Source organism: Muscardinus avellanarius (genome assembly GCF_963383645.1).
Source record: "Muscardinus avellanarius genome assembly, chromosome: 11".
Lineage (NCBI taxonomy): Eukaryota > Metazoa > Chordata > Mammalia > Rodentia > Gliridae > Muscardinus > Muscardinus avellanarius.
This window is the reverse complement of record NC_137797.1, coordinates 14,574,186-15,150,901: the sequence shown is the minus strand read 5'-3', so window position 1 is coordinate 15,150,901 and position 576,716 is coordinate 14,574,186. Positions and strand designations below refer to the sequence as shown.

Here is a 576,716-nt window from a genome sequence, read left to right as displayed (position 1 = left end):
TAAGAAAAAGTGAAAGTAGCTGGAACACTATCAACCATAACGGAAACCTTTACTTAACATCTAAGTTAAATTTTTCTTGGACAGATGTGGAATTTGAGATCTCTATGTCACAGGTTCTATATTTTAGGCTAGAAATTGACAACATATTAGTAAGTCTACAAGCATTTTGAAATAACATGTACCCTAAATATTAAATTGAATAATGCATCTGTTATTTATCCACCCATCTAAAGTTGAAATAAAGTGCCTTCAATTTTTCAGATTTAAGTTAATTGATCTTTGTTACTGTTAACTCTCATATTCATTTCTTAATTGAAGAACCTCCAGTTTTTATAAATACCAGTTTTAGTCTTTTTCTTGTAATTTTCTAACAAAATTTCCCATACTAGAAATAATTAGTTTTACTATCTCTCTATCAAAAGTTATTCTGTATGTATGTATAAGAATACAAGTTGGTTAGTAGCTGGTCAAAAAATTACAAGCTCAGATTCTGTGGAAAATCAATCAATTTTTTGATTAATGTTTAATTCTGATGTTAAGTGACTAACCTAGTCAATTATCTTTTGACTGTCAAGAAGGAACTTATCAAATTCACTAAGCATTTGCTGTAAATACCTCTTAATGGTATCTGTTATGTTTTTACAAAACAAAGCTTCTTTGTTTTCTTTTACTGAAGAAAACTCCAATCCTTATTCATTGTGAAATTTATAATACACTTCTGTTATTTTTTATTGTGATCACAGTATTAGTTTCTGCATCTCCAATCCATTCTGTGTCAATAGTCTGCCTTCATTTTAAATGAAAAATTTGTCCATAATTATTTCACACTAAAATAACTTAATTATCTTATAATCAAAACAATATCAAGCACTTCAATTTAATTATCAATTAAAATTTACATAGGTATCTCAGTAACTGGTGTTGTCAACACAAAATACAAAAGATACAAATTACAGTGTGGTATTGCTGTGCAGAAAAAACTTATTAAAACTGTTGACACCAACTAGATCGGTGATGTGGTGGGATCTAATAGTGAAAACAAAATGTGAACTTGGCAACTATATTTACTGTACATTTGAATCATCTTATGCTATGCAAAGACCAAAGTAGAACAGCATTCCACTATGAGAGAGTGGTGTCTAAGAGAAACATCTCATGTTCTTTTCCTTTATTTTATTTTATTTATTTATTTTTGCGGGTCTGGGAATGGAACCCAGGGGCATTCTACCTCCAAGCTACACCCCCAGCCCTATTTTTTATTCTTTATTTTGAAACAGGGTCTCACGGAGTTGCAGAGGGCCTCACTAAGTAGCTGAGGCTGTCCGTGAACTGCGATCCTCTGGTCTCAGCCTCCCAAATGCTGGGATTACAAGTGTGTGCCACCATGCCCAGCTTCTTTTCCTTTTTAAATTAATAAGTAAATAAAATGAAGGCTTAATTTTCTCAGTGACACTACTCACATACAAACTACTCAATAGCCACACGTGGGCAGTGGCTACTGGACTGGACAGCACAGGCCTATCATGCCATAGAGTCAACAAATACCCTCTGGACAAATACACCTAGGTGTATATTTTCCCCCCAACTTTGCACTTGAAACCTGGAATCAAGACCTAAATATAGCTCTATGACACTCACTGCCTCTCTAATATACGATCAATGACAGAGAGATGATAATCTGGTTTTTGGTAGGTAGAGGGATACTAGATATTGGAGTGGCATAGACCATCTTCTGTAGCTGAAGCCGCACTGGGTCATGGACAAGAAGAGCCTTGAACACTGGACCAATTGGCTGGGGTTGGAGTCTCTGCCAGAGCTCCTTCACTGTGTGTGCCAGGTCTCCCTTCTTGAAAAGAAACTGCTTATGATGCTTATGCTTCACATATTTGCTATGGGGATCAAATAAAAATGTTTCTATTTGTAAGTTTTAAAACACAGTCCAAATGCTAGTGTTTTTAATCTTGTCTGTGCCAGTAGGAAAGCTGTCTCGGGCTGAATGCCACACCGTTCAGAAAATGTCCTTGTTGTAGAAAGCAGGATGTGTTTGCTATTTAGTTAGGGACACTCATCTCACTGCGGAGCGGGTGTGGGCTCAGTCAATACCAGAAAGATGTCTGACCATGGGTTTATCACAGTTACACACACAAGTCACAGTCTAGCACTTAGCACTTTCTAGCACCAGAACTTAATAGATAAGACTGTGGGCTTGAAGTCTACACTACCTGGCTTTGCATCCCTAACTAAGACGTAGGATTTAGCAGTCACACCACTTTGGACACATTATTAAACTTCCCACACCTCATTTTTCTCATCCTTAAGGTGGGGATCATAAAGAGACCTATTTTATAGGGTTGATTAAAGAGTGAGATTGTTTTCATCTGGGCTGAGTCCTCCCCGGATGAGCTTCTGAAACTTCCTTCTATTTCTGTTTCTACTTCCTCACGAATCCCTCTGTCCTCCTCACTGTCCCAGTTCTCATCTGGGAAACCACAGCAACTTCAAATCCAGCTCATCCTGAGAGGAGAAAAGATATCTTCCATTTCCTTCAGAATGGGCTGTCTGTTAAAAGAGCTCTTGCTGATGCTGTCCATCACATTGATCTCACAGTTGAATTTATTTATTTATTTATTCATTCATTCATTGCTGGCACTGGGGATTGAATCCAGGGAGATTTTTCCTCAGAGATATGCCTCTAGCTATTTTTATTTTTTTCTGTTTTGAAATTTAGTCCTGCTAAGTTGCTAAGGTTGGCCTCAAACCTGCGATTCCCCTGTCTCAGCCTCCCAAATACTGGGATTACAGGTGTGTGGCACCATGCCAAGCTTCACGGGTGAATTTAGATGTGTTATCATGTTAGGTCATTCCTGCCTTTGAATTTAGGCTTACCCAGGAGCCTCCTCCCAACAAGGGGAGTAGGACTAAAAGGAACTTTCATTCATTTCTGTGCAAATATTTATTAAATGCTTATTTGGCATCAGATGCACGGGCTTGGGAGATTTATATGCTTGGGAGTCAACTGTGAGCAAAATGGTAAAAATATCCCCACCTTCTTGGAGCTTGAATTCTCAGTGAAGGAGCATGAACAATAGATGATAACATAACAGGCACAAGTTTCAACTGTGTTAGAAAATTATAAACCTTGTGAAAAATATTGAGCAGACTGAGGGTGATCGGAGGTATGAGATATAAGGACGGTAACAACTATACCAGGATCCTTGGGGAAGGCCTCACTGAGAATAGGGTAGCGGGGCCAATTGAAGGAGGTCAGGGAGATAGCCACATGTTCATCTGAGTGAAGACGGTGACTGGCAGAGGGAGAGCCACCGGGGAAGTCCCAAGGTGGGACATGTTCGTCCTATTCAAGGCACTGCCAGGAGACCCATGTGCCGGGAGTGACAGAAACGGGCCACAGCGTGTATGGCTTCCTAGGTCATCAAAAAGACTCTGGCTTTTACTTCTAGGGAAATTATTTGCAGACAACTGAGAAGCTGTTGTTACTAATTGCACAGTTATTTCATGTCATATTGGGCTTTGAGAGTATAAATAAACCACCAGATAGACTCTCTGAGCTATGGGAGGGATTAAGGGAACTGAGGTCTCATACCCTTCAATCCTTGACTTCCATCCATGGTCTTGGTACCATGCAGTCACCTTGCTTGTTCTTGGTAACCTTGGTGACAGGGAACTTTCTTCCTCCCAAGGAAGCCCATCTTTCTGACTCTGCCTGGTAGACTAGGCTCCCTCTGTGCATCTGACATCTGCCTGTCATTGCCATCCCCCACCTTTGTTTCTACCCTGGGAGGCCTTGCAGATGAAGCCTAATCTCTCTTGTTCCTGACAAGCCTTCAAATATTTGAAGACAGCCGACATATCCCCGGAGCTTTTTCTCCCCCAAGCTGATGGACTCCAGATCCTGTTATCATTTCTCATATGACAACTAGACTCAGCATCTGATCTCTCTCCTCTAACTCTGCTCCAGATCTGTTTATCTGACCACCAAAAAAGAGCCCAGATGAGCAGAGCTTGGAAAGACCAGGACAGGGTCATCCCAGCCCTGCTCCAGGGAGTCAGATGAATGTGGTCTCAAACCCCAGCTCTGTCCCATTAGTGTTCTGCGAGGGATGGTTTAGTCTTTCTGTACCTTTGTTTCTTTGTCTGTGAAGTGGTTGGATTTGTTTACATGGAAGGAAATAATTGGAATAACGTTCTGTCTATGTATAATGGCATCACTACCACTCTCACTAAGATGTATGAGGAAGGAGGAGGGAAGAGTGGGGAAGGATACATCTTGTTAAAGTTCAACATTAATCTCTTTATTTCCCCGTGACGTGCCTGAGCTTTCCATTGTGCATCCTCTGCAGTCCTCAGCTCACCCTGAGTCCTTCGGCTTTAAATAGAAATTCCAGCATGTCTGATAGCAGAATGCTCATGACTAATTCAGGACCTTCCTGGCCGAGAGTTTAGGAGTGTGGGAGTCCAGCTGGGACCCCCATTGCTCCAGGATCACCGCAGTCTGTTCCAACTCTACATTGAGGGGGAGTTATTCTTGTTATATAGATACAGAGTAAACCTATAGGTTATTTATTGTTTGAAACATGGGTTTGAGTTGACCCTCACATTGGCCCTGTGAGTCAATACAGAGATTCTGCCCTCTTGTTTATAAAGATATGAGGCCTAAAGAGAGAACAGAACTTGCTTAATGTCACACAACTGATGCAGCAGCAGCCCCAACACTAAGGTAACCAACATGCATTAGCTCCTAGTTGCCTGGGCTGGCCATTTGACACGAGCCCCTCGGGTGCTCCTTCTGCAGGTTGCCTGTGGCTAATTCATGCAGCTGCAGTCGCTGATGGGTCAGCAGAAGGCTGGTTATTTGGGGAGTGTCTCCCTCACTATCCAATGGTTCTGGCTGTTAGCTAGGGGAATGGAGATACTTGTGTCATTTGTCTCCAGGAAACCAAACTGGGCAGGTGTCACCGAGTTTCTTGAAGCCACTAGAGCAAGTATTGATGTCCAAGTGTTATTCAGCCAGTACTCACATTGTATCTACTATTTTATCACTGGGCAGCACAATGCATATGATGAAAGCTGATAGTCAAAGGGCAAAGATATCACCTCCATCTCTTGATAGGAGAGGCTAAAGGGCAAAGACCCAGGTATAGTAAGATTTGTGTCTATTTTTTGCAATCTAGTCCCGATATTAAGTGGTAAGTATGGAATAGGAGCTAGAGATTTTTCAGGCTTCTCTTGCTTTGACAGGGACCTTAGAATGAACTAAAATAACTCTCAGCTGCTCATGTCCTTTTTCTATTACACGATGTATTTTAATTATGATTCTGCATTACGTATGTGTCACAGAACAAGTTTACAAACAAGTTGACGTCCTAATCCATTGACGGGCATATAAGTGAAGGCTGGGTGTGAATAGGGAAGAGGAGTGGTTTAGATGGCTCCTCTATCTCAATCTGAGTTCTTAATATTTTATTGAGCATCTTCTTCATGCTAAGTTTTATGTGTTCACAAAGTAAATGAACATAAAAGTGAATGAGTCCAAGTCTATTTGCTCTAGGGAGCATCAGGTGTCTAGCGAAAGAGATAAACATAGAACAAACCACAATTAAAATGTTTGGGAAGGTTGTATGAAAGATGTTTCATATGAAGTGTTTGGGGAGGCACACAAAGAATAATTGACCTTGTCTCACAAGATACAGTCAGAAGCAGCTACAGACATGGTGACAGGGGCGATTTTACCTGTGCAAAGACACAGAGGTGGAAACCTGCACAGTATATTCTGGATACAGCAAGATCACAGGAGCATAAAGGGTGGGGAGGGAAACAGTGTCTAAAGTTGGAGTCTGGAGAGGCTATAAGTGACTATAAATATGTGCTAAAGAATTTAAAATTCATCCTGACATTTATGAGGTGACTTGGGAGACTTTTGAAATGGTAGGGAGAAGGACAACATAATTTTGGGTCTGTAGAATAGAATGATTGCAGACTATACTTAGGAAGGGAAAGCCAGAGGCAGGGGTGGGGGGGGACAATTATATGGGTATTCCCAAGTAAGAAGAGATAATAAATGGAATCAAGGAACTGCAAACAGGATTGGAAAGGAGGTAAATTCCAAAACTATTTTGGAGGAGGATTTAAGGAATGATTGGGCATGAGGGGTAACAAGGGAGTGGAGCCTCCAGGTTTCCTAGTTTGGCAATTAGTTCAGCAGGAACTGAGCCAATGAAGGCTGACAAAGAAGCAGGCCACAGGAAGTGGTGGGCATAAAGGGGGAAGGAAAGCAGGGGGTGAGGGGAGGATGGAGGGCCAATGGATTTGGTTTGTGCCATGTTGCATTGAGAGACATCTGAGGATCTCCAGAGGAGAATTGGATCAGTAGGTCGCTGGTCATTCAGATCAGTAGATCGGAAGGTGGGGGAGAGAGATGTAGGACAAGAGAAACTGGAGCTCATTCATATACAGATGGAGAATTTGTAAGCATTTGAGGGTAATTGATAGAAAGTCCAACTCGAGGTAGCTCAAAACTAAAGCAAAATGTAGGGGTTTTGAATTCCTTTAACAAAGTCACCAAGATCATCTAACAGCACCTATTTCAAGCCCTGTGGATTCAGAGGTCCCAAATTGTCATCGAGGGTTTGTCTGGCTAGGCTTTTTTTTTTTTTTTTTCTCTTTTTCCTCTGTATATTGGTTTTAGTCCATGGTTTTATTTTTTTCAAATTGCCCTTACCCAATCGCTCATCCGTGATATTTTGTCAGTCCTTCCAAATGCAGAGACTGTAGTTTCATGACTCTAGCTTAGCAAGACCAGGGCCATCCCCATGGACTCTCATGGACTCTCAGTTGTCTTGGAGCCTTCTGGAAGATCTAAAAAGGCTTAAAAGTATCTGGGTCCAGCCTGGAGATGGCAGCCACATTCCACTTAGAATTCTTCATCTGTGGCATATTGGCTCTTGCTCTAGGCCAGGCTGTGGCAATCTACATAACTTTTCTAGCCAGGTGTGGTAACCCATACCGGGAATTCCTGTACTTGGGAGGATGAGACAGGAGGTTCCCATTTCACAGCCAGCCTCAGCTACTTAGTGAGGCCTGCAGCCACTTAGTGAGAACTTGTTTTAAAATAAAGAATAAAAAAATCAGGCTGGAGGTATAGCTTGGAAGTAGAATGCCCCTGGCTTCAATCTCCAGCACCACACACACACACACACACACACACACACACACACACACACAGAGAGAGAGAGAGAGAGAGAGAGAGAGAGAGAGAGAGAAAGAAAACTTTTCTGGGGTTTCTGATGCTGGAATTCCAAGACTTTGTAAAAAGAACAAAAGAAACAGAAAGACAAGGAGAGAAAATTAAAAGATAGGAAGGAGAGAGAAAAGGGAAGAAGAAAAGAAAGGAAAGGAAGAAAAGGAGAGAAGAGAAAGGGAAAAAAGGAAAGGAGTGTGCACTTAAATACCACCTACAGTACCTTCTGTTTTTTATATTCCTCACCTGGGCCCTCTTACTTTCCCTCCCAAGACACCAGCTGGGTGAAGGAGCCCACTGAGGGAACAGAAAGGGTTGGATGGCCAAGAATAAGCCTTGGGAACATTCGTATGCAAGGGATTAACACAGAAAGCAACCACAACAAAAGGAAATGAAAGAGGCCAGCAAGTTAGGAGGAAACCCAAGAGAAAACAACTTCATTTATCCACCAGAATTATCTGATATACTGTCTTTATCTTACTCTTCTGTCCTCTGGAGTCCCCTTCTGCAGACAGTTAATTTCTTTAGAAAGTTAAGCACTTCAGCAATTGCTGTAAACAGTCCCAAGGTACACATCCAACACCTAGCACGCAGAGTCAGCCATTAATATGGAGGAAGAAGAAAACAGCAGAAAAGACAGCCAAGTTTAATTCGATGTTTTTTCTCCCCCAAAATGCAAAAGTCAGAACAAAGTGATAGATCTTAGTCTCTGATAACTCTTCTTTCTAAGAGAATTAACTCCCTTTCTTTGCATCTTCACATTAGCAACTCCTTTGTTATCCCAATTCTTTTAATATGTCTGTAGCTAATTTAAGAATTGAGAATTTAGACCAAGTAAGAGGACCTTAAAAGCTTATATAGTTGGCTCTTGATATATCTCGGTTCCACATCTGCAGATTCAACCATCTGTGGACTGAAAATATTTGGAAAAAAAAACCTGTATCATATACCAACTTTTTTCCTTGCACACATATGTGTGAGTGTGCACATGCATTACTAGGGATTGAACTCAGAAACATTTTACCTCTGAGCTACATGCCCAGCTCTTCTTATTTTACATTCAACACAGGGTCTTGCTAGGTTGTGAAAGTCTCCCTGTGTTGCTGAGGCTGTTTTCAAACCTGCATCCTCCTGTCTCAGCCTCCCGAACCCTTGTTGATGCTGAAGGGCAGCTATATTTTTTGGTTGTCAGTTTCTTTATCTAAAATAATGGGTATAATATCATGGCTTTCTCAGGGTTGTTGAGAAAATCAAATGGCATGATGTTTGTCTGGTTGTTTAAATGGCCTTGATATCTATAAAGAATTAAATTATATGGTAGCCATTACTATGAAACCTTTAGATGTATTTTCCACTTTTCTATCTCTGTCCCTTGGCATTTGCCTTCCTGGAGCTTTTGTTGAAGCTACACCTTACACAAATAAGCAAGCAAAATATGTAACATATGGAGGAGGTCAAAATATACCACCCCCAAATGTACTACTTGGACACAAGGACTGTTTTGAACTAAAGGAATTTAGAAGTTCAAGAGCTGCAGAAAGAAACCTTTGAGGGTTTCCTGTCTCTGGGATCTATAAACAGACTTCTGGGAAATGATAAATTCCCTCCTTGTACAAGTTCTGTGGCCATGAAGAAGACAAGAAGCCAGCACTGAGGTACATTTGCACAAATAGGCCTTACCCCATCTATTCCCCTGATATATTTACCTTCTTTTCGATGTTATACTTAAGAGCCTAAGACCTTTTTCTTTGCCTTATAACTTCTCTGAAAATTAGCTATCTTTTGTTAAGATGCTATCTAAGCCCAAATCCTAACCCATTCCTTTGAGTTACTCATCTCCAGGTTTCCCCCACATGTGAATACACTCTCTCTTTTTAGTTATTCTGACTTTTGTTGGTTTAATTTGCAGGATACGAATCATGAAACATAAGAGGGTAGAGGTAAAAATTTATTTTTATTCCTTGAATGTGTCAACTGGTATGGAGCAAAATGAGACATGAGAGATGGGGAAGGAGAATGGAGGAGGAGATGCTGACGTAGGAAGGTAGGAAGGGAAGACACCTTCCTAGTGAATGTTCTTTCCCATTACTCAAGGGCTGAGGGCATCCTGAGGGTTTTGCTGAGTTTCCTGGTAAGGCTGGGCTGTGGGCTTGGAGAGCCTGCAGTTGGCACTGAATTTGATTGAGTAATCAGAAGGTGATACTACAGATGGAAACGTGGGAAAATGCACAGATGAGGAAGAACCACATGGGTGTGCCAGGCAGGCGACGGGATTGGCCAGAGCAGAGATGCCTTCCCTGCTGAGATCCCTTGTCCCCTCTAATCTCTGGTCCATGCCAGGAGGAGACACTAAATCCTCCACTGTATTCCTATAACACCACTGTCTCAAGACCGAATTCTTAATAAGACTTGACAAAGGGTTATTGATTCTTAGGGAAATAAACACAGGGGAACAGAGAAGCTGGAGTCTGGGCTGTACAAGATGCTAGCTGCTAGCCACGTGAGGCTATTTAAATCTAAGTTATCAATTGAATGTCCTCGTTCATACTAGCTGCGTGTGCTTAATGGCCACAGATGACTCAAAGCTTAGCAGCCACATGTGGCCAGTGGTTGCTGTGTTGGACAGTGCAGATGTGAAGATTCCATCAGTGCAGAAAGTCCTATTGGACTGCACTGGCCTCAGTGCTGTGCTCATCGTGGTACTACTCAAACTTTAAGTGCATATGAGTTACCTGGTGATCCTATCAGAAAGCATATTTCCATTCATTAGATTGGGGGTGGTACCTAAGACTCTAGTGTGTGTGTGTGTGTGTGTGTGTGTGTGTGTGTGTGTGTGTGTTATTAGGGATGGAACCCAATGGCATTATACCTCTGAGATAAACCCCAGCCCTATTTTAATTTTTTTAAATTTTGAAATAGGGTCTCACTAAGTTGCTGAAGGTCTAGCTCAGTTTCTGAGGCTGGCCATAAAATTATGATCCTTTTGTCAGCCTCCCAAGTACTGAGATTACAGATATGTACCACCAGGCCTGGCCTTTTTCTTTCTTTCTTTCTCTTTCTCTTTCTTTCCTTCTTCCTTTCTCCTTTCTCTTTCTTTCTTTCTTTCTTTCTTTCTTTCTCTCTCTCCCTCTCCCTCTCCTTCCCTCTCTTTCTCTTGCTCTCTCTTTGGTACTGGAGATTAAACATTCTACCACCAAGTTACTCCTCCAGCCCTTTTCATTGATTTTCTTTTTTTGATTTTTGTTTTGAAACAAGTTCTCACTAGGTTGCTGAGAGTCTTCCTAAGTTGTCAAGGCTGGCCTCAAACCAGCGATCCTCCTTGTCTTCCTGTCTCAGACTACCAAGTACTAGGGTTACATCAAGATTCTACATTTTTTATGCTACTGGGAATGAAACTCAGAGGCGTTCTACCTCTGGGCTACACTCCCAGACCTATTTTATATTTTATTTGGAAACAGGGTCTCACTAAGTTGCTGAGGCTGGCTTCGAACCTGTGCAGTCCTCCTGTCTCGCCTCCTAAGTGCTCATGCCTGGCAAGATTCTGCATTTCTAATGAGCTTCTGGTGATCTGCTTCTGAGAGCAAGCACATCAGCCACTCTTTAGAAGCCAGGGTTGAGAGGTTACAGCATACTCCTTGGTGCTTGTAGGAAAAGATGGTGATCAGGGAGACTCCATGTGAATTCCTCCCACATCCTTCCAGGGTCCTGTTTCTCCATTCAAGGTAGAAGGTCTATGGTATATTAACCCCAAGGTCCCTTACTAGACCTTGTACAAGTGCAGGTACATGGACCGAAGGCCCAGAATGCTTATAATAAATATCTGGCTTTAGAATTTATAGCCTGTGGGAAACCAAGCAATCATATACCCTCTTTGGGCCTCAGGTTCCATAATCAAAATAAAGAAAGTAATATATAAGAATTTCTTCTAAAATTCCATGAAGGCCCTATAAATGTTAGCTCTTGTATTTACTAACCAATTGACCTGGCTATAAGACTCATTTTCTCATGTATCTGCTCTGTAAGAGGAACTAGGGAATACAGTAGTGATGAAAACAAAGTCCTTGGCGCTGAAGGGCACCAGGGCAGAATCCTCAGTTTCTGGCATTGGCATAGTCTTTGGGAGTGAGATGTGTGTATTTTGTTTAATAACAAAGATGGATATCTCAGTGTTAGATGGCACGTTCCTATGAAAATATGGGTTCTTCTCTTTTAACCTGCTGTTCAGTGTTTCTGTTGATGTTACAGGGCAATCCTGCGTGTAGCATATCTATTTAGATAAGGGATCAACATATGTGCTCAGAAGATACGAGCCCGGGCCCCATCTTTGCAGTGTCACATTCAAGGAGAGAGAGTGCAGAAACGGACGTTATTCAAAGCAAGTCAAGGGCTTTACTGACTTCTCTCAAAAGGTCTTCCAAGGGATGGAATTTATAACTTAAATCAATGTTTTCTAACCTCTCCCCTACTTCTCTCTATTCTCTTTCTCATTCTTTTATTTTTCTCTACCAAATCTTTACCTGAGTAAAGCCTGAGAGTTTTTCCTGCTTCTTTCTTCCGTCATCTATTCCTAAAGTATCCCTAAAGCTTACCTCTCTCATCTAACCCCCATCACTGTTCCCTGTTTCTTCCTTTTCCTCTGGTTCCCATGTCCCCAAAAGCCAATGCTCTGGGCTATTCTACCACTTGCAGCCTCCTGGGAAAGGTGTGGCTCCAGCTCCCATAGCTGCTGGGTGGAAATCTGCTCATTTCTCAGCTAACAAAGAAGATTCAGAACCCGAAGCAAAACTCCATCCTACGTGGAATGGAAACTGGAGGATGTGGTTGGCGAAATCTAGAAAGTTCCCCAGCTTCCCTGCATCACAATGCACAAGCCTCACCTAGTCCCTAGGACTGGGGACATGGTGGGCATGATTCCTGTGATTAAGATGTGTTAAAGTCACTTCAGGAAAGAGCAGATCATCCAAGATGCTCTTGACATAATCAGAAATGTTTTTTAAAAGTAGATTTTCTCTGGTGGCTCATACAGAGGAAGATGTCAGGAGAGCATGTACTTGCTGGCCTGGAGGAAAGAGTAAGGCAAGGGGATGGATGTCCTCTAGCAGGTAAAAGAAGCCCGTGATAAAGAAATGGTGACCTCAGTCCTATGCTTAAAGGAACTGATTCTGGCCAACAACTTTAATGCATAATAAGTGGATTCTTTCTTCAAGCATCCAAAAAGGAACACAGCCTGGCTGATGCTTTGGTTACCATCATGTCAAACCTGAGAAGAGAAATTAGCCCTGCCATGGCTGGACATCTTATCTACAGAGCTATGAGCTAATACATGGGGATTGTTTTTCATAAAATGTTTTTCTAGCAAAATAAAAAGAATATAAAGAGAAGGTGAGGGCAGATGGGCTATGAAAACTCATACATGATCGATTTCTGTTATAGATAAAAAATATTTCTGGTCATACAGAGCAAAGACCAAGGGGTAAAAAGGAGGCACTGATGGTAAGGCTAGTAGGGGACAGTGGAGATGACCCTGTGCTCTGGGGCAGTAAAAGGTGCTCATAAGACAGATGGGCACGTGTCAAGGATGGATGGTGGATTTGGTGGCCAGAGAGTACAGGGAAAATCTTCAGGTAAGGGGGGTGATTTAAGCATAAGTGTGTGACCAGAAGTATGCAATGTGTGTAATAAGAAGAGTGAGGAGGGGGATATGGACCCCACCCATCTTCCTCCTCTTACTTTTCTACAGCTATTCCAGACAATTCCCTGAAAACATCCCATGCTTTCACACCCCCAAGAGTTCACAGTCTTTCTACCTATAAGTCCTTTTCTTCCTTCCTCGTTTCCACTGCAAGACCCAGCCGAAAGCTCAACCTCTAGATATCCCCCACTTTCCAAACTCAGGATGGTAAATCCCCAAACCAAAGTTTCACAGCTCATAAATAGAAACGGGGACTCCAATAGACTCTTCCACATTCAGTAAAGAGAGGAAAGAAATTCTTTAGATAAATAGCCAACCTTCAATATGGCCTTTTTCTCTAATTTCCACATGGTGGGTTTTCTAAACACAGGGCATCTCCACAACCTGGCCAGCTGGCACCCCCGATTCTGTAGGAGCCCCTTGGCTGTAGATTTCTAAAGCAGAGTGGGCGGCGAGGTGCTTCCTGTGGCCCCCAGGAGAACTCAGGGGGACTCAGGCTCTGCCCACAGGAATCTTGATCATGTTCTCATTTCCTCCTTCAGAAATGTGGGCTAAAATAAGCCCAGAAGCTGAGGAAGGGGTGAGTCAGAGCCCTCAGGGTGGAACAATTGCAGCATGGCTGTTCCTTGTAAGAAACATCCCCAGTGAGCTCGAGTTATTTATGCCAAGGGCTGAGAGTGCAAAATGAGCTCTCCTGAGACCAGCTGGGGCAGGATCGCCTTCCTGGATCTGGCACAAAAGGACTGACAGGCATCCCTCTGAGTGGGGGAGGCCTGTGATGGAGGAGGAGGAGCCTGGACTGCAAGTGAGGCAGGCAACACACAGTTTATTCTCAGCTTCACCGCTTACCAGATATCTCAAATGAGGCACCACCCTTAACCCCACTGCGTCTCCCTTTCCCCAGTTGCACAATGAAAATGTAAGTCCGGATGACTTTCTGGTTTCTCTGCAGCCCTGGCATTGCTTTGCTGGATGGGAGCAGCTCCCTACATGCCAGGTCTCCAAGCCCACTCTCAGGCTCTGGACAAGGTGGGATGTTAGGGTGGGGAAAGAATTCCAATGTGCTCAGCTGAGTCAGGTTCAGTCAGCACTCAGAGATTGGGTATCTCCTCTGTGCCAGGCTCCTGGGATATGGATAAGGATGCAAAAATAGAAAAGAGGGTCCCTTTAAGACTCACCATCTATTTATTTATTGTGGTACTAGGGAATGAATCCAGGGGCATTCTACCTCTGAGCTACTCTCCAAGCCCTTTTGTTTTATTTTTTGAAACAGAGTTTGACTACATTGCTAAGGGTCTTGCTAAGCTGCTGAGGCTAGTCTCAAACCTGAGATCCTCCTGTTTCAGCCTTCCAAGTACTGGGATGACAGGCACACACCACTACTCCTGGCCAAGATTCACTATCTAGTGGGCAAGGCTATAGACGGAGGGTGTAGATAGCAACAAGGTGACTAATAACACAACTCTTCTGATAAGCCTCAATGAATGCTTTGGGCAAGTAGCTTAGAAGAGAACAGTCCACAGAAGTCTGCATGGAAGTGGGCCTCGCCTGGGTATTCTCTTCTGTTAGACTTTGCCCACCTTGGACAAAGTTTTATTAAGAAGAGGTCAGTACACAGTGATAGGAAAAGCAAAAATTCATGTTCTTCAGATGATCTTAACATGTTACTATCGATGTTTTTTTCACCAGACCACAAGAGCAACTCAGGGTTGGCTAGCGTCCCAGAGTCTCCCATGCTTGAGAGAAGGATCACTCACACACAGTGATGGGCCGACGGATTAAAGAAGCACCAAGAGTAATAGACTGAATGATTCCTCGAGAGTCCAGGGTGGATTCTACTTACACTCCTCATCTCTAGATTTGCCCCAGTCAGCCCTTCCCAAACGCCTTCCAAATACTAAAATTTATTAATTTATGACATTTGCATTGTGACAACTAGAACACATTTTAAGAATTAATTACATACTTTAATCGTTTCAAATATCATTTGAAAGGTTTCATTTAAGTCTAGGATTTTCTTGAGATTTTTTTCTGCTTTTAATCTTTTTGATTTAAGCTTTAAAAATAAAATCATGTAATCCAAGCATTTGTGAGGGTTATACAGGAGGATTGTGGTTCGTGTACATTCCCAGCTACTTAGTGAGGCCCTTTTCAACTCAGTGAGACCCTGTTTCAAAATAAAGAATAAAGAATAGGGGTAGGGGTGCAGCTTGGAGGTAGAATGCCCCTGGGTTCTATCCCCAGGACCACAAAAATATAAATAAAATCATATATGCAAATTTCTGATATATATATTACAGAATATGAATAAAACATATTTACATACATATGTGTAAAGCAAATACTATGTAATCACCAACTGAGGTATATGATCCTATAGATTCTCTTCATTTTTTTATCTAAATCATCAATTTTTTTTTTTTTTTTGGTGGTACTGGGATTCCTGGAAACCCTTCTACCTCTGGGTTACACTCCCAGACACCTATTTTTTATATTTTTATTTGGAAACAGGGTCTCTTAAGCCAGCAGGGCTGGCTTCAAACCTGCGCCATCCTCCTGTCTCTGCCTCCCAAGTGCGGGGATTACGAGCGTGCGCCACCACGCCTGGCTAAATCATCTAGTTACAAATAACATTTGTCATTTGTAACTCCTACTATAACATGGCCCATTAAGCAGCTATGGTGGTGCCTGTATACAGTTGGTGCTCAATAAGTATACATTGTACTTTTGATTCTATACTTCATTCAACAAACATGGACTGAGTTCCTATCACATGCCAGCTCTATATTAAGCACTGGAACAAAAAAAAAGATGGATGGGATATGGTGTCATACCAGAGCCACAAGAGAGACAGATATATAAGCACATGTGCCTAAAATGGATGCCACTGGTGTTAACGGAGAGCTCTGTTCAGTGACTCTGGGGCATAGAGGAGGGAGGGAGGGACAGAGGGCTGGTGGTCCCAGTAGAGGAAATGACAGGAGAGAGACAGGAGGCCTTAGGAAGCAGGTTTGTTGGCAGGGAAAGTGAGGGGGTCAGGATGGTGGGGCCACAGGGAGGGAGTTGGACTTTGTATATGGAAGCAGAACCTTCAGAGCAATATAAATGCATCAACTCTAGGGGGCAGATTCTTCTCCCCATGGGGTGGAAGTTTGGCTTATATAGAAATATTTTTCATTGAATGTGATTGAATGTGACTACTATTACTACTACTACTACTACTACTACTACTACTACTACTACTACTACTACTACCAGCTGTTATTTATAAAGCCTGTTGATCATAGTCTATGCATTATATCATTTAGCCATGAAGAAACCCCATTATGTATCTACTGCTATTACTGGGAAGCAATGGAGTTAATTTATTATGAATATCTGCTCTGAAGCTAGACTACTGTGTTGAAATCCTGGCTCCACATTTAATCAATGTGTACTTTGAGGAAATAAAGTGTCAGAATGATGGGGTTGTGGAAAGGATTAAATGAGATTTTTGCCTCAGTGGTTTTTAAAATAACCTTTGTCAAAAACACTGTGTTTAATGAGCATTGCCCCTCATTGACCCATTTCACAGAGTTGAAGTAGAGGCTCGGCCAAAGGAGGTTGTATTTCAAAAATCACAGAGCTAATAAGCAGAAAATTCAGGATTTAAACCAAGGAAACCTAGCCACAGAGCCTCACCTCTTTGCCATCAACTAAAGTGGGTTTGGTTACTCAAGTGCAGCATTTTTTCTGAAAATTTTTAACCTGCTTAACCCTATCTCAAGATGTGTGTGTGTGTGTGTGTGTGTGTGTGTGTGTGTGTGTGTGTGTGTTATTGGGGATGGAACCCAGGGGCATTCTACCTCTGAGCTACACCCTCAGCCCTATTTTATTTTTATTGGTGCATTGTAATCGTATATCACATTGGAATACAAGACTTGAGAGGATATACAAGCACACATCATCCAATTAGCCTTCATCCAGCCCCCATCCCATTCCCTCCCCCTCCCTCGATCCCATGCTTGTTTGGTGATTAACTTTGATACATTTGTTTATGCACCTCCTGCATTTTAAAGAGGCTCCATCCTCCCCTATTCCATACCCTCTGATTGGTCACATTAGTTGCTTCACTATAGGGCCCTTTCTATAGCTCGACCTCTTCCTGTTGCCCCTTTCCTCCTAGTTTTTGCTGATTAGGGGAAGCATCTGATTTTTATTTTCTGCGATATTTCTCTGTGCATGCCGCGTTGCAAGTGCCGATCCCACTCTCGACGGCCCCAGTAGTGGCCTGGCTACCCGGTGGACTGTTCCAGACCTCGCTGGCTCAAGCAGCGGCCTTGCCTCATGGGAGGCCCCAATTCTGCTCTCACTGGCCCCAACACCAGCCTAACCCCTCAGCTGGCTCTGATCCTGGCCTTGGAGGCCCCAGTAGCGGCCTTGCCTCACGGCAGGTTCTGATGCCGGCCATTGGTCCCGGCACCTGCCTAACCCCTCAGCAGGCTCCAATCCTGGCCTTGGAGGCCCCAGCACCAGCCTTGCCTCACGGCAGGCTCCGATGATGGCCTCGCTGGCCCCAGCACCGGTCTAACCCCTTGGCATCAGCCTAACCCCTTGGCAGGCTCCGATCCCAGACTCGGAGGCCCCAGTAGCGGCCTTGCCTCATTGCAGGCTTCGATGCTGGCCATTGGCCCTGGCACTGGCCTAACCCCTTGGCAGGCTCTTATCCCGGCCTTGGAGGCCGCAGCACCGGCCTTGCCTCATGGCAGGCTCCAATGCCAGCCTCGCTGGCCCTGGCACCGACCTAACCCCTTGGCAGGCTCCAATCCCGGCTCCAAGCACTGGCCTTGCTTCACGGCAGACTCCAATGCCGGCCATTGGCCCCGGCACCGGCCTAACCCCTCGGCAGGCTCTTATCCTGGCTTCGGAGGCCCCAGCACCGGTCTTGCCTCACGGCAGGCTCTGATGCTGTCCGCTGGCCCCGGCATCGGCCTAACCCCTTGGCAGGCTCCGATCCTGAGGCTGGGATCAGCCCTATTTTTTAGTCTTTTTATTTTTTGAAAGAGGGTCTCACTGAGTTGCAAAGGGTCTTGCTAAGTAGCTGAGGCTATCTGTGTACTGCGATCCTCCAGCCTCAGCCTCCCAAATGCTGGATTACAAGCATGTGCCACCACACCTGGTCTTGTCTCAAGCTTTTTAAACAATAGCCTTCTCTCCAAAATTGAGCCCAAAATTGAGCCCAAATAAAATGCTAATCTATTTGATTATTGTCACCTTTAGGGTTCTACTTAATTAATGGGTTCATCAAACATTGATTCACTTTCTGATCCCCCACTAAGTGTCAAGCATAACATTTTACCATTTTGTATAAATTATCTGAGTGACGCTCCACTACTAAATGGGTAGGACTATTCCCATTTTGTCAGCAGGATCAATGGTGCCCAGAGTGGTTGAGTCCAAGACAACACAATTGCTGTGGACTTCCCAGTGTCTACTACATATGATCTTTAAAGACAGGGCCTGATTAGTTTGAGCTAATCACAGAGATGATGCCTCAGTTTCCCGTGGGAGGACCCAAGCATGTTAGCTTTTCATCACTGTGACCCAAATCCTTGCCAAGAACAACACAGAGGGTGAAAAGTTCATTTTAGCTTATGGTTTCAGAGGTCTCAGACCATGGTTTGCTAAATATATTGCACTGGGCCTGAGGATGAGGTAGAATATCATGGCAAAAGAGTATGGTGAGGAGAGTGCTCAGCTCATGCCATTTAGAAAGGAGAGAGGGGTAAAGGGGAGAGAAGATGAGGAAGGGAAAGAGTGGGGGGGTAGGAGGGGGAGACAGGGAGAGAGAGAGGAGAGGGAGACAGAGAGGAAGAAAGAACAAGGGGAAGATAAACCCTTCCAGGCCATGCACCCAGTGACCTACCTCCTCCAGCCATAGCCTCCTGCCCACAGTTACCACCCAGTAAATACATTTAAGTTATAAATCCTTCAAGTGGATTAAGCCACTGATGAAGTTCAAGTCCTCACCACCCAATCATTGCTTAATGTTGAAGCTGGCTCCACTGAGAGGGTTATTCAAGACCTGAACCATAACACCAGGCCTAAGCAAATTAAAGTTGAGCATTGATTCATCCCAGCTGGCCACTAGGATTCATTCAGAAGAATGCATAGATTTCAATCAAAAAGGCATGAGTAAAAATTTTCTGGGACCTCTGCAAATACTGTCCTTACTATTTAGAGAAAGCATCAGCAGGAGGCATCTCATCCTCTGACATTGTCGTGTGTGGATTTGAGGTCTGGGAACACTGCAGCCACTGGCCTGAGGATATCACTAGTGCAGAAGAAGACATGGCCAGGAAACCACAGGGACCACCGGAAGCTTCTAGCTATGGGAGTCAACAGATGTCCATAGTCCATACTGCTCCAGCCCGTCTGAGTAAGAATTTCCATACAGCTGACAGGTAAGGAACTCAGCTCCAAGTCCAAACTGGGGCTGGCCTGCCCCATGACCATGTCCAGCTGCAGATGTGATGCATCTACTCAAGTTATTTACCGTCTACCAGGGGGATTTTGGCATTCAGCTGTGGTGGCAGATTTGGGCTTCAGTCATATTGCTGAGCTGCCGGTGGCTTGAGTCATTGTTTTTCTGTTGGTCTACTTCTTTCATAATAAATATGTATTACTGAGATAATAAAAGCAACAAAGGGAAAATTCCATGTGAGGCGGTGGTAAACAAAAGAGCCCTGCTAAAAAAGACAGCTTATATAAAGATCAAGGTGAATGGTGTGTGCTTAACATGCTTTAAAGAATGCTAAGCTGGGTCGAGCCCAAGACAGCGAGGCACAGGCTTTTATCACACCACTGGGAACCAGTGACTTTTGAGACCCCACAATTAATTAGGAGGGGCTTGCTGTAGTTGTTACCAAACCTCTGTGATTTCCGCAAGTGAGTGGGTGAGGGTTGGGCTCAGGAAGGATGGGGGAAGAGAGGAGACTCTTTTGGACCTATTTCTGGAACCTTAGTCTCTCAGGATCTCTGCCTCCTTGATGGGTTTCCTTTCTGCTCTCTGGAAGGCATCCCTAGAGCTGATCCCAGTGACCCCTCTGTTGCCAAGGCTGTATCATCTTGCTGGGCTTTGCCAAGGGCATTAATAAAACAGCTCCCCTGATCACAGCCACACAAAAGGAGGCAAAGAGAAGATGTGATTCCGAAAGCAGAAACCCCCTCTCCAGCTGGTGCCCAATTCCTGACCCTCCCACTCCCAAAGGCATACTCAGAGTCCTCCCTTCCTGGGCTGGTTGGATGAATTTCAGCTGCATAGACAATCCCTCCCTCGGGCCGCCTTTACCTGCTGTTGTTTTTAACCTCGAAAAATGTCATGGTAACAGAATGCAGAGGAAGATCAGTGTCTGGGGCCAGAAGTGCGTCTGCATTTTCCAACTCTGCCCTGCTCTCAGACTGATTTCCAGCCAGTCGCTGGAGGTCAGCTTCTCATCTGCAGGGTGTTGGATGCTTTAAATGAAGCAATCAAGACATTACAAATATACAAAATTACCTGGGAACTCATGTGCTTTTTGAATAAGTAGGAGGTTCAGAAGCAAGAGAGAGAGAGAGAGAGAGAGAGAGAGAGAGAGAGAGAGAGAGAGAGAGGGCGCTTTATTTCCTCCCCAGAGATAAGGATGCACGGTAGAGTGATCTAGCTGAAGGAACAGCTACTTCAAGGCTTAGAGACAAATGATGTCCAAAGTCCCAGAGCATGGGATGTGGGGAGGGGATTAGTAAAAAGAAAATCAAGACTGGAGAGTTCAGAATAATCCAGTTAGTTCAAAGCCGCAGAAGGATTTAGCACATTATCTGAAAGGAGGAGTCAAAAAGAGTTTTAATGAAACAAGTGGATGACCTGACTTATTTATGTTTTTCAAGCTCCACTTTTTTTGTGTAGGGAACAGATGGCGGGGAGTCAAGGCTGCATGCCAGCCGCCCAGGTGGGAGGCTAGAGAACTGGCCCAGCTGAGGCTGTGGCAGCCTGGATTAGCATGATCGGGAGGAAGGGGGGTTGGTAAAGAAGAACATGAACCACGACATCACTTGCCAGTTCTTTGGTTTCAGAGAAATTACTTAACCTCAGTGAAGCCAACTCAACTTAACTAAGCTGAGTCTTTTTCCATTGTATATGGAAGGGCAATAATAGTGTCTATATCCTGGAGTTTACTAGGGGATTAAATGAGATGATATCTAGGGAGTCCATAGCATGGGCCTCATGCCAAGTACTTGCCAGATGGAAGCCATTATTATCATTAGTAGTGGAAGCTGGAGTCTTGGACACATCACAGGGTTTGGTGCTCGAGTGAATGATGTAAGCAAATGGATGGTGAGCTTGAGAAAAGGTTTCTGAGCCAGGCGTGGTGGCACCTGCCTATAATCCCGGTACTTGAGAGGCTGAGGATCACGGGTTTGAGGACAGCCTCAGCAAGACTCAGCAAACTAGCGAGACACTGTTTCAAAAAAGTAAAAAGAGTTCCAGGTATAGCTTGGAGATAGAATTCCCCTGGTTTCAATTCCCAGTACCCAAAAAAAAAAAAAAGGCCTCTAGTTTAAAAGTGCAAACAATCCAGGTGATGAAGATAATAGGTGGAAGAGGGTTGTCTCAACTGACCCCTGTATCCAGTTGCTGAGCTCTTCAGAGGGTGAAGACCCAGAGACGCGTCTGAAAGGTGGCCAGGTGCGGCAGGTGATGGGAGCCCTTTTGAAAAAAGCCAGGACACAAAAGCCTCGCAGGCCGCCCAGGTTTGTGAAAGGCTATTTTTAGTTTGGTAGCACATCCCCTCACCCCTGTTCTTGTTGCTTCTGCCTTCCCTGCCAGGAAAATTAATCATCGTGTCAGGAGGGCGGATGTTAAAATTGGTCAGAGGAAATAGAAATCCCAGAGAGAAGAAGATGCGGTGAGAAGGTCTTGCTCTGCTAAATAAATTCCAGTCTCGTTACTCAGACAGGTGGCACGTGAGGATTCATCTCAAAACAGGAATGTTTTTATTGTTTTGCAGCTGTAAAAGGAATGTATTCTCGTTGTAAAGCTCTCAAGCTATCAATAGCAACTATTTGGTCATTGGTGTGTGTCATCCTGCCCGGCTATTTTGAGCACTCTATGGCAGGAACTTGGCATCATATTTATGTATTCATATGTATTTGTATCATTTAATTGTCACCCAAACTTATGGGGTGAATATATTTATTTTTCTGTACTGGAGATTGAAGTCAGAGATGTGCCCCTGAGCTCCATCCTCAAGGCCTTTTTTTTGTTTGTTTGTTTTTTGAGGCAGGTTCTGGCTAAGTTGCTGAGTCTGACTTCAAACTTGCAAATCTCCTGCTTTGGCTTCATGAGTTGCTGGGATAACAGGTGTGCCCCACCACACCTGTACTGTGTATGTAATATTATCTGCCCATTTTACAGCTGGTTAAATTGAATCCTAGAGAAAATAATTGCCTTTCTCATAGTCGTATAGCTAGCTCTATGACTTGCTAGTTTGGGCAAGTTACTTAACTTCCCTAAACCTCAGTGTTTTTTTCAGTTGTTTCTGGGGCCTAATAACCAGTGGTCTTGCTGACCATCTACATATACTGAGGTGTGCCCATATACCAAGTTACACTCTGTTCCAAAACCTGGTTCTTTACCAAGTCACGTAGCTGTATGCCTCAGTTCTCTTCCTGCACATTCCAGTAGAAACAGGTGTGTCCCCAGCAGTACCTACAATTGTGAAAATTAAATTAGCTAACATAGGTTCAGAGTTTATAGCAAAACCAGCTATGTAGAGATTGTTAACTGGTGTTAATATTATTGGCAGTAGCAATATTTCTATCCTGTTTTGCTAGGGCAACACAACTTATCTTGGCAAAGTTCATTAGAGGGAAAAAATGAGCTTGCCAGGGCAGACGGTTCTACTCTGAGGATGAAAGGAGCCTGTGAGAACATGCAGAATTGTTGCTGAAAAATAGTTATTACTTATATTGATGGTTAGCTATTGTCATCTATAAATTCCAGAACACAAGGTCTTTATGCAGTTTGCTCTCTCACACTAAATTATCATGCTCAAAAAATATCATCCAGAGTAGAGTGTGTAGCTCCATAATTCTACAAGAACTACACAAACTGGTTCCTGTGCAGTATTCTACTTTAACCCTGGATTAGGCCTGCAGCTGTGAATTCTGTCTCTGTGGCCTTAGGAAGGTTCTTTCTCTAAATCTCAGGTTCCTCATCTGCACATAGGGCTAATCTCCATCTTGTAGCTGGTGCTGAGGATTTTAAGGCATTCCTCAGAGAACCTTGTCACACAGGTTTAAGAAAGACTCGGTGGTTTCAAATAGCATTCCAAACAGTAGCCAGTGTGATCCTCATAGACGAGACACGCTGTTCTCCTGTTTTAACTCTTGGAGATGTTCCCATTGCTTCTAGAATTAAATTTCTCAATGTGATGTTATTAAAGACAAATCTGGGAAAGAAGTAATTAAGGTTCGGTGAGGTTGTAAGGGTGGGGCCCGAATCCAATACGACTGGAGTCCTTAGAAAAGGTGAGATGCCTGGTTACTCACTTGTGGGGAGGCTCAGCAGAAAGATGGCCATCTATAGGGAATGGAGAGAGACTGCAAGAGAAACCAAGCCCACTGACCTCCTGATCTTGGGCTGGGAGCCTCTAAAACTGTAACAAAGTAAGTTCTGCTTTGTAAGCCACCCAGTCTGAGGTGTACTTTGCTATGGCAGCCCTAGGTTCCTAATGCAGTAAGCATGCCAAGACAGCACCCAAGGGACGGCCTTATTTTTCAGATGCACTGACAGCAGTAGACGGCTTCAGGCTTTCTCTTTAAGGGCTTGCTCATGTGGAGTCTGTGGTACAGAGCCACACAAAAGATCTGTGCTCTGTAAGAACTGTTGATGCTAAACAGAGAGGAAAGGCTGGCACTCAGTTGGTTTTTTGAAAGTCACCTGTTAGGTAAATCCTTTTTCCTTCTTAGGGAAAGTGGAAAGGGGACTGAGAGCCCAGGATATGTCTGCTAGATGAGTCCCTTCCTACCAAGACACCATGAGTGGGAGATACCAGTTTCCCTGCTAAGAAGCTTCAGAGCCTGGCACGTTCTGCCTCTTGAGTCTCCCGTTTCATCTCACCCACCTCTTCTTTGTTCACTCCCCAGACACACAGCTCTCCTTCCTGTTCCAGGTTCTCTCACGCCCTTCACCCACTTCCCTGCCTCTCTGCCTGAAATGTCTGCTTCATGCTCATCCTTCAGGTCTCAGCTTATGTGTCACCCGCCTCAATGATTTTTCTCTTTAATCACTTTGAAGTGGCCACCTAAAGTTACTGTCTAATTGAAAAAGTCATGCTACTGAACACCTTAACTGCATTGCAATGATCTTTTACATTTTTTTTTTTTTACTGTATTTGGCCTCTCTCAGAGAATGCAAATCTCTTGAAAGTACCTGACATAGAGCAGGTGCTTAGTAACCATTGGTGGCATGTATGTTGAGAAAGAGAAAATCAGTCCCTGACATCTGGAGCCGTCCTGGTGCTGCCTGGTGGGTCTGGCATTGCTGTGAGCCTGCCAGTGGTCACAGGGAGACATGCTGAACACAAGTCATTTCAGAGATTGTCAATAGCAGGCAAGAAAACTCTGGAACTCTGACGGAGTATGATGGAAAAAAAAAACACACACACACAGAAAGAGCCAAATGTCAACCAGGTACGGTGGCGCCTGCCTGTCATCCCAGTACTCGAAAGGCTGCAACAGGAAGATTGCAGGTTCGAGGTCAGCCTACAATAACTTAATAAAACTCGATTTCAAAATAATATTAAAAAGGGCAAGGGTGTAACTCAAATATAGAAAAACTCCTTTGGTTCTCCAAACTTGGGTAAATTCCTCACCTTAGAAGATTTTTGCTGTCAAACATCCTGGAATATTTACTTGGTTCCCATGTATAGATTTCTGAGCTCATGATACAGGGGAGAGAATAGGAGGGGGCCTGACATTGAGTTGTCAACAAATAATCTGTGCAAATCCATTGATGATGATGGGAGATCAATACACACACTGCCTTTGGTCATAGATATTGTCAACTTTTTTCAGATTATTCATATTTTAACATGTAAAGGATAGAAGGGAAATAAAAAAATTTTGAAACAGCTTTGGGGGTCTTGAAAAAATGAGGGGATGGGAGTGGTCAGGCTACCTATAAAGCGCAGGAAGTTAAAGTAAGAATTAACAAGTGGGATGGCATCAAACTAAGTTTTTTCTCATCAAAGGTAACCACCAAAAACCTAAAGAGGAAGCCTACAGAATGTTAGAAGATCTTTACCAGCCACCACTCTTATAGGGGGCTAATATCCAGAATATACAAAGAGCTCGATAGACTCTACACTAGCAAAACAAACCACCCAATCAAGAAATGGGCAACTTTACTGAATAGACACTTCACACAAAAAAATACAAATGATCAATAGATACATGAAAAGATGTGCTACATCATTAGCCATCAGGGAGATGCAAGTCAAAACTACACTGTTAGTCTATCTAACCCTAATCAGAGAGACAAGCATAAAGAAATCAAATAACAACAAATGTTGGTGAGGATGTGGGGAAAGAGGAACTCTTTTACACTGTTGGTGGGAGTGAAAATTAGTTCAGCCACTATGGAGATAGATGTGGAGATTCCTTAGAAAACTGGGAATAGATGCACCATATGATACAGCTCTAACACTCCTGGGTATTTTTCCAAAGTGGTTGAAATCAGAGAACTACAGTAAGATATGCATACGTATGTTCATAGCAGCACAATTTGTAGTAGCCAAAATATGGGACCAACCTAGGTCTCCATCAACAGATGAATGGATCGCAAAATGATGGGGAATACACACAATGGAATTCTATTCAGCTATAAAAAAGAACAAAATCGTGTCATTCGCAAGAAGATGGAAAGACCTGGAAAACACTATGTTAAATGAGATCAGCCAAGCACAGAAAGAGAAGGGACTTATGTTTTCTCTAATATGCCCAAACTAGGGAGCATTGGGGATACCAGAGGGACTCCAGATAATGGAGGGAAAATCTCAGCAGAGCTAGAATGGTAGGATAGGACAAGAAGAAGGCTGAGGTTGATTAATGGAGGAGCTATATCCAAATATGTGTAAAAGTATGAATATAGCATGTTTAACCTGGATGCTTATTGTTGGGATGGGGGAACTGGAATGGGGGTGGGGGAAAGGGCACCAAGCAAAGTCTAAATGTATACCATTTTCATATATTCCACTTGTAAATAAAAAATGAAAATGAAAATATTCATTTTCAAATAGAGGAGTAATGAGTCAGAGTTTGCTGAGCTTGGTGACCTTGATGGCTATTTTCAGAGAGTTTCAATATGAGAGTCAAGAAGATACGACATAAAGGGCTTGAAATAAAATCCATTCTCAAAAAAAAGGATCAGACATGTACTGAGAGCAAATCATACCACACCACCTTGTTTGTTTACACATGGGTGAGGGAGGGGACTGCTGAAGACCTGAGGCATGTGGATTTTAATGGGCCATTTACAAAAATCTGTTTACATCTTGGTGAACAAATAGCAGTATATGGATGGCATTGTTGTTAAGGCAATCCCCCTTAGAATGCCTAGAGATGGACCTGCATCCATCTGGAAAGATGGGCTCTGTTAAGGAATTCTGGCTTTGCTCTTGTATTCCTCAACATTTTTATCAATGTTTCACAAGAGAGCATTGATGGCTCTCTAATCAAATCTGAGGACGTGCCAAGGCTGAGAGGGAGAGCAAATGGATTGCATAATAGAATCAGGATTCACCAAACCATCAATAGCCCAGCATGAAGGGCAGAAGAATCAAACAGAATCGCACTAGAAACAAAGCTAGAACCTTGTCTCTAGTCCTCTAAACAGTAAAGAGAGGGGACATAAGGGGGATGGCCAAGACTCTGATAAAAGATTGGGGTCTTATGTTTATTGCAAACCACCTTATACTTTTGGATCATACTGAATGTTGAAAGAATTAAATGACACCGTGGGTTGCATTTAAAAAATGTTTTGAATAGAGTAGTGTCTGGCAAATAGTGTATGTTCAGCAGATACTACTTAAAATTGTACATGAATTCATATTTTTCCTGGAACTCTCTGTTGACTTACTTATGTTTTCATTCAACATTTTTTTTTCTTTAAGAACAGGAGTCAGGCTCTGGCGAGTTCCTGGGTATAGTTAACTGAACAAAGTAGACAAAATCTTTGCCATGGGGAAACTGAAATATCAACAGAGCATTCAATATGTATCAGATACTATACTGAGTGCCTGCCTTCAAATTCTTATTAAAGAAACAGATATAAACAGATAACCATCATGCAGAGATGTTAGAAGCAAGACAGGATGTGCATGAAAAATCATCATCTTGAACAGAGTAACACACAAAGCATATGTGTTTAAGGTAATTTTACTTGTTCCACTCTTCTATGATACAACCCTTTGGCACCTGACACTGTGGAATGTGCAGATCAGTTCTTTCTCCAAAGATACTTGTTGGGTTAAGATCAAATGCACACTGCCCCCCACCATGTCAGAGAACCCATGGCTGCTGGTTCCTTCCTTCTCTAGATCTTTATTATTCTTCACTGTAGGCCCTGATGCTATTTATTGAGGCTCCAGGAAAGGAGGACTCCAAGCGGGGTATAAGTAACTCTTTATACAGAATGGGGTTCTAAATCACCTTATTTGTTTATCAATGTCACAAAGGTAGGTTGGTGTGTGTGTGTGTGTGTGTGTGTGTGTGTGTGCGCGCACGCATATGGACAGATATTTGCTCTTAATTGGTATCTATCTCTGAGCTGTCCAGAGTTAGACAACTAGACTTATGTGGAAACCTGACACATGTCTCATATAAGGTAATAATGGAGAATTTGGGATTTTTTTCTTAAATTTGGAGATGAGAAATCCTAAGTTTGGGGCCTGCACTTGGCATGCAATAGGCAAAAGTTGTTATGTAGAGTGAAGAAGTTGTTACGTAGAATGAAGAGTGATCACTTACTGTGACTTTAGGATCCACCTGAAAGTTTCAGGGAAGCAGATATGAGATTATACAAGAAAAATCTTTCCAGCAGTCCAAGCACTATAATCAGTGGCAGGCTACATTTGTGAAGCACAAGATTCCCCGTCACTGAAAACATTCATGCTTCCTTTCAACCTGGGAGGAAAAGCCACTCATTGATTTGTGCTTTGAACCAAATGGTCAAAAAATACAATCTTTAACCCCACATATCTTCAATTGCATTTTCAAAGGTTGTATTTTAAGATTGTCATCATGCATTGCTATTTTGCTCTATGTGTGTAAATCAATACTTCCACAATTCAGTTATGGACTTGCTGAGACCCTGAGAAAATAGTTAGGTGGTGTACTGAAGAAAACATGAGTTTAAAACTTATGTCAATACTAAGTGCTGTGTTCCTTTTGGGATGACTATTTTCCCTTCTTGGCAACTGAACTTGTACATCTACAAAAATGCAACTTGTCCTATTGCATTGCTGTAGGGACAAGACATGATGTGCGTGATAAATCATCATCTTGAACAGAGTAACACACAAAGCAGATGTGCTTAAGGTAATTTTACTTGTTCCACTCTTTCATTCTATAACTTTTTGGCACCTGGCACTGTGGAATGTGCAGATCAGTTATTTCTCCAAAGATACTTGTTGGGTTAAAATCAAATGCTCACTCAATATTGTGCCCCCTGCCAGGTCAGAGAACCCATAGCTGCTGGTTCTTTCCTTCCTTGGTTCTTTATTATTCTTTTTTTTTTTTGAAAATGAAATGAAGGGTATTTTTTTTGAAGTTTCTAGAATTATTATTCTTCACTGTAGGTCCTGATATTGCTTATGTTTGGATCCATGGATTCTGAGCACCCTCTAGAGACAAGAGAGGGATGTGTCTCACTGGAGAGAAGATGAATAGATTGTTTATATCATGCAGTTGCTAGCCCAAGTGAAATGTCCCAGAAGCAAGTGGGACATAGAGAACAGGAAAAGGGAGGTGGCAGGAACTGCTTCTCTTCACCAGTGCCTCCCTGTCACTGTCCTTGGCTGCCTTCTCTTATCCAAACTTCAAAATGGCCCTGAAGGTGATGAGAAATCCAGGATTTAGAAAAAGGATTATCTTCAATTCCTAAACACAGGTGGTTGGTTGAGAGTGTGTTCCAATGAGATCATAACTGAGACTAGTGAATCTGGAACAGGTCAATGACTCAGGTCCAGGGATAAATTCAGTCCTCTGACCATCCAGGCAATGTGGTCTGTCCATTGTCAGAGAAGGGAAGAGAACATACCCAAGCATGATGAGTCTCAGAAAACAACTTTATGATTTTACCTCTAGTTCTTTCTCATACCCAGATATTAAAGTTCTTCATCCCTTTTGTCTCTAAACAAGCTTAAAGAACAATATTTTCTGTTATAAATATAGAGAAGACAGTGAGGGATAAGAAAAAAGTGAGGGGAATGGATAATAGTGAGCAGGGCATGATGAAACCCACTTTAGGATTTCTATGCCATGATAATTAGCTGAAGCTATGAATCAACTCTCTGAAAATTAGAATAGTTGTCCTTTTCTGAAAGAAAGAAATTAAAAATATATATATATATAAAATTTTTATTTTATTTTATTTTATTTTATTTTATTTTACTGGAGGTTGACCGCAGGGGCATTCTACCTCTGAGCTACACCTCCTTCCTCACCCTATTTTATTTTGAAACAGCATTGCTGAGGACCTTGCTAGGTTGTTGAGGCTAGTCTTGAATTTATGATCCTTCTGTCTTACTCAGTCTTTAAATCAGAGGTATATTAGAAACAGTTTGTGTATTTGACACTCAGGATCATTAGCCTGAATTTAGACATGCCTGTGGTTTACACTGAATTATCAAGCAACTAAAATTTTCTGGGGTCTTTGAGAGTTGCAAAATAATTTTGAAATGTCTATTTTATTATCTTCACCTTACAGAAGGTAAAAGAGACCCAAGGCTCACTATTGGTAAGGAGATATATCTATATCTAGGATTTGGGTGCTTTCTAATCCATGTCATTTCAGTTTAATCACATTAATTGCATTGAACATCTACTGTATTAGCCAGGTCAAATGGTTAAAAGTGGATAACTCAATCTATGCTCTCAGAGAACATAAAATTCACATAAAGAAACTCATTATCTCAAGGAAGGAAGATTTTTGAACAATCTGAGAAGGTGGCTTCTGTAGATGAAGAACTAATGCACATGACAAGAAATTATGGTAATAAAAACATAATGTGAGCACGGGAGGTAGACTTAATTGTCCAAACTGATCCTTCTGTTGATTAAATTAGAAAACCTGGGGATGTGTGTGGTACTGGGGATGGAACTCGGGGGCATTCTACCTTCGAGCTACACTGCCAGCCCTATTTTATATTCTTTATTTTTGAAACAGGATCTAACTGAATTGCAAAGAGTCTCATTAGTAGCTGAGGCTGGCTGCAAACCATGATCATCCTGTCTCAGCCTCTCAAATGCTGGGATTATAAGCATGAGCCACCATGCCAGGCTTATATATGTTTTTATATGCATGCAATTTCATACACATAATTTGCTTCAACAAATTGGAGAAACATCAAGGTAGTAAGACTTTAAGGATTCAATATCATAGCCCGTTTAATTTTTTTATTTCAAAACAGAGTCTTTTAAAAAATTTTTTATTGGTGCACTATAGTCATACCTCTAAATGGAGTATAAGATGGTGGAGGCATACATGCAAATATTATCCAATTAGCTCTTACCCAATTCCGGCCCCATTCCCTCCCCCTCCCTCCTTCTCATGTTTGGCTTCATGATTGACTTTGATATGTTTGTTAATGTAAATCATGAACATTAGAGAATTTCCCTCTTCCCCCCTCCCATCCCTTCAGTTAGGTTGCCTTAATTGCTCATCTCTAGTATCTCCTTCTTTATCTAGAGTTCTTCCTATGACCCATTGTCTCCCTAGCTTATGCATATTAAGGAGAGCACCTGATTTTTTATTTTTTGTGACTGACGAATCTCACTTAGTATGGTGTTCTCCAGTTCCATCGATTTCCCTGTAAGGCTAGCACAACATACAAAAATCAATCCATGTAATTCATCATATAAACAGAACCAAAGGCAAAAATCACATGATCATTTCAATAGACACTAAAAAGCATTTGACAAAATCTAGCATCCATTTATGCTAAAAGCACTGCAGAAAATCAGAATAGAAGGAACCTACCTCAACATCATAAAGGCAATCTACAATAGGCCTATAGCCATCATCATATTAAATGGGGAAAATCTAAGTATTCCCCCTAGAAACAGGAACAAGACAAGGATGTCCATTATCACCACTGCTTTTAAATATAGTACTTGAGACTCTAGCCAGAGCAATAAAGAAAGAAAAGGAAATCAAAGGAGTACACATAGGAAAAGAAGAACTCAAACGGTTACTATTTGCAGATGATATGATACTATACTTAGAAGACCTAACAAACTCAACCAAAAGGCTTATAGAACTGATCAACAAATTCAGCATAATGTCTGGATAGAAAATCAATCTTAAAAAATCCGAAGCATTTCTGTATATTAACCATAAATCCACTGAAAAAGGAATCCAGAAAACACTTCCACTTGGGATATCCCCCCCTAAAAAAAAATACTTAGACATAAATTAAAACAAGGAGGTAAAAGACCTTTACAGAAAATTATAAAACATTGAAAAAAGAAATCAAAGAAGACCTTAGAAGATGGAAATATCTTCCATGTTAATGGATAGGCAGAATAAATATCATCAAAATGGCCATTCTTCCAAAACTGATCTATCTACAGATTCTACTGGATGGCCTATGTATTTTAATTGGATTCAAGCAAACACAAAGTTGGAGTTCCCCTAGTAAAAAAAAAAAAGTAAGAAAAGGGGGCTAGAAACAGTAGTGCTTATCTGGCAGGCATGAGGTCTACAGTCAATGCTCCAGCACAAATAAAAGGAAAAAAAAAGAAATGAAAAAGGAGGAGGAGGAGGAGGAGGAGGAGGAGGAGGAGGAAGAAGAGAAAATAATGGAAATCACTGAGGTAGTAATCAGGTTTTTAAGTATCTACTTAGCCATGGCTGATATAACAAAATATCACAGATTGGGTGGTTTAAACAACAGTCACTTTCTAGAGGCTGAGAAGCCCAGGATCAGGGTGCCAATCTATTTGATTCTTGGTGAGGACTCTCTTTCTGTCCCCACATATCTTCTTTTTATAAGGCCACTATGTAGTTAGATTATGGCCCCAACCTCATGACCTCATTTAACTTTAATTTCTTCCTGAGCCCCTCACTCCAGATACAATTATAGTAGGGAACCTGGCTTTTGTGTAGGAATTTAGAGAGGTACACAGTTCAGTCCTTAATGTAGACCAACGGGACATACCCTACTGTAGCCATACTTCTAGTTCTCTTACCTTCTATACCTCTAAAAGTATCTTCCTAAGAAAGGAACTGATATATAGTATTAATACTTCATGCAGTTTAAGTGACTTTACTACCTCTCCCAGTGCAATTCTTTTCACTGGACATATCTTTAGTTAATCTGGCTGGGTCTAGGATGGAGCAAAGGTATTGCTTCCTGTAGAAGAAATTTCAGGGATGATATCAAGATTTCAATGGAAACTTACCTGATGCTTCCAGGATCCAGTTCATTGGGGTCATACATGTTTTTCTCTGACTTCATAAAGCACTTCCATCCCATTACAGTTAGATACAGAAATGCCATCAATTCCTTTGCAAATTGACTTTATTGTTTTTATGTTTCCTGGATCGCTGTTAAACTTACTTTACCTCAATTGATGGCTCTTAATTTTATGGACTTTCCCTCATTCCCATGAGGACATGGGAAATTTTTCTCATTAATTCAGACTTACACAAGGAATGGAAGGGTGCTATCAATCTCAAGCCATCTCAATTTCCATAGAGCAAATATTTCAAGAACACAATTTTAGTGCTGCCTTTTTCTGAATCTGCTTCCTTCAACTGGGATTCTAGCTAGACATTGTCCCCTTTCTTCAGGGATATAATGACAGTTCTTTTTTTTATATTCATAAAAGAATTTATATTACATAATGCCAGTATTGGGTAAAACATGATGAAACATAATATAAAAATTTTGAAGGACTTTAGAATCAAGAACATCATATAGACATAACATTATATGTATATAACTTCAATAGTGCTAATAATAACAATTATTTTTTTGAGGTTATATCTTTTTTTAAATTTTTTTTATTAGTGCATTATATTCATACAACTTATTGGGGTAAAAAAAACTTGTAGACAGTTCTTGAAGCATGAGTGTAGCTGTCTTTGGCTTAGGCTCAAATCTTCCTGATCTGGATACCATTCATCATGAGTCTTATCCTCACGGAACTCTGATGCAGTCCAATATCAAAGCCAAAATTGTGCCCCCCAGGGTTGATGCAGCTGAACTCTCCCATGTTCAGATTGAAGAGGTCCTGCTCATTGTACAGTGGTTTCTTAAAAGACAATGGGCTGGAAGGGCTTTGGGACCCACTCATCTTCACAATAGAAGAAGACTTGGGTGGAGATCGGCACTTTTCGACAATTCCAGGATTACCTACTAGTCCTGCTCTTCTGGAGAACGTGGATATCCTATACCCCAAGAAATACAGACAGCAAAATACAGACAGCAATTTCAAGCTCATCCACTTTTTTAATCAGATATTTCTCTGCCTCACATCCACCCCTTTTACTTACATTCTACTTACCCTTAAAGGTTCCCATTAAACCCTTTCCAGAAAGCTTTCTTGCCAATCATAGATTTGGGAAAGTTCTCTCCTTTATGTTATAAAAATTGTGGTTTCCTGTGCTTACCTTTATCATAGCACTTATCTCATTGAATTGTAATTCCTCCTCTGTACTTGCTCTTTGACTATATTTTCCCTTATTAAAGTATCTAGCTTGTAGGGAACTCTCAGAGTATATTTTCTGAGTCAACAAGTGCATAAATTATTTAATCTAATAATCTCACATGCTTTACTAAAAACTACTTTCTTATTTTATACTTTAAATTTTATTTATTTATTTATTTATTTTATTGGTGCACTGTATTCATACATCATAGTGGGATACAAACTTTTGTAGACATACATGCACACATCGCCCAGTCAGCCCCCACCTGATCCCCACCCCATTCCCTCCCCATCCCTCCTTCCCATGCTTGGCTTAGTGGTTGACATCTAGTATTATAGCAATTTATCCAAAATTAAGAATGATAATCTCACATAACAGTTTCATTTGTCTGATACCAAGCTTTTGATGACTTAAAGATAACATTTCAATATTTCTTTTTACTTTCTTTCTTACCAGAGAATATTTTTTTCTATTTTTAGGTGAAACTATCATATATTTATATATTTATTTTTCAAAAAAAATCTATCCTAATATGGAATATGGATTCTAGATACCCAAAATGATCTTGAAAAAGAACAAAGCTAGAAGATATATATTTTCTGATTTCAAACCATATAAAGCTACAATAATTGAAACAGTATAGTACTGTTCTAAAGGCAGATATATAAACCATTGGAGTTAAATACAAGCCTAGAGCTAAATTCTTCCCTATATTATCAAGTTATTTTTGACAAGGTTTCCACGAACATTTGGTGGAGGAAATAATAATCTTTTAACTAAATATTGTTGAAACATAATAATTACATGGAAAAGAATAAAATTGGACCCTTACCTAATCCCATATACAAGTATTAACTCAAAATAGATAAAAGACCTAAATATAAATCTTAAGACTATAAACTTTTAGAAGAAAATCTGGGTCATAAAACCTCAAAACATTGAAATTGGCAGTGATTTCTTGGATATGATTTCAATGGCACAGGCAACAGAAGAGTATACAAACTCCCTAAAAAAAATATTGTATATCCAAAGACAATGTAAACAGAGTTAACAGTTACTAATAGAATGGGATAAAATATTTCCAAATGCTATATCTGAAGGTATATTAATATTCCAACTAGAAATCCTAAAAATTAACAACAGTAAAGGCAAACAATACAATTTAGAGATAGGTAAAAGACTAACATAAATAATGAATCTCCACAGATAACCAATCTTAGTTGTTTGTTGGATGGAAAATCTTGTTTCTCTGGTTCGGGTGTGTGTTACCCATTTCTTCTTTGTAGTTAATCTCTTTGAGTATTTTCTCTAGCGCTGGTTTTGAAGACATAAATTCCTTCAGTTTCTGTTTGTCATGGAAGCTTCTTATTTTTCCATCTAATTTGATAGAAAGTTTTTCTGGGTAGAAAATTTTTGGCTGGAAGTTGTTTTCCTTCAGAGTTTGGAATATGTTACTCCAAGCCCTTCTGGCTCTCATGACTTGGTTTGGGAAGTCTGGAGTGATTCTAATTGGTTTGCCTCTGAATGTCACTTGGCCCTTTGTTTTTGTTGCCTTTAAGATTCTCTGCTTGGCTTCCACATTGGTCATTTTGACAATTATGTGGCGTGGGGATCCTCTTCTCCGATCCTATCTAAAGGGAGTTCTATAAGTTTCCTGGATCTGTGTATCAACCTCTTGCTCTATGTTTGGAAAATTTTCTGCTATTACTTCCTTGAAGAGATTGTTGATCCCTTTGGTATCACTTTCTTTTCCCTCCTCTATTCCAATTATTCTTAGGTTAGCTCTCTTAAAATGGGCCCATATTTCTTCAATGTCAGATTCCTGCTGTTGGATATTTTTTTCTAGATTAGAAACTATGCATTCATTTTTGGAATGATCATCTTCTAAGAGCGAGATTCTGTTCTCCATGTGTTCTAATCGGTTGTTTGTGCTTTGAATTGAGGCCTTTACTTCATTAATTGCATCCCTTATCTCTTTTTGGCTCTCTCTGAGTTCTTTTCGAAGCACCTCTATTATTTCTACAGTTATTTTCCTGATTTGATCTTCTAGAAATCTCTGATTTTCAGTTTTATTGGGTTCTGATGTTGTGGGTTGTGGGCATTCATTGCTCCAGTGTTATTCCTCCTTCCCATGATTTCGGAAGTTTGTGCCTTCTCTGGGTTCTTCCCTTGGGTCACTATGACTTCATTTAAGGTGCTCTGGATCTCGAGTCTGTAGTATCTCAGACCCCACTACTCCTTTACTGGGTTGTATCACAGAGTCTCCGACCCAGGGAGTCGATAGAGGCTGCTTTAAACTATGGGGGGTGCCAGGTTGCACGTTCTCCTATGGTGTGATATCTCTGCCACCGCCACTCCCCCACTGGGTCAAGTCCCAGGGAGTACAGTACTGGGATTTCTCCTCTGTGGCCTGCAATTTGACTCACTGTTCTTGAGTTCGCAGATGTAGCTGTATTGGACTCGTTGAATTCGCTGCTGCTGCCGCCGGTGGCAATATGGCACCGCTGCCACGCCCTCGGCCATGAGGCTGGCTTATTTCTTCTTGGTTTTGAATTCCACTCTGAGTTCTTGCAGCGTGTGCTGAGCTCAGCCACTGGGAGCTTTAGATGTTCCTTGCGCTGAAAAATCCCACCTGGCTGTTCCGCAGCGGCTCACCTTGGCTTGTTGTAGCCGTCCATTGAACTCGCTGCTGCCGCCGGCAGTATGGCGCTGCTGCCGCGTCCTCGGGCATGAAGCCGGTGTATCTCCTCTGTGGCTCTGAGCTCTGTTCTCAGACTTCTTTCTCTCTGGAGCCTGGTGATTTTTTTGTTTCTCTGGTGATGGTGTTTTCTGGCTATGAAAAGCGCTGATTTTGTGGTAATGGAGATTGGTTGTTAGCGGAGCTCTTAAGCCCCGCTTTTCTCGGTCGCCATCTTCCCGGAAGTCTATACTTTAAATTTTTTTATTGGTGTATTATAGTCATACACTTGATGGAGTCCAAGATGGTAGAGGTATATATGCACACATCACTCATTTAGCCCTTCCTCAATTCCCACCTCATTTCTTCCTCCCTCCCCCTTTTCATGTTTGGCTTAGTGAATGACTTTGATATGTTTGTGAATGTATATCATGTACATTAGGGAATTTCCCTCTCCCTCCTCCCATTCCCTTCAGTTAGGTTGCTTTGTTTGCTCATCTATGCTTTCTCCTTCTTCGTCTAGAGTTCCTTCTATAGCCTGTTTTTTTCTCCTATTTTCTGCATATTAGGGAGAACATCTGATTTTTTTTTTACTTTTTATGATTAAATTAATGTAATAAATTTTAAAAATCATATTGTGCCTAGCTTTACAAAGCACAGATCAATGGTCCTGAAACTGTGCCATGCATTACAGTCATGGGGATCTCAAAGTCCTGTTGATGCTCTGGATACTTTCCATTTCCTCCACAGCTGAATCTTTGGATGATGCGTGCAACAACCCTCATGCTTAGTAATGTGCACAGGCTAATTGGATGGCAATCATTGCCCGAGAATTAAACATATTCTTCAAGTTGTCGAGGTACCAGAGGAGGAGTGTGGAGTCAAATGGAATTCTTCTGATTTCCAGCCTGTTGGTATCTTTCCATGGGATCAACCTGTCTCTGACTTTTCAGGAATATAAATGCTTCAATATAAATGCTTCAATATAAAATATGTGCTGCAACAGTGAACATTAAAATAACAGTAATACTTGCAAAAGTTTGTCAACTGAAGTGCTATTTAAGGTATTTTTAGCTAATTCTTAGTTAATTATTCTAGCTTATAAACTTAGCTATGTGAATACCATCAATAGTTTTTTAAATATCATAGAGTTATCTTATTTACCCATATACATATGCATGTTTTGCATGATAAACTTTGTAAATGTACTGGATCCAGCCATTCCTTGTAATTTAGCAATGTAGATTTTTTTGCTTTAGCCATTTACAAGTCATTTCATGTTTTCATATCAGTGTCTGTAAGGGTCTCTGTGTGTTCACATGCACATACATGTAATTGTGTGTGTTGTTTCATCTCATGTGAATCAAGTTGATCTCATTTTGGAACTTTATTTTGCTGACTCTAGTTTAGGAGTTAGTTAGTAAAAAAAAAAAAAATACCAGTTCTTTAGCTGAGAGCTGCAGCTTTGGTGTTTGAATCCTCACTAGCTGTAGCTTAAAATTCCAGTTGTCCAGTCAGGAAGCACTTCTTGTTACACAGTTGAGTATGTGTCAGATTGAAATATTTGCAATGTCTATACTTGTCTGATTTTGTTTCTATAAGAAAGACATTCCAAGTAGCTTTACCTACTATGAAAAGCAGTATGCAAATGGAATCCCTACCTTGAACAATTTTTCAAAGCCCAAAAAATGACGTCCAACCTGGTTTGCTTCTCTGCACAATGGTGAGGGGATAAGGATGAGTGTTTGTTCCTGATATGCCCACAAAATCCTAAATATCTACTGAATGAACCTAATGTATGTTTTTTGTTCATGTTTCTTCAATGCTGAACTTGGAATTGCTAATCTAGTGGTACATCAGAGATCCTGGGAGAAATGTCTTGAACATTTAGACTACTTCTATCTATCCCTCAGTTTCTAATTTGGTAACTCTAAGTTGGGGTCATGATATTCTGATGTATAATCAGAGCTAAGGAACAGCCCATAGTCACTGAAAAGAAATGTATGTGCAAGCAATCTGGAATATTAGATCACTTGGGGATTTAATGGAACCTACAACCAAAGAGAGAACAGGAAAACCAGTAAAAGCAGAAGAAAACATCTCACCTGGTGGACTTGGAGGTCCTTTAGGGCCTGGAAATCCCATAGGGTCTGGGGGCCCATAGGAGCCTTGGGGACCATGAGATTCACAGAGATCAGAACTTTCTATATTCTTGAAGTCATTCAAGTTTGATGTGATGGATATGACCAAAATTCAGGAGCCTATAGCAGATAATTAACAGAAAAGTTCATATTAATTGGAGGAAGGTACTATTGCTCTTGAGAGATTCTGTTCCTGACACTGTCAAAGGGCACAACCTCTCACAATCCCAAATCTGCATTCCTATTGAACTCACATCAGTGCTATGTCTGGGCCAGAGAAGGCTAGGAAGGTTCAAGAGCATTACTGCAAGATATCAAGCCCTTTCCAGACGGCTCCCAGAGAAGAAAAAGGGGACTTATTATTCTTTCCTATCGGAAACCAGAGTTGCCTCTTCTGATTTATGCTTCTGTGCATCTGAAATCATTTTTGGAAGCCACATGTTCATATTTGATCTTGGTTATGATGATTAGTCTTCCAAGATCCACTTTCTTAAGCACTGAGATTGCTAAAAACCCTACACCTTGATCTTATACCTCCTTGAAAAGTTTTCATATGTCAGAAGTCTCTCATTCTAAGTAAACATCCATGAATATGTATATATAATATATATAATTAATTATACACATATTATTATACATATATATATATTTTTGTTGTTGTTGTTGTTGTTGTACTGGAGATTGAACCCAGAGACATTCTGCCTCTGAGATATACCCCCAGACCTTTTTATTTATTTATTTTGCTTTGAAATGGGTCTTGCTAGGTTGCTGAGAGACTCATTATGTTGCTGAGGCTCTCTTTGAACCTGTGATCCTCCAGTCTCATTCTCCCAAGTACTGAGATTACAAGCTTGTGCCACCACACCCAGGTCTTTTATTTATTTATTTATTTATTTATTTATTTATTTATTTATTGTAGTACTGGGAACTGAACAACCCAGAGGCATTCTATCTTTGAGCTACACCCCATCCCTTTTTTTTATTTTGTTTTGCTTTGAAGTAGGATATCACTAGATTCCTAAGTCTTGCTAAGTTGACCAATCTTTAAAAGAATATGTACACACCACTTATGAATTACATCTGTATTGCTTCTACTGATAAATTAAGCCAATGGAGGGCATATTCATTTGCATGTATGCTTTGTTTGGGGCATGCTAATTTCTGTGATACATTGAATTATCGATTGCAATTCTCCATCCTTCCTTGCATTCATGCCCATTCCATGGCCTCCTTGGGCCAGATACTTCTTAGTCTCTCATCCTTGGGATTGGTCATGTGACATGCTCTGGTCAAAATCATGAAGTGTCAGTAATTGTGTTGGTGAGTGTCAGGCACTTTCCTGTGGACACCTGCTACTTCTTCAGCCTGGACCTCATAATGTTTAATCTTGAGCACAGCTTCTTCAATTGACCAAAGACTTATAGTGTGAGGTAGGGTGCCCCAGCCTACCTTCAAATTTGTGAACATCTGTTTTTATTGTTTTATGACACAAAGATTTTGTTATGTAGAGATGAGTGACTGCTATAGGCTTCCTGAGGGCCAGAAGGATGTTCAATACAAGAAGCACTTTCTGAGCTACTACTAAGTCCATGAATTTGCCTCTATTATGTCCTAGCACAGTAGCTCTAAGTATTTGAAAGACAGGGTATAATTTTACTATAGTGAATGAACGAGAAGACTAAGATAGAACTCAGCCATTTTAATTCTCTTCAAAGTTATTTTTATTTTAATCCAATGGCTTTCATTTTCTTCTCTAGTTTTGACTAAGATAGTCATTGGCAATGAACTTTTTCTATTATTGGAAAACCCTGCCTCCCTTCAACACTTTTCCTCACATGTTAGAGTCTATTTCCAAATGTCAAAGTCTTTATTCAATCATTTGCTAAGTGGGGAACAAGTTCTGCTGAAAACCCTCATATAACAGTGAGTAGTGACAGTATGTCCATAGGGAAATTTCCTAGTTTCTTTCCTTTCAGTTTTTCCATCTACAAAGTAGGAGATAATTACACCCATATAAGAAAATAACATAGTGTTTTCTAAAACCAAACACCCAGCATAGTGAAGACAAAAGGCTGATTCCCAAAATAAAGTTGATTTTGACATTTGCTTTTCTTATGCCTGCATGCAGGTTATAGAAATTTTCATTGATTAGCATCACTTTATTTCCATACATAAAGCAATGTAATCAAAACCTGTGTATGGCCTTAAGTTGGACAAAATAGGCCACAATAAATACAAATTCTAGAATAAATTGCTCCCAAATACTGCTCATAGTGGACTGGTCCTAAACGTTGGCTTAAAAGGTTAATTTGTGATGACTCAGCTGTAGCACAGTGGTCTGAAATGTTAGCTTGAAAGTTTTAATTTCTGAATCATCTCAACACTTGCCCTACATGATAATTAAGCCACTAATCATATTTTTAGCAACAGAATTAGCCCTAATTTCAGATAGACCTTACAGAGTGATCAGTAAATGAAAGTAAGTAAAAAAAAAAAGTAATGTAAGAATAATCTGAAAATTTATTTCTCACAGTCAAATAGACTTGGTTTTACACATCTTGGTTCTGACGCATCCATCTGCAATCTGGAGAAATTACCCAAACTCTCTGCCTCAACTACACAGTGGTACTGTGAATTCCAATTTATACTACAGAAGTGGTTACAAGCTTCAGTATGATGCCGTGGTAGTTATGCCTGCCACAGTGTGTGGTGCATCCGTCTCTGTACATTTTCTCTTTGCAGTTTGAACACAGGGATATCTTTACAACAAAACGTCATTGATGGTTTCTGACATGGAAGCCTTAGGTGTTCTCAAAATGATTTTAAGATGTTATGAAAAAATATCAAATGTCCAGGCATTTATTTTATACTTGGACTTTTCTAGACCTCTCTATGAAGTTTGGAGTTTTTTTGTTTTGTTTTGTTTTTTTGGTGGTACTGGGGTTCCTGAAAACCCTTCTACCTCCAGGCTACACTCCCAAGCATGGGGATTACAAGTGTGCGCCACCATGCCTGGCCTGGAGGGTTTTAATATTATATTCCTCATTGGCAAGAAGGGAAAAAAATTGAGGTCCACCAAGGACAAGTAGTTGAACTTCTTTAAGACTGTTTTAGAAGATGGGGTGTGTCATGGAACACTCTCCTCTTGACTCTGAGGAGATATATTTGTTTCATTTAATTCTGGGACTGTATTAGTCAGCATTCTCACCACTGTGACTCAGAAACCTGACCTGCAAAACTTAGAGGAAGGGAGATGTATTTGCTCATGTTACTAGAAATGTCAGTCCATATTGTACTAGCTTCCAAGCGGGAGCTAGGGCTGTAGGTCCTCAGGGCATGATGGCTGGGAGCAGAGAGGCTGAGAGCTTGTGTCAGCTCATGGTAGTAATGGGGAGACAAACAGGATGCTAAGGTCCAGAAAAACACTGTCCCTGGCCATACCCACATGGACCCTTCCCCAGCAACCAAGTCCCACCTCCAACATGGCTGCCTTATCTATCACATGAGGTCAGGGTGATATTTTAGATCCAAACTCTAACAGGGTCTGACTAGAAGTTATTATGCTTAGTCTAAAATATAATCCACATTTTCTGCCTTAGACACACACACACATACACACACATACATATACACACATGCACACACACATACACACACACTCAAACATATTTAAAATACTGACAAACAAAAATATTCAACATAGGTTGTCTAGTAACAACAAGGAACAAATTTAATTGTTTCTTCTTATAGCATGCTGCTTAGCATATTTTATAATGCTACTACAGCTAATTGGAAAATAAAGATGTGACCACCATTGGATTTACTGTTGGATGTTACTGAAGAACTTTTCAGCTTTTCTTACTCAATGTTCTTACAGGAAATCCTTGGAAATTACTTCTTTCAGCCTATTTTGAAAATCCCTAAAGAAAATTCAGGTTTACCATTTGAACAACATGACTCATATAAAGGGCCATGCTTTCTGTTTTATCTCCCCCACTCTAATACTTGGATTCCAATTTCCAACTAAAACTTAAAAACTGAGTAGTTTCATTCACTGTCATGGTCAGTTGAACACTGACTATGGTTTCTGCCTTTATTTATCTTTTGCCTCCTCCTAATGTTTTACCTGATTATATTTTTCTACTTCATTTTACTAACTCATGCAAAATACTGTAGTCTTTGCTTTAATGTAGGAGGGGGAAAGACAGGAGGAGATAGAGAATAGTAGAGAAATGAAAAATCTGCAGTAGCATTGGTTCTTAAATTGGATACAATAAATGTAATGAATAATAAGCTTTACTTTCTTTTATAATCATAAAAATAGCCAAAGTGGTACAGAAGGGAACGAGGTAGAAGTGATAAAATGTATGTGGGGAAGGAAAACAGAAAAATGAATTCATGGAGAAATAAATGAACAAACCACCCAACCCAGGATGAGATGAAACATCAGTGGAGAAACTGGGGGTGGAGGAGAGAAAGCAAAGCAGACAGCAGGTCCTCATGGGCATTATATTGCTGATTTTGAGTACAATGTGTTAAGGTTGAATATATATTCCAAAACCATAGGTGTTGGATGTTTTGTCATTGGCCTTCCTGCCATAATTCTTCTATAGCAATTTGTAGTAATTGAGAGTTAAATACCAACTTTACCAACTTCCATTCCTATCCCAATTCACCAGTGGTCAGGCAGAAATAAAAATCTCTGCCTCTAACAAAATTAGGGGGATATAATCTCTCATATTTGGTACAGTGATAATATTTTGCATGAAAAGCAATATAAAAGGTAGTGGAAAGTAGCACAGAATGTTTAATTCATTCTTATAATTAAGAAGAGTACACTTAGCAAAAATCCCCATGGAGCAAGCTCTTCTTGGCCCACGCTTTCTGATACTATGGGGAAAGAATTATGGACAACTCACTTCTTGGCTATCATATTTTTGGTCTCACTTGTTTTGGTTTTAAACTTGAAGTGGATGATTGCTGAATTGATTTTTCTAAATGCTTGGTCTTCTGGTCTTTCCTGAGGCTGGTGATCTGGTTGGATTTTAACCAGAGAAAAAACTGGAGCAGCCATCATTTAAAGTGAGGCATGTATGTCTACAAAAGTATTTTCTTTATACCACTATAATGTATGAATACATTGCACCAATAAAAAATAAATTAATAAAAAATAAATAAATAAAGTTTAGGGCAAGGGTGCTAGACATTTAAACAATAAAAAAAAACAAATTAACAACAAAAAAAAATAAAAAAAATAAAGTGAGGCAATAGCACCCACATGTCTCTGGCCCACTTGATTTGGACAGGTCAAGGCTCAGCCTATCAACATGTGGACTTTGCCTCTTCTAAGGTCCATTTCCCAACTCATCCAGAGTACCTCATTCCCAACCTTCCAACGTCAAAAACAAAACAAAACATCAAAGAAACTGACTCAACTTGACAAAAATAATACAGGTAAAACCTATGGCTAAAATTATGCTTTCGGGTTAAAAAAAAAATGGGTACTTTTCTTCTTAAGGTCAGTAACCACGTGAGAATGTCCCTTTTCACCATTCCTGTCTGGCACTGTACTGGACATTCTACCTAGTTCAATAAGACAAGAAAAGGAAATAAAGGGAACACAGAAGCCAGGAGTGGTGGTGCATACCCGTAGTACTTAGGAGGCTGAGATAGGAAAATTACAGGTTCGAGGTCAGCCTCAGCAACTTAGTGAGACTCTCTGCAATGTAGTGAGACCCTGTCTGAAAGCAGAAAAAAAAAAGGACTGAGAGTGTAGGGCAGAGGTAGAATGCCTGTAGTTTCAATCCCTAGACCACTCAGCAATAAAGAAGAACAAAATCATGTCATTCGCAAGAGGATGGAAAGACCTGGAGAACATTATGTTAAGTGAGATTAGCCAAGCACAGAAAGAGAAGGGACATACGTTTTCTCTAATATGCTCAAGCAAGGGAATATTAGGAATACCAGAGGGAATCTAGATAATAGAGAGGAAACCTCAGCAAATCCAGAAAGGAGGGGGTAGGAGAGGAAGAAGGTTAAGGTTAACTAATGGAGAAGCTACATTTGAATATGTGTGTACATGTGAATATAACATAACTAACCTGGACACTCAGTATTGGGAGGGAGGTAAAAGGGGAAATGGGGGGGACCAAGTACTTTGTGAATTTATGCCAATGTCAACATGATCCACATTATGATGTGAGACTATAGTGCACCAATAAAATAAAAAAAACAATCACTAGTACTACACACACACACACACACACACACACAGCAATACAGAGATTGAGAAGTAAAAAAAAAACAAAATTACCTTTTTAAATAGATAACATACTAGTCAAGGTGTAAACTCCTCCCCCAAAATAAATAAAAATGACCCTACACAATTTTTGGAATAAGTAAATATAAGAACATTGTATGACACAAGTTTAACATGCAGTCAGTTGGTATTCTTTGTGCCAGCAATGAACAATTGTAATGTGAATTTTTAAAATGACATTCACAATAACACTAAAAATGAGACATGTAGGTATAAATCTAATAACATTTATATAGAATGTATACAAGAAAAACTATACAAAAAAATCCCAGTGGAAAAAATCAGAGGTTATATTCCATGTTTATGTTAGTAGACTCAATGTTGATAATTCTTTTCAATTTGATATATAAATTTGATACATTTTAGCCCAAATCCCAACTATTTTGTGGATATCAACACAGATATATGTGTTTATATGAGAAGGTGAAAGATCTAGGATGGTCAATTCTAAATTAAAGAAGAATAAAGTTGTAGGACACAATTTTAAGACTCACTAGAGAGCGACAGTAGATAACATGGTATAATATTGACAGAATAGAGAAAAACATTAATGAAATGGCTGAAAATAGACCTACACAAGCTCAGGCAACTTATCTTTGACCAAGGAGCTATGTCAATTCCACAAGTTAGAACAGGGAAATTAGATGTTATAAAAATATAACATTATAAAAATATAACATACAATATAACATCTAATATAATACAATATAACATGTAGAAAATAAACCTAGTTTACCCAGATCTTATGCTCTTCATAAAATTTGCCTCAAAATAGATTACAAAAAATGCAAATTTAGAAAATTTTAGATGAAAACACAGGAGCTTATCTAAGTGACTTTGGTTTGGTGGTAAGTTTTAAAATATGCCAACATCATAACCATGAAAGCAAAAAATTAGTAGATGTCATTATAAAAGACAGACACGGGCCGGGTGTGGTGGCGCATGCTTGTAATACCCGCGCTTGGGAGGCTGAGACAGGAGGGTCGCACAGGTTCGAAGCCAGCCTCAGCTACTTAGTGAGGCTCTCAGCAACTTAGTGAGACCCTGTTTCCAAATAAAATATAAAAAAGGTCTGGGAGTATAGTCCGGAGTTAGAAAGCCTCTGGGTTCCACCCCCAGTACCACCCAAAAAAAAAAAAAAGACAGACATGGTTAGAAGATTCAAAATTCCAGCCACAAGTAAAGAGAAAATATTTGCAAAGGCATATGTCTGACAAAACATACAAGGAAATAAAAACTCAACAATAAAGAAATAAACCACCCACTCAAAATGTGGGCAAACTATCTGAGCAGAAATCTCACCAAGGAAGTTGTATAGATGGCAGACAATCATATATAAAGATGTTCAGTATTATTTCTCAGAAGAAGCTGAGAATTAAAACACTAGTGGGCACATACCTATTGGAATGGCCGAAATCCAAGGAATTGACAGTCTAATTCTGCCTAGGAGGAAGAGAAACAATTCTCACTAATTGTTGGTGGGAATGCAAAATGGGACACCTACTTTGAAAGGCAGTTTGGCACATTCTGACAAAGCTAAACAAAGTTTCATTATGCAATCCAAGAGTTGTGCTCTCAGGTATTTATTGAACTAATTTGATCTTTGAAGGATGAAAAGGGGATGGATGAAACTGGTAAATTTAAAAAGCATGTATTCTGCCTTTATAGTGTGAATTTTTATCACTAGGTGATAAAACAGCAGGTGAGTTGTAGAGTCTTTTTAACAAGCTATTCCAACCAATTAGTGGAAAATAACTTATAGAATGAGAATGCCATTATTTTTAAACTGTAGTAAGCTAATGCATGTAGGCATCCAGCAGTAGTGCTTGCTAATGTCACACAAATAAGGATGTAATGCCACTTACAGTGTTGTCAAAAGCGTTGAAGCTGGGTCTGATTGAGCCTCTGGATTCATCTGATAATGAGCAGGTAGTGCATAGAGAACAGGGGACTACTTTTTCCTACACAGCAGCGGTACCGTCAGTAACAACTAGGTAATAGTTTAAGTAACAACAGTCATAGTAGGATTTTCCTCATAGTACTGCAATGGGGATTTTCTAAATTGATGAAAAACAAGGTTTGATGAAGAGAACAGTTCTAATCAGGTTATGTCCCTTCATAAAGGTATCACTACCAACTTACTAACATGTATACGTAGGGATGAAGGGGACCTGGGGGCAGGGAGGGGAACAAAGGGGAGAATACACGAACGATGGGCACAGGTGTGTTTGAACCCCTTTGAACCTCACTGTGATGCTCTGATGTATAATGCGCCAAAAAGTATAAAAAGTAAATTGATGATGTACATGAGTAATAATAGTTTCTACGTGATGTTCATGTATTAATAACACTAATTTACATAATGGTGGCAGTCATTTTTTCAGTGACAAGGCCACAAAGCACCCAGGCAAAATTTCAATGATCTACTAAAATTTCTTGTCCAGAGGGTTGATTTACAGCCCTTGATCTGAGATCAGATACAGCAAATAAGTGCTTGGAAAGGAGTAGGGGAGCAAGGTAGGAAAGGTACTTTTTAAAGATTTTTGTTTTAATTTTAAAAGTAATTTTTACATAGCACATTGTATGTATTTATCATGTATGACATGTTCTGAAGTACATACATGTTGTCTAATAGTTAAATCTAATTATTTAACAAACGCATTGGGACTGGGAATGTAGCTCAGTGATAGAATGCTTGTATAGCAGATGTGAGGCCCTGGGTTCCATCTCAAGTGCTGCAAAATCAAACCAAACAAAACACAAATGCGTTACCTCACATGGTTATTTGTTATTTTCATGGTGACACACATCTGCTCTCTGCAGTTTTCAACAATATAATATATTGTCATTAGCCACGCTGCACAACAGGGCTCTTGAACCAATTCCTCCTCCCTAACTACAAATACCTGTCATTCGAGATTTGGATTTACCTCTAACAAGCAGCTATTATCATTACAGGCATCAAGATGAGAAGTCTGGAGTTGACCAAGATATTACAATGTCCCAAATCCAAAGTCTGGAACTAGTCTCACTAGATGACCTCAAACCTTGCTTGTGGTTGAACATTAACTTTGCTTTGGACCCAGTTAGACAGCATGACATTTTAAAATATTGAAGGCACGGTTGCAGACCATTTAAGAAGTTCTTGCTGCCGTGAGGCAGAGATAGAGACCCAAGCCTCAGGTTCACAAGCCAAGCAACAGAGCTAAATTGGGAAAAGATATTCCAGGAAAATTCCAGGCTTTCTGTCTGAGAATGACAGGTAGGGACCTGATGGCAACAGTGGGAGGGTGTGGCCCAGTTGTGCCATCCCTGAAGGACAGTGGTGGGAGATAACCAGCCTTAATAGGGTCCAGAAAACCCCAATCTCGATAATGTTGATAGCCCCAATGTTTTCTGCACCTTATTACTTTGGCTGGGTTGGGAGTCGGGTATTTCTGCTCTGAAGATAGAAAAAATTAAATGAATGGCAATCCAGGCTTTTGCTTTCTGTTTAAATATAAAGCTTGTTGGAAAAAGGGCAAAAAGAAAACAAAAACAACCCCATTTTTAAAGAAAAGGCAAGGCTGAGCACATAGAGATGTGGAAGAGGGGAACCATGTATACACATTCTTTCTTTTTTAAAAAATTGAAGTAATAGTCTGGATTTATGCTAGGATTTAAAACCTACCTCTTTCTAGTTCTCTGGTTTGTGGTTGCTTGTCATGACATTTTGGATGTCAACTTCTTTATCTGTAATTGCAGATTAAAAGCCAATCTTTTTAGAACTTCAATAAAATTTTGTTGAAATAATGCTTCTAGCATCGTGCCCTATGTGTAATAGGTACTGACTAGTAGCTTATACAAATGATAACTCACTTAATAGTTCAATATGATTTGTTAAATTCATTATGTAGGGTTGATACAGAAATGGATAAGAATGGAGATTAAGAATGTTTTGTTTTGTTTTGTTTTGGAACAGGGTCTCACTAGATTTCTTAGAGTCTCACTAAATTGATGAGGCTGGTCTTGAGCCTGCAATCCTCCAGAATTAGCCTCCCAATTACTGAGATACGGATGTGAACCACATTCCTGCCTGAGATTAAGAATCAGGTGCATAGTCATATCTGTACTTGAATAATGATTCTAGTTTGGTGGTTCACACTAGAGGAGTTTACAAAAAAGAGCCAGCTAAAATGTAGAGTTTAACATAGGTGTAATCTGATAAATGGCACAGCTGTCATTTGAACCCAGGTGTCTCTGGAGTCCAGAAACAATGCAGTTTTGGTAGACTGAGCTTGAATTCTACTCACATGATTATATAAACAAAATAACTCCTCTTTGCTTCTTCTAGATGTGTGGAGACTGGCAATTTCTATTCTCCTGGCAAATGTTTTCAATGATCAAGTCGGAGGCAATGGACCTTCAGGACCTCCAGGAATTCTAGAATCTCGAGGGTTTCCTGGACCTTCAGGGAATACTGGACACCAGGATTCTCCAGGTGAGAAAATCTTTTCTTCTGGCTCTCAGTTTCCCTCCTTCCCTCTGTCTTTGGGTGGGATATCATAATATTCATGGGATTCATAGAAAGTAAAAGCAGAAAGAATCTGGGAGATAAATCTAGGCCCAGCATGAACCCTACATAGAGTACTTACTAGCCCAAACCATAGATCCAACAAGGATGATGCAATCTGGCCTCGTTCCAGACCCAGATAGGTGGTGATAAAAGGCGACACCACTCCAGAAGGGTAAGTCAAGGTAGGAGAGATGATAAGAAGACTCATAGTTGCAGAGGTGGGCTCATGGATCAGGATGGTCTATCTAGGTAAGAGGAGAGAAGGGCTAATAAAAGGTGAGTAACTGGGTCATAGGATGGTTTCATTTCTCGTCATCTGACACACCCCCAGACTGATCACCATAGTAGTTTTACTCAACTTTAATCCCATCAAGAGTGTATAAGAATTCCGATTTCCCCACATCTTTTCCATTATTTATCCTTGTTTGATTTCTTAATGAGTGCCATTCTAACTGCAGTTAGATGGAATCTTAGTGTGGTGTTGATTTGCCTTTCTCTGGTTGCTAATGATGTTGAACTGTTTTCTCATAGATTTGTTAGTCATTTGTATTTCTTCTTTTGAGAAGTGTCTATTAAGTTCACTTGCCCATCTTTAATAGGGGTTAGGTTTTTTTTGAGTTATTCATATATTCTAACATGTGGAAGTTGGAGAGAAAATAGAAAACAAAAGGGATTTTAGATTATAGGGAGAGAGACCAGTAGAATAGTGGAGGGGTGTTAGTGATGGAGAAAGAGAGGAAATTGAGTCTTGAGGAGAAAAGTTCAAATAACGCTATTTTCATGTATGAAGGTACCACTATCAACCTTACTTATATGTTTGAAGATGGAGGAAGGGGGCTGGGGATGTATACCAAGGAAATATGTATACACATGGAAATATGTATACACATGTATACACATGGAAATATACGAAGTGAAGTGTGCATGTATGAATGTATCATGTGCACCTCACGATGATGTATGGTACAGTAAACCAATAAAAGTGTATTTATTTATTTATTTATTTAGTTAGTTAGTTAGTTAGTTATTGGTGGTACTGGGGTTCCTGGAAGCCCTTCTACCTCCGGGCTATTTTATATTTTTGAAACAGGGTCTCTTACGCCAGCACGGCTGGCTTCGAACCTGCGCGATCCTCCTGTTTCCCTCTCCCAAGCTTGGGGATTACAACGTATGCCACCACGCCTGGCAAAAGTGTTTTGTGTTTTTTTTTAAAGAAAAAAAGCTGAGTAGCATATCATGTTTGTGAGAAATGTACATTTGATCATACAGACTGAGCCAAGTTTTGTTTGGCTGGATTTTGTTGGTTTTGGGGGGGGGTTTGTTTGTTTGTTTTGTTTTTTTGGTGGTACTGGGGTTCCTGGAAGCCCTTCTACCTCCAGGCTACACTCCCAGACCTATTTTTATAATTTTATTTGGAAACAGGGTCTCTTAAGCCAGCGTGGCTGGCTTCAAACCAGCGCGATCCTCCTGTCTCCGCCTCCCAAGCGTGGGGATTACATGCGTGCGCCACCACGCCCGGCTTTTGGCTGGATTTAAAAAATATATATTTTAGGAGTGCATAACTGAAATGCATTCCTAAAATAATTTTAAAAAACAAAAAGTAAAATTCCAGCTATTGTAGGAGAATTGCAGTAAGCCCTGTGTATGCTGGTGTTCTATAGTATCCTAGATCTTTCTCACTGGCTTACAGGGTTCCTAATGTGCGGCATGACTTTGCCAGGCAGGCTTTTGACCTAAGAGTCAGGACCGAGGTTCTCTGAGGGTTGTCTCCAGACAAGCAGCAGCACCTGAGATATTCTTTTTTTTCTTTCTTTCTTTTTTGGTGGTACTAGGGTTCCAGGAAACCCTTCTACCTCTGGGTTACACTCCCAGACCTATTTTCAGGTATTTTATTTGGAAACAGGGTCTCCTACGCCAGCACGGCTGGCTTTAAACTTGTGCAATCCTCCTGTCTCCACCTCCTAAGTGGGGGGATTACAAGCATGCGCCATCACGCCGGGCCTAGGATATTCTTTTAAAATCACGTTGCAGTCTCTCTACCCCATGTCTACTCTGAGAAAATTTACGGATGAGCAGTCTGCATTTGTACAAGAGCCCCCAAGTGATTCTGAGGCAGGGGGAAGCTAGAGAACTCTGCAGAGTGTGGATGCATCCTGCATTGCTATTTAAACCAAAATGAGATTGTCAAAAGCATTCCTTCAGATAGTCTCCTCGTCTCCTGCTTTATTTGTGTGTGTGTGTGTGTGTGTGTGTGTGTGTGTATGTGTGTGTGTGTGTGTGAGAGAGAGAGAGAGAGAGAGAGAGAGAGAGAGAGAGAGAGAGAGCGAGCGGGGGGCATTCTACCTAGAGTTACACTTCCAGCCCTATTTTATCTTTTATTTGGAAAAAGGGTCTCACTAAGCTGCTGAGGGCCTCACTAAGTTGCTGAGGTTGACCTTGAACCTGTGATTCTTCTGTCTTAGCCTCCCAAATACTGGGATTTATAGGTGTGTGTCATCCTGTCTGGCTCAGGCATTTTTACATTTCTTACAGGGCTGTTATCATTGAATAACCATGGGTCTCTATCCTAGGATCAGAGAAATCTATGTTTCGGTATATAGTGGTTTACTAGTCCTCAAAAAGAGGCCTAGGCCCTTGAATTCAAGGCTGGTATCATTAAGTAAGTGGCAGACCCTCATAAATATGGGGAGAAAGAGAGCTCCATAAAGTAATGGAACACAGATTTGTTGCTATCTTTATCATTACACTTTTGAGGGGCAAACTTTATAATCCCAAACTGGGAGACCAGTAGTAATCATCAGGACAGTTAACATAAGACTGAATACTATTTCAAGAAAAGAGCATTGAAAGAGTACTGTTATGGGTAGTTAGGAAAACAGATCCTTATAAATGCTAAAGAACTTGACTAGGGAAACACTACTATTAAGTGATAAAATATCACCTGTATTTTCTTTATAAGCCCAAAGCTCACTCTTAGCCCTTTTAATTTTTTTAAACTTACCAAATTGACTAGGCTCACCTTGAACCTGTGATTCTCCTATCTCAGCCTCCCAAGTAATGGGATTGCAGGCATATGCCACCACGCTCAGCTCAGGGCAGTATCTTAATCCCTACAAGAGGCTAGGATAAATGAGTATAATCATTCTGAGCGATGTATAGCTTAAGATAAAAGTAAAAAAAAAATTTTCATGGAAAGAGATGAGGGCAGCTAGTAGATAATATGCCAGAGCTTCTCAGCTCTGTGCTGGGGTCTCATTATACAAAGCTGGAACAGCCATGGGGGCTCAGTGCTAGCCCAAGCAGAACATAGTAGTCTGAAAATTCTGCTCCAGGACATGGTACACATGTAGAATCAGGAATGTGAGGTGGAAATGAAACAAGTATTGCCTTCTATGGGATGCTGCATTGAGTCTCTGGTAGCATACTTGGAAACTAGAACCAGGTATGGAGCTCTGAGAAATTGGGGTATAGACAAGACCCAGAGAGCAGTGTCTTGCACACTCAGAGTGTGGGCTCATGACACCATGAATACATCCTAGGCGGATACAAGCTCCCACTCAATCAGCCACTCATTGATGGTTCTGTGTCCTCTCTAGGAAGTACAGGTTTGCCAGGATTCCTAGGGCAAGATGGTCCCAACATAAAATGCCCCAGCAGAGCAAGGTCAGCCTTCACTGCAAAGTTCAGTGGGAGGCTTCCTCCACCTTCCAAGCCTGTCGTCTTCACGAATGTCCTGCACAATGAGCAGAGGGACCTGGAGGAGGCCACGGGAGTGTTTATCTGCAGGAAGCCTGGGAATTACCACTTCAGCTTTGATGTGAAGCTTCATCACTGCAAGGTGAGCGTTCAGCTGATGAGGAACCACACCCAAGTCTTGGAAAAGCACCAGCTGTCCAGTAAAGAGAATGAAAACATTTCCAGTGCTATAGTCATGCCACTGAAAGAGGGGGACAAGGTGTGGCTAGAAACAGAAGTTGAAACCGAGCAACCAGAGCAAGCAGAAGTCATCATGTGCTTCTCAGGTTTTCTGGTTTAATTCTGAAGCTTAGAGCCTTGTGATTTTTCAGTCTGAAAAAGATTGAAATTTTGGATTTATTTCTTTTTGAAATTTTGGATTTATTTCTTTCGCCACCTGAGAAAAAATAATTGTATAAAAATAAGGCATCTTTACTGTTGTTAAACCTGGCTCTAAAAGACAGTGTCAAAATCTGGATATCTTTCTAAATAGACTGAAATCAGAATATTATATAGATATCTATGCACATGTATGTTGATAGCAGCACAATTCACAACAGCTAAACTATGGAATCAACCTGGTTGTCCATCAACAAATGAATGGATTACAAAACTATGGGATATACACACAATGGAATTCTACTCAGCAGTAAAGAAGAACAAAATAATGTCACTTGCAGAAAAAAAAGGACGGACCTGGAGAACATTATGTTAAGTGCGAGTAGACAGAAAAAAAATGAAAAGTCTTATGTTTTTTCTCATATGAAGAAACTAGGGAGTAATCGGATAATGGAGGAAAAACTCCAATTGAGCCAGAGAGGTGGTCTAGGGGGAGAGGGAGGAGAGGGAGGATCAATGAAGGAATCACTTCCATTGACGTTATATACATTTGTGAGAATATCAATGTCAATCTGAATACTCTGTATGGGGAAAAGTGAGGGAAAGGATAGGGGCCTAGAAGAAAGCCCAAGTGCTGTGTTCATGTATGGTGCTAGCAATATGAGCCGCATTTTGATGTGAGACTATAATACACCAATAAAAGTATTTTTAAAAATCAGAATTTTTAAAAAATTTTTATTGGTGCATTATATTCATACATCATAATGGGGTAAAAAACTTGTGTGGACATACATGTACACATCACCCATTTAGCCCCTACCTAATTCCCACCCCACTCCCTCCCCATCCCTTCTTCCCATGCTTGGCTTAGTGGTTGACTTCGATATGTTTAAGTACATTGTGTGCTTTAGAGAATTTCCTTCTTCCCTCCTCCCATCCCCTCATTTAGGTTGTCTTGTTTGCTCCTCTATAGGATTTCCTTTTTCATCTAGAGTTCCTCCTATGACCCATTTCTCCTTAGCTTTCACATATTAGGGAAAGCACCCAGTTTCTTATTTTTTGTGACTGACTAATCTCACTTAGCATAATGTCCTCCAGTTCCATCCATTTCCCTGAAAATGATGTAATTGAGTTTTTTTTAATGGCTGAGTAAAATTCCATTGTGTACATATCCCACAGTTTTGTAATTCATTCATCTGTTGATGGACATCTTGGCTGGTTCAGTAGTTTGGCTACGGTGAATTGTGCAGCTATGAACATAGATACACATGCATTAGTTTGGTAGTTTGGTTTCCTTTCTTTGGGGTAGATACCCAGAAGTGATATTGCTGGATCAAATGGTAGATTTGTTCCCATTTTTCTGAGGATTCTCCATACTGTTTTCCAAAGTGGTTGTACTAATCTGCATTCCCACCAACAATGTTTTAGAGGTCCCACTTCTCCACATCCTCACCAGCATTTCTTGCTGCTTGTGTTTTGAATGATTGCCATTCTAGTTAGATTTAGGTGAAATCTCAGGGTAGTTTTGATTTGCATCTCTCTGATTGCCAGCGATGTGGAGCATTTCTTCATGCATTTATTGGCCATTTGAATTTCTTCTTTTGTGAAATGTCTATTTAGCTCACTTGCCCATTTTTTATTGAATTTTTTGGTTTTTTAGTGTTGAAAAATCAGAAAATTAACTCACTCAAGCAACACTGTCCTTACAAGCAAGCCATTCTTAATTACACTACCCAAACTAAAGCCCATGGACCCCAATCCATACATCTTAAAACCTATATTCAATGCACTTTCTCCACCTAATCTCTTTGCATCTCATTCTTTTTAAGAGATTAATGTGCCAGGAGACTTTAGTCCTTTACATGTTCTTCCTTTAAATTATTTTCTGGTATTTACATGTAGGCTCTGTCAAGCCTGTTTGCACTGCTGTAACTTTATCTTTCCAATTAGAGAGGGCTAATTTTGGCCATTCCTTTTCTAGAAACATGAGAATTATCTCACAATATTGTATCAGAAGAGGTAACAAGAACGGCCAAAACATCTACACCCATAGATCTCAGTGGCTTACCAGAGTGACATGAAGTCCAGGGTATTTCTGAGCAAAGGTTGAATCTCTTTCCAGGGGTAGGAGAGCCAAGACTCTTATTTCTTATAAATGGGAGTCATCTTCAGTATGGGCCTTGACGGTCTCCAAGTGCATGGTAACAAAAGAGAAAAGGGCATACATAGTGATACATGGGAGAAATCTCTGAGCAAGTGTCGATAGCGAGAGGCTTATGAACATTATATGACCTGCCCAGGCCAAATGAGTTACCCGTCTGTGGCATGGTCCCCACTAACTCCATGGCAAATAATTTACATATGAAATAAAAAAGGGGGGAAAAGTGTTAGAGAAGAGCTACCAGCCTCAGAGATAGAAACAGAGATGTCGATAGAAACTGAAATAGAAATAGAGACAAGACATGGAGGTAGAGACAGAAAGAGTTATACTCACTCATGTATGTATATTTTAAGAAGTATCCTCAGGGGGAAAAGGCAGGTTCTGTGGCTTAACGTCCTTTTTTACTTTTCTGGAATCAGGTTTCCCTCTAAATTTGCCTGGTGTTTTTGCTGTTATTTTGTTCTGTCTCTCTTTTTACTATAGTGTTTGTTTTGTATTGCTATTAAGGTAGAGATAAAGACATATTTTTATCTATATCTTTATTAATGTGGAGGTATATGCATATATTATATCTATATATCTACCTATAGCTATAATATCTATGTTAAGAATTTATATCTATTATATCAAATATAGATAAGCATTTAAAATTATATATAGATAATCTCTGCCTCAATAGCAACTAAAAGATATCCACTGCAGTAACAAATAAATGCTGGATTTTAAAAAATTTATTTTCTATATTTAATATTGAATTTTATTTGCACTCTTTACAAACATTCCACTTATTTGTTGTGGTGGGCCGTGTATGGTTCATAGACTATACCCAACTGATATTGGCAGCATATCCAAATATAAAACAAAATGCTTGTGTTTTCCTTTTCTACTTTTCAGTTACCAGGGAAATGCATTACTGATTTTAAATATTTTTAACATGTGTAGTACTGAAGTCATTTGGTTTCCTGACATAGTGTCTTTGTGTTAGGTTCAAGAAGCTTTTATAGCCGGGCATGGTGGCGTACGCTTGTAATCCCCGCACTTGAGAGGCGGAGACAGGAGGATCGCGCAGGTTCAAAGCCAGTCATGCTGGCTTAAGAGACCCTGTTTCCAAATAAAAATATTTAAAAAAATAGGTGTCTGGGAGTGTAGCCCAAGGGTAGAAGGGTTTCCAGGAACCCCAGTACCACCAAAAAAAGAAGCTTTTTAATTTTTTAAATGGTATATATAGATAGGGTAAAATTTGATTTTAAATACATTTATACATTGTGAAGCCATTAAATCAGGTTAATTAACATATCCATCATCTCACCTACTTTTTTTAGTAAGAAAATTTAAACACTGACCTTTAATAATTTTGAAATACGTATTATTATTAACTGCAGTAATCATGCTATGTACTTGTTATGATTTGGATTAAAATGTGCTGGACATGCTCATGTGTTGAGCCCTGGGTCCCCAGCTGGTGGTGCTATTGAGTGGGGACAAAGGGTGGAGCCTGGTTAAAGGGGTAGGTCACTGGGCAGGGCAGTGCCTTTGAAGGCCGTGTTTTGTTGCTGGAGCCTTCCTCCCCTGTGTTCCCTCTGCTTCCCAGCTGCCACGAGGTGAGCAACTTTCCTCCACCACATCCTCTCCCTGTGATGTCTTGTCTCTACTCAGGCTCAGAGAGTGGAGCCAGCTGACCATGGGCTGAGATCTCTAAAAGACTATGAGCCAGAATAAATCTTTCCTCCTCTGAGTTGATTTTCTCAGGATTTTTATCACAGTAAAAGAAAGCTAACACAACACCAGGCAGGTGTGGTGGCGCATGCTTGCAATCCCCACGCTTGGGAGGTGGAGACAGGAGGATTGCGCAGGTTTGAAGCCAGCTGTGTTGGCTTAAGAAACCCTGTTTAAAAAAAAAAAAAAAAAAAAAAGGACTTCCGGGAAGATGGCGACCGAGAAAAGCGGGGCTTAAGAGCCCCGCTAACAACAAATCTCCATTACCACAAAATCAGCGCCTTTCATAGCCAGAAAACACCATCACCAGTGAAACAAAAAATCACCAGGCTCCAGAGAGAAAGCGGACTGAGAACAGAGCCACAGAGGAGATCCACCGGCCTCGCGCCCGAGGACGTGGCAGACGCGGCAGCAGCGCCATACTGCCGGAGGCACCGGCGAATTCACGGGACGGCTACAGCAAGCCGAGGTGAGCCACTGCGGAACAGCCAGGCGGGATTTCTCCGCGCAGAGAGCATCTAAAGCTCCCAGTGGCCGAGCTCAGCACACGCTGCAGGGATTCAGAGTAGAAATCAAAATCAAGAAGAAAAACGCCAGCCCCATAGCCGAGGGCGTAGCAGCGGCGCCATATTGCCACCGGCGGCAGCAGCAGCGAATTCAGCGAGGCCAGTACAGCTACATCTGCGTACTCAAGAACAGTGAGTTAAATTGCGGGCCACAGAGGAGAAATCCCAGTACTGTACTCCCTGGAACTTGACCCAGTGGGGGAGGGGCGGTGGCAGAGATATCATACCATAGGAGAACGTGCAACCTGGCACCCCCCACAGTCTAAAGCAGCCTCTATCGACTCTCTGGGTCGGAGACTCTGTGATAAAACCCAGTAAAGGAGTAGTGGGGTCCGAGATACTACTGACTCGAGATCCAGAACACCTTAAGGGAAGTCATAGTGACCCAAGGGAAGAACCCAGAGAAGGCACAAACATCGGAAATCATGGGAAAGAGGACTAATACTGGAGCAATTAATGCCCACAACCCCACAACATCAGAACCCGATAAAACAGAAAATCAGAGATTTCTAGAAGATCAAATCAGGAAAATAACTGTAGAAATAATAGAGGTGCTTCGAAAAGAACTCAGAGAGAGCCAAAAAGAGATAAAGGATGCAATTAATGAAGTAAAGGCCTCAATTCAAAGCACAAACAACCGATTAGAACACATGGAGAACAGAATCTCGCTCTTAGAAGATGAGCAATCCAAAAATGAACTCATAGTTTCTAATCTAGAAAAAAATATCCGACAGCAGGAATCTGATATTGAAAAAATATGGGCCCATTTTAAGAGAGCTAACCTAAGAATAATTGGAATAGAGGAGGGAAAAGAAAGTGAAACCAAAGGGATCAACAATCTCTTCAAAGAAGTAATAGCAGAAAATTTTCCAAACATAGAGCAAGAGGTTGATACAAAGGTCCAGGAAACTTATAGAACTCCCTTTAGACAGGATCGGAGAAGAGGATCCCCACGCCACATAATTGTCAAAATGACCAATGTGGAAGCCAAGCAGAGAATCTTAAAGGCAACAAAAACAAAGGGCCAAGTGACATTCAGAGGCAAACCAATTAGAATCACTCCAGACTTCCCAAACCAAGTTATGAGAGCCAGAAGGGCTTGGAGTAACATATTCCAAACTCTGAAAGAAAACAACTTCCAGCCAAAAATATCCTACCCAGCAAAACTTTCTATCAAATTAGATGGAAAAATAAGAAGCTTCCATGACAAACAGCAACTGAAGGAATTTATGTCTTCAAAACCAGCACTAGAGAAAATACTCAAAGAGATTAACTACAAAGAAGAAATAGGTAACACACACCAGAACCAGAGAAACAAGAGTTTCCATCCAACAGACAATTAAGATGGGTTATCTGTGGAGATTCATTATTTATGTTAGTCTTTTACCTATCTCTAAATGGTATTGTTTGCCTTTATTGTTGTTAAATTTTAGGATTTCTAGTTGGAATATTAATATACCTTCAGATATAGCAATTGGAAATATTTTATCCCATTCTATTAGTAACTGTTAACTCTGTTTACATTGTCTTTGGATATACAATTTTTTTTTTTTCGGGAGTCTGTATACTCCTCTGTTGCCTGTGCCATTGAAATCATAACCAAGAAATCACTGCCAATTTCAATGTTGTGAGGTTTTATGACCCAGATTTTCTCCTAAAAGTTTATAGTCTTAAGATTTATATTTAGGTCTATTATCTATTTTGAGTTAATATTTGTATATGGGATTAGGTAAGGGTCCAATTTTATTCTTTTCCATGTAATTATTATTTTTTAACAATATTTAGTTAAAAGATTATCATTTCCACCACCAAATGTTCGTGGAAACCTTGTCAAAAATAACTTGACAATATAGGGAAGTATTTAGCTCTAGGCTTTTATTTAACTCCAATGTTTTATATATCTGCCTTTAGAATAGTACTACACTGTTTCAATTATTGTAGCTTTATATGGTTTGAAATCAGAAAATATATATCTTCTAGCTTTGTTCTTTTTCAAGATCGTTTTGGGTACCAAGACTCCATATTCCATATTAGGATAGATTTTTTTCTGAAAAATAAATACATAAATATATGATAGTTTCACCTAAAAAATAGAAAAAAAATATTCTCTGGTAAGAAAGAAAGTAAAAAGAAATATTGAAATGTTATTTTTAAGTCATCAAAAGCTTGGTATCAGACAAATGAAACTGTTATGTGAGATTATCATTTTTAATTTTAGATAAATTGCCATAATACTAGATGTCAACTACTAAGCCAAGCATGGGAGGGAGGGATAGGGAGAGAATGGGGTGGGGATTGGGTGGGGGCTGACTGGGAAAAGTGTGCATGTATGTCTACAAAAGTATGTATCCTACTATGATGTATGAATACAGTGCACCAATAAAAAAAAGAAAAAAATAATAAAAATAAAAAAATAAAAGTGCAAGTGACTAATAGAGGGAGCCAGAAGGAGAAAACCTGCCGAGTGTGCATCTGATCTGCTGTGTATTGGCTGAGGGAAGTGGCTCGTTCCTCTGAGCAGGAAATCGCTCAGCTGTCAGATTTTGGAGGGTGAGCCAATTGTGGAGGACTGGATGGGGAGAAAGAAATTGCTGCACACACCTAACTTTTTTTCTCTTTCTGAAAGGGATCTGCCAACTGTGTATGGAAATGAAAGGAATAAAAGGCATAGACTTGAAAAAAAAAAAAAGTATAAAATAGGTCTGGGAGTGTAGCCCGGAGGAAGAAAGGCTTCCAGGAACCCCAGTACCACCAAATAAAAAAAGAAGAAAAGAAAGAAAGAAAGAAAGAAAGAAAGAAAGAAAGAAAGAAAGAAAGAAAGCAAGCTAACACAGCATGCGATCACCAACACTTACTCTCTCTGCCTAGCAGAAACTTTTATCCTTTGACCAACATCTTTTTCCACACCCAATCTCCTATAACCACCATTTGACATTTTTAGATACCATATATAAGTGAGATTATGCTATGTTTCTCTCTGTGCCTGGTTTATTTTACTTAGCATAATATACTCCAAGCTCATTAACATTGTCCCAAATAACAGACTATTCTTTACTAAGGCTGAGTCATATTCAGTTGAGTATATATTCCATGTTTTCTTTATCCATTCATCCACTGATAGACATGGGTTGATTCCATGTCTTGGCTATTGTAAATAACGCTGCAGTGAACACACCAGAGTGTGGTATCTCTTCAAAATATGTATTTTGATGCCTTTGGATACATCCAGAAGGGCCATTGCTAGTTGTCACATCCACAGCCCAGTGGTGCTAGGGCGATGGGATAGGTTGCAGAAAGGCCAAAGAAAGTGCTCAGACAGCTTTGAGACAGGTGATTTATTAGGGAAATCTTACAGGAGACCATTGATGGTTCCGAGAAGAGTTCAATGGCCACAGGCTGACAGCACCTTGTCCCTCCTGGTGCTGTTCTGAGCAGCACCTTCTCTCTCATGGGGTGTTTTATTCACCGGCAGCCTGCTGGATGGATGACAGTGTCCTTTCCACAGTGCCCTCAGTTCTGAACCTGTCTTCACTCAGAGAGGGGGTTTACACGTCAGGCTGCAGACGCAGTGACATCATCAGCATCAGCTTGCTTAGTTTGCTTGTATGACCAAGGAGCAATTGTCCTAACATGCATGCAAGAAAGTAGTTTTTACAGATAATACTTGCTCACCTAGTTCCCAGTGCATACAAGCGAGAGCTGGTGTCCTTCCTGGTAATATGTATCTGGACTTTTGGCTCCAGGTTTTCTCTATTTGTTTCTTTAAACTGGCTAGGGTTGGGGGAAGAGAAAGGAAACTTTCAGGGACATGGTGTTTGACTGCCCCCCTTTTTCTCTTTAAGGATAATAAACTAGATCATATGGTAGTCTTGTTTCTAGTTTTTTGGGGAACCCTTATACTGTCTTCCACAATGGCTGTACTTGTTTGCATTTACCTGGCTTCCGTTTCCTACATACCTTTCCCCATTCTTATCTCTCATCATTGACAATATCCTTTCTAATAGGTGTGAGGAGATATGTCACCGTGAATTTCTTTTTTTTTAATTAATTTATTTTTTAAATTGGTGCATTGTAGTCATATATCAATCACATTGGAGTACAAGACTTGAGAGGATATACAAGCACACATCATCCAATTAGCCCTCCTCCAGCCCCCATCCCATTCCCTCCCCCTCCCTCCATCCCACACTTCTTTGGTGATTTACTTTGATACATTTGTTTATGTACCTCCTGCGTTTTAAAGAGGCTCCGTCCTCCAGTATTACATACCCTCTGATTGGTCACATTAGTTGCTTCACTATAGGGCCCTTTCTATAGCTCAACCTCTTCCTGTTGCCCTTTTCCTCCTAGTTATTGCTGATTAAGAGAAGCGTCTGATTTATATTTTCTGCGATATTTCTCTGTGCATGCTGTCTTGCAAGTACCAATCCCACTCTTGATGGTCCCAGTAGTGGCCTGGCTACTCAGTGGACTGATCCAGACCTCGCTGGCTCAAGCAGCGGCCTTGCCTCATGGGAGGCCCCAGTTCTGGTCTTGCTGGCCCCTGAACCGGTCTAACCCCTAAGCTGGCTTTGGTCCCGACCTTGGAGGCTGCAGGAGTGAACTTGCCTCACGCCAGGCTCCGATGCTGGCCATTGGCCCCTGCACCGGTCTAACCCCTTGGAAGGATTCCAATCACGGCCTCGGAGGCCCCAGTACCGGCCTTGCCTCACGGCAGGCTCCGCTGCCAGCCTCGTTGGCCCCAGCACCGGCCTAACCCCTTGGCAGGCTCCGATCCCGACCTCAGAGGCCCCAGCACTGGTCATGCCTCACGGCAGGCTCTGCTGCCGGCCTCGTTGGCCCCAGCACCGGCCTAACCCCTTGGCAGGCTCTTATCCTGGCCTCGAGGCCCCAGTACTGGCCTTGCCTCACAGCAGGCTCCGATGACAGCCTCATTGGCCCCAGCAGCGGCCTAACCCCTCGGCAGGCTCCGATCCCGGCCTCGGAGGCCCCAGCACTGGTCATGCCTCAAGGCAGGCTCCGATGCCGGCCTCGCTGGCCCCAGCACCGGCCTAACCCCTCGGCAGGCTCTTATCCTGGCCTCAGAGGCCCCAGTACCGGCCTTGCCTCAAGGCAGGCTCCGATGCCGGCCTCGCTGGCCCCAGCACCGGCCTAACCCCTCGGCAGGCTCTGATCTCGAATTTGGAGGCCCCAGCACTGGTCATGCATCAAGGCAGGCTCCGATGCCGGCCTCACTGGCCCCAGCACCGGCCTAACCCCTCAGCAGGCTCTTATCCTGGCCTCGGAGGCCCCAGTACCGGCCTTGCCTCACGGCAGGCTCCGATGCCAGCCTCGCTGGCCCCAGCACCGGCCTAACCCCTCGGCAGGCTCTTGTCCTGGCCTCGGAGGCCCCAGTACCGGCCTTGCCTCACGGCAGGCTCCGATGTCGGCCTCGCTGGCCCCAGCACCGGCCTAACCCCTCGGCAGGCTCTTATCCTGGCCTCGAGGCCCCAGTACCGGCCTTGCCTCAAGGCAGGCTCCGATGCCGGCCTCACTGGCCCCAGCAGCGGCCTAACCTCTCGGCAGGCTCCGATCCTGGCCTCGGAGGCCCCAGCACTGGTCATGCCTCACGGCAGGCTCCGATGCCGGCCTCGCTGGCCCCAGCACCGGCCTAACCCCTCGGCAGGCTCTTATCCTGGCCTCAGAGGCCCCAGTACCGGCCTTGCCTCAAGGCAGGCTCCGATGCCGGCCTCGCTGGCCCCAGCACCGGCCTAACCCCTCAGCAGGCTCTTATCCTGGCCTCGAGGCCCCAGTACTGGCCTTGCCTCAAGGCAGGCTCCGATGCCGGCCTCACTGGCCCCAGCACCGGCCTAACCCCTCGGCAGGCTCTTATCCTGGCCTCGGAGGCCCCAGTACCGGCCTTGCCTCAAGGCAGGCTCCGATGCCAGCCTCGCTGGCCCCAGCACCGGCCTAACCCCTCGGCAGGCCCCGATCCCGGCCTCGGAGGCCCCAGCACTGGTCATGCCTCACGGCAGGCTCCGATGCCGGCCTCGCTGGCCCCAGCACCGGCCTAACCCCTCGGCAGGCTCTTATCCTGGCCTCGGAGGCCCCAGTACCGGCCTTGCCTCACGGCAGGTTCCGATGCTGGCCTTGCTGGCCCCAGCACAGGCCTAACCCCTCGGCAGGCTCTTATCCTGGCCTTGAGGCCCCAGTACCGGCCTTGCCTCAAGGCAGGCTCCGATGCCGGCCTCACTGGCCCCAGCACCAGCCTAACCCCTCAGCAGGCTCCGATCCCGGCCTCGGAGGCCCCAGCACTGGTCATGCCTCACGGCAGGCTCCGATGCTGGCCTCGCTGGCCCCAGCACCGGCCTAACCTCTCGACAGGCTCTTATCCTGGCCTCGGAGGCCCCAGTACCGGCCTTGCCTCAAGGCAGGCTCCGATGCCGGCCTCACTGGCCCCAGCACCGGCCTAAGCCCTCGGCAGGCTCCGATCCCGGCCTCGGAGGCCCCAGCACTGGTCATGCCTCAAGGCAGGCTCCGATGCCGGCCTCACCGGCCCCAGCACCGGCCTAACCCCTCGGCAGGCTCTTATCCTGGCCTCAGAGGCCCAAGTACCGGCCTTGCCTCATGGCAGGCTCTGATGCCAGCCTCGCTGGCCCCAGCACCGGCCTAACCCCTCAGCAGGCTCCGGTCCCGTCCTCGGGGGCCCCAACACTGGCCTTGCCTCACGGCAGGCTCCGATGCCGGCCTCGCTGACCCCAGCACCGGCCTAACCCCTCAGCAAGTTCCAGACCTGACCTTGGAGGCCCTAGCACAAGCCTTGCCTCATGGCAGGCTCCAATGCCGGCCTCGCTGGCCCCAGCATCGGTCTAACCCCTCTGCAGGTTCCAATCCCGGCCACGGAGGCCTCAGTAGTGGCCTTGCCTCACAGCAAGCTCCGATGTCGGCCACTGGCCCCAGCGCCCGCCTAACCCCTCAGCAGGTTCCGATCACTGTCTCTGTGGTTATTATTTCAAAGGTTCCAGTTGTAATGTATCAGATCTCTGCCTCCCCCGAATATTGGCCACTGGCATTGCCACTGCCTCCACCGTTTCAAATCCTTCCCAGGCTCTTTTTCCACTCTGAATGTTGTCCAGTGTTCCTAAGCATGCGTGATGGTAGCATTTGACATTTGGTGTAATTTCTCCAAAAAAATAAAGTTGGTAAGATCCGGTTTCTGCTTCTCCTGAATACAAGTCTCCACCACCATCGCGGAGAACTCTTTCAACACCGCATTTCTCCTTGGTCTCCACTAAACTCTCTCCTTATATGTGATGTCTGAGATTCTTAACAATATAGAGAAATAGCAGTCCTCTTTCACGGCGAATTTTTCCATAAGTTCCAGTGCATTTAGATAAGTTTTGTCTGCATCTCCAGTGTCCTGGCATCCATAATGGCTTTCTTACCTCCTCTCCGATATTTTTCTTTATCTTTTTCTGTTCTGGGCCCGGTTTCTCCAGGGGTCTGGCGTGCTACTCGCAGTTCGGCCCGGGGCCCAGAGTCCCGCGACCCGGGCCCCAGCTGGCATGCCCCGCGCGCGACCCCTGCCCAGAACCCAGCATCTTACTGGGCCTGGTTTCTCCAGGGGTCTGGCGTGCTACTTGGATTTCGGCCTGGGGCCCAGAGTCCCGCGACCCGGGCCCCATCTGGCGTGCCCAGCCCGCGACCCCCGCCCAGAACCCAGCGTCTTACTGGGTCCGGTTTCTCCAGGGGTCTGGCGTGCTACGCGCAGTTCTGTCACCATGATTTTCATTTGAATTTCTCTGATGATGCTTAGTGATGCTGTGCATTTTTTCACATGTCTGTTGGCCATTTGTATGTCTTCTTTGGAGAAATGTCTATTTGAGTTCATTTTTAAAATTGGTTATTTTTTCTTACTATTCAGTTCTTTGTGGTCCTTATATATTTTGGATGTTGAATTCTTACCAGATTCATGTTTTATAAATGTTTTCTTCCAGTCTGTGAAGCTTTTAATGTTACTGATTTCTTTGCTCTGCAAAAGCTTCTTGGTTTGATCTCACCCATTTGCCTACTTTTGCTTTTGTTGTTCATTTTTTTTTGGGGGGGGGGTTATAGCCAAGAAATGATTGCTCAGGACAATGTATTTGTGCTTTGTGTGTGTGTGTGTGTGTTTGTGTGTTTGCATGTGTGCACACATGTGCATTTCCCCTAGGAGATTTATACTTTCAGCACTTATTTTTAAGTTTTTAATCCCTTTATATAGATATTTTATATGGTATAAGGAAAAATGATTCCAGAGAATTAAAAAAAAAAAACAGAACACAGAAACTGCTCCCCCCAAGAGGCCATGTTTTCAATATATTTTTATATGAGCAACCATTGACTGTTTTATGGGGCAATGACCAAAGTCAAGACCTAGAAACTCCCCAAAATACCAAGGAAAGTGTGAGCAAGCCCTCCAATGCTGGACAGGACACGAAAGAAACAGAAGGAAATTTTGTCTGACTCCTTTGAACCTCAGAAGAGTACAAAGAGAACCTCACCTTGGTTTCAAGTGAAGCAAATGCAAAAAAGAAAAAGGAATTTGACTGAAAGAGCCCTGAGCAGGAGCAGCCACAGACTGGCCTGACGTAAGTTCACTCCATAGGCATCCGGTTGCAAAATGTACTCCTATTTGGAAGGCGTCACCTTCTTCCTCAGCCCCAATGAATTTGGACATGTAGTTTGTCAGTAGACCCAAAAGTTGATGGGCATGAAGAGAAAAGATAACACGGCACTAATAAAAGTTAAAAAATAAAAATTAAAAAATGACTATATAATGAATTGGGGTTAACTGAAGAAAAGATATGATTAGAATAGATCTGTTTATACTTAGATAGATGTTGACATTTTCAGATAAAAACTTTACATGATCAAAAGCATCACAGTATCTCATAATAATGTACACATATTATCTGTCAAGCAAATGGTAATTAAATAAAATAAATACAAAAATAAAAATTAAAAAGTACCTCTACAAGGACATTATTACATAAGTATCAAGAATATGCCATAGAGCTTTTGTATTAAAGTTGAACACTAAAACTTTAAGTTAAATTTTATTTAAAAGATAATGGTTATGATAGTTAAAGACAAGTCAGTCCGTTGGAAAATATGCATGAGAATAGGAAATTATAAAAGTAAAAGTAAAAAATTTGCTAAACTATCCAAACAGAACTTGCAGAAATTAAAAATAACTTATATTTAAAAGTCAGAGAAATGGTTTTATATAGAAAAATGGCTAGAAAAAAGAGTTAGTAAATTGGATATTATATCAAAATTGAAATAAAAAAAATGTCTTTCAAATAATGGAGTAAATACATTCTTAGCCAAGCCGATATACAATTGAAGCAGTGTGCCAGCTGGGGAGCTATACCAAAAGCTTTTCTTCAAGCAGAAGAGAAGTCATCCAAGTTGAAAGATCTAAGTATTGAGAGGCAATGAAGAGAAAGAAGTGAATGGGTGAAAAACTAGACAAGAAGCTGTTGTTTAAATTATAAATAAGGGTTAAGCCGGGCGTGGTGGTGCACGCTTGTAATCCCCGCGCTTGGGAGGCGGAGACAGGAGGATCGCGCAGGTTCGAAGCCAGCCGCGCTGGCATAAGAGACCCTGTTTCAAAAATATAAAATAGGTCTGGGAGTGTAGCCCAGAGGAAGAAGGGCTTCCAGGAACCCCAATACCACCAAAAAAACAAAAACAAATAAATTATAAACAAGGGTTAGTCGTTAAAAATCAAACAAAAGAGACTTTGAATAACTGAAAAACACTAGAATAGTGGAAGAGATTGTCGAAGGAAGGTGGGAAGGGGAAAAGGACTTGAGGAAGAAAAAAGTTCAAATAACGCCATGTCCATATGAAGGTATCATTACCACTCTCCCTAACATGTACAGGCAGGGAGACAAGGGGAGGGGGAAGGCAAAAGAAATACACTAAGAATACACTCTGAACATGTGAGGTATAATTATAATTCACCAATAAAAGTTTTAAAATAAATTTAAAAATAAAAATATGATGAGGAGCTTATTGGGTGATCAAGATGGATGCTCCCTTTCTCTCCATAAATGCCAATATGGTGTCCTATGGTACCGTGTCCTACAGTGTCATACAGAACAGAGCATTTTGTAATCATGATGTGAGTGATGCATTGCCATTCTTTTGATGCCAATCATTTCAAGTTGAAAGAATAAGAAATTTAATATCTTGAGTATAGATATGATGAGGTCATTAAAAACCAAACAAAATACAAGATTTTTTCTTATTCCACATGAAAAACACATTGAAGCATCTTACAAATTTTAATTTCTAAACAAGTAAACATTAGCCTCCATAACCCATTGAAGCAAAAGATTCTAGAGTTCCTCTTGGTTTTCTTATTAAAATGGAAAAGGTTTTAGAGGCCCAAAAGTGAGACAGCCACAGGGGACCACACCCAGCCGTGACTGGGCTATTTCCTGCTATGTCCTCACAAAGAGTCATTGATGGAGTCTCCAGCACCAGCTATATCAGGCCCTGGCTGTGGCCGGGTTTCTGTTCAGGGAGCTCTTGGTGCTGACCTGGCTGACTCCAGGAGAGCTCATTGGCCATTTGGTGGCTTTGGGTCTGATTTGTTGGTTTGGGCTTTTGGTTTTGTTGTTTTGCATTTATGTTTGTTTGTTTGGGTTTGTTCTCTGTACTTTAGTCCATTGTGTTGTGTTGTTTTGTTTTGTTTTACCTAGGATCATTATTTGCTATTGCAGTTTTCTATGGACAGTGCAATGAAGGAGAGTAGAGAGACCAGGCTTTGCAGCCAGCTCTCCCTGTGAGGATAACCTCATGGACAATTATATGGTCCTGAGGGACATTGACAAGGGTAGTTTTGCCTGGGTCAAAATGGCCTGTCATATCTTCATTGGGACCATGTGCCAGTGAAGGTCAATCCTACATTTAGTGACAACCCCTTTATTGGATCCAAAATGGACATCGTGAGGACAGTGGAACACCCAAATATGGTCCAGTTGTTTAAGATCATAGACATAGCTGAATAGGTCTACCTGGTGATGGAGCATGTGAGTTAGGGGCTGCTGCTGTACCACATCTGGAATACAGCTAGCTTGGAGGAGGAGGAGGCCCAGAGGGTGTTCAGGCAGGTTGTGAGTGCAGTGCACTGCTGCCACAAGAAGGGCATTATGCACTGGGACCTAAAGCTGAAGAATATCCTCCTGGACATGAAAGGGAACAGCAAGGTCATTGACTTGGTATTGAGCTGCTGCCTCACCATGGAGGAGAAACTAAACTCATTCTGCAGAACTCCCCAGTACTATACCCCAGAGATCTACCAGGGCCAAGAATATGGCCTCGAGGTGACAGCTGGAACCTGGGTATGGTAGGCTGCCTCTCATTCAATGCAACCAACTTGGAGCAGCTGAAGGAGTAAGTGCTACAGAGAAGGTACTCAGTGCCCCTTCGTATTTCTGGTCAGGCACAAAGGCTCATTCATTGCTTATTGACCACTGACCAGACCCTGAGGCCCACAGCCACTGAAATCCTGGGGCAGCCGTGGGTTAGACAGGGTGAGGAGCACTTGCCTACTCCTAGGGAACTGCTGCCCTGCACCCACAATCCTGAGAGTTTTGCATTACCTGTGTCAATGACCTACACTAGACCTGGCTGTCGGTGTTGAATAGGATGTTTAGCAATGCTCTGACCACATACCTGTTGATCCAATGCCAGGTAAGCAGAGGGGCAGGGAGCACATTTGCTAAGGTAAGTATGAACAGTATCTAGAAGGATCTGGGAAGTAGAACCTTCCCTCTTTAGCAATGGTGGCAGCCTTTGGCAGCTTGGGCAGTTGTGAGGTCAGCAGCCACAATACTTCCTGGCTTTCTAGACCACAGCTATAGTCATAAACCTGGGTGGCAGCGGCCCCTGCTCTGCTCTGTGCAGCTCCAACCCTGAGTAATGTCAGCACCCAGACCCTCACTCTAAAATACTAGAGTGGTCTCTGTGTCCCTGACCAATTATTACCCCCATTGTGCAGAATGGGGATCAGAAACTAAGCAGTGAATCAGAGGAAAGAAAAGGCCATGGTGTTGGGGGATCCTAGATTTACAGGATGGTTAAAACTAGTGCATGTTTTCAGGTGCTGGGGGCAAATGAGGGTGCAGAAGGGATTGCGGGTGAAGCACGGGAACCAGCTGGTTATAGAATGTACTGGAAACCAACTGCAGACTTCTACCTTCCAGGAAAAAAATAGGTTTGTTTTTTTTTCTTATTATAAAAACAATACATGCACATTATGGGAGAAAGAAGAAGAGTTCCTTTTGCTTGGTTTGGCTTGATTTTAAGCAGAAAAAATTAATAAACTATCCCACTTAAAGCATTTGCTGGTAGGTGCATTGGCTCATACCTGTAATCCCAGTGACAGAAGGATGGCAGGTTTAAGGGCATCCTCAGAAGCTTTGTAGGACCCTGTTTTAAAATAAAAGAGGCTGGGGGGGGTGTGGCTCAGAGGTAAAATGTTCATGGTTTTAATATCCAGTGTCTCTCTCTCACACACACAAACAACTAAAGGTCTAGACTTTGGACACTGGCTGCCTTGGTTCAAATACTCAATTCAGTGATCCAATGTTTACCAGTTTTGTGTTCTTAGGTTTCTATGTTTTATCCCATATGTGGAAGCCAGAGAGAAAATAGGACACAAAAGAGATTTTGGATAAATAAGGAGAGAGACCAGTAGAACAGTGAAAGGGGATTGAGGGAGGGAGGTGGGGAGTAGAGAAAAGGTAAACTGAGTAAGAGTTCAAATGCTATGCCCACATATGAAAGTATCCCTACCAATCTTACTAATACCTATGGGGAGGAGAACACAGCAGGGTGGAATCAACACACCAGGGCTGTGTGCATGGATGTTTGTATCATTTTGAACCTCACTATGATGTATAATTGTAATGTACCTATAAAAGTATAAAAGATGAGCAAATCTGACATAGAAAATGTTTATGTTTGGAAATTAAAATAAGTATGACTTAGGAGTCAGCAAAGATGTCATGAAGAAAAACAAACTGACGACAATAAAAATAACATACTTGACCTTATGTTCTGCAAAAATAGCACTGTTTAGATGGATAATTGTAGTCTGTAATATACCTACTGTAAAGTAAGAAAGACTGGGTATTAGTTTCATTTTACCATCTTTTGTCTCTGTGAATCTGTGTGTTTTTTTTTTTTTTTGAGGCACATATTAGTACTAAATGTTAACTCTCAGCAATGTAATAAAAGAATGAAGATATTTTGGGGTTATCTATTGTAGAGTTTTCTGAGACTAGATGACCAACTCATCGCCTAGAAGGTCAGCTGCTATGGCAATTGCTTGGGAAAAAGGTAACTCACTCGTTTTAAAAGCTTACAGGAAAGGGAGCCAGAATTCACAGGACAGTCTTGGAGAGGAAAGAACAGCAGCGAGCGATCCCAGGTCACTTGCAGGGTAAGCCTCAAACACGTAGCATCTGAAAAAACTACCCCAAATCAGAAAAAGATCTACCCAAAAGGATTCATTAGATCAGTACCTGGCACTCATGCAAGACTGGAGTGGTGCCTATTTAGGCAGACTGAAAAATCTCCCACTTCATGAAGAATAAAACACAGAAGGGTCTTGCCTTAGTAATGAGGAATAGTTAGCTTTAGACCGAGCAGAGCTCTAGTCTTGCTAACAAAACATAAAAGTAGTACTGAGAAAATCAAACTGCTTCCAAGTAAACTACATCTTAGAAGAATTTTTGCCTCTGTGTGTGTGTGATACTGGGGATTGAATCTAGGAGCAGTCTAGCTCTGAGCTACACTCCAGCCCTTTATGTTTTATAATTTTTTTTTATTTTTTGAAACAAGGTCTTGCTAGGTTGCTGAGAGTTTTGCTAAATTGCTGAGGCTGGTCTAGAACCTATGGTGGTCCTGTTTCAATCTCCCACATACTGGGATTATAGGCATGTGCCATCACCTCTGGCTTTAGAACAAATTTTAAGAGTATAAGAATACAAAAATGATTAGACATTTAATGATATCAATGACATAACATCTAGCACTCAATAACAATTACTAGGCATGTGCTAATTACAGAAAATTACCTATAATGAGGATAAAAAAAATCAAGCAATCTGACTCACAACACACATCGATATTAGAATTAGCAGACAATGACGGTAAGATAGATGTTTAGCACTAAATTCTCTATGTCCGTAAGATTAGGGAAAGAGAAAGAACCAAAAAGATCGAAATTCCACTTCTGGAGATGAAATCAAAATGGTAAGAGATTAATAGTAAATTTTGCAGAAGAAAAGAGTGCTGGACCTGAAGCAAAAAATAAGAATGAAAACTATAAATAGAGCATCAGTAAACTGTAGGATTGCAAATGGCCTAAGTTATGTGTGTGATTGGAGCATCTGGCATAGGAAATGTCCTTCTTTATCAGGTTAATACCTCTATTGTCACTATAGCCATGCCAGTGTTTTTAAGCTTACCTTTATAGTGTATAAATATTTTTATTCTTAAATAGTAATGAATCTCTTTCTATATAGACTGTAAGCCTTTGATTTTGTTATTTTCATTTTCACAGTCTGTTATGGATTTATGTTAGAGGAAGTGATGTATGTTCCCTCTCTCTGTTTCTGTTGCTCTGGAGTAATCAAATGTGGCTTCACCTGGGGATGCCGATGAGAGGATCAGGAGAGGGAGTAATCAGAGTTCATCAGCTATGGCGCCCACACTTGGCCAGGATAGGCAAAGGTGGCTGTGAGGAAGTGTGACTGTTAGCATATCAATTTTCTTTAATATGTTCCAATGTTTAACTGCTCTGGTTAAAAAAAAATTAACCTTGATTTCAGTAGCCAGGAGATCAGAAAATCTAACACTGAGAGAATTCATTTGTTAAACCATGTCCACAATGACAGGCCAGGAGGTGGTTATGGAAGGAGCCTCAACACCTAGGGTAAGAGGGCATGCTAGCAAACTTTCTTATTACCATCTCTCATGATAAAGTCAATCCACTGTATTAATATAGAATACTTTCTAAAGCATTTTCTTCTCCCTGAAGCTGATTTTTATTTTTTGCTCATTTTATTCTGTCATGATCTTATTTTAATTTCAACATTTTAAAATTAGTGTTCAGATGTGAACTATTAAACCTATGCTCTTATCATTGTAGATATTATTTAATTTATAAATTCGTTAGTGCTTAGTTTAGTTTATTCATTGTTTTAAGTATTTGGAATATGGAAACATAAAAGGTTAATAATTACATAGTATTATAATTATTCCTAAATGAATTTTGCCCAATAGAAAACCATATTAAATACAGGTGAAACAAATTTTTATCAGTTTCAGTATCAAGAGATTAATGTTTTTAAAGGGTTGGCAAATAATCTTTCCTTCGTAGTTCACATATATTCAAATATATGTGATATATGTATATATACTTACATGTACATAATATAATCTTTGAGTCATTTATATACTCAAGTTTTTACTATTATACTTTCTATTATCATGGATATTTTAAAACAATCCTTTGTATGTCTTTTTCATACTTTTATTGGTGCATTGTAATTGTATATCAGAGTGCAATTGAAAGTGATATAAACACACCATCACTTGGTGTATTTCCCCCTGCATTTCTTTTTCCCTCCCATACATTTAGTGAGATTGGTAACAATAGTTTCCTATATGAACATAATATTATTTAAACTTTTTCCTTCCTCTATACTTCTTTTCTCCCCTCTGTACCTCCCAAGGTGACTTCTATTTTTAGTTGAAACAGTCTTGGAAAACAATTACCCATCCCACAAGGCTGAACAGAAAAGAGAGATATCCATTCAAACTTTCCAGGTGGGTTCTGCCAATAGAAAAGAAGAATTATTTGCCAGTAGAGGAAAAGAAGACAAACTTTTGGGATATAGAATTAATGCCAAGTCATTTTCCTTAAGCCATCATCAATATGACATAAACAGGTGAATAATGAACTCCATGACATCTTATTTTCAAATAAATATTAATATTTAAAATTATGATACTTGCCGGGCGTGGTGGCGCACGCTTGTAATCCCCGCGCTTGGGAGGCGGAGACAGGAGGATCGCGCTGGTTCGGAGCCAGACTCGCTGGCTTAAGAGACCCTGTTTCCAAATAAAAAATATAAAATAGGTCTGGGAGTGTAGCCCGTTGGAGTGTATCCCGGAGGTAGAAGGGCTTCCAGGAACCCCAGTACCACCAAAAATAAAATAAAATAAAATAAAATAAAATAAAATAAAATAAAATAAAATAAAATAAAATTATGATACTCATAACTGAAGTGAACCAGTGACACCAAGCATTTCTTCATGTTAAATTTTTCTTAGCATCTCAATCCCTTTTGATATCTGTCTCTGCTTCTGCTTCTTGGTCTTGATTTTATCTTGATGTCTTTATTATTCTCTTTGAGTCTGTTTCCTGTCTCCTTTGTGTTTGTTTTTGCTAGCGCGCTCCCTCTTCTCTCTCCCTCTCTCTCTCTCTCTCTCTCTCTCTCTCTCTCTCTCTCTCTATCTCTCTATCTCTATCTCTATCTCTATCTCTATCTCTATCTCTCTTCATTCTTTCTCTCTCTCTCCTCTCTCTCCTTTCCAATCCTAGTACTTTTGAGGCTGAGACAGAAGGATTGCCCAGATTTGAAGCCAGCCTCAGTTACTTAGTGAGGTTTTCAGCAACTTGGTGAGACCACGTTCAATTAAAAAAAATATAAAATAAATCTGGAAGTGTAGCCTAGGGGTCAAAAGCCCTTGGGTTCCATTCCCAGTACCACAAAAAATTAAATAAGTACCCCAAATTAAATGTTTAAAATAAAAAGATTTTAATGTAATAATTTTAAATTGATGCAAAATAAGCCCAGAATAAAAAGTAATACGGTATTACTTTTTTTTTTTTTTTTGGTGGTACTGGGGATAGAACCCAGGGGCTTTCTACCTCCAGGATACACTCCCAGACCTAGTTTATATTTTTATTTGGAAACAGGGTCTCACTAAGTTGCCAAGAGCCTCACTAAGTAGCTGAGGCTGGCTTCAAACTTGTGCAATCCTCCTATCTCAGCCTCCCAAACGCGGGGATTACAAGCGTGCGCTACCACACCCAGCTATGATATTACTTTTTGAAGGAGCTTACATATAAAAACAATGTATATGAAGGTCTACATGTTTTCTTTCGCTCACTGGTATGGTTAAGCATGGCTCTGCAAATGACCTGAAACTTGGGGCTGATTGTGAAACTGACCCCCTCATGAATTCTAAAAACACAAAGATGCTGAGCACTCATGCCTGGACCACACCCTTCAGCGTGATGACAGGCCCCTGTGGTTAGGTGAGAGTTCATGGCCAGAAACGGGTGGAAAAAAAAGAGTCCCAGGTAGAATATCATTTGTGCCTGCTTCCTTTCTTGTTAAAATTTAGCCAAACTATTGGCATTAGGAGAGCTAGTAAATCAAACACTTACAAAAATCAATTTGGTCTAAAACTTTTGACAGTGAAACTGGGAATACAAAAAAAATACATATCCTAAGTTCAGTAGCCTGCACAATTTTCCTTTTGAACGTTGCAATGCCCAAAGAAGTAAACAGAGCTTTCTCCATGGGAGTAACAGGTAAGGCACAGGCACATAATTTTTTAAAAAGCCAAATAGCTCTTCCATTAGTATGTGGTGTTAGCTTTTCTAAGGAGTTTCCGTGTTTGTACCATATTTGTTCTCAGAGCTTGTGCAATGTGTTTTGCAACCCTAGAGAAAAGGATAGATATCCTTTTAGTGTTCATTATTTCAGAAAGGGGGGGGGTAGTAAAATATGAACTAAACAGAAACAAACAATATATGTGGGAGAATGGATAGATAACATACATATATAGATAGAATCAGCTGTTGAGTAAGCTGTATTCATTGAAGTAGTAAAATTAAATAGCTATACTGATAACAAAATCTTACTGAGCAATTTTCCCATGCTGGTCACTGATCTAAGAGTTTACCAGATGTTTTCCACTTAGTCCTCATGAAAGTCTTGTGAAGTAGGTTCCTCTTTTTGTTTTCCCTTTTTAAGTCTCAAATAGAGGCCAACTTAGCCCTGAAGTCTGAAAGTGGGGCTTGAAGTTTAGGGTTTGCGATGGTCTAGTTCTCTCCATCCGTTTCCAGCCACCGACCATGTTCTGTGGTGCTCTTGCTGCTACGCGTGGGTGACTGTCAGTGGCACCTGGCTATCATTTTCTCATCACTTGGTCTCATATTCAAAATGCCAATCTCGTGTAATTCAAAGCTCATCCCCTTCCACATAACAGGCTAATCTATGGCTCCGGTGTCTTACTGTGCAGTGGTAAATTCTCTGCTTTCACCTCATATCTTCTTGGCCTGGATCTGCTCCACTGATGTACATGTGTGGTCAGGAAGCAGGAGGAAGCCCGGCTTCCTTTGCCTGTTGCTCAGGCTCAGGCGGCTGTCCTCCGTCATGGTCTGCAGTGCCTGTGCTGTGCCTGTGTACTTTACCTTCATTAGACTTGGCATGAGTGGGGAGAGCACCTGATACAAAGAGATGACCAGGCAGGGGCTTATGCTCTTCTAGGAGATTTGACCTCAAGTTTTGATTGAGTCTAATGCTCCTGTCACCCTCCACTTCTTGGATGAATACCCAGGTCTGCTCAGTGCTAGGCTGGCCTCAGCAATTCTGAAGCGCTGCCTACTTATTCTCCTACAGGCTTGCAGCTACGTGTCAGATTCACTTGACAGGATTTTGCAAAATGCTGGGGAAATCACAAATGCGTCTCTTCCCTGTCCGCCTGGTCCACTGTCATCATACCTAACACTTCCCATTCTCTATTCCACCCTTCAACTGGAAACAAAGGCACACCTTCCCAGAAGAGGCCAAGTTTCAGAAGCCATTTCTCTCCCACCACCACCCTCCATCAGTGACGTGAAACCTCCAATATCTGTTGCCATCTCAGACACGTTCTCTTTATCCCTTTGGAAGAATATACTGTCTGGTGGTACATTTTGGCAGTAGTTGGTTCTAAGAGGCAATTCTGGTAAGTATGAAAAACCCACTTAAAAGTTTAATTGCCAAACTCTTTAAAGATGCACTGTTTAATAGAGTGCTTATTGTATGTATGAGAATGTTTCTAACTCTTTATGCCACAGCTCGGGCTACAGATTTTTGTAAGCTTATCCTGGGAGCAACTTCCCATCACCTTTTCTTTCCTTTTTGAGATAAATTTATAAATGTCACTGAGGAATCCAGTGAGGCAGGTGGGGGGTGGGAGTATAAAGGAGAAGAAATCTGTCATAAGTTGATATTTTCTCAACATGGGTGAGACATGTGGTTTTCACTATAACAATTTTCTTGAATAAATATGACTTTTTTTCAATTGAAACATGAGGCCTCAAAAATAAAAGTCTTACCTCTTTTGCTGCTAGGGTCACAAAAACACTATATGATTGCTGTTATCCAGGCAATTCATAAATTGTAAACTCTATTAATGAGGCACCCTCTCCCACTTGCAACCATGCGGCTCCAATTGTGTCTTCATCACCAACAAATGGGGTATTTTATTTGCTCATCTATGGTTTTTCCTTCTTCATCTAGAGTTTCTTCTATGATCCATTTTCTCCCTAGCTTCTGCATATTAGGGAGAGCTTCCAATTATTTTTTGTGTGACTAATCTCCCACTAAGCATAATGTTCTTCAGTTCCATCCACTCCCCTGTGAATGACATAATTTTGTTCTTCTTTATGGCTGAGTAAAATTCCATTGAGTACATATCCCATAGTTTTGCAATCCATTCATCTGTTGATGGACATCTTGGCTGGTTCCATAGTTTGGCAATGGTGAACTGTGTGGCTATGAACATAGATGTGCATGTATTAGTTTGGTAATTTGGTTTCTCTTCTTTTGGGTAGATACTCAGAAGTGGTATTGCTGGATGGGAGGGTGAAGAAGGAAATGTCCTAATGTACATGATGTACTTTTGCAAACATATCAAAGTCAATTACTAAGCCAGATGTGAGAAGAAGGTAGGGGGGGGGGGATTGGGGTAGGAATTAGGGAAGGGCTAGGTGAGTGATGTATGCCTTTACCATCTTGTACCCCATTAATATGTATGACTACAATGAACCAATTAAAAAATTAAAAAGAAATAGGATATTCTATTTAAATAGATATAAGGCACTGTTTAAGAACTCCTAGATTAGAAAAATTGCTTTGGCAATTATTGGGCAGTCTATATTTTGGCCAACTTGCTACAACTTTCTGTGTCCCAGTTTTCTGATCAGTAAAATCTCATCTGATTGATGGCCCTGGTCTTTGCAGGTTATGACTTATCAGGAACTAGTCTCATTTTGGGGTATCCTATACCAAATCTCACTAGTTGCTTGGCCTCTCTGGGTGGCCCTGCCTCCACGCAGAGGAGATCCAGGCCATTGGTGAGGATGACAGCTGGCCAAGCGTCCCTGTCTCTTGCTTTTCTGACGCAGGTGCCTGGTTGCTGGACCTGTCTGTGCTCATGGCTGTGGTGTGTTCTGGAGATCGAAAACTTCCTGGAGCTTATAAAGTTCAAGGAACTCCAGGACTTCTAGGACCTAGAGGACCTATGGATCCCCAAGGGCCTCCTGGGTCTGTTATAAAACATGAGAAACATCTTTATTTTGCCTTTTTATCATTTGACAGAAATGACTCTAGGTCTTTAAAGGACCAAGGTGGCCAAGATAGACCCAGATCATCACAACAAACCTCTGGGCTGAAAGGACCTGGGACTGGGAATACCCATCTTCTTTCTCATCATCTTTCAGCCATGGATACACATGAAACACTTACAAGCACACTTAAAAACATTTCTGAACTGTGCTGAATAGCTACTGTCATGTGAGTGCTTCCCCTCAAACCAACCCAAACCAAGTGGCCTAAAGAAAACCCTGTACAGTGTCCACCCAAGTGTGCAGGTCGTGTGAAGTTGCTCAGCCTCAGGATTCAGACCTGCTGAGTCTGGCCCTGCAGTTTAAGTGGAGAGTGGGCAGGGGTCCTCTATGTGTTTCTTCCCAGGATCCAGCAGTGGTGACTGGAAGCACATGTTTTTTTTTAACAATCCTATGGCTTAAGAGGAGGCACACACGAGGCTCCTTAAGCCAAGGTTGAGAATTTGCACACCATTGCTTCTTTCTGTTCCTCAATGGCCAAAACAGTCACAGGAACAAATCTGTCTCAGTGGTCTTGAGGTATACGACACACACTCCAGCATACACCAACATCACACAGCAAGAGATAAGCAGCGTGAGACTTGAGACAGGATCTATTCTGAAGATCTAATAAATCACAAATCTCAAGCCGGGTATGGTGGCGCACACTTGTAATCCCAGCATAAAGAATAAAAAATTGGGCAGGGGTTGTAGCTCGGAGGACAAATGCCTCTGGGTCCCATCCCCAGACCCGCAAAATAAATAAATAAATAAATAAATAAATAAATAAATAAATAAATAAATAACAAATCTCTGAAAGTGCCTGAGGTATTTGCATTTCTAGAGGACCCTAGATCATTCTATCATGCCTCACAAAGGGTCATTAGTACGTGTGACTCTTGTGGCTGAGAGAGTTTAGGTAAAGAGATTATGATGGTAGACACAGTTAGAGATATATCAATGTGTTCTGAATTCAGTATCCAGAATTTCTTAAAAATTAAGAGAATAAAAAATATTAAGTACTCCCTCTGTTCAAGGAACTGTGCCAGGCTATTTATACAGATAATTTCTTTGAATATTGTACATTATAATTTTATAGAGGAAAAAATACACAGCCTTTACTTGCACGTCTTACAGGCATGTCAGAGAAATGACAGCTATTCTTCCCAGAAGTGGCTAGATAAATTTTCTTAGATTGCTATGGCTACATGAATTTGTAGAATACATCAAAAAAGTATACTTTTATCAAATGGAATATTCTATGGAATGAGACATTGAGGAGGAGAGGCCAATATATGATGTTAGCTAAAAACCCTAAATCATCCTGGAGTTCAGTCTTATTTCCTAGAAGAAAGAACATACTTACTAATATATGTCAGGGTTCAACCTATAGAGTTTGCATGACCTCATGGTATTTTATATCAATCATGCTTTGAATAGACGATGAGGACCCTATCTTACATTCACATAATTAGTAGGTAGCAAATCCAAGTTAGATACCAAGTTTTCAACCCTCCAGTCTGATATTAGCTAATAAGAAAGAATAAAATTTGGAATCCATGTGACTGTTTTATTCTATCAGACACCATATTCTTTGTACATATTCTTACACTAGAATATATGAGCAACATCTGAATATTTATAATTGCTCTCAGTAAAAGTCTGAGTCATGTTGTGGAAAGTAAATTAAGCCAAGAATGATGGAATGACAAATTAATCTATAAACTAGCCATGTGCTCTTGTAAAAATCATTTCACCAGATTATAACTTATTCTCACATTTAAAAAGCAAAAAGGGAGCCAGGCGTGGTGGCGCACGCTTGTAATCCCCGTGCTTGGGAGACAGAGACAGGAGGATCGTGCAGGTTCAAAGCCAGCCTTGGTGGCTTAAGAGACCCTGTTTCCAAATAAAAAAATTATATAAAAATAGGTCTGGGAGTGTAGCCTGGAGGGAAAAGGGTTTCCAGGAACCCCAGTACTACCAAAAAAAAAAAAAAAAAGCAAAAAGGTGGGCTCTCCCTGAAGAAATCAACTGTCACAAAAAGTGCACTTTTTTTTTTTTTTGGTGGTAATGGGGTTCCTGGAAACTCTTCTCCCTCCAGAATACACTCCCAGACCTATTTTATATATTTTTATTTCAAAACAGGATCTCTTAAGCCAGAGAGGCTGGCTTCAAACCTGCACAATCCTCCTGTCTCTGCTTCCCAAGCATGGGGATTACAAGCTTGAGGATTGTGCGCCATCACGCCCGGCCACAAAATGGGCACTTTTATTTTTAAATCCAGAAATGATAACTTTATAAAATTGTAGACAAAGTTTTGTTTGTAGATTAAATTGTCTGAAATACTATACTTCGCTCCTGTAATTTACATTTATTCTATGAAACATGTTTGTGCTTGTTTAGCAGTGAATATAAGCAGCTGTGGAGGTGCATATTCAACTAATAATGTTAAGTTTATCAATAACATTTGATCATGGCTAATATTTCAAGGTTTTTCCTTTCTTTCTTTTTTAAATTAAAAAATATTTTTTTGTTGGTATTGAGGATTGAAATGCCAGAGGCATTCTACTCCCAGGTGCGTGCTCGCTCTCCTCTCCTCTCCTCTCCTCTCCTCTCCTCTCCTCTCCTCTCCTCTCCTCTCCTCCTCTCCCCTTCTCTTCCCTCCCCTCCCCTCCCCTCTCCTCCTCTCTCTCTCTCTCCCTCCCCCTCCCTCTCTCTCTCTCTCTCTCTCTCTCTCTCTCTCTCTCTCTCTCTCTCTCTCTCTCTCTCTCTTTTGTGGATGGTACTGGGAATGGAACCCAGGGGCCTTCTACCTCTAGGCTACACCCCAAACCTACTTTACTTTTTATTTGGAAACAGAGTATCACTAAGTTGTTGAGAGTCTCACTAAATTGTTGAGGCTAGCTTTGACCTTCCTGACTCAGCCTACCAAGCACTAGGATTACAGGAATGCACCACCATGCCTGGCTTTTCTTTTTTCTTCTTGTTCAGTCACATGTACTCATTATTTAGGATTTACACTATCTATTTTCAGACCTATGGGTCAAAATAATAATCGTTTTATTTGTAATTCCACAGTTCTAATTCCAATATTAAACTTACTATTAGCAAATGAGCTGTCATGACCTAGGTCAGCCTTTTTTCTTAACTTTTTTTTTTTTTGGTACTGGGGATGTAACCCCGGGACATTCTATCTCTGCGCTACACCCCTAACCCTATTTTTTATTAGTCAGTCACAAAAATTATTTTAGTTTTTGAAACAGGGTCTCACTAGGTTGCGAAGGGCCTCACTAAGTAGCTGAGACTGTCTGTGAATCATGATCCTCCAAAATTCTGGGTTTACAAGCATGTGCCACCATGCCCAGCTTTTTAAATTTTTTTTATTGGTGCATTGTAGTCATACATCTTAGTGGAGTACAAGATGGTAGAGGCATACATGCATGTACCACCCAATTAGCCCTTATCCAATTCCTGCCCATTTTCCTCCCCCTCCCTCCTTCTCATGTTTGGCTTTTATATGTTTGTTAATGTATACCATGTATATTATAAAATTTCCCTCTTCTCCCTCCAATCTTCCTCAGTTAGGTCCCCTTATCTGCTCATCTATAGTATCTTCTTTGCATAGTTTCTCCTATGACCCATTTTCTCCCTAGCTTCCCCATATTAGGGTGAACATCTGATTTCTTATTTTTGTGACTGACTAATCTCACTTAGAATAATCTCAAGTTCCATCCATTTCCCTATAAAATAATAAAACTGTGTTTCTCTTAATGACTGAGTAAAATTCCATTGTGTACACATCCCATAGTTTGTAATCAATTCATGTTGATGGACATCTTGGATGGTTCCATAGTTTGGCAATTGTGAATTGTGCAGGTATGAGCAAAGATACACGTGCATTAGTTTGATAGTTTAGTTTTCATTCTTTTGGGTAGATACACAGAAGTGACATTGCTGGATTATATGGTAAATTGGTTCACAGTCTTCTGAGGATCCTCCATACTGTTTTTGAAAGTGGTTGCACTAATTTGCAATCCCATCAAAGTGTATTAGAGTTTCCACTGGTCCACATCCTTGCCAGCATTTGTTGTTGGTGGTTGTGTTTTGAATGAGTGCTATTCTAGTTGAAATTAGGTGAAATCTTAGGATAGTTTCAATTTGCATCTCTGATTGCTAATGATGTTGAGCACTTTTCATGCATTTATTGACCATTTGAATTTCTTCTTTTGTGAAGTGTCTATTTAGTTCACTTACCCATTTTTATTGGGTTATTTGTTTTCTTAGGGCAGAGTTTCTTGAGTTTTCTGTATATTCTAGATATTAGTCCTCTATCGAAGGAGTAGGTGGCAAAAATCTCCCATTCTGTTGGCTCTCAGTTGAGGTTCTTGATAGTTTCCTTTGCTTTACAAAAGCTCCTCAGTTTAAGTCAATCCCATGTATTCATCCATCTTTTCTTTTGTGCCTTTGGGGGTCTTGTTGAGAGTTTTTACCTGTGCCTCTGTGTTGCAGTGTTGGACCTATGCCCTCTTCAAGGAGCCTCAAGGTTTCTGGTCTAATTTCCATGTCTTTGATTCATCTTGAACTGACTCTTGTACAGGGTAAGAAAGTGGGGTTTATTTCTATTTTTCTGCATATGATTAACCAGTTTGCCAAAACCATTTGTTGAACAGGCTATCATTTTTTCCAGTGTATACTTTTTGCCCCTTTGTAAAAAATTAATTGGCTAAAAGTGTATGGATTTGTTTTTGAGTCTTCTATTTTGCTTCATTGGCCTATGGACCTGTTTTTGTGCCGGTACCATGCTGTTTTTATTACTATGACTTTGTAGTATAGTTTAAGGCCAGGTATTTTGAGTTCTCCTGCATTATTTTTGTTGCTGAGAACTACTTTGGCTATTCTGGACTTTTTGTTGTTCCAAATGAATTTTCTATGTCTATAAGGAATGACCTTGGTAATGTTGAGCACTTTTTCATGCATTTATTGACCATTTGAATTTCTTCTTTTGTGAAGTGTGTATTTAGTTCATTTGCCCATTTTTATTGGGTTATTTGTTTTCTTAGGGCAGAGTTTCTTGAGTTTTCTGTATATTGTAGATATTAGTCCTCTATCGAAGGAGTAGGTGGCAAAAATCTCCCATTCTGTTGGCTCTCAGTTGAGGTTCTTGATAGTTTCCTTTGCTTTACAAAGCTCCTCAGTTTAAGTCAATCCCATGTATTCATCCATCTTTTCTTTTGTGCCTTTGGGGATCTTATTGAGAGTTTTTACCTGTGATTTAATGATTTCCATTAAATTTACCTTGGTAATTTAATGAGTATTGCCTTAAATCTTTAGATCACTTTTGGAGGTATGGCCATATTTATGATATTTATTCTGCTTATCCATGAACATGGAAGATCTTTTCATCTTCTAAGGTTTTCTCTGATTTATTTTTTTCAATATTTTATAATTTTCTTTATAGAAGTCTTTTACCTCCTTGGCTAAGTTTATTCTTAAGTATTTTGTTTTTTGTGAGATATTCTGAGTAGAAGTGTTTTCTGGATTTCTTTCTCAGTGCATTTATGGTTGGTTTACAGAAAAGTTTCTGATTTTTTAAGATCGATTTTGTATCCAGACACTTTGCTGAATTTGTTGATCTATTCTATAAGCCTTTTGGGTAAGTTTGTTGGATTTTCTAAATATAGTATCATGTCATTTGCATATAGTGAAAGTTTTAGTTCTTTTCCTATTTGTACTCCTTTGATTTCCTTTTCTTGCCTTATTCCTCAGCTAGAGTCTCAAGTACTATATTGAAAAGAAGTGGTGATAATGGACATCCTTGTCTTGTTCCTGTTTTTAGGGGGAATTCTTCCAGATTTTCCCAATTTAATATGATGCTTGGTGTGGGCCTACTGTAGATTGTCTTTATGATGTTGAGGTATGTTCTATTCCTGTTGTCTGCAGTGCTTTTAGCATAAATGGATGTTGGATTTTTTCAAATCCTTTTTTAGCATCTATTGAAATGTTCATATGAAATGATCATATGATTTTGGTCTTTGGCTCTGTTTATGCGATGAATTACATGGATTGATTTTCATTTGTTGAACTAGCCTTGCCTTTCTAGGATGAACCCTTCTTGGTTATGGTGTATAATTTTCTTGATATTGTTTTAAATGTATGTTGTTAGTATATTGTTTAAGTTTTGGATACAAGTTCATCAATGATATAGGTTTGTAGTTTTTCTTCCTTAAGTTCTCCTTATTTGGTTTTGGTCCTAATGTAATATTGGCTTCATAGAATATATTTGAGAGAGTCCCATTTCTTCTGTTTCACAAAATACATTGAGGTGTATCAGGATTAGCTCTTCTATAAAGGTTTTATAAAATTCACTTGGGAAACCATCTGTTACTGGGCTTTTCTTTGATGGTAGGCTCTTTATTGCTGCTTCAATCTCTTTGATTGCTATTGGTTGATTTAAATTTTCTATATCTCCTTGACTCAGTTTAGGAAGGTTGTATTTATTTATTTATTATTAGAAAGTTGTCAATTTCTTTCAGATTTTCCATTTTGTTGACTATAGTTTTTCAAATAGTTTCTGATAATCCTCTATGTTTCTACACTGTAGGTGGTATTATCTTCTTTTTCTCTCTTTTCTTCATAATTTGGATAAATTCTCTCTTTTTTTGGTTAAGTTGGCTAGTGGTTTATCTATCTTATTAATTTTTTTTGAGAAACCTGCTTTTGGTTTTGTTTATTTTCTGTATTTTTTATTCTTTACTTAATTGATTTCTGCTCTGATTTTTAATAATTTCCTGCCTTCTACTGGCTTTGGGGTGAGACTGTTTTTGTTTTTAAAGGGCTGTTAGGTTATTTATTTAGTGATTTTCTTTTCTTATGTGGGAACTCAGTGCTATGAATTTTCCTTTTAGTACTGCCTTCAAAGTGTCCCAGAGGTTTTGATATGTTATATCTCTATTTTTGTTTGTTCCTAGAAATTTCTTGATTTTACTCCTGTTTTCTTCTATGACTATTCTTCATTCAGCAGTTTGTGGTGTTCACTCTCCACATGTTTATGTGGTTTCTCTGGGTCTTCTTATAGTTGATTTCTAGTTTCATTCCATTATGGTCTAAAAGAACACAGGGAAGCATGTCACATTTTTTTTAATTTGCTGTGGCCCAAGATGTGCTCTATTTTGGAGAAGGTTCCATGAGCAGCTGAGAAAAATGTGAACTCTGCTGTAGTTGGGTAGAATATTCTATATGTGTCTAATAGGTTCATTTGTTTGATGGTCTTCTTTAGGTCTGAGGCATCTTTACTGACCTTTTGTCTAGATTATTGGTGAAAGGGGTGTTGAAGTCTCCCAGTATCATTGTATTAGGACTTATGTCTGACTTAATGTCACAAAGAGTTTGTTTTATGAAAGTATCTACATCTATGTTTGGGGCATAAATGTTGACTATTGTTATTTCCTCCTGCTGGATTTTTCCTTTTACCAGTAAAAAAAGACCTTCTTTGTTGCTTCTAATAAGTTTGAGCTTGAAGTCTAATTTGTCTGATATCATAGTTGCTGCTCCTGCTGGTCTTTGAGTTCCACTGGCATGGATTACCTTGCTCCAGCCCTTTACCTTTAGTTTGTTACTATCTTTACTTCTAATGTGTGTTTCTTGCAGGCAGTAGATAAAGTCTGGTTTTTAATCCATTTTTCTACCTTATGTCTTTTTATTGGTTTAGAAGACATAAATTTATTTAGCTGCTCTTTGTCATGAAAGATTTTTATTTCCTTGTCTAATTTGAGAGATAGTTTTGCTGGGTAGAAAATCTGGGGCTGCAAGTTGTTTTTGTTCAGAGTTTGGAATATTTTACTTCAGGCCCTTCTGTCTTTCATGACTTGATTTGGGAAGTCTGGAGTAATTCTAATTGGTTTGCCTCTAAATGTCACTTGGTCCTTTGTTTTTGTTGCCTTTAAGATTCTCTTCTTGTCTTCTATGTTTGTCAGTTTGACTATTATGTGATGTGGTAAACCTTTTCTCTGATCTTATGTAAAGGAGGTTCTATAAGTTTCCTGTACTGGTGTATCAATCTCTTGTTCTATGTTTGGAAAATTTTCTGATATTACTTCTTTGAAAAGATTATTTATCCCTTTGGTTTTACCTTCTATTCCCTCTTCTATGCTTATTATTCTTATGTTAGCTCTTTCAAAATGGGCCCATATTTCCTCAATGTCCAATTCATGCTGTCAAATTGTTTTTTCTAAATTATATACTATATGTTCATTTTTGGAGTGATCATCTTCTAAGAGCAAGATTCTATTCTCCATGTGGTCTAATCAATTGTTTATAGTTTGAATTGGTGCCTTCACTTCAATGATTGCATTCCTTATTTCCTTCAGATTGTCTCAAAATTCCTTTTGGAAGTTCTGTATAATTTCTACCATTACAGTCCTGATTCATCCTTCTGGCAATCTCTGCAATTCTTTGTTGTCAGATTCTGTTATTGCAGGGGAGTGGTGAGTTGGCCTGGGCCACCCTCCCCCCTCATGCCATTTTGGCATGGGGCTGTAACTATTTTCTGTATTTCTATCTTTTTAATAAACTTTTTAAAATCTTCAATAAAAAAGATTTTGTTATTGTGGGCTGTGGGAACTCATTGCTTCCTTGTTATTCGCCTCATGATTTCAGAAGTTTGTGTCTGTTGCTTTTGATAGATTTCTCTCAGTCTCTAGGTATCACCTGGTATATCCAAGAGCAAGTTGTGTTGTATTCAATAGTGAATGTTGAGTGAAGAGGGAAGTTAAATCATAAATGCAAGAATAGAATAAAGCCACAGATAAGATTGAATATAATGAGATTATGAGTTTGTTAAGGTAGTATATAGTAGAGATTAGAGATAGTTAATACATAGTAGTATTCTAGTAATAAATCTAGAGCATTTAGTTTAGTGATATAAAGTGGATTTAATACAAAACAAAGAAGGGAAGAGAAAATAAAGGAATACAAGGAAAGAATCTTGGGAGAGGGGTTGGGAAGAGAGCAAACAAACAAGTGTGTACACTCATACACACAAACAAGAAACAACAAAACAAAAGCAACAAAATAATGCAACCCTACAAATATATAAATATTCAGCAGACTGGACTGATGGAGGACATGGAAGAAGCCTGAGGAACGAAAGGTTCCAAAAGAGTTAAGGCAGTTTGGCGAAAGGTCAAGCTTTCCGAGACTCTAGGTGATTTCTGGTCTTTCCGGAATTTCTTATCCCCAACGCACCGGTGAGAGCGGGAACTGGCTGTAATCATGCTCTTAATAATCTTTAACCAGGCCTCTTTGTTTCTTCTTGTTTTTTAATTTTCCCTCCATGATTGTATTCTGCAAGCATATGATGTATGTTCTATATTAATCATTCTGCATTGTGTTTGAGATTGTACTTTGATGTTTTTCTTTCTTTTGAAATTGTAGTTTGGGTGCAGGGGAAGATAGGTATAAAAACTTAGTTCTAGAGAATAAAGTTGTCAGTTGTTCAAGAGACAATTGTCTGTGTCTTCATTTCAGGTCTCTCCCTCCCAAGTCCTGGGGAAGAATCCCCATAAGTGGTGCCTGAACAGGGACTTGAAGGAGCCCCATAGAGAAGAGGGAGGAGGCCGTTGCAGAAAGAGGTAAGCAGCTATGGGAAATCAAGTAAGTAAGAATCCTTTTACAAAATTAGTACATTATCTTTTAAAGCAATATAAGATAAAGGTATCACAAGAAGAGTTGCAAAATTGTTATGATCTAGCCACAGAATATAATCCTTGGCTTCCTGATGAAGGAACTTTAGATGAAGAAATATGGGACAGAGTTCGAAAAAATATTATGAAAGCATATCGGCAAAGGGAGAATATTCCCCCACAATGGTGGGTCACTTGGTCTTTAATTAAAATGATTATTCAACAAATTGACGACAAGGCTTTAGACATAGAGAGTGAAACTGAAAAATCACTTCAAGTATATGAATTGTCGAAGGAAGATTTAGGTTGAGCCAAAAAAATAAAAGGACATAATGTTTGCCTCCGAAAGCCCAGGGAAAGAAGTCAGAGCGAGCGTCTTGGTGCCCACGCCCACTCCCCCTTCGGCCCCTGTAGCAGAAAGCATAAATCTTCTAGAGCACAGAACGAATCCAGTCTCACCTAAATCTATGTCTCTCAAACCTCGGGACTGTCCTGCTCATTTAGCTTTCACCTTCCCTGTTACTTTTAACCCCAGTCCGCCGCAGCAAATTGAATGGAGAGGGCTTAAATTTGATACTATTTCTTCTTTCAAAAAGGCATGCATGCTTTATGGGCCTGTTTCCAATTACTGCGTTGAATTCTTGCACTCTTGGGCAGAGAACTGGATCCCTTATGATTTCTATACAGTAGCAAAGATGGTCCTTACAGGACAGCAATATTTACAATGGCAAATGTGGCTCAGTGAGGAGGCAAAACAAATTATACGTGATCAGTTGGCTCGGGGAAATCAGGCTCAGTTGTCTTATGAGTTACTCACTGGAACTGGGGCTTGGTCAGACCAAGCAACTCAAATCCAAAATGTACAACTGCAGTATATATATGGGATTCGAGAAGCTGCTATTTTGGCTTGGAAAAAAATTGATACAGGAACAGGAGAGCCATTTACAAAAATTTTACAAGGATCCACTAAAGAGTGTAGTTCCTTCATTGGGAGACTGCAGGATTCTATTCAGAAAACCATAAATAACGTGGAATTGTCAGAAATATTAACCAAGCAACTAGCTTTTGATAATGCTAATGAAGACTGTCAGGCCGCTATCCAGCCCATTAGAGAGGCCGGGAATGTTTTCGAGTATATGAAGGCATGTCAAAATATAGGAACAGTGAAACATAAGGCACAAATAGCAGCAATCAAAACCAAGAGAATACAGGATATAGATAAGCGAAAGTGTTTTAACTGTGGAAGACCTGGACATATAAAGAAAGAATGTAGAATCCCCTTACAAACAAATAACAATAGACAAAGGGGGGAAAAATCAACACTTCCCGGGATATGTCCTAGATGCAAGAAGGGGAGACATTGGAAAAGTGAATGTAAATCTAAATTTGATAAGGATGGAAATGAGTTACAGAAGAATCAGGGAAACTAATAAGGGGGTGTTCCCTCAGCCCCAAACAAAATGAGGGACAATTTTATGAACAGGAACTCAAAAAATTAGAAGGATTTTTAGAAAATATGACAATTAAGGACAAGACCGTTCCTATAACTTTACAAAATGTAATGACTCTTGCTACAGTCACTCAAGGAAGTGCTGCTATGTATTTACCAGCCCCTCATTCTCAACAATTGTTGGTTGTTAATAATCCTCATAAAATAGATTTTGAATATGTGGGCCCTATTCCAAAAAATACTGTGGGGTTAATTCTTGGTCTCAGTGATAATATTTTGAAGGGCCTTCTGGTACATACTGGTGTAATTAATGAGGATTATATGGGGATAATTTCCATCTTGATCCATGTCTCTGATAATGTGGAGATAAGGAAAGGAGAATATCTTGCTCAATTGTTAATACTTCCCTATTTTAAGTGTAATACTGAGAATAAAGGACAGGTGGAAGAGTCAAGAAATATTGATATCATAGGGTTAACTGCTTTTTTACAAAAGAATAATAAACCTATTCTTACTATTACTATTAAGGGGTGGCCTTTCACAGGCATGCTAGATACTGGAGCAAACATATCTATTATAAGAACAGTTGAATGGCCAAAAGGATGGCATAAACAAAAATCCCCATACTGGACCTCTGCAGTTTCTCTCTGTACAGACACCAAGTGCCATTGCACCTTTCCTGCTGCAAGTCTGATTCTCTGAGTCTTTCTCAGTCTATGCAGAAGGCTGGCATAAATGGGGCTGTATCTAGTGTTAATCCCAGGTCACTCTGCATGTTTTCCATGGATGTGGAGCCTGAGTCTGTATAGGTGGCAGATGCTTCTGGGACCAAACTCAGTATGTCTCTGTTCTCCACAGCTATGGCTTGGCTGGTCTGACTTCCATTCATCATGATTAGGTGGTCTGTGGTGATCCCAGAGATCCTACTAGTTGGAACTAGTGTTAAGCATAGGTATCCCTCCATGCTTTCCACTGATGCAGAGTCTGAGTCTGAAACTCTGCTGTGTCCAATGGCAGAATCCACCCTCACCTTCACTGGGTTGAACTACAAAGTCTCAGAACCAGGGAGTTTATCTTGGCTGTGCGAGTTCCCATGGTGCTGTGCTGGGTGTTCTCTTGCTGGGGATGGAGGGTTCACTTATGGTGTTGTTGAACACCTCTCTGGATCTCTGTTGGGCATGGTGAGCTCAGCCACCACTGCTGCAAGTTGTACCTGGTATTTGAGCATGAGGAACTGATAGCTTACAATTCTTATAATCTACAGCTGCTTCCTTTTTACAAGTCCTTGGTTGTTTTCCTGTGAGTCTGGAGTTGGGTGCAGTGAGGCAAGATGGCACTGCTGTGGTAGCCATGGCTACAAGGCAGGCAGGTTTCTTTTCTGCTCTCTGATCATTCTTCTAGCTTTTTTTCCTGCCACCTTTTACTTACCATGTTCCTTTAAAGTTATGATGTTTTCTTGCTTCTGTAAGGACGCTGTTTTTAAGGCAATGGAGATCGGGTGTCAGCAGGACTGATATGTGCTGCTTTCCTCAGTTGGTATCTTCTCATAAGTCCCAGAGTATTACTTCTTCAGTACTTACAAATCCTCCTAGATTTGAGCGGAGAGAACATAGATCCTATGAGTGTTCATAGAAAATATTATTTGCTACAAGTCCTGCTTCTGACCACACAATTCACCTCTCCACACACAAAAATATTCTCCTCCCTTTTTATAGACATTCAAGTTTCATTTTAACATTACATTCAATATCAGTGTTTCTGGGGGTTCCATGGGTGGTGGCCTTTTTATACCCCGAACCTCCACACACTAGGATTGAACCTCTTTTCTCAGGTACTGGAGCCATCTTGGTCCTATTTAAAAGGCCCCATTATAGGGAAGGAATTTGAAGCTATTCCTTCCATGAGTTTCATTCCAGGAAAGATATTAAGCTGTGTTTTACCCCAGGCCATAGAGTAGGACAAATCAACCCCTTAGACTTTAACAATCCCTGCTTTTGGAAACCTCTCTGAGAACAAATGACCTGAGGCAGGTTAATAGAGTAGAGATTTATAGTTGTTGCTCTATGTACAGCAGTGCTACCCTCTGCATCTCTTTCCCACCCACCTCACTGTCCTTTAAACCTTCACTTTCAGAGGATGTGAGTGACAACTAGAAGCCCAAGAATTTCCTTAAGTCTTCACTTGTTCCTTAAACCAAGGCCAGTGACTGGTGCCTTCTCTGGAAATGACGGTATTAAGGAAAGCCAAAGGGCATTGTGGGAAAGAAAGATGGCAGGTAGGAGGGAAGCATGGGTAGGAGGGAAAAGGTCCCAGAAAGCAATGCCTTAGCAGGAATTGGCCACCTTCTTGTCATCCCTCTGTTGGCAATGGTACAATTGTTTTCCTGATAGAAATATAATATAGCTTCAAAAAATAAATAATTTAGAGTTTTGAAAGGATCTTTGAAGTCAGGTATGGTGGTACTTGGGAGGCTGAGACATGAGCAGCACAGGTTCAAGGCCAGCCTCAGCAACTGAGTGATGCCCTCTGCAATTTAGTAAGACCCTGTTTCAAATTTGAAAATAAAATAGGACTGGGCTCAACTTCAAAGGTAGAATGTCTCTGGGTTCAAAGCCCAGTATTAGAAGCCAGGCATGGTGGTGCACGCTTGTAATCCCTGCGCTTGGGAGGCAGAGACAGGAGGATCGTGCAGGTTCAAAGCAAGCCACACGCACTGGCTTAGGAGACCCTGTTTCCATATAAAAAAATGTAAAAATAGGTCTGGGAGTGTAGCCAGTGCTACCAGGAACCCCAGTACCACCAAAAAAAGCCCAGTATTATAAAATGAATAAGTAAATAAATAATCCCTGAAGAGCTTGGCAGAATAGAACCTAGAAAAATAGACACTAAAAACTCATTCTCTCCTCCTCCTCCTCCTCCTCCTCCTCCTCCTCCTCCTCCTCTTCTTCTTCTTCTTCTTCTTCTTCTTCTTCTTCTTCTTCTTCCTCCTCCTCCTCCTCTTCTTGCTCTTCCTCCTCACTTTTCTTCTCTCTCTCTCTCTCTCATGTTGAGACAGAGAGAGAGAGAGAGAGAGAGAGAGAGAGGGAGAGAGAGAGAGAGAGAGAGAGAGAGAGAGAGAGAGAGAGAAATTGGAGTTCTGATGACTCAAGGGCTCAATTCAGAAAAACAGATTCCCTTTGTCTCTCCAAAAGAGGCTAATTTTTTTTAATTGTCTTACTGTAAGATCATTTCCTCATTTAAAATTCTCTGAGAACTTCACAACAGTCCTGTTTGTTCCTCCAGTGGGTAATTACAGCCTAATCTCTCAGAAAAATAATTGTTGGGAATTTACCTTCAAACTCATCTAGTGGACAGACAGTGCCACTTACTGTTCAGATAAGGAAACCATTAAGCAAGGATCTTAGGCTTTGGCTTAATGGAGTCCCAGGTGTTTCCTTAATATTCACAATGACTGACTGTGGTTGTAAAGATTTCTGCAGCTGTCAGTGTTTTCAATGGAAAGAGGGAAAGACTGATTATAATAAAGGGAAAGTCGTATGATACAAGCTGGAAAGGCAGGCAGAGGTGATGGACAGCATGCCCAGGAACCTACCAGAAACTGCTCATTTCATTGTTAACATGATTGTTTCCTATGTATGTTATAGGTCCTAAAATGTGACCAAGTTTGTCTTCTTATTCTGTATGTCCTCAAAGTTTATAGGGCGATCTTGTGATTACTGTTGTTAGGAGAATGAATGAATGAATAAATGAAACCTAATTAATGCAAAAACATGCACAAAACATATGGAAGAATAAGATTAAACTTTAGAACAGAAGAAGCAATGTCACTAAGAGAAATGAATGAAATACCAGAGCTGAGGCGTTGGAGAGCACTGGACACTAATTGCAAATGACACAGTGGGAAAGGGATTCCTTCCATTGCTTGAGATAGAGCTATTTTTGTGACACTAAAATTAATAGAATAAGGATCATCCTCCACATTGCTTCAGAAGCACAAGAAAGTTCTAAGACAGTTTATGCTAATATTAAAGGGTTTCAATACAGATCACTGAACCCGTTAGGATTCCAACTACAAATTTTTCTAAAATGTAAGATTTTTGGTGGGCAGGGGTTTGGAAACTTCTCATTTTATGAACTCATCAGCTTCCCAAGCTAGAAATATTAAAGAGTTTTAATCATCCCTTCTCCCCAATTCCAACATCCAATTACTCATCAAGATCAAGCACTATTATCCAATAAATGTCTCTTAAATTGGCGACTCCAGCCCATGCACCCAGTCCCTCATCATTTCTCAATAAGATTATCTTGAAGCCCCCTACCCAACTTGACCTCTTTCTAAAAGACTTATCATCCCTTTTCTTAAAATATTGCTTTATATATTTAGTATTTACTCTGATATATATTTACTTATTTATTATGTCTCCATACACTAAAATATAGAGCATAGAGACCGCTTTCATTTTGCTCAGCTCTGCCAAGTATCTAAAACAGTGCCTGGCCCAAAGCAGTTCTTTCTGCATAAATCTTACTGCATGACTTCCCAGGTGAATATTCTCAGTTGTGTACAAATAAAGCCTGGATTCCTTGGTGTGGCGCAAAGGCCTCCTTCCATCGCCCCTCTGTCCGCATTATATGCTCATCACCAAACACTCTGTCATGCTGGACACCAACCTCATTTCAATGCGCCCAGAAAAAATCATGCTCTTTGCAACCTTCAACACTCACATCTTCTAATCTTTGTGCATGCCACCTCCTCTGAGAGGGCAAGCCTTGTATTCCTTTCTAAAAAAGACAACGAGAGGTCTTCTTTGGAGACCTAGCTTTGGAAATAGACGTCCTCATCTCTGCAAAGTGTGTCCTCAGTTGTGTCCCTGCACATTGTTACCAGGGTCTTTTCAAGCTGGTTACACAAGTTGGTATAAAAGGTTTTGTTGAAAGTATCTCAGTCTGTTTCCTACTGGGAGGAATCAACTTGAGAGAGGAACACAGCTCTGATATCTTTGTAGTCTTCACTTGTAGCACAGGAGTGGAACATGACAAATGCTCTGAACATATTGATGAAATGAATGAATAAATTATTTTAAAATTAATAAATAGACACAAATGAAGAAAAGAAGCTTTATGAAGCTACATAGCTCTTGGCATAGCAGTCTCCACTGGCCACGCCACCAGTGTGGCTCTCCACCTTTTACCACCACATCAGTCCTCATTCTTTATGATCTAGCTCATGTGTTAGTCCCTCCAAGCTTTGCTCATGATTAATTTGCCTGCCGTGGTTATTTTGTTTGGTTGGTTTGTTGGTTTTTTGCAGCTTGACAGTGTTTATGTGGCATTCATTGCTCACTGTCTTTCATCAGAAGTCATTCACTTAAAAAATAATAAGGATTCCTTTACCCCAATATGATGTATGAACATAATGCACCAATAAAAAGATTTAAAAAAATAATAGGAACTGGTTAGGCCAGGCACAGGTCTTGGCACTGAGCACAGAGTTGAACAAAATAGAAGAAGTCTCTGTTGCAATGGACATAAAAAGAGAGTTTCAGAGCTTTAAGGAGAATAAAACTGGGTGATGTGTTAGCATATCTTTCAGCATTTTCATCTGCAGTCAGCAGGAATCAGTTCCACAAAAGCAGGATTTATTGTAAGCAATAGTAATTATTAAAAAAAAAGAACTACCAAGCTGGGTATGGTGGCCCACACTTATAATTCCAGCATTAGGGAAGCTAAGACAGTAGGATTGCAGTTTTGCAGCCAACCTCAGCTACTTAGTGAGGCACTTTGAAACTTAGTGAGACCCTGTATCAAAATAAAGAATAAAAAACAGGGCTGGGGGTGTTGCTCAGAGGTAGAATGCCCCTGGGTTCAATTCCCAGTACTGAAAATAAAAATCTATCAGAAGGACTAAGGAAGCAGTCCACAGTATAAGTACAGGGTAACTCACAAAGCTGAAATGTTGGAATTCATGGTAGTCACTGAATTCCAGGCTTTCCCAGTGTAACAGACCTTGGAAGTCAATGAGCATCCCTCTAGAAAAATAATAGCAAGAGAATCTATGGCCAAAAGGACCACTACACACCCAATACCTTTTTCTTTATAGACTGCATCAGATATTTACATCCTCAGATTTCTGCTGACTTTATTTTGTTTTTCTCATAAAAGCACACTTCCAGAGTATGTTTCAACTATGCTCCAGTTGATAAATGTGTGTTCTTTGTACAATAGTCATATCTACAATCATAGCCTACAGCAACAATTCTCTCTCTTAACTCTTTTATTAAAACTCTTACTTCTAAAGCTGAGTGTGGTGGTGCACACTTGTAATCTCAGCATTTGGGAGGCTGAGACTGGAGGATCGCAGTTCACAGACAGCCTCAGCTACTTAGTGAGGCCCTCCGTAACTTAGCAAGACCCTGTTTCCAAATAAAGAATAAAAGTAGGGCAGGGGGTGTGGCTCGGAGGTCAGATGCCCCTGGGTCCCATCCGCAGACCCCCCCACACACACACACAAAAAAAAAAACCCTCTTAATTCTATTATTAAATCTTCTGGGGAGTTTTTCCAATTCCCAATGTCCATACAATACACACAATCAATTAACGCAGAAATTCTCAGTTGGAACCCAGGTATCAGTTCTATAAAGCTTTCCAGAAACTTCTGGTAGTCAACTGAAGCTGGAAAATGCTGTTGTAATCCAGATCTGTGTGCCCCAGATCTGAGAACCAGTCTCTTTCCTTTCAACGTCTTCTTCATTTTGGTCCATGATACAAGAATCCCTGACAGTACTCTCTCTTAACATGCACCAGCCTTTGGACGGTAGACAGCACCCCATCCTTATCCCTGTGCAATGGTAGAGATGGGAGCCAGGATGGCACAAGGGTGACACCTAGTGATACAAACATGGAGCTGCTTTTCAACCATCCTATTTCCTAAAATACTGCAAAAGGAAATCACCTGGGGAACCTGGGATTTGAAAGTCCTAGGATCGTCCACCATCTCTGATGATGCTCCAGGAAGATTGTGGAGCTGAGCTGCACTCCCAGAGGCCTCACTGGTCTAAGTCTTGGCCTTCATGCTGTTTTGCCTGCCCTGCCTACTGGGGCAGCTGTACCCAGTTCTTCCATCACTGACGGACATGGCCTGATGACACCTGACATCAAGCCTGGCATTACTCCACGATGTTTCACCTTCTGCTGCCACTGAGAAGCATGAGGTGCTCACACACAGGCCAGCTCACTTTGCCCCACTTCTGGGATGCAAGCAGGTGGCCTCACCTACTCAGGAGCTCACCTTGTGCTCTGTCGGATACCTCTGCTGCTCCTCCATAGGAGGTGGGAAAGTTGATGCCCAAGAGAATTGTGTTTGTTTTCTTTGGCTGCATAACAAAGTATCACAAACTGGGAGCTTCAACAACAGAAATTTCTTCAAATGGTTCTCAAAGGTGGAGGCACAAAAGCAAGGTACAGCAGGGTTGGCTTCTTCTGAGCCCTTTCTCCCTGACTTTAGGTGGCATCTCCTCCCGGCCACATGGTCTTCCTCTGTGTGTGTCTGTATTATAATATCTCATTATAAGGAGTAGTCATACGGGGTTAGAGCCACTCTGAAAACCTCATTTTATTAGAGTCCGAGAATCACCTCCCTTACCCAAATAACGAAGAACACACCAAGGATATAACACACAGGCAGGGTTTATTGTGCTGCAGCTCTTTACTGGCTAGCCAGTGGTCAAAATTCCTCCACTAGCTTGACTGTCAGTCGAGGAATTGCCCAGCAGCTACCAGAGTGAGCCTCTGGCTGAGCTAGCGTTAGCCTCAGTAGACAGCAAGGGAAGCGGGTTGGAATTCAACCAAGAGCTCACTTTGGGATCTGGATTTATAGCCCCAGGAGGGAGTGGATACACACGTCAGAGCCCGCCAACCTTAGAATACACCCAATCAGATACAAGGACAAACAAGTACAACCAATAATGTTGAGCCCACCAGAAATCAGAGCCCGCCCAAAGCCCGAGCCGGCCAAAGACTGCTTATCTCCCTTATGGTATGTGCTCCTTGCTAGGGCTGCCTCTGGCCAATTTTGTGGAATGCAGATGTTTCCAGGTAGATACAGGCTTGGAATGTAGATGTTTCCAGGTAGATATAGGCTTGTAACTCAGGAAGAACTACTTTTACATTCTAAAGCACTTAAAAGCAATTCCTAAAAAGCAATTTCTAATATTCTTTAAACATCAAGCAAGTCTAAAATGAGAAAGACTATTACCAAACAGATGTTGAACCTATACATAAGCAGTTGTACAGAAGCCAGAACTTGAGCAGGCAGTTATTAAAGAAAGACCGGGACTTACAAGTTAACTAGATTCTGAATCCTAAATCCCAATGTCTTAATTCTCTGAAGTCATTCTTAACAGGACCAGGGACGCCTGGCCAGAGGTCAGACCCGAGGCTGTAGCCCATGGTGAACCGCAGAGGTCCCTGTCTTGTGCTGTCAGAGGAGTAGTGGAAGGGCGAGGCCAGGCAGTCCTGACCGGCAGCCTGCTCCGCTCCATGGTCTCCTGCAGGCCCGCTGTCCTAGAACCGCCTGGCCCTTCCCTTCTGCCCTTCTCTCTCTGACCCCTCAGACTTGCCCTGCAGCCAGGGTCTGGACTCCGTTCCTGTGAGCCAATGCCGCTGCCCACACAGGCCTCGGCATCCAGATCCCTCCAGAGGGTCCGCTCGGGCCCTGGCACTGGCCCTGGCACCGCAGGGTTGGGGGGATGGAGGAGGACCTCTCCAAACATTGCCCTGCGGCCACTCCGGGCCCGGCCGGGAGCCGCTTTGTCCCCACACAGGGCCGTGCATGGTGGTGTGACTGTCCGAAGCCCCTGGCCTTCCCGCGGGGACCTACGGAGGACCTGCAGAACATTACAAGGATGAGAGCGGGCGAGGAAGGCACACATGTGGCCTCCAGTGCTCAGTCTGAATTCCCCGCATAAACCAGACCCGGCCTGAGTGGAAGTGCTTATAAAATGTTCTTTGGACTGGAAAATCCCCGTTCGAGGAGGGGCTGCCTTTCCCATTTACCTTGGCTGGGCCAGGCTTATCTCTGCGCTGAGGAACCTGTCTGGGGAGCAAATTAGAATGGCCTTGTTCTGGAGGCCTGAGGGAGAGGGTTGATCTAGCTCAGATATATGGGGCTCATGTTACTCGCAGCTGTGGGTGGGGGAGCAGCATGGGAAGGACAGAGACCTTGTCCAACAAGCTGGAGGGGGCCTTCTGGGAATCTGGGCTCACAGATCTTCATTCTGTTTCCAATCTTACCTTACTTCTATATCTTAATTCTATATTCTAATCTCTTACTTCTACAAGGGTCCTACCTTAATTCTAATATCCTACTTTCTTATTCCTAATAGGTTCCACACACTAATATTATCAATATCTTATTTCACACCTCATTCTCATTAGGAGAGAAAGTCTTCCCAACTAAACTCTCATGCTGGGGAAGACTCCTCTTCCTGCATCCCTTCAATTTAACTTAATCACGTTATCAAATATAACTGTCTCTACACAGTCACATTTGGAGGTACTAGAGTTAGAACTTCAACATACAAGTTTTGGGGTTGAAGCCTATAACAGGCATGTTTGACCAATGTGAGTGATGGATCCGGTGGAAAATTTCCTCTCCCTTGCAGCTTCTGTTGATGATTTGCAGACAGCCCTTTTAAGCAGCCCCTCTAGGGCTAACCTTTGACACCAAGTAAACTCTTGGCCCCTTATATGCTGTGGCCAGCTCAGTAACACATCTGTTCTATTTGCTCACTCCCCCATCCTTGTCATCTCCACCCTGACCTCACTCCTACTTTTGTAAGATAGTCCACCCTCATGAACGGTTTGCATGCAAGATCTTTCTTCTGGGTCTATTGTCCAGCTAACCTAGTCTTTCAAGTTGTCCTGGGAAAACATGATAATTTCATGAAAAATCCTGAGAAGTCCCCTAGTTAGGAAATGGGAACTCACCTCAGGACCTCAGGGTCTTTGGCTTCTGGGGTAAAGAGAGAATCTCAGCACATGCCAGTCAGAGACAAAGTTAGAGGTTTTATTTAGGAAAAGTGAGAATACATGTTCAAAGAAGAACGCAGGCCACCTTGAGAGCATGAGAGGCCCTCGGGATCTTTGCAATACTTTTCTTATAGGGGACCTAGAGAGGGGGTGGCTAGGGACACATGGCAGGAATGGGGTAATATGGGATGGTTCATTTGCTGGTCTCCTTTCTTTGGATTTTCAAGTTCTCACCATTTCATTAGTGGGTGCTGACCTTGACAAAAGGTGAGAATTCCTTGGGTTTTTCCTCCCAGTAAGTTGAGGTGTGGATCCAGGATGCAGAGACTTGACAAACACGAGACTTTCTCAGAAATTTCAGGTGTGAATCTAGGCCATTATGATTTAAAAGTGTAGGCCAGTGAGAACTAAGGTGGCGACTTAGAGTGAGACAGCAGAATTCACATGTGCTGGGATTTGTAACTCAACTACCCAGAAGACTGCTTCTCAACAAGGGAAGAAAAGGAGTGAAAAACTCAACAACAACAACAACAACAACAACAACAACTCTCAAAAGTTGAAAAACAGCAGAACCAGGACTAGAAGAAAAAGCAGAGACCTGCAAAGCACCCCATGTATCCCACCTGGGGAATGGAGACTGGAGAACAGTAGCAGTCTTATTTGGGTCAAGCTGCACCTGAGAAGCTGGTGGCTGCCAGCACTGTTGTTTCCAGAAACCTCCAGGAAGAAATTGGATTGTTGTGAGGCTGATAACTACAGATCATCAGTGAAAGTGGTTGGCATTTGCCCCATGCTTGAGAGGAACCCAGCAGAACAGATGATCTGGCTGGATACCACAGTAGCAGCTTAACCCATCTCTTCCAGCAGCGATCCGGAGTGGCACCCCTCAACAACATAAGTTAACAAACCATTCCAGTGGAAAAAGCTGACTATACTCAGCCACAGGGACTTATGTGTCAAGGAAATAGACTCCTGGAGACATGAGAACTTAGAAAGCACTCCTGCCAAGGCAGAGGAGATCACTACTGTCAGACATAGAAGAAGAGTAAATTAGTAGATAGACCCTAGAGAATGGGAAGAAATTGCAATCTGCAGTTCACAGAGCTCTTGTAGGGTCTTTAGTGATCAGCATAGGACACTGACTCATGGTGCTAGGGAGAAATAGTTCAGCCTACCAAGTTTTAAACTCTGAAAGGAGTGAACTTGAACATGGCCATGTTTAGGTGCCACAAAGGACGAGCATTGGAGGCCAGAAAAGGCCCCTGGGAGTGCTGCCACCCATGATGGGGTGCTGTCCCTGAGGCTAAGGAACTGAGTGACCCAAGCCCCTAGCAGTGGCGCCATATCAGCCAGAGGCCAAGGGCCCAGCAAGATATCACTTTATCATAGCCAAAAGCTAGGTATTTAATACTCTCTCCAAGAAAAGAGTTCATACCTGGCATGCATGTAACCTGGTGACTGAAAATACCTCATGTGACTATAACTAGCAGATCTAGAGTAATGTCTTAACAACCTGGACAATAATTTCAGAAGATAGCAATTGCAGGTTTTGCTGAGCCCACTGGTCACAGAAGCCAGAGGTCAGCACTCTGCAGTATCATGGGCTCACAATCATCAGAGCAGCTGTGGTCTCTGGGGTGCATTAAGTTCCAACCATCAGGCTGCAGGCCCTGAATAGAGAGCATCATAGTCTCTGGCCCTGAAGAGTTTGGGCCAAGACAGCTCAGTAACTTGCAGTCAAACAAAGATTCCTACTTACATGCACTAAGAACTATATCCAATTAACAAGGATCTGAGGTACAACTTAAAAGTTTGAGTCAGATTGATGGGGTGAATATATACCCCCAGCATATACCTTATTATAAAAGAATAACAATAAACACAAGACTCACACACAAAGAGGAAGAATATGCCAAGACAACAGAAACACAAACCCAAGAACTCTGAAAATATGAGAACAAAGAACAGTGAGTAAACAATAAACTCCCAGAATTCAACAAGGGAGCTCACCAATACTGATCTACAAGAAATGCAAGAAAGATTCCAAATTTTGATCTTCAGTATGATGAAAGGCCCAAAGAAAGTATACAGCAAATGAAAAAGAAAATTGAGATACTTTTGTTTTTTGTTTTGTTTTGTTTGGTGGTACTGGTGTTCCTGGAAGCCCTTCTACCTCCGGGCTACACTCCCAGACCTATTTTAAATTTTTTTATTTGGAAAGAGTCTCTTAAGCCAGCACAGCTGGCTTCGAACCTGTGCAATTCTCCTGTCTCTGCTTCCCAAACCCGGGGATTACAAGCATGCGCCACCACGCCCGGCAGAAAATTGAGATTTTAAGAAAGAACCAGAAAGAGGCTTCGAATAAAATGAAGAATCAATAAATGGCTTGAAGACAGAATTAGAAAATAAGTCTTGCAGGCTAGATCACATGGAAAAAAGGACATCACTCTTAAAAGACAGTTCATTCAAAACTGAAAGCACAGTCAACGGTATACAGAAGACATTACAACAACACAACAATTATAAGACATCCAACAATTATAAGACAATACAAAACATTCTAATTTATAGATAAAAGTAATTTAAGAAGGGATAGAAGCACAAACCAAGGATATCATAAATCTCTTCAGATAATTGATTTTAGAGAATTTTCCAAACATAGAAAAAGACTTGTATATCCACATGCAGAAGACATACAGAACACCTTTAAGACAAGATCAAAGAAGGAAATCTCCACACCACATATAATCAGGTTATGGAACTTTTTTTATTGCAAATTAGGATATGGGACTGCTTTGTTATTGCAAATAACAAATAAGAATAACAATAAGAATATTGTTGAGTTTTAGGAGTTCTTTATATATTTTTAATATTAACCTTTTTTCAGATATATAATTTGAACATATTCTTTCCCATTCTGTAGGTTGCGTTTTACTTTGTTTATTCCTGGAATGCAAGGAGTAAATCCCACTTGGTCATGGAATATAATCCATTAATGTGCTGCTGAATCCAGTTGACAATATTTTGATGAGGATTTTTGCATTAATATTCTTCAGAAATATTAGTCTATAGTTTTCTTTTAGAGCTTTTGTCTCATTTTTATATCAGAATAATGCCAATCTCCTCAAATGATTTTTGGGTGCACACCCTCCTCTTATTTTTTATAAGAATTTGAAGAGTATTGGTGTTAGTTTTTCTTTAACTATTTGAGAAAATTCTTCAATAAAATATTCTAGTCCTGAACTTTTTTTGGCTAGGAAAGTTTTTTAAATTATCATTTATTTATTCTTTCATTCTCCTTACTAGTTATTAACATGAACATATTTTTGTTTCTTCATGATTCCATTGTTGATTTTGTTAATCTTTTTAAAAGATTGACTCTGCCGGGCCTGGTGGCACACGCTTGTAATCCCCACACTTGGGAGGCAGAGACAGGAGGATCGCGCAGGTTTGAAGCCAGGCGCACTGGCTTAAGAGTCCCTGTTTCCAAAAATAAAAAAGTATAAAATAAGTCTGGGAGTGTAGCCCAGAGGTAGAAGGGCTTCCAGGAACCCCAGTACCACACACACACACACAAAAAAAAAGATTGACACTTAGTTTTATTTTATTACTTTTCTATTTTCTGTTTTACTTATCTCTGCACTGATCTTTATTATCTATATGTTCTAAAGTAGATATATTTATATAAAAAGTTAAAAACTGATGTGTTATGATTAACTTTTTTTGGTACTGGGGATTGAATCCAGGGGTATTCTACCTCTGAGCTCTATACCCAGCCCTGTTTTTTTATCATTTATTTTGAAACAGGGTCTCTCTAAGCTGTGGAGGGCCTCACTAAGTAGCTGAGGCTGGCCGTGACCCTGCCATTCTCCTGTCTCAACTTCCCTAGTACTGGGATTACAAGCGTATGCCACCACACCCAGCTCTTGTTATTCTTTAACTAACTTTTTTCCTTAAATGTTTTGAATATAATTAATTTAAAGGGAAGCTTTATGTTTTAAATAAGAATCAGCCTCTTCCTACTAAGGAACACGTTCAGCTCACATACCACTAAAAACCATGCCATGGGTTACTCGTCATGCACATCCTATGCTTCAGCCTTAGCTCCTGGGTCTGCCCTGCCCTGAACTGCAAGGTCCAACAAGATCTCGAGTGCAAATGAATAATGCATCCATGCAAACCTGCAGGCTTTATCAGAGGTATTAGAGAATGCAGCACTTGCTAGCAACTGGCCGAGGAGAGCTAGTGCCTGGAAGAACCAAGGCATACAGGCCACAGGCTCCTAAAAGCCTGCTTAAAGAAGACAGAGCTTGGCCAGCTAGCCAGAGGCACAGAACCAGAACAGTGTGGAAGAAATTTTTCTTCTTCTATTTATTTGTTTTAATCAACACATAACATCACATATGTTTATGGGGTAATATATGATGCTTCCATACACGGAAGCATTGTATAATGTTCAAATCAGGGCAAACATATCTATCTTATCACATATTTATCATTTCTTTGTGATGACTCTAGATAACAACAATGTATTATATATTTCCAAAAAGCTAGAAGAAAATATTACTTTGTAGGAAATGCCTAGGTGTGCACAGACCCTGCTGGTCTGCCTAGCCCCTGTCAGGTGACTGGCTGGAGACCCTGGAAGCCCATTCTTCACATTCTCTGATGAGATTCCCTCTGGTCTGGGCTACAGAGATGTCCAAAGGCTCATTGAGATAGCCTCTGTTCAGTATCCTAACAGAAGATACTGAGCTACTTTCCCACTTAATTTCCCTGCTTAATTGTCAGGGAATGGATGCCCCAGGGTGGTGCAGCCCTGGGCATGACAGAGATTAGCCAGGAGAGGAACTGAGGATAGCCTCTAGCAAAGCCATCAAAGTCGCTCTGAGCCTGGGAGCAGTGTTGGAGAAATGCATCTCAGTCCTTTTTCTGAGATGCTTTAGATAGAAGTATATGCGTTCACAAAGGATGAAAGTGCAAGGAAGGAAATGATCAATGACTGAGCATCTGCACTGAACTCGCTGCTTCATTAATAGCTGCTGCCTGCCAATCTTTTGCAAAATTTCAGAGTATTTTAATATAAATAGCATAAACATCCCAGTGCTTGCTAAAATCCAGGCCACTTTCCAGGCATTTCTGAATCCCTAGAGACAGCTGGATGTTCCCCAAACTCACTGGCTGCCTGACAGCTCTGGGCTGCTTCTCTGAGCTTAAATCCATTCCCAGTGATTGGTGCAAAACCACGTTTTTACACTGCTGCCTGTCCCTTGAGGCCACTTTGAACATCGCCGCATCCAGCTCTCTACCAGAGTGAACACGCATCATCCTTGAAGTCCCAACACCTCGCGAGGTGCTTGTGTCGAACAAGCTTGACCAAAGTGTGGGCATAAAGTCAGAATGTGCGCTGCAGCTGGATGTCAGGTTCCACTGCTCCTAATACACATCAGCCCTGCCCCTTCCCCGGAGCCTCCCCCTATGACCCCAAGCTGCTAGCCCCAGGCTGTGATTGGAAGCTCGTTCATTTTCCCAGAGGAGAACAGAGTCCTTTTTACAAAGTCCTATCATTGTGATTCCAGCCCCTTCTCATTCTCTGGGCCTCACAGAGGAAGCAAAAAAAATGTTTTTTTAACTTATAAAAGCATCTCAGTAGAGGTGTACCTACATGTAGTGATGCTACCCTCTTAATAAATAGAAGGTGGGAACATGTGGTCTTACTGCAAATGCACTTGAAACCTGACATTATCTTTACTTCTGAGTGACTACATTATTTAACAAGTCCTGACATAGCACCTATCAAGTGCCAGTGACCATCCAAATATTAGCTTATTCAATCCTTATAACCTTGTGAGATAGCGTCTACTTTTATTCCCACTGGAAAAATGAGACTCCTGAGGCACAGAGAGCCTGCACACAGTGGGCAAGCAGCAGAGTTATAACTCCAGTTATTTGGCTATGTAGCCAGTGCTAGTTTATTTATTTTTTTTTAAGAGTACTGGGAGCCGGGCGTGGTGGCGCACGCTTGTAATCCCCGCGCTTGGGAGGCTGAGACAGGAGGATCGCGCTGGTTCGGAGCCAGCCTCGCTGGCTTAAGAGACCCTGTTTCCACATAAAGTTAAAAAAATAGGTCTGGGAGTGTAGCCCATGGGAGTGTAGCCCGGAGGTAGAAGGGCTTCCAGGAACCCCAGTACCACCAAAAAAAAAAAAAAAAAGAGTACTGGGGATTGAATTTAGAGGCATTCTACATCTCATGCCCTTTTTATATTTTTGCTGTTGTTGTTGATTTTGTTTGCTTTGCTTTGTAACAGCATCTTGCTACGTTTCTGAGAAACTCTCTGCATTACTGAGGCTGTCCTTGAACCTGTGACCCTCCTGTCTCAGCCTCCCAAATACTGGGATTAGAGGTGTGTGCCAGTACACTAGGCCATGACGCCTTGCTATGATTCCCTTCTGAGCAGAGAGAGAATCAATTTCAAGGCCTTAGAGAAGGGATGTTAGCAGATGTGAAATGTCCCCTCTTCCGCCATTAAGAACTCAGAAATATTGTGGTGCAGTCATGGACCGCTTCCCCAGTTAACATTATCTAAACAAGTCATCAAAACAACCTTGCTGGTTACTGCTGTCATGCTGGCCCAGGCAGAAGACAAGGTCTTGAAATGCTATTTGTGGATTAAAATGATCCCCCAGGAATGTCATGCCTTTAAAAGCCTTGGAATACTTAGAACTTTCTTGAGGCTGGCCTGGAGTAGGGAAAGACCTGTAGTGCAGAGAACTGGACTTGAAGTCAGGAGACTTTGGGTTGTGGGGAAACTGAGGCACAGCAAGCAGACTTAAATTTGACCACAAATCTGTATGACTTTTAAAAATACACTTTTCCAGTATAGAAGCACTGTAAATGCGGAGTGTTATCAAAGAAAATTTTTAAATTTTCTTTAAGTGTCTTATCTGCAGTTCTAAGAATGGGCAATTTTAGGACTAAAGCTAGATTTAAAAGGAAAACTTGAGCCTGGCGCGGTGGTGCACGCCTGTAATCCCAGTCCTTTGGAAGCTGACAAGGGGATCATAAGCTCCAAGCCAGCCTCAGCAACTTAGCAAGTCTCTCAGCAATTCAGCAAGACCCCATTTCAAAATATAGGGATGGAGTGTAACTCAAAGGTAGAGCACCCTTGGCTTTAACATTCAGTACCAAGAAAAAAAAAGAAAAAGGAAAACTTACTATTAATAATCAACTGACTAATTAGTGTTCTTAGGCCGTGTCAATCAATTTACAACAGTTACAAGTAAAAAATGCAAACCTCTGCGCTGATGCCTTTCTATGTGATGTCCCTAATGTGAGTCTCTTGACCATGCACCATCTATTTGCTGAGTCAGCAAAGATTTCCTTCAAATGCATTCTTCAATTCAGAAAATGCTTATTTAAGTCTTCACCTAAGTAAGCACCGGCCTTAAAATCAGGATGCCTAGATTTGAATTCTGGCTCTACCACTGAGTGACCACTAGCAGGTTATGTAACCTCTCTGTGCCTCATTCTTTGTTATAAAGATAAGATGGAATTATATATGAGAAATGTTTAAGAGTCATGCCTGACAAATACGTAAGAGCTCAGTAAGTGTTCATTACTATGACTAATAATATGATTTGTCAATCATAACAATAGGTACCAGTGACAGAGCTGTAACTGTAACTGGGTGAAGTAAGTTCTGACAATATCACAGGCTGAGTTCAGGTGGCAGGGCTTTCTTAGTGCCATAAATACTGACTAAATTCAGGAAAAAAAAAAAAAAAAGAAGCACATAGCCTCTTAAATATACACTTTCCCTGCAGTACCAGCTTAGTCCCAGGAGGTCTTTACGTTGAGCTCAAAAGGAATAAAAATAAATACCTAAGTGCTAGAGACAAAATGGAGAATTAAGGCAAGAGCATTTAGAGATGATACTGCACTGGTCCACAGGTCTTAGAGGTAAGTCTTAGATATAGGTCTTATGAGTCATTGACTGGGATTTTCCCAACCACACAATGGAATGAGACTTGGTCTCAGGGTGGGGCAGGTGAGGGAGGGGAGTCAAAGGGAGAGAGAGAGGAAAGAGTTTGGCGGTGGGGGGGGGGGCGAGAGGATGAATTTAACAAAATCCCTTGCTTAAGGGTGGAAGCCATCTGTAAAAAAAAAAAAAATTAAAAATTTAAAAAAGGAGATAAAACAGATAAAAATTCATCCTGCAGCTGAGGGAAGTTTGTATCTAATTGTGGGTGAAAAAAATGAAGTTAGATCCAGAGCCAGATTTCCTGAGTTCTAATTCTGATTCTACAATTAAGAGAGTTTACAGGGGAACTGTAAGAATTTAATGAAGCAAAAATGTAAAACTGAAATGTATTTGATACTCAGAACATGTTCACGATAAGCTAACATGGATGGCTGCTATTTTTTATTAGCACTTAAATCACACAGGATAGAGAAGAAACGTCTGCAATTCAAGTTACGTGCAACTGGAGGATAAAGAAAAGGATCTAAATGAAGATTTGGAAAGACCATAAAAATCTCTCTGTCTATAATTCTGTGCCGATTTACACAATGTCAAGGAACTATGGAGACTGGACTCGGGGTGTCTTGACCCTCGATCTCACCACTCGTCCCTTGAAGCCAATCGCTTTCACAGTTCAAGTCTCCAGACTCCCATCCATCACATTTGTAATTTTATTTTATTTATTCTTTTTGCTATTGCAACAACTACTACCATTAATACTTAAACTATTGATGTTTCCACAGTCATCACAACCAACACCAACACTAGGGCTATACTATCTTGACTCCTAAAAACAATGTGATGATGCACTGACCCTGTGCCAAACACTTAAGAACTGTCATCTCTAATTACAGCAACCCTGAAGGAGTTGTTTTTATGGTCCTATTTTACAGATGGGGAAAGTGTTAACTAACTCACTCACCCCCACCCCCACCCCCCAGCCAGTGAGTAGGAGAAGCAGGATTCTAACCCAGATGCCTCCGGTTCCCAAGACCATGCCCTCTCCACTTCACCAGTCTGCCTCCACCTAAACCGCATTTGTGTACAATAGAACAGATTTTTTACCAGCGCTTTACAGCTGTTTGTCTCAGCCTGAAAAACAGATTGCTCCCAATTGCTGAGCCTGGAGGTCGGTGCCAGTTTGTCAAAATGCCAGTGGTGTTTTAATGATTTAGAAAAAGCACAGGCCGGTCGCTTTTTCTACACCCAGTAGACGCCTCTGTTCCAAGAACCTTACAGCATCAAAGTAGAGGGCGCTCACTGACTTGCAACGTTTTTCGCAAATGACAGGCCCGCGGATATCATCTGGGGGCTGAGGGGAAGGACAAGCTCTGTCACGCTTATGTGCCAGGAGAGAGGGAAGAGCACAAAGCAAAAACGACCAGGATAAAATCACCCCAGGGCAGGGAGTCTGGCAGAGGATAAGTTGAAGGGAAGTCAACACGCGCCAGTTCTTCTCTCTGCTCTTGCGAAGCGGGACCCTTCAGCTGTCTGGCTGTGGCCCCTCTGCCCCAGCCCTCCGCCTGATTCATGAAGCACATACCTCAGAGGTGGCTGCAACTCTTTCCTTGACAGAATGTGGAGCCGGAACGTATGGTGTGGAAGCGCAGATGAATGGGACCTATTGTCCAGGCAGTAAGACAGGACACGATGGCCGCCGTCTTGCATGGTGCTTGACTTATGCACTCATATGTCTTTTAGAACTTGGCAGTCCTGCCTTGAAATGATGGAGGAAAACAGGAAGGCGAGTGCACTCCAGGTATAAGCCTCCTTTCTGGGGCCAGGGAGCAGGAGCCCGTGCTCAGGCCTCACAGGTCACCTCTCTATACAATTCTTCAGCTTGGCCCATGGGCCTTGGAGACCTCGGCAGAGCTTTGGAGGTAGAATGTGCTTTGAATCCTGAGGGGTTTCTGTTCTTTTCTTATCTTTCTTTTTTTTTCTTTTTTTTCTTTTTGCGGTACTGGGGATGGAACCTAGGGGCATTCTACCTTTGAGCTATACCCTCAACCCTATTTTTTATTCTTCATTTTGAAACAGGGTCTCACTGAGTTGCAAATAAGTAGCTGAGGCTGTCCTTGAACCGTGACCCTCCTGTTTCAGCCTCCTAAAATCCTGAGTTATTACAGCCCATTCGAATCCTCATTTTTCTAAGGGCCGCTAGACCTTACCAGGAGCTTGTTCTCTATGGCAGGTCCAGACATCTGAGCATGCAGGAAAATAAGGAGAAGTTTTCAGGAAGTTCTAGGAAGAGAGAGAGACAACAGAATGGGATTAATGGCAGCTGTAACTTCCAGGTATAAAAAGCTGTTTAATCAGGTTGTCAGTAGCCCAGGTGGTGCTAGTGATGGTGATGAAGATAAAATATTATCAGCTACCACTTGTGGGACATTTACTCTATGGCAAGTCTGCAGTGATGTTTCCTCTTGCCTCTCTCTGGGCTCTAGCCCATTCCTTTTTGGTTCTAGAAGTTGAACCCATGGTGCTGTGCTGCTGAGCCACATCCCAGCCCTCCAGCCCTTTGTGTGTATGTGTTTGTGTGTATGGGGGGGTACTGGGTATTGAACCTCCAAGCTACACCCACAGCACTATTTTCTTTAGTTATTCTTTTGAAACAGGGCTCACTAAGTTATTGAGGCTCTTGCTAAGATGCTGAGGCTGGCCTCAGACATGCAATCCTCCTATCTTAGACTACCAAGTACTGGGATTACAGGTCTGTACCACCATGCCTGGCAATCCCATTTATTTTTACTTTGTCTCCCTTCTTCTTTGTGTTTGGTCTCAGTATTAAAAGGTGTAGGCCATAGGGACCCTCAGACTAGGAAGAATGCATGGTCAATTTTCTTGAGATAGGAGTTGATTGGAAAGATGAGGAGAAAGCACCCAGATAGGGTGAGAGGAGAGAGGACGCTATACTTGGGTGTTAGTGAGGGTCCCTAAGGGCCTCACAGCTGGATGCTGAGAGATGATGTACTAGTTTGTTATGGCTTCCAGAACAAAGCACTACACACGGGATACCTTAAATAGCAGAAATTTATGTATATTCTCATGATTCTGGAGGTTAAACATCCAAGCTGAAGGCATCAGCAAGACTGGCTTCCCCAAGATGTCTCTTCTTGACTTTTCTTCTCCCTCTGTCTTCACAGTCTTTCTTCTGTGTGGGTCTGGGTCCTAAATATTTATTCTTATAAGAAATATTGGATTAGGGTCCATGCTAATGATCTTGCTATGACTTTATTCTCTCTCTAATGACCCTGTCTCCAAATACATTTTGAGATACCAGGGATTAGGATTTTTGTCCTAGGAACAATGAGGGCACAAAACTTAGCTCCAAACAATGGCCTAAGGGACAATAAAAATCACAAAAAGACTGAGGAGCAGAAAAAAAACCTTTTTTCTCAGATTCTTTTTCCCCAGATAATATAGCAAAGGTGGAAGATTCCAGAGTAGACATGGCTGTGTATTGTAACCATGCCGGTAAGGGTGTGGATACCTCTGAAGCTCAAACAAGAAAGGCCGAGCCCTTTGTACCCAAGAGCAGGTCACACATAACACGGAGAGACTGGCTGGGTATCTAAAAGAGTGTCACTAGGAACAAGGGAAGATGAAAGAGTGACACTTCACCTAAAACCAGACATGAACAAGGACGCTGGGGACATTAGCACTCACAGATGTTGGCAATCAATATCATCAAACATTTATGGAATACTTACTGCATACCAGGTATAGTTATAAATGCCTCTCTGGGCCGCATGGCCCCGACCCGGGGAGGGTGGATGGGTGCGGGCGCGGGCGCAGACAGGAACCCTTAGGTGAACCCCCCCACCTGAAAGGCCCCGGAGGTCTGGGCCACATGGCCCTGACCCCAGGATGGTGGGCGGGCATGAGCAGGGCTCCCTTAGGCGACCCCCCCAATCCAGAAGGCCCAGGAGGTCCAGGCTGCATGGCCCTGACCCCGGGATGGTGGGCGGGCACAAGTAGGGCACCCTTAGGCGACCCCCCCACCCTGAAGGCCCCAGAGATCCGGGCTGCATGGCCCCGACCCAGGCGGGTGGGGCACCCTTAGGCGACCCCCCTCCCACCCGGAGGGGCCCGGAGGTCCAGGGCCACAAGGCCCGGACCGGGGCGGGTAGGTGGGCGCGGGTGGGGCACCCTTAGGTGACTCCCCCACCACCTGGAAGCATCTGGATGTCTGGGCCACAAGGCCCCGACTCTGGGCAGGTATGCGCAGGGCCCCCTTAGGAGACCCCCCTCTCACCTAGAAAGAAAAAATATTTTCATCGCTACCAAGTGCCTGATCCCACATCCTCCCCAAACCACACATACTCTCTTCTCTTATTTAAAAAAAAAAAAAAGGGAAACAAAAATGAAAAATATTCGACAGGGGTTAAGATGGCCATGGCGGCAGCTAGAATATTGGAGATGCAGACAAAACATATCCATCTGAACTGGAACTTTTGGAAAAATTCCCAGCGAAGGAGGACTGCTGCTTCATGACATCGTTAAGAATCCGGGACATCACATGTAAGGAGTGAGTCTAGCGGAGACCTAGGAGGAAGGCAGTGGTGGCAGCAGTGGCTGAGATGGCGGTGGAGACTTGGATTTGGGAGAGGTAGACATCTGATCCAACCCACCCTGTTCCTCCGAAGAAATTACCCCAAAGGTCGAATGCTACTGTTGCGCATGCTTAGGAACACTGGACATTATGAGGTATGAAAAAAGAGCTTGGGAAAGATTTGTGTTATGGATTGGGAGAATATGGTTTGGGGAAACTGTTCTCCGGGGACCCCTGTGAGGGTCCCGGACACACTTTCCCCCAACCCATAACAAAATCCAAAACAACCCCAAACAGAAGAAAGAACTGTGGATTCTTGTCCTAAGCTAAGAATAAATATGCATAGCTTGGACCATTGCTGAAGATTTAAAAAAGTTTATTAGAAAGATAGAAATACAGAAAATAGAAATATAGCCCCATGCCAAAATGGCATAAGGGGGTGACTCAAAATGAATACACCAAAGGGCTTACACGTGGACCAGACTTTTTATACCCATGACCTCCATCTTGTTTGTGTGACTCTGACGTAGTGAACGTCCCTGTAAGGTACCTCCCCTAGCAAGATGTGGTGAGGTGTCTCTCCTTTCATGAAGGGCAAGGTCAAACCCTGCCCCATCCTCCCTAGATCATCATGCAGATCTGTCTTTAGAAAGAGGAAGCCCTAGCTCTCCTCTATTTACTTGTTAATTGCTTTGAGCTAGGTTGATTTACACTGGAATAGCTGCCTGTTTTAGGCAGAAACCAAGTCCTTTCTTTACCTATGTCTGCCGCCATTTTGACACAACTATTTTGAAATATACCAAGTATTTTCTTTTGAAATATATTAATAATCAGAGCTTTCCCAAATCTTCCTAGGCCATTCCAATTCTGGTACAATTTGAAATGGTGGAGGCAGTCACAATGGCAGCAGCAAGTACTCAGGGGAGGCAGAGATCTGACATAATACACCTGGAACTTTTGAAGAAATTACCTCAGAGGCAGAATACTACCACCATGCACCCTTGGGAATGTGGGACAACCTGCTGGGTGAAGAGGGTGCTCTGATTGGAGCCTGATGAGGGGTGAGGCTGGTGCCGGGGCCAGCGAAGCCGGGATTGGAGCCTGCTGTGAGGCAAGGCAGGTGATAGGGCCTCTGAGGCCAGGATCGGAGCCTGCCAAGGGGTTAGGTCGGTGCCAGGGCCAGTGAGGCTGGGATTGGAGCCTGCTGTGAGGCAAGGCCACTACTGAGACCTCCGAGGCCGGGATCGGAGCCTGCCAAGGGATTAGGCCGGCCCTGAGGCAAGCGAGGCCGGGATTGGAGCCTGTTGTGAGATAAAGCCGGTGATGGAGCCTCTGAGGCTGGGATTGGAGCCTGCTGAGGGGTTAGGCCAGGGCTGGGGCCAGCGAGGCCAGGATCAGAGCCTGCTTTGAGGTATGGCCAGTGCTGGGGCCTCCGAGGTTGGAATTGGAGCCAGCTGATTTGTTAGGCCAGTTCCAGAGCCAGCGAGGCCGGGATTGGAGTCTGCTGTGAGGTAAGGCCTGTGTTGAGGCCTCCGAGGCTGTGATTGGAGTCTGTCAAGGGGTTAGGCCAGTGCTAGGGCCAGCGAGGCCTGGATCAGAGCCTGCTGTGAGGCAAGGCCAGTGCTGAGGCCTCCGAGGCCTGGATAGGAGCCTGACTAGGGGTTAGTCCGGTGCTGGGGCCAGCGATGCCGGGATCGGAGCCTGCTGTGAGGCAAGGCTGGTGCTGGGGCCTCCGAGGCCTGGATAGGAGCCTGCCGAGGGGTTAGGCCAGTGCCGGGGCCAGCGAGGCCAGGATCGGAGCCTGCCTTGAGGTATGGCCAGTGCTGGGGCCACCGAGGCCAGAATTGGAGCCTGCCAAGGGGTGAGGTCAGTGCTGGAGCCAATGAGGCTGGGACCGGAGGCTACCATGAGGCAAAGCCACTACTGAGGCCTCCGAGGCAGTGATCGGCGCCATCCGAGGGGTTAGGCCGGTGCCAGGGCCAGCAAGGTCGGGATCGGAGCCTGCCGTGAGGCGAGACCGGTGCTGGGACCTACGAGGCTGGGATCGGACTCTGCCAAGGGGTAAGGCCAGTGCCAGGGCCAGCGAGGCCAGGATCAGAAACAGCTGTGAGGCAAGGATGGAGCTGGGACTTGCGAGACTAAGATAGAAGCCTACCGAGGGGTTAGGCCAGTGCCAGGGTCAGAGAGGCTTGGATTGGAGACTGTCGTGAGGCTAGGCCAGTGCTGGGGCCTCTGAGGCCGGGAGAGGAGCCAGCTGAGGGGTTAGTTTGGTGTGGGGGCCAGCGAGGCCAGGATCGGGGCTTCTCATGAGGCAAGGCCGGTGCTGGAGCCAGCGAGGTCGGGATCAGAGTCCTCCAGGTGGCCAGGCCACTACTGGAGCCATCAAGAGTAGGATCAGAACTTGCAATGCGGCATGCACAGAGAAATAGCACAGAAAATAAAATCCAGATTCTTCCCCTAATTAGCAAGAACTAGGAGGAAAGGGGTAACAGGAGGAGGTTGAGTAGTAGAAAGGGCCCTATTGAAAAGCAATTAAGGTGACCAATCAGAGGGGAGAGGATGGGGGAGGATGGAATATCTTTAAAACTCATGAGGTGTGTAAACAATTATATCAAAGATAATCACCAATTAAGCATGGGATTGAGGGAAGGGGAGGGAATGGGATGGGGATTGGATGAGGGCTTATTGGATGATATGTGCTTGTATATCCTCTCAAGTCTTGTATTCCAAAGTGATGTATCATTAAAAAATAATAATAAAACATATAAAAATAAAAAAGTTAAATGGGAAAAAATAAAAAAAAATAAATGCCTCTCTTTGAATTAAATAATTTAATTATGCTCTCAATGATACATAGGAGCTAACATTATTATCCACTGCTATAGTTTGGCTCTTCTGTGTCCCCCTAGAGTTCTATATGGTAGAGACCTGGTCCCCAGAGTGGCACTTTTGAAGGGTGTTGAAACCTTTAAGAGGTGGAGCCTAGTGTGAAGAATTTAGATCATCGGGGCGTGCCTTTGTAGGGAATCGTGAGACTCTGGTCTCTTATGCTCTTGCTCCCTATCTAGAAGATGAGTGATTCTGCATCATCACGCATTTCCATGGTGATGTGCTGACAAAACTGGGCTCACAGAACTTAAATAGCTTGTAGGAGGATCCTAATAAATAGCATAGCCCAGATTCTAATAGTTGCCTGATCCCCTTCTAACTCTGAAGCCCATGCTATTACTCAGTCATTTAATATATCTTCAGAGTCAACTGTGTGCCAGGCATTCTGAGGAAGACAATAATAGAGCACTGAGCCACACAGATGAGGTCTCTCCTGCAAAAAAGCTTGAACTTTAGGGGGAAGGTAAAGAGATTGAAAATAAAAACCAAGTGAGAAAATATGTAAGCAAGGGTTTCTCTCCCATTCTGTAGGATATCTCTTCAGACTCTTGATGGTTTCTTTTATTTCCTGAGCTTTGGGAGTCTTACTGAGGAATTCTCTGCCAGTGCCTGTGTGTTAGAGAATTGGTTCTATGTTCTCTTCTAGTGATTTCATAATTTCTGATCTAATTTCTAGGTCTTTGATCCGTCTGAGTTGGCCCTTGTGCTGTATCTTTTTATCTCTTTGAACCTCATGATGATGTCTAATTACAATGCACCAATAAAACTGAGCTCACAGAACTTATAAAATGTACAGGCAAGAAATATCAGGTAACTCTAAATATTATGAAGAAAAGAAAATGAGAAAATGAGGATAGAGTGACCAGAGTGGCTATTTTAAGTTGACATTTGTATTCTGCTCTGTACAAGAAGGAGCCACCCACATAAATATATGAGGGAAAATTCATTTGGATAAAGGAAAAAATTAGTTCCAAGGTCTCAAGTTTGGAACAAACTGTGCACTTTAGAAATAAAAGAGTTTCTCCTGAAGGTGCATTTAGATGCTGTCTGAGGATGCAGTTATTTGAAGGCTTCACCAGTATGACTGGCCAAGATGGTTCACTCAAATGGCTGGCTATTGATGCTTGTCGTTAGCTAGAAACTTCACTAAGATTCCACCTGAGCCCCTGCATCCTACATGTGGCCTCTTTTGGTGGCACAGACTTTTCATAGAATGACAGCTGAGTTTTAAGAAGAGATGCCCAAGACGAAATATTCTAAGAAGCAGAAAACAGAAACTAGCTTGAAGTTAGTACAAACCATATCTAGGATATTCTACCAGTTGAAACAATAACAAGGACCTGTCCAGATTCCAAGGGGTTGTACTGAGTTGAATAGTGTCCTCCAAATTCCACCCAGAATTTCAGGATCTGACCTTATTTTATAGGTCTTTGTAGGAGTAACCAGCTAAGATAAAGTTATACTGGATTAAGGTGAGCCTTGACTCCAATGGTTGATGTTCTTATAAAAGAAAATGCATAGACACGGAGAGATATGGGGGAAAGTCGCATGGTGATGGAGGCAGAAGTCAGCGATACAGTTGTCGGTCAAAGAACACCAGTGACCTCCAGCAGCCACCAGGAGCTGAGAGGGCAGCATGTAGCAGCCCTCAGAAGGAACAAACCCTGAGGATATCAGATTTGGACTTCCAGCCACTAAAAAGGCAGAGAGTAAATTACTTTAAGGTTCACCATTTATGGCAGACCTAGAGAACAAGTACATGGGCAAAGAAATAAGCCATATCTCTTGCAGAGTGTGTTAAGGTCACATTTTAAAAGATCAGAATAGCAATGGGGAATATTATTTGGGCCATCTTTAGAAAAGATAATCTGCTCCAAGTGTTTGTTTCCAAAAGCTAAAACAGCTCAGTAGCTGGCAGCTCAGGTTTTCTCTTTCTTTAGTAATTCATATGTTCTGTATCTATTTCTGACCCATAGCATGTGTGTGTGTGTGTGTGTGTGTGTGTGTGTGTGTGTGTGTGTGTTGCTGTAAGTCTCTCAATCTCTTCTTTGGAAAGTGCTGGAGTGTGAACAAAGCAACATTTCTCCCTGGCTTAGTACTACAGCTTGCACCTTGACCTGTAAGTTTGACTGTTCTTTCTGCCAGACTAGATTTCAAATTTTTCCTCAGCAAGATGTAAACACTGAGCTCAAGCTTTGACAATGTCTGAGCTCCCGCTGTGGCTAAGATCAAGGAACCATAATTAATCACCATCATGTTGGTGGCCATTGCAGCTGCTCATCTCACAAGGTACCAGGTCCAATCCAAAGCAAAGATAAAAGAAATCACAGAAACTTAAGCAGATGTGACAGCTACTCAAGGATCTGCAAAAATGAAATCTATTCCAAGCCTGGGAGAGAGGGGCTTAGACAAGCCTCCTGTGCCTTTTGAGCATCCTCAAGAAGTTGTTTTCCATCTGTTTACCAGGAGCCTGTGATTCAAAACTGGTAGCTTTAAGACCCTTAAATCCCTAGCATCTCATTGACGAGTGAGAGAATGGATGTGGACAAGCTTTGAAAAATGGAACAAGTATAAGAAAAGAGATTACTGTGGCAGATTGGAGTTGAACCACAATAGTTGTCTGGTCCAATGTTCAGCAAATCTTTCTACCACATTCCTATGTAGATTATGCAGCATGGGCTGACTCTCTCCACACACAGGTCCTCACTAATATAAACCTGTTCAGGATCTAGCCAACTGTGGTGAAGAAGTTGGCTGTCTAACCAAATACTTTTGTGAAAAAAAGAGGAGGTTGGGATAATGCTATCCATAAAACATTAAAATCCCATATCTTTGTCAGGCATAAATATAATAATTAAAAATAATACCTGCATGGTGAGAAGCCCAAGTTGAGAATGCAAAATTAAAATGACACAATTTTTGTGGTTAAATTTCTTTTTAAAAAAGTATTCTAAGATGATTTGAACCCCAGGATTGAAGAAATAAAATGCAAAACCACCTTGAGAAAATGTTTTACAATATAGAGGTCATAGTTCTATCCACTCAGTCCAAGATAAATATATATGTGGATAAATTCTGCTAAAGTTGAATCTACTAGGAAAAAATTGCAAAATACTCAAAGAAATGTACTATTATGATGACCTGTGATATTAGGAGGATAACTCCTCCCCTAAAACTAGGACTGATAAAATAAATCTAAAAGAATTATTAGTACATTTAAAATTTAAAAAGTAATAGGCCAGGCGTGGTGGCGCACGCTTGTAATCCCCGCGCTTGGGAGGCAGAGACAGGAGGATCGCGCAGGTTCGAAGCCAGCTGCGCGCGCTGGCTTATGAGACCCTGTTTCCAAATAAAAAAGTATAAAAAATAGGTCTGGGAGTGTAGCCCAGAGATAGAAGCGCTTCCAGGAACCCCAGTACCACCAAAAAAAAATTTTTTTAAAGTAATAATAAATAAAATAATAATAAATGAGGAACAAAAAAGTTGCTTAGAGGTTTAAAAATAGTGACAAATAGAAGTTCAAGAAAAACAAAAAACAGACATTAAAATAAAATCTCAGTGGCTAGGTTAAACTCAAATTAGATGCATCTAAAGAAAGAATGAGTAAACTGGGAGAATTACACAGAACACACAAACAGCAAAAAATTTGAAATAGAAATTAGATATTAAGGGTAGAATGAGATGGTCCAAAATATATCTTGAACTCATAAGAAGCGAGTTAAATAAGCCTCAAATTATGTAAAGCAAAAATTGACATGATTGCAATGAAAAGTTACAAACCCATAATAATGGCAAATAATTTGAAGATATTGCTATTAGAAATTAATAGATTGAACAGAAAAAAATATAAGTAGAATCTGGAATATTTCAACAATCCGAAGATCAAACCTGAGACAAGGCACAGAGAAATTCACCACCAGACAGAATGTACTTGGTTTCTAGTTCAGATGAAACCATTGAAATAATTGATCACATATTAGCCCTTAAATAAAAGCTTAGTGAATGCCAAAGAATGAATACTTTTGTAGTGACATGAAGTTGGAAATCAGTGACAAAAATGCAATCTATTACAACCATACTCACTTGGCAATGGAATATACATTTTCTACAATTCATGGTTTGAAGAAGAAATTACAATGAAAACCAGAAAAACATTCTATGACTCTTTATATAACAATGAAGCTAGTACATACAATAGTCTTGAGGACAAGTACTGCTTTATGGGAAATTTGTACCCTTAAATTCACAAATTGCGGAGTAAGAAAACTAAAGGTAATTTGGAAAGCACACCCAAGAAGATAAAAGGGGAGCAAGAATAAACCCAAAAGCGACTGGATGAAAAATAAGGGTAAAAGTCAAAAGTAATGAAAAGTTTAAAAGGAAACAATAAAGCCAGGCGTGGTGGCGCACCCTTGTAATCCCAGCATTCAGGAGTCAGAGACCGGAGGATTGTGGTTCGCGGACAGCCTCAGCTACTTAGTAGGGCCTTCCCCAACTCAGTGAGACCCTGTTTCAAAATAAAGAATAAAAAATTGAGCAGGGGATGTAGCTTGGAGATCAAATGCCTCTGGGTTCCATCCCCAAACCTGCAAAATAAATAAATAAATAAAAGGAAATATTAAATGAATCAAATTGTTATCTTGATAAGACTAATAAATGATACAAATTCTGGGAAGATCAATCATACACAAAAAAGAGAGAATGCAAAATTTAATCATACAGGAATGTAAGAGAAAAAATGGTGGGCAGACCTGCATACTTTTTAAACCATAAGCAAACATTTTGCTATACTGAGCATTCTTACTCTATTCATCTGGAATTTGGAGGGAGGAGTATTTAATCAGGAAAGCTGTTTGGCTCAAAGAGAATTTACCTTCTTCTTACATTTGTTAATGAAGGAGAATATTTATACATACCCCCAGCCACTTACAAACAGGCTTGCCAGCATTTATTGTTATAATAAGATAGTTATTTGAAACCAAATGAATGTGGTTTTAATGTTCACTTTCTTTGTTATTAATAAGTTGAAAATATTTCTATATATTCTCTTCTGTGAATTGTCGTATATTTTTTGCATCTTTTACTATTGTTTGAATTTTTCTTTTAGATTTGTAGAAGTTCACTATAAACTCTAGGCACGAATCTTTATTTATTTATTTATTTATTTTGTGGTACTGGGGTTCCTGGAAGCCTTTCTACCTCCAGGCTATACTCCCAGAGCCATTTTTTATATTTTTATTCGGAAACGGGGTCTCTTAAGCCAGCACGGCTGGCTTCGAACCTGTGCGATCCTCCTGTCTCTGCCTCCCAAGTGCGGGGATTACAAGCGTGCCCCCACGCCTGGCATAGGCACTAATCTTACATCAGTTAGATACATAGCAATTTTTTTCAGCATGGATGAATATATATTTGCAAGTTTTGTTGGGAACTGGTATTTTCAATTCTAGGAAGTAGATAGCCTGGGTTGTAGTATAGAAACACACTGAGCTTTATAACACATCACCCAACCATTCTTTATAATAGTTATATCGTTTTATACTTCCACCAGAAATACACAAGCTTTCCAGGTACTCCAAACCCTCACCAGCATTTGATTTTATCTGTTCGTTTTATTGTAGTTATTTTAGTAGATATAAAATAGTATATCTTGTGGTTTTAGCTTAAATTCTCCCGAAGACCAATAACAGTTACCTTCACAAATCTTCTTTCACTGTCTTTTCAAAGTCTTGCCTATTTTCATTGAATATTTGCCTTTTTATTATTGATTTGAAGGAATTGTTTATATTCTCATATGCTAAGTATATATGAACACTTTATCATTTTTCTCCAAAATAATATTTAGTTGTAGCCAGATGCAGTGGTGCCTGCCTATAATTCTAGTATTTGGGAGGCTGAGACAGGAGGGCTGGTGGGATTGAGACCAGCCTCAGCAACTTAGCAAGACCTTCAGCAACTTAGTGAGACCTTGTTTCAAAATAAAAAAAAAATAGGGCTATGGATGTAACTCAGAGGCAGAATACTTCTGGGTTCAATTATAGTAACACACAATAGTAATAATAACAAGAATCAGTTGTTCCTGAGCCTCTTTTTTTGGTGGTACTGGGGTTCCTGGAAGCCCTTCTACCTCTGGGCTACATTCCCAGACCTATTTTATGGTTTTTTTTTTATTTTTGGAAACAGGGTCTCTTAAGCCAGCGTGGCTGACTTCAAACCTGCGGGATCCGCCTCCCAAGCTCAGGGATTACACGCTTGCACCACCATGCCCGGCATTCCTGAGCCATTTTTTTAAAGATTTTTCGGGATTGGTCCCAAATCCTTGGCTTAAAATCAGTTGACAGGATGTGTGAGGAGAGATGTCTAGGATACTATATTTCATTGATCTCTAATTTTCCCCTCGTGCCCATAATGCTCTCTCTTGAAAATGTTAAATCTTAAAAATCCCATTAAGACCTCCCACTTTTTCTTTGGTTCTTTCAGCCCTTCAGCATCCTTTATATTTCCATATAAATTTTAGCATGAGCTTGTTGGTGAGGTTTTGATTGGTATTGCATTGAACTTACAGATCTACTTGAGGAGACTAGAAATTCATACTTTGCTAACTTGCTCTAAGTCCAAGCACTGCTTGTTTCCCACTCAGTCCATGTCTGAGGCTCCCACGTTCTTCATTGTGCCATCCAGTTAACCTCAAGTTTGCCCCAAGACTACCTCTATCTTTGTTGCCTCTTACTTCTCCTCTAATCTCTAATGTGCAGCTTATCTCCAAGTTCACGGCCTGTGTCCTTCTTCCTCGGTGAGTACTGTCCAGATTGTCTATTCAATATTATGACCTTTCTGGCTCGCCATCAAGGCGCTCTCATTTCCAGTGTCCAGAGCAGGCCTCAGAGGCCTGATCTTCAACTCCCAGCAATAGCTCGCATGGTCAAGCTCCCCAACAGCCCTCCAGACTCATCAACTAAGCTTGGATCTTATACTCCAGCTTCCTATTCCACAACCATGAGCCACTGTTAGCTCCTTGAACACACACACTCATATCTGAACCTTTGCACACCCTATATTGCTACTTGAAACAACACGTTCTCCCAGGCACACCTACTGTCCATCGCATTAGCTCACAAACCTCCTCTGATTCTGCAAGGCTGCCTGAGGTGTCCCTTCTCTGTGTGCTGCTGACAAGTAAAGGCTATTCTGCAGCTCACTGTGCCCCTTGAAGGCAGGGGCTGGTCTTCCTCACTGCTGAGGCTGTAGCACTTAGTCCAGGCCTCACACAGGCAATGCTCTCCATCAATATTTTCTAAGTGAATGGATAAATGAAAGAAAAAGTGTTGTGTGTGTGGTGTGTGTGTGTGTGTGTGTGTGTGTGTGTACTAGGATGCTATTGTCTTAAAAGGGGGAAAATCCTGTCATTTGTGGTACCATGGATGAACCTGAAAGACAATTTACTAAGTGAATTAAGCCAGGCACAGAGAGACAAATACTTAATGACCTCACTTGTAGGCAGAAGCTTAAAAAATCTGAGCTCATAAAAGTAGAGAATAAAATAATGGTTTCCAGAGGCTATGGGGGGGGGGGCTGATTAAAAAGGATAAAATGTTTTATTTGGAATTGTGACTATAATAAAAAGGCATTGCCTATTACCAAATTGCAATGTCACAAAAATATTTTTGTTACAAAAATAAGTATGTGAGGTGATAGAATTGTTAATTCGCCTGACTTAATAATTCTACATTGTACACATGTGTCAAAATATCACATTGAAACCCATAAACATATACAGCTATTTCTTGCCAATAAAAAAGAAAATGAATAGTAAGTAGACTCTGCCAGCCTGTCCATGGTCTACTGCTAGGAGTTGGGAGCTTTGACTCACTGGACACCTGGAGGTGTAATGTATCTGTGGCGCAGTCATGACAGGTGACTCATTCCTGCTCCCAGAACTTCTTAAAAATATCCCTTATCCAAATTCAATTTGTATGTACCTATCAATCTTCTACTCTTAATGCATTTCTCCAAGTATATTTCTTAAACTGAAACAGAAAGGTGTTGGCTGGCCAATACATTCTTAGTTTACTGGTAGATTGGTTGCATACTGTGAATGCATATTTTGACTCTCAGAGCTATCTTATGTAGTATTAGTGGCATGAATACAATCTTTGAACTCCTGCTGAGAATAAAAGAACTAAGGTTTTCTTTCATTTTTTCCCCATACATATATTCCCCAAATAAGGTAATTCTTATTGCTCATGTTTTTCTTTCCCATGGGACATTAATGGTCCTCAATAATCCTAAATTGAATTTAACACTTACTGAGGATGAAACTTAAGCTCCAGGTACATGTATTAGTTTGCTAGGGATGCTGTAACAAAATATCACATGCTGGTTTGTACAATGGACCTGCATCATCTCACAGTTCTAGAAGCTGGAAGCCTGAGAGCTCAGCAGAGCTGGTTCCTTCTGAGGACCGTGAGAAAGACCGTTCTGCGCCTCTCTGTGGGCTGGTGCTTTGCTGGTACTCTTTGGCATTTTGGGTTAGTACAAATATCACCTTTCCCCGCTTTCATTGCTCTCCCTGGTGCATGCTTCTGTGTACAAATTCCCCCTTTCCATTAGGACACCAGTCACTTTAGATGAGGTGCTCACCCTTCTCTGGTATGACCTCATCTGTGCTCACCTAATGACATCTGCAATGACCTTGTGTTATGGGTTGGCTATAGACTGCTCCCTGGGTTAAAACTCATGTAGGACAATGCAAAAGTGTTCAGAGGTGAAATCACTGAAAGATGAGGATTCTAATCTCTTGCTCTTGCTCTCTTTCTTTCCAGCATCCTACCTTGAGCTCTGCAGATGTGACCCGACCTAACATGGACTGAAACCTCCAGAAGTGTGAGTAAATAACTCCTCCTTCCTCTAAGTTTTGCTCATCAGATATTTTGGGTCATAGCAGTGAGAATTTGACTGAAACACCTTGGTTCCAAATAGTCACATTCTAAGATACCAGGGGTTAGGAATCCAATATAGAAGTTTTGGGAGAAGAACAATTCAACTTTTAACAAGGTAGAAATAAATGCTAAGCATGAAAAATGTCAGAAAAGGCTTTATACAAAAATGCTCCTTTTACATAAACTATATTTAGGCATGATTTATACACAATTTAAGTATACAGTTCATTTAATTTTGGTGTATGTATATATTTATTTAACTTCCACTGCTATAGTGATATACAACATTTTAATCGCCCCAGAAAATTCTCATCTTCCTCTTTTTAATCAATATCTCCTTCCCCAACCAAAGCTCTGGAAACCACTTATTTGATTTCAATCTCCAGTGATTCGTTTTGTCTATTTTGAACTTTGTATATTCACTGGGGGTCCTAGTATGCAGCCTCTGGTGCCAGGGTGCTTTTCTGAAATATAAGGTTTCTGTGAAGAGTCATCCAGGTTGTATCTTTCACTTCTTCATTCCTTTTAATGTCATATAATATTTCATTTTAAGAATATGCCAAATTTCTTTATATACTCATTTAGGAGTAGACAGGTTGCTTTTAGTTTTAAGTTTTCCTGAATAAACCTTTTATCACCTTTCACATGCTGATATATTTTGCAGACATGTATTCTCATTTTTTGGTAAATATGTAGGAATCAAAGTGTTGGGTCATCCAAAACCAGTTTTGAGGTCATATTTCTTGATTCACTAAGTAGTAAGATTATCCAAGAATTTTCCAGAAGTTAGCAAATCTCCATGGAACCCTTCATTTGCCAGTTTTCTAGATAAAGAGTTCTTTTTTATTTATTTATTTTTTATGTGGATCTTATTGGAATTGACATAATAGCTAAAGAGTTCTAAACTCACTCCAGGAAAAACTGCAGGCATGTCTTTCCACTAGAAAATAATTATAGTTGGTTGAGTTTACATGGTGGTTTATAGTTTTCAAAGTTCTTTAATCCTTGTTATTTAATCCAACTCTTGTCACAGATTCTAAAAAGCTAAGAGAAAAAGAAGCATCCTCATTGTACAGACGAGGAATTGAGACTCAAAGACACTCAGCGTGTGTCTTGAAGAGAGCTGGGCATGAACAAAAGTATTCAAGTTCATAGTAGCCTGTGTCCTGAACTCTTTCTCTCTTAGTTCCATTTTATTCCAAGTTCAGCTTATTTGTATCAAACTGGCTTCTTGCCTCTTATCTGGTGCCTTAAGACAACCTCATGAAGACAGCTCTTCAAGTGCCATTATGTTTTAAAAAGTGACAAACACTATCTTATTTGGAAATAATATAGAGTATATTGAAAAAATAAAAAAAGAATGGAACTCTTTTGCTATTACTAAATTGTGAAATGATGCATTCCTAGTCCTACCATGACTTTACCATACAGCTATATCTGGACATGATTATTAATGTAGCCTACATTTTCATTAATACAGAATTGATGCCATTGGATTTCTGGTACTACAAACATACTCTCTCATTTTTATAAGACTTCTTTTATTTGGGTCTCCATGAAATTTGCAATTATGCACTTGATTTTTAGGAGAAAAATACACATGCTTTTATTTTAATTTATTCAGATGGTTTGGACACATCATCCTAGTCCATCAGGGTCATCTTGGGTCTTGATTGTGTAGTTCAACATTAGCTCTTTCCTGGTAGATGTGCTGTGCTTCCCTTCATGAGTACATCTGAGACTCTGATCATGGATTAATGGTCCTACTTTAGTTCCTTTGCTTCTGTTGACTTTGGGTTCAGAAATCGAGCCATGGCCCTCAAGTTTCTTGCAAGATCTAGGTTGGTTCAATGACCTTCTCCCACCCTTATCATTGCTGAGACCTGTGATTATATCTTGCTTCCAGACTCTGAAATTTGATGACCCAAACATGATCTTAAAGTCTTTTCTTCTGTTCCTGAGTACAAATCTCACTGAGAAGCCTTGCTGACTTACTTCTGCTCCATGTCCCAGCCTCCCTAATCCCCTCTGCCTTCATCCCTACCTGTGTGCCAAGATGACACTTCCTATCCATACTAACCAATGCCTTATCGGTAGTTTGAAAGTGTCAGAAAAAAAGCAAAGAAAAAATTTTGTTCACATACTTGAAATTAATTAGAATTATTTGTCTTTTTTTGTAGAAATCTTTATTCTTGCCGGGCCTGGTGGCACATGCTTGTAATCCCCATGCTTAGTAGGTGGACAAAGGAGGATCCGCAGGTTCGAAGCCAGCCTTGCTGGCTTAAGAGACCTTGTTTCCAAATAAAAATTTTAAATAGTTCTAGGAATGTAGCCCAGAGGTAGAAGGGTTTCCAGGAACCCCAGTACCAAAAGACAAACAAACAACAACAACAAAAATTACATTCTTAAAAGCTTCATGGATAACACAAATTTATCATATAATATTTTTCATTTTTTACATAACTGGTGTGATATTTTCAGTTATTAAAATTTTATTTTTAGCCAGGCGTGGTGGTACACGCTTGTAATCCCAGCACTTGGGAGGCTGAGACAGGAGGATCGCGCAGGTTCGAAGCCAGCCTCAGCTACTCAGTGAGGTTCTCAGTAACTTGGTGAGATCCTGTTTCCAAATAAAATATAAAATGGGTCTGGGAGTATAGCCCGGAGGTAGAAAGCCCCTGGGTTCCATCCCCAATACCACAAAAAATATTAATTTTAATTCTACTATGTTGTGTTACATTATGATCCACAATGTTCTTTAAAAATATACTGTTAGCTCAAAGTAGTTTCTTTGAGACATTAAAGCAATGAAAATAGTAATGATAATATAAATATAAATCATGGAGAGGTCACCATAGGAAAAGAATGAAAAGTAAATTTTCAGCCAAAAATGGAAAACTATAAAGAAGATAATGACAGGTATCTGAAAATGTATTTTTATTAAACTCGCAGCGTGTTTGCTTCAGCTGCCCAATAAACACTCAATCTTGAAACTTTGGCAATCTCAGCAGAGATGTACCATTTAAAAAAAATAGCAACCTTTGAAAATCCAGGCAAGTTTTCTCCCCTCGCCCTCAGACCATATAATGCTTTCTAGTATAATATGTGGATTGGATATGCAAACTGAGAGAAGAGTCCAGAACTGCATTATTCAAAACTTGTATAAATCACATTATTGCTGAAAAAGGCTATCAAACTAGTCAAAAAGCCGATATAAATTTTGCAAAATTCCTTAATCAAGTAACACTTTGGGATACTATATACGACCAATGATAAAAAAAAAATGTAAAGAGGAAATACTGCGTGAATTTCTAGCATGTATTTTGCTTTACATTTGGATCAAAACGTGGATATGTAGACTATGATTCATAGTCTACATACAGTGTATACATAGTCTCCTACATACATAGTCTACATAGTCTCCTTACATACATGCAGTGCATATATCACAGAAAAATATTCATTGTCTTTTTATCATTGAAAAATATCTGCACCATAATAAAAGTTTATTTTTGTGTGTGGTACCGGGAATTGAACCCAGGGGCATTCTACCTCCGAGCTACATCCCTAACCTTATATTTTATTCTTTATTTTGAAACAGGGTCTCACTAAGTTGCAGAAGGCTCCACTAAGTAGCTGAGCTGTCCTCAAAACTCAATCCTCCTGTCTCAGCCTCCCAAGCACTGGGATTACAAGAATGTGCCACCATGCCTGGCCTAAAAGCTTTTCTTTAATTTAAATTTCAATGATTTTTTTTTTGAGCCATGAGAAGGATAGTTCAAGATGTACTGGAACCCATACTAATAGTGCACACAGATTTGTTTTCAATGTTGTAATCACAGAGAATAATCAGTAGCCAACAGCATACCTCACAATCTTGGTCCAACTTTAGGAGAAAAAAAAAAAGAAAATTTTATTCATTAAATTACAGCCAGTGCATATCTTCTCAGAGTGCCACATTTAAAAAAATGGCTATGAAATACAAAATCCTACTTATTTCATGCTAGCACAATGATTCATAAAAAAACCCTTTTTGAAGTTAGATAAAAATTCTTTGTGACTTGATTACTTCAATTACTTTGGATTGATATATTTCAAAATTGTAGTCAGTATCTTGGAGAAGCCAAATATATCATTTCAGCACAAAAAGATTATAATTTATAATGTGCAGGACAAACCACTTAAGTTTATTAAAAAAACAAACTGTGGAGAAATCTTTCAATTATCATGGTGGATCATTTTCTTCCATTGTCAGAGAAAGAAACTGATGATGTATTATTGATGAAGTTTGAAAAATCACATTCAAATTCTGCCACAAATACAACATATCCAACCAAAGAATGAGCTAACATCCATTTTTCAAGTTGAAAGATTAGTTGAAAGTTAAAACTGTGCTTAGGATGTGTTTATATCTAATGAAACATGAAAGGTAATCTTCAGAAATACAGCTATTCTTTCTGAACCAATGTAGTATTTAACTATGCAGAACTATCTAAATATTCTCATAATTATGAGCTGGAACTTTCTAATTTAAAAGGAATAAAGGATAAGAAAATATACTGTATTGGGAACCTGATGATAATAACATAACTGATGCTTTGCATGCAATAGTGCTCCTGCAGGGAGTCTGCAAATGCTGAAAAACAGTGTTGGAAATTCCGATTACATTTTTCTGTCTTGAGACAGCCTCATCCCTGAGCCAGGGAATTACCTTGTATCACAGACTTTTGGCTAAGTTATTGACAATGATCATCATTGTCATCCCTTTTTTCAAAAAATAAAATTTGAGAATTGCTTTTTTAACCCTTGACTCAGTCTGATTTAAGATTTTAATTTTTAGAATAGTTTTAAGTTCACAAAGAAAATGAGAGTACAGAGATTTCTCGTATACCTCCTCCTAATTGAACATATGCGTAGGCTCCCATATGACCATCCCCTATCAAGGGAATACATTGTCACAGCTGATGAATCTATACTGACATATCACAATCCCCAACGTCCATAGATTATGCTGAGATTCACTCTTGGTGTTGCACATTCTATAGGTTTGAACAAATAGATGACTATATTTGTCATTATGGTATGATACAGAGCATTTTCACTGCCCTAAAACATTCTGTGTTCTACCTATTTAGCCCTTCCTGCCCTCCACTGCAACCCCTAGCAACAACCAATCGTTTTTACTGTCTGTAGGCACCAGAATGTTTGTATAGTTGGAATCATACAGTAGCCTTTTCCAATTGGTTTTTATTCAACCTCGTAATTTATATTTAAGTCATTTGCAGAAAAATGAATGGCACTGGAGAATATTATGCTAAGTGAGGTTAGCCAGTCTCAGAAAGTGAGCAGTTGGATGTTTTTATGTGGAAACTAGAGAGAAATGAGTAACAAAAGAAACTTGAAATAAAAAAAAAATAGTAGAGATTCCAGGTGAAGAGTGGAGGGGGTTTAGGAGAGAGATGGGGGTGGTCTAGGAATGGGGAGGAAATGTGTTGAAGGCAACAGTTCAAATAATGCTATGTACATATTCTTGCGTTCTCTGGATAGTCTAGATAGTAGTCCTCTATCAGAGGAATACTTGGCAAAATTTTTCTCCAATTCTGTTGGCTCTGTGGTAAGGTTCTTGATTGTTCCTTTGCTTTGCAGAAGCTCTAAGTTAATGCAATCTTATGTATTGATTTGCCTTTTTGCTTCTCATGCCTTTGGGGTCTTGGTGAGAAAGTGTTTACCTGTGCTTATATGTTAAAGTGTTGGAACTATACCCTCTTCAAAGAGCTTCAAGGTCTCTGGTCTGATTTCCAAGTCTTTGTTTATTCTTGAATTGACTCTTGTGCAAAGTGAGAAAGTAGAATTTATTTCCATTTTTCTGCATATGATTAACCAGTTTTGCCAACTCCATTTGTTGAAGAGGCCATCTTTTTTTCCCCAGTGCATATTTTTGTCCCCTTTGTAGAAAATCAATTGGCTGCAACTGTGTGGATTTCTTTCTGAGCCTTCTATTCTGCTCCATTGGTCTATGTATCTGTTTTTGTGCCAGTACAATGCTATTTTTATGACTATAGCTTTGTAGTATAGTTTAAAGTTAGATATTGTGATTCCTCCTGCATGTTTTTTGTCGCTGATAACTACTTTTGCTATTCTGGTTTTTTGTTGTCCCAAATGAATTTAAAGATTGATTTTTCTGTCTGTGAGGAATAACCTTTGTAATTTAATGGATATTGCATTGAATCTGTAGATCACATTTGAAAGTGTAGGCATTTTGATGATATTTATTCTTCCTCTTCAAGAACATGGAAGATCTCCCTATTTTCTAAGGTCTTCTTTGATTTATTTTTTCAATCTTTTATAATTTTCTTTGTAGAGGTCTTTTACTTCCTTGATTAAGTTTATTCCCAAGTATTTTATTTCTTGAGGGATATTCTGATGTGTTTTCTGGATTTTTTTTCAGTGATTTTATGGTTGGCATACAGAAAATCTGATTTTTAAAGATTAATTTTGTATAAAACCTTTATAGAAGAGCTAATCCCATTACTCCTCAATCTATCTTATGAACTAGAAATAAACAGGACTCTCCCAAATACATTCTATGAAGCCAACATCACATTAATACCAAAACCAAATAAAGAGACCTCAAGGAAAGAAAACTACAGGCCTATATCATTGATGAACTTTGACGTAAAACTGCTAAACAAAATACTAGCAACATGCATTCAAAAACACATCAAGAAGACCATACACTATGACCAAGTAGGGTTCATCCCAGGAATGCAAGGCTGGTTCAAAACACAAAAATCAATCTATGAAATTCATCACATAAACAAAACCAAAGACAAAATTCACATGATCATTTCAATAGATGCTGAAAAGCATTTGACAAAATATGACATCCATTTATGCTAAAAGCACTACAGAGAATCGGAATAGAAGGAACATACCTCAAAATAAAGGCAATCTACAATAGGCCCACAACCATCATCATATTAAATGGGGGAAAACTTCTAGAATTCCCCCTAAAAACAGAAGTGAGACAAAGATGTTCATTATCACCACTTCTTTATAATATAGTACTTGAGACTCTAGCTAGAGCAATAAGGCAAGAAAAGGAAATCAAAGGAGTACAAATAGGAAAAGAAGAACTAAAACTTTTGCTATTTGCAGATAACATGATACTGTACTTAGAAGACCCAACAAACTCAACTAAAAGGCTTATAGAACTGATCAACAAATTCAGCAAAGTGTCTAGATACAAAATCAATATTTATGTTAAATTAATAAGTTAAATAGTGTCAGCATTCATTCAGACTTTATTCTTATATTTTAATTTTGTTTGGGCTATTTTGAGTCTATAAGGGCCTTTACACATGTGCTGTAGAATAATTTTTGTTGGAATCCCTAAAATTACTTTATGATATTTTGATTTAGATTGCATTGAATCCATAGATTAATTTCAGAACTAACATCTTGACAATATCAAGTCTTCCTATTCATATATATGAACTATTTCTTCATTTATTTGATTATTTTTTATTTTGTTCATCAGGGTTTTAGAATTTTCTTCATATATGCCTTGCATATATTTTGCTAGATTTTTTTTTTGTGTGTGTGGTATTGGGGTTCCTGGAAACCCTTCTACCTCCGGGCTACACTCCCAGACATATTTTATATTTTTTATTTGGAAACAGGGTCTTTTAAACCAGCGTGGCTGGCTTCGAACCTGCATGATCCTCCTGTTTCCGCCTCCCAAGTGTGGGGACTACAAGCGTGCACCACCATGCCTGGGTATCTTGCTAGATTTATACACATGTTTTATTTCTTTTTGGTGGTAATATAAATGGTATTATGTTATTAATTTCAATTCTACTTGATTATTTTGTTATGTGTAAAAGTAATTAATTATTTTATATTAACCTTATATCCTAAAACATTGCTATGATCACTTATCAATTCCAGGATTTCTTTTTATGTTGACCCATTCAGATTTTCAACATAAACAATTATGCAACCTACAAAGACAGTTTTATTTCTCTCTTTTTAACCTGTATGGATTTTTTCTTATCTTATTTCATTAGCTAGTATTTACAATATACTTTCAAAGAGGAGAGGTGGAGGGAACACCTTTGCTTGTTTCTGACTTTGGAGGTAAACTTTGAGTTCCTTACCCTTAAGTATGATTTTAGCTGTAGTGTTTCTTGTAGATATTCTTGATAAAGTTAATAAAATCATTTCAGTTCTGCATTTACTGGAAGTGTTTTTGAATTATGAATGTATTTTGGATTTATCAAATATTTTTTCTTTAACTATTAATATAATCATATTATTTTTTCTACTTTAGCCTATTGATGTGATGGATTACATAAATTGATTTTTTGAAAAATAAACCAGCTTTTCATACCTGGCACAAATTCTACTTGATCATAATGCGTGGTTCTTTTTATACCTTGTTGGATTCAATTTGGCAATGTTTTGTTGAGGATTTTTACACCTATGCTCATGAGCGATATTGGTCTATAGTTTTCTTCTGCTCATCATGTCTTTATCTGGTTTTCGTATTAAGATAATTCTGGCTTTCCAGAATAACTTAGGAAATATTCTATCTGCTTCTATCCTCTATAAACAAAATGGGAGAGAGAGTTGGTATAATTTCTTTCTTAAGTATTTGGCAGTTTGCCTGCTTTCTTATTGTTGCTTACTACCTGGACCCTTGATGCCTTCCTTAAACTATCTTATTGGATATTAAAGGTATCTGCTTCCAGCTTTGGTGGTAAGCTAGATCACTGTGTTACTTTCAATGTGGACCACCCATTTCATCCTTCTGAAGCTCGATATTAAGAAATAAATGCTTCTTTCTTACTTCTGAAGGCTCGTTCCCTGTATTTCAATTTACAAAACATGTCTGGCTTTGCTTCTTCTCCTTTATCTAATCTCTAATATTTGAATAAGAAACTAGGCATGTGTAACCCAGTGCCTGCTTCCTCTTGGGATTAATGCCAAACTTGGGGCTGTTCTCACATGGATAGTCTGTCCATACTCTGATTACTCCCCATAGCCAGGTGGATAAATATTCTAATTCTAGATATTCACTCAGATGCAGATGCATCAACATCAACTCCTCTCAGTAATGAACCTGGCATTTTCATTTTTCCTTCGCCAATTATCTTCATACTTGCCACCTTTTATAAGCCAAGTGGGTGAAGGGGTTGCTACTTCATCACAATCCTCCATTACCAGAGCAGGCTTCTTCACCACTGTCCCATTGCAGTGATTGAAATTTCCATAATATTTCAGTGTACCTGAACCCCAAAGCAGCTCAAACTACAATAAGACTGACAATAAGTCAACAGCCTCTGTCTGTGACAATTTCACCAATTATGAAAACATTTAATATCCACCAGCCGGATCATATATCTCCATCTGCCCCTTATCTTTTATCCATCTAACAAAAATATCAGAAAATAAAATGAGACTAAGTTTGTTCCAACATTTTGTCAATAAATGCTACTAGGTTGATGATAAAGCTAAATCTTATGTCTTTTTATAACCCTCAGTGTCTGGCATGTATTGCATAGCCAATAAGTATTTTGACAAATGAATAAATTAATCAAATAAAATTTTGCTAACCCCTAACAATTATCTGTTTAAGACAAATATTTACAAACCACCTTTTAAGGTTAATTTCTTCAGTTTTTTCTTGCTTTAATTTCCAACTCATTAGTATACATTTCTTGAATCTCTTCTTTTTATTGTATTGGTAAAAAAGATCATCATTTATCTTCTCCCAGGATTCCAGCCTAACTCTCCCCCAGCATTCCTTATGAGAACTGTTGTTGATTCCATCAGTATTTTATTAATACATTATGTATCCTGAGATATAATTTTTTCTGAATCAAGTCATTTGTTTTTTCTTCCATGTGTCAATATATGAATATCTTCCACAAGAAACCTACTTTTCTTTGCTTCCTTTGTAGTTTTACTTACCACTGTGTCAGCTTCTTTCTCTTCTTGCTGATATTCTTTGAGACTCAAATAAATTTTTGTTTTGTTTTGTTTTGTTTTGTTTGGGCTGTGATTCCCACCTGTATTTTGTACCTGTGCACAGGTAATGAACAGAGCTTATGGAGGTCATTTTCTTTCTTTGAGATTCTGTCACCAAGTCAGGGTTCTGCTACATTGCTGTGCTCTTTGACCACATTGGACATGGAGAATCAAACCCTCTCCCCTAACAGTGTGGACCTGAGACTGGGTTGGCATTTGATTCTGAGCTAGTCATTTGAACAGAGAGATCAAGAGTTCCAAACTTGTAATGTGGGATATAAATGAACTATACATAATACTTGGTGAGAGGAGAATGGACAGGTGTGTGTGTGTGTGTGTGTGTGTGTGTGTGTGTGTGTGTGTGTGTCTAGTGTCTAGTGAAAACAATTAACCAAAGAGATGAGCCTCTGGTGGCTTCCTGGGTCCTAGCAAGCCAGGCATGAAAACCCTTGAACATTGTGTCTACTCCTGCTTCCATTATAGATGGGGGTGAAATCTTTGGTATTCCCTTAAACCTTGATATTAAGAGTAGAAAACAAAAACTACTTGAAGAAAGTGCAGAGAAGCAGTTAGCACACAGTACAGGGCTGTGGCTAAGAGCAAATACTCTTGAGCTGGGTCATCTGTTTAGAAGAATCCTTAGTGCCCCCTTGTAGGTGCCCCCTCTAGGTGTCCTAGAGAGTGGGACAAGAGGGAGGAGCATGTCTGAGGATAGGGAGTGCATCGAGAGGAGGCTGACCCAGCAGAGAGCAGAGATCAGAACGGCCTGGAAGAGCAGCAACTCGGGTGCCTCTATGTAGCCATAGCTGAAATTGTGGTTGAGCCTTGGAGTAGAAGCTTCCCCATGAGCCCACAGATTTCCCCAGCAGTCCCATGCCCAGGGGGTGGCAGGTATCCTCCCTTAGATGATGTAGGTGAGGATGTTCCTCCAACTAGACAAAATGGAAGAAACAAAACCAGATAGATGTACATTGATTTAAAGAAAACAAAGACATGAAATATTTCCTACACCATTGTCTATTATTTGAGATTTGCAACTGTTCTAGAGGGTTAGCTTCCTTGGGTTTTCTGATTTACCCTAGAATTATTTTGCTACATTCTTCTTTATTTGATTCAATTAAGTCCATTCAAAATGAATTTGTTATTTGCACCCAAATGGACCTGATTTAATTCCCAGACACTCCCTGTGCAGGCACATTAGCTCCTTAAGGTATATCTTTCTTTGATCTCTGGCTAGAAATGGTTTGAATTATGTTGTCAGGTTTCAATTTTAGGACCCTGGTATCTTACTTGAAGTGTTTTGCTGTTTTGAAGAATCCATTCCTGGTATCAACTCCATTTTTCGCTTTACATTTGGCATCTGCATTATCAAAGCATAGAGCCGGGGGCTTCCTCTCTTTGCCCCCTGCCAACTCCTTGCTGCCCTGTTTCTTTCATTTCCTTGTCATTTCCAGACAAGCAGCCAGTTGTGCTTTATTGATCCAAATCCAGTCCAGAATGGCAGTTCTCACTGCCTTCTCTACCAGCTGAACAGGGAACCTGTCAGGAGGCCAGCCAAGAATTATCAGCTGTGATTCTTACTAGAGATGTGCAGCTCCTTGAATCTTTCAAATGTGGTTTTTACACATCTGAAGGACCATAGAAGAGATTCTTAGGCATAGAGTGAGTAACACCTATGGGGAATCCTTTGTTATTTAAACCATCCACAGTGCCAACTCTTTTAAGTTGATTGACTGTTAAAAACTGAAGCCAAATGCTGGAGAGAATTACCTGGAAAGGACACAGAGAGAAAGGGGCACCAGGGGGAGCTCCAGTTGCACAATCAGGTGGCCTGTGGCACTTAAAGAAAGGGGTGCAGGGAACCTGGAACTCAAGATCCCTCTTGCCAGAGATTTAGTCGGTTTTTCTCATCGCTGTGGCCAAAATACTTAACAAGCACAGCTTATAGGAGAAAAGGTTTACTTGGCTCACAGTTTTAGAGGTGCAGTCTAGAGTTGGCCAGCTCCATGGCAGAACACAGAGATGAGGCACGGTGGAGGGGAGCAGAGGAAGCTAGAAGGGTGGACTAGGGACATAGATTGCCTCCAAGACCAGGTCCCCAGAAACCCACATCCTCCACCTATATCTCCTCTGAGCCTTCCTGCCTTGGGTACATGCTTTCAGTACTTGAGCGTTTGTGGAGACATTTCAAGCCCAAACTATAACAGCCACTAATTCACTCTGTGAACCGGAGCTAGGTGCTCTAACTTACTTCACTGTCACCTTCGACAAAGATGGGAATAATTCTCTCTCTTTTGAATAGCTTCCCAAGATATCTCGCAAAAGATTTGGAAACACAATTAGGTTTTGTTCAACTGTAGTTTTGTCAAAATCTTAATAGGCCCCAAATCCCTGTCTCCTCCCTCCCTGTTCCATTCCCACATTAGTGATTCTCCCAGCCTTATACAAGGAAGAAGAGAGGAAGCCAGCATCTATTCCACAGGAAGCATATGCCCAGCACTATGCTAAGGATATTGTACCTACATTTCCACCCAGTCTTCACATCAGCCCCATATGGTATTTATTAATTTGTGTATTTCTAAGTTCCTTTTGCAGATGGGGCTTAGGGAGGTTAAGTGACTACTTGCCCAAGCTTTTCCAGTCAGTCAACCTCAGACACAAAATTCAAAGTCTGAGTTTATTCCAGAACTGCTGTACATATGGCGACTCCACACAGAGGCCACTGGCAAGGGAGGTGGGTGGCTAGATTCCAAGTCAGTCATAAAAGATGCCCTTTTCTCCTTGCCATGAGGTTGAAACAGGAGATAGGTGGATGGAGATAAGGTCATAGAAAAACCTTTAAAGAGCCTTTAACCACACAGAAGCAGAAAAGGCCTTAAAGACCATCTCAACCAACTCTCCCACACTTGAGAGTCTCAGAGAGAGATGGAGGAAGAGCAGATGTTTGGGTAGGTCTAGAAAGGTTACCTATCCAGTGAACAAGGAGGACTCCCCACACATTGGGATTGGGGACTACCTGGTAAGACAAAACAAACAGCAGCTTAAGTTCTCACCCGGCTCTAGGGCTTTCAGTGTTGTTAGAGGTCATCAGCAGACAAATCTTTATGGAGCAAATGTGAAGGTCACCAGTGACAGATATGCAGGAGACAGACTTGGTGCTGTGAGAGCCTAGGGGAGCTTTGGCCTTCTTGGAAGATTACCTAGTGCAACCTTGAGTTAGGAGAGATGCAGGAGTTGAGGGCTGAGGTGTGACCTGAAGGAAGCTGGGTGAAGGAATGAAGGGTATTTTAGGTGGTATTGAGGAGGTAGAAAGGAAATAGGCAGATAAGGAAAAGGCCTGGTAGAAAAACGTTAATTTCCTGAGTTTCCTGAGTTTCCTGAGGGGCAACAAATGCCTGAAACTCCAAAGGCTCAGAGATAAGAAGGCCAGAGCTTCACAAAGCCATCTGTTTACTAATCAACAAACCCAGGAGCCAGCACAGAGCAAGTTGGACACTTCTACTGAATGAAAGGAGATGAGACCCTTCAAAGGACTTGCAAATACCCTATGCAAATTCTCCTTGGAATCCCAAAAGTCACCCTAACCAAAAGCGGACTTGCAAGCGGTCAGGCCTTTGCCTTACTCGATGGCAAAAGGGGGACTTTCCCGCTCGGGACCCCCTCCCCTTTTGGGGAGCTGTTCTCTCTCTCGCAGGTCGTGTTGGCCCTGAGAGAAGGCAGAGTGCATCTGAGGGCACGTGGCTCGGGCGACTCTCGAGTAGTGACCTGAAGACCTCTGCTGGACATCAAGGCTGGCCAGGCCCCTAGGGGTGACCTGTGCCTCTTTTCTGGCAGATCGCGTGGACTCTGGGAGAAAGTAGTTTGCAACTGATGGGCACTTGGCTCGGGCGACACTCGGGTAGTGACCCTCAAGGCAGCTACTGGACCCTGGAGTTCCGACCACCCCTTTGGGGTGTTCAGCCACTTTTCTCTATTCCCTTCTGGCAGATCGCGTGGACTCTGGAAGAAAGCAGCCTGCACCTGAAGGCAATTCGGCTTGGGCTACTCTCAAGTATTGTCCTGAAGGCAGCTGCTGGACCCAGAGTTCCAGCCCCTTTGGGGTGTTCGGCCATTCAGCCACCCTTCCCCCATTCCCTGCTGCTTCCAATAAACCTTTTACTCCCATTCCTGAGGTCTGCGGGTGCCATTCTTCACTCATCGTAGACAATAACTCGCCGGATTTCCTCTCAAAAAACCCCTGTTTCAGTATGAGAGGTTAGAATGGAGAGGCCAGAGCTGCAGCACACATAAATATTTTATTTCATATTTTATTTTATTTTATATTTTGTGGTACTGGGGATCGAACCCAGGAGTATTCTACCTCTAAGCTGTACCCCAATCCTTTAATTTTTTCTTTTGAAAAGATCTTGCTAGGTTGCTGAGAGTCTTGCTACATTGCTGAGGCTGTCCTCAGGCCTGTGATTCTCCTGTCTCAGCCTCCCAGGCACTAGGATTGCAGTCATGTGCCTCGATGCCAGGCTAAGAAATTTTATGTTTATCCCCCAAAATGCTGAGTTTATCCGATTCCAATTCCCATCCCTTGCCTTTAACTGCACTGACAAATAACGTTAAAGACAAGTGACAGAAAGGTAGATTCAATTTCTGTGTATATTTATGAGACACACACATCTGGAGGACCATAGAAGAGATTCTTAGGTATACAGTGAGTAATACTTATTGGAAATCCTAAAGACACACACACACACACACACACACACACCTTGGAAAAAAATCTTTCCATTTCTTGCCACACCACACTTAGTTTTCTAACAACCCAGGAAAGTTAAATGCTGATTTGTGCATGGTGATTTGTGATGGGTGTTCATTGTGCACACATTCACATACTTTACACGCACGTCTTCATCTTAGCAAACAATGTTTTGACACTCCTGATTCAGGAATAACAGAGCTTACTCTGATTAATCTCATTTAATTCCAATTAGTTATCCACTTGGGTCATTTGATCTGCAATTACTTGCTGTCAGTATGCTAAAAATAATGGCCACCCCGACTCCTCCAAATGATGGTGATTTAATTGAGAGGTCTCCCTTGGTGTCAGGAGGCCCTACTCTTTGAAGAAGATCCAGGAGCATCATTGTTAGCCACTTTGGAAGGTCTGCAATGCAGCTCATTTGCCTCATTGAAAGTTTCTGTACTGACCATGTGTTTCTGAAGTCTAAAATCTGGGCCTTGCTGACCCTGGAGAGACTTGGATCCTCCCAAGCTTAGAGGGTTGCTTTTCATATGCAAATCAAGCACTCTGAAGCCTGCCACCTCCTATAGCCAGCTCTCCTACACCTGGGGCCACCATTCCCCCAGTAAACATCCTGGGGCCAGTTACCAGACAACTAGAGATTGCCCTTAAACCCAAGAGCTCATTGAAATTACCCAAACTCGCCAGTCCTAAAGTTGCTTACCCTACCTTACCTGCTCCTTCCTCTAGAAACCACAAGAGGCCTTCTGCCTACACTTTTCTCCTGCTCCATCTGCCCCTTGCTCAACTCCCAGGAGGCCCTGGAGGGTGTACTTGTCTCCTCCTCTTCAGAGTTGTGAGTGACAAATTCTTTCCTCACTGTAGCCATCTCCCGATCTGCTGAATTCTCCATATCCAAAGAATAAAACTTACATTTTAAAACTTTTTTCTCAGGTAGAGCATGGTGGTGCATGCCTGTAATCCCAGTTTTCTGGATGCCGAGACAGGAGGATGACAGGGTTAAGGCCAGCCTCAGTAACTTATTAAGACCCTATTTCAAAATAAAAAGGGCTGCAGGTATAGCTCAGAGGTAGAATGCCCCTGAGTTCAAGCACCAGTACACAAGTAGTAAATAAATAAATATATAGCAAATCTTGGTCAGATTCTATTCTTTTCTGAGAAATCCCACTTGAATCCTTGCCCTCTACCTCCCCCATGCTAGTGGGGAGATGGGGACTTTAGAGGCTGGCTGATCTGAACTGTGCCCCTCAGCAGCTGAGGGGTGCCCCTGAGTCCCTTCCTGCCTCTTCCTCCTCTTCTTACCCATCTGTAGTACTGAGGATCCCAGCACCAACCTCAGAGCATGGGTTGAGCATTCAATAACATAATGCAGGTCACGTACCTCCTGCAGAACCTGCCTAACACCCTCTAGTTCCCTCCTCCCTCCCGAAAGCCAAGAGCCCCTTTGCTGTCTGCTTCTGCTGCCAGTTTTACTGTTCAGTCATCCAAGAATCTCAGAGAAAATCTGCGGATGATTTACTGAAAGCTTCTCAACCTTTGCTTCCCATATCTGTTAACCTCCAGCAACCACAGCCTTTTATTTTCCCCTCCATAACCCTCTGGTTGACTCTAGTGGGCTCTGAGTATGCTTCTGAGGAATGCTTGGACCCAACACTCACACAGGCTGCACTCTCCCATCAGGGTGCTCCCAAGAGCACAGCACCAAAGCCAAGCGTGATGGGGCACGTTGGTGAGCCACACAAGGATCTGGAGTCCCTTGCGATATCGGCTTACATGTGCACAAAGCTTATTTACCAGCTCTGTTTGGTGAAGCAGATAGGACCAAGTATATGAGAAGTATACTCCACAGAAGACTGGAGCCCCAGGAAGTATCACCAGGCACTGATCTATCCTAGAAATAAATAGTGCAGGGTAATACCTCAGTCTTTACTTTGAGAGAGAATGGTTTCAAAAAGAAAGCACAAATAGGAGAATATAAGAGGCTTACGTGTGTGTGTGTGTGTGTGTGTGTGTGTGTATGGGACTGGGGATGGAAACCAGGGGCATTCTACCTCTGAGCTACATCCCCAGCCTGATTTTATTTATTTATCTTTTACTTTGAAACAGGGTCTCACTAAGTTGCTGAAGGCCTTGCTGCATTGCTGAGGCTGACCATGAACCTGTGATTCTCCTGGCTCAGCCTCCCAAATACTGAATTACATGTGTGAGCCACCAGGCCCAACATAAGAGGCGTATTTAAGGGAGTTGGGGCACTGGACTAGAGAAGGCCTTGATGAAGGGGCTACACTCCAGAGAAAGGGTTGGGTCGGGTCGCAGGAATGAGTTGTGTTCTGTAGGGGAAGAGTCTCCAGGGTGAGAGATGGCATGGGAAAAAGAAGTCATACTCCAGGAAAAGGGTCTGAGTAGGTCTATTTTCAGGAGTGAGCAATAGCTTGGCGTCTATCACATGGTTAGTTGTATTCAGCCTAGGAACTGTTCCGTTTCCCACTAAAGCGCATGCATTTGGTGAGGTCACTGCCTCTTTTCTCCCACAGTTTAGCGCACGTGTGCTGTCTTGGCCCTGTAGGAGACTTTCCAAGGGGCAGGGGTCTAAGAGGAAGCCTGGGGGTAGAGGTGGTCTCTAACACAGCCACTGCAGCTCCTCATTTCCTCTCATGAGCTCTAGCTAGTCCCTCTTTCCCTGCCTTGCTCTTCTCTAATCTAACTACTAACCAAAGGAGCCCCTCATCTTCTGGCTGCTGTATTTGTGCTTCTCTCCCCATTTCCTGACTTTTCTACATTCTGCCTGCTACTGTCCCAGACCTCTCAGTGCCCTGTCTTTCCTTTCTCCAAGGGGCATCCTGTCCTCAGAGCCCCAATTAAACAATCTTCCTTTCTCTCTTCTCTCAAGCCATAAAAGAGACATCTTTGAAAGGAGTAAATAAAAATGTGGGGTAGCCCAGCATGGTGGTGCACGCTTGTTATGTCAGTACGGGGGAGGCTGAGACAGGGAGGTTGTAGGTTCCTGGCCAGCCCCCACAACTTGGGAAGCCCTCTGCAACTTAATGATGAAAGGTAGATTGGGGTGTCCCCCAGTCGCATAGAGACACGCGGAGATCCATAGTAGATATTATGGATGCCTTTATTCATGGGAAAGTGGCCGCCAGCCCCCGTGTGGCCGCGGGGCTGGTGGGGAAGAGCCCGTCTCTGTCTGTCTCTCAGGGCCCCTCTCCGAACTCTGAACTCTCTTCTTCCTGACCGGGAGGCGTGGTCCCCTCCCCGGAATCACCGGGCTCCACCTCCTAGCTTCCTGCCCTGCCCCTTTTTTGGGGGCTGGGGCAACTCTAACCTTTCAAATGAGACCTTATTTGAAAATAAAGAAGACAAAATCAGGCTGCAGATAGAACTCAGAGGTAGAATGCCCCTGGGTTCAATCCCCAGTACCCTACACACACATACACAAAATGAAGATAAAAAGGGAAGAATCAACTTTGTGTGCATGTCCACACGTACTATGCCACAGGAACTATGTCATGTAAGCCCCAAGCCCTGCAAGGTAAGGACTCTTAGTATTGTCACTTCACCCATGAAGGTCAGAAGGGCAATAGTTAGCTTGAAAGGAGCTCATCTAGATTTGAATCAAGACTTTTGTGACACTATGAATTTTTTAATCAAGACTTTTAACTATTATGATATCTTCCTCCCTAGGCAATAATCATTTACTGATTTTTGCTACTGAAATGTTCATTTACTACTATGAACTTTACAAATGCTAGGTGCTGGGAATACAGTTTCCTTTTGAGGAAAAATGGCTTCCAGAGGATCACCCTCAGATTGCATCTTAAAACCGAGTCCATTCACTCAAGCAGAAGATGGCGGATGCCTCCCCGCGAGCCAGTGCTGTTCCTGGTGTTCACTTCCCTTCTACCTGACTGTCATGGTTTCCCTGTTTTCAACTTCTGCACAGAACTTGGAGTTTCTCCTCTAAGTCCTCTTTCCATGCCTGTGGGACAAAAGCCAGGGCACTCAAAGGTTCTCAGGGAATGTTTGTTACATTTCATTAAGAAGAAAAGAATATCCCCATCCCAGGAAAGAATGGACATGAGGAAATAAGAAAAAAAGGACAAAAAAATAAAAGGATGGTGGAAAAATAGTTGTAAAATGGCTGGGGTAGAATGGAGAGATTTCACTATTGGAAATGCTGGTGTTTTCAAAACGAGATGCTGATATTCATTGTGTCTTACTACCACCCCTGCTGTTTCCCAGGAGAGAAACAAATCCTGGTATCACTCAAGAGAAGAGCCAACCAGTGTATAGGTCATCTTGAACTGTCAGTCAGTGCTCACTGGGTATGTTTATATACTGAGCATCCTATTGCACTAGATGCAATAGGATACAGAGGTGGACCAGGCATGGCCCTGCCTCTCAGGGATGCCTGGTCCAGCCTGGAGAGAGGAGGGGGATGGAGGCTGCTCGACTATGGCAGCTAAAGGTTTCTCCACGTGATGTTGTCATTGATACGCTCACTGTTTTTTGTTGCTTTGATATTATATCTTGATGAGAAATTTACTATGGTTTATCTTCCAGAAAACAATGAGGGTTGGCACCTTTAGAAGTGATCTGGGGCTTTGTCTCGAATTTTCTCTCTTCTCTACACTTTTTGCCTGTGAAAGAAACGTTCTAAGTTGCCGAAATTGAAATGGAGTCACTTGGGGTCAACAATTGCAACCACAACAAAGGATCTGGAGGTTATAGAGGAAGGTTTCTCACGCATGACAGCCTGATAGCAACTCTCACAAAAGGCAGAGCCAGAATCACAACCTCGTTCAGAGGCCACCTCAACCTTACATAGGAACTCCTTCTGCATGGACATCTGCCCAGCAGCTGTCAACTTCAGTCTGGCACCACTCCTAATCCTTGTGGCCAAGGATTACTGTTTCAAAGAATTTGATGTAATGCTCCTCACTTTTGTCTTTAGAAACTTTTCTTCATCTCAACATTTTTAATACATCCATGGTTTATTGTGGCTTGGGTATTTTTATCCCTGTGCTCTGGTAGTCTCAGATAAATATAATTACTCTTCAGATACTCTCTTATGGATGTTGTTGTTATATTGGCATGCCTCTGACCAAATGCATTTGGGCCATTTTTCTGTGTCCAAAATCTTAATCCAAATTGACTCTCAGAAGGAGGGTGTGTGAAGATCTTGTTTCTTTTATAAAAAGTATGAACAAGGCCAGGTGTGGTGGCAAAGCTTGTAATCCCAGTACTTGGGAAGCTGAGACAGGAGGATTGCATGTTCGAGGTCAGCCTCAGCTACTTAGTGAGGCCCTTTGTAACTTAGTGAGACCTTATTTTATTTTATTTTATTTTATTTTTGTGGTACTGGGGGTGGAACCCAGAGGCTTTCTACCTCCGGGCTATACTCCCAGACCTATTTTATATTTTATTTGGAAACAGGGTCTCACTAAGTTGCTGAGAGCCTCACTAAGTAGCTGAGGCTGGCTTTGAACCTGTGCAATCCTCCTGTCTCAGCCTCCCAAGCGCAGGGATTACTAGCATGCACCACCACGGCCGGCTGTGAGACCCTGTTTTAAAATAAAGAATAAAAAAATAGGGAGTGTAGCTTGGAGGTAGAATGCCCCTGGGTTCCATTCCTAGTACTGCAAAAAAGAAAAGTGTAAACAGCAACAACAACAACAAAAGAATGAAAACCAAGATATAAAAAGACCCAAACTATCACTAACCATTGCAGTTGACTCTAGCAGTTCTGTGGGGAGAATTATCTGACTTTTGGTCCGGGGTTGAATGTAAAGGAAATGAGTGTAGGAATCAGAAAACAGTGACTACTCCACTTATAAACTGGGGCTCACCCTCTTTGTAGCCTCAGTTTCACATCTGTGAAATGATTTAGTTCCTCACGATGGTAGGGCATGAAGTTGTGCAGGGACCAGTGGCAGAGTTGGCTGTATTGTCCCCTGAGTCTTAGGCAAATATCCCCCAGGAACCTCTGTTTCAGGAATGTTCATTGTAACTAAACCCTCAGCTCTTTCCCACCAGAGGAGCTCTACGGCTGAACAGGAGGGGAGAAAAATAGATAAAGAAAGAGGGCTCTATCAAACAGGGTCCTGAATTGATGGAGTGCTTTAGGTATACAAAGCACAGTAAACACTCATGATAACTCCTTTAATCTTCACAAAACCTCTGAGAGACAGGATTTATTCCTTCTTTACAGTTGAGAAATCCCAGAACAAGAGACACTACCAGTTTCACCATCCCTGGGCTTCTAAGTGGTTCATGGAGACAGGCATATCTGTACATCTAATTTCAGTACTGAGCTTGGTTGCCCCAGCCTAGGACTGCCAAAACAAACTTCTGAGCTGCTTCTACAAGAATCTCCCCCTTTAATCTCCATCAAACCTATGTCCTGGGGGACAGGAAGCAGCCAGGAGAGTCACATTCTTTTCTGCTAAAGACCTTAAAGTCAGTGGCTGCCCAGATAGGAGATGTGGGTTGGAGGAGACTCTGGAGGGCCAGACCAATGCTTTTTCCCAGTGCATTTAACCTCCTGCCACCTGCCTCCCCATAGACCACACCCTCCGCTGGATGAACAGCCAGCCAGGAAGCAAGGTTCTCAGTCCTGCGCACACAGGGGCCTGAACTCCTCCAGCAGCCAGTAAGCTTAGAAGAGAAGTCAAAACTCAGCCACAGGGACCACTTCAGAGCTTTTGACCTTGGCAGAGAACAAATGGCTGGTTCTAAAGCTGACATTTCCCCTCCTTCCTTCTTTTCATCCTCCTTCTTTCTTTCTCTCCCCTGGTAATAAGTTACATACTTTTATCTATTTACCAACTGGCAATGAAGGACTGATGCTCACGGGTTTAGAAAAAACTGAGCTCAGAAGCCATGAATTGTGTCTCTCTGATAAGCTCACCTGCATGGCCCTGAAGAGTTTGCTCTTAAAAGTGATATTGTTTTCCTCTGTTTGGGGAGAATCCGTTTTGTGGTTATTCTGTTGTTATTGCTGGTCCTGAACACAAGTAAGCTCACTGATTTCTCTGACTTGCTACCACATCCATAAAATCGTTCTTTTCCTTTCTCCCATAGGCTTGTCTCAAATATTTGATTTGGAAAACTGGGATAAGTACTGGACTTTGTTGTACTGAGCATGGCTGATACCTTGACCACAGTCTCCTCGAATCCTGGGCTGAGGCCCCAGAACTTGTACCTCTACTTCTGATCCACAGACACTATAGGTAGTAAATGTGTTGCTTTAAGCCACCTAGTTTGTGGCAATTTGTTATACAGCAATGGGAAACTAATACACCCCCCACAAAGAGATCGGACACACCAAGCAGAATTTGGCGTCCCAGAGCCAAGGGTGCTCCTGGCTGCCGCACTCCTCTGCACAGCACTGGGGCTGGGTGTGCTCGGAGCAGCAGAACCCACTCTCTGTGGTGAAGCTGTGGGCCTCCACTCTTGGAGGCGAGATAAAACACATTGCTACTAAGTACTTGGGCTCCCGACTCCTGCAAAAGACACATACTGTTTTATTTTATTGAAAAATATTGAGGGAGGGGCCAAGATGGCAGCAGTGACAGTTGCCACGCAGCAATGATAGTTGGTGTTATGGTTTGGGGGAGAATATGGTTGTGGGGAAACTGTTCCTGAGGACCCCTGTTAGGGTCCCGGACGCACTTTCCCTCAAACCACAATCAAACCCAAAATGACCAATCACAGAAATAAAACCGCGGGTTCTTGTCCTAAACTAAGAATAAATATGCATAGCTCGGACAGTTGCTGAAGATTTAAAGAAGTTTATTAGAAAGATAGAAATACAGAGGATAGGTACAACTCTATACCAGACTGGCATGGAGGGGTGACTCGAATTAATATACCAAAGGGATCACACGTGGACTGGACTTTTTATACCCATGACCTCCATCTTGTTTACGTAATTCTGATGTAGTGAACGTCTCTGTAAGGTACCTCCCCTTAACCCTGTAAGGTACCTCCCCCAGCAAGGTGTGGGGAGGTGTCTTTCATAAAGGAAGAAGGTCAAACCCTGCTCCATCCTCCCTAGATTATCATGTAGATCTTTCTTTAGATAGAGAAAGACCTAGTTCTCCTCTCCTATTGACTTGTTAACTACTTTTAGCTATGTTAATTTACATTGGAATAGTTGCCTGCTTTTAGGCAGAAACCAAGTCCTTGCACAGATTTGCCCCTCACACAATTTTTTAAATATATTAACAATCATAGCTTTCTCAAATCTTCCTAGGCCATTCCCAATACTGGCACATTAAACTGTTACAGTTTTGGGGAGAGTATGGTGGTGGGGAGACTATTCCCAGGGACCCCTGTTAGGGTCCCGAATGCACTTTCCCTCAAACCACAGCAAAACCCCAAAGGACCAAAACCAGAAAATTACCACGGGTTCTTGTCCTAAGCTAAGAATAAATATGCATAGCTTGGACAGTTGCTGAAGATGTAAAGAAGTTTGTTAAAAAGATAAAAATACAGAAAATAGAAATACAGAAAATAGTTACAGCCCCATGCCAAAATGGCATGAGGGGGGAGGGTGGCCCGGGCCAACTCACCACTCCCAAGATACAGCACATGGACCGGACTTTTTATACCCATGACCCCCATCTTGTTTACGTAATTCTGACGTAGTCCCTGTAAGGTACCTCCCCCAACAAAGTGTGGCAAGGTGTCTCCTTTCATGAAGGTTGACCCCTCCTACCATCTTAGCTAGCTTAATCATGTAGATTTTTCTTTAGATAGAGAAAAGCCTAGTTCTCCTCTCCTATTGACTTGTTAACTACTTTTAGCTATGTTAATTTACATTGGAATAGTTGCCTGCTTTTAGGCAGAAACCAAGTCCTTGCACAGATTTGCCCCTCACCCAATTTTTGAAATATATTAATAATCATAGCTTTCTCAAATCTTCCTAGGCCATTCCCAATACTGGCACAGATGGCAGTGGCCAAATAGGATATTTATTCCTCTGAGAAACCCCAGACATCAGATTTTGGTTTAATATATAATTGCGACAACATATACATTTATAACCATGACTTCCCTAGAGAGAAGAGAGGAACCAAGGTGGCAGAGATGGCTGCGGCGGTGGCCAGTATTCAGGAGAGCTAGATAAATCCAATCCAACCTGCCTTGAACTGTTGGAGAAATCTCCCCAAAAATGACTGCTCCTGCCTCACATGCTCAGGAACTCTGGACAATATACTATGTAAGAAAAATGCCTGGGAGGAGGCCCAAGATAGCAGCAGTGACAATGGCCAGTACAGGGAAGAGGCAGGTAGATTCATTCTAATCTACCCTTAACTTTTGAGAAAATCTCCCCGAAAGTAGACTGTACCTGCCCCACATGCTCAGGAACTCTGGACAACATACTATGCAAGAAAAATATTCGGGGCACGTCAGATGGAGTCCTGCATAGTCAGGTCGGCTGGTGCTACGTATCCTGGGAACCAAGGGTGCTACTGCTGCCACCACGCTCCTCTGTGCAGCTCAGGGGCTGGGTGAACTCAGAGCAGAAGAACCTGTTCTCCGTAGTAAAGTTGTGGGGCTCCGCTCTTGGTGGGGAGATAAAACACATTGCTGATAAGTAAAATAAAAAATTAATGCGAGTAAAATAAAAATAATGTGAGTACGGTGGAGTGTGAAAAACATGAGAGAGGTCCGGTACACATGGCATGTAAAGTTTTAATGGCACGGCTCTCCCGGGGATCAGGGCGAGGCATCGTGGGGCCCGCGCGCCTGTCCGAAGCTTGAGGACGCGGGCTATCCTTTTCAAGGTATGCATCTCGCGAGATGAGGGTTTACTCGCGGGAATGCCCAATTCTCGCGGGGGTTTCAGCCCCTCCCTTGCCCTGCAGAGGTCATGTGACACAAAGTCACATGAGTGCAGGACCCAACTTATCATCCCGGCCTTTTGATGGTAGGGATAAAGGATGATGATTGGACCCTCTAGCTTCTTCCTGCTGTCAAGGGGCGTTGTCAGGGGCCCCAGGCCAGGAGGAGTCAGGAGTCCAGTCCCCCAGAAGGGGGTGCAGGTGGGTGCATAGCTGCAGTGCGAATTGGAGGTAACCCTGAACAGCTTAGTGATGTGCGCTTGAGGAGGCTTGAACAGGCAAGGGCTATTAAAGAAAAAAACAAATCATGAGATTGAGCAGGCGACCAAAAAGGAGACTGGCTTACTAAGTACCTGGAGAGCTACCCTGAGCTGGCAAAGAGGATGGAGGTTGAGGGATCCAGGAGCCGTCAGTCTTCAGCCAGGCTGAGTAGGGCCAGAGGCAGGGCCGGGTTTGGAAAGGTGCTCCCCCTGTGTTGAGGCACCTGGGGCTCACCCTTTTCCAAGGGCACTGTTCCAGTGGCCCTCCTGGCCGCACGCCGGGCACAGTCTGATTGGTGGGCGTGGCTTCGCCCCACTTCAGGCAGGCTCCTAGAGGTAGTCATCGTTGCAGTCCTCCACATCTAGGTGGCACTCCAGAGGGCTGAGCCGCCACCACCAGCCGAAGGGCAGCTACCAGGGATCTGCTTTTTGGCAAAGTCGGAGTGTACGCTCCATTTCCGCCTGTTTCTCTCTGGAATTAAAACTTAGATGCCATGTTAAGGTTCTGTCAGCTGCGACGGACCTATACTCACAAAGAGCGTGTCCCGGGGCTGGTGTCCGGCAAGAATGGCAACACAGACTCCCCATGGGCAGAGGGTGTCGCCCCAGCCCCGGCCCAGCGTTTCCCACAGCACCTAGGGCGCGCCCACGCAGGCCGCCCAGCAAAATTGCAGTCTGGCGCAGGCCAAGATGGCAACTGTGATATCACCAGGCAGCGACTATGCGCCATCACAAAATGGCAGCTGGCAGGAAAATAAATGGCAGCTGATAGGGGAGAGCATTTGGAGGGATACCAGACTGCTTATAAAAGTTCCTAACTATTCCTGGGCCACCACAACCCATTTCCCAACTTGTATCAAGGCAGACAGGCTCTCAGGACATCTGCTAGTATAAAGGTTCAACTTCCCATAATTGGTTCACGGGCGGAAACGAAGAACAGGAAATGGGCGTCACCGATTTCCCTGCTCAATCGTTCGGAAACGGAGGTTAAGAGATAGGGAAGAATGTCTTCATTCCTTCTCAAAACCGGAGGATGACCTGGTCATCCGCAGGGTGGTCCCAGTGGACCAGGGGACAATGGGTCACCAAGTGCTTGGATTTTGGGGTCCCAGTGGACCGGAAGACCCAAGTCCGGAACCCGCTAACCAAGGGAAGGAGGCAGTTTACCGGAGTGAAGTGTTGCCAGCCAGTGCTGGCTGCAACAGAAGCACTGAGAAGCTGCTGGGGGCGCGGTGGAGCTGGGGCACGCAGATGCTGGTGGCTGGTGTGGATGGCACTGACGGCTGGCGCAGGTGGGATCAAACGGTGGCACGTAGGCGGCATGGCTTGCCCAGTTTGCGGCGTGGAGACAAAATGGCTTCCAGGCATGCGGCAGTCACTGAGGCTGGGCCCCGAGGAGCACCGCCAGTGAGCCTGGCTTGGGCGGGCGAAACGGAGCAGCAGCAGCGAGTAGAGCTATGCCTGGCGCGGGTGACTGTGGCGGACACCGAAGCTGGCTATGCGCCGCCCAATGAGGCTGGCTCGGGGCAGGCGGGGCAAATCGGCCAGAGGTCCCGGTGGTGACTGGAGCGCCGAGCTGGAACAGCGGTTTTAGGAGGTCCAAGCAGCAGGCAGAGGTCCTGGCCCGTGCAGGAGGTCGGCAAGCAGAGCAGGTGCCAGCATCACCCAAGGAGCCTGGCTCCGGGCGGGTGGAACTGGCAGCCTGGCAGCCGGCGGAGCCTGCATGCCCCGGCAGTGGTGGCTGCGGCCGCGGTGGCAGTGGAAGATGGCTGTCGGCGCTCCAGAAGAGAGCACGTGGGCAGGAAAAGATGGCCACTGGCTCTCAGCAGAGAGCGGGGCCAGAAAGATGGCCACCGGCTCTCAGCAGAGCGCAGGGCCGGAATGATGGCCGCAGACTCTCAGCAGAGTGCGGGATCAGAAAGATAGCCACCGGCTCTCAGCAGATCGCGGGGCCGGAAAGATGGCCGCGAGCTCTCAGCAGAGCTCAGAGCTGGAAAGATGGCCACCGGCTCTCAGCAGAGCATGGGGCCGAAAAGATGGCCGCGAGCTCTCAGCAGAGCTCGGAGCTGGAAAGATGGCCACCGGCTCTCAGCAGAGCGCGGGGCCGGAAAGATGGCCGCAAGCTCTCAGCAGAGCTCGGGGCTGGAAAGATGGCCGCGGACTCTCAGCAAAGCCCGGGGCGGGAAGAAGGCCGCCGGCTCTCCTGGAGAGCGCGGGGCTGGGGAAGAAGGCTTACGGTCCAGGCAGGCACGGGGCGGCAGCGGCGGCAGTGGTGGGAGCAACGCCTGCAAGCGGAGCGCTGGTGTGGGACCTCACAGTCGAGCTGCTGGCGGGTCGGAGAGTCCGGGGCTCAAAAAGAGAGTAAAAATAAAAAGAGAAAACAGAAAAAAAAAGGAAAAGAATGGGGAGGAACCCAAGAGTTCTCCCGGTTCGGCACCAAATGATAAGTAAAATAAAAAATTAATGCAAGTAAAATAAAAATAATGTGAGTACGGTGGAGTGTGAAAAACACGAGAGAGGTCCGGTACACATGGCATGTAAAGTTTTAATGGCACGGCTCTCCCAGGGATCAGGGCGAGGCACCGTGGGGCCCGCGCGCCTGTCCGAAGCTTGAGGACGCGGGCTATCCTTTTCAAGGTATGCATCTCGCGAGATGAGGGTTTACTTGCGGGAACGCCCAATTCTCACATGGGTTTCAGCCCCTCCCTTGCCCTGCAGAGGTCATGTGACACAAAGTCACATGAGTGCAGGACCCAACTTATCAATTGCTACTAAGTACTTGGGCCCCCAACTCCTGCAAAATACATGTACTGTTTTCTTTTATTAAAAAATATAGAAGAGGGAGGAAGATGGTGGCAGCTACAGTCACAGCTGTAGCGGCAACCACGGCCACAGTAGTGATGGTTAGTAGCGGTTGAATAGGATATGAATCCCCTTGAGAACTACTGGACAACAGATTTTGATTTAATAGCTTATTGGGACAACACAAAGAAACATTTCTGTACCAGTACTGGGAATGGCCTAGAAGATTTTGTACCAGTTTTGGGAATGGCCTAGGAAGATTTGAGAAAGCTATGATTATTAATATATTCCAAAAATTGGGTGAAGGGCAAATCTGTGAAAGGACTTGGTTTCTGCCTAAAAGCAGGCAACTATTCCAGTGTAAATTAACATAGCTAAAGGTAATTAGCAAGTCAATAGGTGAGGGGAACTAGGCCTTTCTCTATCTAAAGACAGATTTACATGATTAGATAAGCTAGCTAAGATGGTAGGAGGGGTCGACCTTCATGAAAGGAGATGCCTTGCCACACCTTGCTGGGGGAGGCAACTTACAGGGTAAGGGGAGGTACCTTACAGGGATGTTTCCTACTTCAGAATTACATAAACAAGAGGGGGGTCATGGGCATAAAAACTCCAGTCCATGTGCTTTATCTTTGGGTGGTGAATTGGCTCAGACAACCCCCCTCATGCCATTCTGGCATGGTACTGTAACTATCTTCTGTATTTCTATCTTTTTAATAAACTTCTTTAAATCTTCAGCAAGTGTCCAAGTTATGTATACTTATCCTTAGCTCAGGACAAGAATCCATAGTTTTCCCATTTTTCTGTTTTTTTGGTTTTGTTGTGGTTTGAGGGAAATTGTGTCCAGGACCCTAACAGGGGTCCCCGGGGATAGTTTCCCCAAAACCATATTCTCCCAATCTGTAAAATATTTCACTGTAACAATTTCCAGTCATGACTTCCTATCTGAAATATAGGAGAGTGAGTGAAAAATGGTGGAATTAGAGGCAAGACAGCAGTGTGACGCCCACCACTGCAAGAAAAGTGATTTTGGGAGGGATATCCCAGAAGAGATCAGAAAACAGACTGCTCCTGCCACACATGCACAGGAATGCTTAGCAACAACGTACTCTAGGAGAGACCAAGAAAGCAGCGGCGGTGGCCAGTATTCAGGAGAGGCAGACGAATCCAACCAAATCCACCTTGAATTTTTTTTTTTTTTTTTTTTTGGTGGTACTGGGGTTCCTGGAAACCCTTCTATTTCCGGGCTACACTCCCAGACCTACTTTTTATATTTTTATTTGGAAACAGGATCTCCTAAGCCAGCACGGCTGGCTTCGAACTTGCGTGATCCTCCTGTCTCCGCCTCCCAAGCATGGGGATTACAAGCGTGTGCCACCATGCCTGGCCTACCTTGAATTTTTGAAGAAATCTCTCCAAAAGTAGACTGTTCCTGACCCATATGCTCAGGAACTCTGAAAAGCATACTATGTATGAAAAAGATTTGCGGAGACAGACCAAGATGGCGGTAGTGGCGGCAGCCAGTATTCTCGAGAGGCAGACAGATCCAATCCAATCCACCTTGAATTTTTTTTTTTTTTTTTTTTTTTTGGTGGTACTGTGGTTCCTGGAAACCCTTCTACCTCTGGGCTACACTCCCAGACCTATTTTTATACGTTTTTATTTGGAAACAGAGTCTCTTAAACCAGCGCAGCTGGTTTCAAACCTGTGTGATCCTCCTATCTCCACCTCCCAAGTGCGGGGATTACAAGCATGTGCCACCATGCCTGGCACCACCTTGAATTTTTGAAAATTTCTCCTCAAAAGTAAACTGCTCTTGCCACAATGTGCAGGAATTCTGGACAACATAATATGTAAGAAAAAGTTCTGGGGCAAGTTGGAGGGAGCCCTGCCCATATTGCTGGGCTGATTCGCTGTACCAGGTATCCCAGGAGACCTCAGCTCATGGCCGCTGAGCTCCTCTGTGCTGCGTGAAGGGTTAGGATGTGCTTGGAGCAGCATATCTCACTCTCCATGGTGAGGCTGTGAGCCTCCATTTTCAGTGGGGAGATAAAATCCATTGCTGCTAGGGAATTGGGCTCTCAGCTTCTGCAAATGACACATGCTGCTTTCTTCTACTAATATATATATATATATATATATATATATATATATATATATATATATATATATATAAAATGGGAAACTCTGTAAATAAATGTCATGCCCACAGGGACAGGAACCAGGGCCTTCTGCAGGATGAGACCAGGTCTGGAGACAGTAGACCGGGCCCGGAGCCTGCCTCAGGGTGAGGCCGCATCTGGAGCCAGCGAGGCCAGTCCTGGAGCCTGCCATGGGGCGAGGCTGGGTCTGGAGCCAGCAACACCGGGCTTGGAGCCTGTTGCATGGCAGGCCTAGAACTGGAGCCTCCTTCAAAGCAAAGGGCCAGCGGGTTTCTTCAACTGTGTGGCCAGGAAGCAATAAAAACTGAAGGAATTTATGTCTTCAAAACCAGCGCTAGAGAAAATACTCAAAGAGATTAACTACAAAGAAGAAATGGGTAACACACACCAGAACCAGAGAAACAAGATTTTCCATCCAACAGACAACTAAGATTGGTTATCTGTGGAGATTCATTATTTATGTTAGTCTTTTACCTATCTCTAAATTGTATTGTTTGCCTTTATTGTTGTTAATTTTTAGGATTTCTAGTTGGAATATTAATATACCTTCAGATATAGCATTTGGAAATATTTTATCCCATTCTATTAGTAACTTTTAACTCTGTTTACATTGTCTTTGGATATACAATATTTTTTTATTTTTTAGGGAGTTTGTATACTCTTCTGTTGCCTGTGCCATTGAAATCATATCCAAGAAATCACTGCCAATTTCAGTGTTGTGAGGTTTTATGACCCAGATTTTCTTCTAAAAGTTTATAGTCTTAAGATTGATATTTAGGTCTTTTATCTATTTTGAGTTAATACTTGTATATGGGATTAGGTAAGGGTCCAATTTTATTCTTTTCCATGTAATTATTATTTTTCAACAATATTTAGTTAAAAGATTATTATTTCCACCACCAAATGTTCGTGGAAACCTTGTCAAAAATAACTTGACAATATAGGGAAGAATTTAGCTCTAGGCTTGTATTTAACTCCAATGGTTTATATATCTGCCTTTAGAACAGTACTATACTGTTTCAATTATTGTAGCTTTATATGGTTTGAAATCAGAAAATATATATCTTCTAGCTTTGTTCTTTTTCAAGATCATTTTGGGTATCTAGAATCCATATTCCATATTAGGATAGATTTTTTTCTGAAAAATAAATATATAAATATATGATAGTTTCACCTAAAAAATAGAAAAAAAATATTCTCTGGTAAGAAAGAAAGCAAAAAGAAATATTGAAATGTTATCTTTAAGTCATCAAAAGCTTGGTATTAGACAAATGAAACTGTTATGTGAGATTATCATTTTTAATTTTAGATAAATTGCTATAATACTAGATGTCAACCACTAAGCCAAGCATGGGAAGGAGGGATGGGGAGGGAATGGGGTGGGGATCGGGTGGGGGCTGACTGGGTGATGTGTGCATGTATGTCTACAAAAGTTTGTATCCCACTATGATGTATGAATACAGTGCACCAATAAAAAAAATAAAAAATACAAAAAAAAAAATGCCGCTTCCTCACTGAATCTCTCAGCAGATTTCTAGACCCAAGTGACCTCTATTAAAAAAAAAAAATTGGAGCTGGGCGTGGTGGCACACGATTGTAATCCCCGCGCTTGGAAGGCAGAGACAGGAGGATCGCGCAGGTTCGAAGCCAGCCATGCGTGCTGGCTTAGGAGACCCTGTTTCCAAATAAAAATGTAAAAAATAGGTCTGGGAGTATAGCCTGGAGGTAGAAGGGCTTCCAGGAACCCCAGTACCACAAAAAAAAAATTGGTTGTGAGTGGATCATCCTCTCAAAGTTACTCACCTTCTGGCTTTCAGATTTTCAGTAAGTGGAAATAAGTGTGGAGAAATAGAAGCTCTAATACATTGTTGGTGGGATTGCAAGTTGGTGCAACCACTTTGGAGAACAGTATATAAGATGCTCAGAAGAAGTAAAATGAACTTACCATATGATCCAGCAATACCACCTCTGGGTATCTACCAAAAAGAATGAAAACCAAAATACCAAACTAATGCATGAACAACCATGTTCATAGCTGCACAGTTCACCATTGCCAAACTGTGGAGCCAGCCAAGATGTCCTTCAATGGATGAGTGGATTTCAAAACTATAGGATATGTACACAATGGAATTTAGCCCAGCCATAAGGGAAAACAAAATTATGGCATTCACAGTGAAATGTCACAAAAAATAAGAAATCAGATGCTTTTCTTAATGTGCAAAATATTAGGGAGAAATGGGTGACAGGAGGAACTCTAGCTGAAGAAGAGACCCTATAGAGGAGCAATGAAGGTGACATATCTGAAGGGATAAGAGGGAGGATGAGGGAAACTCTTTAAAGCACAAGATGTACTTAAAACATATTAAAGTCAATCAGGAAGCCAAGCATGGGTAGGAGGGAAAGGGTTAGAGATTGGTTAGGGGCTGATTGGGCGATGTGTGCCTGCATATCTCCACAAGTTTTTTTTATCCCATTGAGATGTATGACTACAATACACCAATGAAAATGTATTTAAAAAAAAGAAAAAGAAAGAACTAAGAAAGAAAAGAGGAAAAAGAAAAAGCTAAGTAGTTTTTTTTTTTTTTTTTTTTTTGCTGGTACTGGGGTTCCTGGAAGCCCTTCTACCTCCGGGCTACACTCCCAGACCTATTTTATGCTTTTTTTCATTTTTGGAAACAGGGTCTCCTAAGCCAGCGAGGCTGGCTTCGAACCTGCGCGATCCTCCTGTCTCTGCCTCCTAAGCGCGGGGATTACAAGCGTGCACCACCACACCCGGCTAATTTGTTTTCTTAACTATGAGCAAAATAAATGTGATTTGACTCAGGAGGATAACATGAATTTTAATAAACAAGTTTTGATATCTGAAAAAAAAAATAAAAACAGGGTCTCACTGAGTTGCAGAGAGCCTAAGTAGCTGAGGCTATCTGCAAACCACGATTGTGGTCCTCCTGTTTCAGCATGCGCCACCATGCCCAGCTGCATACTGTACTCCGGGAAAATGCCAAGGGAGTGGCTATAAAGTACTCTCACCACAAAAACAATGGCTTCCTGAGGTCATGCCGGTGGTAATTACCTAGATTTAACTCTTCCACATAGGCCTCAAATACACTATGTCACACATAGAGCATACACACATCAGAACATTATGTTAAACACGATGAATAAATACACCTTTATCTATTGATTAAAAATAAATACACAAGTGACTTTGGACAAAAAGAATTCTGTTAAGTCAGTGTGGGATAGAAATTTGGAGATATAGAAAAACAGAGCTATCCAGTCTCAAAAAAAAAAAAAAAAAAAAAAAGCCTGTAAACCCCTGGGATGCAGAATAAGCAGCTTGTGAGAAGCTCAGCCCACACCCTGGACCATGTCCTTGCTTGAAAGGAGTGGCTTAAGAGCTGGGGCAGTGGCACACACCCTCAATACCAGTACTTGGGAGAATGAGACAAGAGGCTGGCCTCAACAACTTAGTGAGACCCTGTTTTAAATTTAAAAAATAAAATAAAATAGGCGTAGGGGTGTAGCTTGAAGGTAGAATGAATCTGGGTTCAATCCCCAGTAAAACGTGTGTGTGCGCACACACGCGCGCACGCACACACGCGCACACGCACGCAGACACACGTGCACGTGCACACACACGCACACACACATACACAATTCTTCCTCGATTGTGTATTACTTGCTTCCCTAATAAATTTCTGTGCCGCTAACTCGCATACCTTAAATTCATTTCTGTGATATTATTCATCAGGACCCCCTCTTGTCCTGAGTTGAGGTCATCCTTCTCTGGGGACTTCTTGGACTTTTTCTAGTGACACAAGTTTAGCAAAAATTGCCTTACTCCGGAAGTCTCCTCTTAAAGATTTTCCATCTGTGGGCCTGCTCACTGTGTTCATTGGCTATAAATCTCCCCCGTCTGCTACATCTCAAGTTTTAAGTTGAGCCCCACCGCTCTCCTCTAGTGCTATGGGTTTTGTTTTGTCTTGTTTTTGGTACTGGAGATTAAACTCAGGGCCATTCTACCTCCCAGCTATACCCACACCCCTTTTTATTATTTTGAAATAGGATCTCACTAGGTTGCTGAGGGCCTTGCTAAGTTGCCGAGGCTGGCCTCATGTTGGGAGCCTTGTCAGTCTTCTGCTTTGAGGTCACCTTGGTCCGGCTTGGGAGAGGCACAAACTTCCTACCCAAGTGGGAATTGTTTGCTTGCAGACAAGTTTCCAAGGACCCAATGGGACTGATAACCAGGGACCCTGACCGATAAGCCCCTGACCGTTTTCTTGTTTACCCTTTCTTTGCCTGGTTCATCTGTGACTACCTTGGTGTTAGTTCCTGACTCACCCCATGGTGTCTTTGTTATTCCTATGATTGATAATATCTTATAATGTTTTGGTTATAACCCTCAATAAAAGCAAGATGCTAGTGGAAGGATAGTAGGAGTAGAGATCTCTCTGTCCTCCCCAGCCTCCCCAGCTGCCACGTCGACTCTGTTGTCATTCATGTGAAAGACTACTTCTCACCAATATATCAACATCAACACCATCCGCTACAGCCTCAAGCCTGGTATCCTCTTGTCTCAACCTCCCAAGGACTGGGATTACAGGTGTGAGCCACCATGCCCTGCTAGTCTTGATATCTATTGCAATCATCTTGCATAGAGTTTTCCTTGCTGTTGTATCTTGTCATAATAATGTATTCTTCAGTAGGTGCCATGTGTCTCAGAAGCCTTCTGTAAAGCCTCCACCTGGAGTGGCCACTCTTTTTCAAGCTTTCCTCAAAGTTCCCCTCTCCCTTTCTCACCTGTGGTCACTATTCATATACCTGCCTGTCTTCTCCACAGCACTGTATCTTATTCATTTTGGAAATATTATCAGCTGGCACAGTTTTTGACCCCAGTAACTATCTTGAAAAATGAACCAGTCACTTTTGAAAGTGGGAACATTTTGGAGTATCCAGTGATGAATGCTAGCCATGCTGTTAGAGACACACAAGTGTTTGGAAAAGGGCTGATAAAAGTACACAGGGACCATTTTATGTATGGTCCATGGATCTGCTGCCCCCGTATGACATGGAGGGTGTGTTGGGAAGGCAGAATCTCGGGCTGCACCAATGGGATCAGATTTGGATGAGCCTGGAATCACAAAGGCTTCATATGTATACAAATGAAAGTTTGAGAATCATGCGTGTTAGTTAGAGAAAAGATAAATTCCTCCCATGACTAGGCTAATTCTCATTATTAAGATCTTTTTAAAAACAAAGATTCTATAATTTTGTGCTTCTCTAAGTCCCTGGGAAACAGAGACCAGTGAAACCTATGGGCCCAAGTTCAATTTTCAGGCTTTTACTTTCAGGCACTGAGCTTCTGTGTCTTTATCTTTAAAGTGGAGATAGTATCCACCTCGTACTTTCTATTGCAGGTTAGATATGAACATATCTGTTTTTCTCCTTTCCTCCTGGTTCTGGACCCATCCTCGCCTGTGTTATCTAGCACTTTATGTATTCTCCTGGAGCAGCCTGAAAGGGCTTAGATTCTAGGGAGGGCCCAGGTGGTCTGGCTTAGTCTCTGGTGTACGGGGCAACTCCACATGAGACCATCATACAGATGCCTGATTTGTCCATGCCCATTGTCCCCATTCTCTACACTCATCACACTCCCACCCACCAAAGCTGTAGAGAACAGTCTTAGATTCAGAAAACAGTCTTATTTATGGCTCCACCAATTACTTGGTCTCACTGAGCCTCTGTTTTCATGTCTATTAAAATAATAATCTCTCCACTCCTGGGATTCCTGTAAGCAATAGAAGCAACAAATTTAGCATGCCAGCACATAATAAATTCGTTGTAAATGGTTGCTGTGATTGGTTTCAGGCAGCTCTGAACAGTATTAGAATGTTCAAAGCTGATCTGTAGTCAGAGGACAGGATTAAAGAGGCACCTTTTATCAATATTTTTTTCCTGCTGGATTAGACATGGATTATGTTCAAAGAACTTAGAGCTGTTGATATTCCCAGGCTCAGAATTGCCTTTTGTTTACTATCAGATGTATGAGACAGGAGGACATATCACTCATGTAGGTATTCCTGGGATTTTGGAATCCATGTGCGACTGGTCTCTCTAGTGTTATAGCTCCCAGGGACTGCCAAGAAAACAGGGGTTTCTGAAAGATGTATGAGTGGAGCTTTTCATTTTGAGACCAGATTGCCAAGCCCATGACCATAGAGGAGCCTCTTTGCTCTTCCATTGTAGGGTTGTTGGTAGGGGGTGTTAATTGTTCACACCCGGCTAAAGAATTGACCAGGCTAAAGGACATTTCTGATCTTTTAAAGGTCTGAATACTAAATCTTGATCTTAATAGTCATGAGGAAAGAAACCAAGTCATTCTTTCCTAATTATTCAGTAATCTCTGGGAAGGGTGGAGATTCAAAGCAGAAATATTAATGAACTAGATGATGTGGGCTCATGGGTAGTGCAGTTGGGGCATCAAGAATTCTTAGGAGGCTGGTTTATCTTTTTCTTTGTAGGCCTGGGAAACTGTCATAACTACAAAGGTCCACGTGTCTGTCTACACATAATACACATCCATCCTAACACAGAAAGCATTTCAATTCATAAATGTATCTTGAGAGTTGTTATACAATGTTTAAATGGGTATAAAATGATTGTTTTCCTTGTCTGTTGATAAGGCAGTTAAGGAGGTGACGTGTCCTGTGAATGTTAGTGTTGCCTATTTATGAGACCCTCACAGCAGTGCACAAAGGTGGTTCACAGGTACACCGTCTGGATCTGGCTCAATGCCATCTGCCACAAAAATATGTAAATATGCTATATCATATGAATAAATTGAAGACATTACATATGCAAAAATGCCTACTTTATGCATTGCTCTGTATTTGTAAGCCCATTTTTCATTCAAAACACTAGGCAAAAGAATCAATTGGGCTGTACCCTTCAAGAATATCATCATGAAACACAAGACGAGCAAAGTTATTGTTTCTGATTAGAGATGAGATTGGTTTTGGATTGGATTGGTATTGAGATGAGCTGGGCTGGGGTGGAGGTTACTGTCATATAGACACTATTAGGGCAACTGTCAAAAATTGAATATAAACTGCGTATTGGATGACAGTATTGTGTCAACGTGAAAGTCTCTGTTTTGTCTCTGTGTTTCAGTTATGTAAGAGAATGTCAGGGTCTGAAGACATACCTGCTAGATATTTTGATTTAATGAGTATCTACAATCTACTAGTACATGCTTCAGAATGAGATATTTTATAGACAAAGTCCTAGGATCTATGTGTGGCAAAATCTAAGTGGAAGATATACAAATGTTGTTTGAATTATTTCTGTAATTCTTGTATAAGTTTGAGGGTATACAGAAGAGTCACAGTAGATAAATGTAAATTAAACCAACAGCAACTAAGAGGGACATGGCCCAGAGCTTAGCTCTATTTGAGACTTGCCAATCACTTCATGACAGTGCCTTGGCCCCATTGATGAGATGGCAACATCTTGGGAAACACCTTCCCACTAGTGACTGGCATTCTTCCATGGCAGAAACCATTGTCTCTCAAGACTATTCAAATGTGCTAGAACAGACCAATGACTGGATTCAGCATATACATAATCAGAAACTCCATATTTTTTGTGATGCTTCTGTTATCTTTCAGACATCATCAGTCATTCCAGGAAATGAAAGGCCATTTACTAAGAATATATTTTTTGTTGTTAAATGAATAAAAACAAAGGCCATGGTACCCTCAATATCAGATTCTAGGAGTCATAAGCTTCTGAAAAGCTTTCAGGTGATTGAAGATAACTGAAAATTCTTAAGTTTCAATGGCATTCAGCTGAAAACAAAACTAGAAAAATTAGCTAAAAATTTTTTAAAAATGAGGAATAAGTATACTACCCGAAGATGTGAGTGGATAAGCCCTGTTGCCGAGCTGATTTTGGTATCATATGGGAAGGCAGGAGCATATATTAATGGAAAGAGATGTGCTTGGAAGCCAGTCAGAGTTTGGTTCTACTCCTGACACTGCCATTAATAATCTGTGTGATCTTGGGCAAGTCAGATGATTTCTCTGAGAGCTAGTTCTATTAGGTAAATAATAATGCCTTTCTTATGACATGGCAGTGAGGATCCATCAGTGCCAACTACCCTAGAAGTCCTAGCTAGATAAATGGTAGCTCTTATTATCTTCACCAAGTGTGTGCAGAGGCTGCATCTGAGACGGGATCTTCATCACGTGCCTTCGACTAACACAGAGCCCCCTAAGGGCCGGGTGACCACAAATGAAGCCTTAACTCAAAGACAGTAGAGTCTTTGAGAAAATCAGTATTAAAGTAGGGTCTGTCCTTTCATGATGGAGCACAAAGACGCTATTAGTGAACTCAGCCAATATGCGCTCTGTGAACCCGTGCAACACATTTGGAGAGATCCCTTCGAAGCAGCATGCTGAAGCAGGGCTCCAGGGGGAGCTTAAAACCTGGCCACTCTACCTGTGCCAGGTAATCTAGGAAAGGACCCAGGAGAAGCATTCGGGGAGCAGGTGTCTATCCCTAGGGTTGAACCCAGCTGTCTGAATGTGATTATAGACTGCCTGGCTGGATTTCATATTGATTTCCAGGAAGGTTATAAGCATAGCAAGATTTGGAGTATGTAGGAGAGAGACTGCTCTCTGGACTGAGTGTGCTACTGGATGGATGTTGGTGGAGGAATGCTAGAAACTCCATTATCTTCCTCTACAGGTTCAAATCCTCTTGTCTGCCTGTGTTTCCTATCTGCTTCCTCCTTACTGGGGAAGGGAGAGGAATTGCAGGCTTTGGCTTCAAGCAAGCAGGATAGGGTTTAAATTTTGGTTCTGTACCTGTTGGCTATGTGAATTTGGGGAAGTTAATTTCACAAGAGAGTGCACTCAGTTTTCTCATAGATAAACTGTAATACTCACACTGCAGGTTTGCTCCAAGGGGTCCATGAACTTATGACTGGAAACGCCACATGATGCTTACTTAAGAACTGTAGGTTCTGCTGGACACTGAAGGTTATGGGCGATAATGAGAGGACCCTGTTCTTGCTCTCAGCCAAAAGCCAAGGTGGTATTAGTGTATTTAAGCATAAAGACATCAGAGTGACCCATCTAAAAGCTTGATGTACCCCAGGGAACTTATACAAAGGAAGCAGTAGCCTTTGCAGCTCTCTCTGCCCCAAGGGGGTGGGCACAAGAGCTACAGTTGGTGACGGATGAGCATCTGCTCCCAAAGTAAGATCTGGGAACTCAGGTTTTTGGCTCTGTAGACCTTAGGCTCCACGGGGCTGGCAGCCTCTGCATTGAAATGTTGGAGCTCCAGCCTTAGGTAGGATCAGCTTGGAGTGTCAGGCACCTACCTTTGGGGGGAATAGGATTTTCTCCTGTGTCTGTGAAGTGTCATGTTTTTGCCTTATTATATTTCATGTACATGAAAACTACACTATCTTCTGGTTCATACCTATTGTCTCAGTGTAATTAGCACCTTCTTTCATTTTCAAAAGCGACCTAGTTTGGATGATAAATTATATGGTCACTTGCTCTGTCCATAAACATGCAAATGAAGGCAAGGTTGCTGGGCATGATAGCAGTGCCAGGACAAAGTAAAAAAAAAAAAGCTTTAGGGAATTAAAAATTGACTTTGAAAACACTGAGGAACCAGTACTACCAGCTGATTTTCAAGTTGGCTCAGGTAGCTGGTAATAATTAATTCAAAATACATCTGGTAACACTGGCCCCACTCAGGAAGGAGAAGTGAGAAGTGTGTGAATGTGTGAGTGTGTGTGTGTGTGTGTGTGTGTGTGTGTGTGTGCATATGTACATAGGGAAGGAAAAGGCAGTGGTATGCTGCTGATAAATTTTAAACAACCAGCTCTTGGTGAGAAGGGAGGTCACAGGACATGGAATTGGAAAGAGGTACATACAGTAAGTTCTTATGGGCCTGCAGAAGTTGGCTCTAGCATACCGGTGAAGAAATTGGTAGGGGTTAAATTAGTGATGTGTACATGTATGTACATACAAGTTTTTTACCCCAATATGATGTATGAATATAATGCACCGATAAAAAAAATTTAAAAATATTAAAAGAATAAAAAAAAGAAATTGAAATTTAACATGTACTTTGAACACTTTCTGGTCATGTTTTACTTTTTATGGTGTTCATGGACTACTTTTGTAATAATAAACGCTGTAGATGCTCACGTTCTTTCTTGCTCTCTGTATCTACGGGTATGAATTAGTCTGAATGTGTGAGAGTCAGTCCTCATTGCAATTCCCCTACTTTGGAAAGTCTCAGTGAAACTCCACTCACGCATAGACAGCATGCGCCTGGTCTCACTGACTGGATCGTGGTGGGGTACTGTGTGAACAGCTGGGACAAGGGACCGGGTGTCCACTTTACAATGGAAGCCCATGGTTTACTAATGTGGTATAATACAGCTTCTGGCTTTGGTTGGGTTGAGACAGAAGCTAAGTGGGAAATTTGAAAAAGGTTGGAGTTAGAGGATAAAGTGAGGTCTAACCTCAGGCATGGAGAAAGAAAAAGGTTAAAGTTCTAAAGATGAGAAACATCAAATGGGATGAAGGAAAGTGTGACACGGTGGTTTACAGAGGCCAACTTTGCCCCCTGCACTGAAGGACACCACAGTAGCTTCTCACAAGAGAGGGAGCGGAATGGGGCAGAAACAGTCCGTACTCTCGTTTATTGAATTCAGCTTTCGCTGGTCACATGGCAACTCCATACAAACAGCCCAGCAGAGGGTGGGGCAGTAACTCTTGTTCTCATCAGTGTAAACACAACATTAATATTGAAGAGTAAAGAAAACAAGTAAGAAGTCCAGTGTCTCCTCAATCTGTGAAATGGCGAAAGTGCTTGCCCACCCTTGGATGGGTCCCAAGGGAGACTGAGGCTGTCACCTCTTCCCATCCACAGTGCAGCAGGTGTGAATGCAGAGGAGCCCGGTGGGGTCTTCCATGGGCCTCCTCTGTTCATGTGAGTCTTCAGAATGAGCCCCTGGGAGCTGGTCAAGTTCTTCTAAAGGCCTGAGAGAGTGGCACCTTTTGTGTGCACCGAATGGTTCTTTCAAAGCCCTTTCCTCTTCAGTCAGTCATGGCCTATAGCAAAGGTGACTGGTGTGCCACAGTTGCTTCTGTATTCCGAGTTCCCAGGAATTCAGATTCCTGCTGGTCCCGGTGCATGCTAATCCTGAAGGAAGCTGCCCATGTCTGAATGTGTACTGAAGGCTCTTATCTTCCTTGCTGGGCCACTGCTGATGGGATGGAGAGGGGCATTGGTTGATGTCAGTGACTTTCCTTTAGAGCCTCAAAGGATCAGATTTTCCATTTTGGATTCCCAGACCAAAAATAAACAAAATCCCCCAAATTAAAATAAACTGAAACAAAACAAGATTGACTTTGGGGATAAAGAACCAATCGACCCCACGTCCATGACTTCCAGATACAATGTCCCTGTTGGGTTTCCCCAGCTTTTTGATTCAGATCCTAGGCTCGCCATCCGCTTGGGTGCTGATGCATTGCAGGACAAAGAAGAAAGGTTCCTCGGAATGAAGACATAACTCTGTCATTTCCTGGGATGGCTCACCCACTGCACTCTGACTTCCCTTTCTCCCCAGCTACAATGGGACTCCTAATTATTAAAAGGCAGTGGGGACATCAGAAGCCCTGTCTTGGTTTGTGGCTCTGCGGTAAGATGATCACCCTTTCCCCCTTCACTGTCCCCTCTTGAAGAGACAGGTGTTGACTGTCTCTTTCCTATATTCTGGATCCCTATCCGAGATCTCTGCCATGAAAGCAGCTTTGTTGGGGCCAAAGAGACAAAAGAAAAACAAACCAAAAAGCATTGCTTAATTTTAACTTTGGAGGCTGGGCCCCGAGCGGCCAGTGGCTCTTCCCCTGTGCCATGTCCTTCCCGCGCAGTGGCTTCTCAGTGCTAGCTGTTGTTCTCGGCCGTGAGATATTTCAGGGCAGCAAAACCATAGCGGCGCGACATGTCCTGCTGAAACTCTTCTTTCAGAGTTTTGAGACAGATGCGGTATTGCTTGTTGGAACGGAACTTAGTGATGTCAAAGCTGGGGGCGTGAGGCATGTGGATCATGTAGGCGTTGGGCAGCACAGTGAATTCATACTCCTGGAAGAAGGAAGACAAGAGCAGAGTGAGCGCTTGTGGGGACCCGAGGCAGGGCAAGTGGAAGGCTCCATGTGATACCTGCAGGAATGAACAACAGAACGACACCAAGAAGCAGGGTGGCCCATGACATACCTGGCACACATGGAGAAAGGTTATTAGGTGGAGGGACGGAAGGTGACATTTCCAAACTCTGCTGATCTGTTGACACAGTCCGTGTGCTGGTGGGACTGTGTCACAGTATCCCTGCAAAAACTATGGACCCAGTGTACTGTGTTCCAGCAAAAAAAGTCCTGGCCTTGGGCTAGTCCAGGCCTATTTTTATGACCTTGCACAAAATAGTTGACTAATCTGAACCTTATTTTTCTCATCTATAAAGTGAAATTTATGCCTTAAAAGGTGAACCATGAGGGTGGAACTCACATTATGTAAACACTGTTGAACAAAGCACACAACCCTAAAGTCTCTAGATACAAGTGAGCTCACCCCGATGTGGTTACTCTAGGGTGCTGCAGCTGTGGTGGTATCGAATGTCCCTCAGAAAATCTCATGTGCTTAAAGTACACAAATGTGAAATAACTGAATGAGGCTCTAACCTCATCCATGAATAAATCCACTGGCAAATTCATAACTTGAATGGACTTAATGGGTGGTAACTGTAGGCAGGTAGGATGTGGCTAGAGGAGGTAGCCTGTCTCTCTCCCTCTGTGCTTTCTGGCTGCCATGAGCTGAGCAACTTTCCTCCACTAGACCCTGTCACCATCAAATTTCTGACTTGGAGCTCACCAACCATCAGCTGAACCTCTAAAGCTATGAGCCCAAATAAACCTTTCTATCTCTAAATTGTTTTTGTAAGGTATTGTGGCCACAGCAAAAAAAGATGACTAGTATACCTGGGGTGGTTTCTCACCCAAATAATTGACATATCTCTATATGATTCCTTACAGGACAGGATGAGTTCTGACAGCCACCACCAATCAGTGTCAAAAAGGGGGCAACGAATGAAAAAAGAAATTAAAAACAAATGTTCCAGTGGGCTGAAGCTTATCAAGAATAAAACTCTTTCGGACTCTTTCCTCTTATAAGTCATACCATTATAGAGTATTCTCAACCTGGCAGAATCCAGTAAAAAACTCGATCCAAAAATAAAAGGTCCCTGAATAGCCAAAATAGATGACAAAAATTTAGGACACGTAACTCTGGGAGAACCCAGCACTTTCACTCCATCTCTTTTGGACTTAATGTCTGTTGAGTTTTCTTCACCCAGTTTCCAATCCCAGAGCAGATGAGAATAAACTCAGAAAGGCCAACTCAGGACAGCAGAAGGCACCTGATACAACCAGAAAACTGACAACAGCAAGAAGTGGCGACTGATGGCGAGGACTGAGTGAGAAAAATCATACAGCTCAGCTGTCTGGGACATTTCACACAGGAATAAAGTACCCTACCAAATCCCACTAGCCCCTACAGGCATGGCACTGTTAACTGTCAGGTGTGCCCTCATGACTTAAGTCACTGCAAAGGGTAAAGTTACGTTTTATATGTTACCAATAAAGGAAAGAAAATTCACAAGAGTTTTTTTTTTTTTTAAAGTTCTGTAAGATGTCTAACAATTCACAGTAGACAAATTATGGAACCAACCTTGGTGTCCATCAACTGATGAACGGGTAACAAAAGCGTGGTATATGTAAACAATGACATTTTGCTCAGCCATAAAGAACTACAAAATTGTGTCATTTATTAAGAAGGGGGATAGAGCTGGGTGTGGTGGCGCACGCTTGTAATCCCCGCGCTTGGGAGGCAGAGACAGGAGGATCACGCAGGTTCGAAGCCAGCCGCACGTGCTGGCTTAGGAGACCCTGTTTCCAAAATAAAAATGTAAAAATAGGTCTGGGAGTGTAGCCCGGAGGTAGAAGGGCTTCCAGGAACCCCAGTACCACCAAAAAGGGGGGGGGTAGAATTATGGAATATTGTGCTAAATAAAATTTGCCAGTCTCAGAAAGTCAAGAGAAAGAGGTTTTCTTTCTCATATGTGGACACTAGAAAGAAAACAGGCAATAAAAGGGACTTTGAATAGTTGGAGGGGGAGGGGGGGAGGGAGAGGGAGAGAGAGATGAAAAAAAGAAGAGCTGATGAAAGACACAATTCAAAGTAGACTATGCACATGTCTGAAGGCTTCACTACCAACCTATTAGGTATGGGGAGGGGTGGGGCCTGAAGGGAAAATCACCAAGACCTGTGTGCATATGTGTTTGCATGACTTTGAACCTCACATGGACAAGTACAATGCACCAATAAAAGTGCATATTAAAAAAACTGCCTAAAACAAAAAAAGCCCAGGTCTTAGTTCTGGGCAATATAACTTATTTTGAACCAGTTCACCTCTCAGCACTGCTGAACACTTGGAAGATTCCAAACAGAGGCTGAGGCTGACCAAACACCGTTCTGACACCTTCTACCAACATCCCTGGTTCTCAGTCCCAGTGGTGTTTGGTTGCTTGGAACTGCTCTCAAACACAGATAAACTGTTAGAGGGTTCTGGAATGCTCATGGATAGCCAACACTGAGCGGACAATCTTGACTTTTCCTTAATTTGGAGTGCTCTTGCTGAGATATATTTACGTTGCCAGTCCAGGAGAAGGTGTCCTGGGAGCAGTGTACAAAGAGAATGTGGGGCTGGGGGCATCCACACCACCTTCTTTTCCCTTAACCAGAGCTGCTATGCTTTGGTTTGCTTAACACAGAGGTTGACAAACGCTGTTCAGCCAGCTGCATGTTGGTGTAAACAAGGTTGTACTGGAACACAGCCATGCCCATTTGTTTAGAGATCATCTACGACTGAGCTGCAATAGCAGAGTTGAGCATTGCAAAGGACACTCATGGGCTCCAGGAAGCTTTAGAATATCTATGCCCTGGTCCTTCACAGAAATGTTTGTAGGACCCTTTTTCCCCTATTTCTTCTTTTGAAGTAGGTACTCAATACATACTAATGGAATGTATGGAGGATTTCAAAACTAAGTATAGCCCAAACATTAACTTTTTCGATAATGAATGGAATTATTAGCATGTCTTAATGGCATGCTTTGTGCTATTTACAGAGGACCCTTAGAATGCTTTATGTCCAGTATGCAATTCAAAGGCCAAGTAATGGACAGCCATAATTTGCTGGACTACATCAGCAGGTTGGATCAAGACCAGAGGGCAAGATGATTTGCCTGGTCCAAGCCCGGAATCTGACTCACAAAAGGGCAGAAGATCAATGGCTTGAGATCAGTAGCCCTGAGAATTGGTACTGCCACGTTCTCAGGCTAGGTCCCCGCTTCTTTGTCTTCAAGGTCCCCTTCCAGCTCTGAGATCTGAGCCTCTCCCTCAGGCCCTGCACACACAGCACCAGGTGAATGCCCCATTCTTCTCACCTGTGCATCCAGTTCCATGATATGAGCCACCTTGTTCCAGCCGAAGCCCACAAACCTGCGGTCATACTCAGGGCAGTCCTGTCTCACGACCACATACGGTTCGAAGTCAGCCTCCCACTCCACCCTGTAAGGCGTGGTTGCGGTTCGCCACTTGGCGAAGTTTGTGGGTGCATGGCCTTTCGTCCAGACGTGGTACCTGGGATACACAGAAACAAGCTATTGGGTGGAGGGAAGGAAGCTGACCTTTCCAAATCCTGTTGATTTGGAGGAAGAAGATATTACATGCTGATGTAGTCCTTGTGGCAGTTTGTACTGTGTCCCTGTGAAAACCAGATTAAAGTCTTAGCCCCGTGCTTATACAGGTGATCTACTTAGAAAAAGGGTGGGTCCTAACCCAATGGCTGATGTCTTTATAAAAAAGGGAAAGTTTGGACAAAAGTGCATAGAAAAATTACCATATAAAGATGTAGGCAGAGATTAGAATGACAGACCCATCTGTAAACCCAGGAATGCCACAGATTGTTGGCAAACACCAGAAAGAAGGCAGGGAGAAGCAAGATAGGATCCTTTCCTAGAGCTTCCAGGAAAAAATACAGAGTTGATGACACCTTGACTTTGGACTTCTGGCCTCTTAAAATTCTGGGAGAAGAAATTTCTATTGCACTAAGCCATCTAGTTTTTGTATTTTGTTACAGCAGCCCCAGGCTATTAGTCTATTAGACTATTAGTCTATTAGTCTAATAGTCTATTAGACTATTAATATAGTCTATTAGTCTCCATCCTTCTATCATGAGGTGTTCCTATGAAAAGGTAACTGAGCTCTTGGGTGTCCGTGTCGTTTTCATGGAACCAACTGCATGTTGACTTGCAGTACAATTATTCCTACCAGAGACCACTGGTGACCCTCCATGACCTTCAACTGTGAGGCAGAACCTATGGGCAGGATACCAGTCCTGTGATTATGTTACATTATATGTAAAAAGAGATTTGTGTAGGTGTCGTTAAGGCTACTAATCAGGTGGTCTTGGATTAATTAAAATGGAGATTACAGAGGTGGGTATGACTTGATCATATGAACCTTCAGGTCAGGACTTGGAAGGAAGCAAAGAACCATGTCCAAGCTGCCTCTGGGGGTCACGGAGCAAAGGACTAGACTCTAGGTGCCAAGAGGGTGGTTGGCCAAACACCAGCCAAACAGGGATCTCAGCCTGACACTGCAAGGAAAGGAATTATTTCAACAGTCAGGGAGCTGGAAAGAGGAGCATGTATATTATTGGAGGAAATCTGTAGCACTGCCAACCCGTCGATTTCAGCCCAGTAAGACCCTGAGCAGAGAACCCAGCCATTCTGTGCCTGGACCACAGACTCCCAGAAACAGTGAGATCACAAATCTATATTGTTTTAAGCTGTATTGTTTGTGGTAATTTGTTATAGAGCAAAGAAAATGAGTACAACAGGAACTAGTATATGCACTGCAATGATTTTGAATACTGGATGGACATGTGTATTGTTTTTCATTCTTATAATGGATCCAATGTTAGGTTATAAATCCTAAGTGGTGGGGCTGGGACCCAAGCCCAGGGTCGGCACTCAGACCCACCTGCTGGGTTCCCTCCCTGTATGCCGCTGTCCCTCCACACTCTCTGGCTTATGGAACAAGTGCTCATTAATTTACTCCAACTGAGTGGATACGTGCATGAACAAATAACCTAAAGGTCTTAAGACCGAAGCCAGCAAGTGAGGCAGGGACATACTTCTGGAAGTTACAGGGAAGCTAGATGCTGGAAGTGTAAACTGCTGCAGCCCAAGAGAAGGGGCTTAGGAAGACGGTACTCAGAGCTACAGAGCAAATCTCATGAAATGAAGGCAAGACAGGCAGGCAGGAACCCAGCAGCTCAGTCGCAGGAGGAAGAGTTGGAAGTCCTGGGTGTCATCTCCTCCTTGGGGAAGGATGAGGACAGCAAGCAAGAGTGTGCGCTCCCGGTGGCTAGTAGCCCTCCAGCTGGAGGACTGTGGCACCTTCCTTAATGTGCTCTCCCACCACGGAGCCTAGACTTCCACCAGACTCAGGGAACCACCCAGTGACCGGACACTGGCCAAAGGGGGGACTTTTGTTAAGTTGTGCTGCTAGGTAAGACGGGCGGGCAGGGAAAGCAGGGGCTCGAATCTCGGCTCCATCACCACAGCAGCGTCCACCAAAACCAGTAACTTAGAAAAAAAAAAAAAAGGAGAAAATGCGAAAAGCTGAGTAATACCACTTTAATGGAGTGTGAAAAAGATATTGCAAGAGGTGTCAATCATAGCTCTAATCCAAACATTGGGCCAGGAAGCAGTTGATTTTCTATTTGTGACTTTGCTGAGCAGGCGCTGTTGACAGCTGATGCCTTTGACAGGACCTCAGCGGCACTTGTGACAGCCAGGGACCTGCAGTAGGTTTCAAGTGCAGCACATTGGAGCCTACAGGCCAGGGTTCGAATCCCACCACTGCCACTTAAAAGCCGAGGACCTTGCACAATGAAGTGCGAGAGATCTTAGTTTCCTCTTGTGTCGACGGGGGTAAACAGTATCTAACTTGTTGAATTGCTGAGAAGAGATCAGGGGCAGAGCTTGGCAGAGAGCTGGTATGCAGAAGGCACTCAATAAATGCTAGCTCTCTAATAAGTGATTTAATAAAAGGTTAAAGGCAATGGTTCTGGAGGCGGTTTGCTTGAGTTTGAATTCTGCCGCTGGGCAAGTAAGTGTATCTAATTATCTTGTACCATTGTTTACTGCTCTTGGTAAAATGGGAAATAGTTGTAATACTTATTTCATGAATTGAGGATGACTACGTGAATTATTTCATATCAAGTACAAAGAGCAGTGTCTGAGACATAGCAGTTACTTGAAAAATGAAAACATTCTCATTATTTCTCCTTGTTTGCCTCCTAGCTAGGATGCTAATTCACAGTGGCCTCACTCTCTGTTTTATCAATTTATTGATGGACATTTTATTTGTTCTCCATCTTTAGAACTGAAGTTTTAGACTTGTTAGAGTGTGAAGAAGAGGAAACAATGAGAGGCGCAGGGCAGGGACACCTGGGTCAGTTCTGTTCATCTGGCGGAGGGGCCAGCTTGCTTCTATGTTCTTGGGCTGGAACGCTGACAGTGGGCTGAATGGCTGGGCAGCACTGGATCCGGTGACATTATGATTAACCCACCATTAAAGCAAGTCGTAGCTGGAACACTGTTCGAGGGAGCTGCTGTCAGTCCCGCAGACACTGGGCTTCAGGGGCTGCTCTCAGAGTCCAGTGGTAGCAGGTAGCCTCCAAAACAGTGCTCAGATGGTGAGAGAGGTTCCCCGAGTCCACTTCATAGCAGGCTTTGGAGAAGGGATTTGGGGCAATTCGAGGCAGGGTTACCAAGTTCAGGTTCACGACAGAGTTCTGTGGAAGTTTGGTCGGGCTCCAGGGTTTCTGATTCAGGAAGTCAGGGTGGAGCTTGAGATGCTGCATTTGTAACCTGGCCCCAGGCCATGTGATGGTACTGGTCTATCCTGTAGCATCCCAGGGACCATCCCTAGAGGACCTGGAGGGGCACAGATGCTTTCTCCTTCCAGGTGTGTGGGGAGTAATTCTCAGCTGCTCAGAGGCTTAAGTGTCCATTACTCAGAGAGCAGGTGGCAAAAGCAATTTGTCAGAGGGAAGGTGTGTAATTTAGCACTTGGCGTGGTGGCTTGCAAGCTGTTGGCCCTCTAGAGCAGCAATCATGGACACAGCAGGCCGGACCCTGGCTCCCGCGCCCACAGACACAGCCTTGAAATGAGTTCTCAGATCACCTGGGGTTGGAGATGGGAGGAAGAGTATCTTGGAAATGGTCCAGGTGTTCAGCCATCAGGCTCTGGCAGCTGCCGGAGACCCAGACCAAGGCTTGGTCTCAAATTTCCAGGAGCATGTTTTGATTCTGAATCTTCAAACATGGATGGCTGTGGACATTCAGAACTTGTCTGCATCACAATGCTGTTTGGCTAAGAAGAGCGGTTCGGTGGCTCCTCAGACCTGGGCTGAATCCTGGCCCTGCCATTCACCAGCTGTTGTCCTTGGGCAGGCTGCTTGATCTGTTTGCCTTGATGTCTTGATCTGTTTTTTTAGTGTCTGACTCATTTTTTTTGGGGGGGGGGTGAGAATTTAATATGCTGATCATACATGCTAAGCACTCAGTAACTGGTAGCTGGGATTATTTCTTTCTGGAAACCAGGAAGGCATGGCTCAGGGAGTGGGAGGGCATTAACTCTTTCAGGTGGGTTTCCAGAACTCAGCATGAGGACAAGACCGGAGTGGGGTCCTGGCTCCATCAGCACCTCTCCACTCGCCATAAAATGTGAAAACTTATAACCTCTGGCCTGCTGGACAGATATCTGTGATATCAATTCTGATATCCCAGAATTGTTTTCACAAAATAGTGGGCGGAAACCTTTTAGAAATGGCTAGAAACTTGATAGAGCATGAAAACCCAAGTTTCTATAAGCTGTGTGCTTTTTAACTCAAAGGACGTGTTGGCCATTATTATATTATTCAAAATGGAGGCTTTGCTCAGACAGATGCAAGCAGAGCATAGCAAAGCTCTCTGCAGACTGCTCAATCCAGAGACCCAGCGGGACGCCTTCTCCCTCACCCCCCACTGCTACACTTAATGCTGCAGCCTGTCCCCAGGAGCTGGAGCCCATTTGCACCTGTGCAGTCTCCTGGGGTTCTATGGAGGCGTGAGATAGCCCTGTAATGTTGCTGCAGTGCTGAGGGGCTGGGGAATGAAGAAAGCTGAGTTTTGTTCATAGTTGCCACTTGGGAAGCAGGAAAGGTGAGTTCCCACACCAGCTGGGGGCCACTCTGAAGCCACCTGGAGGACTTTAAGTTGAAGCAACTGCTGCCCATAGGGCTTACAGAATAGACCACTCACACCAAAGCCAAAAAGGGAAGCTATCCCCAAGGTGATCAGAGAAAGAACCCTACTTACAAAGCGAAAGTACAGACAAGCACCCCAAAGACAGAATTCAAGTCAGGAGCTGGAGATGGAAACTAAGCTGAGTTTAGAAAAAAGTAGGAAAAGAAGTAAGCTTGGCTTTCATGCCCAAACATGTCTACCCCTCCATCTTGTTCATAACAGCCATCATGCCTGCATCAAACAGAGCAGTATATGGCACAAGGGGGGCCCAGAAAGGACATGGTGTGGGGCGAGAGCTGTTTTCCCTTACCTTACAATGGACTGATGTGAACCGCTGACTTCTGGGCCAATGGTTTTGACATGGGAGTCTCCCAGGAGAGAAGTCCTTTGAGCACCCCAGGGGTTGGTAGTAAGGGCCACTCACCTGAATGTGAAGAGGGTCCCCATGTCCAGCATTGACAGCAGCTCCGCTTTCGACTTGGGGAAAGACAGCCGGTACCGCAGTGTCTCAAACGCGGGGACGATCATCGCTTTCTTGGTGTTAGCGAGGTCAAGTTGGAGGGCAGACTTCCTGGAAAGAGGGGTGGACAGAGAGAAAGGGTCCCTGTGACACCAGGCCCAGGTTCTTCCCTCATGAGGGTGGGCAGTGGCTTGCTCAGAGAGGTGTGGGAGAGCTAGATCAAGTCCACCTTGTAGTTTCAGATGGGGAAACAAAAGCCCTGGGTGGGGGGCTGACCAGCTTGCCAAATACAGCACTGGGAGCCAGAGAGGGTTTGACAACTGCTGTGGCTGGCCCAGAGCTGAGCATCCTGGAGTCTTCACAGAGGGCAGGCCAGACTGGAGGGCTGGGGCTACGTGTCAGGGCTAAATGCAGAGGAGGGTCAAAAGATTGCTAACCTCTCCTTGCCTGCTGGCCACGTGAGTGCAGGTGGCCATCAAGTTGCTAAGACCTTCACCAATCTGCGAGCCCCACCCCCTCCAGCCTCTGAATGGTCTAGACCCTGGGCCTCGTTCCTATGCACCTAGCACTCAGCTGGAGCAGCAGTCGGAGCTCTGATCTGCCACATGTCAGAGGAGAGTTCTCCAACTTCTCATTGATCCCTGCCATGCACCTGGCCTGCTCTGCCCCTCAGAGACCCAGCTCCTGCCCTCCTGGATTTGTCTGCTGTTCCCCAGCTCCATGGCCACTACTTGGAAAGGAAGAAAGGCTCAGGGAGGGCCACATAGCATGATGCCTTTTTCTGGGATTCTACCCCCAGAGGTAGTCTACCTCTCAGCTACACCTCTGGCTCTTCTTGTATTTTAGTTTGAAACAGGGTCTGCTAAGTTGCTGAGGCTAGCCTTGGATCTGGGATTCTCCTGTCTTAGCCTTCCAAGTGCTGGGATTACAGGTGTGCCCAGCTAGCATGATGCTTCTAACAAACATCATGGATGTTGAATCCTGGCAATGTCACTTTATGAGTCTTGTCATCCTGGCCAAGTAATTTAGATTCTCATTACCTCATGTTCCTCCTCCCCAGAATGGTGGCAATAGTATCTGCCTCCTGGAGTTGCTGTGAGCAAGGTAATATAATACTGCTTGGCACACCTGGCACGATGCAGGCATGCAGCGACAAATGGGAACAAATATACTGCAAGGCTATCATTACTCCCTGGCTTGATCTTCTATGATCTCTGTTGGCTGTGAACTTGGTAGTTCATTCTGGCTTCCTGCTCAGTCTGCTGACCTCTGGGTCTCAACACCATCATGGGCTGTCTGCTTTTATCGCTGAAATAGAGAAAGCATCCTCCCTTGGGGAAAATGATAGGCATTGGAAGGCATTTTGAAAAACAGTGGAAGAAGCAATCCCCCACAGCCATACGACAACTTACTGCTATCTGATTAAAGTCACTTTTATCAACAAAACTTTGAATCCTTGAGAGGCTGAGACAGAGGATCAAAGGTTGGAGACTAGCATGGTAACCTAGGGAGACCCTGTTTCAAAATAAATAAAATAGGACTGGGGGTATAGCTCAGTAGTAGAATGCCCCTGGGTTAAATCTCCAGTATCATAAAACAAACAAACAGGTAAAAACAAAGCAAATATTTTGAGCTTATACATAAGCAGGGATCAGGGACAGTCTGTAAAGGGTTGCCATTCTGTAATAACTACTAGCCTAGGCCAGTGTGGGACAGAACAGAGTGGTAGGCCAGTAAGAAGGTCATCAGCAGGGCTTGATGTCCGTGAGCAATGGGACCACATCAGAGTAAGGATCCTTCTTCTGAAGCCACCCTTGGTTGAAGGTCTTACCAGCTTCCATGGGAGATGAGCAGGTTGAAGATGGAGGACATTTTGGAACCTCTCTGAATATCATTTGTAGTTCACTCTTTGTTACTATGCTCAAGTTAACCATATACCAAAGGATATATGCCCTCCTGCTATACACTACTTCAGAGTACGTTCATAAAGGATGACAACCAGAGATAATGGAATGGATGCGAATATTCAGCCACTCGGGTGCAGAGGTATGAGCTAGGCTGTCCTGGCCTGCATTCTTCTCCCCTTCATCTGCCTGAACAATGAGATGTGAGTTTTTAAATGCCTGTGCTTCCCTCTTCGATGGCAGGGCATCTAGTACCAGCCAGCATTCTCTTAGACATCAACCCCACATTAGATATAGGCAGACCTGGAGCTCTTAACCTTTTACCCTAGAAAGGTGTATGTCTTACCTATTGATTATTGGGGATAGAACATAAAGAGCTAAAGAATATCACTGCACCAAGATAGCAGAACCCCTGGAACTCTGGGGGAAAGTGTTTTCCTGATATATGAGAGGTGGTTGCTACTCATTTGACAATCCCTGAGCACCTACTGTGTGCCAAGTACTTATAGATACAGGGTAGCAGAGAAGCAGTCTCTGACATTTTGCTGTAAATGTCTCAATATGCTAAAAGACGAAAGACAATATCTCTAAATGGGGGCCCAAGATTGCATCTGTGGTTGGTTATTTTAAGATATGGATGCTATAGAAATGGAGTGGGAGGCTTAGAGGAATGATTTAGGAAGCAATGGGGAAAAAATGCAAACACACATACACGTATGTACACAATAGATATAGAGATCCATAAACATGGAGTTCCCTTTCTAAGCCTCAAATTACTATTACGATCACAGTTATTCTAGTGGCCACTTCATGGAGAACTCTGTTCACAAACAATTCCCCCGTCTATGGCTTCTATATAAACAGCAGCTCCCAGAGTTCTGTCTGCTCTTCCTGAACCCCTGGCCAGGGCAGATTGCTTGGGGTAGACACTTGACCCAAGCTGAGCAAATCTGTTTTCCTCCTTAAAAATCTGAACGGAAATAGAAACTGGAAAACCACACAGCTGACTTGCACTAATGTCAGAGTGCTCACAGAGTAGATACCCACAGCTGCCCTGGGTAATTTTGGTCCTATGCATTGGGTTTCCAAATCTTACTTTGCTTCCATAAGATATATCACCCACATGTATGCTTGTTTGTTTTCTTCTGGTTTCTTCTTATTTTAATTAAGCTATTTCGCATTGGTTTCTGTTGCTTGCAACCAAACAGCCCTGATCAATAACATCGTTAAGGTCCACAGTAAATTGACCCAGTGAGCAGTGTGCCTTACAAATGGAGCCCTAGTCAGCCTTATTTCCCTCTGCATGGACAGCAGCATATTCTAGAGTGCTTTCTGCAAGTTCCCTTTATTCTCCCTGAAGCACAAACTGCCACCAAGATGGAGATGTCACTAGATAGGTCCATTTCAAAGAGGTTTCTATATTGATGTCCTGAAAGGGCCTCACTACAAAGTTGTCTCAGCAACAAAATGGCTGCAGGATGCAGACTCTGAGCACATCTGTTTATCCAGATGGGAACAGCAGCCCAGGCCCTTCTGCAGTGCATGCTGCTGGCTAAGGGGTGAACAACTTGCTGCCACCATGACTTTGGAAGTTGAATCCTGCAAGGACTGCAGAATTTTCTGGGAGCGGATGGGCAGTATGGTGAGAAAGCTGGGCTGGGATCCAAGAAACCTGCCTTCTGGGTCCAGCCTGACAAGCTGAGTGACTTTGGGTCACATATCCCTTATACTACTGAATCCAGACTCCACTGGAGCCATTCTGAGTCCCAGAGTTCATGCAATTGTATGACATGCTAGTGGGGAAAGCAGGAGTCCATGTGGAGGTGCATGGTGCACTGGCCGGCAGGTGCTGAGCTCTGAGATCTTGAGGGTAGCTGCTTGTGATGGTTCGACTCACAAGTGGGCTAGGCTATGGTACCCCACTGTTTGGTCAAATATTAGCCTACATGTTGCAGGGAAGATATTTTTGTAGATGTCGTGAGCATCTGCAGTCAGCTCACTACAAGGAAAGGAGATCACCCTTGATATGGTGGGTGATCAGTGAGTTGAAGGCCTTAGAACAAATACTGATCTCCCCTGGAAAAGAAAGGAATTCTGCCTCCTCAGGACTGTAACATAGAAATCCTACTTGCATTTCCAGCCTGCTGGCCTATACTATGGAATCCAGACTTGCCAACCTCACAGCTGTGTAAGTTCTTTAAAATCTGTCTCCTCCTGTTTGTCCGTTCATCCATCTGTCCGCCCATCCATCCATCCATCCATCCATCCATCCATTTCTCTCTATATTTTACCCTCTCTTATTGATTCTGTTTGGAGACCCTGGGCTGGAGTATTGCCCTTGTTTCTTGTAATAGACTTCTGAAAAATCACTCACAAATGTACTAAAATATTTTAGGCTGAGGAATTCAAAGGTATCTATCCAAATATGAGGACCTGGCCAATACAATGGAGAACACTGCGAAGGTACTTGAAGCCAGACAGCCCCTGCTTCAACATCTGCTGCCCTTCTCTCTTCTCACCTTGGGTAGGTTGCAAAAACCTCTCCTGATGACAAGCTCCTTGTCCACAACTAGAGATAGTGATGCCAGTTCTTGTCTCTCAGGGTTCTAGAGCCCAATGTCCTGCATGACTTAGAATAAATGATGAGCAATGGCCCTCTTCGCCTTTTGTATCAGTAAGCACTGAGCTTACTGATGAGTTCACGGCAAGAGAATGAAGGCAGAGGAGTATTCAGGAAAGGTAAACATACTGCTTACAATTAGGAGAGATTTGGGGCTTGTCATCCTGCCCATCAATGGAAACACAGAGTATCAATCTTGGTCTCCAGCCAGCCCTTTGTATCTTACATGTCAAAAACAGTTCAGGTATTCTTGACAGATTGCATGCACTTCATCCAGTGTAGTAGAGCTGACCAGCGAGGAAGTCATGAGCCAGAAGAGTTCATCTTCCAAGTCCCCCAGTCTGCTCTTCTCATCTCATTTTTCCCTGACTCCTCCTTTCAACTTGCTCAAGGATGCTAATTGTTCATATCCCTTTCACCCTTGCCTGTTAGAACCGGTGAGCAGGGGAGAGAACATGTGAGTGCACTGAGGCTTTCTATGCCCACTGAGAGGGTGGCAGTGGATAGAGATTCTGGGATCTCTGTGGGGCTCAGCAGAAGCCAAAGAAAAAGCAGGAGAGTGTAGCCTGTTACCTAGATGGAACTTTCCAGAGCCTAGAATTACCAGATCCTGAGACCAATCTTGGCAGTTGATCACACATGTGTACACACACACACACACGCACACACATGGACTCACACACACACACACACACACACACACACACACACGCGCGCGCGCACGCGCGCACTCACACATGCATATCCTCCCTCCATCTGCCTTTAGAAAACTGTCCTTTTAGCCTCTGAGGCAGGTGTCTGTAACCAGGGAAACATCCTGGCATTAAAATTGATGGCATTAACAATGACAGAGGGTGAAAGGTCATGTTTTCCTTAGTATGGGTAGGATGGGGGAGTAATTTAGATACAAGAGAGACTCCAGATGATGAGAAGAAACCTCAGCAGAGCCAGGGAGGAGAGATAAGGGAGGGGTGGAGGAAGACTTAGGTTCACTAATAGAAACACTACCATCGGCTATGTATATGCATGTGGTGAATATATATCCATGTCAATCTGGGTACTCTGTACTGGGAGTGAGGGAAATGGGGGGGCACCAAGAACATGTGCATGTACGTCATTGTCAACATGATTTCCAATATGATGTGAGACTATAACGCCTGAATAAAAAGACAAAAATAAAGTTGCTGGCTGGCATTAAGAGATCATGGGAAAGCATCTCTGCTGGGTGCTGTGTTGTTCCTTTGACGTTGCCATCTCAGGTTACAGTGGGGGAGCTGAGGCTGTGGACCCTGTGTGTGTGTGGCTGGCATCCTGGGTAACAACTGCCAGCTGTGTTGTGGAGTTTCCATGTCTATGAGATGGGGATGGAGATGACAATGTTAATCTCTGAGGGTGCTTGTGGGGCTGAGTTGAGTTCCTACAGTGAAAGGTGCTCAGATAGTGCCCGACAGATGTCAAGCGCTCGTACATACTGGCTACGGTCCCAGTGGCTTCCCTTCTTCTCAGGCCGGCTTGTCTGGGGTCATGATGGCAGACACCAGTCCTGGCCCTGCCTGTTGCTCGAGAGGCCCAGCAAAGCGCCGACTCCACCACTCTCTTCTTGTGCTCATTTGCTCACCTGCTCAGTCCACCGCATGCTAGGGGCTGTGTGCACAGGTTCCTGCCCTCATGGAGCCAACATCTTAGACAGAAGGCCAATAAAATGGGTGACTCATACAGTGTGCTATAGGATGGGAATTGCTATAAGAGAGAATAGGGCTGTGTAAGGGATGTAGGAATCCCAGAGGCAGGGACTAGATTATGATTAAATAGGGTGGCCAGGCAGGCCTCTTGAAGAAGGGATATTTGCTCACACACTTGGAGTAGCTGAGGGAGCAGGTCCTGTGGTTAACTGAGGTCAGAGTCTTCCAGGTTAAGCAAGCACCCCTTACAGCTGGGGTATACTTGATGAACAGCACAGGGGCTAGTGTGACATGCACAAAATAAAAGACAGAGAGGAGACCTAGGAATGGGGGTAAAGAGGCAAGGGGGTTGCAGTAGATCTTAAAGGGCCTTGTGGATCACGGAAGGCCATGGTGGCAGAATACTAACTACTCCCTCCAAAGCTGTACATGCTCTGACCCCAGACACCTGTGAATATATCATCATATGTGGCAACGGGGACTCAGGAGATGTAATTACAGTCTGGATGATGTGATGGAAAGATGATCTATTCTAGATTATACAGGCAGGTCTAATGTGGTCACAAGGGTCCATGCATGTGGGAGGAGGAAGGTCAGAGTCAGAGAAGAAAATGGGAAAAGGAAACAGAACTTGGAGTCATGCAGCTGTGAGCCAAGAAGTGTGAGTTGCCTGTGGGTGGCCTCTAGAGGGTGGAGCAACAGATCCTCCCCTCTAACCTCTGGAAAGAATTTAGCTCTACCTTCTTTGACATCTTGACTTCAGCTCTGTAAGATTCATTTGGGAGTCCTAACCTCCCATTGTAAGATAGGACACTTGTGTTGTTTGAAGCCACCATGCCTGTGGTAATTTGTTATAGCAGAATTAGAACTGATATAAGAGCCAGGCGTGGTGGTGGACACTTGTAATCCGAGTGCTTGGAAGGCTGAGACAGGAGGATGGCACAGGTTCGAAGCCAGCCTCAGCTACTTAGTGAGGCTCTTAACAACTTAGAGAGACTCCTTTTCCTAAATAAAGTACAAAATAGGTCTGGGAGTATAGCCCAGAGGTAGAAAAGCCCCTGGGTTCCACCCCCAGTACAACCACACACACAAAAAAAGAACTGATACTAAGGTGTTGGTATTTTACCCTCAATGAGATGGGAACACTGGTGATCTCTATGCTAAAAAGCAGGCTGATCTGCTTTTTGTGGTAAAAGGATTGCCCTGGTTGCTGAGAAAAGTCTGTGTTGTTGCATGGGTGGAAACAAAGATCAGTAGGAAGCCCCTGGGGTAATCCATGGAAAAACATACTGGGCCAGGACGGTAACAGTGCAGGTGGTAAGAGCTGGCCCAGGTCTAGAGCTGCCAGGATCTCCTCATCCCTGGATGCAGGGTGGGAAAGAGATGGGTCGAGGATGACCCACGGCTTTTCATTCCAGTAGTGGGAAGGATGGAATTGCTGAGAACTGAGAAGACGAAGCAGGTTATTTGGGGCACATCAGGACTTTGTTTTGAGCAGTTCATCTGCGCTGTCTACTTGAGAACTAAGAGGAAGCACTGAGGCGGCCACTGGCATGAGTTCTGAGGTCAAGAGAGAGGGCAAGACATGTTGCGGATCAATGGTAGGTGATATTTAAAGTCATGAGGCTGAAAGCCATCCCAAGTGAGAGAGTAGAACGAGAAGGTGGTGTGAGAAAGGGGCTACCTGGAGGGACCTGTGAGGCTGAAGAACAGCCAGGAGACTGTATCAGCAGGATGTGAATTCTGAGTCAATCAATCACTGATCAAAGGCATTTGGGGAAAAAAAGCTGTGCCTGTAGTAACCACGGATAGATATTTTTTTTGTCATTATTTCCTAACCAATACATTAAAATAACTATTATGTGGCACTTACATTGTACTAGGTATTACAGGTCATCTAGAGGTGGTTTAGAGTATAGGGGAGATGTGCAGAGGCTCAATGTAGATACTATGCCATTTTATACAAAGAACTTGAACAGGTGTAGATTTTTTTTTAATGGTTCTGAGGATTTAACCCAGAGGAGAGGCATTTTCCCCCAAAACTATACCCCTAGCCCTGTTTTATTTTTATTTTTATTTTTTACTTTGAAACAGGGTCTCACTAAGTTGCAGAGGGCCTCACTAAATTGCTGAGGCTGTCCTCAAACCTGTGATCTTCCTGTCTCAGCCTCCCAAGTACTGACATTACAGGCATGCCTCATTCTACCCGACTGAATCTGCAGATTTTGACCCAAAGGCCATTCAGAGTGGCACCCCCCTAGTTCTGTGGAGACAAACCAAATCAACTCTGCCATCCAACTCTGCCCAAACAAGGGCAGAGTTGGATGGCTAGTTAGGCGCATAACCATGTCACCATGCTGTCCCCTCTTTTCCCATTCTGAATGCACAGTGGTAGTTAGACATGGGGCTGGCTACAGTGGTACAAGCAGGAGCCTTGGGTTGGGTTAGGATGACAAGACAAGTAAGTAGGGACCTCACCTATGGCAAGAACACAACTTCTTCTACCATGCATCTTTTTGGTAAAACAAAAACCAAATAAAAAATTTCAACTGAAGTGACTGCAGGTTGAGGACAATTAGCTTATGTGGTGCCTAAGGGAGTAAATAAATAAAACCCCACTACCAATCCCTAGCCCTTTTGTAGAAGCTTGGAGAAAAGACTTCTGTTTTCCAATTAGACTCCACTAGGAGTTTCACAAATGATCACAACTTGCCTGAAAATGAGATTCGAGTTACTGCCAACTTCCACCAAAGGATTAATAGCCCAATTCCCACCTTTCCTCTTAAGCATTCTACTCTACTCAGCTCCCCCTGCAGAATCTCCCTCTCTTAGCAGTATGGACTTAGGTATCACAAACCCAACTGGATGCCATCTTCAGGAGAGCAAAATCAGAAAAAATCATCGACCTCCAAAGTGGAGAATAAGTGAGAAAGCACAGGTTCCTGTTTAAATGTTCAGATCTGCCTGTACCAGGAGCCACTGTAGGCAGCAGTGTGGCCAGGCCAGCACTTGTAAGCAGGAAGGCTGGTGGGCAGGGTAAGGGCAGGATGGCCAAGGCAGATGGTGTCAGGACAGGCAGAGGGGAGACTGACTGCCCCACGCAAAGTGGGCAGCTGCCCTCCCATTCTGGCTACCACTTGTGAGTGTCTTCATATATTCTGATGTTTCCAGAGGAGCCAACTAACATGATTTTCAGCAAGTTGAGGACTGGATGTCCCTGTAGAATGCTGGTGTGAAAGGAAGCTGAATAGTGGGACAGGGAGCCTGATCTTTTAAATCAGATGATGCAGATTCTATCTTGAGGCCGCCACTTCGGTAACTGTGTAATCGGGAGCAATTTCAACTCCCTGGGCTTTTGTTTTCTTATCTTGATCATAATACTTGATGGACTTGGTTATTAAGAGAATGAAGTCAGATAATGTATTCTTTAACTAATGAATATTAATGAAGCCAGGCACATAGACATTAGGTATAGAGCTGAACAAACAGTTATCACCTCTGTCCCTACAGAGTAGGGAGGGTGGGAGACAGAGCGTAGGGCTCTCTGGATGCACTCCATGGTGGGTGTCCAGAGCTGCCTTCTCTTTCAAAAGCAGCAGTTAGCCAGCCAGGAGAGGGTGCTCTAGGTTTTTGCAAAACTCTGGCAATAAGAGAGCATACTACATCTGGGAGACTGAATCTCTAAGAGCAGGCCTGGTGGGAGAGCAGTAAGTGGCAATCTGTGCTTACCTGTATTACGTATCGAGGGCTGCGCTGTGTATTTTATATGCATTTCATCACTGCAACCTATGGCACTGATGCTAGGATTCTCAGTTTGCTGATGAAGATGTCAAAGCTCTGAGAGGTTGGGTACATCAGCAACTGCTGGCAGCTACTAGGTAGTACCCCCATCAGATGATAACGATAGTCGTATCAATAGAGCTTGCAACAGCTTAGAATGAAGTGAGAAAGATTAATAATCAGGGGACCTGTTAAGGCCAAGGCTGCTGATGTGGTAACTTGTGTCTATCTTTCCAACCTTGGAAATGGAGCAATGAACAGTTTGAAATTTGAGGGTCAGGGCAGCTAGCGGGCACAGCAGCAATGAGACACAGAGAGAAGGCAGGACGCCAGGCCTGGCGTGCTTAAGCTCCTTAAGTGATAACCTCCTCCACACAGCCGATCCTACCTCAGAAGAGCTATCTGGGGCTGAGGTCACAGAACAAATTTTAAGGTGAGAGGAGGGATAGGGCATGGACCCTTGGCTCACCAAGCCTCCTGCACTGGCCATTTCCTTTCTTCACTGCCCATGAGCTTCTCAAACTATTATAACCTGCCTTTGATTCCATGGATCTGACCAACATCAGCCATGTCCCTTCACTGTCATATATAAACAGACTTTTCCCTTCTTACTTTGATTCTGCATCTGACTCTAAGGACGCCCTGGGCTTGTGCACACACTCCTGGAGTTCTGTTGCTCATCCCGCCAACCCTCTCTTGCCAAGGTGACTGCTTCAAGCATCAACCATGTTGATGCTAGTTAGCACTCGGGGATCTCTTGTAGCCCCTACTCCTGAGGCAGTGCTGGGAGATGCACCATCTCTTCCCACACAAGTATCTGCTCCCATAACAGAAGAAGTTGAGCTGGCATCTCTGCATCATTGCTGTGAATGGCAGGGGCTGACATCCTGTTGGGAACCCCGGGGCTGGAGGCATGGGGCTGCTGTCAGAACACCAGGAAAGAGCCCGACTTACAAGCTCTCATTCCATAGCCGAACTCCACGGCATTAAATGTCAGAGAGGCTGCTGTTTAATCAAACCTGAGTTGTATGGAATCCAAGTGGTTCTTGTATGAGTTCCCAGGACTCCTATGAAAGTGATATTAAAAGCGGAGGGGAGGAGGGAAAGGCCCATGCTGCAGTGCGCATCCCTTTCAGAAAGCCCGCGGCAGCATCGCTCTGTCTCTCAAGCTTTGCGCAGCCTCAGCCCATGAGAGGTTCTGGCCCCTCCCCTCCCTCCTCACCTCTCCCGGCCTCAGAGAGGTGCATGTCCCCCTTCATGACAGGTCAGCATCTTCGGGGACTGGTTTATCTGGGACCGCTCAGCTTACTGGTGGTGATGCCTGTTTCTGTGCCTATCAGCCTTGCTGGGCTTGTACCCACAACAAGCCTAGCTCATGTCCTAGTTCCAGCACAGTGTCAGGCACACGAGAGGCACTCAGTAAATGTACAGGAAATAGGGGCCGTGATCCGCAATTGTCTCGTGTGGAAGAGAGGATGGTACTGGGATGAAGGCTCTTAGGAAATGACCAAAACCTGGGCTAAGAGTATGTTCTGCCACTTAAATGCCACTGGCCTCTGGCACACTTGTCTTCTGTGTTCTAATCTACTCATTTGTGTAATGGGCTTAAAAGCATATGCCTTTGACTAGGTGACATGATTGTCATAAAACCAGTAACACTTGTCTGAAGCCTAGCTCAGAGCCTGTGGCATGTGGGCCTGGTAAACATCTGTTTCTTCCTGCCTGCTTGGGTCTTTTCTGGATGGCTGTGTCCTCATATCCTCCCAGGATGCTCACAAGAAGTAGATGGCACAGTTGGCTAATCCTTGTGTGAAGAGCAAGCCGAGGCGTGGGGCTGAGATTCATCTATAATATTCTGAGCTCAGCTCATTCGTGGAGCTACACATAGGCATGGTGCAGACTGAACTGGTGAGCTCTGTGTGTGTGTTTGTGTGTGTGTGTGTGTGTGTGTGTGTGTGTGTGTGTGTGTGTGTGATTGAGGGGGGAGGAAGGGAAGAAGGCTACGAGAAGCTCCTTTGTCTCCAGCTGTCCCTCACACTGTGGTACTGTGCCTAACTTCAACAGCATTAGACATACACCTGGTTTTCAACTAGCACAACACGAAATTGTCTGCACAGCCGCTCTGAGGACCCATCAGCCCACCTTGGGGTGAGAATGCTTGGACACAGAGCGGGGGGGGGGGGGGGGGCAGAGCTGAGACACACTTAGTATCTGTGCAGAAGGCAGACCCCGACGCAGCCCGGTCCTTCACATCCCTAAGCAGGGAGGCCAGGTAATAGGTTTGCTCGGAAGCTATGAGAGTTGCCTAGGAAATGAGTTCCTGGCAGCCAGGCTTCCAGGAGGTGTATGAGGACAATGGCCAGGACTTGCAAATGAGGAAGATAAGGCTGCCCACAGAGAGAGCCACAGTGGATGAGGTAAGACTTGAGCACGTTATCAGGGAGCAGGAGGGGCTCCCAAGCCCCAGCAAGATCAGGAGGCTCCTTAACTGATGCAATTAACATACCTAGAGGGAGGACCTGTCAATCAGAGAGGGGGAGGTGAGAACAAGAAAACTTAAAATGTTTTTAAACAATGATAATACTCTCTATCATCTAAGGTAATTCTCAGCATCGCCCCATATTTACATTAGTAGTACATGGTGGCACACGCTTGTAATCTCAGCATTTGGGAGGCTGAGACAGGAGGATCACGGACAGCCTCAGCTACTTAGTGAGGCCCTTTGCAACTCAGTGAGACCCTGTTTCAAAATAAAGAATAAAATATAGGGCTGGGGTGTCATACGGAGGTAGAATGCCCCTGAGAACTGCAAAAAATTAATAATAATAATAAATAGTACTCCATCCCCAGTACTGCAAAAAAAAAAAAAAAAAAAAGTGATGGTTAGTAGGAATCCTAGAAAGCTTGCCCAATTAAATGTTGGGGGAGGGTTACTGGAGAGGGAGTGAGGGCAGACTCCTTCCGGGGCACAGTTCCCTCCTCTGTGACTGGGGGATAGTATGAGTGCTTGTGTTTGCTGGGTTTTGTGGCAAGATTACATGGATTCTCTCCTGCAATGGTTAAGGTAGTTCCTAGACTCACCGTGTGGCCTGTGGGAGCCATGTGAATGATTATAACCATCGGAGTAAAGCTGGACACGGGCCCATAAGGCCATGAAATCAATGAAGAGGCCAAGAACAGACCACTGGACATGCCAGGACTAGCCAAGTGCCCACTTCCTAATGCGGCACCTTTGGGCACGGGACTTAGCCAAACATCCCCGTGTGTAGAATGCACTGTGATATAGGATAAAATACACGCAAAAGTGCGCATAACCGTAATTGGCACACAGTAAGTGCTCCATAAACGTTAAACGCTACAGATATAGCAGGATTAAAATGATGAATAGACCCAAGGAGATGCCACCTGGCGGCGCCTCTTGGCAGGCAGCCAGTCGGCTCACCTGGTGCCACCTCTACCTGAACTCATTCACATCTCTACTCACTCAAGAATGAAAAAGGAAAGGCAGCCATTATGTGCTAGGGAAAACGCCAGTTGGAGGTGGTTAGGCATCCTCAGAAGAAAACTGAGTTGCCATTCTTATTTCCTGTACAGGTCCCTCCTGCCTAATGTGGCTTTTTTTTTTTTTTTTTTTTTTCTCCTTAGAAAACAAAGTCAGAGAGGAGAGCAGAGATACTCTAAGATTTGGCAGATCAACTCTTTTTTTTTTTTTGGTACTGAAGATTGACTATACGAGTAATCTACCTCCAAGCTACACCCCTTATCCCCTTTCATTTGAAAACACGGTCTTGCTAAGTTGCTGAGAGTCTTGCTAAATTTCTGAGACTAACCTGCTATAATTTCAGATGACAGGGATGTCCTGGGATTGCAGGCATGTGCTATCGTGCCCACCTGGCACTGATCTGAGACAAGAATTCCTCAGGTGAGAGGCCAGAACCCACCCTGGCCTTATAGACATGGATAGCCTAGGCTGGGATTTTCTGTCCCTCACACCTTTGTCATTCTGGAACTTCTGCCACACCAGCTACTTCCAAGTCCCTTGAACATGCCACAGTGTTGGGTACTGTTTGACCTGCGGATCTTCAAGCCTAATCTCAACTAGTAGCTCATCTATTTTTCAGGGGGTGGTTTACTGGGAGTTAAATGTAGGAGAATTCTACCTCTGACCTATGCCTGCCCTTTTTATTTTTATTTTGAAACAAGTTCTCATTAGCTTGCTAAGAGTCTTGCTAAAGTTGTAGAGGCTGTCCTCGAACCTGCAAAAAACTCCCATCTCAGAATCCTAAATACAGAGATTACAATTGTGTGCCACCATGTCTGGCTAATTTTGAGCTCTTTTCTACTGACCCACATTGGGCTACCTGTTGGTAGTCTGGGCTCCACTATCTTTTTTCTCCACACCCACAGTGATAACAATTGTAATAATCGCAGAGGTAGCACAAATGGGGAGGGTAAATCTCCAGAGGGCAAGAGCCCTCCTGGTTTGCCCACAGTTACAGCCCTAGTGTCTGGGACAGTGCCTCTCAAGGCAGACACACACTGTATTCTCAAGTAGGGAAGAATGTTTTGCAAACTGTGAGGCTCTTTCCAAATACTTGGAAGCTTCCCAGGAGCTTATGAAGGAGGAAATACAAAGATCCCCCTTTCACAGATAAGGGAAATGAGGGAGGGTAAGATCCATTCCCGAGGCCAAGTAAATACTGCTGAGTATGGCATATAACTGCTCCTGGGGTTGTGATGGGGTTACTTCCTGACACCACGGCTGACAATATGGCGAGTGGAAAATGCATTTAATTCATTATGTCCAGGTATCCCATATGTAGGACACCTATAAAAACGGAAATAAACAACAAATATACCATGTATGGTCACTCTGTTGCCCAGTTTAGGTTTTTATAGGTGCCTGACATATGGGACACGGGTACGTAATTTTTGTTTTTATTGGTGCAGTGTAGTCATACATCTTAATGGGGACATGATGGGTTTTGATACACTTCCTCTACTTGACATCTTAGCTTAGCTACAGTGCACTGTGGAGAATGGATGGTTTCCTCTGCAATTGTGCTTGCCGCCCCACACCCCCCAGCAGCAGGAGACAGTGCAGACCTCAAAGCCCAAGCCCGAGTAAAGATTAAAATCTAAAATGTGAAGAATGGTTTCTACTGAATGCTTATCATTTCACATCATTATGAGGTTGGAAATGTATCAACGAAACCATGGTAGCTCAGGGACAATGTGCTATGTACTTCTCACATCAGTGAGAGAAAATGAGAGATGGTCACATGCAATTGCCCGGGCTGTACTGAAGGCAGTGGGGAGCAGCCATGAGACAGAAAGTTAACTCCAGCTGCGCACCTACCCCTGCAAGAGGCTTTTATTAGCTCCTTTATTAACTAGGGGAAAGAAAGGTGGGAAAGAAAGATCAAGCTGCCCTGAGTCATGGGCTTTGCAAATGGGTTGGACGCTGAGTTCAAAAGTGGGTCAGTGTGACTTCCTCTCTGCCTCGCTGAACTTCTGAACATTTCCAAAAACAAGAGCGTAAGCCACACATCTACAAGCTCATCCTTCAGAAGGCACAGGAGAAGGGGTGGGAGAAAGATTTTAGTGAAACTCTCTCTGCAGCTATGTCCATGAATAGAGTTGATTTCATTATTTTTCCAATTGCACTGTTTGTTTTTGCTGTAATATTAGCTGGTTGCTAAGCAACTGCTCAGAGAGCTACAATGCTGAACTGTTTTTGGAAACCAAGGAGGACCTCAAGAAGGGTGAGATGAGTAGGTGTTTGGGGGTGCAACCAGAGGGCTGCCAGTCAGCCTGCTCTGTTATCTTGGGGTACAAGATGGATCTGACTCCTTCTGTGGTGTGAGTAGGCTGTAGAGATGGGAGGCTGCCTTTTCCTTGGTCAGAACTGCTTAACCTGTCTGGGGCCTTGGTTTGGTCACTGGTGGAAATACTCATGCCACAGAGAAGTGGGAGGGCTACAGGTGAAGGGTACAAGGCAGTCAGCAGAATTTCTGGGCACATGGTAAAAGTTCAGTACATGTAACGGTCATTGTATCTACTATTAGTATTTTAATAGAGCTTGGGGTGTATATTTTGTCAGGTATCAGTACTTAAGAAGCCATCCTTTGGATGGTCTACTGGCTTTGTGAGGTTAAACAGCATTCTTAACCTCATCCTAAACCAGTGATATAACACTGGTCACAAGGTATCTTCACTGATAACATAGAAATCAGAAATAAATCCCTCCCACTCAATTGAAAAACATCTCTCTAAGCCAATGGCAAGTCGATATAATTATCTTCATATGAAAAAGACAGTACATGCTTTCTTAAGACTTTGGATAGAATCATATTCCTTACTGGTTTTCAAATCCTGGTGCCTAGAAATTATCTAGGTTGATGGTTACAAAGTGGAAGTCTGGAGGGGTGGGGTGCAGGGTTCAATGCAACTCGGAGATATGTTTGGTTTGGCTCAGCACCATTAAAAACTTATTTTTAATTAGTTTTTAATATTTTTTTAAAAAACAGCTTATATGAAAATCCAGATTCCCAGCTCCTTTGCAAAAATATGAAGACCTAGTAACTTTAGTCCTGTCCCTGCCCCCCAGGCAATAATTCCACCATCTAGTGGAGAGATGTGGGCTCCCTAAGATGAGGATATGGTCTCTCTAACCAGTTGCACTCAGCATTCCTGGGCAAGGTCTATGAAGACAGTAATAGAGTACTGGGAGTAATTTGCAATATCTCAGAGCCCCTGAGGGGAACCGCATGCACCTGTGTTAAGGTGGCTGAACTAAAACCTCCAGTGACTCTGCATTAAGCAAAGTGCTAATTAATGGGCAACACCAGTTACCTTGCATTCAGCAAGGACTTAATTAGCTGCTAGCGATGTCTCTGATCAGCAAAACACAAGGAGACAACATAAAAAAAAGTCTGCTCCAGTACACTGTCCTTTAAAACATGATGCTTATGAGGTAAAGTCATAAAATAGCCCTTGGAGAAAGAAGAGACCACAGCATCTCTCGATGGCGCCAGAACCCTTTCAACCCTCACAATGAAGGCCCCTGGATGCTTCTGAGGAAGAGCCCAGAAGGTATAGGATGCACAGGATCCAGTCCTGAGGCCCCTCTTTGGAGGATGAGGTGAGATGCATTGCCACAACCCATCTTGTTACTTTGGGAACCTGTTATCAGCTGCTGAAGTTTCCAAAGCTACAGGAATCAAAGCTGGGAGTCACACTGGCCACATGGGGGCACCCTTGCCTCACACACTGGGATTCTGAGAGGCCCCAGTTGGAGCTGGATGGGGGTGGGGAGTGGGGGCTCCATTTCCTCGCTGGGTGAGGGCAGAGAGGTCTTGGTTCAGAGTTTACCATGCTCTGCACCCACACCTTCCAGCTTCCATGGCAGTGGTCAGTGCTAATCAGGGGTGACTTACCCTGCTGATCCTGCTGACAATACTATGAAACCCCAACAGGCCCGTGGGAAGGAACCAGTTCTAGGATAAGGATGAACACAGGCAGCTCCGAAGAGAGCAGGGCAGGGCTGGGGCTTATGTGAAAGTTGTGGGTATTTTTTTTTTTTTTTTTTTTTTTGCTGTACTGGTGATGGAACCCAGAGGCATTCTACCTTTAAGCTGCAACCCCCAGTCCTATTTTTTTTTTTTTTTTTATTCTTTATTTTGAAATAGGATCTCACTAAGTTGCGGAGTAGCTGAGGCTGGCCATGAACCTGCGATCCTCCTGTCTCAGCCTCCCAAGTACTAGGAATTCAAGTGTGCTCCACCATGCCCAGCTTACATGAAAGTTTAAAGCATATTGGAGCTCTTTTAAGAGAGGGGGACACACACACACAGACAAGAAGGAACTGAAAAAGAGACAAAGACTCTGTAAGTCAGAAAAATCCCAAGAGGCAGAGAGACAGAGACCAATGAAAGGAGGCTGGGTGAGGGAACCAGAGAGAAAGAAATCAGGCTATGACTGTGGGATAGCCAGAAAACCCAGAGTAGCCAGGCAAGTATGAAGCAGCGTGTCCACCAAACCTGGACTATTACAGATATTGGTCCAAGTCCTGAAGCAAGCTCTCTGGATTCAGGCAAGAGATTTTTGCTTTTCTGAGCCCCACTGCTCTCCACTGAAAAATGGGGTAGCTATGTATGATTTTGGGACTTGATGTGTGGATCCAGTGGGGTAAGATAGGCAAACCACCTCTCATGGAACCTGGATCCAGGCCAGCACTCGCTTGGTATTAGAGATAACTCATGTTGACAAATGGCAGTAGATAGAAGAGGATCTGTTAAAAATATTGTTGGACCATTATACCTTCCGGCTTTAGTTTCCTCTTGTATAATGCGGCGCCTCTGGGCTATATGAATTCTGTAGTCCCTTTCAATTTATATTGTTTATTATTCTATAATACATAAATGCCACCTCCTTACACAGCCATCTAGGTTTCTATCAGTGGACTGTTTTCTCCAGCCGCTGGACTCTTGCTCCTTGAGTGGGACAGTTGGTCACTAAAATCCATGTAGACAGTTTCCGGGTGATTAAGCACCTGGCTCTGGAGTCAGCTGGGCTATGTTCAGACCCCAGCAACCCCTTAATCAGCTGCGGGACCTTGTGCTGGCAGCTTATGGTCTTGTTCCTGCAGTTTCTACTGTTAATGAAGAAGATAGTACACCTGTGGTGAGGACTGCGTGGGGAGGGGCCGAGACCCTGCTTGTCAAGCACTCAGAGAACAGCTCTGGCACCCAGCAAGGACTTCAATACGTGTTAGGCATCATTATCACTTAGGTTTGTTTTAAAGACTAGGCAGTGATCTTTTTAAAATGGTTTTGTGAAGGCTGTCTGATCCAAAATTAGAAGAGGGAAGGTATGTTTTTAAAGATGTTACAGAAAGAGCATTAGACTGGAAGACAGAAAGGATGCTTCCTAGACAAAACTAACATTTCATTCTGCAAACTTGGGCTCCAGTCTGTTCCTTAGTCCACTTCATACATCTCCCACAGGAGTTCTACCACTGGGTAGACTTGGGCATGTCTCCTCTCCTTTCTTGGTCTCATCTATGAAGGAAAGTGCTGGGCTAGGCGATGATCCCAAGGGGTTTCTGGTCCAGCACTGGCTGACCACATCTGCCTCCCAGCTCAAAGCGGGGGTGCTTACCTGAGGTACTCATAGAGCCCGTACATGGGCAGGAAGTCGATGTCAGACAGGAACATGTAGGGGGTGCTGATGTGCTTCATGGCCACGTTGCGCAAGAGGTTCACGGGGTAGAACTGGCCCTCCTTGTACACGATGTGATAGCCCACGTTGTGGCGGCTCATGAGCACCTCGGAGCCCTGGGCGTAGCGTAGGAACTGCTGGGCTTCAGCATCTGACAGGTAGAGGGCCAGGCTGATGGGGCCCTCCCAGTGCTTGCAGATAGCCTCCAGCATCTGGAGCCTGGAAGAAAAGAAAAGTGGAGGGTGGGACCTGGGCCGGGCCCTGAAGGCACTGAACTGGGTGCCAGGCCTCCTGGGGGACTCCGTCTTGGACTGCCTTTGGTCTGCCAGTTGCAAATCCGAATCACTCGGCAAATATTACATAGTTGTCTCCTTTCCCCATAAAATCGGTATAAATATACTCATCTTGCTGGTTCTAATCTTTCTCTGCTTACAATGAGACATGTAGCATCAAAAGTCACATCGCACTTCCAGTTTCCAATGGTGCCATAGACTGGATGTGGTAGGTTCCCCAAATGTTCATGTACTATAAGCCTGATTCCCCTTGTGGCAATATTGAAGTGGTGGAGCCTTTAAGAGGTGGGGCCTACTGGAAGTCCTTAGGTCACTGGGCGTGCTGCCCTTGAGAGGTACTGATGTAGTTGCTGAGCTTGGTTAGCTCCCAAGAGAGTGGGTTGTTATAAAAAAAAAAAGTGCAAGACTGAGCACTGAATCCTCTGACTTCTGATCTCGCCATGGGCCTCTTTCTCTTCTGCTGCAATGAATTCCCTTCTTGCTTCTCTGCCATATTGTGCTGCAGCCAAGGGTTGACCAGAGACTAACCAGATGGGGCTGCTCAATCTTGGACTTGGCTTATAGCTCCTAAAATTGTGAGCTAAATAAACTTCTTTTCTTTATAAGTACCCACCTTCAGGCATTTTGTTATAGCAACTAAAAAGAGACTATTAGAAATGTGGGGTGTGTGTGTGTGTGTGTGTGTGTGTGTGTGTGTGTGTGTAACTAGAGTAGATGATCCACAGTAAATCTTCTTTTAGCCCTAACTCCTACACTTCTCTCTCAGCAAAGATATAAAATGGCTCTGTTGACCTTCTAAAACACTGACAGAAAACATATAGAAACTGTAAGTACTGACTTATAAGGAGCATCAAAACAAACCATAAAAACATGAAAACTAACAACTCCTACTATGCATGCATTCTTGTGTGCCAGGCACCTTCCGGCAACCTTGAGCACCATCCTTCTCTGCAGATTCCTGTTGAAGGAATTGAGACTCCATCTAAGATACAGACATGGGTAGACAGCAACCTTGAGAGAGGCTTGAAGTCAGTGAGGAAAAAAAATACTAGTAGGTGTTTGGCAAAAAGAACAGGAAAACATGTGACCAAGGAGGGAGGTGTTCGTGGGGTAACTCTGTCTTCTTTTCTCAGAGTACGTCCTATCCCGAGGCCCCAGCCAACTCCACAAGGCTACTTAGAAGCACTGAGTCAAGGAAAGTGGGAAGAACTGGAGCCAGACGCAAAAACAAAATGTGCTTCCAACAGCGAGGGTTCTACAAAAAGGTTTGAAGAGAAATCTATAAAGACATATTTTTTTCAAAGGTGTCAGAAGTGCCTAGTCCATACAATCTCTGGTCAAGAAACAGCAAAAGCCTATTTCAATTTTTCCCCATCCCAGCAAGAGGTCCATAATCAGTAGTCTCCTGGCCAGAATGCCCACTTTATTCAGGCAATTACTAGGAAATAGATTCCACATATTTCCATGCTCCTAAACAATAGAAAATGGGCACACCTATTTCGTTGTGGTGGTTTTCTTCGTGGATTTCCAAGAGTTTTGTCTCAGTAATTTTTTTAAATCAGTATCCGCCCAGATTTGCCTCCTCTTTCAATATGGAAGATTGAGATATTCACAGAGTAAAATGCCCTCCATTTTGTCTCCTTTCTAATGCCTGCTGACCAAATTGACCAGAGTCACTTTTTAAAATGCACCACATTCTGCAGGCCGTTTCACCTCCCCAAACTTGGAGCTGAGTCTGCTGTAGAGCCCTGCTCTCTCCCAGGCTCTGAAGATCTGGAGTTTTTTTTAAATTTATTTTTTATTTTTAAATTTTTTTTTAATTTTTTTATTGGTGCACTGTATTCATACATCATAATGGTATAAAAAAAAAACTTTTGTAGACATATATGCACACATCGCCCAGTTAGCCCCTACCCGACCCCCACCCCGTTCCCTCCCCATCCTTGGCTTAATGTTTGACATCTAGTATTATAGCAATTTATCTAAAATTAACAATGATAATCTCACATAACAGTTGCCCTCTGCACCTTAGTTTCATCTTCCGTAAAGTGTGTGTGTGTGGGGGGGGGGGTTGCTGGATTTGCAGGGAGAGCCATTTGTGCAAATCTTTTGCAAGTTGAAGAGCAAAAGGCAAGAATAATTTCTCCTATGCAGACACGGGAGCTGTAGAAACGAGGGGGGACAGGAGGCACTTCTGAATGGTGTGGAGACAGGACAGCTTTGCTCTGGATTCTACCACTGATTCCAGTTCCAAGCAAGCAGCAAGCCCCTACCTCACAAAGCCCTTCTTCCAAGCTCTGACAAGTGCTTAGAACAAGAATGGAAACAAAATACTTAAGGTTCTTGGTACTGTTGATGTAAAGAATTAGTTGAGCTTTGCAGGAATGGTGCCAGATGTTGTGCCGTGGTGCCTCTGCATGCACTCGTGAGCGAACAGGAACACAACCCACTGGTTTGATACCACAGCCCTATCCTCTCCAATCTCTCCTTCCTCTTTCTGCTAAGAGCCAAACTACAAGGGCAAACAGGTTTCTCATAAGGATGATAATATATAAAATGTGATAAACATGGAGTCAATCTCTACCCTTTATCTCCTGCTTGCAAAGTGTGTGATCACAGTTCAGCTTCACAGAAACTACAAAATTGAGATGCTCCTCACTCTTTTTCAGGTGAACAAGCTCATGGAGGTGGAGGGACTTCTTTCAAGTTACACAGCTGTAAAGTAGAGGACACAGGTTCCCACCCAAGTCTGTCTGACCCAGGACCCACATCACTCATTGTTCAGTATGGGTTGGTGTTAGGTGAGGACAACATTCCAGAAGCTCTTCTCCCTGTTGCCTGTTTTCCTAAATAAGACTGTGCTCTTCCCTTGATGTCAGCTTCTCTATTTCTTCCCCCTCCTCAGCCCCTGTCAGAGCTGTCTCTCTCCACACCTGTTCCCGAAGGGGTGTCCCTGCAGCTCTTGTGGATGCAAAGTTTTGTGCGCATCTTTCTTTGGTCTCCCAGACAGAAAGATAAAGTACCTAGCACAGCAAGGACTAAGCCGGTGCAGAATATTTTAGGAGACACAGATCAATTCTAAAATCACATAGCTGTCAGTTTGGGAAGAATCTTTGAGATTTTTTTTTTTTTTTTAATCTGACTGTACCATTTTATGATGAAAGAGCTAAGTTTCAGAGCGAGGGTGTAGCTTGCTCAAGAGCACAGAGGAGTTGATGGGCTGCTAGTGTAATGTTTGCTAAAATCCATGGACTAAAGGAAGTCCAGTGGCCAGAAAGAGTCACACAGCTAGAACCCAGAAGGTCCCTGCCCCAAGTCTGCTTCTACTTCCCCATAGAGCCAGCCCACCATTGCTTCCAGCTAGGAAGGGGAGGTCAAGGTTTGGAGATGTGTGACCCGTCTAGAGTCGGCAGGGGCTATTTTGGGGAATTCCAGGAAGCCTCATGTAGTCAGTCTCTGATTTATAATGAAGCAGATCAAGATGGTCAAGTCAGAAACATCAAAGGCCAGAACTGGATAGAATTCTAGAGCCTCTGTGGGCGTGGGCATCCTGGGCAGGTGACTTCCCAGCTTCTTCTGGGATGGGGAGCTCACACCCTGGGTGCCAGCCATTTATCTCTGGGCAGACTGCAGCAAGACAGCTGCCTGGTGTGTGACCAGAGCTTGCAACTGTGGGCTTGGGCATCACCCAGTCCTAGGTTTGACCTCTGAGCTGTGTCAGTATGCCGGGGCAAGAGGCGACTGGGTTTTGTGCCTTTTCCACATAGGTACATTGGGGACAGTACTTTTGGAAGATTAAAAATTAAAAATACGACCCATCTTTCCTCTCTCTCTGCACAACCCTTGGTAATTCTCTCCCACGCTGACTCTAGCTGTGTGGCTCTTTCTGGCCACCAGACTTGCTTTGGTCCATGGAGTATTAGCAAACATTACACTAGCAGATGCATTAAAAGATGCTTGTGCAGCAGGGTGAGCTCCTTGCCAGTTTGGGAGCCTTGTGACTACCACCATGTGAACAAGCTCATGTCAGCTCAGTGACAAGCTACATGGCCCAGGTATCTCCACTGACATAGTTCATGACCTGACAACCCTCCCCAAAGAACTGCCCAGCCGACACCTGAATGAGCCCAGCTGAACCCAGTCTAAGCTGCCAATCCATCGAAACATAAACTCATTATGGTAGCTGTCCTAAGCTATTAGGATTCACGATAGTTTGTTAAGCAACTGGACTCCAGTCCTAAATGAGATGCTTGTATAAAGTGTTGGGCACAAAGCTAGGTATGGAACAGGTATTCAGTGTGTGACAGCTTCAATTTCCTCTCTGGGTTCTATTTCTGCCTTTCAAACATGCATTCATCCCACAAGTATTTATTATCTCTGATGTGTCAGGGATGCTACAGAGACATGCTATACAGACAAGGCTCCTGCATTTCTGAGATAAATTCCAATAGTACTATAGGTAGAGAGGAAAGAGAACAGGGAAATAGAGAGTGACTGTGAGGGCTGCCCAGGGGCCCCTCTGAAGTGAAATTTGAGACCTGGAGCCAAGATAGGACAGTTGGTGTCCCTTCCCCCCAAATTTATATTTAAAATCCTAAATTCCAAGGAAATGGTATTAAGATGGGAAGGGAAGTTGGGAAGTGATTGGGAGCCTTTGGGATTGATGCCCCAGAGAGCTTTCTCATGTCTTATGCCATCTGAGGACAGATGGAGAAGTCAGCCATCTCTGTACCAGGACATGGCCCTCACCAGACCCTCAATCTGTAGCACTTTGTCCTTGGAATTCTCAGTTGCCACAACTGTGAGAAATGCGTTTCTGGTGTTTAGAAGCCATCAAGCTATGGTGTGTGTGTGTGTGTGTGTGTGTGTGTGTGTGTGTGTGTGTGTGTGTGTGTTAAATAGCAGCCTGGGTGGTGTAAGACACCTAGATGAAGAGCAGGATCCTTTTTTTGTGAAAGTGTATTAGTGAGTTCTTCAGAGAAGAATGGCCATGGGGTGAAACCAGCTTAGTTTGGTCAAGCAAGAAGCAGGACCAGTGGTGTGGACAAGAGTGTGTGTGAGTGAGGGGCAGAGGAGAGAAGATGTCCTGGGGGTGGGCAGGGGCCCAGAAGGCCAGGATGGGCAGTTGGCATGCTATTTTAGACGCAGTGGGAAATCGTCCAAAGACGCTAATGATGAGACCTGACTTACGTGTTTCACAGATCACTCTATCACAGAGAGAAAGAATGATTTTCCACGCCCTAGAACAGAGGCGGTGCCTCAGTTCTGGATGAGCCTGAGGAAGGTAACCTGGGGGTTATATTAAAATCAGATTTCCAGGCCCACCTCTGGAGATTCTGTTTCAAGAGTGGGGCCCAAACAACTGGATGTCCATTCTCTCCTCTGTGCTTTCAGAAAGCACAGAGGAGAGCCAGCAGCCACATGATGCCCTGCAACCGTGGTTAGTTCTTTAACATCTGTGTCAAAGGGACACTGGAGAACAAGTTTCCCTGGCCCCACGTCAGAGGACGGGGTGCCCTCCCCCTCCTGAGTGTCTGAAAGAGACGCAGACTCACCGGTTCGACGGCTGCGACTGGTGACATTCATTTGTTCTGAATGGATTCTGGAGGGAGATGGCGCAGGAGGCCGCTGGTCGGCTCCCCTAATTCATTGTGGCATTCCCGTAGGCCTCCTCTGACTCGAAGGTTTACAAACACACCCGAAGTGTTTCTTAAATTAAAAATCAATCCAACAGGCACCAGTCGGCATGCTGCATCAGAATTGGATGGGCAGGGTAGAGTGGAAGAGGCTAGAGGAAATTCTGCCATGTGCCTCTGCCGTGGTACCATATAATAATTTCCAAGTGTGTCCTGAACTATGTCTCTCCTGGGGGGCTTACCAATCCTTGCTTGGGCTCTCTGAGGTATTGTCTGGATGGCAATACTTGCCACCATGCATTAAGGGATATTATGTGTCTGTCACGCTTGGGATGTGCGGGCCTTGGAAGGAAGGCATCTGTGGCCAGTGTTTGCTGCTAATGGAAGTAGCTTCTGTGAAGTGGCTATGAGGGAAGGTCCTGCTAGGATCCCTGGTGACCCAGCCAGGTGATGCTTCCTGCTGGGACTGGAAGGAGAGGCTTGGTTTTGCTGGTATTCTTCTGTTGGTAACAAGTGTATATGAAAGGATGGGTCTGGGTTGTTAACTAAACACATTTTCTTGCTATTGTTTTGTGAAATACAGATAGCAAATTTGATAACATAGAGGTAAAGAGACATGAATGGATGGGAAACTAAGAATTGTTTGTATTTACTATTTACTGGGCATTTTAATCCTCTTATGGGGCCCAAACAACAATCTGGGGATTTGACCAAATCATTGCCACTCATCAATAAAATGAAGCTCAAAAGGCCAAGTGCCTGGCCCGAACTCACATAGGCAGGAGGGGTACAACTGGATTGGGAGTCCAGGTCTTTGTTTCCTTCCTCTTGCCCTCTGCTTACCTCTCCTCCATGCCTACCATGCACAGATGCCTTTGTAAGAGTCTTCACATCTAGCTAAGATTTACTGGTTGTCAAATATGTGCCAAGGATTTTCACATTTAAGCCTAGGCAGGGTCTTACGAGGTGAGTATTTTAAGGCTATCTGATAGAAAAACAGAAACCAACATGATCAGCCGAGGACAAAAAAAGTGGATGGAGCTTGAAGCAGAGCTCCTTGTCCTTGGGCACAGGGCCTTTTTACCCAGCATCACATGTGTAATGATCAGAGCCACTAGTGCTGATATCATTTGGGAGTCTTGGAGTGCACTTCAGAGCTATGTGCTGGGCCTACCTTCTGCCATTTGATATTTACAGCAACTCTAGGGATAATCAAAATTCTGATGCCATTATCACTCCCAGAGTAAAGATGAGAAAACTGAGGCTTAGAGTGCTGAAGTGATGTCCAGAAGTCAAATAGAGCCACAAAGAACCACACAGTGTTGGACTCCAGAGATCAGGTCTCATGCAGGGCAGTACCACTTTCTACTCTGATTAGAAAGTATGTGCAATTTCTTTGATGGTCATTTGTCACTAATTTTGATTCAGAGTGTTCTATTATTCATCAAAATTCATTATTAGGAGGTGTAGATGCAACCGAGGAGAATCAGTGATGCTCTGAGAGGTGGGAACCTAGGTTTATGCAGAACTCATGCCCATGTGCAGGTTACAACATCTGAACCTCAGGTACTTGTGTGAGGGGCCTGGGGCCAGAAGGCCATCGAGACCATCATTCGGCATCCACATAGAGGGCGAGATCTTAAGTGCATTGTGAGTGATGCGGAGGAGGAGCAGGAGGAACACATGTGAAGAGAGGGCTTGTTACAGTTTGGATTTAAAATGTCACCCAAGCCGGCCGTGGTGGTGCTCACTTGTAATACCCGTGCTTGGGAGGCAGAGACAGGAGGATCATGCAGGTTTAAAGCTAGCCGCGTGTGCTGGCTTAGGAGACCCTGTTTCCAAATGAAAATATAAAATAGGTCTGGGAGTATAGCTCGGAGGTTGAAGGGCTTCCAGAAACCCCAGTACCACCAAAACAAAACAAAACAAAACAATGTTGCCCATAAACCTCATGTGTTGTCAATGCAGTCAGGCTTGGAGGTATGATATGGCCGGAGCATGTGGGTCATTGGGGACCTGGCTGTGGGGACTGTATCTGTCCCTGGCTTCTTCTCTCTCCTTCTTGGCTGCCATGAGGTGAGAGCAGCTTTTCCTCAACCATGCCCTATCACCGAGCTATTTCTGCCTTAGAGCTAGCCAATTATGGATGGACCTCTGAAACTGTGAGCCCCAAATAAACCTTTCCTTCTCTAAGTTGTATTTGTCAGATATTTTGGCCACAGTGTTAGAAAAACTGACTAAACTGGGGCTAGTATGGCTGGTGACTTACTGATGGGCTGTATAGTTGGGGGAGCTTGGGCAGCCATACTGGAAGGTGGGTGTGAGGTCAAAGGACTCAGGTGTTTAGGGGTGACTCTGTGTCAAGTCAGGTTCCTGTGGGGCATTTTGGAGTATCTAATAGATTTGATCCAGAAGAGCTGGCTGCCTTCTCTGGGTTCCCCAAAGGTCTTTGTGCTCCAGCCTCTGCCTGCCTGGCCAAATTCCTTGGCTTATCTCTTCTTCAGTCCTTTACCTTCTGCTCTAATCACACAAAAATTTCTGTCCCCTCTAATCTGGGGACATGTTGTGTTCTCTAACTTGGGTAATCTGTCTTCTCTTCTTTATTTCTTCTACTCTCAGTCAACCCATCCTCACTCAGACAGGTGACACTTTCCCTTGGAAACATCTTCTGTCTCATAGCACCCACTGGTGCATGTCCTGTATGGCACTCAAAACTCCTCCTGCTGGCTGGGCGTGGTGCACACTTGTAATCCCCGCGCTTAGGAGGTGGAGACAGGAGGATCACACAGGTTCGAAGCCAGCAGTGCTGGCTTAAGAGACCCTGTTTCCAAATAAAATATAAAAATAGGTCTGGGAGTGTAACCCGGAGGTAGAAGGGTTTCCAGGAATCCCAGTACCACACACACAAAAAAACTCTCCTGCTGAGGTATATATTTACTTTTCTGTTGTTGGCAGAACTGAAGAGCAACTGCAAAATTATTCAGAGGTTGCCCTGGTGTGCACACCATGTATAATCACCCTCCTCTGGTGTGGGCAGGACCCAGGAATATGATGGGATAGCACATCTGTGATCATATTATGTTTTATAAGAATGTCATCACAGATCAGAGAGAGATTCTCCAGCTGTCTTTGAAGAAGAGGCCATGCTGCAAGAGAGCCTTGTGACTAGAACATGAAGGTGGCTTCTCAGAGATAAGAGCCCAGTCAAGAGCCAGCAGGGAGGCAGGGACCTCAGTCCTAGAACTGGACTCTGCTCAAAATTCAATGAGCTTAGAGGTAGACGTGTATTCCGGATGATGCTGTAGCCCCAAGATGTTAGGACATCTTGATTTCAGTCCTAAGACACTGAGCCAAGGACCCTGATAACATGCACACTGAAAGCTTAAAATAAAAAAAATACCAAAGGCTATACCTTAAAATAAACTGTTCTGCCATGAAGCCTGAACATGAATTTGCTAAAAAACTCCCTAGATGGTTCTATTTGTCCACTGCCCGGATGGAAAATCCACCCATCATATACTAACCAAGGGTGGGCTCATGTCACTCCTGCTGGGAATTACGCCATGAATGTTGGTTGCATCAAGACATACATAAGGAAAAGAAATGATGATTTCTTTCCTGGGGGCAACTGTGGCTCCAGTCCATACATTCCCCCTTTTCCTTAAGCCAATGTGAATGGAGTTCTGCCTCTAAAGAATCAGCCCTCCTTCTATGCTCAAACAACAGCAGCTAAAGCAACAACAATAAAAAGAAAAGAGACCCTGATCTGTAGGGCTGGGGAGGGATGAGACAGAAGCCCAACCATGTCATACTTCAATGTTTTGTGTTCACAAGGCCATCCCTCCCTTCTCCACTTGACCCCAGGGCTAAGACCAGTAGTGAGGGGACTGGGTGGTGGGTGGAATATTGGCCTTACCTGTCCATGGAGAGCTGAGCGACTAGGGTGACGTCCGTGTTGTCTGCAGCAGGCTCATACTCATAGTGCAGGAAGTAGAGGTGGGTGCGGTGCACGGTGAAGCGTTCCCGGCGGAACTCATAGCACAGGTCATCCTCGTCCAGCTCCGACAGCTGCTTCTGGAGCTGCAAGGCAGAAGGGGGCTGTGGGACTGGAAGAAAAGCTTGTAGGGACCCAGGCGCCCGCCCCTGTGCTCCGCCTGCCTAAGTTTACTAACAGTGAGGCAGCTGTTGATGGCTCAGCATAGGCAGGAAGGATTCCCATTTGTATTTCCCCAGCAATCCAATCAACTTTCATAAAGGTGGTCAGAAAGGACAGATGCCTCATCAGTTGAGGGATGAGCCCTCATAGTGATGGTCCTGCTCACCAACAAGTGCAGAACCCAACTGTAACTCTTTATAAACACATAGGAAGGATTTTACTAGACCATTCAGCAAGACAATCTCAAATAGTATGGGAAAAATGTTCATGGAGGTGAAGAACCCAAACAGAAAGGATCTCTGTGTGACCTGATGCTGTCTTCTTCCTAGGGACACAGATTTCAGCTTGTGTGTCAGATATTGGAAAAGAAAACCAAACAACTGGACTGGCAAAACAAAACTCAATTCCTTCCTTCTTTTTTGGTGGATACTAGGGATCGAACCCAGGATTTCTACCTCTGAGCTACATCACTAGCCTTTTGCCCTTTTTTATTTTTATTTTTTCTCTTTAAAATAGGGTCTAGATAGGTTACTGGGAGTCTTGCTACATTTCTGAAGCTGTCCTCCAACCTGTGATCCTATCTGAGCCTCTCAAGTACTGGGACTACAAGTGTGTACCACCACATCTAATACTCTTTTCCTTTAAGTTTACTCAAGATTAGCCAGAGTCAAGACAACCACCCTTCTTCTCTTCTTCCTAACTCTCTGAAATTCTCACTTCATTCATCGACTTGTGGAACTTTTTCCTTCGACTTCTCTTCTCTACCTCAACTGGCTAGCTGGATAACAAAGAACTAGGGCTGTGTGTGAGGTACGCAAATGCTAGTGAACAGATCTGCTGCCACCCAACCTCTCACATACGCTCCCCAGTAACTCCTAACCCTATATTTACACAGCAACAATGCAGGATGATGGTGCCGCCTGCTTCAAAGATGAATGGTTGAAATTCAGGCACGAAGCCAACCTCAGCAACTTAGGGCAGCTCTCAGTAACTTAGCAGGACTAAAATAAAATAGGGCTGTGGGTGGATGTAGCTCCTAGGTAGAATGCCTCTGGGTTGAATCCCCAGCAGCAACACACACACACACACACACACACACACACACACACACACACACACAGTAAAACAACTTTGCAGAAAGCTAATCTAAGCCTGGCATGATGGTGCACGTAATCCCAGCACTTGGGAGGCTGAGAGAGCAGGATCACAGTTTCTCAGCCAGCCTCAGCTACTTAAGTGAGGTCCTCCACAATTTGGTGAGACCCTGTTTTAAAAAAATAAAAAATAGGGCTGAGGGGTATAGCTCAGAGGTAGAATAACCCTGGGTTCAATTCCCAGTAACACACACACACACACACACACACACACACACACGCACACATACACATACACACAGACATGCTAATCTACAATGATAGAAATTTTATCTGTAGCTGGGCATGGTGGCACACACCTATAATCCTAGTACTTGGAAGCTTAAGACAGGAGGATCACAGGTTTGAGAACAGTCTCAACATTGTAGTAAGACTCCAAGGAACACAGCAAGACCCTGTCCAAAATAAAAATTTTAAAAGGGCCATGAAAAATAAAAAGAACTGGGAAATATTATGTTAAGTGAGATTAGTTAGTCATAAAAAGTAAACACTTGGATGTTCTTCCTAATATGCAGAAGCTAGGGAGAAGAGTCAGGAGAAACTCTAGACAAAGAAGGAGAAACCATAGATGAGCAAATAAGGCAACCTAACTGAGGGGGATGGGAGGGAGGGAGAGGGAAATTCTCTAATGTACATGATGTATACTCACAAACTATCAAAGTCAATCACTAAGACAAACGTGAGGAGGAGGGAGGGGGAGGGAATGGGGTAGGAATCGGGGAAGAGCTAAATGAGTGATGTGTGCATGTATGCCTCTACCATCTTGTACCCCATTAAAATGTATGACTACAGCACACCAATAAAATAAATAAATAAATTAGTTAATTAAGAAAAAGAAAGAAAAGAAATCTGTAGATGTGGGATGGGGATGTGATGGGCCTGGGGAAGGGCAAGGGTGAATTTGGATTGAAGAAATGCCCTACTTTATGCATGGCATGAGGGTTACCTAAGTGTACATATTCATGAACACTCCACAAGCAGTAGACTCAGAATGGAAAGAGCTATTATATACAATTTACATTTCAATATAATTGACTTGAAAAATAACAATTTGCCAAAGGTCACACAGCTGGTTCCAGTATTTCTCCTATTCCATCAGGCCTGTCTATCACATGATACCGTAAAGTTGAACAGAGATTAGAGTTTGTGTGGCCAGAGGTGCTGACTTGGCTGAAAGGAACAGAATGGTTTTTTTTCCAAGAAGACATATGTTTTTCAAAATCTCAAAACCAACAGCACACTGATCAATAAGAGGACATATTATCTATAGCCTTTTATCAGTCAAGACCAGTGCCCTGATAGATGAAGCTTCAGTACCATTTTTTCCCCTTTTTTTATTTTTGGCACTAGGAGTGAACCCAGTGATGCTCTACTACTGAACTACACCCAGCCTGTTTTATTTTTCATTTCTGAAAACAGGGTCTCACTAAGTTGTGAAGGGCCTCATTTTGTGATCCTCCTATCTTGATGTCCCAAGGAGTGCCACCATGCCCAGTTCAGCACCACTGTGGCAATTCACCATGTTAGGACATATGGTTGCATTGATCACTCTGAATCTCTTCCTTCCCCCAAATATCCTCACCCTCTGTGGTGGTGCTCACTAATAAGGCTGAGCCTATTTCCCTGTCCCTTGAATCTGGGCTAGACTTGTGACATTCTTTTGGTAACATAATTCAGGGGAAGCAATGCCGTCCCCATTCTGAGGCTAGAATTCAGGAGAAAAATGTGTGCTTCTTGCATGTCTACCATGGACAAGACAAAGTACCTGGGCTAGCCTGTCCATGATGATAAGACAGCTGGGGCAGGGCAGACTGTCCTCAGCTGCTCAGATCTTAGTAGGAAGCCCAGGCAAGATCAGCGGTGCTGCTTCAAAAATATTTCCTAAAGGCGATGGAGGTTTCAAGGGGTTTTGAGAAATAGATAACCAAGTTGTCAGTGTTTTGGGGGGGGGGCACTTTTTTTTTTTATGAAGGCCTATCCCACATACCTAAGGTAAGTCAGCCTCCTAAGCTGCTGCCCATTAATGCTCAGAGCATTCTCCAGATAGCCTCATGCAGCCCTAACTACAGGCACACACTTAAAATGCTCCTTGGAAAATGGGCTGAGATCCAGTAATATCCCAGACTATCTTTAAAAAATGATAACTATTAAAAGGCTACAATCAGGGATATTCTTCAGCTTTTCAAGTTAATTTGATGTCCTGACCCACTTGAAGAGTCCTACTATGTCAATGATTTGACTAATAAAAGACCAGGAGGCTAGAAGTCTCATTCCATCTGAGATACTATGAGCCAGCTGTCCCCTTTGATGTGCAGGATGATAGCCCGACTTCCACAGTGGCCCTCACAGACCGCTGTCTCTCTGACCCATCACCCAACACACTTGATACTGTCACCCATGATCTCCGCTGTGCTCTACACACCTGAGTTTTCCTCTGCATCTCTGTGACTTTCTTTCATGTCACGTTCTCCCTCTCTGCAATGCTCTCCCTCACCTCACCCCATCTTTCTCCATCTGGGGACCTACTATTTGCCTTTTTAGATGTAACCTAGATACGCCTTCTCCGTGAGACTTTGTTGGCCCTGCCAGGTTCAGTTGGTCCAGTTCTCCTCTGTGCCCCATGAACCTCTGCTCCGTAACTCCATGAAAGCAGTTGTCAACTTGAACTGCAATTATTTAAGGGCAACAACCCCAGTGAGACTATGGCACTGCTGTGTCCAGCTCTGTTCCTAGTACGTGACCAGTGTTCTGTATTCATATGCATGCCACATGCATGAAAAGTATTTGCTATATACTGCAATCAGGATGTGAGAACCCATCCTTCCAATTGTGCTTTTGTGTCCTTTAATTATACGTACAAAAGGTGATCCGTAAGTCCATCCTTAAACCCATTATTTAACTAAATATTTGTAGTTCAAGCATCTGTGGTGGCTGAAAAGTTTTTGAAGAGCAGACACACACCAGGCTTTGCATGAGGAGCTGGAAATGTGGCTTTGCCTCCTTCCTGGGAAGGCACTTGTAGCCTCATATGACAGCTGAGAAGAAAGCTTCAGATTCCTGAATGTCACCCAGGGAGGTCAAAGCTGGGTCTGTGCCACCCTTCCTCTGCCCTCCTCACCAGGAAAGATGCTTGTCTGATCTCGGGTGAAGATGCAGATGCAGCATGGTGGCTAAGGTTACTGGCTCTGTCCCTCCCTCTCCTGCCTGGAAGGCATGGGTAAGTGGGTAGGTTATTAACCTTTCTGAGCTTGACTTTCCTCAACTGTAGAAGGGGTCTGGCAATCATAACCACTAGCGGATGGTAGGCCAAGTGGGTGACAGGTCCCCACTGCTGCCTATGAATAGTACAGTGTTTGGAGTGAAGTGATGTCTCCTTAAATATCACCTGTTATCACAACTGTTAGGATACAATTAGGAAAGGCATCACTGGGCTCCTGAGGACACCTGTATGACAAGATCCTAGAAGCGAAGCAAGGACAGGCACTGGATGCGCTGTGCTGTCCTTCTGATTCATGAATGGCAGAGTTATCAAGCCTATCTCCTAGAGGAACTCAGATATGCTTGGAAACCTTTGTGTAGCCTTCTAGGAGGAAACTTAACCACCTGATGCCTCCTTCCTTCCCACATTGGCACTGCAAAGGGGCAAAGGCCACAATTTCTATTAAAAATAAAACATTTGCAAAATGCTTTGCAAGAGCAGTGCTATTTTTCCCTTCCCTTGGTTTTGGTTTGTGTTTTACTGTGTTGACAGGGTACATGGCATCTAGTTCCATGAAGAGAGAAGATTGGGAATTGTTTGCATATGAGCGTGGGAGGCATATGCTTGTGGAGAAATAATTGCTTCTTTGATCTACTTCAACCTGGTTTATCCTCACTGTGTGAGAAAGAACATTAATGACCATAGGATGAGATATGCCCATTTTCTAAAGAGCACCCATACAGAGAGTTCCAAAAAAGCAGGGCTGTACTCCATTCATCTCTGAATCTCCTGACCCCTAGAACACCTCTAGCCTTGTAGGTCACCAAGCCTTTGCTGGAAGTACCCCACCACTACAGAGTAAGAAAGAGAATAATGACCAAGTAAAGGGCTTCCAGAACTACCAAAGTACAGATTGCCAAGCAGGACAGGTTGACCAGCAGTACGAGGTGAGAAGTGGCCTTTAACTGTGAACTTTGTATTGACAATGATGTGATTCAGTGGCATCCACATCTCAACCACCTGTGTCCACCACAGTGCTTAAAGGGTAGTGTTATGGTTTGGATATAGAAGATCTTCAGGAAAAGCTCATCACTGGCAATTCAAAATGTTCAGAGGTCATATAATTAAGTCATGGTGGGGTAAGCTCATCCATGGATTAATCCATTGATGAACTAATGCATTTATTGGGTGGTAAAATAAGCAGGTAAGATGTGGCTAGAGAATGTAGGTCACTGAGGTGTGGCCATGGTGTGTGTGTGTGTGTGTCCCTGGACTCCGGCCTAAGGGACTTCTGTTCATAGCTAGGCAAAGCTACAGAATGACATTAATGGGATAATTGTTTTCTATCACTCTGATTCCTGCCACCACACCCTGGGCTCTGCACACATGGGTCCTACCTAACATGGGTTGAAACCTCTGAAATCTCCAAGACTGTGAGCAAGTAAATCTTCCTTCCTCTAGGTTGTGGTCATCAGGTATTTAGGGTCACAGCAATGAGAATGCTGACTGACACAGGTAGGGTCTAGGGGAACACTGCTGTCTGCCAACTACACTAGTCACTGTGGAAAACACATCAGGTATTATCAGACAAACCTGTCTGCCAAACTACAGACCAAGCAGATGTCATCCCTGGGCTTTAGTATTATATTTATTATCACTGGTGCTGTGGTTTGCACCTTTACTCAGCTGAGAAGGACAGAGCACCTACTATGTGCTAGGCATAGTGCTGATGTTTTCGGGTGCATTGCTTCATTAATTTAATCCCACAGTACATGCTTTTTACACAAAGGAGGACACTGAAACTTAAGTCTTTGGACTTCCATTCATCAACATTTTACAATTAGGTTACTTCTTCCCCAGGAAAGACAGGAGGATCAAATGAGATGGCAGAAGAAACAATGTTCTGTGAACAAAGCAGGTCATAAAAATGGACATGCAGTATGGCCCCAATATAGCAGAAAGACAAACAAAAACACTAGAAAACAGATCGAAGGGAATGTTACAAGGTTAACAAAGATTTTTTTCTCTGAGTGATAGATTTGGAGACAAATTATATTGCTTCTTTATGCTTTACTGTAGTTGACTGATTCCCTGCAATTTTCTCAAATGAGCTAATGCATGTTGAAGTGCTTTGTAAACTGTAAAGTGCTACACAGACCTAAGCAATGTGATTACGACGGCATTATGCACCTTTTTTCGGATTTTAATGTGGGCTTGCTTATTGCTGATTGTGTGCCTGGTGGTATCTTAAAAAGAAGGCTCTAGCAGCTTAGAATTGGCCTCTGTTTCACCCAGGGCCTGGGCAGGGTCTCTGTAAAGGGACCGAGGCGGAGGGAGCGCTTTCATTAACAGGTTCTGAATGCTACTGCACTCTGCTCTCCAGCCACAGGGGACACGGGGCTCCTGACAAGCGAGTCACAGAAACAAAAGACAGATTTCTCCTGAGATGAAATGCATTTGCTAAATTGCTTCTTTGGGCAGCCAGCTGAAGCACAGAGAGATTTAGACTCGAGGGAAAATGGTCCTTTAAGCACTTTGCATTTATTTCTTCCCATCCCTAAGGACAATGGCCTAGACTGACCTCTCAGCCTCTGGAAATGATGGTGAGATAGGTCTAAGGGTTTGAAGGAGGTGGAAGTGTATCCCTGGGCTCTGGCCTAAGGGACACCTTTTCACAGCCAGGTAAAGCTACGGAGTGAAATTATGGGAATAATTGGAGACTGAGAACTAATCTGACTTCATTTTCTATATGACCTTGAACAAGTCCTGTCTCAACAATAAGACAAAGAATCTGCGCTTCATAGAATAATTCTCAGAGATCACTAGGTAACATGCACAATTTAGGCCCCCATCTCAGTCCTGTCTTTAAAAAGAACACATTTGTTACCTGAAAGGTTTAGCCACTTGTTCCAGGTTCCATGATGAGTGAACAGAACAGCTGAGATGCAAACTTGGGTGTATATTTTCCTGATTTCTCACAGTAACCAAATAGCTACCATGCCTAGTGAAGTAATCTCTGCTCCAGTTCTAAAGATAGATGATTCTGTGGCTATATAGGACTCAGTGCCTATATTCCTTGAGATAGCAGAGACATCTCTCATGCACCAATACCCACTTTCTGTCTCTTAGGGCACCCAGCGAGGCTGCCTGTCTAATCTCCTAAAGACAAGGGTATCACTGTGGCTGAGGCTCATTGGCAGGCTTTGGCTAGTATGGGCAACACTTCTGAGCTTCACTGGGGCACAATTCTCACTTTCTTTTTTGGTTGACAGCCAGGCCAAACAAATCCAGCAGAGGAGTCCAAGGCTTTATGATGGCAGAGCCACAAGGATGGAAGGAGTCTGGGTCCCTGAGCTGGAGAAGAGCCACCTGTCAATCAAGAGCACCCATCTGGATTTTATGTGAACAATTGACTTCTAGCATACTAAGTGATGTTACAGTTGCTTAAGGGACACACCTGAACTCTTCTAAACCACGAAGCAATTGTCACATAGTATGAAAAACTAAATGAGGTCTCAGAGCCACCTGTTAGTTTCTCTTCTTCTTGAAACTTCTGTCCTTCTGAAGGACAACAGATAGATATATTGGTGAGTAAATTAACACTCAATGATGTTGCTTATATTTCCAACTTCCTGTCACTTTTTAGTGGCTTTCATAAACCAGTATTTCATCTGTTTCTTCGAACACCCATATGAGTTAGGTATAGTCTCACGGCCTTAATCTGAAAAATGAGGAAATGGGACCTCAGGAATCTTCTTGGAGTATTTGGGCCCTATCAGCTCTGCTCTTCCCTGTGGCTTCCACAAAGCTGTTAAAGTTTTATTAACCACTTAGGCAGGTGGGGGGAAATATCACTAGCTCACTGGTTGACTGCTTTGTGTATTAATCAACAAATTTCAGGAACCTAGAGGATGTTTTTCAAAGGAAACCAAATGATGAACCACTTTTATTTTTCATGAAAGAGAGGGGGCTGCAGTTAGGGTTATTCAGTGAAGGTTCACAGAGGGTCTTCTCAGCTCTCACTAGAAGTGGAGGAGACAGAGAAGAAAAAAGCATGTTGTCCTCTTTCCTCCTTATCAGTATTAATTCATACATCACACACTTTAATGGTGGCGTGTGTATGTGGTTCTGGGGGTGAACTCAGGGTATTCGACCTCTGAGCCATATTCCCCTCTCTTAATTTTTGTTTTGAATAAAGACCTTGCTAGGTTTCTGGAAGTCTTTTTAAGTTGCTGAGGCTGGTCTTGAACCAGTCTCAGCCTCCCAAGTACTGGGATTACAGGCGTGTGCCACCATGCTCTGCAACTGGCTCTTATTTTTTGCCAAGCCTGTTCTGAGAACAGGAAACAAGCCCAGATCCTGCACTTCTACTGATTCTAAAGTTTTGAAGGAGAGGCACAGGAACAAGTCAGTAATTATAATAGCATAATCAAAACACACATACTTTATTTGGGCGGCGTGTGGCAGGTGCATGCTGTTCTAAGCTCTTTACCTGCCTGACCTTATTTAGTGCTCTTAAGTTTATCAGATAGGAATAGCCATCATGCCCATTTTATTGATGAGGCATAGGGGGGTTAGATCCATGGCTGATACTTCTAAGACTTTACACCAGGATACTCCTAAGATTTTACACCTCTTATGCCAAAGATGTCTTTTTTTCCTATAGCACGAATATGACAGGGGCCACTCATGGGAGAAAGATTCAGCCACAAGAACAGGAGAGAGAGCTACTACAAAGAGGACCCAACAAGAGTAGGTAGATTTCCACAGCAGTGGAGGGGGACAAGAAGGCTCCGTGCTTGGATCTGTGGCCCAGACTACTACCCACAGGGTGTCCTGACCCTGTGCTTCCTGGACCACACAGGATCCTTAAGGCTCTGGAGCGTAACATGCTCTCAGGGGTCACTGACCAGCAGCCTTGGGCAGCCTGTAGCAGGGCTCCAGGCGCTGTCCGGCCCAGGTTCTGCTGCCCACAGAGCGATGACATGTGGAGCGCACGTAAGAGCAGTTGTACTTTTTGGTTTGTCTCCGGGGTTTCTCTAGGATACAGCTGTTTCCACACAGCCATCTGTTCCTTGGCGGTGCCGTGTGGAATGACACCATAAAGTGTTTATGGAATCAGTTTATATGTGCCTTATTTTTAACTTCTAATTGAGCCTCGGTGTGCCGTCATCTTTTCCTCTTCATGGGCTCAGTGTCAGGGGACCTGGTCCCATGGGCTGCAGGACCTTCATCTTCAGGCAGGACCTGAGCTTGGGAGCAGGGGTCTCAATGCAGCTGAAAGGGAAGGCAGCCCAGGCAAGCTTTCCCTTCATACACATAACAATAGCTACCTGCAGCTGTTAGCATATTGGCCACCTTAAGCCTTTCAGCTCTTAAAAGAGTCTGGGTGGGCTTATTTACTAACCATATTATAGGCAAGAAAACTGATGTTCGAGGAAGGCTAGAATTATGCTTACAGTCACAAATCTAGTGGAGATTTCCCGATTCCAAATACAGGGATTTTTTTTTTTTTTTCTGGCACACCAGGAATGCTTCAAGAAAATTCCTGTTTTAGTTTATTTGTTTAACAAAACTTATTAAGTGTGGACTAGGTACCAGGCAGTCTTCTATAGACATAAAGATATACTGATGAATAATCAAAAAAGTTAATAAGTCATTAATATATTGATTGGTGATAAGTGCTAGGAAAAAATAAGTGAAGGAGGGAGCCCTAGGAATAAGTCTTGCTGAGCTTGGGCCGTCATGTGATTTCTGATTGAGGAATATTGTAAATAGTTGTAGAGAGACCACTCAATGAAGAATCAGGGTTCGGTACCAGTTCAGCACTACCATCCACTTATTCTGTAATTTCAACTCTCTCTCTGTTTCTTTTCCATAAAATAGACATAATAATTGCCTTACAGGATTAATCAAAGAGTAAGAAAAATTATTAAGTAAAACCACTAGCAGAATCAACAAATAACTTGTAGTTATCATCATGCTTCTTCCAAATATGTAGCTCCATTCACTCAGGAAGCACAGCCTCAGTCTTGCAGCTTTAGAGTTAGGAAGACCTCTTTTCAAGTACTGTCCCATCACTCATAAGTCATGTGACATTAAGCAGGTAATTCATCTCTTCAGAGCTTTGGTTTCTATGAAGTGTGTGACTCATAAAGCTTCCTCTCAGGGTGTGAAGATTACAGCTGTATTTCCCTTTACTTTCTTCCCTGCAGGAACTGTCCAAGTCCCAAAGACTAGAAAAAAAGCACAAAAGGGTCTTGGAACAGCACAGTACTGTCCTAATGTTGGAAGGACTCTTGTGCATAATGCCCAGCACGGGGCTGTCCCACAGGCTTTTGTGCTGCTGACATTGCTAGGAGATTGGTTCTGATAACCTGGGGTGCTGTTTTGGGGATGATACAGGCCTGGCCCAGGTGGGTAGAACGCAGCCATCGATTAGCGATGTCTGCCGTGGCCACGGAACAAGACACCTCTTATCTGCAGACGCTGATTGATGTCTACAGTTTCATACAAATTTCAGATTCCACTGATTTCCTGCTTTCTTTGTCTTCTGCGCTTTTTTGGATGTCTGATATGTTTGATAATTTTTTAAGCCAGTAATATAATCCTTTTACCATTGGTCTTTGTTATTTAAGTGTCTTTGTGTATTTGAACTCAGAAGAAAGGATTGTTCCTGGAGCTGATAAACAGAAAGTGACAGCTATCAGAAAGTAATCAGAAGAATAAACAGCAAGTGGTCTCTGGCCATTTCCTGCTAGGACAAGCGGTGTCCCTCCTCTGGCCAGCCCCTACCCTCTCCCACACCCTACTGAGGTGCAACCTCAGTCATCAAGAGTGATAAACTGAGGTTAGTGCACTTTAGTTACTAAAGAGAGAGCCCTTACTTTGGCAAGGTACTGACCCCATTGGTTAATTCTATCTGCTTGAAAGGGGTTTCACTTAAAAAGGTAGGAGTCTCTTACCTGGGTACTCCCTCGGCAAGTGCGTGGCTTTTTTAATGATAAAGTAGAACTTTGTAAACAGAGGCTGAGGGATAGCTGCATGCTTCAGAATAACAAACTCGATGGGAACCTTCTAGAAGCAGTGCCAGGATGGGCCCTCAGGGACAAGGATGGAGTGGTCTTATTTTTTACTGTTCCAGAGGACAGGACTCAGATTAATAGGTCCCTTACAGAGGAGAAGATTTCAAGTCAACATGAGGTGAAAAAGTTTAGCATCTGGGGCTCACCAACGGCAAAGGGTGGCTGCCTGAGGAGGTGGTGAGCTCTCTGTCCTCAGAAAGATTCCAAAGAAGCAATATGCAAGCCCATTAGAGATGCTATAGAAATTTTGAGTGGGTAAATGGGAGTATCCATGGTAATTCAACAGTGTTCCATGGAGTCTCAGGGTTTCCCAGATACATATTTGAGGGATGAATTGTAAAGAAAACAGAGCCACGTATGGTGGTGCATGCTTGTGATCCCAGTACTCAGGAGGCTGAGATAGAAGGATTCTAGGATTCTAGGTTCATGGCCAACCTGGGGGTGTAGCTCAGAGGTAGAATACCCCTAGATTTAATCTCCAGTACTGCAAAAAAAAAAAAAAAAAAAAAAAAAAAAAAAAAAAAGGAGAGGGGAAGCGACATGACAACATTTTCATTTCTTATTTCTCAATTCCAGCCCTATTTCAATTAACTTCCAATAATCGATGCGTACTGGATGTTTATTACATTACACAAATGCAATAAACTGGTTTCAGGGAGAGATGCCCCAAATATGGGACAGGAGTGGTCTCCCGCTTACCGTGCCCCTCCTCCAAGTCCCATCATTCCTATTTATTTGTCTTTCAAATTTTACCTGTTCCAGGAAGTCCTTCCTGATGTACCTCTCTCCCCTATCCTGTGCCTTTCTCTTGCCCTCTCAGAGGACTGCCACCATGCTGGCCCTCAACACATTATAGGACATCCCCTGCCTCTCTGCATCCCCCAGGATGTGAGCTAAGCTTGAAAGCCTCCTGCCCTGTGGTGGGTGACTGATTGAGAGCCTGAATGGAGACTTTGATGCCCTGCCATTGGAACCAGCTCCCATTTGGAACCTGAAGTCCAGGGTCAAGTTCTTGGACTTTCTTTCTGTCAGATACACCACCATCTATGCACGTATGTCAGCTCTAATGACCTCTTCTTCCAGAGTTGGGAGCACCTACTTTGGTCCAGATCCAACTCTCACCCCTTCCTCCTGGCTGTGTTTGCAGATAGCACTTGACCTGATGCTGCGAAGGATCAGGCTCTGGGAGCTTTCTACAGAGCTGGGGTTCCAGGAGCACAGTGTCTACAGACCCTCTCTTGCCTCGTCCCCTGCCACCGCTGGCCAGATTAGCTAGTGAGGGTACCTCCCATTTTGATGGAAAACCACTAGTTGCACCTGCTCCCATCCTTAGAACCCATAAAACAGTCCTTTGGCTCTCCCATCCCAATGCTCTGCCTTCCCCATCCTCTTCTTCCCCACTAATCCCTGGACACACTAGCTATAACCTGGCCTGCCTCAGGCCCTTTGCAGCAGCTCCTTTCTATACCTGGAAGGTGCTTCCTTTTCTCAACTACAGCTGGGTATTTCTTGATTTCAGGTTTCAGATTAAACATCACTTCCTCAGAGAAACCTCCCTGACCCCCAACTGACAGTGCTGCCTGGCTTCCCCTCAGCCCATCACTGTGCAGCGTCTGCCACCAGCTGGCAACTTTTCCTGCTAGCTTAGGTATCAGTCGCATCTCTTCCTCCAGGATACAGGAGAGCCAGGCCCAGTGTCCCATCTCACTTATGAATACTCAATGCTCAGAATCCACAGAAGACCCTCCAGAAATGTCTGTGGACTATGTGAACGAAGCAGTTACTTCCATGCCTGGCGCTAAGAGCCAAGGAAAGAGCAGGGGGCAAGTACTTTTCGAATATCTAACCCCGGGCAGATGCTGGGCTTGCTGGGCTACATGCCACTTCTTGGCTCTTCCTAAAACACTCCTATTAAAGTTTTGAATCCCCATTTGACAGTTGGGGAAACTGAGGCACGGAGAGGCAGAGCAACTGGTTTTAGCTCACATAGGTAGTAACTGGAAGGGATTGAAGCCAAACCCTAGTCAGCCCAATCTCACATGCCCTCCTGTCTGCTACAGTGCTGCGACCCCACATCCTTGGGGGCTGGCCTCAGTCTTCACTTTGTTCCTTGATCGCTGTGTGACCGCGGGGAGCCAGCTTAGCCTTACTGTGCCTCGACTATTTCAACCATAAAAGAAGGTTTCTGTGAGGATCAAGTGTGACCTGTATATGACAAAATTATAAACTGCCAAGAAACAAGAAAATAGATGTTAGTTTGGCCCAGGGCTCTTTCCTCTCTCCAGTTACTATGGCAAGCTGTGCAGCAAGCACTTCCCCGGGCTCAACCCCGGGTCTCTTGTGTACTTGGGGTGTCTGCAGACTTGCGAATCTTCTGGGCAAGAAAGAGACTTCATCTGACCGTTCACAGGTGGCCCTGCTGGTCCTGCTTCCTCTTGGAAGCTCACCCCGACTCTCCCAGTCTGTGCCTAAGGACGCCTGTGTCCCCGTGGTACCCTGCACAGATGGGACCAGCAAACAGGCCCCTGAGCCTTGCAGAGGGGACTCCCAGGCAAGTGAGGCATCCGGTTCATTGGATCCTGCAGAATCACGCAGGGTCCTCTACAGCCAGCTGCGGGGCGCCCTCCCATCGTGCCCCGTGGGCGGGCCCACTCACGTTTTTGCTGTTGACATCCGCTTCGCTGGGGCAGCCGAACAGCTCCCGCCTCAGGAGGTTGCCGTCATACTCCAGGAAGGTCAGGTAGAGGTTGCGGAAAAACTCCACGTGCTTGTTCTTCACCCGCAGCTTCTTGGGGGAGTTCCAGTGAATGACCTGGGGGCGACCAGGGGAGTCAGGTGGGCGGGGCCTTGCATGCCCAACAGGCCCCTTAGGGCAGGCCTGAAACTGGGTGGGACTTGTAAGTCTGGACATCCATCCATCCATCCATCCATCCATCCATCCATCCATCCATCCATCCATCCATTTTTTCATTCATTCAACATGCTGGAAGAATGGTTAAGAGCAATAGTTTTGGCTGGGCGTGGTGGCACACACCTATAATCTAAGTACTTGGGAGGCTGAGACAAGAGGATTATAGGTTTTAGATTAGCCTCAGAAACTCAACAAGGCTCTCAGTAACCTAGCAAGACCCTGTTTTAAGAAAAATTAGAGGTAGCTGGGCGTGGTGGCGCACGCTTGTAATCCCCATGCTTGGGAGGCAGAGGCAGGAGGATCACGTTGGTTTGGAGTCAGCCTTGCTGGCTTAGGAGACCCTGTTTCCAAAAAAAAAAAAAAAAATTATAAAATAGGTCTGGGACTGTAGCCCGGAGGTAGAAAGGCTTCCAGGAACCCCAGTAACACCAAAAAAAAAAAAAAAAAATAGAGGTAGAAAGCCCCTAAGCCCAGTACCACCGAGAGAGAGAGAGAGAGGAGAGAGGAGAGAGAGAGAGAGAGAGAGAGAGAGAGAGAGAGAGAGAGATATTAAGCAAGCAAAGGCAGAGTGCCTACTTTAAACTTGGACTCTGTGCCAGGTGTCAATTAATCCTGGGGCAGGTTACTTTATCACTCTTTGTCAGCTTTCTCCCCTGTACAATGGGGGAGGGGGCTCACGGCTCCTGCCTGTGCATAATTAAGTGACCATCTAGGCTGCACACCTGCTCTGTGATGCAGAGGTCCAGATCCTTAAGGACCTGAATCTGCGTGGCGCTGCCAACAGGGGCCATGAGGGGGAGATGAGGGGCTGCAGGAGGGGAGGCGAGGCTCCTGTCCTGTGAGCATCACACTGCTGTCCTGTCCTGTCTGCTTCGCAGCAGTGACACTTCCTTCCTTTAGCAACAGCTGAATCTGCGCTGTCACTTTTGCATCACTCAGAACAGCCCTCACAGTCCCTCCTGCCTGGACCTGCTGCCTCTGACACTGGCTGGTGGCCCCACCCCTAGAGGTGCAGATTTTAATCATTCCCACTTTTTCCCTCTGGCCCTCTGGCTCTAAGAGTGGTAAATGTTTCCTGCAATTTTCTATTTTTGTTTTATTTAGGTGCCAAGTGAGCACTTGATGCCTAGATCCTATTTTTAAAGATTAAATTGTCTGTTCAAATAATTGGTATGGTCGCTGCCTCCGGCCCGGGCTCTGAGTGAGACAGTCCCAGAGGTGCTATGAAAAACAAACGACTGAGTGTGTATGTAGCCAGGCAGAAGGGAAAGTGCTCTGCGTGTGCTGGCTGTCACTATTAGGCACCTACAGTGTGCCAACTGGGAGATGTACAGAGGCACTTGATCCTGGGGTTTGCCCATGATGTGCTCGTGGTCTTCTTGTAGGGAGAAGTGTCCACAAACAGGTCGTTAGAAGGAGTGATGGGTAGAAAAGCAGGGACGAAGGACAGCTCTGGAAGACACAGAGAAGGATTGCAGATGATGTCCATGCTAGGGCTCAAAGGATGGGCACAAGGTTTCAGGGGAGACAGGGCAGGAGGAAGGCAAATAAGGGGGTCCTGTGTTAAAGCTAGGATACAGGGGATGAAGGGGTGTGTGAGAGATGGCTCGACACTGAGACAGGCTGACATCCTGGACCCAGGAGGCAAGTTCAGAACTCAGCATGTAGCCATTGGAAGCATTAAAGGAGAGGGAACTTTGACCTTTCGGTTTTTGGAAGTTCAATGATACTAAGGGAGGAGAAGACCATGGCAGGGTGGGAGGGGCAAAACCAGAATCCAGGAAGCACTGTTGGATCAGTCTGACTAACACAGTCTCTAAGCTGGCCAGTGGTCAAGCCTAGCACAGATTCAGGTGTGTCTTGTTCTACAATTATTTTCTTTCTACTATACCATTCGTTCATTCAATAAATATCAAAATGAGCACCGATTATGTGCCAGGCACTGCCCTAGGGACTATAAATGCAGAGATGAACACAAGATTTTATGACTCTCTTCCTGGAACTTACAACTTAGAGGAAGAGGCAGGCATCCAATAACCATCCATTTTAAATCACAAGCAACGGTACATGCTTTTAAAGAGAGTTGTTAGTGATTTTTTTTTTTTTTCCTGGGCAGGTCACTTTAAGTGCAATGAAAGCAAGGTCCTAAGTGGAGTACTGACATATTCAGAGTCCCAGGGGGCAGGTGGAGGTAGAGGCCCGCTTCTGTTTCCTGGGTTCCTGCTCCTTCCACTCAACCACATTCCTGACTTTGAAAAGCTGACTCAGGATTCACTCTGTTGATGTGTCAAATCACTGCTGTCTAACTAGTGAGAAATGTCATTCCCTTATTCCTGGAGGGCCACCGTCTCCCATCACCATGAGCTCAGAGGCAGCAAGCTGGTGGGGTGGCAGCCATTCGCTGACAAGCACTCACACCTGAAACTGACACTGGAGCATACACCCGAAATAGACTTTTGTGCATAGCTGGGGAATGCCTACGGATCTGCCAGGTCTGATTTCTTCCACCTTTTGAGGCACATTAATGCCACGATACTAACAGTTACTATTAGCAGCTCACATATATTAGGTGATTGCTGTGTGCTAAACACTGCTCCAAACCCGTCACATGTTACAGCCCATTTTTTCTTTATGCACCTCTAAGAGGTAAGTGGTATTCTCATTTAATTACCGTGGATCAGGGTGAAGGAAATGGAACAAACTGCTCCAAGCCAGAGAGCCAGAAATCAGGAGACGCAAGATTTGAACTCAAGCACAGAGAAGTTAGGAATCTCTGTCCCTTATTTTTCCTGTAGCTGTCATCCATTCTTTATGAAATAACTCTGCTTATAGAAATGAATATAAGATTTACAGAAGATGGCAGGATCAGAAACGAAGTCTCCTTTCCCCATCCCTGGGACACTAAGGCTGCAGGGCGATTTTGGATTTCCCAGATGCCTGGGCTGAGCCAACGGGAAACAGAGTGGTGGGAGGAAAGTTGCCAGGTGGGCTGCAGAAGCTGCCAAGCATCTGGGGCCCTATGGGTGTGATCTGGTTGGATCTGAAATGTCTATAAAGGCTGAGTACAGGAGCAATCTTGGAGTCAGCCAGTTGTGAGCTGGAGACAACTGACATAAATTGATTATGGTCCAGGACATTTGAGCATCAACTGAGAAGACAGCAAAAACCTATGTAATTAAGGGGAGCTAAGAAACTACCATCTATCAGGGGCATGGAAGAAAGCGGTTAAAAGGTAGACACAAGACCTCAACACAAGGATAAGACTATGCAAAGAGTTCAACCCAAACTCTGGCTTCTGGAAGACTCATAAAAGCAATTTATGGTGCAAAAGAACTGAGAGATCAGGGCTTATATACAAATACCAGGTGAATAAAACTTGGATCACATCTCTTCTAAATTGTTACAGGGACAAGAGGCACTGGACAGTGGGTATCTGTGTCAAGACCCTCAGAGTCTCTACAGTCCACTGAATTAACATGTACAGTTCTAACGCTGGCAATTCATCAGGTTGCAAACTGGCTCCCACTTCTAATTCTAGCTTGGTCTCCAGGGTAAAAGACATTCCTGGTGTTTCTTGACCTCGTCTTCATAACTATGCTTTTGAAAATGCCTATCCCTCCCTGGGCAATCCTTCCTTCTCTATGGTATGAGCATCCACTGGTGTTTCATTTTGAGTTTCACTATATCTCTTCTGCAAAGCTCTCCCTGAACGTTCCCAGCAGAAGGATGCCTCGTTGCCTTTCTCTGTATTCCACTGTGCATTCTTAACAGGACACCAATTCTCTTTGTAGATGCAACATTCCCAGGCACTACAACTGGACCATGACCTATTTAAGAACTAAGTTGATCAGGATGATACCAATCTTTCATTTCCTGGACTCCCTTGCAGCTAGGAGTGGCCATTTGACCCAAGGCTGCCCAAAAAGTTACATGGGGGAAACATTTGATCCCCTAATTAAAAAGGTCATAACTTTTTTCCACCCCACCCACCATTCTGTCATGATCAGAGATATAAAAACTGGAGTCATAGCCGGGCGTGGTGGCGCATGCTTGTAATCCCCACACTTGGGAGGAAGGGACAGGAGGATCATGCAGTTTTGATGCCAGCCGCACTGGCTTACGAGACCCTGTTTTCAAATAAAAAAGTAAAAAAAAAAAGGTCTGTGAGTGTAGCCTGGAGGTAGAAGGGTTTCCAGGAACCCCAGTATCACCAAAAACAAAAAACAAACAAACAAAAGACCCCAAACTGGAGCCATGATAGTCATCTGTGTGATCACAAGGGAGAAGTCAAAACATTGTTGACTTAGCAACCAGTAGCTATAGCTGCTGACTCTAGAATTTTTAGGTGAGAAACTTAAACACTTTATTTTATTTTAGGACTCTGAAAATTGGGTTTTCTGATTCTCATTGTAAGAATTCCCAATATAGCATCTGAGCAGATGCTGGACCATTCCTCAGTGTTTCATAGACTCTTGCAGTTATCTCTATTAGAGAAACCATCTCATGCTCTTGTAATTATTTATTTACACGGCTGCACCTGGCAGCCTTGGAAAGTGAATTTCTAGGCTGGCATAGAGCATGACTTATTATTCTTCCTGAATGCCACAGTGCCTGGCAGATAGTTAGTATTCAATAGCTGCCCTTTGGCTCAACAATGGAAATCATGATGATGACAGTCTCAATAATCCTCACATTCTGTCTGTCTCCAGTACATCAGTTGTAACAGCCCTATTAGAGTGGGCTTTAGAATAGAGAAACAGAGTTGCCCCTTCTTTGTCTAAGGGCCAAATAGCTTGTCATTTTTTCTTGAAGGAGTTTAAGCTCCCTCCGTTATCCACTTGTTGGGTATTTGAAAGAGAAGGAAAATCTTTTCACAAGTCCGTATTCCTTGTCTTCTTAAGGATAATGATTCCTGATAGAAAATACCGAGCCAGCAGACTTCTGGGCCAGACCCTCTCCAAATCAGCAATGTGCCCTGCACAAGGTTGCCAGGTAGGATGGAAACAGCCCTCACCTGTAGAAGGGACAGAACAGCAACCACCTTGCATAGTGTGGCCAAGAGTGGGATTGATCAATGCAGGATGGCTTAGAGGACTGGCAAAGGTGTGTCAGGGTGTGTTTGAGAGGGTGTCCCCAGAGAAGACTGGCATGTGAGTCCATGGACAAAGTGCTTGCAGTGTGAGCGGGCACCTATCAATCATCTGGGGCCTGGATAGAATGAGAAGGCCACTTCTTCACTCCTGGAGCTGGGATACCCTATTTTTCTCCTACCCTTGAACACTGGAACTGCAGACCCTCTGACCTTGGAACTCCAGGAACACATCATGCCTGCCCTCACCACCCAACCCGTGTTCTTAGACCTTTGGCCTGGGACTGAGAGTTATATCACTGGCTCCCCTGGTTCTGAAGTCCTGCATTTGTACTGAGCTACAGTACTGGCACCCCTGGGCTACAGGTGCAGACAGCCTGTTGTCACAGGGCTTCTCAGCCATGACTATTTGAGCCAATCCCTCTAATAAGTCCCTTCTCATCTACCTACATAGATCTGATTTGTTTTGTGTCTCTCCAGAGGAAACTGATAAATAGAGACATGAAGATATATCACATATGTTCAGTTCCAAAAGAAATCTAGTTTAGACTTCATGAAACAGTCTCCTTACAAACTAGGAAAGCTGAAAATTCTAGGGGGAGAATGAGGAACAGGAATCGAGATTTTAAGTTAAGGGACTGGAGATAGCACAGAGCCCAAGTGATAAGGTAGGGAGGGTACAGACACCATAGCCTAGGGAAGCCTGTCTGGCAGGGCTCCTTCTGAGACCTGCAGGGACACACACAGTTCAACATGGGTCTACCACACTGGGCAGAGTTCAGAGAATGATAATGTGCGGGGTAGCAAAGCTTTAATCAGGGAAGCTCTAGGTTCAGATTTTGCCCCTGCCTCTTGCCAGCTCAGTCACCTAAACAAATAAATATATTTAAACCTCTATATCTCAATCTGTAAAAAGGACACAATACTTGCTGCAGACAGAGGATAAATAAGACAAAAGAGGTCATGGTGTTGTGATAGGTCATTTTACACATCAACTTTAGAAGATCACCAGTTTCCCAGGTATTTGGCTACACATTATTTTTGTGTGTGTCTATGAAGGGGTTTCCAGATGGGACTAATGCCTGAATCTGTGGACTCCATAAAGCAGATGGCCTTCACCAAAATGATGCTCAATGTATATCAACGCTAATATTTACGATCCATTGTGATGTCCTCCTTGAGGAAGGCTCTGTACTAGTTAAAGGGATACTGTCTGATAGCCTGAACTGTTGGACTTTTGAATGTAAGAACTATATTTTGTTCAATGTTCTATGCAAAGTGAGGGCTGGCCAAGGTTTGTTGACTGCCAACAAATCTACTCCAACTTTTTTATTCTTTCCGTCGACTATGGGGGCACTTCCGTCCCATCCCTCTTCTTTGTCTCTTCTCAACCCTGACAGTCACCGGGTGATGTCCTTGACACAGAATTTTCTGGTAGCATGAACACTGTGCCCTGGCACTCATGGTTCTTTGCCTCTTGTCCCACGGGTTTCTGTTGCCTCTTGATTTTTGTAAGTCCCAGTTAAACAGAAAAGAAAAAAAAGAATCTCCTCACAAAGAATGCATTACTATCCAAGAAAGGAGAAGATGTAGACCAAACTCACTGACTAGGTAGTCCCCTGATATGGAAAATGAAGCTGGTGTATAAGTCTAAGTCCCTGTCCTATTAACTTACTTGTTCTGTTCTCTGTGACATTCATTTTGCCCTGCCTGAGGAGGTCGATGTTGAGGAGAAGGGGGAAAAATGACAAATAGGAAAATGGGTACCTTTTACAAGACTCAGGGTGGGGAAGACTGGGAATCCTAGGCAGATCCAACTGTAAATTCTCATCATATTCAATGTTAATCATATTCAACATTTTGGGTTTTGTTTTCATTTTGCTTTCTTCCACTTTTGTTTTTGCTACAAAATGGGGGTAAAAATCAATTTGAAGTGGATTCTGTTATGTGTGAAGAATTCCTGATGGAGAGCTGATCCCAGAGAAGGGAGAAGGGACACACACTCTGTAAGCGAACTCAATGGCTGGGGCCTTTATGAGGCTTCTCTGCAGACACTGCATCACTGCATATAAGATCCATGAATGTATCCAGCCCACATGCCAACTTTCTTCTCTGTGGAATTAATTAGGAGGACTACAATCACATTTACAGAACCCCCACAGTGTTCTCCTGGAGGGCATGTGGTGATTTGGGACCCAGAGGGAGGAGGGAAGCAGATTCTACCTCTGGAGGCAGGTGTGGAATCTCTAGCTGAGGGATTTCACTAAGGTTGCTGGAGAAGCAGCTGGGCTTGGAGTCCAGGGGGAAGCTGTCAGTGTGGCTGTGTGTCAGTGGTGCCCCAGGGGTGATACCATGTGCTGCTTGGAAACGGGGAGAGGCAGCTGCTCCCAGCAGGCACCTTCTGCAGCGGCCACCTGTTGGGACTTTGCTGGCCCTGCATGTCTCTGCTGTAGAACTGTACCCTGCCCTCTTCCTGTGATTTAATGGCCACAGCCAACCTGCCAGAGCACAGGGCTGTGGCTCAGGCTGATGAAGGAGACAATTTGGGCCATTCTGAAAAACAGAGACAGGCTCCAGCCTGGGTGTGTGTTCTAGGAAGACTCGATGGAGTTCTTCTGTGGCAACACCAAGAGCAAGAGGACTTCTGTCCCTCATCTGGGATCGTCTGTGCTGGCCATTCTCACCTCATTCTGCTTTGCTTTTTTTCCTAGCTCATTCTACTTCTTGAAATGCCAATTTGATCTTTTTTCTTTTTCTCATGCAGTCTCTGTATTCTGCACTAGAATAGAAATTCATGGAGAGGAAAGTTCTGCTTTGTTCGCCACTGAATGACCAATGACTGGCTCATAGTAAGTGCCCAATAAATATTTGTTGAATGGGTGAGCTCTGAATACTGGCTGGGGCCTTCCAGGAGCCAATATTCCATAACAGAAAAAGGCAAAGGCAAGGAGAGAGAGAGAGAGAGAGAGAGAGAGAGAGAGAGAGAGAGAGAGAGAGAGAGAGAGAGAGGAGAGAGGAGAGAGGAGAGAGGAGAAGGAGGAGAAGGAGGAGAAGGAGGAGAAGGAGGAGAAGGAGGAGAAGGAGGAGAAGGAGGAGAAGGAGGAGAAGGAGGAGAAGGAGGAGAAGGAGGAGAAGGAGGAGAAGGAGGAGAAGGAGGAGAAGGAGGAGAAGGAGGAGAAGGAGGAGAAGGAGGAGAAGGAGGAGAAGGAGGAGAAGGAGGAGAAGGAGGAGAAGGAGGAGAAGGAGGAGAAGGAGGAGAAGGAGGAGAAGAAGAAGAAGAAGAAGAAGAAGAAGAAGAAGAAGAAGAAGAAGAAGGAGGAGGAGGAGGAGGAGGAGGAGGAGGAGGAGGAGGAGGAGGAGGGAGGGGAGGAGAGGGGGGAGGGAGGGACGGAAGGGAGGGGAGGGGAGGAGAGGGGAGGGAAGAGGAGAGGAGAGGAGAGGAGAGGAAAGAGGAGAGAGACAGAAAGAAAAATAGACTGACTGACTGGCTGTGCCATCTGGGCACCCATATCTAACTGTGTGAAAACACAGGGCATGATATGGAACCCTTACATACTGAGGGCCACTTGGGGTTAAATGTGCCTGGATAAGTACTCTACTATTATTGTTTTTTTTCAGTATGTTTAATGATATTTCATAATAATAATAATAATAATGATAAAATATAGAATACTCCCCAAGAAAATGAGGAGTCTTACATTTTAACCCAAAATATAAAAGACATTATGAGACCAGATGAATATAAATAAATGACTAAAGGTAAATATAAATGAAAGAAAATAGACAAATCTTCTTACAGTGAATACTAATAATATACATAGATACCATCCCTTCCTATCCCCCAAGGAGGAAGTAGGTCTTCATTTCCCCAATTCCAATATAGTTGTGGATTTAAGGACTTACCTCCAAAAAATAAAAATAAGGTGTGAAAGAAAAATGAAGTGATTTCTGGTGAAAATATCTGGCATGCACTGCCTGTATGTATGTGAAGAACCATCCACAAGAGGACGGTTCACATCCTCACTGATGTCTCCTGTGACCATCAGGGCCTCATGACAGGATGGGGCCAGGAGGGTGCTTTACCTGGGTGCCAGCCTTTCCAAAATTCTGCAACCTCAGTCCTCTCATGAGAAATGAGAAAAACCAAGCTTAAGGGAGATTTTATAAACTAGGTAACCAGCACACACACAACCATCAAAGTCAGTGATGAAAAACCAGGAAAGACTGAGACACTGTCACAGACCAGAGGAGACTAGGGCACAAGGCATTAATGGAGAAATGGGTGTTGTGTGAGGGAGGGAGTCCTGTGGGTTAGTTAATGGTGACAGACCGATAGCAGTTTGCTGGTTTTGATAAATGCACCACTGCACGCTCAGACATTAATGTTAGGGGAAACTGAAAGGGGAGGAGGGATATCTTTTTTTGTGTGTGTGTGGTACTGGGGAATTGAACCCAGGAGTATTTTACCTCTGAGCAACACCTCCAGCTTTATTTTATTTTTATTTTTGAAACAGGTCTTGATAGTCTGATGAGCGTCTCACTACTTGCCGAGGCTGTCTTTGAACCTACGCTCCTCCTGTCTCAACCTCCCAGGTACTAGAATTACAGGCATGCCCCACCACGCCTGGCAATAAGGGATGTCTCTATACTATGCCTGCATCTTTTTTGTAAGTCTAAAGTTCTTAAATATGTATATGTATATATTCATATATTTGAGTTCTACAAAGGAATGACAGCTTGAGAATACCAATAAGACAAGCTCATGGAACAGCAAATCAGCTGAGCTGACACTTTTGTTTCCAACATAAACTCATCTTTTGTTCCATTATGACGTACAGAAATGAGCATCTAATTAGATTGGACAAGAAATTGGCATAAATGTTCAATTCTCAAGAATATTTGAAATATAAATTTACAACCATTGTGTATGGGAAGAACTTTTCACACTGAGTGTCTTATGCTTTGAGATATTACTTAATGGGAGTACAAAGATGCATGATTAGCAAGAAGTTTCAAACCAAAGCCTCTGGAATACGAAGACAAGCTGCTATAATTTTTTGTTTGTATGGTACTGGGGATTCATTCCAGGGGCATTCTACCTCTAAGCTACACCTCCGGCCCTATCTTATTCATTTATTTTTTGATCTCACTAATTTGTGGAGGGCCTTCATAAGTTGCTGAGCACGGATGTGAACCTCTAGTCCTCCTGTCTTAGCCTCCCAAGTACTGGGATTACAAGCATGTGCCACCAGGCCAGGCTTCCATAATTTTTGGATGTTTAAAGTTTTGTGATAGTCACTCTAGAACTTTATAATGTTTCACTAAAAGCAATGGAAAGAGTTTAGAAATCTCCTTAGAGATTTCTTTCATAAAAATAAAAGATAATAAAGTCCAGTAAGGGAAACAGTTGCTTTTCCTGCCTTGGCAAAAGGGCTAAAAATATGCAAATAATATAGTGATGAAATGAAGTAAATTCCTTTTTTAGCAAATATTGTAAGAAGAGTCATAGTAAACAATACAGAAGTTCTGAAGAAACTCAGATCAAATATAGGAAATTTCATGTAGAGTTACACTAAAGTACAGAGGATTCTGAAGAATTTGCTAGATTTTATTTATATAATGAAATTTATGGAAAACTGCTTTCTTTTGAACACTAAAGGCAAGATGTCTTGGGGAAGTTCTATTCAGAACAGTAAATCCCTCCTTTAATGAGGACAATGTTTTATAAAAAGAGCCTTTATCTAATCATATATCTAAGGTACATTTGCTTCAATTAGAACAACAAAAGAATTCGAGGGTACAGGTAGAGCTTGAGCACCTCACTTGGAATTCCATTCCTCCATCACTGACCTGCAAGTTTGCAAACCAGTGCCTGAGGCGAGGGTACAGAAGTGCTACTTGAAGCCATTGATTTGGCTAACTTTATAAGAGCAAGAAATCCTGTAGAAATTTTATAATACTCTCTAACGACTTGGGCAGTGAGAATGAAAATCTTTTGTACAACAAAGAGCTTTGCTGGCTAACTCCAGCAAAGGACTTACAAGGATAGTATACATAAAAGTGATTCATGCAGGTGTTTTTATGAAAAGAGGCGTGCCTATGAAAAGAGGGTTGTTGTGATGGATGTTGTTCCATCTCGCACTTTGAAAATATAATACATATGTTTAGTTAGACCTTTTAAGGTATAGGGGATAAAAGAGAAATTAAGCATTTTTAGAAAAAGATTATATATATATATAATATATAGATAATATATAGATTTTATATATATACACACACATACATATACACGTCAGAGAAATACATATGTACAATATTTAAAAATATTTTCATTGTTAAAGAATTATAAAGCAAGAAGTGATGTTACCTGTTAAGCCCTTCATCTTTAAACAATTAGAAAACTTCGAAACAAATATATTAGCCTTCAAAGTTAATTTATAAGAGCCGGGTGTGGTGGCGCACACTTGTAATCCCTGTGCTTGGGAGGCAGAGACAGGAGGATCATTCAGGTTCTAAGCCAGCCGCACAGGCTTAAGAGACCCTGTTTCCAAATAAAAATAATATAAAATAGGTCTGGGAGTGTAGCCCAAAGGTAGAAGGGCTTCCAGGAACCCGAGTACCACCAAAAAAAAAAAAAAAGTTAATTTACAAGTAAAGAATTACAATGGGTTTTGTACAGGTTTGTTAAAAAAAGGTTAAAAAATTACCACAAACAAATGATTGTCATCAAGAAAGATTTAAATTTAATAGCTGGCCAGGTGTGGTGGTGCACTCTTGTAATCCCAGTACTTGGGAGGCTGAGACAAGAGGATCACACAGGTTTGAAGCCAGCCTCTGCTACTTAGTGAGACCCTGTTTCAAAATAAAACATAAAATAGGCTGGGGGCATAGCCTGGAGGTAGAGGCCCCTGGGTTCTATCCTCAGGACCATAAATAAATAAATAAATAAATAAATAAATAAATAACTTTAATAGCTGAATGCTACCAAAATATTGATATGGTTCTCAGACTGAATAAAAATGATGAATATAAATTTTATTTAGCAGAGTCAATGAGGACTTTTTTTCCCCATTTATACCTGTGTATTTTTGGGTAGGATCCCTTTGACAATGCTAATCATTAAAACCAAGTACTTTTATATAATGTGCCCTTAAAACTAAAATAAACTGCTGTGTTACAAAGTACTAAACCAACATTTCAAAAATAATAAAGCATATTCAATAATGTTGGTGACAGTATAAAATATTAATGTTTTTCCTAAGAGTAAAAAGTCTTATTACTTCTGAATTAAATTAAAATTGCTCAAACATATAATAAAATAGAACTTCTGCCTTCTATTTTCTATAATGTAGTCATGTACCACAATAAAAACATGTGTATTTAAATAGGTATGCTCAGAAATCCATATGTGAAAGTCCAAGCTCTTGGCAGTAGCACAAAAGGCTCCACACAGCCAGAGACGTTGCCTGTCTATGTTAACTATCTTTCATATCATTTCTAGGGGCATGGTGACTTTTAGCCCTCTATGCTCATTCATGCCACCCCTGTTTCCAGAGCCCCCATTTATTACCTGAATACTACACACTGCTTCTATTGTACATAGAAATTCTCTGCTGAAACTTCTGCTCCCTTGGTTTGGGTGTGAGCATCTCTGAGGGCAGACATTATGAGGAATTTGTTTCTCTACTCATCTTGAGTTTGTATCTTCAAACATTTGCATATGACACATAGGCACTCGCTCTGGGTAGCTCACTAGACTGAAATTTCCTTTATAGCCCTTTCCTCCAGAGCAGTTAGGATCTTTGGGTAGTCACCCCGGCATGCCCCTGCCTGGCCCCTGCACAGTACTTGGACAACGAGAGCATTAATTCCTGTTTGCCTTCTGCCACTCTGATCACTGCCTACCCAGAAACACACCAACCACTGGACTTAACATCTTTTCAAGAATTTAGAAAAGAGACCTTCTAATTCTTCCTAGACCACCCTTTGCCCAGCTCACTGTGCTTCGGAGGCCCAGTGCTGATGCCATGGACCCGACTCTTGAAGCCACAGGAGGCTCTGGGTCAGTGGCTCAATGTCCACAGTCACCAAGTGCTGTGCTTCCCCTCCCAATTCCTGTTCTTCAGAGAGCCTGGATGTATGCAAGAGAGTGTTTCTTACAGCGGGCTTCTAAGGAACCCATCCCACAACATATTCTATAATTGAAAAGGTCTGTTCTCTGTGTTTACAAAGAATATCTGTGGGATATGCTGAGGAAACAATAAAATCAATTGTATTTCCTACTGCAAGTCTTCAGAATATTATATTTCTATACACACACACACACACACACACACACACACACACACACAGCCTGGCCTAGGGTAGGTGCTCTACAGTCCTATAAGCAATTATACCTAGAATCTCCTCTCCCTCCTCAGGCCTCACCTATTTTCCTCACTTTAAAGAAATCCCACTACCAGCTCTTAGAACTGTTTGGCTATACACTTTGGAAAATGCCGTAGTAGGGTAAGTTTTCCAGATGCAATGTTTCTAGAAATAATTGCAACTGAGGCCCTTTAGATAAGCATAACAAAGCCAACCACAGATAATTTATATCACAACACCCAAAGGAGCTAAGTTTTAAAACTGCCTGAAGAGCGAAGAGTGAACAAGTATTGGGGAAAGGCAAAAGGTGCAATCTTAAAGTCCTGCCTGCTTCCGGGTCATTTTCCTGCATGATACTAGGGACCTGGCACAAAGTTGAGGCAGTGACTCCAGCTGTGTCACCACCAATGCCTATCTTTGTGCAAGCCACGTCCCCTCCTTTGGTCCCTAGCTCCCCATCTGAAATGATGTGGGTACAGGTAAGAAGGAAGAACTCTCCTTGACATACATGTTCCTACTCACCAGCCAACTGAAAACTATTTCAAGAGAACGCAGGAGCAATGATAATTAAAAAAAAAAATACTAACAGGCTCACTGCAGCTCCCACAGGCTTTGCGTGTCATCCGTTTGAATCTTCATACCCCCTCTGTAAAGCCACAATTGCCTTTCCACGGTTTCAGAGGCAGGGATGTAGTTAGGATAGACTGAGGAACTCTCTCTTTCTCTCTCTCTCTCTCTCTCTCTCTCTCTCTCTCTCTCTCTCTCACACACACACACACACACACACACACACACACACACACAGGCACACACACACAGCCTGGCCTAGGGTAGGTGCTCTACAGTCCTACAAGCAATTCTAAAGCAGCAAAGATCATGGTGCATCTATGCCCAAAGCAGGCTACCAGTGGAGGGTCCAGCTGCCTCATATATAAACAGGACTCCTTGAGTGTACTAGAAGCAGCAGTGAACACAAAGATCACAGAACACCAGGCCATGCAACCGAAAGATCTAGCCGGCAGTGGTAGTTCTAGATATTCGATCGTTTCCCCCAAACCAACTGTTTTTCTTCCTCAATCCATCCACATCCTCCCGAATCAACCTTACCATTCATCATCCTCATTACCCTCTCCCTGCTTTCTCCCGCCTTATTTTTCACTGCGGGCTGCTTGGCTGTGGCAATCCAATATGCTAATGCACAGTGGTGCTTCAGCTTCCTCGAAAGACACGGAGAATGATACGTCTCTAAGGATTATAAAATGTTCTGAAACTTGAGTTATGGGCTACCCTTTTTTGCAAACGCTACAAATTCCCTCTAGGAAAACAAAGTGTTTCCCCATGCAGACAGCATGATTCCCCCCCCCCTTTTTTTTTCTTTTTCTTTTCTCTCTTCTAGTTTCATTCAGGTATACTCAAGCCTCACTTTGTGAATGGGCTGGGGTCTGAAATTTTAAGTCTGTTTGTTAAAATGTAAATGTTCTTTCAAGAAGACAATGCTGTATTAAGGATCTCCATTCTGGAGTTAGTCCTTGAAAATGCATTTAATCTGAGAAGGGATTAAATGAACAAAGAACAATCCTATAGAATCACTGAAAACAGGTTCGGTAGAAACTCAGCCATGCGCCAGAGCAAAGTGCACTGGACCTGGAGTCAGACAGAGGTGAGCAGGATTTGCAGCTCTGCCACATTAAGCTGCATGATTCTGGGCAAACAGTGACTTCATATGTAGGATCCTCACTTTTCTGATTTATACAACAGACTGAGATTCACCTGGTTTTGACCTTTGTAACAGTCAGGTGAGACCATGCCTGGAGTGCAATTCCCACCCAGTCTACATGGAAAATTCCTTTTCATCTTTTGAGGTCCAGGATGACTTCCTCCGAAATGCATGTCTTGCCCATCCCAGATCTAGGTCCCTGCATTCTGCAGATGTTTTTGGAGCAAAGGCAGGGAGGGGCCCTGTGGCTTGCCCACCCAGCACTCCTTTCACTATTCCTAACTTGCCCTTGGGTTTCCATTCTTATGCAGCCCTTGAACTCACCTGCAGTCCCCAGGGCACAGAGAGCAGAGGAACAGTGGTTTGGACAGGGCTGGGGAAAAGGGGAGCAGGAGTGGTTTGGCTGAGGAGGGGAGAGGAGGCAGAAGACAAGGTAGGACTTGAGTTCAGGGATCTGCAGTCCTGGATATGAAGATCCAGCTCAGGTTTCCCCAGAAATCCCTCAAGATACACAGCCCATATTGCACCCGAAAGGGACCAGCCCCTCTTCCTGGTCTCTTGGCTGCTTCAGTTCCTCAAAGCACACACTCAGCAGGCTGTACTGGAGTCTTATTCACTGGCTAGTTCTCACAAGACTGTGACTTTCCTGAGGGCAAGAACATGGACTTACTTCACTCTGGGGCTCCAGGAATATTGCAGGTCCAGGAGGGACCTTCTGCTGGCTGTTTTCTGGCCATGACCTATGGTTTTTGGCTGCAGTTTCTTTCTCTAGTGGTCTATGGAAGTCTCAAGGACAAGACTAAAGTCTTGCAGACCCTCTCTTGGGGTCTCTTTAAAGCAGCATATGGCCCCTTTGCTGGTCTCCTATGAGTTTGTGTTCCTGGGAAAGGGACAGGCATGAAGATGCTTCTTGCCCCCCTCACCCCTTTTCTTATGACTCAGCCAGGGAAGGCTGAGCCATCAGCTTTCAAAGTGCTGAGATAAAAATGAAGGTCTAGACTTCCGGAAAGATGGTGACTGAGAAAAGTGGGGCTTAAGAGCCCCGATAACAACCCATCTCTATTACCACAAAATCAGTACCTTTCATAGCCAGAAAACACCATCACCAGAGAAACAAAAAAAGTAACTACAAGGGACAGAGAAAAAGAGGGCTGGAAAAACGGGACACCAGAAAGAAACCAGACTGCAGTGCTGCGGCCGGAGCTGCGGCGCGGAGCTGCGGGCGGCATCTTTTTTGCAGCACCAGGCCCCAGAGAGGAGGGGGACTCAGAATGGAGCTCAGAGCCACAGAGGAGATACGCCCGCCTCATGCCCGAGGACGTGGCAGCAGCGCCTTACTGCTGGCGGCAGCGGCGATTTCACCAGACGGCTACGGCTACAGACCAACACACTCAACAGCCCACCAAGCTCCAGAGAGGAGCGACGGACAGTGAGCCGAGGTGAGCCGCTGTGGAACAGCCGGGCAGGATTCGGCAGATTTTTCAGCTCAGGAAGCGTCTAAAGCTCCCAGTGGCTGGGCTCAGCACACGCTGTAGGGACTCAGAGTGGAGCTCAAAACCAGAAAGAAATACGCGAGCCTCATGGCTAAGGGCGTGGCAGCAGCGCCATATTGCCACCGGCAGCAGCAGCAGCGAATTCACCAAGTCCACTACAGCTCCATCTGCGTACTCAAAAACAGTGAGTCTAATTGAGGGCCCCTAGAGGAGAAATCCCAGTACTGTACTCCCAGGGACTTGACCCAGTGGGGGAGTGGTGGTGGCAGAGATATCACACCATAGGAGAACGCCCAACCTGGCAACCCCCATAGTCTAAAGCAGCCTCTATTGACTCCCTGGGTCTGAGACTCTGTGATACAACCCAGTAAAGGAGTAGTGGGGTCTGAGATACCACAGACTCGAGATCCAGAGCACCTTAAGTGAAGTCGTAGTGACCCAAGGGAAGAACCCAGAAAAGGCATAAACTTCCTAAATCATGGGAAAGAGGAATAACAATGGAGCAATGAATGCCCACAACCCCACAACATCAGAACCCAATAAAACAGAAAATCAGAGATTTCTAGAAGATTAAATCAGGAAAATAACTGTAGAAATAATAGAGGTGTTTCAAAAAAATTCAGAGAGAGCCAAAAAGAGATAAAGGATGCAATTAATGAAGTAAAGGCCTCAATTCAAAGTACAAACAACCGATTAGACCACATGGAGAATAGAATCTCGCTCCTAGAAGATGATCACTCCAAAAATGAACGCATAGTTTCTAATTTAGAAAAAAATATCAGACAGCAGGAATCTGACATTGAAGAAATATGGGCCCATTTTAAGAGAGCTAACCTAAGAATAATTGGAATAGAGGAGGGAAAAGAAGGTGAAACCAAAGGGATCAACAATCTCTTCAAGGAAGAGCAGAAAATTTTCCAAACATAGAGCAAGAGGTTGATACACAGGTTCAGGAAACTTATAGAACTCCTGTTAGACAGGATCAGAGAAGAGGATCCCCACGCCACATAATTGTCAAAATGACAACTGTGGAAGCCAAGCAGAGAATCTTAAAGGCAACAAAAACAAAGGGCCAAGTGACATTCAGAGGCAAGCCAAATAGAATCACTCCAGACTTCCCAAACCAAGTCATGAGAGCCAGAAGGGCTTGGAGTAACATATTCCAAACTCTGAATGAAAACAACTTCCAGCCAAAAATTTCCTACCCAGCAAAACTTTCTATCAAATTAGATGGAGAAATAAGAAGCTTCCATGACAAACAGAAACTGAAGGAATTTATGTCTTCAAAACCAGCGCTAGAGAAAATGCTCAAAGAGATTAATTACAAAGAAGAAATAGGTAACACACACCAGAACCAGAGAAACAAGATTTTCCATCCAACAGACAACTAAGATTGGTTATCTGTGGAGATTCATTATTTATGTTAGGCTTTTGCCTATCTCTAAATTGTATTGTTTGCTTTTATTGTTGTTAATTTATAGGGTTTCTAGTTGGAATATTAATATACCTTCAGATATAGCATTTGAAAATATTTTATCCCATTCTATCAGTAACTTTTAACTCTGTTTACATTGTCTTTCGATATACAATTTTTTTTTTATTTTTTAGGGAGTTTGTATACCATTTTGTTGCCTGTGCCATTGAAATCATATCCAAGAAATCACTGTCAATTTCAATGTTGTGAGGTTTTATGACCCAGATTTTCTTCTAAAAGTTTATAGTATTAAGATTTATATTTAGGTCTTTTATCTATTTTGAGTTAATATTTGTATATGGGATTAGGTAAGGGTCCAATTTTATTTTTTTCATGTAATTATTATTTTTCAACAATATTTAGTTAAAAGATTATTATTTCCTCCACCAAATGTTCGTGGAAACCTTGTCAAAAATAACTTGACAATATATGGAAGAATGTATCTCTAGGCTTTTATTTAACTCCAATGGTTTATATATCTGCCTTTAGAACAGTACGACACTGTTTCAATTACTGTAGCTTTATATGGTTTGAAATCAGAAAATATATATCTTCTAGCTTTGTTCTTTTTCGAGATTGTTTTGGGTATCTAGAATCCATATTCCATATTAGGATAGATTTTTTCTGAAAAATAAATATATAAATATATGATAGTTTCACCTAAAAAAAAAAAAAAGAAAAAAATATTCTCTGGTAAGAAAGAAAGCAAAAAGAAATATTGAAATGTTATCTTTAAGTTATAAAAAGCTTGGTATCAGACAAATGAAACTGTTATGTGAGATTATCATTTTTAATTTTGGATAAATTGCTATAATACTAGATGTCAACCATTAAGCCAAGCATGGGAAGGAGGGATAGGGAGGGAATTGGGTGGGGGTCGGGTGGGGGCTGACTGGGCAATTTGTGCATGTATGTCTACAAAAGTTTGTATCCCACTATGATGTATGAATACAGTGCACCAATAAAAAAAATAAAATAAAAATGAAGGTCTATGAAAAATACAATAGATCGAGGTAAGTCATTTGGGTTTCTACAAGCCCTCAAGGGGCCTGGCTGAGAATCAGGCCAAGAATAATGGCCTCTGTTTTATGGAGAATGTAACTGAGCCTGGGAGACCTTAAGTGATTTCTTGAAGTCCCTCAGCTGGTAAGATGTAGAACTGTCATTAGAATTTACAGAATTGCTTGGCTCCAAATCCTGTGCACTTCTTCCGCCTCTGCCATGGAAACACTTTTTTCCCCCTTAAAGTTCTCTTACCAACTTCAGCACTGAGTTCTCTGCTGACACCCAAGGCAGGTGAGATGCCAAGGCTTGGAAGCTTGTTCCTAATAGGACCTGGGAGGATGTTCGCTCCAACACACTGGGCTCTGGGCTTCCAGGAGTGAGCTGTGTTGGCTACCAAAGGTATTCTTAGGTCTTGTGTTTCTAATGCAATTGAAAATCTAATTAAACATTGTTTGAATTAATGATGTATAAGTGCAAAAAAGAGAGTTGGGAGCCCCATGAAAGGCAAGCTAAGTGCTTTGTAACAGGTAAATAAAAATAAGCCCCTGGAAAAAATTTGCCTTCTATTTTGTGTGAGTGAGGCAAGAAGAATAAAAGTGGAAGAAAATTAAAATAAACCAGAAGTGTCCTCCTATGGCTTTGCAAGAGTTCTTAAGTTCCTGCTTCGCTTTAAAGAAAAGAACTCTGGGAGTCCCAGAAGATACACAACTAGGATGGCTTATGCAAGATAACACAGCACTCCATCAGCAGACCAAAAAATCTGGCTTACCAGTAAAAAAAGAAAAAAAGAAAAAAAGAAAAGTGAATTAAGGTTAATTTGTTATGATTCTTGCTTTAACTGACAATCAGCTGACCCAGCACAGTCCTTGAGTCCTGTTGAACAAATTCTTCCCTATTCTCAGGTCTTGGGACTAGCATTTCCTCTCTTAAAAATAAAAGTTTAATTTGGCCTTTTGCTGTTAAATCTCTAATCCATCTGCATTTTGTGCATGGTGTGAGACAGGGATCCATGTTAATTTTTTCTTCCATATGGAGAATCTGGTGTCTCAGTACCATTTCTGGAAAATTCAGTCCTTTTCCCAATGATCAGCAATGCCACCTCTTCGCATATCAAATTTCCATACGTGCGTGGGTGTCCTGGATCCTTGTTCTGTTAATCAACTGTCACAGCCCTTCCCAAATGCTCAGCAAAAGTTTGCTGCAGATTTTTTAGTAGTTATAATTTATGAGAGTTTTAAACATGGATGAGTGTTTAATTTCATACAATAACTATCCTATCCTTATATCTCTTTGACGATTATATGGTATTTCTCTTTAAATCTCTTGACACACTCAATGACACTTGTGGATTTTTCAGTGTTATATCCCCTTGTCTTTCTTGAAATAAAGTCAACTTGGCTATGAAGTATTATCTCTCTTCTTCATGGCTGGATTTGGTTTGCTAATATTTTGCTTAAGATTTTTTTGGTACATCCATATGCATGAGTGAAAGTGGCCTGTAATTTTCCTCCCTTGTAACGCTCAGCCTAATTTTGGTATCAAGGATACCCTGGCCTCATTGAAGGGGCTACAAAGTGTTTATCTTTCTATGTTCTCTGCAAGAGTTTATTTAAGATTGGAAATATCCTTTGATTAAAAGAAAAATAGTTGGACTTATCTCTTTTTACCATCTAGGAATGCTGTGTTCCTTGTAAGTAGGTATACTGGCTAATAATATTATATATTTTTTCTTAAATCAGTTTTGGTAAATTATATATTTCTGAGAATTTGTCCATTTCATGTAGGTTTTCAAACCTGTTGAGATGATGTTCACAGTATTTTATAATATTCTACAATTCTGCTTCATCTCTTGGGTTGTAGGTAAGCTCCATGAACTGAGCGAAGGCATGATTTAATCTTTGCTGTATACCTGGAACTCAGAAAAATCACTGGCTAGCCAGGCATGGCGGTGCACACCTGTGATCCCAGTACTTGGAGGCTGAAAGAGGAGGATCATGGGTTTAAGAGTTCAGTTCCAATACCACACACACAAAAGACTCACTGGAGCAAACCCATGATAGGAAGAATCACTGGACATGAATTATGCCACCCTCTTGCTTTCTTGGTGAGTTCTCTCTTCTTCTTGACAAGTCTTGCCATAGCTCTTTGGATTTTACTGGTTCCTTTCAAAGAACCAACTTTCTGCCTCACTGAATCATTGTTAACCAGTTTTTGCTCTTATCTGTTTTTACATCCTGCCTTATATCTCCTTTTCATTTACTCTCATGGTCTTTATGTATCATTCTAAGTTGTGAATCTGGCACATTAATTTTCAGCCTTTCTTCTTTTTAATACAAGCATTTAATGTTACATATTCCCTACATGTTTATTCATTCCATTAATTTTGACCTGTATTGCTTTTATCTTCATTTACTCTCTAAATAGTTTTCAGTTTCAATTATGATCTCTCTTTAGAACCATGAGGAATTTAGAAGTCGGTTTGTAATTATAATCAAATAGATGCTTTTTATCTCATTGTGATAACTTTCTAATTTAATTATATTTTGTTCAGAGAACTATGGTATAATGTTATTCTTTAAAATGTGCCAATACTTTTCTTTACGGCCTGGCTCTGGTATTTGGTTACGTTTTTAATAGTCGGGCGTGGGGGTGCACGCTTGTAATCCCAGCATTTGGGAGGCTGAGACAGGAGGATCACGGTTTGTGGACAGCCTCAGCTACTTAGTGAGGCACTTTGCAGCTCAGTGAGACCCTGTTTCAAAATAAAGAATAAAAACAATAGGACTGGGTGTGTCTCTCAGATGTAGAAGGCCCCTAGGTTTCATTACCAGTATTGCCAAAAAAAAAAAAAAGTGCTATGAAAACCTGAGAAGGATGTATATTCTCCAGTGGTTAAGTACAAGGTTCGTTACTTGCCCAATCCATCAAGTGTAGCAATGTCATTTAAATATTCTATATTTTATCAATTTTTTTGGCTGATGTTTCAGTATTTGACAGGATGTGTTAAAATAGTCCACCGTGATTGTATACTTGTCTATTTATTTCTCTGAAGTTTTGGCATGCTATGTGTATGTGGGTATAAATATATATTTAAAATATATACACTACATATACTATATATGTATATTCCTCCACACTCATATATTTAAAGATGTGCTACACCATGAGATGCATACAAGATGAGCCTTCTTGCGTCTTCTCAGTAAACCTTGCATTTGTAAGTTGTGACCATCTCTAGCCCTACTCATACTTTGCCTAATATCAATACTGTTACCGTAGCTTTCTTTCTGATGTGTCTCTTATTATTTCTTTTTCCAAAATTTTATTATCAACCTCTTCAGCTTGTTATGAGTTAGGTGTGTTTCTTGTAAATATCATTTTCTCTTCAATCTGGAAATCTACCTTTTCATTACTAGAGTTAGTTTACATTTATTGATTTTTGATAATTTGGATTTATAGCTAACATTTTGATATCTCACTTTTTATTTCCCTCATTTCTTTCTATGCTTTTATCTTCTTTTTTCTTGCTTTTTAAAAAAATGATTGTGCAAAGGGACACAATGAATTAGGGACAAAGATTGTTTTAAATGACACTCCTGGCCACTAGGGGTCAGTAGATACCCCAAGGGCAAATGCCTTATTCAATTCTTTGCTTATTTACCAGTTGTTTGCTTAACCCTTTTGGATTCACAGTCTTCCATTGTTTCTGGCCTCTGCTTTATTTTTTTATTTTTTATACACAAGTCAATTATGCTCTCAAAACACTGTGTTGAAAAGAAGTTTTATCCAGCATTTTCAGGTGTTATTTAAAGGGCTGGTTTTATGTTCTTCTTCTCCAGTCTATTTCATCTACTTTCCTTATTTCTAGCAGGAACATGGTACCATATAAATATTTGAGAGCTTACATGATGTGGCTATTTCTACTTTAAATATTTTTTAATATTTTGCAATAAATCTCAAATATGGTTAAAAAGAATTCTTTTCTTTTTGATTCCGTGATCTTCATCCTGAAATTACAAAATCTTTCGCACAAATATTTCGAAAGAAGGAAAGAGCTTTAGGGGCAAAGCCATTCATTACAACATAATTTGTGAGTACTGGAGAACAGCTCAGGTTAAGGGGATAATGACTAAGTAATAGGTTATTACATAACTAACATGTGATGTTTATTAATATAGTGTGGCTGACCCAGAAAGTGCCTATAATATAAAGCAAATGAAAATCAGAGAGCAAAAATCAATGTGTATTATGACTACAAATAAGACATAATATGCACCAGTGAACATAGACCAGAAAGACAAATAGATATGCCTGACTTTTGGAAAAGCAAGGCTTAAGATCATTTTACTTTTTAAAAAATTACAACTACTGTTACTGTAGTGTAAATGGGCAATGAATGTAAAATTTAAAGGAAATCCATCTCTAGGAATGCTTGTATTTATCTACTCCTTTGCTATCTTCAGAAGGGCAGATGCTCTTGATGTTAGGAAGGACTACATTCAATTTCTGGTTCTGTAACTTTATAGTTGTGTCCAATTCTTAACCCCTACCCCTGTAGCTAGGGAATTAGCACACGTACCTTAACTCTGAGACCAGCCACATGATTACTTTGCCCAATGAGATGTTAGCAGTGATGACACAAAGCTTTCTGCTATAAACTAGTACTTCTTGTTATGAGAACAGATCAGACTGGCCTGTTATGACACTGGGGGAACACCAGAGAACAGCTGAGTTGCTCTAGTGATATTGTTTGGATTTAAAATGTCCCACAAAACTCATGTGTTAGACAAAGTAGGCATGTTGAAGGAAGGACATTACTGCCAGGGAAAGGCCCCTGGGGATGTGACCAGGGACAGTGTTTTGTTTTTGGGGGCCTGGCCCAAGCAGTTTCTCTCCTTTTTCTCTTCCCAATCACCATGAGCTGACCCAAACTCTTACTCTCTCTCTGTTCCCCACCATGATCTCCTGAGGACCGATAGCTCAGGCTCCTGCTTAGAAGATAGTCAAATATGGACTGAAATCTCTAGAACTGTGAGCAAATAAAATTCTTCCTCTTAAGTTTTATATGTTAGCTGTTTGGGTCACAGTGGTAAGGGTGCTGACTGAAACACCCAGCCAATCAGTCGTCTAAATGGAAGCTGATCATGGATGCGTGGTTCAGCCAGGGAAAATCTGAGCCATCCAGCCAACAGGTAGACTTGTCAACTAAGTCAATGGTTGTCAGTGTGAGCCACAATCCAAATGGTTTGTTATGCAGCATTATCGCTAGCAGTCAATAAGTGATACACCCTGACTTCTTCATCCTTCTGAAGTCTGGTTCTAACACAGTGTTTGGTACCTGGAGAGCCATAAAAAAAAAGACTCTTCTATCAGTAGCCCTGTCTGGGAGGGAGAATGAGACAGTTATGCCTGCGTTCCTCACCCTCCCTCTCCAACACCTGTCAATTTTTTTTTACACCTGTTTCCTTAGAAGTCTCTCCATTACTCTAAAGCCATAAGTGATCTAGAAGCAGGAAGTATTAACATTCACCTCTCTGGCACCTGGAACAAAGTAGTTCATCAATAAATGTTCCCGCTCAAATTAAATGAGTAGATTTGGGGAGCTGATGTGAACCCAAATAGCTGGCAGCAGACAGTAAGAAGAATAGCCACACAGCTGGTTCTCACTCCAGGGGGCTTTTGTGCTTTCCAGAAAACCCAAACAAGGCCATGTACAAAAATACTCAATAAAGAAGAAAAGTGTGTTCTTTTCCTTTTTTGTGCTCTTATCTCTTTCACCACACTGTACACACAGCTCATAGCCATCCACGCTCCTGCAAGACTCCCAACCCAGCTTCCCTCTGCCCTCTGTGGCTTCTCGCCCTGCCTTCAGAGATGTGGTCCCCATCTTTTGTAGCCTGTCTGGACCCTACCTTAAGATCAGACACATCTCTGTAGCACTGCTCGGAGCGGGTGTGGTCCGACAGCTGCACGTTCCAGAAGCAGGGCAGCTGATACACGAGGAAGGGGTTTTGTTTGATGACAGCGTTGAAAATATCCTGGGGGATAAAAGCCAAAGTACGGTCAAGGCAGTCAGCAGGTACGGCTTATGGGTTTGGCTCTCAAGGCTTGGCATCCCGTGGGAGGGTGCCTCTCAAGCATCCTGCCTGCGCATAGGATTGCTCACATTGTGGGCATTTCTCTTGCCTGTTATCTCCAGAAACCAAGTGATAATGTTTGGGTAGAGATAGGGAGATGCCCGAGGCAGACTGGATGTTCGCAGGTCCTGCTGGTCTCTTCAAACATCATCCACCAGCTCACTCAGGGGCAGATAGGGAGCATCTTTCCTTGGCTTGCTGGCATAAAATAAATGAAGTCCCTTTTCCTCTCCTCAGTCCACCCTATCCAGGAGCCCTCTGTCATCCATTCTGAGCCTCCTGGGGAGAAAACGGTGATGACAAGTGGCTCTACTCACCCCAGGGGCTGAGACAAATTACAGATCCTTCCTCTAGTAGCTCTTTCCTGGGGCTTTCGGTGGTCTTGTGATGGATACTCCTTAGATTCCTGCAGGTCACAGTGCCTAGAGTATTCATGCCCTATCTCAAAATCCTACTCTGAATTGTTGAGGGAAGTTTTCCCTCTTCTGGGCTCCTCTCCAAGATCTCACACGGGCCACCCTCATTAACTGGCTGCAGACAGGTGGTGCTGGGAGGTGAATTATAGGCCTTCACAGCCAGATGTGGCTGAACAAACTATCCTCATTGGACATGGCCATACAATTGCTAGCTTTTGGGGGATGTGCATAAGTCATTGTGACCAGACTTAAAATATGAGGATGGTAGACAATTTTTGCCTTAGGTTTAAGATAGCCCCTGAGAATATTTCTTTTTGTTTAAGCCATTGGTTAGACTATATATGCCATTGTTTAGAAAAGGGAAGCAGTTTCTGGCTGCTTGGGAAACTTAGAAAAAATGTTTTAAAAAAGAGTAATCATGTGGAGTTTGTTTCCTCTGTATTAAAATTTTTTTAGGAATTTGACAAACTAGGCAATTGAATACTGAACAAAAATGTGGAGACAAAGCTCTTGTTTTGGACAAAAAGGAAAAGATGAGTACCAAAAATCATCCTATGTCTCAAGATGGCCACCAACTCTCCAGCAAGACCAAAATCTAGAATAACTGGTAGATCCATGGTCAAAGACTGGAGTGAAGGCCCCTGTCTTTCCAAGTCAAAATGAAAATGGGGTTTTCTATGAAAACTCAGTACTTTGGTGGAGTTCAAGGACTTTCTCGGATTGCTTGGATGAAAGGATAGTTTCTAGAGCCTTGAGATTTGTCCTTCCTACTTAAATGCTATCCCCTCGAGTTCAGGATCACCAAAGCAAGGTCTCAGTGACAGGCTGAGCTTTACATGTTAGACATTATTTGCCAGAAAGGCAAATGAAGTCTTGTCTGGAGAATACATTGCTGTGTGTGGGCTGCAGGGAGCAGGTGCATTCCACACAGCTGTCGAAGATCACGACCTCTCTTTGTATGAGGATGGCCATCAACTTATGATTCTGTTTAAAAAACCTCTAAGCTCTCTGAAGCCAAGGACTGTGCCCTCATCTATCTCTGCCATCCTTCTTCTGAGTGTGGGTATACTTGGTGTTTAGTGAAAGTCTGCTAAATATAGAAGTACATGAACCACAGGGATGAACTAGTGAGTGGAACTATTATTTTTGCCTAGCAAGTATAAGACAGCTCTCTCCAACCATATGAAGCCACATCACAAACACAAAAAGAATTCAGGAGCCAGGCGTGGTGGTCCATGCTTGTAATCCCAGTACTTGGGAGGCTGAGGTAGGAGGATCGCAAGTTTGCAGATAACCTTAGCTACTTAGTGAGACCTTCCGCAACTTAGTGAGACCCTGTTTCAAAATAAAGAATAAAAAATGGGGCTGGAGATGTAGCTCAGAGGTAGAATGTCTTAGGTTTCAATCCTCAGTACCGCAAAATACATAAATAAATAAATAAATAAATAAATAAATCAAGCGCATCTACTTTTAGGTTTGAGAAGTAGCATCAGAGCTGCTATAATTTGGACCTTAAATGTTCTCCAAAGGGTCCATGTTTTAAAGGCTTAGTTGGTCCCCAGGTCTCCCCCTTGTCTCTACTGGGGGTGGTGGAACCTTTGGGATGTAGGGTCCAACTTGAAGATTCTTAGGTCACTGGGAATGGGCACTTGGAAGGGGACTGTGGGACTTCGGTCTCTTCTTCTCTTTGTATTCTGGCCAAGAGGTGAGCAGTTCTGTCCCTCTTGTGTCCCCACCATAATGTGCTGCCTCGCCATGGGCCCAAAGCTACAGGGTCAACAGACCATCGACTGAAGCCTCCAAAACTATCAGCCCAAATACACCTTTTCTCCTTATAAGTTGATTATCTCAGGTATTTGTTATAGTGACAACACAAGGGCCCTGGCCACTCACCTGGTCAGCCAAGGATGTGGAAAGCATTCCCATGAGCTCCCTCTCTGCTGTCAGCCTCCACATCTGCTCCCATTTCATCTTTCTCAGCTTGTCCAGCAGCAGTAGAATCACCCCTGGGCAACAAGAGCATAGGAGAGAGGAGAACACAACATGAGAGAGCCAGCCATGCCTCCACAGCACAGTACAGCCACAGCGAAAATTTGCAACAGAGAGAAGAGGCCTTGTCACCACTACAGATAAGTTTTCCCTCCAGAGAGGCTTCACTATGAGGAGTTCACATCTGGTAGATGAACACCGGTATGCTCAACCCTGGGCTATGTCAGGTACTTGGTATGAGGCTAAAGGATCTCTTTGAAATATGCTTATCGCATGGGAAAGTAACACAGACCTCCAAGAGCTGTTGCAGATATGGTGAGATGGGTAAATGGGCTCAGCCTCCTTGTACAGACAGTTGCTGATGGCTGCACCTTATGCCTCCCAACTACACACACAGATGTGGTTAAAATAATAAAGTTATCACAATAGTAACAGTGATAATAATAAGACAGAGCCTAGCTCATTTCTTACAAGCATTAGATTCTCCCCTTGTTTTTCCCTGGAGATATGACACCCTTACTTAATATAGCTGACACATGGTATTTGTACAATACATACCACCTATCTTACAGACAAAAAGCAGCTCCCCCATGGTTTTATTCTGACTACATCTTTGCTAATTTGCTTAACAATTACCAACAAGCCATGTAGGCCTGGCTCAGTGTGCCAGATGTCAAGAGGGTCTATGGCTTATCCACAACCAGCACCTGTCTTAACTTTCAGAAAGGGGGTAAGGTAGGGCTGACTCTCAGTGTTTAATATAAGCTCCAGAAGCCTTTGAGTTCATATGAAACCAACAATATCGCTTGGGTCTTTCTTCTTGCCACCTTTATATGGCTAATTTTTATAAAAGGAAGCCTGGGCAAATTGGAGATGGTGTCGGGAGGAAAATTTATATTATATGCTCTTTTGTACTTTTAAAGATGTTAAGACAACTTAATATATTGTCCAGGCCAAAAATAATTAAAATCTAAAATGGACTGTATGTTGTGGCTTAACCGAGTGGTTAGAAGCAGCTGTCTGCCACCAAGTCAATCCGAATGTCCAGAGAAAGCTCAGAGCTACGAAGAGCTCTGTAGGTTACCACAGTCAACATGGTAGATGGACTCATTAAGCCCCCAAGATCCCATATCAGCCCTCCACAGGATGCTCAGCTTGCAAAATGGCCACTACAGGAAACTGCCGGAGGTTGGAAATGAGCTTAGTTGATATCAGCACACCCGTTTCTAAGATTGTAAGAGCAAATCTGTTTCCCCAAATCAGACACAAATGTTGACTCTAAAACCTTTGATTTAATCCAGTGGAACGTATTTGAAGAATAAAGAATATGCACCATTGAGTAAAGGGTGTTTTGCAGACAGAGTTGTAATAAAATGTATTTTATGTATAGGAAGAATAGGATTAAACACAGAAACCTGAATTTGTAAGTAAGAGGGAAGACTATATTTCATATTTCTTTGAGTGTTTTGCACAAACTATTTCCATTAATACTTCCAGGATCTACATGAGATATATTTTATTATTCTTATTTAATTGGTGGGAAATAGTGGTTAACTCAGATGCTTCTCTGGTTCACAGTTCAGCAGTAGCTAGATCAGATTCAAACTCAGATCTGCCTAACTCCAAAGCAGTGCCTCTTGTATTTCTCCATACAACCCTGGAGCCCACAATGTCCCTCTTAAAGCCCAGGGTCTTTGAAAGGACTTCTTTTTTTTTTTTTTTTTTTTTTTTTTTTTGGTGGTACTGGGAATGGAACCCAGGGGCCCTCTACCTCTGGGCTACACTCTCAGACCTAGTTTATATTTTATTTGGAGACAGGGTCTCTTAAGCCAGCGGAGGCTGGCTTCGAACCTGCACGATCCTCCTGTCTCAGCCTCCCAAGCGCGGGGATTACAAGCTTGCGCCACCACACCCGGCTGGGACTTCTTTTTTTAACTCTCAATTTCTACATGTGTAAAATGAGAATTCTACTTGCCACCGCGGCTCGGAGACCTGGCACCGCCTCTTGTAGTAGACTCCTATGTTTAACCATGAGAGTTTCGGAGGGAAAGCAGGATTACTTGATAGACAGCATGTACCAATTTCTGTGGTGTAAATACTTCCTCAGTTTGGGTCACTTCAAGTTAGCAATGTGATGTCACAGAACAGAGTTGGGAAGAAATGCAGACAACTGGCCCTCTTGTAGCTTGCAAGCCAGCTCCAGCATATTACTGAACGGTTTCAGAAACAATATGGAGACACTTTCAGAAACAATAAAGTTCACCACTAGTCTGTTATTTGATTGCTTCTTTTGCTGAAAAAGGAAAGAAACATTTGCAAGTGAAAATGAGATAATATGGTGAAATTAAGTCAGTGGAGGTTGATTAAAAATACACTTTAGATCAGCAAAATACTGTTTAAAAAAGAGGGACGGGGGCTGGGTTGTAGTAGAGAGGTAGGAATGCCCCTATGTTCAGTCCGCAGTGCAAAAAAAAAAAAAAAAGACAAAAATAAAAACTTGTATTCAAATGTGTGAAAGATAATTGCACTTAATTTTATTGCAAAGACAAATTCTAATTAGGTTGCATTGATGCTCTAATACACAGAAAAAATGGGGAAGGGGTTTGAGAGCTAAAAATAGTAGTGAAAGGTCTTAATGCATGTTTTGAAGCCTGTACTGAAGCCCATGGTACATCCATCGGTCTCTGGAGACCAAGCTGAGGATTGGGGCTTTGAAGTAGAGCTGAACCTTGGGAGTCTAAGTGACTGCTGTAATTCAGCACTATTTACCAGGCTACTTGGGAAGGAGGCAGGGTCAAGGACTGAGGACTCCAGGCAGAAATATAAGACCATCCTCCCAGGTGCCCAACCTTTAATTTCCTGTGATTTTTGACTTCATTTTTAAAAATTATACATTACTTCAAACCAAGAAAAAAAATACAGAAACTAATTAAAAAAATACCCACACCCCAGTATAATCACATTTGCTGTTAAAAAAAAATTGGACAGATTAATCAAAAGCTCTTCTTCCATCTCATTCTAGAAACTTTCAGCCCCAGGGGTAACCAGTGTCCTGCAGTGGTCATGTTTCATGTCTGTGCCTGGTTTTATATTTTTATTTTATATTTTATATTTTTATTCTCTATTCATTTGATAACTATTTTGTGGTGCTCTTCGGGTGTTCCATTTTGCAAATTTCCTATTCTGATTTACTTTTCCTCCCACTGTTATGTCTTCAAGATTTAACCGTGTTAGTATTTCAATATCTAGTTCATTCACTACAATTACTTCATTTTATAAATATACCGCAACTTATATTTATGTATTCCCCTACTGAAGGCTATTTTGGTTGCATCCTATGTTTCTGCTATTTATAAATAGTGTTGCAATAAACATCCAAATCCCAAATCATATCTCACTGGGCGCAGCCATGAGCCCTTAGCCAGGAAACCCCTTCCCAAGCCGAACAAGGACTGTATCTGCTGATGGAACATGTCTCGAAACATCTTCAACTTCTCCATCTCCCTTCTTCTTTACAGTCAGGACACTGCTGAGACTCATAGATTCTACACTTCAGATGGCTCTGACTTTTCTTACCCATTCATTCAAAAGTTATTTATTGAACATCTACTCCATGATAACTGATGGAAATAGAACTAACAACTCCACTAAATGAAAACAGGCTTCCTAATCTCACGGTACTTATGATGAAACAACTTAGTTCAGCATGTGTTTGCTGGAGAGGTAGCATTCGCTCTTTGCCAGGAATACAAAGCTGAGGGAGTCCATGACTCTGACAGCATCACGATCCCATGTGATAACTGCATACACTGAGGATGCCCCCAGCTTATGAATGACCTCAGAGGTGGAGGCCTAGTTCTGAGCGCAGATCTGGTCAGGCAGGCAAGGGCAGGCTAAAGGGAGTGTATGAGAAAACAACAGGGACAAAGGACAGAGGTAGTGCAGCTGGACTGTGTTGTACAGGATTTAGAGAGTGTGCTGGCAAGGTGGTTTCAATAAAATGTTACGGGGCAACTGCCAGAATACAAGTCCATACAGGAGGCAGGGGGTGATCAGAGACAGTCCTGAGTTGATGTAAAACAGCAATTTCCAACCATCTTCACATTATTTCCTATATGTAAGACAATGTTTTTATGACCACTGGATGGTTAGGACAGATCCAGGGGTCCCAGCTCTTCCCTCCAGGCACCCAAGTGCACCGAGTGCTTTGGTACACATCACCTATGGGTGGCACACTAGTTGGAAAATCCTGCTGAAGACACCTGAGAGTTAGTGAAGAATTTCGAGGGAGGGCATAACAGTGGCTAAATCTGTTTCAGTAATATCATAATATGTCTCCAGCAGCTCAGGCTGGTCTAAGGAACTAGAGCCCCCTGGTTACAAGCAGGCCCATCGGAGTCTTGCAACAAGCTAGCGTTCTTCCATGCAGTAGTTTGCTCCTTCCAGAAGAACTGGCATCATGACACACAGGAATTGAGGGTTGCAGGCCCCACACGCAGGCTGCCTTCGACCTGACAAGCTGACCACCAGGGATCTTGCCTGGACTTTACTCACAGGCCCTGCCTTTAGAAGGTATTTCTTCTGTAATTCATTTAAGGGACTTTAATTTTTTTTCTGAGTGATTCCTATGGTTGTATTCATTAACTAGGGAAAGGACACGTAGTGAAACAGAGTCCTTGTCCTTAAGGACCAAAGCCAACCAGGGTAACTAAGAAAATGCAAAGCCCTGTGACCCATGGGAGGTGGTAGAAGAGACAAGGAAACATAGAAGCAGAGACAATGGCCCTGTATATGTATGTGCATGGATGGCGGTGGTAGGGTAAGAATTATGGAAAAGCTTCCTGGAATTAATGATGGATAAACACAAACCTAAGGATGAAGAAGATTATCTAGTTGGGAGACAGGAGTCAATGTCAATGCAGCCCGATACCTGCTCCCCACAGGGCAGTGGTTTCCCTAGAATGGGCTGTCTGCAGGCTATGAGGTAGCAAATACTTCCCACCACACTGGAACAGCAGACCTTAAAAGGTAATGATCTATTTCTACCTCTTCTCCCAAAAAAAGAACATTAAAAAGAGGCTGCGTAAAGTCGTCTAGCCAAAACATTGGCCTTTGCTCATAAGCCTACAATTAGCCACATGTTATCCATGTAAGAAATATCCTTACAGCTTTGCACTGATGCCACAGAATGAGTCTTGGGGACACAGGTGATGCTGGAGCGGCCCCAGAAGGAGAGGCTGAACGAAAAGCCATCCCTGCAGTGACTTGGAAAGCAGAGTTCTGCTGTGATCACTCCCTGACAAAGGGACAACTGAAAAAGCCCCTGGGATTCTGAGCCTCAGTCCCTTATCTGTGACATAGGGACGATTGTACATGAACTCCAAGATGATTCAGAGGACTGAAACAATTATCTACCAAAGTAACGGTTACAGTAGGAACAGGACCCTTTAATGCTTAAGTGAAAAATCTGAATTGGTAATTAATGTCCATACCTAGTAATTCCCAAGCGACTTAATTCACAGATCATTTTAAGAAACTTCAGAATCCCCTGTGCACGTGCGATGCACTGGAGATGTGACGCATCTGTCATATTTTGACATATTTCCAGGCCCTTGTCCCTCTGGGGCTTCTGACAATAGTCAGCTCATGGTGTCACAAGCTGAATGAGCAGGTCCCCTGGGGTTATTCCAAGTGGAAGCTAGGAGGGACAACTATAGAAAGACAAAGAGTAACAATAAGGAAAAGAAAGTCCACTGACGGAAAAATTAGGTACTCGAATTATGTTCTTAAGCAGCTAAGGAGTCTGCTTAGGGTGAGAAATAAAATCACATGGATGGAAGCTTATAAGAAAATCTGTCTGTTTCTTCAAAGGTTAGAAGCTTGTGCCCAGGTAGTAAAAGATCTGAAAAAAGAGCTTTTTCTGGGAGAACTAAGCCCCTTAAAAGAGCCGTACAGCAATGTTTTCAAAGGAAACACAACTCCAACTATTTATTGACCTCTCTCTATGGTGCTGGGGAGATATCCTAACTAACGATTGTGAATGTCTTTCGAAATACAAAGTGGTAGCTGGGTACGATGGTGCATACTTTTAATGTTAGTTCTTAGGAAGCTGAAACAGGAAGATCATAGGTTTAAGGACAGTCTCAGCCAAGTAGTGAGACTCTCAGCAACCTAGCAAGACTGTGTCAAAACAAACAAACCATCAAACAAAAGAACTGGGGGTATAGGTTGAAGGTAAAATGTTATTGAGTTCATTCCCCAGTACTACACACACACACACACACACACACACACACACACACACACAATATGAAGTGGTACATAAAAGCTTTAAGTTACAGAAACTAAACTTTTTCATTAACGTGACCAAATATCACTCACCAAACTTGTATAATTCCCACTAGAATTAATACAGATGACATGCATGTGTGCCAAGGGGCACCCAAGCTTTTTAATAAAAATGCTCCCACTGAAAACTGAACCATTTCAAGCTGAAACAACACTGACTCAGCTTGGAACTGCATGCCCCAAGTCAGATGTTGACATCACTTTTCTGCAGCCAGGAGGAAGGTAATGCCAAAAAGTTGGACTTTGGCCTTTGTTTGGCATTTGCTGCTGCTGATCTGCCTGTGTCCATATTTATCACCAGGGTCTGGGAGAGCAGAGCCAGCCCTTTGCCCCAGAGTGCAGAGCGCCTGGAACTGACAGGGCCTCTTGGTGGAGCTGGCTGGGATGCAAGGGGCCAGCGGGCCGTTACCTACAGCTGTTGTGCTGGGAGCACAGAGACCAACATCAAATAAATGAAAAAATGAACACATTAAAAATCAAAGGCTTCTCTTGTGAACATCTGGTCCAGTGGTAGACTGCTTCATCTGTGCACTGGAGGGCAATCGCCCCCCCCCCATATTGATACGTAGCAATAGCTTGGCAGCTGAGATGGCAGAGAAAGGGAGGTTGTGTCTGTGCAGGGAGGAGAGAGAAAAATGCTTTCGAGAATTTTTTTTTTGTACAAACCAGTACTAATTTGTGCCAGTGCAAGTGGGAGAAGACAGGCTCAAAGTGGTGACAGTGATGATAATAACTGCCACCCACCGTGCCACTACTGTCCACTTGAGACCACTAGTGTGTTCATGTGACCTCCCGTGCTTGTGACAAACCTTCAAGGGAGATGGAATTACTCCCATTTTACTGAGGAAGAAACTAAAGCTCGCACATCCTTAAGTGGCAAAATTGATCTCACTTTGCGACTTGTGGTTTTTCGACAATGCTGCTTCTTGTGTGCTTGTATGTGCACTCGTGTGTAAACGTGCTCATAACTAGGTATGAGGAGGCCCAGTTGAATCCGTGGACCAAAGCCAAAATATGGGAGTAGCTCTTGGAGGAAAACAGAGTAAAGTTTGGGAAGACTTGTGAAGACCACAGGTCATTCAAAAGTGCCCCTGTAGATGCCTGGAAGGAGGGGAGGCATCCACAAGCCAGGAAAGAGAGGACTTCCCTGGGGACAGTCTCACGTGAAGAGCAAGTCCTGCTGACCACAGGGCCACACCTTCTATGAGTGACTGTGGGTAACTGTCTGGAGCTGAGATTTAAACCAGCATACTCAGAATTCACACGTGCCAACTCCCCCCACCCCCAGCATGTTGGGGAGTCTCTTCTTTCTGCATCTGAGCTCACTCAGGGACTTTTTGGTATTTGTAGGATTATCTCTTGCAGACAAGCAGAGGCTTTAAGACTTCCTTAGCAAAGGGAAGACCTTAAGCTCATATTAGAAAAGACTGGTTAAGAGGCAATCTGCCTGCTTTTATGCTTGAGTCAAGAAGGTTTAGTTGGCCGGGTGTGGTGGCACATAATTGTAAACCCAGCATTTGGGAGGCTGTGACAGGAGGATCGTGGTTCACGGACAGTCTTAGCTGCTACTTATTGAGGCCCTTTGCAAGTGCATTAGACCCTGTTTCAAAATAAAGAATAAAATATAGGGCTGAGAGTGTAGCTCAGAACTAGAATGCCTGGGCTCCATCTCCAGTACCATAAAATAAAAGAAGGTTTAGTTGATTCAGATCACGTGCTTCCTTGATTCAAGGGGAGAAACTGAGGTCCAAAGTGGCCACGTGAATCCTACAGCACAGGTTCAGAGTAGGGTTCTGATTAAACCTTTTATTCCTAAACTCAGATTTGGCATTCTGTAAGATGCTGGTAGATGTTTGTGGGAAACATGGTTAAATAAGTGAGAGAGAAAAAAAAAAGAGATTGGGAGGGTAAATAAGACTAAGGGGTATTTGACATAACTATGTGCACAGCAAATCTCAAAAGTGGTTATTCACTATCTGCCTGCCACCCCGCAGGGGAAGCTGGCAGGATGTTGGGTCTCCCTTCACTGTGAGAACCCACTGGCTTCTCCTTGCATCTCCTCAGCTCCATCTCTACTGCAGTGGCCACCACCTGAGGATGAGGGTTTGTCCCTAGTCCTCTACGGTTCTTGTGAGCCAGAGCGACCGTAGGTGGGCCCTGGGGTGGACCGTGTGGGAAGCTCTGAGGGCAGGCAGCTCTTGCCCTGCAGATGTTTATGAAAGTGACTCTCACAGTCTCCTCTTTCTTCCCTTCTGCTCTGCAGCATGGAGTGCCCTTTTCATGCACGACCCAATACGAGGGCAAGTTTATTAAAAACCATTTCATTTAAAATCCCCAGCTGCTTTTACCTGGGACTCACTTTTGGTCATATAAACTAAAAGGTTCTCGAGTCTGCATTTGCTGTTTTAATCTTTCCTTCCTGAAAGCTCTTTTATCAGTATGAGAGAAAAAGAGGGAGAAAATGGGACTCCTTCCACCTGAAACCCGGTCCTGACTTTTCAGGGCATTTTGATAGCGTGGATAAGAAGTGAAAGGTCTGCATGAACCTTGTGAGAGGCGGTCATGCCTTTACTCATTTGCTCACTCAATAAAGATTTACTGAGTGGTTTCTCCAAGTCGGACACCAGGGATAGAGAAGACCCAATGGCTCCTGCCCTTGAGGGGTGGAAGGTGCTGTGGATGCTCAAGTAGAGAGGTGTTCCCCAGGCAGACAAAGTGGTTTCATGGAAGGTGGTGTGGGTGGAACTCATGTCATGGGAGGGGTCCTTTAAGAGAATATCCCTACACACCTTATCTTGTTAGGCAGGACATTTTTGGCCAAGACTATGACAGATGGGGCTAGGGACATAAAGAGCTTGGTGGCTAACACCTTTCAATCAGATTTGCAGAGTACGTTTATTTATTTATTTATTTATTTATTTATTCATTTATTTATTTATTTATTATCAGCAAATATTTTGCCAGAGGAGACAATACGTTCTGAAAAGAGCAGAGGTCATGGTGAATTTTTACAAAGTGAACTGAAGATTGTAATGAGAAATCCAGACTCAAACCAAAAGATTGTTAACAGACCAGAAGTCCCTCTTGTTTCCTATTTTCTCTCTGGCTTCCACATAGGAGAGAAAACACACAACCCTTGACTTTCTGAAACTGGCTGATCTCATTTAGAATAATATCCTCGACTTCCATCCATTTTCCTGCAAATGACATAATTTTGTTCTTTATGGCTGAGTAAAACTCAATGGTGTGTGTATATAGGAAATTTTCTTAAGCCATTCATCTGTTGATAGACACCTAGGTTGGTTCCATAATTTGGTTATGTGAATTGTGCTGCAATAAATGTGTGTATGCATGTGACATTATAGTATTCTAACTTTAATTCTTTGGAAAAGATATAGAGGAGTATAGCTGGGTCATACGGTAGTTCCAACTTTAGTCTGTGTGTGTGTGTGTGTGTGTGTGTGTGTGTGTGTGTGCATGTGTGGTATTGGGGATTGAACCCAGGATATTCTACTTTTGAGCCACATCCCCAGCCCTATTTTATGTATTTATGTTTTTTAAAATTTGACAGAGGGTCTCATTAAGTTGCGGAAGGCCTCACTAAGTTGCTAAGGTTGACCATGAACCTGCAATCTTCTTTTCTTAGCCTCCCAGATATTGAGATTACAGCCATGAACCACACTCTTGGATCCATTTCTAGAATACTGGCTGTACTAATTTACCAACCCATTGACAATATATGAAAATATATTGTCATATATATAATATATGGAAAATTTTTATTTTCCCATATCCTTGCCAGCATTTATTATTGTATATACTCTTGAAGATTGCCATTTTTGTGTGTATGTGTATTATGTACACATAGATACATATATGTATACATACATAAATACACACACACACACACACACACACACACACACACACACATACACACACACACACATTCATACTGGAGGTTGAGCCCAGAGATATTCTATCTTCAGGCTACATGCAACCAAGCCTATTTATTTATTTATTTATTTATTTATTTATTTATTTTAAGCAGAGTCTCACTAAATTACTGAGGGTGTCACTAGGTTGACGAGGGTCTTCCTAAATTGCTGAAGTTCTCCAATCTGTGATCCTCCTGTCTCAGCCTCCCAAGTTTTGGTATTACAGACTATGCCACTGCACCTGGCTCAATTGCATTTTTTTAAGAATGACTAAATCTTAGTGTCTTTTCACACATGAGTTGTGGATAGGACTCATTTGAGTATCTTCTTTAGGAAAGTGTCTGTTCAAGATTTTTGCTTCTTTTTTCTTTTGGGCTATCTGTCATTTTCTTACAGGTTTGTAGGAGTTCTTCAACCATTTCTCTGCCCACTTTTAAAACAAGGTGGGTCTCAGAGCTGACTGGAGACAAGTGACTCTGACTCTCTGGGTACAATGATGCTCCAACCAACAGTGACCCATTTCCCAAAGCTGGCTGGGCTTTCCTGGGTAGGAGGTGTTGTCACCTACTCTGCTAGCCTTTTATATTTTGGAATCACTGAGTATTAAGATAGAATAAACTTCAAGGAAAGTGGTTAAACTCATGCCCCCATCCCATTCCCATTTCCCCGAAGGAAACCGTGGCTTAGTGGCTGGTTCCAAGATAAACAACTAGCATCAAATAAACAAGGTTGAAGACTTAGCTCCCTTTAATGCAGCTCCCTTCCTCTGGGCTCTTTTAGCCTCCATATCCTCCCTCTCTCAATCTGTTCAAACTCATCTCAGTTTTCCCGAGTCTATGTAGTCTCACTTGGCAAACAAAAGGGACCATATCTGGTCAACCTTAGACTCGAGGAGATTCTACCAATAGTTGTCTTAACCAGAAGAAACTATTGAAAATGAAAAGAGTTGAGAAAAAGTGCTTTGAAGGGTTGAACTGTGTCCTTTTCAAAGACATGTGTGTTCAAGTGCTAACCACAGCATCTACACATGTAACCTTAGGTTGGAAATAGGGTCTTTGCAGACATAATCAAGTTAAAATGAGGCCTTACTGAAGATGGACCTCGACCCAATGGCTGATGTCCTTTGAAGATGAGAAGAGACAGAGACAGGGGTGAAGGGTAGACAGCCAGGAGGAGCCAGAGCATACACTGAAGTGACGTGACTAAGTTGTGTTATGCCTGGACCTACCAGAGATGCAAGAATAAGTCACGGAGACTGGCCTGGAAGGTTCAGAGAAAGTGTGGCCAGGCTAACACCCTAACTTGGTGTTTTCAGCCTCAGAACCAGGAAGAATATATTTCCACTCCCCTTTCTGAGCACCACTTTTTGGAAAAGCTACCTAGTTTGTGGTACAGTTTGAGTATCCCTTTCGAAATGCATGTGACCATAAGTGTTTTAGATTTAGGACGTTTTGGATATGGAAAATGTACACATACATAATGAACTCTCTCAGGGATGGGACCTTAAGTCTAAACACAGCTTTCCTTTGTGTTTTATAGATGCCTGATACAGATAGCCAAAAGGTAATATCATCCAATGTTTTGGCACCTGTGTTTTGATTGCATCCTGTCACCTGATGTCAGGTGTAAAATTTTCCACTTGTGATAACATGTTGCTGCTCAAAAAGCCTCACATTTGGAAGCATTTCACAGTTCAGATTTTGGATGAGTGATGCCCAACCTGTACTTTGTTTATGGTGGTCCCCAGAAGGTAACATAAGGGCCAAGACCCCAAAACCATCTTTCTTGTTCCAGAGAAATATCCAAGAGTAAGTTCATTCTTGAAAACTCCTAGATTGCCATCTCAGTCTAGACTTATCTTTCAGATTTGGACAGATTTTCAGTAATCATTAAATCTTAGAAGGTGAATAATTTTGCCTATGGTAAATGATGGCAAAAACCCAAGGCAGAAGTCAAGCTCATTGCTCTGACAGTCTTGCTCTGCTTCACACACAAAAATCCACTGGGAGATTGAGTTTCTTACAGGGCCCAATCAGAGATAAGATAGCTTCTCACAGCTGGTCTGTCAGAAAGTAGGAGACAGGAGACATTGAAGAAAGGTTTCATGGATATGCTCAGGTCACTCTAAGTACGGTGGTTGTTAAAGATGCGCCAGCATGTCTGTTTTATGAAGTTTTTGTTTGTCTGTCTGTCGTTTTCTGGATCTATAGGAGACCATATATAGAGGACCAAGATATTGGTCTATAATCACCACTGAACATAATGAAGCATAGTACGGTGCTAACAAAAGCCGGGGGGAGATTTAAAGCATAGGGTGGCACTACAGAGCCAGGAGGTGTGCCTGGTACATGTCTGAAGCCCTCTAGCCTTTATACCAGTGACTGAAAAATAACTGCAGCTCTCTAAAGAGAAGCAGATCTGTCAACCTGTTTGTTGGCATGGAAATTTAATTTTTTTTTTTTTTTACAAATAATGAAGCTGCCTCTCTCTACCCATCTGCTAGATGCTTCGCTGCACAAGATAATTCTCATTTGCCTACCAAGAGGGGCGAGGTGGCTTGGGTGGCTGAGCGATTCTGTCCATTTAGATGTGTGCTGATGCCTGGCAGGGTCATGGATGGATGGGCTGCTGAAAGGGTATCGAGCTCTCTGCAACTTGAAGCTTAAGCGAAGTGAACCCATGTGCAAGGGCGACGTCATGCACCTTTTATATTGTGCATGTTGCCCCATGTTCAAAGAAAACCAGACAGTGGAGGAATAGAAAGTAGAGTATCCACACTCCCTGCTTCCTCCTTTACTTACCCCCTGCTTATTTTGTATTTCAAAATAAAAAATAAAGCCAGGCGTGTGTGTGTGTGTGTGTGTGTGTGTGTGTGTGTGTGTAATTTATATATAATTTGCAGTACTGGGGATTGAACCCAGAGGCATTCTACCTCTGAGCTACACCCCCAGCCCTATTTTTTATTTTGTATTATTATTATTTTTTTTGGTGGGACTGGGGTTCCTGGAAGCCCTTCTACCTCCGGGCTACACTCCCAGACATATTTTTTATATTTTTATTTGGAAACAGGGTCTCTTAAGCCAGCATGGCTGGCTTTGAACCTGCGCGATCCTCCTGTCTCCACCTCCCAAGTGCGGGGATTACAAGCGTGCGCCACCACACCCGGCTTTATTTTGTATTTTGATACAGGGTCTCACAAAGTTGTGGAGAGCCTCACTAAGTAGCTGAGGCTGACTGCAAACCGTGATCCTCCTGTCGCAGCCTTCCAAGTACTGGGATCACAAGCATGCACCACCATGCCTGGCTCATCCTGTTTATGGGATGGAAAGAATGAATGTTTCCTGCACACTTTTATGTGCTGGGAGCTCCTGAGCATTATGCTGTAGATTCTCCATTATGCATTGGTAGGCCCATGCTCTGCATCTCCATGTGACTGGAGACTCACCCCTATATAATGGCCACCTGCAATCCTGGATCCCTGGTGGCTAAGCCCTAAAGTTGTAGCCACAACATAAAGGGTGGGGAAACGTGCGTTTTTCCAGGGGTGGATATTTCAAGCAAGCTGTGGCCTCTTCCACTCCAGCCTCTGCTGGGTGCCTTTTTTTCTGTGACACATGCTCTCATCAGGCTCTGGCAACACCATCTCTTCCCTCTGCTTCTTGTTATAGGCTGAATTGTGGCCTCTCAAGTTCTTAGGGGCCTCAGAGGTGTAGCTCAGAGGTAGAATGGAATCCTAACCAGCCAAACCTCAGAACAGGACTATTTGAAGATAGATATGATTAAGTTAAAACTAGGTTCTTAGCACAGACCCTAATCCAATCGGTCTGGTAAGAAGAGATTAGGATGCAGACGGGCACAGAGGAAGAGCTCCGAGGTCCCGGGGAGCAGTTGGTCATCTCAGGCCGAGGAGAGGGGCCTCAATGGTAAACCAGTCCTGCTGCATCTTGATCTTGGACTTCCAGCTTCCAGAACTAGGAGAATATATATTTCTATCATTTAAGTTACTGAGTCTGTGGTACTCTGTTCTACAATCCCTTAGCAAAGAATAATATTTCTTGGCCCAGGTCTGGTTATAGTTTTTGACTTCTGCTAGTTTCCAAGCGCCTCAGCATCTCCGTTGACACCTTTAATCCTGCCTGTCCACCCCAACAAACAGTCCCTTCATGAAACATGTTGAGCCATCTGCTTAGATCTATTTCCTGAAGGGATCCTGTTCCTTGTGTGTTATTTCAGTGAGTCCTCTGAAACTTTGTAATCGAGAAATTGGGCTGATAAAGTTCACTTTGCTCATAAGGAAACTGAGGCTCAGCCAGGTCACCCAGCTGCTGAGCGGCAGAGCTGGGATTTTAACCGCGGTCTCCCTGACTCCAGCCACACCGCATGCTGATTCTGGCAGGGCTGCAGTGGGCCGATCAAAGTGGTACATCACTGGCGAAGAGGCCCACGGGGTGGGGAGGCGCCCTGGGGCTTCACCTGGGCAACCTCAGAATCTTCTAGACTGGGCGATGGGAGGTCAACACCTGAGAGTTCAGGAAGCTGATGCGGCAGCAGAATCAGGACTTGAACACAGTGTTCTTGGAGCTGCACTGGCCACTTCTTGTTGATCCCTGATTGGTTTGAGAACACAGTCGCCCCCAAGCTCTTCACATGTATTACTCGGGGCAGCTGAGCATAAAGATTAAAAGTAAAGGTCGCTGTGTCCATCCAACGTGTCAGCTCCAGGCTGAGCAGTGGGGTGACCTTGGCCAAGTTACTTGGTAAATGTTCTGTGCTGTAGTTTTCTGTCAAATGGATTTTAATAATAACTTATAGGACTATTGAGAGGCTTAAATAACATAAAATATGGAGCGCAGCGATAACACGTAGGTTAGTCTTAATTAAATAAGGAGCGATGGTTATTACCAGGATAGGTTTTTAATAGAAAACTAGGCTCTTCCTTTTAACCTGGGGGCATGAAGTTCACTGCTTGCTCAGAGGCTGAATGCTAATCACAGAGGATGATACTGCTGACCGACATTGAGGCAGTAGCCTAGTACACGCGGGCTCTGTGCCACGCTCCCCCGTTAACTCTATTCCTTTCCCACAACCTCTAGGAAGATTGAATAATTAATGCATAAGCTAAGAGGTGAGAACCCAGATTCAAACTCAGTTTCATCTACTCCAAGGCTCATGCATTTCCCAAAGCTGGTGTCTACCAGAGGAAGCCGATCGTGACTAGGACAGGGATGAGGCTGCAATAAACCTCTACATAACGCATTCTGCCATTTTCAGAGTTACAGCTACCGTGGAGGTCTCGTGTCATCCTGGAGGCCAGCAGTATGTCTCACTGACTACCCACAGCTTCTGACATGGGGTGGGGGCACACAGTAGGTCTGCCTAACAGAAGCATGATGGCTGCATTGGTGCTGAACTGGAGTGAACTTCCAGAAAGTTGAGACCTACCAGGTGTTATTTTTTCTCCATCTCAACTAGTTCCTAGTAGAGGGGAGGCTACGAATTAATGGGAACCCCTGTTTTTCAGAGAATTGATAAGCCAGGGAAGAGTTTAACAGAAGCAGCAGACAGTGGTGTCTAGCGTTTCCTAGTGGAGCCACAGGTCCACCTCAGGCTTTGCACTTGGTAAGGTGCTGGTGCTGCTGTGTTATGAAGATCAGAGGCCTGAGCCTCAGATCAACTCGCTATCCACTACTTGTTTTCCATGTGACTTGAGATGGGTTAGCTAATTTCGGCCAAGTTTCTTTTCCACATTTGTAGAATAGTTATGATGATAATGTGTTTGCTTTTTCATTCAAACCATTATCATTCCAGAGTCTCCTAAGTGCCGGATTCTACCATAAAAAACAGAAATCCTTATCCTTGTGGAGCCTATAGGCTGAGAGAGTAAAGATAACAGACAAAGCAAAGTAGGTTAAATATACAGAATGCTGTGTGATGATAAAAATCAAGTAAGGAAGAGATGAGGGAACAGGCAGTGGTGGGGTGTGTTTAATGCGTGTTTAGCAAAAGCTTCTCTAAGGTGTTAATATTTAAGCCAGTGTCTATGGGAGAAAGTGCAGCTTACCACACCGATACTCAGGCACAATTGGCCACAAGTACAAAGGTCCTGAGGCAGCTGTGAGGTTTAAAGAAGAGGGTGATCCATGTGAAACACCATATTCCTAACAAGTGCTCAGCAAATGTTAGCTGGGACTGTTAAGAGTCCTGTGGGTATATTCAGGTCTCTATCTACTGGGAAGGAACCGCAGTGGTTGTAGGAGTGGAGGGACCCTTTGGGGTCTGATCGTGTGCTAATGACTGAGCCTATCTGTGCTCTACCAGCCGGACTTTGGCAAACCTACAGGCTGCCCCACTCATGGCAGGTGATTTCCTAGAAACCGGATTAGCCAGCAAGCATTTAGTACTGGGGGAAAGCGAAGGGAGCACTAGAGCCAGCTTTGTTGTGGAGCCAATCCTTTAAAACGAATATGCAAAATCACCCTGGTTCTAGCTTCTAGGCAAGAGTGGTCTGTGTCCTTCCTTCGATAATTTTTCCAGGATTTAATAAGGCCAAAGTCAGGGAAGCGGTGGAGCCAAACTGCTTTGTCCTTTTAAGGAGCTTTATCCAGGGCGAACTTGCTCCATAGAAAGGGATTTCCACTACTCTCAGGTGGGGGGAATAGAAATGTAGCGAAGGCTGTTCCCAAGCACCTGCCCAGGTGGTGCTCGGTCTCTCTGACCACCTGAGAGGTCTCCAAGTGGGTGGATGGAGAAAATAAAGTTCTCTGTCCTCGTGTGTGGAATTTACAGGGTGTGTGGTCATCCTGAGCTATGTTTCCTTTACTATTTTCCTTCAAAACCAATTAAAATCACTTTAAAATCAGAATTCTGAGCTTGAATTCAGCTCAGTACGCTTGTATACTTTTCTAGCACTGGCCTTGTTCTTTCTTCCCCATCCTGTATGGAGCCTCCACTGCCTGCACTCCTCAATCTTCCGGCCTTGTACCCTGAAGACTTCCCGGATGCTTCCGGCACAGCCTCCCACGCACCCTCCTTCCCTCTACCCAGATGTGGTTCAGTTGCAATATTCCTTTCACTGCCTGATGGTCATTCATTCCGTGTGTCCCCTGTGAGATGCCCGGTTCCCTTGAGATGAACGGGTGGTGTCATCTCTCCACAGTAGTGTCTATCACAGGCACAACAGATGAATTCAGAGAACGTGTACCAATGAATTGAGAAACAGAGGAATGAGTTCCAAACTGAGACATCAGCCCTGCCCCGTGGTAATGAACAGAGGCTCAATGCACTGTGGAATGGCTCATTGTAAAAAGTACTGCCACACACAGATAAGCTGGCTAAGCTCTAAGATCCTCAGGACTCCAGAGACAGGAGGCAGTTTTCTCTGGAATGGGGGTGGGGCGGGGCTTTCTCACCTTCCTGCCTTCAACCAGGACTATTGACGCCCTGCAGTCAACATTTGACCTCCTGTTAAACGTCTGCCCTTCTCCCACTTAGGGGAAAAGACGTCATGAACTTGACTGGAAGGAAGTTCTTTTTGGCTCAACTCCTCAGCCCATTTTTGGCCTCTGGGTGGAGGGTGCTAGGAAAAGCCCAGGATGGAGTCACAGAGCAAAAGAAGACATACAGATGGCCAATAAATAGATGAAAAAGTGTTCAACATCATTAACAAACAGAGAAATGCAAATCAAAACCAAGATTTCATCTAACTATAGTTAGCATGACAACACCAAGAGTAAAACAATAATAAATATGGGTGAGGCTGTGGGGGAAATCAAAACCTGGAGATGCCCAAAAACTGTGAGAAAAAAAAAAATCTACCTTCCTTTAAGTTGTGTAGTCTTTGTTCTGGAGTCACGGCCACGAGGATGCTAACCTAAGCAACCGGTTTCCTTCCTCATCCCCTCCCCCATGCCCTCCTACCTGTCTCCTGGTCTCTTTCCTCTTTTATCTGAATTTCTTTCTTGGACTCCATTTGCTCTCCAGCTTCCACGATGAGGGAGAACATACAACCCTTGACTCTCTGAGACCGGCTGATCTCACTTAGCATTATTTTCTCTACTTCCATCCATTTCTCTACAAATGACATCACTGTGTTCTCCTCCGCTGTGCACCGGCCCAGCCACAGCCACGTCCAGGGCTGCCTGGACCCCTCCACCTGTGGCCTCCCTCCCTCCTTCTTTCCAACGGTCCCTTCCCAAAGACGCATCCCACGAAGCCGCTGCTTAATAGGTGACTCCTACCACGAGGCCAGATTTTGCCTCTTAGGATTTTCTTCTATTCCCTCCACCTCCAGACCATGCCAGGATGTCCGGCTTACTATCAGACCCACGAGACAGGTTTCACAGAAGGCGGCATTTCGAGAGACCCATGTTTTGACCTGACTGCTTGCACTCTCGGTCATTTTGGGGTGCCTTTCCCTCCTTTGGGTTACAGTGGCCTCTGGCATGCCTTAAATCTTTTCTTAGTAACCTGCATTTTCAGGTGATGGGTGCAGAAGCTGGTGTACTCCAGGCGCTGTGAAGATGCATGGAGGAACAGAATGTGGGCCCTTGTTCTGACTGATCCCACAGCCAGGTGTCTGACAATTCTGCCAATTACTAGGGGAATTGAATGCGAAAGTGCATTCTTTCATCCAACGATATTGATGAAGCCCCCTACCTCATGTTAGGGCCGACTCTAAGGACCAGAGAATGCAGGGCTAAATGAGAGTGAGCGGGCTCTGATCTTGTGGACACAAGAGACGTTGGGGACCACGTCTCCTTTCCCTGTCCCTTTATTTTTTTGTATACATCTCTCCCGTTGAGAGTATAATTAGGCCTCTTGCAATTTTTCCTGTTTTCAGTGCCCAGAGAGAAGATTGTGTTTGTATATAATTAAAACGGGTGAAGGTAACCAGTATTTATTGAGCATCAATACCTGTTCTGGATCATTGGGTTTTATGTTATGTTTACAATAGTTTATTCAGTCCTTATAACAGCCTACTAACACCGTGTTATTACTCCTATTTATCAGCTGTGGAAAGGTCTGTGGCACAGACAAGATCCTAGGCCATGTATTCCAGCCTCTCCTGACCTCTCTGTTAACTGTGCTGTGCAAACTTTTTCTTAAAAGGCCAGGAACTATATATTTCTGACTTTGGAACCCAAAATGTCTCTGTCCCATCTTTTGTCATTGTAGCCTGCAAGCAGCCATAGATAAGTAAAAAAATTGAATGGCAGGACAGTGAGCCCATAGGGCTTTATTAATGGACACTAAAATTTGAATTTCATATAACTTTCATGGGCCACAAACAGATTTTTTTTACTTGTAATTTTTTTTCTCAGCTATCTAAAAATGTAAAAACCTTTCTTAGCTTCAGGATATACAAACAGGCAGCAGCCAGAGTTGGCATGTGTCAACCCCTCCTGTAAACAGTTAAATATTCATTAGGAAGATACTAAATAGACTTGAAAATGATTACGAAAATAAAATAGATGCTTCCCCTGTCTATCTGCACAGCCCCTCCACCTTGATCCTGGGCTTGTGAAAGTCAAGGGCCAGGCTTTCTATTTCTTTTGAGGTTTTCTGGGCATAGCTAAGGGTGGACCCATTTATACCGGGCTGGCCATGCAGTGGCCATGCGGTCTGTGCTTAATAAATGTGTGCTTAGTAAGCAAAGTCCACTGTGGTAGGAAAGCAACTAAGAGATGGATAATTGCCAGAGCTAAAATTTCCCTCTGCAGAAGTGGTCCCAGGGTCCTGTTAACCAGTTCAGGACCCTCCCCACCATTCTGATTCAAATACATCTGACCTACTGTGCTGAAATGTCAACTACACTCTAAAAGTAGGTGCAGCAACCACGGGTTGAGGGGGACGAGGAGGGTGGTTTAAGCATAATGGTGGATGACAGAGAACAGCTCACAATGAGCCCAAAGAAGTCAGTCCAGTCTCCCTTGCCCTGTGCTGTCACTGGCATTTTAATCTAGGTTCTATCAGCCACAAGAGAAAGCACAAAATCCAGGCAACTGAGATGGAGAGAGACCTCTAGGGCTGCATCCTGCTGGTCCTCAGTTCCCTGAGCTCTGGGAGCTTTCTTTGGTGGGGTGCATATGCATTATAATTGTTTGTAATCGTCTGTAGGTATTCCTTGAGTGAGAGGTCTGTCCAGGCTTCCGTTTGTCACTCAAGCATCCCCAGGGCCTGGTGTGGGGTGTGATATGGGATACAGCTAATACTCTGCATTTTTGCTGAGTGAATTCACCTCAATTCAAGCAGTGAGGGAGCCCAAGAGGTCCATGAGGGCTAGAACAGGGTGCAGGCAATAAAGAAGAAGCAAAGAAGGTAAAGAGGGGTGCAGGTACCAGTGGTGATGTCTGTTTAGTGGTCAAGAATCACTGGGTTGGTATTAAGACTGCTGAGGCAAGCGTCTCACTCTGCATGCTAGGAGCTTTTAACTCTCCCCACATGATGACTCCAGGATTGTCAAATTCTGTTCCAAATTCATTGGATGGCACATTATTAAGATAATCCACAGCCACAACTTGTATCCTGAGGAAGAGACTGGAAAAAATCCCCAAATCTAAGTACTTGCACTTCCAACCACACCCAAGCACTGATGGTCCAGGAGGAGACTGGAAGGTGGGTCTGAGCACTGAGTTCTGTCATTTCCTGGTTCTGCTAACTTGTAAAATCAATTAACCTCACTGAGCCTCTATCAGCGCCTCTGTAAAATGGGGATTAAGTGAGTGAATGCACACCGAAGCACAAGCCAGATCTAAGAGATTAGTACCATGAACTTAAGAGGCTTCCCAGAATCAGATGCCTCTCACCATCATAAATATGTATCCAAGGGAACCGGGCACTGATGAGTGACAGATTATTTTCTCTATGGCAGAAAGATTTAGGAGCACATCCTTCCTTCTTACCTTCTACTGCAAACTGAAACACACAGGCGCCTGGGTCATGACTCCTGTTAGTTCTCAGGATGCTAAGCACCTGAACGAATGGCAGAGAAACCTCTGTCCTTGCCTGGGCTGGTAGAGTGAGGCGGAGATATCTGCAGGAATGGCCACCTTTTGTGTTAGTGCTAGGCTAGGTGAACTTGGCCCAGGGCTTAATGCCACAAGGAGAGTTATCCAGGGCAAAGAAATGACTGCTTTGCTTGGCCACTGTTTCATGATGCATGGCTTCAGATGCCTGAGCCTTTTTGTCAGAGACCATCTGCCTCAACTGAACAGTCCAGAGCTGGCTTCCTATTAAGTAGCTGCTCTGCAAAAATATCAATTGTTCTGCAATAGACTACACACCCAGTACAAAATATACATGGGCAGCACACATACACACCCTGTGGTTTGAACATGGTTTACTTAAAAATATGTCCTTTAAATGAAAATGTGGCATGCACATACAATGACTCAGCCATAAAGGAGAACAAAACTATGCCATTTGCAGAAAAATGGATGAAACCTGAGAATATTATACTGTGGGATCAGTCAGTAGACTAGCTGAAGGGGATTAGGGAAGGGACATAGAGAGAGGAGAAGGAAGGATTGAAGAAGGAAACAATACAGATAATATTGTGTCCGCATATGAAGGCAACACCACCAATCTCACTGATGTACATGAGGAGGCAGACGTGGGGAGCAGGGTGGGATGGAGAGAGAAGCACAATGCTGTGTGCATGGGTATCTGTATCACTTTGAACCTCACTATGATGTACAATGACAACTCACCAAAAACATTACAGAAAGAAAAAAGAAAATATTATCGCTACCGTTGACTTTTACACATTTGGCATCTTTGATATGTCAAAACTTAAAATTCCCATAACATTTGCTCTAGCAGAACCACTTATAAGAATGCACTGTATATCAACACTTGCACAAGCAAACATACTTGACCAATAAGGAGGTTTATATATGGTATTATTTATAGTTGGGGGAAAATTAAAGAACAACTAAAATACCAAGAATAAATTACAGCCTGCCCATCATGTGGAGAAAGTCTGCAGTTCTGAAAGAAAGAGAAAATATACCTACGTAATACAGAAAGGTAGGCGATATTTTATTTTTGAATAAATAGGGCATATTACAACTCATAAGATGCTGATATAGAAAGAACTAGATAACTACATATTCAGAAAGAAAAAAGTCATAAAGAAACCATAAACTCTTGAAAGCACTTACTTCCAGGATATGAGGAGGAAAAGGAATTTCGGAGATTACTATAGTTTAGTAATGTGCTGGCCAGTGTTCAGCAACTGGCTCTCCAGAAGGAAGCAGTGATTGGTTTTAGTGTTTGCATATTTCCACGGTGTAAATACCCCAACCACTGAGGGATTTCTAGCTACCAGTGCAACATGGCTGAGCAGAGATGGGAAGAGGTGTACTGGACCACATCACTGCACAGTATCTCCACCACACAGAAGACGGCCATTGCCATAAGGGCACAAACACCTAAGTGGTTAGAAAGTAATGCATTTGGAGAATTGTAAAATATAAATTTTAAGTGACTTATCTAATTCTAAGTTTACCACTAAATTTCTATACTGTATGTCTTTTACAATGTGAATATGATTACTGGTAAAATTGTTTTCTTAAAGTTTTTTAAAGATGCTCTTTTGTGTCGGTATTCTAGAATCAAATCTAGAAGCTCTACTAACATCTGGCAGTCTACAATGGCAGCTTAAAGCATTTAAATCATGTATTCTGAATGGCCTACTGTGTGCTATTTTCTGAAAAAACAACACAGTTTAAGTGCCTGATATGAGCCAGAATAGGGACTTTTTAACACATATACTTTACCTATAATAATCCATGTATGACCATACTACAATTTCTTTATCCACTCCTCTGTCAATGGCCGTTTAGGTTACGTTTTCATCTTGGCTATTGTGAATGATGCTGCGATGAACATGTGGGTGCAGATCTCTCTGTGAGAGCCTGATTCTCATTTGTGTGTGTGCGTGTGTGTGTGTGTGTGTGTGTGTGTGTGTGTGTGTGTGTATTCCTGGATCACATGTAATATGAGTTGAATATAGACTGTCCTCCCCTGGACAATGTGTTGGCAATGCAAGAATGTTCAGAGGTGAAATAATTGAATCATGAGGGCTCTGATCTCATCAGGGGATAAACCCACTGATGGAGCCATAACTGGAATGGGTTTGTTGGGTGGCAAGGTAGGCAGGTGGGGCAAGATGGGAGGAGGTGGGTCACCGGGGGCATGGTCCTGGAGGGGTCTCTCTATTCCTTGCTCTCTCTCTGTTCCCAGACTCCATGATAAGAACTTCATAGTTCTGCGTCCTGCCGCTGCTGTCACCGTGGATGCTTCGAGTTAGCGCTATGGACTGAAACCTTTGAAACCACAGGCCTCAATAAATATTTCCTCCTCTATGTTGTGCTGTCAGCTCTTTAGGTATCAGCGCTGAGAACACTGACTGAAACACCATGGTAGTTCTAGTTTTAATTATTTTGAAGAGGGAGGGTTGCTGGGGATCAAACCCATGGCCTTGTGCATGCTAGGCAAGCACTCTGCCCTGAGCTATATCTTCAGCACAATTGTAATTTTAATTTTTTTGAGGAACATCCCTACTGTTCTCTATAGTGGTTACCCCATTAAACCATTATTCTCCATTCTCATTCTGCTAAGTGAAAAAAACTTCGCACAGAAGGACAAACACCGCATGATTCCACTTATATGAATTATCTAAGAAAATCAAACTCATCAAAGCAGAACAGGATGGTGATCTCCAGGAATTGGAAAGAGGGGGGAGTGGGGAATTATTTCTCAATGGGTAGGAAGTTTCTGTAATGGGTAGGAAGTTTCTGTAAGGCAACCTGAGTTATTTCTAGAACCCGGCTTTTACAAGGTAGTACCTATAGCTCACCACCACCACCAAATGCCTGGATGAGAAAGGCCGAGGGCTGTGGCGCGCTGAGGAAAGGCTGGAGACAAATTGGGCGCAGGTGGGTACCAAGCCACTAACCAAGAGAGGCTGGTGCCTGATGTCCAGATGCCAAGCAAGTGCAGCTGCTTATGTGTCACGAAGCTCTGTGGTGCCTGTGTCCTTCATCTTCTCATCACAATTATGAGGGACATGGCTTCTATCTCAGAAAAGGCACTTCCTATGGGTAAATACATATGTACCCCCAAATTCACATGCTGAAGTCCTAACCCCCAATGAATGGGATTAGTGCTCTTATATAAGGTCCTAGGGAGCCAGCTCCTCTCTTCCAGCATGGGAGGACACAGGCAGAAGGCACTACCCATGAAACAGAAACCAGACACTAAATCCACCTGGATTCTAAACTTTCTAACCTCCCAAGTTCTGAGAAATAAATTGTTTTCTATATAAGCTCTCTAGTTTGCAGCACTGTTTGACTCAGGCTTGGAGAGGCAGCTTGATGAGACCAGGGGAGCAGCCAGCAGGCACCCTGCGCTCCAGGACCATGGACAGAGCCGCTCCAGTTCATTTGGAATGCCTGCAGGTGAGGCCCAGCTAAGGTGGGGGAATTTCGGTTTTGTCTTGGGTTTTTTTGCTTTGCTTTCCTTCTTCCTATTCAACCTGCAGCAGCCTTGTGGTTTTCCTAGCCAGAAGAGTGGAAGACCATGAGGCCATAGCTACCCAGGACATAGGATGATTTATATGAAAGCTTGAGAGAAAAGTTCTCTTTGACAGGAGCTGGGGAGCACATTTCTTATGATCACACTCTGGTAGCCTTAAATTAAACATACATTCTCTGAGGCCAGCATCCCTGCAAGGAGGGAGCACCAAAGAGCAACTCTTCTGGAACAGTGGCTTTTGCTCAGTGGGGAGGGCGGCAGGACCTCAAGCCATCTTTGCAGGATGCAGCTGGGAAAACTCTGTAGTGCTCAGTTTAATTAGAGGCTCCCATCAGGTCTGATGAGAGGGGGCTCTCGCTTGGCTGCCTTGTTGGGGTGCTTCAGAAAACCCAGAGAGGCTGAAGGGAATGGGGGTGGGGTGAATGGCTCCGGTCTCAGCTGATGGGTACTTCTGCAGAGCATTTGCAGAGGCTATAGCCACAGCCTGGAAAGACGAAAACTTGGCTCGAGGACAAGACATAAATAGAGACAATCTAAAAGGAAGAGGATGTTGAGTGCAGGTGGCTTCTCCCTGGGGCCAGGAGGAAAACTACTGTTTCAAATCTCCAGCCTTCTGGAGAAGACCCAACTGCCCCCTTAGCTGTCAGAACTGAGACCTGCTCAGCCACCCACCTGGGCTCACGGCTTCCCTGGAAAGCACCTCCAATGGCCAATGGCACATGAGCCTCCCCTCCTGCACTCTGTACAGCTCTACCTGGACTCTAAGCTGCCATTTATCGAGTGCTTACTCTTTACCAGATATTATAGTTTGGATCTGGTATATCCCCCAAAGGTTCAAGTGTTGAAGGCTTGGTCCCCAGCTCATGCTGCTATTAGGAGGTCGTGGAAACTTTAGGGGGTGGGGCCTCCTTGGAGGCAGTTGGTCCTTTGGGGATGCCTTCACCTTGGAAAGGTTTATTTTTTCCAGGTCCCTAGCTATTTTTTACTCTCTGCTTCTGGCCCCCACGAGGTGAGCGTTCCTTTGCCATGATGTTCTGTGTCTGTGTCACCACAGACCCAGAATCAATGGAACCAATCAAGCATGGGCTGAGATCTCTGAAACCATGAGCCCAAACAAATCTTTCCTCATTAAGTTGATTTTCTCAGGTAATTTGTCACAGTGGCAAAGAGCTGACTAATACACTAGGCACTTTCCATTCATGCAGTCCTTCTAGAAGCCCTACGAGTGAGGCTGTACTAATATTCCCATCTTAACAGTGAAGCAAGTCAGCCCCCTCCAAAAAAAAAAAAAAAGTTCAAGGGATTTGTCCAAAGCAATTAGCTGTGAATGGATGGGACCAGTGCATGCACTCCTGGATACTGCCCAGGAACTGGGCATAGACAAGAGGCTGCACCTCCAATTAAATTCAAATGTCAAACTGTTGGCTGTTCCCTGGCCAACCCCAGTCTTTACATGGCTTCCAGACTCGCCTGGGGCTTGCTGATCTGTTGGCCTGGAAAGTTCTCCTCATCTTCTATCAGCAGTCCTTCTTACTCTGAAGCATTTTCAACCTAACATGTAGTTGTCCACTGAGATCCTGGAACTGTGTATATGTCATGGTGGACCACCTGGGTTTTTAAGGGCGGCAGTGATGGCGAGGCAAATAGAGACTACCTCATTGCTTTGTTTTGGGTTTATTTTCTGTTGATGGAGATTGAACCTGGGGGCTTTCTATCTCGAAGCTAAAAACCCAGCCCTTTTTATTTGTTCATTTTTATCTTGAAACAGGATCTTGATAAGCTGCTGAGGGTCGCGCTAGGTTGCTGAAGCTGGCCTCAAAGCTGTGGCCCTCTGTCTCAACCTTCCAAGTACTGGAGTCATAGGCATGCACCACAGCACCTAGCTCTTTCTTACCCTTTAAATTCCTGCAACTTCCCCCTGTACTGAATTTCTCCTGCATCCAGATGGAGGAAGCCCTCCACTTTAAGGGCTTGGGTGATTAGACTGGGCCCACTGGATCATCCAGGATAAGCTCTCTATTTTAAGGTCTGTAATTGCAGCTGCAAAGCCTCTTTTGGCACATAATATAACATCTTCACAGGTCCTGGGGCTTAGGGCTGGAGCATCTTGGGGGTGGAGTGGGATAGCTTTTGTCTACCTCAATGTACAGCAGCCAAATCATCAAAAGCATGCACTTTATGACACCAATGCAAAGTGCAAAGAAGAAAACTGAATGGTAGTGCAGTGCCGGAGAGCACTGCTTTGTAAACCACCATCCAGGGCACCCACATCACATAGATGAGAGCTAAGTAGAGACTAACAGAGTCGTGGGATGAGCCAGAGAACAGTCCAGGCACAGCGCACAAGCATGGGAATGGGTCCAAGCAGCAGAATAGGAGAGTGAGCAGGGAAGAAGGGGCCGTCATGGCTCTGGAGTCACCCAGGGCAGCCCAGGCGGACTTTTTCCCTCCGAGGCTGTGTTTGACCGCTATTTGCTTGGGGCTGGTGCTGGTCTGCAGGAACCATGGGGCAAAGACAGGACAACGGGACCACATGAATGTTCCTAGGGTGTGTTAGTATGGAAAACCTGAAGGGCATGAAGGGAAGAAAAGGAGGCATTCTGATTCTAAACCCTTGGAGACTGACCCAAGCATCAGTAGACACAGGTTCAGGGGCAAGGTCTGCAGGTCCAGGTTGGTCCACAGAGGTAATGGCTGCCTCATGTGGGGAAGGCTTGTTTGATACCTGACTCAGGTCCTGTGCACCTGCCATTTCTGCCTGGAACGCTCTTATTCCAGCTCTCAGCCTGGCTGCCACCTTCCCTTTCTTCAGGTCTTCAGCTTCAATGTCATCTTCTCAGAGACCCGTCTCTGAAAAGGCCCTTTCTAGAAGAATCCAGTTCCCTAAGTGCATCACTTCATGTCAAAGTCTCCTGACATGTTAGGCAGGAATAATCTTTTCTGTGGAGGACTATCTTGTTTACAGTAGGGCATTTAGAAGTCTCTCCCCTCTCAGTGCCAAGAGGATGTGCCTAGTTGTGGTAAGCACAAATGTCCTCAGAGATCACCAATCTTCTTTGGGTAGCCAAATATCTCACCCACTCCCACGGGAAATGCTGTATCACCGTCCTCAAATAAATCTACCTCCCAAATTATTTATATCACTCAATAACAAATGCTTACTGCCTAATATATGCTGGACATGACTCTAGGCAGAGAAGATGAGGTGGAAAAATTAGTAGAAAAAAATACTACCTCTGAGGAGTTTATATTTGAATGGAAAGATGCAGAAAGAAAAGAGAAAAATCAGCAAAATCATGGTAGGATTGTGGGTTACTGAGGGTCTCAGTAAGTTGCAGAGGTTGGCTTCAAGCCTACAATCCTCTGTCTCAGCCTCCCAAGTACTGGGATTACACATGTGTGCCACCTGCCTGGCTGACAGGCTTTTTTTTGTTTTCCTCCTGGTCACCATGGCATCCCTGGGAGCCCTGCACATTGCACTCACTAGATGCATGATGAGAATCTGTCTGGCAAAACAATGATCATGTGGCTGGTCAGCCTTGGGAGAGCAGGCACAGCCCTAAGTATCTCAAATGCAGAGAAGATGGAGTCATTATCAAGAGATGTCAAGGAGCCAGGCTGCCTTGCCCACTTGTGAGCCTCAAGAATAAAGGGCTAGGGGAAGTAGCAATAATGAACCAACACTGAGCAATACTATCTAACAGTACTGAGCACTGTCCCATGCATTTGAAAAGCACTGCCTCATTTTATCCAGAAAGCATCCCTGTGAGGGGGGAGCTCTCATTGTCCCGGAAGGACAAGGCTAAAAAAGGTTGCTCACTGCCCAGAAAGGAGGAGCTACAAACAGGTGGAGCGTGGACTTGGGTTAACTCTGGAACATAAGCAACACTGTCTTTTAATAGGATGGAGAAATATCAGCTACAGAGGCACTGGGTGACTGGTGTGGAAAGAGGCCAGACATCCCACAGCACCTCAGTCCACCTCAACAAAAACAACAAGCAATTACTCCACTTACTCATATCAAATATAAGCATTTTAGCTCATGTGCATTACACAGCAATCCTCAGTAAGGCGGGTCCTACAACTAGCTTCATCTCATCTAAGAATGAACTGGGGCCCAGAGGCTAAATGAGGAGTGGGGGTCACTGTAGACAAGAAGTTGTAAGAGTACGGAAGAGAAGGCTCGGATGTATCCTTTGCTTTCTTTCAGTTAGATATCTAAGGGCAAGTGGTAGAAGGAGTGGATTTATTCCATGCAAACCCCCAAGGCAGAACAATCCTGAGGCCAGAGAAGGTTCTGGTTCAAGACATGAAGTAGACAGGCTTTAAAGGTATGGCACAGAATTAGATAAAGGTTAATTGGAGAGAGGTAGCCAGATGGCTGCACTGCTAGGCAGACTTCCAGCTGGCTGCACATCCCTGTGAGCAGGGAGTATTTCCTCATTCACTGACACCACCCTCAAGAAAGGCCCTGGGCGAATCCTGGCTTGGCATCAAAGTCAACCTGTTCAATGCTGGTGATACCATGAACTCATGACTTCCTTTCTTTTCTTTTTTCGCAGCACTGAGAATCAAACATCCCCAGCTCTTTGCATTTTTGTTATTTTGAGACAGGTCTAAGTTGCCCAAGCTGGCTGTAAACCTGTGATGCTCAGGCCTCAGCCTTCAGAATGGCTGCATTTCTGCCATCCCTGGTGCACCACGATGACTGGCTTGTTCCAAACACAGGGTTCAGCAGATGCAAAAGCCCTGAAGTGGGAATCATTCTGGCATGTTTGAAAAACAGCCATTTATTTCCAAAGACATGGCTCCCGACTGAGGTGGGCAAGATCACGGGGTCCTTTTTCCTGGACAAATCACGTCATCAGCAGTCTCAGGATTGGCCCTCAGTTTCTTCATCTGACAACAGGCAGCCTGGAACAAGACTGGAGTGTGCCACCTTGCCTCGTGGACTCAGAACAGTGACACAGTGGAGAAGGGACTCGCCTCCCTTGCAGGCCCCACTGGACTGGCATATTGATAACTACATTGTTCCAATGATCTGAGCCTGAGATTCCTATGACATGGGAAATTTTGTCAAGGGAAGATGGGTGCTACTCCCTGTTATCTGATATTTTACCAAGAGTCCTTTGCTATCTTGGAAAGACTGCTCGCAGATGGCAAAGCCCACTCATGACATCTGGATGGACGGTTCCACATCAGCACCGTTCCACATGGGGACCCACATACGGGAGATGGCTCTACCCTGAATACAGGCATAGAAACATCTCACAACTTCACGATATCTATCCCCTGCTAGAGCACAGCCTGAGGAATTACAGGCTGAAGTAAACGTTGCCTTGTAATAAATTGATTTCCCTTTATTTCTCCATTGCATTATAGCCAGGAGACCAGCGTGATAGTGATTTTTTAAAAATACATATTTGTCAGTAGAATGGTGTATTTGAATTTTATTTCAGGATTGTTTAAGAGACATTAAAAAAAATGTTACGAAACTGGGGCAAGGCTACTGGCTGAATGAGCATAAGGCATGTTCACAATTTTTGTGGATGACCTTACGCTGAGAACTAAAATCAGGTCTAATAAAATGATGTGAAGATTGGTCCAAATCAGATAAAACTCTCCAGAGATAAATATGAAATATGTACTGTAGGCTCAATAAATCTACACCAGAAGTACAGGATGGGGAGCATTTGGCTGACCAGTCATTCATGGAGATTTCTTTAGTGGAACTCAAGTTCAATTTAAGCTTGAAGTGCTATGAGGCAATAAAAGTATGCGATGGGAGGCTGGGCACTGGTTCTTAAGCCAGGGAGCATTAGAATCACACAGGAGCATGCTTAAAATAAGTCACTCAGCCTCAGCTCTAACTCTCCCTGGGTTAGGGGCTGGAAGTTGGTATGTCAGCAAGCACTCTAAGTGACTGAGGATACAGGGGTGAATTGCCCAGGTGGAGTCGTGAACCTCCGATAGTAAGATAATGGCCAGTATATGTAATTCAGGCCAAGTTGTCACTTTCAAAAAGAGAAACTGGAGCTTTCTATGAATCAAGCAATCAGGGCAGTGGAAGGTCTAGAAGTTGTCTCTGTCTCACAAACCATTCCTACATAGAGAAAGCAGGTTCTGGAAGGGTGCTGGTCATAGGCAATTGGCTTCATATACAATGACTTGTATGATGATTAAGAAGTTGCAATGATAATGGTGTCTGAGAAAGAGAGAAAAGTTGTGTTTCTACACAATTCATACACTGAAATCTGAACCCCAAATGGGGTAGTATTAGGAGTGAGGCTTTTGAGAAGTAATTAGGTCATGAAGTAGAAGCCCTCATGAATCAGATTAGTCCCCTTGTAAGAAGAGACCTGAGCGCTTCCTTCCTTCCTCTGCTCTCTGCCATGAGGACACAGAGGACACCATCTGAAATAAGGAGTCAGGCCCTCACTAGACCATGGGACAGCTGGGCACCTTGACTCTGAACTCCCTGCCTCCAGTACTGTGAGAAATAAAGGTTTTCATCCACTCTATGGTAAAACTGTTGCAGCATCTTGCACTGAGTAAGCGTGTCCACGTCCATACCACAGAAAGATTAAGGAGGGCCGCCAGTACAAGACAGAGTAGATGCTTCTAACTGACCGAGCATATTGTCAAATAAATTCTTCCTGGAATGACAAACATCTTCCAATGGGATTACTCCATACATTCCCTTTAAACATTTCTGTGCAAACTTCTTGGAATATAGAACTCAAAAACAAAATCCTGCCCCAGAGTTAGTCTAGAGGCAGGTTTTTTTTTTTTTTCCTTCCTTCCTTCCTTCCTTCCTTCCTTCCTTCCTTCCTTTCTCTCATGTGCTTTGCAAATTTATTTTCATGGCTCTAGAATCAAGCAAAAGTGAAAAAATCTTCTGCATTTAACAGTTTCTTTTACTTATAGATGTCATAAGATCTTTAATATGCCAACATGAATTTGAATACTGAAGACAGGGATAGTGGGAGTAGATTTCTTAACCTTATCTGTTAACCATTTCTAAACACACATCGATATGTCTGGCAGTATCTTCTGGAATTCGCTTAGAAAACGCTGGTTATTACTGCAGGAATGGTGTTCAACTCCGAATCTCAATCATAGCAGAGGGGCACGAAATACTACATTTATCTGTACATATGCAAACTCTTCTCTACTAAGCTTTCCTCATTTTGAAGGCAAGTTCTTGGTATTGCTCATAAAAAAAAATCTCTTTCTACCCTTATCTTGCCAGAATAATAGCCATTGAGTGGCGAGTACTAAATGAATGCATGACCACATTTAAGACTAGCTTCTCTGAGCGCAGTTATTATAGACAGAAACTACCCAATTGCAATATTCTTTCCAAGCCCAAGGAGATCTTGGTTCTTCAGCGAGGAGGCAGTTAAGGCCCAAAGACAAAAGGAGACTTGCCTGGGGACTCAGAGGCAGGTGTCAGGCTAAACCGCACTTTGCTTATCCCCCTAAAATGTTTCACAGCTCCTTGGCACTTGGTCAACTATTTCCTCCCGTTGAATTCCTGCCACGGAATTCACACAGTGTCTGCCTTTATCATTCATCTCTTTCCACTTCTTCACTGCCCTGAGAGTTTGCTTCAGCCTCAGAGGTGACTCAGTCCTTGAATGTCCCCATTTCTGTTGTTCTGCAGATAAGGGTTCCTAGAGAAATTCTTTCTCCCTCCCTAGAGAGCCGGGTCTCCATCTGCCTGTTTCTGGCCTAATTTGGGGACTGAAAGGAACACGATATATTTTATTCTTAAATTATTTTTAAAAGCGCACCCTCTGGGTAGCATGAAGCCCTTCATCTTGGGAGGATGCGTTTTCTCGTGGAGTCACCTTGGGAATCTTGTGCATGCCGGCTGGGCTGTGAACAGGCCGCCGTCTCCGCTGACCCACCTTCTCTCACCTCACCCTCATCCCCTGCTCCTTCCAGTCCTCCTTCAAGCTCTTTTCTCTTCTGCTAGTGTTTGTTTTCAAAGATATTCACCCATCAGCTTAGAAAATGAAGTGACCTGAATCTTAATAAGCCCAGCAAAAATCCTGTTGTTGTTGTTGTTTTTTAATCCTGCTGATAGTTGGGTGAATGATAGCATCTTGTAACTAGCAGATGACACCTGGACAGAGTGGCAGAGTGGGGATGGACTGTCTCTGTGCAATGATGTGGGAGGCACCCCTCAGGCCACCTGAACAGTTATGGGCACGAGCTTTGTGCTGGGCTTTCTTGGCTCATCTACAGCTTCTGTGGTCCAGCAGCTTTCTTCAGTAAGTTGTAAACAGCTCCAATAAGATGGCGGCGGGGGTGGGAGGGGGTGAAGGGTGGATTCCCCTAGTGTTTTTGGACCTACTAGACTTTGTGACAAGCAGACTGGGAGAGACAAACAAAAATGAAGAAGTGGGAACCTAGCTGGATCTTTGAGGGAGAATGTCTACTTTACGAAACAGCTCTTGGAATCAACAAAGCTGCTGCACAAAAAGGGCAAGTGGAGCTACCTAGTGTGGACAGGTGCACTGGGTGAGGGCAGCGGAATCTGGATCGCTTGTGTTTCCTTGGGCTATGGTCAAGAAGAGAAAAACAACTACAACAAGTTCTGAAAATGCTCTGCTTGACAAAGCCCTTGTAGCTACACCACAGATCTACACAGCAGGTTCAGAGACAGGATTAGCACACTCTGTTTACAGATGAGGGGCCCAGGCTCGCTGAGCTTGGGTGAGCTTTCTAAATTGCTGAGGGAATAAAGGCAACAAAGTCAGGTCTTGAAGGCAGATCATCTGACTCAAAGATCCCATGCTTTTTCTGGGGACTGTTCAAAGTAAAACATAGTTAGGAAGTTGATATAAGAACTAAAATAGGCATTTTCTTCCTAAAATAATATGAAAAGCTAAACTTGTCCAGAGATTGAAGAGAGAGAGAGATGAGAAAATCATCTAGGTGGCTGCATTGGGGGGGGGGGGACCACCTCACTGTTTTTCTGACCTGAGGGCTTGTCTGACCTGAGAAAACCATGTTCAACCACACCACGGTTTCATCATTTTTAAAGAGGGTGGGTCCCATTCCTGATTGAATAAGAGGTAGAAAATGCAACAGGATGAAGACTAAGATGTATTACTCTACTTATTTTGTGTCAGATGCTAGACTTGGCATGTGAATCAGGTTACCTGGTTAATTGTTAATCCTCACCCTCAGGTGGTTATCATCCTGTCTTAAACGGTAAAGAGCTAAGGTTTAAAGAGGTAGAGCACTTGACCACACTCGTGCAGAGACCCCCTGACTGAGCTGGGGAGCTGGGGTGCACGGGAGTTCCCCTGCATCAGGCTTAGGGCTCCACAAGGGCTTTGTGGGAGAGACCCTTTTTGGATGGCTGAGGCTTAGGCTGGGATTGAGGGTGGCAGGCTCCCTCCAGGGAGTCCTCAATTTCCATGAGAATTTAAATGTCTGGGTGACTCATCTGCTGATGTGTGACACAATCCTGGGACTTAAAATAACAAATCCCCATGGTGAGAGCCAATGCACTTCCATGTGGCATAAATCCTTTTAGAATCAACACTTGGGTGTCACTGGCTTATTCAAATGGACACATCACTTCTAACTGGGCTTTTCCCATCTGCTCTGCCCTTTTAGCACCAGCAAGAAAGAAAGTAACTCACTCTCTCTGCATGTTAAGTAAGAGGGCTGGAGGTGGTTTAAATATTGTCTCCACGTTCTGTAGCAAACAGTGGACACACCATTTTTGTCCTAATAAATCCTCCAGGGTATGACATTCTTCATCTCCCTGCAAATCTGGATTGATGACTGGTGGTTTTTGTTTTATGCAGATAACTGGGATCCTCTTACTGCTTTCCCTAGGCACTGTAGTGTATCTCCACGGGACACTTCCTATTATTATATGTCTCAAGAGACAGAAGCTAAATGTATACACCAGGGTTTATCCGAGACTACCCTGAGACTCTGTGAAAGCTTGGAGATCCAGGACAAATGGGGCAATAATTCTCCCCAAAGGATAGCACAGGTCCAGCCTCAAGTGCACTAGAAAACATCTCTTGGGCCACCTTGCTGGGAGGAGAGACTGTGCCGTGTGTCATAGGAGCAGGCCCTTGGATGTTCTCCTAGAGACTTTCTAGGTGGCAGAATTCCAGGCTCCTCCACAGACCCCACCAGACACTTCAAGGGCAGAGTCTGGGATTCTCTACTTCAAAAAAAAAAGTGTCTAATACTGAAGTGATTCAAGTTCAAGCTAGGAAGGTCAGTGGTTAACACAGCAGGCTCCTTTGCTCATTAGGGTTGCAGCCTTAAACTCTCTAAGCTGCATTTTCCTCTCATATAAAAGAGAGATAAGCATAGCACCTGCCTCATGGGTTAGCCGGGGATCAAGTGAGATTAACACCCACACAGCAGCACCTGGCACCAAGCCTGGTTAACACTCAGCTGGTATGTAGAGGCACTACCTCCCCCAGTACTGTGAGCTGTTGAAATGTGGAAACACCTCCCTATCTGCTAATCAACAGCTGCTGCCCTATCCTCTTCAGTCTCTTTTTCCCCATCTGGCCCCTCTCAGGGCCTCTTCAGAATTCTCCACTATCCAGTAGCTAAAGGGTTAATGCCCAGTACAACTGGGGAGCCTCCAGGCTGTGCTCTGGGCTGTGAAGGGCTGGTTTATAGTTCTTCAATTTTAACCTCCTTGTGCCTGGTCAGTTTATAGGAACAGCAAAGTATGCCTGATGCTCTGACCACAGCCTGCAGGAACACCGCCCATCTCCAGGAATGGCCTTCAACATGGCTCCCTGGTCACCATATCTGACTACCCAGGACATCAACACTGGCCTTTCTTTCCTTGTCCTCCTGCAGCTTTGACCTCCATCTCTGACCTCATCTCTGACCTCTGACTCTGGAAGCTTGGCTTACAACCTTCTTCCTTTGGTCTCTGGGATCCCGTGTTTGCATGGGACCTCTCTGGAGTTCTGCCATCAGCTTTCAGAGTTGACTTCTGGCTCTTGTGACTGCAGACTGGCCTTAGCCTCCAGGATAGGTTTTATGCAGCCTCTGCAGGTAGTGCCGTCTCTAGACACCTGCCCCAACCCAGCACACATGATGGCCTCAGAGGCCAAGTCTCATCCCATGTTGCCTGACTGACCTATTGCTCCCTGAGATCCAAGTTCTAATCCTGATAGTATGCCACGTTTAAGGATGGGGTACCACAGGAGGAGAAATGCATAGAAGGGAGAAGCAGAAGGATCCAGAGGCCTTCTGGAGCTAGACGTTGACTGGACCTTGGTGGGGGAGGTGCATGGACTGTTTGGCTAGGCCATGAGGTCAAGGACTGGATCCAGCACACCTAGCATGGGGCCTAATAGCCAGGAAGCACTTGATGGTTGCTGAGTAGTCGAATAAATGGATAGATGAGACCAATCGCAAAAAAGAGAAACAAAAGAGAAGTTGGGAGTTAAGTAATAAGGCAGAATAAAGGTTCTGATTTTAGACACGTGATATTTGAGGGCTGCGATAATTCAGAAGTGCTGATTTCTGACTATGTTGGGCTTTTCTCCTGCCAGGTTTGTGTTTGCCCACACACACGTTTAGGGGGAAGAATGGCCACAGGATGGGCTTCGGCCAGTGAAATCTGGCAGAAATTTTAAGAAATAATATGATTTCTGCCTCTTTCCTACCCCAAATGTGGAATAAGAGAGAGAGAGAGAGATGAATCCTGAAGACCTACAGTGGGCACAGATCCCTATAGACCTAAAATGCACATGTCAAGTGATGGAGAAAAATAAATTGGCCGTGTTAAGAAACTGAAACATTGGGGCTGTTCGTTAATGCAGAATGATCTCTTAGTCTCTGTTGATAGCCAAGGAACCTATGCATCAAAGTGATAAAGAATCTAGTAGGATCAAGGCCCGAGGGTCAGCAGAGGGGCTTTGGGCAAGGCTGGCACTCTGCCATGGTCCAGAAGCCATGTCGCCTGTAGTTTTGGCGCTAAGGAAGAGCCAGAAGGTCACCTGCCCAGGCACTGCCACTACGGAGCTCAAACACCAGCTGGCCTCTGCTGAGGTACAGCCCATCTCCTCTCCCTGAGGAGGGAGTGTTGTACTCTTGCATCACCCTGCACAACCCTGCCCGCCCCACCCGTGACTTACCTGTGTTGTAGCCCCTCCCAAGGGCTGGCCAGGGACGGTGGTTTTTCCACAAGTTTCCAAGGTACCAGTCACTCTGGTTCTCTACCAAGCCCAGGACTTGCTGACCTGCAAAGCACAGATTTAAAAGTGACTTAAGGGGAGACTCAGGGCTTGCCACCACTGAGTACTGACCACAGGAAACAACCACCATACAATGTCGTAACAAAAGCTTATGTTTACTGGGAGTCTGCGTTAAGTGCCAAGTCCAAACCTAAGTGCTTGACTTGTTTTGCCACATTTGATTCTCAGATGCTTGTATTATTTCCATTTCATAGAGAAGAGTTGGAGGTCCAGAAGAACCATGATTTTTACCATAGTATCAGTATCTGGTTTATCTGTGAGAAAGGCAGAGTCCCAAACTGTTCGTTCATCATTAATCCATTAATTCCCTAGCATATGGAAACCATTTTTATGGATGGACATACCCTTCTTCAGGTTTTCCAATTCTAGTTTTTCCACCGTGGGTTAATTTATTATCTTTCTGAGCATGGACTGAGGATGTCTTTTTGTATTATAGTGGAAGGAATTATTCTTGGTTGAGAAGATGAGAAACCAAAGAGAAGAGCCACCCCATGACCAACTGTTTATGGTGTTTTTGTTCTCAAGTTCACTGCTTCTTCTAAAACATATTTATCATGTGTCAACAAACATCACATCATCATGACATCATGGGAGTATGGTCTGCTGGGATCAGTGCTCCTCTGTCCCCAGAGCTGGAGTGTGATGCTGGTCTGGTCCCTGATGCACCTTGGCATCTCAGGTAAGCCAGGCTTGCAGCCCATCTCTTAGGCTGTTGATGTCTCTGGGATGAGAGGAGAATTGCGTCTCTGGGACCTGTGGGTAGAGCATCAGATCCACCTGGCCTTCTTTAGACAAATCTGGCATGCCACTTGTAAAAGATAATCTCTTATGATTATCAGCATCATTTTACCAACTGGGAAATAAGGTTCACATAGGACCAGTGACTTGCACAATTACCGATGGAGCTGAGATATGACTCTGCACTTGTCTGATAGCCAGATTCTTTGTAGCATCTAAATGTATTGTTATTTACCCTTACAATTCAAATTTGAGATAGGCATCATAATTTAGGTTTTTATGAAAGGGAAACTGAGGGTTAGATAGTTCAAATAACTTGCTAAAGGTCACATATCTACTTATTACCAGCTTCCACTGCTAACCAATGCATTATCAAGTGAAACTCCTTATCCTGTTGTCCAATCTGAGAAATAAAGAGCTCTCTGACCAAATGAAAGCCCAAGAGTGCGTTAAGAAAACACAACGGTTCTCTTGGAATACCATGCTGGGTGATATAGGACCTCTTTGGCATGATGACAGCTCCCTGAAACAATGGTGTGTGGGTTTGGTGTAATTTATTTGATCAATTTATCGAGCTCCTATCTAAATCATCACCCCAGCACAAATACATAAATTAGAGGCCAGGGAAAAACACTACCGCCCACTTTGTCATTGTACATGACCACATCCCAAACTTGTAGAATCCCTCAGAAAAAAACGTGTCACCAATTCAGGGAGTGCAAGAGCCAGTCAATCCTGCAACTAGCTTACAATGTTTGTGCAAAACAATCACACCTGAAAGACACTGTGCCCTTCACTGAGAAGCTGTGTGCTGCGTCCCAACGCCATGTCCAGGATGGAGGCCTCATGCATTGATTCACACCTAGGGTACAATACAAAGGGGAAGTGTGGTCCTTGAGGAGATAACTCATTGTTACTAGGATACCCAGGATGATATCGGAAGGTTATTTTTGGCATGATAAAGGGTGTTATATATTCAGCACTCAGAAAAGGGGAATGAGCTTTCATTGAATTAAGGGTGGTCATATGAATCTCAGCTAAGACTGTCTTCAGATGTCTGAAAATCCAAATTCCATATTGAGGCATCCCACATACTTTATTTGGCTGCTTCTTTAGAAAAATCCTCTGCTGACCACACTTCATTGATGACAAACAGAATGTATGTTTTCTTGCTTCTGTTCTCTCTTCTCTCTTGCACAGTTAGCAATCCCTGGGCAGGAACTATCCTTGGCTGCCATATGTATTCCTTTTATGGCCTGTTCCTTGTACCAAGACCTCATGAATCCCCAAGTCCGAACTGTGACTTCTTCACTTCTGCATTAGATGGCAGGCATCTCTATTCAGTGTTTCCTGCTAACTTTTTTTTTGTTGTTGTTGTTGCATTTAGCTGACTTATATGCTTTAAAGGACCAAGTGGGTAACATTTAGGCATAATGGCACCTCATTGGTCCACAGACAGGGACTGTGTTGTACCCAATACACAGTAGGTGCTGTGCAATATCTGATGCATAAATGAGTCTGGTGGGTAAATCTCTCTTGGTGGAGCAGCCCATTAATATTAGCTTGTGCTCTTCTCCCCTAAGGCTGCACATCATTTCACCAATATCATTGCATCTTCCACTCAGCTCTGTAAACTCAAGCATCTGTCTCCTCTGTGTGGAAAATGCCAAAGATGGGCCATCAGTATCTAAGAACATCAGAGGGTCCACTTCAGGCTTAAACTCAAGGGTCTCAATCTCCAGAAAATGAAGAGTATGCAGGGATAACCTGAAGTCACAGCACCCGCAAGAATGAGAGACAAATTCCTCTTCTTTTAATTTGCACCTGGGTTGCACTTTTTCATGGTAGCACATAACCCTTTCATGTACACTGATCTTCTGAAATAAACATTCTTAATTGGTAACATGATAGTTGTAATTTTAATATCCACTGGTTGAGAAAAACCCAAACAAAACAATCAACAGCTACTAAGACTTCATTTTGCTTTTTAAAGTGGATTCATTAGCTGCTGCATGAATTATTAAAACTGTACTAAGGCTAGGCAATTTTCCTTCATCTTTCAAGAGTGCTGGGTTCTCTGTGTAGGCTTGTAGATCCTGGACTGTCCACTCAGTGTGTCCCTCTGAAAGAGGTCTGTGTCCATGGACAGGGAGCCATGAACAGCAAAATGGCTGAGGCTGGAGCCACATTCTCTGGTGCCCAATCCTGTTCTGCTGCCTTCTTGCTTTGCAGCCTTGAGGAAATGCCTGAACCTCTCTCTGCCTTGGTTTCTAACTTGTATGGCTGCTGTGACTTCCCACAGTTAAATGACTTCAATCAATACCCCCATCAATTTGTGCTGAGTGCTTAGAACAATGGCCGGAACATAGTAGGCACATTATAAGTAAGAGACATTTTTAACTATCATTGCCCAGACTGACCTACCAGATTCTGAAAGAAAGCTAGCCCACCATTCCAGGCAGTTTTCTTTGGAGGTCACCCATCACAATCAGACCATTCTAGGACTTTCCCCAGCTGTAGTCTGGAGACATCTATTTCAGAAACACCTGGGGTTCTTCCTAGAACAGGCCTAGAACACACATCCTAGAGGCGAGTGTTTAGTGGTAGGTGCCTACTTCTCCAGTGTCCAGAGGAGGCATTTCCTCAGCCTCATATTGATGCTCTCTCTCTAATGCACATTATCTCACTGGTAAGTTTGAAGAACCAAGATAACACTGCTGCACTGCCTCTTCCTTCCAACATTTTCTGGGAGCTGGGGGCTGGGGAGCCTGCAACAGTGTGTGATCTCCTTCATGCTGCTCCTTTGCGCTGCCAGTTTATAGGGCTGGCCCCCTCTTTTTTTGTGGTACTGGGGATAGAACCCAGGGGCATCCTACCTCCAAGCTACATACCCAGCCCTATTTTTCAGTCTTTTTTATTATTGAAATAGGGTCTCACTGAGTTGCGAAGGGCCTCACCAAGTAGCTGAGGTGTCTGAGAACTGTGATCCTCCTGTCTCTGCTTCCCAAATGCTGGGATTACAAGCGTGAGCCACCACGCCCAGCTGCTGGCCCCCTCTTGATGAGGAAGTAGTTGCCCTTGTGTCCCATGACAGGGTGGGCAGCTGTCACTCTAGACTCCGGTTGTAGGCTGATCCATTGGAGATGCACATCTGAGTCCTCCAATTTCATCCCCATCAATTAAATAGTACCTTATCTCTGAATTGGTTCAGTGTCTGTGTCTGTGTGTCAGGGTTAATAACATATATTAATTCTCTTGAAAGCTGAAATGTCTGAATATGAATTCTGGCCCTGGGGTTTAGTAATTTACATGGAAAAAACCCAACTCTCTAGGTAATTTGGATGCATATTAACGTGTGTGTGTGTGTGTAGTACTAGAGACTGAACCTGGGGCATTTTGCCTGTTTTATTTTTTATTTTGAAACATAGTCTTGCTAGGTTACACAGGGCCTTGCTAAATTTCAGAGACTGGCTGGGAACCAGCCAAGTACTAGGATTATAGGCATGAAACACCATGACTGTAACCACCATGAATCCCTGGTTGGACTCTGAAAGCGATGTCTCTGCCTTCCTCAAGGGTAAGGTTCACCTGTGGGATATTGGCACATGATAAACTCACATGGTATCAGAATCCAGGAGGATCCAGTGGAGGACTCAAGTGCTCTTGAACACAACACAGGGGTGAAGAAAATGAATGCTAGAACCAAGCGGCCCAGGTTTTAATCCTGTCTCTCCCATTTACTTGCTGTGTGACTGTTATGGTTTAAATTCAGGAATGTTCCCTTCTTCCCCCCCAAAAGAAAGCTCACGTGTTGGAAACATGGTTCCCATTACAGAAAGGTTCAGAGGTGGGTATGGCTGAGGGGGTGGGCCACTGGTGGTATGGCCTTAGAGACTAGGTACTTCCATAAACCCACTCCTCTTGTGCTCTCCGCTAAGCTAAGAGTGGCTTAGTCTGCAGAAGTATGGGCAGTAGACCCCTGTGTCCGCTGCTTCTGCCTTGGAGCCAGCCATCCATGGACTGAACCTCTGAACCATGAACTCCAATAAAGTTTTCCTTCTCTAAGTTGTGCTTGTCGGGTATTTTGGTCACAGTGAGGAATAAGTGTTTTCAAACAGTGACTCTGGGTGAGTCGTTTAATTCTTCTGTCCGTTTTTTCATTTGTAAAATGGACTTAATAAAATGGCACATGTATTATAATTATGTTTTTTCTACATACAAATTAACTGTGAAAAAAATGAAACTTTAACAGTGCCTAGAAAACAGTAAAGTGTGTGGTAGGTTTTTGTTTTTATCATTACACCCAGAGCTCCCTGGCCCTCTATCCCCCCTCTGCTTCCGGATCCCCAGCCTCTGCCATCTGTCCTCACCCATCTCTAGCTGGCATGGCCCTTGTTTGCCAAGGGTTTCATTCAGCCTAATATCGACTGAGGGTATGCTTTGTGTCAGATACCACACAAAATACTAAGAATCAAAGACAAAGCTCTTGCCCAAGAGGCAGTTAGAAGAGAAGAAAGATAAATAATTAGGAAGCAGCATGATACCTGCAATGACAGAAACACTGATAAGTCTGAGGAGTGGAAAGCAGCGAGTGACCGATTCTGTGGGGAGCGTGGCGATGCCTGCCTGCTCTGGACGTCTCCGCTGATGTCATCCAGCATGTCCCCTCCTGCATTACGTAGGGGTCCCCTCCCCTTACATGCAGCTCCCTCAAACTCCCAACCTCCTCCAAAGCTTTGCTCGTAAGGGTGCTGTCCAGTAGCACTCATGGAGGAGCCAGGCCCACTGCCCCCTGACAGTGGGCATGAGACAGACGTCGGAGCTCACCAGCTAGGTGGCATCCAAATCCTGTTCTCCGGAGGTCCAAGCCCAAGGTCTTGATTATTCAAACATGTCCTCAGCCTGCCATCCCATTAGGAAGTAAACCTCAGGGAATTCCTCAGGGGAAAATGACAGGGGTGCCCCAGTGTGCCAACCCACTCAGCATTCTGCACAGCTGGCCTCATCTTCTTAGGAGTTATTATAATAAAACACTGTGACTAACAGAAAAGGCTTTGTCATTGTTTCCCGTGCTGGCCCTGTGGTTATGATTAAGTGTGCTGTTCTCCATCTTCCTTACTCTAGGCACAAGTTAACTTATGAAAATGAAGCTGTCTTCTTTGCTTATTCATACATCACCACTAACAGCCAGACAAGAGTGAACAAGCTTGCTATTCTGCTGGGGCCCTGGCGTCGGTGTCACCAGCCAGCAGACGGATGGCTCCAGGCTGAGAACTCCCCTCGCTCCCTCCTTCTGCAGCTTCTGGCTCAAGGCAGGGCCCCTGCTGTTCAGGAGGTGAGGAAGGTGCTGTGTCTGCATGGTGCCACTGGTGTGGCGGGTCAGGCTGACCGCTGGCCCACTGGGTGGGAGAGAGGCAGTGCCATGCATTAGAAAGGCAAAACAGGGCTCTAGCCGCAGAGATGTGTGATTTGACCAAGGAATCATAAAAGGCTAAGAAGAAACTCTACCTCTTACTTCTAACAATAAATATGCAGATATAAAAAGATAATATATGCAAAGTATCCAGCCCATCTTAGATGTTCCACTAAAGGCCTTTCTCTTCCTCCCTTTCTATGGTCATTGTCCATGACTGTGTTTCCCTATCCAAGTGCTAATGTTAGTTACATAGGTTGGGCTCTGCAAAATAGGGCCTCACTGGCCCCATCCCTGTTGTGCCGTCCCTTGCCCAACCCCACTCTACCTTTCTGAAGCCTTTGGTTTCTGTGTCTCTAATCTACGCCCAGACATTCTTTCCCTGCTTCCTTCATGGGGCTCTCTTCTTTGACTCTCCTTGCACATAGAAGCACCTGATCTCATTCTTGGTTCTCTGTTCTAAATTTTATCTATGGATGACATTTTATCTATGGATCATCACTTGGATTGATTGATTGATCACCAATCCCCGTCTCTAGCACAGACTTCTTTCTACATTCTCTTATTCTTAAATCCATTTAATAGCCCATCATCTTCATTTAGCTGTTCCACAATGACCCTCAACTCAAGTTGACAAAGTTCAGATCCATAATCCTCTCCTCTTAAGTACAGTATGCCCCCCCCCTGCCTATCTTGCTGGGTGGGAGCACCAAGATCAAAAGTGTCAACGAAGGGAGGAGCCTTTGAGTCCATCTGCCACCTCCCTCTCCTCATCCCTCACGTCTGTGCTAGAACTAAACCCACATAATTTACTTGTATTTCTCAAATTCATCACTTCCCTTGGGTCTACCGTGTCCTTACCATTTCTCTGAGTCACCTTAGCAAATATGCACCCAATCATCATCCCTTCAGGGTACCCCTTTACCTTTACATTCTGCTGATCTAGCCATAGAACTATACTGGAAGTACACATTCAGTGATTTTTGCTTCCTTGATTCAAATTTTTAAATGCCCCTGAAGTCTAGTATACTGTGGATAAATGAATGAATGAAAATGGGTCTTTTGCATAATCCACCACTGCAGCCCATCTGTAACTGGTGAACTCTGTCTTAATGGAGGGGAAGGGGATGTGTACTTTCTAACCTCTCCAGTAAACACCAGGCCCAGGCTGCTCCCGTCTTGATCTGTAGGATGCATTTGGCTCTGTCTCCTTTATCTACCCTTAGTAAAGCTCAGGCAAAGTCTGCCAATCACTGCTGTATATCAAGCAGCTGTGCTCCTACCACTAGGTGAATATTAAAATGCTAAAACCAGAGGCTGTCCTGAATATCACAGAGAACCCAACAATGCCCTCTCAACCTCATATTTATTCTAATGAGCCATTTTCAAATAGAAAAGCCTTTAATAGCACCATTCAATACATGTCTGAGTGCAGGATGTCTACAATAAGAAAAACATATAGTATCATGTTACCATTTACTAAACATCCTGAAAGAACTGCTGCATAGCCCCAGGTGCCGCTGGCTAGTCAGTGTAGAATAATAAAGCATCTCCCTAGAAGATGCACACAAAGGCACATTTAAGCAACCTGAATAGGTTGCAAAGGTCTGCTCTGAACTTGCATCGTTCACAGATCCTGCCTTGGCAGTTCAGCTCTAGCTCCAAGCACTCTGGGATGAGCCACAGAGGTCTTGGTAATGACCACAACCTTCTAGTTTCACAGACACAGCCGATGAGGAGCAAGGTGCTTAGAGACGTCTGCTCAATGCAAGAACCAGGACTTCAACTCTGATTTTAAGTTCAAGCTTCCTCTTCCTCCAGGCCTCTCAGACTTGACTGCAGCTGCTGCTTTCTTTGAACTTTAATGCAATTAACACCTGGTCCAAATTGATAGGCCATCTTTATATTTTATTTTTTTTAATTTAATTTTTTGTGGTGCTGGGGTTTGAACCCAGAGGCATTCTAAATGCAAACTATACTCCCAGGCCCTGGTTTATACTGCAGGTCCTCTCTGATTTCACTTAGAGAAATATGCCCCATCCCTGCCGACCTCCAAACGAGGGCTAATCCCTCTAAGAGGAATCAGAATCTGAGTCAATCTGAAAGTATGAATGAGTGGAGATGAAAGGAAGGTTCGATTGTGTTCACTACAAGCAAGACCAGAGGGGGCTCGGAGTGCTCACCCAAACAGTCAGGAGCTGCTGGAAGGTTCTAGAAGGGGCTGCAGGCTTCTGCCCTCATCTGCCAGGGGGTGACTGAGTCCTTCCTCTGCACTAGGATCTTTGCCATCACCAGGGACACAGCAGTGAAGAAAACAGACCGGGCCTCTGTCCTCCTGGACGGATCCCTGGAGAGAGCTTCTCACAGGGTCTGGCTACCATTTGCAGGCCCTGTCTCAAGTGTCAAGGAAACAGATTCTCTCTGAGCGAGGCCAGGCAATGTCATTCAAACAGCGGCCCCATGGACTCTGATGCATGGCAGGCCTGGGTACCTGAGGGCCGAGCATCACCTACCTGTCAGGTGCTGTCAGAAGGGGCCCTTTCCCTTGGAGCTGAAGATTTGATTTGAAGATCTCAAGGCCCCTGTCATTCTGATTGTGAGCTTTCTCTATTCTTTGTAAACAGTAAGTTTCTCAACCTCCTGTTCATACTGGACAATCCCCACCTAAGTCTTTCTCGTGGGTGTAGATGGGAGCCGGTCCTTCCAGGGAGCTGGCCCTCTGTGAGCACCTGGCTCTGGCCTTGGGATCCGTGCCGTCCATATACCATCTCAGAGACAATGACCCCAGGGGGAGGGCACTGTGCTGAGTTCTAACCTCCAGAATGATGCCAGAAGTTCAGAGGTAGAGCTCCTGTCCAGGTTACATGGCTCGGAACCCCAGGAAGGGGTCTTGCATTCCTGTCTCTCTGCTGTAGGTGTTTTTACATCTACATGTAGGACTAGAAACAATCTGAGATCAAAGTGCTTCTCTCCCCAGGACAAAGGCTATGGCTTTCCCAGGGTGAAAGACTCCAAAGAAGAGATAGGATGGAGAGAAAAGCCTGCTTGGCCAGCCCACCTGTTTCTGCCTGTGCTACCACCTGGGGCTGTGGGCAGGGCTCCAGGGCCCTCTACGGAGTTCTCTGTTCCCATGGGGTACTCAGAGCTTAACTCCCTGTGGCAATAACCCCAGGGCACTGAGATGAGAGGACATCCTACCCAGGAGCACCTCAGGAGAACAGAAGAGGAAGAAAGAAACAGAAGAGCCTCAGAAAGAAATCTGAAGTCCAATAAAGTTCCAGATAATGGTTCCAGCCACCACGATTCAAGAATAAGGCTCCCCACCCCCACCCAAGGCACCCCCTGGCTGAGCTCACATTAACTTAATTTACGACTTAAAAACTTCTGTTCAATCTCAAATAATGATTTTTCTCTTCTTTTCTCCATGATCTTTGGTCTTTGGAAATGGGAAAAAAAAACTAAAAAAAGGAACGTGGAGCTGCCGGGCTGTCTTCCAAGGCCGCTTTTATCACACAGAGAGGAGTCCCAGGACACATGGCTGCCACTGCTTCACAGACACAGCCCCCGTCGGGGGAGTGCAGCTGGCCTGCGTCCAGCCACCACTTCCCTCTGTGGACTTTCTGGATCTGTCTCTTTTTATAAGCACAGTCTGTTGGCATCTCTCAGATCCTTCCCTCCAGACCCTCCTCTGACCCACCAGCACTGGTGCGGGTGAGCAGACGTCTCACATTTTCTACCAGGGTTGCAGAACAAGTCCTTGTTTGCAGGACTCTAAGGTTCAGCATTTCAGTTCTGACTTTTCCAGTGATTAACTGCAACCACATTCCAACTCCCGGTCTTTGAGGTTCGTTTTTCTTTCTTTATAGCAGATAATATAAAATTCACACTAATTCTATCATACATTGCTTTTTGAGAACAAAGCCAAATGCAAATTGTCAAATAATATTTAATACTGATGAAGTATTATCACTATTGCCAGGAATGTCTGTTTTTTTTAAGTTTGTTTTTACTGTAAACATTAATCCAACCAACAGGTAGGCGAGTGCACAGAAGACACCAGGGTCCCATTGTTCCTGGAAAGCTCAAATACTGGGTCTCATGCCAGATGCTGGGGGACAAACCCATCGATAAGATGTGTTTCCTCTCTCTGCAGGAATGGTGGAGGTTTATAAGTACCACAGTGCATACCACTGAACAGAACAGGTGGATTGAATTGTGTGTTATAAAAGAAGTATGGTCACCAACAGCAAGCTTGCAGAAGACATCAAAACATCATATAAATATAAGGAATTTAGCTGGGCATGGTGGTACACGCTTGTAATCTCAGCGTTCGGGAGGCTGAGACCTGAGGATTGCGGTTCGCGGACAGCCTCAGCTACTTAGTGAGGCCCTCCGCAACTTAGTGAGACCCTGTTTCAAGATAAAGAATAAAAAAATAGGGCAGGGGGTGTAGCTCAGAGGTAAAATGCCTCTGGGTTCCATTCCTAGACCCGCAGAAAAAAAAAAAGAAGGAATTTATGTGGTTAATAATAATAGGTGCTGGTGAGGATGTGGGGAAATAGGAACTCTTCTGCGCTGTTGGTGGGATTGCGAATGAGTGTGGTCATTATGGGGGTCAGTGTGGAGGGTCCTCACAAGACTGGGAATGGAACTCTCATATGATCCAGCTATTCCACTCCTGGAAAGGAATCAAAACCAGAATATTACAGTGATGGATGCATATTCATATTTATATCAGCACAATTAACCATAGCCAATTATGGAACTACCTAAGTGTCTATCAACAGACGAATGGATCACAAAACTCTGGTATATACACACAATGAAATTCAACTTAGTCACGAAGAAAGACAGAACTATACCATTTGTTTAAAAAAGTGGATGAAACTAGAGAATACTATACTAAGTAAGAGTAGTCAATCGCAAAAAATGAAAGGTCATATGCTTCCTCTCTTATGTGAAACCTGGGGATAAACTGAGATACAAGGTCTCTAGATAAAAGAGCAGAAACCTCGGTGGAGGTCAGGCATGGTGGGGCATGCTTGTAATCCCAGTATTTGGGAGGCCGAGACAGGAGGACCACTGGTTCACAGCCAGCCTCAGCAACTTAGTGAAGTCCTCTGTAACTTAGTGAGACCCTGTTTCAAAATACGTAATTTAAAAATAGGACTGGCTGTGTAGCTCGAAGGTAGAATGCCCCCAGGTTCAATCTCTAGTACTGCAAAATAAATAAATATATAAATAAATAACTAGGAAACCTCAGGGAGCACTGGAGAGGATCTAGAAGAAGAGTTGGAGGAGATGTGATAAAGGAAACACTTCCATTGATGTTGTGTACAAAATTATCAATGCTAGTCTCAACAGCTTGGGTGGGTAAGGAGAGGGATGAGGGTGGGATCTGGGGAGAAGCTCACCAAGTGCTGTGTGCATGTATGTCTCTATGGCTCTGAACTTTATTATGATATATGATTATAATGTATCAATAAAAGTATATTAAAATATTATACCTGAAAAACTGTCAGTAATCCCTAAAAACTAGTAGCTAGAATGGGTATATGTCTGAACTCTGGCTTCCTTCAGGTCCTGGCATAAGAGTTAGAGTTTTCTTACCCCAAACATACACATGCCAAACAGCAAACACTGCAATACACCATCACTGGGGTAACGCAGACAGGGCCTCTGTTAGCAAGGCTGGTCCACAGATTCCAGTCTCTCTACACCTGCTGAATGCTGTCCTCCTCGGAGAGGATTCTCCCTTAGCATGCCAAGGACAACACACCTATAACAATCAGGCGTGGTATAAACTCAACAATAATAATAATGCATGAGACTTTGCCTTTTAATAATTCTGGTTTCCTTTCTGATGGAGACTAAGAAGCATTCAGCTTCAGGGTTGAAAACAATTCTCTCTGGCAAAGTTGCAGAAGGGATGGGAGTGGGCAGCAGTGGAGAAAACAGAAGAGGGACCGCATCTGGCCACATGCATGTCGGAGACCACTAAGCAAAGAGCACTCAGCTGGCAAAGTTCTTAACAAGGAGCAGAGATGGTGTTCCAGCTAAATGTGCTCCTTCCTTTTTCCAGCTGGTTGTTTATTCATGCACTCATTCATTTATTGCGTGTGGATCCTATTCCAAGCACTGTTCTGGTCTCCAAGATATTAAAAACAAAGGGAACAAAACCAAACCCCTCAAAGCAGCAGCAGCAGCAGCAGCAACAACAACAAAGTTCCTGTCTCACGGGCACCTTCATTCTCCTGGGACAGCGAGACACAAATAGATACGAGAGAGAAAATACTGAGTAGTGACAGGAGAAACCACAGTAAACAAAGCTGATGAAGGGATAGAGGGCCAGGGTGCAGGGCCAGGTGTCCACAACAGAAGTAGGGTTTGAGCTGGCCATGGTGCTGCACACCTGTAATCCTAGTACTGGGGAGGCTGAGGCAAGAGGAACACAGGTTTAAGCAACTTGTGGAGGCTGGCAGTAACTGTTTCAAAATAAAATAGGGACAGAGCTTAGAGGCAGAGTACCTCTGAGTACACACACACACACACACACACACACACACACACACACACGCGCACACGCACACGCATACACACACACACTACAAACAAACAAACAAAGAAGTGGCTGGAAGATGTAGCACTGAGAAGACGTTTAAGAAGAAATAGCATCCTCCTTCACTCAGAGGAGTGCCAGCCAGGAGACAATGTCAGGTGAGATGGAGCGGCGGTGGTGCTGAGCCTCCGGGGGAAGGACTGGCTGCTGCCCTGTGGCACCTGTCCCAGGTGAGGGACTGCATAAAAACACTGCTGTCACCAGGTGAATCTGGAAAAGATCACCAGTTTAGTAGCCAGTGGCGGGCACGTCTGCCTGGGATGACATATGTTCCTTATTTAGGGCTCAAAGCCCTAAAGAGATCAGGAAGGTGTCTGGCCACACCTAGCTGTATGTCATAACAGGATTACAGAGCCGGCGGAGGAGGGAGGAAAGGGCGCCCCCGTTGGGTACTGAAAGAGGGAACCAGATGTTTAAGTGGGAGCGCCTTGAAGGGGGTTGCAGCTTTCTCATACCTTTTTGTTTCTTAGTCAAAATTACTATTTAAATTAATGTATGTCCTAGCTCGCAAAACAGTCATTTCTTTTGCTTGGAGAAATCTGCCTTGAGCCAGGTGGAACCAATAGTTTAAGCCACATAAAGATGGATTGTGTTCCGGAGGCCCAGCAGAGGGGAGTCACAGCAAGAAAGTGGTTAGGAGCCGGGCGTGGTGGCGCACGCTAGGCTTGTAATCCCAGCATTCGGGAGGCTGAGAAGGGAGGATGGTGGTTCACAGACAGCCTCAGCTATTTAGTGAGGCCCTTTGCAACTCAGTGAGACCCTGCTTCGAAACAAAAAATAAAAATCAGGGCTTGGGGTGTAGCTTGAAGGTAGAATGCCCCTGGGTCTGTACATTAACTGAGCTACAGCCCAGCCCAGGTGGTCCATCCTCATTCTCTCTGTGTATCTTTCTCAACTCCTTGGTTCCAGGATTTTCACTTGGCCCTGGCTCAGTTCACCTAGAGTGACCTTGTTTTGATCTGCAGTTCCCTTTACCATGTTGTCTCCGTTAGCTTTTACCACAGGGATGGGCTGTCTCTATGTTTCCTCAGACACCTGAGCCATCAAGAATCTCTTCTGAGAAACAGGAAAAATGATCACAACATCCTCTTCCCAGTTCATCTGAAACATGCATCAGAAGCTGCTTCAACTATGCTTTATGGAGTCGATGTCCTGCCTTAGGCGACAGAGATATAGCAAAGGGCCAGACTTATCATGAACGGAGCTCACGTGTGGAATCGAGCCACTTCGCAGTCTGAGAGGTGTTCTGGCCCCAGTTTAGTATATGGGCCTCTGAGCTGTGTCTGGGGTCATCACTTGCACAAAAGAGAGCCAGGTCAGCCACAAAACATCCCGATTTTTATACACCAACAATTATACAGTTTACCTTCTATTTTCCAGGGAGCTATGTCCTATAAACCCATTAGTCACAGATTTGTTTAGCACAGAAATCCTCGACAGACCAGGTGCATATTGCTAAAGGCAAACCACAGGCAAGAACAGTCTCCTTTTAAGTATTAGTTGTGCTTTTGACAAAAGGTCCATCCATCCATATGTTCATAGCACTTGACCAGGTAGCAGACCTGTGAAGGGCGTGAGGGAAGGGAGGCTAGAGAGGATGATGGACAGGTACGTGGGTGCAGTTGGATAGGAGAAATAACTTCCAATGTTGAATAGCACAAAAAGATAACTATGGATGACAAAAATTGAGAATTTTAACATAGCTAGCAGAGAGGACTTTGGATGTTTCTAACACAAAGCATAAGTATCTCAGGTGATGGATATACCAATTATCCTGATTTGATTATTATACATTGTATACTTGTATAAAATGTCTCACCACCCCCATAAGCTCATAAAATTATGTTAATTAAAAATAACATTTTCAAGAAAAAACCCACTCCTAAGTCCCTTGTCTTTGCCACCTGGGTCTATAAAAGGGGTCATGGACTGCAGTAGATTGAGGGATTCCCTTTCTTTACAGGGATATTTTATATGAACCTACACACAGGGCATACAGAAGGCTCACGAGGAGCAGTGACTCAGCATGTCTGCCCATGCTTGATTCATCCAGCCACCCTACCCACTGGCCAGTGTGAGCTCTGGTTGTTCCCAAGCCTGTATATGCCTTTGCTGCCTTCTTCTTTTTCTTCTCCTCCTCCTCTTCCTTCCCCCTCCCCTCCTTCCCTCCCTCCCTCTCCTCCTCCTCCTCCTCTTCTTCTCTTTCCTTCATCTTCTTGTTGCAATTCAGTACTCTAAGTAGATATTATGTCTTTAAATACTTTATATGAGCCTGGTATGGTGGCACACGCTTGTAATCCTAGCATTCGAGAGGATAAGACCAGAGGATCACGGTTCACGGACAGCCTCAGCTACTTAGTTAGGCCCTCTGCAACTTAGTGAGACCCTGTTTCAAAACTGAAAAAGAAAAAATAGGGCAGGAGTGTAGCTCGGAGGTCGAATGCCCCTGGGTTCCATTCCCAGACCCCCAATAAATAAATAAATAAATGAATAAATAAATAAATAAATACTACACACACACACACACACACACACACACACACACACACACATCTATATATAGTTGCTGTTTGTTTTTGTGGTACTGGGGATGGAACCCAGGGGCATCCTACATCTCAACTACACTCCAGTCCTTTCTATTTTTATTGTTTATTTGTTAACAGTATCTCATTGCGTTGATGAGGGCCTTGCAAAGTTGCCGAGGATGGCTTTGAACCTACAATTCTCCTGTCTCAGGCTCCATAATCCCATACTGGAATTATGGCACCACCATGCCTGACTTTAATTTTTCTCTAAGTACCTGGAATTGGATATTACAGTCGGGGTGCAGGTTACACAGAAAGCATGATGTATGCCTAATCATGGGCCCTGAAGCTGGGGCTCTGCAGCCTCTCCTCTTATGTCATTCTTCCCATACAGTGGTGTTGTGCCGAAACATTTTCTCTCTATCCTATGGTCTCAGCAATCACTACAGACAACATTAAAAACAAGCAACAGGAAGCCTGCATTCCAGGCCAATATCAATGGTTTTGAGACCTGGACCTGTCCTTTTGGCCAAAAAGATATTTCTATACAATGACCTCAAAGGCCCCTTTTGAGTTCTGACATTCTAGGATTCGATAGCTGCCAATCACTTCATAGCTGCTTACATCCTGAACACAATCACCAACCTCAAGTGTATTCTCCATCCCTTCACAGATATAAGGACTCTATCCAAACTTATTGGCTGAATCACTACTCCCTATTTGGGGTACAATAAATTTCACAGTCAGATTTTGGACATACCTTTGTCTAAATCATTTTAAAACAAAGTTTTTGGTGTGCCTGCGGCTTCTGAATCTATGTCTCATCAAAGTGTGGAATAATCCTAAACATCTTAGAAAGCCCCTTTTGCCTCTTTGCTTGATCTTTTCCATTTCAATTAACTCTCCATTGAAGTGTCACTGGATGAAAGACATCATAGAAACAGCAGAACCTGTTATAAATGCAACCTTTTAGCTCCCGAGAGAGTCTAATTCCTTCCACTTATGCAAGTTCTGACTGATGGTGACCCAGTAACTTAGGTGTAAGGCTCCTTGTGATGAATCGTTTTAAAGAACTTGTTCAGGGAGGCAACTGCAGCTCAGAGCTAATAGAACTCAACATGACATCCAGTCACCTTCTGCGGCTTTGGAACAACGTGCCAGGTGTGAATGAAGACGCCGAAGGGAGCCACAAAGACCTGGACTGGGAACGGGATTGCTGCTCAAGGCCCATAAACTTCCGCAACTCATAAAACTTGGATGGACAGTCGCTCCTTGTCTTGCACACTTGCGATTTGTGAACTTCAACAGTTACCACCAAAGCTAGGCATTCGGGCAAACGTGTCAACGTTTCCCTCCACTCATGGATCAGTGTCACTTTTACAGCGAGCATTACTAAAGATTTAAGGACAAACATACTTAAAAATGTACCTAACAACAACATTTGTAAATGCAAATTGTGTGTGTGTGTGTGTGTGTGTGTGTGTGTATGTGTATGTGTGTTACTGAAGATTTAACCCGGGGGTATTCTATCACTGAGCTATACCCCCAGCACTTTTTATCTTTATTTTTGAGACAGGGTCTTGCTAAATTATCATGCACTGGCCTCAAACCTGTGATCCTCCCGACTTGGCATCTCAAGTACTAGGATTACAGTTGTGCACCACGGTGCCTGGCTCTCAATGCGATTTTTACTCTTTAGGTCAATAAAACATTTAACCAGTGTCTATGAATTATGTTGGATGGTTCTTGTTAAATAAGAAACAAATGTGGTATAACTGACGACTTCAATACTTTACAAGGAGAGGAGATGCTGATACAGATGCAAAACAGATATAGGACAATGACACATGTGGCAAAAGTGGGAGCTAAGTAAAAGCCAATGAGGCTGCTGCAAAAGAAGAATTCTTTGCAACTGAGGGGGCCAGAAGAAGGCCTCAGGAGGGAGGTGGAGGTGTCCTAGGTCTTAAAGGAGAAGAAAGAGCTCAGCAGGCAGAGGAGGCGGTGGCAGGCCATTTCAGGCTGAGGAAAGGCCAGACCAGCCTGAGCAGCCATCACGGCAGAGAGCTGCGTGGTAGGAGGGAGGCTGCAGGGATACAGAAAGTAGCACAACCTGGTTCCAAGTCCCAGCTCCGCCACTGGCCACCTGTGTCATCCTTCAGGGTTCTTGCCCCTCTGAGTTTTTGGTTTGCTCTTTGTCAAGCGGGCCTGAGAAAGATATCTGCAGTTGGTTATAAGGAGTGCAAATGATTAAATTTTGTAGCATGGTGCCTGGTACTTTAAAATTGTCCAACAAGTATGCTGTGAATTTGTAGCATTATTATTAGGATACATTGAGAAAGGAAGACTGGGCTCAACCTATGGATAGAGAAGCCTGCTCTCTCTTGACTTATATGTGGAGGTGAGGGCACATCAAATTTACTAAGTAAGAGAAGACCATGAAAATAGCCCTCGCCCCACTTATTCCTTAGGGCTTTTAAGAACTATGTGGGGACTGTAAAGATAATAAATAGAAATGTCCACCTGGTACTGGGTTCTGGAAAGGGCATATAAAACACATTGTTTCAGCTATGTCCTCCAAAAACTTTAGGAGATAGGAATTATTACTTTCCATTTAGTGTGTGTGTATGTGTTACTGAAGATTTAACCTGGGGGTATTCTATCACTGAGCTATACCCCCAGCCCTTTTTATCTTTATTTTTGAGATAGGGTCTTGCTAAATGAGGTACAGAGAAACAGAAGTCCCTTGTCTCTGGTCATGCAGCTAATAAGCTCTAGTGCTGGGATTCAAACTAGGTCCATAGACACAGGGCTCATTTCCTTTTCTCGTGGACCTAGGGATGTGGTCTACATTATAAGCCAGTGAAGAATGAAGTCAGGTAAAGCTTCTTTTACATCACAAGGTTAGGACAGCTCAGGGGACTGCGAGAATGGGATCTGACCTTTTAGAGTTGTGTCCTGCACAGGACCTTCCTCGCTAAGTTCCCCTGATTTCTATGCTGCACTTGCCAGCCCCAACGGCCCGCTTGATACCCTACATAGCACCAGAGAATAAAGAAGATAGGATCTCCCTCTATAAGCTGGTCCATGGCAGGTCTGAGCCCCTGTAATGGGCAGATGTGTGGACAGGCACCAGCAGGTGCTGGAGCATAGCACAAAGACAAAGCTCAACCCTGTGATGCTGACGTCCCAGGGCCTTGGGTCACCTGATGCCCTGCTGATGTGGAGGGGCTTACATGCCATAAAGGTAACTATAATAGTCAGAGGATGAGAGAGAATGCTAAAAACCAGGAACATGCAATTTTCTCTGTCAAGCCTTCTCCAACCTCATGGGCTGGATTTAGCTCTCCTGCTGAGTTCCCACTGCTTCTGGACCATGTCTTCATTACAATAATTAGCTCTTAGCAGTGGCAGGCATTGGGATCCTCTGGGGATGTTCAGAAAAAATACCTGTGCCTGGTCCCCATTTCAAGAAATTCTAATTTGCTAATTTCCTAACTCTAGGTTGGACCAGAGAATTTGGTTGTTTTTGTTGTCATTGTTTCATATTGGGGATTAAGCCCAGGGGCATTTTATCTCTAGGTCACATCCCAGGCCTTTAATATTTTTTTATTAATTTCTTTTTTTTTTAAATAGGATCTCCTAAATTGCTGAGGCTGGCCTCAAATGGTTCATTCTTCTGTCTCAGCCTCCCAGGTACTTGGGTTACAGGTGTGTGCCATCATGCCAAGCTGAGAATTTATAATTTTAAAGACTTCCTTTGATACCTCACATTCTGGAGTTATAGAGGATAATAAATCCTAAAAAATAAAACTCTTGCCCCCCCCCAAAAGAAACCTGCAAATGCTGTAACAAGAAAACCATGTAGATGTGTTCGCATGTGTGCATGCATGTGTGGGCGTGCAGTCCTGTGTGTGTGTGTGTGTGTGTGTGTGTGTGTGTGTGTGGAAGGAACAGGTGAGTGAGCACGAACATAAAATAAATCCTCAGAATCAATAAATAACACTGAAAAGGCAGCACCAATCCGAGAGGTGAGCAGGTGGAAGGCAGTGCCTGGCTGGAAGGCTGCTTCTCTTCAGTAGCATGGACCTTGGGTTTTCATGGGGAAATACAGCAAAAGAAGCCAAGACCAGGACTGTGGGAGAACATCAGGGGGAACAAAGATAAAGACAGAATTCCCAAAAAGTCACACCACTGGTGGGAAAGAGCCGGTGCCAAAAAAGTCAGAGCTGTGTTGGCCTTGACCTCGCATCTCTGTAGAAGACAGTGGCAGCGACGGAGACTTCTTGGCTCTAAGCCCTCCCTTATGCCGTCTGGGGGCCAGAATTCTTAGCCACATGGTCACTTAGAAAACTGCCCTGAACCCTGTCACTTGGCAGAAGCAAATGCAAGTTCTATCGGAAGAACTGTCATTTAAAACCTGACCTCAAAGAATTCCTACAAAGACACTTCCAGGGAACACGAGTTCCTTACAATGACATCATCAGCAAACCTGCCAGGAAATAAAACTGAAGAAGAAATGGTGAATTAGACCCTCAAAGACTATTAATTAAAACTGTCATATAAGTAGAATGTAAGGAAGACTTATTCAGTATACTTAAAGAAGTAACATCAAGTAGGAGGTGGTTCTAAAATGTGTCTCCAGCCAGGTATGAGTGTACATGCCCAGAATCCCAGTACTTGGGAGGCTGAGACAAGAGGGCCACTTAGTAAGACTCCACGTCTCCAAATTATTCTTTTACCACTTCTCTTAACATGGTAGCATTTCCTTTCAACTGAATGTCTTGTTTTATTGACTTATTACTAATGAATAGCATGGGGCAGAAATGATGCTGTGAATTTTGTTGATACAGCCTCTACCTGGCTCAGATTGCCTGTCTGTCTGTCTCCCTTTCCCTGTTTGCACACAATGGGAGAAGCCAGTCTCCATGCTGTAAGGACACCCCGAGATGCACTTTGGAGAGCCCCACAGAGGGGCAACTTGAAATGCCTAGCCCACAGCAACCACCACCTTGCCAGCCATAGCCACGAGTCACCATCTGAAAAGCCAGGCATCCAGCCCAAGCTGACAGATGACAGCAGCTGAAGGAGCCACCCGATTGGGAACTGCCTGGCTATGCCCCTTCTGAATCTCCATCTAACAGAAAGCATGAGACATAATAAACGACTTTTTAGGTCGCAAAGTTTTATTGTCATTTATTATGCACGCATAGATAACTATACAAAATACCAAAAGTAGAACAAAAGAAAAAAAAAACTCCATAAGAAATGACCAGGTATAGTTGAAAAAAGAATCAAGTAGAAAGTTCAGAAATGAAAAATGACTGTCAGCTGACTTATCAGCAAAAACAAAGTCAGCCTTAACAGAGTGGAATAATATCCAGGCAGTGAAAGCAGCTGTCAGCCTCGAGTTGTAGAGACAATGAAAAGCCTGCTTCAGGATGGCAAAACAAGGACATCCTTTCAGTGAATCAAAACCAGGTTTTATTAGTAGCAGACACTTATAAAGGGAAATGTGAAAAAGATATACTTTGGGAAGAAGGAAAATGATCCCAGAAGGAAAATCTGAAATGTGTGAAGGAAGAATGAGAAGAGAAAGGAGCGAATACACAGATGCAAATTTGAAAACAGACCAACTGGATGTCAACAACGCTGTCTAATTAATGAAATTAGAAAAAATAGAACTGGAGTACTTAGGTAATGAGCACACGGCTTGGCAGAGGTGACTGCAGTCAAGGCATTCCAGAACTGTTTAAGGCAGTGAAGACACTCATTTCAGACTTAGTTAAATACGTAGGAGAAGAGTCCCGGTATGTTACTTTCAATCTCATAGAAGATAAGATTGGAATAAGCAATGGAAATTGAGCTCAGTGTGGTGGTGTAGGCCTGTAATCCCAGTTCTCGGGAGGCCGAGACAGAAGGATCGCAGGTCTGAGGGTAGCCTCAGCAACTTAGGGAGACTCGACGAGAGATGTATCGTTTTATCACTCTGTAACCCAATGTGATGTAAAATTACAATGCACCCAATAAAAAGCAAAATAAAAATAAAGAGGTATACCTCAGAGTTAGCAAGGGTATAGATGGGAGCCTCTGGATTCAATTCCTGCTACCAAAAGGAAATCTATAATCAATCCCAAGATGGTCAGAAAGAAGAAAAGAAGAAACTCCAAAAGCAAGACAAATAGAAAACACAGTAGTAGCAATGGTAGAAATAACACCAACCACATTGGTAACAGCCACCTAGTAAGTAGATGCTACTTTCTGAGCGAGAGACAGATTTTCCTAAGGGAAAAAAAAATTCTAAAATTCAGCCATATGTCACTTAAAAAAAAACAACTTTGAAAATAAAAAGATGGAAAGGATTCATCTTGAGTTGAGTCTTGTGCAGGGTATAATTGCAATGTGCCTACCAATAAAAGTATATTTAAAAAGATGGAAAAGACACAGAAGGTAAATATAAGTCCAAAGAAGATAGCTGGTGTGTTTGGATTAAAAACAAAGACACTTCAAAAAGATGGACATTATTACTCACTCTAGTAATTGTCTAATGGACTTTGCATGGCAAAAATGGAAGCCTACTCATAATTGGAATTAATATGTGTTTAGTAGATTTATGGATATAAACTCAATTGACAAAAGTGAATCCTGTTTTCATAGATTATCAATAGGTAAAGACCACACTAAAATACCACGTTTTCAATGTCAGCAAAAGATACCAGCTATCCAAGAATACATCTAACAGAAGATGCACAGTACTTTTATGGAGAATATTGTAAATGTCATTGAAAGATCTTAAAGAGGAGCATATTGAAACAATAACAAATCCTGTTTCTATATAGGAAGATTCATTATTGTAAGTGAATCCTAAAAGAAATTCCCATCAAATTCATTTAGAGATAGTCCTTAAAAATCTCAAGTTCACAATGTGTGGGTATGAGTACAGCTATACATGGGACTTCACAAATTTATTCCAAAATGCATATAGTGAAAATTGTGATAATAAATTAAAATGGTACTAATTTTTCTATGGTTCTTTTCTTTTTGTGGTGCTGGGGAATTGAACTGGCCATTGAACTCCAAGCTATACTCCCTGCCTGATTTATTATTCTTTATTTTGAAACAGGATCTCACTAAGTTATGGAGGGCTTCACTAAGTAGCTGAGTCTGGCCCCAAACCGGGGTCCACCTGTCTCAGTCTCTGAGTACTGAGATTACAAGTGTGCAGCACCATGCCTGGCTATAGTTCATTTTTAATTAATAAAAAAGAGGAGAATAGTGAAAGGAATACACTATCACCTATCAAGACTTATAAAGGAACAATAATCTAAAGACAATGTGGTATGGATACAGTGAAACAGACTGGTGGAATTCATTCAGGTATATAAGGTATATATAGGAAATGGATCGTGACACATAGGTTAGGAAAAGGTAATTTGAATCTTAGGACAAATAGACAAAACCAATACATGCAACTCCTACTTCACACAGGAATCAATTCCATATGAATAAAGTTGTTCAGTATGAAAAGGGAACGTTTTCAAAAATTTAGAAAAAATATGGAGAGTATTTTCACAACCCCGAGTTGTATGTTATTTTCCTAAACCAAATACAAATTTATGTAAACTAAATTAAATTACACTGCAGCTGATAACTTCAGTCAATTGGAAAGAACTGCAATAAAATGAGAGATAATATCTGCAGTATACAAAATTATCAAAGGATTAGTGTCCAGGACATAAAAAGGATGGCTAAAAATCAATAAAAAAGGTGAGAAACTTAATAGAAAAATGAGAAAAAGTTAAAGACAAATATGTCTTAGAACAAAAATTCATCCAGCCAATGAGTGTGCAACCTCATTCGTAACAGAAAAATGCAAATTATAATTCCAGTTAGGTATCACTCTTCACCCAAAAGATCGGCAATGGTTTTAGAAAAAAAAAATGACTAAGTATTGGTCAAAATGAATAGCAATGAGAACTTCTCATCATGAAGAGAGGGGTGTGAATTAGAACCATTTTGAAAAACCACTGAGAATCACTTATAAGTGTGTGTGTGTGTGTGTGTGTGTGTGTGTGTGTGTGTTTAAAATAGTATATATTTTTAATTGGTGCATTGAATTCATACATCTTAATGGGATAAAAAACTTGTGTAGAGATACATGCACACATCACCCCATTAATACCTACCTCTTCCCCATTCCATTCCCTGCCTCCCATGCTTGGCTTAGTGGTTGACATCAATATGTTTTTTTTATGTACATAAGTGTTTTAGAGAGTTTCCTTCTTCCTCCTCCCATCCCCTCAGTTAGGTTGCCTTGTTTGCTCCAAAACTAAGGTGAAATGGGTCATAAAAAAAAGAAGAGGACCTCCAGGTGAAAAGTATATATTCTTAATAATACATCTACATTTTTTTTTTCTTGTTCTCTTGCTCCCTCCACACTTGAAGACAAGCTCTTAAGGGAAGCCTATAACTTTCTGATTATTCTATTTCTAAGGCCCAACAGATATCTGTATATAGTAGCTGCTCAGTATATAGGTACTGAAGGAACACACACACAGAAAGGAAGGCTACTCAGTGGATGAACTGTGAACCTCACCCATGATCTCAGCTCTTTTTCCTTTTTCTGATCTTCTTACATAAGCCAAGCATCTGTTTTTACAAGGAAAGGATACTTCCTTGCAGGAGAGGCAGCAGAAGAGCCAGCCCTGGCTCATCCCCCTGCAGGTTTCTCTTTTCTAATTCTGCATTCCTATGCCTTATGAGTTCGTTCTTTCATGTTAATCCTATTTCCATTATTTATTAAAAAGGGGGGGGCATTGTTGTTTGAGCTATTCCTGACAGTGTCCAAAGGATAAAGCTCCGGACTGCCCTCTTCTCTTGGCCACCCTTCTTTGCTCACATACACCATGGCTGGCTCAAAATCTCTGCAGGCTGTGACCCTCAGCTCAGTGTGCTTGGTGTTGAGATATGCCTCAAATGCAAAGAGTAATTCAAAGAAAGAAAAATCATAGGAAATGATGTTGATTGGGAGCCCAGGGGTTATTAGCAAAAATCCTCCAGTCTCCTGTTTCTGATGAGTCCCTTTCTCTTAGTCCTCCTCTTCTCTTCTTTTCTTCATCCTTGTCTTCATCTTCATCTTCTTCTGTACTAGGAATTGAAATCTTGAGCATTCTACCCTTACCCCCATTTATTTTGGTAGTACTGGGGATGCAATCCAGGGGCATTCTACCTCTGAACCCTATTTTTTATTCTTTAATTTGAAACAGGGTCTCACTGTTGCAAAGGGACTCCCTAAGTAGCTGAAGCTGTCTGAGAACCATGATTCTCTCATCTCAGCCTCCTAAATGCTGGGATTACAAGCATGCAGCACCACGCCCAGGTCCCAGCCCCTTTTTAAAATTTGAAACAGTCTCATTAGGTTGCTAAAAGTCTCACTAAATTGCCTAGGCTGGTGTTGAATGTGCTATCCTCCTGTCTCCTAAGTACCGGAGCACTGGAATTACAGGCATGCACCAGCATGCCAGCCTAATTTTTATCATGACAGCTCATTCGTAAAGAGGCAGCATCCAAAGAGAATGTCTCCCAAGTTTTGTTCAAAAGATTTAACTTTAAAAGCAAATAGGAGAAGAATTAACAGAAGGTTCAAGATTCATTAAGTAGATGTGTTGGTGTTTCGGGAAGTAGAGAGGGACGAGCCTTTCCGTCCTTGGGAGAACAGCATTGCCCATAACGAATTCCAAACAGCATCGCTCCCAACCCTGTGATATTTCATTCATTGATTTTATTGTCAAACAAAAAGGCGCTGGTTCCAAGTGGCATTTAGTGAGACAGATGGGGAGTGACCCAGACTTCATTACTCGGCATTTGCTTTCTGGATAATTTTAATGCTATGTGGGTGGGAAGTGACAAGAGGTACAGGATGCTCTGGTCCCAATGTCTGGAATTGCTTCCATTAAGATCCAAGGTACTGGGCTGGGCATAAGGGCCATGTCTGTAAACCCAGGACTTGGGAGGCTGAGATAGGAGGATAGCAGGTCAAAGCTAGCAACTTAGTGAGGCCCTCAGCAACTTAACAAGATCTTGTTTCCAAATAAAAAATAAAAAGAACTGGGGAATGTAGATTAGAGGTAGAAGGCCCTGGGTTCAAGTCCCAGTAACTAATACACACACACACACACACACACACACACACACACACACACACACACACCACGATCCAAAGATTCAACATACCAGTCTTACTTTCTGATTCCTATAGCTCATCATAGTCCGGATACCAATTAAAGTGTCTGATCCCAGCTTCTCTCCTGTCACCATGAGGCACTGAAAGCTGGCAAGCTGGCAACCTGGATAGATATCGCCAGAGATAAAGAATCTGAAGGAAGCCCAGATCCTGAGGTTAAAAACTGCAAGTGTCTCACCAAATTGAATGAAACAGATCATTGTCTAAAATGTGGCAACACTCATTAGTACACGGAACACAGAGAACCCAGCCTGTTTTTATCTCATTCCTCATTCAGCAAAATGTTCATTTCTGCATTGAGGACTCTCCAAATCCATGCCTCTAGCACTACTCCCTCCTACTGAACCTCATCTGAGTTTTGTTCCTATATCAAAAACTCTCTACCAAACAGTTCAGCCAGAGTGTCACTTAACATCAGCATCTCAAAAACCCAAAGACCTCACTTTCTCATAACAGTCACCATTCTTAGGTAGCACCTCCCACCGCCTCGAATCCTGTTAATTTCAAATCCTGATCAATAATACTTTGGAAAGGAGGAGGAGGAGGAGGAGGAGGAGGAGGAGGAGGAGGAGGAGGAGGAGGAGGATGAAAGCCATAACATCTACTGAATGTTTCCTGGGAACAGATACTCTGCATATTTTATCTAATTTAATTTTCCCAGGAGTTCTCTGAGGTTTCTACCTTTGTCCCAAATTGTCCGAGGAATCTATCTTCCAAGGGACCACAGTGAGAAAGCAGCAGCTGGGGGCTCACACTCAGGCTGGTCTGACCTCAAGGCCTGGCTCTTTCCAGACTCAACACTGCTCCTGATAACTCTTCTGGGAGCCTCAGCTGTTCCCTTCTCTGGCTGATCTGGTTCCAGGCATCCCTCAGTCCCTGTCTCTGACTTATACCTTTTCTCCATCTCCACTGGTTAGTTCACTCTTCTTTCAATACCATGCCCAGGAGCTGCAAGCTTCATGAATTAGAAATCCCAGTCTTATTAATGGACTTAAAAAAAAAAAAAGAAGTAGAAGGTGAAGCGATTCCCCATCCAGGTGGGCCCAATCCAAGCCTGAGCTCCTTGGCATAGCTTCAACCTACCCATATAACTTTACAGTGGATATTTATATGTGAACTCTGTTCAGGCCTATGTTCCATCCAGGTGCTGGATAAAGCAGGAACAATCTTTGCCCTCAAAGATCTTAGAATCTTTTCTTCTTGCTCCAAGTTCCCCTCTCTGTCAGTCTGTACGACTGACAGGTGCCTATGTGGCCAACAGGCTGGTGTTGTGAAGCTTCCCAGTCCCCCCGTGGGTGTGTGCGCTGGCGCAGTTCCCAGGCCGGGCCCCACACCCCTCTCCTCTGCAAATCTTTCATGCCTTCCCTTCCCTAGGTGGGGTTCTACTTCTTCCATCAGGACTTTGAGCACTCCTTGCTGTGAGAGCAGTCCCCATTCTCATCCATCCAGCACAATCCAAGGTTTCATTTAGATTCAATTCCCCAAAGTCCTTCTGCGTGAAAGACAGCATCCTGTCACAGAAGTGCCATCAATAAATCTGCCTCAGTCATTTTTAGCTGTTGGACTGTGGTCAAATGACCTCAGGTTATACTGACCCTCAGGTTATACTTCCATAAGACAGGGGTATAAAGCAGGATCTGGGAGGGTTATATGCTTGTAGAAGTGACTTATTCATGTGGTGGGACAAGATGACATTGAAAAGTCCATCTTCCAAAAATAAGATAATGATCCTGAAGAGTTCCAATACAGCCCATAAGGAGATATAAGCATTATTATGGCTATTATTTTCATGTATAAGGCATTGTGCTTTTTTTCTTAATAATTTCTCACTGGTCTTTCTCTTTCTCTGAGCACTAATTTCTTCTATTTTATTCATCTCTTGTTTCCTACCACCATGCCTCACCCAAAATAATACTCACATGTGCCATGTTGTCAAACTGGTTGGACCAAATCCCAGACTTCCCAGAAAATTCTCTCAGGCATAGATATGTAGGTATTAGCTCCTCCCCTCTACTCTACTGCCAGAGCATATCACAAGGAGGTTAAAGCACTGGGCTGATCTTAGGATCAAAAAAAGATGAGAAGTAGAGCCTCAGTCCAGAGCCAGGGGAAGGAGCCACAGATGGAGTTGGGCAGATCATTCTAACTTCATGCCATGGATCATTTGAGTAGTCATCCTTTGGTGATCTCTATATTTCCAAGTACCCTTTAAGCTCTTTGCAGGCAAAGATGGTGGTTAACTGAAGACTTTTCCAGGCACTTTGCAGGAGGATATGGACAGAGAAAATTTCAACAGGGGAACAGGCGATGAAAACGAAGAAGAAAAAAATAAAGATCCAGGATGATAGAGGGAGGATGCAGCAGTGCCTCATCTCTTCTTAAATATCTGCTTCTCGGATATTTAGTGCAGGGGTTTCCAATGAGGACAGAGATGACTCATAGAGGTTGTTCTGGAAGTCTTTAGAGATGATTTTTGTCATGACCAGAACTGGAGAATACCATTGGCTACATTTAGAAGGTAGGGTCAAGGGATGGTCAGTATTTTGTAGTGTACAGGGAAATTCCACAGCACAAAGAATTATTCATTGCCTCTCACTGGCCTCAAATGTCTCAACAGATACTCATTTAAGTGAAAAAGATGTTAATAAGCATCTGTGTCTAAAATCTAAATCATGTTTTACATTTAAACTCCAAGTGTTTCTGCACATCTTAATAGATGCTAAATTTTCTAGCAAAGCAACTACTGGATAAATTGAGGGAAGATTGTACTGTTTTCTTTGGAATTTTACCAAGAGTTGTTCATCATTTTGTAAAATAATGATAGCAGTGCTTCTGGGAGAATCTGAGTCACCAATACAGCATGCCTGTCTCTCTGCACTAGTGGCTGTCACATGCACAGGATTCTGTCTGTTGATGTGAGGACAAGATTTCATCATGGCTTCTAGAGCAGTCATTTCTGGGCCATTGGGTGAGTGACCATCTTGGTGTGTCTGGGAATGAGAAGATTTCCTGGACACAGGACTTTTAATGTAAAAACTGGGAAAGTTCTAGGCAAACTGGAATGAGTTCGCGACCCTACAAAATGTAAGAATATTGAAATACATTGTACTAATGCCATCATGCCATCTTTTAATGTAATCTTCATATAAAAATGTTGTCAGGTACATGGAAATTGTTTAAACACAACACAACACACACACAAACACACAATGGAGGAGGGTATTGGGGATTGAATGCAGGGGCATTATCCTTCTGAGCCACACCCCCCAGTTCTTTTTATTTCTTATTTTATCACATGGTTTTGCTCAGTTGCTGATGATCTCACTAAGTTGTTAAGGTTGTCATCGAACCTGCACTCCTCCTGTCTCAGCCTTCCAAGTACTGAGATTATACGCATGCACCACTGTGCCCAGCTTAGAGTTACAAATATAAATTCCTCCTATACTCATGTTCCCTTCTAGAGATGCATGGCTAATATCCTATCACACCATGATGTGAAAATATTTCATATTTGTATAGTTTATTGCAAAGCGATTTTTCAACACAACTTTGGAGGGGGAGTAGGTTTCCCCGGCTTCTGAAAAGGCATCATGACATCCCATATCACAGATGCAAAGCAACTCAAGGAGATTGAGTCTGAATATTACATCCAAAGTGTCTCCGGCACTATTGGTGGCTGCTGTGCTTAATCTGTCTTTCCAAAGACAACACAACTAGACAGGTGTCATGTTTAGTTACAATGCAACAGACTCAGCACCTACCACCATACACCTGGGAAGCTTTGTGCGTTGACATTACCTGCCTTCCACCTGCATGCATACAGAGTTTGAGATCTTGCTCTGTCAGGACACAAGTCCCCTCTTTGTTTTGGAGAAGGGATTCTGAACATCACCTTGCACATCTGCTTTGAGGTAATGAAGAGTAACTGCAAAACAGCTCTTTGTGACTCGTTTAATGGCCACAATGGGGAACAAAGCAAAGCTTACAGGAAAATCAGGATTGTAGAAAACAGCAGGGTGCTGTGGGTTTGCTGATGTCCCTAGAGAAAACTCAGCTGTCAGCAAGATGGGAAAGCTCCTGCATCCAAAACACAGCTGCTCATCTGCAATCTTGGAGCAATTTTGTTCATGGGAAAACTGGTTGAAAAAGCTGAGTGGTGTGGACGTGAGGAGCCAGGTGTGTTTGTGAAAGTGACATTGGAATGTCACTAATAGCTTCTTTATCAAAAGGCGCCTCTCTTTGCCCCCACCCATCTCTGGGAGATAGAAAGGGGGTTCCAGGTAGAAGCAAAGGGGCTGAATTTGGGAATTGGGAATGATGTCCTCTACTTACTGGAACAGCTTTGGGGTAAGTGAGTTCAGAAGCTTTTCAGGAATCTTGCCAAATGCAACACTGGAGGGGGGTTGGGGTCGACTAAGAGGGCACGAGGCCAAAATGCCCATTTTTGATTCTGGTAACTCATTGGCTAGGTAAGGATGGGAAAACAGAATTTGCATGTTAGAAACTGTCATGAAGACAAATGGTGGGAGATTAACCCACAGAAAACGTTAGTTCACATTTTTGTACTCAGCATCCGTCATCTTTTATTTTTTTCTGTAGCATTTACTGAGATATAATTAGCACACGATACAGTTGACCATTCTTTTAAACCATATTTCTGATACCCATATATTATCCAGAGCCCATAGTTTAGAAAGTAACTAGTATGCTGTGATTTTAATAAATTTACAAAAATCTCTTTTCTTTTTCCCCTTTCCTTCTCTCCCTCCTTTCCTTCCTCCTCTTTTTGTGTACTGGGGATTGAATCCAAAGGTATTCTACCTCTGAGCTATACCTTCAGGCTCTTTTCTTATTTGAAACAGGATCTTGCTAAGTTACTTTGCACTGGCCTCAAAGCTGTGATCCTCCTGTTTCAGCCTCCCAAGTACTGGGGTTACAGGTGGACAACATAGTGCCTGGCTGGATGATTTCATTTCTATTCTGTTCTGTATCCCCCAGGAGCCAGGGAATAATTAGGTATCAATTATGCAGGCCCCCTAAAAGGTCGTACGGGTGGTGAGCATATGATGGTGTCTGCGCGGATCACTGACACAGGAGGTGGGCAGGGTTTTCTTCATCAGTGTGGACATCGAGCTGTAGTGACATGCCTTAGACCTCAGACATGTGATGACCTTCTATGCTGCTTCTCCCTGGAACTGCAGGGCAAGGAGGGGGTCAGGGTTGCTCAGCACACAGGTAAGTGATTTCATGTGGGGGCTGCCTTAGGAGTTTGTCTCTTGCAAATTATTTTTCTCTGGTCATGTCAAGATGAGTTTCTTGGAAAAAAGTTTCCAGAGACACAAAAAAAGAAGCCCTAGGAGCCGCCCTACGGCTTACAGTTTTCAAAGTGCCACTGGTGACAAGCAGATTCTGTAAAGGATATTGTCAGTAAAGCCCCTCCTGGAGCTTGAGGCACCCGACATGCACGTGAACAGGTGAAGCAGGAGGGCTTGGCTGGGAGCAGTGATGATCTAAGTACCTCGCTGAAGGCCGGGGAAGCCAATGGGTCTCTCCAACAAAGGCTCTGATTGGCGGTCATGAGGACCGGGTAATTTGCAGCCTCTAAATGGCTCTTGGTTGAAAGTTTCTATTTGATAACTAGACTGGCTCAAGATTCTTTCTCAAAAGTCCTTTGTTTAGAAACCACACTTGCTTGTTCTTTTAGGTTCACTAAAAGATGGCTAGAAGAAAATTTATCTACCAGTGTCCCCACTAAGATAAACAAAAGATGAGTGTTCTTTCAGGATCTTAAGTTCATGTCCAAGAAAAAGACCTGCAGAAACTTGTACACAGACTGCCTCACAAATTTCAGTAAGCTCCTCCAGAATGATTCCAACTTCATCTATTGGGCTAGAAACAGTGTGGCTATGACTTCAGAAGCTTTGCAACTAATTAGTAATAAATGGGGAATCAAGGCCTTTGACCACCATTGGTCTTTTGATGTTCTGCAAAGTCCATTTCATTGCAGTAAAAATAGTATACATGCTTAAAGGATCTCAGTATTACCTCCTTTCAATTACTGTAATGACACACCTGAAGGCTGGGAGACTTCAAACAGAAAACAGGTGCATTGCTGGACGTGGTGGCACATGCTTGTAATCCCCATGCTTGGGAGATGGAGACAGGAGGATTGTACAGGTTTGAAGCCAGCCTTGCTGGCTTAAGAGACACTGTTTCCAAATAAAAATATAAAAAATAGGTGTCTGAGAGTGTAGCCCAGAGGTAGAAGGGTTTCCAGGAATCCCAGTACCACAAAAAAGAGAAAAAGAAAAAGAAAACAGGTGCATTTAGCTAACAGTTCTGGAGGTTCAAGGGGCTGACAGTCCTGAGTCAGCATAGGATATCATGGGTGAGGGACAGAAAACATATATTTCTCTTTGATCTGTCTCTTATAAAGCCACCAGAATTCAATTGTGGGGGCTCCACCCTGATGTCCTTATCTCATCCATCCTCATCACCTCTCAAAGGTCCCAGCTCTAAACAACACAGTGAGGTTTGTATCTTCTTAATACCTCATGGCGATGATTACATTTCAACACCCAAATCCTCTGGGGACACACTTGAGCCAAATTCAAACCAGAGCAATCCCCAACTGTCACAGGTCTGAAATATTCTCCCGCTGCCCAACAAAACTTCTGTTTTCATTTCCTCAACATGTAGCATTTCCATCCATGCCTCTGAGTCAGGTCCGACTCCTTGTTCCTGGAAGCTCTCCTCTAAATCCATGGCTCTGACCTCCTTCAGGGTCACGGCCGAGTACAGAGGGCACTAAGGGAAGGGGGGAGGACAAAGCATCACCTTTGCTTGTGGTCTAGAAGGAGCACAGAAGTGGACTAGAGGAGCTGCTCCTCAAGCATCTGCTGAATGAGTCAAACTTTCCCCATTGGCTTTTACTAGACACTGGTGCCAGGAGCCACTGGGTGTTTGTACCTGCAACAGTTTCCTCCTGGACTTCTTCCACTTGAACCCAGCGTCTCCACATGTACTTAGCCACGGAGGCTCCTTTGGCCAGAACATTTACTAACACCTCTTGTTCTGCAGAGTATTCTGGGAATCAACGCTGCCATACAAAGCAAGAGGTGATGATTCCCAAGGGAGAACTTCAAATGAAGCGCCCGGGGGTGGACCACGCTGCTTTCCTAATTGCAGAAGGATGGAGAGAGCAAAGTGCGCTGTTTGGGAATTTGGTTTTGTAGTTGGCTACTTGTGACCTTCGCCAAGTCAATTAACCTCTCTGAACCACATTTCTTCATCTGCAAAAACATAATGCATAGTCATAGGCTTCCTGGGAAAATTAAACGGGATAGCAAGCAGAAGTCTCCAGTAAGATACTGGAGTAATCTAATAGGTGCTCACTAAGAGGTTATTTCTGTCCTCTCTTGCTTCACTGTGCCTCGGCAGCAGGGACAGTCCACACTACCAACTGGCATGTGAAGATGTCCAAGAGCTTTGCTATTTATCTTCTCCAGGGAAGGGACTTTTCTTTAGAACACCAATGTTGGGTTTTGTGGAAAGTCATACCTACCACTTAACCTCAGAATGCAGCACATGGCTCTGCATGTGAGCACATCGAGGTTTTTATACACAGCAGCTATTAGACCAGTATGCTCCTGGTAGCTCTTTTGAATTCTTTATTCCTGAATGTGGAGGGCCACTCTCTTCCCAGGAAGCAAGTGATCTGGGAAGAGAACATGATGACAGTTCCCCTGTGGTCAAGAAAGGGATGATCATCAACTGGGGCGCCATCATGGGGTGACCCTGCGATTATGCCGGACATCACATTTAACAAACAGGCAATCTCCACTGGACCCCATGCTCTTTCAGAATAAGAACAGGGTCTTGTTTATTATGGATTATGGGATAATCCATGCCTAGCTCAGAGGTTGGCACCTGGTGAACCCTCAATACATGATGGGTAGATGGATGGATGGGTGGATGAATGGATGACTGGATAGATGGGTTAACAGAAGAAGGGAAGAGAAGGAAGGAAGGAGCTGAGCCCAATTCCAGCAGCATACCAACACCTTGATCCTTTGATGGTCATTTTTATAATCAACAGAACTAGAACAGTGCACACTGTAACAAAAACTAAATCACTACTTGTCTAATGAAGAGATAAAAATTGAATAAACGAAGCCAAGCTACTATTTGGAAAGTTGACTGTAGATGATTATCACTCACAGACAAGTCAAATTTCTTTGAGATGACTTCCTGATATGTTTGTTCCCGAAAATTATTAAGATGTTGAAAGATCCATGCAAATTAAACTGAATGGTGAAAGATGCTAACACAAATAGATGTCTCCTGCTGATCAGGCAATGTGCAAAGTTCAACACTAGGAAGAAGACACAAGACACTGTCCCTGCCCTCCTGGGGCTACAAAAACCTAGAAAGGCACCCACAGAAGAGTAAAGACAACCTGGGGAGAAGAAGCAGGGGTCCTCAAGGGTTTTACCCAGCCCAGAGCAGGTAGTGCCACACTAGCTAAGAGCTCAAGTCGGTGGAAAAGCAGAATGATGGTATCAATTAATCCCTTTCTGATCCTAATGTCAGAAATGTAAGCTTTTTATGATGCAGTAAAACAATCTTTATGGGTTTTCCCATCCGTCTCATGTCTTAATATATTTTTTAATCAAAAAGGATAAGAACAAGAAGTCAAGCGGGTATAAATCTCCTGCTCCTTTCTCTGGTTCTCTGCCCAGAGAGGAACGGCAAGCCCCAGGAGTATTCTACAGCTGATTACAGTAGCACCTGTCTTTCCAAGGAGTATTTTCCTAAAAGCAGCCTTCTTCCAGGTGTGAGGAGCCACGCCTGCTTAAGCAACAGACATACTCTCTGAAGGCTTCACGTCCATGGAATCTCAGTACGTCAGATCTCCTGCTTCCAATAACCTTGGATGCATTCTATTTTTTATTTCTGATGAAAAAACAAAAAAAGCATTCCTTCCATAAAATGTGAGAACCAAGAAAAAGAACAAAAGAGAAGGAGATGATTTTAGAATGTAATCTTTGACTTTTATCCTATGTTTAAGATATGCAGATATATATTTTGACAGTAATAGTAGAAGTATCATGTCGCTATTTACTTACTTTTAAGGCTGATCTATAAATATGCCACCAATATTTTCTCATGTCAATATTCCACATTTTATGTATGCATTCAATGTTGTTGTATTGTATAGACATAAAAAATTAAAAGTCTCTGTTTTTGAAAGTTAGGCATGGTTTCAAAATTTTCCCATTATAAATAATGGTAAATCGTAAATTCTCTTTGCTTTCATCCCTTATAATTTCCTAGAAATGAAATTTCTATGTCAAACATATACATATTTTTTAAGACTACATGCATTTTTCCAATTGCTGTGTAAATATGCTTGTGGGATTTACACTATCTTTAGCAAGGAGAAGTGTTGGCACTTTTTCTGATATTTACTATCATTGCCAGTGTTTAAGTCCTGCTACAACTTTCATGCTTTTGTTTTTTTTTAAACTTGCAAACTAAAATATTTTCCATGTGTTAAGTGACTTATTTGTATTTTGGTCTTCAGGGAAGAACATCTGAGTGCTCTGTCCACTTTTTATTTTTTTATTGATTAGTGGGAACATTTTATATATTGACACACTGATCCATAACTTTCCACCAGTGATGGATAGTATTCCTAAAGTAGCTTATTGCAAAAATAAATTAATGGAGTTTCCTTTCTTCTCTTCGTCCACCCTCCCATTTTTTTTTATTGGTGCACTGTATTCATACATCATAGTGGGATACAAACTTTTGTAGACATACATGCACACATCGCCCAGTCAACCCCCACCCGATCCCCACCCCATTCTCTCCCCATCCCTCCCTCCCATGCTTGGCTTAGTGGCTGACATCTAGTATTATAGCAATTTATCCAAAATTAAAAATTATAATCTCACATAACAGTTTCATTTGTCTGATACCAAGCTTTTGATGACTTAAAGATAACATTTCAATATTTCTTTTTACTTTCTTTCTTACCAGAGAATATTTTTTTCTATTTTTTTAGGTGAAACTATCATATATTTATATATTTATTTTTCAGAAAAAACTCTATCCTAATATGGAATATGGACTCTAGATACCCAAAATGATCTTGAAAAAGAATAAAGCTAGAAGATATATATTTTTTGATTTCAAACCATATAAAGCTACAATAATTGAAACAGTATAGTACTGTTCTAAAGGCAGATATATAAACCATTGGAGTTAAATAATAGCCTAGAGCTAAATTCTTCCCTATATTGTCAAGTTATTTTTGACAAGGTTTCCACGAACATTTGGTGGTAGAAATAATATTTTAACTAAATATTGTTGAAACATAATAATTACATGGAAAAGAATAAAATTGGACCCTTACCTAATCCCATATACAAATATTAACTCAAAATAGATAATAGACCTAAATATAAATCTTAAGACTATAAACTTTTAGGAGAAAATCTGGGTCATAAAACCTCACAACACTGAAATTGGCAGTGATTTCTTGGATATGATTTCAATGGCACAGGCAACAGAAGAGTATACAAACTCCCTAAAAAAATAAAAAAAAATATTGTGTATCCAAAGACAATGTAAACAGAGTTAAGAGTTACTAATAGAATGGGATAAAATATTTCCAAATGCTATATCTGAAGGTATATTAATATTCCAACTAGAAATCCTAAAAATTAACAACAATAAAGGCAAACAATACCATTTAGAGATAGGTAAAAGACTAACATAAGTAATGAATCTCCACAGATAACCAATCTTAGTTGACTGTTGGATGGAAACTCTTGTTTCTCTGGTTCTTGTGTGTGTTACCTATTTCTTCTTTGTAGTTAATCTCTTTGAGTATTTTCTCTAGTGCTGGTTTTGAAGACAAAAATTCCTTCAGTTTCTGTTTGTCATGGAAGCTTCTTATTTCTCTGTCTAATTTGATAGAAAGTTTTGCTGGGTAGGAAATTTTTGGCTGGAAGTTGTTTTCTTTCAGAGTTTGGAATATGTTACTCCAAGCCCTTCTGGCTCTCATGACTTGGTTTGGGAAGTCTGGAGTGATTTTAATTGGTTTGCCTCTGAATGTCACTTGGCCCTTTGTTTTTGTTGCCTTTAAGATTCTCTGCTTGGCTTCCACATTGGTCTTTTTTTTTTTTTTTTTTTGTGTGTGTGTGTGTGTGTGGTACTGGGGGTGGAACCCAGAGGCTTTCTACCTCCTGGCTATACTCCCAGACCTTTTTTTTTTTTAAATTTGGAAACAGGGTCTCACTAAGTTGCTGAGAGCCTCACTAAGTAGCTGAGGCTGGCTTTGAACCCATGTGGTCCTCCTGTCTCAGCCTCCCAAGCGCGGGGATTACAAGTGTGCGCCACCACACCCGGCCACATTGGTCATTTTGACAATTATGTGGCGTGGGGATCCTCTTCTCCGATCCTGTCTAAAGGGAGTTTTATAAGTTTCCTGGACCTGTGTATCAACCTCTTGCTCTATGTTTGGAAAATTTTCTGCTATTACTTCCTTGAAGAGATTGTTGATCCCTTTGGTTTCACTTTCTTTTCCCTCCTCTATTCCAATTATTCTTAGGTTAGCTCTCTTAAAATGGGCCCATATTTCTTCAATATCAGATTCCTGCCTTCGGATATTTTTTCCTAGATTAGAAACTATGCGTTCATTTTTGGAATGATCATCTTCTAAGAGCGAGATTCTGTTCTCCATGTGGTCTAATCGGTTGTTTGTGCTTTGAATTGAGGCCTTTACTTCATTAATTGCATCCTTTATCTCTTTTTGGCTCTTTCTGAGTTCTTTTCGAAGCACCTCTATTATTTCTACAGTTATTTTCCTGATTTGATCTTCTAGAAATCTCTGATTTTCTGTTTTTATCGGGTTCTGATGTTGTGGGGTTGTGGGCATTTATTGCTCCAGTATTATTCCTCTTTCCCATGATTTCGGATGTTTGTGCCTTCTCTGGGTTCTTCCCTTGGGTCACTATGACTTCACTTAAGGTGTTCTGGATCTCGAGTCAGTAGTATCTCAGACCCCACTACTCCTTTGCTGGGTTGTATCACAGAGTCTCTGACCCAGAGAGTCGATAGAGGCTGCTTTAGACTGTGGGGGGTGCCAGGTTGCACGTTCTCCTATGGTGTGATATCTCTGCCACCTTCCCTCCCCCACGGGTCAAGTCCCAGTGAGTACAGTACTGGGATTTCTCCTCTGTGGCCCGCAATTTGACTCACTGTTCTTGAGTACGCAGATGTAGCTATACTGGATTCGGTGAATTCTCTGCTGCTGCCGCCGGTGGCAATATGGCACCGCTGCCCTGCCCTCGGCCGTGAGGCTGGCGTATTTCTTCTTGGTTTTGATTTTCACTCTGAATCCCTGCGGCGTGTGCTGAGCTCATCCACTGGGAGCTTTAGATTTTACCTGCGCCGAGAAATCCCGCCTGGCTGTTCCGCAGCTGCTCACCTCGGCTTGCTGTAGCCGTCAGGTGAAGTCGCCGCTGCCGCCGGCAGTATGGCACTGCTGCCGTGTCCTCGGGCGTGAGGCGGGTGTATCTCCTCTGTGGCTCTGAGCTCTGTTCTCAGTCCGCTTTCTCTCTGGAGCCTGGTGATTTTTTTGTTTCTCTGGTGATGGTGTTTTCTGGCTATGAAAGGCGCTGATTTTGTGGTAATGGAGATTGGTTGTTATTGGGGCTCTTAAGCCCCGCTTTTCTCGGTCGCCATCTTCCCGGAAGTCCTCAATCCATTACTCCCAGTTTTTTATTTGAAGTTTGTCTTATTATGTGTCACACAGTGACGATCACAGCAACTCTTAGGCAGGAGGAACACCTCTGCTGTTGCAGGGACGCCACTGATACGTACATTGGGTGAGTTAAGGGATTTTCTTCAAGGCAGCTGTTCCCTGGGCAAACTTGCACCTCAAAGCAACTGTCAGCCAGGCAGCTGCTGGCAGTTAGTTGAGTAACTGGTTCTCTATTTATTATTTTAGCCCAAGGCAGGCAGCAGCCACCCCATTAAGGACACCAAACTCTTCAGTGACATGGTAGCCAGCCACAGACAGGGTTGAGAATTTAGAGTTAGGAAACTTGCATTAGGCTTTACCTCCCAGTTAGCCACATCACCTCTTACACTCAGCTTTCCATCTCTGTAAACTAGCAATTAAATGCAACCAGAACCATGCCCTGAACTGTTATATGTTATCACAATGACAGTTACCTTTTACTACTAGTTTGAGTTAGGAATGAGGTGGGATTCCTAACACCCAAAGCAGCAGTGTTGGAAGCTGATACACAGGAAGGGTTGTAGCTTAGAGACACCTCAGAGACTCCTCGCCTCTTGGGAAAGGGTCGGGATTACTACAGTGTTGGACCAATACATGGTGCTGTCACTCTTGCTTTTCTCCTCATCCTTCCTTTTTTCCCACTTTCCCTCTTGTTTTTCTGACATATCTGTTGAAGCATCATTTTATGGTGCTTTAGTCTGAGCCCCATGCCACTCCCAGATGTTCAGGATTGAGCAAAATTCAAGATGATCTGCAAGTGACTCATAGTTCTAGCTCTATACGAGCACTTCCTATATGCAAAGGAGGGTCTCACTGGCAAGCGTATGTCAATCAACTAGCCACTTTCCCTAAAGGAAATATCCTCTATTAGAAGACAGGTAAGAGGCCTGGTGGTGCACGCCTGTGATCCCAGTACTTGGAAGGCTGAGACAGGAGGATGGCGGGTTTAAAGTCAACCTCAGCAACTAAGCAAAACTCAGCAGCCTACTGAGACCCTGTTTCAAAGAAAAAAAAGGGCTGGGGGTGTATCCTGGAGTTAAAATACTCCTGGGTTCAATCCCCAGTACTGCAAAAATATATAAAAAGAGGACGGATAAAAGATGAAAAGAAGGGTGGAGCACAGCAAAATGGAACATTTGCTCCTGGCCATGACTCTACAGGGGTCTGGGCCCCAGGACAGCTCCAGGGGCAGGGGGAGGTATGGTGCTTCTCCACGTGGTGCAGGGAAATTAGGAAGGCCCATACTGTATGGGAAGCAGGAACTCACCAAGCCTTTGAGCAAACCAAGCACTATAGCACCATAAACTCCCTCCATTTAACCTCTAGGGGGCAGTGTTCTGCCTCCTGTGATTTATTTATTGTATAGCTTTCTCCCTTCTCCTTTCTCCTGGTCAACTTTCAATCTTTGTGGAAGCCTTGGCTGCTTTAATTTTGGGTCAAGCTTGAGCCAGTGCATTAAGTGTTAAATGGCACCAGGCAAAGGTTCATCCATAGGGTGCAGAAGGATGGAGAGCCAGAGGTCTGGGACTTCAAGTAGTGCTTTCTCTTCTTAGAGAGAAGGCATTGTTTACTCTGAGAGCCACTCTGGAGATCTAAGGTTTCCTTACAGTAGTAGAAATGATTCCCTCATGACCAACAGTCCAGCCAAGCTCGGCGTGTATTGATATTGGGGTGTGGGGAGGGCCAGGCAAAGCTGGCCACTGAGTTCCCAAGTCCAGAGTGGGTGACCAAGAGGGCTGTGGGGCCTGGAAGGTCAGGAGGTAAAGGAGTGAGGGTGTGGGGAGGCAGGCCAGGAACTGAGTACTTAAAGAACAATGGGGCCAGTAAGAGTGGCCAGGAAGTAGCCAGGAGAACTAAAGAGGAGGGGCTGGGCAGGGATAATGGATGCTGATAATGATGGTTGACTCAGAATTATAACCAGGAGGCCCTGAAGATACTGCCTCCTTAAAGGACGATTAAATTACCTCCACTCTGTTAAACTGATGGAGCCAGGATGGTGGGTCACTGGCTCTTAGTCTTCTTCGGAAAGAGGGAGGACACAACTCACGGCAGGGCTGGCTGCAGATCTGGTAGGGTACCCTGCTAGGGGAGAGACTCTTGTCATTCTCTGTTCCTGCTGTCCATGTAGTTCACTCTGCCGCTCAGCACAGCCTGGGTATGGGCGTCATACCTATGGTCTCAAAGGTGAGACCTACAGCCAGTGGGGCTTGGCGCTGGACTTCCTGGTAGTTTTTGTGTAACTAGGGTGCACACCATAGAGAGCTGTACTGTGGGGCCAGGACCACTGGCTCATTCCTGCAAATGCATTCATCTCCCCTTTCAAAGGCACTCCTCCCCAGATATACAAAGAAATGACGGAAACCTTGGGGTAGGCTTCTGACTTCTCTGTTTGAAAAAAAAATTAGTTAGTTATAGTTCTGATGTTCCTCTCACTTTGCCACACAATCTTTCCTAATAAAATGGTAAATATTTATGGAGCCAGGTGCCGGGGTGATACGAAGAAAAATGAGCCACAGTCCCTCACCTTGAGGAGTTTCGACCTAATGATTATATAAGAATCTTTCTTTTTCTAAAGCCAATGTCATCATGATTTAAATGCAGGCCTGGAACTTACTCAATAAATCTTACTGCATATCATACTTGAGAAGGGATAATGTTTCTAGAAAACAAATGTTACAGGATGATAAATGTCCTCTTTGCCAATCTTCTCAGTTTTTGAATCTCAAAAAAGAGAGGCAAGGTTAAAGGGCCTCAGGACCCTGGCATCTTAAGGAAGGAGGGGAAGAACTCCCAGGCAGGACCCCTGCTGGGGACCCGAGCTTCCAGCTGGAGGGAGCAAGTGATGTCCCTCCTCTAGGACCACAGAGCCCCATGGACAGGGGCGTGGGTACCCTGCTCTCCTCTCCTTTTAAATTAAGAGTTAATTAACTGTTGCTTGTACTTTCTTTCCTCCAAATTTTTTTAGTTCCATCTGTCAATAGATGCAGTGTCAGGACCACAGCGCTTGCCATCTGGTTATTCTTGTTCGGTCTCTCTTCTCCCCGACGCCCCTTCTCCCCTCTCACGCACCCGCTTCTTGTCACTTCACAACTGCAATCCCCTCACCCACAGTGACGGAGGTAGCCCTGGTTTTTATATTTGTTTTGTTTTGATAGAAAAAAATTCATATTCCTAGTAGGAAATTCAGGAACTGAAAATATATAAATTAGAAGTGTTATCCCATTAAATACAAATGGGCACTGTTTACATCTCAGTGGATATTTGATGGCTTTCTGTTGATTAAATTGTTCAGTTGTTTGTCGTTAAGATCATGTTCTAGCCGGGCATGGCGGAATACATCTGCGATCTTAGTATATGGGAGGCTGAGACAGAAGGATCCCAGGTTTGAGAGCAGCCCTAAAAACTTAGCAAGACTCTCAGCAACCTAGTGATACCCCTTTTCAAATAATAATAATAATAATAATAATAATAATAATAATAATAAGTAAAAAAGGCTGGGTGTATATCTTGGAGATAGATTGCCCCTGAGTTCAATCCCCAGTTTCACAAAAAGAAAAATCAGTGTCCTGATTTCTACCCAAGGGTAGAAATCTGAATTTAGGTTTTAAAGTTGAGACCACCGTCGACATCTGACCATCAAGTCAACTGTCACATTATGAAGTGAGGCCTCTCTGACTCATCCTCACATTTAACAAATCAACTCTTCTCTCCTACCCGGTACCTGGCACCTCTCAACCTTCCTTCTTCTGTTGCAGCCCCACCAAGGTCTGAATCATGTATACTTGTGCATGTGCGTGCGCGCGCGCGCGCACACACACACACACACACACACACACACACACACAACTTTTCCTGGGGAAAATGAAGACTCCATAAAGACAGGAGTTTTTGTTAGTGTGTGCTACCATGTCTTTAGTGTCTAAGGATGACAGACTTCTGGAGAAGTAAGTCTTAGTTCTTCCAAGAAAAGCAAATACTTCTCTTTCACAATAGTAAAAAGCACTATAGGTTGAGTATCTCAATCCAAAAATCTGAGATAAAAAAACTCCCCAAATGCCGGGCGTGGCGGCGCACGCTTGTAATCTCCACGCTTGGGAGGCAGAGACAGGAGGATCGCGCAGGTTTGAAGCCAGCCGCGCGCGCTGGCTTAGGAGACCCTGTTTCCAAATAAAAATGTAAAAATAGGTCTGGGAGCGTAGCCCGGAGGTAGAAGGGCTTCCAGGAACCCCAGTACCACCAAAAAAAAAAAAACCTCCCCAAATCTGAAACACTTCTGTCCCCAAGTATTTTGGATAAGGGATGGCTAACTGTATTAGATATAGGACCATCCGTGGGGACAAAGGTTTTGAGACGTGGCACTGCACACTTCTCCAGCAGATGGGGCTGGGGGACAGGAATGAGGTTGGGAGTGGGTGCAGCCAGCTTGGGCTGTGCTATGAACTGCTGTTGATCTTGGGCACATGGCCCATCCACACAGGCCCTCTGTTTCTTTCTTTATGGAAATGGCAGGTCTGGATGCAGGGATGCCCAAAGGCTCTTCCAGTTCTTTATTCCATGATGTGATACAGATGATGTAGTCAACAGCATGGTCTTCTTGGTATTCTACAAAGCCAAATAAACCCCCACCCCTTCCAGGAGCACAGTGCTTGACAGTTGACAAAGATTCCCCTGGATTATGTCATCGATTTTATCTATTGTCTAATCAGCCCAAGGATCTCAAACAGAGCTTCGGAATCAAGCCTGGAGTGCACCTAAATTTTGGGACAGGGCTGGAAGAGCTACGGAGAGGAGGCAGCCGAAGGAAGGCAGGGAATCCATCAGTGAGATTGAACACAACTTCAGAGAGAGGGAGAAAAAGAGCACCAGAAGGCAGGAGTTAATTTCCACATAATTTATCCAAATTTCATTTAAACACTCCTTCGGCAACTGTCACACTCCACCAATCTGTGAGGATCGCCACACCGGGGCCTGTCTGGCCATCCTTATTTTCCTCTGGTGTTTCCTGCCCTCCACTCTGATGGAAACAGAGCCAAACTGAGACGGGTTTCTCTGTCTCTCTCTCTCTCCCCAAACTCGGCTGGAGGGGATGCAGAATCCTCTGGAAACGGATGCTGAAACTTCTTCAAGGTGGTTAAGAAACTCTATCAAGGCTCTGGTGAGTTACATAACTGTGTTCCTATTGTAATTCTGTGACTTTTATCAAAAGGCTAGATCTGAATTGCAGATGCAAATATTCACATTCTTCCTGGATGAGTGACCACAGCCAGAACATTTCTCCGGCACTTCTAGACAGCTGCAAGCCTACAGGAGAAGCATTTTTTTGTTTCTTTTTTAAGAAGAAGAAAGCTTCAGGGTAACAGTCAACTTCTGCTCAGCACATTATTCATTCACTCACCTGTTAATCCATCTGAGGGATGATTGCCGAGCGTGTACTATCAACAAGACACTGATGAAGGCAATGGGAGTAGAGAATCGCATTCAAGCCCGAGAGAAAGATGCAATTCATGAGCACCAGGAATGAGGACGCTGCCTCCCGCCCTCATTACGGGTCGGCCCAGTTCCCTAGTCCCCACTGCACATTGGTGATGCAGATTACAACTCCTCAGGCTCAGATTTCTGTCCCTCTGTGAGTTTCCACACTGCAGCCAGGAGTCCTCCCTGTCCACCAGCCCTGTAGCTGCTTTTCTGGCTCGAGTGACTCAGGTCAGGGCCTTGGATGTGCTTCTGTTTTAAAGGACTTTCCCTCTGGCTGCCAGGCAGGGTAATCAGGAAAGTGCCTATCCATCTCACAGGGTCAGCTGCTCATGGAGCAGGGAGGCTGGGAGAGAGCGCTGCGCAGGATACAGGGTTGGTGCTGCTATATTAAGACATGATTTCATTCCAGGGGACAAAACTCGCTGAAATTTGGAAATTAAGTTTTGCTTCTTGGCCTGGTGTTGTGCAAAACACAGACACATGGGTAAGGGATCTCGGTCTTGCTAGTCACTGGCTACAGGGCCATCTTCAATACTTGATTTAAAACTAGAAATTTCAGATTCCCTATGTGTAAAGTGGACCTAACAATATCTCCCCCTGGGCTTGCCATTACCATGAAACAAATGCTAACCATTTATTGAACATTCACAATAGACCAGGCAGGGTGTGAAGCACTTTAATTTGACCCAGGTATGCCACTCTGATTAGACTCGGAGTAAAGGTGCGGGTGGCAGATTCTGCATTTCTGTCTCCTAGGAAGAGGGATTTTCTCAGTGACTCCATATTTCTGGGTTCAAACGCTTTCTCGGTGCACGAAGAACCTGGTGAGATTTCAGATAGTGTCATGTCTGAGGTCATGTTGTCTATTATGGTAGTCACTAGCGACAAGTAGTGAATTTAGATGTATGTTAATCAAAATTAGAGCAAATTAAAATTTCATTTCCTTACATCAGCCACGTCTCAAGTGCTCAATGAGCAAATGATAAAGACGGAAAATGTTTACTTCAGCATCTGGCTGGACCCAGCTTGGGCATGGAAACAAGATACAGGAGAAGAAATGAGAGAAGAGTCAACAGAAGAGCATGTGGGATTATTCCATGAAGGTCCATAAAATTTTGGCACAGTTTCAATAAGGTCTCAGGGCTGATGCAGTGAGCCTTTTCTGTGGGGCCGTTCTAATAAATTTACTCTCTGGGGGTCTATGGATGGTTTGTAGGACAACTTTAGTAGTTATGATTACTAGCAGGTCAGTGCCATACAAGGTTTTAAATTTTTATGTCTTTTACTAATTGGCCAAGATAAAGACATTTTTTTACAAAAGTCATGTAGAATCCACTTCATGAAGCCAGATGGTCCCCCTACCATTTGCTCTGACAATGTTAATTTTGATAACCCAGCACTTAAGAAAAACTCTACTCAAAGTAAATTGTCTGCCTACCTATAAAGATCACGAACCTACTCAGGCAGTGACTTCATACGCATATATCATTGTTGGCTACAACCCCTCATCCATACCTTGTATGCCTGGTCACCTCCTCCTGCTCTCCATTCTCCATCTCCTATGAACCCTAACTATAACAGTATCTCTTTTCTGGAACTCTGGCTGAACTTCTCAGGCAAATTTCTTCCTCCACTGAGCCCTCCCCATGCACTGTAAATACTTGGCTAATCCGGCATCATGCAACTTGCATTGTGTTTACTAACCTGGGTCCACGTTATTTCCACTAGTTCCACATCTTAAAATGGATAACATTATGTCTTATCCATCTTTACTCATTCCAGCAGCTTCATGGACTACCACCCACAAACCTTGCCTGACTTCCCTACCTACAAAATGAAAGGAGAGCCCCTGTCATTTCATTCTTATTTCAAAAAGACCTGCCTTTTTTTTTTTCTACTCCACTTTTTATTCCCCTCTCAGTCTTCTTCCACAAGGACTGACTTGACACTTAGCGTTTATTTACTTACGTACGTATGTATGTATTCATTTATTCAATTTTGTGGTATGGGGGATTGAACCCAAGTGTATTCTGCCTCTGAGATGCACCCCCAATCCTACTTTATTTTTAATTCAGAAACAAGGTCTCACTAAGTTTCTGAGAGTCTTGCTAAGTTGCCGAGGCTAGCCTCAAACCTGCAGTCCTCCAGCTCAGCCTCCCAAGTACAGGGATTACAGGTGCATGCCACCATGCCCAGCCCTGATATGCCATTGAAATAAAATACTACATGGCAACCGTTTAGAATAGCATCAAGAACATGAAGCCTGCTTGGCCAGTAGGCACTGTTGCTATAACTATGACTAATCTAGTCATCTTACATCTATTTTCTAACACTATCCCATCACTTATTATCCAGAGAATTCTTGAAGTTCTGATTGTAGCCTGTGCAGAGGGGGATGGCTTCTGGTCCAGCTGCTGGTGGCTCTGTGGCCCCGGGAGGGCTGGCATTCAAAGGCATTATGTGGAGTTGGAGGTGGTTACTGGTGCTTTGCATTATCTCTAACACTATCAAAACTCAAATATGGTAGAGATGCTCTTGGCTTCCAGAGCCCATGGGACTGGCATTTTTGTGGGTCTCTGCTCCCAAGATGAGCTCTTGGCCCCAAGAAGGCCTCACTGAGCTGTGGGGCTGCTCCACTTCATGGGTCTTCTCACTATTCGTTTACCTCTCTGTACCCTCGGGGACAACTCCCTGGGCACACCTTCCTCTTATCCTCCGGGTTTCTCTTGCACTCTTTTATGTCATCTGTGTTTTCTCTGAATGGGAAAGCTCTGCAGCTCAGGTAGACATTGTGAGCCTAACACCCAAGGGTCCCACTGGAGTGGCTGTGAGGCCTTTGAGTCCTTGTGCAGAACATCCTTGAGCCTCAGAATCTTCTTTATAAAACAAGGATAACAGGGACTACTTGCAAAGCAATGGACATAATAAACACCTCTTTTTTTGTTTGTTTGTTTGTTTGTTTGTTGGTAATGGGAACTGAATCCAGGGCATTCTACCTCTGATCTACACTCGCAGTCCTTTTTATTTTTTGTTTTTATTTTGTAATAGGATCTCACTAAGTTGCTAAGAGTTTCACTAAGTTGCTAGGGCTGTCCCCCAACCTGTGATCCTCCTGTCTCAGCCTCTTAAATACTGGAATTACAGGCATACATCATCACACCTGGTCAAATATGCACCTCTTAATATATGATGGAGTTGTTATATGTGAGTCTTATTAGTGCTGGTATTCTATGCCTACTTCCAAGGCTAACTGCAATTTGGAAGGCTAAGGGGACCTATTGCATGTGATTACATAGAATACAGCTCAAGAATAAACAAGAAGCTCTGCTTTTTATATACAGCTGCTTGTGGATAGGAAAGAGTTGGGTCATTATATCCACATCCGTGAAGGGCCAGACAGAGCCTCTGATAAAGGCAGTTTAAAAGACGAATGCATATTCTCAACTGAGCTATCCCAGCCAGCCAGGACTCAATAATTTAAAAGACAATGCTGGATGCTCATTTCAAGGTGAGAGAATGTTCTGAAGATGAAAGAATCTTCTGGAAATTTTCTTTTAATTAAAGTGCTGGCTGACTGCATTTCTCCTGAGCTTTAGCGCTTCGCCTGAGATGGGGGAAATCACAAGGGGCTTTGCCTATACAATAAGCCACTTAATTTGAAATTGGAACTCAATCATAAAGTTTATAGCCTCACTTTAGTGCCCAGCACTGGGTAGATGTTAAAAGCTTGTGAGTAGTATGAATCCATCAGTCTCATTGGCCGGTGCTGCAGATGCTGAAATGAAACTGAATTGTCAAACTTCAACAGAAAAGAAGAGGAATTCAAGCTATGGCTCCATCACTCTGAAAGGCAGATGCAGTCAGGAGCTAAAGAAAACCATCCCAGAGCCTGCTGTAATGCGAAATCTCTGCAGAGATGGAGGAGGTCAACTTGTGAAGCGCTTCACAAAATACTTCAAAACCAGAAAGACACAAAAGCTTCACTGGCAGTGTGCTGCAAAGAGGGGGTGTCTGAGAAGTGCCGAGCTGCTAACTGAGTGATGACAGCAGAGAGAAGAAGCAGGCGGACACACACGCCATAGCAAGACTGATGAAGCCTGGTCAGCCAGTGGCAGGTGACGGATGAGCCCATGCATCACCAAGGGAGATGCCAGGGAGCGGTGTCCAAAAACTCTCATCTCTGAGATGCCGCTCTGGGAGCGGGGCTGGGAGCAGGGCTGCAGGGCCACAGACTCGGAGGCAGCATAGGTTCACCTCGATTCCCTAATCAAGTGATATCAAGGGAGGGTGGGAGATTATGTAGGGTGCAAACACCTGCTGGACACTGTCCTCTCTCCTTACATATATCATCTCCTTTGATTGTCCCCTAAACCCTAGTACAAAGTGATTATTTACTTACTTATTGTACTAGGGATTGAACCAAGGGACAGTCTACCTCTGAGCTACACCTCCAGCCCATTTTATATTTTATTTTGAAATAGGGTCTTGCTAAGTTACTACACACTGGCCTTGAACCTGCCATCCTTCTGTCCCAGCCTTCCAAGTACTGAAATTCCAGGCATTCTCTTTCCCCCAGCACCTGCCTGAAAGCGATGCCTTGATTTCCAGTGGAGAAAACTGAGCCCCTAATAACACACTGTAGTTACACAGCAAATAGGAAGCAGCACAGGGATTCAATGTGGTCTTTCAAAAGGCCAGGGTTGTACACACAGAGAGCTCTGCAACTTCGTTCACTAGCACAAGGCCAAAGAGCCCCCGGGAATCAATCTACAGCCAAATTAGTCTGTCCGTAAGGGAGTGATTTCTTTGAAGTCTCAATTTTCATTTTAATCACTTGCGTCCATTTTAAATGACATTTATTGTTTGAGTTTTGACTGAAAAAAAAAACACGTTTTACATTACTTACTATATAGAAGGACATACTGCGTCCTGGGGTCTTTGAATAGTACCTGAGATGAGGAGTGGGCTTGGGTAGAGAGGAGGGCAGTAGGGAGGGGACATGCACCCCTGCAAAAGGCCATAGATTCTACCCGGCAGCCAGCTCACTAACAAGCCATTTTCAGGGCAAGACGAAAATTATCAAAGCATCCCATTAAAGTCCAAATTGTATTTAATGGCTGGGTAAGCGAGGAGAGGATTAGCATTCTGGTACACCACGTGGGTGTACTCTCTCAAATTGCACAAGAACCTATCCATGCTACTTTCCTGCTAAAAACCATCTCTGTCCAAATGGACATCCCTTTGAACAGGGTGTTTTTTTTTTTTTTTTTTTTAAATATGTTCGTGTCTGTCATTCGTGGCGGTGGGGAGCTTGCTGAGCACAGTGGTGATGATAGCTGAGTGCTGGGCCCAGGACTGGCCGGTGTACTTCATCTACCTGGATGGCCCCCGTTAGGCCCTCTTGACAAGCACAAGATGTGGGCAGAGCTATCAAACCCACTTTGCAGATGGGGAAATTGAAGGGAGAGAGGGTTAAGTCACTCGCCCAAGGTGACGGCAGTTGGGACTTCTTGGGGTCAGGATTCCTATGCATGAAATTGGACTCGAGTGCCTTTTTTATTTTTATGTTTTTCTTCTTGAGTACTGAGGATGGAACCCAAGGGTATTCTATCTTTGGGCTATATTCCCAGTTCTATTTTATTTATTTTATTTTGAAATAGGGTCTCACTAAGTTCCTGAGGGCCTTGCTAAGTTACTGAGGCTGGTCTCAAACCTACAATCCTTCTGTCTCAGTCTTCCAAGTACTGGGATTATAGGTGTGCGCCTCCATGTGTGGCTAAGAGCTTGTATTTTAAACTATGAAGCTGGGTGGCCTGGATTCTTAGCCCACATTCACATAGTATAAAGCTGATCTCAGGGTGTCTATTCCCCTGAAATAAGCAAAAACTCTCCCTACTCACTTGTCTCGGGCCCTATGTCTTCTAAGCAGGGGGTGGCTGTAAGACATCTTCAAAGTACAGAGAAATTACTCAGTCCTTGCTTAAGGATGTCCTCTAAAAGATGCCACCCAAGCATGGCAACGCTCCTCTTCAGCTGATACAGGTTCAAGGATAAATGTCTAAGTGGAATTTGCTTTCTAAGCTCTTTGGCCCAGAAGCCATGTTGAAGCATTGGTTTATAGACAGTGGTGATGCTTAACAGCTTTATAAAGTTTTGCTAAGATAAGGTAGCACTGCACATGGTCACATGAGGACCTCCAAAGCCAAAGAGCCCTGGGTGTGGATCTGGAATTCTTCCACTTACAGGTTGTTGGGTCTTGAACACTGATTCTTAACTGCTATGCTTTAGTTCCCCACCTAAAAAATCAAGGTAGCCAGGCATGGCGGCGCACGCTTGTAATCCTCACGCTTGGGAGGCTGAGACAGGAGGATCACACAGGTTCAAAGCCAGCCTCAGCTACTTAGTGAGGCTTTCAGCAACTTAGCGAGACCCTGTTTCCAAATAAAATATAAAAAAGGCTTGGGAGTATAGCCCGGAGGTAAAAAGCCTCTGGGTTCCACCCCTAGTACCACCAATAAATAAATAAATAAACAAATAAATAAATAAATAATAAAAAATAAATAAAAATTAAAAAAATTAAGGTAGTGATGTCTCCCTGTTGGAGCTAGTTGGGAAGAGAAACTGAGACAAGTCTTCCCAAAATTAATTAATCAATTAGTTAATTATTGTTGTACCGGGGATTGAACCCTAGGGTATTTCCTCCAACCTACACCCCCAGCCCGATTTTATATTTATATATATCTTTTAATTTTGAAATAGGGTGTCACTAAATTGATGAGTATCTCAGGACTTGCTGAGGCTGTCCTCAAGCCTGCAATCTTTCTGTCTCAGCCTCCCAAGTACTGGGATTACAGGTGTGTGCCACCACACCTGGCTTCTCCCCAAAATTTAATACGACTCGATGGATTGGGTAAATGAGTAAAGTGGCTGAGCTGCCTCGAAGAGCTAATGTAGCCCAGTGTATGGGAAAGTGCCTAACAAATAGCTGTATCTCATAAATGGAAGATGATAGTGATGATAATTGCATTAAAATGTTAGACATCGTGTGGCCATCGTTTATATTAATTGGCTAAATCACTAACATCCAGACCTTACAAATTTGTATCTTTTAAACAGATTCAAACTGCTTTCCCACCAATTTTTCAGTGACTTCTCATGTCCCCTGGCAGGTAGGCAGCTGAGCTTTTATTTTTCATTTGAGTAATATTCTCATTCAGCAGACGAGAAATGTGGGGTTCAGGGACAGGAAAGGAACTTCCATGAAGCCACCACGTCTGTGATAGGTACCTCTGCTCTATCTCTCACTAGAAATTGGCTGCTCCTGTTTCCCTCTGCCAGGACTGCTTCCAAAACACCTGTACGTTCTGCACAATCACAGGGAAGAGAGAGAATCAGCTTCTCTGGGATCACACTGCAGGTCCCTGAGAGGGCAGCTGGCTGTCCTCTGGTCTGTGCCTTCTCACCAGGCTGCCTTTGTGCCCATAGCTGCAGCCCAGGGCTCAGGAGGAGCCTTTGCGCTCAGTCCTGCTGCCTGAGCCCCAAGTCCAGAACTGCTGCCGCTGTCTTCCTTTCTGTATTCTCTCTCTGCACTGTTCGCAAGGCCTACGGGAACTAGCCCTGACGCCACTTCCCAATATGCTCATACACTTGCAGCCCTTCAGAGGCCCCGGCTTCCAGTCTTTCTAGTATCACAAACCCTCATGCTTTTGCATTTGCAGTTCTTACACTTCACCGCATCTTCTCTGGGCTGGACTTTCTCATCCTACCTGATTTTCTATGGCTGCTGCCCATCCCGGGCCACTGGTCTCCATTGGGCTCTCTCTTTGCATCCTGCACGGTACTGACCATGGTTGCAATCATTTTGCTTACTTACAGTCTATCACGCCCCTTCGCTGCCTTGGCCACCATGTGTAGTACCTGGGAAAGGCTGAGCTGAGTCTCCATCATCTAAAAACCTGAAACACTCAAAAACCATAAAGCGTTTTGACTGCTAACACCACGAGTGAAAAATTCCACATCTGACCTCAGATAAGAGATGGCAGCCAAATCACAGGTGCACTAAACATGACTTAAATGAGCTCCAAGCTGTGTGTGTGAGCTGTAGGTGAAACATAAATGCACTCTATGTTTGAACTTGGGTCCCATCCACAAGACATCTCATTGTGTAGATGTGACTATCCCAACACCCGAAAAGAATCCAGAGTCCAAAATACTCTATTCCCAAGCGTTTTGGATAAGGCGCATTCTAATTGTATAGAATGTAAAAACAAAGTTTCCCATTTCTCAGTAGCCCTTAGGTTGGTGAGGGCAAGACTGAGGTATGTATTTTCAAATGGCCAGTTTTAAGCAGAAAAGCCATTGAGGGGTCTGCAATGGTCTGGATGTGTCCACAAATGTTTCCAGTGTGACAGTAGGAGGTGGCGTGCTGGTAAGGTGACTGAGTCAAGAAGGTGGGATTGATGGGTGTCCTTATAAGAGAGACCTAAACATGAGCTACACAGCCCTTTCTATGGGCTACGTAGGATGAGAGGATGCAGCAGGAAGGTACCCTCGAGCCAGCATCTGGGCCCTCACCGGGTCTTGGATCTGCCAGTGGCTTGATCTGGCACTTTCTGGTCTCTAGACCTGTGAAAAATAATTGCCTGTTGTTTATATGCCATATAATTGTCTGCCTGCCTACCTGCCTTCCTCCATTCCTCCCTCCCTGCCTCCTTCATTCCCTCTCTCCCTTCTTTCCTGCCTTCCTTCATTTCTTAATATTTAACCCAGGGCTGTTTTATCTGAGCCATACTCCCTATTCCTATTTTATATTATTTTTAAAATTTTGAAACAGGGCCTCACTAAGTTGCTGTGGGCCTCACCAAATTGTTAAGGATGGCCTCAAACTTGATATCTTCCTATCTCAGCCTCCCAAGTTCCGGGATCAAAGGCATGTGCCATCATGCCCAGCATAAGCCACCATCTCATGATAATTTGCTGGCAGCCCAAATAGACCAGGACAGGTCTTCTTATTTTTTCTTTTTTCCTCTTGCCAATGAACTATTTGTTTCCAAAAACTCTGTACAAACCTCTGAACTCACTCTGTCCTTACAGATTTTAAAACCTGGTCTCCCATTCCACCTCATCATTATTCATTTAAAAACTTCCCAAGTTCCCTCTCTGTGGTGTATTCAGTAAATTCCTACATTGGCATGTATCCTCTTTTCTGGAAAGGGAAAAAAATTCAATTTTGTTTTCTCTCTCTCTCTCTCTCTCTCTCTCTCTCTCTCTCTCTCTCTCATGTCTGTTTATTTTTGTTTTTGCTCTTGTCAATGAAAACAAGCTCTTTCTGAATATTCTGCTATACCTGAAGAGACTGTGTATGTGAGGCTCCAAATTCCAAAGAGCTGGACTCACAAGTTCAGAAGTGAGTCCCACTATTTTCTTAGGCCAATGAAGTAACCTCTCTGTGCCCAGTTTGCTCACTATAGACTCAAGACAAAGGAACAGTGCCTGCACCCTCAAGGTCGCTGGTCCAGCCTGAGGGCCATGCAAGAGCTAGTGCTCACAATCAACCTGCATCATAACATCTAGAAGATCCCTCTGCTTCAGTAGAGACTTTTCATGTGAGATCAGAGCCAGCGCTCAGGGCTGAATTTTTGCTAATTTTTCAATGTGACTACACATGCCAAGTGCCCGTGACATGTTCAAGAAATGGCAGCAACTATTCTAAAGCAAGGACTGCATATCAATGGGGCATAATAATTAGTGCAACCTTTCACAAATGCTTTGCTAAATAACTGAAGTTAATGTAGGTGATCATCATCTACTACCCCCAACTTGGTGTTTTAGCAAAGCTTTATAAACTTAATTTCAGCTTATTTATGTTGTGCAAAGTAAGGTTTACAGTGTACACATTTCGCAGATTGAGAGGCTGAGGGCTAGAGAGAAAGAGAATTGTGGCTTATTACTGGCCCCAAATAGAGAAGTCAAATTTTTTTTGGTGTGAATTATATTTCCTTAAATCTTCAATAAAATTCTTCTATGCAGGACTGTTTTCTTAAAATGATCTCTAGAATTCCTTAGGATGACGTGGTATACTGCAGATTAGTAGAGCCAGTGTGGAGGTTTCGCAAAAGGCTGGAAAAGGAACCACCACATGACCAGCTATACCACTCCTGGGCATTTTTCCAAAGGAATTAAAGTCAGAATATTATAGTGATACATGTACACCCATGTTTATAGCGGCACAATTCACAATAGCGCAATTATGGAAGCAGCCTAGGTGTCCAGCAACAGATGGATGGCTTAGAAAACTGCGGCATGTACACACAATGAAATTTTACTCAGCCATAAAGAACAAAATTATGTCATTTGCAAAAAAATGGACAGAACTTGAGAATATAATGCTAAGTGGGATTAGCCAGTCTCAGAAAGTGAATAGTTCTATGTTTTCTCTCACATGTGGAAGCCAGAGAGAAATCTGGTAACAAAAGAGACCTTAGATCACAAGCAGAGACTCAGTGGAGCACTGAAAGGGTTTTTAAGGGAAGAAGTTGGGAGGAGGACATATAATGAAGGTAATAGTTTAAGTAATACTGTTGATGTAAATAAAATTATCAATGCCAATCTCAATGACTTACACAGGAAAGGAGAGGGAGAGGGGTGGGGTCTGGAGAGAAACACATCAATTTCTGTGCACGCGCACGTTCCCATCACCCTATAACTCACAGTATGATGGATGATGACAATGTGCCAGTAAAAATATATTTTTTAAAAAAGAATGGTATGGCAAGGAAAAGCAAGCTGCGATTAGAATATCTTGTTGAGGACAGTCGCAGGGAGGCTGTGTTTATATGTATTAATAATGGTGCTCAAACTACTGTAGCGGCCATCCAGTGTCTTAGAACTGTTCTCAGACCCTAAACCTCAAGGCTGGCATATGGTTCCCTTTGAGAAATAATTTTGTTTTTGGGGAAAAAAACACCAAGAATCCAATGCATCCCCAAATCTTGTAAATAAGATAACTAGTAAATGGAGGTAATCAGGGTTTGTTCTTTTGAAAAGAAAATAAAACTGACTATAATACAGAGACTTGTATGGTTTAAAAGCAGTGTTGTATTTCATTCTGTGGAGTATAGGCATTAGAGCAGGGACTCAGATACTGTATTGTGCCTACTGTCTTCTGCAGGATGAAGCCAGCGCTTTGTAGCAGGTGGATTCCTAGGCCAGAGTGGACCCAGAGTCCAGGGCTTTCTGTCCTGAATGTGGTTAGGGTATGCCCAGGGCAGGGGCCTACAGCAGGGTAGCACTTGACGTTTCCTCCTGTCTATGCATCTTTTTTTTTATGGCTTAGGTGGGATAGATCTCACCCAGGATCAAAGTGGGGGCTCTATCTGATGAAGGCAATTGGCAGAGTCTACTCCTGAGCTGTAACAATTGGCTGAGTGGCAAGGAGGTGTCCTGGGATGCACATTAGAACTGTGTTTGGGGCTCTTCTTCCCCGAGAGAACAAAGATAAGGGAACCTTGGGGAACCACGGAACCTGACCTACCTCTGCTTCCTCGGTTACAAGAAGCAATCTATTCCTTTAATATTTAAGTCAAATGGGCGATATGTACATGTATGTCCACACAAGCTTTTTTTTTTTACCCCGTTATGATGTATGAATACAATGCACCAATAAAAAATTAAAAATATTTAAGTCAGATTAGCAAGAATTTACTTAGAAATGTGAAGAGTCCTAAACCCCTGCCTGTTCCCACAGCACCCATGTTGTCATGTGTTACAACAGACATTGGCTATGTGAGAATACAACGCATAAGTTTACATAATGAATATACAACACGTAGACTAAAATACACAAATGGCATGTATGTGATGCCATGCGTAAGTGTGCTTCTGCATTTATCTCCCCTGCACAGAAGTTTCCTGAAATAGAAATGGGGTCCAATTCACCTTTGACTCTCGGGCGTGTGGCACGCGGCTTTGCCACTAGTAAGGTGCCGCGTGGGCGATGCTTCCTTCCAAAGACCATCAGATTTCAGCTTCGGCATCTTTAAGGCAGCAAAGGAATGAGCGAAGTGCTTACATTGTCTCAATCTTCCCAACCCTGTAATCTCACCTGTGCAATTATAGGTACGAACACCCTTTGAGGACGAGGATGTTGACAATTTAGGCAAGGGGGGGCATCATTACAGCACAGAGTCTCCCACGGGAGACCGTCTGGGCAGAACAACTCCGCTGTGCTGGTGAAAGAAAAGCGGTCTGACAGCTTCCTGGTTTCCCAGGTGGGCACATGAGCATGTTTTGCGGCTGTCTGCCTGACTCTGACCGCATTCTCTCCTTGCTGACTATGTGACTTCAGGCAAGCCACTTAATCGAAGCCTTTGTGCCCTCATCCATACAAGTGGGGATGATAAAAGCACCTTTGCTTACATGACTGTGAGGATATTAAGGAAAGCAATCCACATGAATCTATTACTCTAATGAGTGACACTGTCAATAAATGGAATGTATCATCATCATCATTATTATTATTTTAGCATTGGTTAACAGAGGAGCCCATCCAAGGGAGTGGCTTAATGGACACTCCTGGCTGAGCTAGAGAATAAGTTGCCACCCCCAGGAGAAATGGGAGAGGACTGTCTACTCCTGGCACAGGTGAGATTTCCAGAAAAAAAGACGTATTGTCATTATTGCTGGATCAGGGAAAACTTCTGGAAGCTTTTGGGGAGACCCTGGAAGGCTTCCTGGCCTAGTCCAGGATCCTCCATGAATCAGGGGGTAGGTGGGGACAGGCTGCCACACATCAAAGCAGTTCAGGGCTGTATTTGAGAGACACCGGATTGAAAATACATTAAAGAGCAGGATTCAGAGGCAAGTGGATTAGAGCCACTCTCCGAGGCAGGGACCAGCTAATGAGGATTTTCTTGTCACAATCTGTAAAAGTTTATTACTTATATTTCAAAGGCGGTGAGCTGGGGAGAGGTACTGCTCCTCCCAAGAGCAGGGGCAGGAAACAGAGGACTCTGACAGGGGAGGGGTGGGAGGTCACCTCTGTCTGCTGCAAACAGAGCCCCATCTCAGGGGACACTGATCCTGAGGCCTGCGCCTGCACCTCCGCCTGTGACAATCAGTAGCTACTGGTGGTCACGGGGTAGGAGGGCAAGGAACGTGAGGAAGGATTAATTAACTAAATGCGGAGGAAGAGATGGGGTTTCGTTCTGGGAACTGGTGGGAGGTGACCCAAGTCTTTCTTAACCTTCACCTGCTTGACACTTGGCCGTCCATCAGCATACATTCAAATTGATTACAGGCCCAGTAGCCCAAGAAGGGGTTGTAGGCAGTTTGTGCTATGACTCTCCACCCACCCAGGCACAATGTGGCTGGTGCGCAGCCCCAGGTGGGGGATGTGGGCATTATTTATGGAATTATGCAAATTGCAATTCAATACCAAATAAAATAATAGCTGTGGTAAGTGCTATAGGGGGAAATCACTGGAGCTTGTGAAGCTGGTGAAACAGAAGGAGTCTACCTGGACAGGTAACTTTCCTAAGACATCGCTGACAGAGGTGAGTTTGGGGGAACACGTAGGGATCAATCAACCAGGGAAAAAGTGGAGTGTTAGGATTATGGGATGAGGAGAAGGAGTTTCAGTTTGAAGGAAGCACAGGTATAAGGGTCGCGGATAGAGGGAGAATGACTCATTCCAGAAGCTCAGGACATCAGCATCTCTAGGCAGAGCCAGTCAGGGAGGGGCAGTGTGAAGGTGTGATGATCTCACTAGGCCTGCAGGCATGGGGAGCTGCCTTTCTCTCTTCTCTGATGAAAACTCTGTGCTCCCTGCCTACCTATCCTGCTCCTACAATGTGCTTTGACAGTAGGAATTCAAATGTAGACATGGAGTAAATGCAAGAGAATCGACTGGGCTTTGTGCTGGGCTTCTAGACACAGTGCCTCACTAAATGTTACTTATATCAATTCATTTCACTGATAAAGAAGAGTCCACACACCCCAAGGTCACAGAGGTGCAAATCCCTGAGCTGAGGGTATAGTCAGGTAAGCTTCAGAAACAGTATAACCTGGCTACCTGCGCGACAGGGTCAGACTAGACTAGCTGGGGAAAGAGGGTTTACCGAGAACACCCGAGACAGGGTTTCTTTACTCAAAAAGGCAATGAATAACGATGACCAGGAAATGATGCAGCAGTTTAGGAAAATAACGTGGCAGTTCTTCAAAATGCTAAGCAGGGAGTTATCAAATGACCCAGCTGTTCCTATCCTAGGTATTACCAAGAGAAGTGAAAACATAGATCTGGGCGAAGACTTGCACATGAATGTTCATGGGAAGTGTTCACAACAGCCAAAAAAAGTGGGAACTTAAGTGCCCACCAAGGGGTGCATGGATAAGCAAAAATGATACAGCTACACAGCAGGATGTTACTCAGCTGTTTACATAAAGTGTTTAGAATAGGCAATCTCACAGAAACAGAGAGTAGATTAAAAGTGTGGAGGAATGAAAAATGACTTGTTGATTGGTTCAAGGTTTCTTTGGGAAAGGTACTGAAAGGTTCTGGTTTTTGTTTTGTTTTGTTTTTGTACTAGGGATTGAGCCCAGGGGCACTCTACTTCCAAGCCATATCCCAGCCCTATTTTATTTTTTATTTTGAAACAGGGTCTCACTAAGTCCTGAGGCTCGCCTTGAGCCTACAATTCTCCTGTGTCAGCCTCCCAGTTACTGGGAGTTTAGGTGTGTGTCATCAGGTCTGACTACTATGCAATATTTCATGTGAAGTGTTCATATCACATTTGCCATGAGATATACAAAAAAATGGGGCAGTCAACACAATGTAATCCCTTAAGCAGCCACAGTGATTTCTGAAGGGACTGATGGTATTCAAAAGCACAATGAGTCACCTTTGTGGACCAGTGCTATATTCCGCAAGGTTTTATGGTCTGTCCCAGTTCCAATGTGGACACAGAGTAAAGCTGGCAAACCCATGGGAGAAGAAGCCTGCAGCCAACAGTGTCAGGCAGGAGGAGGCAACTCCATTTTTAATGTCTCCACAGTGAAAGTAGAAAAGGCTTACTATGCCAGGATCTGCTAAAAAGCCTGTCTTCACCAGGACTGAGCAGGCATGTGGCTTCCAGAGCCTGCCCTCGTCCTCCTCTCTCCACCTCTGTGCACAGAGGAGCCCTGGCTCAGGCCAGCACTGTGACGAGTGGAATAAACTGGCCTGCTAGTGGGTACGGCACTCCCTCCATCCTCCCCGTGGCCCCAGAGCCAAGGCTGGCTGCGTGGTTTTTAGAAGTGAACAGGCATCTCTCTGGAGCAACTGCTTATACCATCAAAAGAGAGAGACGAGAGGACCCAAAAGGGCTCTACTAATCCGCGCGTAGCTCACGTGTCATCCCCCCTCCTCCGAGGCTGCAGAGATTAGAGACGGTCTCTCAGGAAGAAGAAAAGCCTCACCCGGCCCATTAGGGACGCCTCAGACATCTGAAGGGTAATGCCTGGGAGAGGGATTTATTCTGCATAGTGAGGTGAGGGATATAAATAGGGGCAAAGGCAGCAGCGACAGGAGGAGATTTGGGGTTGAATGTGAAGAACGTTCAAAGGCCAGAGCACCCTGGGGGCCTGGTGGGCTGTCAGGAGAGGTGGTGAGTTCCCTGTCATGGGGGCATCTGTCCACAGGCTGCATGAGGACTCGGGAAAGGCGATCAGCCATCCTAGGCTTTCAGGATTCCTTGTCATGCTGCCATTGGGTCCTTTTGGGAATTAATTCTTGTTCTCGTCACTTAGAATCAATTTCCTTTCTTTTCCCTCACTTACTGCCGCTTAGTAAATGGTGGGTCTGACAACAACCTGGTGCACAGAGTGGCCAGCATGCTGTTTGATAGAGCACTGGATGGTCTACACTGCATGCAAGTACAGATCGAGCATCCCTGACCTGAAAATCCAAACTCCAAATCTTTTGGAGTGCCACAGGACACGACACCATTACATGGGTGAGTTAACTCCCATGAAATTCGTTTCATGCCCAAAATTATTTAAAAAAAGCATTATGTAAAATTACCTTCGGGCTGTGTGAATGAGGTATTTATAAAACACATGTTAAGACTTCGGTTCCATCCTCAAGGTATTCCTCACTATGTCTATGCAAATTTTCCAAAATGTGAGTGAACAAAAAAAAAAAAAAAAAAAAAAGGAAAAAGAAAGAAGAAATGTGAAGCACTTCTGGCCCCAGCATTTAAATAAGGTAAGGGGTCCCCAGCCTGTATCACACAGTCTTCCTTAGCGAGGACGTGTTCAGCCATCCTGATCCCCCAGGGCCCTGAAGCACATGAGGTGTGAAATGTACACCTCACAGTGTGCCCTGCTCTCCAGTTACCCCCCGAGCATAGGACTCAGCCACACAGTCTCCATGGGACTACCTGGCTCCCCTTTGAGATAAGATTTTTTTTCTGAAGGGAGGGGATGGGGTCTCATTTTAACCTCTCCCTCTAAGGGCACTTTCTCAACATAATCATGCTGACTTTTTGTTTGTTTGTTGACTCAAAGAAAGATATGTTCTTACTCAGGGGTGAGGAGATCACTACTGCTTCTGGAATAATTTTTCAATTAAGCCCAGAAATATAGGGCGACTCTGGACAAGGCAGAGAAAGAAGATCAGGCTGCTCAGAGCAAAGCTCAGACATCAGGTGCCTACAGCTACTTGTGCCCCAAAGGGGACCCTTCCCGTCCACCTAGGCTGAACCTATGGGGCAACATTCCCTTACGGAGCAGTTGAGAAAGTGTCAGAGAGTGAACACATCTCCTGATTTTCTTAGCATTTGAGTAGAATTCTGGTTTGTCTGGCCTGTTTAGCAAGCTACTCACCTTCTCTTAAACCCTATAAGAATTGTTTGGGCAAAGCTGGATCCTTAGGGCAGATAGTCAGGAATCTCAGGAGCTAGGCAGGGTCTTGCTCAGGGTCCTCACAGGCTGAATGGGGTGGGGATGGGTAGTCATGAACAGATAAGGGAACCAAAGGTCTCTGACCCCAAATACCTGGCACACAAAATTTAGAGAAAGACTTATTTGCTTATGAGCCTGGCGACTCCAGTCCATGAGTACGTAGTTCATTTATGACTACAGCCAAGCAGGTGCCAGGGCTACAGGTCCTCAGGCCATGATGGCAGGGGACAGAGAAAACAAGGGGCAATGGACTTGTAGAGATACCAAAGCCCAGACCCAAGGACTCACCTCACCTCAGAGCATTGCTGTAGCCAGAACATGAGATCTGGGGGAACGCTAGCTCAAACCATAAGGGCTATCTTAGAGTTGCATGCCCTGATCCAAGCACACATGTCCCCCTAGCCATGCTGACAGTCACATAAGCATTAAGTATGAGCTGGAATTTAGCAGGCTGATAAGATGGCTCCCCATGAAAAGGATCCACTGTTGCAAAGGCAGAGAGACTGTGGTCTCTTTGACAGGAGAGCTGTTTGGAAGCGAAACAAAGTGGCCTATACCATCATCTGGTGTAGGAAGTGGATCCTAGGGGGAAGGCTTTGAGTGCATCACTAAGGATGCTGACAGCCCTCCAGGACATGCCAGGGGAATGAAATTCTGATACATGAACCACAAGAACCAAATGAGACTTTGGCTAAGTGAGATAAGCCAGACACCAAAGGACTGATACCCTATGATTCCATTTGCATGCGGTGTCTAGAATAGTCCAGTGTACCGTCAGGAGGGTACTATGTTGGTTGCCAGGGGTGGGAGGATGGGAGATTACTATTTAATAGATACAGAGCTCCAATTTGAAAAGATGAAAACATTCGGGAGCTGCAAGATGGCGAGGGCCTCATAAGAGACTGAATGGACTTCAGGTCACTGAATTTGAACATAAAAATGGTAAAAATGTGTACGTTATCCCTTTGGTATCCCTAATACTCCCTAGCTTGAGCATATTAGAGAAAACATATGTCCCTTCTCTTTCTGTGCTTGGCTGATCTCACTTAACATAATGTTTTCCAGGTCTTTCCATCTTCTTGCGAATGACATGATTTTGTTCTTCTTTATAGCTGAGTAGAATTCCATTGTGTGTATTTCCCATAACTTTGCAATCCATTCATCTGCTGATGGAGGGCTAGGCTACTACAAATTGTGCTGCTATGAACATGGGTACGCATATGTTACTGTCGTTCTCTGATTTCAACCCCTTAGGACCAAAAAGGAGGGGCAGGTGAGGAAGAAGGCTGAGTTTAATCAATGAGAAAGCTACATTCGAATATGTGTATACATATAAATATAACACTGTTAACCTGGACACTCAGTATTGGGAAAGAGGGGGAAAAGTACTGTGTGAATATATGCCACTGTCAACATGATCCACATTATGGTGTGAGGCTGTAGTGCACCAATAAAGTAAAATTAAAAATGAAAATGTATATTTTATCACCATATTTTTCATATCTTTAATTAATTAATAAATTTATTAATGGTTGCTGAAGATTGAACCCAGGGGCATTCTACCTCTGAGCTACACCTGCCCAGACCTGTTTTATTTTACTTTATAATTTTGGAGCAGGCTATCACTAAATTGCTGAAGCTGGCTTCAAACCTGTGACTCTCCTCTCATACTCTCCCAAGTATGGGAATTATAGGCAGTCAATCTTGTGCCCCCACACCTGGAAAAAATAATTTTTTTAAAAAAAGGAAAAAGGAAACTTCCCAAGCAGCCAGGTGTTCTGGAAGAACCGTGCTCAGGAGCACCCTCCTCTGTGGGAGCAGAGGAATCATGGCCTGTTCTGTACTATGTGGGCCAGAATCTCATCCCGACATGGACGGCTGCAGACTCATTCTTTACAAATAATCTAGCAGTTTTCAATAGCTGTCACCTCCTGAAAGAAATGAGCCTTTCAATCACAGGCTTTCTACCTCTCCTTCCCGAGTTTCTGACACATGTCCCTAGTTTCTTGCCTCTGGGTTGAGGGAAAAAAGAAGATGGAACTCACACAGCCACACTTCCCTTTGATAACGTGCTCCCTCTCCTAATTAACAAGACCCCACACAACTAAACATCTGCCAGCTTCAAAAACTTCCACAGAGATGAGCTTTCATCACAATGGAACACACAACGTCTAGACTGAACGCAGCCAAAATCAGACAGCTGCACTCAACATCCGACTATACTCAGCTCAGTCCTCCGACGGCCAGAAGACTGGTGGTGAGTGTCACCCTGGGCAGGGCACTGGCCACCTCGGGGAAGGGGAACCAGGCAGATGTCATCCCTGTCCATCTGCAGGAGGACGGGGGTCCCACAGCAGCCTTTTCTCTTCTGCCCACACTGGGCAACCAGGTAGGAGACGGAAATACCAGGGGGATTCATAGGTGACCGGGGGGAGCATCGGGGACTCCATCCTTAGCAATTCCTTGGAAGAGTTTTCTATTCAGTAACTCAACACTCAAATTTATGCGTTCTGATATGCTCTCTGAAGAGTTTCTTTCTTTGGCATCTCTTTCTCTGGTTCCCTTCTCAGGAAACGCAGAGCGAACTGTCATTCGGTGATCTCATCCAACAATTTCTGTCATGCCTATAAATCACTTTGTACTTCCCAGCGAAAGTTACAACATACATCCTGACATCCCTATAGGAATGATGGGGTGCGTCCAAAGGTCGATCCACAACTTTCGCACACACCCCAACTGAACCATCACATCCCGGCGAGCATTAAAATACGCCATCGCACATGATTACTTCCTGTGCTTTTTGTCTCAGGAGAAGCATCCATTCAACTGTGATGGCGTTTGCATGTAAAAGAAAAATATGGCAGAAAAAATGTTGAAGAACCCAGAGTGAATTCAAATGGTGGGGATGTCTTTGAACCACAACTGTTTTCCTCTCTAGAGTCATTAGTGCTAATTACTAACAACTACCCTGGTGACAAGTGCTGGCAGTTACTTAGCTGCTAATTGGCTTCAATTTACCGCTCTGATTGTGTGGTCACAGGTATGTATTTGCTTGGGGAGCGAGGAAAAGAGACAGGTAGAGCAGGGCTTAGCCTGTCCTTATAAAAGACATGCCCTGTCCAAAATGCCCAGCCTGGGCCAGGGGTCTCAATCTTTCCCCTGCATCATAATGACCTGGAAAGCTTGTCAAAGTGCAGGTTGCAGTAGACCTCCCAGGCCGGTTATTGATTTAGTAGGTCCTGGTGGGGCCCAAGACTTAGAATGTCTAACATGTTCCCAAGTGATGTTCACGCAGCTAGCCCTGGGGCCACATGCTGAAAACCACGGTTTTCATTAACACTGTCCCCATCAACTCCCCTCCCCGGCAGGATGCCTCTCCCTGCCTCAGCTGTGCAACAGAAGCACAGCATAGGTCCCAAGCTGGCACAGAGTCAGGGCAAGCGAGGAAGCTGCAACATTGGACAGAGGGGCAGCTAGAGAAAGGAGGGTTTCAGAAATGAGTGATTTGTTACTGTTTTCCCCCAACCTAACTAGTACTCTACAACCATTTGATTTTCCACTTCATTTTGGACAGAAATAAACTGTAGAAAGATGAAAGGAATCGCCCATGATGCATACTTACCTGGGCTTCACCTAGCTATTGCAACTGGCAGTTAGGACAAAGTCCTTTGTGCCACTCTGGGGCCTTCCCTCTGACCTTGTATTTCATCTATAATTAAGACCTAAAGCCAGGGTGGTGGAACGCGCTTGTAACTCCGGTGTTTGGAAAGCTGAGACAGGAGGGTTCTAGGTTTGAGGCCAGGCTCAGCTACTGAATATACTAAGATTCTGTTGGAAAAAAAAATAATAATAGGGCGGGGGAGTATTGCTTGGAGGTAGAATGCTCCTTGGTTCAACCCCTAGTCCCGCACAAAGGAATAAAATAATAAATAAATAAATAAAATTTAAAAATAAAACAAAATAAAATGAAAGGCCTAAAGAAACAGAATGTAAACTCAGCAATAAATAAGCAGTCCAGCTCCTATCTAACAGACTAGAGAATAAAACTGAAGAAAAAGCTCATTATTCCCTTCAACAAACTACCATCGTCGGGCAGTATGCAGTAGTCAAAGGAATCTAAATAATCATAATAGTAACTACCATCTGTCAAGCAACAACCATGTACTAGGTAGCGTGGAGATGGTAGCCCTGTAGGCACACTGTAAGGGATGCTGGTGGGGGCAGCCAATGGGGATACTGAACTTATTATGTCAAAGGTCTCCTCCAGGCATTTTAGACATAGTGCCTTATTTAGGCCAATAAGGACACTGAGCCAGAGAGAGGCTAAATAATGTGGCCAGCATCATTCTGACAATTTTAGGAGGTGACAAAGTCAGCACCCAGGTGGCCTGATGGTGGGAGAGGGTTTCCCAGGTAAGACAGCCGAAGCCCTCAGTGGTAAGGAGCCAATGCTGCCTCTGATGCTCAAGTCCATTCCACATGCCCTAGGCACTTGATGATCGGCTCATGGTCCTTGGCCACAGAAAGAGGAAGACAGGAGCGGGGAGCAGAATTCCAGGTGGAGAGCCAGGTGCTCTGACCTGTCAGTCAATCCATCATATACTGTGGCTTTCTTTCTGTTCTCCTGATGGATGATTAAACCACTAAGGAGACCGGTCTGGGGCAGCCAGATTTTGCTCCCATTTGTACAGATGTCTCCACATGTGGCAGCTGTATGCAGGCACCTTCACGCACAGCTTTTATTGCTGCGATTTCTTTAAGTTGCCGAGCCCACCAGTTGTAACCTGTGTATGTGCTGCCTTATGCCTTGTTGCGGGATAATCTGGAAGCTTGACGGCCGATGGGCTAATATTTCTTGAATACCCTTTAAACTGTTAAGCAGACTAGGAGCCTCTGGTTTTCTACGTGTTATCCCTGCTGCTACTGCAGAGAACGAGGCCGGATTCGACTCTGCATCATAAACCCGAGCAGCCCCAGCTCTGTTATCATCGTTCCCAAATGTTATAAGGATTTAGGTGACCTAAGCAGCTCCACTGCTGGGACTAATCCCATAAAGACAGGATGAATTCCGCCTAGAGAACGGGAACCCCCAAGAGCTGTGACATCTGCAAGCCCTGATGGCCGGGAGGGAAGTAAAGTATTTAGGAAGAGGAGCACATCCCGGCCGTGGAAAGACCCCAGCCTCTCTTCCTCTCCCAGCCTCAACTGCTTTCTGCATCCTGGGAAGGCAGATCTGAGCCATGCCAAGCTTGCCTGGTTCTCATCATTTCAGGCAGGTGAATGGAACCGGTATATGATCCCATCTGATCTCTTTATTTTATGGATAGGAAAAGCAAGGCTGGCAGAAGGGAAGAGTTTACATGTTGCTTGGCCATAGAGTCAATATAGCAAAAGGCACTTTTAAAATAAATGCATACTCTAAAATAAAAATAATGGGTTGAACTTCATTATGAGCTAAAACATTACATTTACCTCTGTCATAACTCTTTCATTCATTTTCACTCTCTCTCTCTCTCTCTCTCTCTCTCTCTCTCTCTTTCATCCTTGATTGCAATAAAAAGTGGCACATCCCTCGTAGAATGAAAACTGACAGGGTAGATTAAGAACCTTAAGAAAATTCAAATCCTTTGACCCAGAAATCACACTATGCTAATTTACACCAAAAAATAAATCTGAAATAGGGAGGAGTGTGTGCCAAAGAAATGTAACAAGCTCTTAATTAAATCTTCAGAAAAATCAGAAACAGCCTCACTGGCCCCCAAAAGGAGAATGTCTTCAAAAGACTACTTCTCATGAGATGGAAATTTACCCAGTTAGTAAAACTGATAGTTATAAATATCGATGATGTTTTATTTTTGTTTTTGTGATGCTGGGATCTAACTCAGGTCATTGTATATCTAGGCAAGTGCTCTACTACTGAGCTATACTCCCCAACCCAAAGATCGATAATGTTAAGTCAAACTAGAAAACCAGGAATCAGAACAGAATATGAAAGGAATATAAATTTCTTTAAAAAATGTACAGAAAAGTAGATTGGAAGTAACTAATCAAATAGAGGTGATCTCTTGGTAGCAGTAAATGCATAATTTATATCTTTTCTTTCCTAATTTTCTCTACTCCTTAACATATCCTGTGATTACTCTACAGACAGGAGAATACATTCAGCCTTATTTTTATGTTATTTTTAAATGCCTGAGTCAGATGTCTATGTCGCTCTGACCAAGGCCTTTGCAAAAAGGGGTGCCTAATGCCCGAGAATCACGGAAGATACAAACCTTGCATCCATATGGCTTTGCTAGTGAGACTCAGATAGGAACACGGCTTCAGGATGTGCTCTGCTGTGACCATTAATCAAAGTCTCAAATAAAAGTGAGGAATGTAAAAAAAGGCACCGTAGGAGAGGCCTGCTTGCAGAAAAGAAATCGTGTGCAGGCATGGAAAAAAGATTTGTAACAAATGTAGCCCGTTAGTAAGATTAATGAAAGGAGAAACCACTTTACATACTGGTCAATCTTCAATAATTTAAGGGTAATCGAGACTAATTTCAAGGTAATAAGAAAAGCTAGCCATGTCTAAATTTTGGCTGCGATTCCTCTGTGTGCTAAATGGGCTGAACCTTGTGAAATTGGTGCCTTACCCAGCACACAGCAACTCACTCTTGTTCTCTGGCCAGGGTTCTGAATCTTACAGAGGGCATCCCGAATGATAGAGACTAGCAGCAGGAAAATTCTTCCTGAGAAAATCAGTGATAAACAAGTGGATAAATGGTCCAGGAGGGAGAGAGATGCTATTCTCTTGAAAAAAAAGAGGAATTTCAACTACACATGCAAAAGAGGAGATTGAGTAAGATCTCCTTGGATTGCAACAGGACTGACAGAACTCTTGAGTTGGAAGGAACATGAATTCATTTTCTGAGCCTAGAACACTCCCACATATGTGAAATAGCAGCATGTCTCAGGGGTGGGGATGCTGGCTGAGAGAGTGCAATGACAGATGCGGAAAGTTCTAGAGATTAAAAAGTGGTAGATGTTCCTATTTCAAAGTGTGTGTGTGTGTGCATGATGATGCATATTTATATAGATGAATGCACACGTGTCTATGGCTACATGCATGTATCACACACACATGCATTTAAATAGGCGTGGCCTTATTTCACTCAGCCAGTCTATATATGGGGGAGATAATCAGATGCACTCCGACACTATTTAAGTTGAATTAGAAACAAAGATGTATATGGAGCTGAGAGAAGCACTTCATTTAATAGGAGGACTGTCAAAGCCCAACACATCAATAACACAGAGAGCTGTACCATGGCTGTCTGTGAGCAGCCTGAACTGGGACCCATGCTAAGCCCTTTATGTGTGGTACAACTCAGGGCCAGGTGGCACCCCACTGCTATTCTGCGGATGAAAACAAAACCAACTGATATGGACAAGATATTTGCTTACGCTCTCAGCAAACAGTAGAACTAAGGTAGGACCCTGGGTGCTGTGACTTCAGACTACCAGCTCTCACCCCCAAAGCCTCCTTTGTTGGCACATCCAGGCCTGAGGATCTGGATGTCCCTTCTTTGGGGCCATTACCAGCACTTTCTCCATTGCTAACGGATGGAGACCTAGACCAATGGCAAATCCATCCACACCAGGTGGTTCATCTCACACATCTCTGTAAAGGTGCACTCTGGGAGGGAGGCAGAGGACTGGCTGGTTGATATTTGTTGCCTTTGTCTCCCAAGGGCTAGAAAAGTACTAAGTATATGATCTGTATTTGCTGAATGAATTATTCTGATGGAAATCAGATAAGAGAAAGCCAGGGCTTCCTTTCCCAGAATGTTGGAAAAGATCCAAGCCACATTAATAGAAAATTATACAAAACATTACTCAGGTGAGAAGCACCCTCACTCTGTGGACCCTAGAAGCCAGGAAGGGAGTGATGCTCCTCCTCATGATTTGCCAGAATATGGTGCTGAGGTTGGCATAGGACCTGGCGTCCTGGCACAAGGTGGCACATTTGTCCCAATTTCAGGGTGTCCCGGGGTACTCCACAGATGAAGGATGTTTAGTGAAGCAGAAGTTCCTGTGGCCTGGTGACTTTGTGAAAGTCAATGTCTATGTGCTTGTAGAGGACTCTAAGAAGTGCTGAAACAGAGAAATTGTTTGCCTTTCCTTTTTCCTTCCTTCCTCCCTCCCTTCCTTCCTTCTTTCCTTCCTTCCTTCCTCCTGTCATTCTTCTTTTACTGAAGATTGAACTCAGAGGAATTTTACCCTAAGCCTTTTTTATTTTTATTTTTTGTTTTGAAACAGGGTCTTGCTAAATTGCTGAGGCTGGCCTTGATCCTGCAATCCTGTCTCAGAGTCCCAAGTACTGAGATTACAGGTGTGTGTCACCATGCTTACTGAAGTTGCCCCTCCAGCACATTTGAGCTCAGGACTCTCCTACTCAACATCTACAAACACACTGTGTAGAGGAGCGAGTATTCATATACCCTTCAAAGCCCAGAAGGAATTCAGTCTTTCATGCCAGGGCCTCTTTGCAATGGCTTGACTCAGGGATCTGGATCTCCTAAGTGGAACTCAGAATGGCAAAGGCTGGTGGAAAGAAATCCCTTCTGCCTGATAAAAGCCCTGATGAGCAGGTGGAGTCCCAAGCACTCTCGCCCTCCCTCGGTCTCCCATCCTTTGCCTTGTCTTCTCAGCAAAGAGGACTTCAGCTCAGGAGCCTACAAATGCTGAGCACCAACTGTGCAAGGGTACTGTACAAACTAGAGACAGCTCAGAGTGACTCCCTTCAGAAGGTTCCACACTACCAGTGTGAGGACAGCAGTGAACTGTAAGCTAAGAAATGCATGTGAGAGACAAAGAGGATTTGAAAGGCTGTTTGAGAGGGCTTTTGGGGGTGGCCCTCTGCTCAGGAAACTAGAGAATGAGCAATAAGGTTATCTGGGGATAAAGAGTTCCAGGCAGAGGAACTAGCAAGCAAGAAGCTGTGAGGCAGACAGGAGCTAGTGAGCCAAAGAAAGAGCAATAAATCCATGAGCTGAAGAGGCACAAGGATGGGGGAGGAGCCAGTATCCCAGTGTCCCAGCATCCCAGCATCCCTGCCAGGTCAATTTCAGGCCCAGGGACCTACAGATCCCAGTGCTGATAAAGACTTTGCGCTTGCTTGGTTCAGAGTTCTGCTTCATCATTTTGAAATTTATGGCGATTCTTTAAAATGGGGCCCACCTTTAGTTATGCCTAGGGGTTTCTACCAATCAGATAGTTGGTCCTACTTTGCCAAGAGCAAGGCGAGGTGTTCCCACATTCCACTCAAGCACCTAGGTCCTCTGTTCACCAGATAGTGATGACAAGAATCCCACACATGTATCCCTGGGCTCCCCATCATTTTCTTTTTAAATGTTTACTGGAGTCTTAAAAAGAAAACAAACGCTCTTGTACTGCAGCCCAGGTCTCCAAAATGCCACCAACTCTTTATTATCTACATTAATAGAGGGAAGGCAGAGTGTGAATAATTCAGAAGAGCTGATGAAAATCCCCAGCTCTGGAAACAGCATGTGGCTGTTTTTCTTCAGAGTCTCCTTAATTGTGAATAAGTATTAACTGATAATCCCTAAACCCTGCAGCCTGAGTCATTGGAAAGCTCACTCTGGGATACTTAGGAAAGCTACAGTAAGTGGAAAATTGGAAAGTGTCTGCAAGCTCATAACCCGCACCCCCATCATCACCCATCAAATATTAGATACAACTTAACCTCTAGGAGAGCTTCCCTCCAAGAAAGGTATAAACTCTGCTGAGCAGGCCTGCAGAGTATGCAAAAAGCACACAGAGTTGCATGCACAACTTCGGAGAGGATTAGAGAACCCATGGAATCTACCTCCAGACACACATAAGAGCTCCTGGATGAAGAAGGAGGGTGCGTGGTCAAGAACTGGCCTAATCTCTAGTGAATGAACCCAAAAGCACAGTATCAAAAGAAGGGGGAGAGTCAGGCCAAAGTGGTTTTATCTGGAAAAATTAGGCTACAAAGCTGGACGCTGATGAGCAGGCCTGGAGATGATACACAGAAGTATGTGAGGCTAAATTCACTTTCCCTGCTGGCTTTTGATCACTTCAACCTTAGACTTCTCCACCATCTGAGGATCCCTCTTCCCAGGGCAATGGGAGCCCAGATGGGGCCTGAGGAAATACGTCCAAGAAGTCAACCAGCTGACAGTTTTAAGTTTTGAGCTAAGACACAGGAGTAAGGCTGACATGTGTGGAGAGCTTTATGCAAAGCACCTTTAAGAGACACAACATACATCAATTTGATGGAGTCTCAGACTAATCCTGTGAATCACACTGTTACTAGTATACCCATTTTATGTATGCAAAATGGAGGCCAAAATAAGTTGAATCACCTGCCCAAGGCTGGCAATTTGCAGACTCAGGATAGGAGGCCAGGCAGACGGGCTCTGGGGTCTGAGACCTTCTTCACTAGTGTTGACCATTTCAGTGTCTGATATATGGTCTCCCCCAAGGGGTTCTCCCAGGCCAGCAAGCCAAAGGAGATTTGAATGGATAGGAGTCAAGTACGAGAATACTAAATCCATCCTGAGGGCACCTGAGCAGAGGGAATGGGGCAGAGAGATGGGCGTGCTCATGGTTGCTGCACAAAGATTCTATTCTAATCACATTCTGATACACCTGGCAAGAAACAACGGTACTCACACCCCAAACAGAAGCAGAATTCCATTTAGTCAGCCATTTTGAATTTGTTTTAGGCAAAAGAAAAATATGCCACATGACACTGGGTCTCTGCAGATTAAAAAACAAATTATTCATCGAGATGCTCAATATGGTGAATGAAGAGCCAGCTGGACATGCCTTTCATCCCAGTATCTGCGAGGCTGAGACAGAAGGGTTACAGGTTCCAGGCCAGCCTCAGCAACCTAGTAAGACCCTCAGCAACTTCCTGAGAACTTGTTTCAAAATTAATTAATTAATCAATGGCTGAGAGCTAGGCGTGGTGATGCATGCCTGTAATCCCAGTACTTGGGAAGCTAAGACAGGAGGATCACAGGTTCTTGGTCAGCCTTTGTAACTTAGTGAGACTCTGTTTCAAAATAAAAAAAAAGAATAAAATATAAGGCTAGGGTTATAGCTCAGAAGTAGAATACTCTTGGGTTCAATCCCCAGTACCAAAGTAGCAGCAGTACTGGTAGTAGTAGTAGTAGTAGTAGTAATAATAATAATAATAATAATAATAATAATAATAATAATAACATCACCACCAACAACAACAATCATCATCATCATCATCTAGAGATAAGACTGAGGGATTCTGACTCAGTATGTGATCTCTGGCAAAACCTGCAGTTCCCTGAGCTGCTCGAATGTGGGGAGATCATCATTTTTCATTTCAAAGGAGACATCAGGGCCTGGTTGTTGTTCCAGGGGAGAAGAACAAAGCTCCACTTTATTTGGATTTGCAATTTATACTTCAAATCCAACTCTTTATTCATTTGCACCAGAAGGGGGCACTGCTCCCTCTAAAACTCATCTTGGGCCATAGTCAGGAGCCAGGTTATCTGAGCTGATAAAATACAGTGCCAGACCTTGGCCTGCCTGCCCACAGATGGATGCCCAGGTTGCACCCAGGATTCGGGCTCTGCCATCTCCCATCCCGAGAAGTTCAATTCTCAAATGAAACAATAACTAAAAACTTGATTCTCTCTCAGGTTTCTTCTAAATCAGTATTTTTACATCCTTCCCTGATCTACTCAAGTAGCTGACCTTCACCCCAAAGAGAAAACTTCATATTTTAAAAGTGAATAAGAAAAATAAGACAGAAACAATCCATTCTTTCAGAAGTCTGATCTCAATGGCTACTTTGCTGGCCCACATTATATTTATCATGTTGGGTAGAAAAGAGACTGTTTCTAGACCGTTTCTAAGTCCTGTTCTTAAGAAAAGGAGGATTTGTTTCCTTTTGATATCTAATTTAAATAAAATTTTATTTTCCTCAGGATTAAAAAATTTGCTTTCCCTGACTTTCTTCCTAAGACAAACTAAGCAACGGTTTGTCTATTCGTTTCACTTTTTAAATGGTGCCATGCCCAGGATGCATGTGTATTATAATTAAATGCAACTGTTTTGATCCCATAACCCCAAGTAAGCAGACCTTATACTTCTACAATTCTCAAAGGCACAGGAACTAGCCTTGTACTCTCTCTGCAAACCCAGAAGCACTGTGGTGTGTTATTTCTAACTTATGCCCCAGCCCCTAAATGCGCTTTGAAGACCACCCCCCCGACATTCAGCTGGACTACAGTGAATTCCCAGATGGCTTTACCAGCCCACATGAGAACTTGAACCCCAGTCTGCTCTGCCTGGCTCTCCAAGGTCTTCTGTATCTTTCTGACCTGGTGTCTCCAATACTCTGTGAGTCATAGCTCAATGGGAATTCAAGGGCTTTCTGTACAAACCACAGGTGATGGTTCTGTGGCATGTACTGTGTGGGCCTCCTTTCTTCTTCTGTCAAAGAAGGGTGTTGAGTTGCCAATGACCTGGGTCCCATCAGCACATATCCCTGTCAACTTACATGAGAATCAACAACCCTCCCACTTAGTTCTCCTCACTGTATTAAACAGTGTCCGGAATAAATCTATTTATATCAGAAATATTGCATTATTCGTATCTGCCCCACTCCCTGGAATGTAAGTTCCTTGGGGCCAGGGCCTCCAACTTTGAGTCCCTAAAATCTTGGCAAAGTGAAGCCTAGAAGAAAATTTGTTGACTGCTTGCCTGGCTGAAAGTGAGACATTGTGAGGTTTGATCTATAGAGCATCACAGGAGTGACGGTGGGGTAGTGAAAGGAGAAGATGGTAGGGCATATGTAGTTTTTAGAAACATTTTCCCAGAAGTAGCATACTGTTTAGTCAGCATCACTGTGTAAGAAACCACCCCGGAATGCAGTGGCTTACAGTATAGGTGAGAAAGTTGGCCTCACTTTGCTATGCTGTTCTGTTGTGGATCTATATGGATAAACTCTGTGCAGCCTGCACCTGCCTCTGCAGTTAGTACTGTAACAGCAGTGACTAACTGCTATAGTCTAGCCTGGAAACACATCAGAGACAGCCCAGGCAACAAAGCCTTCCTCCATGGGGCATCACATCCTCCAGAAGGCTAGCCTGGGCGTGGTCCCTTCCTGGTGCAAGTGCTCCAAGCATAGCAGGAGGGGCCCCAGTGCCCAAGCAGCGTTCATGTCTCCACTACCATGGAGTCTGCTACCGGCTCATTGGTCAAAACCAGTTTGGAGTCCAACTCAGACTCAAGCGGAGATAGATTCCTCCTCTTAGTAGAAGCAGCTGCAAAGTCCTGGTGCAGAGCATGGGTGTTGGGGGGAAGAACTTTTGGTCATTTTTATAAACAAACACATACATGAACCTTTTTCAATTTCACGTTACGCTAAGGCTAACTATCCTTCATCTAAACATCCCAAATCTGGGAGGTTTGAGTGCAACAAGGCATTTTGGATCTGGGAATGGTTTGTGTTTTGGAACTGGAGATTAAGAATGTTCAACGGGTAAAGTGTATATAAATGCTCCCAAATCTGAAAAGCCCCAAGCATTTCAGATAAGAGATTTTCAATCCCATCCTAGTACTATGTCTGTAAAAGGAGGCTGCTGAGCCAGTGTCCAGCTGTCACTGGATCACTACAAACGTGACGAAGAGTTAGCCATCTCTATGGCAGACATTTTATCAATACTACCGAGCCACACCACGGGGGCTATGTCCAATTTTGCTCTCACTGGCCAAGGATGACAGGGCCTCTTTTCCACAGTATCACCAACACGGTATGCTGCCAAATGTATAGGTTCACAGTTAAATCCGATCTCTCAGCAGAGTTTTTATTTTCAGTCCTGTTTGTTTTTTTTTCAAGTGGGAGAAATTGATCTCTTTATGTTTACAAACCAACCATTTACATTTCCTTCTGCGTAGATTCCATGCTCATATCTTTGGCCGATGATTATTGGTTTTAAAATACTGAGGTCTGTCAGTAGTGGTGGCACACGCTTATAATCCCAGCATTTAGGAGGCTGAGACAGGAGGATGGCGGTTTGTGGCCAGCCTCAGATACTTAATGAGGCCCTTTGCAACTCAGTGAGACCTTGTTTAAACATAAGAAATAAAAAGTAATTTTGGGGGTTGCTTGGAGGTAGAATGCCCATGGGTTATATCCCCAGTACTGCAAAAAAATATAAATAAATTAATAAAATGCTGAGTGCTATAAGTTTTTTGTAGATCAATTTGAGATTTGCCCATTAGATGTGACATGAGTCACAAACATCATCCTCTTAGGAAATCTTAGTGAAGGCTATGGAGGGCATTGGATACAGTGTTACTGTCAAACGCCGCCATTTGCCAGAGCCTAACAGAGGTTATACCTTTATAGATGCTATGCCATAATTTGTATTTTTCATCATACTACATCATTTTTTAATTTGTGTTGCACTTTCCTTATCACCTGCCCCAGACTTAAAAAATAATAATTACAGAGCATGGGAAGCCGAAAAATATAACAGAACGTCCCATACACCTTTCACTCAGTTTCCCACAATGGTTAACTTAGAAAAAACCAGTACAATGTCTAAACCGGTAAACTACCATTGTTACGTGTGTGTATAGTTCTAATTTATTTTATCACACATGTAGAATCACATAAACTACCACGGGACTCAAGGCAGATTAGTTTGATCACCTAAAAAGTCACACCCACTCCCCTGCCTGCCTGTCCTTCCTGACTCCTGGTAACATTAACACCACCTCGTCCATAATTTATTCTTTTCATAGCATAGTTCTTTTATCACCACATGAAATACTTCCTAAGTAGATGATCAGATGCAACACCAGGTTCCTTGAGCAGGGGAAGCACACTCAACCCTGGGGTTACTGACATCTTACCCATCACACTTCCTTCCCTGTGCACTCTGAATTCTCACCATCCCATTCCTTCTGGGCAATATCTTCCATCCCACAGAGTTGGCAATCAGCCAGTCTCTTTTCCTCTTCCAATATGATGCGAGGAAGTGTAGCAAACCTTCCCAGAGGTCTGAGAGAACTGTTTGCCTCTTCCTGCATGGCTGTGGTCATTACTTCACCGACACTAAGCACAGCTCAAAAAATGAAACATTAACAACCCCAAAGAACCGGCCGGGTGTGGAGGCACATGCTTGTAATCCCCGAACTTGGGAAGCGGAGACAGGAAGATCGTGCAGGTTCGAAGCCAGCCGTGCTGGTTTAAGAGACCCTGTTTCCAAATAAAAATATAAAATAGGTCTGGGAATGTAGCCCAGAGGTAGAAGGATTTCCAGGAACCCTAGCACTACACACACACACACACACACACACACACACAACAACAACAACAACAACAACAACCCCAAAGAACAAACAGAAGCCATAAGAAAAGTATTGTTGACTAGGCGAAGGCACTGCAGAAGCTCTGGGTCTCTACCGTAATAAGCTACTGAATTTATCTCTGATTGGCAGTGACAGTTCATTTTAGAAAAGAATCAAGTAAGAGAGACCCCAGGGAATTTTGTCTGAGACTCAATAAGGTTACAAACATGAATCTGGGGACACTTGCTGGTTTGGTAGATCTTCTGGATTAGAAAGGTTGAAGTATGAATATTTGGTTTATAATCTTGTAAATGTGTTGTGTCATAAAGATGGAATTCATATCTCAGTTGAATAACAAGATGATTAATTAGAAAAGGGAGGAAGGAGAAGCAGGGGTAAGCCTGACCCTATTTTGCAGAAGGTCAGCTCCTAAGAGGAGTCCCGTGACCTCCTGACTGCAATATGCTGCCCCATCCTTCCAGATGGAGGTCCAGAAAACCGTGTTTTCAAAGAAATCGTGTCCTACAGTATTCTCACCACCAACCCAGGGATTTGGCTTCAGCATTATCTGAAGCATAAGTGTGATCTACAAGGAGAGGCTGGAGGATCCGAAATATTGTAGCCACTGGGCAAGGGAGGAAAAGGAGACTGTAGCAGGCTTCAAGCTGTAGGAAATTGCCCTTGAAATGGTGCTGCTGCATGCCCCGGAAAATGGAGAGCACAAGGGCAGGTGATATCTGATCTGTGATTAGCATGCAGTCCTAGACAGGAGAATGGACCTATAAAAGATCCTTGTGTCTTTAGTTCATGGTAAAACAGCCTCACTTCTTCCAAGGTGGCTCCTAAGCCCAGGATCTTCTGTGATTTTCCCCAACACTTGGGGTCTGCTCGCTGTTTCTGAATTTGTGCTCAGAGTGGCCACAGGGAGGGGAAGATTCTGCAGGTCTTGGCTCCACATTCATCACCTGTATTTCACCTGTCCAGTTAGCTGGCATTAAATGAAGACACAGGGTATTGGTATTCTTAGCACATGAGCAGCGAAGTCTAAGATATAGGTCTGCAAATAGTAAAGCCATTTGGAAAACAGCCTGACAAATCCCTCAAAATGTTAAACACGGAGTTACCATAAGACCTGGTAATTTTACTCCTAGAGAATTGAAAATGTATGCGCACACAAGGACCATACACATAAATATTCACAGCATCATTACAACAGCCAAAAAGTAGACACAAGCCAAATGTCTGTTAGCAGATAAAAGCATTAAAAATGTAGTATATACATAAAGTGAAATATCATTTGACCATTAAAAGAATGAAGTGCATATGCTATAACAGGAATGCACATTAAAATATTATGCTAGGTAAAGAAGCAAGTTACAAAAGATCACATATTCTATCACTCGATTTATATAAAAAACCAAAAATAAGCAAATCCTATAGACAGAGAGCAAATCAGCAATTACCCCAAGCCAGGGGATGGGGGCAGAGTAGGAGGATGGCTGCTAAATGTGTTTTGAGGTGAATAAAATATTTTAAAATTTGACAGTGTTGCTGGCTGCACAACTCTGAATATTTGGATATACTAAAACCCACTGAATTGCACACTCTAAAAGGGTGAATTTTATGGTATGTGGATTACATTTCAATAAAACTGCTATAAAAATAAATAAAAAGAAAAAGATATGGCTTACCCCATAAAATACTTAGAGAAACTCGGTGAATGAGTGAGTGCCTGCTGAAAAATGAGTTACAGAGGGGAGTGGGAACCATCATGAAATTAACTAATTAATGCCTTTGCCACTCTGGAGGATGAGCTAAAATAATTGTCCTCTGAGCCCTATATTATCAGTGATGAAAGGCCCTTGGCCCTGCCTTTTAGCATCTTCTCCCTTCACAGCATGATCCACTGCTTAATCACTGACTTTCTGACATTCAAAAAAAATCAGATGCAGGGAGATTAAATCAAATAGTTCCTAGGAAGCAGAGCTGGCATTGAACTCTGTTCGCTCTGGTAATAATGTATTCCAGGAAGACTTCTCATGTGCCTACTATGGGCACACCACTTGAAGTTCTTCAATAGCTTCTTGGGCTGTGAAAGAGACTTTTCTGTGAACAAAAAATACAATGTGGGCCCCCTAAAGAGGCAGGTTTCAACGGAAGACGCTTGACTAAGGGAGAGATACACCCTGCTGGGCCGATGGGAGAGAAGAGAATCATCTTCTAAGAGGAGGGGATGCTCACCCTGGACCTGAGCTTTGGAGGAGTTATCTGATGCAAAAATCTAGAATGGGCATCTACTATTAGTTTTATGACTACAGGTTTAGCTTGAGATAAAATTGAACAGTATACACAACCCAGAGAACAGTCCTGTGTTCTTACATGAACCAGGCGACCCTGGTATAGGTTGGGGTGCCCAGCAGAGTTCGGAGAGAGGGAACACCCAGCAGAAGTTCTTAAATTGCAAAGGCCATTCTAATCTTTTAGGGCAACTTTGATTTATTGTGTTTTCCTTTACTCTTAGGAAACCACAACTTTATATTTCCTGGACTTGCTTCTGTTCTCATCTGATGCATTAATCAGATACTCAACTAATCCATCCTTTAATTAAAAAACACACCTGGTGAGGTGTCGGGAATGCAAAGATAAGGTTCCAGAGGAGCGCCCGTGAAGCTCACGGCTGAGTGATGTATTTCTCAAAGGTTGGCCCAAACACAGCATCTACATCCCAAAGGGAGTTATTTCCAAATACCCATTTCGAAGATGAAACACTTGGAAGCCTGGGGAGCTATACTGGAAATCTGCTTTCCTAAGGGCATCCCAGATGATTCTGAGGTAGGCAGGTGGTCCTCAGAACTCACCTGGAGAAACATGGCAGTATATGGCAGAAACAGCATCACCAGAATGGTGGGAACTAACGGGCCAGTTCCAAGATGGAATGGGAGCATGGGCCATGGGAACCAGGCTTGTCTTTCCTGGTAAAGTGAATTCTGTCCTTCCTTCCTTCCTTCCTTCCTTCCTTCCTTCCTTCCTTCATTCATTTATTCATTCATTCATTCCTCTCTTCCTTCGTACTGGGGATTGAGCCCAAAGATATTCTCCCTCCAAGCTATACCCCCAGCCCTTTAAAAACTTTATTTTGAAACAGGGTCTAGCTAAGTTGCTGAGACTGGCTTCCAACTTGCTCCTCCTGTTTCAGCCTCACAACTACTGGGACTATAGGCTGCATGCACAACCAGCTTGGAGAGGAGTCCTTCTCAGCTGGATGCTACTGGGTTGGGAACTAGTTCAGAGACCCCTTGATGATGAGTGCCAACTGTTGTCTTGTCTTGTCATCTTTCTGCATCAAGATGGCTGGATAGGTCCCTGTGTCAGGTCTTACACTGCCCCACTCACAGTCTGAGGTTCGCTGACTCCTTTGTACTTTCCCTGGAGGGAGGGGATGGTCATCTTCCCCAACACTGACTCCACTAAAGGGAGGTGAAAACTGGCAAAGCACAGAGAAAGTGAGCTTCTGGCCACTTGTCCAGACCACTTGTTCAGAAAAAAACTGTAATAACAGAAAGGAAGAAGGGGAGGGGGAGGCCCTGGAGGCAGTGGGGGAAGAGTAAATAGGCATCCCCATCTGGAAAATGGTCCCTCCTAAGGCAGGACTCAGCCAGGCGCCAGAAGAGGTGGACTTCCCATAGAGAAACACAACTGACCTAGGTGTCAATATAGTCCTGACCTTGGGCAGATAGATTAATACTTCTGGATCCTCTAAATTTTATGCTCTGTAAAATCAGAATATTGATTATTAATCTTTCAGGTTCTTAGAAAGACTAAAGAAGAAAAAAATATGAGCAAAATGTTCTAGTAACAGACCCTTGCACAGAGTAAACATGCCCACTTCTATGAGTTGAAAGGAGTCACATCTCACAAAGCGTGCACTATCAGTAACAAGGTGGTTAGCATTTACTGAGTGACTACCACAGGCAAGGGGTTGTTCTATGCATTTTTCACATATTGACTCATTTAGTTTTTAAAATAACCTTGAGAGGCAGTGAATGTTACTACGCCCATCTTTTAACTACACCAGTTGTTGCACATCTGTTAGGGACAGGTTGAACACTTATACTTTCACTTCCAACATCCACTCCTTAAATGTGGATTAAATTTTCCTCTTCCTCCTCCTCCTCCTTCTCTATAGGGGATTAAGCTTAGGGGTATTATACCCCCTAGCCACACCCCTATACCCCCTTATTTTAAAATTTGAAACCGAGTCTCCCTAAGTTGTTGAGGGTCTCATTAAGTCACTGAAGCTGGCTTCGAACCTGTGCATCCTCCTGCCTCAGCCTTGTAAATACTGGGATTACAGGCATGTACCACTATGCCCGGTTTCTAATTATTCTTTCCTTTCTTTCCTTACTCTGCTTCTTACCAGTCTAGGCCTAACCTGAAAGGAACTCTCCAAGAGGGTCTTCGAAGGTCATCGTGCTTGCTTTTCAAGAGAGGAAAGGGAGGTCCCTCTCTACACCCTCAAGGGTTGCCATCCAGTGACTTAGTGACCTCTCTCCTTGGCAGCTCCACGCCTTGGATCTCCACCCTTCCTACTGCTCAGGTGTCTCTTGGGTTCTCTAGCCTCATGCAGTCAAAACCCCATCGCTGAGATTCATCAAAACACAACAGCTAAACTCACCTTCCTAATTAACCACAGACACCCTATGCCTACTGGGAATCCAAGCAAGAGCTGGTGTCAGACATGCTAGTGGGTGATGAGGCATACACAGGACAGAACAGCCCTGGGAGTAGCTGGTGACAGGGTGGAGGGCACCAGGTACCAGGAAGCCCAGGAGGTGGGTTCCGATGGTCTGTCTTGCCTGGTGAGGCCCTGTCTCAAAATAAAAAGGGGTGGGATTTAGCTCAATGGTAGAGTGCTTGTCTAGCATGCGTGAAGTCCTGGGTTCAGTCCTTAACACCACCCATACACCACATAAAAACATACCACACCACAAAATTGTATGCAAATACAATTACCTGTTAGGAAAAACTCTTTTTCTGAGGATATTTTTAATCCATTAAGCTTCCTAATGATACCTTTTATGTTTTCCCACTAACTTAAAATGAAAACAATAAACCTGGTGGAATACTTCCTCGTGTTCCAGCCACCCTCGTTCTCTTGGGGTTTGTGAAGGCAGCTCACTTGGGCATTTTGAAGCAGGGCATATTTGTGTTCTTGGGTCTATCTCTGGAAGACCAAGTACACAGGCTTCACCAGAATCCGGGCCCTCACCACAACCTGAAGAATCTGAATTCCTAAGGATGAGTACTAGGGCCTAACAGGTCCCCAAGGGATAGTTTTAGATGCACAATAAAAGTTAAGAAACACCAGCTTACACGATGGGCTCTAGTGTCTGCTCACATTGCCTGGCTATCTGGTTCTTTTCTCTGCTATTGAAAGGCTAGTATCTTATAGCCTGGCCAGTGAGTTCCCTGGTGCACACCAGAGGCTGGGGAATTTCAGAGATTGGCCCTCTACCCAGGCATTCAGTGGGGACAGGGCAGTGGTATCTGATTTCAGCACGTCATCTTCTTACTAACAGATGTGTGCCTTTGGTGACTACTTGTCCTGACTGCACTTTACCTCCTTGTTTATAATCTGAGACTGGACAATATATAGCCAGCAGCACTGTCCCTGCAGTGAACAGGGGGCACCCATTCTGCCTATAGCACTCCTCTATAAAATTACACCCATTAATCCTCAAATTACCCAGAGGAAGACATCACTATGACCCCCATCTTCTTTGAGGAGCTTAGTAAAAAACAAATTCATCGGCTCAAGGTCAAACAGGTAAAAAATAACAGAGAGGAACAGAAGTATGCTTCTCTTATGTTGATTTTGTTACTTGTGTTGCTGCCCCCAGGCAGAGAGCCTCACGAACCTATAATCCTTTATTTGGATAAATACAGAGTGTTTGGCCTGGAGAAGAAAAGTCTTCCCTGTTGCTGTGATAGTGGCCTTAAATGACCCAAAGGACTGTCACTGGTAACCCATCAGCCATGGCTGGAGGGTCTCAGACTAGGAAGAAGTCAGAGAGATGTTAGCTGGTGCTTACATAAGACTTGATGGATTTGCCTAGAAACAGAGATGACTGTCTTGCATGGTGAGCTTCCTTCCAACAAGCCACAGAGGCTGCCTGGCCAAGAGGAAGCAGAGAGGGGTCCGAAGCCTCAAGAGGGCCAGGGTGACCTAGGAAGCTATTTTAGCACAATTCTGCAGAGATTTCAATGCAACAATGGCACGACACTGTGATGAGCCTGTCATGTAGGAGGCATTCAGTTGGCATTTGCTAAATGAATGGCTGGAGGTAACTGTGATGAGGACCAGACACATCCCTAATTTTCTCCCTATCCCTTGCTAACTGTGCCAACTCCTATAAGCTTTTCCTTATCCTACACTGAGATCCATGGACCCGTTGCCCTCCTCAGGCACCATTCTCTCCCTTAATACCTGTTTTACTAACATTTGAGAAGCTCTAGATGGCTGACATGCACTAGACTGTACACTTCTAAGGAGGGAAATTTTCTGATTTATACTTGTTTCTGTCCTCACGGCTTCTCAGATGAACCTGCACCAGGAGGATGCAGAGATACGTAAGTCCTGAAAATGGAGAAAACTTAGCAACTGCCACTCACGGAACCCCTACTCCGTACCAGGCATTAATCCACGTGTTTTATAAACATTGTCTTGGAGGACTCTACTACCGAACCCCACAGCACAGATTCTTATCCCCACTTTACAGATAAAAAAAAACAGAGGTCAAAAGAGGCCATATGTCACTGGCTCAGGGTTAGACAGCCAGAAGGTAGCACAGTTCTTAGTTGCTTATTATTATTATTATCCTTGCTAGAGCTTAAATGTCCTCACCAAAGCTCCTGTTGAAATTTAATCACCATCCGGAGGCATTAAGAAGGTACAAACTTAACCCAGTTATAGAGATTGGAGGTGGGGCCTGTGGAGGTGATTAAGGATAAAGAGGCCATCAAGGCCCGAATCCAAAGAGACTGTGGCTTTCAGGAAGAGTAGGAGGCACTGGAATCAGAATGGTCTTTCTTTTTTTTTTTTTTTTTTTTGCGGGTCTGGGGATGGAACCCAGGGGCATTTGACCTCCGGGCTACACCCCCTGCCCTATTTTTTATTCTTTTTATTTTGAAACCGGGTCTCACTGAGTTGCAGAGGGCCTCACTAAGTAGCTGAGGCTGTCCGCGAACCGCGATCCTCCAGGTCTCAGCCTCCCAAATGCTGGGATTACAAGCGTGCACCACCTACGTTGCCTTGGAACTCTGCAGATCCCTGAGAAGCCTCTTCAAAGATGTTGTTCCTCAACCATAGATAACCAGAGCCTTGGACTAAATAATCTCTTTTCTGTATAACTTTCCCAGCCTCAGATATTTTGTCATAGCAACATAAAATACACTATGATCATCATCGTTGTCATCATCATCGTCATCATCATCATCACCAGTTTTCCAAATTCTAGGCTTCCTGGAATCTTTCTTTTACTTTCTGTCTGTCTTTATTCTCTCTTTTTGGTATTAGGAATTAAGCCAGGAGGCATTCCTGAAACTAGCCTCAAACCTGCAATCCTCCTGCCTCAGCCTCCCAAGTACAGGAATTACAGGTGTGCAACACCATACCTGGTTTATTTTTAATTTTAAAACAGGGCGCCCCTTAGTTGCTGAGGCTGGCTTTAAACTTGTGATCCTCCTGTCTCAGCCTCCCAAGTACTGGGAATACAGGAGTGTGCTATCACACCCGGCTGATATTTCTAATACATAATATTCCCATCGTGCTAATTTGCTACCATGAAGGAAAGAATTCAGTCTGAAGGTCCTTTTCTCCTAGACATACAATAAGGATGTGTTCATTTTTCTGAAAGTGCTAAGCACAGTGTCAGGCACAAGTGGCTTGCAAGCTGCTGGGTCATTCATTCCTGCCTTTAATTCGCTCAGAATGGCCAATGGGAAGATGGATCAGTGACCCAAAGAGCCAGCAAGAAGCAAAGCATATGATAGTCTGAGCTCACCAGCTGCTTGTTGACTCCATTTGCTTTCAAGGTATTTCAGCGGGAGAAATAGGAAAGGTAAAAGCATTTAGAAAAACAAAATAAAACAAAAAAGCCTATCAAGCATATGTATTGACTGTGGGGACCATTTGGGGGAAGGGGGTAAGAACCGACTGTCTGAGCATCCTGGCATGAGAGCTGCTCCAAGGGCCAGCTGGCTGTTAACCACAGGTACCAGTCTTTCAGGGGCTCACAGATGTTCATTTTATCAGCAGAGACAAGAGCTGTTGGGCCTTTTTAGGTTCCTATAAAAACTTGGATAATTCTAAGTTATTCTAAAAGCCGCCTGACAATTTTATTAACGACATCAGCTGCCGGGTGGCCCTGTCCACGCCTGAAAGAACGAGTTCCCTCTTGGGACTGTTGCTATCAGCCGAGTTCTATTTGGAATACCTTCCTTTTTTCAATTAGCTAGACAAGCAAGAGGCTGTTTCTCCATATGGTCCCTCGGAAGCTCCTCGGTTGGCTGCCTCTGTTGGTGGACGGTTCCCTGTCTCCGCGGCAAAGGGGCAGATGGGAGTTGGGAAATCAGGCAGCATCTTTGAGCCTCGGAGTCTCAATACCAGGAATGGAAAAGAGCCAGACTTCCTTTGGGCTTCCATTCATTCTCAAGAGCCTGGAGTCTTCCACAAGAACCAAGATGGTAAACCACCCAACCTTGGCTTCTGCCTGTGGACCATCATTTTCAAATGCCAAATCCCACAGTTTTCATTTCCCAAAGTTCTTCCTTGTTTTTCGAAAGTCACTTTTTTTTTCATAATCAGAGAAGCTCTTTGTGTTTTATGACTGAATGAGTAGTTTCATCTCCTCGAGTTCATTAATTTCAACTCTTTTGAAGTTTTCAGCTTTTCTTTGCCTGGTCTCTGTTGCGCCCCCTTATTTTAAACTTGTCAAAACTGATCCCTAATTTTTTATGTTTATTTGGTAACAGGGTCTCATTATGTTATCAAGTACTGGCCTTATATCCGTGATCCTTCTGTCTCAGCCTCCCAAATATTGGGATTATCAGTGTGTGCACCCTGCTCAACTCATCTTTTAACATTAAAGTTTTTCCTCCAATGCCTATGGCATCTTCATACCACATGCAAGTGAAGTGCTGTAAATGGGTGGGCAGCTGGGAGTCTGACAGTGGGCTCCCTGACCAATAGCCTTCACTAAAGGATAAGGAAGAAAGTCCGGGCCTTTTCCTGGGTCCATCCATCAGGGTCCAGCCAATGAGAAACTTGCCCACAGCAACCTTAATCAGCAGCTGCTACTGAGGGATGGGAAGCTGAGGGGAGCTGGGACCTCCCACAGTGGCAACTGCAAGTGCTGCCCACCTTTCCTAGGGCCTGGGCAACAGAGGGAAAGGATCAGGATGATTAGAATGGCGGAACTTGGAAGAGGGATCCTGGGACAGGAATCTAGTCCTCCGAGGAGGGGCTGCCTTTGCTCTTCCCGCCTGCAGCTAAAGCCAGTGGCAAAACCAGGTAAGCAAGCTCTGCGGGGCAACTCTGAAATAAAGCAGGAAACAGAGAAGCAGGAGGAGGCCTTTCCTCCTCTGTTGCCTCAGTCTCCCCCAGCAGCCCTATCTACAGAATCTCACAGGTGCTGCTGGAAATGTTGGAATGTTAGCACAGTCCCCAGACTCCATAGCAGAGGCCAGAAGCATAGGCTGGCATCTAACCTGGAATGGGTACAGTGGGGTATCACAAACATCTGCGTCAGCATCTCAGACTCACAGTTGTTTCCCCAGAAAGGCATCGCACAATTTCTTATCTGGAAAATAGGAAAGTGGCCTTGAGTCTCCTGAGTAGATGAGAGGGCTGCTGAGGCGGTCTTCTCTTTCAGGGTAGAAACTTTCTGTTCATCTCATTCTTACCCTGCAACCCTATCTACGTACAAAGAGCTGTGTTCCAAATTGTGTTGATGCAGGATGGCTGAGAGAAAGCCTCCGGCAGTGTGCAGGGTCGAAGAGGAACACCTTCTCGATTACTGGGCCTGGAGGCGGGGTTGGCGGTCTAACTGGTTCTCATGCAGACTATGGGCAAAGCCTCTCAGAGAGACCTCCTAGGATCCCCCTCACACAGTGCTCGCGTGAGGATACCCGGAGCCACACACTGCGGAGCCTGTGTGGGTGCAGCCAGCCAAACAGCCCACGCCTTGTTGGACAGCAGAGTCCCTGCTCGGTGATGCTGGCCCCCTCCCCAGCTGCACTTCAGCTCCCAAATGTGCCGTCATCCCTTGTCTGCCATCTTCTCCTTTCTGCTACTTTTGTCTTTGTGAACTTAAAGCTTTTTTTTTTTTTTTTTTAATTCCCTTGCCATCTTGGTGGACTTGGAGAGGGCTTGGAGACAACCCCATGTGTTTGAGCTACTATGTTTCATAACTCATGTTTTAAAAAGGATGCAAGGGTCATTTCAAGCTCACGTGCTAACCAGATCCGTCCCGCGCACCATCCCCCTGCAAGATCTGCAAGCTGACCCCACGCTGTACTCTGAATGAGGGAAAACCAGGCTAATTTGGGCCATTTCGTTTGGAATGAGAAGGCAGAACAAATTAATGGTAGAGAAGAGACTATCTGAGGACAGTGTGCAGCTGTTCTCTGGCTCCAGGAGCAGAACTGAAAGGCATGAGCAAGACTGTGGCAAGAGAGGGATTTTAACTGGATGGGAAGAATCGTCCCTCACCGGGATGGCCCCCCCTCCTGAAATTTCTCCCTCTAAAAATAGCCCTCCTGAGTATTTGTGACTTAGAATTTCCAAATGTCCCAGAGCAAGCATTTAATTGTTTATTAATTAATTAGAGACAGCTTAACATGCTGGACACCGTGGCAGTGATAGGGAGAGAGTGCTCAGCCAGAAACATCAACTAGCACTTTCAGTAGAACCTAAATCTGATCCAGAACTACCTCTCGACTTATCTTTTTCTACTTCTCTACATAAATCCGGCCTCTCCTGTACCAGGTGCTGGCTAAGCCCCGTGTTTAAGTAAGCATAGCCACCATTACCGTAAGCAGGCTTACCTATGAGGCTGCTCCATCGGGCATAATTAGTTTCATCTATCCTCATTTTTACATGAAGAAACTGCATCTTAAAGAGGTAAATTCCACAGGCCAAAAGTGTGTGTTTGTTATCGCTCTTGTCACAAATTATCACAGACTCAGGGGCTCGAAGCCACACAAGTTTATTTGCCTCCAGTTCTCGAGGTCCAAAGCGGAACATCAGTCCCACTGGCTAAAGTCAGCGCGATGGCAGGGCCGGTTCCCGCTGGAGGCTCTGAAGGGAGAATCTGTTCCCTGCCCCTTTCAGCTGCAGGTGGCTGCCTGCGTTCCTTGGCTTGTGGTCCCTGCCTCCCTCTTCGAAGCCTGTTGTTCCTGCTCTTCACGCCGCTTCTCCCTGCAGCCAAGCCTCGCTGCATCTCTCTCTACCAAGAGCTATTTAGGCCTCACCTGTGTAGCACAGGATCCATCCTGTATAGCACACCCTGTGCTATGCATCTCCAGATCATTAACTTAATCACATATGCCTGTGTGCCACACAGGGAGACAGATTTGAAGGCCATGATTAAGCCTGTTACAGGTAGAAGGAGCAAGGCCAGAGATTTGGACTCCTGCCTTATGCCTCTAAGGCTGTTTGAATGCCCTGTGTGCCTTCTTCCCCTTAACTCTGGGCCTCGGCCACACCCATGGATCCCTGTGCCCCGAATATGTCCTTCAGGATCATTTTCCCATGCTTTACCAAGGCATTCCTTTCACCTAGAATTTCCTGCTACTTGGACCTTCACAAACTACTACGTAGCCTTCAAAACCCAGCTCAAGTGCTTCCCTCTGAGAAGAACCAGTCTTTCCTCTCGTATGCCTCCACTTTAGCAAACTCTCTGCCTGAGCAGAGACCACATTGCTTGGCAGGCATTTTTTCTTCTTCTCTCCCTCCTCTGTGTATACAGAAGATTCCTCAGAGCAGGAATCACATCCTTTTCTGGTGTGTTATTTATAGATTTTATGTTTAATATTACTTGATACATAGGCATTCAATACCTATTCTTGAATGGGATTGAAGCCAGTTTCAAAAACAGCAGCATTATAAAGGCAGACTGTGCAATCTCCTCTGAAGGTTAACAGAAGAAAAGAGAATACAGCCACGCTTCTTCTCCCCTCCTCCCCATCAATTTAGTGAGCCCGCGTTGAGCATTGTTCTGGCTGCTAGGAATTCAGAGCTTAAGACCGCCCGGCACCTGCCTGTGAAGTACAGAAAACACGACATATGGCACCCCCTACTATGTGCCAGCCATTGAGCCCGATCTACACACATACACTTGCTCATTTAAGTGGGGGAGCCGGAGCAGGAGGAAGCAGCCAAAATGAGATTCCCGCGACCCCTTCCGGCACACGGATTTTAGAAAATGAGTTTAGGATCTGCTGCTGATTGTGGGAGGCTTTGCTGAACCTTACAACGTTCAACACCGCTGTTAAAAACATCTTATGAGCCAGGCGTGGTGGCGCACGCTTGTAATCCCCGCGTTTGGGAGGCAGAGACAGGAGGATCGCGCAGGTTCGAAGCCAGCTGCGCGCGCTGGCTTAGGAGACCCTGTTTCCAAAATGAAAATGTAAAAATAGGTCTGGGAGTGTAGCCCGGAGGTAGAAGGGCTTCCAGGAACCCCAGTACCACCACCAAAAAAAAAAAAAAAAATCTTATGAGATCTTCCCGCCCAGCGTTTTAGACATGAGCATTTGCAACAGGTTTGGGGGTTGTGGAAATAATCTGGTGGGTCTAGACAGGCATTTTGGAAATTAAAATATATCAAGGAGAGTAGAAAAGAAAAATAAACATCCATTGACCACAAAAAGGTTAAGTGTCATTATATGGAAATATTGTTTGGGCTGTATATGTGTATATTGTGCCTGCATACATGTATGTGTCTACCTATATATGGAACACACATATGCACGTATATACATACATGTGTTTTTTTTTTTTTTTAATCACCATGCAAAATGCATTCCCTACTGTGGATATGGTCCAGAAACTGTGAAAGTACTGATGGCCATACATCGACACTTTACAGATTATAAAAGCCAGGCCTGGCCATGGAAACCTGCCAGCTCTTTTAATAAAAGGCCTGGTAGATACACTCCAAGCGCCCACAGCTTCTGTGCTTCTCACTCATTCCACTGCACTGGGAAGAGTACGATGCTCTTTTATTGAAGGAACCAGTGGGGTTCCAAGTGGCTCAATGGGGAAAATGGCCTGCGCGAATATATCTTGTTCTATTATCTAGGCTGGCCTGACAAACTCATGTGGGAGGTTCCTTTAAATGGCTCACAAGGGGATTTCCCCTTGGATTGCCACGATCAAGATCAGCATATCCAGGAATGTTCTAATTAAATTCCCCAAACCCTTACGATGTGCACTTCTGCTGACCTGAGATAAAATTCCTAGCTCTGCCCCGGCTGACCTGTGATCTCAGATGCCACACAGGGCTCAGGCCCCTCTTGGACACCACGGGCAGCAGGCCTGGTGCCCGGCTCCAGTCTCTCACCCCTGCAAAGGCCTGCACAAAATAGGAGCTCAGTAAACATTGCCACCGCACCCCCCCCTGCCTTCCACTCCCTTTCTCTTTCCATGAATATTTGCAGAGAAGTTAAAAAATAACCACATGCCAACTCCGCTAATGAGTCAAGGGGGAGGACTGCTGAGAAAATGGCCTTTCTCCTCCTTCAGCAAAAGCAACTGAGCCACGCGAACCTGCATTCTGTGCCTGGGGTGCCAAGTGGCTGGGCTTTGCCAAGCCCCCCCCACACGCTGTTTGCCGGCTGAGAGTTTGGAGTTGACTAAGTGCCAAGCCTGGCGCAGCTCTGTGTGCTCGATCCCATGACCAGCTCAGGCCTGACCTTTTCTGGTATTTATGATGTCGGATTGGATTTTGATCACTGTTTGAGCTTTTGACACAAAATAAACAGGTTGGCACTTTTCCCTGGGAGGCACAAGTGCCAGGATTTTAAGCCTGTCTCCAAATACTTCTCCCTGACATTACCCTGCCCCATGCCCCATGGCAAAAGAACCAAGATACAATGTCTCTTTTGTGGCAGTAGCCAACAGACCCTGACCCAGTAACTTGAGGACAGTGAGTCTCATCCCTGGCTGTAGTCTAGCATCATGTTGGGAGCTTTTAAAAATACGGCTGGCCAGTGCCCATGACAGAGGTTGGGATTAGGCTGCTCCAGGGTTGGCCTGGGCATCATCCACAGAGAGCTGCCCCTATGAGTCTAACTTGAAGCCAGTATCGAGGACAACTGCATTTGGGATAAAGGAAAGGAACAGAGAATACTTGATTTTTTTTTTTTTTTTTTTTGGTGGTACTGGGATTCCTGGAAACCCTTCTACCTCTGGGGTACACTCCCAGACCTATTTTTTTACTTTTTAAATTTGGAAACGGGGTCTCTTAAACTAGCACGGTTGGCTTCGAACCTGCACGATCCTACTGTCTCCGCCTCCCAAGTGCGGGGATTACAAGCGTGCGCCATCATGCCCGGCAATACTTTATCTTATTCAGTCCTCAGAGCAGCAGCCTCTGAAATTGCAGGGAAGGGGCCTGCTTTTCCTATAAAGAAACTATGTCAGGGAGAGGTTAACTGGACCACTCAGGGTCCCAGAGGAAGGCTGGGAAGTGAAGGATGTCGTGTGTGTGTGTGTGTGTGTGTGTGTGTGTGTGTGTGTGTGTGTGTGCGCGTGCGTGTGTGTGTGTGTGATATTTATTTATTTGTTTGTTTGTTTATTTATATAGAAACAAGGTCTCTCTAGGTTGCTGAGAGTCTCTCTGTATTGATGAGGCTATTCTCGAACCTGTGGACCTCCTGTTTCCAGAGTACTAGAATTATAGTCATGCATCACCATGCTCGGCTGTCTCACTTTTTGTAGCTAGGAGATTGCACCTTTGAACTCTATCTTTGGGTAAGCAGTCCCGAAGCCGTAGACTTACATGGTTCCATGGTTTCTTTATTCTTTAGAATGCCAAAGACAGGTAGAAACAGCCTAAGAACCGAGTCTAGAAGATTTAGATAGGAAAATATTAATACAGCTAAACCATTAACATCAGAAAGCATAAACATGATGTGGTGAGTGACAAAGGAAATGGTGGTGATGTGGGGTTAGGAAGGAAAAGTTAGTATACAAACAGTATTGTAATATGATCACAACCAAAAGAAAAATGTTAATCTTATACACAAGAAAGTGTCTGGCCAGGCATGGTGGCACACGCTTGTAATCCCAGCATTCAGGAGGTGCAGATCAGAGAATCACATTTTGCGGGCGGTCCCAGCTACTTAGTGAGACCCTGTTTCAAAAAATTAATAAAAAAAGACTAAAATAATAGGAATAGGGGTGTAGCTCCGGGGTAGAATGCCCCTGGGTTCCATCCCCAGTACCTTTAAAAAAAAATAAAAAAGTGTCTGAAACATTAGCATCAGTTAATTTCAGATAGTAGACATATAAAAGAATCTCACAATGGGCATGGTGGTGCACACTTGTAATCCCAGTGCTTGGGAGGCTGAGACAGGAGGATTGCACAGGTTGCTCAGCTATCAAGTGAGGCTCTCAGCAACTTAGTGAGACTCTGTTTCTAAATAAAATATAAAATAGGTCTGGGAGTATAGCCTGGAGGTAGAAAGCCTCTGGGTTCCACCTCCAGTACCATACACACACACACACACACAAAAAAAAAATCTCACTTTCTTCTTTGTGCTAATGTGTACATGAACAGTTTTTCATGACTCACATACAGTGGATCTATCCAGCGAACTTTAATGATGCCCACGGCAAAGCCATCTATATACTCTTGAAAGGGTCCAGTCAATTCTTGGTTTTGCTTCTAGAGATTAAGTTCCCACCTTATTACAATAATGCCTGCAGGGAATTTATACTTATTACCTCAGTCCTGTCCTGGCTCTCTCCTTACTGTTCTACAAAGAAAACGTCCTTCCTTCCTCCATATTAAAAACAACAAAAAAAAAGTAGAGCTGATATCATGGAATACTGAGATATATCTAAAATCCCAAGTTAAAGAAACAAGCATTTGGGGTTGAGCACCTACTGTGTACTTCTCTGGAAAGCATTAGGAGCTGGTCTGGCTGGGCATGGCCGTGTACACCTCTGATTCCAGCACTTGAAAGGCTTAGACTGGAGAATTGCAGGGTTGAGACCAGCTTTGGCAACTTAGTGAGATGCCATTTCAAGATAAAAATTTAAAGGGCTGAGGGTAGAACTCAGGGATAGAATGCCCCTGGGGGTGGGGGGAGGGAGGGAGGGAGAGAGAGGGGAGGAGGAGAGAGAGAGGGGAGAGAGAGGGAGAGAGAGGGAGAGAGAGAAACTCATCACTGTAACTGTTTTCAAGCCCATCTTTGGACAGACGGGCTAGGATCTGGCATGGATTTGGAAGCTGAATGTTGTTTTGAGATTCCCACTGGGCACTTTTCATTCTTAGGAGATGTGAGCTGTCACGGGAACCCTGTTTTGGGGGTGTTCTCATCATTTTCCTTTACTCTTGGTCTCTTCCTGCCTGGATGTGACATCAGCTATTCAAGTCCCATTTGAGGCTCTAGGAAACCTGTGATTTTCTACTTTATAGGAACAAAAAAGGGGGAAAAGTACAATAGACTCCAACGAGCCACAGGGGCTCAGGCCTAATTTTGTTTTTTCAGTAATTGATGTTTTAGCATCTACCAGGCTGGGAATGACCTTGAGAACAGAGCCAGCAGGATGAATGGGGGACAAGGACAGGGAGTGAGGGTCGTAGAGACACCCAGGGGCCCCAGTTTATGTGGTCCAGCTTTGCCTCTAATAGCGCAAACCTGGGTAAGACCCACACAACTGAAACAGACGCTGAGATTAATTAATTTAACTAATTAAATCTGTTTACTCTACAGATGATTCATTCCTTCAACAGTCAGCCAATATTGCTTATTGAACAGATAGCCCTGGGTGGGGAGGCAGAGCAACTTGCGTAAGGCCGGAGACCATAAAGCTGCACAGCTCAGTGAAGCTGTCTTGCAACCTCGTCACAGGAGTCAAAGACCTTCTGGATCTTTCTTCACTTTTGCAAGGAAAAGCACTGAACTAACTCATACTCTCCAAGCTCCCTCCCGTCTCTTCTTTGCTACTTGTGTGCACGTCAGTAGAGTCACTGCAAAATGCCCTTTGCTCTTGACTAATTCCATTTAAGACTGGAGAGAAAGTTTCTCTCTTGGCCTATCCCCTTTCACTTAGACCCGATCTGATTCATTTTTTAGTTGATCTCCCAGTAAGGCACACACCTCATCTGCTTGAATCACAGCAAGTTAATTAGACCAAACAAGGGAGAAAGCCTGGGACAGATAGCCTGAGTAGCAGGTCCTGCTTGCCCAAAGCAGTGGCCAAGTTCCCCACGGATGAGGGTATTTTGTAAAAGAGAAGATGCAGGAGATAGTTGGTTGGCTCAAATATTTTATTTCGATCACATTATTGAACATATAGGTTATGAGATCTGCCTTTTCCATATAAACAGAATAATCCTTTAAAATGCTAAAGAAAACTTACTCATGCATCAAAAACTTAACAAATATCTAGGAAAGGTCGCACACTGCTTTAGACGGTGGTGGGGAAAGCCCCCATCAATGAGGAGGCCTGAACCGACCGCTGAGAAGCCAGACAGAGATGGGGATGAGTGGACGAGAAGTCGAGAGAACATTCTGTGACTTAGAATGGGTCCTACTAGCCAGCATGCTTGCTTTGTAAGGCTGCGAGTGACAGAAACTTAAACTGACTTAAGAAATTAAGGAAAAGGGAAACATTGCTTCAAGGCACAGCTGGAACTAAGGACCGCAACACAGTGTAATCTGGAATCTGTCTCGTCTTTTTAAGCTCTCGGAACTGCTTGCGCTCACAAAGTGGCTGTGCATGGAAAAGGGGGCACAGTGGCCTCAGAGACTGCTGTCCTTAGAGAAGCCAGCTCGCAACGGTGGCCCTTGGCTGGCATCTGGGCATTGGCATTGCTGGGGGATTCCTTGGTAGTGGCTTGTCATGTCGGAAGTGCTTGTTCAAACACAATGGTTTATGCTGGATATCTACTTTTTTAATGAGCATCTGGAATTTCGGTATGTGCTATGGAGAGGGCCTATGTGAGCTGACCCCAGGAAAACTCCTGGGACCTGAGTCTGTAATACACTTCCTTGGTGGGCAGTATTTCAGTTGTGCTCACAGCACACTGTGGGGGAATGCAGTGCATGCTGCGTGGCCACAGCAAGGAGACTCTAGAAACTTGCGTTTGGTTTCTTCTGGGCTTCACTTCCATGCACCTTTTCAGATGTTGCTCTGGAGCCTGTCACTGTCATGAATGCTATCATGATTGTGATAGAACAGTCCTGGGGTCCTCTTAGCAAACCATGGAACCTCAGGTGGTCCCAGGGACCCTCTGCTGGGATCAGAATGACTGGTGGTGATCCCAGCCTCCCAGCCTCATAGGTTAGCAACTAAAGTGGAAAGAGAATACCACTAGTTCTAGTAAAACTCCTTGGCTTAATGATCATTGTTTCTGATTGGCTGAGTTTGGGTCACATGTCAACCCTGCGTTGTCTGCAGGGCTGCTGCTGGCCTGGATGGGTCAGGGCTAAATCCCTGCAGCCAGAGAAGAATTTAACACCCCCCACTTACTAATGTAATACCTGTGTAGCCCGTGAAACCAAACGGGCTGCCCACCTTTCCCCCTGCTTTCAAAAAAGGAAGCATTCTCTGTATTTGGCTAAGTGTAAGATAAGATTACTCCACAAATCCTTGTGCCTGCACCTGGGGTTATTATCCATAGGGGGTCTGTGAGCTAACGGGAGCTGCTGTCCCATTTTGCCTAGCTAGGAGGCAGCACCATGTGTAAGTAAATAAATCCTTCTGGCCTTTACTGAGTGATGGTGTCGATATCTTTGTTCTACACTTCCGGTATAAACACTAATGACAATTTGTATGACGGAGGGGGTTTTGAAATAAAGGCAGATGTTCTGCTGATGTTAGTAGAAGGAGAAGATGGATCCTGGGGAGTCAAAACAGCAAGTCTAGCACGGTGCAGAACGAGTATAGTATGTTATGGGAAAGCATTAGCTACACGTCATAAACATCGATGACCATGGTCCAAAATAAATAAATCAACAAATCACAGAGACAGAAGAGATGAAATCATCTCGCCTGAAATCCACGCTTACTGTATATTCTACACTTAAATCTGTTAACCTGGGGATCGAGGGACATCTATTCATCTTTCCTCTTCTGTAAAAAATCTCATCTAAATACTCAGGTCTAATCCTTAGACTGCATTTGATCCTGCTGCTGCACCCAACCTCTCCTGCATGAGGCAATGACCATTTCGTACTTGATCACTGACATGGCCTCCTGACTGGACTCTGTTCATGGTTCTGCGCCCTTGAGTCCATTCCCCTATCATGTAGCACAGTGATCTGTCTATACCCAAAACTGGTCTGATCAGGTTCGTCTTTAAGTCCATCAGTGGATCCCTGACACCACGAAAGCTCACATTCCTTGGCATGGCCTGGCATTCCACACCCGCCATGATCCGGCCACTCTCCAGCTGTCTCTCGCCTTCTCAACCACCTTCCCACCACCACCTGGTTATTTGTATTACATTTCTGAACACAGAGAGCCCCCGCAGTCCAGGGCGCACCAGGCTAGGCTAACTCATTTGTCTGTGCCTTGGTCTACCCTGTCCTTCATGTTTGAAGTGACTGAAAGTCTCCTTTCCCACATGGAGATCTCCAGCCAATCCACAAGAACCAATTTATCTTCATCTGTGGATGACGTCATTCCCAGTCCCCCGAGTTAATCTCTCTCCCCACGCTGGACCATTGTGCTTGTTACATGGACCCCTATTTCACACTACAGTCTGTTATTATTGTTTGCCCTTCTGAATTCCCATGCTGGTAGGTGGGCCATCTTCTCCATCCCTACAAAGGCAGTACTCACTCAGACTGACAAGGAACGGTGCTCAAAAAGCAGAGGCATGAAGCAGTGGATGAAAGAAGAGAAAGGCTGAAACTTGGAGTGTGCTACTCAACTTCTCAAAGCAATTTTTTTCTCCTTTTTTAATAAAATGGCTACTAGACTATCCATGGGTCAGACTGGTATGATAATGAAAGGAGCTTATTGTTAGAGTGTGGATTTGAAGTGTCCCCCATAATCACATGAGTGAAAGGCTTACCAGCCTTTGGTGCTACTGGGAAGAGCACAAGCCTCAGAAGATGGGGCCTCCCAGGAGAGAGTTAGGTCACTAGAGGGTATGTCCTTGATGGATACATGGCAGCCCGCCTCTTCCTCTTTTGCTTCCTGGCACGAATGGGGTGAGCACCCTTCTCTGCCACGTTGCCATCTGTGCTGTGTTGTGGCACCAGAGACCAAAACAACTAGGCCATGTAACCACGGACTGGACTGAAACCTTTGGAATCATGAGACAAGATAACTCTATTCTCCTCAGAAGTTGTTTATCTTGGCTATTTTGTCACAGCATCAGAAAGGTTTGATTAACACAAGGGTTAATGAATGTAGACAGTCTAGGCTGACTATATAGTTTCACCATACAGGAAGTTGAGTGAGTTTCCTAAAAACTGAACCAGAGTAACGTAAGATATTGATGGTAGGACAAACTGGGTTCAGGGTGTACTGAAATTCTCAGTGTTGTATTCCCAATTGCTTTGTATATCTGTTTCAAATATAGCTTATTAAAAAAATAAATTCTATCACTGACAACCAGTCCTTCTTTTCTTCCCCCGTGTAAGACGTGTGCTTCAAGGGCTACTGCCTTTGTTTATATCGTGGTATTACATAATATCAAAAATAATAATTTATTTTTTTGTGGTACAGGAGGTGGAATCCAGGGGCTATACTCCCAGACCTATTTTATGCTTTATTTGGAAACAGGATCTCATTAAGTTGCTTAGAGCCTCACTCAAGTAGCTGAGGCTGGTTTCGAACCCGTGCAATCCTGTCCAGCCTCCCAAGTGCTGGGATTACAAGCATGCGCCGCTATGCCCGGCTCTCAAAAATAAATTTTAGAAGAAGGACTACTGGCTGCATTTAGGGAGTCTTCTCTTTTATCATATAAGAATTTTGGCTGGCCTGGGGTATGACCTGTGGTCTTTTTTTTTTTTTTATGGTACATGGGGATGGAACCCAGGGGTATTCTACTTCTGAGCCACACCCCCAGCCCAACTTTTTCGTCCTTTTATTTTTACAACAGGGTCTCACTGAGTTGTGAAGGGCCTCGCTAAGTGGCTGATGCTGTCTGTGAACCGCAATCCTCCAGTCTCTGCCTTGCGAATGCTGGGATTACACGCGTGCGCCATCACGCCTGGCTACCTGTGGTCTTTTTATCTAAGCGGTAAAGAAGTGAAGCCAAAATAATCGTGCCCTCTTGGTCCCTAAGCCCATCAAACAGCAAATAAAAACACACAAATAAAACCAATCTGAGTCGTCCCCCTGCCCCATGGAGGTGGTTGTTAATGAAAAAAAAATGTATGTATATTTGCATCTAGGGAAGCATTGTGACTTAGGGTGACCGAGCTCCTATAAAAAGCCCTTCCAATCCATCTCAGTGAGGACTGCTCACACAGCTAACCTGCCCGCTGCATTCTTCCAGACAGGGGAGCTCAGCACACAGTGTTGTGAGAAAAGGAGAACAGAATATTTGTCTTCCTTGGCAGGAGACGTCCATCCTTGTCAAATACTAGATGCTATTACTAACCTATACATATGCATTTAGGAGAAAAAAATCGAGTTGTGTCCTTGTGATAGTCACACAATAGGACACACTGATTTCAGGAGTCTGCGGATGAGGAACAAAGTAATCTGAAATTCTAGCGGGTCCTAACCAAATCTGTGGTCTTTTGTGGGTCTGAATGCTTTGGAGTCTGGTTAATGCAATCATGCCTTCCCTTGGTATTGTGTATCCTCCAGGTAGAAGAGTACAAATGCATTCATCTATTTTTCTGAATGAGGGCATTCACTGCTCACTGATCAATTCCCTGTAGCTCTAGAGGAAAAATTTTCCTGTTGAAGCAAATTTTGAGGTTAGCATTGAGTGTAGAGAAGAAAGGAAAGAAAGTCGAAAGCTCCTACAGTTAAGAGTTTTAGCAAAGAGTCAATTCAGAAAGTCACTCAAAGGCATGTTCATAGTTAGTCTTCAAGTTAGGCAGTGATGATCAAGCTGGATGGGTACAGATTTCATCTGTGGCCTTGGGCCAGTCATTGTTAACCACGTAAAGCCACCATGCCATGACCACAATCATGTATTCCTTACTGACTCTACATTCATCCATCAGTAACAGTGGGTCACTACAGAAGTGGTTCTCAACAGGGAACAACTGAGTGACCTTTGGTGAAGCTAGAGAGGGTTCCCTATGTCACAGCTGTGAAGGCTGGGGGATGATGCTATGCAGCCAGGGCTCTTGTTCAACACCCTACAATTCAGACAACAGTGCCCCTTTCCCTGCTGCAAAGAATTACCCATCTTAAACCTTCAATAGCACCAAGCTGGAGAAACGCCATACTAAGCAATGATTCTCAAGCCATTGGGGGTGTGAAGGTCACTGAGGGGTGTGGTATAGGAATGGAAACTGACCTGTAAAATTTGAAAAGATACCATAGGTAACTAATACTGATGTCACCCTCCACCCTGGAAAGAGAATAAGTGCTCAAACAACAAAGGTGATTATTAGGTACTGATAAGTTTTCAGAAACTAATTAATCTAATTTGGGGCATTACTAATATAGAGCTCATTGGACCAAGATACTGGAAGAACAAACAAGAAAAATAAATTGTGTTCCTTTCTGAGCTTGTGATCCTACAGGTGGACGACGGTCTTTGTCCTCGCGAATCAATTCCACGAGCATCCATTTCTCAGCTGCAGGCACTTCTTTCATGTGCAGTGCCTTTTTTGGGTGTCATCTTCTCCCTCACTTCACCTTCCCCTAAAATGGCCAGTGATAGCCCTATCCGCTTTGCATCCACAACATCTACACCCACAGCCAGAATCTCCTTAAGGCAGCCAATAGAAGCTAAATGTTAGACAAACACTCCAGTCAAATCATTCATACTAATAATGCACAGCTCTATAAGGTTCCCAGACATATCAAGTTGTTTTTCAAAGAAAGATGAGTTAGTCACATGAATTTCTAATGGACAGAGCATTAAAGAGAAGAACTAGGGGATTTCATGCCAAGGAGATGCTCAATAAATACTTTGTGAATGTTCAAATGAGTAAGAAGAGTCTTCTAGGTAGTATGGAAGCTTCCAGGTATTTAACAAAAATAGCAATGGCACAGATATTCCAAGACCCTGTGGTCGAACAATACAACATAATCAGGGAATGGCCTGTGGAGACCCTAAGATGCTTCCCCTGAATGAATCTCTTCCTTTCCAGTCCAGAGCCCTACATACCCCCCTGCTCTCTCTTTGACTACTCAAAGATAAAAGGAAAAGCTAGGGAAATCATACTAATAAAAATAATAACGCACATTTTTCTTCATTCTAAGAGACCATTGATTGTAGGATATATCAAAACATTTTTCCAGGAGAAAAAGACCATCTGTCAAGTTGCTTTTATAAGTCACATCTCCATTTCATAAATGGTGAAATGTGAAAAACTCCATGTCCTGGAACTGAGATAATATAACAAATACCTGAAAAGTACTAGGTGAATTACATATTTTGCTCCTGAACTACTGTTACTATTGAGAAGAAGAAACTGAAATGCAAAGTACATGGGAGTGAGGGGCCTCTCACTGCCTCTAGGGCTGTCTAACTACACAGCTGGAGCTCTCCTACCTACATGCATGGCCTGCTCTTTCCAATTACAATGAAACCCCTAACTCCTACACCTCCACCAAACTCTCCCTGGGCCTCCATCTTGACAGATGTCATTTGCTACTTTTCTCTATCATAGAAAATTAGTATCATCTTCTCTAGTATCAAGAATCTCTGCCATCCTGAATCTTTAGGATTCTAGGCTGCCTCATTGTGAGGACAACACAGTGACCGAGATTAAGAACACAGCAGCAATAGTGGACGGTGCTTATCCTGTGTCCAGTATTTCATAGCAAGACCCTTCTACACAAAATCTCACATTAAACCCTGCTATGCCTTGGATGGGATTTGAGTGCCCACAAGAGTTCACTGGGATTCCTGCCATGGTCCTCAGGGAGGCTCCAGTGGGGGGGGGCTAGAAGGGAGGGCCTAGTTGGGGGGTCCTTAGGGCACTGGGGATGTGCTCTTCCCAAGGTAGTTCTGATGAGATTCCTGAGTTCTCCTAAGAGAACTATAAATGCCTGAGCCTGGCCCCCACCCCAGCTCTCTCTGCTTCTGGTTTAAGACATAATCATTTGCTCCCATACCTGCTCCCAACATTGCTATCCTAAATGTGGTGATGCAGCCAGGGGTTGGCCCTCGCCAGGGAACCTTCACTCTACTCTTTAGATTCTACACTTTCAAAACTACGTGCCAAATAATCCTCCTCTCTTTTCTCTTTCTCTTTCTTTCTTTCTTTCTTTCTTTCTTTCTTTCTTTCTTTGTTTATTTATTGTGGGTCTGGGGATGGAACCCAGGGGCATCTGACCTCGGAGCTACACCCCCTGCGCTGTTTTTTATTCTTTATTTTGAAACAGGGTCTCACTAAGTTGCAGAGGACCTCACTACGTAGCTGATACTGTCCGCGAACCACGATCCTCCAGTCTCAGCCTCCAGAATGCGGGGATTACAAGCATGTGCCATCACACCACACTTGGCCTTTTCTCTTTTTTTTCTTTTTGTTTTTTACATATATTTTTTAATTGGTGCACTGTATTCATACATCATAATGGGATAAAAAAAAAAAACTTTTGTAGACATACATGCACACATCGCCCAGTTAGCCCCTACCCGATCCCCACCCCATTCCCTCCCCATTCCTCCTTCCCATGCTTGGCTTAGTGGTTGACATCTAGTATTATAGCAATTTATCCAAAATTAACAATGCTAATCTCACATAACAGTTTCATTTGTCTGATACCAAGCTTTTGATGACTTAAAGATAACATTTCAATATTTCTTTTTGCTTTCTTTTTTACCAGAGAATATTTTTAAGCACTGGGAATTGAACCTGGGGCATTCTACCTCCAAGCTAACCCCTCAGCACTTTTTATTTTTTATTTCGGAACTGGGTCTTTTTAAGCTGCTGAGGGTCACAATAAACTAAGGCTCGCCTCCAAATATGTGATCCTCTTGTCTCAGCCTTCCAAGTCTTAGATTATAGGCATGAGCCACCACACTCAGCTTAAAAGTCTTCTCTCAATAAGTTGTTTGCCTCAGGAATTTCATTATATTAATGAAAAGATGACTAATATGCCTTTATATGGATACCCTATGATTATTATTTGTATTTCATTCATAGGAAACAGAGGTTCAGAGATGTGAAGAATGCCCTGAAGTTATAAAGATAGCCGGAAGATGCTGAGCAACCTCAAGGATTTCCCTAGCTTCTGTGCCCCACCATCACGGAAGTGGGCACGTGAATGAGGAAAGTAAATGAGGAAAACCATGTCCATGGACATGCAGTACATACAGGGCTCAGCAGCACCTTCATTTTCAGGCTCCACTGGAGGTCTTGGAACACATTCCCTATGGCTGAGTGGGGCTTCTACAATGGTCTCCTACCTCACCAATCAGATCCTCCCCACCCTCAGGTAAAGGGATCTCCTTCAAATCTGAAAATCTATGCATGTGACTCAGTGCCTGACACCCAAAACCATTTTACAGTGACTTCTGGATAAACTGAATCCAAACCTCTAAGCCCCTTCATACTTCTCCCCACCACATGCTTCACCTAGAACCATCAATGTTATTTGTCCATTACTGAACAGGTATTAATGAACTACTACTTGTTATGTTTAGACATAGAATGGCCCTTTGAAGAGCTCATAAGTTGGTGTTTAGAGTTGATATAATTGAGTCTTGAGGATTACAATCCCAGCAATGGGTGAATCCATTCTAATGGGATTACTTGGGTGGTGCCTGGTAGTCCCCTAGAGTGTGGCTGAAAGTAGGTCCCTGGGGGTGTGGGGATTCCTCCTCCTCCTCCTCCTCCTCCTCCTCCTCCTCCTCCTCCTCCTCCTCCTCCTCCTCCTCCTCCTCCTCCTCCTGCTCACTCTCTGCTATTTCCTGTCTCCATGAGGTGCAGAGCCCATGTTCTCTCCCTCTCTCTGCTGTCACCCTGAGATCTGCAATTCCTGGTCTCACATGAACTGGACCTCAAACTGTGAGAAAATAAATCTTCTTTCCTCTAGGTTATGTGGCCAGATCTTGAGATGATGGCTGTGAGGATGCTGACCGGAACACTACTATGCACCAGTGTCACACCTGATGCTGTTCTGGGAGCTGGAAGTTATCAGGGACATAACAGAGGATGCTTACCTACCGACAGAAAGGAAACAGAAGGACCAGGAGCAGCTCGGCATATCCTCCTTACAGAGTGAGATGGATGGAAAGGCATTTCAAGTTGCAGGATGAAATGGGAACCTCAGGGGAAAGTCTCACTGGAAGCTGAGATTTGAGACTTGAAGACATTTATGGCAGGGATATGGGGCAGGTCTGGGAGGCGCCTCCCAGGTGCTGGGAACATCAGAGCAGAGGAACAAAGGCAGGAGCTCGCTCTGTCTGAAATGCAAATTTAGTGTCTCCTCCAGTTTCCTCTGTACTCTTCTCTCTGGACCATAGGCCTTGGCATGCACCACTGCCGCTGGGCACAGCCCAGGAGACCAACACATCTGTATCCCTTCCTCCAGCCTTTCCCCAGCTTTCCCACACCCTTGACCCTCATGACTTTCCCTACAGTGTGTTTCTACCTCTCCCTGCATTTTTTCTTCCCAGGCACGTTTCCACACTTTCATGTAATTGTATGTTCAGATGGATCTGGAGTCGAGTGGCTATTAGAGTGGGCTTCAAGCCAGGCTCTGCCACTAACTCTTCCTAGTGACTTCAGCAAGCTACTTACAGAGATCTGTGAGGGCTGAACGCCATCGACCAGGACCTGACACCAAAACAGCTCTTAACACATGTTAGTGACATGAGGGTCCTCTTATCTACCCTTATACACCCAAGACTAGGGCTGGCTGAGGAGCTCAAGAGTTAATGATGCATGTCTGTCATCCCAGTACTTGGGAGGCTGAGATAGTAGGCTCTCAGGTTCAAAGACAGCCTCAGCAATGTAGTGAGATTCTGTTTCAAAACAAGAAAAGAACAAAAACAGGGCAGGGAGGGTAGCTTAAAGGGAGAATGCCCCTGGGTTCAATCCCCGGTAGCACACATGCACACAAATACATTAGTGAGGCCATGAAAGAATGAGAAAAGAGTGGATGGGCGAGGTGAGGAGGGAGGAGGAAAGAAGAAAAGAAGAAAAGGAAGAAAGGCGGGTAAGAAATGAGAAAGAACAGAATGCAAGAAGAAAGAAGAGGGAGGAAAAAGGAAAGAAGGGATGGAGGAAGGAGAGAAGAGAGGGAGAAAGGCGGGGTCAGGTTTCTATTCCCCTAACTTTTAAGAATCTCAGGATTAAGAGCAAGAGAAAAAATATGCGGAAGGAAACTATCATTTATTAAATAATGTACAATGCAGAACCATTATCTGACTGAACCACCAAGATAAAGCCTTTGGGGCAGTTATTAATGGATCATTCTGTCACTTAGAGAAAAACAAAAGCAAAACAAAACAAAAAAACCCACAAGCCTCTTAGAGAAGTCAAATGATTTTCCAAGGTAGGAAGAAAAGGGAGACTCACATCAAAGTTAATAGGAAAATAATTAAAACTCGATCACCAATTTTGCCAAGAATACGATCCTTGTTGTGGCCCCAGGGATTCACATGATCTGACAGGGGAACGTGAGCATCTCACAAGAGAATCAGAGTGCTGGCTTCAGACTCTGAATAGACCGCATCAGGGACAAGAGATGGGAGGAAATCAGAAGGGTATTCAATACAGGGAAGAGAACAGAGTGTGAGAGGCCACTGGAATTCTCCAAGTGGGTAATCAGCCAGGAGGCACAATGGTAAATACCAAGGAAAAACAGTAAAACCTAGTGGCAGGGAGTGGACCCTATCAATACCGGGAGGACATGAGATCTTTTTAAAACATAGTGCAGATTGAAAAGAAAGCCCCAGCCTTTCCACCAAAACGTATGATTGATGACGAAGAACACAGGCCCAGCCGTGTGCGCTTTCCCAGCTGAGTTCCAGCCTTCTGTACTGACCGCTTGCCACCCATACAGACACCGGCTACTGGTGTCATTTTAAAGCACTTTATTTGAGAATTTCTATCTTTTAAAAATTTCTGTTTTCCTTCCCTGCGGCCAAACAGTCTCTCAAGTTTAGGAACTGTCAGGAGCAGATGTGGAATAAGTGGAAATCAGTCCCTGTGAGTCCTGGGAGAGGCCACACGACATCATCCGATAATGGATGGCTTTAATCAGGGCAGCTTGAGGTGATGTGGTCGTCCTGAAAGGGTCCCTTTGATTCCTTACATACAGCTAAAAAGGGAGGAGGGGGCACAAAGAGCTTCATTTGGAGGCAGGTGAAAGAGGGGAAGGGAAGGAGTTAAAGTCAAAGGAAAAGAGAGAAATGGGATAATAGCGAGCTTGGGCGCAGGAGACAGGAGGAAGGAAGAAGGAAATGTCCAACTTGGCCTGAGCACCTCCTGAGTACCAGGATCGGCCATTCTCCTGCCAAGCCTCATCCCACTGTGGTGAGAAGATGGCAGCGTTTTCCTTCTATAGGTTTAGAGGAGGCGAGGTTGAGAGAGGTTAATGACCTCCACCAGCTCTCCATGCTGATAAGCAGGCAGACAGGCAGGGCACTGAAACCTTGCCTCTACCTTTGAAGAGCTCTTCCTTCTCCATCAATTCCATCAAAGGAGGTGGGCAGGGGCACGGCAGGAAACGAGAGCCAAAGAACTTTAAAGAGTCTTTAAAGACTCCTTTAAGGCAACTGATTATACGCCTAAAAGGTCTCCGAATATCTTTTCAAAAATAATACTTCCAGTGTTCTTCCTGTTCCAATTTTCTGTGATGTTTTTAAACATTTACAACCACCTACTGCCCCGAGGGCTTCGTGGACAAAGCTCTGAGGTAATGGAGCAGATACCCACTAATGATGCCCCTTACGCTGTCCACTCTGGCAGGAGATCTGGGGAAAATGGAACACGGGGGCCGGGCATGATGCCCTTTAGCTTACGCAGTTCTCGTGGTGACCCCATTAGCATTGTTCCTAGTGCCGTCAGGCTCGGAGAAGTCAAGAGACCTGCTGTCTCAGTCTGTCTAAGCTGCTGTAACAAGATATTCTAGAACCATTCATGTATTAACAATGTATTGCTCACAGTTCTGATGGCTGGAAAGTCCCAAGGCCACGGCACCAGCCAATTTAGTGTCTGGTGAGGGCTCTCTCTGCTTCATAGAGGATGCCTTCTAATTTCTGCCTCACCTGGCAGAAGGGCAGAGGAGCTCCCTCAGGCCTCTTTTATAAGGGTGCTAACTCTACTAATGGAGTTCTAATGACCTAGTCACCTACAGAAGGGCCACCTCTTAACATTAGCATGCTGGGGATTAGCCTTCAACATTGGGATCTGGGTGGGGGCATGTTCAGAACATGCTCAAGAATCTTGGGTGAACCCCAACATTTGCTTCCTTTAGGGCCCCATAATGAGTCCCCAGGGGGAACTCTAGGAAGCTCCAAGGGCCATTTTATAGTTCCCATTCTGGGGAGTCATGTGTTGGGCAGGACTCTGGAGCTTGAGACTCCCCTTCTCCAGTTCTGGAGAAACTACATGTTTCTGTGACTTGCATTTTGCTTCTGTTCTCTGGAGGCCAGAATCACCTTGGACTTGACCTCAGTCAGTAGGGCCACTCAGGTTCTTAATTTTATCTCTCCAAAGAGATTATTAGCTGTGTCCACAGCTTTTTCCTTAACCCCCGGAGTGTCTGATACAGCATAAGGAGGACTGAGTTTAAATGTTAGGCTACTGCTGGGCATGGTGGCACAAGCCTGTAATCTTAGTACTTGGGAGGCTGAGACAGGAGGATTACAAGTTCAAGACCAGCCTCGGTAACTTAGCCAGATACCTGGCAGAAAACACAAAATAAAAAGGGCTGGGGATGTAGCTCATTGAATCCAGGGCGCCCCTGGATTCAACCCTTGGGGACACTAAACAAAGAGTTTAAATCCTAGTTCCATACTTTAAGATCTGTGGAGCCCTGGGAAAGCTATGTTGCCTCTCGAAGCATCAGTTCCCAAATCTTTAAATGGGAACCTTTGTAATAATTGCTTCATGCCAGGCTGTGAGGCTTAAATGAGTTTACCCCTAAAATGCTTAACCGAGTGCTTGGTACAATGTATAGGCTTATTAAAACATTAGATGTGGTTAGCCCCAGTTAGTCTGTGAGGCCCTTGGATGGTACCCGGTGGTATGATATACCTGTGGTACAAAAGAGTGGGATGGTAGTGTGGCCACATCCCCCTGAAGGCCAGGCCAGCACACTGTGGCAATGTGCACCTCTCCAAGGGAGTCATTTGTCCTCAGGGATCAAAACAACATCCTTAATATTCAGCAAGAGTTTCTTCCGAAGACTTTCATATTGTGAGCATGCATTTATTATTTATGACTTCACAACCTCTTGCCTGCATTTTTACAATTGGATGTTACTCCTAGTTTTATGTGCAGTTAATGAAGGTACCCAGGGTTCTGGTGATCACTGGTCACACCTGATCTAAGTCCAGATCCCTCCTCTCATGTTGGTGAGTCTCCCCTCCTGTACCCCAGCGGGAATCCTGGCAGGCCACCCAAGGCAGCGGATAGAACGCAGACTCCAAAGACAAAGGGCTTGGGGTCAGCCGTGCCTGGGATAGCTCTCTGAGCATGGACAGTAATTTAATCTGTTTCTGGCCCAGTTTATTTTACTTTCAAGTGTACAAACAAAACTTCAATCTTGGTTCTGGGAACAGAAGCACTTAAGGAACAGTAGTTACGGTTCCTTTGCGTTACCACCTATCAGCCCACTTCCCTGCCTCTATATGAGGATGTCCACTTTGGCATCTCCAGTTTAACAAGCCTCCCACCACACCTGGGCTTCTCCGTGACCTTCACTTCCAGCCTCATCTGGCTCACCAGCGCCATCGTACCTGCTAGGCCACACCTTGGGGCCATTCTCCACACCAGAGTGACAACTTCTACCACCTGCAGTGCTCCACCTGGGTCTGAGCCAACATCCTCTCCCACCTGGGTTTCCTTGCTTCCTTCTGTCTCCTAAAGAGCAGCCAGGATGCCCCATTAAAAACAGATGATGCTTCTTCTTGAAGCCTGCCAATGGCTTCTCTGCAAGGTCCCTGCAAGACCTGGTCAGTCCCCAGCCCGCTCCTGGCCTCCAGCCTAGTCTTCCCACAGGCCTGTCCACTCAGCAAAGCGCTGGCCTGCAGTCCTCCACCCGGCACACTTGCCACGCTCCCCACACACTCTCTCTCACTCTCTCTCTCAACTTGTGGGTCTCAATGACATCTTCCTTGTGAGATCTCCCATTCACACCCTCTTTGAATAACAAAACAACCTACATATGCGAGCATCTGTTTCTCCTTTCTCTAATTTACTCTATGGCCTTAACTATCATATAATATACTATACAACTTCTTGGCTATTGTCTGTCTTCTTTCATCTAAATATAAACTCACAGGGATAGCTGGGGTTGTTTGTAATGCTCAACAATCTCAACTTGTATCAGAAAACTAGAGAGCACTGAGGAGGAGCTCAGCCAATGTGGACCGAATGTGTGAATCCCGAGTCTAGCCTTTAATGGTGCATCTCGTTCTACTACTGAGAAATAATGGGTAAGAAACCCCCCAGCAGCCGGCACAGGCTGGGTAAGGCTGGGAGGCGTTTGCCACCGAGTTGAAGTCTTGTTCCAGGGCATGTGGACACTCCCATGTGGCGCAGGAGGACTCTCAGCAGCAGATGTGAGGATGGGTCTGTGTCCTTAACACGAGGCATCTTAATAGATTCTCACCTAATCAATTAGGCACTGGGGAACCGAGTCTGTGTATGGTCTGTACACTTGAGCCACTGTGGTCCCAGACAACTAGCTGTCCTAAGACAGGGAAAAATGAACTAGGGCAAATGGCACCATTGTGGCATGAAATGTCACGCTGAAAGATGTCAAGTGCAACTGCCTTTACGAGAGGGCAATTCTCCCTCTTGAAGCAGAACATTCTACATTTATGGGCCTGTCCTAAGAGGCTTTCTTCCTGTTCCATGACCTGGTTGCTAATATAGTTTAGAAAAAAAATTAAAAAACATCCACACACACCACCACCACCACCACCACCCAAAAAATATTAAAAGCTTAAAAGAAGGGAAGAAGTTACCTAATTTATTAACCTCTGATTTTTTGCACGATGTGGAGAGCCATTAAGGCTTTCCCCTAGATTAGTGTCTCTGACTCAGCTGATTGTCCTTCACCCAGAGTCAACAAGGTTTGGGGAGAAGATCAGGTGGTGATGACATGAGGGTATTGATTAACCTATCTGTAATATACGTGTTTTGGCTTGGTCTGTATTGTATTCTGGTGGTGACAGCATGAGAATGTTGATTGACCTGTAGCTGTGTATAAATACCTCTGGAAAAACAAACCCAGCGTTGGCGCAATAAAGATGAGATTGACCCAGAAGTAGGCGTCGGCCAGGAGCTTTGGTGCAATAGAGAATACTGACCCAGACATAGTCGTCGACCCATAGGAAATATTGACCCAGAAACAGGCGTCGGCCAGTAGAGATAATAGGCTGGCGGCTCCCCCACATTAGAATTAAAAATTCTTCATCCTCACGCCTCTCTTCAGAACCTGTACTCTTGCCGGCTGGCTCTGGCAGCATGAAACTTTGGGAGGGCATGGGTAAACCTCAGATGTGTTCTATTCCATTGTTGGTAGAGAAAGATATAAAATATTCTGACTTATCTGGGTGCTTCCTGAAGGCAGGGGCCATGAGTATACAGTTTTATCTAATAATGGTATCTAATACATTTCTCTGCAGGGTGGGACCATAATAGATGCTAGAAATAAACTAATAAGAGATTGAACAGATAGAACACAGCCTATTAACTCAGTTCCTTGCAACACAAGATTCCCTGTCCTTGTCCTGACCTGGGCTCATGTACTTTGCTCAGCACTAAGAACTGCCTTGAACCTCAGGGTCCTTTAAACCCAAGCATCACAATGCCTTCCCTCCCTTCCATGGGTAATGTTGGGGTGCTTAAATCCATGATGAGTAGGGGTGTTATTGTCCACCGAACCCTACTGGCACTATGGCCAGTCCTGACTGCAACAGAATAAATGTGACTTTCCAACTACCACTCAACAATTTCTCACCAGCCTGGTGATTTTGTTGAGTTAACACTTATCCAAGGAAGAATCAGGGCTGCTGATGTAGGCTCCAGGCCGAGTTCTTCCAGAAGCTGACTGAGATAGAGGTGGTATACAGAAGGCTTAGTAGGGAGAGCTCCTGGGAATGAGAAAGGCAGGAAGCAGGGCTGGGCAGAGGGGACTTAAGGCTGAGGCAGAGTCTGGGGCAGCAGCTGCCAGGCAGGATCCTGCGCCTTCTCAATCAACCCATAACACAGGTCAGCCTGGGAAGGGAGCATGGTCTTGGGCAAAGTGACTCTCTCCTACTTAGGTTATCTCCAAAGAGGGCTGATGCTTGGAGCCTTCCTCTGTATCCAGAGCTCCAGCTGCTGGAGTAATAAGTCCTTTCTTCTCAAAGGGTACACACAGTCACCACTTTTTTTTTTTTTTTTTTTTTTTTGGTGGTACTGGGGGTAGAATCCAGGGGCTTTCTACCTCCGGGCTATACTCTCAGACCTATTTTAAATTTTATTTGGAAACAGGGTCTCACTAAGTTGCTGAGAGCCTCACTAAGAAGCTGAGGCTGGCTTCGAACCTGTGCGATCCTCCTGTCTCAGCCTCCCAAGCGTGGGCATTACAAGTGTGCGCCATCATGCCTGGCCTAACAGCCACTGCTCTTACCCAGCAAGACCCACCCCTGTGCAGCCTCCCAGCTGGCTCCTCTGCCTTGACCCAGGACAGGCGCATGGATCCTTGCTTACTCGAGTCCTTGCTTTCTAAACGAGGAGCATGGCCCTTCACCCAGTGCAGATTCAACAAAATAAGCACATCACTGGACATCAGCATTAAGACCTAAGTGAAACATGAGGTAAAAAGAAGTGGACCCAATGAGTTCGGTGTGATCAGAGCGACAGAGAAACAGCAGAAACAGCAGGAGAACTGATAAAGAGCAGAAGCCAGGCCCGTGCCTTGTGATGTCCATTCGGGGGAAAAATGCTACATCCTTCCAAGCTTCAGTTTCATTGCTAAGGAATTAAAGGGGCAGCCGTAGTAGTCTGTGAAGAACAGATGAGAGGGCTGGGACTTACTCAGTTTCAGTTTTGTTAAATGACATCTTCTGTAGTGTCCCTATTGATCTGGGAAAGGAAAGTTAATTTTGATCTTGATGAAGTAAAGTATCCCGGGGGGTCACAGTGTCACCCCCATGATTTGCTGAGCACTTTCTTCAATTAACCCTGAGCTAAGAATCTCTCAGAAGGAAGCAGACAGTGACCACAGTAGATAAGGAAATCATTGCTCTCTGATCATGAAAAGAAACACAAATCAACAGGAAAGTCCTATGATTTATGAAAAACCTCTGATTTCAAATCAGTAAGCCGGGTGTGGTGGTATTCACTTGTAATCCCAGTACTGGGGAGGCTGAGACAGGATGATCGTGGGTTCTCAGCCAATCTCAGCTACTTAGTGCGGCCTTCTGCAAATTAGTGAGACCTTGTTTCAGAAATAAAGAATAAAAAATAGGGCTGGGGCTGTAGCTTGGAGGAAGAATGTCCCTGGGTTCCATCCCCAGTACTCCAAAATAAATAAATAAATCAGTAAGCAATAGTTCACTCTCGTAGGATAAGAGGCTAAGGGAGTAAGCAGAGATTTTAAACATGATCAGAGCACAATATGACAAAGAAAAAGAAAAAATAAGAAAAAGATAATAATCTCACAAATTTCTCTCGTATTGCATTTGTCCAATATAAAGAGGAATTTCAAAAATAATGCAATTTTTAAGAAGACATTTGGGAGAGGGATATTAAAATAGCCATAAATTTGTGCTAACCTGTCCCCCCTCTCATGTATCCACACTAGACTTAAATATAACTACTGGGCTCATAATTACCCATCAAACAGTCTCATATATCTCGAAGCCATGACAAGAGCAGAAATATAGAAGAAACCAGCCAGAGTAGAAGTTTTTTTTTTTTTTAAAATCCAAACATATATAGCTCCTTAAAATAATAAACTATGGCACTAATGAAAGCAAAAGCCATAAAAACATTCCAAACACTGTAAAATCATGAATACCCATTGCTACTATCTCACAGGCTTTCTTGGCAATCAAAAATTATTTGATAAAGAGAGAAAACCAATAAATGAATAGAGTCTTTACGCAGCATATCAGCACTCAAATGATCTGCATACCAAATATACTCATTAGGTGTTTATTGGCTACAAAGTATCCTAAATTGGGTTCCTCCCATGAACATAGATCTTACCTCTTCATTTACTAAAGAAATGCAAATTCTCATTTTATTCTTAACATGTTACACGTGGAAGAAAGAGTTGATACTTAACTATACTTGTAATTCCTTATTGACTTCATTAGCATGACCTTATTGATTTGAACTCACTTAAATGAATACGATCTCCATGGCTGGTGTACTGACACATACAAAGATACCCGAAGGAGATGAGCTGCAGTTACCTTTGAACTTGTGGAACACAGCCCACAGCTCTGCAATGTCGGTCGCAAAGGTGATATCTGTGTCGAGGACGATTACTCTCTCCAGATTGGCAGGAAGAGTTTTGGTCAGGACAAGCTTCATCAGGCCGTAAATCCCAGAGTAATGTTTGTTTGGGATCCAGGAAACTTCAGACTAGACAGGACACAGCAAGAGAGGGAGTTGGAAAAGGGGGAGGGAGGAAACCGCTATGTTAATTCTTTGCTTAAACATTGCCTGTGACATAAAAAGTATTCAATGAAACTTTATTGAACAAATGAATATTTTCTTAAAGATCTATTTATATAATTTACATTTTGACACAAGTTTTTTTTTTTCTTTGAAGAAAAGGTATCTGAACCAAGGGAGAAGAAAAGCACCAGCTATGAAATAATTATCACATGCACACCCTATGGGGAGGATTTTTTAAAAACATAATTTTTGTTATTTCTCCCCCCATTGGAGAAAATGAGGGTCTGCGAAAAGAAAACACAAATGTTCAAAAATTGAACGGTACTACCTATACTTTTTGCATAGTACCTAATTTTCTTAGGTTGGTGTATTTCTTTGAATCGCTTCTGTGACATTAGAAATAACCACTTAATGTCATTTTAAAAGCTTATGCTTAGCTATATTTTTAAGGCTATAATTGAATAGGTGACTACTGGGGCCTCCTCTTTGTTCTCAGAGAAATGCACAAGGTGGAGCCTGGTCTTTATCAATGCAACACTCTTCACCTGAAAGCAATAAAGGACACACACAGGGAAGGGCGGAAATGAACAACCCAGGGACTGCTGAGATTGTAATCTTTATATGACAAGATGGAACAATCCATACCCCACCGGAATGCAGAGAGGGTAGCCACATGAGGAAGGCCACCAGGCAGGAGGAGCGGCCTTCAGCAGAGGGATACAGGCTATCTGTGACAGTCTACAGGATGGGAACAGAGAACCCATCACACTCTCCCTCTCTTCCTGTTCCCCATCTCCTGGTTGGCAGCCCTCTCACCAATCCAGATGGGAGCACCAGGGAAAGTGACACAGCCTTCATGCATCACTCATGGGGGAGAGGGCGAGAGAGGGGTCGGAGGGGCATGGCTAGACATAACTGGCACAGGTAGGATGCTCACGCAGGCACAGGGATTAAACATGCCCCAGCAAGAGCAAAGCACAGGCCTTCCAGGGAAGAGATGTAAAATCCACATCTGCAACGAAAGGTACAGGGGTGAGTGATGGTCTACACTCCCGCAGCAAGCAAGATGGACACCATAGTTAGAATCTGCTGGAGGAGGGTTCTTGGTCCCTCCCAGCGCTGTGTTATGCTTCTTCAGGATTTGGCTTCCCAGCGGACTTAAGTGAGTGATTCCTTCCAGTCCGCATTAGAAAACTCTTCCTGCTGAAAGCCCTGGCCTTTGGTGCAAACTCTGTTCCTTCCTCCCCGGACATGTCCCTGAACTGAAATCTGGCAATCCGAGGTCCAGGCTGCCATGCCGCACCATTTAATCAGACCTTTGATTAACTTATTCATTTATTTTGGTTATCATCAAAGCAGGAGTGCTTGGTGAAGATGGAACACCACAGTGCCGGGTTAAGCCATCTAATTAGATTGCCCTGACTCTTAGCTTTATTTTTAACACACATGCCAGACACGCATATGCATCGCCAAACAGTTAGACTACAGGAATAAATTAATCTCAACATGAGCTCGGGCCTGAATGTTGCCCCAAGTCCCCAACTTAATACATAATCAATTAAGTCCGAGCGTTCAATTAGAGGTAAAGGAAGCATTTGAATGAGTTTGTATTCAGAAAGGAAGTCCCAGGAAAGGCTAGAAAACGAAGAAATCCTTGAGGAGAAAGAACTGGTGGTGAGAAGTAGATGCATTAATTATAAATGGCTCGTCCTCTTAGAAGGAGCATGGCTTCTACCATGCCTCTCCCTGGCCTACCTCCATCCCTGTGTTCTGCTCCGCCTCCAAGCCTCAGTGTCAAGCTGGTCTTCCAGTCACCAGCTCCCCACAGTCTCAGCTGCCCCGAAGCCCCAGAAGTGAGGTGTCTCCCACCTTGGCTCGGAAGTTAGCACACTGTGTTTCATGTCACATAGCACTTTCTTGCATTTCACCAGAGTTCCTCTAGGTTGTTATTTTAAAAACCAGCTCCTCTCTTTTGTTGTTATTTTTTCTTTTTTTTTTTTAACTATGGAAAATGCTCAACATTTACTTAAGAATAGTTTGATGACATTTGACAACATTTACTTAAGATAGTTTATTTATTTGTATGGTATTTGGGGATCAAACACAGGGTCACCTTACCTCCAAGCTATACTATACTGCGAGCCCTTTTGTTGTTGTTGTTTGGAAACTCGGTCTTGCCAGGTTGCAGAGTCTCACTATATTGTTCAGACAGCCCTTGAACCTGTGATTGTCCTGTCTCAGCCTCCCAAATACTGGGAAAACTTGGACCACCACACCCAACTATTTTATTTATTTATTTATTTATTTATTTATTTATTTATTTTTGCGGGTCTGGGAATGGAATCCAGGGGCATTCGACCTCCGAGCTACACCCCCTGACCTATTTTTTATTCCTTATTTTGAAACCAGGTCTCACTGAGTTGCAGAGGGCCTCACTAAGTAGCTGAGGCTGTCTGCGAACCGCGATCCTCCTATCTCAGCCTCCCGCATGCTGGGATTACAAGCCTGTGCCACCACGCCCGGCCCAACTATCTTTTTAAGTAGACTTTTGGGTGCCTTTTAATTATGCATCATGAGGAGCTTCAGAGTAATAGCGATAAACATGCACAGCAATTGGCATGCTTCCCTCTGGATCCCATCCTGCTTGCTCTCTTTTCACGTACTTGGTAGGAGACTAGTATTGATAATTTTGTATGTATACACAGCATTATTTAAACCATTGCCTTCATCAAGTCTCCTTTCCCCCTTCCCGTCCCCAAATCCCCTCCATTGCTTAAATAGAAGACATAGGATCTAATGTTAAAAAAGAAAAAGAGAGCCGGGAGTGGTGGCGCACGCTTGTAATCCCCGCACTTGGGAGGCAGAGACAGGAGGATCGCACAGGTTCAAAGCCAGCCGCCTGCGCTGGCTTAGGAGACCCTGTTTCCAAATAAAAATGTAAAAATAGGTCTGGGAGTGTAGCCCAGAGGTAGAAGGACTTCCAGGAATCCCAGTACCACAAATAAAAAAAGAAAGAAAAAGAGAGAGAGAAAGAGAAACAGAAAGGAAGAAATGAAAGGAAGGAAGGATGAATAGATGGATGGAAGGAAGAAAAGAAGTGAGGAAGGAAAAAAAAGGAGGGAAAAAGGGAGGGAAGTTTGATAAATGTGCCTGACTATGAAGCCTCAGGACTGGGTTCAAATCCTAATTTTAACACTGTTTTCAACTAAGTGCAGGCAGACATGCCCATAACTGAGGAAGCCCAGGGTCAGGACATGCACTGGAAGAGGCCTGGCTGCTTGAGCCCCAAAGCCTGGGCTTTAAAACCTGTTCCAGCTGGGCGTGGTGGCACACTCTTGTAATCCCCATGCTTGGGAGGCAGAGACAGGAGGATCGCACTGGTTGAAGCCAGCCTTGCTGACTTAAGAGACCCTGTTTCCAAATATATATATGTAATAGGTCTGGGAGTATAGCCCGGAGGTAGAAGGGCTTCCAGGAACCCCAGTACCACCAATAAATAAATAAATAAATAAATAAATAAATAAATAAATAAATGTAAAACCTGTTCCACTTTGAAAAAGCTGTGCAACTTCAGCAACATTCCTTAGCCTCTGTGAGCCTTACATTTTCTTTCCTTTGAAAGGGGGCTTTAAATACTGGCTTTACAACACTGCTGGGAGGTCTGTGAAGCACCCAGCCAGGTGCCGGGCATGGGGCCTGCACTTTGTGCACTTCACCCCCCCCCCCACATTGTGCAGCTGACAGCACTATCTGAGCCCAAGTGACTGTGGGGTTTGAGCTTGATAAAAACAAGCACCTAGGTGAGCTTGTAATCCCAGCATTTGGGAGGCTGAGACAGGAGGATCGCAGTTCATGGACAGCCTCAGCTGCTTTCAGTGAGGCCCTTTGCAACTCAGTGAAACTCTGTTTCAAAAGAATAAAAGAAAAAATAGGGCTGTGGGTATCACTTGAAGGTAGAATGTCTTTGGATTCCATCTCCATTACTGCAAAACACACACACACACACACACACACACACACACACACACATGCATGCACATACACATACACACAAAAAACAAGCACTTACATATGTAAGACAGAGAAGGGGAAGCAGAGAAAGGAGACGGGGATTCCGTCATGGAGTTGAGTTGCGCACCACCTTTTCCTATGTTTCTATATACAACGTTAACAAAATCACATATTAAAATCTGTTGGAAAGTACAAACCTGCTCAGGGGGACCTTCAAATCCCATAGTGTTTTCTAGGCTTTAGGAGAAATATGTGGCCCATGTGACCTTTCTGGGATGTCTCGTGGTGCCACTGCACTGATAATGATCTCCTTCTCACCCTGCAAGAGGCCCCAGTCCAACCAGGATATGAACAGGGCAAATGGGCCCAAAATACATAAGAATATGGTGTAAAGAGGAAGATGAAGAACTCTGGTGGGCCCCTGCAGGTCTAAGAAGAGCATCCTGTCGAGATGGCTACACCTGCAGGAGCAATAACCTACCACGCTCTTCATCATTATAAATATGCCAAAGGGCTCATATAATTAAAAAGATAATAAAAATGAAAGTTGGCTTCAATTTAATGGGCAGACTATTATCCTTGCAATGGCTGTTAATAATTCTAAGCAGCATGGTTGTAGCTTTAATTAGCAAAAATGCAATTGTGCCCAAGATTACCACCTACTGCACTTGCATAAAGGGGCAGAAGGAAGCCAGGTTTTAAGGGGTTCCTAGAAGGAAGGGAGTAGAGGATGTTCTCAGCTGGAGATGAATCCCCCTGAAGCTAACAGTTTCTTGATGGGTTCTCATTGCTACAAAGTGCATCCAGGGTAGAACTGATGCTGGGTGGTCCCCAGCAAAGTTACTTAGAAAACATGACCAAGGACTTGCCTGAACATAGGGGCAGAGGGTTGACAGTGAACAGGCCTCCAAAGGTTATTCCATAATACCGAGAGGACATGCAGGGGGTTGTGGCACATGCTTATAATCCCAGCATTTGGAAGGCTGAGACAGGAGGATCAAAGTTCTAGGACAGCCTCGGCTTCGAGGACAGCCTCAGTTACTTAGTGAGGCCCTTTGCAACTCAGTGAGATCCTGTTTCAAAATAAAGAATAAAATAAGGGTTGAGGGTGTATCTTGGAGGTTGAATGCCCCTGGGTTCCATCCCCAGTACCGGAAAAAAAAAAAAAAAAAAAAAAAACATACACAGAGGACAAAGAACGGCGATGTCCCTGATGTCGTGAAGACAAGTTTTTAACATTGGATACATGAGGAAAAGACAGAAAAAGGGGTTGGTTTGGTCAGGAAATGATGCCCATTTCTCCATAAAGATGTTGGTTTATAGAAGGTTCTGGGGTGCCCCAATAATGTTGACAGTAGGAAAAAAGACAGCAGCATTTATTTATTGTGTGTCAAGCAATGTGGTAAGAGTTTTCTATTGCTATATTGTTTAACCCCCTTTTAACAAGCCCCTGAGCTCCATTATTATCTCTGTGCCCAAAGTCTGGGGGCTGAGAGAGGAGTCCCTCGACTTACTCAAATGTCAGCTTCCCAGCCCCGGAGTCTGCTTTGAAAGAATGATTTTTCTTTCAGGTGCCCCAGCCTTACAGGTTGGCTTTACACTCCCTGTATTCCTGTAAAGTCAGATCTGAGCCTTGCATCCTCCAGCCAGACAAATCTGCATTCAGCAAGAAGTCGTTTCTCAGGGCAGTTAGGTTCAATGGCTTTAGAGCTGGGCATTCCTGGCTTCTAATTCTCTATGGGACTCGACTTTTCTCATCTCTAAAATAGGGACAAGAGTAGCATGTCCTCTTCTTCCTAGGGAGCTGCTGTATTTGCAGTCTTGACGCTCTCTCCCAACTTACTAGAAAGATTTATGGCTCAAAATAGACTCCTTACCCACATCAACATTTTTTTTCCCTGTGAATTACAACTCACCTTGACACATTTTTAAAAATTTAAACAAGAAATCATCGCAGCTGCAAAATGTTTGAAAAGTCATTTGACTTTCATGTTGTGGGTGGTTGTCTTGGCAACCAGCCTGCATGCTCAGAATGACAGCAAGGAGGCCTGAAGGGCAGGAGCAGGTGGGGAGGCCCAGGGGAGGTGGGGCCCTCCAGGAGATGCCTGGGAGAATCATGATATGAGTACCATCTTTGGGGTCCAGCTGGCTGGATTTCAAATCCTGCCCCTAGCCTTGCTAGACTGTCTCATTCACCCCTCTCAGCTCGTCTCAACACTCATAAAATAGGAAAAACAAACTAATACATAGTACAGGAGGTTCATAAAAGCATGTGATGATGCTGGAGGACCGAGGCCCTGGCTGGAGTGTTTTTCACATGGTAAAGGCTCAGCATTAGCTCCTGGAATGGTTAACAGCACGCGCTCTGGACTCTGCTGGGGCTTCCATCCTGGCTCTGTCATTCACTAGCTGGTCACTTTGGTTACAAATCTCTATGTACCCCAGTCCTTTCATCTGCAAAATGAAGATGCAGGACATACGTTGCAGGGCTGGTGCATGCTGACGTTATACGTCAGCGTGGACAATTGTTAACTATTGAGATTGTTAACTCATGATATTTGGAGCAACAGAAAAGACAAGATTGAGGTCTACTAGATAAAGATATTTGAGTTTATAACCAGCAAAATGAAATTCTGGTTTAGTTCAACTGAAAGCATTTATATAAGCATTAATGAGACATCTGATGTGAAGCCCATCCTGGAGAGAGAGGGCCAGGGTACCTCAGGAGTAAAACTTGGCTAAGGCTCTTGAAGGGCCTTTGGCCTAGTGGATATTTACATCCCATCATCACAGAGTAAGTTTCCTCAAGATGTAGCTGTCTCCAACCTCAGCATGACTATCTTACATGGTTTCTGCATGTCAGGAATCTGGGGGTGAATCAGCTGGGTGGATTTGGGGGCTGCTATTTTTGCATATTGAATATCCCTCCCCAAAGCCTATATGTTAGCGATGCAGCAGTGTTCAGAGGTGAAATGACAGAATCATGAGGACTTTAACCTCATCACTGAATTAATTCATTGATAGATATAGGACTTAAGTATTAACAGTAGACATGGGCATGGCTGGAGGATGTAGGTTACTGGGGACATGGCCCTGAGAGCCATATCTGTCCCAGTTCTTTTTTCTGTCTGTTACACAGCTGCCATGAGCCAAGCAGATTTACCCCAGTAGGTCTTCTCCTATGATGCTTTTGCATAGGAGCATGGATTAATGCTCTCAAACTATGAGCCAAATAATCTTTGTTAGATTTTCTGGTCACAGTGATGAGATGCTGAGGAATACATCAGCCGGGTGGACTGGGAGCATATCACCTGGATGGATTTCTTATGAGGCTGCAGTCAGTGTATTAAAGGATGTTGAAGGCAACTGAGTTCTTTCTTTGGACTGGAGGATCTGGCAGTTGATGTTGACCTTTGAGCCTCAACAATGGACCATCTATAAAGGATAGTTGATTTCTCCAGAGTGAGTGGCCCAGAAAAGACCAAGGTAGAAGCCAGCATGTCTGGCCTCAATGGCTATGTGGTATCATTTCTTCAGTGTCTTCCTGTCTGTGCAGGTCAGCCCAAGCAGTATAGAGAAGAATTTGACAAGGGCATAAATACTGGGAGATGGGGATTACTGGGGCCATGGTGGGCATTAGCTACCCCATCTGTAATACAGAATAGTATGAACTAGACTATGATATATCCAAGTATATGTATAGCAGCAGTCTAGCATTAGAATATTTAAAGGGGAGTGGTAAGAAAGAAGGGTGAATAAATTGGTTGGAGATGTATGGAAGAAGTAAGCCTTAAATTCTGTCTTAAAAAATGAGTTGAAAGTTGAATTTTTCCAATATTAGGAGAAAAGAGTATTTGAAGTATCAGTGCCAATGAAGGCACAGAGATATAAATAAACATAAGTGCACATAAAATAACTACACTCTGATACACTTGATGGTGCAGCTTGGAGTTGGAAATGATGGCAAAGGATACAGAGAAGCAAGCAGGCCGGCAGGAGCTGGGTTTTGGAGAGTACCACATGCCAATCTAAAGAGTACCGGAGAGTATTCCAGAGACAGTAGAAAAACAAAAAAGGTTTTCATTAGTAAAGACATGTGACCTCAGCCTGATTTTCTAATAGACTCCAGTGACCTTGGGAGGAGAGATTAGCAGATGTCAACTGAGAGGCATCAGCAACTTGGAAGGAATCTACTGAAAAGTGGATCCCTGGGATGGTACCCAGAGGTGGGAATTCAGTAGGTCTAGAGTAGACCCAGACATCTGTATTTTAAACCAGCACCTCACGTGATTCTAAAGTCCTGAAATTAGAGTCTAAAAAATCTTAAGTGAGGAGACACAGAAAACAGTATTTCTCAAGGTCTTCTTGGCCAAATCATTTACACTAGATTAGCAATCAGCTCACTGTTCAGAAACAAATCATAAGATAGTCCCACTCCTATATGTCCCACCTGAAGCTGACACTTTGTTGTTTGCATAGGGAGAGAAGACCTTCTTCAACAATTAAAAAAGATCAAAAGATCATTAGCTATCTCTTACCTTCTAGGAAATTTATGACTGCAAAGCCAAAAAGCTTTCCTGCACTACCTCCTTTTAAACTTAGAAATTCTGTCTCAATAAAAGATGATCTAAGCTGGGCATGGTGGTGCAGGCCTGGAATCCTAGTACCTGGGAGGCTGAGACAGAAGGTTTACAGTTTCGCTGCCGCCTCAGCAACTTGTGAGAGGCCCTCCATAACTTAGTGAGACCCTGTTTCAAAATAAAGAATACAAAAAGATAGGGGTGTAGTTCAGAGACAGAATGCCCCTAGGTTCAATCCCTAGTTCCGCCAAAATGAATAAATAAATGAAATAAAACATAAAAGTATAGCCGGGCATGGTGGCACACGTTTGTAATCCCCACATTCGGGAGACTGAGACCAGAGGATCGTGGTTCACGGACAGCCTCAGCTACTTAGTGAGGCCCTCTGCAACTCAATGAGACCCGGTTTCAAAATAAAGAATAATAATAAAAAAAATAGGGCAGGGGGTATAGCTTGGAGATCAAATGCCCCTGGGTTCCATCCCCAGACCCACACACACAAAAAAAAAAAACCCAGAAACAAACAAACAAATTTCAATAAAATATAAAAGTGCTCTAGATCACCTAACAGTAACCTTGTTAGTTTCACTAGGAGAGCTGAATTGTATAGTTCACATCTTCCTCCATCAGGAAGTTGGAAGAAACTCTCCCAATAGCTTTAAAGATAATCTTTACAGGTGACAGCAACCTCCACCAAGCATCAATACACATTTATGTATTCAACAGAAGAATAAATAAATAGCCTAAGACTTGCTGGCTTCTAGTCATAATGCCCATTATTCACTAATTTGCTAAGAAGCCGTCTTCGACAGACACAAGGAATCTAGAAGAACCAAGGCAGAGTGCACCAAAGGGAGCATCATCCTAGATCTACAAACAATCCCTCCTCCTATCGGTGGCACAAAACCCCTTCTGCTCTCATCACCCAGCAAGAAGCACCCTTAATTTAGCTTTGTGAAGCTTGAGGGGATTGGTCACTGGAGCATTTGCCGATTGCCTGAACATCCCTCAGTCCTTTGTGTTATGAAATGGAGCGTTTCCATACTCTGGGAGTTCTGATTTGTGAACTGGACTGTTACAGAGGTTTAATTTCCTGAAATATAGCTGCCTTCTCAACTAATAGATTTTTCAATGCACTGAGGAGAAAACTGCATTAGCTCCTGCGTAGCCTGGACTTAATATTTTTAGAAGCTGCGATTCTTCTTATTATGGTGCACAGTATGTATTTATGTCTGTGTACTTAGCACAATGTCAGACACATACAAAGTACTCAACAAACAATCTCGAAAAAGTAAAACAATATGACTACGCCAACAATGGTCATATTGAGAACTTTTCCTCTGAAATGTTATATACTGGTCAACCTTATCCATTCATCATTAGTTCCTTCAACAAATATTTGAGTGACTTTTAGGTTTGAAACTCAGTGTCTCTGATTTCTTTGAGAAAGCAATGACACAGTTTAGGAAAATGTAGTTTCCTAAGTCATTATCACTATATTGAAGACAACGTTTATCTTGATAGGTACTGGGAGATAGGATGGTGATGATATTCAAGTGGCTTTGGTGATATTATTCTAAGTTAGAGGGCACAATGTGTTATGAGTGTATTCAATTACCTACCTATCTACAGTCTTCATATGAGTGTTCATGTCTGTGTGTAAAGAAATCACAGTAGACCAACTAACCCAGTCTTGTCTCTCTTTCTGTGTGTGTGTGTGTGTGTGTGTGTGTGTGTGTGTGTGTGTTTCTGTACACACACCTGAATTTTACTACAGTTTGAACCCAGGGATGTTCTACCACTAAGCCAATACTTTTGTTTTTGTTTGAAACAGGGTTTTGCTAAGTTAATCCTCCAGCCTCAAACTTGCTTTTCTGTCTCATCACCTCAAGTACTAGGACTAAAGACAAGGAGACTAAGCCTGGCATGTGTATGTGTTTGTGTGTATGCATGTATGTATGCATATATATATATATATACATATATATATATATATATATACTCAACTTTTATTTAAAATGTTAAGGATGGAGATCATCATTCTGCTAATAAGTGCAAAGAAAAACAAAACAAGACTTTTATTTTCCTGTTACTCTACTGTATGTACTCCTTGTTTTTTCTTCATGTACTAGGACTAAACCCAGGGACATTCAACCTCCCAACCACACCCCCAGTCCTTTTTATTTTTTAAAACTTTTCAATCAGGGTCTCACTAAGTCACTGAGGGCTTCACTGCATTGCCGAGGCTGGTCTTGAACCTGCAATCCTCTCATCTCAGCTTCCAGAGAACTGGGATTACAGGTGTACACCACCACACCTAGCTACTGCATACATTCTTAACAGAGGCAAAAGCTAATTCATGTGGGGGTAAAGACACACACACACACACACACACACACACACACACACACACACAATCATAGCCATTACAATGGTTTGGTATTAAAATCTCAAGGCTGGTGTAGTGACACACACTTGCAATACTAGCATTTGGGAGGTTGAGACAGGAAGATCTTGGTTCGAAGACAGCCTCAGCTACTTAGTGAGACCCTGTTTCAAAATAAAGAAAAAAAAATAGGGATGGAGATATAGCTGGGAGGCACAATGCCCCTGGGTTCTATTCCTGGTACCTCAAAAATAAATAAATAAAATAGAATTTCATGGCAGGGGTTGGGTCTCTATTCTAAAAACAATTTTGGAAGGGTGTAATAATAACTTTTAAAAAGAAGCTGGGAAATGCTGCTCTGCAGGACTGTACATCACCAAGATGGACAGGAAACAGAGATGGGTACCAAAGCACCCATATACATCAGAAACCTGATTTCAGGTAGTAGCATCTGCTTTGTCTCTGGGTTCCTCCTGCCTCCCTGAATTTAATTAGAAGGCAGTTTAATCCAAAAACATATTTGTCTGTTCTCAGGTCCCTCTGGAGATGGGGCGCACTGTCTCTCCTCCTCACCCCATTCCTTTTTTTCCACCCTCACCTCTTACTTTCCAGGGAGCTACCTAAAGGGCAGCCACCCAACAGTAACTAAGTAGGCCCCCTGCTGCTCCGCATTAATGAGGCTCTTTGCTTGGCTTTGCCTTTGCCAAGGGCTTTGGAGCCCTTTGTAGGTGAAGCCTTTGCCTCTGACAACCTCAGTTCCCAGCTTCAGAGGTCCAGTGAGCAGGTGAGTTTATCTCTGAACATAAGGGAGGGCAACTCCCAAGAGGGAAGCAGGGGGAAGAATGATGAACCAGAAGTGCCACTTAATTAATTTCTGATTAGCTTTAAAAGAGGAATGCAAAACTCTCCGTGTAGTAAAATGATCCAAAGAAACCCTGCTCCAGGCGGTGTGAATTTCTTTTGGCTAACAGCAAAAAAAAAAAACAGCCCTCTTCACTGGTCACCCCTAAAAGATGGTGCCTTCACTTCGCTGTTGTAAGATATCTAACAAACATTAACCAAAGGTCTTATTGTAATTTCAAATAATTTAACCTTGACCTTGAAGCCTTGTTTCAGACTACTTAGGCTGTGGATAAAATGACATTTTTTTTTCTCCAGCCTTAGCATTTATATGGTGGTTGTCAGGGAAACCAGATGTTGAGGCTACCTGTCTAACCTGTCTAGATGTAGGATCTATCATACCTGAGGATGCAGCAGGGAAAAGAATGTCACCTTTAGAAAGCACTCACTCCAGAAGATGGTACAAGGAACAAGATAATCCCATTAGGCCTTTATTTCCACTCAGGGATCTGGCTACTGATCAAAGGAATTCCTAGTCCTCTCAATGATTCTTTAAAAATTACCTAATTCTGCAAGTGATTATCTATTGAAAAATTCATTGTGTGTGCCAAATTCTGTACTAAACACAAAAAATATGGAATATCTTTCTTGGCAAGCACAGTTAACAGGGAAACAGTATTAATGTATTGATTACACCAATTTTACATTGGTTGACTGCTTCCTCTGTAACAATCACTATATTAAATTCATTTATAAATATTATCTTCTAATTCATGCAATAACCCTACAAAGTAGACATCAAGAAAATCACACAAACATAACAAACCACAGGAAGTGGGTATGAAAGTCAGATCTGTCTCATTCCAAAAATCTTCACATTTTTGGAAACCAATTCAAATAAGATATTTAAAGGATGATTAAGCCGGGCGTTGTGCCGCATGCTTGTAATCCCAGCGTTTGTGAGGCTGAGACAAGAGGATCATGATTTGTGTGTGGACAGCCTCAGCTACTTAGTGAGGCCCGTTGCAACTCAGTGAGACCCTGTTTCAAAATAAAGAATAAAAAACAGGGCTGGGGGTGTAGCTCAGAGGTAGAATGCCCCTGGGTTCCATTTCCAGTACTAACACACACACACACACACACACACACACACACACACACACACACAAAAGGGATGATTAGTTAGCAAAAGGTATACATAAATTCTTACTCAAACTATTGGGGTAGAGTAGAGTAAAAGATTAGAAACGAGAAATTAAATCTTAAAGACCAAGATGACTACTCTGTAGCTCAAGCTTGTAGCATAATTGAACACTCCAACATAGTTAGCATTCAATACAACAGTCACATACCTTCTGGTACAAATGTTCCTCCAATCTCTATAAGATTGCAAGTGGCTAGGACCATTCTATTAAGTAAACTGTTAACTTCAAAATAACAGGCAAAAGGGAAGCTTGAAAAAATGTCCAGACCCAAAGAGATTTTTACAAAAGAAGATCTGTGTAACTTCTGTTCTTTACCACCTAATGAGTGAGCCAGAGAAGAATCTGAGCATCAAATGCGCAGCAGCCTTATGAACCAAGAGTCAGCATTGGATCAGTGCCATCTCAGACCTGTGGCAGAAGGGTCTGGGTGTTGTGTTCTTCAACACACTGGTGAAGGCCCCCACCCAGAGCCACTGTACTGGCCACACACTGTAATGACAGGGCCCAGCGAGCACCCCGTCTGCCCTGGAATGACTGGAGATGATCAAGTGGAGGCACCTGGCTCCTGTGGCTTGTTCTGCTTTGATGAAGATCATTAGCAATACAACTAAGTAACCAAGGGTCCCCCAGCATGACTTTGAGGGTGCTATTTTGTGTTACCAAATCCATATACAAATTAATGGCATAGCTCTATAACTGTGGCCACTTTTGTTGTTTGCAAAACATTGCAAAGGAATATATATATATATATATATATATATATATATATGTACATATGTATGTGTGTATATGCATATACATGTTTGTATTTGTATGTTTCTGAGGATTGAACACAGGGGCATTCTATCTCAGAGATACATGTCCCTCCCAGCCCTATTTTATTTTTTACTTAGAAACAAGGTCTCACTAAGTTGCTAATGGCCTCAATAGGTTGCTGAGGATGGTTTTGAACCTATGATCTTCTAGTCTCCACCACTTATGTACTGGAATTACAGGTGTGCACCAGCATGGCAGGCTAGTACCTTTTAAAGATTCCCTGAGGAGCTTGGAGGTGGAGACAGGAGGATCGAGCAGGTTTGAAGCCAGCCGGGCTGGCTTAAGAGACCCTGTTTCCAAAAATAAAAAAGTATAAAATAGGCCTGGGAGTGTAGCCCGGAGGTAGAAGGGCTTCCAGGAACCCCAGTACCACAAAATAAATAAATAAATAAATAAATAAATAAATAAATAAATAAATAAAATAAAAAATTCCCTGAAGATATTCAAGTAGCCTTGATCTGGAAGCTCCACGAAACCACGAAACAAACACTGTCCTCAGAGTTTGGGAACCTATGTTGGGCACAGTCAATTCGCTTTCCTGAATCTCAAGTTTTACATCTGAGAAACAGAGACAAAGCTACCAGCCGGCAGCACGCTCACGCTCATGGATGCAGAGCCGGGTAGTACCCCACAGGATGCCTCCCGGAGCCGGACTCATACACTGCTGCTGGTTAATTCTGAATCTAGAAGGGAGGAATATTTCATTATGTGACAAGTGGAATAAGGGCCTGAACACAGAGAGCGAGCTCAGAACACCAGTCCCTTAACCACATCCATCAGCACCGTGAGTTCTTTATAATGGCTGGTGTTGGAGGGGAGGGCTTTGTATTTTGTATAGGCACTGTAAAGGCAACAAGCACACTCTGGCACACAGTGTACGTTAAGTAATAATGCCATATTAATAATCATAGGGGATGTGAAAGGGGAGTTTCAACAGCAGTATTATGCCTATGAATAAGATGTTGATCACCGCTTGCTATTTTCTCTTCAAACATATTATTTAGCCAGTAGTGAGCAGATTTAAAACCCACTGGGGTTCTTGAATTCAGCCTGGCTGAGTGGTTAAATCCAATGAAAATATCCCTGTTAGAAGAGTTTTTAGCCAAAGGATTTGGGTATATGAAGGGCTATTTAACAGGTCAGTTTATGAAGATGTCCGTCTTTCAGAAATGATAATAGGAATAACAATGATAACAGTAATAATAATAGAAGTGCAGGATGGTCCAGCTTACAAGGCAGATTTCCCTTCTATCCTTTCATTTGATTCTAGACATAACTCTGTGAATTAGGCAAATAAGGGATTCTTATCTCAATTTTTCATATAGGAAAGAAAGACGTTTTTTAAAACACCTTGTCCAAATCTGCCCAGCTTGCAAGTGGTAGAGTTAATGTGATCTTCCAGGAACTCACAGTTATAAGGCCAACAGCCTTCTGATATCACTGCCCTTGCTCTCGCTTTATCAAGGGAAACAAGTCAAATCCACAGGCTTTGAAAGACAAAAAAATTTTTTGATGGCTACTTTGCTTTTCCCATAGTCAGGTTGATGACATAGTACCAAAAAGGATGAAAACTTGGAGTATTTCCAAGCTTCTTATTCAAAATTACCTTTGGAAATGACTCTGGCTCACTTTCCAGGTTTCATTTAGAGAACAAAAAGAATCTGGCCCTGTGGCGTCCCAGAGGGATAAGAGTTAAGGATGGACATCACCATGGGGTCGACAGGGGTATCCAGTACAGACAACATCTTACCTCTCTTAGGGTTGGGACTCAAAAGGCACAAATCCTTCTGACTCGTCTCTGATTTCAGTGGCTAGAATTTTCCATCCAATGTCCTTTAAAAGCCTCACAGTCAGGACTTGCCTGGACAGTGGGGTCACCCCTAATTTTGTGAGATTCTAATTCAGAGGTGATTCTGCCCCCAAGAGACATTTTAAGTTTTACAACTCTGAGTAGAGGTGCTACTGGGTAGAGGGCCAGGGGTGCTGCTAAACGTTCTCAGATAGGACATCCCTGAGGACACTGGATGATCAGGCTCTAATATCTCTCTTGCTAAGTTTGAGGCACCTTGCTCACAATCACTATTAAAAACCTAGAAAAAATATATGCAGATGAACAAGTAGAGCCATGATTTGATCCTGGTACAATAGTAAAACATTTGTCTGTGTTTTGACTTAATGAAAAATAATTCAATATCCAAAATTATGAAACTATCCAGAAGAAGGAAGTAGACAAGGGTTTAAAGACCTTAATAATCTTACTTAAAGAAAGAACAGTGACAACGTTATGCCCTAGGCTCACAACAATTGGGAAAATGAACCTAAATCAATTCTAATCAGGCAAAAATTGAGAATTGCTGGGCGTGGTGATGCATGCCTGTAATCCCAGTATTTGGGAGACTGAGAGAGGAGTATTGCACAGGTTCAAAGCCAGCCTCAGCTATTTAGTAAGGCCCTCAGCAACTTAGTGAGACCCTGTTTCCAAATAAAATAGAAAATAGGTCCAGGAGTATAGCCTGAAGATAGAAATACTCTGGGTTCCATCCCCAGCACCACACACACACACACACACACACACACACAAATAAGGAATTAAATGATACTTTTTCCATGAAGTAATATGAAGTTTGGAGAAGCAAGATTGTCCAATGACTAAATCCAGGAGGTCTGTATTAGCTAGAAGGCATGACTTAGACCTTGTCTACCCCTGAACCAGCAAGAGATAGCATTCCAGTAGACCTAGGCACCTCATCTTCACAGCAGATAAACCTCATTAAACCCAACCTCACACTGATCTAAGGTCTCTGCGCTCCAGGTGCTATTAGATAGCAAGATTGCTCAGATACTCCTAAATGTTTTCAACTAAGTTTAGAATTCCCAACATCTGAGCCCCGAATGCAAGGTCACTTAGTCTAGGAGCACTCTCATGCTTGCCCTACACAAACAGAAAGAAGGGTGCGATTCTCACTCCTGAAGCACAGCTCCATGATGTACCTGGCTGTGGTTCAGTCCAGTACCCCTGATCATAGGATGCCTAGAAAAATGAGGTACCACGTCCCTGCTGATACTGCATATGCAATTTCTTAGGGGAAAATAAAATACATAAGTTCAAGCATTAATCCACTTTGGAAAGTTGTGGCCATATATGCTACCTACCTATCATCTCTAGGTCAACATGAGGTTGACAACAAGAACTATCTTTCTTCTTGGTAAGGCCTGCTCCTCCCTCAGATTTTCCCATTTCTCCATCACCGTGCACGGCGACTTGTCCCAGAACTCTAGGAATCCTGCTTTATCCCTCTCCCTCACACTTCATATCTCTCCAGCATACCCAACACGCCCACACCCTGATAGGTCAACTGCTAATCTGTCTACCTCCCAGAGTAGATGGACACAGGCAGGCACTTTTAACCAAAATACCTCTGTAGTTTCTCTTTGTCATTGAGCACAATGGTAGGTCCAGAGGAGATGAACCATATTCATTCTGCCTTGATTTTCTACTTATCCATCTACACACCTATGCTTGGAATCCATACTACCACTAGGTCAGTAAATGTGAAACCCTTAGAGTCGAGGTCTTGGAATTATTTGTGCATCTCAGCAGCACCCGATCAAGGCATGCTCTTGACATTTTGTTGCAAGTTACCAAAAACCAAAATCAGAATTTAAGTAGCAACTGCACAATGCTCATCTTATTAAGATCCCTCTTCTGCCTTCATAACCACTGGCCAGGTCAGGGGCATTGATTTTAAAAAGGATGCCATACAGCAGAAAAGAAAGTGCAGTTTTCCATGTATAAGGCAGGTTAGGGTCACATTTGTCTGCTACTGAACATGCTTTCCCCTCTTTGCTCACTGCGTTTGTAGTTAACTCGGGTACATGTGTGTCTTTATCATAAGGGCATCATCTGGAACTCAGACTCAGACTCACCACTTTCGCCTTGGGAACTCCTCAGTGCTTTCAAGGATGCTCCACACAGTCACAGAACACACATTCCACGTGTGACTTGCTTGATTTTAATTAAAATCTAGACATACTAGACAGGCAGGTGCTGGGGTACACATGCCTATAAACTCAGCTACTTAGGGGGCTGAGACTGGAAGAACAAAAGTGCCAGGACAGCCTGGTCAATCTAACGAGATCCTGTCTCAAAATAAAATAAAAATAAAAAGGGTTGAATATACAGGTCAGTGTTAAAACACCCCTGGCTTCAATCCCCAATGATGGGGAAAATAAAGCAGGCATACTGAATACGTAAATTATTCTACATTAATGTAGACGATAAAAATTAATCCAAAATTTTTTTCAGGATCCTGGGCAGCCTTGGGAGATAGGCTTATTAGGCTCAACTTATGAAAAAGGTGCACCCTTCTGAGTGAAAAATAAAAGTGCCAAAGAGATCAAAGAAATGCATTTTTTTCTTTTCTGATAGAAAAAGTGCCATAAGCATATTAACTTCTATAGCTAAGCTCAGCAGATAATAGGTAAGCAGAGGAACTCTGCTTAGGGATAGGTCTCCTCTTCTTTGGGCAACAGAAGCCTGTCATTAGTTCATAGAGCCAAACAAAAGCTCTGCACCTCTCCACACCTCCTCCTCAAAGCCTGGGTGTACTTGATAATCACACACCTCACATGGGGGCTGCTTCCCTCCCCACTTCTGGAAATCACACAAACACCCAAACCCAGCTCCGGCTGAACTTTTTTGAAGTCACCCCAAACTACTCAGTGGTGACTGACCGACTTTGTTCTGTTCCCTGTTTTATTACTTTCACTAAATTCTTGGGGACATTAGCTTTTTTAGCTCTGAATTCTGTGGGCAGAGCATGCATTTAACAATTCCTTATCTACTAATCGCTTTACACGATTTGCTTCTTCCAAGTCAGCAGAGCTGATTATTATGGAATGGTCTTCAGGTTTTCTAAGAAGTGGCTTTCCTTGTACTAAGGAGAAAATGGGACCTCTACAGGAAGTCTACCCACCTTGACGTTGGAGTCCTTAACACACTAAGGGCCTGGGAAAATCCTGACAAAGCTACCCAACTAAACTCCAGCCTGCCTACCTAAAAAGTCACAGGTTAAAAAGAGATAGTGAGAGGAGTAGGAAACATATATTACGTACAATGATTACCTCCGCTTCCTAAGTAAGCATTGTCTGCTCTCAACAAACCTACAAAGGAAAGGTGAGAGATTCTTCTGGTTGCCTCTGGTTGTCAGAGCTATGCTTCTTGAGCTCTAATGAAAACAAACACATGTGCATGTGCACGGACACACACACACACACACACACACACACACACACACACACACACTGACTGTTGCTTTCCTTGATTTCTGCACAGACAAGACATGGTTCTGGGATAGCTTCCAGGCCAACCCATCTAAGGAAAGGCTCCTGAGAGATTTAGGGGAGACATTTTCCTCTCTGTGGGAAGAGAGAAGAGAAGAGAAGAGAAGAGAAGAGAAGAGAAGAGAAGAGAAGCAAGAGAATGAATGAGTATACATCACTTGCTTTCTGCTCTCCCTGCTGTCCTGTGAGGACCTGACTGCTAGATTAACTATGACCAATCTGTGCCCAAGAGGGGATGTAGAGGGACCCCATGGCAGTGATCAGCACTCTTGATACTGCAACCCTTGGGGCTTCTTGCTAAATGGGAAAAATGAATACATTGTTTAAGCTTGGTTTGCTTGGGTAATTTCCCATTTTGTTTATTTACTTACAGCCAAAGTCATCTAACTATATCAGATGACCACCCAGTACTTGGGAGGTTGAGACGGAAGGGTCACAGGTCCGTGGCCTGCTTCAGCAATTGAGCAAGGCTCTCAGGAACTTAGGAGACTGTTTCAAAATAAAAATATGAAGTAGGGCTAATGGTGTAGCTCAGAGGTACAATATCCCTGGGTTCAAGTCTCAGAATTACCAAAGACAAAAAGAAATTGACCATATAGCTAATGCAAGAGGATGCTACGGTAGCTCTCTAAAAGGTGTGGAGTGAGTCCTTACTGACCTCTCCCATTAGGATCCTTTAAAAGTCCCATTAAGACCCCTCAATATGATGTGAGTGAAAAGGGGCTCACTAATGCACACAGGGTCCCAAGAAGTTTCTGGGCATTCTTCCAGCGGATCTTGTCCTAAAAGCCCCATTACAGGAATGGTGGTACTCTTGATGGCCGTGGGCTGGACTTGCACACATTATTGCCCTCAAACAGAGAGACAGCAGGTTCCTGCAACCTGGCTGTTCTTTTTACTTCCCTCCTCTGTTCTGTTCAGAATCCTTAAAAAAAGCATATTAAAAAAAAACTCATTTATAGTATATATTGTCATGAGTATAGATCTCAGTGTATACTTATCGATAATGGTGTAATAAAAATTTTTAGACTTTACCATTTAGATACCAAAAATATTTTTCTGTTCCTATGAATAATGATGCTACCTTGAAATACATATACATTTTTATCATTTGCATTTATTTTTGCAAATTCCTTTATTCTTATTCCATATTCATCTTTCTCTGGATAAAGTACTTCTATTTATTTGTAAAAGCTATTTACATAGTATAGTCTGTAGCTGTTTCAAGTATAATTTTTCCAGTTTTTTACATGCCATAAAATTTTATTTCCTTTGCTCATTGAAAGCTTTCCACTTGTCTTTTTCCATTCCAATTGTTCAAATCTAAAAAATTTACTTTAAGATATTTTCATTTCTCTTGGGCATGTAGATCAAAAGTCCTCACCCTTAAAATAAAATGTTCATAGTTTTCTTCTAGTTTTTCTTATAGATTTAAGCCCTCAATCAATAGGAAATGTGTTTCTTTTTTTCTTTTTGTGGTGCTAGAGCTAGAACCAGGGGCCTTGCCAGTGCTAAGCAAATGCCCTACCACGGAGCCACTTCCTCAGCCCCAGATGAATATTTGTATCTGTCAATATCCTATGTCATCTTTCCCAAATGTCCAATCGTCACAAAATGCAGTTGGGTGAGTAGTTCATTCATTATCTATAGGCTGGAACTTCTTCGAACAAGGGCTGATTGACAGCCAGAACGTAAATGATCACTCTTCCTTTTTCTGCTTTCAGCAGATAAAAGTAAATGCTCCTGGGATTCTTCTCTGCTGAATCAAGGAAAAACCTCATGATCCTTCCCAAGACTTCTTCCTTCAAACATTTACACACAGTCGATTAATAGCTAGCTAACGATAAGGATGTGGAGGTACGGCCAGCGGAGTACATGTAGGGAACTTCAGAGTAGAGTGGGTGAGTTAGAAACACACAACAACCATTCATCACCAAAGGTAGTTGGCACAGAAACATGGAATGTTATAAAGAATAAAGCACAAAGCCAGATGCGGTGGTGGTGCATGCCTGTAATCCTGGTACTTGGGAGGCTGAGACGGGAGGATTGCAGGTTCATGGCCAGCCTCAGCAACGTAGGGAGGCTCACTGAAACTTAGCCCAAGTCTGTTTCTAAATGAATGAATGAATGAATAAATAAATAAATAAATAAATAAATAAATAAATAAATAAAATAGGGCTGGGGATACAGCCCAGAGGTAGAATGTTCTGATGTTCAATCTCCAGTACCAAAAAGAAAATAGAAAAAAGAAAAAGAAAGTATAGGTGTCATGTTATTCTACAGCACAGAAACCCAAATACTGAGACAATGGTGGGCAAGAATATCACTGAGACTTAAACCAAGCTCTAAATAGCAGACAGGGATGTGTCGGGGGGGGGACCTTTATTTCCAGTTAGTTGGCAAACTAGATAACTCAAAAAATCCCCTGGATAAAAACTTTATAAGATGTCAACCACTAAGCCAAGCATGGGAAGGAGGGATGGGGAGGGAATGGGGTGGGGATCGGGTGGGGGCTGACTGGGCGATGTGTGCATGTATGTCTACAAAAGTTTGTATCCCACTATCATGTATGAATACAGTGCACCAATAAATAAAAAAAAGAAAAAAAAAACTTTATAAGAGTTAAACATATATATATACACACATACATACATATGTGCGTGTGTGTGTGTGTGTGTGTGTGTGTGTGTGTGTGTGTGCCTGTGTAGAGAAAACCTGGACTGAAATGAAAAAATAATTATAAAAATTCAAAGGAGGTTAAAGTTGGAAAATTTAATTATAAGTAATTCCTGAAACCAAGTCTTTCCAGGAGGCAAACAGCTCTGGGACTTGTGCTTCCCAGGGCTGTGGGATTCCAGGGGATGGAAGAGGCCACTGGCCCAGCTTACCCAGAAGGCAGAGAGAGAACGTCACTTAAAGACTGTTCCTGCAAGTACACTCTCAGGAGGGATGGGATCCAGAAACAGAGGCCAGCCAAGGCAGGGAAGAGCCAGAAAAATCCTTCCTCTTTCCGCTTAGGGCAAGGAAAGTGGGGCCAGTGGCTGGGCTCTGGGAAGAGGCACCCCACATCCTAGCTGCCTCACATTCTAGTGGGTGGTATGAATGCAAACTACCTCTAGTGGAGCATTTAATTCCAAGTGATTAGGACTAATAGTGCCTCAGGCCACTGACAGTGATGAATGCAAAATTCTTGCAGGCAAACACAACATTACAACTCAATGCTTTCACAAGCCAGCATGGAGGTTCACTTTGCAGTCTGCAGTGGGAAGGAAGAAGGGAATCCCAGTCCTAGGCAGGGCTGAGGGCTCAGCTCTTCCTCCCACCACTTCCTAGTTAAGAAGTTCTGGATGGATGTCTTTCTTCTCAGGTTCTTTATTAGCAAAAGAAAATCCTACAGCACCAATTTCAAAGGGTTGTCCTTAAATTCAAGGGGCTGATCCACATTAAGTGATTAGCACTGTTTCAGTGCACAACTATCATATAAATGCTCATTATTATTGTTATTTAATTACCATTTTATGTCTATTGTCGTACACCACCGTATTCATTGTTTTGCTCATTAGTATTTTCCCTATTGTTTATTATTATATTTACCAGGTTTGCCATTTTCTTATAAATGGAGCTAGCTTTCAGAATTAATATTTTCCATTTTCTGGTTTTTATTGTTCTTACTTCACAGACTTCTCCTATTAATGCTATTTCCCTTCTGCTTTCCTTGGGGCCACACCATTGTTCCTATTCCAATTACAGAATGGAATGTAGGTTCATTTATCATCATCTTTATTTCTGAATAATGCAAGGATTGAAGGCTATTAAAACGTCTCCAGTGACAGCTTTGGGCACATTCTATAAACTCTAGTGTGAAATGCTCCCCTTTTGATGGTTGCGAAATAAGCTATAATTTTAGTTTTTATTTCCTTTTGGATTAAATAAACATTTTGGAAAAAGGCTTACCCTTACCTAATTTCCAAGTAGTTTGAACCTCACATGCAAAAGTTTATTCTGACAGGCAGCTTTTCAACACTGTGGTCAAGAGTGGAGCCTCTACGGTGTTTGTTTCTTTGTTTTAATTTAATGAAGCTTCTTTGGGTCCTAGAGTGCCATCATTTATGTAATTTTTTTCATGGGCATTCAAATGTCCACTTTTATTCTACTTGATGAATATGGAGTTTGACATCTATTTATATGGATTATATTTTAAAGCTTATCTTTGCTTTTAGCAATATGGTTATGTCCTTTTCAGTGGCTGAAACACTCTCAACATAACCTTTATTTTTATCAATTTGAGCTTCATGTATTTGAAAGTTTTCTACCTGACAGAAAAGTTTACGTTATAAAACGAGGGTCCAGATCTATATATTTTCTCCATATGTATATCTAATTCCTCATTATTTTTTCTTTCTAAATTCTTTGTTTTCTACCCCTTTCATATAGACTGTTTTCAACAATCATCTCCAACAACTGAGTTTTAATTCTATTTATAACTTCACAGAATTCACATTTGAACTTTGAAGGAATACCCTAGGGGAATCAGAGTGAATGTTTGAAAGATATTACCTGAGTTATTCAACAAAACACAACAAATTTTGCAGCTTTTAAACACAATCTGCACTTCCTGGAGTGTTTTAAAATGACTAGTTATTTGTATATATTTTCAAGACCAACATTTGATGTTTGCATTCAGAATGTTGCATTCTAACATTTGATGTTTGCAACTGATTTTAAACAGTATTTTTTTTTTTTTTTTTTTTTTTTTTTTTTTTTTGGTGGTACTGGGGTTCCTGGAAGCCCTTCTGACTCTGGGCTACACTCCCAAACCTATTTTATACTTTTTTATGTGGAAACAGGGTCTCTTAAGCCAGCGTGGCTGGCTTTGAACCTGCGCTATCCTCCTGTCTCTGCCTCCCAAGCACGGGGATTACAAGCGTGCGCCACCATGCCCGGCTTTCAAACAGTATTTTATAGCTCACTCTATATACAACTTCTCTCAGTCTATACTGCCTGCATCTAGAGAACAGGGCCTTTCCATTCTTGAATACTCATTTCAATTACTTTTTGGAGGTTTCTGGGGAACAACCTATAATGGTTGCTTCAGAAAGTACACCCTAGTAAAACCAGCTACTCAGGAGGGAAAGGCAGGAGGATTGCTAGTTTGAAGCCTTCCTGGACAACTTAGCAAGATTGTATTTCAAAAAGAAAGAAGGAGAGAGAGAGAGATGGAGAGAGAGAGAGAGAGAGAGAGAGAGAGAGAGAGAGAGAGAGAGAGAATGAATAATATGGGAGAGAGACAATGGGAGAGAGAGAGAGAAAGGGAGAGAGGGAGGGAGGGAAGGAGGAAAAGAAAAGAAGAGAAAATAGATGGAGATGTAGTAGTCAATTTTCTGAGCCCCTGCACAGCTTATCTTTTTTCTTCCCTGTTGTCTTCAATCATGAGAGTACTTGGTTGGTATTCTTACATCTTTGCCTATAGTGCTCAAAACTCTGTAGACAGATTATCTGGGCACATAGAATTGTGGTGAAAACTTTTATGTATTATTATTATTATTCTAAGATAATTTTTTTCATCATTTGACCATGTATCATGGGGTAGTTAGAAGTCAAGCTCCATGCCATATCCCTAGCCATCAATTGTATGTGGCTGGCAAGCACCTGAAATGTGACGTGTCCAAAATAAAATATGTACCAGGTCTAAAATTTAGTATCAGAAAAAGAATGTAAATAACATACATAAAGCACTAGTAATCAGAACAGCATGGCATTAATATAAAGACAGACACGTGGACCAATCCAACAGAATAGAGTCTAGAAGCCAATTCACAATCTAGAGACAATTTATTTTCTTTCTTTTTTTTTTTTTTTTGGTGGTACTGGGAGTGGAACCCAGAGGCTTTCTACCTCCGGGCTATACTCCCAGACCTTTTTTTTATATTTTATTTGGAAACAGGGTCTCACTAAGTTGCTGAGAGCCTCACTAAGCAGCTGAGGCTGGCTTCGAACCCGTGCGATCCTCCTGTCTCAGCCTCCCAAGCGCTGGGATTACAAGCGTGCGCCACCACGCCTGGCCGACAATTTATTTTCAATGCAGGTTTTAAGAACACACATCAGAGAAAACATAGGCTTTTCTATAAACAATACTGGGGAAATTGGGCATTCCTATGTAGAAGAATGGAATCTGACTCCTCTTACCAGTTATAAAAGTCAAATAATAATGGATTAAACACTTAAATGTTAAATCCTGAAAAAATGAAGACTAGGAATAACATGAGTGAAATGCTTTAGGACACTGGAACAGACACAGATTTCGTGGAGGAGAAACTGAAAATGCAAACAAGCACAAACAGGATTACATCCAACCAAAAAGCTTCTGCACAATAAAGGGAACAAACATCGGAGTAAAGAGACAACCTACAGAAGGGGCAAAAACATTGGAACCTTCATGTAACAAGAGCATAATACCTACAACATATAAGGAACTCCAAGGACTCAACAAAAGAAGAACAAGTGAGCACATTAAAAATGGGCAATGGATCAAAAGAGATGTTTTGTAAATAAAGACAAACAAATGGTGAACTGGAGTGTAAAAAACTGCTGAATATCACTAATCAGAGACATGGAACTGAACATCATAATGAGATCAGCCAGTGTGAGAAAGTCAGGGGTAGAATGTGTTTCAGTTACATGGAAGCTCAAGAGAAACCAAAAGGACTTCAGCTAATGGAGGAGAGTGACCAGTAGAGAGGTGAGGCGGGGAAGAGAAGAACTGATGAAAGAAACACTTCAGATTGTTATGCCCACATAGGAAGGCATCACTATGCATCTCATTATTATGTGTGAGAAGGGTGGAGGGTGGGGTGGAGCCTGAAGGGAAACACACCAAGACTGTGTACAGCTTTGTATAATTTTTAACCTCTCTCTGATTTATGACAATAATGCACCAATCAAAGGATAAAAAGCCACGATGGTATTTATCACTGCACTAAGAATAGTTATTATGGAAGAGACAAGAAGTAAAGAAGTAAAGTGCAGGTAGAGAAAAGGGAACTCGTATGCACTATCAGTGGGGTGTCAATAAGGAGAGCCAGGAGAGAAAACAGTAAGGAGATTCCTCAAAAAATTAAAAATACAAGTACCATAGGACCCAGCACCCTCACTCATGGTTATATAGCCAAAGGAAACATATTCAGTATATCAGGAGACATCTGCACTCCCATATTTATCACACCATTATTCACTACAGCCAAGAAAATGAAAACAGCCTTGGTGACTATCACCTGAGGGATGGGTAAAGAAAAGGTGGTATATACACACAATGGAATATTATTCAGCTACAAAAAGAATAAAGCTCTGTCACTTGACAACGTGGATGGAGCAGAGCCTGTGTCAAGTGAAATCAGCCAGATGCAGAAAGACAAGTAGCACACAAATTCACTCATGTGGAATGTAAAAATGTTTTCATCTCATAGTAGTTGAGAGTGTGGTGGTCACCAGAGGCTGGGGAGAGAATGGGGAAGAAGGGAAGAGCTAAAGTCCATGAATATTAAGTTACAGTTAGATAGGAGTGAGACTCTCTGGTGTGTATTGCATGGTGGAGTGACTATAGATAACAAATGCGTACCTCATATCTCAAAAAATATATAAGAGAGGATTTTGAATGTTTTACCCATAAAGTAGTGATAAACATGTGAGAACATAAGTATATTTAATTTGATTACCCAATGTATATATGTATGAAACATCACATGGTATCCCATTAATGTGTAAGGTCTTTATGTATCAGCTAAAATTTAAACTAAAACAAGAGTTTAAGATACTTAGATAATCCTGATCATGTCAAAGTAATATTTTTCAATGAATAAAATTTACAAAATATTAAAATGTGTTGAGGCATTTTCCCTCCAACCTACAAATCCCAAGAACATTCTCCCTTCAAGCTACACCACACAGACCTATATATTATATTATATTATATTATATTATATTATATTATATTTATTATATTATATTATGTTTTGAAACAGGGTTTGGCTAAGTTTCTGAGGCTAGTCTCCAACCAGCCATCTTCCTGCCTCAGTTTCCCAAGTACTAGGATTACTGGTATGTTCCATCATGCCCACCCATTTTGCTCCTTAAAATGTGTCTACTAGAAAATTTAAAAATACACAGATGGTGTGCCATTATATTCTACTGGACAACAATGTTTAAGAGTCAGACTTCCTAGATTATTTTTTGCTTCCATAGTTCATTAACTCAATGATTTGAATGTGTCTCTTTATAAGCTGTAATTTCCTTACTTGGACATGAGTTAAAATAAAGTATCTACCTCAAGCCTTCTTGTAGAGATCAATAAGATTATGTATGTTAAGCATATTCTGCTGGTATAGGATCGATTCTTATTTATGATTTTTAATTTAAAACCTAATTTTATTATTATTGTATTACAAGACTAGGCATGAGGCCTAAGGCCATGTGTATGCTGGACAAGTGCTCTCTCTACTACAGAGTTATATCCGCAGTCCGAGAATTATGATTCTTAAGGAAAAGATTTTGTCTTAATCCTTGAAATTCAAATGTTTTTCTAAGGTGTAAATGATGTGGGCAACTTTGTACTGATTTTACCTGCATCAAAGAGGGCCCTTTTGACCCATGAACATACAAACAATTCTTTCCAGCTCTTGACAAGTTTTCTTGGATTTCATCACTCCAACACCTTGACTTTTGAAGCACACAGAGCCTCTGGTTTTCATTAACTTTTTACCTCAGCTACTCCACCCCAGGCTGACATGCCAAAAACAAATAAACAAGTACCTTGTCTATAATACCTAAGTTCTAACACTTCACTCCCCAAACCCAGACCTTTATCCATTCAAAACATATGGACAAAGACCATTCTCCTTGCAAAACATTTCCTCCCTGTGCCCTGTACTTATATTTTGGATCCAGCTTAAATTCCAGTGCCCATCAAATAACCACACACTTTAATCATTGAAGTTGTTTTATTTTTAACTTGAGTTTTTGATCAGTAAGTTTTACAGTAAAAGAGAACAGCACTACACTAAAGGCCAGCCCTAGATTTTAACATAAGATCCATCTTTGATTGGCAGTGTTCTGATACTGTTTTTGGAAAATTCCTTACTGATAAACACATACCCGGTTGCCCTGTATATGGCATGGAGTTCTTGAAAGGACTCTGTGAAGGCACTGGCTACTTTTATCCAGATGACTGCCCTATGACCAGGAAGATCATAGCAAATCAGTGAGAAAACAGTGCTCGAGATGGGAGCAAGGTAAATACATTTGGTAGGTCTCTAAGCTCAAGCCAATTAAACTTCCAGACTGGACATGTCATATATGTGGGTCTGTAAGTTGAACAACCACATAGAGAAATAATGATATAGGACCTAGATACAGCTGAGCATATCCAAACAAGGTAACAACCCAGGAACCATTTATTACACTAACAGTAAGAAAACATATTTACCTCACTAAGGCTCTGAGCACTGTTAGCTAAGATTTGCTTGAAGAAATGAGGTAATGATTAGTGAGAAGAAGAGGAGGATCAGTAGATATGGCAGGTTGTTCAGCAACTGGCTGACTCAACTCTCTGCAGCCCCAATGCACAGAGCTCACACATTTGTTGGGTGCCACTATTAGCTCCTAAGAGCTGGGCATAGAGGTCAATATTTATAGCCCTTGCTTTCCAGGTTCTCAGACTCTACTAGAGAAGGCCAAGGCGTTTATGGACAAATGGCATATATGCTTGCATTTGGCCTTTGCTAAAAATGCTCAGGAGCAATAGGCAGGATCAAAAAGATGAAGATTTCAGTAAAGCACAGAGTAAATATTTCTGCTGAAATATCCAAGTATGGAGCAAGGTCCTTTGGGAGGTAATGATCCCTTGTCTCTGAAGTGTCAAAAACATAAGATTTATGACCATTTGTAGAGAGGATGATAAAATAAAATGGAAGCATGTGTTAGATGACTGCCAATTCCTTCCTGATGAAGAGTCTATGAGTCCCCCAAAGAGACAAGGCCTTGTCATTGCAAGACTCCTGTTTGAGCCTAAAGTGAATTAAACAACTGGCATAAAATGACTCTTTCCTGGTGCAACTTAGCATTCCTGTTGGATGTCCATAATTTTTCACGTGCATTATTTAACAGCTGAAGAAGAATCTTCTAAGTAAAGAAAGGTATGTTTTCAAAGGTGTTACACTTGGTCATCTATGCCCATTTAAGAGAGGACAACCCATGATAGAGGCTAACAGTGCACTGTTGGTCTTAAAGGTCCAGCCCTCCTACTCGCAAATCAGGAACCAGGAAAGCAATTTAAAAAAAAATGAGAGAGTGGTAATTTGTCCAAGCCTGTATATACTTACGCTCTTCCCAGCCATCTTTGGTAACAGGAGACCAATAAGGAGAAAAGGAAAAAGAATATAAATCCATCCACATTATAAAAACTAAGTTATATGTATACTTTCTTAGGAGAGATCAGCAGACATTGAGGTAGATAAGGAAGTCATGACATGATGGTCAAAGGAGGGTTTATAAGGTTAATTAAAGCCATCTTCAAATGCAGATGCTACTCAACTTATATCCTGATAACCCCATTTAAGTCAAAACTACCCTGAGCCAAAAATGCATTGAACGTACCTTACCTGCTGAAAGCACAGTGTGCCACAGAGTGTGGATTGCTCACCCTCTGACTGCAGGGCTGACTGGGAGACACTGCTGCCCAGCAGTACAAGAGAGGATCTTGCCATACAACTTCAGCCAGGGAAAAGACCTCCAGTCAAAATGTGAGTATAGTTTTTACTGAATGCCTATGGCTATTGTACCATTATAAAGCTGAAAAACTGTCTGTTCAAACAGTGTGAGTAGGGGACCGTCCATTTATGGGGATTGGGTAAGGGTTAATTGGGTGATGTGTGCATGTGTGTCTACACAAGACTTTTATCCCATTAAGATGTATGACTACAATGCACCAATAAAAAAATTAAAAAAGCAGACAAGTAAGGAAAAAAGAGGGAAATACAAATCGCTGCGTGCTCACTGTATGCCAAGAATTGTGCTTTCCACTACAAGGTATCATTTAGCTGCATTTAGTCATCACCAATAAAGGGCAGCTAGAGATACTTGGTTCAACAGACTACTGAGCTCCGGAGACTGCTCTAGGTAGTAACATGTATCAGTGGCCATGCACCCTCCAGCACTTCCCATTCCTATGTAGGACATCTTGGAATAGATCAGGGCCACCCCTTGATGTGTCCAGGTCTCCCTGGAACTGCCCCAGTCCCTTGGGGATGTCTGGTCACAGCATCTGAAGTTTAACCATGGCCAAATATGGAATCTTTGAATCATATGCCAGGCTGGGCATCAGATAACCCAGACCCTATTTGGGGAAAAGGTCTATAGTAGGAAGAATGAGTAGTGAGATACCAGGCAACTCACCTGTCCCTCTAAGGGACAGCTGTTTTTTAAAAGCTATGAGGATTAGCCTTCCTTCCAACCCTGAGACACTCTGAGTTTGTGTTCTCTTCATTTCCTCCTAGTCAAAGTACATCTTCCTAGGAATCAGATGGGGTGGGCAGCAGTTTACTGCTCCTCCAGGGAGAGGAACAATAGAAATGTGCCTCCCAAAAGATGGCAGGGGGCTGAGATCACAGCCACCTAAAGAGAGCCTCTCTGCACTCCATAGAGACTAGCACAAAAGCAATTAAGTAGGAGTGGGAAGCCAATTTTCAGAGTCAACCATCAATATTTTCTGTAACCACAGTCCTGAATCCTACTTCGTAATCTTTCTGATGTTGGTAACGAGCAGGCATTGGGTCTAAGAGAAAAGGAGATAAATTAGGGCTCCCCGCTAGACAGGTGAATCATGAAACAGCCACGGTTCCAGCAGCTTCCCTTCATGAGCTCCGGATCATCTGCACCCCAGTGGTGGCACGAGGGTGACTTTCTGGGCCAAATGGGGCAAGATTAAAGGCTGGCAGACATACAGGGCCTTGTCTGAAAATGGGCAAGAAATGTTTTGCTGATTTAAAGCCAACTGTCTAGAGTGATGGCTGCTTAGCTTAGAACCTGATCCTTGAATGGGCACTGCGGGGCCATCACAAACCACAGGGGCATCCTTGGGAAGGCTCGCTTTTATCCCCTGCATGAAGCTCCAATCCAGCGGTCTTCAAATGAAGGGTTCATGTTTAATATATTTGTTCTTCTGGAACAGCCAGAAAAGGAAACCATAGAGTGCTTAGAGGACCTTTGTCTAGCCAGAATCACAGTCAGTATCTTAGCTTACACATGCCACAGAGAGGAATATGTAACTGAGGGGAAAGATCAGGGATTGTGGTGTTAGTCCCTGCATAGACCAGCCAAGTGGTTTGGAGTTATTTCATTTCCCTAGGCCTTGGTTTCCTTATCTGTATATTAGAGATAACAGGACCTACTACACAGAATTGTGAGTTTCAGGAGAAAAGACAGCAAAACATAAAAGCAGGTAAGTGTTGCATATGTAGCCGATGATGGATCCAGCCATGGTGCCTATTGGAACTGACAAGAGGAATCCCAAGTTCAAGTTCACATAGACATGGCGCCTAGATTCCCAGTGGCTGGGGCCAAAGTTTCTGTTCTTCCTTCCAGAGCTGTACTATAATTCCCTATCTCATAAGATTTCATCTCAAAAGGAAAAAGTCAAATATCAGCCTTGGTATTTATTGGCTACTGGGTCATAGGCAAATACTCATCAACTCTCTGCTTCAATTCATGAATAATCTGTGAAATGGAGGTAATCCAACTTCTCTCTCCACCCCACAGGGCTGCCATGAGAGGTGAGTGATGGTGTGCCGCCATCTACAAAGCTTTACACAAAACAAGCCCTCCTCCTCTGCAGACACTCAGAGCTGCAGGTTTTGAGCAGAGATCACAGCACAGAGATGCTGGCAGTCATGGTAGCCTGTTGATATGGGGACTTGGAGGCTGGAAGTAAATGGGCCATGTAAACCACAGGAAGGGCCAATGAGCATTTTGCAAGACACAGAAATGGGCAGGCTGAGCGATCACTATTTGCAAATCCACACTAATTGGTCATTATGGAGAGAAGTGTACCGGTCCACCGCGAATTTCCCACAGTTCATTTTTAATCATGCACCATTCCCTCATAAATTTCCTATTCCCTATTACTCCATCTCCTGCACTAAAAGATATAATAAGGGGCCCACAGGAGCATTTCTGAGAAATACCATTTCCAACAGCTGTAGAAAGCAATTTCTTGGAGCCTATCAGGGGAGGTCTTCCTACGTGTTTGCCACAGAACTGTCTGGAGATGTTTATCTAATTCAACTGCAGAACATAGCCTGAGCCTGTTTCTCTCCGGGTCTTGCTCATTCCCTGATGTCATCTGATGTTTTCATGTGTCCACTTCCTAGCACCTGCCATGGGAAAACCCTCAATCACCTGTTGCAGAGCTACTCTTGGGACACACATTGAGTTGCCTAATTAACACCACTGCAGGGTCTCCATAGGCAAAAACCTGGCTATCCACCCAGGTCCTGAGGCACAACAGGCATCAAGAATGTGGTGACCCTTGATAGTCATAAAGAAACTCTTGGCTTTGCCATTATTCAGGACTCAGTTCTGAATTCATTGTTTATTATTTACTCAGCAAACAATTTCATAGGCCCAGAAAGACTGTACATCAGACACAAAAGGGTGGTGCCAACCAGACATGACCCCAGTGCTTTTGGCAGTGGAAATAGACTTTTATCAGCTCAACAGAGAATGACATGAGAAATTATACTCTGTGATATTTTTCTTGATGAAACAGATATGATCCTACTAGAACATTTAACAAAGGAACCCCTGTGAGATGAGGAAGGTCTGGAACAGTTTCTCTGTATAAACATCACTTTGGCACAAGAATTTGGAATTAGCAATGGGGCAGGGACAAAAGGCTGGGGAACAGAGTTCAAATAATAGAGGAATAAGATCATGGTCTCTGTCTTGAGATCAGTGGTAAAACCCTGAATATTTCACCCAGATGAAAAGGGTGGCTTGAGCAGGCTTGCTGATTGGAAAGCAGACTCTTGCTAATGTCCAACAACAGAATTGGGAGAAGAAAGATGAGCTGGGCAGAAAGGAAGAGACTCAGTAGAGAAAAATCTGCCATTGTTCTGGGAAGGACCACAGAAGCCTAGTGTCCAAGGATGATAGCAGGGAAGAAGGAGCCAAATGGTTAGAGGCAGAGGACACAAAGGGGAGAATCAGAACAGAATTCTCCTTTCTGACTAAGCATCTACATAGACGATGGTGCCATGAGCTGGGCAGGGGGAGCAGGCAGATCATGGTTATGGTTGTGCTGAGCTGTTTTGTTACTATCGTAATCAATATTATGGCATAATTATATTTTATAAAACAACCCCATACTCATTGCCCTACTGAATTCTCACAACAGACTTGTGGGACTCAGGAATTCAAAGGGAGAGGTGATCCCTCAGTAGAGAAATGCAAAGTTGTTGGAGCCTTCTTTGGAGTGGTCAGTGGTAGAGGCTGGGTTCAAGTACATGATTCTGGAGATGATGACCCTTAAAAAATTATTGTCATAATTATTTTCAAGTTAGGAAAGACTCAATCCAAATGGATATGATTTCAATATGTAAAATGATAGACAACTGGTTTACCTAGATGGAAGCAGGAAGGGAGTCAGAGTCCCCACTTGCCCTTTCTTTCTCTCCTTTTATTCAAGACCTCTGGGAAGCCTTGGGCTTCTAAGAACAACTGTAGCCCATGGTGCCTCCTTCTCTCAACCTTCCAGCTACTGATGGTTTTCATAACAGTCCCCATAACCAAGAGCATTTTAGATGCCATGTAGCTTCATGCCTTCAAAAGGAAGTAGAACTTTTCTTTCTTTCTTTTTTTTTTAGAGACAGTATCTTAGTATGTTGTACAGGATGGCCTCAAATTCCTGGGCTCAAGTGATCCTCCTGCCTCAGCCTCCTGAGAAGCTAGGAGGATAGGCACATGGCACCATGACTGACTGACTGAGCAATTTTAAGAGGCTGCCCAGTTGTCGGCACAGCTGGGCCTTCCCACCCCATGGCCTCTGTAATGACATCCTTTTCTTGGTGCTGACAATATCCCACTCATTCAATAAGAAAGCCAATCCCCAGAACTAGTGAGATAGTTCTGCAGTGGAAACCAAGATTTAAGCTTGTGTTTGTTTTCAGTCTCTTTTTTTGTTCCCCAGACAGGTAGAAGGTGCAGGCTCAGAAGGAACAGGGCAGGGAACAAAGGAAGGCAAACACTGAGCAGGAGTCAGAGGCAGCCACCCACCAGCTGCCCCTTCTCCCTCCTGTGGCTTTTCCCCAAGGTGTTAGCACTCAGACCCTGGGAGACAGAGTGGCTTGCTTTCACCTTAATTAGTGAAGCAATTTGCTAAATTTTGTTTTTCCCCTTTTAAGAGTGTTAATCAATTTTAGCTCAGAATAGATTGGAATGGCACACAAATTACCACAACAATCCCCCAATGCTAAATTTTGAACATCTCGATCAACCTCAGAGCCTCGGATCTGTGAAAATCAGAAACTCTGGCCGGCATCTCTGTGATCTATTTAAGATGTTATGGCTCTAAAATGGAAAGATAATGGCTTTATGAGGTTTGGAACAAGCAATTTACCAGAATCAGCCTCATGCCTATGTGTTTAGTTCTTCCCAAGGTGACTGGAGACAGAGCATCAATATAGTTCTGCAAACCTACCTGTTCCTTTAATAACAACTGTTTGTTAAACTCGCAAAAATGATAGGAAGGTGAGTACACAGCAGGCATACAGAAAAGAATGAGGTGTTCTTCCTTTCTCTGTGCTCCACTGAGAAGGTCCTGGTAGAAAGTCAAGTGAACAGAAACTTTCTTCCCTTCTCCTGGAGAAGTCAATGAAGGTCCCTAGAAGAGGAGGCAACACAACTGACCCCAAACCTAACCCTAAAAAGTGAACAGAAGTTGTGACCACATAGGTAGGAAAGACACATCAGAAAAAGGAAAAGCATAGGCAAAGATTCAGACATAGAAGAAAAGGCAAAGAGAACCAGAGATTAATAGGAAAAATTTGTAGAAAAATGAGGGATAAGACTGGAAATAGAGTTAAGAGCCAGAATACACAGGACTTCTCAATCCTATGGCCATCTCAGTCTGGATGCGAGCAAGATGGCATTCCAAAAAGCTTTTAAGCTAGGGAGCATCATGACCAAATTGTTTTCCTTTGGTTGAAACCTAGAAGCCTGGCACAACTCCTATACTTTATTCAGCACAGAGTTTATTTTTTTACTGTTTTTTAAATGTAATAAACCATTTTACTCTGACTTTTTAAAAAGACTTTATTTCTAAAGTCTTTTACTTTTAAAGTTTTTATTTAGGTTGAAGGTAAAACTGAGTAGAAGGTCCAGAGGCCATATATCCCCTGGCCTCACACACACAGCCTCCCCACTATCAACATCTCCCACCAGAGGGATGCATTGGCTAGAATCAATGAACCTGTACTGATACATCATTATTGTCTAATGAGAATGGTTTACATCAGAGTTCACTCTTGGTGTTGTATATTCTGTGTATTCAGAGAATGTACACACATAACTCAACTATATACTACCGTCTCTTTTGTGGTACCCTAAAAATCTCTTGTGCTCCGCTCAATTACTTCAGTACAGAGATTTTTAGTCTTTTTTTTAAAGCATCTTCACATATATACTCTTACTTGAGCTTCTTAATTATCCCGTGAGTTAGAATTATAACCACTTTTATACCAGTGGGAAAACAGGGACAGCAGAGGTATGACTTACCTTGTTCATTATGATTAGTAAATGCCAGCACACAAATTCAAACCCAGTTACTTTGCACTCTACGATGGGCATTCACTCCCTGGCTAACAGGATCCTCTATTATTCTCAAATAGACAATGGCCTCTAGCCTCTATGGAAAGCCTTAGTGGCCACAATTACACAGACAAACATGGATTCTGTGCTAACAGAGTACTTACTTCAATGCTTTCTTTTATTCTTTTTCCTTCCTTCCTTTCTTTTTTCCTCCTCCTCCTCCTCCTCCTCCTCCTCCTCCTCCTCCTCCTCCTCCTCCTCCTCCTCCTCCTCCTCCTCCTTTTTTGTACTGGGGATTGAACCCAGGGGCATTCTACCTTGAAGATATACTCCAGGCTCCTTTAAACACTTTTGTAAAATAGGGTCTAAGTGTTTGAGGGTCTTTATAAGTTCGTAAGGCTGGCCCTTAACCTATGATCCTCCTTTCTTAGCCTCCCTGGGATTACAGGAATATATCACCATGCCCAGTTTACAATAATAAAATCAGACAACCCTAGTTATATCCTGGACATTATCATTTAGGAGCAGAGATGTCTTCCACTGCTAGAGCTTATTAAAACAAATACAGGGAAAGCTCCCAACTGGAACTGACCAGGGAGATAGCTTGCCCTGCTGCCCCTACCTTGAGCTCATCTGCATTGTAGAAGTCCACACGCACGGCAGGCACCATCCAGGTCTGGAAGAGTGTGGCCAGGATCTGCTCTGCAATGGAGTCCGCAATGAGATGGAAGTGCAGAGGATTCCTCCTGTGGGGGAAAGCGGAAGAAATCCAGTAAAGGTAAGAGTTTAAAATCGCAGCTGCAAAAATACACCCTCACCATCTCCTATGGTGGGGCTAGTTTTTAATGGCCACTGTGAAGTTAAACCAGGCCTGTAACAAAAGGGTCCCTTCTCACAATGGAGGCAGAAAGGAAAGAAGACATCTCACACGACCTCAGCATTTCAGAGAGATGACACCAAGCACCAACAAAGGTAAAAATCTCTGGTGACACCCAATACGGGCCAGCCACCATCCCTGTTATGAAAGCATTTGTGGTCCTAAAAGTTATACACAGAGCGTATGTCACAATAAGACTAATATTTGTGTCTATCACCTGGAAATATTGGCATTTGTGAAGAAACACATAGAAGTAGGGCAGGTATTCAGTCTGGCACCTGGAAAGATACCTCTTTCTCAGCGTGGGGTAAACTGTGATTCCTGCTTGCTTTTCTCCAGCCTTGAATGACAGAGTCATCTGAAGCCCTGAGTCCTGAATATCCACTTCTCTTCACTAAGGGGGAGTACTCAGGGCATGGGGCACCAACCTTGTGAATAAGAATATTGCTGTTACTGTCGTGGTGGGTTCACTGTCAAGGGAATAGGTTCCCTATAGAGGGATGCCTTGGCCCCCCTCTTGTTCTCTCTTGGCCTTCTGCCTCTCCCCATGAGACAACAGCAAAAGGCATGTGCTAGATGCTGGCACCTTGGTTTTGGACTTCTCAGCCTCCAGATCTATGAGCTAATAAATTTATGTTCTTCATAAATTTTCCACTCTCTGTAATTTTGTTAGGGTAGCACAAGACAGACCAAGACACGGTTTCTAAGTAAGAGCAGCAACATAAATATGAATATAGGATTTTAGGGGAAAAAAAGGAGGAAAGGGAGAAGGTGACAGTGAGTTACCCGAGTTAGTGCCAATGTCTTCAGGGCAGGGGATACAACAAGAGAGGCACCCTGAAGGAAGTGTGGCTGCACTGAGTTTAAGGCGGGGATAGCAAACCCAGGTGCTGCTGCTGGAGGGTGAGTATGGGACTGAAGACAGTTTCTATCTAAGACCAACACCCCAGACACTTACCAGGCAATTAATAGTGATAAACAGAGTAATGGAATCAAAGAAGCAACTGGCTCTGAGAATTACTCACATGGGACCCATTGCATGAAACCTGAGGATTCTCCTATTAAGCCATATAAACGCAGGGAAGGTGTGTTCCTGATCTGCACCTTCCCTAAAGCCCTCTAAGCAGCCTCCCTATCAGAATTTGCCCGGGCCTTGTTCTATGACCTGAAGGAAAGATGATATGTTTGCCCACTGGCCAGCATTTTCAGTGAAGGCCAGGTCAGAGGCAGCTAGCCTCTGGGAAAAGAGATGGTCCCCGTTAGCTCAGTGCTGGCACAGCCATCCCCCCAATGCCAAAGCAGCTGTAGTGGAGTCTCATTCATGGAGAATGGATACACATAAGCATATATAATAGTCAATATGTATTTCTATCCATTTTAGTGGAAAGGCTTAATTGATGAGCTGATACTACCCAGACAAGGCCATTTAGATTTTATGCTTTCTGTATATCTGTATTTTGCTTGCCTTCTTTCTTCTCCAGGGAAGACCTTTCTTCCTACCTGGAAGCCCTGTCTATCCTTTAAAATTCCCATCCTAGGTCATCTTCTCTTGCCAACTCTGCACCCTGTTGAAAGGTGACTCTATGTTCTGCACAGGGCCTCAGGATGCATATTCAAACACCTGGCTCCTGGTCTCTGGCACTGAGGCCCCTGAGGACAGGAAACAACTTCTCATCCCTGTCCACCATGCCCAGCAAAGAGCCAAGCCAATAATGAGTGCTCAGTAAACATTCTTTAGATGGAAAAGGAAATCAATGCTTCTCCCTCTGTGTCACTATAAAACATCCCTCTATGAATGCAAAGCAGTATATGGCATTTTCTGTATCAACACTCTGGACTCTGGATTTCCATCCAGTATATCTGGGTTGGGACTCTGGCAGCAACTTCAGAGAGAGCTTCAGCAAATGGTTTTGTCTCTTTAGATCCTCAAGTACGTCCTTGTCAAAACAGGAATGACAATGGTAAGTAAACAACATAATAGTGAATAACTGTGAGAATAAAGCAAGATAATATACTAAGCATACTTAGTATAGTACCTGATACATGGTTCGATTTTTATAAATGTTAACTATTACTGATATTAACGAGACCACCGCTGCATTTGTATCAAGTTTCTTGGTAATGATTGGTAGGTTTCTAATGAAGTGTTTTCAATTAGCTCTTCCATCTACAGACAAAAGGGAGTGTGTAGATGACTAAATGTCCAACAAAGAGCTAGTAGGCATTACCTATATTATGTTACTATAGAGACATGGGTGAGAAATGAGCTGAGAGTTATCTCTTCAGGAACCTGCAATCTGGAAGAAATAGAGAAATATAGAATACAGAAAAACTACATGATCATTGGAACATAGGCTACCCTAGGATGGAGCTGCCACACATAACTGTGTATCTTGGGACTGGTCCACATCTAAAGAGTTAGGTGCATGTACTAACTTAAACAGTACAGTGAAGAGCACTCCCGGAGGTGAGTGATGCCCAACATGAACATCAAGGTTGACACTTCATAGAGGAACACAAGCTACAGGAGAGCAGGGGCAAAAGAAAGCACTTCTTAGTAGTGGAGAGTCTAAAGAGAGCGTTCATGTACATGGAGCAAATACAAAGAACCTCTGGGTGGGTAAAGACAGAGGATGGAGGAAAAGATTCTGCAGGATAGAACATAATAAGGAAAGGAATCGAGGTGGGAAGCAGAGAGCATGTGGGCAAAAGAACAACAGACTTAGTTGGGCAGATCACACTCATGCAGCAACAGTTATGGGACACCCACTATCTGCCAGGAATAGGGAGGAGAAAAAGAAGAGAGAAATGAGGCAAAGTCTTAAGTGTATACAGGGCCAGAGTGTGTTCTAAGAATTCCTAAGAACTGTGAATTTCATTATCTAAGAGTCTAAAGAGCCAGAGGAGGCTTGGAAGCTCGGCAGGCAGCAGATCACAGTTGCAATTCTGCAACGTTATAATCTGGTTAGAGAGCAGAAGATGCACCGCAAAGGGTAAGAGGAGCAGGCGCTTGGAGGAGCGCATTGCAGACAATCGATGGGCTTCCTCCTGCCACATCCTCTCCCTCTGGTCTGTGTAAGATCTCTCTCTCTAGGGCTAAGAGTCAGTCTTTAGCATGCCACCAAGTGCCTTTGTTGAAAAGGCTTTGTGTGCCTCCTCAGAGGACACTCAGAGCCCCCAGCCCAGGTGACCCCTGAAACCCCGGCAGCTTCGTCATATCAAAACCTGGCTAACCAGCAGCAGCTCTGAGTGGCTTTCTTCTCTAAAATGCACCAAGCCCAGAAAAAAGAAAAAAAACAACAACAACAACAACAACAACAAAAAAAAAAAAAAACACTGCCTAATCTACCCATCTTCGTAACCATGCATAAGCCATAAGGCCCCTTCTGAGCTTTATTTGTAAATACTGCTGCCTGCCACATGGTCCCACATGCCCAGCTGACGGATCCCTTAGAAGCAAGAAGGATCTGGTTATGACGCTCCGAACACACCAAGCTACTAATCACATGTGGAATGCTTGTGTGTTATATCTCTCTTCCAGAATGGAAGTTCTATGGACAGCAACTTGGTCTGTCCTAGGATACACTGGCAACTGTATCCTAGCCCCCAGAACACCATCTGGCCTGTGGAGGAGGGACTCACATGTATTCTACATGATCACATTGAAGAGTGACTTGATTTCCCAAACAGAAATTGTTTTGCTCATCCTTGGTCCCTTATGTGTCCTTCCTCCAGCATTTCCTGCCTAGATCCAAGATGCTGCACTCACGAGCTTCACCAGCTAGAAGCAGGGTATCACCTAGGCTCCTTCTCTGCCCATGTCCTCCATACCTAATCACCTGCACGTCCTGAAAGGCAGCTCTGCCGAGTGGATAGAAGCTGGGTCTTGGAAGCCCAACTGCCTGGCTTCTTATCTTGGTCTTAGCACATATTAGTGATGGACTTTGAACAAGCATTTGCCTCTCAGAGTCTCCTCTCAGTTTCCAAATCAGTAAAATGTACTTGATAATAACAATTCCTACCTTACAGTTATTGTCAGACTGATTCACCTTAAATATCTGAAGCCCTCAGAATGGAGACTGGCAAGCATGTAGTAAGGGCGTGATAAATGTTAGGGATAGGTATTCACTTCTTCTCTCCCTGTTTTTCTATTTCCCTCCACTATATCATCTTCTAAGTCCTGTGTTCTCTCTAAAATGATTACAGAACCAAGCGTGGTAACACACGCCCGGAATCCCTATACCTGGGAGGCTGAGACAGGTGAATCGTAGGTTTGAGGCCAGCCTCTGTAACTTCCCAAGGCCAGCCTCTGTAAATTCCCAACTTAGTGAGAATCTATTTCAAAACAAAACAAAACTAAATAAATAACTAAATAAATAGGGGTATGGGTGAAGCTCAGAGTTAGAATGTCTTTGGGTTCAATTGCCTAGTTCAATCAGTCAATCATCCATCAATCAATCAAATAATTATAGGCTCCCTGATGACCAAACCCTGTAGAAGGCCCAGCTTCTTGCATGAAACTAACAGGGCCTTCAATGTTCTCACCCTCTCTGTCTCTCTCAGCTCAGCTCCTCACTATCCTTCCTCCAACTCTGCATTCCACTTCTTTTCATACTTAGCTTTGCACGTGGCCAACTCCTGCTTCTCCTACCTCTCGAGGGAGGATTCCCACAGGTACCCTGACCCAAGCAGCCACATCTCCCCTCACTCTCCATCCCGAGGCTCTCTGGCTCTTTCTTAGCATGTATTAATACTGGAGATCCCCATCCTCAGCTGTAGGACTGACTCCTTCCTCCACTCGAATGTGAGCTGTCTAGGATCAAGTTTCTCTAGTTTTGCACAGTAGCTAAGCTCTTGTTCCCAGAGCTTACCAAGCGCCTGGCGGCAGTGCAGTTCCAGGGTGAGCCATGTTCTCCAGGCCTGTGTCTGTGTCGGCGTCTCCTCGTGGGCCACATGCACTTGGCCCCACTCATTGCTTTCCTTCTTCTATTCTATAATTAGACACTGTGGCTCTGTGCAGGCATTTCGCTGGTGTGTATGCTCTCCCTAGCAACTCCTATTGAGTTAATTCTGGGCTAGAAACGTAACTTCCACTTTTTCAGTAATCTATTGACAAACTTCTCTGTTCCCTGCGAGACAGAGCCTTGGCACTGGACATTTTATTTAGTTAGTAATTTTGTCCCCCAATTTTTCCCCCCAACAGTTCTTTAAAGATATAAGCACTCAGTAGGTATTCAAAGAGAGAGTGAAGAATTGGATGAATGAATACCGTAGAGATCCAAATGTCTTCACAGTTTGACACAATTAATTGGGAGTTAGGTAGAGGCATCGAAAGAAAAGGTAGAGAAACTGTGTTAACATTGTGTTAGGTAGCTATATCTTAGATCTGATATTTAAAGCACAAACGATGAAAGAAAAAATAGATAAACTAGTCTTCACTGAATTTAAAAAAAAAAACAAAACAGTCGCCAGGCGTGATGGTACTTGTAATCCCAGCATCTGGGAGGTTGAGACAGGAAGATCGTAAGTGCGTTACGTAGTGAGGCCCTTTACAACTCAGTGAGACCCTGTTTCAAAATAAAGAATAAAAAATATTCCATAGGGCTGGGGGTATAACTCGGAGGTAGAATGCCCCTGGGTTCCATCCTCAGTATCGCACACAAAAAAAAAAGGTCATAATTTCTCTCTGTCCTTGGATATGTGAAAATACAAGGAGAAGATGTTTATCTGAAAACCAGGAAAATGACTCCAGCAGAAACTGCTCTGCCTTCTCTAACCATAGGAAATAAATTTGAACCCTAAAAGAAAAAAAATAAATAAATGAACGAAGGAAAGAAAAGAAAAACTCATAGGGTATCACAGAGAAAGTGAAAGATAACTCCCAGCATGGGATAAAATATTCTTGAAGCATGTGTCTAGATAACAGATCTGTAATTGTGGTAAAAACCTTTTACAATCCAGACAATGAAAAAGACACATAAGTCAATTAAAAATCAAGAAAATTTGAATAGCCATTTCTCAAAGAAGATATCTAAATGACCAATAAGTACATGAAAAGATGCTCAAAAATAATTAATGCTTAGGTAAATGCAAATCAAACCTACAATGGGATACTCTCTCACATCCACTAGAATTTTTAAAATAAAAGAGATGGACAGTAACACTATTGACCCCAAAGTGGAGATAATGAAACCTTGTAATTTCTGCTGGTAGACTTGTAAAATGATGTAGCTTCTTGGGAAAAAATGTTGGGCAGTTTTTCAACAAGAATAATAAAGAGCTACACAGGTACCACTGCAGAGTTACTCAGCAGCTCCGCTCCTAGTCATATGCAAAAACAACAGATGAAAACATAGGTGTGCCACACAAGTTTGTAAACAAACATTCTGAGGAGACTCATTCATAATATTCAAGAGGTAGAAAATACTGAAGCAGACATGGTGGTGCACACTTATAATTCAAGTACTTGGGAGACTGAGACAGAAAGACCACAGGTTTGTAGCAAGCCTCAGCAACTAAGCAAGGCCCTCTGTAACCTAGTGAGACCTTGTTTTAAAAAAAAAACAAAAAACAAAGTTGGGTATGTAACTTCTAGGTAGAATGACCCTGGGTTCAATCTCTAGTACTGTTAAAAAAAAATGGTCATTGATTAATGAATAAACACTGTGTGGTACACTCATGCAACAGAATATTACTGAGCAATAGAAAGAATGAACTAGAGCTGGGCATGATGGTGCATACTTGTAATCCTAGTACTTGAAAGGCTGAGACAGGAGGATCCGAGTTTGCAGTCAGCTTCAGCTATTAGTGAAACCCTGCTTTAAAGTAAAGAGTAATAATAATTTAAAAAAAAAACAGGCTATGGGATGTAGCTTGGAGGTAAAATGCTTCTGGGTTCAAACCCTAGTACCACCACCAACAACAACAACAAAAAAGAATGAATTATTGATATAGGCCACATCATGGATGAACCTTGAAAATAGTATGCTAAGCAAAAGAAGTGAATCAAAATCACCAAGTAATATATGATTACACCTGAATGAAATGCCCAGAAGGGAAAATCTATACAGACAGAAAGTGAATGAGTGGCTGGTAGGAGATGGAGAAGGTAGAAGTCTAATTGTTTGATAATGGAAATAGCGGTACAAATTTGTGAATTTACTAAATACTACTGAGGTTTATACTTCTAAAAAGCATGTACGATAATGTTTGGATATATTTTCGAATGTATTTAATTGTCTGAGATGAGGACAGTGTGTCTGCGTCTGCTCTGTCATCTGTTTTGGGGCTTTCTCCCGGAGGGCCTTGTCCTGTGCAGCACAGAGCTTGCTCAGGTGGGAAGGCCTGAGGTGCCCAGGCTGGGCACTCATCAGGAGATAAGCCTGACTCCTAAAGACCTAAGAGATGGCCTGGTTGTGGCCATCGTTAAAAAGGCAGCCTAGAACCCAAAACTAACAGAAATAAAGGAGACCATTCCATTTTCTCAATGTGTGATTAATGAGTCTTAGTTCACACTTGGTTCCTAATTCAGGAAGGTAAGAGATAATATTAGTAACACAGCACTACAATTTACAAAATCAGCCTATAGCAATGAGCCTGTGTTCTTTCCTCTTTTGCTCAAAGGGAGATCAGCACCTGTTAGAAGCTAAGGGCATTTTTACACCAAAATCAACTTAATACACACTCATTTAGACAGAATAATTTTTAACATATGATTCAAAGCTCCTTAGTAGTATATCTGTATCCCATCTAAAACAGTCTTGTGTGCAGGTGACCAACTATAAATGCATTTGTGGGAGCACTGTCATAGGCCCAGGAGAAGAGGCTTCTTCATGACATGTGCTGACATCTTATTGTTCTGCAGGCCCCACCGAGACGGCCAAGGTTCCGGTGTCTGAGAGACTATTGTACACGTAACTGTGCTCCTCCAACACAACACACCACACCTGTATACAGAGAAGGAAGCCAGCGTCCATCTTCAGCAGAACCAGCAGCCTTCACTCCTAATGAGTAATGCTCCTGCTGCCTCTGTCTCCTTAACCGCTCCGCTGTTCCAGGTTGGAATCCAATAAATATGGTGCTACAAAGAGGCACTGATGATTAAAGCGCTACTTTTCACCTGCCTTTCCCTTTCTTTTTTTTTTTTTTTTTTTTTTGTCAGGAATGTATGACAGGCCCCAGAAGGCAATCTGGGGTCTGTTTATATTAAAATACACAAGACCATGGGAACCGCGATCATCTTTAATTATGAAGTTCACAATGTGATGGCAATTTGAGGAAAAGAAAGGGCTGGTGATGGCAAATTGAATGTTCAGTGAATCTGTGACACTTAAGAGATTTAATAGAACACATTTCAGAAAATCACTGCGGCTGGATGAGGGCTTTTCAGTGCAAGTTGTTGGTCTGAGGGAGGTCAAGCGGACTTGATAATATGGCGAGATTCAAGAACAAATCAGTAAATCTCTCCACGGGAAGAAGAACAGAACTACTTTCTAGAAAAACCCAAAGGTCTCGTGGCAGAGCAAAAGTGGCAGGAGTCTGGGAGTTGTCAGAGCCAAGGTCAGATTCCCAGACCAGCACTGACTCACTGTGACCTTGAATGAGCTATGCTGAGGCTTAATTCCCCCCACCCACTTATGGGGACAGTAGCATCCACCACATTGGGTTGGGATGATGTTCAAGTGCACTGCCTCACTTGAAGCTCAACAGCTGAACTGAAATGCAAAAATGAGTTCTCTTTGGTTTCACATTTACAAGCATGACCAAAGAACACAGATCTCTTGCCTGTTCAAAGACACAACTAGACCACACTATCTTCTTAAGGCTTACTAGAAACACTGATGCTCAGGCCTTAAAAGCAATTATGTAGCTGCACGACGGTGCATGCCTGTAACCCAATACTTGGGAGGCTGAGATAGGAGGATGTCAGATTTGAGGAAAGCCTCAGCAACATAGCAAGACTCTCAGTACCTAGTAAGACCTATTTTCAAAGCAAAAATAAAATGTAAAGGCCTGGGAGTGTAATTCATGGATAGAATAACCCTGGCCCCAATCACTAGTACCATAAAAACAAACAAAAACAACTTCATGAATCCTGTACTTAGCACCTCATATCAAATATCTAGAAGAAAGATGACAATGGGAATTCCAGCGATGATAACAACATCTATACTGCCACCCAACATGATGATTAAAACTAAGAAATTAGAATAACGATACTTAAAATGGTAACATCATTCTGGGAAGAGCTTGGACTCTTAACATAGATGAATTGGGCACACACCTGGCACGGCCAACACTCTTTTTGAGGTTGGGCCATTCCCTCATATCTTGGTCTTCAGATGCACTCTCTGTAAAGTGGGAGAAAAATCATGCCCTCCCCAATGAGACATTGAAAGATCCAGAACATTAATAACCACAAAACACGCCAGACAGAACCTGATGTAGAGTGAGAGGCACATTAGTATTTCTTAGACAAGTGAAAAGCAAAATAATTTTTCCATATTCAAAACAGGCCTCTATGGCAGGTCGGGGGAATGAGCCCAAGCTCCAAGAAGCAAGTTACTTACTTGCCTAGGTCACCAGCACCCACAGGGCATGAGCAGAGCCTGCACCCAGGTCTGTCTCCTCCACATAGCCAACAGCTGTGCCCCTGCTTCCCCGCCTAGACAGCACCTCTACCGAGCCCACACTGGAATAATCAATTGAAGAAGTAGAGGCACATACCAGCCACAGGGCCGCAGATAGGCTCTTTTATCGTCTATAATTTTCAGGAGCATCAGGGAAGTTTGTAAAAACAACAATAATAAAAAGTATTTGATATACAAAGTTAGGGAAAGGACCATTTTCATCCTGTCAACAGGAATGCAAAGCTGGAGAGTTATCCAGGCAAACAAAACATTAAATTTTTACAAGTTGATTCACTCTTCTGCTAGGAGGTAAACACTTTAGTTACTAAATAAATATTTCTTTACTCTGCTTAGTAAGTGCTGGGTTTCCTTGAAGAGCAACAGTATTCCCCAGTTGATTCATCATTAGTATTAGAGTTACAGGCATCCTCCAAATTTTTCTTTGAGTATCCTTCAATCGAGGTGACATGGACATTATTATGATATTTTCTACTGAGTAATGAACCTTTATAGCAACATGTACTCTGTATCCATTTTTTCATCTTTCTTCTTCACAGAGGCTGCATAATGACAGGACCAAAAACATATATAACAGAGAAAACAAAAACAAGGTCATCTTTTATATTCCCCAACACACTGGCACTAGTTTCAATTGTTAAATCTTCCTAGTTAAGCCAGGTGTGGTGGTGCACACTTAAAATCCCAGCATTTGGGAGGCTGAAACAGGAAAATCACAGTTCACGGACAGCCTCGGCTACTTAGTGAGGCCCTCTGCAACTCAGTGAAGCCCTGTTTCAAAATAAAGAATAAAAAATAGGGCTGGGGTGTATCTCAGAGGTAGAATGCCCCTGAGTTCCATCCCCAGTACTGCAAAAACAATAAAAACAAAAAATTCTAAGTCTTTCGTTATAAATGGGTATATGCATACTAGTATATTGGAATACATACTAAGCATTCCAATCTGAATTATACTTTCACTTATTTATATCATAAGCACTGCTCAATGTTAAGGCTATTTATAAAGTGTAGTGAGTACATGCTTTATTTTAAGAATATGTTCAATTATTCTAATTATTTTATGTATTTCCAAGTTTTATAATTATGAACAATATTTTCTTATACTTTATCTATAGTTTCGGTCATCCTTTTAGGACAGACTCGCTAATGTAGTCGTGCAGGGCTAAGGTCTCTGATGTATACTAGAACATTTCTTTCCCAAAATCTAAAGCAATGTTCAGTGCCGCATCAGTGTAACGGTGCTCGTAGCACTCTCTGACTGTCTTTTACAGTAGATTGTGCTCATGTCACCCAGCATACTGCAGAAGGGAACTTGACATGATGTAAGAAAGTGAGCCCTAAATAAAAATCTTGCCTGGAAAATAAATCTAATTATTATAATTAACAGCGAAAGCCAAAAGAAGCATCCCGTGCCACTACTCTTATGTTGCTCTTAACATTAGAAAGGTGCTTCGTTTGGCAACGTATTTCATAATCAGGACTTAGTTAATCCCCATCACGTGCTTGGGAGGCAATGGAGCTATTTATAGCTGGACTTCCTGAGATGAAAGTCTTTCAAACGTCCTTTTGTTTTGATATCCCAACTCATCACCAGCACATCAACTCACAGAATCATTCTTATTCCCACAATTTCAGGGAGGGGGGGACTTCAGTGGTCATTTGATCCAAGATCAAGTAGTCATTGACATACACTAGGAACTGGTTTTCTTCTCATGAAAGCATGGCACTCCATCAGCAGCTGAAGGTAAAACTGCTGCTCTTACATTTCACATCTTTGTGCTACACAGTGATTGTAGGAGTAAAAGTTTATACTCAACAGGATTCTTATGACTTCAACAACTACTGGATTATGGGATTCAGAGCTAAAGCAACAGGAATAAAATTTATACTCAACATCACACGTTTTCATGATCTTAAAATTGTTCCTCATTGAGAAATAGCATCATTGAATATCTATAATCATGCAAATTCCTTTTTTTTTTTCCTAAAAGAGTGGGCTTTTTGTTTCTATCAGGGAGGGACTGGCGTTCTTTAATGGAGATGAGCAATGAGTACACACGAGCTTCATCTAACTCAGCGTTCAGCCTACACAGAGCCTGGTTGCAAGCAGTGCATGAAGGCTGCTGTGGAGACCCAGGAGTCTTGGAAAGTGTAGAGAGGCTCTGGCTCTGGCCCTGTAGGAAGGGCATGTCACCTTGAATCAAAAAATCATGAGGTCAAGTCCTATTTGGTCACTCATTCTTTGGTGGCACTGTGGATTAAACCGAGGGGAATCTTGCTCTCAGCTACAACCCCAGCCTCTGTCCCTCCTGTCTCAGCCTCCCAAGGAACTTGCATGACAGTCATATGCACCACTGGGTTCCCATTTGGCTCTACTTTACTTGACTGATGTAAAACTGAAATCGCAGTTCAGGTGGACAGAGTTAGGAGGAACGGCAGAGCCCGTGTCCTTAGCTGGCACTGTTATATCTGGTATAGGTCACTCTGTTGCTCCCTTCTCCCACTCTCTTCTACACTCCAGGGGGTGGGGGTGGGGGGTGGAATTCAATATCCTGTCAGCTGGCCAGATAACCTGAAATACATGAGCGAGGTCCAGGACACAAGCCACACAGGTGAGGTCAGTAATAAGCAAATGGTATGACACACCAAATAAGTTTTGGAGTAAATGGGTTTAGAGGAAAAGCTAACTGAGAGGAACGGAAAGATCCTTAAAGTCCCTCAGACATAGAGTGGCAATTTTGAATATGAAAATGAGCAAAGCCTGGGCTGGGAATATCAGTTAAGTGATTCAATGAATATCCTAAGAGATTCCCCCAGACTCATTTTCTAATCAAGTGAACATTTACTGAGCACAAAATATATAGCAGGGAGATTACAAAGATACTAGAGACGCAGAAAAATAAGGCACGGCACAGTTTCTCCTCCCAGGAGGCCTAAATTCTGCTACATATCATGGATAGAGACAAATCTAATAATACGGTAGAAAGATGCACAGGTATTGTGGGCTGGTAGGAGAGGAGCTAAAACCCAGGCTGAGGGTGGGCTTCCAATTGGAACTGATGCCCATGCGAAGTGTTATAGGGTAAGAGGGTGTTAGGGTTTGGATCTGGGATGTTCCCAAAGGCTCACATGTTGCAGTCTTGGTCTTCAATGAAGCAATGTTCAGAGATGGGGCTCTTGGGAAATGACTGGGTCATGAAGGCTTTGACCTGGTCAGTAGAATGATCCACTGATGGATTATTAATTTCATGGAATCACTGAAATTTGAGAGATGGTAGGACTAGATGATGGGAAAAAATAGGTTACTGAAGGGCATGCCCTGGAAGGGTTTATCTGACCCTGGTTCCCTTTTTTCTCTTTTTCTTCCTCTATTCTCCTTCCCTCTCTCCTGGTCTGTCTCTCTTCCTCCTCCTCCTCCTCCTCCTCCTCCTCCTCCTCCTCCTCCTCCTCCTCCTCCTCTTCCTCCTCCTCCTTCTTTCTTCTCTTTCTCTCTCTCTCTCTCTCTCTCTCTCTCTCTCTCTCTCTCTCTCCTCCCCCTTCCCCTGGTCCCTCTTTCTCCCCCCTCCTCCTTCTTCTCCTTCCTCTTCCTCTCCTTCTTCCCCTCCTCCTCCTCCTCCTCCTCCTCTTCCTCCTCCTTCCTTCCCTCCCTCCCTCTCTCCCTCTCTCTCTCTCTCTCTCTCTCTCTCTCTCTCTCTCTCTCTCTCTCTCCTCCCCCTTCCCCTGGTCCCTCTTTCTCCCTCCTCCTCCTCCTCCTCCTCTTCCTCCTCCTCCTCCTCCTCCTCCTCCTCCTCTTCCTCCTCCTCCTCCTCTTCCTCTTCTTCTTCTTCTTCTTCTTCTTCTTCTTCTTCTTTTCTTCTTCTTCTTCTTCTTCCTCTCTCTCTCTCTCTCTCTCTCTCTCTCTCTCTCTCTCCTCCCCCTTCCTCTGGTCCCTCTTTCTCTTCCTCCTCCTCCTCCTCCTCCTCCTCCTCCTCCTCCTCCTCTTCTTCTTCTTCTTCTTCTTCTTCTTCTTCTTCTTCTTCTTCTTCTTCTTCTTCTCTCTCTCTCTCTCTCTCTCTCTCTCTCTCTCTCTCTCCTCCCCCTTCCCCTGGTCCCTCTTTCTCCCCCCTCCTCCTTCTTCTCCTTCCTCTTCCTCTCCTTCTTCCCCTCCTCCTCCTCCTCCTCCTCCTCTTCCTCCTCCTTCCTTCCCTCCCTCCCTCTCTCTCTCTCTCTCTCTCTCCTCCCCCTTCCTCTGGTCCCTCTTTCTCTCCCTCCTCCTCCTCCTCCTCCTCCTCCTCCCCTTCTTCTTCTTCTTCTTCTTCTTCTTCTTCTTCTTCTTCTTCTTCTTCTTCTTCTCTCTCTCTCTCTCTCTCTCTCTCTCTCTCCCCCCCCCCACCTCCCTACCTCCCTACCTCCATTCCTGGCTGCCAGGAGCTGACCATCTTTCCTCTGCCATGACCTTCCATCATGATGTTCACATCATCACAGGCAGAGAAGCAATGGAGTCAGACAACCATGGATGGGAACTTCAGAAACCATGATCCAAAATAAATATTTCCTCTTCCAAGTTGTTTATCTCCTGTATTTTATTATAGAAATACAAGGCTGATGAACACAGAGGGCATCTGCCAGTTTGAGAGTAGGGGAAGAAGTAGACTTCAAAACAAAGAAAGGAGAGAAAATACCGTGGGATCATCAGAGCCCCACAGTCGGTGTGGCATGGCAAAGAGGCTCCATTGCCTTTCACTGACAAGCAGAAGCAACTCAAAAGTTGGAAGAGGGCAGGATTGCCTCTCAGAAATATCATCCTGGTGAGAGAGGAGATGGATCTTGAGAGAAGAAACCCAGGAGGTAGAGAGGACATGCAGGGCTTGGAAAATAGATAATCAAGGACCATGCCAGCTACAGTGGGAAGGAGAACAAGGCTCAGAACTGAAAGAAATACAAGGAAGACTGGGAGGCATGATGAGAGAAGGGGGTAACAGAGAGAAGGCAGGACCAAAGATGAAGACCAGTTTCTTCCATGTTGGTGGGTCTTGGTGTCCACTCTTTCTGCCATCTCTGGTTATGCTACCAACAGTTGGATTCAGGTCTAGAACTTTACCCTGATCTTTGGTTAGATAAACTCAAAGTGCTTTTCATGGGTTACAGTCTGTTTAGAACCTTCTGGGTCCCCACTCTGGCACATGATACATTTATGGACTGCTGGCTACAGCTCTGAATGAGCTTCATCCAAACCCTTGGTGAGAAGTTAGCACAGAACCAAGGGTATCGGCTGGAAATGCAGACTCGATTCTGGATGGGACCCTGAGGGTGTCTACATATTAACCAAAATAGTGAGAAGACAATGAAAGTCCCAGGAGAAAGCAAAAGCAAATGGTGGAAGTTTCACTTAGAGAAGAAATAACTCCTGAGAGGCATTTCTGCTTACAGGTAGAAGAGAGAATTCTTCCACTGGTTTCATGGGGTGATCTACTAGGGCCAATAGCTATCATCTATGGGGAGAGGGTTTCAGTTTATAGAAGGTAGAATTTTATTTATTTATGTACTTATTTGCTTATCTATTTATGTATTCATTTATTGGACCCAGGTGTGTTCTACCTCTGAGCTACAACTCCAGTCCTATTTTATTTTTTATTTTAGAACTGAGTCTCGTTAAATTGCAAAGGCTGGCTTCCAACCCATGTCCTCTTGTCTCTTCTGCCCAAGTGATGGGAGGACACCCAGCTAGGATTTCTTTCTTTTCTTTTTTTCCCCCCCCAGAACTAGGGGTTGAACCCAGGGGCATTCTACTTCCAAGCTATACCCAGAGTGCTATTTTTTCATACTTTATTTTGAAACAGGGTCTAAGTTGTGGAAAGCCTCATTAGGTTGCTGAGGCTGGCTGCAGAGCTGAAATCCTCCAGTCTCAGCCTCCCATGTATTGGGATTACATGCATGCTCCACTATACCCTGCTCAGTGAGGATTCCTTATCAATTTAGAAATGCTTGGGGTAGGAGAAACCATAGGAATAGAGAATGGAACATGTATTGGATTTTGTAGCTGTCATAACAAAATACCACAGACCAGCTGGCAGAAACAATAGAAATGTTTATTGCCCACAGTTTTGGAGATCAGGCACTGGAGATATTTTAAGGCTTCTGTCCTTGCTTGCACATGGCCGTCTTCTCAGTGTGGGTTCACATGGTCTTCCCAGAACACAGGCTTGTGTCATAATCTCTTTTTTCTAGCAGGTACCACTGGTCATATTGTATGAGGGCACACACTCATAACTCTATTTTGTTTTAGGTTTTCTGATACTGGTGATTGAACCCAAAAGAGTTCTATTCCTGAGCTCCACTCCCAGCCCTTTTTATTTTTAGTTTCAATCAGGGTCTCACTGACTTGCTGAGGATCTTAGAGCTAAGTTACTGAAACTGACCTGGAACCTGAGATCATTCTGTCTCAGCATCCTAAGTACTGAGACTGCAGGCATGTGGTACCAGGCCCAGCCACTCCATTGTAATTTAATCAGCACTTTAAGGCCTTATCTCCAAACATCATTATCTTTTCTAGTAACACACAGTAGCATTTTAAAATATAAATTTTGTGGAAACACAATGCAGCCCGCCACCCAACCTGTCAACAAGGATGTATAAAAAGAGAGATCTTGTGTAGAAGTTATCAGAAACTGATGTAGAAATTGTTGCATCTAATCAGGGTGTGCTTGAAGGTCCCTTTAGGTCTGAGAGCTACAATTCTAAACACAAAAAGACAACACATACTTGCCACTTACCAAATATTAGTAACACAATAACATCCCCATGATTTTGGACAAAAATTATATTTTTATGGTAGCTTGAATAATGTGTTAAAATTTTTCCACTTATTTAGCCTTTCCTCCAAGAAAATGTGCAGGCCACCGGGGCTATGAATGAAAAGGATGCTCTTACCTGTGAAAGAGGACAGACTTGACCAAGGTGACCACATCCCGGCTGGCATTATACCCGGCGCAGACGATGGCAACATGGATTGTCTAAAAGTAGAAAAAAACCGGATGAGCAGTCAGGCAGACAGAGGAAGCCTGTCCTGGGGTTGCAGACCCACAAAAAAGAAAAATGGCCTTTATTTCTTGTTGAGATCATTAGAAACAAAAGGGGCACCATCTGTGGCTGTGGAGAATAACTCAAGACAGTTGTATTAAAGCCTTTTTAATCGGTTTATGGAGCTATCATCATTTGGAAGCCATTATGGCTTTTTTCAATTACATTTCGGGGACGAGAGAAATGGTGATTGGTTCAAATGGGCAAACACAGAGTCCCCTGCCCCCAAGCAGAGGGACAGCGACAATTGGTGAAATAGAGGAAGAAGAAAGGATGGGTTGACGCTCAAGGATGTCAGACTGAGGAGACGCGGCAGAGTTTAGGAATCTCTCATGAGACGTCTTAGGGTAGGGTCAATGGGACGGAGAGACCAGTGGCCACCTCTGAACTCTCTGAGTTCTCATTCAAGGGACTAAGGGCTGGCAGAACTAAAGGCAACCTCACTGGTCGACTCATTTGAGCAGCTGGGAACATGGACTGCAGACAAGATCCCTGGCCCTGACCTTCAGCCCAGGGTAGTCAGGCTGAAAGCACAGGGAGTGTGACCGCTCTCTTCCAGGATGGAAGGAAGGAGTGGGGTGGAGGTTGGAGGTCAAGAGCAGAACCCAGGGCACAGCATAGTGCATTCCAAACACAGCAAAAATCATCCTGGGGACCTACACTTTGTAGGTGGGGTGCCTGGGTGTGCCAGGGGCTGGATTCTAAGTGACACAGATACTCTTTGCACTCTCGAAGCTATGAAGCGAGTTTACACCCCCACATTCACTACTCCTTGTTGCAAGTACCTCGTCTGTGGAGTTCCTGCTCCACCCCAAATCATCTTGCTCTGACCTCATACTGTCTGGCGGCCAGGATACTTAAATACTTTGTTGGAAGATTCTCATAGGGAGCACTTGGTCGCTCTATTTCTAAGACTCAGGACAAGTGGAAATGTCTGACAACATCCCAGTTGTCATTATTAATGTCTGACAACATCCCAGTTGTCATTATTTGATGGGGGAGGGCTTTGCAGAGGCCACAGATGCTGCTAAATATCGTACAGTGCGTGGGACGGCCCCCCAAAAAAGAACTGTCCTGCCTCATAGGACAAGGGCGCCTTGGTTAGGAAACCACTGTAAGAAGAAAAGGGGTAGAGGAGATCCAGAGCTTCTGGATTCTACCATTACCTTTGCTTTGCTAAGTGTAATTTATTCATGTTTTAATTTTCCCACCTGTACAACGAAGGCATCATCACTTATCTCTGGATAATATCTCCAAAAGCCTCAGGATGAAAGATTGCCATGTGAGGCAAGCGCCACCGTTTAAATCATGAAGGAAATGAACAGAAAGTCATCTGCACGCCGGGAGACGGACCCAGGATGGGGACGGGGGTGGGAAAAACAGGCACAATCAGGCTCTTCTGAATCACAAATATTTAAACATGCAGCCTCCGAGATCTCAAACTTTGTCTTGGCTTCAGGGTTCAGGGACTTTTTTAAATGGGCCCATTAAATGTAAGCGCAAGCGTGCACATTCTCAAACATTTTACATAATTTTCCAATCTCTTTAGTTTCATCCAATACACCTGCCACCATGAATAAATTCATCACCGGGAGCTGGAGCAGCAGGGCCCTGCTACCTAGGAAAGGAGAAAATCAGAGCGTCAGACAAAACGCTCTGGGAAGGGCTTTGGATGCTCCTGCATTTTGCAGGTGCAGAAATGAGCAATGAGAGGGGGCGAAGGGGCTGGGGTAGGATGGAGAGAGCAGGTGACAGGGATAAATGTTCCATGAAAGAGCAGGGTTATTGTCATGGTAACTTTCGAGTTTGAAGCTATAAAGTCTAGGTTTGTAAGTTTCTCAATGTGGTAGATTAAGTATGGCCTTAAGGGCCAGGGTCTTTTTCCTCTAAAAGGGAGGGGTCCAAATGTCAGATTCTTTGACCAGGGGCCTCTCACTACTACTTCCTTTCTCTTCTCTCAGAGAGAAGACAGAAGATTGCAAATCGAAGATTCATTTTTGAAGCTGGACATGGTGGCACATGCCTGTAACCCCAGTACTTGGGAGGTTGAGACAGGAGGACTGCAGTTCTGAAGCCAGTCTCAGCAACTTAGCTAGGCCCTCAGCAACTTAGTGTGACTCTGATCCAGTAAGAAGAAGGAGGAAGAGAAAGAGGGGAGGAGGAGGAGGAGGAGGAGGAGGAGGAGGAGGAGGAGGAGGAGGAGAAGGAAGAAGAGGCTGGTATATAGCTCAGAGGCTGAATGGCCCTGAGTTCAGTCCTTGTCTGTCTGTCTGTCTGTCTGTCTCTACACACACACACACACACACACACACACACACACACGCACGCACCATCTTTGTTTCCCACAAAGTCTAAATGGTTCATTTGCCCTCCAAATAGACTCTCTATCCTTCTCAAATTTGTTCTGTACTCTCAGAGGATGTCCTTCATAGACCAAATTAGCCAGGGTATTTGCTGTATTTCTGGTTGAATGTGGTCAATGAAAGACACCCAAAGGATCCAAGGAATGAGCTTCTCAGCACTCATTAGGCTATAAACCACCTCATAGCTCCTGGAGGATCTCACACTGCCTCCTGCCTCCCCACCTTCAGACCCTGGCTCTTTTTTTTTTAAATTTTATTGGTGCATTATATTCATACATCATATTGGGGTAAAAAACTTGTGTGTACAGACATGCACACATCACTGATTTAACCCCAACCCAATTCCCACCCCATTCCCTCTCCTTCCCTCCCTCCCTTGCTCGGCTTGGTGGTTGACTTCGATATGTTTAAGTACATTGTGTGTTTTAGAGATTTTCCTCTTCCCCCCTCCTTTCTCCTCCTTTAGGTTGTCTTGTTTGCTCCTCCATAGGATTTCCTTTTTCATTTAGAGTTCCTCCTATGACCCATTTCTCCCTAACTCTCACATATTAGGGAAAGCATCTGATTTCTTATTTTTTGTGACTGACTAATCTCACTTAACATATGGAACTGCAGACCCTGGCTCTTAGCAACTCTTTCCAACAAGTACAAGGACCTCTGTGGGTTGGCTCCTCTTATGGCCCCCACCTTCAGCTGGCTCTACATTCAACTCCTTTTTTTGTCATCCCCAGAGAGCAGGACCTATGTCCTGCCAGCTTGGAGCAGCGCCAAGGACCTGCCTCAGCAGAATATTGGGGCTAGAGTCTTGGAGAAGAGCACAAGGTACTGTTAGCATCTGTGGGCATCTGATCCCAGAGGGGTGCTAATATAAAGCTGAGATTGACCAATTTTATTTCAAAACTTGAAGACGTCTTACTAAGTTCTTAGAGTCATGGGCCACAAAGTCTCTTTGTGAGGAAATCCTTCGGCTTCCATTCACTTCCTCCTGTAGTCCTGGACATGGTCCTCAGCACACCTTGAATTTCATCAAGCTGCACCTGAGGACGCTGGTGAGGTAGCATCAGAGCTGGGAACCAGGATTCTTCTCTGACACCACAGGGCCCAGAAGTGACCAATAGGTAAGAACCCTTAGGAAGGGTTCCCAATGCCAATGCTTTTGGTATCTCTGGTGTGCTAGGATTGTGCTGGGATCAGAGTATATAAAGGTAAACTTGACAGTCCCTGTCCTCTGGAGTCAAGTGCAGAGGCAGAGTGAGAGCTAACCAGCAGATGCCCCTGCACATGGGGGGGGCACTCCTATATGACAAAGCTCAGTATAGGCATCCCAGGTCAGCGGACATCAGGGGACCAAAGAAGGCAGGAACAGCACCTGGGGGAGGGGACATTCCAGCGGTCAGGCCAGAGCGACCCCACACAGGTGACGTGCAAGGCCTGTTCAGATTTGTGACTGTGCTTACTGGTTTCGTGAAACCTGAGAAAGAACATCCTCTGTGCTCTGGACCTTACAGGAGAATATCCTCAGAGGGTATTTTCTCTTCAATGGCTACAGCCAAAGCATAATTATAGTCCTGGAAGAAATTTAGACCAAACTAAGGGAGGACAAGCCCTGGGAGAGGTCAGCCACACCTCGACAGCCCTGTGTCTTCACAGGAACAGGTCTCACCAGGCCTGGGACGCAATCGGGGATACTGCCTGGGGTACAACTCACTGAAGTGTCTCCTCTGGGGAGACTGAGGTAGCACGGGGGTGTGGGGGGGAAGCTACTTAAACGTGGGCTTCAGCTGTGCTATGAAAAGACAGGCTCAGCTCAGACTCCAGCCTGCAGCTGCTGACTCCCAGGAAAATGATGAAGGAGATGATGCTCGGGAGGTGCTTGGCCTCCCACGCTAGGTGGGAGATAAGGGCTTGGCAAACGTGCCTTTTATGATTTATCTGAATACACTGGTCGCGTAACGTGTCCTGGAAAGCATGCGTGCTGGCTCTGATATAGCATTCCTTGTGCATTTGGTCTCATCTGTAAAGCAGAGAGGAAGCAGCCTCCCGCTAGGCCGCTGCAAGGACTAGACAGGTAAGTGTAAGAAATCTCACCCTGAAAAGCCACACTCAGTAACGGTACTGAGTGTATAAACACGGCAGGGGCTGTGCAGCATCCTCCTGCCTTAACCTCCTCATCTGCAAAACAGGGGACACTGCACTCCAGGGATCGCTGAGTACACCCAGAGTTAGTTCTTAAATCTTAAGGATCTTAAATGCCTCCCCAAAGCTCATGTGTCACAGGCCAAGTCCCCGGTGTAGCAGAGTTCAGAGGTGGGACCTTTGGAGGTGGCTGAAATTGTAAGGACTCAGAACTCATCAGTGGTTTAGCACTGGTGGATTCAGAACCTAATGGGCCATGGGGAGGAGGTTGTACCTTGGGAGGAACTAGTTGGAGTAACTAAGCTCTTGGTGGTGTTCCCCTAAAGTTTCTGAATCTCCTTCTCTGTCTCTCTCTTTCCTGATTGAGTAGCTTTGCTCTGCCATGCACTCCCTGCCATGGTGGTGTGCCTTGCTACAGGTCCAAAGCAATGGGCCGAGTAATCATGCATTGAAACCTCTGAAACTGTGAGCCACCTTAAACCTTTCCTCCCTTTAAGTTGGTACCCTCAGGTGTTTTGTCACAATGATGGAAAACTGACTAAAATACCCAGGAATTGGCTTTCACACTCCGATGTATACAGGAGGGCTGCTTAATATAGCATTCTAGTTGGGCCACTTCCCCACTTCAGGTGCAACAAGTTCCAAGAGTGGTTGCAAACAACCTATATCCAATGCTGGCACAGCAAGTCTAGGGACCTTCCATGGAGCACCAGGGATCTATCTGAAGCAGTCTGAGTAAAAACTCTATCTGAAGCAGTCTATAGTAAAAACCCAGAGGCCAGCTATGATTATTTTGACAGAGCATGAGAGGTAGTCAAAGAATCTGTCTCCAATTCCTTTCAACTAGCCACTTTCCTTGGTTTGGAGAGGCAGTTTCCTTCCTCCAGCCACTCTCATGAGCCCTCACACCCTTGAAGAACAAAGTTTTCTTAACATGCAGATGTTCCAAAATTCATAATTGAGAAAGTGCCTAACACAAGTAGATAACAAGACTGGAGACTCATGACACTGGGGTGTCAGTGGCTGAGCGAGGGACAGCATTCAGAGCCCTGCAGGGAAACATGGCACCCTACCTCGATGACTATTAGGAGAGGTTGCTAATGTGTCATCAAGAATATCCCCACAAACATCTTGACATCTTCTCCTCTCTGAAACCATTGATCTACATCTATCTGCTCTGAGTACTGAACTACATACTCCAAGAAGACAATGATTTCAACCCTGAGAAAGCAGAATTAGAGGCCTCCTGACTTGTGGAGACCAGGGTTCAGGGACTGGGCCAGGGAATCACAGAATTAATGGGATCCAGTGTGAGACACGGAGGACCGAACCTCTGTAAGTATATGTGAGTGGCCCCTCTGCAGTCAAGGTCCAATAAGTGGAATTAGCCATCGGGACATCTTCCAGCTACTCTGCCCTGTTCCTGACTATCCCACATCCCTGGCCTGCTTCAGGACTCATTTTCTGGTCACGGAAAAAATAACAACCTAAAGAATCAGAAGCCCAATAGGTTACATGAAAAACCTCCTAAAGCATGAACCCAATTTTGAGTTGGGTCAACAGTCGTCGGCCCAAGGCACTTGGATTGTCTGAAAACAGCCTGGTTTGGATAAATCATGGCTGGCGTTTGTTACACCCTTACTTTTGTGGACTCTCAGTGATAGAGCTGATTATACACATTAACCAGATACCCAAACACTCAAAAAGTATCGAATGAGTGACTACTAAGCGCCAGACGCAATCATAAATGCTAGAGATATGGTAGTGAGCAAAAGAGGTCAAACTCCTGCCCTGCCCCCTATCAAATACAATGTTCGAGTGGGAGGGGGCAAAGAAAATAATCAGATTAACCAGTATACAGTTGGCCTTCCATATTCCTGCATTCTGTGCCTGTAGATTCAACCAACTATGGACAGGACAGAGTAAAAATCCAAAATTGCATCTATACTGAACATGTGAATACATTTTCTTATCACTATTCCTTAAAAAATATAGTACTGCAACTATTTACTACTTATCTAAAATGTTGAGATGATTTAAAGTGTAGGGGAAGATATATGTATGCCATATACAAACACAACAACATTTTATATACTACACTAGAACATCTGTGAATTCTGGTCTCCCTGGGTGGCCTTGGAATCAATCCCCTGTGGCTATGAAGGAAGGATTGTACATAAATAAGCAAAATTTAGAACACTAGATGGTGATAAATCTAAGGAGATAAATTTGACAGGGAAACATACTGTGTGTGGGTAGGTTAATATTTTTAAGTAAAGTGGTCTGGGAATTGTCTCCAAGAAGTTGATTCTGGAGTACACACCTGGGTGGATGAGGACCTGGGTCTTTGCTGTCCAGACAAGAGCAGAGGAAGAACCCGGCATTGGCATCAGGGGAGCTGGTGTATTTAAAGAAGGAGGAGGCAAGATGCCTGGAACAGAGGCCAGGAGGGGAAGAGCTGAGGGGGTGAGGCCAGAAGGGTGCAGGGCTCTCAAGCACTTGTAAGGGCTCTGCTTTCCCACGGAAACTGGCCAGGCAATGGATTCATTCAAAGTACTCAGTGACATAGCCAGGCGTGGTGGTGCACGGCCGTAATCACAGTACTCAAGATGCTTTGAGATCAGAGGACTGCAGGTTTGAGGTCAGCTTTGGCAATATGCCCTTAGGTTTTATCCCAATGCTTAAAAAAAATCCTTAGTGATCTATTTGCAGTTGGCTCCTCCAGGTAAGGAAGCTGACCGCTACATACGCGGCGGCAGGTGTGCAACCTGTGGGGAAGCTGGAAGGCTTGTGTAGTGCCACTGGGAGTGTAAAATGATGTAACTGCTATGGGGAAAATCATGACAATTCCTTAAAAAATTAAAAATGGAACTTCCATGGGAACCAGTAAATTCTGCTTCCGGGTACTTACCTGAAATGACCCAAAAGTGGAATCTAAAAGAGAGATGCACACCTGTGTTCACAGCAGCATTATGCTCTGTAGCTAAGATACAGGAAAAACAGTGATGGGTGGACAAGCATGCATGTGCACACACACACACTGGAATATCATTCAGCTTTGAAAAAGAAGAAAGTGCTACCATGTGCTACACGTAGATAAACCTTGAGAAACCTTGCAATGCAGACTAGGCCATTCACAAAGAAATAAACACACCAGGTATCTAAAGTAGTCAAATTCATGGAGATAGAAAATAGCATGATGGCTGCCAGGGATGGAGATGGAGGTGGGACAGTGTGGGGGAGGGAAGGGAGGAGTGTCTTCCATTCTCTTCTTTAATGGGTAAAGTCATAGCTTTACGAGATAAAAAAAAAAATTCCAGAGATCCATGACCTAGCATTGTGAACATAGAAAGCACTATACCAAACTGTACAATTTTTCTTTCTTTTGTGGTACTGGGGATGGGACCCAGGGGCACTGTACCTCCAAGTTACAACCCCAGCCCTATTGTTTAGTCTTTTTTATTTTTTGAAACATTTGAATTGCGAAGGCCTCACTAAGTAGCTGAGGCTGTTCTTGAACTATGATCCTTCAGTCTCCACCTCCCGAATGCTGGGATTGCAAGCGTGCGCCACCATGCCTGGCTCCGAACTGTACACTTATTAATGGTTAAGAACTGTACGCTTAATAATGGTTAAGATAGTAAAATGCATACTTTGGTGATTTATTTTAAAACATAATTAAACAAGAGAAAGACTACGATTCGTTTTTAATGCTTTTTAGCTATGTGGCCTCCAGCCTAACCTTCCCTATCTATAAAATCAGGATGAGTAAAATAATTGCATGTACTAACACATGTCAAATGTGGGGCCTGTCACCGAATCCTGCAGGATCAGGAGAGCAGATCTGATCAGCACCCTCACTGCCAGCAGCCACCTGGCTTTCAAGTTGCCCACAGCAGGCATCGCACTGGGCAAAGTGCCCTAAGCCTTCTTGTTTCTGTACTGCGCCCTGAATCGGGAAGCCTGGGTCCTTCACTCATTTGATATCCCTTCGTTTTAAGACATGCCTCTACTTTTTCTTCCTCAGTTTCCTCATCTGTAAATAAGAGGCAAAATGTGTGTCAAGTCTGAGTTTTTTTTGTTTTGTTTTTTTTTTGTTTTGTTTTTTTTACAGATTACTGGAAATGGTTTGTGTAAAGGGCTTAGAGTTCGGTACGCTGTGACTCTTAGCCATGTACCAGCAGTCGGCATTATTAATAATACTGATGATTCTGATTATGAAGACAGTTTGTAATCCAGTCCAGGTTCCGCTATCAAGCTTTTTTCCTTGCATAGCCTCAGAGCTGGGCCTGAGTGACTTTCTTATTCTTCTTCCTCCCCAGTTCACCCACCTCCCAGGTAGAAATGGGATCCTACTGCTCACATCTTTGGGGGAAAGGGGTTCAAAGGAAACTTGCAAATTCCTTGGGCTCTGCACACTGCTGACACTGTGGTTCTCTTCTGTCCATGCCAGAGTAGAAGGCACACAGGGATGAGGGCATGGGAGACACCACCATCATCATCTGAGCCATGGCAGCAACTTAGTGACTTAGGCAGAACCTTCCTTCTCTGGTTTGGTCTCATCCCCTTTCAAATGAGAGGGTAGCACCTTTATTTGCTGTTGTTATTCTCATGACACATTTTCTAAAAGAAATTTTAAAACAGAATAGAATGTACAAAACAGATCAAGGCAAGACTCAGATAAGGCCACAAATATGGCTTCTATGACCATGGCAACAGGGCCCTCCCAGGTCATCATCCTCTCCCTCACTGCCACAGTGTTGGGCCCTGTGACCAGTGAAATTCAGCAGAAGAATGGCAGGTGACTGCCATGGTTGGGTTATAAAACATGCTGTTTTTTTTTTTTTTTGCCTTCCTCTGTGTTTAAATGGTTTACTCTGGGGCAAGCTAGCTGCTGGGTCATGAAAACACTCAAGCAGTCTCAAGGAACCCAGGTGGCCAGCAATACTGCTGTACTATCGCAGATGTAGATCCCTCAACATGGGTCAGCATCAGCCTTTTGCTGATTACAATCCCTGTTGATTTATCTTCCTTCCTTCCTTCCTTCCTTCCTTCCTTCCTTCCTTCCTTCCTTCCTTCCTTCCTTCTTCTGGGGATTGAACCCAGGAGCATTCTACATCTGAGCTACACACTCAGCTCTATTTTTTTTTTTTTATTCTGAAACAGGGTCTTATTATACTGTTGAGGCTTGCCTTGAACCTGTGGTCCTCCTGTCTCAGACTCCCAAATACTGTGATTACAGGTGTATGCCACCATGCTGAGCTCTCTGCAAACATCTTAAATGCAATCTCACCAAAGAGCCAGAGTCAGGGTCTCACCTAAGCTACTTTCAGAAACTTTATGTTTCAGAAATTGTATAAGGTAACAGAGCCTTGATGTTTTAAGCCATAGTCTTGGGGCCTTGGCCTACACAGCAGTAAGTATCTAATACACACGGGGAACACACCTTGGACCTAGAGCTTCCTGAAAAATCACTGTGTGAGACATTCCCAGTATGTTCCTTCTAGCTATTACATTTCCTAATTCCAGGGCCTGACATTTAGGGAGAAAATTTCTGTGGATGGACATCCTTGAAGAGGCCCCAAAGAAGACAAATAAAGCTAATGAAATGTGAGTCCAATTGCAATAATGGTACCTTCCAAAAGCAATGTGGGATTGGGTAGACAGCTGGCAAGCCCGTCCACCGCGAGTTATTATGTAAAACCCTTAAAGATGAAGTAAGAAAAAAATTTTTTTTGAAGTAGGTCAAAATACTACAGCATTAGTTAGGGGCTCAGAAGATGTAGGTGAAGGGCCTCTGACACAATGCCATACACTCCAAACTAACAAATGCAGCCAAAATCTGAAGGTTATTATATTTTAAAAAGCTCAACTCCTTTTGAAAGGACAGCTAGAGCCTTGCTCAGACCCATAGAGGAATCGTGACCCTCGCAGGGATACAAGAGCCCTCCAGTGAAAGTGACCCCCATAACCTGGAACCTTTTGAGGTGACGTTCCTGCCAGGCACACACTACGGTAAGTATGCTCAGCAGGTGAGGGCATGAGTCCCCCAAACCCGAAATCACAGCACTTGAGTGTAGTGGTTGAAAGCACAACTCCTAGAAGTAAAGGCCTAGGTTATGTATGTATGTATGTATTAATTTTTGTGTTACTGGGGATTGAACCCAGGGATATTTTACTTCTGGGATACACCTCCAGTCCTATTTTATTTGAAACAGGATCTGCTAAGTTACTGAAGGTCACCCTTAGTTGCAAAGGCTGGCTTCAGACCTGCAATCCTCCTTATGGTAGCCTCTCAAGTACTGGGATTGCAGACACCCACCACCATGCCCAGCTGAACTACGCAAACTTTACTCACAGTAGTTGGTTAATCTATAAATGAGGAAAGAATGTTATAAGAAATAAACTATCTATTTTATATAAAATATTAGCACGGTATTTGTTATATTTGAAGGAAGAGATAACATTTTACTCATTACTATTTCATTTCTACTAAGAAATACAGCTCAAAGTAAGGACCTGAGTAAAGACAGACAATTCCATAATGGGTGGTCTGACATCAGAGAGGGTATTTTGACGACTATTCACACTTAAAGTCGATAACTCCTTTGTGATTCCTTTCACTGGGAGATAGGGTGGGCTTCTGTGATGGTTTCAACTAACAGAATATACCATTAGCTGTGCTCAATGGAATATGCATACCCCAAGCCTTCAGGTGCCAGATAAGCAGCTTACTGCCTAAAGGCGCCATGTTGTAAGGAAGCTCAAAGTGGCCTGTGCAGATACCACTTGGAGAGGCCTTGAGTCCACAAGGCCTAATGGAAATATTTGGGCATCATCTACTCCTCCAGTCCAGCATGGTTCCAGCTGTAACCATAGACTAACGCCAGTGGTATGAAGAATGTTGTTATGGTTTAGATCTGACCTGAGCCTCAGAACCTTAAGTGTTGGGCCACACAGCAATGGTCAAAAGAGAAACAATTAAATCATGAGGGATAAGCTGGGCGTGGTGGCCCATGCTCGTAATCCTAGTATTTGGTAGGCTCTGACAGGAGGATTGCAGGTTCGTGGCCAGCCTCACTTAGTGTGGCCCTCTACAACTTAGTGAGATCCTGCATCAAAATAAAGAATTAACAAAATAAATTAAAATGAGGCTGGGGGTGTATCTCAGAGGTAGAATGCCCCTGGGTTCTATCAGCAGTACCACAGAAAAAGAAAAAAAAAAACCATGAGGGCTATTATTTCATTAGTGGATTAATCCATTTAATAGATAAATAATGAGTGGACTATGAAGGTAAATATAGGTGGGTGGGGCATGGCTGCAGGAAGTAGGCCACTTGGGGTGTGGCCTTGGAAACCACACCTGTCTCTGGTCTCTCTCCTCCCCCGGCCTCCCACCGCTAAGAGCTGAGCAGCTTTCTTCTGTCTCACCCTGCCACCATGACCTTGCAGCCTGGTGACCATGGACTGCATCTCTGAAGCCATGAGCCAAATAAAGCTTTCCTCCTCCAACCTGCTCTTGTCAGGTGTTTTTGTACCAAACCCAAAAGGTGACTAACGCAGACCCCCAAGCCAGAACCAATCAGTTAAGACTTCAAATCTCTGTCCCACAGGGACCATGAGAGATGGATACAACAACGGGTGCTGACTGAAGTAACTAAGTGTTAAGGGATTTTTTTTTGTGTGTGTGTGTGTATGTGGAAGAGGTGTTAGTGGAAACTGAACCTATAGGCTTTCTAACTCTGAGCTATACTCCCAGCTCAATTTTATTTTTTAATTTGAAGCAGAGCCTTGTCACATTGCAGAGGCTGGTGATCCTCCTGTTTTAGCCTCCCAAGCACTGGGATTACAGGCATGTACCACCATGCCCAGCTGTGTCAGGGGGGATTATTATTATCATTGTTACTGTACTGGTACTGGAGATGGAACCGAGGGATGTTCTGCGTAGCTATAGGCTCAGATTACTCTGTGTGTGTGTGTGTGTGTGTGTGTGTGTGTGTGTGTGTAAATATGTATATGTCTATATATATTTTAAATTTTAAAACAGGGTCTCCCTAAGTTGCTGAGGGCCTTTCCAAGTTGATGAGCCTAGCCTTGAACCTGTGATCCTCCTATCTCAACTTCCCAAGTACTTGGATTACAGGCATGGACCACCATGCACAGTTGTGTTGGCATGATAATTATTTTTTTTAGTGGTACTGGGGATGGAACCTAGGATGTTCTGCCTTTGAGCTATAGCTCCAGATTACATTATTTTATATATTTTTAAACATTTTGAAACAGAGTCTCACCAAGCCACAGAGGGCCTTTCCAAGTTGATGAGGCTAGTCTTGAAACCGTAACCCTCCTATATCAACTTCCCAAGTACTAGGATCACAGACCTGCAGCACCATGCCCAGCCTGTGCTGGGTCATTTCTTAGACAACAACAGGGAAATGCAATGTATGTCACAAGTTCGTGTGGCACTCACGGAGTGAGCCTTGAGCTAACTAACCATCTCATCTTCACTAATTAGCTCCATCTTCGCAACTGCAATACAGAAACAACATCTTTATCCTCGCTTTATGATGACATAAACTCAAAAGGGGTAAGTGAATGCCCAGGGTCACTCACACAATTAAGGGGTGCCAAAGAAAAGACTGCTCACCAGGAATCAGGACTCCGGTTCTAGTGACTTTTTCTGCTATATCACAATCAAGTCCCAGAATGGACCAGAAGAAGAAAGGCAAGAAAAATGCACATGTCTATGCACACATAAGCAGGAGAGAAGATCAAAGGAGTCCATTCTGCAACAGGCGCCCAGGGATTCAGAGCTCACGCCTCCAATGACACAGTATTGCCCAGCAACAGAAATATGCAAGAATACCAAGTTCTGGTTGTGAAGGCCACATAATTAGGGAAGGATGAGAGGGCACAGGGTGGCAGGGCCCATTGTTTCCATCAAAAGACATCTCTGCTGACAGCCAGGCTGTCATTACACTAGAGTTCTCAGAAATACTCCTCAGACGCCAGAGGAGTGTCAGTATAGCCACAGATGACGGCAACATCCATGGTTCTGTGGCCCTGCACTCTTGACGAGATGTCAAGACCAGCTTCAGCGGGCATGATGGAACAGTGGCAGGAGAAAGAGGGACTTCCATCTTGACTCTGATGACTGATGTGTCTTGCTTGCCTCTGGGGCTTTTTCACTAAAATCTTACACCAAGTGACGGGGACGGGAAGTTGACTGCTAATGAGCGTGAAGCCAGCATCAGGATGGGAATGGACACTTGCAGCAGGGTGCCTGGGAGGATGATAGTGTTCCAGTGCATGGATGACAGCTCTGAATTGGACTAAGAGCTCATCATACCCAATGTAATCAAAAAGCACAGAGGAAAAGAAGCTAACTTGTGAGTGCAAATCAAAAGGCTAGAAAATAAAGAGTTAACAAGTTCAAGGTCTCAATCCATACATCTCCGTTTTCTATTCAAAGAGCACAGGAATAGGCTGGGTTTGGTGGCACATGCCTGTAAGCTCAGTACCTGAGAGGCTAAGCAGAAGGATCTAAGTTTTAAGGCCAGTCTCAGCAGCATACTAAGACTCTCAGCAATCTCAGACCATATTGCAAAACAGAAACAGAGCTGGAGGTCTTAGCTTGGAGGTAGATTGCCCCTGGGTTCGATCCCTAGTACCAAAAATATACAAATAAAAAATAAAAATGTAAAAGGGGACAGAAATAAAATCAACCACATACTTCATTTGTGTTGAGAGAAGGAGGGAGGGGGTAGGGAATGGGGTGAGAATTGGGTAAAACCTAACTGGGTGATGTGTGGATATATGCCTCTACCATCTTGTACTCTATTAAGATGTATGACTACAATGCACCAATAAGAAAATTTTTAAAAAGCAGTGGTTTACAGTCTCTCCTATTTCAGAATCCCCTGAGTAGTTAGATATGTGAGCACACACACATATACATATATATGTATATATGTATGTATGTATGTGTGTATGTATGTATGTATATAAATACACACACACACACACACACACACACACACTTATATTCTGCGGCCTGACTCTCAGAAACTCTCAATCAGTAGGTCTGGGCTGGATCTCATGGATAGGCACTCTTTATATATTTAATAATTCTAATGCACAGTCAACTTTGAAAACCACACAGTTAACATGGAATGCTCCTTTTGACCACAGTAGCAGAACTCAAAAATGTTAGTAGAAAATGTGGCTTCCTTGAACAAAACTTATGTTTTCCAGGCTCCCTTGCGGCTAGGTGGTAGTAAGGGCAACCTTGCAATTCAGTTCTGCAGCATTAAAAATAAAATTGAGGGAGGAAATCGGTAAGATACATTCTTAAAGTAAAGCACAAGGTCCCACCCTAACACTCTTCCCTGTCAGCTGGCACATGGATGACATGGCTGAAGCACTGATATTAAAAACTGACCATGAGATAACCTTGGATATGTGTTTCAGGCAAGAAGGAATAAAAGAAAAAGGAGCCCTCTATCCCAACATACTTCCATGGATCACCTCCAGATATTTTAACCACTGAGAGAAATAAGATGTAAATCTTGTTTAAGCCAGTGTTGGCTGGGATTTTTTTTTTGGTAATTCTGAGTGAAATACAATGTTAATACACCTAACTATCTTAAAGTCTCTCTGAAATTCTAATATCCATAGTGAGTACTGAAATAGTCTGAGGTAGGAAATTTATTTTTATCCACAATCTTCAAAGGAGGAAAATAAGACATAGAAAAGAGATAGTACTTGCTCCTCAAAGTCATAGACTTATTAATTGTTAAGGTTTGAATGCAAAATGTCTCCTGAAAAAGCTTATGTATTGGCAATGCAAAAATGTTCAGAGGTGCAATAATTGAATCAGAGCGCTAATCCTATCAGTGAATAAATCCACCAAAAGATTAAAAACTTGAATAGATTTACTGGATTGTAATTTAGGCAGGCAGCTCATGGCTGGATGGGTAGGTCACTGAGGTTGTACCCTTGGGGGGAAATATCTGTCCCTGGTCCCATCCTGTTTCACCGTCTGCTTTCTGGCTGCCACAGAAGAGCTTGTTCTGTCACACACTCTACCGCCATGACCTCTGCCTTGGAGCTGAATGACTGTAGACTACTCCTCTCAGACCATGAAGTCAAATACACCTTTCCTCCTCTATGTTGCTCATGTTGGGTATTTTGACCACCGTGATGGAAATGTTAACCTAAGAAAGGGACCAGGATTTAGACTCATGGACCCACCTTTAAAGCCAAACCCACTTCTCAAATGGAACACGCACCTCTTGCCAAACCAGGCATGGGAAAGAAGCCCTGGTTAGACAGACAATATCAAGAAGAGATTCTCCCAGCAAGTACAACCCATTTCTCCTTCTAATACACTTGTGCCTCCCCCTCCCTATTCCTTTTCTATTTTTTTCATCTCCTTGATTCTTAGTTCTTTAGGGAGTACTGAGTCATGAAAGGATTTACTAGCAAGCTTCCCATCTAAATTCATTCACTTAAAAAAAAAACACCTTAGCAATAACACAGCGGCAGATAATCTGCAAGAAATCAAGTATGTATCACCCAAGCAGATTAGAAATTTCCAAAGCTAAAGTACTACTAAGATCAACCAAGATCAAGGGAATCCATCAATGTCTCTGTATCCTCATTTGCAGAAATGTAAACTAGAGATGTTAAGCAATACAAGATATTAAGTAAGATAACAGACCTCCTATATCAAAGGAGTGGGCCTGCCATATAGTTAGGGGTAAAAATAAAAAATATCTTCATTTATTACCTCCTGACATTTGCATTCTTTATCATTCCCCCTCTGAAGAATGTAAGAATCTAAACAAAAAGAGATTTATCTTTTGTGTTCACTGCTATCCCCCATTGCATGGAATAGTGTGCAATATGTGTTTGATGAATTGAATGAGCAAATGAACGAAGATGATGTAGTGGGGCCACTTTCCTACCCAAGTTCCCTGGGCTTCACTAAACAACCAACTCACAATGTCCTGAATTTCTTCCTGCTACGTCAACACATCCCCTCCATTTTTTTTTTCTTGTCAAACAATGGCCCTTCTCAGACATCTCTAATCACCTTTCTCTATCTCTCTGCTAATCCTTACTTTGACCAGGATTGAAAGTAGGAAGGATCCTACTTTCCTTAGAGACTGTCCTTTTATGTTCCAGTCTAAAGTCTCTTTCCTCCTGGCTGAATTCTCACAGACGTCAGTCTCCATCACTATTCAAATAAGCCCTATATTCTTTATAACACACAGGACAGTATCACCTTGTTATGAAGAATCCCATTGAAGATGGGTGTGGTGGTGCATGCTTGTAATCCCAGCATTCTGGAGGCTGAGACAGGAGGTTGGAGGTTTGTGGACAGCCTCAGCTACTTAATGAGGCCGTTTGCAACTCAGTGAGATCCTGTTTCAAAATAAAATAAAGGGCCAGGGTGTAGCTTGTAGGTAGAATGCCCTTGGGTTCCATCCCCAGTACTGCCAAAAAAAAAAAAAAAATTCCATTGATACAGGCAGAGGCTGTGTGTAATGGTTTGGATTCAGAATGTGCCCCAGTCCTCACAGAACCAAGGTAGCAATGGTGGAAGAGGGACCTTGAGGGTCCTCTGTCCTTCCTCCTCCTCAGCTCCCTCTCTCTGCTTTCAGCCTCCATGATGTGAGAGCAGAGCTTTGTGTGCTGTCTCTCTGCCTTCCATGAACTGCAAACCCTGGCCTCATACAGACTAACTCAGAATCTCAAACAAACAGTGAGAAAACAAACCTTCTTTCCTCTGAGTTGTGTGGTCAGTTGTTTTGGATTATACCTGAGAGAATGTTGACTAGGACTCTATGGTTTACAGTGTTGTCTCTCTAGGGAGTTTAAAGTGTAACATTCTTGATTACAGAGAAAATATTACAGTAAAACAGGTAATATCTATTTTTAGCTAAAAATAAAACAAATTATCCATAACTGGAAATGTACTATGTACCAGGCACCATTCATGATTTATCTGGCTACTCCATGTGATTTTCCCAAATATTCCATGAAGCAAGTTATTATTTTCTGACTTTTCTTGATGAGGTGTCTGGAGCTCAGAGCTTAGGTAACTTACTCAAGTACCCACAGCAAAAGCAGAAACCACAACAGCTGGAATCTGTGCTCAGCCTTACCGCCTGCTTCTCAAAGGACTTACTCTGAACAGGCTTATTCTTACTATGAGAATCATATGAAGCAGGAAATGTGTGTGTGTGTGTGTGTGTGTGTGTATCTAGTGCACACATGAGCACAGATGAAGGAATTCGAGGATGGCTGGGGCAGTGAAGGAGAATGAGTGTGCTTAACGTTTACAAAGAGTCACTAGGAAAGAAAACATACTCTAAAGGGGTGGAAATAATATTAGGCTCTAAGTGATTGAGTGGATGCTATGGATAAGCACCAAGTGTAGCTCAGAACTTCGAGAGCTGTTCCTGTGCCGAAGTGAAGACCCAAATGAACGGCCTGTGGAGCCACAACTCCACGGGAGCCTTTCACACTCCAGCCTACTATCAGGGGCACCAGGAAGACAATCAGGTGTCCACACACCGCCCTCGTCAAAATGAACCTCAGAGCCGGGTGTGGTGGTGCACGCTTGTAATCCCAGCATTTGGGAGGCTGAGACCCAGAGGATCACAGTTTGCAAACATCCTCAGCTACTTATTGAGACCCTCTGCACCTCAGTGAGACCCGGTTTAAAAATAAAGAATAATAATAATAAAAAAATAGGGCAGGGGGTGTAGCTCAGAGGTCAAATGCCCCTGGATTCCATCCCCAGACCCTCAAAAAAAAAAAAATAACTCAGAGAAACAGGTGGCTGGTCCCATGGTTGGTCCCCCTTAACACTTCTGTAGAGTAGGCCTTCGTATCTCCATTTTCAGACCGAAAACTGATTCTCAGTGAGAGTAAATAACTTTCCAGGCCATTTAGCATACAAACCAAGACAGATTTGCAACCAGGCCTGGGCCAAGGATTCCAGCTCTTTTGGGGCCCCATCTGCAAGGCCTGCCCCCCTGACCCCGTGGGCAGCTGCCTCCCGGCCCTGATGCGGTTTACCTCGCACTTCTCCACGACCGGCTGCTGCCCACACTCGGAGCTGTTGCCGGCCACGATGCCGGCACGCAGGTTCTCGCTGTCCCCGGTGCCCTCCTCCATGGAGTAGGTCCGCGAGTGGTTGGCGCGGCGGTGCGCGGGGCCGCGGCCCTGGGCCAGGCTGAGCTGCCTGCGCAGCGCGCGGTTCTCTGCCTCCACCTCACGCACTCGCACCTCCAGGCTCTCGCGCTCTTGCTGGCTGGACGCAGCGTACCGGGGGCTCTGTGCCTGGGACTCCAGAGGAGACAGGGACACGGGCTTCCCATCTGCAGAGAGACCAGGAGAGAGTTAACAGAGCAGGAACCGGGCCTCTGGGGACCCCGACATCTGCTGCTACCTGTCCAGGTTCCTATCATGATTGTGTTTTTACAGGAAAGGAGATGGGGGGGGCTTTACAAATAAAATTGTCCAGTCTAAAATGAGGAGAATGAGGCTGAAATCAGAGTGACTTATTTTGGCAACAGAAACCCACATGCTGTTTAGAGAAGACAGTCTTCATGTAATTGTTCCTGATCAAATGCACTGGCTTGTTTCTCTGTAGGTATTAACAATAAGACATTCCAAATGTCTCACTGGGAAAGGCAGGGGAGAGGAGGAGTGTGTGGGAGTGGAAGACGCTACGGAGGAGTGTAAGACTTCCTATGTAGACTCCTATTCAACCTTCAAAACCCTGTTTTGAAAATAACACCTCTTAGGAAAAATCTTCCTCCAATTGCAAGCAAAAAAAAAAAAAAAAAAAAAGTCCTTCAGCAGAGTCCAACAGCAATTTGTACACAGTGCTAAGCAATTTGTAGACAGCACTATGAAAATATGTTAACTGTCACACCAGAAGGGTAGATGCATGTATCAGTGCTAAGAATAATTACCATGGGTAAAAGGAAGAAAAAAGTAGGTACAGGACCAATCTCAAGGTTTCCTCAAAAAAACCATTATCATCAAACTGTATGCAAGCAGTAAGAATCATGCACTCCTGCAAGAGACAATGGGCACAGAGAAGGTAAGTGGGTCTCAGAATGTTATTGATCCAGAAGGTAGAGTCAGAATCCCTACCTCCATCTCTAAGGCCTGAGCCTAAGTACTGTTCTACTTAAATGAGTTCTCATAGGATAAGCCATTCATATAGCTCGAGATTTTAAAGTTTTTCTGACACTGAAAAAACCCCACTTCCCCAAATGCTTAGCATATTATTATGTGTACACTAGGTAATTAATGCATGCTTACTGTTGAGGAGTTTCAGTGTCAGAAGACATACCCAAAGCTATCACTTCTTTCTGTCCTCACTCTGCAAAAATCCCAGGAACCAGCTACATTGGCAGCTGCCTCAGAGGCTACCAAGCAAAAGAAATCACATCTCTAGAAAATTACCCTCTTTATTACCTGCTCAAAAGCACTTGTCTTTTTTCCATACTTTGAGTTTTTTCTCCTTCCTGCCTAGACCCCGCTGAGCTTCCAAACTGTCCCAGAGAGTCTCTTTGACTCACAAAACCTGAGGATCAAAGATTATGATGAATTCTAGCCGGCATTTTTCACCTGGGCTGCCGGGGCCCGAGTCAGCCTCTGCCTGGGACTTTTTGATGTATCTTTGGGCCTTAACAAATATGACTCCATTTTTCCCCCTCTTAATCACCTCAAGGTTAGACAACTAAGCTCCTGGTCCTCTCCTATCACTGGCATTGAATGACTGCTGGGGAGGGGACCAAAGATCAAAGGCTGAGGTAGAATCTGCAGGGGACTTGAAATCCCTGGGGGATTAGGGCTGCATGGTCCTGAGCTGGCCAATTACAGCCTCCTACCCAGGCTTTTGAAACCCATCTCCCTGTTTGGCAAAGCCAAATTAGTTCCACCCAGGGAATGAAGAAGAATAAGCAGCTAACAGCAGTTGGATTGCCCTAGCTAATATCACCGCAGAACAGGGTGGGGAGAGATGAGCATCCTGCTTCCATCAGAAGGCAGAAAGTCCTCACCCAGAGCCTGTTCCAGATCTGCTGCAGGCCAGGCGGTCCACGCTGATGTCTGCGTTATCACAGCACAAGGCTGTAGTTACCCCGTCACAGATGAGGAAACCGGGACTCTAAAAGTTTAAATGGTGTTCTGACCACTTTGCAACTCTGCAGGGAACAAGCTCCCCATGACTTTGTCCTTGGCCATACTCCTACATTTATATGCTTAGTTAAAGCTACTGATGCTCTGGGGCCAGAGAGGAGCTTCTTGTTCATGAAAGGATTTGGGGGCATTTGGGGCAGGAGTCCAGGAAGTCTGTAAGCCCAGGGTGCTAGAAACTCTGGACTATTTCTAACAGACAGGCCCAGGGAGGTAGTTCTTGGGAAGGGATGCTTCAATCCTGTGAGCAGCAATTTTTGCTTCTATAAAATGGAAATATACAAGTTAACCTAGCAAGAGGGGTGGGGGCTAAAGTATGAAGCCAAAGTACAAATTACTGTGCCTCTCCTTGGGGGTACTTGAACTCTTCCAGCCCCTCTCCCATATTGAACTCATGGATAAGATGAATTGAAGGTGAAAGGTAAGATGTTAAAAGCTGTAGATTGCCGGGCGTGGTGGCGCACGCTTGTAATCCCTGCGCTTGGGAGGCGGAGACAGGAGGATCGCGCAGGTTCGAAGCCAGCCGTGCTGGTGTAAGAGACCCTGTTTCAAAAATATAAAATAGGTCTGGGAGTGTAGCCCGGAGGAAGGAGGGCTTCCAGGAACCCCAGTACCACCAAAAAAAAAAAAAAAAAGCTGTAGATTTTCTGAGCCACAGAGCTGTTCTGTGAGGGCCGTGTGGTGGGAGCATGTGACCATGCACCCTGGCCTCCTTTGATAGATTCCTTGGTACTTGGCATCCCTTTTCTTGCTGTCAGTACTAACCATAGAGAGAAAGCAACCCTCATGGCCTGCTCATGCCCATCTGCTCCTCTCCTACAAGCCCCACATTTACACACACATGTGAATTACAACACTTTGACCATGTGCTTATGGGAATTCCTACCAATGTCCTGAGTCCGTTTCTACCTTGCTTTAGACCCCAAATGGTTTTGACCAAATTTGGCTTCCAAAGACAGGCAGGTGTCTCCCCACTTTAAGTACTCTTTTCAATTTGTCAAAATGAAAATACACAAAATAATACATGGTAGGACTCAACAGGAAGAACAGATGTTGAAAAAGACAACTTACATATAGCATCCAGTGCTCAGCACAGAAGAGGTGCACCCAGCAACATGGTTTGCTTTTTTTGTTTTTAGGGTACATCATCTTCTGCTTCTCCTGCCTCTTTACTTGGCCACTTCACCGACTGAAAGGGAGAGGAATGGAGACATGCTGAGGGTTCCCTATGGGCTCTAACATTCTGTGGCCTCCTTGTGCAGTGCGGACCCGCCTCTCTGACCCAGCTGCTCTAACCCAATGCTGTGGGATCAGAAGTCAATGCCATGGGACCCTGTGGCTTTGGCAGGTTTATACTTCATTGTAGTTTTTTCTGTTCAGACTCTTGCTTTTGTTCCTGGACTTTTGATTTTTCTGGCTTTTGACCTCTTTTGTTCAGACTTCTTTTGACTCTGGGTGTGGGGAGGGGAAGGAAGTTAACACAACAAAGGCAGGGCCCCTGAGAAAAGGGCTGTACTTCTCTGGCCTGTCTTATGCCAGGAATGAAGAGCCATTTCCTTCCCTCGGCCATAGTGGCCAAAATCTGCCTGCACACATGTGGCGAGTACAGAGGTTACCCTACATCTAAGTCATGGCTTGAATTCAATAAACTGGTCTATACTTTCCTCATCAGGACAAGTCAACTGATCACACATTTAATGCTGCTGCAAAGCCCAATTTCTCTAGAAGCTTCAAAAGGCCCAGACTCTATAGTTCCATGAATATCCTGTAGCAGACCAGTAACGGTTTGGGGATTGTGATGGTTAATTTTATGTGTCAACTTGACTGGGCCATGGGGTATCCAAATATGTGAGTATTTCTGTGAAGTTAATTTTTGATGAAATCAACATTTTATCAGTAGTATATCTGAGTAAAAAAGAAATCTTTCTCCACCGTGGGCAGCCCTCACCAAGAGAGTTGAAGTTCTGAATAGAACATACAGGCCAAACGTCCCCCATGCAGAGAAAATCCTCCTGCCTGGCTGCTGTTGAACCGGGACATTAGATATGCCCACACATAGACTCTAGAACTTGTACTGAAAAGCATCTGTTCTTTCCGGGTTTCGAGCCTGCTAGCATTTAGACTGGAGTGAAACCATCACTCTTTTCCTTCTCAGGTCTTCAGACACAGAATATAGCCACATGCTGGTGCTCCTGGGCCTCCAGGCTGCTGACTCTGTAGGGCGCTGGTGAGCCTTTGTAATCGTGTAAGGCCAATCCTTATAATAAACATGCATGTACATGTACAAACATACATACACACATATGTGCACTGCCAGTTCTGCTTCTCGGGAGGGCCCTAATTTGTGGACCATGGTAGTCTGCAATCCACACCTTGGGTGGCCATGCCCATTATCTGGTCTCTTTATCCCTCGGCTGCACACTACTTCTGTAGTTCATGAGCATTTGAAGAAGAATCAAGGGAGAATCAACAACTAGAACTAAAAATAGAGTGGCATGAAACAAATAAGTGTAGCACAGCTTCAACTAAAAAGACATCTCATTGTAATATTAAATGCCAGGGAAGAGGGAGAGATAACCAAGTTAAACCGGCAGGCCAAAGACAGCATGAAATAGAGCCGGATCTGAATGATAGTTCTTCCATTTACCAAAATAGAACCTTGGGGGAAGCACTTCGCATTTTGATGACTCTGTGTTTCTACATATAAAATGGGGTCTTGGGGTCTGGCTATGGGTGTGGACATATTACCCAGCAGGAGGCTTAACCAGAGGCGATTCTCAAACTTCATTCCCACACTTAAAGCAGCCAAGGGTGGGCCCCTGAGCCTCAGCTTCCTGTTCCATTTCCTCCCAGACTTCTGTTTTATAGACGGGCACAGTTTACTGGTCCACACAGCGAATCTCTCTGTCATTTCCATGATATGTGTATTGATACGTGTATTGATCTGAAGTTCGGCCAATTTTGAGTTGAAAATGTCAAACATGACAATATTTAAAAACCTTAGTTGACAACATCTCTCTCTCACCTTCCTCCCGAACTTTTCAACAAACATGAATTTATCATCGAATTTGAATCTCTGAAGCCACTCGAGATGAATGCTCTGCATTAAGAATCAAAACATCCAAGATGCAGAACAAAGAAGGTAAATTGAAAATCAACCTCCGTGCAGCGCAACAGCAGAAATCTGGGACCTGACAACCAAAATGTCCTAAGTAATGATCTCAATCAATTTGTGCACGTCATCTATCTCTAAATCTCTCCGGGATGCTGGAGCTTAGCATCCTGTGTGGTGTCCGCCACTTGCAAAGAGACAGAAGGGTGAGGTTCCTTCACGGGAGATGGCTGCCCAGACAGGGTCCTCAAGCCCTTCCTGGTGGCAGAGCCAGACCGCTCCATAGGAAACCCAAATCCTAAACTCATGGCCAGACTTCAGGAAAGATGTCCTCCTGCATCGTTCCGCAGGCGACAAAGACACCAATCTCTAACCTTTATATGGCAGAATCTCCCTACGTACAATCTGTCACCGAGGCCTGCCAACTCTTTCTTCCTGATGCTCTGAGCACTTGCTCTTCTCATTCATTTATTTCTTGTTACATTCCATTCCCAAGCCAAGCCTGAAATGGGGGCTAACTTCTCCTGTAAATACAGAGAATAAGCTGGTGTTTGGCTTTGAAGACTGCTGCTTGTGATGTCCCTTTTACAAGGGACCATCCCGGCCACTGTGGCCTGAAAGCAAGCACAGTGAGAGAGAACACCCAGGCACACAGCCATGTTCCAATAAAACTTTATTTACAGGTACAAGTGGTGTGCCATATGTGGACATGGTCTAGGGTCACAGTGTGTGGAATCTTATCCTAAAACATGACAAAGGTAACCTGGGTCCTAAAGTATGACACTGGTCGCTCTGTCTGCCTCCAGTCTCCCCCTTGCCCTCCCCTCTCCTCCAGTCTCCCCCTGCTTGCCTTGCCTCGTAGGCACCATGGACAATATTCTCCAACCCTACTTTCTTGACATGTGAGATTTAGAAGGTGCAGAAGCAACTTCATCTAGTTCAAGGTCATCTATCAAATTCAGGGAACACTCAGCTCTGGATAAACATGTGTCCAGTGCTTGGATGCTACTCACCTTAATTTACGTAACACCGTGATGAAGTGGGTGTTCTAACTACGCCTATCTGACTAGAGAGAGTGAGAGAAACAGTGCCATGATTTTACTTGATCAATGTCAATCCAGCAGCAAATGGCAGAGGGTGTTAAACCCAGACTCACTGATTCCAGATCAGTGGCTCTTTTTGTACCAAACTGGAATATCTCCTTCTCACCCTCCTCCAAAAGAGCTCAATGAAAGTTGTAATACTGGTTGTTCCTGCTTCATCTCCTGGTCCCTCAGGCCAGTTGGTTCTTAATCCTAATCACCACCTGAATGACTTAGGATACATTTTAACAATACCTATGTGCATAGTCCTTACCCTATGTAAGTCAGCCCAGAATCTCTAGAGGCCTGTGTGGTACTATGAATAGAACCCAGGGCCCTTCTATCTCTGGGCTATACCACAAGGCCTACTTAATTTTTTATTTGGAAACAGAGCCTCACTGAGTTGCTAAAAGTCTCACTAAATTGCTGAGGCTGACTTTGAACCTGTGACCCTCCTATCTCATATTCCTAAATTCTGGGATTATAGGCATGCACCACCAGGCCTGGCTATGATTATCAGAATTTTTAAAAACAATCACTCCCATGGACTTCTCATGTGTAATCAAAAAGAGCCAAAGTGATAAAGGCAATTCCCCAAATCTTCCCTCTTGGATACAAAGGCTGCCTTAGCATCAACACACTTAAGGCCAGAGTCCAGCCAAAGCGTTCTACTACTGTCTCAGAGCTGCCACCCTGGTATGACTCAGGACTTCTCTGGTTTCCTACTGCTCTAGGTCCTTCAAGCTATGGGCCTGTTTCACCCATTTCCTCCTTTCTGGATGACAGTGTCCCTCAAAAGCAGGGCCCATTTTCTCCAGTGACCTGACCACCACCCAGGGTCCCTGGTTCCAGGCACTCCTCCTTGACCAGCCACAGGCCACTACAGTCCATAGCACCTTCCAATTTTTCATTTTCCATGAGGATCTGTGTTCATGAAGTGTCAGTAATTTTTTAACATAATGTCTTCCTTTAATATCAAAAATCTTATACCTTTCTTCAGTGCCATTTGAAATTTCAAAATACATACCCAAGTCATTGTGGCAAAGTCCAGACTCAATGTGATCTTAAAAGTTGCACATTTCGTTTTATTTTTTATTGTTCTCATTGTGATCACTGGAGGACCACCCAGCAGCTGAGTGCAAAGATGTGTCACACCAACATTTACATTCTAGGCAGTTTAAGAGGCACAGAGAGATGCAGGTCCAGGTTGAGCCTTTTTCTGAAGTTCCAGCTGAGAGGCATCAGGTAGAAAGAAAACAGAATCTTAAACAGGCAAAGGCTGCTCACTTGTTATGGGGCAAACAGGGAATGTTTCACCCAAAGATTCCCCAAAGCAGTTTTCTGGAAGTTATCTTTGGCAACCAAAGCAGACAAGAGTTCCAGCAAGGGCCTTGGAAATCTTTTGGCAAACACAGAATAACAGTAAGAAGAAGAGTTCCTCACAAGTTTCTAAAAAGAATTTTCTGCCACAATGCCAAGGGAAAAAATCCTGGATCCACTTCACTGTGATAACTTTGACTTTTTTCTTCCATGAAATTATTTCTAAGAACCTTGTCTGTTAAAAGGACTTCATTAAAATGGAGAAAATGAAGCCATTTCTAGCATCAATTTGCTGTCATCCTAACTGGGTTTGGGGCTACAAATGCTTGAAACGTGTCTTAATAAGCAGTGATATCAGTTCTGGCATGTAGATACATATATATTATATAATATACTAGGCTCTTGTAGTTCAAGATTGTTAGTCATTGAGCTACTATTCTTATAGCCTGATGAGTAGTTTTTCTACTTCTAAATCAGGCCAGTTATCTTCCTTTTTGATGCCCAAGGAGTATAAGTTATGGACAGAATAGTCTTGTTAGTAGCATTCAAATCACTGCAAAACAAGGCAAAGATACTCTATGTAACATTCCGTGTCCTGTGTAATGGAAGCACTTGATGGCTGATTCACAGCTGCTCTTAGATCACTAGGTGGTTTAGAAAATGGCTAGCGGGTAATGACAGGAGGTCATCCAAGAAATAGTGGGCAGGTATTCACCACGAATTCTGAGGATTCACCTGAGTATGAGAACACAACAAATTCACTTTGCAATCACCTTTGGTCATTCTCTGCCTCCATTCAGCCTATTAAAACCTTTTTTTTTTTTTTTTTTTTTTTTTTGGTGGTACTGGGGTTCCCGGAAGCCCTTCTACCGATAGGCCTCACTCCCAGACCTACTTTATACTTTTTATTTGGAAACAGGGTCTCTTAAGCCAGAGAGGCTGGCTCCGAACCAGCGCAATCCTCCTGTCTCCGCCTCCCAAGCACGGGGATTACAAGCGTGCGCCACCACGCCTGGCCTATTAAAACCTTTTGATACAGCCTCAGAGACACCACCAGCTTTAGGGGTGGTCACTTATGGTGGGTCGGAGGAAGCAGCCTTTCTCCATACACAGTTTTTTGAGGCTTATTTTACATATTTATTCAATAGACAGTCACAGGCCCCTTAGTTGTCAACACTAAATGCAAAACATGCATGACGGTGTTACCCTTTGCAAAGTGTGAACTGGCATCGTCACTGGCATCACAATGGCTCTTGACTAAAGAAACAGATGCAGAAATATTCTAGAAGTTCTTCTTAATTTTCTTTTGAGCAACACTCAAGATGAAGGATTTCATAAGCATTTTTCTGCTGGTCTACTTTTTTACAAAAAAAAAACTGTGCAATAAATGTGTTGTTTTCTATAAAATATTCATAGCCTTTATAAAATTGCAATGCTATGTTCCAAGAGTGGCAAATCGCATGTGTTGAGGGGACTCATATTTCACAGTAAAAGTGTTTAATGAGGTTGTTTCTTTTTTTTTACATTTTGGTAGCTGAAATGTTATACAAATCAAGATAGCCACATGGGATGATTCTTGAGCAAGGTTTTAAATTTTATTTCACATTCATCATACTAAGTAAGAATGTGCAACACTCTATTCATCTATGCACTTTTGCTGTAAGTTTCAAGTTGTCATAATTTCCATGTTATTTTTTTTAAAGGAGAAAATAGACAATGGCAATTGGTTCAAATCATAGAAGGATGGGAGATTTGTTCTGCAAGCAGTAGACAAACCAGCTGTCCTGGTCACACCCATCTCCATTCCTGGTTCCTCCTTAACTTTACTTCTAAGATCATTGTATTTCAGGAGTGATGTAACCTAGTGATATTCAGGACAACTAGAGAAAAACCTAGGGACTCTTACAAAAAAGTACCCCAAAGCATGATGACCTCACACAGAATGTATATTTAATGTGATTGTATGGGAATTGAACTATGGTGCTTTCCTCTCTGAAGGAATGAGGGAGACAAGCAAATAAATACTGGCTTAGACTTTGATAACCTTCTCTGTGTTTGGAGGTCAATAGGGTCACAGGTGCCTGGAAAGTGCGAGAGGAAAACTGAAAGCAAAATAATACTCTACCATACTACATTCTCCCTACAGTTCAGCGACATGGAGACGAGGTCACACAAACTTCCCATTCTGTGGCCTATCTCCTGCCAGTGTCATGGTGTATGCAGGCCACCTCTTTCCAGAAGGGTCCTACTCTAACTTGAAGTATTCAGTATAGCGTAAGACCCATGAGATGATGAAAAGAGATGGACAGAAAGAGCCAGTTATCAAAGACAACTGGGGCTCTTCATTCACACTATTAACATGCGCAATGAATGCAGAGCCAACCAGGGGCACGAGTAGTTGCCACACACAGAATTCACATGCGTTTTAAAGTGAAGTGGAAGCAAACATTGTGAGTGCAGTTGATTTCTTCCAGAACATCTCTCTGGGATGAACTGCCCTGTCACTTAAATGAATGTTATCATGCTCAGCTCCATTTTAAATGAAAAACAAGAGAAACAAGCAGAAAGTCTGCCTGGACATGCCTTTGCTATAAATGTCCTCCTTTTCCATGTGTCCTTTTCCTTCTCAATCTCCAACCTCTTTATCAGTCTGACTTTCATTAAAGCTATATCCCAATTCTCAGGAGTATCTACACTGGAAAAAGAAAAAGAGAGAAGGGAGGGGGAACCTTCCTTTTTTTTTTTTTTTTTTTTTACAAATCCAAATTACCCGTAGGATGAAATCAGAAATGAAGAATGATGTTTCATTGGGACAGACTGCAGGGAGAAGGGGATAGAAGATTTTATCAGGAGTTTGGCTTGACAAAAATAACGCTTTATCAGGATGGGCACTGGGCACAGATAACATATTACCCAGAGCAAGATAAAATATTGTGCTAATACTTATTGAGCTCAAGACTTGCCATCTCTTCCTTTCAACAGATTGTTGTTTTCTTCCCAGTCCTACTTCTGAGAGTTTTGCAAGGTACTTTCAGAAGTCATAAAAAGCAAGAATAAAACTGAGCAGCTGGACTCAAGTACACAGGGTGGTGCAGCTAGGGTTTCGTCTGCAAGTGAGAGGAGTCATGGGCCTAGATAGAAGAAGCTCTTGCAGGCAAAAGACCAAAGAGAAACCTTTCAGGGTTGAGCCTCAAGCATAGGATCTCAATCCCTGACCCCAGGATCCGCCTGCAGGGTAAAGGCCTAATGAGGCAGAGGCAGAGGCAGAGGCAGAGGCAGAGGCAGAGGCAGAGGCAAAGACTGGGGTGATAGGGTGAATTTATCAAGAGGGAGTACTGGTCCAAGCCCTTCTGAACTTCCCAGAATTGCTGCTGAAAGCCTTATACTTCACGATTCCACCTTCAGATGCTGGAGTCTTTGGGAAACCAAAGAGCTTTAGCAAGCAAGAATCCTGGAGCACCATGCCAACTTCCTGGCAACTGAAACCAGCACTGAGTATTTGTGGAAATTATTTGCAGATTTTGTCACTTGGTGAACTACCAACACTGGCTAAAGGATCTCTCCTAAGAACCCTTCTCCAACCTGCCAGATGAGCTGGGCCTCCACTCTCCTCACGATACCTGGATTTCCTACCGTCTCCCAAAGTATGGGGTGAGGAACTGACTTCTCCTCCTTCTCTTCTTCCTCAACCTTCTCTTTCTCTTGTTATTCGTCTTTTTATTCTTCCTCTTCCTCTCATTCTCCTCCCCCCACCCTCTTCCTTCTACACTAGAGGTTGAATCCAGGGGCATTCTACCTCTGATCTACACTCCAAGACCTTTTTGATTTTATTTTGAAACAAGTTCCCTCTAGGTTAGTGAGAATCTCCCTAAGTTACTGAAGCTTCCCTTGACCCTGAAATCCTCCTATCTCAGCTTCCCAAGTACTGGGATTACAGAAGTGTGCCACCAGCCCAACAAGGTGGTGTCTCTTATTACATGGGTGATGGCTACTTCTGCCATCTGCTCCACACTGTGACTCTTTCCTCAGTGCTTATTAACTGGACACCTGTTAGCAGTGGACACTCCTGCCAGCGATGACAGCGGGGACCATTTTCACCCAAAGTCATCATTACTGCACAAGCTGAAAAGCTAGGGCTCGTCTTGAGTTCCTTTCCTCACGTCCCACACACAGCACACCAAAAATATCTTTAGGTGTTGGTCCTAATACCAATTCTCCCTCCTCCACCACTTGCCTTCCAGCCTGTGCACTTCTTAGCATCCAAGTCCCTCTGCTCCCATCTACCTGCCTTGTTCACAAAGATTATCAGCTGCATCACTGAGCTGCCTGGCCTCCAGGGCTTCTCATCAAATTTAAAACAGAGCCCAGATGTTTCTCGGTGGCGTGCAAGGCACTACCTGGACTCAATGGACCACAGTCTCTCTCTGACCTCAGTGTGTTTCTCTGTTACTCCTGCACCAGCCACCCTGCTTCTGGATGCTTTTATTTTTTATTAACTCTTTTTTAAATACTGGGGAATTAGCCCAGAAGCATTATACCTCCAAGCTAACCCCCCAGTTCTTTTTATTTTTTGTTTTTGAAATAGAGTTTCACTAAGTTTCTTAGCATTTTGTTACACTGCTGAGGCTGTCCTCAAACCTGTGACCCTCCTGTCTCACCCTCCCATATTTTGGGATTATAGGTGTGTGCCACCACACTTGGGTTCCTCTCGAAGGTTTTAGAATGAGTCTGGCATTCTCTCCTCAGGGCCTGTGCACTTGTCCTTGACTCACACTCTTAGGAATCTGCTTAAATACCCCTCCTCAGAGAAGTATCAGTAAACCAGCTCTGGAACCCCATCCTTGTCCACCCTGCAGACCTCCTGCCCCTCTCGCTCTGTCCCTGGGCATGATCTTCTCCACTGCACAAGGGACAACATTCCCTCAATTCTAAAGTTCCTTCTTTCCTTTTTTGCCCATCTCTATCCCCAGAATACAAGTTCAGTGAGGATCTGTTTCAGCCACCATGTTATCTCCTGAGCCTAGAACCAACCACATAGTGGGCGGTCAATAACTGGGTATGAAAAATTCAATCAAGAATGCAAATGAACACAGCAATCACTGGAACAGTTCCATGACAGGAGCTGGGTGTCCAGTAAGGACCAGAATTCCAGCTTCTGTACTCACCAGTCACCTTGTCTAGGTGAATCCCACACACTACCTTACTTCATCATTATAGTTCTATCTGGTAGGTTTTATTGTCCCCATTTAATATTTATTTATTTTTATCTGTACTGTTGTTGTTGTTATTATTATTATTATTATTATTATTATTACTATTATTGATGCTGGGGATTGAAACCAGGGGCAATCTTTCTCTGAGCTACATCCTAGCTCTTCTTTCATTTTATTTTGAAATAGTATCTCACTAAGTTGCTAAGGTTAACCTCAAACCTGTGATCTTTCTGTGTCAGCCTCAAAAGCACTAGGATTACAGCACCTCCATTTTAAAGAGGCAGAGATAGGGTCATTGAGCTTACACCGCCAAGACTTGATGCAAAATAACTTCAGCGACAACAGAAAATATCTAATTCACTCTGAAAAGACCTTTGTTTTTATCCTACCTCTGTCCACAAATGGTTCTTTCTAGGAAGGAAGAATGCATCCCCCAGAACAAGGTGAAAGCAGCTCTCACTACATATCCAAGCCTGGTAGGAAGCAGGGAACTTCAACAAGAGTCAGGAATAGTCAGGAGCTTCCAGTAAAACCAAGAGGGGGGAAATTAAACCATTTTTAAAGGCCCATAGAACTCTACCCAAGAACAAATGAGACTGAGCACAGACCGAGTGCTCCACCAGATGCCCCGAGACCAACGGGAACACAGAAGAACCCAGGAAAAGTGGAACGGAGTGAGTGCCTGCCAGCGTGTGTGGTGCTCTGGACTGAAGCCAGGGGCATTCTATCTCTAAGTTATAGCCCAGCCCTATTTTATTTTATTTCTGGAAACAAGGTTTGGCTAAGTTGTTGAGGGCCTTGCTAAGTTGTTGAGGCTGGCTTTGAATCAGCAATCTTCTTATCTCAGTCTCCCAGGTATTGGGATTATAGGCACGCACAGTCATGCTGGGCCTGACAGCTGGATGGTGCTACCAGGGGCCACCTGCCTGGGAGCCACCCCTGTCCTTTTATTTTACTTTATTTTTTATACTTTTTTATTGAAAATAAATGGTATACATTTAAACTGTACTTGGTGCCCTCTCCCCCCACCCCTGTTTTCCCTTCCCCCCCTACCACCAATGATTGTCTATGCTATATTCATACTTTTACACATATTTGGATGTAGACCCTCATTAATCAAGTTCAGCCTTCTTCCTCTCCTATCTTTCCATTTAAACTTTGCTGAGATTTCCCTTCCATTATCTGGAGTCCCTCTGGTATCCCCAATGCTCCCTAGTTTGGGCATATTAGAGGAAAGATATGTCCCTTCTCTTTCTGTGCTTGGCTAATCTCACTTAACACAGGACTTTCCATATTCTTGCAAATGACATGATTTTGTTCTTCTTTATAGCTGAATAGAATTCCATTGTGTGTATTTCTCATAATATTGCAATTCACTCATCTGTTGATGGGCACCATGAGATTCCATCTAACCCCAGTCAGAGTGGCAAACATAATTCAAATAACAACAAATGCTGGTGAGGATATGGGGAAAGAGGAACTCTTTTACACTGTTGGTGGGAGTGCAAACTATTTCAGCCACAATGGAGATCTGTGTGGAGATTCCTTAGAAAACTGGGAATAGATCCACCATAGGACCCAGCTCTACCACTCCTGGGTATTTTTCCAAAAGGGTTGAAATCAGAGAACTACAGCAACATATGCATACCTATGTTCATAGCAGCACAATTCGTAACACCCCTGTCCTTTTAAAAGGACTCCTTCCTGGCCTGAGCAGAGCTGCTGCAGGCAGTGGAAGGAGCCCTTATTTCTAAAGCTATATGCAATCCCACTTCTACACAGTGAGGTGGATCTCTTCTGCCTTCCAGAGCCTAAACAACAGAAAGGAGGAAGGTGGGGCAGGGAAGGGGCACAAGATAATAAAAGGGTCAGGAGGCTCAAATAAGACTCTGGCAAGACAAAAGTGAAGAAGGGCAGCAATCAGAAACCTTTGTCTGCAATTACCAGAGTATTTAGGGGCCTGTAGGAAGCAGCAGTCTCCAAGAGGGACCGCAAATGGTTAACTCAGTTTCTCTGCTGATGAGTAGCTTCAGCTGCTCATCAATAGAATCTCCAGCTGATAATTATTAAGTGAAACTTGGGGCTTGCATTTGCATATGTAAAGCACACTTCCAGCCAAAGCCACAATGGGAGGGAGAATGCACTTCCTGATTGTACAGCTCTGGGAGGTTCTGGTGGGTGGGGCCCCAGCCTGCTTTGCTTCTGCTTCTTCATACTCATCAAGCCAGATATTCAGCTGAAATAAGCCCCACATCCCAAAATATGCCATTTGTCAAAATCCAGAGCTCACACAAGAGACCTCTCTCTCCAGATTTGAGAAGGATGCGTTCCACCACAATAAGCACCCGTAAGGTATGATTACCCAGCCTGGCGCAGGGCACACGCACGCGTGTATGCACACCTGCCTACACACACACCTGGCTTGTTTCGTGACATGATGTAACAGTGATGAGTTTCTGCAGAAAGGCGGCTGTGAGCCCCTCACATATTCCTGACACTTTTTAATCTTTGCACCTGTCAATGGAGATGCTTCAGCCCCACAGAGCAAGGGAGAAGGAAATGCCAACATCATCGCGCTCCAAGTATCCAATGACTTATCTCTGTTAATGACATTTACCTTGGCTTGTGAGGAGCAACGTCTCTGGGTACTGTCTCTCTCCTCCCTCCATAGGAAAGGATGCCTAACAAGTAAAGCTGCCATGCCCAGGAGTAGAGGAAGGCTGCTTGAAAAATCAGAGACCTAAAAATACCCTTGTTATTAGCAGGCACATGGACTCATATTAGTAAGAAAGCCAAGGATGCCAAGAAAAGATGCCTAAATTAAGTCCATGACATTCTCTAGACAGAAACAGAAAATAGGATGAGAGAAGAATATGAATTATCAAGTCTATGAGTCTTTATCCTTGGGTCAAATTTATGAATCTCCTGGTGCCTCATACAGTGCCACTAAGTATGGAGAAACTATGAGCATTGCATTTCAGTTTCTAACATATGACCATGCATTCATTTGACAAGGTTTTAATATGAAGCAAGGGTCTTTTGTACGCTGGCATCCTCGCACTCTGAAATTGTAAAGTGCCTTCTTTGTATAAACCACAAAGAAATTGCCAAATGTTTCTTTTAGCTTTGGTTTCTTTAAAGTGCAGGATAAACTTTAAAAAAAAAAAAAAACGTTTGAACTAATCAGGGAAGAGAATTCCTTTCATATTTTTATCTTTCCCCCACTTTTTCCAGTTGTCTTGCTTACATTTCATTTGACAGCTGTTTTTAATTTGCCTTTTGGCTGTTCCAAAATATACAACTTTGTTTTTTTTGTTTTTTTTTTTACAGAAATGCTGCTGCTTCTCATACTTCACTGTTTTAAGCAATAATGAAGCTCTATTATTTAATTTTATGGTAAAGACATACCACACAAAGCATGAAAATGTCTTTGGCCGAGCAGGCAACTTAAATGATTGAATCAACTGTATGTGATAGTAGACCCATCAATTGGGGTGCCTCAGTTACAGTGAATACTGAACAGTACTGAACAGAGGGACTGAAGAAATCCCTGATTATTTCATGAAACTTTTTCTTGTTGTTTTGTTTTGTACTGGGGAATTGAACCTAGGGACATTCTACCTCCAATCTATACTTCCAGCCCTTTAAATTTATTCATTTTTGAAACAGGATCGTCTCACTAAGTTGCTGAGGATATTATTAAATTGCTGAGGCTGGCCTTGAACCTCCTGTCTCAGCCTACTAAGTATTAGGATTACAGGCGTGTGGCCCCATATCCAGCAACTGCAAATGTTCTTAAGTAGAAATGAGTTAAAAGATCTCCTGCCTTCAGTTTCTCTATGGTATTGTTGGCAAGGGCAAATGAGATAATGCACAGGAGCCATTTAGCTTATCAAGCTAGCTACGAAGCAAGGGTTTGGCAAATGTTCTTAAGATGATTTATCTTACTGTACTGCTCAGGTCACTTTTTCTATAAATAAGCACTCATGTGCTTCTCATAAAAGCCATATCCTCTCACATGGCATAATACTGAGACTGGTTCTGGAACACATAGAGGCAGCAAGTGTGCTGATCTCGAGTTAGTGCAAGCAGAAAAGGAATGGCCACTGTGTCCACTCTCACAGGATGCGAGTGAAGCCCAGACACCCACAGGGACTTAGGTAAAATCTCAGGGATGTTGGCAGCAGGACCTGAAAGAATCAGTTCCCAAGCCCCATCCCCAGCATTCTTTCCTGTTCCCCAAAATTGCTCCTAATAGACATTTGGTTGCTGCTCATCACTTTGAAAACTGGAGTCTCATAAGAGTTTAATGGCGTGAAAAGATGCACAGGATCAGATCTTCCCTCGTGATAAATTAAAATCCTGAGAAAAGAGATTGGTACCAGTGGCCAAGACCTTTCAGCAGACCTTTGTCTTTCCAGATGGGATGTTTGAGGGAACCTTGAGTCCAGGCTGGGTGACTGATGGCTTCAAGATGCACATATGTATGAGGTGTGAAGAAAGCCTCCTCTTGCAACAGCTGAGCGGTCACAGAGGTTGGGTACAAGAGAGTTACCAGCTGTGTTGACCTTGAGGAATTTAACACCTCGGAGCCTCAATTAATTCAGAACAAACATTTCTGCCTATTTTACAGGCTATTTTGAAAATGCATTTTTAAAAGTGCCTGTTGGAAAGGCCAAGGTAAGACAGAAAATCTATGAGAATGGTACATGCTGCTCTAAGTAAAGATGCCCAGAATTCATTGGGAACATACTGCTATTAGCATTATCAGAATCTAAAATTCATGCATCTGGTTATTTAATTTTGTAATAAAAACAGCCATCTGAGGTGAGTTACAGAATTATTAACTTCATGGTATGAGGATGAAGCGAAACTGAAGCAAAACAATATCCACGGAGCTCAGAAAAGCCATCTGAGTTCTTTGAGCCTGGTGGAGGATGTGGTCACCTCATTGCCTTGATATTCCTTACATCAGAAGCCTCCTGATGTAATGTTAGTCCCAGGAGCAGACCGGACCACTGGGGAGGCACCTGGATGACCACCTTCTGCTAGCTGAGACCTAGAGAGATCTTTTCTACTCTCTAAGACATGAGACCCAAGTTCTGCTCCCTCTGATCAGAGCTGTACCACAGTCCCTGAGCCTCCATCACCTCGAGATTAAATGCTGCAGGGTCACTTTATTTCCAAGAATGCCACAGTATGCTGGGAGTTAGAGCCATCAGGCAAATTAATATATTCCCCTCTAAAGGAAAGAACAAACACATTTGAAAGAAGTTATATCTACAATTGCCAAATCAAAGAGAATATGCATACAGGTCAATACTTCACAATATGAATAAATGCAAAAGGCTCAAACAGACCTCCACAGATATTTATATTCCAACTCACAGGCCCATGTGCCTGTATGTAACCAAGAAGCGTGAGGTCCCAGAACCCAAGAGACATTGCATGTCATGAGGTTCAGGCTTTTACAGAAGATACTCTCCTAAAAATAAAAGAAGCCCTGTACCCATCAACCTGTTTGTTGCTACTAGCATTTTTGTTGACATTCAACAAGGTCCCATCAATCAAAATTATTCTTTCATACATTCAGTAAGCATCTATGATATAATGATCACTACTGTGTGCTTTTCCCTCAAAGAATGTATATCCCAGTGGGGGAAGATAAGTAAATATAAAATCACAGTACAAAAGAGAAACTAGTGGATTGAGAAGAGTGTGTTGAAGAATCCCACATAAGCAGCTTGGGGCTCAGTCTTAAAGATTAAGGGGAACTTTTTAGGGCTCATGATGCCCGTACTGAGATCATAAAGATGAACACCAAGAAGTCGGACTGAGTGCTTCAGCTGAAGAAATAGAATATACAGAGGCTTAGAATCATGATTCCCAAATTCTGTGCCATGGTACCCCAGGATTCCAAGAAAACACAAAGGGGAACAATAGGCTATTTTAAAATGTCCAGAGAAGCACAGCAATTCTTCAGATCTAAAGGACAAGGGACTTCACCGTTTTAACATAGGTTGCCCTAATTCCTTTAAAGGCCATATGTCTGCAAAGATAGATTTTTTTGAACTTGCGATGATTATAAAAAAAAAAAAAGGCATGAACTGCACGAAAATCAGTGGACAACAAATGTCAAATCTGATCCCACATTTGAGAAGTTGTCCAGTACCCAACAGGTACCTACCAGCTGTAAGCAAATAATTATGTTTACTTAAAAGTGAAGGTACAATATTTCCGTGTGTGTGTGTGTGTGTGTGTGTGTGTGTGTGTGTGTGTGTTTTCAAACAGCCACTAAATTGTTAGGACATAACAATTTTGTTTGGGAGCCATAAAAAATGTTACTATGTTATCAAAGATACCAGGAAATAAGAAAACCTAGGATCCTGTGGCTGGTGACCAGAAGAAGTATTTTTTGTTTGTTTGTTTGTTTGTTTGTTTGCGGGTCTGGGGATGGAACCCACAGGCATTTGACCTCTGAGCTACACACCCTGCCCTATTTTTTATTCTTTATTTTGAAACAGGGTCTCACTGAGTTGCGGAGGGCCTCACTAAGTAGCTGAGGCTGTCCGCGAACCGCGATCCTCCAGGTCTCTGCCTCCCGAATGCTGGGATTACAAGCCTGCGCCACCATGCCCGGCTGAGGAAGTCGTTTTTACAGTGAACATAAAACACTGTGGTATGATGGAGGCACAGTTGACAAGGAAGGCCCTACTGAAAGAAAATGCAGGAAAGACAGGTGGTGCTGACCCCAGAGGGTCTTATCTGTGCATTAAAGAACCTGGACTTCCTCCTGGGGCCAGTGGGAGCCATGCTGCTGCAGGACACGCAACATCACCTGACCTCCACTGACCTTCCCCAGTCTCAGAACAGATGCATATCACAACCTGGTAGGTGGATACCACAGTATTGTGGCCACACTGAGTGATCTGAGAGCCATCTTGAGGCCTCTAGTGAATGGCACCCATCCACTGAACCGATGTACAAGTACTGTATAAAATAAAATGCTCAACTATTTCATATGGCCAAGGTGTGATCTAGCATCTAGACGTATGTGTTCATATTAAAAAATCAGTCAGGCCACAGCTAATGTAAGTCCTACCTTGAGCTCACACATGGCAGAGTTAATGACTCCTTTCTAGGATTCACAGTATTGCCAAAATTCATGCCTCAAAGAGCTTAAAAGTCTATTCTCTAGTTTCTAAAACCAATTTTTGGATATGAAGAGAAAGAGGTATATGTTGAGATCTGGACTGTCACCTCATAAAGGGCTTGATTTGTTCCATATGCAGAAATTAGGCTGTCAATTCTCTGAAGCATCATTTCAAATTTTTAAGAATGCTGATTGTTCGTGACTGTACGTGTGGTATAAGACAAAAAAGAAATAGAAGATACGTATCCAAAACTGTTTGACATAATTTTTTCCTTTGAAAAATGTTATGTTTAGGAGGAATTTTTTACTTGGCATAGAAAAGCTTTTATCTATATGATGCTACTCTGACCACATCAGCCGCTGTGTTTGGATCATGGCTTGTCCCTCAAGCATCCACATGCCAGAAAGCTGGTTCACAATGTTGGACTCCTTAAGAGGTAGAATCCAGTGGCTGGTGATGGGGTCCTTGAGGGGATCAGCCTTGCATGGGTTTACTGCCCATCTTCTGGGAACTGGTTAGGTTTCATAGGACTGACCTGGTAATCCTTAGAAGAGGTGGTTATAAAGTGATTTGGCTTTCGCAATTGGGTTTTCTGCTTCCTCTCATACCATGTGACTCTCTCTCTCTCATTCCTTTTTTCTCTGTCTCCTTCTGGTGTTCATCCTCATCCTCATGTTTTCCCAGTTTGAGTTAAACAACCATGAGGTCCAGAAATGAAGCAGATGCTACTACCATCTTCTTGAACTTCCCCGGCTCCAAAACCACGAGTCAAAGAAAACCTCTCCCCTTTATAAAGTACTCAGCCTCAGGTATTTTGTTATATCAGCAGAAAACAGACTAAGACATCACCTAATTTATATAGCTGTGCCAAAAATTAGAAAATGGCTCCATATTGGATCATGGCATATCATCAGATTCAGATTCACCCTGGGTTTTAGAAGAGGAGAGAGGGAGAAGAAGAGGGAGAAGGAGAGGGAGAAGTAGAGGGAGGAGAGAGAGAGAGAGAGAGAGAGAGAGAGAGAGAGAGAGAGAGAGGAGGAATTGGAAAGACTATCCCAGAGTGAGTGTGCAGAGGTAGAGATACATGTTCCACTTGCTCCTTAGGCTCAGGTTCTTAAACTAGACCAAAATCAATCAGAGAGCCAGCCCCAAGATCTCTCCTTAAAAATCTTGCAACTCAAAAATCTTCAGCAAAAAGCTCCACGGGCCCGGCTTCCCTATTCTTCAAGGGCCCATATGCCTAGAGACAGCACAAGCCACTGTGTGAGGACCTGATACTCTTCGCTACACTGCTAAGTCTCATTTGGATGAGGAAGTGAGTCTGACTCCTTGAGACACGCTCTACAAATGCTGTGAACAAAAGTGCTATCTCAGTCTTTTTCTGGTGGGCCCTGCGTCTCTCTCTCTCGATCTGTTCCAATTGTAGACGTGGAAAAGAGCCAGACTGATCTCTAAAACCTCAATACTACAAATAAGTGTCCACACTAAATCACTTGGTAGAATAGTAAAGATGTGAAAAACCACAAATCATCTGCACTTCACAGACATCTAAGGAGCAGCTATCATTTGCAAGACTATGCTCAGAGGACAGATACAGTCTCCCCTTGTGCGCTAGTTATAGTTAGTCAGAAGAATACTCAAATGTTGGGCATGGTGGTACACACCTGTAATCCCAGTACTTGAGAGGCTGAGACAGGAGAATCATGGGTTTAAGAATAGCCTCATGACTTAGAGCCTGTTATTAAAAAAAAAAAAAAAAGTAAAAAGATCTGGGTGTATCTTGGAGGTAGAATGCCCCTAGGTTAAATCCTCTAAACCAAAGTGTGTGTGTGTGCGCGGGGGAGAGGATGCTCAATTGCAAGGTTAATTATTTACTTACAAATGAGATAAGAATGGGCTGCTGTAAGGGACTGTATCAAAATCCTCTAAGTTGCCGGGCGTGGTGGCGCACGCTTGGGAGGCAGAGACAGGAGGATCGCGCAGGTTCGAAGCCAGCCGGGCTGGCTTAGAAGACCTTGTTTCCACATAAAAAAAAGTATAAAAATAGGTCTGGAAGTATAGCCCTTGGGGGTGTAGCCGGAGGTAGAAGGGCTTCCAGGGACCCCAGTACCATACACACACACGCACAAAATCCTCGAAGTGAATGCCCCACCAGTTGGGCAAACCTGAGACCAGGAATGGTCTCTGACACTGCACCCTGCTGTACTCCAAAACCACGCCACCACTAACCTGTCACTAAGTCCCAACTCCCTGCTTCCCCACTGCACTCAGCAACTGTGTTCTCTCCATATCTGTACTCCAAACTCTTCCCAGTGTCGCCCTGGCTGCTCCAACAGCCTTCCAAGAGATCTTGGATTCATTTTTGTTGTTGTTGTTTTTTCTTAATTGTGGTAAAATATACATAACAAAAATTGACCATTTTAACCATTTTAAATATACAATTCAGTGCCAAGCCGGGTGTGGTGGCGCGTGCTTATAATCCCGCGCTTGGGAGGCGGAAACAGGAGGATCGTGCAGGTTCGAAGCCAGCCTCGCTAGCTTAAGAGACCCTGTTTCCAAATAAAATATATTATAGGTCTGGGAATGTAGCCCAGAGGTAGAAGGGTTCCATTCTGAGTACCACCAAAAAAAGAAATAATAATGAATAAATAAATATACAGTTCGGTGCCATTAAGAACATTCACACTGTTATACAGCCTTCACCACCACCCATCTCCAGAACTCTCTGCATCTAGCAAAAGGTAAACCATGCACCCATTAACTCTCCATGTCCTCCTCCCCTGGGCCCTGGCCACCACCATTCCCCTTTCTGTATTTCTGACTTTGATTATTCTAGAAACCTTGTAAGTGTGAAATCTTAAACAATTTGACTTTTATGACTGACTTGTTTCATTTAGCATAATGTCCTTGACTTATAGCCACTCTTGCCACCAAGCTATGATTCAGAGTGAGATTTGTTCAAAATACAAGTCTCACTTTTGCTATTATGGCTTAGATATAGAGTATCCCTTTGTCAACTCACAGATTGACAATGCAAAATGTTCAGTTGTGAAATAAATGAAGAGTGAGGCTTTTAACCTTATCAGTGGAAAAATCTATTGGTGGACAACAGAATCTTGGGGTGGTAAGGTTGACGGCAAAAGCGCGGTTGGAAAAGGCAGCTCACTGGGGTTGTGGCCTTGGAGACATACGTATCCCTCATCCCCCTTCCTCCTTTCCCCCTTTCTCTTCCTACCACTATTCTCTGAACTCTGAAGATGTGACCTATCCTAACATGGATTAAAACCTCCGGAACTAGGAACAAATAAATCTTGCTTCCTCTATGTAGAAGTCATCAGGTATTTCAGGTGATGTGCAGTGAGTGTGCTGACTGAAACTATGGGAAACCCTTCAGTGGCTTCAATTTACCAAGGTCAAGGCTCCTTGACATGGCACAAGGTTGCACATTCCGGGCCTCAGCAACCTCCTGGCACGGCACTTTTACTCTCCTTCTCCTACAGGCTATATACCGGTAGCCTTCTGGGCCTTTCCCACGCTGCTCCCCTGCAGGGGTGATGCTTCCAGAATCTCTTTGTCTGATTTATTCAGCCTTCAGATAAGCAGATAAGGACCCATGATCCACACACTCAATTCAGTCTTCCCTGATGTCCCCAACACATCTTTGGTGTTTACAGGCAAGCTCTCCTGGCAATGTGGGCTTCTCTTTTGTACATCTTGCTCACAGCAACACCTGCTGTGGTTTGCCATGCCTCTTTTTCCTATTGACTGCAAGTTCCAAGGGAGGAGGATGAGCATATGTTTTTGGACTTCTATTCTCTCTGCAGAATGCAGCATACTTATTAGCACAAAGGAAGGGATCAAAAATCATTAGAGTTTTTTTTTTTTTAATGAACACAAGAGTGAAAACCTGACCTATGGGTTCAGGAAAGACATGCCTGAGAAAGTGACATTTTGTCCAAGAGTAAGAAAGATCTGAGTGGGTGAAAACGAGAGGGGCAGAATACCCAAGAGAAAGACAGGACCAAAGAACCCAGGTGAAGTAACACAGTACCATAATTTGGAACTGGAAAGCAAATGAACAAAAATGAAATAAAATCAAAGACCAGTTTGCATGGAGCAGAGTGAACAGGTAGGGGATCAGGTGATTGAATTAATGGCCAGGACCAATAGGTGTTCTCTGATGACTTCTGATCCAAGCAAGCTCTATTGAAAATTTGAAAGACCTTCCCAGAGGAACTCTTCTTCATAAACTTCTATGACCACTTCCCCTACTCAAGGATTATATACAAGAAAATGGCTGGCCCTAACTGCTTTATATCTATTATCTCAGTAGTTCTCTGCAGTAGATGGTCTTCCAATTTAGAGGACAAAAGGTTAAAACTAAGATTAATACTTGGCCAAAGGCCACTCAGCTGGTAAGTCAAAGGGTCTGAGACTGGGACAAAGACCTGTATCCAAGAACTTTATTTTCACCAAACCATAGCTCTTGCTAAGCCTGAATTTTTTTAATGCTTATTTAAATTCTTGCTTCAAAAGACAGCTCTCTATGTTTTTATGCATCACAGATACTAGCAGTACAAGTTGTAGGGTTATATTTTGGTAACAAAGGATATTTTTACACAAAACACCAAAAAGTGGCTGATGCAGATTCACTGCTCACTCTGGGGGCTGTTTGGGGGTCTGAGCCCCAGCTCAAGAGCTTCTCCAAAAGGATTACTTTCTGGAAACAAAACTAAGAAAGCAGGAACCACTTTGTCACAGGCAAGAGAATCCTCTGAGAGACATCACTGACCTCATAAAACACTTTCCATGTAAAACACAATATCCAACAAGTTAAATGTACAGATCATATGTTGCTGACTTAATGGCAAGAAAAATAAAATATTTGGTAGGTTAAAATGCTTTATAACATCAGAGAAACAAAGCAGAGAATGGTATAAGTCAGAAGATTATGTGAAAACCCAAAATATATAGCAAAGATTAAGAGAGCTATCTAAGCAATAAAATTAAGAGGCGAAAATCTAATAGTATTAAGTGACATGTATATTAAAAGGACATTTTTAAAGTTCCCATCCAGACTATAAGACTCTTGAACAGGGGCTTGTAAACTTTTTCTATAAAGGTCTAAACACTAAATATTTTAGACTTTGTGGGCCTTGTGATTTCTGTTCCACCTACTCAGCTGTTCTATTGTAACCCGATAGTAGCCAGAGACAACGCATAAATAAGAGAAATGGCCCTATTCTAATAAAACATTATCTACCTGAAGAGCTACATTTGACCTGCAGGCTATAATTTGCCAACCTGCCTTTAAAGGTCAAGAACAAGTTGCCTCATGCTCTTCAAAGTAATAAACTGGAGCTTGGATATCAAACAAGCAAGGAAATAAAAAAAATTTTTTTTCCTGAATTTGCACTTAATTTTCATGAAAACCTACTCTATAAACAAATCTCATTTGTATTTATTTTACAAAAGAAGAAACTGAGGCCCGGAGGCTTCAAACATTTACATAGAGCCACGCAGCTTATAGGCAGTCGGGCCAGAATTCAAATCCAGGAGTGCTGGGCTGTTCACACACACTGGCTTTCCATGTGGTTCAGTGCTTAACGGGGGAGAAATATCACTTTGGGAAATGGATGAAATGGACAGGGGGACAAGATGGAGTGACTCTCAAGAGAGAAGGGTTCCGAATGTAATTTGGCTTGCATCTTACGGGGACAAAGAATGAGGAATTGGTCAGACTACCTGTGGACAGAGGGAAGCTTCACCATCGACACAAAGAAACCGTATAATAGCAGAACACTCTGGTCCATGCAGGTACTGCAAATCCAAAGGAAATCAAGGCAGCTACCTAGCCATGGCTAAACTCTTTCTCTATCATCTTAAATCTTCTCTCTTTCCTTTGTGCTCTCTCTCTCTCTCTCTCTCTCTCTCTCTCTCTCTCTCTCTCTCTCCTATCAGTCCTCTCATCTGAGCTTTCCTCTGTGGTCTGCAGCAACCCCCCTTTTCATCCAGCTGATGTCCTCTCTGGCTCACTGATACCTGCCTCCCATCTCCAGTTCACACATGAACAGTGATACCTGCTAGAGTGATACCATGGCCTTGAGCTGCTGTTTCCTCCTTGGACCCTCCACTTAGCTCTGGGTCTCCATCCATGTTCTTGTGATGGAGAATCCAAATGTTCACCAACCAGCACTGGGAAGGGGTAGGCGTGGGTCGCAGGTGTACCCTTAGTACAATTGGTGGTGACCCAGGAGGAAGGTAACAAACACATTAGGTACCATAAAATTTATCCAGCACTTTGAGAGGCAAGCATGTACCTGAACATTTCTGGTATCAGAAAAGGGAAAGGCAGGACTGGGAAGTGCACCCACCCGGAGGGAAACAGCAGAAGGGTGGGGCAGAGCGTCCCGCCAACCAGAATCCAGAACGCACTTGCAAAAAATCACTTAAAAGAAGTAGGACATGTTTACTCAACTCAGGAAGAATCTGCCGGACCTGGAGTGAGACCAAATGAGAACGATAAAAATAATCATATGGATGAAGAATCCAATATGCATAATTATAAAAATACAATAGGGAGGGCTATTCCACTTTTATAGACAGGAATCCTATTTCAACAGTTGTAGAAAGCTACTTTTTATTTCTCCTACAAGCAGAGAGAGCAGGAACAAGAATGAAAACCGGGGCCTTCTGTGGGGCTTGAGTTGCACACACCTTCTAACAGTAACCTGAATCCATAAAAATAACCCAGCATAAATCATCACCGTATTGTGTACATGACACATCTGGGGGGGAAGATGAATGACTGACAGGGAGATGAAGTCTTCACTTTAGATAAGATTTCACTATGGAGATGCAGAAAGCCTCCTCATTGTCTGAGATTTCTCTACCCAAATGGTCCTTCAGAGACAAGAAGATGAATCTCAGCTCAAGTCCTATTTTTAGCGCCAGTACTAGAACCAGCTAATTCTCTCTTTGCCGCATCTCCAAGCTGACCCAGATCTCTCAGCGTTTCTTAATGACAAGTTGCAATCAGAGGAGAGTGTGGTTATTGTGACATATTCTCTGCAAATCTGAGCCAGCGCACAGAAAACAGAACCTATCTCAATGATCATGAGAAAGAGGTGACAGCTCTACCTCATGGTGGGCAAGACATCCCCAAGGTTAACACAGGTGACATCCCCTGCTCAATCACTTTTCTTGATGTTCTTGCAATGGAAGAGTTGATCACTTTGGAAGCAGTGCCAGTCCTATGGGGCAGCGATTCTTAACCCTAAGTAGTGCACAACAGAATTATCTTCAGTGTTGCATTATATACGTGTGTGAGTGTGTGTGTGTGTGTGTGTGTGTGTGTGTGTGTATACATATATTTGCACCAGGCTTGGTAGCACATGCCTATAATCCCAGTACATGGGAAGCTGAGACAGGAGGATCGCAGGTTCGCGGCCAGCCTCAGCAACACAGCAAGACTCCCAACAACTTAGTCTGACCCTGTTTTCAAAACAAAACAAAACAAAACAAAACAAAACAAAACAAAACAAAAAGTCTGCTCTCAAAATCCCACCTGTGAAGATGTGGATGGGGCTCCCAGAATGAATCAATGTTCTACAGAACTCTCTAGTTGGCTCTTTTATACAGTCTGGTTTGGGGCACAAACTTCAAAAAGAATGCACAGGTGCCCTGGAAAGGGAGGTAAGGGGATCTCCAGGGGCCAGTGAGCCCGTTCAGAACAGCATACACAGCAGTGGAGGACATCCCAAGAGGGACTAAGAGCAGGCTGAACACTCAGCGCCCTGGGATGGCAGAAGGGGATCTTCCTTTTCACATTAGGCTAGAGAAAGTTCTAAAGAGACTTCATGGTTCTTCCATCTCCTGAATCTAATATTAAAACTGTGTTAGAATGCCCTGAGGCTTTGAATGGTGGACACCTTTTAACCCTTCCTGGAAAAAGATTTTCCAGACCAAAGTGTGTTATCAATGTGACAGCTGATTCCAAGAGCTCTCCTCCGTGTTCACACTAGCAAGCTTTTGTCTGACATGCTTATCCATCTGAATTATTAGAATCCACTCCCCACCTTGGGCATGGTAGTCCCAAGAGAAACTCAGGCACCAGGGAGACTGAGGCAGGAAGATCACTTGAGCCCAGGAGTTGGAGGCCAGCCTGGGTGACATAGTAAGGGCTTGTCTCCAAAACAAAAATAAATACATATACACACACATACACACATACATACACATACATACATACACAAATACATGGAATTTGCTCCCTCGATACTTCCATGATGTTTTCAAAATGAATCCCTTTGCCACAATATCTTCTCGGACTGGACCTACAATCCTGCAGTATTTAACCAGCATGTAATGGAGCACCTGCCTGTCTAGACTGCTCCATTCCCGGGTCCCCCTGGGGCTGACTCTTATTTCTTCAAAGCCTTTGCTTAAATGTCATCTACTCTGCCACAGCTCTCTGTCCACTCTGCCTCAAATAGCCTCCCACACACCACTGCCCACTTTTCTTTTCTTCATAACATACCCTTGACAGTGCATGTGTATGTACATATATACGTATATATGCTTTAATGTCTACCTCTCTCATAAGAGTATAAGCTATCTGAGAGGAAGGCGACTGTCTACTGTTGTCTCTGATGTCTACAACTCTCTCTGACACCAAACTCTCAGATAGTCACTGAATGAGGATACATGAATCAGTTTTTTGTGTCCTGGTCTTTTTGCAAAACACAGGTGTATGGGCCAAACTGAGTACCTTCAAAATTTATATGATGAAGTCCTAATCCCCAAGTACTAAGAATGTGACCTAATTTGTAAAGAGGGAGGTGGTAGAGGTAGTTTCTTAAGATGAGGCCATACTGGACTATGTGGCTTTTAACCCAGTATTACTAATGTTACCACACACGGAGGAAGTTTGGACCCAGAGGCAGCCACAGTCACAAGTGAGATGGCCACGTGGAGGCTGAGGTCCTGCGCCCACAGCTGAGGAGCTAGAGCACGCCAGGAGAATGGCTGAACAGCTCCTTCCCTGTAGCCTTTAGAGGGAGCACATCTTTGTCGATACCTCCATTCTGGACTGCTAGAAGCCTGAGATAATAAAATTCTATTGCTTAAACCACTCACTTTGCTATGGGAGCCCCAGCAACTGATATACGAAGAATTGCAAATTAAGGAAAGCATACTCCAAACTAAAGTTACTTGCTGTCCTGATTTGGGCCATCCAAAACAACGCCCTGAAGGCCACATATCCAGTTTCAGAAACAGAGTTCCCATGGAGTCCCCAAAGGCCGATGGAGTGGACAGGTCAATGAGATGACCAATTCCAGTGGTCACCACTCAGGTGAAACAGAGGTGCGGGTGTGTTTACAACAAAATCCATCCCTGATATCTCCTCTGGGCCTTTGCAGCACCAGAGCTGGGTGGGAGGGACAGAGGGGAACTTTGATGCACATGTCTGTACTGATTAAATGTTTATAGTTACTACAGTTTGCAAGCAGATTTCACTCTGTCCGTATCAAACTTTTGGAAAGGTTGTAGAAAACCACCTCGACGGTCACACCTGGTTTCCCCTGAGCAGACAGTTGACTTTTGAAAAGGGTGAAGCCCACCTGTGAGTGCCAAGGACACCGACTGTTTCTGTGTCTAGCAAAGAGAATCCTGACTTTCACATGTCTCTTTGAGACAGTACCCAGAAGGCATGTCATTATTTCAGCTCAGATGTCTTCTCAGAATACCCCTTGTCATCTGCTTTCCCAAAAAGAGAAGCACACACACACACACACACACAAAACCCCTGAAATGATGATGTTGTTGGAAATGTCATCTGCCTGTTAGGCAGCAGTGAAATCAAAGCGCTCTTTGTGCTAAATGTGACTATGGTGGCACTTGAAGCCCAGAGTATCAATGTGACTAAAACCCTCTGCAATCACCTACTCAGTTATCAGCTGGAGGAGGTGCCAAAGACAGATTCCGATTTCTTCATTTTGCCACTTATTTTTTTCCTTGTTAATTTAAAAATATCACAGTGTTTTAATTGCACTCAATTTAATGTACTATACCTGCCAGTTCCAACACACTTCATTATTTATATTGCTGGTAAAGCACTTAAAAATCAAATTGCATAATTTGTACTTGTACATCTTTAAGGTAGATTTATATCTCAAACTGTCACAGAGCTGTGGCAGCATCGCTCTGAATATTAAATTTTAACAAGTTGTCACCCCCAAAATACTTGCAGGAAATAATATGAATGGGCCATTAGTTATTTGCGTAGGAAGCTCTTAAAGCAGGAGCTGAAATGTTAATTCTCACCCTCAGTTCTTAGGAACAAAGGGCCCAGGGCTAGATTACCAGGGTTCAAATCCCACGTCTGCTGTTTACTAGCCTCATGGCAGACATTCTGGGTCCAAACTTCCTCCTCTGTGAAATGGGAATATTGGCAATACCCACCTCATAGGAGTGCGGCAAGGATTGATTAAATCAGATAATGTCTATAAAATGCTCAGAACAGTGGTTGGCACATAGTACAATTTGAGCACTTACTTGGATTAACATTTTCCATAATCATAATAATTACCATTATTTGTACAATAACAACAATTGTTATTACTTCACTCTTTAGTGTGATACAGTTCGTTAGATCTCTCCTAAAGTTTCCTTGGTCATTTTTATTTATCAAATGTAACAGTGTGTAGGGTTCTCTATTTTTTAAGTGTGTGCTAATTTGAAGTTAATAATACTTTTGATAATAATCTTTGATAATACTATTTGAACATATTTATAGAAGCCCATTCAGGGACACCTGGACCACCATCTTTTAGTGATATCCAATGGTATGCCCACTTTTGTACCTATGATAATGGTGGGGTTGGTCCCTGAACTATAGTAAGCTAAAGAGAAGGGCACAGAGCAGGACTTGATATATAAACGACACAGTCAAGCCAGGCGTGATAGCACACATGTGTAATCCCAGTACTTGGGAGACAGAGATAGTAGGATCACAGTTTTGAGCAACTTAGGGATGTCCTTTACAAATAAGTGAGACCCTATTTCAAAATGCAAAAAAAAGAAATAAATAAAATAGGGTACCGGGCTGGAGGCATGGCCCAGAGGTAGAATGCCCCTGGGTTCAATCCCCAGTTATATATGCGCACATGCACACACACACACACACACACACACACACACACACACACAGTCATGCCCTGTCAAGGTTAAGAATGTGGTGCACAGAGGCTGAGTGCCCTCTGGTTGGACTAGAAGTGTGGCTGGGAAAACAAGTCAGGATGCAGCAGGTAGACATTTCCACATCTCAAGCCATTATGACACTTTCTTACTCAAGCTGGGAGTACAACAGGGCAGCATCTCGCATATTAAAATGCCAATAATCTGAATACTGTTAGTTTGAAGCTTTTACTAGAATGTATTATATCAACTTGTGATGCTCATATAGTTTATTCAGGCTACCTTGAAATAGAGGTTGTATCAAATTGCATATTTAAATAAGAGTTTAATTAAAATAATTTATGTCAACGTATGGATCAGTGAAGATCGTGTACCTTACAAAAGGGATCATAAAATACCAGAGTTGAGGAAATGTAGCCTAAATGATCTGTGATGTGGTACCAGGCTCTGTTCTCTTCTCCACCTCCCTACTTCTTGCCCTTCTCAGAATACTCCATGCTCTACCCTGCTATCCAGGCTTTTGCCATTTCCCCAAAATGGGAAATGCTCCCTCAACTCTCAAGCATCCTGATACTCCTTCACTTCCTAGTAAAGTCTTCTTGACTCCCACAGGAAGAGGTAGCTCGTCATGCCTGCATGGTGTTTCTCTCTTCTATTTGAGCAATGATCTCCTGGTATCAAATCCTTTGCATCCTATCTGCATACTTGGGAATCAGTAGGTATTATGGATTCAAGAGCTGTGCATAATTGAATTCCTGGGTTTTCAACAGTTAACACAAAGGATTGCATACAGTAAAGCTGGTAAAAACACACTGGTGAATGTATCACAAACTGTGGGCCCAGTAACCTTGCTGTGTGCTTGAAGCTATAATATCTAAACCCAAGGAACACTGGAGATATATGGTCCTATTTTATTGAGGTTCAGAAAGACAATCCTTAGCCCTAGTTTCACTAACATCAGGAGGATGTTAGGAGCCAGCATTTCCACCCCAGGGTTCCCAGCTCCAACCCACTAGATAACAACAATGAAAATAAAGAAGACAACATCTATGACAGAAATAATAAGAGGAACATACACTCAGGGTTTCCTAGATGACAAGAATATTTGAGGCACTTGGCATTTTTAATTTAGTTTATCTTAATAATAACCTATAACATATGCTGTTATTATCTACTATGATGGTAAATTTTATGTGTCAACTCAACTGGACCATTGGGTGCCTACACATTTGGTTAATCATTATTCTGTGTATATCTGTGAAGGTGTTCTTGAATAAGATTGACATTTGTTTCTGTAGACTTTGCTGCCTACTCTGGGTAGTCTCATCCAATCACCTGAGGACCTCAATAGATCTAGGGCTGTGGAAGGGGGAACTTGGTCTGCCTGACTGCCCTGAGCTGGGGCATATCTTTGCCTGCTTTGGGGTTAAAACTGGGTCATAGCTCTATATAATTATCCAGCCTGCTGGCTTTCAAAATGGAACCACGCCATCCTCTCTCCTGGGTTGTCTTCCTTGTCCACTGCGGATCTTGAGACTTCTCAGCCACTAAAACCATATAATACAATTCCTTATAAGTCCCTTTTTTTCTATGATATGCATAATAGAACCAATGGGATGGAAGAATGAATGGTTGGGTGGGTGGTTGGATGGATGGATGGATGGATGGATGGATGGATGGATGGATAGGAGATGGATAAATGGACATATATTGTTTCTCTGAGGGACAGATATTGTTTCTCTGGGGAAGCTCTTCAATTTGGGAACGAAACAAACCTCAAGTCACAGTGACTAAACGGTGGCAGCAGTATGTGGACCCTGCCAGTCTGGATCCCTGCCCAACTCTGGCCCACAGGCTACATGCATGCTACCAACATAACAGAGCATCCTCTCTGGATCCCTTGAAGAAAATGGCCCCCGGGTTCAGACGCACTAGAACAGATGTGGGTCTGACTATAGGTAGGGCAACAACAGAGTGTCGTCCACCTCAGCTCTCTTAGTAGGACCAGAGTGGGGGTGATGTCAGGATGATTCCAGAGCGGCCCCACCCTGGCCTGAAGGCCCCTCCAGCATGAATGCCAACAGGACAGGAAGGTGCAGACAGTAACCCATTCTGAGATGCTAGCATAACTGTTCCACAGCGAGCAGCTTTTCATAAGAACAGAAGCAAGACTTCATGCTAAAGCTGCTTGCCCCTACACGAGCCACACTGGATAAGCAGCCTGAGGAAACTGGAGAGGAGCGCAGTGGGGAAGGTGTCTTGTTAGAACCCCTTCTTTCTGCCTTTGTTCCACCCCACGCCAGCTCCCACCAACACCAGCTGGACAACAAATGCATAAGGAACACAGAGAGCTGTGAGACAATTATTGAGGCCAAGGGGAGTTCGAGGGCCTAGACAGACCCAGGCTCTGAGGACATCTGGCAAAGTTGCCAGAGAGAAGAACCAAGATGGGGACGACAGAAGCCCTCCCTACGGGTGGCAGGCTAAGCAAATGTGAGGGGCTAGTAATATGCAAAAGAACTCCGAGGCAATTATGCCTGAAATGCTGAAAGCAGCTTCTGCCAGAGGCAGCTATTACAGCATGTGGAAATTCCTAAAAATATGAATATGAAGCCAGGCATGGTGGCACGTGCCTATAACCCAAGATTGAAAGGCCGAGACAGGAGGAGCACAGGTTCGAGGCCAGCCTCAGCTTAGCGAGGCCCTCAACAACTTAGTGAGACCCTGTTCAAAAAAATAAAAATAGGCCAAAGATGTAGCTCATTGGTATAGCACTTGCCTGGTGTGCATGAGGGCCTTGATTCAATACCCAGTACCAACATAAGAAAAGACAGATCCTCTTATCTACGTGTGTTTCTGAAGTTTGAATGTGGGCCTGTGAGAACTCACATTCTCACAAAACATTAAGAAGTGAAGCAATAACCCATACACCGGAACGCAAATAGCAGACATGCCGCATTCTCTCCGAGCCTCGACTTCCTCAGCCGTAGACTTTGATCATGGTGCGATGCCATCTGCTTGTATCAGGCTCAAAGACATGGAGACAGACATGGAGAGTAATTAGCAGAGGACCTGGCACAGGCTACATGCTCAGAAGATGAGGGGTGCATCCGTGACAGGATCTATGGCTCATCTATCTATACAGAGGGCATATAAATGTCTGGAGTGTAAAAATAAATGCAACCAAATGTGGCAAACAAAATCTGTCAATTCTCTTTTCTTGCAGGTAGCAGAATCTTTAACTCATCAAGAAGTGTATGTGAAGCCGGGCGTGGTGGCCCACTTGTAATCCCCGTGCTTGGGAGGCAGAGACAGGAGGTTCGGAGCCAGCCTCGCTGGCTTAAAAGACCCTGTTTCCAAATTAAAAAAATATAAAATAGGTCTGGGAGTGTAGCCCGGAGGTAGAAGGTCTTCCAGAAACCCCAGTACCATAAAAAAAAAAAAAAATAGAAGTGTATGTGATGGGCTCAGATACACATTTGACAACTTGGTGAACAAGCCCTGTGACTCAATTTCCTCCCTGTAGAGTGAAGCTTAGCCCTTTCTGACTCATACCTTTTCCTGGTATCTTCAACCCAGCACCAAGACCCTGGCACATCCAAATATTCACCACGTCCCCATGGACCACCTGGTATGGACCAGCTCCTCTGCATCCTCAGGATCACAGAAATCTCCCTTCTCATCCCTGGAATGTTCTGAGAACATCAATGTAAACTGCTAGATTCACCAAACAAAAAGGTAGGTTGTACAATAACATCCAAACTAAACTATCTGCGGTTTATCTGAAGTTCAAATTTAACTGGCCATTCTGTATTTTATTTGGCAGCCCATGGAAATGGCTTCCTGTTGCCATTTGGAACAAAACACACTCTGCTTATGAGCCTCTGTGAAGCCCTGCATCACCAGCATCAGACTACCTCCGTTTGCATCTCTTCCTCCTTGCCGTCAATCTTGTTTGGCCCAGGAGCACTGTACCTGTCTTCCTTCCCCCTGGAATACTCTTCCCTCTAGTCTTTGCTTGCCTCCTTCCCTGCTTCACTGAAGTCTCTGCTCCATCACGGGCTCATCAAAGCTGTCCTCCCTGACCTGCTAAAACCCCACTCTGCACCCTGCCCAGTCTCCATCGCTTCGCCTTGCTCGTTTTCTTAAAAATGACACACCTCACGATAGAAGATAGAATTCGGTTTCTATTTTCCTCATGGGAAAATAAACTGTATGAAAGCAAAGACTGCACCTGTCCTGGTCATTCATGTATTCCCCAGAGCTGAGCACCATGGACGGCATAGACAGGTACAAAGGGAGCCTTGTTTGAAAGAATGAATGTACCCAGAGGACTGTGTGGCCCTCTGCTGCACACCAGAGGCTGTGCCAGCCCAGCACGCCCAGCAGGTGCTGTTGACTCCTCAGTTACAGCCTGTGCTGGGGAAAGTGTGGAGACAGGAGGGGGAGAGGAGCCTGCAGGGCCGACATTCTCGCCCACACAGAGGACTGAGAAGGTGGGCGGGAGGAAGAGAATCTGTTATTTGGCAGGTAGGCCCAAGGCCAGCATGAGTGCCACCCACAGGAAAGGTAAAAATACCCCAATACTAATTTTTGTCCTATTCTAATAGAGGTTCTTACACATCCCCCTCCACGGTAAACATAATACACAGTTGCACCTACAGAGAGCTTCCACAAGCTTGGTCTCTCCTAAGATGCTTCACATCCACTCCAGGAAGATGTTAGCATGCTCAGCTCACTGGAAGGAAGTCAAGGCCCAGCAGGGTTAAGAGACTTCCCAAGATAATAAGTAACACAATCAGGGTGTAAGTGCAGCAGCAAAACCTGGGTGAGAAAGGAGAGCACCAAGTCTCTAGCCAGATGGCCAGGGATGAAATGCTAGCCCCGGGCTCTCTCTACCTTGATGTCCATGTAGAATGCATGGGGGGAGAAGTGCCTGCATTAGCGGGCTGTGCAGAAGATGAAGTGGGTGAACAGGCATTGCTGGGGTGGTGCTGGGCACCGAGCAAGCAGTCTCAAAGTGGCCATTATTACTCTAGGCGTGGATTTTCAGAGTTCAAATTTCTCATGCTTTTCATGTGTTGAATCCAGAACTCGGGCTCTAAAAGCTGTACACCTGTGGCTTCTCTCCTGGCCACATCACCCCACCTCTCTGCATCATGGTCTCCTTGCCGACTGGAGGAGGAGTGGTTTTGTGGTCCACGCCTTGCATGCTGAATTCAGCACTGGTCCACATCTTCCACTTCTGGCTCTTAGGGTGCGCTGGGTGGCCCCATGGACCTCATTCCACTTCTCCTATTCTTAACCTCTGAGCCTGTGGTGACCTCCCTTAGCACAGGTTCTAGTTTTGCAAAGTTTTATGTCTTTCCTGAGCAGACATCCAAATGTAAAAACACTACATTAAGCACCAAGCCCTGCTTTAGAGCTCCGAGCCAATAAATTAAAAATTATAGTTCCCACAGTAACCATCTTTCTTCCTACTGAGCCCATATTTAGAACTGTGTGTCACTGTATGGGCTGACAGATTTACTGCCTTGCGGTGTGTGTGTGTGTGTGTGTGTGTGTGTGTGTGCGCGCGCGCGCGCGCGCGCGCGCGTTATATGTCAGGTGAGCTAAGTTATGAGAAGTACAAGAAATTCACCTGGGGACTATTCTAAATGTGGGAGGTTATGATCTCAGCAGTTTGTCTGCAGAAATGATTTCTGACCTCCAGAATAGACCTCGATGACCACTGGGTGCAGCGTGTCCTCCGGGGAGGCCCAGACAGCATGCTCCTTGTGTTCTTCCCACGCCACATCAGGGAGCCAGCTTCATCCCTGCAGAAGTTCTAACACGTGTCAAGACAGAAAGAAATGGAGCGAGTTGAGTCAAGGGAGAACAGGAAGAAAAGAAATGATAACAGGCTTGGAGCAGAGGGAAAGGATGAGAGACCTGGAGGGAGGGAAAGAACAACGCAAAAGAATGGACATGGGTACCAAGAAAAGGGAATGCACTGAGGAAACCAAAAAGTAGAGAAGACAGTAAAGGGAAGGAGAGCTCGGTGAAATACCCTGTACCAGAAAGAAGAGAAGAGGAGAGGAGAGGAGAGGAGAGGAGAGGAGAGGAGAGGAGAGAGAGGAGAGGAGAGGAGAGGAAAAGGAAGGGAAGGAAAGGAAGAAATGAGTGGAAGTATAAAGAGAAGGAAGAAAGAGAAAATGGAAGCTTATCTTTTTGTGTGTGTGGTACTGGGGTTCCTGGAAACCCTTCTACCTCCGGGCTACACTCCCAAGCCTATTTTATATTTTTTATTTGGAAACAGGGTCTCTTAAGCCAGCAAGGCGGTTTCCAACCTGCGCGATCCTCCTGTCTCCGCCTCCCAAGCGTGGGGATTACAAGCGTGCGCCACCAGCCCCAGCTGGAAGCTTATCTTTTAAGAACTTTTAATGTGTGTCTTTCGCAAGTCACATTCTAAAACTTTCACACACCAGCGTTCAGTACACTTCAGTCTCTTGTCTCCCACAGGCTGGGTGTGCCCCTGGGAAATCCTGGCATGTGGGAAGGGTCGGCGGTGCTCTCTGGTCAGGCAGCACCAGGTCGCCATGCGCTTCTCCGGGGATGCCTTCTCTAGCTTCCAGGAGCAGTGGGTCTCTGTGGGCCCTGATTTTCTCTAGTACACATGGAGGGCGCTAGTCCTCACCTCGTGGGCGGTCCTGTGCCCTTGCTGAAAAACAGGTGGAGAAACGGTGTGTGCTACAGAGACAGGAGAACTATGGAATTTGGATAGACACTGGAATTAGGGACCCTCCCTCCAACCCTGCAGGTGGGCATGCTTGCTGGAAGGTAGCCCCTGAAGAAGGGGTCCCCCCAAGCTTACACAGGGCTGATAACCATTATAACTGAAAGCAGAGACAGGAGAGAAGAGGGGAGAAGGTGAGATCTTGTGGCTTGCTTGCTTTCTCTCCTTCCTTCCTTCCTCCCTCCCTCCCTCCCTTCCTCCTTCCCTCCCTCCCTTCTTTCTTTCCTGGTGCTGGGGATTCAACCCAGGGGCATTCTATCTCTGAGTGACACCCCCCACCCAGCCCTATTGTATTTTTAAATTAATTATATATATATATATATATATATATATATATATGTTGTGTTTTTTTTTTTTTTTGGTGGTTCTGGGGTTCCTGGAAACCCCTTCTACCTCTGGGCTACATTCCCAGACCTATTTTATATTTTTATTTGGAAACAGTCTCTGAAGCTAGTGAGGCTGGCTTCGAACCTGCACAATCCTGCTGGCTTTGCCTCCCAAGCACAGGGATGACAAGCGTGCGTCACCACGCCCGGTGTATTTTTTATTTTTAAGCATGGTTTCACTAAGTTGTGAAGAGCCATGCTAAGTTGCTGAGGCCCACCCAGAATCTGTACTCAGCCTCCCACATCCTCGGATTATAAGTACCTTCTGCCATGCCTAGCTCTGCAGCTCTCCTGGTGAAGGGAGCCAGGGTGCCGGTTACCCTTACGGCCATGTCCATTTGGGATCCTGGGCCCTCTAGGCTGAGAAGCCAGCAACGGGAGCCTGGGGAGCCCACGTGGCCACCTCCCCAGTGCCTGCTCAGCTGTTCCTCCAATAGAACGCCTGTCCATCATCACCATGCTCCTTCCCTGGACTCCGACAGCATTGCTACTACCCAGAGTCAGAGCGCACAGGGACCCATAACAACCTCCAGCTCCTTCCTCCTTCGAGCAGCTGCAGAAGAGCAGGGTGAGGCGGTGGCCAAAGCCCTCGCACTGACAGACACGGTGTTATCAGAGCATCTCTAGCTAGAGCGCAGTACAGATTTGCTGTGGAGCACAGCGAAAGAAAATGAAAGAAAGAACCCCCACCCAGACTTCTTGCAAGCGCTTTCTGAAGTCCCGTCATGCACTTGTAGCAGATGTGGGCAGTGGAACTGTAAATGTTAATCCAATTGACATTTGGAGGCAGGAGGTGGAGCAGGAGAGGCTCGCTGATCAGGAAGAGTGGCTTCACCCTTTTCTAAAAGATGAAAGGAAGGAAGGAATTAAAAATAGATTTGTTGTCACCCTAACACTAGGAGCTGAGCACAGGGCATCGATCTCTAGGAGGATAAGTGGTCTGGGCGCGGGACATGGCTGCGCCCCTGGGCTCCCTGCTCACAGCGACACGGACTGCACAGTGGGAAGCCCTGTGAGGCCATGACTGACACAGGGCAGGAGAGCGGCCACCCCGCGGGTGAGTGTGCCCCTCTCTGCACACTACCCATCTCCACGTGGACCCTAACGGGCGAGTGCACTGAGCCCCATTCATCTCTCCTACATTACCACAGGCCTGGCCCCCACAGAGGACTGCATTGAGCACCTGCTTCTCTTAATGACCAGCCTCCTCTTCCTGTCTGGGTCTCCATGGTTCCAGAGGGAAGACGACTGAAGGGCAATATTAGAAAAGAGAGCCATGGCCGGGTGGCATAGCCTTGACTGTCTCTAGGGGGCGCCGTGGATCCAGGGGAACGTTTAGCACCTACCCTCCTGCACTTGTACCACTTCTCTTCAGAGGTAGGAGACTTCCAGGGTCTGCAATATGCCTTAAAGGATTGAGCATCCTTCTGTCATGCAACAACTCACTCCCGAAAATTGAGCACTTTGGGCCAAAAAGCTATCACAGAGCCAATTTTCTCTTAAATTAAATGGGAAATTACAATTAAAATGATCATTTAGAAGGATCTAATTAATAAAAGAAAAGCCAAGCGTGGTGGCGCACGCTTGTAATCCCCGCGCTTGGGAAGCAGAGACAGGAGGATCGCGCAGGTTCGAAGCCAGCCGCGCGCTGATTTAGGAGACCCTGTTTCCAAATAAAAATGTAAAAATAGGTCTGGGAGTGTAGCCCGGAGGTAGAAGGACTTCCAGGAACCCTAGTACCACCAAAAAAAAAAAAAAAAAAAAAAAAGGAAGCAATTATAAGGTAGCGCTGGGGCTATAGCTCAGAGGTAGAATGCCCCTGGGTTCAATCCCCAGTATCTATCTCTCTCTCTCCTCTCTCTCTCTCTCTCTCTCTCTCTCTCTCTCTCTCTCTCTCTCTCTCTCTCTCTCCCTCACACACACACACACACACACACACACACACACACTACACATAATGCAATGTTACAATGCTTTATATGTTAAGCTAACTTCCCCCTCCTTCCCAAATTTGAAAAGAAAATGAGGACCTTCTAAAGCACCTATACAGCAATGACAGCCTCTCTTGCTAGTTCAAGAATTTCATAAAGCACCGTATATAGATCACAGACCTGCTACGTGGCTGCCAGCCAAAGGCCGCAGTGAACGCAGAAACGCAATCGTTCTCAGTACCAACCATGCCCTGGACCCTCACCCTGCTCTCCTGGATGCTTGGAAAAACGTGTTCATAATCCCGATGTCCTATCAATTTGTGTGTGCACCGAACGCCTAAACTCAAAAACTTACTGCAGCATCCCATTTCAGTGAATGTATGGTATTAATTCTTCCAAAGGAGATATAAAATTTTCTTATGTAAACATCACCCCCAAAACTGTGGTATGGAGATATGCACATTGTATATAGTTGGATGCTAAAAGAAAAAAAAGGGTGGGGGGGGCTAGGAATGCATACCTATAATCCTAGTATTTGGGAGGCCAAAGCAGATTTCAGATTCAAGGGCAACCCCTGCAACTTAGAAGACCCTCAACAACTTGATGAAATTGTGAGCAACTTATCAAGACCCTGATTCAGAAAAAAAATTACAAAAGGGCTGGAGATATAGCTCAGAGGGTAGAATGTTCCCGGGTTCAATCCCCAACACCAAAAATTAAAAAAAAAGTGGCAGCAGCATTATTCAGCATCACAAGTGATGGAGAAACTCCCATGTCCATCCAGAAATGGATGCACAAACAAAAGATGATTCACACAATATGGAATATTATTCAGTCTAAAAAGGTCACTCTGACACCTGCAACAACACAGATAAACCTTGGAGGCATTGTGTTAAGGGATGTAAGCCAGACACAAAAGGCAAATATGTGATTCCATGTATGTGTGGTATCTAGAGCAGGATGTCTGGGTTTATGAACTTGGCTGCAGTGCCCACTTAGATATGAGCAAGATGGGAACCGTCTTGCCCTGTATATGTTACCACAATGAAATCAAACAAGAGCCCTTCTGCTAGGAAAAATCTCAACCTGCAAGGTGCACCTGTGCCTTGGGGAGCACACTGTAGTGTCACAGGTGTCTTGATTAGGTTGTGCTAAAGGCAGGTTAGCCAGACAACATCACATTCATGCATCCATCCATTCATTCATGTATTTATGTATCCATTTGTTTATTTTTAGATATTCATTTATTCCTTCCTATAATCAGGTTTCCATTTATTTATTTATTTATTTTACTGCTGGGGATGGCATTCAGAGCCTTGCTCACCCTGGGCAAATGGTCTTCCACTGAGCCACACCCCCAGTCCCAGTGAAGACTTCATCATGGATCTGCATAAAGGCAGAGGAGCTGGGCTCAAGGTCCTTCAGACAGGCTCCACTGGGGGGCTCCTTCTGTCATCTTGATCTGGGGAATGGGTTTTTCTTAGTGATGTTAGGATGGCTGAATGACATGTTAGATGTGAGAAAAGAGCTCTTGCCAGTGAGTCAGAAGTGAAAAAATGTGGACAGGCTAAAATTAGAGATCGCCCGACCTGTTCATAACAGCGAATGAACTCCCAGAGAGGCTGCCTCCTGAGGGATGGTGTCTTGATCCCCAAGCCATCCTGTCTAGGGCTGCTGCTCAGGAGGAGTTTGATTTCCTTGACCTCGAGTATTAGGGTGACAGTGAGGGCCCCTGTGATACTGCAAGAGTCTGCTCAAAGTGAACCCTTTGGTAAGATGGAGTCAGGGTGTTGGAAAGCGTGGTGGGCATTAGCATCAATGTCATGGGTGCCTTTAAAATTGCTTGAATCTTCTTGTGCCCATGGATGAAAGTTTGTCCAATAAATGTCACTCTATATGCAGAATCGGATCCAAGAATTTTCTTTTTCATCTCCATCCTAACATGCTAATCAGATCCTCATGTAATATTCTTCCATATCAAACTTTTTGGCTACTACCATTACAGACAAATTTAGCTAAGAGGAGTACATGATCAGGGTGTGATGGTACATACCTGTAACCCTAATAGTGAGGAGGCCAAGACAGGAGGGTTTCAGGTTTGAGACCAGCCTCAGCAACACAGCAAGACATTCAGCAACCTAGTGAAGCTCTTTTGTTTTAAAGCAAAAAATAAAAAGTTCTGGGGGTACAGTTTGAGGTTGAATGCCCCTGGGCTCAATCGCCAGTTCCACAAAAAAATAAAAAAAAAGCAGCTGGGCATGGTGGCGCACGCTTGTAATGCCAGCACTTGGGAGGCTGAGATAAGAGGATCACACAGGTTCAAAGCCAGCCTCAGCTACTTAGTGAAGCTCTCAGCAACTTAGACCATGTTTCCAAATAAAATATAAAATAGGTCTGGGAGTGTACCCAGGAGGCAGAAAGCCGTTGGGTTCCATCCCCCGTACCACAACAACAACAACAACAACAAAAAAGAAAGAAAGAAAGAAAGAAAGAAAGAAAGAAAGAAAGAAAGAGAAAATTAAAAAAAGCAAAATCAAACTGCCAGATATTTCATTAAAGAAGAGGAGCTACTTCATACTCCAACTAAGAACACAAAAAGACTTGCAGATGCACCACCTGCATCCTTGCCAACATTCGATGCTGTCTGCTTTTATCCTTTTTTTAAAGTTAGATATTTTGCTTGATTTGTAGTAGAGACTCATTGTTCTTCCCCTATCTTCTATGGAGTAATTGAATTATTATTCTTTTTTGAATTTCATTTACATTTGCCTATGTTGTTTTCCAATGCATCCCTTTGTATACCTTTTCGAGAGGTCACTCCACCTATTAAACTACATAAGGAGAATTTCTCAAACTCCACCAGGGCCATCCATTCGCCTTTTGCCTCTGCTGCAGAACCCTTCCCTCCTCTGGAATCCCTGTACCAGATCCCACTTACTGTAGGACTGCCCTAATTATTTCCCAGGCCTCCACTGAGAGCTCATTCTGCATTTCCCAAGCTCCTTAGACTCCTATTGTGAAATTCAGTGGTCCAGGAGCAGGCATACATGTGTGAGATTAGCCAAACCCCCACCCAGGAGGTGGAGGCTGCTCCTTAACCTGCCTCTGCTGCTGCCTGGCAAGCACAGGTGTCTCCAGCCCTGCATAGGAGTGCACACCTGTAATCCTAGTACTTAAGTGTTGGGGTCTGCTCAACCGCCTGATGACATGTAGCGCCAAGCGCGTTGGTGTCTGCATAACCACCTGAAGCGTGTTGGCGTCTGCATAACCGCCTGACAGAATTTCCAATCAATGAGCTGCATGTATCGAGTGCGGGTCTGCACAACCGCCAGATGTTCTGATAAATAAACCTGCAAAAATAGCGCCAAGCAGATAAGGAGGGCGTAACTATTCTCCTTGCCCCCGCTAGCTCAATTTGGTAATGTTGAGCCTTATTGGCTCAACTAATGCTTCCGTGCTCGTGAACCCCTCGTGCATTGAATAATGATTGACTGTAAGAGTGACCTTTAGCTTGATAGGTTAGAATAGTTTCCTGTTGGAAAACCCCCTTGCGTTTTTTTGCTTTAAAGTGGGTTGCCTGAAGGAAAATAAACGAGATCCTGCTTGACTCGACTTCCAGCTCGTCCTGTGCTGTTGTTTGGGGCCATCGGTACTCATCATCTCACCCAGCCCCGCCGCTGTCAGACTGGCCCCGACACTTAAGAGGCTGAGGCAGGCAGATTGGAGGTTCCAGGCCCACCTCAACAACTCAGCAAGCCCCTTGGCAACTTAGCAAGATACTCTCTCAAAATAAAACACCAAAAAGGGCCGAGGATGTAGCCCAGAAGTAGAATACCTCTGGGTTCAACCCCCAAAATAAATAAATAAATAAATAATATTTCTTTTTGAAAGATGCTGGAGTTTGATCCCTGTGTATAGTCTCCATCTTCTCCAGAAACAAAAGATTATAACCCCCCCACCCCCCCCCCCACACAGAGATCTCTGCAGCAGAGCTGGGGCCCTCAGTGTGGTCTGGTCGCCGGCTTCCTGATTGGTTGCCTTGAGGTTTGGATTTGTGTGGTCCTCAGAACTCCTCCCAGCACCTCAGCGCAGGGCCCTGACGGCCTCTCCTGGAATCCTGCGAGGCACACTAATGGCCATGAAGCCTTCTCTGTTCAGACCCATGCATTCCCTTGTCTGTAACTGCACTGTAATGGACACAGTCCTGAGGCTAATTACTGGCAGAGTGGGGATCAAAAACCTGATCTCCCTGCTTTCTTCTGCAGCCCGCTGTCGGAGCCAAGTCTCTCTTACCAATGTCCGACAAAGAAGAAAGAGCTGAAAGGCGCGGCTTCTATTTTGAGACCGTGCACAGGCACTGGGATGTTTGCATCCCTCCGCCAGTCCTCTGCGCCCTACTGGTGTGGTTCTCTTCCCTGGGTTGCTCAGACCCAAAGCTCTGGGTCCTTCTGAGACAGCACAACCGTGATAGCAACGAGCTTATTATCTTGCTGTGCCTCATTACTGGAGCTGATTTGTCAAGATGTTTATTTCTTAAAAGATTAATCTCACTCCAGGAAACACAGGAAGGTGTGATCTGCCCCAGCTTCTCATGGCTACCTGTATGTGGACAAAACCTCAACTTAGAAATACCAGCTCAGCCACCTCTCAGCTTGGGCCACTTTTCAAATGTTTCTTGAACTTCCACTTGTCCAGCTCAGCTGGTTTCCTTGCTGCTCCTCAAACAAGACAAGTATCTTGTGTCACAGGCCTTTTGCACTTGCAATGTCCTTTGGACGGAAACTGCATACTCATGAGATTTGTATTTTATAAACCCAAACTTTACAATCTACTCAAAAAGCCGTCCCTAACACCTGTACACCTGTGCTAATTATTTTCCCATGGTACCCATGCAATTAAATCTTTTATACCTACCTCTTCATTGACTATGGTGCTGGGAAACCCTCTCTCCACTCTGGTATCTAGGGTGGGGGCTGGCCCATAGCAGAAACTCCATAAATTGCCAAAGAGTGAATGGGTGCCCACCTGCACGTTCCACTGGGACTCAGGGACCTCCTCTCTAAAACCCACCTCCCAGTGCTGCCCCTGGACAACACTGTAAACATTCCCTGCAACAGTTTATGTAAAACCAGCAACACCGAAAACACGTTTTGCTATGCCTGCTTTTAAAATTTGCATTTACTCTAAGTTACACTGTTATATTTTTGAATCTCTGAAGTAGAAAAGCACCTTTGGAGGCCACAGGGCACTAAGGTAGATGTCGCGCGGGCCTTGGTGACCTGGGTGATAATCGCGGGAAATGGGTAAGGGGCGTTCTTTAAACTGCTCTGAACTAGATGGCTGGGGAGAGGGGTGGGATGAGATGGAGATTTTGGTGTGGGCAGCACAATTCCTGAGACAGTGGTGAGCAGAAGACCAGGTCCCCAGAGTGGCAGAGTAGACTCGAGCGTCTTATGCCTGACTCTTAAGAGAAACGCCCCTCACTCACCAGGACACAGAGGCCATGTGGATAGAGGACTGTGGACGTGACTGACACCGGGAGAGGCCAAGGAATGAGCGGCAGAGGGTGAAAGCTGCAGGGGCACCTGAACCCACATCTTCACCTTCACTCTCCTGTCCACACAGGCATAGCAGCAATCAAACAGGAGGAAAACTCATCTAATTAAATCTAAAAGGGCTCTTTCGATAAGTATAAAACAAAGATCCGAAATGATGAGAAGGCCCAGTTGTGGATTAATTAGAAGCCTTTTTAAATTTCTTGGCTTTACATAAAATAACCACGAGCCTTACAATCAGCATCTTCAAAGAGTTGCTGGACCAGGGAATTTGTTTCTAAAGAACACAGGGAACAAGACTCCAATCACCCTTGACCTCAGATAGCTCTCTGTGGGCTCATCCGGTGACTTCAGTCCTCTGTGTTTAATCCCCATATCTATACTCAGGACTAACTTGCATCGCAGGTTCCCTGGAGGAAGCAACGGCTGTGCATTAATCCAAAATGGTGACTCTCAGGGGCCATCTCAGAACCATGGACCTGTTAGATATGTACACTCTCAGGCCCACCCAAGACCTACTAAATCAGAAGCTTCCAGAGGGGAGAAAGTTCTTGCCAGCGCTCCAGGTGACTCAGATGCACACCAGAGACCGAGGGCAACTGCTCCGGGAAAAACCCCTGGACCACACTTCACTGCGGCCCCTGGAGCATCACTACGCCCTGGGGTTGAACCAAAACTTTCTGGGAATGCGTCACGCACCAGGCACTGTGTGGGGGCCAAGCACTTCCTCACAATCCAAAGAAGGGAGCCTTGTACAACTGCCCTAATGAAATACAAAAGAGTGGCCGAGGGCTGGCCGAGGTGCCAATGCCAAGGGCTGACATGGAGGGAACAGAAATTGATTCTGATGAGAGAGCCCCAGGGGCTTCCTGGAGGAGGTGACACTGGAGCTGGATCTTATAGGATGAGAAGCATGTGGTCAGATTTGCTATGACAGAGAACACAGACACACTTATAAACGAGCAAAGCAAAGGACACTGTAGATTCAGAGACCCAGGAGCACAAAGGCACAGCAATTAGCTGCCCCCTAAGAGCCTGGTTAACTTCGCAGCCACTCTGCCATTTGTATTGAAGACTGCCAAGTAGCCTGTCTATACCCACCCTCATTTTTTGCTTATGAATAGACCCCCTGCTTATACTGAAAAAAGCAGAGCAACCAGAGAACAGAGGACACCTGCAGCCTTGGTGGGCACGGCTGTGCGGCCCCAGGAGTGCCACTCAGAGGCAGATCGCCTACCGATGGGTGAGCCCCCCAAGGGCCATCTTGCTGGTTTCTTCTTGGCTCCTGGTGGGATGCGGGGATACTGATGCCCTAGCACCATGATGAACATGAGGTGCCTCCACCTAGCACCGAGGATGGCAAGGCAGAAGGAAAGGACTCTGGAGGCCTAACAGCACCATTAAACCACCACCGCCCCACCTACATGGCCGGCCCCCTAAGTTCTTGGATGTGACAGGCAAACACTTCTGTGGTTTCAGCCAGCATTTGAGGGGACTTGGCCTGTGCCGCGGAGCCTGACGATCACAGTTACGACTCTCGATCTCCATCCACTGCTTCTCACATGCAGGAAGCCAGGTTCCTCCTCCACTTTGCTAAACAAATTTAATTTATTTTATTGGTGATTACAGTCACACATCGTAGTGGAGTACAAGGTGGTCGAAGCATACATGCACATGTTGCCCAATGAGCCCTTCCCCAGTTCCCACTCCAGTTCCTAAAAATACTTTGGCAATATTGAGGATTGAACCTGGGCCTTTGCTCATGCTAGACAACTACCCAGCCCTCACTAAACACTTTTGACCCCAATTAGCCATTATCCAGTCTTCTCGAGGACCTTCTCCTGGGTCCTTGCAACCACTTAGCCCGATGGCAACGTGAGGGCACTCTTCTCCCTGATGCACCCACATTCCCCTGCAGACCCCAAGCATGTCCCAGTGCCAGGAGCAGGCGCATCCCCTGGGAGCTGAAGGTAAAGGTCTCTTAGCAATCAGGCCCTGTGTTTTAACATGATCCCAGGAAATGCGCAGACCCACTCCAGTTGGAGAAACACAGCTTTCCACATTCCTCCCAGCCCCCCCTGGCACCAGCTGCTCACCCCAGCCTGCAGAGGTGGGAACCCATCCTCCAGCCACACCCTCCTGTCCTTGCAGGCCAGACTCTCACTTCTTCAAGGAACTTTTAGGCTCTTTGTCAACCTTCCCTGCAACCTCAGAAGGAACTGAGACCGATCTGCACTGTTTCTCCATCTACACAGAATGTTCATACTTCCCTGCTGCTGTTTTTATTATTATATCCTCTGCCTGGAACACCCTCCCAGACCCCTGACCACCTGCAGATCCCGGCGCATCCTTCTGTTGGGTACAGATGCCACCTCGAGACAGGAGCTTGTGTGGAGAAGGAGGCCTGGCCAGGGCTGGGGAGCCTGGACCACTTACTAGAACGTGGTCTCGAACACCTTAGGTCGCTGTCTTCATCAGTAGAACTCAAAGAATATGGATACTCACTTTTCACATGGTGGTTGTAAGAAGCCAAAGGGATAATAAATTTAAAGCCCTTGGAACAATGCTTGGCACACAGTAAGCACTTAAGTGCCACATGTTAGTTCCATACAGCAAGACCTAGCATGGGAGCGGACACCACCGTGAGCACTCAGGATGGGCTCCTCAAGCTAACTTGCAGTTTCTCATCTGACCTCTGCACCCATCCCAGCCCCAGTCCACTACACCCACTCTGCTCCACAGTGTGGCCAAAAGCTGCAACCCAGCCCCCAACAGGGACATTATTAGATGAAAGAACATTTTCTGCAGTCATCCCAGGCTGCTGAGCCTAGCCAAAAAATAGGAAAGAAAAGCAATATAAATGTTAATAGGGAATTGTCTATTCGCTTTTACTTAGGCTAATCTACTAGAGTCCAACAAAGAGAATTAGATAGCTGAAGGGACAGGAAAACATGAAACCTTGACACACTGGAGCCTAAAGGACTATAGTGCCCAGGTGGAAATGCAATTCCAGGCCAGTGAGGCAATCGGAAAATCAGGAGCAAGGGCTTCTCCCTGGGATGTCTGTCTCCATGGTGAAAGACATGGTTTCTGCCCTGGTCCTCATTTTCCCGCGTATCCATCAAACAGTGCCTGCCATGTGCAGCCAGGGGTCTGGTTGGTAGTGATAGGAAAGTGGTTATCATGCAGCCCCTGCCCAGACAGGTAGACTAATTAACCTTCAAGGATAAAATAGAGTGAGAGAAGTGTCACTAAGGTCACTAAGGTGCAGATGTTAGATAAGCAAAAAAAAAAAAAAAAAAAAAAAAAAAAAAAAAAAAGGAGCATTTTACCAGGTCAAGGGAGCAGAAGAGGAGTAAAAACCAGAGAAATCTTTTAGAGAAGCCCCTAAGGCTGGGTTTTGAAGGTTGAGGCAGAGTTAGCCTCACATAAAAAAGGCAAGGAAGGTATTGCAAGGTAACAAGAACACCAGGTACCAAGACTGGGAAATGATGCTCTGGTAAGCTAAACAATGTCCCCCAAAGATGTCTACATGATTACTCATAGATGATGTAAATATTGCATTACATGGAAAGGGGGATTTTGTAGGTATGACAAAAGATCCTGAGATGGGTATTATGGTTTATACTTTTAATGCTCCCTAAACCACATATGTTAAACAGAATATGACTGAAGATGGGTACCTAGGGACATGGCCTCGGGACTGTGTCTTGGCTCCCCTGTCTCTGCTTCCCTACCTAATGGACTGAGGGTATTTCTTCCTCCTGTGCAAGGCCTGAAAGTCCTGCCATGCTGTTCCTGTCCTGGAGCTGGACTGACCTCTACAATTATGAGTCCTAAATGAACCTTTCTTCTTCTAAGTTGTGGTCAGGTATCCTGGTCACAGGAGCAAGCAACAACAATAAAGAAAGCTAACTAAAATGGGGAGATTATCCTGAGTTATCTGTCTAGACATAAAACAGTCACAAGGGTACCTATCATAGGACAGACGCAGGAAGAGTCAAAGTCAAAAGAAATGGCGTGGGATGCTAGAAGCAGAAAGCAAAGCCATGCACTCTGAAGACCAAGGAAGAGACCACAAACCAAGAGATGCAGGCATCTAGAAGCTGAGCAAGAAGAAAGATTCTCCACTCATCCCCACTCAGAGGCTCCAGAAAGCACGGATGCTGGCGGTAATTGAAACCAGTGATGATTTCTGTACTTCAGCTCTCCAGAAATAGAAAGGAGCAAATGCATATTATTGCAAGTATTGAATGTACGGTAACTTCCTATCACAGAAAGCAAAAGGAAACTACTACATACATGTTTTTTGAAGTTCATCTTCAGGAATGGTAGTGGAAAGTGTCAGAAGAGTGAAGTAGACCGAGGGGGCGAGCCCGCACCACACCATGGAAGGCTTTGCCCACCGGGCTGTGTTCTCGTTTGTCTGCACTGAGCAGAGCTCACTGAGCTGCACAGGGATGGTATTAGCAGTGGGATGCTCTAACAAGATTGCCCACAGTAAAGCTATGAATGTCATGTTTTTACATCTTAAATCTTAGGAATGGTCCCATGTCTCCTTCTTCATATTATGGTCTCTCATTTCTTTGATCACAGACTATAATGACTTTATGGAAAGAAGGAATGACCTTGCAAGGTCTGTAACTCTATTTCACCTTGCACATTCCAATCTATGGTTCCCGCCCATGCACTATACCCCCACCTGCAGGACCATCATCCGCCATGAGCACGCGTGTGTAGACAGTGAGGCGTTTTGAAAACCAGGATTCCCCCTACACCATATTCTGGCCAGATGGAAGGTGAAGGCAATCGGCACTTACCACATGCTCTCCTGGAGTCAGAAGCTCTGTGGATGTGCTTTCACAGGCACCCCAGTTATTCTATCTCAGCACTCACAGCTGCTAGGAGGCCCAGCCTCATGCACAGAGGCTGTTTCCCATTGAAGAAGGCCATGAGAGAAGCCACAGAGACGCCAACATACCTGCCTGGGGCCTGGGGGCCTCTGCCTGGGCTTGGTTCACGCAACTTTTGAGGCAAATCTCAGCTAGTCTCTGTACTCTTCTTACCACCCTGTGTGTCACGCACCCTCAGCACACACCGCTTGGGCCTCCGCCAGCTCTGGTCCTGACCAGATGTGGCTTGCTGCCAAAGGACACGCTCTGCTGGCTTCTGAGTGGCCCTGGATCTGCACAAGCTCATCTGCTCTGGCACTGCCGCTAGACCCTGGAAGCCACGGGCCAGACTCACAGAGGCTTCAAGGCAGTGCCTCAGCTCTTGCCAAAGCTGGGGACCCACTGAGAGCCTTGGCCGAGCTAAGCACAACCTAGCCTCACACCCCGCTCTGACACATGGCAGCTGAGGAGCCTGGGCTGGGGCCCCACCCTCTGCGAACACTAGCCTTCCCCATCGCCGGCTACACCACATGGGACATTTGGAACAACTGATGGCCATGAATGCTTTTCCTGCAGTGGATGTTCCCCAGGCCTCCCAGGGCTTTGGGGTATAAACACCACAACCCTCCCAACACGGGCAGCTGGGCCGATAGAGGGCTAGGGCTATCCATGTTTTAAACATAGCCACCGGAGCCACCCTACAGGGTCTGTCCACCCCCTGCCGCCTTTTCTTTCAGAACCTCTATTTGGGGACAATACTTTCCTAAAGACAAAATTCACTGGGTTAATAGGTCTATGACAGAGATAAAGGATATGCGTGGTTTAAAGTGTTTGCAATAAATAGGCAAGGAAAAAAAAAAACACCAAAAAAACACCAAAATTATGGCATCGGGTCTGTCCTGAAGAGAACTGCTTCTGAGGGCCATTATATTGCTCAGCCTGTAGCCACATTACTCCACTCTGTCTCTATGGTTAAACAGCCACCTCCTCTTCTGTGTCCTCTTATGGCTGGTCATATATAAACACACACCACTAAGGCAAGTGTTGTGGCTCACACCTATAATCCCAACTACTCAGAAGGCTGAGGCAAGAGGATTGAAAATTAGGGGCCAGCCTCAGCAACTTTGCAAGACTGTCTCAAAAATAAAAAGAAATAAGGATATAGGTAAAGTCCTCCTGGATCAATTCCCAGCACCAGAAAAACAAAACCCCAGGTCATTGGATTTGTGGCCTGCCAGATAACCCATGATGATCTCATCTCAAGACACTTAAATTACTACATCTGAAAGATCTGTTTTATGAATAAGAAAACCTTCACAGAACTAAATTTATAGTTTTGAGGACCACCATTCAACTACTACATAGTTTTAAAAATTATAGAGAATGGATTTTATTGTGGAATATTCATATATGTATATAACATATGTCGATCATTTTTACACCCCATTGCACTTTCTTACTCTCTGTTACCCCTGATCCCCTTCATTTTCTCCCATCTACTTCTATTTTCATGTCATCATTTTCTTCTTCTTCTAGATCACACGTATGAAAGAAAATACATAATACTGGTTTAAAAAAAAAGCAGTAAAAGTTTTGGAAATTTAAATAAATAAATAAATAAATAAATAGGCAGATGATTCTCCAGAAGAACAAAGTTGGTGCCCCCAGCAAATCATATCTAAAAGCCACTGACTGCGCCCTGACTTTATTCTAGCACTGGGGTAGGGACCCGCCTTCTGTGGCCTTTCTTCAGAATCTCACAAAGCTCAGAGAGCCCCTTTGACAGATGAGGACAGAAAAGTAGGATAAAGTGAGGCTGGGTAGGCGGGCAAGGCAATTTAGTTATTTGGAGGCCTGTCTGGGAGCAGAATCCAAGTTCTGAAATCTGTAACCTTCTAGGTCAATTGCATCTGCTCAACTCATCAGCTCTCAAAGTCATCCCTCATGACTAGGGCAACTTTCGTATAGTACAAATGACTACAGGCCAGGTTCTAGATTGGGTAGCTCATTATACATTCCATCCATCCATCCATCCATCCATCCATCCATCCATCCATCTATCCATCCATCCATCCATGCATCTGTCCATCCAAGCCAAAGTACAATAACCATGATGACACTGCTGCAGATGCTGAGAGCACTGGCTTATTGTCCAATGCTTTATAAGTGCAAGGACATGTGCAAAGCATTGACCTTTAAACTTTTTTTTTTTTTTTTTTTGGTGGTACTGGGGTTCCCAGAAGCCCTTCTACCTCCAGGCTACACTACCAGACCTATTTTTATGCTTTTCAATTTGGAAACAGGGTCTCTTAAGCCAGGGCGGCTGGCTTCAAACCAGCGCGATCCTCCTGTCTCCGCCACCCAAGCACGGGGATTATAAGCGTGAGCCACCACGCCTGGCTAGACCTTTTTTTTTTTTTTTTTTTTTTTGGTGGTACTGGGGTTCCTGGAAGCCCTTCTTCCTCCGGGCTACACTCCCAGACCTATTTTATATTTTTGAAACAGGGTCTCTTAAGCCAGCGGGGCTGGCTTCGAACCTGCGCGATCCTCCTGTCTCTGCCTCCCAAGCGCGGGGATTATAAGCGTGCGCCACCACGCCCGGCTGTAGACCTTATTTTAACTCTACAAAAACCTAGGAGCAAGCATGGACATGCTTCCTTTGATAGATGGAAGAAACGGAGCTAGGAACATGGATTCACCCAAGACCCTCTTGGATCATAAGTAAAAAGTCCATCCAACAATAAACATATTTGAACACAGGGCTGCCCCTACCAGTTAACACCACCACCTCAGAGGCCAGAAAAGAAGCTTCTGCCAAAGACGGGGAGGAGAATCAGCATTCTGTGGCTCTGTCTTCCCAGCAACGGCTGGCTGGCTGTGTGAAGTTAGATCAGGGCTGCATTTATCTCCCCCCACCCACCAGGCTGCCTGAATACAAATGCATTTTGTTCTCCTCTGAGGGTTGCTTCCCATTATAGTTAACATGGATCACAGGCTCAGCCCACACCCCGGCACAGGCCTCCAGGCTCGCCTCCAGAGGCTGAGAGGTGCCTTCTCCTCAGCCTGCAGGAGGAGGGAAGGCTCCCTCCCAGGGCACCATCTGTGGTGCAGGGGAGGTGACAGCAAGGCGAGACTCTTAGAAAGCATCAGAAGTGGCTGGAAGGTGGTGGAAGGAGGAGGAAGAGCCTCAAGCTAGGAAAATCCCCAAGTTCAAGTCCCACCGCTGCCCATAATTCAGTAAGCAACCCGAGGCAAGTCAGTTTGGGCCTCCTGAGAAAGAAATAGTAACACTAAATGACTTGATATCATTGCTGATCTCCCTTGGAGTGATGGGGAGATTCTAGTAGAGGCAGAGAGCACTGCTTTAAGGAACAAAAATGGTTTAGCCAATCAGAAGAAAGGTACTTGGGCCTTAGATCACCCTCATAATGAGCCTACCATTTTTGAAGTTCTCCTCCAAATACACGGGCATACATCCCAAAGATCGCCCCTTTCTGCCTTGGGAAAGCTACCTGTACTGGTTCTTCCTGATCTCAGGGAAGCTCCCATCCTGGAACTACTGGAGAATGAGAGCCAGCTGAAAATGACATTCTTACATTTTTACCCCATCGCCAAATAAGAATTCCATCATCTCTGGTGGACCCAGAAGTGGCACAGGAGGGCAATCCCAGGACACCCATGTTGTACGGTAACCAATGAGGAATAAGAAGGTGGAGGAGAAGCACTCTGGTTTCCCTCCCTCACATCCCTCTCACCTCCTGACACCCACTGGTTGCTAAAAGGACACGTCCCAGAACCACAGCTGCCCACCACAGTATGCAGCTCCCTGTGCGTCCAACTGCAGACTACAGGGAGTCCCCAGGTTAAGTAAGAAAAGCACTTGAGCTCCACAGAACAAAATTCATCAAATCAACTTTGGCTTGTCAGGGATCCTCTGTTCACTGTCACTGAGAAAATCTCCAGGGTTTGACAGCTGGAGGCACTGATAAGGCCTCTCTGGCCAGAGTTCATGGCTACATTGGCAGTGCACAAAAAGGCTTTCCAGGCACACAGGACTCCAGGCACGCGAGCTTCCTGCCCACCTCCTTTCTGCACTTATTCTCTCTCTGCTTTCTCAGACAACATTTTTCCCTGCCCCCAGCTCCCTGGAATCAAAGGAACTTTTAAAAATATCAAGCTGCTTTAGGAAAGTGTCAATTTGTAAATTCCCTACTTGGCCTTGTCTACCTGCAAAAATACAAATAAAGTCCGGGGGAAGGAAAAGAAGAAGACGTTGCTTCTCTTTTTAGTGTCCAGATGGAGCTGCCACCCACTGACGACCCACACACCCAAGTGACTGATGTCACTGTTGTGGGTTTAGTAGTACTGTGAGGGCCCTGGGCCGAGCACTCCTGCAAAAATCAGCCACCAGGAGCACTTCAGAGAAGGCTGGAGAGACACCAACTAGGTGTTATGGTTTGGATATAAAATGTCCCCAGAAAAGCTCCTGTGTTAGACCAGTACAGCCAGGATCAGAGATGGTGCCTGGCTGGGGGAGGAGGTTCACTGGGATGTGGCCTTAGGGCCTGTATCTGTCACTGGACCTCTCTTCCCCTCTCTCAGTCTCTGCTCTCTGCTATGATATGAGCGTGGCTTTTCCTCTGCTATGTCCTGAATCACTGCTACCATGGTGGTCTCCACCTTGGAGTCAACCAATCATGGACTGACTTTTGAATCCGTGAGCCCCAAATAAACCTTTCCACCTCTCAGCTGTGCTTCTGAGGAATTTTGTGTCACAGTGATGAAAAGGTGAATGAAAACACTAGGAAACCAAAGTACACTTAGCTCTAGAAATGCCCACAGAATCATCCAGGAGAGACCTCACATGGCCATTTGCACCAGCTGGACTGAGATGGGATCTTGGAGGGGATGATGAAGTCTAAGACCCAGAGAATGATGTGGTTCCAAACAGAGTCCAGTAAGACCCTTAGGACAAACTCCCCTGGCTACTGAGTAGGACGAAAGGTTGGGCACTATTGAAGCCCAAGTCCTGGAGAAACAAAGCATGCTTTCAAAGGAGCCTGGCACTGCGGAATGTCTGGTCTCCTCACACTGAACACGGTCACGGACAACCAGGAGGTATGACATTTAAAAAAATATATAGATGAAAGTGCACCAGGCATGAAGGCCATTAAGGGGAAAAAGCGCCACAGGAGGCGGGTGTGGTAGTGAGTGTGTACACAGAGACCTGGCTGCAGATTCAGCCTGTGTCTGTTTTTCTTGGCCTGTGTATATCACCTCTGTGTCAATCAGCGCCCTAATCTCCTTTCTCACAAGGACAGTCATACTGAATCATAGCCCACCATATGGCCTCATTTCAATTGAATGGCCCCTGCAAAGCCCCCACCTCCAAACAGAGCCACATTCTGCGCTGCTTGTCATTAGAGCTCTGACTATGAGTTGGGGCAAAGGGAGGACATGATTCAGCCCAAAGCAGTCACCACCCTTTACCCCATAGAGATAAAGGAATTGAGAGGACAGAAAGAGAATGATTTCTCAGGGGCCACAGCAGGACTAGGTGGCAGAATTCACATCTCAAGACTCCAGGGACCCTGGGACTGCAACCCTGCCTCTCCACAAGGCTGTCTGCAAGGCAGTCAGAGAGACCAGAGAGAGGATCACAGACCAGAAAAGCATGATGCTGGGGCTCACATCCAGGATCTAGCTAGCTTTACCTCAATCAGGCCTTTGTGGTGGTGCCCACATGAACACCAAGCCTGCCCTTTGGTTCAGACTGCTCTCAGCTGAGGTGGTGAACACCTTAGGCCATCATATCCCATTCTCCTGGGGTGGGGGGGATCACAATGGTTACTCAGAGCTGTCTACACTCAATTTCAATTTTGTAATTGATTTCTTAATATTAATCAATTTGAAGAAAGGTATTTAGAATTTTTTACTTTGAAATCTCATTCAGCTTCAGGATTCCAGCAATCTTCAATATGTCTCCATGTGACTGATGTCTGATGTCTGTTTTACAGAGTGCACCTCAGGCGTCCTCGAGGCCTCCTGGTAGTGCTTACTATAAAACCTTGCACACAGTCATTTCCTAATCAGTGTTTGCTGAGTGCATGGATAGATGGGTGGATGGATGGATGGATGGATGGATGGATGGATGGATGGATGGATGATGGATGGATGGATGGATGGATGGATGGATGATGGGGAAAGGTAATCTCAAAAGATCATCCCCAGCTTTAAGTTCCATGATTCTGCTCTAGAAGGTGACTCAGTGGGACCGCTGTCAAGAGCTGAAGACCGCATCAGACCTGGACCTTCTCCTCTCCAGCGTATTTTCCTCCCCCAGCCAGCCTGTCAGGACCGTATGCCACAATGCAGTGGTAGGAAGCTGCCTGCAAGAATAATGGGGTCTGCACATTTACAGAATGACAGAAAGTCCTTGAAACCAATTAACTTATCTCCTTGAGATCAATGCCAACATTTCTTTCATGTACACTCTTCACTTTTGTCAATTCCTGCGAGATGAGGGGGGGGGGGAAAGAGAGCTTTTCCACCACTATCTAACTCCACTGGCCCTGTTCGTATTCCTACTTGAAAAGCTCCCCTGACATTCCATAAATGTGTGTGTGAGAGCAGCTCCAAGGGAAGAGAACTACCCTGGGCAGTTTCCAGAGAAGCAGAAGACAATAGCTCCTGACAGCAAGCAAAGAGTTTACAAGCAATTCAAGGAGATGGAGTAATACCTAAGAATGCAAACGATGTACCACAAATTGTATTAATAAGCGCTAAGCCTTAGAAGCATAGCCAGTAATCATCTAAAGGATAGAATTTTAAACAATAAAGGCTTCTTGGAAGAGACAATGAATTTTGGAGAATCAAAAAATCAAATGGGGACACTAAAACTGCAGCGTGTCCCTGGCCCTAAAAAATGGCTAGGGGTGAGTCGCAGTGACCTTGGACATGGAGTGGCCCCAGAGGTGAGGAGGATGGGAATCCAGTGGCCCGGGAGCCATGTCACGTGGAAAGGGAAAAGGGGAGCTGGCTGGAGAGTTCAGAATAGGTTGACAAGAAGCAACAGAGTCCAGGGTGAAGCTGGAGGGCCGGGAGCAGTCCTTTTAAAGTGAGGTAATTATACTGATGCGATGGTCAGGGGAAAGCCGTTCAGTTTGTCCCAGCAGAGGAATCAAAGAATGCAGGTTTCTGAGGAATCAGTAACATTCTAACAGCACCATTTTCATTGGCTTGGAAAGAGCCATAGAAGAATTAGCCAGTGGCAAACCCCAGGAGCTAGGTGTAGTGGGAGGTCTTATATACTGGGAAAAGATCCAGCAAATATCTTTAAAACCAGGGGCACATTCCAACAGGAGGTCATTATCTTAGACAAAGGGGCAAGAGAGTAAAAGGTAAACGTTGTATTATGTGTCTCTCAAAAGACCAATGAAACCTGTTAGAAGATTTACAAAGCAACTCCACAGAGCTGGGAGAGACCTCCAATAGAGAAAACCCTTCCAAATCCTTATGTTAGGAGCTTGGTCACTCGGCCTCACTGGTCGAGCCCCTATTATGTATGAGGCACTGTGCTGGCAACACCGCACAAGTTTGCCATCCGCTACGGAGGAGTGCCGTGAGAACCTTCAACCCCAGCTTAATCCCGCCAAGAAGGGACAGGTTCCCAGGGGATCAAGGTTTGAAACAGGGCAGAGGGGAGATGAGGGCCCTACCTCTCCTTGTGCCACCCCAGGGCTGTGCAGGAGCAAGGAGCAGCCCAGGGCGCCCATGGTTGTATAAACTACTGAAGTCAAGAGTTCATATGTGGCTCCTGTGGGAGAGAAGAAAGAACAGAACACCCAGCCCCCAAGAGTAGACTGGCGGCAACGCTTTCAAGGGTGCTAACCTCCGTGTTCAGACATTGCCGCACTCCTCCTCAATCAGGACTTGTGTACGCTTTCACTTAAATGCACCCTGAGATACCCACTAGAATCCATGTCTGCAGAACACTGTGGAGACCAGTAACGGGGGCAGATCACATTGCTCCAGGGAAGTCCGGCGGGTGGCCACAGTGGATGTTCCTGTGTGATGCTGCTGGGGAAAAAAAATATGTGCTGCTCATGGTCAAAGGACAAGAACAGACCCACCCCTGAGACCAGGCAGAAAGGGAAGAGCTTAGAGCAAGGAAAAGAAAGGAGAAGTGTAGGTTTTAAATAGAAGTTGTGTCCCCTAGGTTTGAAAAAGTAAAGCTAAGGGCTCGGGCTTGCTGGGTGTGGAGTGGCGTGCCCTTTTAAACATGACGAGACTGAAGTCGAGCACGTAAAGTCGCATGTCCCCAAGCACCCGATCAGTAGAAGCGAAAGGCAGGATTCAACCCCAGGCTGTTTGATTCTAGCGAGCTTTAACCACTGCCTCTTTCCCAGTCAGTACAAATCTGCGGGGCACAGGAAGCAGAGAAGGCTATTTCTTTGATGGGGAAACTTAAGTCAAAAACGGATCTGGACCCGCAGTTGGGCAAACTTATAATCTTAATGTGTGGGAGACTGAGCCAGGAGGATCATGGATTCAAGGCCAGCCTTAGCGACTTAGTAAGACTCTCACCATCTTATCAAGACCCTGTTCCAAAATAAAAATAAAAAGGTTAGGGTGTATCTCAGAGGTAAAATGCTCTTGAGTTTAATCCCTAGCACCAAAGGGGTTGGGGGGAGAATGGACCTGGACCAGTAAGGATATCAGCCTCTGCTTAAGAGATGGTCCTCTCTCCAGCATCCCAGCAGCTGAGGTAAGCGCAGAAAGATGGGTCATGGGACCAATGGCTTATGTTAGGGAAAGAAAATCATGAGAGGGAGGGTTCATAGAGGCCAGTAACCCGCTGGCCATGAGGCGTGGCCAGAAAGCCTGACTTGGCTCCAACTATACTCCAAGGGTAGGAAGGAGAAGGTAAAGAGAAGAGGGAGCTATCAGTGGTTAGAGTCCCAGCAATTAAGCCAGGAGGCACCCCCAGCTAAGTAGCATGCACCATACTGGGCCAGTAAAAAAAGGCCACCAACACGCCAGCCTCTAAAATAGGAAGCGGAAACAAGAACGGAGGGAAGAGGAGTCAGTTTCCCCTCCCCCAGCATTCTCCAGTGACCTCAACAGCAATGAGATTTAAATTACACTGCAAGACTCCACTGTCTGTAGCAATTTGCCTACCTCATGGTTGCACTTGCAGAAGGTGGTATAATAAATATTTGTTCGCAGTGACAAGGACAGCTACTCGTTTAAAGGCACCTAAATTGCCGATCTCTGTGGCCAATCTGTTTCATGGCTATCCTCAAAATCTTCCCTTCATCAAACCTTCCATCTTGTGTACAAAAATCATGTGACTCGAGGTCTGGAATTTGCTAGGAGTCTCAGAGTTTCTTCTTCTAATCCACTTTTTTTTTAAAAAAAAATAATTAATCAGTTTTATTTTAAAAGGAGGAAGGGGATAGATCATTTCCAGACCAGGGGAAATGGATACAGCCTGGCAAATGATGACACAAAATAGTCCCAAAAGGTCTGCCTGTTCAGATTCTCATTAAAGAAATGGATGGAATTGGTTTTTAAAAAAAACATCCCAGCTCCCAGGATTCCTCCGAATTGGGTAAAGAAAAACGAGGGGGCTATTTTTTCACCCATCTGGAACCACATTAAAATGTATCCCCAAATAGCCTTTGGCTAGGAATGCTCCTCCCCTGCTATTCCTCCAGAATATAAATGCAGGGCACTAGCTCTGGCTCCTGGGAAGCATTTCATTTATGGCATGGGGCGCCCTCCTCCCTTGGTTCTGAGGTTTATTTTAAAACATACAAACCAGCTCACACAGCTGGACACAGCAAACCAGGCTGACACCCTCAATTACCTATTCAGTGATTTTGTTTTAGTTTTTTTCTTCAGGTTAAAGTTTCCTAATTCATAAGTGATGAATCAATATACCTGTTTACTATTTCTCCTTGGGGTTTGGCCTATAAAAATGAGTCCCCTTATACTGATGGTAGGGGTCTAAATTGGTACAGTTGTTATGAAAAGCAGTATGGAGGCTCCTCACAAAACTAGAAATAGATCTATCATGTGATCCAGCAATCTCACTACTGGGTATGTATTCAAAGGAACTGAAATCAGGTTATCCAGAGACATCTGCATGTTACTCCAGCTTTGTTCACAATCGTCAAGATATGAATGAAATCAACCAAGGTGTGCAACGATAGATGACTACACAAAGAAAAGTTTATACACGCGCACGCCCACACACACACACACACACGCATGCACACACACACATGCACACACACAGGAATATCATTCAGCCACTAAGAGGAATAAGAGGAATTAAACTCTGTCATTGGCAACAACATGGATGATACTGGAGGACATTATGTCAAGTGAAATAAGTCAAGTACAGAAAGACAAAAACTTCCTGTTCTTCAAAGTTTATCCCATAGAAACAGAGACTTAACTAATGGTCACCAGAGGCTGGAAAAGGTGTAGGCGATGGAGAGAAGATAGTTAATGAGTACAGGGGTACAGTTTGATAGGAGAAATAATTTCTAATGTTCTGTAGCACAGTACGGCAACTACGGTTGACAATAATTAATTGAAAGTTTCAAAATAGCTAGTAGAGAGGGATTTTAAATGTACCCAGTACAATGAAGTGATAAATGGTGGAGATAGATATGTCAGTGACCCTGACGTGGTCATTATGCATTGAATACATGCATGTGAAATGTCACACCATGCCCAATAAGCATTCACAATTACCACATTTTTTATCAGTCATATTTTAAAAAGTAAGACCCCAAGCAGTTCATTATGATGACTCAGGTCATCTTGAGCACCAGTCCTGGCTCCTAGTGCAGGAAGTCCCCACCTTCCTCCCACTGCAGTGAAATCCTGAGACCTGCATCAGAGTGTTAAGGGGCACAGTCTACTTAAAGATGTCATGCTATATACTGGGAACAATGACAAGAAGTAACTGGTACGATCACATGAAAATTCAATTAAGAACTGCACTGTGGCTGACCATGGTGGCACAGGCCTGTAACTCCAGTACTTGGGAAGTTGAGATAGGAGGATCACAGGTTCAACACCAGGCTCAGCAACTCAGTGAGATTCTCAGCACCACGGCATGGACCTGCTTCAAAATAAAATAATAAAAACGACTGCGGGTGTAGGTCAAAGGTAGGTCGGTCCTCGATTCAAACCCCAATACCAAAACTAAACAATGCCAAAAAAGAAACCACAAAAAAAAAAACGCACAAAAAAAATGGTAACGGATGAATTAAAGAAAAAACATACAAAATGGAAAATAATCTGCAGTGTCCAGGAAGAAGTGACAGGGAGATCATCTCATCTCGCCCTTCAGCTCGCTCTTCCTCACCTGGGCCTGGCCAGGACACTGGGGCTTTGAGGATCTCGCACCTTGCTATGTCCTCCACTGTACCTGCGTCCCTTCCTAAGCCACCTGGATGATGTCCAGATGGCAGGTTGACCACATGTGTGAAATAAACACAGTCCAGAGGTCTTGCCCCTTCCCTGAGTCCTCTGGGATTCAAAGGCTGCCTCCTCCAAAACCTTCAGACAGAGGTGAGGAAGGAGGGATCTCACAGAGGCTCCCATCTTCATCCTTGGTATAAGAGGTGTAGGCAAGAGACGAGCAGAATTAGAGCTTTTCTTAAAAAATCTCATCCCACATAATCAGATAATGAAGGCCTGAGAAAACAGGCAATTTTAAGCAGTCACTAGACAGCTTACTGGCAGCTCGGGACTGGAACCCGGGGTATCTGTCCATCACCCAGGGCTTTGCCCACATCCTAAGGCTGGAGCTCATGAGGCCATTTCACCAGCAACAGCATTTTCTAAGCCACTGAGCTCCTTGGAGCCTCAAACATTCTTTGAGTTAATTCCTAAGGGCAGGATAACTGAGTACTGGGTTATATAGGGTGATTTCTCTAGCCGTCTCCTGGTCAGCTGCGTTCCTGTCCCCACACTGCTGATACAGCCACCCTTCTGTCTTCAAAGCAAACATCCTCTCAGAGCTCCCTGATGTCAGGAGCCGTGATCCCAGACTGTCGAGGGTATCAGAGTCCCAGAAGGACTGGTTAGAATGTCAGAAGACCAGTCCCCATGGCTGAAAGGACTGCTTCAGTAGATCCAGGAAGGGCCTAAGCCTTTATATTTCAAACAAGTCCCCAGTTAAGAAATTCTCTCTTCTGAACTCCCAATCCAACATGTGGCAAGGATTGCAAATCAGATGAGCCCCCTATCTGCAAGTCTGTGACACTGGGCTTGCCAAGCTAGTCTTGCTACTCCTGGGTCACAGGTAGATGACACTGAGCAGTGGCCCCTGCTGACATGTTGAAGATCATGGCTGACAGTGTGAATTCCTTCATTGTCCTGAAACCAACACGAAGAAATCTCGAGGAGGTAGGAATCCCCATGAGTTCATTTAATTTTGAGTTAATTCCTCATTACTAACTATGAATCCAAATTTCATGTTTCCTTCCAGATAAGCTGTTCCACCTCTCTGCAATCTATTCTCAGCTTTTCACCATACCACTCAGACTGGCATGTGATCAAAATAAGTTGCCCTGGATTTGTAAATTACAGAAGACCCTTCAAATACATTTCCATAATGTGATACTGACATCCTAGAGTTGTCAGGTTTGGAAAATAAAAATACAAGCTACCCTTGTAAAACTGAATTTCAGATGAAAAGCTATTACAAATGTTAATTTAAGTAGGCCAATGAACAACCAACAAAAATGTTAGTATTAGTATAAGTATGTCCCAGGAAACATACAAGAAAATTAGTAAGTAAATTTGAAGTTAATAATTTAGAATTATTTAATTCATAATCAAGTTTATTAAATAAATGACTTAATTTAATAATGTATTTTAATAATGATTTGTCAATGAGTTTAATAATTAATTAGTAAGTAGATTTAAGTTTAAGGTAGAGGCCTATATTCTACCTGATCACCTTATTACATCTGTTCACTAAAAAAATATTTGAGTCTCTTGTATGTGCCATTTGCTTCAAATTTAAGACCTACAGGCAGGGATGTGTGGGTAAATTCTTAACAACAGCACTAGAGGATGGGATGATTGCTACGGTGAGCTGCTTCGAGTTCCTGCAGCTATCTTGCAAATATATGGAGAAGATACTAAGACTTGCAGAGATGCCCGCCCGAAGCAATGGCATTAGTGAGCCATTGAACCAGTGCCAACAACCACCTACCTCCAAGCTGCTGTTAGATAAGACATATAAACTTTTACTTGTTTAAGCCACCATGAGCTAGGTTTTCTGTTAATAGTACACAAATGATTCTCAACTGATACTCAAAGGAGATCTCTCCTAGCTGTGTATGTTACATTCTGTCTCTCCAAACAAAACAAGAGTTGTTTCTGTCTTGAGGACCGGCTGATGGATCTTTTCTTCCTTTTTAATTTATTGACTCATTCACTCACTTATCCATCTACCCCTCCCTTTCTCCCAGATTATCCATTTATTACTTATTTTTCTATTGTAGAATCCAGGGGCACAGTACTCTAGAGAGGCATCCTGATTAGTACTTCTGACCCATTCTCTACTCAGTCACCAATGTTTTCCATTCTAAGGCCTGTTTCGCAGTAGTATTTCATAAATCGGTTCTTAGCTCTGACCACAGGATAAGAGGTTTTGTTTTTTTCCTCCCCTTTCCAGCACTGATAACACCCCAGACTTCCTCCACACATAGTTCTCCTCAGATACTCAGTGCTTTCTTGGGATCAGACTAGAATGCTTCAGAAATTGAAGAGTCACAGAGACCAGGCGTGGACTCTTGTAATCCCAGTACTTGGGAGGCTGAGACTGGAGGATCGCAGATTCAGAGCCAGCCTCAGCAACTTCAGGAGGGTCTCAGCAACTTAGTGAGACCTTGTTTCCAAATTAAAAATAAATAAGATAGGATTGAGGGAAACAAAAGAAAAATAAAAGGGCCACAGAGGAGCCTTTGAAGACACAAATGAACCTATTTCAGTGGACCTGCCGTGCTCTGAGCTATAGGCAGAGAAACATTTTGACCTAATAAATGCTTTTCTTGTAATCCCAGGCACTAATGAATGCACTTAGAAAATGCACGGACACTTATTTTCCTGATACAGCAAAATGAAAAAAGCCACTTAATGTGTGAAAGATGAAGATTACCAAAACCATACACAGAACCACTTAACCAAACATGTCCTGAAATCCCACAGTAAACACATTCCGCCCAAGTCACTCTGCCCTGCAGAGCCCTGGTATCTGCACCCACCTCAGCTCTCTCCTGCCAGCTGCCCAGTCTTTTCATCACGAACGGCCCTTACTTACCGCCACTGTGTTTTCATCGTTTCCATCTCAGCAGTAAATGTCTGTCTTTCTAATTTCTAGGTTCCTGCAATACTTTGCAAGATGCACCTTTGAAACAGAGGCTCAATCATAATAATGTAGAAAAAAAAAAAAACAACCTTTGTCATTTGGTTGCAGAAAATTCTAGGCATTGTCTATGCCTTCCCTTCAACCATGCCAAATGTACTGTTATTTCTAGTTAGCTCAAGGTCCCTTATTAGCATATTAACTGTGTCCTAGAACAAATACCCAAGGATGCCAACCATAGCAAAGCAAAGCAGAGACCATCTTCTGAGGACTCCTCCATAAGTATGGCTATCAGAACCACAGCTGGTTCCTGAAGACCATGCTGGGCAGAGCCAAGCCAGATGCTGGGGAGAAATCTAAGACAGTGACCAATTTACAAGAGCAACTAGATTGGACAAATTGGAAGGCACAGAATGAGCCTAAGAAAACAGACAGGAGGCTGTTCAGAGGAAATCTGTTCACACTGAGGATAATTAATTAGTGTGTTGAATGGACTCCCCGAGGTAGACACAGAAGCTGAAGCTACAGTTTTTTTTCATAGACTTGGGTTCTTATTGGGTAGAAACAACATGCACCAACTAAGAGCCGGCTGGCCACATGACCAATGGGCTCAGCTCTTTTCATCTCAAACCTGAGAAGTACACTAAGAAGTGGCTCCCCAGCCCACCTCCATTTCTTCATCATGTTAACTTCAGGATGGCACCAGAAAGAAAGAAGACAATCTTACTTCTGAGTTTCCATCACTACCTTTACGGCACACTCTGACTGCCCAGCCTTGGATTCTTGGTCCAAAATCAAGGCTGGGAACTTTAATCAGCAGTGCTGAGCCAATTTGATCTCTTCCCATGGAAATGTTAAATAAAGCACACATTAAATGAAGTTCTAATTGGTATTAGTTTTTTAGGCTAACAGGTCAAATAGAGTTGGGACTGGGTTGTCCAAAAGAAGAAAAAGCATGGCAAATTGAACAGAAGTAGGGGAAGAGAACACAGCTGATGACTAAAAAGAGGCAGGAAAGAGCAGTGGATGGTGTGAGGGATTAAGAGAGGGAAAGACAAATGGAACACCAGAGGGAAAAAGAGAGACAGAGAAGTAGGAAGACCCTAAAGTCATCCTGGAGGAAATGACCTCAGTTCCTACGTTTTCAGGTCAAAACCCAGAAACATTTCCTGTTTCTGAATTTTCATGCACGTAGCCACAGTTCATAAATAGCACTACCATCCCCCTTTTCAAACTTGAGCAGACTCGTATGTCTCACAACTAAAATATTCGGTATCAGAACTTGCATCAACATCAAATACTCTTCTTGAGCTAAGTACAAAGGTTACTGTCTTTTAAATTGAAACAGCCTTCGTTCAGCAAACATTTGTGGAGCATACCCACATCTTTGACCTGCTACTTAGTGCTGAGTTGGAGAAATAAAGCATAATCTTACCTACCCACAGAGTGCAGAAAACAGAAGGGAGATACCCAAGCCGGGCGTGGTGGCGCACGCTTGTAATCCCCGCGCTTGGGAGGCAGACAGGAGGATCACGCAGGTTCGAAGCCAAGCCACGTGCGCTGGCTTAGGAGACCCTGTTTCCAAATAAAAATGTAAAAATAGGTCTGTGAGTGTAGCCCAGAGGTAGAAGGGCTTCCAGGAACCCCAGTACCACCAAAAAAAAAAAAAGAAAAAAAAAAGAAGGGAGATGCCCAAGCACACATAAGTACAATAGAGTTAGATAAGTGCTATGTGTAACCCAGATTAGCTAGGATGGTGTGTGAAAACACAGACATCCTGACAGGGAAGGGTGGGCCCTATCAAATATCATCCTGGAAGAGGCCACCTCTGAACCCAGAACCACCTAGCTGATGACAGAAGAAGGCATCTCATCTCTTCTTGGCCTTTTCACTAAGATCAAGTGTAGAAGGAGACATTCCAGGCTACCTGGGTCCAGTGGCATGCTAGAATCAACTCTATATTGGCGGGAGAACTTATAGCAGTAGAGATGGACTACAGAAGTAGTACATATATACATATATGTAAGCACACATATATACACATATATACATATACCTATATATATGTATGTATTTTTTTCTCTTATTGTCTGTTATGAGAGTCAGGATACCAGTGCATACCTGGAGGCCCAAGACCCAGGGTTTAGAGAATGTGGTTTGTGGCTGCATAAGGATATCAGGGAAGAGAGTGGCAGCAGGATGTACAGGGGTCACACTACAGATTCTTGTGGGTCTTGCGAAGATCACATAGTCCTGAGCCACCAGGGGTGCTGTGGTTGATCTGCTGATCTGGAGGCACAGCAGAAAATGACTGCTCCATTTTGGGGAGGTAACTGGAGCGCCTAGCTGCAGAAAGGACAGCAGCCCATTTCAAGACACCATCCCCAGGTAGGGACAGAGGGACCACAGTAGGAAGGCAAGTCCTGTGTCCTTAGCCAAGATTTGGATCCATAGCAAAAGAACAAAAAAAGTCCAGACAGGGTCTAGGAAGAGAGGGAAGCAATGTCCTTTCTGGATTTCTCAAGAAATAACTTTAGAATAAGGGTAATATGAATAAGAAATTCTAGAGTCAGTTCATGTCTACTGATACTTTTGAAAATTCAAGTCTATCCTGAAAGGTCATGTAATATGCTGACATGGAAACAAAAATTAAAAAAAGGCACTATTTGGTTCCAAGAAACTTACACAGAAATATCTCCACTGTCTGGTTGACTGGGGTAAGGGGCATATGACACTTAATCAAGGAATCATGGGAGAAAGAAACGGGGTGTAGGAATCAGGGAATGACCTAGACCATGTTGAAGGACAGTGATTGTATTGAACTTTAAAGCAAATATCCAATCTCCTGGCATTGTTATGGAGTGAATATAGACTCTCTCTCAGAAAAGCTCATGTATTGGCAGTGCAAATATGTTCAGAGGTAAAATGATTGGACCATGCCTCTAATTTTATTAGTAGATAAATCCACTGAGTGATTAATAATATGAATGGATTTACTGGGTGGTAACTTAGGCAGATGGGGCATGATTGAAGAAGGTAGGTCACTGGGAATATGACCTTGGGGACAAAATCACTTCTCCCCCTCCCCACTCTCTCCCTCTTTCTGTCTTGATTTCTCTGCTTTCCAGCTACCATGAGATGAACTGCTGTCCTCTGCCACACCCCATGCCACCAGGATGTCTGCCTTGAAGTTGGCCAACTGAATACTGTAACTCTGAAACTGTGGGCCTAAATCAACCTTTCCTTTTCTATGCTGTCAGGTAGTTTGGCCCCAGTGAAAGAAAAGCAGAAAAACAAGAACCTTGCCAACTATACAGACATTCGGAAACATTTTTCTTTTTCACTATCCATGTATGCTGATCTCTCTGGGCAATCTCATTCATGAGCATAGGTCCCAACACTATCTTTGGATTGAGCAGGGACCAGCTATCAGTTCAGCTGAAATGCATCGCTGAGCCCAGATCTTGATTATAGCCAATATTGGGAAGAGAATGAGGGAATCGGGAATACAATATGGACAGATCTGGAGCTAGTGTAGGCCACACTAGTACTCTGCTTTAAAGATGGAAAAATGTGGAAAGGTCAACTAAAAAAGACCTGCATTGTATGAAACAGGAAGAAGCAAAGGGAATTTGGTAGAGAAGAGAATAGACACAGGGAAGAGCCACCAGAGTAAGAAGTAGGAGCCATGTAGGTCACAGATCATGCCAGAGTGACAGGTGGACACAGCACATGGGGCTGAGTAGAAGACAACCCATTAGGGAATCGCCAATGAGATTCCCTGTATTTTCTCTCCTCCTACAACTTCAACATGCATCAGATGGGAGAGGTGAGAAGAGCGAGCCTGGGAATAGATGGCAGAGCCGATCAGAGGCAGCAGAAAGAAAAGACCCTGAGCATGAAAGACAATAGCAGGTCTTTCTTTCTTTCTTTCTTTCTTTCTTTTTTTTTTTTTTTTTTGGTGGTACTGGTGTTCCTGGAAGCCCTTCTACCTCCAGGCTACACTCCCAGACCTATTTTATATTTTTGAAACAGGGTCTCTTATGCCAGCCCGGCTGGCTTCGAACCTGAGCGATCCTTCTGTCTCTGCCTCCCAAGCGCAGGGATTACAAGCGTGCGCCACCACGCCCGGCCCAGCAGGTCTTTCTTGATGAGGCTAGTGGTGCTGGCGGGTGGGTATGAATCCATGGATCTCAGCTACAAAGTTCGGCATGGATCACTCCTCATGCCTTCATCCATATGCCCAAGTGAGCTCACTGGCTAAGACAGGGCTATCTATGAAAATATGGTGGGTAGTGTTGATATCATATAGACCCCACTCCACTTGACCACAACCACTAGGTCATGGTCCTGGAGGCTGATTCCTCCCAGGAAATGGTGAAGTTTATATTAAGGACTTCCCCTTCTTTTATTTGCTCATTTATTCATCTATTCATTTGCCAAGAGTTATTGAGTACCCAGGATAAGCCAGGCATTCTTCAGGATACTTAACAGGACTAACAACTCACCTGCTCTCAGGTTTTAGTGTGATAACAGTGTGTGAGTAGCCTCAACAAAAGAAGATGATGTGTATGTTGGGTAGTGGTCAGAGTTGTCAATAAAGTAAGGAGAGGTGGAGTGGGAGAAGATTCCTATGTTATAAAGGCCCCTGGGGAAAGGCTTTGTGTGTGTGTGTGTGTGTGTGTGTGTGTGTGTGTGTGTGTGTGTGGTACTGAGGTTCCTGGAAACTCTCCTACCTCCGGCTACACTCCCAGACCTATTTTTATATTTTTATTTGGAAACAGGGTCTCTGAAGCCAGCGAGGCTGACTTCAAACCTACGCCATCCTCCTGTCTCCACCTCCCAAGCACAGAGATTAAGGAAAGGCTTTCTTGTTAAGATGAAGTGGGGACAAAGACTAACAGGAAGCCATAGGGTGAGCTGTGAGGGATTCAGAGGGACAGCATTTCCAGGAGGGGCGAGGACAGCAGGCACAGCAAGAACAGCTATGGCAGGAGCCTGGTGAGTGGAGCAGAGGGGAGGAACAGAGGACTGTGAGCTCCTGGAAGGCCAAAGGTCAAGTCTGATAGAGGGTGCGAGGCAGGGGTGCTCTGCAGGGCCCTCTATTGAGAGGACCCTTCGGCAGGAGCACAGGGAGGGGGGTTAGCAATCAAGATAACAGCAGCAACCAAGCAACAGGGTCAGCTGTTCCAAAGAAAGAGAAACTCTGCTTCAGAGACAGTCTCTTCCAGTCAAGGGTTCATCAGGAATCAGAGGACCAACAAACAAGGCCATAGCATCTCCTCACCATCCTGTTTACTGATAATGGGGAAAAGGAGTGTTAGCCCAGGAGAAGGTCTGGGAGTGGGTAAAGAATTGTCTCAAGTCTGCCTAGCAATTGTCCTTGTGCTATATTTAGGTCAGAACAAAACATTCAAAGCAACCTCAGATGCCCATGTGCAGGTGTGATTGTCAAACCGCATCTTAGTCTCCAAGAAGGCAAGAAACACAGTTCATACCCTTCCTGGTTGTTTTTCAAGACTCAGAGCTTTGCAATGGACATGGGATGCACTAAAATAAATACTTTTTGGATAAATAAATACAGAAGAATTGTGTTTTTTAATAATCTTAGTGACTGCTAACTCAATGCCAATAGTCCTCAGCCCGGGGCAATTTGGCAATGCCTGGAGATATTTTTTGGTGCCATGACTTGGCGGAGAGATGTGATTGAATTTTAACAGGTCAGGAGAGTTGCTAAACATCACACAACACACAAGGCAGCTGCCCACAACAAAGAATTTTCCAGTCTAAAATGTCTAGTGCCAATGTTGAGAAATCTGGCTCCTTTAATCTTCACAATGTGCTATTTTTTTTCCACTTGAGAAAACCAGGCCCTGAGATATTAACTTGCCCAAGAGATCACAGTGAGTAACATCCTAAGCTGCAAAATGACAGCAGGGGAAGCCGACAGACAGGTAAATAGGCAGGTGAGAGTGCAGCAGAGAGGCAGACAGGCGGAGACACAAGCGGGGGATCTGCACAAGATGGAAAAGAACAGCAATGGATGAAAATCTCTCAGAGCCAAGCTGCCAGAAGCTGTTGTGCAGCCCTGGGACTCCCCTTGCCACTCTAAATCACAGTGCCCCAAACTGTGATCTTACAGGAGGTACAGAAAATTGCTGGCTTCCAGCTTAAGTGTTTTGAGAGCTACTTTTTTTTACTGCACCCCAAACACAAGCCTTATATAAATACTGACAGAAACATGTGATATTTACCACAAAAATTCCAAATCCTTCCTCCTTTACTCAGGGAAGGTGGGAGGCACCCAGGACTGCATATTGAAAAGGGAGGTGCATGTGTTCCCTCTTACACTGGTGCATTTGTAGCGTGTTCATTACCCGGCCAGGTCCAGGGTGGGCAACTTCCCTCCTGCACAGATGGGGGACAGGGCTATGCTGGGGCTAGCCGGAGTGGCACTCTGAGCAGCAGGCGGGATAAGGGGCAGGAGTGGGAAAAATTCCCTTCCCACTTGGATCACACCTCCCTGCCTCCGTCAATATTTACCTCTCCGCTCAATAAATCCTGATGTTCATCTTAATAGAAATCAATACCTACTTAATGGCAAAGGAACGAGAAATTAAGGCAATATGGTCAAGGGAAAGAGAGAGGTTTTGATGAGATGTGAGTGGATTTAGAAAAGCAAGTTTGCCATAGCCACCAGTGTGGATGTAAGAATGCTGGCGGCAGAAACAAGGCCGTTTGAAGGTCAAAGTGACGGGGAGAAGCCATGAGACTCCAGGAGATGGTTAAGGATGCGCCTTCAAGTGCCCACCCCCAACAGAGTGATGTTTTCTACTTCTTTGGGTGATATTGTTACCCAGCCATTGATAACAATAAAAAACTATCAGATCATGCTATGGACTACAATATTACAATAAATAACAGGATTTGGTCTGGGTGGATGAAGCCATTCAATTAGCACTTATTCTGGGCTGAGCACTGAGAGGGGATTCTTACTAGCTGATTCCATCTTACTACGGACAGAGGTAGTGGAAAGCTGGACGAGATGGCACACACCTGTAATCCCAGTATTTAGGAGATTGAGACAGGAGGATCATAGGTTCAAGACCAGCCTTAGCAATACAGTGAGGCCTTCAAAAATCGGCCCAATACAGCACTAATTGAGTGATTCCTTGGTCTCTAACGGGCCTCAGCTTTCTGAACTTAGAGAAAGGCATATTAGCCAGAATTTTAAATTTATTTCCTTTGTCTTTTTTAATTTGTCTAATATTTCAAGAAGAAAAAAGGAAAAAGGAAGCTGGCAGTGGTGGTACATGCCTGTGATCCCAATACTTAGGGGGCTGAGGCAGGAAGATCACAAGTTCAAGGACAGCCTCAGCAACCTACTGTTACCCTATTTTAAATCAATAAATAAACAAAGCAGAAGGAAAATTTGAAGGAGATAGATCAGATTATGACAATGGTTCATAGAGGTATACTTATCTCAAAACTCATCAACTCAAATCCTTACACACATACATCTTTTTGTATGTCAATCACACCTCAATAAGGTAGTCTGAAAGTCAAAGGAAAAAGGCAGCTTTAGGTACAGCTATTCAATCGATAATCTACTTAGATGTCTGTGCATTCAAGTTAGATTTGTCTACAGGAAAATAATGACTTAACATGTGGAATGCTTTGTTTTTGACCAGCTCTTCTGTGTCTTCTGAAATTGCCTTATCTCCAAACCAGTAGATGCATTAAAGAAAGAAACAGAGTTTAGGACAACTGTCAGAGCCACGGTAGCTCAGGGTTGGTCACTGGAGTGACCATGTGATAGGCCCTGGAAGAGATGAAGAATGAATCAGGAGCAGCACCCCCTAAGGGCCACCTGCAGGGGATACAGCCTCTGACACTTCAATTCTTCTGTCCACAGAGAAACCAGGGAGAAACCCCAGCCTCGCTCACTTCCTTCTCGATCATATTCCCCAGGTCCTCCCAACTGGAAGCCCACGGATACCTTCAACTTCGGTCAAACTGAGGGCAGACAGCAGGGTGGAGAAAGGTAAGCAGATCTGGGAAAGAATGGAACACGTCCAGTACCCTGGACAAAGTCCTTGACGCAGGAGTAGACTCAGGGAGGAAGGAGAAATTGGTAGTGTCCCGGAGCAAAGAGACTAGGTTTGGGAGCTGGCCTAGAATACAAGGTGTCTGCACCAGATAGGAACTCTGAGTGGCTTATCTGAGTCTGCCCAGGGTCCCACATGGTGCATGCCCCAGGTATATGCGCCACAGTTTGAGTCCATAAGCGAATGAAGGGTGAGTGGGTGGATGGGTGGTGAAAAACTCAGTAAAAGAGTCTACAAGTGGAAAAAAAAAAACAATTAATGGGCCTGACTGCATGTGTAAGAATCACCCTGGAATCTCCCTATCTGAAAGACTGCTGTTACCTGCAAAGCTCTCAGGGAAGGAGGCCACCTGCATCCACCATTCTTGCTGTCCAACAGCAGCCTCTATCCCAGGAACCTGACTGTGGAGCCTGGCAGGGTCCAGGACTTTTGCACATGCTTTTCTCTGCATCTAGGACATCACCACTCCTCACCTTTGAGCAAGCACCTACACCGATGTCATCTCCTGTACCAAGCCTTTTTTGATCTATGTCCTCACAGCACCCTGGGCTAATTTCCAATATATCCCTTATAATTCTGAACCTGAATCTGAAGCACCCATTTCTCTCTCTCACACACACACTCCCCCAAGACTATGACACCCCTTCATAAGAGGAGCTAACTGCTTTCACCTCTGCGCCACTCGTGCTGGAGAGAGTTCACGGCACAAAGTTGTCACTCAGATTTTAGTTGAATGTCTAAAGGGATGAATCCATAAAAGCCATGCACGGTAAGTGACAGGCTCCAGTCATTTAATTCCTGGTCCCGGGCTCTTTGATATAAAGGAATTCTTCTATTTTTAATACACCCTGCATTCCTGAGGATGACAGGAATACAGAATCACAGAAACGCGATGAACAGATTACAACCTGCGATGCGCTTGGCAGCTCAAAATGACAACACTAATTTAATGAACTTAAACACTGGTGAACTTTTTAACACATTCAAAGTTATTTACACTGGGAAATGCATGCCTGAGATTGCCTGCCAAAGAGGGACTCAAACAGAGATGACACATATATCTTTCAAATGTTAATTTGCTTTTTCAACTTTGGGCTGGGATGCAAGTTGGCTTTTCTCTTTTGGAATTTGTAAATTGAGAAAGATTGATTTTTGACCCATTCATCCATCTACCCATCCATCCTTTTATTCACCCAGCCATCTATCCCAAAAACCTATCCATCCATCCATCCATCCACCCATCCATCCATCCATCCATCCATCCATCCATCCATCCATCCATCCACCTACCTTTTCTTAGTGGCAGGTATAGTATTAGGACTAAGGGGTGCAAACTGCTTATCCCTTGCCATCACAGCCCATTACGAGACAAAAAGAAGTGAATACAATGTTACATGTTCAATATAAAAATCAAGTGACAATGGTCTAGAAGACTCAGAGGGAGACGTCAATGGCTTGATGAGAGATGTAGATAGGTCACAACATTTTTGGAGAGGGTGCACATGAGTTTGCTAGAGCTGCCATAACCGTGTACCATAAACCGTGTGACTTATAGGACAGAAATGTATTCTCTCACAGTGGCGAGACTGGAAGTCCCCGGGCAGGTCAGCAGCACTGATTCCTCCAAAGGCTGTAGAGAGGTTCTATTCCATGCCCCTCTCCTAGCTTCCTGGCTTTGAATAGCATAGCCTCCCTGCGCCTTCTCACAATCTTCCGCCTTTGTCACTGTGGGTTTCTGTATCCATATTTCCCCTTTTCATCGGGACAAAATGAAGATGCATTTAGGGCTGCCCTAATGTCTTCAGCTTAATCGATGATCTACAAAGAGAATTTCCCAGTACGGTCATATTCACAGGCACTGGGGAATTGGGACTAAACATCTCTTTTGGTGGGGGCACAATTCAACTCCTAAGATGGAGAAAAACAACTGGATCCTGCAAGACAAATAGAAAGTTGCCCACAGGATGCAGCACAGAGCACAGCTGCAGTTAGACAAGCGTGGGGCAGGGACCTCTGGGCTGGAGAGGCCATCAATGGAGTTGATTCTAGTAGTGATGGGAAACCACTGCAGGGTCTCATGCCAGGAACCATACAGAGGTACTGTGCTTTGAAAGATGCTTGGCCAACTGCAAGATCTTTCTCCCTCCCTCTCTCTCTCTCTATATATATATATATCTCTATCTCTCTATCTCTCTCTATCTCTCTCTCTCTCCCTCTCTGATACTTTTACTGTTACATTGTAATACATCATAGTGCTAACTCCATTCAGTTTTTTTTTTTTTTTTTGAGGAAGTGCCAAACTATCTTCCAAAGTAGCTGCTCCATTTTATATTCCCAGCACATGGCATAAGGGTTCCAATTCCCCCCACATCCTAACATTTGTTTTTTTTTTTCTATCTTCTTGAAAATAGCTACCAGCTTGGGTATGAAGTGGTATCCCATTGTGTCTGATTTGCATTTCCCCAGTGACAAATACTATGCCTCTTTCCATGTGTTTATTGGCCATTTGTGTATCTTCTTGGGATAAATGTCTATTTGAGTTCTTTGCTCATTTTAAAACTGAGCTCTCTTTTCACCGCTGAATTATTAAGAGTTCTTCATAGATTCTGGTTACAAGTCCCATATCAGATACATAATTGCAAACATTTTCTACTTTGTGCCTCTTCCCTTTTTTGATGGTACCCTTTGAAACCCAGCAGATTTTAATTTTGATGAAGTTCAATGTATCTATTTTTCACTTTGTGGATTAGGCCTTTGGTGTCATATCTAAGAAACCACTGTCTAATAGGAAATCACAGAGACTGGCTCCAGTGTTTCCTTCGGAAGAGTCTCAATAGCTTTAGCTTGGACATTTAGACTTATGATCCACTTTGAGTTGGTTTTCATTTTTACCTTTTATAGAAATGCACCAGAAATTAGTCTAACCTCCCCAGCCCATGTTATTTTACAGATTCTAGGAAGACGGAATAACTTCTCCTCGGGCACGCAATGCATTTGAGGCATGGCTGGACTCCCTGCCTCAATGTCCACAGGTGAAAGGTCAAGCTGCCCACAGGCACTTCAGCAGGAATACTGTGTAGGTCAGAAGGAATCATGGGAACCAGGTGTGGTGGCACATACCTGTAATCCCAGGACTCAGGAAGCTGAGATGAGGATTGCAAGTTCAAGACCAGCCTCAGCAACTTAGCAAACCTAAAAACAAAACCAAGAGACCACAGAACAAAAACATGAGGGAAGCATGGGGGTTACCACAGATACCTATGGCACCCCATGGAAACACACAGATTCAGAAGAGCAGCAGCTTGAAATGACCCCGTATTCTCTACTTGTTTGTCCCAGAACAGTTTCCAATTAAGCTCAGCTCATCTACTTTGCCCCTCAAACCACCCAGCTATTTGGGGGAAGAACAGAATGTCTCCTCCAAACCTCCCTTTCTCACGTGGGCTTTCCCGTTATCTGCTTCATTCAACTGAATTCACTGAGCACTTACTTAGCACTCTACATTTGGCCCTAGTAATACAAAACTGACTAAGAATACATCTTTGCTGAGGAGGCGCTGATACTATAGTGGAGAAGATACACTGCCTTCCCAACACGTAGTAAGGGCAAATATAATTGCTAATATTCATTACTACATGCCTGGCTCTGTCTTTTTGTTTGTTTGTTTTTTGTTTTTGCTTTCTATGCATCACTCAGCCCTGTGACAGCTTCACAAGGGAGCGATGTCAGCATCCCATTGCTCAGGTCTTATGAAACACTGCTGCTATGCAAAGCCCTTCCTCTCTGGCCTGAGAGACCAGCAGAGAGGACTGCAGGGGCTGTGAGCCAGCTACTGAAAGGCTTCAAGGTACAGGGAGCTGGGCTGGAGCTTTCACAGAGGAACCTTGACCAGGGAAGCATCTGAGCCAACCAACACAAGGGCATTCAAGTACCTGTGGAACTAAGAGAAAAGAAGAGCAGGGCTCTGAATTCTAAGGAGATGGGGCTGTGGATGGGGAGTGGGGCTTGGCCAATGTCAGAATTCACATCCACGCTCCACAGCCCAGAGAGCCAGCGAAATGGCACAGGGACGAAAAACCAAACCAAAACGAAACGAAACAAAAAGCACTCGCAAACCTGCCTTGTGCTGACACAGAATAGTGTTATATATCCTGTGCCTTAGAGACAATTTGCCAACAAAATAAAAATTTAAAGAAGACAAAGAAAGACTGCAACCAAATAAAAGGAAGGTGATATTCGGGCTGCGGGTGGCAGGGTGTGATCTGGGGGTGGGGAGGTGGAGAGGAGGTTGTTTCAATCCTTACAATAATACTTGTATTTCAGGTAATCGAATTTGGTTCTTTGCACTAATGTCATTTTCTGCTAATTTAATGTCCCAGGAATCCCTCAGAGTAAGAAGATTGTCAGTAGAATGCAAATGCAGCCCATTCTGAGAGAAAGAAGCTTTTCTCTGAGCCAGGTGTGCTCAAAGGCTGAACAGAGGCCAACCCTGTGGGCAGAGGAAGTTACGCAGAGGCTGGCGTGTGCTAAGTCTGGGGGCTGCTTGCTAAGGGAGAGGACAGATCACTGGACACTTTCCCTTGTGGAAAAAAAAAAAAACTGGGCCATCTGTCCAGCACCCTGCATTTGGAACACAGGAAGGGCACAGAAGCCTCACACAGCCCAGGTGGAAGGGGAGGTATTCAGGGAAGTGAGAAAAAAGGGGCCAAATTCACCTTGCTGAAGGAGTGTAAGGCTTACTTCTGCCCACAGATGTGGCAGAACTGAGGCACCAGGCTTCTGAGTTACCCGGGTTCACTCCCTGCCTATGACCACTCACGGTGCAATTAACTCACAGTGCAACTTGCTTTGTTGTTGGTGGGGCATTTTACCTCTAAGCCACCCCCAGCACAACTGATTGATTGATTGATTGATTAATTGATTGATTAATTGAAACAGAGCCTCACTAAGTTGCTGAGGCTGGTCTCAAACCTGCAATCCTCCTGTCTCAGGCTCCCAGGTACTAGTATTACATGCATGAGCCAACACTGCCAGTTTCTTCTCGCATTCTTAAAAGTGCTCCAGTTTGGACAATTATATAGTCACTCTAGATATAGTGGGCAGAGTGGGACAGAAGAGTCAAGGAGGCTGGACTATAACCTGGCCCCCAGTCCCCATTAGCCACACAACCTCAGCAGATGTCCTCAACCTCTCAGACTCTGAGATCTCAGGTTCTGCATCTGCAGAATAGGTTAACTGTAACCTATGTGGCCTGTAGATTAAGTGAACTCCCATGAACAGTCTACTTTCCCAGCACAGTGCTTGGCCTGTGTAGGAACACTCCAGACAATTAGCTGTTGTTGGCGGTTGGCTTACACATGCAGGACTGGCCCTGGGATGCCAGGCTTTGGAAATATCTCCTTTCCATCTTAATTCTCTGACTCATCTGTGAGCCTCCTGCCCCCTGTCCTTGCTGCTGGGCATCCAGCAACCTCGGTTCACAGTTCATCATAGACGCAAAGCTTGAAAAAGACCCTGGGTCCTGGAGCACTTCTCCAAAGGGGCTGAGCAGATTCCCCGTACCCAAAGCCCTCTGCCTCCGGCAGTGCTAGGGCCCTGGTCTAATTTACCCAGTGGCAGCAGAAGACAATGAAGGCAGGAGCTCCTGTGTGAGGAGCTTTCCCCTCCAGCTCTCTCCTGAGTCCTCTTTAATTACAGCAGGAGAAGCTCAGCCCTGGGCACAGGGAAGGAAGGAAAGACGCTAACTCACTGGAAGGCATCTGCAGAAGCCGATTACTGAGCACCCCACAGAGGCTGGTGCAACCTACAGCCCCTGAGCTGGGTGGGGGAGCAGGGAAGAGAGGGAACAGAAAAAAATTCAGCTCCGCCAGGGTGCTGATGAAGATTAATATCTCTTCCCTGATGAGGGGCGGCAGCTTAATCGCTGCTATTAATACAGAATCACTGAGAACCAAAGACAGGGGCATGTAGGGAGGTGGGGGAAGGGTACGAGGTCCCCAGGGGAAGGGTACAGAAGCAGAAAGGAACACTCGGAATGCACGGAGACACAGCTGACTTCGCAAGGCCCACCAGTGACCGTGGAGCCTGCTAGCTGTGGCCCTGCAGGACGTGATGCGGTAACTGCCACTTACTTTCCCTGCTCAAGTCATATAACTGGACGGACTATAAGTGTGGTCTGGAAGGCCCCACCGCTGTCCTTCCATGATCTCAGGAGATAAACCCGGACCCTCAGCTCCTCTGCTCTCCAGCCAATGACCTCTCACCCCGTGCTCCCTGGCCTATTCCCCATGATGCTTCAAGACTCAGCCCCAGGGACACTTTTCTCCTTTCTCTTTAGGTCCCCAAAGAGTTATGTTCCCTCCATAAGGACCCAAACACCACTATATACACACACAACAAGCACTTTAGACAGCAAATGTGAGTCCTTCCCCCTAAAGAAGATGCTCTCAGCCTTAAGCTGGGGCTTCCCACCCTCCCAGGTCCTCTCTTACCCATAAATCCAGGCGGTCATCTCTTGGCTTCCTACCAGGATACCTGTTCTCAGAGAATGACAAAGCAGGGAAATGTCATCATCACCTAACATCAGAAGAACAATTTTCTGTATGTTTTAATCACATCTGTGTTTTTCTCAGGTTCTAGTCCAGTATCACACATATCCTGGGTGCTTAATTTTTATGTTCAATGATCTAAGAGAAAAAGGAAAGGGTGGGGAATGGACAGGGGCGGGTGTATGTGTGTACACACACACACACACACACACACACACACACACACACACACACACACGCCAGCTACCTGTTGAGAGAAAAGCTCGGCATCCAGAAGAAAGGTGTAGACACCTGGAGGTGGTCACGAAGCTCTGCAGCAAGTCACGTCTGCACAACAGCACCCTGAGCTATCTCAAAGGCATGCCATTTAAAAAGAGCAAAAGGGTTCAGGTGGCCCCCGGTCCTCACTCACTCAAGCTCCTGTGAATTTTCATCTCAAAGAAGCTCAGGACTCTCAGTGCCCCACATCTCACATCACCTGACATTTGGGCTTATGGGTTTGGGAAATACAGGGCAGGCCTGGCAGAACCCCAGGCCTTGTGCAGAGCAGCGCCTCCTCACAACTGCCGGGGAGGAAATGGACTCAGCTCATTAAGTAGACAGTAATTCTCAAGGGTGAAAGCAACTAGTTTGGATCCATAGGTAAAGATAACCTTTGCCCATGTGTTTCTGACCGTCTTGGTCGGCTTTCTCCCCTCTGTGGTCTCAACACTTGACATGTACACTGTAGAGGAAGGAAGATGCATTTGCTCAGGGTTCTGAAGAGGGTTGGAGGTCAAAGTCCAGTTTGGGGCCTGCTGAAAGCAGGTGTCTCAGGACGTATCAGCAGAAAGCGGAGACGGCAGGCAGAGGGAGTGAGGGGCATATACAGACCCAAGGCCAGACTCCTAGGAATCCACCTCCAGTCGTGCCCTGCTTTCAGAGCATGGAGTGTGGGAAATTTTACTTTCAAACCATTAACACTGATGCACACATATCTTCTGCGTGTGACACAGCACACCAGCACACCAGAACACGAAGCTGGGCTGCAAGCATCGGGGCATCTTTACATCATGATAGCTTTTAATTCAGAGATAGTAGCTCCCTTGATAGACCATCAGTAGCATGCCTCCCACAAGTCAGGTAAGATGGCACATCAAAGCTTCGAACCAGGACCACTACTCAACCCTCAGTTCAACCCCACGCCTGCCATATACAGAGGGGGATTAGAGACCCAGGAGATGGTCTGAACTCCCAGGCACCTCCAGACTGATAGAAATATAAATATCTACAGAAAACCAGCAACAGAAAATCAAACATCAGTCCCTGGGATTGGTGGTAAGCACTCCAAGGAGAGTCAAGACTCTTGTAAATACCTCCGGGTGCCTCAGCCAAGGGCAAAAATGCCAAGCCAGCCACTGCACCCAGCCCTGCTGGGCTTGGAGGCCCTAAAGCAGCAGGCTTCTGGCTAAAGCACCAACATGCTCATGGTAGCACATCCATTATGGTAGTTCTACCTTCAGCTACAGGCAAGATGGGAAGAGCACACAGAGGGACAGCAGCACCAAGGAGCTGGGCAAAGCACCTACAGCTGATGCTGGGAGGGCCCTAGCATACTCAGGTCCTGGCATCCCTGCCAGCAGCCCAGCCTGCCCCAAGCCCAGGGCCAGCGGGGACATGCAAAAGGAGGAAGAGATTCTGTGAGGGCACCATGTCATCCCTCCTCTAGATGGAGTCTCTGCTGGGGACAAAGAACTCCTCTGCTTCAACTCTTCAGAAATACCACATCCAAGCACCCACAAAGGAGAAATGTGTTTTCCGCTCAACTGATGTGCTTTTGTGGCGCATTATCCTTTTGGCACCTCAGCTTTGTATCTATAAGAGGGAGCTGCCAATGGCCCTTCTGAGCCCCACACTGGGTCCACATGGCCCAGTAAATAAAAGCACGGCCCTGGAGAAAGAAACCAGCTCCCGGGGACACTGATTCCAGCTGAGGGGCCTCCAGTGAGTAACCCAAGCTCTGTGCGCCTCCACTGCCTCGTCTGCAAGTAGGTGAGTTAACAACAGGACCAACTTCACAGGGAGCTGAGGACTAAGCTGGTCCATGCAAATCACAGACAACAGCACCTAGCTGAGAGCAGGCGCTCGATAAATATCCATGACCTTAGTGCTGTGACTGACACTGTTCTTCCCCATCCTGCTTCCTCACCAGCTGCCCCAGTGTTCAGGACAACAAGTGTGTAAAGCTGTCATATATTTGCTCACTAGCTTCTCACAACCTACTTATAAGATAGGACTCTGTGTCCACTTCACTGATGAGGAAGTGAGGTCCAGAAAGCTCTCAGGTCCGCCACAAATAGACCACTGCAGAATAAGACCCAGAACACGGGTCCAATGAGGCAGCACCCAGATAAACTTCACCCTGACACAGGATGAGAGTACCGCCTTCTAAAGCCATTCTGACACTTGACTCCTCCATCAACTGCACTTTCCTTTATAATAAGAATGAAAACACAGTGTCTATGTCACCCTGGGGGCAAATGGCTCCCCAGAATTTCCACCTCAGAAAGATGGCTGGCACTGGCCTCTAGCTCCACCCACTGGGGTGCTACTAGGTTCAAGGGTTCCAACACCCAGCAGGCTGGAGCGTCCTGTGCCAGATCTCTATATCCCCACCAGTCACCCAGCCCCAAGGCCTCTCTACCCAGGCTTCCATTTGCTCAGGTCACACTGCACAGCTCTCCTGTTTCTTTCCTTCTCTCATCTTCCGAAGCCCCTGGGCCTGAAGGCCACCCCTCCAAGGCCCACCTCAGCCACCTCTGCATGGCCCCCGCCACCATCTCAGCTCAGGTTGGCTCACTGCACATGGGGAGCGCTTTAGCGCTAAACCCTTGGCCCCAGTAGACCATCTCTACACAGAAGCCAGGCCGATGGCTGCTGCCCCATCTGACCTACACCATAAATCTTAGAGGTGGCCACGGCAGATATGGCCACCCCGCTGGGCAGGTGACAAAACAGAGTTCTTGACTTGTCATGTGGCTATTTGGTAATAAAACTCACTGTGGGAGCTGACAACTTGATACTTGAGATACTCAGCATCCCTGGGCTTTAATTTTTCTCTAGGAGAAAGATAGCATTATCCCAGCTGGACTCACAGAACCATTGCAGAAGACCAAACAGAATATCGTGAGCTCAACCATATCAGTCAAGTGACCCCCAAGCAATCCACCGAACCCAATCTCTTAACGAGTCCAGACCAACTGTACCCAAATTAAGCCTCTGCATCATGTTGACTGAGCAAGAATTATGTGCCCAAACACTTTAATATTATATTTTATTTGCAAGTACAGTTCTAAAGTTGACTGATAAATAACTTCATCAAAAGTTAGAAAGTGGTAAGCCAGGCCTAGTGGTATACACCTGTGATCGTCGGTACTTGGGAAACTGAGGCAGGAGGGTCACAAGTTCAAGCCCAGGCTGGACAACTTAGCAAGACCTTATCTCAAGACCAGATTTAAAGCAGGGGAGCAGGGGAGCAGAGGGACTAGGGGGTCATATTTAGAGACAGATGCTCCTGAGTTCAGTCCCCAGTACCACATACATACACACACACACACACACACACACACACACACACACACACTGAAAGCAATAAAACAGTAGCAATTTCCTGACATCTTGGTATGTGCCAGTTGCTTCTCTCAGCATCATACTTGGACCTTCTATTACTTTATCTGTAACAATGACATTGTTGTTTCCACTTAAAAATGAGAAAGCTCAGGAAAGGTAAGGGATAAATCTGTGCTCAGCAGCTGGCAAGGGCCACTGACAGGCTTTAGGTCCAGGCCTTTCTGACTGCCCAGCCTGTGTCTTTCCACCCATGGAAGAATGCGTGCAAAAGGGGCACCTGCCAGGGCTGTGCTACTCCTTTGTGTCATCCCCAGTGATACCGTGTTTTCTTCCTGGCCTTTCAAGTCATAGCTCAATGTCTGCCTTCTCTACCGAGCCCTTTTCTAAGCCCTGGCCATCCAGGCCCCCATGGTGCCCTGAGTATCATATAATCATGATACCAGTGGTATAAATTTACTTCTGGGTCACTCTACCATCTGTAGCCCCAGGATAATATCCTCTTCCTCTCTGTTCTCTGCTGGCTGGCAATGGCTCAGCACAGAGCAGGAACCATGTACAACCTAATGATTATAAAGGAAGGATTCAGAGGTACAGGAAGATGACAGGCAGCAGGAGGCGCCACACTTGGTGGCTAAGAACTTGGACTCCAAGCCAGATACTCACTGGCTGGGCAAGCTCCCCAACATCCTGCAGCTTCCTTTATCTAAAAAATGAGGTGATGCTAGTATCCCCCCCAGAGATGTGCTATGAAGTGCCATGCAGTTGCTTGTGATGTGGCTGAGGCTGAGTGTAAACTCATGCCATCCTACACTAAGGATGGAGGGAGGGATTCCCGCAAGGCCAGCAGGAGTCGGAGCAATCTCGCCTGGGAATGGAACAATGGATACAATGAAGAGACTCTGAAAGAAATCCAAGGGGGTCTTTCTAATGAGTCATTTCTACTGAAGCATGTGGAAACTAGAGGGTGGGCCAGAGGGAATGCAGGCTCCTTTCTGTCCACCTGAGCCCCCTGGGCAGACATTTCTATTAGGAGACAGACTCAGAGAGTGAGACATTAAAATTCTGAAAATACTCACTCCCCAAGACCCTTACTTATCCGCCCCTTCACACAGCTCACTTCTGAGTGTTTATCCAAAACATAAAATCAAGCCATGGGGGAGATGCTCATCTCTGCAGACAGCTCTCCTTCAGGGCCGCCTCAGAGCAGGCTCCTTGGTCTTCCCTGGCAATGCTGGTGCCTGGGTGTGCCTGCATTTGTCTCTGGACTTCAAATCTGAAGAGTCGAGAATCCCAAAGTGCTCTTGATCACTCACAAGCAAGCCAAGAGCAGCCTTCCAGGAAATATCAAGCACAGATCTGGCCACTTGGAGGGGAGAGGAGAGAGCCCTGGTCTCCTCCACTGCTCAGAGAGGGCTGCTCTTTATCTGTTTGCAGAGGTAGGACCCAGTCATCCACAGGGGCCCAGGCACCCGGCGTGTGATCCCAGAGAGGAGCAGAAAGATGCACAGCTTGGGAAGTGTGAACAGCTAACACAACTGAGGCTAGCACAACTGAGCATGGCTAACACAACTTCTCCTGGAGCAGGAGTTTCGAACAGTACATGTCTCTGGTACAGAAGGATTACTACACAGGGGGGTGACTAGATCCTCCCAACCCCATAAAGAATGAAGCAGGAGAGGGTAACCTTACATAGACAGAGAAAGGAATCCATGCCCATTTAGGAGGCAAAGGAAACTTTTAGAGGGCACAGCACATAGAACTGCCTGGGTTAAATCCCAGCCCCACCACTTGCTACCTCTCATTCCTTGAGCAAGTGAGTTAACCTCGTGGTGCCACCATTTCCTTACCTGTCCAACAGGAACATTAGTACCTACCTCATAAGACAGTTCTGAGGAACAAAAGAAGAGACACAAGTCAAGGACTTGGGCTTGAGGCCTCATAAGGCTCCATAAATAGTTCCTAATATCATTCTTATTTCTGGCATCTCAATTCCTATTGAGCATCTACTGTATTCCAGGCATTATGTCAAAGACTAAGAATTCAAGCGATAAGAAAAGGTGAGGGTAGTTGGCCCTTCATATCTACAAGTTCCTCATTCACAAAATCTACCCATTACAGATCAAAAATATTGAGGAAAAAGTGGTTATGTACCAAACAGTTATAGACTTTTATGTCTTGCTGTTAGTATAAAATACTGTATATTGACTATGTACATAGCACTCTACCATGTACTATGGTGGAACTGTGGCAGGATGAGTATACATTATAGCAAATACTATGCCTTTTTTTGTGTGTGTGGGTCTGGGGATGGAACCCAGGGGCATTCAACCTCTGAGCTACATTCCCTGCCCTAGTTTTTATTCTTTATTGTGAAAGAGGGTCTCACTGAGTTGCAGAGGTCCTCACTAAGTAGCCGAGGCTGTCCACAGACCGTGATCCTCCAGTCTCAGCCTCCCAAATGCTGGAATTACAAGTGTGTGCCACCATACCCGGCTCTATGCCATTTTTTATCAAGAAACTGGGACATCCCTTATTTGAGAAGGCAGGCCTGGAATCAAGTCCCTGCAGACACTGAGAGAGGGCTGCGCTCACAGCCCCGATGTGTAGTCAGAGTAAACACTGAAGACCAGGATGGCATCAGCAGCACACATGCGCCCAGCATGCCCCTAAGCCACGTGCACCTGTCTGAGTCTACGTGACAGCTCTGAAAAGCAGGTGTCTTATGTCAAGGAAGTGACACTTAACATAATCCTCAATTAATAGAAGTACACACAGCCTATGGGTGAGGAAACTTGGTGTAAGGACCGAGATCTAACAAAGGGAAAAAAAGTGGAGAGCAATCCTGCCGCAAGGGGCAACGGTGGGCACTCATTAGTGTTGCTATCACCAGACTACTTTGTAGAAAATCTGAGTCCAGGAGGCCCAGAGAGCGTCCAAAGTCAGCCACTGAGGGGCTGTACTCAATCTAGGTCAAACTTCCTAAACTGGTCAGAAGAAAGGACCACTTGAGACCCTGCACAAAGCTGACGCAAGGGAGGCACCCATGGTACCACTGCCTGCTCAGCAGAGCTGGCCAAGGCTCAGCTCTCTACTGCTAAAGGTGCCCCAGGGAGGGTGGAAGTCTGGTGATAACCAAATGCCCTGGGTGATTCTGACCATCTGGCAACCTTGGGAACTAGAGACCTAGAGGCCTTAGAGTCAGGGGGAAGAAACTGCTTCAGGGTCCTCTTAACTTTGAATAGCAGGAGAAGGTGAGTTCAAATGGCAAGGAATAAGTTTTCCAGGAGGGCTGAGGACCCAGAGGGAGAAACACAGGGTTCCCAGACCTACTCCCTGAGGCCCATAAGGGGCCCTGCCCACCCTTCCTGAGCTCAAGGCCGGCCACACTGCTTCTCCTCATCTCTCCAGCCACCACCACCCTACAAAGGCCCTGAGTAACCCCCCCCACTGTCCTTCTGCCTGAAATGATCCCCCCTTTCACCTGGCTCTGCTGAAATGTCACCTAAGAGAGAAGACTGCCCAGATCCTTGTATCAAAACAGCATGCCCTGCTCCTGCCCTAGGAAACCCATCACCCACTTGGGTGCTGCCCCTCCTCCTGCTTTATTATTCTCTGTTGCATTTCCCACCACCCCACCTAGTATAAGTCTGTCCAGTACTCTCTTCCCTCCATCCACTTGAAGGTAAGCACCACGAGCAGAGAGCCTGTGCATGCAGTCAGAACTCCATCTGTAGTGCCCACAATGGCCTGGCTGTGGTTGTTGAATGAATGAATAACTTTGGGTGATCTACTTAAGAACTCTGAAGTTTCCCTGACCTTGTGAGAAACAGAATACCTCTTCCCCCCAAATGGGACTGGAGGAGGATTATTTAAATGTAGACAGGCAAGCTTATGTTCTATGGTGCCATGCTACCTAACTACAAATGGTACCAGCTGGTTCCATGTGGGGAGGCTTTGTGGCTGGGGCACTACCCCAGGCTTTAGCTCCACCAATAGCTCTGTTCTTGCTAGGAAATTCACAGGTTCCTATGAAAGGGGGCATGCAGCCCTTGCTGGAGCAAAACAGCCAACCATCCATTATCTAAAGGTCCCGCCCTAGAAAAAGGAGGGGTCTTGGCAGGGCTCTGGTTCTCCCTACCTGTGCAGGGGTAAACACTGCACTCTGCTGACCCCTGAAGGGAGTGTTTGCTTCTACACCTCAAGCAGAGCATATTCAAATCTGCTGCTGAGCACCAATTGACACTAAATATGCCCTGTGCTGAGCACAAGGGATGACTTTCCACCTTTCCAGAAACCCTGTCATGTAGGTAGCAGCACCCTTAACACTGGAGAGGGCTGCCTGGGCTAAGAGGTGTTAGGTGGCTCAGTGGAAGACACATAGCCTGTAAACAGAGGCTTGGGACTTAGAACCAGGGGTGGCTCCATCTAATAAATCTGCCATGGATTTGACTGCGCTTCACATCAGAGGACAGCCCCTTCCTCTCTGGCATTCTTTTACAGTTCTCAGGACTGGTCCTTTATATGAAATAATGTAATTTTCTCCAAATATGGCCACTACATCCATAGTGCCCTATAGGTGCATTTATGAGCAGAGCTATGGTGTCTCATCCTCCCTCTCCCGTCCTCCATCCTCTCCAAGGCCTGAAGGGAGTGTGGCAAACGTCTGTACATACACATGGGGAGAAGTGACCAAATGTGACCTTCCTCCTTTGACCTGCCTGGACTACTCCTAAGTGACCATGATGAGGACAGAGGCAGGAACTCGATGGCCACACAGTCCGTCTGAGGGCTGATTCCCAGATGCCACCCGGACGCCCCTGAGTTATGCTCAGTTAGCTGGCAGCCCTCTATTCTCAGTTTCCTCAGCTATAAAACAAAGGCCTTTTTGGACCAGGCAATGACCTTTTGCATCAGTCCTAGGAGGTTTTCCTGGATTCTAGAAAAATACAAAAAAGAAAGAGAAATGGAGATCAACTGAACAAGGACTGCCGTCGAGCAGGTGGCTTGTTTAGCCTTTTTAACAGTGGTATGAATGGAGAAGAAACAGACCTGCAGGAATAGGCAGCTTGTCTATCATTGCTCTGTGATTTAAATGGTGCCACTGAACCTCAGACTCAGGTCTACCTGTCCTTGGGGGACATGTTCATCCCACCATCAACCCTGCCTGCTAAAAAAAGTCCTTGCGGAATTTTCAAAGGTTTTGTCTGCTTTGGTTGTAAGCCTGTCTAGATGATTCCCAATGTCATAGCCTGATCTTAATTGTAGGAGTCTATGGCAGAAATGAAATGCAAATTGCATTAGAGGGCTAATCGAATTTTCTGCTTCTCTTGGCTTATAATAATCCTGCTAGCCACAGAACACGGGCTGCCTTCTCATCCAAGATAGCTCCTTGTCACTCATCTCGGAGCAGGCCTTGTCCTTGTGGATGGGCATATTCAGCGTACTGACTTTGAAAGGACATCTTCCAGTTGTCTTGGTATCTCCAATTTTCAGGAACCTCTTCAGACAAGGCCTGGGTCCGCTACTTACTAGCTGGGTGGCCTTAGTTAACAGCTTAATATCTCTGAGCCTCACTTTTCCCATTTTTAAAATGAGACAAGTGTGAAATTTTTGAAGGAATAAATAAGAATGGAATGCAAAGTCCTGAGTCCAGCACTGGCAGAGATTAAGCTCAAAACTTGGAACTCCAAGTCTAAGGGAATCAGGTAATATACGCAAGTGACAAAATCAGACACCAAAACGTTGTTCTTCTCAAGGTCCTATTGTAAATAACAGTTCAGGGTAGCGCAGGGATGAACAGGAAGCACGGACAAGCTGCAGCTTTTTTTTTTTTTTTTGGTATAGGGATTGAATACAGGGGCATTCTGCCTCTGAGCTATATCCTGAGCCCTATTTTATTTACTTTTAGTTTGAAACAGGATTTCACTAATTTGCTGAGGGCCTCCCTAAGTTGCTGAGGCTGGCCTCTAACCTGCGGATATTCCTACCTCAGCCTTCCATATACTGGGATTAAAGGTATGGACTACCATGCCCAACTCAGTTCTTTTCTCTTTTTTAAGGAAAAACAAAGTCCTGGCTTTTACTAGCAATCTCTCAGTAGTTAACCATTAGGAAAAAATTCAAACGTAGTAAAAACCATGGTCAGGCCAAACACAACACAACTATAGGTCATAGGTGTCAATTTCTGTTCCATAAACATATTTAGAAGCAGTTGTTACTGTTTCCATCATGGATATAGTTTGTTTGTTTTTTGAGGTACTGAGGATGGAAGTCAGGGGCTTTCTACTTCCAAGCTATACCCCTGGTCCTATTTTTTAGTCTTTTATGTTTTGAAACAGGGTCTCACTGAGTTGCAGAGGGCCACGCTAAGTGGCTGAGGATGTCCATGAACCGTAATCCTCTGGTCTCCACCTCTTTAATGCTGGGATTACCAGCATGTGCCACCATGCCCGGTTATGGATATAGATTAAGCAGCACATTTCCTGTCTGGGTTTCAACATCTTCCACAATAGGAGTGGCCTCTCTTTTTCCAGGCACAAGAATTTTATGCCGATACATGATTTTTTTTTTTTTTTTTTTTTTTTTACTAATGCAGATAGAAACACTCATTACCTACTGTGGCTTAGTTTCGATGTCACACAATATTGTTTTAGTATTAACTGGAGCAGAGCACTCCTTCATTGCTGCAGACTTGGTAGAAATCTGGGCCTTATTTCAAATTGATGAAAGCACTCATTCCGAAGTACAGTTTTATGAGCAAATTTCAGCTCTCGAGGTCAAGGCTATGATCAAACCCTCACAGAGTGAGTATCTATCCAAATGGTGAAGTGTATCAGGAAGAAAAAAAGGACGGGTGGTTAAGTAGAAGTGTTAAACATCAGTCCCCAAAGAAAAGTTTCACACTTAAAAAGCATTTGAATTTCAAAGTTAAACAGTGACATAGATTCATAAATCCCAAAGGTTAATAAAATTCCTCTCATCTAAAAAGAACGTGAAGCCTGCAAAATCACTTCAAATCCAGTTACTTATTTAACAATCCAGATTTGTAGAGGCTTAAAAAAAAAATAGCCGGGCGTGGTGGCACATGTTTATAATCCCTGCACTTGGGAGGCTGAGGCAGGAGGATTGCATAGGTTCAAAACCAGCCTCAGCTACTCAGTGAGGCTCTCAGCAACTTAGTCAGACCCTGTTCCCAAATAAAATATAAAATAGGTCTAGAAGTATAGCCCGGAGGTAGAAAGCCTCTAGGTTCCACTTCCAGTACCACCAAAAAAAAAAAAAAAAAAAGGAACAAACTATAAGTGAAATGCTGGGTTAATTATCACAAAGTAACACACCTTTATAATCATTACATGTGTTGAAAAGTAAAGTATTAGCAGTACCCCCAAAGTCCTCCTTGTGCCTTGGCCCACTCTGTGCTACTCCTCATAAGAAATCACCACAATTTGGATTAGTAAGGGCCTGCAGTAAATTTTGTGGGTTTTTGAACTTTATATAGTTGAAACCATATGGTATGTATTAGCTTGTATCTGTCTTCCATTGCTCAACACTGCAAATGCCTACATTTGCATTACTCAATAATACTTTAACTACATAAATATGACACTCACTATTTATTCTACTGTTGGTGAACATTTAATAGTTTCCTGCTTGGTGCTAATATAAATAACACCAATGTAAACATTCAAGCATGAGTCTTTTGTCCACTTCTGTTTGGTGTATGGCTAGGGAGAGAAATGACTGAGAAGCCATGGAGTCATGCTTGACTTTACTTGATAAAACCAGAGTTTTCTAAAGCAGTTATATCAATGTCTAATTTTACTTAACATTAACAAGCCTATTCAACCATCAATAGTTCCCTCTGGATAAAATCATCCCCTCCTTTTGTTAAATTGGTTTCTGCAGCCAAAGTAAATAAAAATTGCCTTAAAACCCAGTAAACCCCATAAAGCAGAAGTTATGGAGATTTATTTTCAGAAAACCATAACCTCTCATTGTTTACTGATTAAATGCCTATAATAAATTATTATTCTATCAAATTGTGTAAACAATTCAGAACAATCCATGTGAATACAATGCCTTTTCATGATATGTAAACTTGGTTGGATATTTATATATCAAGTGAAAATTAAAGAAGCCAAAATCCAGGACAGGATTAACATATCCATATAAGAGAACAGGCAGCACAACACACCTTTGCTTCACCATAAAAGACGAGAAGATGGACAGAATGCAGGAGAATAACCCTGTCTCCAAGATCTCCATGTCCTAACCACTTCAACCAGTGACTATGTGACCTCACGTGTCAAAAGGGACTTTGTGGGTGTAGCTCAACTCAGGACTTTATAATGGGATGATTACCCTGGATTATGTGGGTGGACTCCATGTAACCCAAGGATCCTTGTAAGAAGAAGGCAGGAGAATCCCAGAGAGAGATGTGGCAACAGAGCCGAGACAGAAATCAACAGTGCAAGTGGGCTAAAGATGCTCCTCTGGGGCCTTTGAAATGAGGAAGGGGCCACAGGCAAGGATTCGGTGCAGGCTAAGAAGTTAACAGAGGCCAGAAGATGGAGTCTGCCCCAGGCTCCAGAAGGAACCTGCCCTGTCCATAGACACCTCAACTTCAACACAGCAGGAAGATTTCAGATTTCTGGCCACCAGGAATAATGTGCAAGATACCTTACAGATGCTAAGAGCGTGCTGTGATTTGTCAAAACAGCCATAAGAAGCTATAACAGTATCCCCCTCATCCAAGACCTCCAGTGGATAAAAGCAACTGCAAATAATAACGGACTTAGGTATACCATGTTTTTTCCTACAACATACACAGAGGAGTTTAATGCCTTCTCTATCTTAACTAAGCAAGCACCAAGCCCTGTGGCTGCAACTTTTACATTTTGAGGTATAGCAACAACTAACACATATCTCTTCTTTCTTCTGTACAATTTCATGGATTAGAAGATTCTTTTTATTTTTAATTTTTTATTGGGGCATTATATTCATACATCATATTGGGGTAAAAAAAACTTGTGTGGACATACATGTACACATCACCGAATTAACCCCTACCCAATCCCCACCCCATTCCCTCCCCATCCCTCCTTCCCTTGCTTGGCTTAGTGGTTGACTTCAATATGTTTAAGTACATTGCGTGTTTTAGAGAATTTCCTTCTTCACCTTCCCATCCCCTCATTTAGGTTGTCTTGTTTGCTCCTCTATAGGATTTCCTTGTTCATCTAGAGTTCCTCCTATGACCCATTTCTCCTCAGCTTTCACATATTAGGGAAAGCATCTGATTTCTTATTTTTTGTGACTGACTAATCTCACTTAGCATAATGTCCTCCAGTTCCTTCCATTTCCCTGAAAGTGATGTAATTGAGATTATTTAATGGCTGAGTAAAATTCCATTGTGTACATATCCTACAGTTTTGTAATCATTCATCTGTTGATGGACATCTTGGCTGGTTCCATAGTTTGGCTATGGTGAATTGTGCAGCTATGAACATGGATACACATGCATTAGTTTGGTAGTTTGGTTTCCTATCTTTTGGGTAGATACCCAGAAGTGGTATTGCTGGAACAAATGGTAGATTTGTTCCCACTCTTCTGAGGATTCTCCATACTATTTTCCAAAGTGGTTACACTAATTTGCAATCCCACCAACAATGTTTTAGAGTTCCCACTTTTCCACATCCTTGCCAGTATTTGTTGTTGTTTGTGTTTTTAATGATTGCCATTCTAGTTGGAGTTAGGTGAAATCTCAGGATAATTTTGATTTGCATCGTTCTGATTGCCAATGATGTTGAACATTTCTTCATGCATTTATTGGCCATTTGAATTTCGTCTTTCGTGAAGTGTCTACTTAGTTTGCTTGCCCATTTTGTTACTGGATGATTTGTATTTTTGGTGTTGAGTTTCGTGAGTTCTCTGTATATTCTAGATATCAGTCCTCTATCAGAGTGGTAGGTGGCAAAAATCTTTTTCTATTCTGTTGGCTATCAGTTGAGGTCCTGGACAGTTTCTTTTACCAAACAAAAGCTCTTCAGTTGCATGCAATCCCACATATTGATTCACCTTTTAATTTGTTGTGCCTTTGGGTTCTTTTTGAGAAAGAGTTTATCTGTGCCTATGTTTTCCAGTGTTGGACCTATACCCTCTTCAAGGAGCTTCAAGGTCTCTGGTTTGATTTCCAAGTTCTGATCCATCTTGAATTGACTCGTGTGCAGGGTGAGAAAGTGGGATTAATTTCCAATTTTCTGCATATGGTTAACCAGTTTTGCCAATACAATTTGTTGAACAGGCTATCTTTTTCCAGTGTATGTTTTTGGAACCTTTGTCAAAATTCAATTGACTGAAAGTGTGTAGACTTGTTTCTGGGTCTTCTATTCTGCTCCATTGGTCTATGTATCTGTTTTGTTTTGTTTTGTTTGCCAGTACCATACTGTTTTTATTACAATGGCTTTGTAGTATAGTTTAAAGTCAGGCATTGTGATTCCTCCTGCATGGTTTTTGTTGCTGAGAACTACCTTGGCTATTCTGGGCTTTTAGTTATTCCAAATAAATTTAAGGACTGATTTTTCTATGTCTGTGATGAATGATCTTGGTAGTTTAATGGGCATTGTGTTGAATCTGTAGATTACTTTTGGAAGGATGGCCATTTTAATGATATTTATTTTGCCAGTCCATGAACATGAAAGATCTTTCCATCTTCTAAGATCTTCTTCGATTTCTTTTTTCAATGTTTTATAATTCTTTGTAGAGATCTTTTACCTCCTTGGTTAATTTTATTCCTAAGTATTTTATTATTTTTGTGGGAGATCCTCAGTGGAAGTGTTTTCTGAATTTCTTTTTCAGTGGATTTCTGTTTGGCGTACAGGAAAGCTTCTGATTTTTTAAGATTGATTTTTTATCCAGACACTTTGCTGAATTTGTTGATCAGTTCTATAAGACTTTTGATTGAGTTTCTTGGGTTTTCTAAATAGAGTATCATGTCATCTGCAAATAGTGAAATTTTGAGTTCTACTTTTCCTATTTATACTCCTTTGATTTCCTTTTCTTGCCTTATTGCTCTAGCTAGAGTCTCTAGTACTATATTGAAGAGAAGTGGTGATATTGGGCTTCCTTGTCTTTTCCTGTTTTTAGGGGGAATTCTTGAACTTTTTCCCCATTTAATATAATGTTGGCAGTGGGCTTATTGTAAATTGCCTTAATGATGTTGAGATATGTTCCTTATATTCTAGTTCTCTGCATTGTTTTTATCATAAATGGATGTTGAATTTTATCAAATGCTTTTTCAGCATCTATTGAGATGATCATGTGGTTTTTGTCTTTGATTCTGTTTATATGATGAATTACATGGATTGATTTTCGTATATTGAACCAGCCTTGCATCCCTGGGATGAACCCTACCTGGTCATGGTGTATGATTTTCTTGATGTGTTTTTGAATGCATGTTGCTAGTATTTTGTTTGATAGTTTGCATCCAAGTTCACCAGAGATATAGGCCTGTCGTTTTCCTTCCTTGAACTGTCTTTATTCGGTTTGGGTATTAGTGTGATGTTGGCTTCATAGAATGTATTTGGGAGAGTCCCAGTTTTTTCTATTTAACAAAATAGTTTGAGAAGTATTGGGGTTAGCTCTTCTATAAAGGTTTTATAGAATTCACTTGGAAACCCATCTGGTCCTTGGCTTTTCTTTGATGGTAAGCTCTTTATTGCTGTTTCTATCGCTTTGATTGTTATTGGTTGGTTTAAGTGTTCTATAGCTTGTTGACTCAGTTTAGGAAGGTTGTAGTTATCTAGGAAGTTGTCAATTTCTTCCAGATTTTCCATTTTGTTGGAGCATAGTTTTTCAAAGTAGTTTCTGCTAATCCACTGGATTTCTACATTGTCATTAGCAATGTCTCCTTTTTCATCTTCTTCATAATTTGGGTTGATTCTCTCTTTTGTTTAGTTAGCTTGGCTAGTGGTTTATCTATCTTGTTATTTTTTTCAAGAAACCAGCTTTTGGTTTTGTTGATTTTCTGTATTTTTTATTCTGTATTTTTAAAGTTTCTGCACTAATTTTAATAATTACCTGTCTTCTACTGGCTTTGGGGCTCAATTGTTCCTATTTTTCAAGGGCTTTGAGGTGTTTCATTAGGTTATTTATTTGAAGATTTTCTGTTTTTCTTATTTGAGCACTCAGTGCTATAAATTTTTCTCTTAATACTGCCTTTAAAGTGTTCATTTGTTTCTAGAAATTTCTTGATTTCACCTCTTACATCTTCTATGACCTATTCTTCATTCAGAAGTGTGGTGTTCAGTCTCCACATGTTTATATTGCTTCTCTGGGTCTTCTTATAGTTGATTTCTAGTTTCATTCCATTATGGTCTGGAATGGCACAGGGAAGTATGTAACTTTTTTTGTATTTGCTAGTGCTCATTTTGTTGCCCAGGATGTGATCTATTTTGGAGAAGGTTCCATGAGCAGCTGAGAAAAATGTGAACTCCTCTGTTGTTGGATGAAATATTCTATATGTGTCAACAGGTCCATTTGATTAATGGTGTTCATTAGTTATGATGCATCTTTACTGACCTTTTGTCTGGAAGATGGGTCTAATGTTGTAAGAGATGTGTTGAAGTCTCCCAGGATTATTGTACTGGGATTTATGTGTGACTTCATGTCACAAAGAGTTTGATTTACAAAAGTAGCTGCCCCTATGTTTGGGGCATAGATGTTGATTACTGTTATTTCCTCTCACTGGATTATTCCTTTTACCAGTAAAATATGACCTTCTTTGTCTCTTCTAATAAGTTTGGGTTTTAAGTCTAACTTGTCTGATATCATAGTTGCTACTCTTGCTTGCCTTTGAGTTCCGTTAGCCTGGATTACCTTGCTCCAGCCCTTTACCTTGAGTTTGTTCCTATCTTTACTTGTAAGGTGTGTTTCTTGTAAGCAGCAGATGGATAGATTCTGGATTTTAATCCCTTTTGACACTTTATATTGGGGAGTTGAGGACATTTACATTCAGTATGATTTTTGAGAGATAATTTTTAATTCCTAACCTGTTAATATTTTATTTCTGTTTGAGATACTGTTTATTCTTCTTTGATTAGTTGTCTGCTGGATGGAAAATTTTGTTTCTTTGGATCTGGCATGTATTACCTATTTCTTCTTTGTAGTTAATCCCCTTGAGTATTTTCTCTAGCGCTGGTTTTGAAGACATAAATTCCTTCAGTTTCTGTTTGTCATGGAAGCTTCTTATTTTCCCATCTAATTTGATAGATAGTATTGCTGGGTAGAAAATTTTTGGCTGGAAGCTGTTTTCTTTCAGAGTTTGGAATATGTTACTCCAAGCTCTTCTGGCTTTCATGACTTGGTTTGGGAAGTCTGGAGTGATTCTAAATGGTTTGCTTCTGAGTGTCACTTGGCCTTTTGTTTTTGTTGCCTTTAAGATTTTCTCGTTGGATTCCACATTGGTCATTTTGACAATTATATGGTGTGGGAAGCCACTTCTGATCCTGTCTAAAGGGAGTTCTATAAGTTTCCTGGACCTGTGTATCAACCTCTTGCTCTATGTTTGGAAAATTTTCTGCTATTACTTCCTTGAAGAGATTATTGATCCCTTTGGTTTCACCTTCTTTACCCTCTTCTATTCCAATTATTCTTAGGTTAGCTCTCTTAAAATGTCCCATATTTCTTCAATGTCAAATTCCTGCTGATGGATTTTTTTTCCTAATTTATAAACTATGCATTCAATTCTGGAGTGATCATCTTCTAGGAGCTAGATTCTATTCTCCATGTGGTCTAATTGATTGTTTATACTTTGAATTGAGGCCTTTACTTCAATGATTGCATACTTTACTTCTTTTAAACTCTCTCTAAATTCTTTTTGAAAGTTCTGTATTATTTCTACAGTTATATTCCTGATTTGATCTTCTGGAGATCTCTGAATTTCTGTGTTATCAGGTTCTGATGTTATGGCGTTGCAGGTGTTCATTGCTCCATTGTTATTCCTCTTTGCTATGACTTCAGAAGTTTGTGTCTTCTCTGCGTTCTTCCCTGGGTTACTATGAATTCACTTAGGGTGCTCTGGATCTCGAGTCTGTGGTAATCTCTGTTACCACTACTCCTTTACTGGGTTGAATTGCAAAGTCTAAGACTCAGGTAGTAAATCGAGGCTGCGCAAGACCATGGAGGTAGAAGACTGGGTGTTTTCCCAAGGGGAGCTGCAACTATGGTGTGGTATCTCTGCCACTCTTACTCCTTCACTGGGTTGGACTGCAAAATCTCAGACCCAGGGAGATTATCAAAGCTGTGCAAGTCCCTGGGGGTGCAGTACTGAAATTTCTCCTTTAGGGGTTGCAATTTCATTTATGGTTATGGAGCACGCTGATCTGGAGCTATTACAGGTGCAGTGAACTCAGCGCAGCCTCTGGCAATATGGTGCTGCTGCCACACCCTCAGCAAGCATGAGTCTGGCGTATTTTTTTTTTTTTTTTCTGATTTTGAGCTCCGTTCTGAGTCCCTGGAGTGCATGCTGAGCTTGGCCACTGGGAGTTTTAGATGTTCTTTGCACTGAAAAAACTGCTGAATTGTACCCGAATGATCCGCAGCTGCTCACTTCAGCTCCTTGTTTATCTTTCTTCTCTGGAGCCTGGTGGGTTGTTGAGTGCCCTGATCTAGAGCTGTCACGGGCATGGTGAACTCGCTGCTGCTACTGGCAATATAGTGCGGCTGCCAAGCTCTCGTCCATGAGGCTGGCATATTTCTTTTCTTGTTTTGAGCTCTGTTCTTAGACCCTTTCCTCTCTGGAGCCTGGTGCCGCCTAGAAGATTCTTACTGTAGATGTTACAGTAACGTTATTGAGGTTCAAATATATTTTTTTCTTTACATAGAGAATTTATTCCCTTTCTGATAAATAAAGCTCTTTGTGGTTTGGTTTGGTCTGTCCACATTATCAGTACCATCACTATTTTTGTGCTTTGTGGTCATTAGTATGTAAAATAAAGGTCACTTGGACACAAGCACCCTGATACTGTCACAGGCATGCTGAAGAGTGAGATGTGGCGTGGTACCTATGGAGTGCACAGCATATAATGTCAGTGTGGATACCCTGGAGAAAAAGATGATTCATGTCCTAGATGAGACAACAGACGCATGAACTGTCATCACAGTGCTCAGAATTTAAACCTATATTGTTTATTTCTAGAATTTTTCCATTTTCCATTCTCAGACCCAAAACCAGGTTTTCTGATTTTTGGTCTGAAACTCTTGCCACAAGCTCTTCCAGGAGATACAGTCAACTGATGTTTCAAGGTAATTGTCTCCTCTCTGCAGGACTGCCAACATTATTTTAAGATTGAAGACTGGGTATAAGTAAAACAACCATTTTACAACCAATAAAACTATGAGAGCCTCCACTGTCCTTTCTGATACAAGACAATACTGAGTCTTTTTCTTGGTCCATAGGTAAGAACAGCAGGCACCAGCAGACCCACTGTGTGCTCCCACCTGGGGGCCACTTAACACCTCTCCTTCTCACATTCACCTTCTCATTCTTTGAGAGATTCTGCTTGAGCTCAGCATGAACAGCTATGAAACACTGCCCAGAGAAGCTCTTCATTCTTGATCCATTAAGAAAAATCAATACAACTTTTATATTGCACTTTCCATTTCATTTTGCATTTAGCATCTTGTGTTCTCATACCCCATAATGTACTTATTAAGCAATACATTTAGACCGCCGGCAGGAAGACAAAAATGGGTTTTGCATCACTCACCACGTGGCCTGGCCTTGGGGGACACAGAAACCTTAGCAGATTACTCACTCATGTCTTGTCTTCTGGCCCATACCATGGGCTGAAGAATGGAAGCAGTGAATACAGAGCTGGGGAATCACTCTGTTTTGGACAAGCCCTCCTTGGATAAAATAAACCCTGTATCTCCTATTGTACTGCACAGGTACCTGGAGTTTCCTCAAAACACTAATGCAAAAAAATATAATAATAAATTGTATCTTAGAACTCTGGTCCTCCTTACAACTTTGCCAAATGTTCAAATATCGTAATGCCTTTTCTTTCTGTCAAATTTTATTGTGATGACTCTCAACACATTCATTTCAGGAGGAGTCTGTGTTGATAAGAACAGAATGAAGAGTGAACTGAGGCTTTGGGAATGACAAACCGTGGGTGCTGGCTGAAGTCAGGGCAGAAATTAATATCTTCTGCTCACCCATGGCACTGGTTTTAAATGTTTGAGACTTTGCATGTTCTGAAGATATATGCTCTCAAATAACCCGCAAAACCTTCCAAGCTTGCCTCCCTGGTTAAGGGATGCTTGAGCACAAGCTGGTTATGAGCTGTCACAGGGCAGTACTTGTGAACAGTTTTCTAAAAGGCTTTAAACTAAGCACCCTTCTTCCACATGCTGGTAACTCACCAATAGCTGAACACCTCCCCTTGGAGGGGGCCAAAAAGAAAGGATCACATCCCACAAATAAAAGCCACCATGCCCCTAGGGAAAAGGTGATTCTTATGGATGGTAACAGGCATGCTATGGCTTTATGGAAGTGTGGTTGAACTCAAACCCAAGAATGAACATCAAGACCAAAAGGAAGGAGAGGTTCCCAGATCCATGACCTCAGGCCTCAAAATCATGGGTGCTCCCAGCACCAGGAGCCCTCATCAAACAGCAGTTCCAATCCCCCTCAAGCGAGAGGGAAGAATCCCACATCAAATACTCAGAAGAAAGAATCCTTTCCAGCAAGCATTTACTAAGGACCCCTTAGGAGAGGGTGTTGGGTGGGCACTGGGAGTACAAATATGAATGAAGTGCACTCATGACAAGCAGCTCATACAGACCAGAAAGATATCATCAAGCAAATCGTCACCTGACTGTGAAAGATCCCAGAGTCATAGTTAGGAGATGGGAGTTAGTCCAGAAGGAGCTGATGAGGGCTGATGGCATGCCCTCAGGAAGGCAGGAGGACACAGTCTTTTACTTATTCAGTCACTCAGCAGACATTTAGGCACTGTAGTGGGTGCTAAGGCAGAAGGATGAACAGAAGATAACAGCACCCTCCAACTGGGTGCTAGATAATAGCTCGTTGAGACAGGTGGTTATAAAAACAAGAAAAAAGCTAGGTGCTGAGAAGATGGAAGGAAACATGGGGAGCTGGGGGAACCCATAGTAGAAGACCATTGATTTATTCAAAGATAAAGAACATCACGCTGCAGCTGAGGTGGGAAGATCTGCATAAAGGTGGAGAAACCAAAGAAAAATGAAGAGGCCACAGAAGGTCTCAGGGAGAAGGAAGAGCGAAGGATGAGGACCATCTCGAGACGGGCCTAGGGACAAGGTCAAGGAGCAGAGTGGCCCTATGAGTGAGGGCAATGGCAGTGGAGAAAAAGAAAGCAAAAGACACAGTTGCAAAGGGAAGAGGCCAGACGCTCTAGATGTGGCTTTCCTGGGATGCAGGGAATGAGGGAGAAGGGAGAGTCACCTCTGCCAGCCCAGAGCTGGGAGGATGCACAGCTGGAGATGCTCACTGAGACACAGAGGAGGAAAGGACACGGGATAGGATGAAGTAAGAGGCGAGATAGGAACTTAGAGGTGAAAGTACCGACAAAAACATTCCCCATCAGCATCCTTCACCTAGTTGCATGGTTTTTGGCAAATGGCTCCAGGAACCAGACCTCACCCCTTGTCAGCAGGGAAGCATATCTAGCTATCCAACTATTAGAACAGGCACTCTTACCTTACATCAAGGCAATGCCTGTTTCCATGTAAGTTTCACACATTAATCCTGGCCCCACACTCAGGACCAAATTACAATAACCCTGTTCTGTTCCCCCCAAATGGAGGAGATGTTGGTTGCTTACAAATCACCTGCATTGGCACTTAGAATCATAAACTATGCTTATAATGTCAGCTCTCCCATAGGCAGGCTTTGTTCTGAGGACTTTATTTCCTGGTGGTGGAGACTAGAGCCTACACAGTAGCATGATGGTGCCAGGCCACCCGCAGCCCTGGCTGAGAGACCTGCCCCTGTCCAGCGTGCCCACATCTACCTGCTGACCCAGGGACTCGAAGCACTAAACCTTAGTGTGGGCAGCAATCACATCTCAGAGGGAATTCTTCACTGTACTCTCAGGCGATCCATTGAAATTAAACAGGGTTGGAAAAAAAAATAAACTGACATGGTGCATGAATACTATTACCAAGAATCCAGGTGGCAACTCTGCCCCTTATTTATGGCTTCACTTGCCATGCAGCCAAAGACTCAAGGCTGTCAATAAATGGATTGTAACGTGTGATGTTGAACTACAGAGAGAGCTGTGTCTCTGCAGACCCATGCAAAGGTAGGCACCCTGCAGTGACAGGGTGCAGCCTTTTCCTCTAGGGAACTACTCAGCCCCTTCTGGAGTCTCAGGATTTCTAGGTCAGACAACAAGTCATCTGGAGCATTTTGTCCCTATTGCTTGACTCCCTCCTATGACACTGAGTTCAGCTTGTCCATCTACCGCGCAGAGCGTTTCCTCACCTCCCGGGCAGCTCACTGTACCTCTGGACAGAATGATCTTCATTATGAGGTGCTTGACACCTGGCCCCCTGCCAAGTCTCTGCACAGATCCAGGAGCCATTAGGGCAGGCCTCATTTCTCTTTCAGGTGATGGCCCTTTGACTGCCTGCTGAAGCTCATCGTGTACTCCCTGACCCTCTGAGTCTCTAGCATAAACAGCTCCGATTCTACCCAGTTTCTTACATAACCAGGCTTGAAGCGCGCTGCCCCTCACCTGGCTCTTCTGAAGCACGCTGACTTGTCTAGATCATCCTTACCATATAAAGCCCAGAAAAAAATTCAGCAACCCAAATCTGCGCTAAATGACACCTGGGGAAAGAAGCCTGAAGCCCTTGTCATCCTAGCTAGACTTTTGTCAATGTACACACGTCACCTGACCCCTACCTAAAACAGTGTGTGATGTGCTCCCAGATGTGGTGTTTGTTTATTAGATTATCATTATATTATTATTGTTGTTGGGAGTTCTGGGGCTTGAACCCACAAGCATTCTACTTTCAAGCTACACTCCCAGGCCTGCTAAGTTCTGAGAGTCTCATTATGCTGCTAAGGCTATCCTTTAACCCGCAATCCTCCTGTCTCAGCTTCCTAAGTACTGGTATTATAGGCGTGTGCCACCACGCCTGGCTGTAAGCATACTACTGATAGATATAACGTCTATACCCAATGGTGATATTGTCCCAATACTTTCCCCATCTTCCCACTTTTCCAAAATTTCCCATAATTTATCTGCCAGTTTGGTAAAATCACTCAAAGCCAGTGACCACAATCATTTCATCAGCCAGGGATGGAAGACAACATGATGCTTCCAAGACTGCTCTGAAGTGATATCAAGCCATAAGTTGAGCCAGTTGGAGCCATAACCTCGATCAGCCTCTAGGCTCTTTGAGAAATCATATCATTCCCCACTGGAGGCTACCTGTCCCTCAAACTCACTCCATGTTTCAGAAGGCTCCCCATCACTTCTAATTTTAAAAAAGCTGTGACAGGGCTCAGCACTAACTGAGAAGTACCAACTTCCCTCATGAGTGCTACAATCACAGTGATTGGTTTCAAGATGAGTGACCACAGGCAATCCAATCAGAGGAGATACGGCATATTAGGAGAAAGAAGACATCCTCTTTCCACTGGAACTGGTGAGGATAGGATGCAAACCTCAAACTGTTTCTATGTAGGAAAAGCCACCTCAAGAGAAACCAAGGAAGATAAAATGGTAATAAAGGGATGAAGAATGACTTGACTAAAAAACTATCATTTTAGCCCCTGGGTCTAACCTTGCCTGAAAACTGCTATCTTTGAACTCCTCAATCATACTAACCACCAAATTCTCTCTCTCTCTCTCTCTCTCTCTCTCTCTCTCTCTCTCTCTCTCTCGCTCTCTCTCGCTCTCTCTCGCTCTCTCTCGCTCTCTCTCGCTCTCTCTCGCTCTCACTCTCCCGCTCTCCCGCTCTCCCGCTCTCTCCTTCCCTCCCTCCCTCCCCCCCCTCATTGCAGGTCTGGGAATGGAACCCAGGGACATTCAACCCCTGAGCTACACTACCAGCCCTATTTTTTATTTTTTATTTTGAAACAGGATCTCACTAAGTTGTGGAGGGTCTCACTAAGTAGCTGAGGCTGTCTACAAACCACAACCACGATCCTCCAATTTCAGCCTCTCAAATGCTGGGATTACAAGCATGCACCACCATGCCTGGCTACCAAATTCACTTTCTGCCAAAACCAGTGTGAGCCAGATTTCTGCCACTGAGCACAAATCAACATCCTTCAACTTCCCTGCAGAAAGATGATTGGATACTTTCATGCCCCAGCCAAATCTTAATACCTCACCAAAGCCCCCATCTAGAGTATGAGATCATAGCACAAAACTTAAGCTCTTGAGTCTACTGTGGGCTCCATCCTGACGTGCTTGGAGGCCTTGGGCAGATCGCCAAAGTTAGTGTGCGTCTTGCTGCCCAACTGTAAAATTAGGATAATACCTGTTACTGTACAGGATCATTGTGAAGAAAGAGTGTGTGTGTTTAGTGCTGACAACAGTGCCTGCCCGTAGAAATACTCATAGTACTACCTCTTTATATTGTATACATCACCTTTACCCTCACTGTTACTGTCATGTGATTATTATTACAGTTTGTGCTGCCGAAAATCCATGTCTTTACTTATTAATCCTGTACCAGCACCAGGTGCTTTTGCCTTCTTTTGTAGGAGCTCCTCATCACCATGTCTGGGAGGATGCCTCCTTGAGTCTCTCCCAAGATCAACATCAGCTCACCTTGCTCTCTCTGATCCTTTGCAGAAATTAACCAGGCACTGCCCAGGCATGACTAATCTCTCTGCTGGGACATTCAGACTAGTCCAGGGATGGAGGTAACAGGAAAGAGCAGTCATGGGGCGTGGTGCAGGGCTGCAGTCCTGGGCTGGGACGCGCCAGCCCTCCCTGCTATGGGAGCACATAGTTCTACCTTGTTTATATTCAGTCTAGCTAACTCAAGGCAAACCTCAAAAAGTGAAGTGCAGCTCCTAATTAAAAGGTAGCCTTGAGCTGTCAATAAAATTATGCATAAAAGAAAATGTTTAAAAACACAGCAGTGACTTCCTTGAGACAGATTTTTTTTTCACTGAAGTTTTTCTTTTTTTTAAATTCAAGTGTGGGGGGATAAATAAAAAAGAAAGTATGCACTTCAACGTTGCCGTTCTTTTCCTCCCTGAAGCTGGGTGCACCATCTTTGAAACGCCAAATATGGCACTGCATTTGAAGTTGCTAGCTGGAAAAACGGCGAGCCCAAATGGCGAGCCCAAACGGCAAGCCTTGTCTTTTCTGCTTCTTTCTGGGAAATGACAGGGATTATCATTTGTGTTTATTTGTCTGGGGAGACCAATTCCTTTGCCGCATCCCTGTGCTTGGCCCGTCAGCATGACTGATCGTCTTTCCTCCCTAGCCCTGCCGTGACAGCTCCAACAAACCTCTCCCACGGCACCCCATCTTTCTCTATACAAGACACAGAACAAAGTGTGGCGATCATTCGTTTACCCACCTGTCTCCACCGCTAGATTATGAATGTTTGCATCACTTATCTGGGATTCTAAGAACTAGGTTTGGGGGGGGGCATCAAATAACGACCACACGATGCTGGGCGTGTGAACAAGTCAGTGAATGGCAGGATCGATGAATGAAAAACATTTGGGTCCCTTAATAGATAAGTTATTCTTCCGCAGGCAACATTTTGCTGATTATGCACATGGTGACCCATGTGATACAGAAGATTTTGACATCATTGTACCCAACACTGCGCCACTGCACCAAGAAGCATCCGGTTTTGTTTGCTTTTCCGTTTTTCCTCACATGGCTGATACTGCCAACTAACTGCCCGTGCAACCTTGGGCAAGCTTCTTTTGTGACGAGGTGTCAATAATCTAGTCTACCCACTGCAAACTTGCAATCGGACGGCTTGTTCTAGAATTTTGTGGCAGCCGGCGTTCTCTTTCTTCTCTCTTTCCCTCCCACTTCAGCTCCGTTCTTACCTTCAAAGCTCCCAGCAAACAGGTAAATCCAGGTGACAGCAGGGATGCAGAGCAGCGTCAAGGAGGCAGCCAGGAATTTCCTTCTCCCTCTGCAGATTCCCAGCATCCTCTCAGGAGTGGCAATCCCTAGTCCCAGCACCGTGTTTCTGTGTGAACCATGAAGTCCTCGGCCTGCCTCATAATACTCTCTGAAAGAAAGAATACAGAGGAAGGCTGAGTCCTTAGCACAGCGAATGAATGCAAACAGTAGAAGAGAAACAGCTCCGCAGATCCTGAAAGTAGTTCTCTTGGTCTCTGACTTCCCGCTAACCTTTCATCCCCAGAGATGATACACGATGCTGCAGTCTTGCAGTCCATCAAAACTGAGACAGTTTAATAAATAAATAATGAACTCTGTGCAGTCTCTCCCACATGCGCCCACACATGGCCCTCCTAATGCGCAGGTTAGCTCTGAGGCCTGAATGAGCACGCGCCAAGGAGCACTTAGTTAGCATCTATTACATTCCAAGCACTAACCAGGTTGTGTGCTTTCAAAGACTAAAGAACAGGCTGACTTCAAAGAGCACAGTCTAATAAGAGAGACTAACATAAAACATCCATCACAGCCCGAAAAAATGTCACAACTGAGATGTGCACAGACTACTGCGAAGAGCAGATGTGGGCGCTGCTGCATGGTCCAGACAGCAGGTGGTTCCTGTGATCCAGGCAGAGGGACTGTGCAAAGCTCCCTGAGGCAGAAGGGAGAGCACCTGCACAGGACAGGAGATAGTTGGCCACAACACCCGCCTGCATGAGTCTGGACCTCAACCACAGTTGAAAACCTAAAAACAACTCAGAATAAAAGAAGAGTTAGGTCCAGAAACACAGGGAAACAGTTAAAACGGGCAGGCGTAGAAAACCTTGGAAACAAAACTTGCAGAGAGGACAGGAACAAGCGGATTACCTGGAACCAGCCTAGGGAGGAACTATCCTGAGACCAGTGGAGAAGAGGGGTGTGATGTATTCAAAGAGGAGGGAGAAAGTCAACATGGGATCTTGCACCTGAATATTTGACCAGGAAATCATGTGACTTATACAGTTTAACCAACATGCCACAAGATCTCATCTCTGCCCCTTCCTCACATAGATGCCGCATGGATACAGCTGCTGGAGATTTAGGTCAATCCACATAGAGCCCCCCAGCAGTTTTACAACCACCCACTGCAGACAGCGATAAATGCTGCTGATTGTCAGCGCAGTGTCCTCTCCCAGATCCCACAGGGAGTCCTCTCTGCTTATCATTTATACTCCCCGTGACAGTGGTCTAATTCAATTCCCTCTCTTCCCTAACGGTTCGAGTTTCCAAAATACACACTTGGAATTTCCCTGTGCCAACTTATCCCCCTTGCATCCCTAAGACAGAGCAGCCAGCCTGTTACCTGCAGATGCCCAACAATGGCCTATTAAATGAATAAATGAAGCGGATTCTAACCAGAGGTGACCTCTCCTCAAGCTTTACAAGTTTGCGTTCGGCAAGTCACCAGCGATCAACACCTAATGGAGCCCATCTCACCCCTCGGTGCTGGGCTTTTCTTCTGCAAGCACTCTGGCGGGATATTCTAAATGGCCTTCTTTTGAAACAGATGTAAGACCATAGGGCTGGAGGGGATGGACTCGAAGGGAAAACTGAAAAAGCAAAATCCTTTTGAACAAAGAATGTTGACATGAGAGGTCTCCTGGAGGGAAGTTTTTCATTCTGAAGCCCAGGAAACACAGCCTAACACACAGACAGTGCAAGTCACAGAGAATAAGGGCCAACTGAGATGCAAGACTCCCAGGAGAAGGTAGGGCAGTGGGAGAGGGCCATGTGGCTAGACAGATCTGGGTTCAAATCTACCTGCTACATTCAAGCAGCTATCTCTGGCGAGGCTTCCTTTTCTTCGTCGCTGAAGCAATATTACGGATGGATTTAGACTTTAGAGGAAAGTAGGAAGATGGGAACTGAACCCTACTGGCATTAATATTTAAATAGCATTTTTTAAAACAACTCTTTAAAAACACTCATTTTCCTCCCTCTCCTCTCTCCATCTGCAGAAGTTAATTTCGACTTGCACGATTTGGAGGAAGTTTTAAAACAGTCTTCGGTGGTTTGCCTTTTGCGATAACACTGGCATCTGAAATTAAACCCAGCAGGCGAAAAATACTCCTACGTGGATTTGACTTTCCAATGACACCTCTGCGCACTAAAAACACATTTTAAGGGAAAAATCTCAAGTTATATCAGAAATTACTCCAGGAAGTCAACACAGGAATCAACGCAAGGAAGAAGAAACAGGAGGCGAGCTGGAAATTACATCCCAAACATGTGCAAATGTTGATACCTTAACTAGGAAAGCCATCCTCTAACCAGCTCATCCCGAAAGGAGATCCTTCAGCCAGGCCAGTATGAAAGACAGCAGGTTCAAGAACAGCCTCAGCAACTTAGCAAGGTTCTCAGCAACCTAGTGAGACACTTCTTTCAAAAACAAATTATAAAAAGGGCTGTGGGTGTAGCTCAAAGATAGAATGCCCCTGGGCTCAATCCCCAGCACCAAAAAAACAACAACAATAAAAACAAATAAAAAAACCAAAACAGCATATCCTCCATCTGTTAACTCAAGTGTCCTAGAATAATTATTAAATGCCCCTTCCTCAACTCCAACATTCAAATCCCTGGCCAGGATGGTCAAGTCCTTCTACTAAATGACATCTACATATGCCCCCTCCCATCTGCCTTAACTAAAGAATCCACATCTATTTATGAACAACGTTGTATGAGCCAGGAAATTCATCATGATCGTTTAAGCCACAAAAGCAGAATGGAAGCTCAAAGTATAACATAATCACAAGTACCCTTCAGTCCCAAGTCATAAATTATATAATATATACAGGCAAATACCTACACCCAGACACATACACACACACACAAACACACACACACACACACACACACACACACGCACACAGATTTAACATGTTTGAAAGTTAATGTTGGCATAGATTATGGATAATTTCATTATATC

At 43.7% G+C, this 576,716-nt stretch overlaps 1 protein-coding gene across 3 annotated transcripts; it reads right to left on the bottom strand.

The window, feature by feature from the left end:
• Positions 1-166,224: 166,224 nt before the first annotated feature.
• Positions 166,225-573,853, bottom strand: LARGE1 (LARGE xylosyl- and glucuronyltransferase 1; the record flags this gene model as incomplete). Of its 3 annotated transcripts, XM_080706528.1 has the most annotated exons (14): positions 166,225-166,422; positions 169,836-170,031; positions 175,177-175,323; positions 194,361-194,639; positions 204,266-204,429; positions 218,600-218,755; positions 243,912-244,037; positions 246,446-246,558; positions 283,515-283,619; positions 395,758-395,929; positions 432,623-432,746; positions 449,434-449,516; positions 468,174-468,475; positions 573,676-573,853. In XM_080706528.1, the coding sequence occupies 14 exons, from the start codon at positions 573,779-573,781 to the stop codon at positions 166,225-166,227; spliced, it is 2,271 nt and encodes a 756-aa protein (XP_080562654.1). The 3 variants fall into 3 exon arrangements, with proteins under 3 accessions (XP_080562654.1, XP_080562652.1, XP_080562653.1); XM_080706526.1 differs by lacking the exon at positions 175,177-175,323 and having other exon boundaries at positions 573,676-573,781; XM_080706527.1 differs by lacking the exon at positions 218,600-218,755 and having other exon boundaries at positions 573,676-573,781.
• Positions 573,854-576,716: the final 2,863 nt, after the last annotated feature.